The following is a 511,115-nucleotide window of genomic DNA, read 5'->3' on the forward strand; positions in this document are numbered from 1 at the left end:
AATCTTGCTGTTCTATTTCCAAAATACGTCTCCAGTGCCATGGCATCAGATCAAGCCACCGTCACCTCTCAGCTGGAAGACTGCAATCTGTAGTTCCTACTGGGTCTCCCTGCTTTCCACTGGCCCCTCTCCAATCTATGTTCCTCGTAGCAACTAGAGTAACCTTTTAAAACTATACAGGTCACATCAGTCCTCGCTTAACCCTTTTTCCTCCCCAACTTCCTCTCCACGACCAAAAAGCTGTGTATTATATCTCCTGCCTATCTCCCTGGTCTCCTTTCCCACCACTTTCTCATTTGCTGTGCTTCAGCCATGGTTCTTTTCCATTCCTGGAACACATTTTCTTTCCTACCTCAGGGCCTTAGCATTTGTTTATTTCTTGCTGCCTGTACATTTTGTCCCTCCACCATATCCTTCAGATCCCAGCTGAAAGGTTACTTCCTCAGAAAGCCTCCTCCCAACATCCTTTCTAAATAGCTGCCCCAATTTCTTGTTATTCTCTTTCACCGTCCCTTTTGTTTCCTATACAACATTTGACCAATTAACAGTTAATTATATGTTTACGTGTTTATCATCAATCTCCCCCACCCTTGGTCTGTCATCCTTACAAGAATGAGCCCAGGCCTATAGGTGGGCACATCAGTGACTCCAGCCAAGTGGTGCTGGGTGGGAAGACAGAGGCAGGGCACGGGCTCTCTGAGGGAAGAATCCATGTCTCACTTGTTTTCTCACGGTGTTCTCATTGCCTGGCACAGAACGTGGCAGAAGCATTTACTGACTGACTGGATGGATAGGTTGGGGGGTAGGTGGGTGGGTGGGTGGGAAGGTGGATGAGGAAATTTCAGCCTTGGAAAAAAGCTATAGAAACCATGTCCAAGGAAGGAGAGGTGATTAGATGGAACATACAATGTACCTACAGGAACATTATAGACTCAAGTTCAGATATATAAACAATGTCATTTCAGTATTGGGATTAAGAAAGATGACCTTTGAGTGTCCCAAGTGATACCTGCCGGCCTCATCGGAGGGAGAATTAAAATCAAAAGAATGAGGAACATAGTCTGCTTTTCTCCTCCTTCACCTGAGGCAGAGCCGCTTGGATTCAGGTTAACCCCGTTGTTTGATGAGCTAATATAGGATGATACCTGGTAATCTGGGACATGTTTACATGACAGCGTTGATTCTAAAATTCAGCATCCGGGGTCGGCCGGGTGGCTCAGTTGGTTAGAGCGCCGCTCTCAATAAGATTGCCTGTTCAATTTCCGCATGGGATGGTGGGCTGTGCCCCCTGCAAGTAAAGATTGAAGATGGCGACTGGACTTGGAGCTGATGGACCCTGGAAAAAAACACACTGTTACCCAATAAGAAAATTTAAAAATAAAACGTCCGCTTCCTTCATTGGTACAGTGGGAGAAGGGCTGCTGCCCATTGACTCACAGCAACACTTGCAACAAACAGAAGAAAGATGAATGGAAAGGAGAGAAGACTCCATTGCAGGGTCCACTGTGACAGGAAGTGCAGCCCGTGTCAGTGTCATTAGAAGAAATACGCAAGGTCAAGGGGAGGAACAAGCGAAAATGGAGAGAGCCTCCTCATGATCCATGAGCCAGGGGCCCCAACGTGGGCAAGCGGACTGTTCAGAGGGTGTTCTGGTCGGTATTAGTATTAAAGTCAGCCAGTCCAATAGGCAGAGATGACAGAGATGAGTGGTGACTAGAAAACCAGGCAACGCTGCATCATGGTGCCCAATGTTCCCTTCATCAGTGGCTGAAGGATGGACGGCAGGGGATATGGAGCCCCAGGCAGTGTGGGTTCAGAGAAGTATAACCAGGTGAAGTAAGTATGAGCCCAGTCTATACATATACCAACACAGCAAGGCCGGAAGAGGTCAACCAGAGGCCCAGCCTGGTGCTCTTCACGCCAGGACTTCCGGTAGGAAGACGAGAGCACACCCCATGGAATGGGGATGGAGCCTACTGTCAGGATCAGTTCAGGCCTAGAGATGGGAATAGTGACGACTGTAGTCATGAGGTGCTGAAAAGACAGAAGCGGAAGCAGCAGGGTTCCCACAAAGCCTCCTAGTGAACATTAGCTTACAAGTCCCACATCAAAGTGGTGGAATGAAAGAAAAATGTCATTACCGAGAGATTTGAAGTCTGACCAAGAGGTACCAGATTTCCTTCTCCTTGGGATCCTTCAGGAGCTAGCTCTCTGGCCTAGCTGGGGGACTCCCCTCTCTAGCCTTAGGGAAAAGCCTCCCCACCAAAAGCCATTTTATGACATTTTATGACTCTGATTGCCGAGTTGAACCAGGACTCAAGAGAAAGAGGCACATCCTCCCTGCCCTGCCCTGGCCTGGCCTTCTCTACATTCTATGTTAAATCAGCCTCCAGATAAAGAAGATAAGAGTAAGGGGCCATCTTTCCCCAGGATCCTCACACCCCTGTGAGAGGTCACCCTTGGGAGACCTATGACACACACCTTCGGAGAGCTTCCCCATGGCTTGTAACCAGCCATACCACTGGTGTTGGCTCCCAACTTGCTCCAAGGCCCGCCAACAAGTCTCTCTAATCAACACTGCTCATCGTGCAGCTGCTCCCAAAGGGGACCTGCATAGGCAGAGTCTATTTCACAACTGTTGGCGTCACATTGAGACCCAAAGGAACAGGGTGTATTGGAAAGAGCACTAGGCTGCGAGTTAGGACCTCTGGGTCCAGACCTGTTCTGGCACTAACAGGCCAGCCTTCATATCCCACCATGCCTCCCTCACAAAGGTAGAGTCGGGGTCAGAGGAGAAGTGTTTTACTATGAGCCCTTTACAGGAAGCAGAGCCCCCAGGCATAGGATCTCAGGCTGGGCTTCCCTTAGCCATCATTATACACGTGACTGATCCCCAGCCATAGCGAGTTTACCAAGAATGCGCCTGTCACCTTCCAAAACCAATTAACACCTTTTCCCAAGGAATTTGAAATTGGAGGAAGAAGAGAGAGAAAAGGAGGCCAATGTGAACTCAGGAGCCATGAGGCGATCGTGTTTTATTGCCATACAGTCTGGAAAGCAGAGAAACCCAGTCTGTAGCAAGAGTGGAAAATGAAACAAATGTACAAGACTGGCCGATGCGAGGGGCAAGGAGAGCCTGTGGACCTCTAGTTCTGGGCTCCAGGGCTCCCTGAAGCCCAGTGGTATCTTTCGTCAAGCTGGCTTTTGAAAATGGGTCCCTCTTTGATCTCAACTCTCCTGATAGCTTCAAAGTGGTGAGCGCTGACAGGGGCTGTCATGGGCCCTGCTCATCAGTCAGATTGTCCGGCTGGGCCTCTCCCCCACTGCTCTGTGCTCCGGCAGGCCAGGGGCAGGCACTGGGTCACATCTGCGTCTCACCCCCACTCATGACCCAGCCCAGGCCTTTGGCCACAGGAGGTGTTTGGTCAACTTTTGTCAGATTGAGACAGAATCCAAAGACATCCATTCCTCCATGAGGCGTGTTCCTAAGAGCCAGTTGGGGCAACTCTCCCTCCCTGTGCAAGGTTGTCTTTGGTGCTGGCCTCGTGGCCAGTCCACAATGAATACATGACCTGCCCAAGCCCTTCCGGCCCTGCTATCCATGACCCTACGTGCGCCCAGGACTCAACCCCTGATGCAGCCAGTCCACCACTTCCCAAGTTTTATTTTTATTAACCTAACTGGAAAATTGGATTTCATTCAGGATTATGCTGAAAACCAGATGCTGGAGCTGGGCTCTGGTTTCCTAGATAAACACATTGCAATAATCTGCATCTACCCATGAAATGCTCTCTCTGTGGCGGCACGTGGCAGCTCTCCAGAAGAAAGAAAAACAGCGTCAAAGCTACATTTGAAGCTTCTCACTCCCCCTCCTGGCCAGAGGGTGGTGAATATGTAGCCAAGTTTTTTGTTGGCCCCACTGCAGGCCAGCTCCCTCTCTGCTGGCTCCCTTTACCCTCTCTGCATCTCTGGCCAAAAAGTTAACAGCTTCTAGAAGGAACTCAGCCTCCCTCGATTCCCCTGTCTGAATGGAGTCCCTTCCGCTGAGCTCCCACCTGTGTTGACCCCAGTTCTAGTCGTGTTAAAACAGCACTGTCTGTGATTGTTTGGCTCGTCTGGTTCCTCTAGAGCAGCTTGGAAGCCCCTTGGTGAATGATGGAGCCTTGTTCTCTCTGGCCCAGAACCGGTGAAGATGGTTGTTCATGTTGCTGAATGAATGAACAAGGAATGGGTAGGGGAGCAAAGAGGGCTGCCTGAGGTCTGCTATTCTTTGTCCTGATGTTTTCCCTCACTGACTCGTCCAACGTTCATTGAGCTTTGACTTGGCAGCCCACCCTGTGCTTGGTGTGGGGATAGGAAGGATTAGAGCGCAACCCTGCCCTCGAGGAGCCCACTACCTGGAGGAGGAGACAGACCCAAGAGCAGTGTGAGGTTTTCTTTCCCCCTGGCCCACTTCTTTCCTACACATAACCCACCATCTCCCGTGGGGAAGGCTTGTCTCCAGATAGTGATAAAATTTATGACAGAGACCTTCACCTGGACAGGCATTGGGAGAGCCTGTGGGAGGAATCTATGTCATCGCGAGAACCCTATAGGAAGAACTCTATGTTCATAACTGAGCTCTATGGTTATAATAGCCCTTCCCCTTAACTTCCTCATTCCCTCTGTAAAGGGAGCTTCCTGCTTCTTTCTCTTTCTCTTTCTCCACGTGGCTCACCATGGCTACATGTACACTGGATTGCAATCCTTTCTTTTATAGGAATAAATCCTTTTTTGGTGACTAAATACCTGGTCCAACCATAGTCACACTGTAGAATGACAGAAACTCTGTTAGCATAAAAACCCCAGGCTATGAAAATGGGCAGAGGACTTGGGGAGACATTTCTCTAAGAAGGACATACAGAAGGCAAGAAGACATATGAAGAAATGCTCAACCTCACTAATCATCAGAGAAATGCAAATAAAAACCACAATGAGATACCACCTCACTCCAGTCAAAATGGCTATTATCAATAAATCAACAAACAACAAATGCTGGCGCGGATGTGGAGAAAAGGGAACGCTAGTGCACTGTTGGTGGGACTGCAGATTAGTGCAGCCACTATGGAAAACAGTATGGAGGTATCTCAGGAATCTGAAAATGGAACTACCCTATGATCCAGTAATTCCACTCCTAGGCATCTACCCGGAGAAATCCAAAACTCCAATTCAAAAATCTGTATGCACTCCTATGTTTATTGCAGCACTTTACACAATAGCCAAGATATGGAAACAACCAAAATGCCCATCGGTAGATGACTGGATTAAGAAGCTGTGGTACATTTATACAATGGAGTATTACGCAGCCATAAAGAAGAAAGAAATCTTATCATTTGCAGCAACATGGATGGATCTAGAGAACATTATGTTAAGTGAAATAAGTCAGAAAGAGAAAGACAAGTACCATATGATCTCACTTATATATGGAATCTAAAGAAAAGACTATGTGAATGAACTAATCAGAGTCAGTTTTGGGGACGCAGAGAAAAAACCGAGAGTGGTTAGATGGGTGTGTGGGAGGGGGTTGGGGATAAGGGGAAAGGTGAAGGGATTTGGAAGCAGCTGGTAACCACAAGATGGCCTCAGGGTTTTTCTTTTGAAAATTAATTTGGGGAAGGTATTCTATAATGTTGTAAAGATTTTGTTGGGTATCCGATGGACATGCGTCCTATTTGGGAGACCACCTCAGGGATACTGTGGATACCTGATCATGGCATTGTACATCAGAAGCTAAACATTAATGAATGCCAACTATAATTTTATATATATAATGTGATGGTTCAGTGTGAGGTCGGAGGGATAGTGGATGGGGGGAGGGGGGTTCACAGTATGAGGGATATAAATGATGAACGTCTAAGTATTACCTTGTTTTGTACACCTGAAACTAATAAATAAATTAATTAATAAAAAAAAAAAAAAAAAAAAGAATAAAACTCAAAAAAAAAAAAATAAAAAAAAATAAAATAAAATAAAATTACAAGATAAAAAAAAAAAAAAAAAAAAAAAAAAAAAAAAAAAAAAAAAAAAAAAACCCCAGGCTATGGAAGGCAATCAATATTAGGAGAATGACTTATTTTATGGGACGCTTTTCCCTGATGATTTTGAAAGACATTGAGACCGGAAGACCTCAGGATATGATGCCAGGACTTTCAAATGGAGTTGGGACTCTAGGGAAGGCCACAGAGTGGAAAAAAGAAGCAAAGGGTCATAAGAGAGGTAAGGAGAGCAAAGGGATCTTCCATTTGCCGATCTAAGGCTACTTCTCTATGGACCGATGAATAATTTGATGAGAAAATTAAATAAATGCTTTGCTGCTTCCTCTGGACTCCACAGGTATATATGAACCCCTGACAATAAGAGATGTTTCCAATGGTGAACTGTACCCACCACACACCCCACCCAGGTGTTACAAGAGTAGGCCAAGATTTACAGCGATACTTCCAATCTGGCATAACTGGGAATGTACCAGGGCCTGTGGGAGCATAGAGGAAGAGGGGGCATTTTAGGGGAGCCATGCCCTCAGTGAAGAATGTGCACAGTCTGGTATTTGGGTTCAAATCCTGCTGTGGTCCTCCTTGCTTATATCCTTGGCCTTTCCAGACCTCAACTGCTCCAAGTGGGCAGTAAACATCCTATGACATTGTGCATGGGGGAGGGTGAGCACATGGATTTGCAGAGCTGCCAGGGGGATCACAATTACAACCCCAGCTGTTGTTGTCAGCGACATTTCCCTTTGATCAAATCACATAACTTCAGGTCTGCTCCAGTCCAGGCTTTGTGTTCTGAGGACAGTCAAATCCTGGAGAAGCATTCAGCTGCTGCCCCCTCTCCTGGCCCTCGGGTGTTGAGCTGTGTGTCATTAGGGTTAGCTCGGACAGAGATCAGCTCTTCTTCCAGGAGCATACGGAGGGTGGAGCAGGTTTCTCAGTAACCTCAAAGATTGATGTAAATGTCAACAAATCCCAAAAAAGGCTTGATTTAGACAATAAAATGTAATCAATGTAACTGCAGATTAGGTCATTCATTTTTGTGTGTGGGAAGAGAATTAAATGTTTCAGTTAAAAAGACTGAAGTAACACTTAGGAAATCAACACAATTATTGTGGTGATAGCTATGAAGACCATTTTTATTTATAAATGATAGAAAACGACCATGTTTAGTGTATTTCAGATTTCTGTGTGACTGCCCTCCTAGGAATGGCAAAATTTCCTTTTGTTTTAAATGAATGACAATTCCTGGAGACTCAGTTGATAGCCTGGGAACAGGTGCCCTGATTTGAAGGAGGGAATCTAAGGGGTGCGCCAGAGCACCCACTAAATCACATTTCAACATCTTCAAATTGCCTGTGTATATTTTTAATCTAATTTTTGAATAGCACTTCTGCCTTTTTTATAGCTTCATGGTTGCTATATATATATATTTTATGACTCTTGATATTTAATTATATAAACGAGGTGTGACAATTAAGTTTGCAAACTTGTTGCAATGATGTTGCTAACTTTTTTGACATCAAAGGGATTATTCATTATGAATTTGTACCAACTGGACAAACAGTTAACCAAGTTTACTATTTGGAAGTCCTGAAAAGGCTGCGTGAAAAAGTTAGACGACCTGAACTTTTCACCAACAATTCATGGCTCTTGCATCACGACACTGCTCCAGCTCACAGGGCACTGTCTGTGAGGGAGTTTTTAGCCAGTAAACAAATAACCGTTTTGGAACGCCCTCCCTGCTCACCTGATCTGGCCCCCAATGACTTCTTTCTTTACCAGAAGATAAAGGAGATATTGAAAGGAAAACATTTTGATGACTTTCAGGACATCAGGGGTAACACAATGACAGCTGTAGTGGCCATTCCAGAAAAAGAATTCCAAAATTGCTTAGAAGCGTGGACTAGGAGCTGCCATCAGTGCATAGCTTCCCAAGGGGAGTACTTCCAAGGTGACCATAGTGATATTCAGCAATGAGGTAGGTAGCACTTTATCTACAGTGAGTTTGCAAACTTAATTGTCAGACCTCGTATACAAGTCTTTCCTCCCACTCTGCCATTTTTTTTCTTATAGCCTTTTCAATCTATGTGTGAGTTGTCTGTCTGGGACCCGTTGGCTTTTTTGAAGAAATAGACTGTTAGACAAACTCAGAGAGAACAGGACAAGATGGGGGGGGAAATGCAAAGAGGAAGGAGCAGAGTTCAGGGAGGTGGACAAGACTGGGAAGAGGACAGTCATATAAAGAAAGACAGGAGCTAGAGGGAGGGGGACAAAGATAGAGTTTCTTTTACGTTTGTAATTTGTATATGGCGTCTTAGCTTGCACAAAATTTCAATATTATGAGTCAAATCTGCCAGCCTCTTCCAGGCTTTTAAATTTTTGTGTCATGCTTAGAAGGCTTAGGCTTTCCCCAAGATTAAAAAAGTACTCTCATATATTTTGTTCTAAAATGTTTTAATTTTGTTCTTTAGTAATTACTTCCACGTTTGAATTTTATTTTTGTATATGTGTAGGATAGGAATCTAACTTAACTCTTTTCCAAATGGATATCTAATAACACCTCTTATTATATAACTAATCCCTATTCCTCTCCCTGTATCCTTTCATTTGAAATACCATGTCCATATGCTAAACTCACACATAGAGATGAGTTTCTGGACACACTATTCTGTTTCATTGGATTGTTTGTCTATTCCTATGCCAAAACCACAATGTTTTAATCACTGTAGCTTTATAGTATATTTTTATACTTGATAGGACAAGTTCTCCACCATTGTTCTTTTTCAAAATGTCCTTGGCTAGGTTTGTGTCTTTTCTCTACCAGATGAGCTCAAGAATGAGCAGTCGTTTCATAACATGTTCCTAAGAGCGCAAATATTCTGTTTCTGAATGTTCCTCCTTTTCTAATTGCTGATATGTTTTTCCTTCTCCCCACCCCCCACCTCCTGGAAGCAGTACATGTGGTCATCAGCCAGACACTCCCAAAATTCTAAGAATTAAACTATTAAAAGCTTCACATTCTAAATAAAACTAAAAACATGTAAAAAGCAATAACCCTAGACAGTCTCTGGGGTCAAGAGCAAAATCTAATTGATTAAATTTAACAAAATTATTTTTAAAATAGAAAGAATGGGCCAGTCATAAAGGGTATTGGTCACAAAGTGATACAAGTACAGTCCAAAAGTACCGTGTTTCCCAGAAAATAAGACCTAGCCGGACAATCAGCTTTTGGAGCAAAAATTAATATAAGATCCAGTCTTATAGTATCTTACACCTATAAGACCAGGTATAATATAATATGATATAACATAACATAATATAATACCAGCTCTTATATAATATAAGACCGGGTCTTACATTAAATTTTGCTCCAAAAGATGCATTAGAGCTGATTGTCTGGCTAGGTCTTATTTTCGGGGAAATACGGTATGAGTATGAAAGGAAGCAGAGACAGCACCCAATTCCCAACTGGCCACAAAACAAAGATGGGGGTAAGCTGTAACATATGCTACCTGTGCACTTCCATCCCCTCAGCACTATCCGTGTCAGTGCCCACCAGACCATCTTCTAACTGCCACACCTGTGTCTCTTGACTTGAGGACTTTGCCCTGGCTGCCAGAGCTCATTCTATCCACATACGCAAGTAGCCTACCTGGCAAGTGAATACCTGGCAAGTAGTTTGCACAATGAGCGCTTGTGATCTTGGACAGTGAACCCTTGTTCTAAGTGACATGGAGTCACTCTCAGTAATGACAAACTTGCAGTTTTCAGCCTGCCTGGCTGGGAACCAGACTCTGGGCCAGGTGACTTTCCAGGTAAAGGCTGCTTTATAAGGAGATCAATGGAAGTCAACCAGCCTCTCCTGCCAGGACCTGACCTGGCAACTCACCTTTTTACAGGCTTCAGTGGCAGTGTCCCACTTCTATTAAGAAATAGATGGAATCAGACTGTTTCAAAGCTTTCTTCATACTCTTCACAGAAAATCTTTGTGCACCCTCAATTATTTTGATTCCCAGGATGTTCATAATTCCAGAACCTCCCTTTCCAATTAGACATCTGTCTTCTACCTGAGTCGTTCTAGATCACTGGTTATGGACAAGATAATTATAATTCTGAATTTTTCCGAGACATCCCAGATTTCAAATTTTCTGAACTTTAACGATAAAACATGAAAATATCCTTGAAATTCTAAGATTTCAGTGTCCAACTAACCTCTCCCATATTGCATTAACACTGGGAAGCAGCCCAAAACAATTTTTGTAAGATGAGGTATCCTACATGTTGGTTTGGACCTGAAAACCCTGTTGTAGAAGATTCTTGAGCTATGACACAACCATCCCTGAGCTGTTTCTAACTAAGTCACTCAGGCTCTTATAGTTACCCAAAGGAATTCTTTATTCAGACCAATTTGGTGTTCCTTTTATACATTGTCTTATGTATCTTAAAGAATAAAACCTCTGCATTGAAGCTGCCTTACAACAAAGTGAATTTTTTAAGAAATAGAGAGAGAGAAGAGAAGAGAAGAGAAGAGAAGAGAAGAGAAGAGAAGAGAAGAGAAGAGAAGAGAAGAGAAGAGAAGAGAAAAGAAAGACAAGCCATTATTCATAAAACTCTAGTGGCCCAATGGCCTAGTGGCCCTGTTGAGATAGAAGATTCTGGTGGTTGTTGTGGAGCTGTCCACCAGAGAAGTGCTGACAATGTCCTGGAGTTGCACAGGGGCTGCCCTCCTCAAGAGTTGCGAACAGAGCCCCCTCCATACCTCTACCACCACCCCATTCCCAAAGAAATGTCAAATACTATGAAAATGTAGGGAAACGTAGGCAATGTCCCCCCAGCTGGAGTAGGGAAGACAATAATTGGTTGCAAAGGTTTCTGAATCTTCTCCACTTCACTCAAATCCAGACATGATATCTGCACAGGACTTGTTTTCTCTGATTCTAAACATTCAGTACAGTGGATGCTGTAGATGCCCCCAGAGGGTCTCATAGTCCCTACAGATGCTAATTTTGGCAGACCTAATAGGAAAACAGGGCTAGCTTCTGGAGGAGAGGTTGTGGCCCCAATTCCTTTCCCACATGCTGACATTCACCTTCCTTCTCCATTTTCCACACCTAGAATAAGGACCTGAGGCCCTACCATAATGCTTGGAGAAAACTATTGGTTGCCTTTGAAGGGGCAGTTGATTGCCTTGGATGCATGTAACAGGCTGGTGACTCTGAACAAGTCACTCTTCCCCTCAAGACTTGGTCTCCTCATATGTGAGACAAGGAAATGCCAGGGACTCAGAGGCCTTTTCCTTGATACTTGTCTTCTGGCCATCTTTCTTCATATATGTGCCACCCTGCCAGTGTAGTCGCAGCCTCTTTGCAAAGAATTTCTGCCACTCAAGTTCTCCAGCATTCAGGAACCCTGATGTGAGCTCTGGGAGCAGGAGCCTGGAGTGGAACCACGACGGTATTGGATGAGCTTGAAAGCCTTGCCTCTGGAGTACATGGGGTGAGGGAAGATGGCAAGAACAAGGAGACTTGAAATATTGGAGGAAATCTAGAAGCATTGTCTCCCTCTCTTTTTTAAGATAATACTTTATTTTTGTAAAACTGATACATACTTATAAAGAATTCAAACAATATAGAAAAGCACAAAGAATATCTTTTTAAATGTTTAAAATTCCACCACCTCAAAATAATCATGACTAAGACAAGTGAACATCATTGCAGACATTCCTCTCTTTATATGCGCAGAGAGGCACATAGGCAGGTAACTGAAAAAGGGAGTGGTTGGATGGGTGGGTGGATGGATGGATGAATATGAATAATTAGTTAATTAAAAGGGATTATACATTATATGTTATCTCATAAAAGGTATAAAATTTAATTTTCCTTGAATTTAACAAAAGACAAAGACAATAAAGTAAAGCTAATGGAATTGCTTAACTTTGTTTATTCTCTACAAGAGATATTATTTCTCAGAGATGCCTCAAAGGCAAAAAAAAATTATAAAAAATATTAAGAGATTGGAATCATTACTTTTTAAAGCATGCTTCAATTTTAGACAGTATCCATTGACTGGCTGCTATGAAAGATAAGGAAATTAACATTCTTACACTTCCTTTCATTTCCCCCCGCACTTCCCGAATATTATGAGTAATACTGTTTTTTTTTCTATTTTTGTCTCTTAATGTGAGTCATTGTCAGTGCAAATGATCAGGATTAAATGGAGCGTGTAATGAAATGTGATGACACGGATATCTATTATAGACACCAAAGAATAACAAAAAGGAGGAAATTTAAATTTTCACTTGGCTACATAAATGTAATAATAATTTCAACCATTTTTGTGAACCACTGACCTTGTGTGCTTAATTACCATGCATCACAGATTATCTTCAAATGTCATATTTTTAAATACTAATAAAATTAAATGAGTGAACAAACTGGAGTATCTGTCAGGCTTCTGCAGTGCTATGACTTTTACCTAGAGGGATCCCCATCTGAGCTTAAAGGAAACTTGTCCTGTTTGAGATCAGAACCAGATTTGATAATAATAACAACAATTTCTAACATTACTCAGCACTTAGTGACTGCCAGGCACATGGTTAAGTACTTTACATATTGGTTCATTTAATCTCCCGACATTCCAATGAGGGACATGCACTATTTGTATTTTTTAAGGTGAGGAAACTGAGCCAGAGTAGTTAAGTAATTCTCAAGATCTCACAACTAGTGAGTAAGAAACTCTAGGTTCAAGTGATCTTCACAGTAAATAGTGGAGCTGGAATTTGAATACTGTTTCCCTAATCTCAGTAAGTCACTCGCTGTGTGGCCTCGGGTTAATCACACATCCTCTCTGAGCCAGAGTGTCTTCCACAAACTAGGGATGAATAGGGACTTACCTACCTGTCTCCCAGGACTTCCCTGGGGATCATGCAGAGCCTGGACAGTGGTATGGAGCTTTGTAAAGCGGTATTACCACCTTCTTCCCCTCCAGAACTCAGCATGGCATGTAGCTGGTGGCCTTGGTCAGGACTCAAGCAGGAATCAGCCTCTGCTGATGAGAAAAACATTACCACAAGGCCACAAAAACAAAACAGTCCTTCTGCCAAAAGACAGATGGGGTAGGCGGGGAGTTCCAATGGCTGTGAATGCTTTACCAAGTTCATGTTCAGGGTGAATTCCAGCAAGACTCTATTTGTTTATCGGGTTCAAACTACTATTTGACAAGAGAAGTCACTGCATGGAGAGGATGTCGAGGGCCACTGGCTATTGTGTTCACTCCCAGCTCTGCTTTCTCAGGCCCTGAGCACTTGTCCTCCCCAAGAGCAGACATTCTTGGCCTGGCCGAGCTATCAACCTACCGCTCTGGGCATGATGCGTGAAAGGTGAGGGCCAGAGAAAGGCCCTTTCGAAAGTTCAGGCAACATAAAGAAGAGCGTTCTGAGCCCTGAAGGCCCTGGGAGGCCGGACAGCTGACTTTTGGCCCTGACTCAGAACCATGACCTTGGGCAATTCCCTTCTCCCCTCAGGGGTTTTGTTTTCCCATCTATAACACAAGGGCTTCCTGGATGCTCTCCCAGGGCCCTTCTAACTCTGCCCGCATACCGACTATTCTGTGGAAAGGTGTAGCACAGATGTGACTGCCTGTGATTTATCTGGGAGATTTCCAGAGATAGAGGAATGAAGCAAGAATCTAGAGACCACAGACTAAGGTAAACTGAAGTTTCAGAACTCTGGCTGACAGTGTACAGTTATAAAGCCACAGCAATTGGTTTGTAGGGCAAAGTAGAGAAGATAGTACAGCTGAGAGGAGCATTTGGGAATGGGATTCACTGGTATCCTCTATTATATGCAAGGCACATGGAAAGACAGAGGGAAAGAAGCTACAAAAGCTCCCAAGATGAATTATGTCCGATGTCTGCCTTCAGAGGGATTGTAATCTATAGTAAGAGACAGTTGTGTACTGAACCAAGCGAGGAATGAATGAGGTGTAGCGCTAGTCTTAAATCCTGTGCTAGGTATGGCCTGGTCAAAGACAGAGAGTCTAGGGGGAGGATAGCTGGCTAGGCAGGAGGGATGGTCTTAAATACCATGCCAGAGCCTTGCAAAAGAGTAGAGAGCTCAAAAGATCTGGGAATCAGATGTCACTCCGGTTTCACACCTCAGTCAAGCCCTGTTTCTCTAAAGGAGTTCTCTTTCTCAGTCAAACAACAACAACAACAACAACAACAAACAGGAGCCACAGCTCCCCTCCCAACTGCACCATCCCCAGCACACAAGGCTTCATCCATTTAGAAGTAGCCAAGATTTCAAACTTGTTCCCAGACTCAGCACTTCACTTTATCACTGACAGGGCTTCTCGCTGAGAGCCTGGTCAGGGTCCCGCCTCCCAGGGAGCCTGCAAGACCAGGAGAGAGTCTGGATTTTCCCACTAAATCATCAGGAATACAGGCTGTTTCTGCCTTGCTAGCTTTCTGTGCCCCTCTGCAGCCCAGACAGACAGGACCTGGCAGCTCATCTGGGCCTCCAGTCAGCCCTGGAATGATGGCTGCAGTGCTCTGGGTCCTCCCATGCAGGCCCCCCTCCTGCACAAACCTGAAAGGCCTCTATGACCCAGGGCTTTGTAAAGGGGGCAAAGGATCATTTGAAAGACCTGAGCCCATCCTATGTTATCAACCATAGGATGTTTCTTAAAAACTGTTTCTTAATTATATATGTGTACATATTATACATACGAATGTCTGACAATTAAGTTCGTGAACTTGTTGCAATGATGTTGCTAAACTTTTTTGATAGAGGGATTGTTCATTATGAATTTGTACCAACTGGACAAACAGTTAACCAAGTTTACTATTTGGAAGTGCTGAAAAGGCTGCGTGAAAATGTTAGACGACCTGAACTTTTCACCAACAATTCATGGCTCTTGCATCACGACAATGCACCAGCTCACAGGGCACTGTCTGTGAGGGAGTTTTCAGCCAGTAAACAAATAACTGTATTGGAACGCCCTCCCTACTCACCTGATCTAGCCCCAATGACTTCTTTCTTTACCCGAAGATAAAGGAAATATTGAAAGGAAGACATTTTGATGACATTCAGGACATCAGGGTAAGTAATACGAGAGCTCTGATGATCATTCCAGAAAAAGAGTTCCAAAATTGCTTTGAAGGGTGGGCTAGGCGCTGGCATCAGTGCCTAGCTTCCCAAGGGGAGTACTTCAAAGGTGACCATAGTGATATTCAGCAATGAGGTATGTAGTACTTTTTCTAGGATGAGTTCTCAAACTTAATTGTCAGAACTTCTTTTTTTTTTAATTTTAGTGTAGGTCTTCTTTTTTCTTTTTTTAAATTATTAGTTTCAGGTATATAAAACAATGTAATAGTTAGACATTTATCATTTATATCCCTCACACAGTGATAACCCCTCACCCCCCATCTACTACCCCTCCGACATTGCATACAGCCGTTACACTTCCGCTGTCTCTCCTCAGCTTCAGGTGTACAGTGCAGTGACCAGGCATCTACATCATCCCTGAGGTGGTCTCCCTGATGAGGCAAGTGTCCATTGGATGTCAGAAATTCTTATATATTACAGAACTTAAATTACATAGTATAATGTGTATTACGTTATTATACAATAATCATTACAATTGTACAATACAATAGTTATACAATAATTCCATTATTACATAATGTATATTCATTAGTACATTACATGTGTATAGTACATATTTTATATGTATATATATTTATATATGTATAATGTATATACAGTGACTGTGACAACAGCACAGTCATGGCCCCATTGGGAGCCTGAGCGTAACTGCCCGTCCCTCCCACCAGTGTCCTCACAGTACTGGCGACAGGAAGAGTTTCTGTGATGGTGTGATCTGGTCTTCCTTGCCATGAGCCGACAACCTAACACCCGCTCACTCACCTCACCAACTTGATCCACATCCCGCACAGATCCACAATTTTCCCCAATTTCCCCAAGCCCTGCAAGGCTATAAGCATGAGGGAAGATGCTGTAACAGCAATAGTTCTGATTTCACCAGTGGATTGCTCCCCCTGAGTAACTTCCACCCTCTCCCTTTGGAATGTGGCCCCCGGGACGGGGGTGTCTTTGCTCACTGCTCTACAGGTTCCAGGTCTGAAGCTGCTGCCCTTCCCACCCAGCGCCAGCACAGGTGTGCTGGGATTCTTACAGTGTCACCCCAACTCTCTCTCTCTTTCTCTCTCTGTGTCACACTGAGCAAAGACGTCCTAAAGGAATGTAGTCAGCATGTCACTATGTTACTTTCTTCATAAAATGGCTTCAGTGTTTACTTAGATCTCCCTGTTCATCACACGACAGGCTTGAGTGAGTCTGTTGGGACCAAATCAAGAGACATTTCTAAGGGATAGACTCCAAGCGGTGTTCGTATTTCCTGCCCCCTCCTTCCCTGGGTTGAGTGCTGTCCTGAGAGGTCCCTCAGCAACCATGCCCAAAAGCCAAATCTGTCCCAGAGCAAGGGACACAGCCTAGGCCACTTAGAGCTCTGTCATCATGAGCACACTGGGCTTGGACATCCCAAACCCAATCTCCCAGCACCTGCCCTCCATTCATTATTTATTGCTGCGTAATGTAGCTTAAAACAACTAACATTTGTTGTGGGGTCAAGAATTTGAGAGCAGCTTAGCAAGGTGGTTCTAGCTCAGGGTGTCTGGTGAGGATGCAGTCACCTGACGCTTGATTGAGTCTGGAGCGTTTCCTTCCACGCTCACTCACAGAGCAATGGCAAGAGGCTTTAGTCCCTTGTCACATGGACCTCTCCATAGCATCTCATGACAGGGCTTCCCCCAGAGTGAATGATCAAGAGAGAGAGTGAGTAGGCTGAAACTGTAATGTTTTATAACCTAATCTTAGAAATGACATACTACCACTTCTGCCACATTCTGTTGATCACACAGACCTACACTGGTACCAAGTGGGAGGGGATCACACAAGGGTGTGAATACCAAGAGTTGGGGGTCACCAGGGCCATCTTGGAAGCTGGCTACCACACATACTCTGTTCTCTCCTGCTTCGGCCTCTACAGTCTTACCTGAGAGGAGCCCACTTGTCTTCATGATCAAAGAGGGAACTTTGGGGACCCTGAGGATGGAGCTAAGCAGTGACAAGATAGCACTGGGACCCAGGGATATGTGTGTGAAAGAAAGAAACAAGGAAAAGAAAGAGCAGAACAGAGGAGGACAGAAGTAAATCAGAGGGTGCAGAGTTCTGAAAAATAAAAAGCAGGTCTTCCAATATCACGGGACAGTAAAACCTGGAAATAGGCAGGAGACCTGGATCTTCAGTGAGGTAGGATTGGTAGAAATAGGTGACTTATAACAGCAGAGATCTATTTTCCTCTTATGTCACCTCTCGGAGGCTGGAGGCTCTGCTCCACATCTCCTCACTTGGGAACCCAGGTTGATAGATCAGAGCTCATCTTGAACATCACCCAAACTGTTGGCAGAAAGAGCTCTGGAGGGTCTTGTATTGGCAATGAAGTGCTCTGGTCCAGAAATGATGCATGTCCTTTCCATTCACAGCTCACTGGCTACCAATAGTCACTTTGGCTCCAGCCAAACACGAGGGTGCCTGGAAGTGCAATCTTATGTGCCTGTTAGAGAGAACTGGAAATATTTGGCAAACAGCAGTAGTGATTTCACAAGGTCTAAGACAGCAACAAACTTATCCTAGAGAAAGGCAAGGAATGGGTTAGGGATGGTTGTTGAGGCCTAGGCTGGAGTAGGGCAAAAGGCTTTTCCAGGGCTGTGCTCTAAATGGCTCTCTGCAGGTTGCTCCCTCACCCCAGCGCTCAGTTCATCCTTTGCTGCCTCACATAGCAGACCAAAGGAACAAGCATCTCTTGAGTCCTATGCGTCAGACCGGTGGGAGGATGCCTAGAAACCAGCTCACATGCTCACCCAATTGCACGCTCCAAAGCATGACCAGACCCTTGGGATCCTTTCCACTCACTCCCCAGCTCACTTCACTTCTACCCCTAGCCTGACCTCCTGACCATGGTCCTTTGGAGATAGATCTGAGCCAATCTCCCTCAGACCTGAGAGGTCCCTGGAGAACCAAGGTCTTTTCCTACCTAGGCCCCAGTTCTCTCCCTTCTGAGTAGAAGCTCCAGTTCTAGGAATCTCAGGTTCTCACCCACACTAACCAGCCCCACCCACACTACCCAGGCAAAGGTCCCATCTCACAGAGAGACCTAGAGGTGACTGTAGGACCACACACTGTAACACCCAGGCTTGTCTCCCGGCAGATTCTATATGATGAACTCGTATTTTTTTTCACATTCTTGTTCCCAAGAACATCTTTGGTTAGAGCTGGTTTAGTCATTGGCCGTACCTAGGGACTCCATTTGCTCAGAGATTAGGAAAAAACTATGGCTTATCAGCAAGACCAATGCCATCTACCCCCATTATTAACCATCTCTAATAAACTATAATGCAAGTAAAAACAGTGTGTTTGCCATGCAAAACAAATGTCCAGCTTCCCTTTCCACCAGATGCCCCCTTTGCCCTTCCAAGGAGAATTCTGGAGCTAACAATGCCTCTGAGGCCTGAAGCATTCAAAGATTAGCTCTCTAGGAGGCGCATGCCCATTGAAACTCAGGACATTTGTCACATAACTTTGACATTCAATTTCCATTGTTGGGGGCCAATCTCATCTCCTGGTTCTTGACTGAAAATGGTTATAATGGTAATGCTTCAGGAGGAGGCAGAAGGAACCTCTGAATGGGGCAGCCAGGAACTTCCCAAGCATTAGGTGGTCGTTAACTTGGGCCTTGACAGTTGGGAAGATTCTCAGCAAATAATGAGAAAGGAGGAGGTTAGTCTAAGGCAACAGCATGAACAAAAGAAAGGAGGTAAAAATTTGGCTGATTAATACAATATGTACAAGGAAGCAGTGGAGAAAAGGCTGGAAAGAAAGCTTGAAAACTGATTGTAGAGAGCCTTGAGTGTCAGCTCAGGAGTTATCCTGTTTCTCAAGAAAGGTACAATAATTATCAGGATAAAGAAGAATCTTAACTAACATCTATAGAGCATTTACTAGGTCATTAGGCCAAATATTTTATATGCGTTATTATCTCACCACAACCTAACAAGTCTATCATTTTCCTATTTTAAAGATGAGGATCATTGGCTCAGAGAGGTCAAGTTACTTGCCCAAGGTCACACAGCTAGCAAGTGACATCCCCAGGATTCAAACCCAAATCTGCCTAAATCTAGATGTCATGCTGTTAACCATGAGGTGAGATTGAATAGTGATAAACAACATACTTACAAAACTGCCTCCCTATGGCCTTGGCCTTAAATGACAAATGGCAAGAAAATGTTTCAGCCTGAGCCAGACAATTCACTGCGTAGCTTAGGCCTCAACATCTGGTATCCTTCACAGCTGACAGCTGAACAGAAAGCCTGGACAGACAAATTGTCCAGAAAAGGTAGCAGAAAAGGACAGAGAAGCAGTATGAGGTACGGGTGGGGCGTAAATCATGGGCCACAACTGACTGTGGAGACACCATATTCATGTTGGACAAAATCACATCCAGACTGAATGTGACCTCTTCCCCACTCTAGGGCTCAGGGAACTGTCCTGACAGAACACACCAGGCCTTCTAAGAAGTGCCCTTCTGCAGAAATATGTGTTTCCCCTTAAGGGCAGAGCCCATGTTGGTCTATTCTGGCACTCTTTCTTCAGAGGCAGCTGGAACAACCCATTGCCTCACTGCAGCACCCCCAGTTGCTCTGGAGAATTCCCAGGGGCTTCAAGCCAGTTGCTCTGGAGAATTCCCAGGAGCTTCAAGACAGCTACAAACACAGAACCTATGGAAGTGAGTCCCATTTTTTATGCCTCTGGCTGCAGGAAGCCATGACAAGGACATACGTGTTGGCCAGAGGGCAGGCGAGGGCAGCAGAGAGCTGGACGAGAAGCCCAGGAGAGAGCTAGCGACTGCAGCTGGAAGAGCTGCTGGAGGAAGTGGGAGGGGCACAAGGAGAACCTCCATCTGCCAAGGAAATCCCCTCCTCTGGGTTCACACAAAGGCCAGGTTGAAGCACAGAAGCTAGGGGAGCACGTTGGGAAGTCGGTCCCAAAGAGAAGTAGAGAGAAGCCAGAGACAACACCACTAAGAGTCAAGAAGAGAACCAGAACATGCTGGAGGTCACCAGGGTCCTGGAGGAGCTCCGGACACGGGCCAGCCCTGTTCTCCCTGGGCCAGGAGAGCAGAGAGGAATTTAGGCAAAAAAGCAAAGAAGAAAAGCTGCCCGGTTCATTTTATGAGGTCATGGTAACCCTGATAACAAAACCTGTCAAGAACAGCACATACTCAAAAATACAAAATACAAAAATACTTTTAAAAAATACAACAGTTTACTTTTAAATGTGGACAGAAAATTTTTGAAAAAAATATTAACAAACTGGTTTAAAGAACATTTAAAAAAATCATCCATGATAGCCAAGCAGGGTTTATTCTAGCAATGTAAGAATGGTTTGACATTAGGAAATGTGTTAAATTACACAATTCATCAATAAGTAAAATAAAACACTCAAATCTAGATCCTGAAAAGCATTTGCTAAAATTCTATTCATTTTAATTTTTAGGAAGAGCAGGATAATCTTTTATTGGTGACGAATAGCAATATCTTACTTAAAATTGAAATACTAGAGACTACTCCATTAAAACCAGTAACCAAAAAAGCATGCTCGGTCTCACCATTAGTATTTAATATTGCTCTAGAAGTTAATTAAGGCAAATACAATAAAGAAAGGCATAAAAAAGAGATAAGAGGTACAAAATTATCATTATTTATCAATGCTGTACCTTACTTATTAATGCTATTAGGTTCGTGCAAAAGTAATTGTGGTTTTTACAATTACTATTACTTTTTTTAATTAAAGTTTATTGGGGTGACAATTGTTAGTAAAGTTACATAGATTTCAGGTGTACAATTCTGTAATACATCATCTATATATCACATTGTGTGTTCACCACTCAGAATCAGTTCTCTTTCCATCACCATATACTTAATCCCCTTTACCCTCATCGACTACGCCCCTACAATTGTTTTTAACCTTTTAAGCCATAATTACTTTTGCACCAACCTAATATATATTAAAATTCCAAGATAACTTCCAGAAATAAAGTAATAGTCAAGAAGTACTAAAAAAAAAGAAATCACTCATAGTTAAAGAAATGTCTATTAAAATAACAGGCAATGTAAGTTTTTTTGCCCCCTACAATGTTATCAAAAAATTTGAAAACATGTCATTAAGAAGAGTGTGGGTAAACAGGTACATTCATACATTGCTGATGGTATTGAGTATTAGTATAGCCTCTATGGAGAGCAATTTGGCAATGTCTAAAATTATAAGTGTACATGCCAGGAATTCCTCTTCTAGGAATTTATCCTACAGATATCTTTGTATCTATGTAAAAAAGTACATGTACAATGTTAGTCCTTTTTATTTACTGTTATTACATAAAAAAATAGAAACAAGTATGCATCGATAGGAACTTGTTCAATAAATTGTGGTATCCAATCCAATCTGCAGCTGTAAAAAAGAATGAGCAGGTGGCCGGGTGGCTCAGTTGGTTAGAGCACCAGCTCTCAACAACAGGTTGCTGGTTCAATTCCTACATAGGATGGTGGGCTGCGCCCCCTGCAACTAAAGATTGACAATGGCAACTGGACTGGGAGCTCAGCTGTGCCCTCCACAACTAGATTGAAGGACAAGACTTGGAGATGATGGGCCCTAGAGAAACACACTGTTCCCCAACAAAAAAATTTTTTTAAAAGGGTGATATCAAAAGCTTAAAAAAAAATGAGGAAGTTTTTTATGTACTGAAATGGAATGAACGCCAAGATATAATGTTAAGTGAAAAAGCAGAGTCCATAAGACTGCAGAGTTTGCTACCGTATGTATGATAGATAGGTAGATATTTAATTTTTTTAAACAAGAAAAACTATATTTGCTAGTTTATGCATAAAGTATCTATGGATTAATACACAAGAAACTAGTAATATTTATTACATCTGTATACCCTTTTCTATGATTTCAGTTTTAAGCCAAGTAAATATATTACCTGTTAGCTAATACATTTAAGAAAGAAGAGCTAGAAAAAAATGTTTACAAGTAGATTACTGGATATCCTTGGCTTTGCCAAATATAAAACATATTTTAAATTACTATTATTAAACATTATTAAACTATAATATTGGCAAAACTATAGACAAACATGCAAATTAACTTAAGACATGATAAAGGAAATGTCAGAAATTAATGGGGAAATGTCAATTAATCCAACAAATGATGTTGGGTAAAAGAACTCTTTGGCAAAAATGTCATATTCTCACCTAGTACCTTACACCCAAATAAATTCCAGATTGTTTAACATTTTAAATGTGCAAAATAAAACTATACACAAACTAGGTAAAATATGTGTAGTCAACTGATCTTCAGATATTGATGAATTATCTGTTTAAAATCTTTAGTCAACCGCCCATTCCTGGGATAAACTTCACTTGGTCATGTATACTATCTTTTTCACATACTTTAATTTACTGGAACATTAAGAATTTTTTGTTTCTGTGTGTGACAGATATTGGTCTTTAACTTTCTTGTAATGTCTTTGTCCGGTGTTGGTGTCAGGATAATGCTGACCTCCTAAAATGAGTTGGATGGTATTCCTCCTCTATTTTTTCATTGAGTGCCTATAGAACTGGTTTTATTTCATTCTATTAGATTGCTGCAAATGTAATTGCGGTTTTTGCAATTATTTTTAACCTTTTAAATCGCAATTACTTTTGCACCAACCTAATAGATATATGGTAGAATTCACTCTTTAAGCACAAAGTTGTTCATAATATATCCTTGTTATTTTTTAAATACCTATGGGATTTTATTCCTAATGCTGGCAATTCTCTCTCTCTCTCTCTCTCTCTCTCTCTCTCTCTCTCTCTCTCTCTCTCTCTCTCTCTCTCTCATTTGTCTGGTTAGAGGTTTATCAATTTTATTGATCTTTTCAGAGAATAAGTTTTCAGTTTTATTGACATTATATGTTCTGTTTTATTGGTTTTGTGTGTTCTGTTTCACTGATTTTCTCTGTTCTCTTAATCATTTCCTCCCATCTACTTATTTTGTGTTCAACTTACCTTTTTTTTCTAGTTTTTCTTTTTATAGTGGAAGCTTAGATCATTGATTTTTAGACCTTTATTTTCTCATATCGACATTTAAAGCTAAAATTTATTGGAAAGCACTGTTTTAGCTACATACCACCAATTTCAATTTATTGTATTTTAATTATTATTTAATTCAAAATATCTAATAATTTCACTTCTTTTACCTTTGGGTTTTTTAGAAGAATGTTGTTTAATTTCCAAATATTTGTGTACTTTCCAGTTATCTTTTTGTTATTGATTCCTAATTTAATTCATTTTTAGAGATCATACTCTATGTGATCACAGTTCTTTTAAATTTATTGACTTATTTTATGACCCATAATGTGTTCTATCTTGGTGAATGTTCCACATGCACTTGAAAAGTGTATTCTGTTGGTGTTGGGTATTAATGTTCTGTATATGTCAATTAGGTCAAGTCGGTAGATAGTGTTCAAGTCTTTATTCAAACTGATTATGTTTATTTTATCAATTAATGAGAATGGAATGTCGATATCTCCAACTGTAATTGTGGATTTGTCTATTTTCCCTTTCACTGTTGTCAGTTTTTGCTTCATATGGTTTGAAGCTCTGTTATTGGATGTAGATACATTTAGAATTGTATTTTCTTGATGAATTGACTCTTTTGTCATTAGGAAATGTCCATCATTATCCTTGGTAATATTTCTTGTCCTGAAGTCTACTTTGTTTGATATTAATATAGCCACTCCAGTTTTCTTATGTGTTTGCAATGTGTATCTTTTTCTATCCTTTTAATTTTAATCCATCTATGACTTTATATTTAAAATGGGTTTCTTGTAGGCAATGCAAACTTGGGTCTCTGTTCCTAACTGGAGTGTCTGGACAATTTATACTTAATATAACTGTCTATATAGATGGATTTAAATTTATCACTTGCTATTTGTATTCTATTTGCTGCATTTGTTCTTTGTTGCTCCTTTTTTCCTCTTTTCCTGACTTTTTTTGGATTACTTGATTACTTTTTCAGTATTCCATTTTATCTCCACTTATTTGGAGTATTATGGCTACACTGATTTGGAGGCACTTTCTTGCCTTTTTAAAAAGATTTTTATTAAAAATATAATTAGCATGCAATATTTTATTAGTTTCAGGTGTACACAATAGTTATTGAACATTTACCTATCTAAAGAAGTGATCACTATAAGTCCAGCAACCATCTGACACCACACCATGCTGTAACAATTATTATTGACTGTGCTGTACATTACATCCCCATGACTTATTTGGTTTATACCTGGAAATTTGGATCACTAATTGCCCTTCATCTTTTCCCCCTTTTTAAATTTTTCAGTTATAGTTAACATTCAGTATTTTATATTAATTTCAGGTGTACAGCATATGGTTAGGCATTTATGTAATTTAAGAAGTTATCCCCCTGACTAATCTAGTACCCACCTAGCACTATACAAGTACATGGTTATTATCATATTATTGACTACATTCCCTATGCTTTACTTTACATCCCTATGGCTATTTTGAACTACCAATTTGTACTTCTTAATCCCTTTACCTTTTTCGTCCTGTCCCCCAACCCCCTCCCATCTATCATCCCAAAAAAGTTAGTACCCATCTGACACCATACATAGTTATTACAAAATCATTGACTATATTCCTTATGCTATACCCTACACCCCCATAACTGCTTTGTAACAACTGATCTGTACTCCTTAATCCCTTCCTCTTTTTTCACTCACACCCCCTGACCCCGAATCTGGCAACCATCAAAATGTTTTCTGTATCTATGAGTTTTTTTCTGTTTTGTTTGTTTATTTTTTCTTTAGATTCCACATATAAGTGAAATCTCATTGCTTCTGTCTTTCTCTGTCTGACACTCCACTCAGCACAATACCCTCCAGGTCCATCCATGCTGCTGCAGATGGCAAGAACCCATTCCTTTCCATGGCAGAACAATATTTTATTGTATACATGACCACCTCCTCTGTCCATCAACAGACACCCAGGCTGCCTCCACATCTTGGCCATTGTAGATAATGCTGCAATGAACACATGTCCTCTCAAAATAACGTTTTGGGTTTCTTCAGATAAATACCCAGAAGTGGGATCACTGGGTCCTTCTTTGTCTCTTGCTATATCCTTTGCTTTAATGTCTATTTTGTCTGGTATAACTGTTGCTGCCCCAGTTTTGTTTGTTTGTTTGTTTGTTCATTTTCATGAAATATCTTTTTCCATCCCTTTACTTTCCATCTGTGTTTGTCTTTCAATCTGAAGTAATTCTTTTGTAGACAGCATATGTAAGGGTTTTGTTTATTATCCATTCAGCCCTCCTATGTCTTTTGAGTGGAGCACTTAATTCATTTACGTTGAAAGTAATTTTTGATAGATATGTAACCATTGCCATTTTATTATTCATAATTTTGATCTATTTTTTCCATCTTAAAGAAGTCCCTTTAATATTCCTTGCAATACTGGTTTGATGAACTAGGATGAACTCCTTTAGCTTTTTCTTGTCTGAGAAGCTCTTTATCTGTCCTTCAATTTTAAAAGATAGCCTTGCTGAGTGGAGGAGTTTTGGTTGTAAGTCACTGGTTTTCATCACATTGAATGTTTTGTACCAATACTTTCTGGCCTGTGAAGTTTCTCATGAGATATCAGCTGACAGTCTTATGGGAGCTCCCTTATAAGTTACTAGTTGCCTTTCTCTTGCTGCGTTTAGGATTCTCTCTTTGTCTTTGACCTTTGTCATTCTAATTATAATGTGTTTTGGTGTGGGCCTGTTTGGGTTCATCTTCTTTGGAACTCTCTGCACTTCCTGAACTTATATGTCTATTTCTTTCACCAGATTAGGAAAGTTTTCAGTCATTATTTTTTCAAATAGGTTCTCAATCTCTTGCCTTCTCTCTTCTCCTTCTGGTACCCCTATGATGTGAATGTTGTTATGCTTGATGTTGTCCCAGAGATCTCTTACACTATCCTCATTTTTAAAAATTTTTTTAAAATTTTTGCTGTTCTGATTGGGTGTTTTCTGCTACCTTGCCTTCCAAATTGCTGATTCAATCCTCTGATTCATCTAGTCTGCTGGTGATTCCTTCTAGTGCATTCTTCATTTCAGTTACTGTATTCTTCAATTATGACTTTTTTTTTCTTTTTATGGATTCTATGTCCTTTTTTATGCTTGCTATCCCTTTGTTGAATTTCTCACTAAGTTTCTTGAGCATCCTTATCACCATTTTTTTGAACTCTGTCTCTGGTAGGTTGCTTGCCTCTATTTTGCTTAGTTCTTTTTCTGGAGTTTTCTCCTCTTCTTTCATTTGGTATGTATTTCTTTGTTTCCTCATTTTTTCTGCCTCTCTGTGTTTGTTTCTATGTATTAGATAGGGCTGCTATGTCTCCCAGACTTGCCTGGTGGCCTTATGTAACAGGGATTCTGTAGAAGTCTTCCTGGTCACCTAAGCTGGGTGCTCCAGCAGTGTCCTTTGTGTGGGTTGTGTGTGCCCTCCTGTTACTGTTGAGCCTTGATTGTTATTGGCATGTCAGGGGATGTTATTGACCGGCATGTTGACTAGCTGTGGGGTTTGGCCATGTCCACAGCTTATGGGCTGCTGTGTAGTAGCAAGATTCCCCCCAGCAGACTCTGGAGGCTGTTGAGATCACCCTCTGTGTGTATTGCTTGTGGGGCTAATTGGGTGGTGTTCTGCTATGGTCTGAAGCCAACCTTCAAGTATGTTGGTTCTGGGGTCTCTTGGGAGGGGTTCTAGTGCAGGCTAATGTCAGCCACTGCCTATGACTGACCAGGGAGTAGCTGGTAGGAGCTACACAGTGATTCATGGTTGGATGCTGCCTGTGCTGTACCTGGAGGCATGTGGGAGAGGCCACACAGAGAACTGAGGACAGCTGCTACCACTTCCAGGTCTGGGGTAGCTGTACAAAAAGCCAGGACACCCTGAGGCCTGCTGCCACCTGTTGGCTCCTGTAAGGTTCAGCTGTTGATAAAGCCTCCTGCAGTACACAAGTTGAGTGAGGCTGAGTCTCAGTGAGTCAGCAGGGTGGAACAGCAAAGCTCACCGAGCCAATCAGATTCAGATTTGGCCTGTGGGGATGGGCTCAACACAGGAAAGATGGCACCTGCCTGATTGTTGCAGAGGAAAACGCCACACAGGGAAAATGGGGACTGTCCCTCCAGTCCTCGCCCCAAAGTTACACAACTCAGTCTCTCCCCATATATATCAAAGGCTGCCAGAGTCATCTCTCTGCTGGACCCCAAGGTGAGTGCCTGCGTGGACTTTTTAAGAGGATGTCTGGTTTTCCTTCAACCTTCCATCCCTACTGAATCAGAATCCCTACTGTTTTTCACAGCCAAAAGTTGTGGGGGCTTCTCTTCCCAGCAGCAGTACTCTGGACTGAGGAGCCTAATATGGGGGGCGGGGATCCCTGCCTCCTTCGTGGGGAACCTCTGTGGTCGAGATATCTCTCTCGATTTTCAACCACCACATGTCGGTATGGGACCAACCAGTTTCTCAATTCCCCCCATCCTACCATTCTCAACATGCCTTCTTCTTTATATCTTTAGTTATAAAGCTTCTGTTTAGCTAGACTTCAAGTTGTTCTCCAGGTTGATTGTTCTATCATTAGTTGTAAATTTGATGTGGTCATGGGATGAGGCAAGCACAGTGTTTATCTATTCAGCCATCTTGGATTGCCTTGCCTTTTATTTTGTTTTGTTTTTAGTGATTGCTTCATATTTTGTATCTACATGTTTATTCTACCACAGTCTACCTCAACATAATAACCATTTCTTATATAACATAGACTTTATAACAATATTCTTCTATTTCCCTATCTCATTTCTTATGCTATTGTGGTTATACATTTTACTTCTATGTATGTCATAAGCACCATGAAACATTATTATCTTTAAGCAATGAATTATCTTTTAATAAAATGTTAAACTGAGGAAAAATTCTTCTATAAATACTCATATGTTTACCATTTCCTCCACTATGCTTTCCTTTGTGTAGTTCCAAGTTTCCATGTGGTATCATATTTCTTTAGCCTTAAGAACTTCCTTCATCAACAAGACAAATAGTAACAAGTGTTGGAGAGGCTATGGAGAAAAAGGAACCCTCATACACTGTTGGTGGGAATGCAGACTGGTGCAGCCATTATGGAAGGCAGTGTGGAAGTTCCTCAAAAAATTACGAATAGAATTACCATATGACCCAGCAATCCCTCTACCCAAAAAATTTGAAAACATTTATACATAAAGACACGTGTGCTCCAATGTTCATTGCAGCTTTGTTTATGGTGGCCAAGACATGGAAACAACCAAAATGTCCCTCAATAGATGAATGGATAAAGAAGTTATGGTATATATACACAATGGAATACTATTCGGGGGTAAGAAAAGATGATATAGGAACATTTGTGACAACATGGATGGATCTTGAGAGTATGATGCTAAGCGAAATAAGTCAGACAGAAAAAGCAGAGAACCATATGATTAAACTGATATGAGGTATATAAACCAAAAACAACAAAAGAAAAGACAAACAAATGAGAAACATAAACTCATAGAGACAGACAATAGTTTAGTGGTTACCAGAGGGTAATCAGGGTGGGGAAGGGAGATGAGGATAAGGGGGATCAAATATATGGTGATGGAAGGAGAACTGGCTCTGGGTGGTGAACACACAATGGGATTTATAGATGATGTAATACAGAATTGTACACCTGAAATCTATGTAATTTTACTAACAATTGTCACCCCAATAAATTTAATTTTAAAAAAAGAACTTCCTTTAACATTTCTGTAGTGCAGGTGATAGCCACAAATTGTCTCAGCTTTTATTTGACTGAAAAAATCTTTTATTTTACTTTCATTTTTAAAGGCTGTTTTATTCCTGGATAGAGAATCCTGGGTTGACAGATTTTTCTTTCAGTACTTTAAACATATTGTTAGAAACAATGGCTGTTTTTGCAGTCATTCTTGTCTTTGACTCCCTGTATATTATGTATCTCTTTCTGAGTTTCTCTGCTGAATATAATTCTTTTTTCTTGTCATTGTCTTTCAACAATTTAATTATTTTGTGCCTTGTGTGGTTTACTTTATATTTTTCCTACCTGGGATTTGTTGCATTTCTTGGGTCTGTGGATTTTTAGTTTTAATTAAATGTAAAGTTTTTCTGCCATAATTTCTTTGCCCCCCTCATCTACACACACATATTATAGCACTTGTTACTGTCCCATATGTTATAGAGACTCTGATCATCTTTTTTAGTCTTTTTATTTTCTCCTCTATATTACAATTTGGGTAGTTTCTATTGTTCTGTCTACAAGTTTACTGATCTTTTCTGCAATGTCCAATCTGTTAAACCCATCTAGTAAATATTTCATTTTATGTATTATATTTTTCATCTCTGAAATTTCCAATTTATTCTTTTTTTTTTTTTTTCTTTAGGAGGTTGCAAATCACAGTGGCCCACACGGGGACCAAACCAGCAACCTTGATGTTATTATCACCACGCTCTAATCAACTGAGCTAACTGGCCACCCTCCATTTTATTCTTTTTTTATATCTATCACTTCCTTTCTCATTATGTTTATATTACTCTTTAAATACTTGAACATATTTATAATAATTTTTAAAGTTCTTTTCTACAAATTCCATTATTTAACATCTACAATTTGTTTCTATTGACTGATTCTTTTCCTATTTATATATCACACTTTCTTGCTTCTTCTCATAACTAGCAATTTTTTGGATGCTGGGCATTGCAAATATTATGTTGCTAAGTGTCTGTACATTGTCTTCAAAAGTAAGTAACTTTGGATCCTGAAACAGAAAAGAGGACAGTAGTGTGAAAAAACTGGTGAAATCGGAATAAAGTCTGTAGTTTTGTTCATAATATTGTATCAATGTTAGTTTCTTAGTTTTCACAAATGTGCTACAGTTATATTAACATTAGGGTAAGCTGGGTGAAGAGCATACAAGAATTCTCTGTTCTACCTTTATAACTTTTCTGTAAATCTAAAATTATTCCCAAATGAAAAGGCTATTTTTAACTCCCCTTTGCTCTTATTTATCTTAAGGCATTATTTTTTGTTTGTTTGTTTTCTACTTTCATTTTCTTTTAATTGAGTCTTCATTTCTAAAATAATTTTTTGTGTTATTCTAATTGTTTAGTTCTGTTGTCTCATTTCTAAGTTTTTCAACTTCTTATTTATGTCATTCTTTAATCTCTTGTTTTGAAATAGAATGTTATATTTTCATCTCCTTTTTGAGCATGACTCTCTGGCATGCTTTCATTGTCTTGAGGTATATTAGAATGCTGCTTATTCCTTTTCCTCATGGAAATTTTTACCTTGATTATGTTGATATGTGTTTAGTTTTCCTGAATTTTGTTCAAATAGCTTTTTTTACTTCACCAAGCTCCCCCTTCTGTTGTGTTCATCTAATGTCAAAAGGTGCCAGTCTGCATTCTAAAATTAAAAGTTTATTTTTTAAAAGCTTTTTAAATGAAATTTTCTATTTGTTTTCTCCTTCCCAACTTGTATCTGAACCTTCAGTTTGTTTTTTTTAAAGAATTCCATCTTGACCAGAATTCTTTTTTTAAATTTTATTGGGGAACAGTGTATACTTCTAGGACTTTTTTCCAAGTCAAATTGCTGTCCTTTCAGTCTTAGATGTGGAGGGTGCCGTTCAGCTTCAAGTTGTTGTCCTTTCAGTCTTAGTTGTGGAGGGCGCAGCTCAGCTCCAGGTCCAGTTGCCGTTGCTAGTTGCAGGGGGCGCAGCCCACCATCCCTTGCTGGATTCGAGGAATCGAACTGGCAACCTTGTGGTTAAAAGCCTGCGCTCCAACCAATTGAGCTCAAGGTGCCGTGTTCAATCTTAGTTGCAGGGGGCGAAGCCCACCATCCCTTGTGGGACCTGAGAAGTTGAAGCGGCAACCTTGTGGTTGAGAGCCCACTGGCCCATGTGGAAATCAAGCTAGCAGCCTTTGGAGTTAGGAGCACGGAGCTCCAACAGCCTGAGCCACCAGGATGGCCTCTTTTTTCAGTTTTTGTTGTTGTTTTGTTTTGTTTTGTCTCTATCTTATCAATTTTTATTCCTCTCCTAGAAGTTTCCCTTAGTGTGGGGCCCTCTCTTTAAATAATACTCAGTTTCAGGAGTTCATGTTCAAAGAGGCTAGAGTGCCCTAGTCCCTTTAGGCCGTACCACAAGCCCTTTGTTCTCATCCATTATTAGGGTGGGCAAACTCCTTCCAGTTTTAGCTGCTGCTCCCAAATTCCATTGTGTCTAATATCAGGTCCATCAGACTCCCTTCTGCTTCCCTTTGCTTCCTCCCACACAGATGCCCATAATATATCACGGTTGTTGGTGCTTGTATTTTGTCACCTAGCTTTAGTGTAAATGCTGTCTTTAGGTCTTTAATTTTATTAAATAGTTGCTTGGTCTATTTTTTCATATGGTGATTCAAGGAGATTCAAAAACATAATTACCCCACACCTGTCACCTTCCCAGAATTCCTATATGTATCGTTTTTTAAATCAGAGCAAGCGTAGGGAACATTAGATATTCTGAAGTAACATTTATATTCCTTTTGGAATTTATCCACAGCAATAGGAACTTGGACAAAATTAATTCACTGAGACAAAGAAGAGTACCCAACACATTTGCACTAATAATGTATGAGGAATTTTGTATACTTCTTTTTTATGAAATTATTTATGTTGTTTCATAGTTGGTACACAATCTTCATAGTGATCTTTTTAGTGGTTTCAGAATATTCCACTGAGTAGAGATACCAAAATTTACTCCGCCTGCCCCATCATTGGACACGTTGGCTGTTTCCATTTTTCTGCTGCCTCAGATGATGCTGTCATAAATACCTTTGTATATTTAGTTTTTTGTTTTTGTTGAATTATTTCCTTATGATAGAATCCCAAGAGTGGGATTATTAGGTCAAGGGTAGGAACATCTCCCTAGCTCTGGCAATTTATAATCTGAAAATGTTTTGAAAATTATTTTTCTTATTACAGGGGAAAGGTTATGGCTCAGTTGTTGATGGTAAGGATCACATGAGGGAAATAGGACTATTTCCCAGGATCATTGCTCTTCTATCCTTTCTCTCAGCCATCAGTCTTTCTTGTTTATTTTATTCAACTTTCATGTTTCATTTATTTAACCAAGACTTATAGAGGACCTGCTATGTGTCAGACACTGTGATTTCTCTCCCCACACTGGAGTGAACTCCACAAGTATGGGTGGTGAACTGCTCAAGGACTGACCCCACACACATGATATAAAAGGGCACAATTCAAGTGTGCACTGGCCTATACTCTCTACGAGCATGAAAGGTACTATGAGTTGTCCTCCACCGACTCCTGACATGTCTGAGACTACTCAAGGAATCCTAGCATCTTTTGCCTGGAGAGAGCTAGTATCAGCAATCCATCCTCCTCCATAGGCAGCTTTAGCCCCATTCTAGTGCAGCTTGAGTAGAAAGGGAGGACCTAAGCAATTTCAACTGCATTAGCAAATAACGTTGCCCGAAAGTAATCTTGTTATTTTAATCCAATAAAAACTGGTTAGCTAGAAATAACCACCATGGTCTCCTAGTCACAACCTGCTAGCTGTATGGATTCACTCCATATACCTAACTTTCAGCATTAATTTCCCCAGCTGTCTTTCCATTGCCCCCTGAAAACTGATTGTTGACCTGAACTCAAGTCTTCTTGGCTTGAGATCTGGTTGTGGTTCTGAGTCCCTGTCTACCTTGGCCTGTATCCTCCCACAGGGGCCAGACCTTGCTCCACAGCTCCCAGCTGCTGATTGAGTCTGCGTGTTTAATGGCCTGAGCATTGAAAACCAAGATTCTGTGCCTGTCTCTATGTTACTCTCCATGGCTTCACCCTAACACTTGACAGAGCCCTGAAATCACAAACCTAGCTAGAATTCACCACAACTTTATAGCCCTTTCCAGGATCAATTGAATCCCAGGACCCATTCCATCAGTCCATGTTGCTGAGGAACCTATACAATGCATGTCCAAACCTGTTTAGTTAATAATCACCTTCCCTACTACAATGTTTTACAGATGAGGAATCCAAGGGCCAGAGAATAAAAGTGATTTTGAAAAAGTCAAATAACAGTTTTGTATCAGACCTAGGCCCAGAACTCGAGGTTCCTCAGTCCTAAGAGGAAACAAGTAAGTGGAATACCAGAAAAGAAATTTAGGAATAGATTCCAAAGCAGAAATCCAATTACAGATCCCAAGGCCTCCCCTCCCCAAGGGCGGACAAAGCGAGAAAGCCCCAGAATTTGAGAACAAGATACAAGTAGATTCCAGTTTGTAGGACAGGTGTGTGAAGTCAGGAAAGTACAAGCAGCAAAGTTGACTTTATGTGGCCTGAGATCATCAGGTTGGATCTAGTTAAATGCCTGTTGCATCTCCAGAATGTCCCAGGGACCTGGAACAGGGCTGGGCCTGTAAGTGCAGCTCAGGGAGTCACATATATAGGCCCAGGGAAAAGATAACACAGAAAACTGAGGAAGGACCTGGGAGCAGGAACCGGACTGGAACAGACATATGTGGGCTCAGGTGGCCCAGATGTCATCTGGGACCTCCCTGCATCACAAGGGTTAGACAACATTTGCTCAAAATATACATCACCACGACCTGTGGAATTCCAAAGCTTTCTCTAGGATTTCTGTGAGTGCCCAGCACACGTGTATTCTCATGTCCTGCTCGCTAAGTGGTATTATGCTTTGAGTACAGTCTTTGTTCAGCACCATATCAATCTCAGCACAAAATCTAGCCCTTTCATGGAAAAAAAAACACACTAGATACACCATAGATGAGATTAGTAGACTTTGATAAAAATGTTGAGGGTCACAGGGCTGGTCACAGGAATCACTGTACAATAGACAACCTGGAAATCATTGTACATTCCTGCCCTCCTCAGCCCTTGTCAGCCACCCCTGTAGGATGGTTTCCTTTATTGGTCCCAACACTGCACCTTCCTTCACTGTAACCACCCTCACATATTCCTGGTTCTTGTGTCTTCCTTCTCCCTTCTCTGTCCTCAGTTCTTTCCTGTCCCTGCCATCTCTCCAAAGTCAGAAACAAAGTCCTTTCTTTATCTCATGCAGAAAGGCTGGGGGGGCATATTCATGCACCCCCTACTGCTTCTTCACCAAACTCTTTCTTCGAAAAAAGGTACTTCCTTCCCATAGAGGAATTCTAGTTCTAAATATTAAGGTAATTCAAAAATTTTCCACCTTAATACACATGTACAAAAAAAAAGTATGCAGAATTATTCTGATACGTAGCTCATACCAGACCAAGCACTATGATTGTTCTATTCAGTATGGATTGATAAGAAAGTTTAGAACATCCTGTCTGATTCGAAGTGTGCCCATGGCCATGAAAGCTCAGCTGAATCCAGAACTGAGCCTGAGAAAATTTGAGGGTTTTTTTGAGCATTTTGAGCATTTTACAATCTGCTGCGACAGGGAAGACACCCAAAATGGGGTGCTACTTTTTTCAGCTGAGCCAAAAGGTAAGTAGTGCCTATGGCCATCAGAAAGTTTCAAAGTTTCTTGAACCTGCATGGACTCTTAGAGTATTCTTAGGTTGCAAACTTTTGGCTGAAATGTGATATCAATCTAGCTACAAAAGAAAAAAAATGTGCAATGGGCCTTTTATATGGTCAAACCAGGTGAGCAATTAAGCTTTAAGATACGCGGCTTGTTCTAGTTACTCTCGAGTAGTGTAAAACAACAGCCAGTTCATTATTTTCAAGGTTTACATGGCTCAGGAATTTGGAAAGGTCATAGCAAGGACAGTTTGTATCTCCTTCACAATGTCTGGAGCCTCAGATTGGAAGTTTAAAAGGCTGGATGTTACTCAATGACTGGGTCCTGGAATTATCTATGGCTCTTTCTCTCATGTGTTTAATTAACATTGGAACGTCTACATGTGGCCTCCCCATCTGGGCTTTCTCATACCATGGTGGTTAGATTCTGTGGTAAGAGGCCTCTAAAATGGCCCCCAATATTCCCTAACTCCTGGTATTTGCAGCCTTGTGTAATCCCATCCCCTTGAGTAAGTTGCTTCTGACCAAGAAAATATGGTAACATTGAGGGAATATTTCTTTCAGGATGAAGTTACAAAAAATTGTGACTTAAGTTTTATTGCCAGACTCTCTCTCTCTTGCTGGCTATGATAAAGCAAGCTGCCAAGTTGGAGAGGCCCACATGGCAAAAAACTGAGGGTTACTCTGGCCAACAGCCAGTGAGGAACTGAGGACTTTAGTCCAGCAATCCTCGAAGAACTGGTTGTGGCCTTATGAGAGATCACGCAGCAGAGCAGCGAGCCAAGCTGTGGTCAAATTCTTCACTCAGAAAAACTGAAATAGATTTTTTAAAATGTATATTGTTTTAAACTGCTAAGTTTTGGGGCAATTTGTTACACAGCAATAGATAACTAATACATGTTCTATGAGTGAGCATCAAACAAGAACTAGGCAGAAATTATATCACTTTCTATGACTTAGGCTCATCATATAACTTCATTTCCCCCAAAGACACGGCCTGCCCAGATTCAATGAGATGGAACGTGGATCCCATTTCTCAAGAAGAAGAATGTCAGAGTGGCCGGTTTGCTCAGTGGTTAAAGCGTGGTGCTCATAACACCAAGGTTGCCGGTCCGATTCCCACATGGGCCAGTGAGCTGCATCCTCCACAACTAGATTGAAAACAACAACTTGACTTGGAGCTGATAGGTCCTGGAAAAACACACTGTTCCCTAATTTCCCCAATATTCCCCAATAAAAATTTTAAAAAAAGAGGAATTTCAAAGTATCATCATAATAACAGCATGTGGGAGGAGAGATAGTGTTGTGACCATCTTTGGAAAACACAATCTGCCACATGGCCTTTTGGCTTTGTCCCATAGCAGGCCCTGACATGCTCATGTGTAAATTTTAAGAAAGATTTATATTGTTTTGCTATTTTGAAATTGAGAGTTTGTTTGTGCTCCTTCTGTAATGTCTCATCTGCTTTTAAAAAATACTCAAGAAATACCTCAGCATGTCACAAGATAAATGAGAATTGGCCTCCTGCAACCAAGGAGACCTCAGGACCACAACTTCCAAGAATGTGACTATCTGAGTACAAGCTTCTCTCCACTTAAGAATGACTCCAAATGCATTACAACATTGCCCTGGCTCCACATTCGGAAACATTCCAGCATTGCCCCACACTCCATGCCAGCTGAGTGCAGGACAGTGAGTGAGGAGGACCGACGGACACTCGAGCCAGGATAACTCTAGTCGTGCTTCCAGAACTTCTGAGCAAGAAGGCATCCTGGAGATCGATCAATTCAACTTACACTAGTAATTATAGTAGCTTTACTTAATAAAACCCAACTGAAATAACAAGCCCTTGACAGCTGAATGAAATAGATACTAATATCCTCGTGTCACTCAAATATGTCGGACTTCACAAGTTTGTAAACTCATGCTTCCACTTAATGCCCCAATCACTGTAGCCTGAGCCCCATCTCACTTGTCTTCAAGAAATCCAGACTTTTACCAAATTTCCCTGAGGAGTGCCTATGTGCCCCACCCCCACTTCTACCATACTTTCCACCTCAGCCAGCTGCATGTTCCGCTGGGGGGGGGGCCTTCTGGGTCTGAACATCAGCTTCCCTTGGGCTAGACTTTTCTAAGCCCTCTGCTCCGGCCCACCATGAGCTGTACAGCCCCTTCCCCCATTTTCCCATTGTGTTAACACAGACTTTCAGAGAAGAGAGGAGGATTACAACAGAGAGAAACTTAAAACCCAATGCTTTTGCTCAAATCTTCTAGGCCCCTGGTGTAACTTGTATGCTCCTCTCTGCTGCTGTCCTGGGGCTCGGGCCAGCCTGCCTCCCACAGTGCAAATAGCGTCCTCAGAGCCTTGAGGTCCAGAGAGAGGAGGCAGGTCTCCAATCTAAGGCCTGTCTCTTTTGTCTTTACTTCTTGCGTTAGGATTGAACTTGTTTCAGGAGGCCAGAGAATTCAAAGTCCATTTCAGGGAAAACGCCAACTTCTAAATGATATTAGAGCAAGCGTTGTGACCATAGAACACCATGTGTGTGACACTAAGGGCCCAGCCTATGCTGAGCCCCATAAAGCCAGTTAGGTTCTTTTTCACATTCTCGCTCCGACATAAATTTATAACCAGGGTGTTGCCATCTTTAATGTCTCAGCTCCTGAACTTCTATGATTGACTAGTTAAAAAATGGTTCATCCGTTTTCTAAAATAAACAAACAGATGGCAATCTAAATGCATACTTAGGAAATAAACACTGTTCCAAAGGAAACCATTTGGAAAGATCAACTGTGCCTAGCATAATGACAATATTTTACACAGTTTTGCTAAGCATTTCAGTTTTTTGGAGCCACAGAATATCAGACCCTCTCCATTCCAGGATAAGATCTTTGCCCATAGAAGGCATTTCCCAGACATTTCCTCTTTGAGGAGGCATAAAACTGCTTGCAAATTTTAAATGACAGCTCTTTTTCAGTCTCTGCTTATCAAGAAATCCAAAAATGTGTGGGTCCAATCTCAGCCAGGTTCATCTTGTTGGACCCATTTTATGGACAGAGGAAACTGAAGTTCAGTTTCCTCTACCTTGCCTGAATTACATAATTAGAAAGTGGGGAAGCTGAAATTTAGAACCCTAGCAGCACTGGGCGCTCTGGTTCTTGCCACTATACCAGGCCACACTTGGGCTGAAAGGAAATGTTATGTATCACAAAAACATGCTCCGTGAAGACCAGCCAAGCATACAACAAATCAGTCCCGTTCAGCTTGGGATTACAAGCGAGATAAACAATAGAGCAGCCTTCAAAATGAACTTCCGTTTCCAGGATGAGAAGGAAACATAGGGACACAAGCTCTTAGGAGACACCTGCAGTGAGCAGGGACCCATGCCAAAGAAAGGACATAAAGAAGAGCTTGAAAATAGAGGACTCAAAGAAGGACATTACATTCATTCTTCCATCCCACTAACTTTCACCACATGTGTTCTTTGTGCTTGGCTCTGTGCTAAGCGGTAGGCATAGGACAAGGAACATGTCAGAGTTCCTGCCCTCAGAATTATTTTACCCTGGAATGTTTTGGGTTTTGAGGGACAATGTGTGACTATGACCATTGTCAACAGGCAATGACACAAAGCAACCGTCTTTGGCAAAGGCCAGCTGAGCAAATGCTTAACTCAGAAACCTGTGACAGTTTTTATGAAAACAAATTACATCAGTGCTTACCCAGGAGTCTCCCAACCAGGCTAAAGAGTGTTTTCTTTTGTGAGTCTGTGTGTATCAGCTGTGCTCCTAGCTCATGGGGCATGCAAGGAATTCTGCATAGAGTGAAGTGGCACAGAAGTCTCCATAGCTCAGTGCTTTGTCATACTATCAAGCAGAGCCCTTGGAAAACCCACTTGGCAGGGAGGCCGACATTCTCAGAAGTCTGCATGTTAAGCCCTGTGCTGTAGTTGGGGAGATGCAGGAGGTAAGCCAAGGTCATGGGCTCCTAGGGAAAGACAGTTACTGAGTGACTTCCACGGGCCAGGTGCTGGGCCAGAGCTTTCATTTACCTTGTCTCATTTAATTGTAACCGTGATGTTTGGCCCAGTGCCATTATCCTGGACCCACCTCAAGGCCAGCTCTTGACAAGTCTACCTCTTAAGCGATGTTGAGTAATGTCCTCACAGATTCCATGAGGACAGAGGGGGACATTTATGTTGCAGACTACTAGCAGATCTTAACCTAACACCTCCATTTGCCTTCTCCCTCTTTTCCTCCCCCAGTCTCTGCAACTTCCCTGTAGCAGAGTGCTTCCTTTCTCCTCTCTCCCTCTCTCTCCTTCCCCATATACACTGCTTCTTAAAAATCTCCTTCACTTCCTTTCCTCTCTCAGTAGCCGGATCAGAAGCAATGCTCCGTGAAATACCGTGTGAATTACACAGTCTGTAAATCTCTAGGGGGTGGTTTTGGTAGAAGCATTGTGACTAGGGAAGGCAAATCTATACCCAAAGTGTCTATTTCATTGAGAACAAAGTTCTGTCCCTTCCATGGTGGAAGTGATCTTTTGTAATCAACCTTCCACCAGGTAGCTGCCTGGTGCTCCAAATTGAATGCTTATTGTTGGTCTCTGCTGTTGGCAGGTGGGACACTCAGCAGTAGTGATTGGAGTCCATTTTGCTGAGCCCATGAATAACCTCCATGGACCACTTTGTTTGGTTTCCACTGGACTAAGACAGGAGTGGTTGAGGAAAGAGGCTAACAGATGCCCACAAAGAAGTCATCTCATCCATCTGCTTCTTAAGATCCTCTTCTGATGAGATTTCCGCTTGGTGAGCATTCAATGACATGCAATATCTTAACACTCTGTTCATATTCAGAGAGTTCTACCCACAAACCTCTTTCTCAGATCTTCTTGTCACTGATTTTCCAATCATGATCCTTCTAAGGTTTTGATCATCCAGTCAAACCATTAGCCACTATCCCTGAGTCAATATAAATCCATACTTCTGCCCACTGGGAGGATTTTCCTTCATTCTGACTTTTCAAAGCCACCCCCCATGGTGGGACTGCAATGCCACAACCATCTACTTCGGGCCAACATATTGTATAGACGCATATTTAAAACAGGCCTGGAATTTTTCCTCCCCAGCCAACTTGTCGTAAGGAACTCCCCAAGAGGCCACAGGTTCAAGCTGAGAGGGAAAAGGCAATGGGGGCATAGGCATCTGCGCGATTTGCTTATGCAACTATTCTGTGCCTTCAGGACTTGCTTGAGCCTGATCGTATATATACCACTTTCATTTAATTAGAGAATGCTGCTATGAAAGCCCAATATTATGGCGTGGAGGGTCAGACAACATCCAGTTCACCATGGGCAACTTAGGTTGCATGGTAACTTAGTAACTCATAGTCAAGCAGTCAGCCTCCAGTAAGGCTTGGTTACAACCTAGAAACTGTTTCTCCAGAGAATAGTTGTCTTCAGAGGATGGTGAAGCTTTGCTCTAAAATCCTGAGTCTGGGCTGTGACTCACCCATACAAGCCTGCTAAAGTCTTCTTATCTGCCACAAGTACTTCAAGCAGCATTGGATGTGTTACATATACAGCCGAAGAGGCACAGTGGTTTGCATGGCAGCCTGGAACTGATGCAGAGCCTTCTTTTATCTGGCTCTTATCAGGTGCCAAAACTGACAGCTTTTCAGGATTCTCAGTAAAAGAATGAGAGTTGCATGTACAAATGAGTTATATGTTGCCTCCAAAACCTGAAGAGGTCCAGTAGGTATTGGACCTTTTTCTTAACGGTGGGGGGGGCCAGATGCAGCAGCTTTTTCTTTGCTTTGGAAGACGTATCTCAATGTGCCCCAGATCACTGGACCTCTAGAACTTTTACCAAACTGACAAGCTCCTGAATTTCTGTGGAATTTATTTTACACCCTCTGCATGCATCTGTCTTTCCACTGTATCTGGAGTAGTTTCTACATCCTGCTTACCAGGAAGTATGATAGATAGCATCAGCATGATATTATCAGTCTAATGAACCAGAGTGATTCAGAATAGAAAGGCAATCAAGGTTCCTTGGAACAAGATTGTGACATAGCACTGGAGCGTTGCTACATTTCTGAGGTAGGATAGTGAAGCTATATTGTTGGCCTAACAATGTACACTAACGTGTACAGAGAAACAAGCATTCAGAGCAACAGCTACATAACACGTGTGTTGAATTGTTTCAACAATGAAATTTCCTCTGTAAACACCACCTGATTAGATTCACAATAATTCACTGCCATTCTTCAAGATGCATCTGTGATAAGGCAGGTATATTTATACACATTTACAGATGAAACGATAAAACGACTAAGATATTCATACACTATTAGAGGGAAGAGCTGGCATTTGAAACCAGCATCCATTATGCTTTATCATTAACCTACCACAGCCTTTATACCATGATTGCTCCCTTTTGGACCAGGCATTCACCTTTGATCTAAGTCATATAAAGACATACCAAACCCTCCGAGATCTACAAGAGAATTAGTTAGAAAATGTATGCTGTTCTCAGAAGATGTGGAGGAAATGCCAAATAGAGTAGGAAGTATTGATTGTTTTTCTGCATCTTTTCAAGCTTCATCTGCGTCTCCCTGCGGTAACTGATACAGATAATTACAATATGGAATGATTAAGTGCAATGAGAAGAAGAATCAGTCCTACAGAACACAAAGAAGCACCCTTAACCCGAGTGTGGGTGTCAAGCTGTTTTCTGAGAGGGTATGAGACTTCAGCTGAGATGTGAAGGATCAGAAGGAGTTAGGCAGAGAAAGTGGGGCAGGGCAAAGCATGGGGGCAAGAAGAAACTAGTAGAAGGAGAAGCACGTGCCAAGGCTCTGAGATGGCAGTCAGCACTCTGGATTCGTTCAGTAAGTCTGGACCTTAGCATCTGAAGAAGAGAAGGACACAGGGTAAGGCTGGAAGGATAAACATGGGCCAGGTCATGAAAGAACTTTATAAACTTTGTTCAGGAGTTTGTATTTTACCCTGAGGATAATAGGGAATCATTGAAGGTTTTTAAGACTGTTTTATATTTTACAAATATTACTAAAGCTACAGAGTGAAGACTGGAGAATGCGAAGCTACTGCAATAGTTGATAGAAATAACCGTGGCCTAAACTGGAATTGTAGCAATTCCAGGATGGAAAGAAGTGAATGAATTAGAGACACAATTGATAGACTGTTCAACAGATGTGAAAGGGAAAAGGCAAGGATTACATCCAGAAATTGGGCAACACACGTATTATGTAGCATGCGAATTATGGTGCCATTCTCTGCAATAGGGAATACCATTTAGGGAATAAAATGGTATAGAACATCCAAGTGGTAATGTCTGAAAGGACACTGGAGTCTGGAGAATATGTTAAAAAGATTTAGACTGAGCTTCAGATGTGGGAACTATTCAACATATGGTGATAAATAGAGCTTAGGAAGAATGTGCAGAGTGAGAAGAGAGAAATGAGATGTTAGTGGGGGAACTCCCAACAAGGAATTCAATAGAAAATGGGGGGAAAGGAAGAGGAAATCCATGTCACCTGAACGTCTGGGGAAAACAAATCCCACAAAATGGGATCTGAGCATATGTATTCAGGATAATGTGGCCAAGTCAATACAAATAATACAGATAATCATAAGAGCTAATATTTATTAGGTTACATACTCGAGGTGTGGAAATGAAGTTTGCCAACTTGTTGCAATGATGTTGCTAACCTTTTTTGATATCAGAGGGGTTATTCATTATGGATTTGTACCAACTGGACAAACAGTTAACCAAGTTTAATATTTGGAAGTGCCGAAAATGCTGCGTGAAAAAGTTAGATGACCTGAACTTTTCACCAGTAATTCGTGGTTCTTGCATCACGACAATGCACCAGCTCCCATAGCACTGTCTGCGAGGGAGTTTTTAGTCAGTAAACAACTGTATTGAAACATCCTTCCTACTCACCTGATCTGGCCCCCGATGACTTCCTTCTTTACCCGAAAATAAAGGAAACATTGAAAGGAAGACATTTTGATGACATTCAGGACATCAAGGATAATATGATGACAGCTCTGATGGCCATTCCAGAAAAAGAGTTCCAAAATTGCTTTGAAGGGTGGACTGGGTGCTGATGTTGGTGCATAGCTTCCCAAGGGGAGTACTTTGAAGTTAACCATAGTGATATTCAGCTATGAGGCATGTAGCACTTTTTCTAGTATGAGTTCACAAATTTAATTATCATACCTTCATATAGTAGACACATTTCTAACTGTTTTACATGTATTATCTCTTTCAATCTTCTTAATCTTCACAATAATATCTCTATTTTATAGATCAGGAAAGTGAAGCCTAGAGAGCTAATAATATGCCTCAAGTCACATAAGCCATTAGAGGCAGAGTTGGACTTTGAACCCATGCTTTCTCATTCCAGAAATTGTGCAATGCTGTTCCCATGAGAAAGAAATTAACATATATTTCACAAGTTACATGTAAATTGACTAAATTAATACTTTGTTACTACAGAAATCCTCACTCTGGAGCTAGGTCTTTTCAGATACAGAGATATTTTTATATACATTTTTAGATATCCTCTCAAACAGCAGAGCTGCTGAAAATGTTTACGTGTGCCAATTTCAACCTCTCCTGGATCTCAAAGTGATTTGCAACTTAAAACAAAAACATGAGCCCAAAAAGATGATGCTTCTTCAAGAACCGACCCTTAAACAATTGACACTTGAAGCAGGAACCCAAAAAAGGTTTGACTACACAAGAATTGAGGGTTACCTTACATTGAAGCCCAGCAACATAATGTTCAACATCTTCTGTGTCTCATAGTTAAATATTTAAGCATAGAGAGAAAGTTTTATGCCATTTTTAAAACTTCTGAACTAGAAGATTAGACTATCAATTAAGTATTATTTTCTATTATTTTAAAATTCTAAAGGCAGGTTGGCAGAGGTGGTTTGGATGCTAAAATATTGGCATTTCCAAGGTTCCGTAATGGTCTATGAATATAGAAAATTGAAGTCACCATTGTCCTAATTTTTCTGGGCTATCTAGCAGTGTCACTTCTCAGACTCCACTTGAACAGCCTTCTGGGAACAGAGCCAGGAGAGAAAGTTTCCAGGCTCTCGGCCTCACGTGGAAAGGTGCTGGCCCGGTTATTAGATGGCCATCCGCTGTGGCTGGGTGGCCATCAGCTGTCACCGGTTAGCCATTAGCCACTAATATAACTGCCATGGCTATACTAGCAAGAGCAGATTGCAGCTAATGAGTGGGGTTGGTTGTTTGGCAGAGAAGTTGATGGCAGATTGCGGCTCCTGCTTCCTGTGTCTCCACGCCAACCGCCAGCGAGAATATAGTGGTATGACTCCCCTATCTATGGCTCTGTGGGTCTTCCTTTTTGGCCTCACCATGTCCTGTGTTCTTATGTGGGGAGCGGGAACAGAGACCCTGCATTACAAGTCTCTAGAATGATTTTTGTAATGGAAAACTAATATATTAGTTTGATGCAAAAGTAATTGCAGTTTAAAAGGTTAAAAATAATTACAAAAGCCACAATTACTTTAGCACAAACCTAATACTTTTGTATATAGAGAGAGGAAAATTTGAAAGACAAGGCACAGCACTCTAAGATTGTGATTCAGCCAGAGCTGATTGGAGATAGGGAGATTTATATGTTTCTGTTGTTCAAATATACTTTCAACACATGTATTGTAACAATAGCATCCAGATAGGAGTAACAAAGACAAAACAAAAACAAAAGGCAGTGGTTTATTAACCACTGATTCTCAAACTTGGCTAAACATTGGAATCACCTGGAGAGGTTTAACAGTTACTGAGGCTTAGGTCCCAGCACCAGAAGTTCATATTCCATTGGTGGTATATAGAGCAAGTTAAGCACTGGGAACTTTAAGTCTCCACAGGTGATTCTTTTTTTTAATTTTTATCTTATTTCAGTTGTATAAAACAACATAATGATTAGACATTTATACCCCTCACAAAGTGATAACCCCACCAAGTCTACTACCCATCTGACACCGTAAATAGCTACTATAATACCATTCCCTATATTCCTGAGGCTGTACTTTATATCCACAGGTGGAAATATATATGTATTCCACAGGTGGAAAATATATATATATATATATATATATATATATATATATATATATATATTCCACAGGTGGTTCTAATGGGCAGCTAAAGTTGACAGCCAGTGTACTGCTGTGAAGAAGTTAAGGCTTTTCCCCCATATAACACAAAATCCAGAAGTGGATGGACCAGAACCAGCGTAGTTGCTAAAGGATGTCTTTAAGGAGTCAGGTTTCTTCTATCCTTCTGCTCCACTGTTCTTATCTTACAGCTTTCATTCTGTTGGTAATAAGATGGCCATTATATCCAAGCATTGTATCTGAGCTCCAAGCTGGAAGAAGGCAGAAGGCCAAAAAGGCGTCTATTCACAAATCTGTGCCTTTCTATTCAGAAATGGAAACCCTGGGGTGGCCAGTTAACTCAGCTGGTTAGAGCGCAGTGCTAATAACACCAAGGTTGCCGGTTCCATCCCCCATGGGCCACTGTGAGCAGCATCCTCCTTTAAAAAACAACACACACACACAAAAAGAGAGAGACTGAACTGGAAGACCACCTCGGGGACTTCTGGAAATTTCTCGTTAACCCAAACTATATTTTGTGGCCACTTCAGGTTGTAATGAGGTCTTGGAATTTGTGTATGTTGCTTTTCAGCCTCTAGAGTAGAAAAGGACAAAGGAGAAGCTGGTTAGAATGGTTACTGAGTGAGCCAACCTATAGTATCTGCAAAACATGAATGTACTACTTTTGTAATTTTCTTTTAATGTAAATACTATGGTATAAAAACTGTAAAGAAATAACATACCTGGGAGTGATTTCATCCTAATCTGGTCTGTCCACCACTCTATTTCCCACTCATATAACTCGGTCCGAACCCCAAACCTCTCTGCTACTTTTTCTGAGGCTATATTAATTAGTTAATACAGCAGCCTTTTCAAGTCCCAAAATTTCGTTCCAGTAGAAAAGAAACACTCATTAGCCTAAGCCTTGCTAGTGGAATGACCACAGAATCCTCCCCAAAGCCCTGGCCTCCTTCTGCCTGATAGTCTCCAAAATAAATTTAATTTCTCTGCTGACCTGAAGTTCACATTAAACTATTCTTGCCAAGGGCTTGAATTACAGCAAATGTGTCCCTTGGGTTTATCCCAGTTGAATTAATAATCAGAGTCCCCACCACAATCTCTCATTTGGCAGTGACTCTTATTCCAGCCTCCCTCCTAAATTTAAGACTCTTGATTTCCAACTGCCTGCTGGACAAGAATATCTCAGTGTCCCACAGGCAAATCACACTTGGTGTGTGTCATCACACTTTCATGACGTTCCCCCTCCAAACTCCTGAATCTTCCGTCTCAGTGAATGGTTAAGTTCAGTGATTCAGATGTTCAAACAAATCTCAGAACTGTGCTCAACTCCTCTCTTTTCTTTTTTTCACATATCCAATCAGTCAGCATCCTGTCAATTCTGCCACATATATGTTCTCTAATCTGCCCTTCGTTCTCTAATTCAGGCCCCCAACTCATCTTCTACCTACATTGTGTAGTAAACATCACTGAAATGTCCTGAGGGTAGCAAGCTTTGCATCTTCCAGAAATGGAAACAAAATCCAGTGGGATTGAAGCATAAACAGCAAGGAGAGGAGTGTAAGAAGATGAGGTCGGAAAGGCAGGCTGGGTCTAGATCCGGTCGGGCTGTGGCAGCCATATTAAAGAGTAAGATTTTATTTAAAAATAATAATAATTGTGATGTAAGCCATTACTGGGCTTCCTAATGAGAAGGTACCAAGTTAATATACTCCATCTCATTTACCCTTCACACTGGCTGCAACTCACCTTCGCAAAACATTGATCAAATTATACCGAAAAACCCATAGTACCTACAACCCCAGTCTAATCACAAGGAAAACATCAGAAAAATTCCAAGACAGGGCATGCTACAATATTTTTGACCAGTACTCCTCAGGACAGCCAAGGTTATCAAAAAGAGGAAAGTCTGAGAAACTGTAAGAGTCACAAGGAACCTAAAGAGACATGACAGTTAAATGTAATGTGGTATCCTACATGGGAACAGAAAAAGGGCATATGTAAAAACTGCGGGAATCTGGGAGGAACCAAGGTGGCGCAATAGGTAAACACTGTGTTTACCTTCTCTCACAACCACATCAAAATTACAACTAATCTACAGAACAACCATTATTGAGAATCACCTAAAATCAAGCTGAATTGAAGCTTTTCAAATAAGGACTTGTAGAAGAAACCACCTCCAGACTGGTAGGAAGGTCAGAGACGCGGAACAGGCTGGTCCCACACCCTTGTGTGACCATTAAAAATCTAGAGGGCTATTTCAGCTGTGGGGGTCCCCCCCATCTGCTAAAGGAACGAGAGATTCCCAGCTCCACCTCAGCTCAGGGTTTTATTGCTGGGGAGAGAAGTTCCTATAATTTCTGCCTGTGAAAACCAGTAGAGATAGTGACTAAGTGAGACTGAGTACAGCTACACTCACAGGTGCTCCTCTTAAAGGGACCTTGCGCACAGACTTCCCCACCAATGGAACTCTCTGAGTTCCAGTGCTGGGGTAGCAGCTGAAAAGGTGGCAGGGGAAAATGGTAGGGAATTAAGTTGTCTAGCTTGAAATAGGGGCTTTTGAGGCAGATTTCTCCTGGATGGGGGATCTGGTGGAGGCCATTGTTTCTATGTTGAGCCCTCCCCCTTTCCACTGTGTGAACACAGTGTGCCATATCTGAGTCCTTCCACCCTCATCCCTCCTCACACCCCCCGTTTGCTCTCTATGCCCTGGCGATTTGAGACCTGGCCCCACCCAACTTTTGGGCACACCCAGTCCTCTTCCAGTGGCTTTTTCATGCAGACTGCCCGCCTTGGCTCAAGCTGCAGACTCTCAAAGGTTCGTGAAACCTAGACAAGCAGCATCTGGCTTGAGCATGTCCTGTCCCTCTGGCTGAGCAGCCCTAAGCCGGCACAAGCGTCAGATGACCTAGGTTCGTGGCTTGGCCTCTCAAGGTGCTTCCAAGCATATCACGGGTGGCAGCCATCTGCAGATTTCTTTCTGGCTCCCACTGGGTGGCCCCAGGTGGGGCATGGGCTGTGGCTGAAGTAGACCTACAGCAGATCCCCTCCAAGGTGGTCCTGGGGCTAGTGCCCTCAATGGCCAGCTTCCAAATGAGCTAGAGCCATAGGATCAGTCCCTGCACAACAATTTTTCCACTGTAGTCAAGGCCAGTCCTCATAACCAGTGATCCCAAGAGTCAGTCCCTCACATTGATGTGCAGTTATCAACCAAGGCTCAACTACGACAGAAGAGCACACACAACCCACACAAGGGATACACTCGGAACGTGTGGCTCAGTTGACCAGAAAGATTCTGCTACTGAACCCCACAGCACACCTACTACATAAGGCCATTCTACTAAGACTGGAAGACATAGCAGCTCTACCAAACACGTAGGAAAAAAACAGGGAGGCAGCCAAAATGGGGAGACAAACAAACATGTCCCAAGTAAAAGAACAGAACAAAGCTCCAGAAAAAGAACTAAGCAAAAGGGAGATAAACAATCTATCAGATTCAGAGTTCCAAACACTAGTTATAAGAATGCTCAATAATCTCAGGGAGAACTTCAACAGGGAGATCAGAAGCATAAAAATGGAGATGAAAACCATAAAAAAGAACAAGTCAGAAATAAAGGATACAATAACAGAAATGAAGAATATATTACAGGGAATCAACAGTAGATTAGATGAAGCAGAGAATCCAACCAGCAGTGTAGAAGATAAGGTAGCAGAAAATGCCCAATCAGTACAGCAAAAAGAAAAAAGAATCCAAAAAATTGAGGAGAGTTTAAGGGGTCTCCAGGACAATATCAAGTGCACCAACATTCGCATTATAGGGGTACCAGGAGGAGAACAGAGAGAGCAAGGAATTGAAAACCTATTTGAAGAAATAGACAGAAAACTTTCCTAATCTGGTGAAGGAAATAGACATTCAAGCCCAGGAAGCACCAAGAGTCCCAAACAAGATGAACCAAAAGAGGCCAACACTGGGGCACATCGTAATTAAAATGCCAAAGGTCAAATACAAAGACAGAATCTTAAAAGCAGCAAGAGAAAAGGAGTTAGTCACCTACAAGGGAGCCGCCATATGACTGTCAGCTGATTTCTCAACAGAAACTTTGCAGGCCAGAAGGGAGTGGCAGGAAATATTCCAAGTGATGAAAATCAACGACATACAACCAAGATTGCTCTACCCAGCAAGTCTGTCATTTATAATTGAGGGACAGATAAGGAGCTTCCCAGACAAGAAAAAGCTCAAGGAGTTCATCACCACCAAACCAGTATTACAAGGAATCTTAGAGGGACTTCTTAAGATAGGAGGGGTGTTAAGGATGGGTGAAAGGGGAAGGGATAAAAAGTACAAATTAGGGGCGGCCGGATGGCTCAGTTGCTTAGAGTGTGAGCTCTCAACAACAAGGTTGCCGGTTCAATTCCCGCATGGGATGGTGGGCTGTGCCCCCTGCAACTAAGATTGAAAACGGCAACTGGACTTGGAGCTGAGCTGCCCCCTCCACAACTGGATTGAAGGACAATGACTTGGAGCTGATGGGCCCTGGAGAAACACACTGTTCCCCAATAAAAATTAAAAAAAAAAAAAAACTATGGAAATCTGAATAAATTATGAACTTTAGTTAATAATAAATTTTCAGTATAGATTAATTAATTGTAATAAATGAACCATGTTAATGTAAGAAAGATGTTAAAAATAAGGGAAACTATGTATGGCCATGTGGGAAGTTGCTGTACTATCTGCTCAGTTTTTCTGTGTATCTAAAATGTTCTGAAAAGTATATTAATTTAAAAGGGAAAACCTCTATAGTAATTCCCTAGTTCCTAAGGACAAAGGCTAAACTCAGAAACACAAAGTGTGCTTTTTCCAGCCAATTTCTTATACTCCCCACACCCCCAAATTACACCACAGCTGCACTGCCATTTAACTGTTTCTCAGACATTCTAGGCCCTTTCATGCCTCTGAGTCATCACAGGCTGTTCCCTCTCCCTGGAAGACCATACTTGGCCCTTCTCAGCTTAGTTAGCTCTTCAATGATTCAACTCAAGTGCGTCTCCCAATTCACCTCTCCTGTGACATTCCATAGCTCTCGAAACACTCACACATTTTCTGCCACAAGAAACTCTAGAGGAGAATGCTGCCTTCATCAGCCACCTCTCCTTCACTCCCAAGGTCAGAGCAATGCCGCAAACCATCTCCATCTTATACATTTTCCAAGATAGGAGTCAGGTAAAAGTCCCGGATGAACCCTCCCATGCCCACAGTTTCAGCAGAGTCTTATCAAGCTCTCAGAGTGGTCTATTGAATCCCTTTTCCTTCCCCCTGAGGTGAGCGGGAAAGCATTCAGTCCTATTACTTGAGATAGGTGGAGATAAAACTGTACAACTTTTCCAAAGAAATCTTCTTTTCTATGCCATTTTATACCTTTGATGTAGGTGAGCAGCTCAATGAATTCTGTTACCAGTTTCAGGCATCTAACTTTGAATGCCTACAGGTTGCTTTGTCTTGGCACTTGCTTTGCTCTGATGTCTAGTATAAGGTGCTGGATATGACTACAGGCTCCAGCATCCTTTCCCACACTCTCATTTGGGCCTTCCTGTGTTACACAAGCTGAAAAGTAAAAACTACAGCTCCCTTGCAGCCAGGATTCAATTCAGATCCTCATATGAGATTTAGAAGGTATAAATGAGATGAACAGCATCACCCTGCTGCCGTTTTCTTTTGATAATCAGGCCACGGGCACCTGAATATAGCAAACTAGGGGTAGCTGATCTGCGCTTTTCAGTGACTGCTCATCACTTTCCTGGTGTTAAGAGACAGCTGTGATGGCCATGGCAGAATAGACAGAAGAGTCATCAGCTTCATGATTCCCAGATCCTAGCCACAGCACTACATTCTCCAGCACATTAGTTCTGGTGGCAGCCCGCTACTCCAGTTCTTCCAATGACTTTGAAAGCACCTAACTCCCTATATTATATCCTTCTGTGCTTAAAATATCTAGAGTGATTTCTATAACAGTCTGCTTGGGCTGCCATAACAAAATACAACAAACTGGGTGGCTGAAACAATAGAAATTTCTTCACAGTTCTGGAGGCTAGAAGTCCAAGATCAAGATTTGGCACGGTTGGTTTCTCCTGAGGCCTTTCTCCTTGGCTTCCAGATAATTGTACCGTTGCTGCCTCTTCACATGGTCGCCATTCTGTGCATACACACCTCTAGTGTCTCTTTGCATGTCCTAAACTTCTCTTATAAGGACACCAATCCGAATTGTTTGGGTCCTACCATAATGGCCTCATAGTAAGTTAATTATCTCTTTAAAGGCCTTCTCTCCAAATACAGTCACATAATGAGGGCTAGAGCTTCAGTATTTGAATGGGGGTGAGGGGACACAATCCAGTCTATTACAATATCCTTCCCTGAAACCTGGCTGACACATCTATCTTTTTTTTTGTTTTTTAAAGATTTTATTGGGGAAGGGGGACAGGACTTTGTTGGGAAACAGTGTGTACTTCCAGGACTTTTTTCCAAGTGAAGTTGTTGTTCTTTCAATCATAGTTGTGGAGGGTGCTGTTCAGCTTTAAGTTGTCCTTTCAGTCTTAGTTGTGGAGGGCGCAGCTCAGCTCCAGGTCCATTTGCCATTTTCTAGTTGTAGGGGGCACAGCCCACCATCCCTTGAGGGACTCCAGGAATTGAACCGACAACCTTGTGATTGAGAGGACGCGCTCCAACCAACTGAGCCATCAGCTCAGCTCAAGGTGCTGGATTCAATCTTAGTTGCAGGGGGCGGAGCCTACCATCCGTTGTGGGACTCGAGGAGTTGAACCGGCAGCCTTGTGGTTGAGAGCCCACTGGCCCATGTGGGAATCGAACCAGCAGCCTTCGGAGTTAGGAGAATGGAGCTCCAACCACCTGAGCCACCGGGCCGGCCCTCTCTTTCTTTTTTAATTAAAGTTTATTAGGGTGACAATTGTTAGTAAAGGTTAGTAAATAGGTTTCAGGTATAAGTTCTGTATCACATCATCTATAAATCACATTGTGTGTTCACCACCCAGAGTCAGTTCTCCTTCCATCACCGTATATTTGGATCTATCTATCTTGATGTAGCTGTCCATACTTTCAACTTAACATCCTTTGATGAATGAATGAATGAATGAATGAATGAATGAATGAACGAACGAACAAACGAATGAACATGGCAGACGTTCACAGCAAAAGCATATTCTCTACTCACTTTGTTCTTTTCATAAAGGTTGCTGAGTTTCCCTTCCAGCCTCTCTTCCCTCTGGCTGTTTTTTTACCCTGCAGTTCTTATGGAAGGCAAAAGAGACCAAACACAAATGTATTAGTTACCTACTGATGCTTAGATAACAAATTTAACTGTTTAACACAACACATATTTATTCTCTCAGTTTCTGGGGTTCAGAAATCCAGCCATAACTGAACTGGACCCTCTGCTTAGGGTCTCAGAAGGCTGCAATCAAGTATCAGCCAGGGCTGTGTTCTTATCTGAGGCTAGCCTAGTGGAAAACCTGCTCCAAGCGCATTCAGAAGTCAGTTGGCAAAATTCAGTTCCTTGTAGTTGTAGGACTCAGGGCTTCAGTTTCATGGTGCCTGTCAACCAGTGGCCACCTGCAGCCTTTAGAGACTTCTCACAGGTCTTTGGTACTTAGGGTTCCCAACATGGCCATTGGCTTCCTCAAAAGCAAAAAAGAATCTCAGCAAGACAGCAATAAGACCATGTGCAGCATGACCAATAATCACATCCATTCTATCACCTTTACTGTATTCTGTTGGTTAGAAAGAAGTCACAGGCCACATCCACACTCCTGAAGAGGGGACTATACAAAGATGTGAATGCCAAAGGCAAAGTACATGGATGTCACCTTGAAAGTCTGCCTACCACAATTGGCTTTTGCTTTGTTGTCTTTTTATTCTTCTTCTGTCTGTTACGGTCTCTATGACCAGACCCTGTACTTATCTGATAACTACAGATACAGGGAAGAGCCATGGGACCCTCACCCAGAGCAAGTAATGCCTTTTGGACACGTTGCCTGTGCGGGAGCTGTCTGAAGGCAAACAGCCCATCATTTCAGCTGTCCTAGGTCTAAGAGTGGCAGAAGAATTCAGGCTGTGACGAGAGCCTCAGCTGCCTGAACATCTCTTGATTACTACTCCAAGATCCAAGAAACGCCTAGAAGAGAGAATTACCATCCTTTGCATTTAACCAAGGCCCCAGAGCACCTGGCACACTCCTCTCAGCAATCTGGGGCCTTGTTCCACCACTAGTACTATGCTTATTTCGTGACCCCCATCCAATTCCAAGCCTCTGAAGGATCGGGACCTTGAAGATTTTTCTTTATAATTCCTCACCGTTCTGACCCAATATCTGGCACAAATGTACTTTAGGATGAATGGATTAACTCCATAATTTAAAGACAAATAACGGTGATGCCAGAACCTTAAGAATTTAAACAGATAATTTGTTAAAACACTTAGAAAAGAATGAGATCCATACAACTGAATTCTACTCAGGTATAGAAAGACAGCCAAAATAAGTGAAAAATGAAGTTTCACATGATTATGTTTTTTTTTAAAGAAAAAAATTATAGTAATGGATATTGATAATGACAATAATTGACATAATGGTTATTGTCAATCATAGTCTACATTTTATTTTTCTATAATATGTAACCTTTTTTATATTTTGATTTAAAACAATGGAAAGGAATATAAAGAGCACTAGGAAACCAAGTGTCCCATCAATTAATCATGCCTCATTTCCCTTTTTAAAAATATGTGGTTACTAAGCTGATGATTCAGGGAATTCAATTTAATTCAACAAACATTTATGGAGAGCCTACCACGTGCAAGGTATTGAGTAAGTGCCAGACTGCTAGGGGTCAAAATGCCAAAGGCAATGTAACTTGATTTCAGTAAAGCATTAGACAAAGCATCTAACAATCCAGTGAAGGATAAGGTCAGGGGGGTGAATGATATAAAAGTATTACAGCTGACTGAATAGCCATGTACACTGAAGGTTCATAAATAACTGGGTGTTCATCAACAGGAAGTTTCCCATGCAGACTCACAAGCACCCTTCTTATATCCTGCCCCAGTCAACATTTTTACGTGACTTGAATAAAGAAGATAAGCACAAAGTTTAGAGTAATAGCTAATAGAAGAAAGAAGCAAGATGCAAAATAATCTGAACAGCATGAAATTCAACCAGGATCACTGTTAGGTTCTGTATTTATTTTCAAAAAAGTCAACAGTACAAATTCATGGGGATTCCTGGCTTGGCGGCAGTTCATGTAAAAACAACTGGTTTTTTTATTGACCACGGATTCATTATGAAGCATTAATGGAATGTGACTGATAAAAACAAAGGCCAGGGCAGTTGTTGACCACAATCATAAATCTAGTATCCAGATAAGAGGCTGGCAGCTCAATCCTGTTCTAGTTAGATCACACTGGAGTTCTATTTTCACTTCTCGGCATCCATTTTCCCATTGGAACATGGCACCCTTGACCCATTTTTGTGAAGAAATGTTTTCTTACACTCCGTCTCCATCCTGGTTCAGGCATACTTCAAAAGCGGTGAGCTAAACTGAGACAAATGAGCTTTGCCCTTTTTATGCAAAGCAGGAATGTCATGTGAACCAGGTTCCTTGCATAGATTTCTGTTGTGCCAGCTCTGTGTGAACTTACTCTTCTACTGCAGTTTCCTCTCCTTAGGGACTCAAGTCTAATCAGGAGGTGATGAAAGGACCAGAAATCTGACTTACAGCCACTACGCGTACTCCAAATGACTCCTCCCTCCTACCACGGTCACAACTCAACTCTTTGTCCTTGAACCACACTGCCCTGCCTAGATTCTTATACCTCATGCAAAGACTCCAGGAGACCAGCCTTGCCAACCTCCTATGAGTCTAAAGCCACCATGTAGGCTGGAAACTGAGGACCCCTGCTACTCTTCAATGCAAGGAAGTCATCAGAGTTAGAAGTCATCTCCTTTTCCCCTCCAGTAAATATCTTCCCTTCCTTTCTAGGGATCCATCTCAAATCTGACTTCTCTTCTTCCCCAGGCCTGGTGAGAATTGGAAGTGTGAAAAAGTGTGAGGAAGAGAGGAGCATAAGGAGGAAAGAAAGAAAAAGGGAAGAGATTAACCTTGATCTCAAAGATAGGTCCTTTGTTACTGCTCTAGCCAGTGATGATTCTCCCCTTTTGTTCCCTAGTCAACATTTTTACATGACTTGAAGGAAGAAGATAAGCACAAAGTTTAGAGTAACTCTTCTCAATGTATATACTTGCCCAGGATGTAGGGGAACGTTTCTTACAAGGCTCACTCCCTCCGAAGGGATTGATCTGAAAACTTAAACCAGTCCAGCAGGGCCACCTCCCAGTCCAGGCGAGATGCCCAAGTCCTAACACAGGCTAAGGTCTAGTCAGAATGTGCTGCTCCAGACCCTCTTCTTCCTTATCCCAACAAAGGCCTGAGAAACTGTGGTCTGTCCCACTAATGCCTTTGGGGTGAAGGGGTGGGGGTCATATCTATAAGTGAGGCTCAGTGCTGAATACTGCTAAATACTATGAATGCTTTATCTCATTTATTACCCATGGTAAATCCTGTGCTGTAGTATATCAATTAACATGTCTTCCATTGCAAGAACAGAAAGCTCAACTCAAAATGGCATGAAGTGAAGGGGATTATTAGTTCACACACTTAAAACACAGAAGAGAACAGACTTCAAGATGGGTCGGTTTAGGAGTGCAGCAACTTCATCAAGGAGTCCTCTGTTTTCTCTCCATTCAGTCACCCGCAGTGAGAGCTTCCATCTAGGTCTGGCCCCTCTTGCCATCTCAGAGTGGCTTTCCATTACTACTGGAACCACATAATTCCCCATTCTTATCTAGCAGGACAGAGGGAACTGTTTTCCCCCTGATAACCAGTAAAATTCTGCAAGCTCACTGGCCTGGATTAGGCCAGCACCCACCATCTGTAATAAGCATCTTGAAATGGAATCACACTAGATCTGAGCCTCGATCAAGAATGGAGTGGTCTGTTGCAGAGAGATGTGAATACCCTGACAAAAGTCATGGTGGTTACCAAGAGAAGGAGAACAGACGTTGGGGAGGCAACCCCAAGGCTCTCTTAGGTATATATTACTCCAATTTTGCTGAAGAGAAACTGAAGCTCAGCGATGCTATGCAACTGTGTAAGTAAGTGGTGGTGTCAGGATTCTCACCCAGGCCTGTCTGGCCCAACACCAGCGAGAGGAAAAGCAGGAATAGTCATCCCTTTGCCCTCAGCTTAGAGTGGGTAGGAAGGAAAAAGGGGAGCATGAGTTTTATAGGACTGGGAAGATCTCAGCCACTGTTGCCACCCAAAAACCACTGAATCAACCCATTCCACAAATCTGAGGAAGTTTTGAATCCCCACGTCAGCTGCTACCATGCCTAGCTCGGCAAATGTCTGAGGAGACTGTAAATCTATTACCCACAATGGTGATTCTAGAGCACTGATTTCCAAGCTCATTCTGGGTCAAATCAGTGCTGTGGGCTAGCCTGGGAACTTGACCACAATGCATACCATTGCTCTTCCTGGGGACAGATTTGTTCCAAAGGACAGATTTGCAAATAGACTTCTGGAGCACAGCCCCATCCATTGCTGGGAACTGCCTTTCGTTGACTTGTTTATTCAGGAGCGCTGTTCTGGACTTTCACCCAGCAACTGCCTGGCAGGAGGTGACCTGGCTTTGGCCAACAGGGGTGGGGTCAGCCGGTGGGTAGAGCTGATAGCGACTGCTCTGTGCTAACTGGGCAACAAGCTACACCACGGCAAGGGAGACGGGCGGAGCATTCAGAGGCCGTAGTACCGCTGGTCTCTGGCAAGGGACTTCATTTAAGGAGTATGAGTCTCCCCTTCTTACCCCACGTCCATTGGGTGGAAGAGGGAAAGACAATGTGTACTCATGTGGCTTGAAAGGCTTTTGCAAGTTTTGAGGGTCAGTGAGTATAAGTTTTCCTTTAAGCAGCTGCTGTTTCTCATTTCTGTCAAGGTCTCTCATGAGGCTTCATCAAGGTTTGAGCAGCATGGCCGGCCACGGTCACACTGGGCTTTGAAGATTTCTGAGGTCTATTGTGAGCGATCTCACCGTTCATGGTCCTGGCAAACTTAACCACTTTCTGACAATATTTATAGTCTGATGTAAGTGTGAACTAGATAATGGCCTTTAAAGTCGTGGCATAATGTTCTGTTTAAAGCTTTAGTTTTCTCTTCAGAGCATCTGCAAGGCCCTCTGACCCCTCTGCGTGGCCTCCTGGAGATGTCCCCACATTTCTGTCCACTTGTTGGGGTAGGGACTGGTGTATGATGACCTTCACATGTCTTGGGCCACGAGGAGTTCGAGCCTGCAGAAAGCACTCCTTAAAGCTTCTTGCAGCCTTAAAACTTGTGAAGTTCTTGTAGCATATTCTGAGATGCACAATGCTGACTGACTCGTCTGAGGCACATCCTTCTCTCTGGACATGTTAGGATCTTTCCCAAAACACATGTAAGAGCACATCACCCATCCTCCCAAAGAATAGTTCCTAAAGTTGGCTAACATTTCAAGCTTGACATGTCTAAAACAATACCATATCTGAAGCTTCACTTTAGGTGACTCACCAGAAGAGCTATTTTAAACAGAATTTGTAGCAAGTAAGATTACATTTGTTCTAGGAAAAACAGACTGAAAGGACAAAAGGCTAACGCAATATTTTGAGATGCTCTTTTTTAAGCTCATAGAAGCCCTGCTATATTTTCTTGACAGCACCCTGGTTACCAAGCACAAGAAGAGGGGTAAGCGCTGGTATCTAAAACATTCAAACAACCATGTCCTGACACCATCCGGGAGGAGTGTGTGTTCATCAGAGGACGGGTTTACAGATGTAGTGACGAGGGTCTTGCTCATCTAGTCACCAGGGAGCCTCATAAATATCCTTGCAAAATAACCTTCGTCAGCATCGAGCTCTGATAGCCTTGAGAGGGGAAGAATTGACCATCCACCTGTCCTATCTTACAGTAGGTCTTCAGTTCTCTTTGTAATTACTATATTCTCTTCCCCACCCCAGAGGGCAGAAAACAGAATGGGGCCTCCAGCTGTTACTTTTGCACAGGGATAGGGTTTCTAGGGGGAGAAAGGGATCAACAGATGCATGGGATGGTAGGGCTGCCATGCTACTCAGTCAAGCACACAGGTAGGCATCAACCTCAGTATTCTCCTGAGAAGGTGCCTCCCTTCCTGAAAAAATATCCAGAACCTTAGGAGTTGAGCACTGTCAAGAGAATCTCCAGAAGACAAATACTGTATGATCTCACTCATATGAGAACTCTAAAAAAAAAAAAAAATTGGACTCATAGAAACAGAAAGTAGAATGGTGGTGGCCAGGGAGTGGGGGAGGGGGAAATGGTAGATGCTGGCCAAAGGGTATGAACTTTCAGTTACAAGATGAATAAATTCTGGAAATGTAATGTACAGCATGATGACTATAGTTAATAATATTGTGTTATACACCCGAAATTTGTTAAGAGGGTAGATCTTAAGTATTCTCACCACATACACATAATAACTATGTAAGGTAGTGAATGTGTTAATTACCTTAATTGTGGTAATCATTTCACAATGTATACATACATCAAATCATCACATTGAACACTTGAAATATATATAATTTTATTTGTCAATTATACCTCAACAAAAAAACCTAAAAAAGTGAAGAGAGACTCTCCAGGAGAGGAGGGAAAGCTGAAACTACTATCCAACCCAGTCCTCTTGAATTGTCCTTCCTGCGAGGTTCTCCCACTTGATCTCCCATTGCCATTATCACATCAGCCCCCAAGGAAAATATTGATATTTCTTTAGTAGTATAAAAACCGCTTCCCTGAACTCTTTACACAGCTGAGACAGGCTGGAACTTTTCCAAAGCCTTTACAAAATCCTGAGCGAGAACAACGAGGACATAAACAAGAGAATACATGAAGCATAAACACAGTCAAGTTTGTGCAAGACATGACAATGTCATAGGGAATGAGACATGGAGGGAGGAATTTTGTACATGATAACCCTCTTGTTCTTTGATTTTCCCCCCAAGAATTATATTTAATTTGTAAGTAATACACATATATTTTGAAGCTTTTATGGTTTCAGTTTTGATCCTACCATAGCATTCTAGCTCCTATGATTCACTCTACCACAGATTTTGCACCTTATTAACTCTGAGACTCTTCCTTCTGCTCTGTTCTACCCGCACCCCTACCAACAGGTCTCACAGACCTCCTGGCAAGAACATTGGGACATAAGTTTGACCATTCATTCAATAAACAAGCTACCACATGTAAACTATCATGTCAGACACTGAGTAATAGGCCATCAGAGAACTTCAGTGTTTATCTATACCACTCAGATGTCTTCTCTTGGATAGCACAAAGATCAATGGTCATTTCTCTAAAACGTTATTCTGTATCCATCTACAAAGTCCCAGGTCTTACATTTTTTTAAAAAAAAGAGGAAGAATAAGCACTTAGAATTACACAAAAACATGCTTAATAGAGTCATTAATCTCTGTCAATAAAAAGATTTGGGTTGAAAAAATTCTCAAAAGACAAAGGAAAGGAACTCATTTACATACAAATGGATCTTCCCGGAGACTGCAAAGAGGAAAATTCCACTTTCTGATTTGGATTTGGAGCAGCAACAAGCTACAAATATAGTCAAGACTAGGAAGTCTCTGTCCTCTGGGTGCCTCCAGTAAGATGACTAAGGTCCTTTCAGGCCCAAATTAGCTTATAATTATCAACTATCCCATGCTCTTTACCTGTGCTTCGAGGATAGGCTATTTCCCTCCCCCACTCATTATCTAACTTAAGCTTAAAAATTCTCACCTGGGAATGATTCAAATTGGGCTAGCCTTCATTTTCCTCAAAACCCCTCCTCCTTATTCTGCCTCAGTTTCCTCAGAGAAGATAAAAATAAAACATTTGGAGACATCACAAAATGAAACTCATACAAAGGTTTACAGCCATCTCTGATGAGAAAGAGTGCTTCCGAGAGGTACTTTCAAGAAACACTACCCACTGACATACCCTTGTGAGAACTGGGGAATTTGCCTTCCATTATGGCTACCATGACATCATTGCCCAATGAGGAAAGGGCTTCCAAACTTAAATCTCATTGGCCAGAGCTCTGCATGAGCTCCCTTGGAAGGTTGTCTAGGTTCAGGGAGTTGGTCTTTCCCTCCTGCCCCCCTTGCCCCTAACAAGCTTACACCAAAGGATGGGGAAGACAGGATTTAATGGCCTGAAAAAAAGAAGCCACCCGTGTGGCCAACAACACATCCTAGGAATTGACAGGCCAGCTGGTACCCAACTATACAAACATATATTCTGAAATCCCCCAAATTCTTCAAGACACTGCTAAAATAAACCAACACATAACATCCTAGAATCATTTCAAGAATTTATTCCTAAAAAACAGCAGGTGGCAGCAAAGTTTTACATTTTTTACCTTTAGGTTTGGAATGAAAACAAAGTGTCACGGAATAATCTCATCTCTGAGTCAGCCAGCTGGCTGAGAAACTGGCACCCTGCCATCCTGTAATGTAGAGAATATACTAGTGACTTCTCAAGTGGGCTCTGTGCATTTTGACAAGAGAACCCAAAGAAAGTCTCCCTGTGACCCCAAGCCAGAGGCCTGCGTGTTTCTACAAGCCAAGCCTGAAAGTGGCTGCCACAAAGGGGCCTGATCACAAAGGCAGAGGCTGTGGCCCTGCAGCTCAGGTTCTCTTGCCCAAGGTCAAGGAGTTGCTCGTTCACAACAGGGAAGTCCTCAAAGACACCCGAGTGTGATTGAGAGGATGCATGCCTAAGAATTGTGTATACGCCTCACAGCATTTTCACCATCGATTATGATGTAACCATGGGGGGAAATGTGTAGGCAGAGACAGATGGGAGAAAGAAAAGGGATTTTAAAACCTGGACTCTGGTGCACCTAGAGATTTCGAGACCTTTGAAGGGTACATCACCACTGGACGGCTGCAGCTCTGGGCTCAGGAACAGGCAGTACCAAGTTTACTGTGTGGTTTGGCCTCACATGTCTTCCTTGCCTTCACAGTGTGCTTGGCTCCCAGTTTCGAGTTGTGGCTGGAAAGTTTCCATTGCCACAACACAGCACTGGAGTTTGGAACCCAAGTTTCTGCTGAATTGTTTTGCAGAGTAAATCCAGTTTTACCTTTAAGAAGTGATTAGCCAATTTGTTTCATCCCAAAATAGTGCTTCGGGATTTTCACAGACCCTCTTTAAATTGAATTGCTTAATTTTTTTTTGTGCCCCCACCCACCACACATACAGAGTTGCTTAATTTCCATCTAGGAAAAAACTGTTATTATTTAAAGTAGGGATGGGTGGGGGGGAACTGGAGGATTTTGCATAGCTATTATTTTTAAAGATACAAAACTTGTACAGGAATAAAAAACAAAGATAAAATTGAAGACCTTGTTTCCAAGATCCTACACAGATTTTACAAACAGATGTATTTGTGGGTCTTCTTTTTGGAAGTGGAGTTGAGAGAAAAATATGTAGTGTTGGCCTTTCGAAAGTTATATACTTATATCTGCAGTATTAACAGCTCCTGGTGATCAAAGAGAACATTCCAGAAAGATGCAGTGGAGGTAGGAGAAATTCATTTATTTACATAACACAAGACTTCAGTCCCAAACTCAATTTTTTTTTCTTTCCTGCAGAAAATATGATCTGGTTCTGAGGACTTAAGGACACACTTTACAGTTCATTTCATGGAAAGGATCTTATAAAATTATCTACTAAAGAAAACATTCTACGATTCCTTTGAATGTAATAAACAATATCTTTGGGGGCAACTTGCAGCAAATGTTCCAAAATTCATAACATTTAATTCCCTCTCTGCATTTATGTTCCGCACTCCCGAAATATGATGTTAAATCATTTAATGCAGAGAATTGACAGCACCAGGAAAATATTTGAATAACTGTCTGGAGTTGCCATTATTGGCTTTAATTATGACCTACTGGCTCTTGGATTCCTGAAGCAGCCAGAAAATGAAATATGCGTGCCAAAATATTCATTAGAATTCCCTTCTCAGTCATTGTTCAGAAAGAAAAAGTTTCCTTCTGGCTCCCATCTTCAGTGCTTTTAAGTGGAGTCATTAATATGCCAGATTATTTTTTTTTTTAAGGATCGTCAGAAAATAAGATTATGTGCATACCTTGTACTTTGCATTAAAAAACATCTTGAAAAGGTCAAATGTCCCTTTGCTTTCATTCTATTACCATGAAGAAAGAATTGTTTTTGCAGCCATGAAATTAAGTGGTATTCTCCACCCAGGCCTCCTCCTCCAAACTGCTTTCTTGAAAAGACATAATCCGATAAATTTTGGAACTGGAAGTACTAGTGAAGCATGGCTTGAGCCTCCAGAGGAACTAGTCAGAAAAGATGGTTTAATTTCTTTGGTTCTTCAATGTTCATTTCGTGAATACAAGATCTTAGAATGTTGGAGCTACAGGAAAGGAAAGAGATCATTGATTCCATCTCATGTTAAAGAGGATTAATCCAACATGAAATGGTCACCTGCTGTTTCAGCTTTGGGTTCTGGCATGGGGAAAGAGTAGGTACTTTTCTTTCTTTCTTTTCTCTTTTATTATTGCTTTTTTTAATCAGGGCATCCTTAGTTGTTGCTATTAAAAAGAGTTACCATTTAATGAGCATTTACTACACTGCCAGGCACAGGGCGCTGATGCTTCCATACTCGTATCATTAATCTTCACAACAAGCCTATAAGGTAAATATTATCCTCATCTTATAGCTAATGAAACTGAGACTTTGGTTAAGTGACTTGCCCACAATTACAGGGCTAGGAGGCTGAAGAATCCCTCTGCAAACTCAAGGGTGCCTGACTTCAAAGCTTCTGTTCCTTACCATTACCCCATGCTACCAGCCAATGAAAGAAGAGCAGAGTGTAAATCATTTCGGCTCTCACATCACTTTAATTTTTCAAATAATGGGGTGAGGAAAGAGTCCTCCACAGAGCGTGCCTGAATCCAAGCAGTCCCCAGTTACCAGAATTTGCAGTGATCAACAGGGATTGCATAGGTGCAACTATTTCTCATTTTGATGTGTCATGTTTAACAGGACAGTTTAGTCTGAAAGCTTTCTAAAGACTTCCCGGCTTTTCATAAAAATTGGCTTATTTGGTGCTGACAATTTGTCTTTCATTTAATAGAAAACTGGGGCGGTGGGGCGGAGATTTGGGATGGATGCTTAATTTGGAGAATTTTTTTTTATGCTCATGGTCACACAGGGCTGGAAGAGCAGATGTGTTATGAATTAGGGAAGTTTATCTGATGGTTGTCTGCAGTGACAGATGATGGAGTTATTGCCTGGAAATGCTTGAGTTTTCCACTGAAACATGGTTTGGGAAAGAAATTTTGACATTTTAGAAAAACGAATGAAGTCAAGATAAAGTTGGAGTGTTATGTGTTAAATTCAAAAACATGAGATTCAGGGAAAACATCCAAGTTTGTTAACCTAGATGCCAGTGAAAACTTTGTATAAACTGAAACTTTAGTTTCTCCCAAAGAGAAAAATCATATAGCTGGATTAGTTATAAATAACCTGCCTGGTCCCAGCTCCACAGTTCCTTCTCTCCAAAAAATCGGTGACTCAAACCCCTCTGCAGGTAGATACGTGCCTGGTCAGGGAAACTAAAGGAGCATTATCTCCTTGCACAGAAGTTTCATTGTCAATTCACCTGCTACCCTCCTCATCCACGCCAACATCACCTCTCATCTGGACCACTGCAATAACAGTATATCCGGTGCCTAGAATGAGCACCAGCACAGAGTGGCAGCTTAATAAAATATTGTTGAATGAATGAATGAGTAAGATCCTGCTTCCCCTGAATCAGTGATCCAACCCTGGTTCCTTGACCCTAGTTGTGTGCCTGGCACTGAGACCCAGACATGATATCCTACCTCCAGAACCACAGCCCTGCCCTGCTCTCGCCAATCCCATTGACAGCAGTGTATTTGTCTTCTAGGGCTGCCACAATGAAATACCATAGATTGAGTGATTTAAACAACAGAAAATCTTTTTCTCACAATTCTGGAGGCTAGAAGTTTTAGATCAAGGTGCCAGCAGGTTTGGTTTCTTCTGAGGCCTTGTTTTTGACTTGCAAATGGCCGCCTTCTCTTTGTGTCCCCACACGGTTGTCCCTCAATCTGTGTCATAATCTCTTCTTACAAGTATACTAGTCATATTGGATTAGGCCCATACACAAGACCTCATTTTACCTTAATTACTTTTTTAAAGGCCTTATTTCCTAATACAGTCACATTCTGAGGTTCTGAAGGTTAGGAAATCAACATATGAATTTGGGGAAGGGAAGCAATTCAGCTCATAGCAAGCTGTCAGGAGCAGAACGCTCTCTCTGTCTCCTACAGCTGCACTTCCCTGGGTCATGCCTAAAATTTGCTCCTAGAATGTCCACTGCTGTTCTCTTTGCCACTCTTGATGCCCTGTGGCTTCCTGCAATTTCTCCTTGATGCCAGCTCCTTACAGCACAACCAACTGTAGTCTGTTGCCTCACCCTGAGCTGACATTCTTTCCATCACCTATAGCTGGTCTTCTCTCCAAACACTTGCCCCTGCTAGCTGCACTCAACCCTTCTACATCTGTCTGTGTTACTGGATACAACCCTAAATCTAAAACTTACTACACACACACACACACACACACACACACACACACACACACACACACATATACAAACACACTAACTCTTGGTTTCAGTCTATTATGATCACGGGGGTACATTTTTTGGGGGGGGAAGGGGAACAGGACTTTACTGGGGAACAGTGTGTACTTCCAGGATTTTTTTCCAAGTCAAGTTGTTGTCCTTTCAGTCTTAGTTGTGGAGGGCGCAGCTCAGCTCCAGGTCCAGTTGCTGTTGCTAGTTGCAGGGGGCCGCAGCCCACCATCCCTTGCGGGAGTTGAACTGGCAACCTTGTGGTTGAGAGGACGCGGCTCCACCCAACTGAGCCATCCAGGAGCTCAGCGGCAGCTCAGCTCAAGGTGCCGTGTTCAATTTTAGTTGCAGGGGACGCTGCCTACCATCCCTTGGGGGAGTCGAGGAATTGAACTGGCAACCTTGTGGTTGAGAGCCCACTGGCCCATGTGGGAATCGAACCGGCAGCCTTCGGAGTTAGGCATGGAGCTCCAACCGCCTGAGCCACTGGGCCAGCCCCCTAGGGTACATTTTTTAAATAGCTGAAGAATGATACTGTCTGGGCTGAACAAATTTAAGTGGTCTCACAAAGATGTAATCTACTCTCAATCACTCAGTGACATTCTGACCCACTCATAGAAAATCTAGTTCAATTGGTTTGGAATGGGCCTGGTGTCAGTAGTTTTTAAAGCTCCCTCAAGTAATTTTTAACAGGCATATGAGGTTAAGGATCACTGCTGTAACTGGCAGAACAAACCCATCAAACTGAGACAAAACCAGGCTAGAACATAAGCAAAACCAGGCTGGGATCTAGGCTGTCCCATATGTGACTCGTGAATGTAATGCAGCAGGTGTCCCCAGTGTCCAGTCCCACCCAATACAGAGGAGGATGGCTCTGCCTTCCGCTCCATCACTCCTTGGATGTAAAATGCCCCTGCCCTTTGATCTAAGAAATTGCAGGTGGTTTATTAGTGTTTTCTGCGCCACCAAGCAATCTGGATAGGGCTCAACAATCATACTGGGCCCAGGCAAGTGTCACTTCTGCTGGGTCATCTGAACGTGACCTGCAGGCTGTTGATGATGAAAGCCCCCCGCAGTGGTACAAAGAACAGCTAATCTAGCTCTTTGAGTGGAATCTCTCAAATGGCAGATGAGCTGTAAGCATTGATCTTTCTCCACGGGCTTCCTGGGGGCTGATCTGCAGTCTCAAGCTGCTGTCCTCCCCTTGGTGTGACTCCCCACCCAGGCCTCCCTCCAACCTCCTAGGTCCTCCCTCCCCTCCCCCCCTACCCCAGGACTCTGGGGTGTACTACACTCTGGGGAGTACTACACCCCAGGACTGGGGTGTAGGGGAGGCTTAGTCAGGCTTTCTTCCCAATGTGTTCTTAGGGCAAAGCCCAATCTCTCCTGCTTCCGGGCCTTCCCCTTGGATTCTCAAGGGCCTTTTCTTCTCTCAACAAAACCTGGTTCTCTGCAAATAAAAGGCTTTGGCTTTCAAAACTATTGTTTTTGATGTGGGCTTCAAGAGGCTATTTTAAAAGTCAGAAAACTGAACATTGACTGTTTCTTTCTCTTTGCATTCCAGTTGTACCAATCCTAATTCCCCTCAAAGCAATGCCTCTGATTTACTAGGGGAAAGGTCAAGTGGAAAAAGTGTAGCAAAGAAAAGCACAAAGATTAACATTTCAAGATTCTCTCTCTCTCTCTGTCTCCCCCTCCCTTTTTCTCTCTCTCTCTTTCCGTAAAAGCCGCAGCAATGATCAACCACTCCAGTTCCCCCACCCCACCCCACCCTCACAAGTGAGCCAGCCAGTGTGTTCCAGCGGAGTTTACAAGGCCAAACTGAAGTAGAGAATCAGGATTTATCTTGATAATAAAAGTTATAAATGACAATTATTAAAAATTATTTTCTTCAACGTGACAATGGCATAAAAACAAAAAGGGAGGCAGGTGGCTTTAGATTAAAAGAAATGTTAGAGATATAACAACCTTGTCTATAGTGTTTTGAACAAACAACGGTCAAATGACATTTTTAAGGCAATAGGCAAATTTGATTTTGGACTGGGTATGAGATGATACCACAAAATTATTGTTAAATGTGACAATAGCATTTGGTTGTGTAAGGAAACGTGTTTTCTTTTTTAACAGTTGCATACTGAAGTGTGGGTAAAATGATATGCTATCTGGGGAAAAGAAAAGAGAATAAGACAGGAAAAAAGAAGAAAGCAAGGGAGCAGGGAGGAAGGAGGGAGTGCGAGAGGGAGGGAAGAAAAGAGAAAACCAGGTGTTTTGGCAAGAAACAAAACAAACAAAAAAGAAAAAGGAATAGATAAATTAAGTGTGGCAAAATCTTGACAATTGTTGGATTTTTTTTTTTAATTAATTTTATTGGGGTGACAATTGTTAGTAAATTTACATAGATTTCAGGTGTACAATTCTGTATTACATCGTCTATAAATCCCATTGTGTGTTCACCACCCAGAGTCAGTTCTCCTTCCATCACCATATATTTGATCCCCTTTACCCTCATCACCCACCCCCCACCCCCTTACCCTCTGGTAACCACTAAATTATTGTCTGTGTCTATGAGTTTTTGTTTCTCATTTGTTTGTCTTGTTCTTTTTGGTTTATATACCACATATCAGTGAAATCATAGGGTTCTCTGCTTTTTCTGTCTGACTTGTTTCACTTAGCATTATTCTCTCGAGATCCATCCATGTTGTCACAAATGCTCCTATATCATCTTTCCTTAACGCCGAATAGTATTCCATTGTGTATATGTACCACAACTTCTTTATCCATTCATCTATCGAAGGACATTTTGGTTGTTTCCATGTCTTGGCCACCGTAAACAAAGCTGCAATGAACATTGGCGTACACGTGTCTCTATAGAGAAATGCTTTTATATTTTTGGGGTAGATACCCAGGAGAGCGATTGCTGGGTCATATGGTAATTCTATTCGTAATTTCTTGAGGAACCTCCACACTGCCTTCCATAGCGGCTGCACCAGTCTGCATTGTTGGATTTTAATGATAGGTACATGGGGAAGTTCATTATGTTAGTATCTCTATTTTTTGTGTAAGTTTGAAAAGTTTCGTAATAATGTTTTAAATTGTTAAACTGGTGCAGGAAAAGACAGACTGAGCAATGGAGAGAATAAAAAGACCAGAAACAGTTTCAAATATTTACTGTTTAAGAATTTATTATATTATTGATTTGCAGGCAGATGAACTCATTCATCAGATAAAATCTGACATGGAGCCCCAACGTATAAAACAAAAAAAGAGTATAACTGCTCTACCAGAAGCTGGAAAAAAGTCTAGCTCATTTGCTTCCTCTTTTTTCCTCCAGTTTCCCCCAGGAAATTGCAGAAGTAACCTGTGGCCCTGTAGAACACAGCTTGAAAGCCTCTGCAGTATATGACGAAGGAAGCCTCTGGAATCCTACAGAAAATATGTACTACTTAGTTCATGTGTTAGACAACTGGCTAACAATAGGGGAGAAAAAAATAAAGGTAAATCCCTACCTCACATCATTTATCAAAATAAAGTCCAGTTGCTTTAAAATGTTTAAAGCACAAAATAGTCATAAAAGTGTTAGGAAAAAATAGGTAAATATTCTAAAATAGGGAGACAGAGAAGAGCTTCCTAAGCAAGCCAACAGAGGCCGAAATTATAAAGGGAAAAATTGATAAATATCAATGTTTTATATGGCAAAAAATAAACTCACTAAAAGGAAAAAAGGAATGTGTGTATGTGGCAAAACTCATATTCTTAATCATTAAGTAGTATTTCAAATCAACAGGAAAAAACAAACACTCCAACAGAATACAAGGATCAAGAACTAAATAGATATGAGGAAATATAAATTATCACAAAGATATGAAAAATGTTTAATCTCACTATTGACCAAAGAAATACTGTAAGTTAAAGTAATAATGAGGATAGTTAATGCTAACTCCTATTTCTGGTTGTGGGGACAGAGTCCCGGAGAGCAGTTTCCAGGCTCTCGGCCTCACATGGAAAGGTGCTGGCTCGGGTAGTAGATGGCCATCAGCTGTGACTAGTTTGCCGTCAGCTGTTACCAGTTAGCCATTAGCCACTGATATTACTGCCGTGGCTAAGCTAGTAAGCGCAGATTGCAGTTAGCAAGGGTGGGTTTGTTGGCAGAGAAGCCTACGGCAGACTTCGGCTAGTAAGTGGGGTTACCAAGCCCGGATGGCAGATTGCCAACCATGTTGATTCTACTTCCTGTATCTTGGCCGGCCGCCAGCGAGACTGGGATGCAGGAAGACCCCTTGTTGGGGTACTGGCGGATGTTTCCTTTTGTGCCTCGACCAGCCGCCAGCAAGAATATAGTGGTATGACTCCCCTATCCACGGCTCCATTGGTGTTCCTTTTAGGGCTCACCATATCCTGCGGTCTGGTGTGGGGAGCGGGACCAGAAACCCCTCATGGCACCCTGCATGACACTGGTGATATGGCAGACTAGCTAAGCTGAAAATTCTGCTATTAAACATCTAGAAATGCTAAAATATACTTAACATCCTTTTCAATGCTTAACTGAACTCCCATGAAAATACAGATCACTAAAACCAGATCACTAAAACCAAGATCACTAAAACCAAGATCACTAAAAACCAGAATGGATTTCTTGAGCTGAAAAGTAGTCACCTGGACTTTGGGGAGGGGTTTCTTCTCCTTGGTAACAAAGAGACTTGTTTAGGGACAGAAGAAAAGGAACTGAGACATTAAAATAAATCCATTCAAGTAAAACCTCAAAAGGCTACACCCCACATCTCCAACACAAATGTACATATGCATAGTTTAGGAACACCAAATCACAAAATTCGTATTAAAAATAGTCCCAGGCTCGTAATAACTTTGGGGCAATAAGAAGAGACAGACATAAACCTCTCTGGAGGAATTCACTCAGCCTAGGCCATACAGAATAACCATAGATTACGCTTTATTAAGATGAGCTCAGAATCCAAAACAGGAGGAAACAAATCACAATGAACAAGAGTCAGCTGCAAAAGATAATAGAGTTACTAGAATGAAACTATAAGCTAAATATATTTAGAAATATTAAGATATAAAATGCAGTCTCAAAAACAGGAAAAGAATAAAACTTTCTAAAAAGTATTTAAGAGGGGCGGCCGGTTAGCTCAGTTGGTTAGAGCACGGTGCTCTTAACACCAAGGTTGCCAGTTCGATCCCCACATGGGCCACTGTGAGCTGCGTCCTCCACAACTAGATTGAAACAACTATTTAACTTGGAGCTGATGGGTCCTGGAAAACCACACTTAAAATAAACAAAAGTTATAAAAAAAAAAAGGTAGTAAGAAATACCATTTTTATCTGTCGAGTAACACAGTATTAGAAAAGAAGGATAATGGTCAGTTTCGCTAAGAATATAGAAAATTGACATTTATATACTTTAGTAGTAGTAAAAACTGGTCATTCCAGAGGGCAATTTGGCAGCATGTATCAAATTTAACAACAATGAAACAATGCCCATTGACCCAATAATTTTTCTTTTAAGAATTTATGCTTAAAACAGTTCATTAACCTTAAGTTGAATGCACAAAGATGTTTATTGGGGCATTTTTCATGGTAAAATGTAGGAGGGAAATCCTTAATGCCCAATAGCAAAGGAGTAGTTAAACAAATTATGACATTTTCATATGATTGAAATACTATGCAGGCAATAAAAATGATGTTGTATAGATATATTTATTGACATGGAAAGATGCCCAAAATATATTGGAGAGTGAGAAAACACAAGTTACAGAACAATATGATCACACATTTAAAAAATTGTATGGCCTGCCTTTTCCGCCATCTTCGTGCCTGTGGAGCTGAGTGGAGCTCTTGCTGCTGAAATTTGGGGGCCTGCTGGGAACAGGACTTCTAAAATGACAAATAAGTCTGGAAGGCTGTAGTCCAAAGCCATTTTTGCTGGTTATAAGCGGGGTCTCCAGAACCAGAGAGAGCACACATCTCTTCTTAAAATTGAAGGTGTTTATGCTTGAGATGAAACTGATTTCTACCTAGGCAAGAGATGTGCATATGTGTAAAACGCAAAGAATAACACAGTGACTCCTGGTGGCAAACTGAACAAAACTAGAGTAATCTTGGTAAAGGTAACTCGTGCTGATGGAAACAGGGGTATCGTTCGTGCCAAATTCTGAAGCAACCTTCCTGATAAAGCCATAGGACACAGAATCTGTATAATCCTATACCCCTCAAGGATTTAAACTTACTGAAAAGTATATAAAGTGGATTTGTTGTAAAAAAAAAAAAATTGTATGGCCTGTAAGGGACAATTCAAATGACCAATATGTGAAGATATGCTGAAATTCACTTACAATCAGTAATGGAAATGAAAATCGTAATGCCATATTACTTTATACAATGGCAAACATCAGAAAAGTGGATCCATGTGGAGGTTGGCAAGGACATGGAGAGGTGAGAACTCTCAGGTACTGCTGGTGGGAATGCAAACTAGTACCGGCATTCTGGGAAGCAATCTCACAGAATTTAGCATAATTGGTATGTAGAAGCTTTTTGACCAATGGACGCCATTTCTGGATATATAACCTCAAGAAATTCTCATTCCAATCCATAAGAGGACACTAAACAGTATGTTTATCTTATTTGTGGCAGAGGGGTGCTGGAGGCAACCCAAGTATCCTCCCTCTTTAAGAGATACGAAAAGCAAAATGTGGAAGATGCATACATATTATGGAGTAATATGCAGCAATAAGAAAAAACAACCCACTTAGATAATTAAAGTAGGAAACATTTTAACTCAATACATTTGTATGTTAAAAAGACATAGTCACAAAACACCACAACAGATTTTACAAGATTATATACATATAATAAGTACAGATATCACACATGTTAAAGAGGGTTCCTATAAAGGAGATGGAAAGGGGTATGTGAATTAAGGGAGAAAAAATAAAATAATTAAAAGAAGAGAGAAGCCTGAGACTAGTGATGACAATTCGCCTTAAATTGAGGAGTGTGTAATTTGGCTCTCTGCATTTAAGTTCAATTTTTAAAAGTATGTATTATATATAAACGTCTCAAAGTGTATATGCTAAAATATTAATAGTGGTTATCTCTGAAAGTGGTATGAAAAGTGAATCCTTTCTTTTTTTCTGCACTGAATAAATATTGTGTAATAAGTAAAATACATTTTTCGTGTTTCAAAAATTCACCTTAATACTCAGCATTACTTTCTTGCTGTTAGATAAATGTACAATAGCCTACTAAATTCGGCTGCCTGTGTGATCAGTCATTTTATTGTTTTTTCCAGAATGTTCCAAAATAGCTCTGGAACAAGACCAGTGGGACCACCAGATAGCTGTCAAGCCTCACCCTTCTCCCCATGCAAACGAAGACCAAACCTCCAATCCAGCTTTGGCAGGAACCTCTGTGGGACCCAGGATAAGAAGGCCCTGTCCTTGGCTGAAGGAATGGTAGCACTCATAACTCTCTCCACAGTCAGCTCTCAACAGCCTCTGAAAAGCTGCATTGGGCAGCAGTTGCCAAAGACAAAAGGTCCCACCTCAAGGGTAGAAACTCTATTTGCAGCTTTGTAGACACAGGTGTTCTTCCAGGCGACTGAACACCTACAGTGTGGGACTGTTTGGCCAGGAATAGCTCAGAAGGCCTTCCCCTCAGAAGCCCGCTCTTGAGGCCTTCAGTGTATGTTCTAACTATATTTGGCAATAAAAACCAAAGAGGTCAGTGGCTTAGCTCAGGGGGAAAGGAAAAAAAAAAAAAGACTATTCCTGATTTATAGTCCCTGCTTCACACCAGGACCAAGAATTTTAAAACTCACTTCATTTATTTATTTTGCCCTCACTGAGGATACCGCTAAAGCAGTTCTTTCCAGTCCTATGAGCTTCATGTAAATCTTTCAGAACCACAGGTGTAAATCACCTACCCACGCCATCCCCATATTAAAGGACATTTGGGGACATCTGGTTTGAGAATTCGAATGTTAAAATTATCCCACTTTACTCTCAATGTCTTCATAGCATCAAAAGAGCCTGTAGCACTTAGGTGCAAATCCAGACTCCAGCACTTATTACTGACTGTGTGACCTTGGCTAAGTTACTCTATGTCTCTGAGTTCAGTTTCCTTATCTATAACCAGAGATTAAAAATACCTACTTCACAAGGCTGCTGTAAGAATTAAATGAGATAAAGTGTATAAAGTGGCTAGGAGAATGTCTGATACAAAGCAGATGCTGAAAAAACAATCTGTTTCCATTGCTCCCCATCACTCCCTTCCACTTTAGCTGTTCGCCAAGGTGTTGGCTTTTCAAGAAATTTCCTGGTACCCTGTGTTTGATCACATATGGATGGTACCATTCCCACAGCCAGCAACAGTAGCTAAAGATAAAAGCTGTGACTACTCCTTAGCTGAGGACAGGTCGAATCAGCTCACAAATGACTCATCACTGTTGATAAATGATGTGTTCTTGGCATCAGGAGGCCTTATCCTGACAGGCTTCAACACCTTATGAAAAAAAAACAGAAGGTAGGTTGAATGGCTCACAGAATAGGTCCCCAGGGTTGATGGTGACCTTCAGTCAATCCTGAACTTGTACCAGACTGGTTTTAGGAGAGTCTCTTGTCTCTTCAGACATGTTTCCAATCACAGGATTTTCAATTGGAAAGGACTCCAGCTAAGCAGCTGCCTCTTTCAACCATCTCCTTCACTTGCCTTGGATTCCCTGAAGGGAGTCATAAGACTCCTTGGGCAGAAGGCTAGATGCCTGTTCCCTGCTCAGAACAGCCCTAAGCTAGTACCCAACCTGCCTTTGGCAGCTTTGTTGGCTGGCTGAAGCTCTGCCAGAGTGAGGTTTGGCTGGAGGGCTCTGTGGCTATGGGACAAACCTTGGCTCAAGGAAAAGGGTGAATATTTAATCCCGAGCCACTAACTGCGAGGCTGAAGTGTCTGCTGCTCTTTGCAGTTTCTGTAGCCCCTTCAGACCACCCAGAACCACTCACTGGCACAGAAATTCCATGAATGTAATTTTTAGTCACTCTGTCATTCATGTATTCCCTATGCCTTTTGCAGTGCTTAGCACAGACTTCTAAGTCAATATTTATTAAAAGGCCCTTGAGGACAAAGGTGGTATGCTGCTGCATTTGTAATCCCCTCAATTCTGATGAACCTCACAAAATTGATAAGATCAAATAGGACAATGAACCATATGGAGATTGACACTATCAACACGTAGATGCCAAAAATTGAGGCCTTGTCTGGTCTTAAGGAAATTCCGTGTGCTGGGGTGTATTTTCTTCTGAATTGAAGCTGCTTCAGAAGCAGGTTGTCTCTGGACCCCAGATTTAGGACGTATCTCTTTCAGTGTATGTGCAGGCTTTTTCTGAAAGGAAGTTTCCTAGACCCTCAGAAGGGACCCTGTGATATGCAATTAATTAATGAAAAAGGCCCAGGAGAAGGCAGTCTGCCCTGGGAACGTTTCCATTCTCCAAACTCACCCTCAGATTTTCTTCATCAGGAAGGTTTCTCTGATTACCTGTAAGCACCAACATTTCAGCCACGCCTTGAAGTGAAAAGGCCAGGGAAAATTTCTGGAAAGGACAAGCAGTTGGTCTCCACCCTGGGTCTTCAGGATATTGGATGAGACAAATGGGGCAGGGAAATCAAAATCAGGGGTGTCTCCCCTTATCATCCTATTCTGTCCTGTTCCCATGTCCCCTGTTCTTTTAGTCACTCAGTGGGACTTAGCCTCCACCTTCTATCACCGGAACTGAAGTCAACCTTCTAAGATGATAAGGCATAAAGAAAGCAAGGAAGAGGAAGGAAGAAGGGAGAGAAAGGAAAGCTGGAGAGAAGTGGAGAAAAAATGAAAAAGGCTCGGGAAGGAGGAAGGAAGAGGAAAGCAGCAAGGGGAGGGGGAACAATGAAGGTCTCAGACCGTCGGAGGCGCACGGTTCCGGCGGCACGTCCGTCCCGCCGGTCTCTGGCCAGCAGCTGCAAACTGCGCAGCATGTGGGCGCTGAGTCACGGTCCCAGAACAGGGAGCCGCCGTGCAGGTCTGGAGGGCCGGACCTGGTTGGCATCTGCAAGATGTTTTTTTCTGTCCTCTTTCATTAAGGCTGTGTGCTGACTCCCACGTAGGAGAACTACATATTAAACCGCACGTACTGACTAACGCGCTGCGGCCGGTCCAAAGCGGCCAGCTGGGGGCGCTGCAGCCTCGCTTATGAGCCCGCCGGCTCGCTGGGGCACCGGCCGGTAGAGGACTGGGGCTTCTCGTCCCGCAGCGGGTTTCCCCAAGGAGTCCAAACATTTTGCTGGAGTCGGTTCAAACATTTAACACCGCAGCAGCCTGGGGTGGGCGGAACTCCTCACTTAGAAGGCCGGGGAGACCACCCCATCTCTGCGAGGCGCGCTTTCGCGCAGGGTTCCGTAAGCAACTCCATGGAATCTGCGACTCCGTTGCGTAACCCGGAGAGTCCAAGCTCGCCTCCCCACCAGGGATCACCCTACCCCACCCGGCTCGGCCGCCACCTGAGGCTGTGACCTCTGGCGTCTCTGCCAATCTCCGCGCGCCACAAAGGGAGAGCGGAGGTCGGGACAGCACAGTGGGCGCAGAGGAACCAGCAGCGGTCCCACCGTCCCACGCCAGGTGGCGCGACCCAAGGCTCCCCGGCACCAGGGATACCCTTCCTCCCAAGACGCGTGACCCGAGAATGAATCAGCATCGAGACAGTTTATTGGTTTGCTACTTCGCATATCACCCATTTTATGGAAATAGATTATACAGTGACACGGCGTTTCCTTCTTCCACCAGAGGTAATCAGTCTCTTTCACGCACACGCTCACACATTCCACGCAGCAAACAATGTTACCTCGCTGAGACATTCACGTATTAAAATACTGAGGAGGGGGACAATATAATTGCTTTAAAATGCCCTTAATACAATATATAACGTACAAAAATATCTCTATGTTTGAAGTTACAAAAAAAATCTTGACAGGAACAAACTTAAATATTGATAGTTACCTCTGTATATACAATACACATTGCACTTTTCCTCTCTAGGTTTTGGAAAGTTCAAGTAATCGTGGGGCTTGCGCCCCGGTGGGGTGACCCCCCATGAGAAATTAGTTTGAGGGCGGACTCGGCCGTGGCTCAGAACCTTGCTCCGGGGGTCTCAGCATTTGATTCTGTTTCTCCTCTCCGTGAGCCTAGCAGACAACTCCCTCGGATTCCTCTGCTCCCCCTGGGACAGCCGGGCCCGGTTAGGGCGAAAGGAACGCTGCCTGCGGAGAAAGGACGCCCCCTGCAAAGCCAGTGCTGGTCGCCGGACGGTGCCTCCCGCACTCCCAGTCTCTGCAGGGCGGACTCAGCCCGGTCCCCACCTGCTGAGAGGCTCAGCTCAGGAAAGTCCTCCACCCGGGAGGCGCCATCGGGAGGTATGCGCGACTGATGGCCGACGCCACAAGGGCCTAAATCCTACGGAGGGTGGCGAGCACTTGATGCGCGCGTGAAGCAGGAGCCCTGCGTGCCTGCGGCTCCGAGGACAACAGAGTCCGGCTCTGGCCGGCCTCGAGCAGAGAGCGCCGGCGCCGACGGCCATAGCCCTGGGGGCTTATCTTGCTTCTGGGGGCGACACCGTCCTTGTCCTTGTCTGTGAACTGGTATATCTGGTGGGCCAACTTCTGCACGGTGCATGTCCCGAAGCGGCAGCCAAAGCTCCGCATGCCCTGGAATTTGTTCATACTCTGGCGGTAGCGCTTGACTCGGATGCGGGCAGCGTCCGGACTGCTGGAGGGGGAAAGGAAGGCAAGATGAGACTCCCATCAAGCAGGGCTTGGGCCCCTGCCACTGGGACCGGAGGCATTCTAGGACCCGAGGGCGCTGGAACTTGGTACCGCCTCCTGAGCCAGGGTAGTGGAGGAGAGCTACCGTTGCCCAGCCCGCGACGGCGCCGGGCATAGTTACCTGGCCTGGGTGCTGCGAGAGGCGCTCTTCACGTCCTGGGGCTGAACCAGAGTCTGGGCAGGCCCGGCCATCACGTCTGCGAGCCCGGTGGGGTAGCTGCTGGACACCCGAAGTTCCCTCTTCCCACGACTTAGCGCCCATTTATTCCATCTAGAAAACACAAATAGACTCGATTCGCACGCGTCCGTGCGATGCCCCGGGTCGCCCCTACTAGCTTTAACTTTTAACTCCTCCGGACCAACGGCCAGTTTCCCTGTCCTCCAGGTACAAGGACTGCGGAAGGCGCTGCTTGAGACTCACTTCTTTCGGAACTCTGACGCCACGTCGAGCCGTGCGGTGTCCGCGCCTAGGAAGGCGAGCGAGCCCAAGCACAGGAGAGCGACCGGGATCAGCTTCATCCCTTCGGTGATGCGCAGACCCTGGGGAGCGAGAGAGGAGCGAACGTGAGCACCTCGGCGTGCCGCACTGCCCGGGCGGGGCGCGGGGGCCGGCGGGGGCCCCGGCGCGGACTGGCGTAGCCCGAGCTCTGGCTGGCTCAGACGCTCATCTACCCCGGGCGCAGTAAGGCGCCAGCGGCATTTGCACCCTCGGGGAGAGCGACAGGCTCCGCATGGGAGGCCGCTGCCCAGTGCCAGGCTCCCAAAGGCTCCCTGCTTAACTTCTCGGAATTTGGCTGATGGAGCAGAGGGGACTGGGTGTCTGGAGTTTCAGTTGTGTGTACGAACTGGGCCCTGGATGTGGGACGCACCCCGCAAAGGACCCTTCACCCAGCGCTCCCAGTCTCTCGCCTGGGCAAGCTTAAACCCCCCTCCCCCCAGTTTACCCGCCCCGTCTGCCGCACCTACCAGCTGCGGGGGTGATCTGCCAAGATTTGGGGGGGTGAAAGTTCGAGACGTCGCTCGGGCACTGGCAAAACCCCAACGTCCAAGATGCGGTGAGAAACCAGAGATGGCAAGGATCGAGCTGTTCCGCGTAGTGTCACCAAGAAACCACTGAGTGGCTGGCCCTGGTTCTTCGGTTTTATAGGAGTACGGGGGGCGGAGCCTTCACTGCCCTCACGCCCTCCCTTTCTTCCCTGCAGCGCGCGCGCGCCCCTGCACTCGGGCGCGCGCATTGCTTGCCTGTGGGTGTGGAGGGTGGGATTTGGGGGATAGGGAGTCCCTTATGCTCAGAGGGCTTGAAGATGAGCTTCAGGAGATCAGTGCAGGAACTGCTACAGCCCTGACTCTGGGCACAGGGTTCAGACCGTAAGCCCGGGCGAAGTAGGGCCGATACAACCCCCTGGGGTTCTTACTCAGGATCTATGCAGCCCAGAGTGCGAGGCCTCTTGGTATGGAACTGCAAGATCCAGTGAGGGTACCACGCGAGTGGCCCAAGCCCCTGGCCCTCGGGAGCCGTGGCCTCGAATATACCGCGCCCCCTGCCGGCTCTGCGCCTGACCTGGCCGCGACCCCAGACTCTCGGAGCCTCAGGGACGAGGCACAGAGCACTTGCTTAGAGGAGTGGGGTTCGCCAGCACCCACCCCACCCTTTACCCCATCCCCCCCCAAAGCGGCGGACACTCCGAGGTTCTGGAATGGGCTAGTCAGATTTCGCAATAGGGGCAAGGCTCGGAAAGGCTAATTTGAGAATTGGGATTTGGAGGGGGGATTTATCTAATGTTTCAGAATATGTGTCTATTTGGAAATACAGGAATAGCCAAAATCAGGAAGAAAGATACCGTTTCGTTAATCGCCCCCCTCCCCCCCCCCGCAATCCAATTATGCCTTATAAGGTCACAACCTGAGAGTTTGCTTGACTGCCCTCCTAGCCTTCATCCACTGTAAACGTGAGAATTTACTGACAGGGAGCACACTAATGCTTCACGTATGCTAATAGCTTTACAGTTTACAAAGCATAGTCACATCCTGATCTCCTTTGATCCTCATACCTACCCTTGAGTTAGGCAAGGAAGGTAACATTACTTTTCTCATTTCACTAAGTGGAAAATTGGACTTCGGAGAATATTTGCCCAAAGTCACACCAGAGGTATTAGTAAGCAGTAGAGTCCTAACTCGGTCCCCGCAAGCAAGCATGGCAGACTGGGGCGCGGCGTGGATTTTTGTAAACTGGGGTCATCATCCCGTCAAGGGGGAGAGGAGTCCTAGCCCCCGCCCAAGGATTTATGCCTCTTCTTGATGAATCACCCCCAAGCACGTTTGTCACCCTTTTGTGCTCTTCAGTCACTGCTTCTTGACTCCACTTTCTTACTTGTCTTCTATGAGGCCAAACTGGGGAGAGAACTCAGCCCGAGGGGCTCCCTACTTCTTGCATACGGGCCTCTAGTGTCCTGTCAACCACGACTCCAGTCGCAGGTCCTGAAGCCAGGTAGGGAGGTCGAGGACGCTAAACCACTGGGACTCACCCTATAGCAATTCGCTGTGTGAACGTGGGCAAGTCACCTCCTTCCAATAGTTTCCCCATCTATAACGTGCCCCCAGCAGATCTCTAAACTTCCTACCTGCTCTGTCATACTGGTTCTGCCATACAGTGCAAAGGCGTCTGGACGTTGGGTCGCGCGGACCTTGCCTGGTCTGGGCCGCGCACTGCTGGCTCAGCCGCCTTTTCACTCTCAGGACTGAGCCGTGGACATTGCACCTGGCAAAGGGAAGAATTTATTTATTCTGAGGACTCTTCCCGCAGGAAGTCACCTGAGAGGACCTGCGTTCCAGCCGAGGGCAAGGAACAGATTCCTGGCTCTCGCTCTGGTAAGGGCTCGGGACACCGATGGTCAGAGGGGTGCAGCGCAGCGTACTGGCTGGGTTCGGGCCGCCTGGCTGGCCGCAGGGCAGTCACCGCAGTAGACAGGGTAGGCGGCTAGTATGTCCACACCGCAGACAGCAGGTATTAACTGCGCGTCTGCTCTGTTTCCAGGATCCTTCCCATCCTAACTTATTTTTATCGCTTGTTTCCCATTTCCCATCTCTTCCTTTTATTTCGTCCCCTGCAAGTCAGGCTCTTTGCACCGATCCTGTCCAGGACTGGCAATCTGTCTTGTCTAAGGATGCGACCTACTTGTCCCCAGCTTCCAGCTGGGGCCGCGCCAAGACAGGTTTTACTTTCATTTCTCCAGCGCTCGCCTCGAACTGCTGGGGAGGTCAAGGACAGCTGGGCGCCCGCCCACAGCCAGGGAAGGTCCCGTGGTCTGGACTCGTTCCTTCCAATTCCCACCAGCCCTGGAGTGTTCGGTCTGCAGAGAACTCTGCGGCTGTGTCTCGTTGTCGCCTTTCTGTGTCCATTAGGAAAGCACCCTGACCCCCTAGAGGGGAAACAGCTCTCGCTGAGGCTGCAGGATCGCGAAGCGAGCTCTTGGTGCAGACTTTGCTCTGGGGTTCGGGAGGCTTCAACAGCAAAGCAAACCCAGGAGTGGAGATTCAGCTGTGCTCCGCCCGGATGCAGGGCCCATGCCAGCAGCCTAGACGCGGTGCCAGGAATTCCCACCTGAGAGCCTTGGCACGCGCCTTATCAGCCCAGGTGAGCCTTGTAGCTCTGGTTCACCTTGTAGATCTGACGCTTTGAGAACCCCGCCACTTCTTTCTTTCAAGATCTGTATTGGCAGCTAGGGATTTTGCCAGCACATTCCTTTCTTCCAAGGTTGTGTGTGTGTGTGTGTGTGTGTGTGTGTGTGTGTGTGTTTGCGTGGGTGGGCGACAGGGGCCAGTATGTTCTCCCAAAGCATCGTGGGGTAAGCCGAAAAAAGATAAAATTTGCCAAATGTTGGCATCTGCTTTTTTTTTTCCTCGTGGAACAGCGTGTTCACTTACTTAATCATCAGTTTAAAAAAAAATCACTAGAAATGCCTTTTCGGTTAAATGGTCAGATCTAGAAGGAAACACCACAGTGGGAGTTTTGCTCCTGGTGATTTGTTAATGTGGAGTTTCATCCATCCAAGTCGCAGTGATTGTAGATTCACATTGAGTACAAGGAAAGAAGGAAGTGAAGGAAGAAACATCTTTAAAATCTCACAGGCAAGAAAAGAGAAGGAAAAAAAAAAGAAATTCTGATTAATGCGGATCCACTTTTTTTTGTGCCGAAGAATTTTTAAAAGGTCAGATTGTAAATAAATTCCAAAGCACTGTAATATATATGTGTATGCTGACATCACATATACAGACATACAAATATGCTAAAAGCTTGTTGTGTAAAAAAGTCTTAATTTTTTCTACACATTCAAACTAAATTATTTTTAGGCCCTAAATCCAAGCCTTACTCTTAGGAATGTTTGGAGTTTTAAAAAAATCGTGGTGGTGGTTTCTCAGCTAACATTGTGGACACAGTCTCTAAAGCCAGTCTGACCACACTGAGGTCATGCAGAAAAGTAGTAAGAAACAATAAATAATATTAATAATATTAATAAGAATAACGAAAAGTGAGTAGCTAAGTACACTGCATAATTATTTCAGATTTTTTTTTCAAACAGGAAATTTTATAATGCATTTATTATTCATATGGTTCAAAATACCTTTGCTAAGCCTAGAGCTTGTTTATAAAGTTCTTTTGAAAAAAAGGTTCAGGAAGCATCCTGGGTCAAATATATGGTGATGGGAGGAGAACTGACTCTGGGTGGTGAACACACAATGGGATTTATAGATGATATAATACAGAATTGTACACCTGAAATCTATGTAATTTTACTAACAATTGTCACCCCGATAAATTAAAAAAAAGAAGCATCCTGAAGTCATAACACAAAGTGATTTTAGAGAAAGAACACAATTAGCTTTGCAGATTTGGTCATTTACAGCAAGAAGTAAAGCAGGATAATAAAATTCAGGGCACTGTATCACATACAAGGAGTGATTGTCAGTCCATCTGTTTTGTGCAGGAGCACAAAATGAGGCACAAAAGCATTACTTTTCTTTATGCTGATGTCTTGGAAAATATTATGCCCTAAAGAGAGATGTTAACTGCTCTTTCTGCCTCCATCACTCCAAGACTTCTCCAGGAAGCTAACAAAATATAGGTTCTTTCCAGAAAAATGCACATGCACATAAACCAATTTAAGTATAAAATAGACATACAATTTCAGTAGGTTAACCAAGTTAATGCTGACACAGAATAAAAAAGTACTGTTTCTATAGCATTAATTTCTGTCTTGGAGTGGTGGAGGCAGAAAGGGCAGTTAACATCTCTCTTTAGGGCATAATATTTTCCAGAACATCAGCATAAAGAAAAGTAATGCTTTTGCTGCCTCATTTTGTGCTCCTGCACAAAACAGATGGACTGATACAATCAGTCCTTTTATGTGATAAAGTCAGAAGACAAACCTCCCTGACGGTTAAAGAATGTAAGTTGCCATAGGACAAATGAAGAACACAGAGAAAGTGTTAACATATAGAAGCTTGTTGTTATACTAACAGCTACAACAGAACAAGATGAAATGACTTCAGGACAAATCTACTATTGATGGCACAATGAATGGCATTAATAAATAGATTATAGAAGAGATGATTAGACCATTTGCAGTCATCCCTAGGCTTTGAAAATGGCCACTTAAGTCCAGGTGGGGATCCTGTGCTATCAGATTAGAATCATTGGAATGAGGCGATTCTTATGTATGGGCCTGCATGATTTGAAAGTTCATTCATTCTTTCCACAAATATTTACTGAGCATATATTACATGCCTAGCTCTGTGCTAAGTACTGGGCATATACTAATCATCAATGCAAACATCATTGTTGCCCTTAGTGAGCTTATAGCATGGTAGGGTAGCCAGACATAAATTTTCATAGGAACATATACATCACTATAAAGTGTGGTAAGTGTTCTAAAAGAAAAGCAAGACTAGGGGGACCTAGTCTTGGAGGAACTGGCATGTGCAAAGGCTTAGAGATGAGAAAGAACTTGGTCCATTAGAAAAAATGAAAGGAGGCCAGTGTGGTTGAAATACATCAAGTGAAGGAGAAGTGTGACATGAAACGAGATTAAAGAGGTCATCAGGATTAGAGTAAATAGGACCCTTTGGGACATGATGAAGATATCATTTTGACTATTCAATGTGGTGGATGGATTAGGAATGAGCAAGAAAGGAAGCAGTAGGGTGGTGGCTCCCTGGAGAGATTGGAGTGGGCCTAGTCCCCCCATAATCTCTATTAATCCCCGCTCCCCCCACACTCCACCCTAAGCTTCATCAACCCAGCCAGCTTCATGGACATGCTCCTTGTTCAGTTGCACAGGGCCTCACACTTGATTTAATGTTCTGCTTGTCACTGTTTTGAAGTTCTTAATAATTTTTGAACAGTGTGTCATTTTTGTTTTGCATTGGACTCCACAAATTGTGTAGCCAGTCCTGCTCACCAAATGAACATGCAATCTAAGTCAAAGCAGCCTATAATCTCTCACGAGACCTATTCAACTATAGCTACTAATATCAGGGGTACTTCATCAAGTGTCAAGATTCAACTATTCATATAATCACACATGTGAAAGAAACTGCAGGACAATTTCTAGTAGCCATCTCTGAAGCCTCCTTCCCACACCCTGAAATACACCTGAGGTAGAAACAGTGTGTTTGCTATACACATTTAATTTGAAGAAAGTGTTCACTACTCACTTACTGTCTTTAACTTTTACCTGTATGGAAAGTCTGGAACCACCAATGAAGAGGGGAAACCAGTTAGGAAGCTATTACAATAGTCAAGGTGGGAGGTGATAGTGGCTCAGACTAAAGAGGTGGCAATGAGGGTGAAGAGAAGTGTACATATTTGGGAACTAGGATCAATAGGACTGACTAATGAATTGGGGCTGAGAGAGGCAGGTGTCAAGGGTAACAATCATTTAGTTTCTCCCTTAGGCAACTGAGTGGATGGAGATGTGGCAATGGATCAGGGAATTTTCTGTCACAGCTGCGTAGTCTCCTCTCCTCTGTCACTGTTTGGTAGAAACCATTTGAAGAGGCCCCAGCCCTGCCTGTGGACATTTGGTCAAGTCACACTCTCATACTGCCTCTCTGAAGTGTAGTGGCAAACCACAGGAAGCACTTGAAATGACTGTACAGATCAACCACTCACTCCGTGACAACCAACTGTAGGAGCAGCGGGCTGATAATTCGGTCTTACTATAGTAATCATCTCCTTTTTGTCTTCTAAAGAGTAAAAGAAAGGCTTCTGCTCAGACACATCATCACTGTGTTGCATAGTCTTCCTTCCTGCTCCTGCCAGGTTTCTGTAAAACAAATCTGGGCTTGCTTTACTGTCTCACTCTTTGGTGAAAGGTGATGGTGGTTATCTCCGTCTGGCTTTCAGCCAATCTCAGCAATCAGGCTGCCTTGTCCGGGCTTATCAGTTTCAGCAGACTGGTAGCTGTTGGCTGAAAAGCAAAGCACAACTCCAGTGTATGCTAAATATGTTCATGTGTGTATACAAACACATGGTGCCTTTATACATATACCTGGGATATATCAAAATCCCTATACTTCAAAACACCCATGGATAAATGGTGTGGCAACTTACATGACCTAACAGATGGAATAGGTCTAAAAGCACAAGGCATTTGATTCTAAGCGTGAAAAACAACTCAGTTTTGATATAAAAAATAATTCAAACAAACACTTGTGAATGAAATAAAAGACAACATATTTAAAAAGTAAAATGGGACCCCCTCTACCTCATGTCATGTATAAAATTAACTCAAAATGAATCAATGACCTAAATACAAGAGCTAAACTATGAAACTCTTAAAACATAGGAATCAATCTTCATGACCTTGGATTTGGAAATGGATTCTGAGATATGACACTAAAAGCACAGGAAACAAAAATAGGTAAGTTGGATGTTACATGTTATATACATGCAATGGAATATTATTCAGCCACGAAAAGAATGAAGCAAAGATACATGCTACAATGTGAATGAACCTGGAAAATATTATATTAAATGAAAAAACCCAGACATAAAAGGTCACATATTGTATAATTGCGTTTATATCAAATATTTATAATAGGTTTTGAAAAACAAGATTCAACCAAAGATCTAATTGTCTTTAAGTGATTCCTGAATTGGGCAGCATCCTGTCTAACAACTAGGTCATTCTGAGGGGTTGTACAAAATGGAAGGTTTTTATAGAAAGAAGGGTGGGGCAAGGGAGCTATTAACAAAAGAAAAAAATTATTCTTAGACCCTGACATATTTTCTTTGGGAAGAGAATGGGAAGCATTTTTTATGCAGATCGCCTCCTCTTCTTTCTATGGGCAATGGAGAGGGCCCATGTGATGCAATGGAGAGGGCCCATGTGACGGAATACTTGTGCTTGTCCAGAAAATTCCTATTAGTTGATTAAGATTATGTTTCTGGGAGAAGTTGAAGCTGCAGTTGGGTCAGATATTAAATCTAGGTTTGGTATCATGGGCTTTTTAGCACCAGTGATGCCATTTTGAGCCTGTGTTTTTTTCTTTAACATAGGTTAAATCCATAGAAACAGAATACAAATTGGTGGTTACCAGGGTCTGGGGGAGGGGGAAATGGGAGTGACTGCTTAATGGGTTTGGGGTTTACTTTTGGGTGATGAAAATGTTTTGGAACTAGATGGAGGTGATATTTTTCACAACACTGAATGCATTAAATACCACTGAATTGTACACTTTAAAATGGTTAATTTTATATGTGAATCTCACATATTAATTAAAAAAAAAGTAAAATGGGTAAGGAACATGATGGCTGTCTTAAAAAATCTGAAAGGGTATCATACAAAGATAGATTTTTAATTTTTTCTGAGTAGTTCCAGTGAGCAAAATCAGGAAAGCTACAGGACAACTCTGACGTAACAAGGAAGAATTTACCATGGAAGAACTAACAAAGGGGCTGTTAAACTGGAATGGGCTGCCTCCCAAGGAAGTAAGATTACTAGTTACTGAACGTGATAAAGTTGGATGATGCGCTCTCTGGGAAGTCGTAGAGAGGATTCTTACATGAGGCATGATTGAAGCTTTTTTGTTTTAATCATTTTCAAGCTCAATCTGTTATCTTCCCTCCACCCCTGCAGTTAGGCTGATTCAGTTTGACAACAAGCAATTTGCAAATGCACTAGAAAGTATTTCACCCTGGAGTTTCAGTTTTTATTGGGCAGTCACCCTCTCAATCTACAGATGTGGCACAGAAAGAGGAAATGGTCAATTACAGTAAACTGTCAGGAGCTCTCTGGACGCTCAGTTCTGAGTTCCAGCCATTGCACTTCCTGTTGATAGTTGAGGAAAACCACACTCATTAAAATGCCGGGCGTGCGAAAAAAATGTGTACAAGTGGACACTTGGGTCAACGTTGCTCAAATAGTTCGCCCTCATTAAAATGCCGGGGGTGCCAAAAAATGTGTACAAGTGGACACTTAGGTCAACGTTGTTCAAATAGTTTGCTGTAATCAGAAGTGTCTGAATGCTGATGGTAACCACTTTGTGCACCACTTGTAATTGCAGAAGTCAAACGTGACTCGTATTCATCTTTTGTTATTGGTATACATTATTACCATTTTAATAGTTTTTTCGTTTCTTAAAATGTATATACATGTGTTTGGCACCCTCTGTATTTAAGCACTTATCAGACTCTTATGTGTAAATGGTTAAGAGTTAAACCCTCAATTAATAACGAGTAGTGATAAGCAACCACGAAGAGGATCACATTAGCAAAACATGGAGATTCTCAAAACTTCAGTCTACAACTTGTAACATATCCTGCTACCAAAACTTAACGACAAAACTAACAGATAACAAAGAAAGCTCATCTGGGTGACTCACCAGCCAAATTCCAAACGATCAATAAGGGGCGCAGTAAAAGAAAAACCGACATAGATAATTCTTAGGTTAGTTGATGAGACTAATTCATTTTATTGCGTGTTTGAGCAGGGAAGTTGGGAGTCACCACCTGATCCCACTACCACAGCCCTGGGACTGCCTAACCCCTCGCCGCCCCTTCCCTCCAGGGAGAGAAGAGCCTCCTCCTTCGGACTCGGTGGGACCCAGTCAGTTGAGCACGATCCCGGGGATGCCGCATTCTTCGGTGGAACCCAGCCCCGCCCCGGGGCGCTCCGGGGGAAGCCCAGGCCAACCGCCCCACAGCCCACCCAGCACCGAAGCACGAGGCGCCTCTGAAGATTGCGCAAAAGCCTCTCCCTCCCCCGCATGCTGGGTGGTATGTTCCTAAAATTCCCTTTTACAAAACATAAACAGGAAACGTGCAGCAAAAGCCCTGGCGGTGCAAATTCCATGCTTCCAGTCGAGGGCGGGAGAATCTTATCTTTGGGGGGGGGAAGGGAAGCAGCAAACTTTCCAGGGAACCCTTCAACCATCCTAGTCTCCCAGATGCAGAAAGAAAAGAGTCAAGAAGGCGGAAGGAAGGACACCCTGCTTTCAGAAAAATAGGGGAGGGGGAGGTGGAGGTGGAAGTGGGCCACGAAGGGGCAGCCAGATCTCACAGTGAAACCCCTCGAGGGGCTGCCGTGGCGGCCTGTGGCGGTAATACGCCCAGCTGCCCACTCCCCAAACTCAGTGGTGCAAACGGCGGGCAGAGGGTGGGGGTGGGCTCGCCGCCGGAGCTCCGGCCACCGAACCAGTGGGGGGGGGGGGGGGAGGAGCGGGCGCTGGGCGCGGCGCAGGCGCAGAGCGCGCCTCGGTTGTCAAACATGGCTGAACGGCCGCCGCTGCCGCGACTGCTGCTGCAGGGAAAATGCTGAGCCCTCCCGGGCCCGGCGGGCGGCGGCGGCGAGGGCGGCGACGGGCACCCGCTTCCCGGGCGCGGCGGCGGCGGCCATGGCCCGGCTGGCCGACTACTTCATCGTAGTAGGCTACGATCACGAGAAGCCAGGTAAGGGTGTGGGGCGGGCACCGCCCCCGGGCCTCCCCGCCCCCGCCCCCCGGCTGCTGTCCAGTGGGCTCTGTGGGGCTGGGCGTCGCTGCTGGGAGGCGTGGAGGACCGCGCGGGCTGCGGCGGAGATGGTGGGGGGCGTCTGGCCTTCTCCGCCGGGCCGAGCCTGGCGGTGGGCGTGAGGGACCGGCCCGAGGGGCGGGGGAGGGGAGGGAGCCGCGTCCGTCCGGGCCGGGCGGCGCAGCTGAGCCCGCCGGGGGCGAGTAAGGCTGCCGCGACGCTTGCTCCGGAGGGGCCCTGGTGCCGGGGGCCGGGCCCTGGTGCCGGGGGCCGGGCCCTGGTGCGGGCAGGGTTGGACCAGGACTGCAGGGCTGGGAGGGCGGGAGTCAGCTGTGCTAGTTCCTCGGGGATACACTTATGCCCTGCGTCCTGAGTGAGTAACGCGTGACGCGGGGGGCTGTCCTCGCCCAAAGGAAGTCCGGTGCCGAGAGTCCAGTGCTATCTCACCCCTGTGCGGTTGGGGGCAGGTGTAGTCAGTGCCCCAGGGAAGGCGTGGTACCGGGGAAGAGGGAAGGATCCATGCCCCTTTCAGCATTTCTAGGAAATGCGCCCTGGTATTTCAGGACACACGTGGCGATCATTTCAGAATGAGTCTGAACACTTATCTTTGAAGTAAAGATAGCAGGCCGCTGAAGAGGCTCTTGTTGCACTTTAATACGTGGTTTAATCGTCCTTTTCATTTCAAAATTTTCACAAGGAACAATTTGGCAAATGCATTTTAATTTAGTTGATGGACTTCGGCACCTTGAGAGAATTCAGAGTACATGCACGTTTCTTTCATATCTGTCTTCCTTTGTACTACTGTATAACTAAGCATAATGTAATAAGTTGAGCTGGGGAGGCACATCTATTTCTGGGTACTTCTGGTCTCACACTTGGCCAGGAATTTTAGATTTCAGCTAGACAGTTCCTTCATTTTTCAGAGGAAGTGCTGAGATTGTGTTTTGCTGATGGTCACAGCCATTTGTATCCTCAGAATACCATTGTTCTACCCACTCTTGGTTCACTGGTCCTTTCACTGTTCCTCTCGGAATAACTTCCTTTAGTGGGAACTTTTGATGTTTAATTTTTCACCATTAATGACCTAATTGAGATTTAAAGTATCTTCTCGCTCCAAAATTTTATTTATTATTTCCTAGTAATTTTGCATAGCCTGGTGTCTCTTCCTTACAAAGATTAACAATGTGGAGACTCACCGTTTGTTTTTAACATAATTTCATTTTTAGCGACATTACTTTTTCTCACTTTTAAAAAAACTTGAAACAGTCACAGACTTGCAGAAAACTTGCAAGTACAGAACAGAGGATTTTTTTCCCCTGAACCAGTGAGAGGAAGCTGCTGACCTGATGCCCTGTCATCCCAGAATACTTGAGTGTGCATTTTCTACAAATAAGGAATTCTCCTACATAATCAAAATACAATCATCAAAATCAGGAAATTAACACTGATACAGTACTCCATTTAGTTCTCAGACTGGCTTAAGTTTTGTTTGTTGATTGTGCCATTAATCTCTTTATTGGCAAAAGGATCCTGTTCGAATTATGTGTTGTATTTATTTGTTATGTCTCTTTAGTTTTCTCTAATCTGAAACAATTCCTTCCTCTTTTCTTGACTCTCATAACCTTGACACTTACGAAGATTACAGGGCAGTTATTTTATAGACTACCCCTCAATATGGGATAATCTGTTCCGTTATGGTTAGATACATACAGGTTATGTACTTGGGCACGAATATCGTAGAAGGGATGCTCCTTGCATCCAAGTAGGTGGTGCAAAGTTTCAATTTGTTCCATTGATGATTTTCACTTTGATTACTTAATATAAGCAATGTCTGCCAGTCTTCTTCATTATAAAGTTAATATGTATTTGTTAATTAATAAATGGTTTTTGTCAGGAGTACTTTGCAACTATGTAAATAATCGTGTTCCTCATAAAACTTGTAATGTGTTTCTTTATTCCTATCTGTTGGGGTTCATGATTTTCTGTGTTTTTAGTGGATTATATTCTGTTACTATTCATTTTAATGTTCAAATTGTTCTTCATTTGGCTAATGAGAGCTCATTCATACTGGCTGCTGTGTCCCTATTCCCATCATTCTTTGAGTATGTCTTTACTTTTTGTCACAGGAATATGTTCTGGGCTTATATTGTATTGTTCCTGCCTAATCCTGGAATCAGCCATTTCTCTAGGGAACCTTGGATCCTTTTACTGGAGAATGACATTTAGAAGCTAAGATCTCAGTGCCTGTATGTTTATTGGTATTGGGTTGTCACTGCTTCCAGGCCTTCGTAATGGATGGAGCTGACACACACCTATGTTTATTTGTTTGTCTGTATCTATTGAAAATGATGAATTGACACCAGTACCTTCAATTTCAGTCCAACACTCAAGAGTTCATTCTTGTTTTTTTCCTGTTTTATATTTGTAACATTCTTCTGTCAGTGAGAATCTAGCTTCTTTTATTCTTAATGTATATACTTATTTGTTCAGTCTTCTTGTATATTTAACTTGTTTCCTGTTTTGTGCTCTTAAAATACTGTCACGCTGAGGAGACTATAGCTTGAAAATCACTGATTTTTATGACAGTTTGATTTTGATAATTTGGAATGAAGACTTCATTTATCTGACTTTGCATATGTACTGTGGCATAATAATTAGGAAACATCATTTGTTTCTAATAGGTGAAGCTTTTCAGCGAACTATCTTTGTTTTTACTTGTACTTTTACTGAGATTCGTCCAAGAAAACTTGATAATGACTGTGTGGTTTAGTTCCCTTATATGCCTTTATTATTTTCTTTTTGCTTACTTTTGCTGTCCATTTAATACATTTAGAATTTAATCTGTTTATCTAGATGGTATTTAACCTGGAGTCAAGTATCACAATCATTTGAGGTTCTTATATTTTTTCATATCAACTTGCTTAAGTATATTAGAGAAAATGTTTGAAATATTTCCTAGATATTTCATTCATTTTATTTAAGCAGTATAAGTGAGATAAGCTAAAAGGTAAATTTATACGTAATACGTGAAATATAGTTTGAGACATTTTAAAAATTGATAATTGGTGATCATTGAACCACTGCAATTCATAGTCAGCTGGGTGTCTTACCCCTTCAAAATTCTGTATTGAACTAGTTGGGATTTCTTGGTTGCTATTTCTTGCCAACTGCCAAGAACCATTTGGGATTCATTGATTTGTAATTATTTATTGGTTTTCAGGCACAGTGCTAGAACAAAAATAAATGAATAAAGAGTATACCCTATTTCTAAATTAGTCATTAATGGAGACAGTCTTACAATAAGTAATGATAAATGAAAAGGCACCCACTTCACTGAGAGAAAGAGAAGACTTCTTATGAGAGGTGATGTTTATACGAAGTTGTGTAGCATGAATAAGAATTTGCCATGTGGGGGCGGCTGGATGGCTCAGTTGGTTAGAGCGCCAGCTCTTCACAACAAGGTTGCCAGTTCAATTCCCTCATGGGATGGTGGGCTGTGCCCCCTGCAACTAAGATTGAAAACGGCGACTGGACTTGGAGCTGAGCTGCGCCCTCCACAACTAGACTGAAGGACAACGACTTGACTTGGAGCTGATGGTCCTGGAAAAACACACTGTTCCCCAATATTCGAACTAATGTGTGCTAGAAAAACACACTGTTCCCCAATATTCGAGCTGATGGGTCCTGGAAAAATACACTGTTCCCAAGATTCCCCAATTAAAAAAGAAAAAAGCTACATTGTTTAAAAAAAGAATTGCCATGTGGAAAGGAGAGTACAGGCAGAGAGAAAAACATGTAAGTATGTGAACGGTGCTGTTCCAGGAATGGAGAGAAGAGTAGTGTAGATGGGAATGGTGCTGTTCCAGGAATGGAGAGAAGAGTAGTGTAGATGGGAATGGAGGTAAGCATTGATGCTTTAGTGGGTTGGTGGTAGGTTGGGGTAAGATTGTGAGAAGCTCTGTGTATCAGGCTATCAAATTTAGCCTTGACTTGGTAGATAGTATGGTCTGTTGAAACGTGGGGGTTCTTTAAAAACAAGAAATAACATAGAAATGTGACTCGAAATGGCAGTGGACTGGAGGGAGAAAGACCAGTGTGAGAAAACTCAGGAGCTTGTACAGTGGGAATAGAATGGAAGATATGGATCCTAGAGAAATTTGAAAGCTCAAATTATTAAAACTAGTAATGAATAGATGTGAGTGGTAAAGGAGAAAGTAATGGAGGGTAACAGTTTCTAGCCTGGGTAATTGGATGGCTGATGATGCTCTGAATGTAAATAGGGAATTCAAGAAAAGAAATGAGTTCGGATAAGGGAAAGACGCAGAGCTTGCTTTTGGATATGTTGAATTAAACGTGCTTGCCTATAATCAAGGTAGAGATGTCATTTAGGTGTTTAGATATATGGGTCAGGAGGTAAGGAGAGAAGTGAAGATTAGAGATTTAATTTGATGATAACTGATAGTCACCTGATTGTCAGATATAAAGAAAAACATAAGATTGTTTAGGAAAGGTGTATAGAATGGAAAGAAAAGCGGCCTAAGAATTAAACCCAGAGGGGCCGGCCCGGTGGCTCACAGTTAGAGCTCCATGCTCCTAACTCCGAAGTCTGCCGGTTCGATTCTTACATGGGCCAGTGGGCTCTTAACCACAAGGTTGCCAGTTCAACTCCTCCAGTGCCGCAAGGGATGGTGGGCTCTGCCCCCTGCAACTAAGACTGAACACAGCACCTTGAGCTGCCGCCCGGATGGCTCAGTTGGTTGGAACACAGGCTCTCAACCACACAGGGTTGCCTGTTCAATTCCTCGAGTCCCTCAAGGGATGGTGGGCAGGACCCCCTGCAGCTAAGATTGAACATGGCACCTTGAGCTGAGCTGCCGCTGAGCTCCTGGATGGCTCAGTTGGTTGGAGTGCATCTTCTCAACCACAAGGTTGCCGGTTTGACTCCCCCAAGGGATGGTGGGCTGCGCCCCCTGCAGCTAGCAATGGCAACTGGACCTGGAACTGAGCTGCGCCCTCCACAACTAAGACTGAAAGGACAACAACATGAAGCTGAATGGCACCCTCCACAACTAAGATTGAAGGGACAACGACTTGACTTGGAAAAAAGTCCTGGAAGTACACACTGTTCCCCAGTAAAGTCCTGTTTCCCTTCCCCAATAAAATCTTAAAAAAAAACAAAACAGAGAAAATTCAATATTTAAGCGGTATTATAGGTAAATAACAGCTAGGATAATGAATGGGAGTGGTTAGTGCAAGAGAACCAAGATAATGTGGTATTATGGAAACCCTGAGCGTAGAAAATTTTGAAGAGGGGAAAATGATGAATAAATGTGAAAAACTCTGAAGATGTCATGTCCATTTGGACTGCTGTAACCAATTACCATAGAGTGAGTGACTCAAACATTTATTTCTCATAGTTCTGGAGGCTGGGAAGTTTCAGATCAAGACACAGGCAGATTCAGTCTTGTGAGGACTCACTTCCTGACTCAGATGGCTGTGGTGGAAGGGGCAAGGGAGCTCTCTAGGGTCCCTTTTATAAGGGCACTGATCCTATTCATGAGGGCTTTGCCCTCAGGACCTAGTCACTTCCTAATACCATCACTTTGGCCCCACCTCTGGATGCCATCACGTTGGGGGTTAGGTTCCAACATGAATTTTGGGAGGACACAAACATTTAGTCTGTAACAAATAGGCTCATGGATTTGATAATTTTAGGATAGTGAGTTTAGAACATTACAGTGGTGTTGGGGGGGTGCAAAACCAGTTTGATAAATGCACATCCCAAGTCACGCTGTATAAACCTCATGTAGTCCAATTTATTTCATTTCTTTTTAGAAGCTCACTATGACCTGCAACTCATGGCTTGTGAAAAATAGAAAGGGGAGTCAGAGGTGACTTCAAAATTTCAAACCTGAAGGTCTGGGGTATTTGTGATACCATGACTTAAATAAGAAGATTAAATATGTTTTTCTTTTAAAATTGCTGTTTATCTTTGTTGGTTTGGGAGATAATGGGTTTTATTTTATAGCCATCCCAGTGGAGACTTCAAAAGATAGGACAGAAAGCCTTGAGAGTCGTCAGAGTAGATAGAGCTTTTACACTGTGAGTAACCTCAGAAAGTAGGTGTAGAGACAGAGGAATAGAGGACCAAGGACTGCGCTTTGGGGAACACTATTGGTAAGAGGATGGAAGATAAAAGAACCATGGAAGAAAGGCTTGGAGAGTTTGGGAGAGACATTTAGCTTCCCCAATGGCCATTCTTTTTCTCAGTGGTGATAGAACCCCTGATTTTTGGCTACCGATGCCACCTTTGCAGAAGAGAGACTGTTTTCAAGTTTCTAACAGATACTAAACGTGAATAAGTTCTGGCCAGTTGGATGAAAGTGGAAATGATCAGGACAGTATCCCAAAAGTATTCTTAAAGGATGGAGGTACTCCTTCCTAGCTGTTCTCTGTCCTGAGACTGGCGTGCTGATACAAAGACTAGAGCTCCAGCGCTAGCTGTTTTGGACCATGTAGATAAGGGACCACACCCTTGACTTACAGTGGCATTTTCATAGCTGCCTTGTTTTTAATACGTGAAACACTAACCTTGCATGATTACATGAAAGACATAACCTTACATGTTTAAACCACCATAAATTAGAGTTTTCTGTTTCAGAAATCCAGAGTCATAAAAAGTGAGGGAATATTTCTCAGTGTCAGATGTGGCAGATAGAGATCAGTGAGATGTGGAGTTAATAAAGATCTTTGTGTTCCATTAAATTTTAGAGTTGAAAGTTAACTATAGATCATTTAATTCAGTCCAATTTATGGGTAAGGAACCAAGGCACCTCTCCACTACCCCATATCCCATTGTTACTTGTGAATGGTTACACAGCTGTTGAGGGACAAATCCTGGATTTGAAGTTTCCTGATGTCTGTACTCCAGTACAGCATGCTGTCTTTAGAGAATTTATATTGAGGATAGTCTTACCCCAGAAGTCTTACAGCTGGAGTGTTGTGTTGTAAACCAAGTTGCAAAATTTTAAGCAGGAGAAAGGATAGGAGGTGGAGGCAGCAGATTAGATTAAGACCAGTTGATTGAGTCATCTGGTTTTGAGAAGCAGGAATATCTAGTTGGAAAACTTTGAATGCTTTCTCTTCAGGACAAAAAGACTTTTTTTAAATAGATATATTCCAGAGTTATCTGGTTAATTAATTAGTGCTCAATAAGACATGTTTGAATGGAATTATAGAAATAGTGAGGTCCAGTGAGAGTTTTAAAAAATGTGTAGGGCAGGATTTGAGCATGCATCAAAGCAGAAAGAAGAGTGGAAATCCATGGAAGGAAAGCAGTTGATGCTGGAGAGGGTGGGGATAGGTATGGGAGGAAAGTTCCTTAGGACTTGGGGTCTCAAGCATATGTATACAGGATACAAATACATCAGTGAGCTCTGACTCCTTCCTTCTAGAGTATGTACTTTGGAAAATAAAATTGCCATTTCATTAGTCTGGAGATATTCTGTAATGGGGTATGTCAAAACATGTGGGGACTTTGTGGGAGGTGATAAGTCACTTAGACATATTACAGAACCAGAAATCTACAAATAAACTTAACATTAATGGGCAGGGAAGTACTGCAGAAAGATAGTGGTCAAGTGTGCTAACAGAGATAATTTTATCTAAATAATGAATTAATTCCTAAGAAACCTACTAAAATAACTTTTTGAGCAGCAATTTTATTTCCCAGTTGTAGGTTCATTTACATATTATATAGATTGTTATGTCCAACATGATGATCATCTTCATTAAAAATTGTTATAGCGACATCAGAGGGGTAGTGGATGGGGGGTGGGGGGTTATCACTGTGTGAGGGATATAAGTGATAAATGTCTAACACATTGTTTTGTACACCTGAAACTAATGAAAAAAAATGTTAAAAAAGTTATTATATAAATGAAGCCACTGACTAAATCATTGTGTTGGTGGACTAGTATTTCTTAATTCTAAAACATTACTGTTGTGAAAACTGAGATCATTAAATATCACAAGATTTAATTCTTGTTATTTAATTATTGCTGAATTTGAGTCATTATTTGGGTTATGAAATTATTTATAAAGGCTATTCGTTTAAAATTATTTCTATAATTACACTGTGAAGGAAAAGATAAGTTTTATAATTTCTTAATTATTTTACTTTTTCTTACACTTATCAATGCCTTCATTGCAGAATTTTTCAGAAAGTGTTTTATTTTTCCCATTCTAGCTCTGAGTTTTCCATTGTTTGCTGAAAAAATGAATGAAAAAGTAATTTCGCCTATGGAAATATTTCATACAACTGCTGCTTAAGTTTAAATGAATTTCAACTACATTAGATTTAGGCTAGATTTTTAAAAATTGTATGTACAGTTCTATAGATGCTTATTATTTTGGAGTATAGGAACAAAAAGATTAAGAATATAAAAGAAAAAAGCTTGAGTTTTAAGGGAGCATTAACACTATTATAGCTAAGTACTAGAGAAATAACCCTCACTTTTTAAAATGTCTTAACAACAGTACAGTGTATTGTGTAATAGCTACAGTTTGGCTCTCCAACACTGTATTAGTTTCTTATGGCTGGTATAACAGATTATCACAAACGTGGTTGCTTTAAACAACAGACGTTTAATGTAATAGTTAGGTATTTACACCCCTCACAAAGTGATAATTACCCCCAATCTACTACCCCTCTGACATCATATATATGGTAGCTATTACAAATACCATTGACTATATTCCCTATGCTATACTCCACATCCTGTGAGCATATTAATATATATTTAATTATAGTTGACATTCAGTATTATTCAGCTTCAGCTTCAGTTATATAGTGCACTGGTCAGGCATCTACACAGTATGTGAGGTGGTCTCCTTCATAAGTCCAGTACCCATCTGACACCCTATGTAATCTTTACAACATTATTGATTATATTTCCCATACTGTATTTCATATCCCCATGACTGTATTATGACTACTAATTTGTACCTTCTAATCCCTGTACCTTCTCCCTCATTCCTACCCCCTCCCATCTAGCAACCGTCACTTTTTTCTTCCTATATCTCTGAGTCTTTTTGTTTTGTTTGCTCATTTATTCTGTTCTTTAGATTCCACATATAGGTGACATCATATGGTATATGTCTTTCTCAGACTGACTTATTTCACTTAGCATAATATTCTCTAGGTCCACCCATATTGTTGCAAATGGTAAAGATTTCATTCTGTTTTTATGGCCAAGTAATACTCCATTGTCTAATGTACCAGTTTCTTTATCCAGTCGTGTTATCAACGGGCATTTCGTTTGTTTCCATATCTTAGCTGTTGTGAACAGCGCTGCATTAAACATGGGGTGCATATATTGTTTTCAAATTAGTGTTTTGGATTTCTTTGGCTAGATACCTAGGAGTGGAACTGTTGGGTCATAAGGTAATTCCATTTTCAATTTTTTTGAGGAAACTCCATACTGTTTTCCATAGTGGTGTACCAGTCTGCAATCCCAACAGTGTACAAGCATTCCCTTTTCTCTATATTCTCGCTAACACTTTTTGTTTGTTATGATTTCCTAACTTTAAATCAAAACTTTTCTTTAAATACATTATAGGAACTGGGGGGTGAAGAAAAGGAGAGGAATAGGGAAGAGATTTCTAGGTGAGAGGACAGTAGTAGTGGCAAAAATCACTGAAGTGGTAAACAATGAGTAGATCCTCAATTTGGCTGAAATACTGGGACCAGAAGAGAACTGATAAGTAATAAATTAATATTATATTAGAGCAGTGTCATGCGGGGTGTCATGTGGGGTCTCTGGTCCTGCTCCCCACATGAGAATTCAGGATATGGTGAGGCCAAAAAGGAACACCCACAGAGCTATAGATAGGGGAGTCATATCACTATATTCTTGCTGGTGGCTGGGCGAGACACATGAAGTAGGATCCACACGATCCGCAATCCGCCGTCCACTTCTCTGCCTGCCAACCAACCAAGCAACCAATCAACCAACCATCCAACGCAGTCACGGCAGTTACATCAGTAGCCAATTGGCCAACCGGCTACAGCCAACAGCCAACCACCACCCGAGCCAGCACCCCCTCCCTTCCCCACGTGAGGCCGAGAGCCTGGAAACTGCTCTCTGGGACTCTGTCCCCACACTTCACGCCTACAGGGTCTCATTTCACAATCTATGCGACAAGCGTCTTCCATGAGGGGCCCTGTGTCAGGAACCCAGTTCACGAAAAAACAAAGGTCCCAGTGTAGTTCAAGTAATGTCCCAGCGGGTGTCCCTCGATGTCCACCTACTTTCTGGGCACAGCCAGAGCTCCCAGGGCACCGCCAGTCCTTCTGGGCACAGCCAGACTTCCTAGGCACGGCCAGGGTTTCTCATCAACAAGACTGCAGTCTGCGCCAGTGTCAACTAGGGCTAAACCCTCTGCATGTTAGAAGGTGACCAATGTATGGACAGTTCCCACTTGTCCACTCTGACCTGGTACCTTGGCCCACCCCTAATCAAGCTAAAAGGAGTCGGCCTCAAGTAGCCACATGAAAGTCTTGGAGGGACACGGGTCGCGCTTTCCCAAACTTCTAGTTTGGGATTTGCCAGAATTGCTGTTCCGGATGCAGCTGTTTCCAAAGTTCCAATAAGAGTGTATTGGGTCGTCAGTCTATTTTTTCCTGATCAACCTCTGCTGCCACGAGATCATGCCACATCTGCGTGCGTGCGTGTTACTTTCTGAGGCCCCTGACCTCACCCCGTACTTTTGGCTTGGGCTTCCAGGTCTTAACTTCTCAGACCTTCTGTCTTAACTTCCTTTGCTGCCGGCGACCACCTAGGGTGGCCATGGCGGTGGTAACTTCATGGATCCGCCCACCGACATAGGGCGTAAAAATAGCAACCAAGGATCCCAAAACACTCACAGGTGCAGTATCCAAAACCAGATCTCTCATGCTGGTTGTAAAACGCCCGTCATCCAGCCCCAGCGTGTTAGGCCATAACATTGCATGTCTCATACCCATTTCACAGATAATTTGCATGAGTTCTGTATATGAATGCCATTGACTCACAGTGTCTGGCAGCTCACCAGCCTGTCCCCATACTGTGCGTACAGCAGTGAGCCACTCCTTTAGAGTATGGTTGCCCTGGTCTTGGGCCAACCTATGGCAATTCTGTAAACTTTGTCGCAGGGACGGATGCCCCGTCACAGAGGCAAGCTTTTCCATTTTGCCTGGGGAGCAGAGAATGCTGTCTGCCCCCTCATCCCATAAATGTAGTAGCCAAGCCAAGATTGGCTCTCCAGGGTGCTGTCTGTACCGCCTCCCCAGCTCCTGCGACTCAGTGGGAGTGTAAGGGGTGAAGGTTGTGAACTCAGTCACAGCTGGGTTGCCTGCAGCAATGCCCCCAGGGCCCAAAGGTTGCTCACGATTTACCCTTTGCTTCAAGGTTGGCCAGGCTTGGGGGTTGGGAGCTACATTGTCTCCACTGGCATTGTCCACCTCTGCCTCCGAGTCTCCACTGTGGGGCCTCTCTTCAAACAGGCAGACTCGAGCTTCCAACGCCTCCCACAGGGATACCTGGTCCCGTACCTGGGCTATTCCAGCAAGCGTTTCCTCCGAGTTATGATGCACCACGGTGAGAACCTCCTCCAACCGTCGGTCCCGAGTTTCCAGTGCCTTCCCCCGGGGTTGCTGATCCGGCACCTGAGCTATTTCATTAAGCGCGTCTTCTGTGTTACAGTGCAATGCAGTGAGGAACATCCAGCCCACGCTACTGGCTGTCCCCTTCACCTTCCCCGGCAACTGCTCAGCTAGAACCTACAGGGCCCTCTCCACGCTGGCCGGAGAGCCATCCATGTCCTCCCACCCCTCCTCGGGGGTCCAACTCCCGAGAACAGTGGCTACCGGGTACCACATACTGTGTGGGGGCCACACGTCCTCCAGAGTCTGACGTCATTCCTACCTAGCCGGAATCCTGCTCGCCGCGCCAGGCATCCGATTGGGTGGAGGCCTCGGTGTAAGATGTCCGCAACCCTCGGCGCCTACGGCAGCAGCAGATTACCAAAAGGAAGGCAACGCCTTCTATGGCCAAGAGCGTGGTGTGCCATCTGAGGCTTGAGTCTCCTAGGCAGTAGGAGACTCCCATTCCTGGAGCAGCTCCTCACGGGCCTTCTGAAACTGAGCTTTCATTCGTATAAACTACCCCATTACCTTACGGAGAGTTTTGGCCGACACCATACTCTGCTCGCTGCGCCATTTGTCATGCAGGTTGTTATGCGGGGTCTCTGGTCCCGCTTCCCACATAAGAACACAGGATATGGTGAGGCCAAAAAGTAACACCCACGGAGCCATAGGTAGGGGAGTCATACCACTATATTCTCGCTGGTGGCTGGGCGAGACACACGAAGTAGGATCCACACGATCCGCAATCCGCCATCCACTTCTCTGCCTGCCAACCAACCAACCAACCCACCCACCCACCCACCCAATCACGGCAGTAACATCAGCTGCCAATTGGCCAACCGGCTACAGCCAGTGGCCAACCACCACCTGAGCTAGCACCCCCCGACTTGAGGCTGAGAGCCAGGAAACTGCTCTCTGGTACTCTGTCCCCACAAACAGCTTAGACAGTCTCTCCTGTCCCCGCAACTATTTCTATAGGCCAGTTTCCATTTCATTTTTTTCTTGTCTTTCTGCACTTCAACTTTGGAGTTGAAATTCTTTTTTTTCTTTTTTTAAATTAGTTTCAGGTGTACAAAGCAACGTAATAGTTAGACATTTGCACTCCACACAAAGTGATAACCCAGCCCCCCCAAGCTACTATCCCTTTGATATCTAACACAGCTGTTATAATACCATTGACTATCTTCCTTATGCTATATTTCCCATCCTGTGACCATATATATATATTTATATTTGACATTCAATATTATTCTACTTCAGCTTTAGGTGTACAATGCATTGGTCCTGCATCTACACAATCTATGAAGCGATCCCCCTGATAAGTTCAGTGCCCATCGGGCACCCTACATAATTTTTACAACATTGTTGACTATATTCCCTATACTGTATTTCATATCCCTGTGACTATATTGTGTCTACTAATTTGCACTTTCTAATCTCTTCACCTCCCCCCCCTTCCATCTAGCAACCAACAGTTTTATTTTTTTCTATATCTCTGAGTCTGTTTCTGTTTTGAAGGAGTTGAAATTCTTGATACTATGGAAAACAAAATTAAAAAACCTCTTATGTAGGGTCTTTACATAGGAGAGGGTCTTTACGTAGGAGAACATTGGCAATAAGGAAGATGAACTTGCTTTTGAAAATATTTTTCTGTTGCATAGTATGGTTGTTATTTTTTGGTATAATAGGTGAGTCTGGATTCCTAATTATGGTCAGAAACATTTTCCCCCCTTAACTTATCAGTAAGGCCTTGTAGAAAATAAGTTTTAAACTGTGCAAAGTGATCACTGTTAAAAGATCATTAACTATGTAATCTCAGAAAAATTGCTTCTTTTCAAGCTTCTTAAATTTAATGCTTTATTTAATTATAACTATGACCAAAACATGAAGAGAATTTTCAAGTTTTGAAACGTAAAGAATGTTGTAACCTATAGTATTATGAATACCACATAAATTCATAGAGAGGAATGAAACATCACATTGGTTTCTGTTTTCTACTTTCTCTTAATAGTTGCTTTAAGAAGCCGCTTAGTGGACCTTCACAGGTACACATAATTTCATTTTATGTTAAAATATTATTTTGGAGCACTGAATTGTTAAAGTATTCCTCAAACAATTTTTGTTTTACCTCTTCTAGGATATGTTTTAAGATTGTATTGCAGTCTTGGAACTGAAGAGGATTGGCAAACCTGTTTTTTTATGCAAGACTGTTAAGCCATAGAATAAAGGTTAATGAAAAGTCACATAAGTAAAAGTAATTCTAGTTTTGTAAGGTATATATTTTGTTTAGAAGCTAAAAACATGAAATTAAAACAATATTTAATACAGTCTACATATAACTGAAAATAATTTAGTTTTACATCACGCAAGAAGGATATCATAGGGAGATGGGTGTGTCATACCCACCAAGTTGTCCCAACAGAAAATTAGGCTCCTAAGGAGTAAAAGCTCTTTTTGGTCTTGGGATCTAGGGTATTGCCACTGAATTCTTTTAAAGTGATGTGCTTTCACAACTCCAAGCACAAATGGGTAGCACCTTGGGAAAGTACTTGCTTTTGTAGGAAGCAGGTTAACCGCCGTTGATTTCAGAACAGTGGTCTGGTCTCCTTTCACTACAATCTGTACATCCTGTTTTACTCCCATCTTGAGTGTACTTATTTGTAGACCTACTTTTTGACTGATCTTCTTGAATCTTGAATTCTTCTGTCCAGGTGATTAGAAACTTTGCTTATCTATGTTTCTACCTCATATTTGACTCATACTCATGGTTCTGGTGCATCAGTGCATTCCTGCTTTGACTGACCTGCCTGTTGCTAAATTGTTTCATATTTTACTTATTGTAGTAATGCATACTTGTTATAAAATTTCAAACACTACAGAAAGTTGCTGTCTCTTAACTGTGGTACCTATCTCTTCAGACCTTGTCACAGTTAGTTTGGTTGTAGGTACTTGTACAGAAACTTTTTAGGTGTCTTAATAAAATGAAACCCCAGTCTTCCAAGGTTGGCAATGGAAGGAAAGCTATCACTTCGGAAGGGTAAACTTGACCACAGAGCTCCAATTCTGTTTCTCTAGTGTTGTCATGGAATGTCACTTTTTTCTGAACAATCTGACCCAAATAACTCCCTTCCCACCCAGTCATTTCTCCTTTATTTGCTGAGACACAGCTGAAATAAGGAGGGCACATAGAAATGACTTTTCTAAAGGCTAAAATACAAGACAAAAGAATAATGAGGCCAAAGAGTACCTTTTAAGTCAGTTATCTGGTTTGCAAGGTACAGTTTAAACCTTTTCTGTCTGTGGTCTCACAAAGGGGGTACCGTGCTACCTGGTTTCTGGCCTGCCGTTATATGATGGAGGTCATCTTTCCTTTCAACGTGTCTCCTTCAGTCTAGGCCTTAGATGGGGGCCACACAGTCACTCCATTCCTATCAGATCCACTTTCCGGATTCTGGTTTCCTGCCAAGGATCTATCTTTTCTGAATGATTGATTATCCCAGGATTGTGCTGCAGGAGATATTCCATTCCTTACCCACATGCCTTAAACTACAGTACCAACTGGTCTGCTATATTAGAATTCAACACAAGAAAAGGAGATACACATACAGAATTATGGGAAGAGGACATCTTTGTATTTGTACCTGTTTTCCATCCAAAGTTCCAGCCTTGAAAAAACTTTGATGTTACCTAGAAACATGATCATAATATTCATGTACAAATCAAAGCACAGCTAAACAAGCATCATATTTTCTGTAACTTTTAAAAGAAAAATAAGTTTTGTAGAACTATGTGTTCATATTTATATTTAATTGATGCTTTGTAATCTTTCCTGTTTGATTTTAATCTGAACAAATAATGATACCATTTTTATTAGTCAGTAGGCATGACTGTTAGTTGAGGCAGTTTTACAAAAAACAATAGTTTAAGTCTCAGTCTCAAAACATCTAAATCCTGGACTGATTTAATTTGTACAGTTAAATTGAAGTAATGATTTCTGAAAGCTGTCCTATTGCTGTCTTTTTACTCTTTTGTATAATGGGTCTGTTTCTTTCTTGTTAATGATTAAACAATAATTAGTTACCAAAGTATCTAATTAAAAAAACAAAACAAAACAGCATACCTGGTCTTTTTTCCCATGAACATACCTTGTTTCCCCGAAAATAAGACCTAGCCGGACAATCAGCTCTAATGCGTCTTTTAAAAAATTAATGTAAGACCCGCTCTTATGTAACATAAGTAAAATAAGACGAGGTCTTATATTAATTTTTGCTCCAAAGGATGCATTAGAGCTGATTGTCCTGCTAGATCTTATTTTTGGGGAAACATGGTATTACATACAGGCTTGCTAGGGATTGTTTATTTCTAACGGGTAATTTTAAAGAAATGGTATAGTGAAGTCACCCTGTTGCTAAGAGTTATTTGTATTTCCCAGTCATGAGGTTTGAGGCTATTGGAGAAATTGTTGAAAGACTTAAGGAAATTTTGTGAGTAGCTGATAATTGGCAATAAGTAACCCTCAAGTACAGTGAACTACTTGGCAGTCTCCTGAGGAATCTCCTTGACTTTGCAGTTGCTACTCCTTTGTTATCTGTCTTTTTGATTATAGCCATCCTAGTGGGTGTGAAGTGGTTGGTATACTGCTGAACTGTTAACATATAACTTTTCAGAGATTTTTGTGTGCATCTATATATCCATCTATATGTGTCATCGTTTTTATTTTTCTTCTTACAAAACAAGTTCACAGCATCTGTTCCTTTATGCAGTCTATGTTTTTAAAACTTTATTATTGTCAGCTTTCCGTATTCTGAATATAATACCATTGAATTTTATTAGTTAAAAATGTATTATTTTAACATGTAATTTAATGTACATAGAATTTACCAATTAATCTCTTATGATTAGACATTTTGGTTATTTCTAAATTTTTGCTGTTACAAATAGTGCTCTGATGAATCCTTCTAGCTAATTCATCTTTAATTTCTTGGGATAAGTAGATAAAAAGAGAGGCAGTAAAGTTTAGTAGATAAAAGCATGGGATGGAGCCAGATAGATGATCGGGGTTTGATTCCTGGTTTTTGTCTTTTAGTAGTTCTGGCCTTAGACAAGTTGCTTAATTTTTCTGTGTCTGAGTTTCTGTATCTTTAAAATGGGATAATAATAAATAGTATTACCTCATAGAGCTGTTGTGAAGATTAAATGAGTTTATTCTTATAAATTATTTAAATAGTGTGTGGTACACTATAATAGTATAAGTTTTAATTCCCAGAAGTGGAATTGCTGGGTCAAAGAATATGTACATTTATATGAACATGTTAGTTTTCTGCCCAGCACCCCTTCCTTTGGGAAGCATGTTTTGTATTTGCTGTAGTCCCGGGAAATTGTCAGTCCTAGTTACCCCCACCCCTTACCTTAAGCTGGGCCAATTAGAGCCATCCTGAGTCTTTTCTTTTGGAAGGAACAAGGAAAGTCTCTCTTTTTCTACAGGAATAACTGTGGTAGGACACCATGACTAAGTTGGGACTGCCCGTTTGTTTTTCCTTACCATGTTTTGAGAGTTTATTGAATAGAGAGTAAGAAAGCCAAAAAAAAAACCAGCTTTGGAAACATCATTTAACTTCTGATTCCAGCTCTTCCTGAAAGCCAAAAGAACATTTTTGAAAATAGTTTTGAGGTGTATTGCTCAATTGTCTTCCAGAAAGATTGTGTCCATTTATAGTCCCATTTCCTTTAGGGGGATTTTAATTAGAAAAAAAAATCACTTAACAGAAGTTATTAAGTAAAAACAGAGAAAACTGCATAGTTTCATGAAGATGAGGAAGATGAGAATACCAAGGGACTGGATCAGGGAGATCAGACCATATACTTAATTCCAATTATGTCTCTGAAACATTACAAATTGCTTCTTATCATAGGCCTTTATTAATGTCCTAAGAATACTTAATACCAGGAATCTGAATTCTGAAAATTCCAAAGATCTTTCTTTTTGTATTTGTCTGTTTTATCCATACTGAAAGAGTTCTTTGAGGACATGGTCTACATAAATCCCAGTATTCTTTTAGTGGAGAAATCTTTGAAACTGGAAAAAAAGTCCTTCAGCAGAGATATTTCTATTATATTAGCAGACTACCTTACCTGATGTGAGGTGAATAATTATTTCTGAGTATCAAATGGATCAGAGCTTTCTTTTCAGTGATTTCCCTAATAGACTAAGGAGAAATAATTTGTGTCTTCCTTTGAAAGGTTCATTTCCCACCAATGAGAACATTCGATTGATGACTTCTTTTCCCTTGATCCATTATAACCCTTTGTGTACTTTATTAATCTACATGGTCAATTAGTATCATGATTTGAAGAAAACAATTCACTTGTTTGAGAACTGGACATCTTAAGTTATTTTCTCCTTCAAGCAAATATTCTATTGTTGTAGTTTATTTAAAACATAAGATTTAAAATTTGAAATTGGAGATTCCTGTTTAAAGAAAATAACTAGTTTTTGGTCAAGTTTTTAAGTAAAAAAAAAAATCTGGGCCAGCCTGCTGGCTCAGGTGGTTGGAGCACTGTGCTCCTAACACCAAGGTGGTGGGTTGGATTCCCACATGGGCCAGTGAGCTGTGCCTTCTACAGCTAAGATTGTGAACAACAGCTCTCCCTGGTGCTGGGCTGCTGTGAGCAGCCAGAGGTCAGCGTGAGCTGCTGTGGGCTGCTGTGAGCAGCCGACCTTGGCGACCACCTACCTTGGGGGAGGGAAGGGAGAGTGCAAGACTCATAATACCAGCATAGGCCAGGGAGCTGTGCCCTACACAACTAGACTGAGAAACAACAGCTTGAACTGGAGTGTGGGAGGAGGCGGGAAAAGGGAGGGAAAATCTTTTTACGAGTATAGTTAATGACATCTGCTTGTAGGTAAAAATGTCCTTTGTTTTTTCCAGCTTAAGCTATGTCTAGTTACATTTAGACAGAGAAATCAAGTGTCAGAACAAACTTGGAAAATAATAGTATGAAAATTAATTTGCAATGGAAAGTAGCAGTCGGGACTGGAGTGAATTTTACAAATGCTTTATATAACTGTCCCACGCGGTTGTATGGAATTTGAAAAGAATGTTACTTGTTTTTCTTTTGAGGCAGATGTTTTACCAGATAATTTTAGGCTGAGTAAATGAAAATTCACACAGGATTAGATTAATAAAGTTCATTTTTTTTTTTTTAGTGGAAAGAAATGAGAGGGAAAAAATTCATTTTAGGATAGTGAAAAACTGAAAGTTTTGGAAAATACAACTTAACTATATTACCAAAAAACTTTATTATCCTCCACTTACCCCTCCCCTTCCCTTTCATTGCTATTGTTCAGATTGTGTGTTTGAGTAATGTGGTTGTAGAAGAATGAAGGACACTTGAAAACATTATATAGCATTTGATAAAGTTGTAATATGTATCAGGAAATTATATGATAATAGTATCTGGCCTTTTTAATTGTGTGAAAGGTGGGACACTTAATTTCTATTAATGACTGCCATTTGTCAAGTACTATGTGCCAGACTTTATTAATTTTATCAATTTTTCACAACAAATATATGAGATAGGTTGAAGTTACTGAGACTTGGAAACATTAAGTAATTTGCTCAAGGTTATACAGCTAGAACTGGTGGTAACAGTATCTGAATCCTCTGTTGAAATTGGGGGATCTCCAGAAAAGTATATTATTTAGTTGTTTATTTGAGATATGTTTATTGACTGTTATGTGCCAGGCATGATGCTACAACTGGAAACAAGCCTGATACGAATGTGCCCTTTTTACAGGTTAGACCACTAGGAGTAGAGCTTCAGGAAAAAGCTGGACTCTTCTCCTTTAAAGAAAGGTTAGCAGCCCTTCTTAAGTGGAGTGCCAAATGGCTTCCTTTTAGCCATTCAGTCAAGTGTCTATTGAGTGATTGGGGAGGGGAGGGAGGGCACTGGATTTATTCTTCTGGAAAATTGTCTAATTTTGCTAGGCTTGATCAATCTCACTAGCAGAGAAAGAGTTTTTCTCCTAAAGGGCTCACATCCAATAATCCCTTTACAATTGCCCTTTTGTTAGTTTTTAGGAAGGACTGTCTTCTGGGAGTGTCTTTGTTAATCCACCTCTTGGAGCTACTAGATGTAGGCCTGTGCTTAGTCATTGAAGTGGTGGACGAGGGAGAAGAGGAACGGTGAAGGGAAGGGCTCTTGGCTAGTATCCCCACATGTAGAAGACAGTTTTAGGTTAGAATCATAAGTCTATGTGTGTATTTTTGTAAAGTACTTGTCTTTGTTGTGCACAAGGTTCATTCTTTATTTTGCAACATCTGAGCTTTTTAGATGTCCCGACTATGATAAAAAGTAGAGCTAGTGAATTAAACAATTTTGTAAATATCTTTTTGTTATAATTGATAGAAAAGTTGCAGCTTTGACATGGATTTGTTAAACCTTCTTTGAGAAATGGACTTCCAGACTTGTTCATGAGGTTGGCAGCAGAGGGACAGAAGGAAGGATAGAGAGGGAGGGCTGTATGCAGATATGTTCGTATTGTGTTGTAACCATTGATGTGCGAGCATCTGTTGGCTTTACTATAGGAATACATTGTTAAGTATTTCCGTGGAAATTTGCCTCATTAATATTTTAAAAGTATGGACCATAATGAATTCTCTTAGAATACTTTGTGTACTCTGTTGTTCTCCATCTCTCTTTTTTTTTAAATTTTTTATTAGGGAATGTTGGGAAACCCTGTGTTTCTCCAGGGCCCATCAGCTCCAAGTCGTTGTCCTTCAAGCCATTTGTGGAGGGCGCAGCTCAGCTCCAAGTCCAGTTGCTAGTTTCAGTCTTTAGTTGCAGGAGGCACAGCCCACCAACCCATGCGGGAATTGAACCAGCAACCTTGTTGAGAGCTCGCGCTCTAACCAACTGAGCCGTCCGACCTCCCCCTTTATGTCTCATTTTTTAATTGAATATTAAAGGAATGCAGTATTTTAATTGTTAACTCTGCCAATATCTTTATCATAGAGGCTTGTTGCCATTTTTGTCCTTTATGAAATTTTTGTTGCCAAGAAAGGCAGGATTATATTTTTTTTCTTCCAGATTGAGTTGGTATAGCGTGTTGTTGGTTATCAAAATATTCATGTAGCTTTGGGATTTTGAAATGGTAAATATTCATGATGTGTGAAAAAGCTTGATACATAACTGTACAATCTTAATTACATAAAAATGGAAGTTTAGTTGTATAGATACACACGGAGGACCTAGAAGGACATATTAAACTAAATTGCTTGTGATGATGATGACTTTGTTCTTGTGTTTTTCAGTTTCCTATTATGTGCACGTGTTAACTTTTTAAAAATAAATGTTATTTTAGTATATGTGCTGCCAAAGCAAGCACAGAAATAAGTGTTATTTTAAAAACCTAATAAAGGGGCTCACATCCATATCAGTATGAAACCTACTAAATTTGTAATGGTCAGGTGGTATGTAGGTAGGGACTAGAAGGTACAATTGCCTACAGAGAAAGAAAAAAACCCACCTAAATGTTTCATAGGAATTGGAAATTAAACATATTTAAGTAAATGTACCTGGCTCTTCCAAACCTTTTTCTCTTGGTCATTCACCCAAGTCAGAAATTTGCCACACTTTTTCCCTTCTCCCTCACTTTCACTTCAAAATATTTTATTTTTCTTCTAAAATTTTTCTAACATTCCTCTTTGTCTGTCTGTTCCCACAGTCAGTGCCATACATTTCAGGTGCTTTTCAGTCCTTGCTTCGATTACCATGAAGAGCACTCTGTTTGGCTGCCTGTTGTAGAGACCTAACATAAATGTCTTAAACAATATAGAAATTTATTTCTCTTTCGCAAAAAGGTTTCCTTGTAGACAGCTTTGAGTTTGTAGCTGTCCTTGTAGACAGCTCTGGACCCAAGCTGCTTCCAGCTTTATACTTAACATCTTAGCTCTATCACGTCTGTATTTCAAGCAGGAGGATGGAGGAAGTAGGGAAGAAGGTATAGCTCTTTTCCTTTAAAGGCCCACATCATTTCCTTTGGCTGAAAGTTAGCTAAAGGGGGTATTGGGAAATGTGGTCCATATCCATAGTTAAAATAGAAGTTAAAATACCTGGCACATAAAAGACCTTTAATAAATATGTGTGGAATGAATATTGAATGAATAATTTACTTAGGTTGATGGCAGCCTAGATGCCATTCTCCTTCTGCCATTCTTTTTTTAAACAGGCACCTTTCTATATCATCTTCCTTAAAAAGAGAATTTTTAGTATAAATAGATACAGTCTTTATTATAACCACTAAATCATTTATTTTAAGCATTTTTTTTATGAGAACCTAAGTTTAATTTCTCTGATGTATTTTAATTTTTAGGGTTAGAGATGAGGGAGACACTGTTACAACTTACTGATGGGAGTAAGAGGGAAGATTATGGTTGCTGGCTGTTCCTTCCCCATAATAAGGAATACTCTGGAGCCATGAAGAGAGGAGTATGCAGGAGGACCATCTTGGAATTTGACTATGTTAAGCTTTCAGATCTCCAAGCTGCCTGCCGTTTCCAAATGTCTCAAATGTCTCTCGGTAGACTTTACCTAAGATGGAAGGGCATTCATATAAACACCTTGGATTATCTTGTAGTTCTTACTTTTTTTATATTAACTTCATAAATCATGGATATTTTTTGTAGTTATCAGATCATTGTTATTTTAAGACCTGTTTGGATAACTTTTCCCAAGTAGTGCTAGTTATAGAGTTATATTATTTCTGAGTATTAAATACTTTTTTTGCTTTTTAGATGGGTAACTTAGACTGTTCAAGTATTCCCTCACTTTTCCCGTAAGAACTTTTGAATATGTTTCAGAGATTTTAATTTCAGCCTGGATAAAATTTCCATTCGATATGGCATATTGTTGTTGAATATTCTTTAACATAGTCGCGGGTTTATATTTTTAAGCACAACATAGAGGTTTTGTACAGACTGTTCACTTTGTAAATGAGGAATCTAAAGCCTGTATAATTAGGTACTTATCCTAGTTTACATTACAGATTAGTAGTAAAGGTCTCCTGCTTATTTAAAGTTCATAGTTTAGTCCAATAAAATCATTGCATTTTTCTTGATATTAGTAATTAAAATTTCTGTAGTTTGAATTAACCATAGTTGTCGTTAAGAATACAATAATCATTCTCTTGGTCATTCATACATGGCACTCAGGGCATCCCCTCTAAACAGAAAGTAAATCGTAGTTTCTTCCAGAGTTATGTCATAACAATCAGATAAATATTAAAAAAACCAAAACACAGCTTGTTTGAGTATTTGCTGTATCTGATACTTCTAGCTTCATGTTTTTTCTTTTCGGGATAAAAATGTAGAATCATTAAAATTACTATAAAATATGAATGATATATGTGTTTAATTTCCTTTTGTTAATGCATAAATATTGATTTCTTACGCCGATATTTTTTATTTAAAGTAGGATAACAGGATTCTTAAATGTTTTATTATTTGCCTTTAACAGATGTAGAAAGAAGCTATCTATAAAGTGACGGGAGATTTTACTGTCCAAAATATATATGGTGTATAAGTTTTGAAACAGGAAAGTAGTAAAACTCTTAGGATTAATGAAATGTATTGAACAATAGAAGTCTTAAGGAATGTCATCATTTTTTACATAAGTGTTTCCATCTTATGTGGTTGTGAAATAATAGGTTCTACGTAACTCCTTGAGGCTTTATTTTCAGATAAAGATCTGAAACCTCTGTTGCCATAGCTCTTCGTGGAATAGTTTGAGAAAGCATCAACCAATTCTGTTTGCACAGAGAATTTATTAGTTGGATTCAGTAAGCATAAGATATTTTGTTAATAATCAAGGACTAAAAAAGCCAAGGGTATTTGGTTAAAAGTTATCATGGTTTTTACTTTAGTTTTCAGTATGTATGTGTGTTTGTGTATGTGTTGTGTATGTATATAAACATATACATCTATATGTTTATGTTTAAGTTGACTAACAGGTTAGTTGTCTTTTGGAAATTATGGCTCATAAAAGAATTTATACTTATACAGAAAGCATAATCAACAGATCGCTGCAGTCTTTTCTATTCCCACTATCAAGAAGCAGCCCCCAAGAGGCTTCCATTCTGATTTATAACTGTAAGACAGTATGCGAAAATTGTCAGATGAGTGCTGTAGGCAGTAAGACTAGTGTTCAGAAGGCTGAACATTATAGGGAAGGGCTCATGGACATAATTGATTTTGAGTTGAATCTTGGAGGATTGGGTAAGTTTTTTTTTCTACATTTGATTATGAAAATTTTCAAAGCTACAGCAAAGGTGAAAAGTTTACAGTGAACACTGCATGCCTACTAACCTATGTTGTACAGTTAATATTTTACTGTACCTATTTTATCACCTGTTAATCCATGTGGTCCTCTATCATCCATTTAGCCCTCTTTTTTTGGATGCATTTCAAAGTAAATTGTTGACGTCAGTATACCCCCCCATAATGAGTTTGGCATGCATATCATGAACCAGAATGCAATATTTTTTGACCATCTTTTAATGTAAAATTTACGTATCATAAGATACACAAATCTTAAGTTTACATTCCTGGAAATTTTACATACCTGTCTAGACTAACCCCCTATCAAGATATAGTACAGTACCATTACCCCCAGATGTGCCCTTATATCTGTTCACAGTCAATTCTTGCCCCTACCCTCCCAGAGGCAATCACTGTCACTGTTCGGATATTTTTTCACCATAGATTAATTTTGCCCCTCTAGAGTTTCATATAAATGGAATCATCAGTATGTACTCTTTTATGTAACGCTTCTTTTCACTCAGCATGTTTTTGAGATGCATCTACATTGTTATGTCTGTCAGAAGTTTGCTCCTTTTTTTTGCTACATAATACTCCATTGTGTAAATAATACAACAGTTTATCCATTCTATTGTTGGATACCTGGATTGTTTCTAGCTTTTGGCTATAATGAATAAAACTGCTATGAATAGTCTTATGAGTCTTTTTGTGAAAATACTGTTTCATTTCTCTTGGGTAAATTCTTAGCAATTGAATTTCTGGGTCATAGGTTTGTTTATACATAATTTTATAAGAAACTGCCACATCTTTTCCCAAAGAGGTTGTACCATTTTATACCTGTACCAAAAATGTATGACAGTTGTAGTTACTCTATAATCTCATTAATATTTGGTGTCAATCTTTTTTATTTTAACTGTTTTCCGGTATGTGTAGTAGTATCTCATTATGGTTTTAATTTCTAGATTTCTCTGATGGTTAATTATGTTGATAGTTTTTTCTTTGCTTATTGGTGAAGTGTCTGTTTACATATTTGTCCATGTCAAAATTGGATTGTCATTATTGTGTTGTTACTTTATGTGTAGTAGCACTTAAATGTTAGCTCTTTTTTGCCTATACCAAATTGTGCCTTTTTAGTGAACACAGATTCAATTACTTGTGAAAAGTAGTAAATCCTATTGAATAAAAAATAACATAGATTTTTAATTAATACCTTGTGGGTGTGGGGGGACAAATTAATAAAATAAATTGTGGGCTTTAAAAATTTTGGTTGATCTAATTTTTAAAGTTGATCTAATTCTTTGCTATCAAACAGGAGAACCCAGACTATCTGAATCAGAGGAGAATGATATAGACAAATGTATATACATATATATACATATATGTGTATATATATGTATATATATGTACGTGTGTGTGTGTGTGTGTATATATATATATATATATATATATATATATATATATATATATTTAAGATTTTATTGGGGAAGGGGAACAGGACTTTATTGGGGAACAGTGTGTTCTTCTGGGACTTTTCCAAGTCAAGTTGTTGTCCTTTCAATCTTAGTTGTGGAGTGGAGGGCGCAGCTCAGCTCCAGGTCCAGTTGCCGTTGTTAGTTGCAGCGGGCACAGCCCACCATCCCTTGCGGGAGTCCGTCCAGCAACCTTGTGGTTGAGAGGATGCGCTCCAACCAGCTGAGCCATCTGACCGCCTGGGAGCTGAGCTTCTGGGCAGCTCACTGACTTCATTCTAGTTGCGGAGGGCGCAGCTTACTGGCCCATGTGGGAATTGAACTAGCGACCTTGGCATTAGGAGCACGATGCACCAACCACCTGAGCCATCGGGTGAGCCCATAGATAAATAATTATTGAAATAACTATGAATTATTCCTAGGAAGTAAATAACCATTTGAATGCATGAAGTGCATCTAATATGATCCAGGCATTAGTAGGGTTAAAAACTCAGTAAATGGTAATGAGATCACTTGTCTTTGGATTTCAAATTGTTTGTTATTAAAAGGCCTCACTAGAAGCTACTATGTATTTGTTCCCCTTGTATTTCTTGTTATTATAATAGGTCTGCATATTGATTCCAGATATAATAATCTTTGAGTAAAAGAAATTATTATTTTATAAAATAGATTCATTTTGTTATCCTTTAAAAGTTATGTTTTGGAATCTTTAAAACTGTTGATGCTTGAGATAAGGTGTATCTGGTACTGATGTAACATTTTTATCCTGTTGTGGAAAAATGATTTCATTAAGATCAAAAATATTTTCAGAGTGTTTGATATTAGTTCTGTAAAATGTACAAAGTATGAGAGATTCCCTAGAGTTAAGACATTGTGATTACATTGTATTAGTAAATTGAAATATATATGTATATTTATCAGATTTTTACATCCAGAAACAAGATTTTGTTTTCTTTCTTAGTCATGATCTAAGGACAAGATTTTTATGTTGAATGAGAGAAAAGAAGTACATACATGCAAATTAATAGTAATAATAGCTAACATTTATTCATTACTTTCGATATGTACAAAGCACTTTATGAACATCTCATTTAATCTTTACAGTTTTACTGAGGTGGGGATACTCTTGCATTTGTAAATTCTGTAAGGTGGGAATGGAGGCTTTAGATAACTCATTCAAAGTTTTGCATCTTACAGTAAAGGACCTGAGATTTGACCCCAAGCATTTTAATTTTATAATCTATACTCTTTCAACACCTGAGCTGTACTGCTTCCTTTTGGTGAAATGAATTAAACTTTTCTTCAATAAGATTGGTTGCGAGGAAAAGAGAGCAGCTTAAGCTATTCCAATCAAAAGGGAGGTTATTGTAAGGGTATAATGAAGATCACATAGAAATCCAAGAGCTCAGATCCAGGAGCTAGACCTAGCTCCCCAAGGCAAACACGTTGTCTGTTGCTTATCTCTGCGTGCCTTCTGTGTTCCCCTCCCCCCTTTTTTCTTTTGGCCAGTTCCTTTGCTCCCTGGTAGTTTCCTATTCCTTTGTGATTTCTATAGCTGTACTGCTTCCACTGTGTGGCTCTTCTAAGCCCTTCTGCTTTATTGTTTTCCATTTCTTGGGAGAAATTGTGTTGGCCCATCTAACCTTTTTGAAGCAAACTACAGGAAGTGAATGGGTTGTTCTTTGGGTACCTATCCTGTCCAGTCATCATTTCTGAGCAGAGGTAAAGTCATATCCAAAACTTGGCCACTGGCCCTCAGCGTGGCTATGACATTTTCTCTTAGAAGTGGGTCAGCAGGTATAAGATTTACTGATAACTAACTGACCTAGTTTAGGTGAAATTATCAAAGAAAAAGATGATCATGTGAAATTTTTTACTAGATAAATATTTTCTGAGGTGCATCACACACAATATTAGTTGCAGGCAGCAGCCTGTGAAGAGCGGTAACTTCAGCTAAATATATATGGGAAACTGCTTAATGCATTTACTTGTTGGAGATTCACAGTGTGATTGACATGTTAATTCTGAGAATCCCTGCAATATGGAATTTTGATGAACTCTTTTTAATAGAGCCTTGTCCCATACTTATTTTGTCACAGAAATCTTACTGTATGATAGGTACCTCACTGAGCACTATTTTGGGAAGCATTGCATGAGAGTACAGTAGTGGTTTTCTTTTTTTTTTGGGGGGGGTGTGATAAGATTAGTGTTACAAAATACTGTTGGTAATTCTATTAGGCAGTCGTTGACAGTTGTTAAAAATCTGGGTTTTGGTGTTACACAGGTAGGATTTTAATTTCAGCTCTGCTGTTAGATGTAATTTTGGATAAGAATTTAGTCTTTCTGGGCCTTAATTTGCTAATCTGTGATGTTTCCTGTTAGGTGCTTAGCCCACTACCTGACATGGTAAATAATAAGTGGTGGTCTGTAAAATTAATGGTGTTTCTGCTAGAAAATGTTTGGGTGCACCAGTTAGGGTAATCATTCTTCTGTAATAAGAAATTATATCTGAATAGTTTTATCTAGCATAATTCATGTGTAAGACTTCATTTTAGGATAAATATGGAATAAATATAGGTTCAAAGGATACTCTCAATTCAGAGAAAAGATATTAATGGGAGAGAAGCTATTAAATTTTCTAGACCTAGGGCGGCCGGTTGTCTCAGTGGTTAGAGTGCAGTGCTCATAATTCCAAGGTCGCTGGTTCGATTCCCACGTGGGCCAGGGGGCTGTGCCCTCCACAACCAGATTGAAAACAACGACTTGGCATAGAGCTGATGGGTCCTGAAAAACACACTGTTCCTCAATATTCCCCAATAAAAATTTAAAAGAAAGATTTTTTTCTAGACTTAGGAGTAGAAATTGTGGGGAGTGGTGTGAGGTGAGGTTACTGTTTGAGATCTGTGTAGGAGAGTGTGTGTAGGAAGTACAAGATGCCGACAGATTATGCTCTGGAAAAGGTTTGCCAGATTTTAAAGTCTGTGTTTTCCTAATGTTTTGATTTATAAAACAAATATATGTGGACAAACATGATGTTCTGAGTGTGGGCGACAGCCACAGCCCCTTTCTGAAAAAAGCAGCTGTAAGGGCCTGCATCAGTTGTTACCCTTTGTTTTGTATCATGAATCCCCTCCACTCTGTAATAGTCGTTGGACCAGGGATTGGCGGAGTGATGTATATGTAGGCCAGTGGCTCCTAAAGCAGCCTGATCCAGGAACTGTTCAGTAGCTCTGTCTTACAAATGATGAGTTCGCTCAGTGCGATCTTCCTTCTTAGGGAATTTGAATAGGAGATAGCAAAGAAAGCAGTAAGCAGAAGCTGCAGGACAGTAGAGACCTTAAGTAGAGAGAGCAGCAGTCTTAGTGGAGAGTGAAATGTAAACACAGTCACAGTGGAGGCAGAGTCAAGAAACTGAATGATTGCAAGGACCAATCAGAGTTCCTGTTGGGTTACCAATTTTATTTTATTCTGACGAGTGAAATCAGTGAGGCCTGATTGTGGAGACTTTTCTTGAACTTCCACACTACCCACATATTCTTGCACTAAACTCTCCTTATGAAGTAACTTAAATGAATCTGCGCATAGTTCTGGTAATTGGAAACAGCCCATCTTGCTTAAAACTACCACACACATTCTTCAAGGAAAGCTCAGTAATTCCCTTAGTTAGTGTAAATGGGACTAACTGATTAGCTGGGTGGGAGGAACAGGCGGAACTTTGCTTGTGGCATTACTGACCAGGGAATATAATGGAAGTTGTGTCTCTTTCCTTTTTTGACATAGTTGACTCAGTATTCGGGTGGAGAGACCTGGTTGTATGGCTCTGCCACCTGTTAGCTATGTATGATCTTAGATAACTCTCTTAATTTAGTGGGCCAGAGCTTTCCTTCTATAATTTGAAACTTTTTTTTTTGGCTCAGAAAAGAGCTTGTAGCAAAATTGGTCATTGTTCACAACAATTAGAACTGGTTAGAGATGGCAATAAATATGAAAAATGAGAGGAAATCATATGGTCAATCTAAGTAAACATTAAAATATTGATGCAGCTTAACTAGGAAAGTAATGGTCTTCAGCGGTATTCCACTCCTTTGTTTATGAGAAAGGACTGTCTGGGGGATAATATATCTTCACAGATGTGACATTAACTTATCTACTTTTGCTACCATGTGTTTGTTTTTTTCCTCCTTTATTTTTAGTTTAAATATTTATAACCATTTCCTCTAAAGAATTTTGTCAAACAGGTAGATTTGTTTTTCAGTCATTGCTTTCCTAGGCTTTTCATCCAGAATCAACCTGATCGGGGCAAAAGACCAAATGCTTTTGTTTTGTTGGAAAATCTTTATTTTTTGTCATTCTTTCTTTTTATATATTTATGTATTTATTTTTATTAGTTCCAGATGTACAAAACAACATAATGATTAGACATTTACACCCTTCACAAAGTGATAACCCCAAGAAGTCTACTACCTATCTGACACTGTATATACCACTGACTATATATATATTCCCTATGGTGTACTTGACATCCCATGACTTTCTCTTTCTCTCTCTCTCTCTCTCTCTCTCTTAATACTACCATATACGTGTGTGTATGTATTTTTTTAAATTATGGTTGACATTCAGTATTATTTTAATTAGTTTCAGGTGTACAGCGCAGTGGTTAGGCACTTATATAATCTGTGAAAAGTGTTGGAGAATCTTAATATATGAATTATCTTACACTATTGACAAACTAAGTTATACTATGATTTACTATAGTAGTATCTTAGGTCAATAGTAATTCTTAACCTTTGCTCTCTTCTTTCTGAGTTTTTTTTTTACTTTTCAGCGTCTGTGGTCTCCCTGAACTCTGCCCTCAGGTTCTTCAACATAGTACTATTGTGAGATTGATTAGAGTTTTAGGTACTCCCTGTGGTGCTGACTGGATCTGCCATCAGGCAATAGTTGTACATGAGAAATTCTCCTCATCCTGCTGCTTTCTAAGTATTGACTCCTCTCTAATATTTGCCTTCTTTTGGTCACTACTTAGTGCCTTTTAAGTGGTTGATTTTTGTTTTTTTTTCTCACAATTTCTGGTTATCTGTGGGAGTCTTGATTTGGTAGGTGCTTACTCAGTCATACCAGAAGCAGAAGTCTCCCTTTTTCCTTTTTGTGTAGGGAAATTCCCTTCATGATTCAGTTCTCTGCTGTAGATACCAGCTTTTTATATCATGTGCTAATTAGTTAAGAAATTGTCATTTTGAAAATTGCCTTTGTAAAATTGCCTGACTCAAAGAGAAAAGTCACAATTTCTGATCTTAAGAGATAACGTTCTAGTGGGGAAGACAATCAGGTGGACAGAAAATGATGATATAAGTGAAAGAAGACATGATAGAGTGATAAGCAGGAAACTTTGAAGAGCATAGTGGAAGGGAACCTTAACCCTGGTAGGGCAGAGATAGACAAGAATACTCTTGGGAGGATGTCAGTGCTGTGTTCTGTCTATGAGCAGTAGGGTGTGCCAGCTGAAGAACAGAATAAGGGGCTTTCTAGGAAGAAGACAGAAGACTAAATAAATATGTGGGGGCTAAGGATGAATAACTCTTTCAAAGAATTGCAGAGTTTTGGTGTGGCCAGAGTTGTAGGGTACATGTGGGAATGTGTGAAAATATGAAGCCAGAGAGATTGGGCTGGAGCCAGATCATTAAGGGCCTTGAGCCTCAGGCCAGGACTTTGTACTTTAAATTTTAGATAATGGGAAGCCATTGACATGTTTTAAATATGGGTGTGACATCAAATTTGCATGTTAGAATGATTATTTTGGTATCAGTGTACAGAAAGGGGAGAAATGAGAAGTAGAGATACCAAATAAGGGAAGAAATTATGAAGGCCTAAGGAAGTGGTAATAGGAGGTAGAATTCAACTGAGAATTTAGGAATAGGAGCAGTGGGGCTTGGTAAGATTTGTGGTTTGTGTTGTGTTAATGAACAACGAGAAGTCCAGAATGATTGGAAGTTATCATTCCTCCCTCTCAGAGATTATTATAAAATACAGTAACATTTTTCTAGGGCTCAGAGTTTTTTCCCCTCATAAATGTTATCAGGAAGCAGCAGTGCATTTTGGTCCCTGATAGAGGCATCACTGTCTCTGACTTGTAGCACTAAGCATTTTGTGATTTTATAGCAATGATACTTTCTAAGTAATAAATATTAGAAACTAAAGTTGTCAGTGGTCAGTCATTTCATTTCTTTTTTATTTTCTTGAGTATGTAATCAGATTTTATTACTTATTTTCCCCCCACATAATATGCAGTAGTAACTTTTATTTTTAGTTGATTGTTTTTGTTAACAAAACATTTAGTGAATAAGAAGAATATAAAGTAAAAAGTCTCCCTTACCTTGGTCACCCTTACTCCTGCTTCCGTAAAGTAAGACCTCTTTTCAGTTTCTTTCTTTTTGTCTTGTTGGTGGACACGTTATAGAGGAATGAATATATTGAACAACTTTAGACAACATCTGTTTCATCTCCAATATGAAAGATGGGGAATTTAGTAAACCTCATAACTAACTTCTCCCTTTACCTCCTGATATTTGTTTGCTATGTTAATATTAGTATAGAGAATACTTTATTACTTTAAATGTTATTGAACTTCTGTTTCTTGAATTATCAAATGTAGAGTGTCTGCTGATTACATGCTATGAAAGAAAAATAAATTAGTTATACGTTCTACCTATCTTTAGCTTTTGTATTATTTGTTGTAACTTTCTAGAATACTCATTTAGACATTAATTTATTTACATATTTAAATATTTGTTTGTTCCAAAGATGAATTTTCAAAGATAAATTTATTTCTTTTTACTTTTTAATCCTTTTAGAAGTTATTATTCTGAGCTAATTATTCTTCCACATTCCTTAAGTTGCTTAACTTTAATTGGACTTACTGTAATAAGGATTAGAGAGCAACACATAATGGGAAAATTAACTCAGTTCCAGTAGAGGAAATAGGAGAATAGGGAAATCATGATTTTGGCCTTCAAACAGCTGAAAAGCAACCATGTTAAAGAAGGAAGACATACTTGTAATTCCCGGTGACATCAATTGATGAAAATACTTGGAGAAGATTTTGACTCAGTGTAAAGAAAAACAAAGTTTTAAAATTTCGATTTTTACAACGATACAGTGAAATAATATCTCAGCCCCATTTTAGCATCATTTTTTCCCCTGTTCCAGTTAGAATTCCATAACTGTTCACTTCAACTTTGGTCTACTCTACCCTCAGCTTTCTTGTTTTCCTGATTGTTTCATCTAGTAATCCCAGCATTGAATGAGCCTAACAATTGATTTTTTTCCTCTTATGTTTTAGAGCTGCTAAGTCCTGCTGGAGATTACATAACTGTTTGTCTTTTTCCCCTTAAAATTTGGAATAAGGTATTATGGAAGAACAGAAAAGGAACACTTAGACTTGGGACACATGGTGTCAGGAAACACTTCTAAAAGGAGATCATGCTTGAATTTAATCTTATAAAATGTATAAGAGTTAACCTGGCGATCAGAGAAAAGGAGATTGGTTGAAGAGGAGAGCATCTGGCAAAAGGGGCAAGATCCTCAAAAGCAGATACGTAGAAGAATTTGAATGGACCTGACTTGTTTGGGGTGCTACAAATAGGTTGTTGAAACTAGAGTGCTCATAAGGATATGAATGAAAGTTAGGTAAGGCTCAGGTTAATAGGAATTTGACCATTATCCTGAATGTGGTAAGAAGTCAGTTAACTTGAGTAACATGCTATACAAATTCTGGCAGAATTGAAGAAAATGGTTTGGAGAGGGCAGCACTGAAGTCAGGGAGAACGGTTAGGAAATTGTTGCCGTAGTCCATGCAGGAAAGGATGAGCACCTGTCGTGCGGGAGACCCTGCTCGCTGCGCCATTTGTCGTGCAGGGTTTCCTGCGGGGTTTCCTGCAGGGTCTCTGCTCCCGCTCCCCACATAAGAGTGCAGGACATGGTTAGGCCAAAAAAGGAACACCCACGGAGCCATAAGTAGGGGAGTCATATCTCTATATTCTCACCGGCGGCATCTGCCTCTCTGCAATCCACTCTTGCTAGCCCCCAATCCTCCTGCTAGCGTAGCCACAGCAGTTATATTAGTGGCCAATGGCTTACGGGTTACAGCTGATGGCCAACTAGCCACAGCTGCTGGCCATCTGATCACAGTTGATGGCCATTTACTACCCGAGCCAGCACCTTTCTATGTGAGGCCAAGAGCCTGGAAACTGCTTTTTGGGGCTTTGTCCCCACAGGAACCAAAACAAAACCATTGTAGTGGGTGTGGGAGAATGTTGCAGATCAAGACACAAGAGGTACATGGTTGTTATCCATGCAGGGACTCTTCTTTATGGAAGGCCAGATGATCAGAGGTTCTTCCTACAAGATGGCATTTACTTTATTCTGGAACTTGGTTTTCAGGCTCAGGAAACTGCATTATAGATAGATTAAAACTCAATATGTCTCTTGGAGAATACCACTTTTTAAAATGATAGTGAGAAATGTAACGTTCAGAATGAGAGTACTTAATATATTGTCTTCCAACAAGTACCTTCTTTCCCTATGGGCTACATTGTTTCTGGATGTGATTTAGGTTCCATCCTTCAGGTACACTTTGATTTGGAACTGAACCACATAGGTATAGAGGTAGGGGACATGGATTTTGCTGGCATGGATTGTGAGATAGAGTGGTTCTGAGCTAGCATTTTATGGGTCGCTTCCTCATTTAGTGCTTGGCTTTCTATTTCTGCAGCTGCTGCAGCTGTATCCTTATTTGCCAGCTTCCTGCAGTGATAGTGACAACTTTCCTGATTGTGGCTGAGGCAGAGTGGCTCTGTGGGCTAGGAGTTGTTTCTGGGAGCTCAGTCACTCAAGAGCATGCCTTTCCAATTTTCCAGTGATTTTGTGAGCATCTGATTCTTATATTAAATCCCTTTGTGCTTCAACTACCTGGAGTGGATTGTGGTTCTGGACCAATACGGTAATTGGTACCAAAAGAGTTGCAGGTAACAGTTCCCCAAGGAATATGAAGGGTCATTGGTAATCAGTTCATAGCATCTAGTGGTGAAAGTTACTTGTTTTCACCTGGAATGAAATAATCTGTTGAAAGCAAAGCTTTGGTAGACTGAGTAATGTATTGGAGACAAAGTAATATTAAGATTATAGGAAGATTGGCTGATTTTAACCCTCCTGCAGCATTTAAAGGAGTGGGTCTCAACCTGGGGTGAATTTTGGCAATGTGTTGAAACACTTTTGGTTGTCATAACTGGGGGAGGGGGCTGCTACTGGTATGTAGTGGGTAAGAGACAGGGGATGCTGCCGTACAGGACCGCCTCCTCCCTGTCGTAATGGCAGAGTTATCTGGCCCAAAACTCAGTAGTGCTGAGTTTGAGAAACTCACATTTAAAGAAAATGGCAGGATTAGAGGTTTGAAATCTTGTTTCATTTTAAAAATCTGAAGTCATAGTTAGAGAACTAAAGAGTTTTGTGATTGGCTTAATAGAATCCTTTACACCTTTTAATTGCAGGATTGTCAAAGCCAAAATAAGATGCAGACTCTGATCCCACAAGTTGTTGAACTACAATGTAGGTCAAATCCACAGCTTAGTCAGGTCTGTTAAGTATTAGTTGGGGCATTGATTGGGAACGAGTGAGATTCCAAAAATTGGAATGGTCATACTGGTAGTATTTGGATTACTTCATGTATCCTTAACCGATAATTTTTTTTGAGCCTTTCTAGTGAACAGAAGCAACCGCTCTTTCCTTGACCGGTGAGTGTGGACCCGCCTTGCGTAAAGGTGCTGTCATGACCTCATCTTGTAGAGCCATGACTCTTCTCATTCCCACCCCTACCACCTTATAACCTCTAGACCTGTAGCTGGAGTCAGATCCCAACAAGTCGAAAGGGGACAATTTCAAAACCAAAGGCAAATTTTACGTATTAAAAGAATTGCAAGAAGTTTACTAATTTATATTAGCAAAAAGTCTAGGAAAATAGATACAAAATTGGATTTTGAGGGTGCTAGATCAGGAAAAGAGGAACTAATTTTAGTTTGGGCTGAATTTATTAATGTGGGTTCATTTATGAGAAATTTTAGATTTGGTGATTGCTCAAGCCCCAAGAACTGGTTCTAATTGTTCGCTTATTTGGTTGACTGAAACTTCGATTCATTAGTGACCTACATTGAATAAAGTGGAGATGCCAGAGTTGGAGAGTTAGGAATGTGGGGCTGAATGTATTATGTGCAGCTGACTTTCTTAATCTCTAATGATGTCCCGCAAGATTCCATGTTCTCTGCTGCCTTTGAGAACACGGTGAAGGGAATCCCCGAAGTCTTCAAAAGTGCTGTTGGTGACTGTCTTCTCTGGCCCTGGTATGACTATGAGAGAAATAGGCCCCCTAAATTCAGTGGGATCCTGGAAGTCAGAGGCAAGTCAAGTAACAAGTTAACCATCAGAGGCAAGGTAATAGCCACGGTTATCATAGGAGGCAAATTGCTCAAGGACTGATACAGAGGGTAGATCTAAGGCTCAGTGCGGCGCCTTCCTCTGAGGCAGGACTTGAGATAATACCACAAGTGGGTGCAGTTCATTTTCTTCATAATGTTCTCTAAAGAAAGGAACTATTGGCCATTTTATGAGTATAACTGTGCATCAGGGAAGGGAAGATACTGAAACCTTTTAGGGATTGGAACCCGAGCTAATGCTAATTCCTAGTGACTTCGGATACCACTGTGTCCCACTAGGCAGAATGGGAGCTTATGGAAATCAGGTATGGAATGGAGCTTCGGCTTGAAACTATTTCACAGTGGATCTGGTGGCTCTATGATTTCATCCTGTGGTTGTATCTTGTTTCTTAGTGCATATTTGAAATAAATGTGTTTGACAGCTGGGAGAATTCCCAAATTGGCTTCCATATCCATGGATTAAGAGTAATTATGGTAGGAAGAGCCAAGTGTAACCCCCTGGAGCTCTGTCTCTCTACCAAGATAGTAAACCAAAAGCAGTCTCATAACCTGAATTAAAGACTTGAAAGGTTCAGGGTTGGAAAGTTGCAGGCTGCATTTAACTCTTACTTGCCTGTGTTCAAGGTCGATCTTAGAGAATGATGGTGTACTATCATCAGCTTCTTCCTCCACTCTAGTTGTAGTTGGTGGTCCGCACGTGGTCTCTTCACTAGAAACAGACCCCAACACCTGGTGATTAACTGTTGATTTATCAGATGCCGCCCACCCACCCAGAAAACCTCAGAAATAGCCAGCAATGTAGTACATTGGCACCATATTGCCTCCATGGTTAGCTCTGTGCCATAATTTAGTCTATAGGGATTTTGTTCATTTCACCATCTCAAGTTATATTCCATTGGCCCCCTCCAGTGTTGACGTTGTGCTGATTGACAGCACTTAGAGAGAGAGAGAGCTAAAAGGCACCCTAGATCCTTTGTAAAGACCCAGATGGTGGTAGAACATGCAGCCTATAAAAATTTTAAGTATCTGACAACTTCGGTGACGTTTTTGAGGTTACTGTGTTTTGGGGTATGCTGATAAATCCCCTCTGAAGTAGAAGACAAGCTACTGCATCTGCCACCAAAAGGAAGTACAATAACTGGTGGGTCTCTTTGGGTTTGGGGTCAGGATATACTACATTTAAGTGTATAGTTACAACCCCTTTACAGAGTAATTCATAAAGCTGCCCTTAGGTTGCTATATGGAGGTTGTTGTAGGTCCTGACAGGAGAATCACAGTGAGGGCCCCTTGCTTTTGGAGCTAAGTTACTAGTATATCCTCTTTGGCAAGCAAATACTCTACTTAAAAAAGGCTACAGGCCTGCTGTTATAGCTGATAGAAAACAAATGCTCAAATACTGAATAACATGGCATGAACTAACTAGGCTGCAAGCCTAGCAAGCAGCAATTCATCATCAAATAGAAGTAGTATGTCTTAGATAGGGCAAGATGCAGGTACTGAAGGCAAATGTATGTCGCACAAGCAAAAGGTTCTTTCTGTACAGCTCGCTCTCACAACCCCATACCCAGGGCTTTATTCCTGGGGAGTCCCCTATGTTCCTGGTTAATGCACATTAACCTGGTTCTGCACATTGTGCTGGCACTTGTCAGACTAATGGGTAGACTCTGGTAGAAACTGCCAGTTGCTTCCTAATACCTATTTTTCTCTCCCTCTTTAGAAACAGTTTTTTTGTTTTGTTTTGTTTTGTGTGTGTGTGTGTGTGTGTGTGTGTGTGTTTAGCAGTGCAATTGTCACTTTGTTAAGACTCCCTTTCGGTTGGGCGTGGCCATGTGACTAGGTTTTGGTCAATGATATATAAATGAAATTGTTGTTCTAGGAATTCTCCTTAAATAATCTGTGCCCTTTTTCTCAGTTTCTGCTTGAAACGTGGCCGTGTTGTTTGGAGCTCTAACAGACATATTAAACTGAGAATGCGAGCTAAACCCTGTAGATCGCAGAGTGGTGAACTGGAAGAACTTGACTCCCTGAGCCCAGAGCTCTGTCATTAGTTCTGGACGCCTACTTCTAGACTTCTTTTACATGAAATGAAATAAACTTCTACCTTGTTTAAACCGCTATTGTTTTACATTGTTCTGTCAAGCTGCTGCACCTAATCCTGAGGCACTGAATGCCTGGATGAATAAGGTGCCATTCTCTGAGATAGGGAATGGAGAAGCAGCACATACAGCTTTTGTAGAAATGATAGAAAATCCCATTTTGGTCATGATTAATTTGCTGTCTGGAGAAAGGCTTAAACAGGGGTATAGATCGCTTTGGGAGCTTGACAACGATTCTGTTTTATCTGGTAGGAGAAGGCAATGTTTGTTTTCAGGAGAGTGAAACCTGGGGAAAACAACCTGTAGTAGAGTATATTATAACCAGCCTTATAACTTGTTTAATTCTTTTTGAGAATAGGAAGTTTTTTAAAAACATTTTTTATTGGGGAAGGGAAACAGGACTTTATTGGGGAACAGTGTGTACTTCCGGGACTTTTTCCAAGTCAAGTTGTTGTCCTTTCAATCTTAGTTGTGGAGGGTGCCGTTCAGTTTCAAGTGGTTGTTTTTTCAGTCTTAGTTGTGGAGGGTGCAGCTCAGCTCCAGGTCCAGTTGCCGTTGTTAGTTGCAGGGGGTGCAGCCAACCATCCCTTGCAGGACTCGAATGGAAACCTTGTGGTTGAGAGGACGGGCTCCAACCAACTACGCCATCCGGGAGGCAGCTCAGCTCAAGGTGCTGTGCTCAATTTTAGTTGCAGGGGGCAGAGCCCACCATCCCTTGCAGGAGTCGAGGAGTTGAACCGGCAACCTTGTGGTTAAAAGCCCGGGCTCCAACCAACTGAACCATCTGACTACCTGGGAGCTGAGCTGCTGGGCAGCTCATTGACTTCATTGTAGTTGCAGATGGCACAGGTCACTGGCCCATGTGGGAATCGAACCAGCAGCTGTGTTGCCCAGAACTCGCTCTCTAACCAACTGAGCCACCCGTCTGCCACGGAAGTTTGATTTTTGAAAAGAGTTGAGCAGAAAACATAAGGCTTGGATTATTCGTGTTCTTGTTCTGCTTACAGGTGAATTTTGAGTTGGAGATAGGAAGTTAGAGATACAAAAACATACGTATTTGTGAAGGGTAGAAGACATGTTTAAACTCATTTGGGAAGAAATTTGGCATCTGTACGAGGTGTGATCAAACAATATGGTGATTAAATAAAAAAGTTTATTACAATAAAAGACACATTGCCATGAATCCCCCTCAAAATACACCCCCTTATTTCAAACACACTTATCTCATCGTTCTTGCCACTTTCTGAAGCAGTTCTGGAAGTCTTCTTCCATTAGTGTCTTCAGTTGCACTGTCGTGGCTGCCTTGATGTCATGAATCCATTCAAAACAGTTACCTTTCATGGTCATTTTGACTTTGAGGAAGAGCCAGAAGTTGCACGGTGCCAGATCTAGTGAATAACGTGGATGAGGAAACACCATAATGTTTTTATTTGACAGAAATTGCTGTACCAGAAGTGATTTGTGACATGAAGCATTGTCATGATGGAGGATGAAACTGTTTCCCCATTCCATGTTAATTCGTTGTTCATGATCCATGATTTATGGCAACTTTAAAACACACCTTATCTCACCTGTAGCTCACACCTGACTGACTGCACTAAACAAGTTGAAACTTATCACACACTGTTAACTGAAGTTTGGCCACTTCCCATATTGAAGGTCCCTGCCTTTCCGTTGGATGGCTCTCGGCAGCAGCATTCATGTGTATTTTGTGATCACAATGGAAAGGCTTCATGTCACATACGACTCCTAGTACAGCAATTTCTGTCAAATAAAAACATTACAGTGTGTCCTCATCCACCTTATTCACTAGATCTGACACCGTGCGACCCCTGTCTCTTCCCCAAAGTCAAAATGACCATGAAAGGTAAATGTTTTGAATTGATTCAGGGCATTGAGGCAGCCACGACAGTGCAACTAAAGATAATCATAAAAGAGAACTTCCAGAACAGGAGCGTGGCAAGAACAATGGGATAAGTGTTTGAACCGAGAGAGAGCATTTTGAGGGGGATTAATGGTCACGTATCTTTTACTGCAATAATTTTTTTTTTATTTAAACTTTCACTATATTGTTTGATCATACCGTATAGTTCTCGCAAGGCACAGTGCAGGTTGCTAGAGATTCTTTAAAAACTTAGAGATTTTCCTGCCTTCTTTGATTTAGGGCTAGAGAATCTATTAATAGGGACACGTTAGATGAGTTTTAATGAGAAATTTGTGTGTATCATGCCTGATTGCATTGTGCAACAGATAGCAATCTCTTATTTAAGGAAGGTGAACATGATGACCTTTGCTGTTGTTCAATCAGTAACTATTATCCCCAGTTTAAAAATGTTGTATTTAAACATTCTTAATGCTAAAACTAAGTACGTATCTTTAATATTCTTATCTTCAATTGGAGGATATTTTAAAACCATATTGAAAATGATAGAGCAGGTCACAGTAGAGAAGATTTGTGTTATAAATTTGCAGTTCTCTTTTTACTCTAAAAGGATTGATGTATTATATTATACATACTACCAACATGTTAATGTTTTTAAGCTGTTTCTAAGAAATTTTCATGTTGGAATACTATTTCCTGCTGTATCATCAACAGGGGCTAAATATTGTGTGGTATAAATATACTGCAGAAATTTAACAACAACAAAAAACACACCAAAAAACAAACAAAAAAAATCCCACCTGCTTTTTTTCCCCTCCTTCCTTCTACTTTTCCTCCACCTATGTTCTTACTGCCCTACTTCTACTTCTCTTTTGTTTGTTAGGTTGCTGGTTTCTCAGTATTACACAATAAGCATGTCTTTGTGATACTCAGTTTGGTTGAAGATAACTTGAACCAGGCCTGAAAGAGGTCTGTCATTCTACATCATACAAAATAACAGTGTTTAGGCAGTAGCCTGGGGTTTTCTGCCAGCCGGCATGTTATTGAAACTTTGTTTAAATTCATATACTTTAATGAGTATAGTTTTTCTAGCAAGGTAATGTAGAGATTTTTGTCTACTTTTTAGGTTGCCAACCAAGATTTTATGCCCTCTAGTGGTAAGATGTACGTATTCCACATTTTTAGGTGCTTATTTATGATGCATATCATTTTAGAGCTAGAGGGGACCTAAGATCACTTTATAGGTGAAAGACTGAGGCTCAGAGAAGTTTTGCTTAGGTTGCCAGTGAGAGATGGAGCTAAGACAGCCTGAGATCTCTTGATTACCAACGTAGCGTTCTTTCTAAAACGAGACTCAGTGGTGTATATGTGTATCTGTAAGGGCTTTCTTGGATTAATTTGAAGATATTTACTGTGGGAAGGAGATATTTGTATTTTTGTCTTATTTCTGTTTATTAATAATTACCATTGATGTCTTTAATGTAGAGATGTTTTGAGAAATAGAAAGACCCTTAGCCTTAGCAGAGTGACTGAGATGGGAAGGGAAATGGAAATCATATTTACCTTTGAGAAGACACAGCAGTTGTCTTTAAGCAGTTGAAGCATTACTTCTGGGAGTGGGTTGAGAGCTTATTTTTAGCTTGTTACAGTGAGTACAGAAAATATTAATTATTATGTCTCTGTATTTGCCCTAGAATATAGTCTAGTTTCTTTCAGTAGAATAGGAGGAATAGGAGAGAGTCAAAGCCCCAGAACTAGACATATTTATTAGGGTCATATCCAGATTAAATTCTGTGTTGAAAGAAGAGTTAATTCTGGCAGTTCCACCCATCCACCCTGCCACAGTACAGAAACTAAAGATTGTGAGATGTTCCAACATCTGATTCATGTCTTTGTTAGTATCAGTTGATTGTCTTCTCATTTAGGTTTAGATTTTTCTGGTTCCTGGTAGATGGGTAACATTTTTTGTTATGACATCCTGGACATTTGGCCATTAAGTTAGTCATTCTGTTTAGATTTAGCACATGGACCATGGCCTTTTTTTTTTTTTTTTTTTAAGATTTTATTGGGGAAGGGGAACAGGACTTTATTGCGGAACAGTGTGTACTTCCAGGACTTTTTTCCAAGTCAGATTGTTGTACTTTCAATCTTAGTTGTGGAGGGTGCCATTCAGCTCTAGGTCCAGCTGAGGTTGCTAGTTGCAGGGGGCGCAGCCCACCATCCCCTGCAGGAACCGGCAACCTTGTGGTTGAGAGCCCACTGGCCCATGTGGGAATTGAACCGGCAGCCCTCGGAGTTAGGAGCATGGAGCTCCAACCTCCTGGGCCACCGGGCCGGCCCCAACCATGGCCTAGTTTTGTGAGCTGTTGTTTAGTGGCAGTTTAACTTTCAGAGCTTTTATGGTGTTATTTTGCTTTTGGTTTATCTGGTTACCCCACTGGTCCATGCTGGTGAGGCCTGAGGTGGCAGAAAATGTTCCCCAGTCTGGGATGGCTGATATCTCTTGGTGGGGAAAAGGAATCTCAGGCCCACAAGACCTGAAATGTTGAGGTAACATTTTTTTCTTTCAATATTTTATTTATTTATTTATTTTTTAAGGAGGGCACAGCTCACAGTGGCCCATGCGGGGATTGAACCGGCAACCTTGGTGTCATCAGCACCATGCTCAAACCAACTGAGCTAACCGGCCAGCCCTCTTTCAATATTTTAAATACGTTGCTCCACTGTCTTCTGTCTTGCATAGTTTATGATGAGAATTCTGCTGTCATTCTCATCTTTGTTACTCTGTATACAGTGTCTTTTTTCTGCAGTTGTTTTTAAGATTTTCTCTTTATATATTTTTAAAGTATATTGACTGTGATGTATGTTGGTGTAGTTTTCTCCATGTTTTTTTGCGTTTGAGGTTGGTTGAGCTTTTTGATCATTTGAGACATATATATATATATATATACACACACACACATGTATTTACTTTTTTTTCTTCTTCAGTCTTTTTGTGTTTCTTTCATTTTGGAGAATTTCTATTGGTATAACTTCAAATTCATTGATCTTTTTTTCTCTAGTGTCTAATTCATTAGTTTTACCCAGCATATTTTTCATGTCTCTATTCCTGAAAATATGCAACATAGTTATAATAACTTTGAGTATCCTTATCTATTAATTTTATCATCTGTGTCTATTTGCAGTCTGTTTAAATTTTTTCATTATGGCTCACACTTTTCAGCTTCTTTTCATGCCTGGTGTTTTTTGGCCAGATGTAATATTTTTGTGTTCCTGTAAATAATTTTGAACTTTGTTCTGGGATGTAATTAAATCATTTAATTTTTTTTTTTGAGGCTTTTTATTTTTTTTGTTAGGTGGGCCCATAGCAGCATTTAGTTTAGGGCTGATTTTTCCACATTACTGAGGCAATATCCTTCTTAATTCTCTGCCTGAATCTCAGGGAATTAAGGCAGTTTTATTTACTCTTAGCTATTGGAAACACAAATTACTTCCGGTTTTGTGTGAGCTCTGGGGATCGTTCTCTGTGTTCTGTCATGTAGTTTATTCCCTGGCCTCAGGTGGTTTTCTTGCACTCAAGTCCTATTGGGTACTCAGCTGAAGACTCAAGCAGACCCTCTGTAGATCTCTGGACTTTTCTTTTCCTGTGAATCGGTCTTCTCTTTGGTACTCCGCCCTCTAACCTTCTTGGCTTTCCAGGACTCCCAACTTTATTGCTTCAGCTCAGGGATCCCGCTGGGACTCTGTGTGGATTCACCCATTCCTGTCCTGCAGTCTGGAAACTCACCAGGGAGTAAGCTGCGGCAGTGGTAGGGCTCACTTAATTTTACTTTTAGTATTTACTGTCTTTTACTGCCTGATGTCAGTGTCTGAGAAACCATTGTTTCATATAATTTCATCTGTTTTTTAAGTTGTTGCTGGTTGGAGGGTAGACCCAGTTCTTGCTACTCTCATCTTGGGTGATGTGGAAGTCCCTAAAGTAATGATTTGGGCTATTTTATTATGTAGCCATTGGGAGAATTGAATGATTTTGATCACGAGAGTTAGCATGATGAACTTTGACTTTACAGAGGCTATTTCCATACTGCCAGAAGCCTGAACATGTTAGAGTGAAGAGAAACAGAAAGCAGGGAGGTGAGGAGGCTACTGCCATCACCCAGGTGAAAGATGATGAGAATTGGAACTGTTAGAGTGATTGTGAATAGTGCTGGGTGGCGGCATATGTGGTAGGTATTTGGGGGTATAGACTTTATAAGGCTTTGTTTTTAAAAAATATTGATATACAACTATGGCGTTTTTACAGCATTTCAGATGCCAGTAGTTTTTCCTTCGTTGCTGCTAAAGAAGTCATTTTTCTTCAGTCAGAAGATGCAATTTGAAGAACTTTATCAAAACATTAAATCATATATTTAGTTTTAATTTCAATTAGCGTTCTTTTCTATTTTTCTTAATCTTGACATTCTCTAACTCACTGGATTTATACATTATCAATGAAGTATGAGTTTAATGGAGACTTAACTTGTATGACTGCTGTTGACTTATTTTTAATGGTACACCTTGTTTTCTATGTATTCTGTTCAATTTTTAAATGTATTCTTTTTCATTCCTGTGAAAGCCCATGAGTTCTTTGCGAAGTTTAACTCTGGAAAAAAAATAGTTTGTGTGTTCTTCATAAATCTTTTGAATAATAGGAGATTATACTGGATAATCGGAAAATCACATTACATTCCTACCTAAATTTTTGAATAACCACAAAAAAGGCTTGTTTCAGTTGAAATAAACAGATTTCTTTGATTAAATACTGAATGGATCAAATATGAAAGCCTTTTGTGGAATGATTTCCTGCATGCTTTCTTTTCAGTGAATGAACAGTTTTTATTTTCTTTATCCTTTGAAAGTTGGTCTGTACTGGCACAATTAGACCTACTTATTTTGGTGAGCTTTGATTTTTTTCCTGGTTGATTATTTTGGCATTATAACACAAATCTTCTGGTGAACAAGAAAACAATATTTTAAAAACATTATCATTTGCTAAAAAGCATATGTTATAAATCAAGGATGGGAAGCCTGGGACCTGCAAGTTGCATATGACCCTCATCGTTATTTTACCTGTGAACAGGTAAATTACATTTCTGTTGATCAGCTTCTACTCTATTAAGATGAGTAAATAAGTTATATGTACTGGAAAGGTCAGAAGTCCTGCTTTCGTAGCACTGTGCTTTTGCTTCAATCATTTCCTTTAAGGTGATATTCCCAGTGAAGGTGAGAACAGGTGCTAGGCTCAGTGCTGAAGTTCCAAGCAGATTGTTGTGGGATAGAATGGGACAGCGGGACTAGTGCCAGTGCCAGTCGTGTGTGTATATAGCATATTTTGACCAAGGCTTTTTCCCTGTGGAAATTTTGTCTCTAGTTGGGAAAATGAAAAAAATTAATCAGACTTATGCCAATATTGGTGAAGTTATTTTTGAAAATATATTTTGGAGGAACTCCTTGAGCAACTTTTTAGTATAATACAAATAAATAATTTCTATTTTTGTTTTTATTTTACTGAAATTGTTTTTACTGAGTTTGTCAACACTCATCAAACTGTTAACTTAAAATGATCACATTTTATGGTATGTATGCCCTAACACAAAAACTCCCAGAATTGAGTAATATAAATACAGTGGGTGACAGACATAGGATCTTAAAAGTAAGTGTGCTATGCTGACTAAAGAAATTTAACAGAGATAACTTGAGTCTGAAACACCTTTTGTACAGGCATAGGAGTACATCAAAACATGTTTAAAAAAAGTTTTATATGTTCCATTCAAAAATCTTGAGTCGTGTGGTCACCAAAAGACCTAATACAGTAATACCACGCTTCGTTGTCAGTAGTGGCACGGTTATCTAGAGCAACAGTTCTGTCTGTATCACTTAGACCAGTTTAGAAATCTCAGGTATTGTTTTCAGCTCTGAGTACTGCTCAGACAACTGTCACACACTCATTTTATCATCATCATCATCGTAAATATTGATATCATGTTTATTATGTGCCAAGTACTTGATGAAACACCTTACATGTATATTCACTGATATTTTTCCTCACAAAAACTTTAAGAGGCAGGTAACAGTATCCTTGTTTTACATACAGGAAAACATGAAGCAAGAAGAGGTAATGCAATTTTCCCAGGCTCATGTAGCAAGTAAATGGTGGAACTGGATTAGAATAAAAGTAATCTAGATCCAGAGTCCATGTTCTTAACCATGTGAAAAAATATATTGAGATCCGCAGGACAAGTTGAAAATATTTAAAGTTGAAAAAAGGAAGATCAGGGCATGGGGGAAAGGTATGCGGGAGGTGGCTGGGGACAAGATTTTTGTTAGTTGCATTCAAATATTTGAACGATTATCATATAGAAATGGGACTAAATTTATCCTAAGAACGGGGACTGTGACCAACAGGTAGATATTACAACAAAATAGATTTTTTTTCTGAAAGTTTTTCTTTCATGTCAACAAACTCAAATACCTACGTATTAAGGTAATGAAATGTTTATTAGCAAATATTTTAGTTCTAGGGTTGCTGTAACAAAGTATTACAAATTGGGTGGTTCAAAACAATAGGAATTAATTCTCTCACAGTTCTAGAGATTAGAACACCAAATCAAACCTTGGCAAGGTTAGTTCGTTCTGGAAGATTCTGAGGGAGAGTCTGTATTATGCGTCTCTCCTGGCTTTTGGTGGTTTTCCGCAATCCTTGGCATTCTTTGACTTGCAGCTGCAACACTCCAGTCTGCTTTTGTCTTCACGTGGCGTTTTCCCTGTGTATCTTTGTCTCTGTTTTTTCTTACCAGGGCACTAGCGACTGGATTAGGGCCACCCTAATCCAGTATGACCTCATCTTAACTAATTGCATCTTGAAGAGCATATTTCTAAATAAGATTTCATTCTGAAGTTCCAGGTAGACGTGACTCTTTGGCGTACACTATTTAATGTAGTACACCTGATAACTAAATACATTTCCTATCTTCTGAGGCTTAGAAAGAGTTTAAAATTATTCAAATTCATCTAAAGATGCCTAACTATTTCATGACTAAAACCCAAAAGGAATATATAAAGAGAGCTAGAGAAGAGAGAGAAATAATTATGCTCCTTAATTTTTTTAACAGATACAGTTATCTTCTGAGTTTTCATTGCACATATTTAATGCCATTTTTTGAAATAAAAGAATTTGATAGATTGATTATGATAATATGCATGGTATAATTAAGTTTCCTATATCAGTTTCTCAGAAAGATCTATGATAATCATCCAAAGATAGAATAGGTTGCCCTGAGATATTGGACATTTGTGTCACGATACCTATCCAAACACAGACTAGAAGAGCATGTTCAAATACAGAGTAAACTATTACAGAGAAAATAGTTTACAGTGGATGAATTATACCAGGTGTCTTTCATCCTTCCGTATATTATGATAGATTCCATTCTGACTATAGGCAAAATCTAAACAAAGAAGTATTTCACCCAGATTGTCTTTTCTGGTACTGCAAGTATTTATTCATATAAGTACCACTGCAATAAAAAATTTCCCATCACTCTAAAAAGGTTCCTTGTGTCCCTTTTATTCATATTAATCCCTAATACGCTTTCCTTGCCCTGAGCAACTACTGATCTGCTTTCTAGCACTATAGATTAGATTTGTCTTTTCTGCAATTTTATGTGAATGGAACCCTGTGGTATGTACTTATTTGCATTTGGCTTCTTTTACTCAGCATAAGTCTTTTGAGATTTACCCATGTTGTTGCACGTATCAGCAGTTTTTTCTTTTTAGTGCTGAATAATATTCCATTATATGGATACACAACAATTTATTTATCTGTTCACCTGTGAATAGCCCTAAATATTTCATGGTTTTTGATGCTATAGCATATAGTATTTAAAAATTTTTATTGCTAGTATGTAGAAATACAATCTTTTTTTATATTGACCCTTTCAGATTTTGTAAACTTATTAGTTCTAGCCCTTTTTTTCAGTTTTTGTAGGACATTTTACAGGTTGTCTGCAAATAAAGACAACATTACTTCTGCTTTTCCCATCTGTATAGCTTTTATGTCTTTTTCTTGCTTTATTGCAGCAGTTAGGGCTTCTAGTATAATGTTGAACAGAAATCTGAATCTTAGGGGGAAGCATTCAGTTTTTTTAACCATTAAGTCTGATGTTAGCCATAGGCTTTTTATACTTGTTCTTTACCATATTGAGGAAGTTTTCTTTTATTTATGTTTTGCCGAGTTTTTTTAATTGAATTTTGTCAAATTCTTTTTCTGCATTTATTGAGATAGTCATGGTTTTTCTTTTATTGTTTGTTATGATTTATTTTTTGATTCTAATGGCAATACCACATTGTCATAAGTTCTGTAGCTTTATTATAAGTCTTTACGTCAGGTAGCCTGAGTCCTTTCCTGCTCAGTTTTGATTCTACTCCTTGCAGTTTCTCCAGTTTGGGGTCTAGACTGCAGTTTTAGTCTTTGTTGCAAAAGTGTTGTCCTTGTTCTTCCATTTTCAGCTGCTATTCTGAAATTGGCCATTTGGCTTCTCAGTGAACACTTATTGGCTATTTTAGGGTTCCCCTCTTCTCATGTCTCCTCTTCTCAAGCCATTATTGTTGCTTCCTTCTTACACTTGTATAGATGCTGATACTTCCCAGGTTTTGTGAATGTTAGTATTTGCCTCTAATTGCTATATTTGGGGGATACTTTTTCACCTAGTTTTGTTGTAAATGTTGCCCATGAGTATTTGGTTGTGCTGTCTTTTATTCAAAAAAATGTGGTTAAAAATGCATAACAAAATTTACCATCTTAAACAATTTTAAGTATATAGTACAGTAAATAGTGTTTTATACACACACACACACACACACACACACATTGTTTTGCTGCAGATCCCCAGAACTTTCTCATCTTGCAAAACTGAATCTCTGTACTTATTGAACAACTCCCTTCCCTCTCCCCTTCTTCCTGTTCCTGGCAACCGTTATTCTACTTTCTATTTCTAAGAGTTTGACTACTCTACATATCTCATATGAGTGGAGTCATGCAGTATTTGTCTTTTTGTGACTGGCTTATTTTACTTAGCCTAATATCCTCAGAGTTCATCATTTTGGAGTATATGACAGGGTTTCCTTTTTTTTTAATGATCGAATCACATTCTGTTTTATATATATACCACAGTTTCGTTATCTGTTCATCTATTAATGGATGTTTCAGTTGCTTCCACCTCTTGGCTATTATGAATAATGCTGCAGTGGACATAAGTGTGCAAATATCACTTTGAAATCCTGTTTTGAGTTCTTTTGAATGTATACCCAGAAGTGAAAATGCCTGATCATATGGTATTCTTTTTTTTTTTTTTTTTTTTGAGGAACCTCCATACTGTTTTCCATAATAGCTGTACCATTCATTTTACATTCCAACGGTGCTCAGGGATTCCGATTTCTCTGCATCCTAACACTTGTTATTTTCTGGATTTTTGATAATGGCCATCCTAACCTGTGTCAGGTGATACGTCATTATGGTTTTGATATTTGCATTTCCCCAGTGATTAGTGATGTTGAGCATGTTTCATATGCTTATTGGCCATTTGTATGTCTTTGCAGAAATGTCTATTTAAGCCCTTGCCTATTTTTTAATTGGATTATTTGGGGTTTTTGTTTTAGTTTTTAAGTTGTAGGAATTCTTTATATATTTTGGATACTAACCCCTTATCAGATGTATGGTTTGCGAATATTTTCCCCATTCCGCAGGTTGCCTTTCACTGTGTTGATTGTTTCCTTTGCCCTGCAGAAGTTTCTAGGTTTGATGTAGTCCTGTTGTCTATTTTTGCTTTTGTTGCATTTTCTTTGGTGTCATATTTGAGACATCATCTCCAAGACCGATACCAAGGAGCTTACCACCTATGTTTTCTTCTAGGAGTTTTATAGTTTCAGGTCTTATGTTCAAGTCTTTAATTCATTTTGAGTTGCTTTTGTAAGATAATGGTCCGATTTCATTTTTTCACATGTGGCTGTCCAGTTTTCCCAGCACCATTTATTGAAGAGCTCTCCTTTCTTCATTGTATATTCTTCGCTCCTTTGTCATTAATTAATTGACCATCTGTGCTTAGGTTTATTTCTGGGATCTCTAGTCTGTCCCATTTCTGTGCTTAGGTTTATTTCTGGGATCTCTAGTCTGTCCCATTGATCTATGTATCTGTTTTTATGTTTACCATACTATTTTGATTATTCTAGCTTTGCAGTATAGTTTAAAATCAGGGAGTGTGATGCCTCCAGCTTTGTTCTTTTTTCTCAGGATTGCTTGGACTACTCAAGGTCTTTGGTGGTTTCATTAAAATGTTAGGATTATTTTTTCTATTTCTGTGAAAAGTGCCATTGGAATTTTGATAGGGATTGCACTGAATCTGTAGATTGCTTTGGGTAGTATGAACATTTTAACAGTATTAGTTCTTCTAATCCATGTGCACAGAATATCTTTCCATTTATTTGTCTTTTTAAATTTCTTTCATCAATGTCTTAGAGTTTTCAGTATGTGGGTCTTTGACCATCTTGGTTAAATTTATTCCTAGGTATTTTATTCTTTTTGATGTAATTGTAAATGGGATTGTTTTCTTAATTTCTCTTTTGGATAGTTTGTTATTAGTGTATAGAAACACAACAGATTTTTGTATATATTGATTTGCATCCTTCGACTTTACTGAATTTGTTGATTAGTTCTAACAGCTTTTTGCTGGAGTGCTCAGGAGTTTTCTGTATATAATACCATGTCATCTGCAGCACGTTTGGATTCTCAGAAGCTTACATTTCTCATCATTGGACTTAAATGATGCTGCGCTATTTTAAAATAAAAAGTAAGAAATATCTCTGTTCCAAAATGTGGAATTTCTTAGTTTTTCTGTCTCTGATTCCATTAGACTCCTGACCTGATTTCTAAACAACATTGTTTTCTTTCCTAATCTTTACTCTGTCATTATACTGTGTCTGCATCTGCCCTTCTATTTGCATTTCAGAAACCTCAGTTCAAGTCCCAAATATTCTCACAGCAAGTTTTATCCTTCTCTCCTTAGCACCTAACACAAGGCTTGGCATAATGTTATTGTTGAATGAATGAATTACTGTAATAGTCAGACTTTCTGGATTCATCCTCATACTATTTAGCCTAGATTTCCAGACCACAGAAACTTGTGTCTTGTACTAAAACTCCAATTCTGGTCGTTGCTTTCTGTGGCAGTTCATTCTGTTTTTTGATAGTGCTCGTTCTTGGAAGGTTCTTCCTTTATATTGACTCACAAATATCTCCTCTGATACATATTTGGCTCTAGTCTGCTCCACTGTATCTTCTTCTATATAATAGCTCTTTAAAGATTTGTAGAAAGTTCTCATATGTGCTTCTCACTTTTTAAGTTTTCAGACTAAACCTTTCAATGTATTGTTTCCAGATCCTTTACCAGTTTCAAAGTGTTTGAACTCTTTAGGGACCAGGAATACAGACCCATTCTAGCTTAAGAGGGAGGAATATTGTAAGGATACTGTAAGTATAACAATAGGCAGTACAGTGCTGCTGGAGTTTACAGGATGCAGAGCTTACTTGCACAGCTCCTTGCTTGTGGTTGCTCTCCTTTCCGCATGTGTGGACTGTTAACCTGTTTCTGCTGGTATGTCTCTGCCTACAGTTCTGCTGTGCTATAACTTTGGTTTTACACATGACCTTCTCTGGTTGCCTGACTTTTCTCTACATCATAGCAAGTCTTTATACATCTGTTTGGCTGCTTTAGTCTCTCCTTTTTTAAAATTTAAAATTCCCTCGCAGAGCAATTTGATTCATCTAGGATAACTTTTACAGCCAGGTCATTCTGGTCATAAGTTGCTTGCCAGTTTGTAGATGCCCTTATCCACCTAGTAGTCCCATTCTTTTACTCAATAAGTATTTTATTAAGTATCTAATATATGAGTACACTGGGAATGATTCCAAGTGCCTGGGATACATCAGTAAACAAAGCAGGCCCAAAAGTGAAGTGAGACAGACAGGTAACAGTAAAAGTAATAACCAAATAAGTGATTTAGTAATTTCTGTCTGGCTGGTGAGAGAATGGTAGGATCATATGCTCCTGAATATAACTGCTGCCCTTCCTTGAACTGTGGGTGCTATTTTTTTTAAAGATCTTTTATTGGGGAAGGGGTACAGGACTTTATTGGGGAACAGTGTGTACTTCCATGATTTTTTTCCAAGTCAAGTTGTTGTCCCTTCAATCTTAGTTGTGGAGGGTGCCGTTCAGCTTCAAGTTGTTGTCCTTTCAGTCTTAGTTGTGGAGGGCGCAACTCAGCTCCAGGTCCAGTTGCCGTTGTTAGTTGCAGGGGGCGCAGCCCACCATCCCTTCTGGGAGTCGAACCGGCAACCTTGTGGTTGAGAGCCCTGCGCTCCAACCAACTGAGCCATCCAGGAGCTCAGCGGCAGCTCAGCTCACTGTGCCGTGTTCAATCTTAGTTGCAGGGGGCGCTGCCCACCATCCCTTGCAAGACTCAAGGAATTGAACTGGCAGCGCCCACTGGCCCATGTGGGAATCGAACCGGCAGCCTTCGGAGTTAGGCATGGAGCTCTAACCGCCTGAGCCACTGGGCCAGCCTGTGGGTGCTATTTTTGATAGAAGGGGCTGTGGGCAGCTGGACATCATAAAACAAGTCTGCTGTAGATAATCTCTCCTCTAGTTGTTTAGATAAACATAGCATAGAAAAAGATCTGGTGAATTATGTATTAGAGTGGTATTTCTCAAAATTCCGAGCCTATATTAAATCAAGCAGTATATACTTGGTACATCTACACTGTAACCACGCACAGAAAGCACTCAATTAATGTTTGTCTATTTGGTGCAATCAACAAATACCGAGCATCCTATTTTGTGTAGAACAGAGTACTGTATTACATTTCTCCACCCAATTAACCCCTACTCATTCTTCAGTTCTTCTGCAGATACTTCTTTCTCATAGCTACTGGCAACTCCACACTTACAGCGTCCGTAGGCAAACCCGGAGAATACTGTCTAACTTTTCTAAAGTCATTGCCCAAGGCTAGATCACTCACTTTGCCTGGGGGTAATGGATGGCTGGATCATCCTAGGTCACTTGCTAATACTTGTGAGGGCCTGGGTAGCCTGATAGCCCTACCAGGACCCAAGGGAAAGTGAGTTACCAAATGTAAAGGAGGGGAAAGTGTGCCTGACCACGCCAACATTTCCTCACCCTTTCTAAATTTGCTGTGGGCCGTTTGCCTAGCATATATGCTTTTTTCAAAGTAAGCCATTTCCACATGTGCTGGTATCCTGCTGAGGATCCCCTCTTTTTATACATTTACTCCTTTAGTCATCATATTTCTTGATTTTATGATGGGATAGAGCGTATGGGCTGGGAAGGAAACCATGAAGGCACTACTAACTGCTCCCTCTTCCTTCCAAGTTAGCTGCGTACAGTGCAGTGGACAATCTATTTTGTCTGCCTAGCACCTCTCCTTTCTAGGAAGTGGTCCCCTTTCTTTTGAGGAACTTCTCCCTCCCTCTACCCACTTACCCAGCCCCGTTTAATATGTGGGAGCTGCTTTCACAGCCACTCTGATTGACATGGCCTGTTTCACCTCTGAACGTAAGGATCAGTCCACAGGTGGACGGACATCTGACTCTAGAACAGTCTTCCCTCACTGTTCCGTGCTCAGTATAAAATGTCATCCTCTCAGCATTCTTAAATAAAACCAATACTGCCTATAAGAATAGTTATCAGATAAAATTCGTAAACTTGGGAAATGTGTAAACATTCAGACTAAATGCTTAAAATTCAAAAAACATGATTCAGAAAATGTTTGTTTACTTTTTGTAGGGCCCTTTCATAGGTTCCTCAAAAGTTGTTAGCTGCAACACTTTACATATTTGGAAACTAAGCTATTGTAGTTTTTTCCATATTTTATTTGTAGTTAAAGATCATTTTGCTCTTTTTATTTTTGTCTTTTTCTAACCTAATTTCCATTTTCAAGTAACATTATTATATAACTGAAAGTCTTATCACTCATGAAGCATTTATAAATTTTATATCAGCATTTCAAACTAAGCTTTCATTTTGAAAATTTTTTTATTAGTTTCAGGTGTACAAAGCAACGTAATAGACATTTACACCCTTCACAAAGTGATAACCCCCCCAAGTCTACTACTCCTCTGACATCGTGCATATGGTAGCTATTACAATACATTGATTATCTTCACTATGCCGAGTTCCACATCCCGAGGCTACACACACACACACACACACACACACACAACACACACACACACACACACACACACACACGGTGCCAAAAAATGTGCACACATTTTAAGAAAGGAGAAAACTATTAAAATTGTAATAACATATACCAATAACAAAAGATGAATACAAGTCACGTTTGACTTCTGCAACTGTGTTTCCCCAAAAATAAGACCGGGTCTTACACCATTTCCCCGAAAATAAGACCAGGTCTTATATTAATTTTTGCTCCAAAAGATGCACTAGGGCGTATTTTCAGGGGTTGTCTTATTTTTTCATCTACAACAATCTACATTTATTCAAACACAGTCATGTCATCTTCTTCTGGACCATTGTCATAACATACTAAATGCGTCCGTCTTGTTGACGATCTTAACTGGGGCTTATTTTCAGAGTAGGTTTTATTTTCGGGGAAGCACGGAATTACAAGAGGTGCTCAAAGTGGTTCCCATCAGTGTCCAGACACTTCTGATTACAGCGAACTGCTGCTTGATCAATGCTGACCAAAGTGTCCACTTGTATAAGTTTTTTTGGCACCCCTGGTGTGTGTGTGTGTATTTAATTATAGTTGACATTCAGTATTATTCTACTTCAGTATTATTATTCTACTTCAGCTTCGGGTGTATGTGCAATGGTCCTGCATCTACACAGTCTGTGAAGTGGTCTGCCTAATAAGTCCAGTGCCCATCAGGCACCCTACATAATCTTTACAACATTGTTGATTGTACTCCCTATCCTGTATTTCCTAGTCCCAGGACTATACTATGACTACTAATTTGTACTTTCTAATCCCTTCACCTCTCCCCCATCCTCACCCCCTCCTATCTAGCAACCATCAGTTTTTTCTCTGTATCTCTGAGTCTATTTCTGTTTATAGTTTGCTCTCTTATTCTGTTCTTCAGACTCCACATATACGTGAGATCACATGGTATTTGTCTTTCTCAATCTCACTTATTTCACTTAGTATAATATTCTAAAAATATGGACTGCTTCATGAATTTGCGTGTCATCTTTGTGCAGGGGCCATGCTAACCTTCTCTGTATTGTTCCACTTTTAGTGTATGAACTGCTGAAGTGAACACTAAGCTTTCATGTTTTTGAAACACTGCATATTATTATGAAATTGGTAAATAACATGTTGCTTCTGGAGAACTTTTGAAAGTTATGCTCCTGCCAAAGAGGAATTTTTCATCTGTCAAATTCACAATAATTAAAACAAACACAATTTTAAAATAATAGTTGGTGAGAATGTAGTGAAAATGCCAGGGTCATTCTTATACACAGAATGTAAAAAAATTGTTATATGTCTTTCTAGTGGGCTCTTTGGCTTTTTGTGAGTCTTTAAAATTTTCATACTCTTTGACTTAGTAGCTGTATATCTAAGAATTTTTTCTGGGGAAAAGTGAGGTGAGGATAAAGATTTATATAGGAAGATGCTTTTTGTAGTATTATTTATAATAGTGAGATACTAGAAAATGTATGTACATCATCAAAGGCCCATTGTAAAATATTAAGTAATAAACCAATTTCTAAAGCTAGGTTTAGTATGATCTCAATTGCATAGAAAAAATACATATGTCCCCCCCCCCAAAAAAAAAAAAACTTCCACAAACAAAACAAACAAACAACCCTAGGATAAACTAAGTGCAAAATGTTAACAGTAATTGTCTTCGGGTGTAGGATTATGGGTGATTTCTTTATATTTTTATGTATTTGAAAATGTTTCTGCAGTTAACATTTTCATAATTAATAGAAATTAATATGGTAGAATGTTTCTTGAGCCTAAAATACATTAGGTATGATTTTCAGAACTTAATAATAATAAATTATTATTATAATTATGTCCCTAATAAACAGTATAGGGACACCTAATTAAATATGATGAGATAAATAACATGCATTTATTTCTGTTTAAAAAAAACAGGGAGACATAAGCTTAAAACAATTTCTGTCAATATTAATGAGTTTATTAAAATAAACATTTAACTCAATATGAACTAAGTGCCAGGCATTCAGTATGCTAGGGGATACAGGGATGGTACTGAAAGAAAGAAAATGCTTGCTGTCATTTCTTCTAGAAAGTTTTCCATGGTCTTCTCTGCTAAGCTACTTAAGTTCCCTTCTATCATTGTGCTTACCATGATATACTGAAATTATCAGTTCATTTGTCTATTTCTCCTAATAGATTATGAGTTCCTTGAAGTTAGGGACCATGTCTTTTTCATTTGTGTATCTTCAGTACCTAGCAATATGTTGAATTAGCTCTGCTTGGGGTGTCAGAAGTGGTGATGCTCGAGGTGGATTATGAAAAATGAATGCCTATGATAAACCACTTTTAGTTTAGTTTACTGTTAATGAAATCCTTCATTTCTCTATAATGATGGATATATGAGGAGTTCCTGTGCTGCAACAATTGTTAATTCAGGATGTTTTTATTTTGCCTCTTTCAGATGTGACCTCAGTCTTAGAATATAGTACTGAGTTGGTCAGTAAAATGAATTTAACTTTCCATTTATCTTTTAAAGATAAAAATTTGGCCATAAGATGATTGGACACTAGGTAAGGGCCAAGGGGAAAGTTGAATTTACAGGGTGAGGGTGAAGGATGATAGTGAATGATTATTTAAAAAGTATATTAACACGTTGAATCAGGTGTTACAGGCTTCCTTAAGTTAGATATACATGTAATTAAATCAGAATGTTGTTGCTTTCACTTCAGAACAAGCTAAAACAAAATTTAGAATATGCAAGCACATGAAGGTCTTTAAAAAGTATAGCAAAGGGGTGGCCGGATGGCTCAGTTGGTTAGAGCTGGAGCTTTCAACAACAAGATTGCCGGTTCAATTCCCGCATGGTATGGTGGGCTGTGTCTCCTGCAATTGAAATTGAAAGCAACTGAATTTGGAGCTGAGCTGCGCCCTCCACAACTAGATTGAAGGACAAGACTTGGAGCTGATGGGTCCTGGAGAAACACACTGTTCCCAATATTCTCCAATAACATTTATGAAAAAAAAAGTATAGCAAAAAGCAGTTTAGGTCAAACATATACTTTGCATCCTCACATTACTCACAGATTATATCCGTAATGTTCAAGCAAAAGTTGATCCATTCTTTTAGTGTCACAGGATAATTTTAATGCTTAATGATATTCTATTCAGAGAAATCTAAAACACTAATTCGAAAAAATTTATTCACCCCTATTGTAACGATATTGACCAGCGGTTTTCAACCAGGGGCAGTTTTGCCCATACCAGAGGACATTTGGCAATGTCTGGATGCAATTTTGATTGTAAGAACTTGGTGGTAAGGTGCTACTAGCATCTGGTGGGTGGAGGCTGCAATGCACATCCTGCAACGCACAGGGCAGGGGCTCCCTCCCCCCTCCCTCCAAACATACAACAAAGAATTACATCTGGCCCCAAATGTCAATAGTGCTGATGTTGAGAAACCTTGCCTAGACAATGGTCGAGTTCCCAGGACACTTTAAAAATCTTTATTTTACTCAAAACAGTCTTTATAACTGAAGCTTAGTGCTAACAGTACCATTTCATTTGTCACTGAAAATTGCATTGTTCTTTTAAAATGTCAACGTGAGATACTTGAGAAGGTTGTTTTCCTTATTGGAAATAAAGGTAGTTACTTTCATGGTATGATGGAGACTCTAGATTTCAATGCCTTGGTCTATTTTTCTTAGCTTTTCACATATGTCACTCTTGAGAATCTGTAGGATAGGGATTGCCTGTCATTTCAGTATTGTGTTTAGAAGGTAGATATTTTTATGCCTTTTAAAACTTGAAAGTGTTTAATCAGTATATCAATTTATTCAACAAATATTCATTTAGAAATAAGTATTACTATAATGAGTATTCAGATTTTTTAAATACCCTAGAACTTAAATTTATTTTGGTTTTGTTACTAGGGTCAGGAGCAGGTCTGGGGAAAATAATCCAGAGATTTCCACAGAAGGACTGGGATGATACACCTTTTCCACAGGGAATTGAATTGGTAAGTTGTTGCATTATTGTACTTTTATAATGGTACTTTTCTTTGCATGTACATTTATGGTTATGTTTATATTATAGTTACTGTTAAATAATTTGGTAGTTTAACTAACATGTTAGTAGAAACAATCCTTCCCTCCCAAGTACAGTAACCTTTGAAGACATTGATTCTGGAATACCTGTTTTGCTGTTCTTTCTTCCATTTAAACTTCTCTCTAACATTAAAGATGAAATTGATGATCTTTATGTGCTTGGGAAGCTGAAAAATTCCTGTCTCTTTAGCCCAGTAGTTTTAGTGATAGTATGTCATAACATTTATTACATTCTTTTAAAAATTAGTTTCACCTATTTTTTTTTTAAATAAATTTTATTGGGGAATATTGGGCAACAGTGTGTTTCTCCAGGGCCCATCAGCTCCAAGTCGTTGTCCTTCAATCTAGTTGTGGAGGGCTCAGCTCAGCTTCAAGTCCAGTCGCCGTTTCCTATCTTTAGTTGCAGGGGGCGCAGCCCACCATCCCATGCGGGAATTGAACCGGCAACCTTGTTGCTGAGAGCTGGGGCTGTAACCAACTGAGCCATCGGGCCGCCCCATTTGTTAACATTTTTTTTCTGAAAATTTCCGGATTATTGTTTTGGTGAAAACCAAACAAAAACAGACGAAAAAAATCAAAAGGTTTGTTTAATGGTAACCAGTCATGTTGAGTTGGTCTTGAAATCAGAAATCAAGTTCTTTCTTTTTAGCTACAGGATCTTTAGGTTGCTTTATAATAGTGCAATTCAACTGCTTTATTTTTGTCAGAGGTTGACATAGTCCTAAAAAATATTTTTATTTTATAGGAATTCAATGGTTGAGTATAATTTATGATGGCTCAGACATTCTATCTGGTGGTGGTGATCCATGGTGGTAAAATGAGGGCCTGGAAAAATGATCACTAACACATTTTGCAATATGACTCTAAAGTTTGGTTCTTGAACATACTGCAGTCTGTGTGTGTGTGTGTGTGTGTGTGTGTGTGTGTGTTGTGTGTGTACATACACAGACATATGAGAAGTATTCTTCAAAGCAATTCTTGTTGAGAGAACATTTGTGTAATACAATAGTGAAGAGTGCAGGCTCTGGAGAAGACTGCTTACGTTAAAATCCTAGTTGTATGATACGACTTTTGACAAGTTCCTTAACTTCTTTGAGCAGCAGAATCCTCATCTATAAAATGAGGATAATGACAATACTGATCTCATAGGGTTTTTTAAAGATAAAATGGGTTAAAAATACACATGGTTAGAACAAGGTCTTCCATAAAGTAACTGCTTGTTAAATGAGGTAGCTGGTTGATTATTATTATTATTACTGTTGTCAGTGTTTCTGTTTTTTTGACATCTTGCAGCACCTGCCCAAGAGGAAGGATTGTTCATTCTCTTGTTAGCTTGAATCAGAAATACCCATTAAGAGTAAAACTGATGCTGAAAATTGTGAATTTTCTCGTTCTAGCTAATGACTGTCCATTTCTGCTTCACTGAGGATAAAAGATACATCACTGAATTCCTAATTTTGATTGTTTTAACCTAACTGTGTAAAAAAGGCTGTGCATTCTTTAGACCCCACAGAAAGGGTAAATCTTGAATTTTGGTATTAAACAAAAATGGGGAAAGAATGAAGATCCAAGGAAAAATAACTTTTTGCAGAGCCCTTTAAATTCTTTATTTCTCCCCCACATGCCTACAAATACTAGTAATTGGTCTTACGATGTGAATAACTAGGTATTTATTTGAACTATTAAAACTTTTAAACTCTAAGCATCTTTTTAGTGATGACTGAAAGGGGAAATTTCCATTGCTAGGGACGTTTTAGATCTTTCTGTTAGTTCTTACTTCCCTCACATCAAAGTATGGAGGGATGTGAACTCCATCACTTTGACAAGATGAACAGTGAACCACCATATGAATTTCAAGAACAGTTATTGGGGCAGAGAGAGATCATGATTTGGTATTAGCTATTTAGCTGTGAGGATAATTTTTGTGTTTTGAAAGCCAAGGGAACAGATACTGTGTTGCGTTAGGTGTTTCTCCAGTATTGAAGGAGAGACACTTATTAATTATACTATTTAGAAATTTTTTTTCTTGGTATGACAGACACTCCTGGGTTCAAGTGCTATCAGTATCTCTCTAATAACAAGTAGAGTCATATGTTGCTGATTGGTGAATCGGAGATGCAAGGAGGTAGACAGAATTTGTCCTCACCTGGTATTTTTCTAGATGACTTCTTGGCTGATTCTTAGCAAAGGATTTGAAGGTTTTTTTAGCTAGATTACAATTTAAAGAATATTTGATCTGCTGGATTACGTTGGAAATTTGTTTTTCCTTTTTCTATAGTTAGTAGCAGTTCTGATCCTCTAATGTTTATTGCGCTGTGTGTCAAGTACAAAATACAAAATTTGTTTATCTAATATCTATCAAAGTCCATTTGAAAACAATAGAATCATTAATTGTTAAAATTTCATTGTCTTCTCAATTATTTATTGCTTTGTGCTATACTTCATGTATTAGGGACACGCAACACACTGCATATGAACAGCAGTAAATTGAGTAACTGTGAAATACTATGTAACCTAGAGTACTCCTGTAGCGTCAAGACCAGAGGTAGGACTAATAAAATCTTAGACTGATTGAAGGTGATCTGGCTCTGTCCCTAAGTGGTTTGTTGATCCCAGGGTGGTATTGACCCTTTTCTGATGATTTACAGGAAAAAATGTTAATCCCTTTTAATGTAGTGAAACAACTTTCAGCATATAACATTAATGTTAGTATCTAACAGTTGTATAGGATTGATAGACTATCATGAATTCACATAAATTAGATGACTTATGGTACTGTATCTAATGTACAGATAAGGAAACTGAGGACTAGGAAGTTTAAAAAATTTCTCTAAGATCTAACAGCTAAGTTGCAGCAGAGCTAGGTTTCAAACTCAGGTCTTTTGACTCTTAGTCTCAACCAAGATCTAAGAATATTCTCAGAGTAACAGTTTAAGTTATGGATAGCATTTGTATTTTAGTGTAAATGCAGGATCTGAAAACAGGGTTCTATAATTTCGAAGAAGTGAGGGTTAGAAATGTTAAAAGAATGCTGTGTTATTGGCTAGAAACCAGCTTCACTTATTTATTTTATCTGAGGATAAATCTGAATTCAGACCATAATATTATATTGAAATTATTTTCTATTCCCACTTCTCCTTCCCAGACTGCATATATTTGATGTATTTAAATTCTAAATGAAAGATAATTGTGTTCAATATAAAGACTGAACTTTTTGACTTTATGGGAAGATTACAGGCATTCATTCACTAATAAGTGAAATCCCAAATTTAATTTAGAGGATACTGAATTTATTCTTTCCATTTTTATGTAAAGAAATTGCCTTGCTTTTCTTTTCTTTTCTTCTATTGAGAAATGCTGAACTTTAATTTGGATGGAATTTAAAAATAAAAATATGAAAATAAGCTAAACCAAACATAATGACTACTTTTCCAATTCTGAGATATTTTTATCTTTTTCTTGTGTTTTTTAGGCATACAAGGAAACCACAGACAGTCATATAAATAAAGTTTCAGTTAATTTTAGTGACAATATTTCAAAGAAAATTTAAGAATTGTTTTGCAGAGGCATTCTATGGCTAACAGTCTATTTTGGATTATGGGCACACATGTTTTCATTGGCTAGGTTTTGGACATCAACAAAATAGTATTGTTTTGGCACTGCCTCTTTTTAAAGATGCCCTGTCTCAGAAGTGAATTTTTTTATATTGTAATTCAGAAAAATGTGCCATATCTTTACTTAAGAATGTCTGTACTGGGACGTTTGTAGATCTGTCTAATATTTTTTAGAAGACTAAAGTACTGTGTTAAAAAGATGTTGTGGCTTGAGTAAAAGAGGAATAAGCTTTTAATTAGAATTTCTAAATTTGAGGTTCTTAAGAAATTCGTTCAGTTATTTACATTATAGACTAATGATTTAACTCCCTTCAGTATGACTCCAGTTTTCTGTAATTTTAAGTGTAGATTGGGAAGAAGAGTGAAGAACATCTTTTATTGAATATTCTGCAGTTGTAACATAGGAGAAATAGCCTTAGTGTAGGATGGTGTTTGTGGGCAGAGAAGTAAGTATAAGTACCATGGGATGCTTTAATTTAAGTTGCTTAGAATGCATTGACTACAACAAATGAGAAAGCAGTCATCCTTCTGACCTAGACATAAATACTATTGGGTCAGGGAACTGAGTGCAGAAAGGATGAAAGAGACTTTTCTCCCTTCTTTGTAGAGGGATATGCATGAAAGGAGTATGAGAAAGGTAATGAACATATTGGATGACAGAATCAGGGTTCACAAAGATTTTAAAAGGCTGGAGTTCTAGGCCCTTTATCTAAGAAGACGAAATATAATAGGTAAAAATGTTGGTTCTTGCATGTAATTAGCCAGCTGTGTAATTATTTAGAATAAAGATAGGCAGGATAATTTGCCAGCCAGAGAGATTTGAGAAATATAAGAAGTCAGCTAAAAATAAAAAATGTAATTATAGAAGATACTTAGGTAGTATCTAAACGCTCTGTGCCGCGCGCAGTAGGTGGGGGGCTTGGTGATGAAGTTGTTGTGAAGGACGTAGGAAAGGACTTGATTATGCGTAGAGTTGAGGCTGAAAACAACACTGCTATGAAGTATATAGACGTGGCTTTAGGTCACCCTAAGGACTACCAAAAGACCTTTTAAGTTATGTTCACAACAAAGCAAGTGGATATAAATGGATTTTAACCTGGAAAGTGGTGTTTTGAGCTTACATTTTTGTTTCCTTCTCCCAGACAGTTGTCTCCTTGAAGTAATAAAACCACCTGGCAGGTTGGAACCTGAGAGAGTCTAGAGGACGCATCTAAAATAGTAGATTCTCTTAACATCTCTGAGACGGAGTGTAGTCAGTCTTGTTATTCTTCTCACATTCCTCCAAGATCACTAAAATGGTTTGTTATCATGTACTGGACTTAAGTTACTTAAAATTCTGCTTATTTTACTAATGTATCAGTAGTCTCAGTTATGCTAGAGAATCTTTCACTTACCCAGTCTTCATGGTCTGCTGCTTTAGTACTGTTCTCAGAACCACCTTCGACAAGATTTTCGTGCCATCCTGCGGTTCTGCTACACCTGGTGCTTTGAGGCCATAGACAATTGTTACAAAGTTATGTTTGCATATAGCCTGGCCCTCCTTACCACATGGAATATTGCTACTTATCTCGCATGGCTTATCACCACTTTGGTTATTCTATCCTTCTTAATTTCCAGTTCCTCCCCCGCCCACTCTTCTGCTTCCATAGATCCCGAGTATCTTTAGTATTAGCTAAAAAAACTTTCCTTGGCTTTATCTCTGTTAGCTATTATCCTATTTCTTCTATACTATAAAATGTTTCAAGTGATCCATCTTCATTTGCTGTCTCCATTTTTCTAGGAGACTAGTATGGTACAGTGGAAAGAATATGGGATCTGGATTTTTAAAACCTTGAGCAAAGTTAATTTACCTTTTTTGATAACATTACTTTTCCTGCTGGGCTTTTATCAAGCACTTGATTGTCTGTTAACATTTTAATAAACTGTAATATTATGATTTCTTGCCGTCCACTCTCATGTCGTACACCCATCTCACCCACATCTCGGGTTTATTCTGAAGTATAGTTTATGTCCTCTCCATTCTGAAAATGCAGAGTTGAAGTTTATTACTTTTTTTCTGAATTCATTAAGGTCACACTGTGAAGGAGCAAGGCCTGACTTGCATGGATGTCAATACTATGACATCAGCTTTTGAGAAAAGAAGAGGCTTTACTGTGAAATTGAATGGCCAGGAGACAGGAGGCCAGCCTCAAATCCGTCTCTTCGATCTCGAGTTTGCAGCAAGTTTTAGGGCTTCAGGGGAACAGGCTGATAATGTGGAAGTGCTGCCAGGGCAGATTTTGATTGGAGAGCTTTGGAACTTGGGCATTTATGGTAAGGTGGTCAAGAGCTTCAGAATCGGATCTTCCTGGACAGCGGACCCTTCGCTTCTGAAAGGGTTCTGGTGTTCAAGTTCTGGTCATGTCCATCCAGGTCCTTGGGTTCTGTGGTGGCAGGTGCATGAGACTTTGGTTCCAGGGGTAACAGGAGGTCAAATTTCTTTCCTCTGTGCATGCTTTGGCTGCATGACCTGCGGTTTTGGCCTGTTGTCTCTGAAAAGCAATTCATCTTGTTAGAAACAGAATAAGACCAGTTTGAGCTGGTTTTGCTATTATACTCCTAATTATTATGATAGATAGACCTTGAAATCTTAGGGGCTAGCATGATAGAAATGTTTTCCTTTTGATTTGCATCAAGTCTAACTAGGGAGTGGGTTTTGTCATCTTTACAGTGTGGTCTTCAGGGTCACGATGGGCATCAACATCCAGTTGACAGAGTAGTAAGAGAAAGCATGGAGGATAGTACAGTAAAGATGGGTTTTGTGGGATAGGCCTGGGAGGCTGAATACATCACTTCTGTTCTGTTCCATTAATCACAAGTCAATCGCACAGCACAGTTAACTGTAATGGGAGTTGGGCAAATAAAGCCTTAGAAGTGTGCCTAAGAGAAAATTGAAAGCGATTTAGTGCCCGACTAGCTTTACTCTGCCACAGTGTTTTTGCTGAATTCAAAGATCTTGTCCCTTGTCTTCATTTTCTTTGACCACTTTATTTTTTTGACATCACAAATTCAGGCTTTGTGGTATACTAAAAAAATAAATATTTAGTCAATATCTTATTTAGTTCCTGGCAAAAAGCTCCTGAAACCTTTGGAATTTACTATCTCTGTATGCTAATGATATGACTTATGGATTAGTCTAGGTAGTTTCAAGAAGGGGGCTGATATGGCAGAGAAACAAACCACTGATTAGATGGTTAGAAATTTCAGTCCCACTGTGGCTTGTGCAAAGGGGCAGGAGATTGAGTTCGGTCACTAATGGCCAATAATTTACTCAATCATGCCTACCTATGAAACGTTACTAAAAACACCTACATGAAGGAATTTGGAGATCTTCCAAGTTGGTGAACACTGGCATGCTGAGAAGGTAGTGTGCTTGGTGAAGTCATGGCGGCTTTGCACTGCCTCCTCCCTCCACATCCTGCCTTAAACATCTCTTCAATTTGGCTGTTCCCGAGTTGTATCCTTCATAAGAAACTGTTAAATGTAACTAAAGTGTTTTCCTGAGTTCTGTGAGTTATTCTAACAAATTAAACCCAAGCGGGGCACTTGTGTGCACTCTTGAATTTGTAGTGTCCACGGAAGTGTGGGTATCCTGGATGTACCCTATTTGCAGCTGGCATCTGAAGTGAAGGTAGTCTTGTGGGGCCGACTCCTGAGCCCTTGACCTGTGGGGTTTATGCTAATTCTGGGTAGTTAGTGGCAGAATTGAATTAAATTGTTGGGTACCTACCGTGTTTCCCCAAAAATAAGACCTAGCCAGACAATCAGCTCTAGTGCGTCTTTTGGAGTAAAAATTAATATAAGACCAGATCTTACATTAATTTTTGCTCCAAAAGACGCATTAGAGCTGATTGCCCGGTTAGGTCTTATTTTTGGGGAAACATGGTAGTTGGTGTTGGAAAAAACTCACACATTTGGTGTCAGAGAAAAATCAACACAGTCATCATCATCCAAATTTTTTCTTTCAGGTTTAGTTAGTTCTTTTTCCATTTTTTATTGTTTTTGTGGTCTCCTTACTACAGACTTTCTATAGGATTCAGTTGTTTTGGTGTTTTGTTTTCTCTGGAAAGTGGTGATATCACTATTCTGTCAGTGTTTTGTACTTGAATCTTAATCATGCCTTCGATTATCATTTCCTGCAATTCCTGTGCTCTAATTATATTGCCTACATGTCTCAGGCAGAGCTAGTCCATAGTTTGGAATCTTTTCCATTACCATTTTCAAGTGTACTTTTCGGTAATGTTAAGTACATTCACACTGTTCTGTAACCAGCCTCCAGAACTTTTTCATTTTGCAAAAGCGAAACTCTATACCTAGTAAACAGCTCTGGTCAAACACTAGGGGCCTATAAATTTGATTACTATCTGTATCTTTGAATTGGAATATTCTAGGTACTTCATGGAAATGGAATCCTGCAGTATTTGTCTTTTAGTGATGGCTTATTTCACTTGGCCTAAGGTCCTCAAGGTTCATCCATGTTGCAGCATACTCTCATATCAGAATTTTCTTCCCTTTTACGGCTGAATAATATTGTGTGTATATACCACATTTTGTTTATCCAGTCATATAAGTGGATAGTTGGGTTGCTTCCACCTTTTGGCTATTGTGATGAATGCCACTATAGATGTGTGTACAAATATCAAGCTCCTGCTTTCATTTCTTTGGGGTATATATCCAGAAGTGAAATTGCTGATCATACAGTAATTATATTTTCAATTTCTTAAGGAACTATCATGCAGTTTTGCATAGCAGCTGTACAAGTTTACATTTCTACCAACAGTGCACAATTGTAATTTTTCCACATCTTACCAACATCTTACCATCTTATTATTATTATTATTTTAACCAGTAGCCACCATAACAGGTGTGAAGTGCTATCTCACTATGGTTTTGATTTGCATTTCCCTACTGATTAGCGATATTAGCATCTTTTCATGTGCTTGTCAGCCATTTGTACATCTTCTATCTGATACTTTTTAACAGTTTTTTTTTTTTAGAAAAGTATGAGATAGAGCTTTATGCAGTGACATGAATGAATGAATAAAAGACCTATTGTATAGCAAATAGCCAAAACAATTTGGAGACGAAAGAACAAAGTTGGAAGACTTGCACTACCGGGTTTCAAGACATACTGTACAGCTCAGTATATTGCGGTGTTGGTTTAAGGATAGACATGTAGATCCATGCAGCAGTCTGGAAGCAAACCTACACATGTATGGTAAATTATTTTCAGTTGAGTTGCCACGGTAATTCACTTGTGGAAAAGATAGGGTTTTCAACAAATGGTGCCGGAACAACTGAGTATCCTTTGGAAAGAAATTAGCCTTGGCCTCGCCTCACACCATCCAGAAAAATTGATCTGAAATGGATCATAGACTAAATATAAAAGCTAAAACTATAAAGGTTTTAAAAAAAACTTACAAGAACATCTTTGCGACCTTTCTTTAAGCAAAGACTTTAGGTAGAATGCCAAAGGCATGACGAATAAAGGTTCCCTGGAGTACTTGAAAACCCTTGAAAAAATAGTGTATCATCATGCAAAAAAGATGGATAGTCAGATAGCAAAACGTCCCATTTTGTTTTGTAGATTTCACTTGACTCTACAGAATCTCTGGATGCTACTTGAGCTCTTTGCTTTTTGCTATTTACCTTTAATGAGGAGGAGACACTGGAAGAAATGAAGGGACATGGGAGACTAGTTGCAGTTCCCCTAGGAACTCAGACAAAGTTTCCTCAGGTGTTACCTCTTCTGTTGAGCCAGGTTTTCCTCTTCAAACCAGAATTTTGGGTATATTAAAATCTGTGGGATGACTGACAATAGAATTTCTTTATCAAGGTTTTAATTGCTATAGATGGTAGCCAACTTTAAATATAAAAACATTATTATATGTGAAAGACTGTGATATGGAGGAAAGAATACTGAAGTCTGGTAAACAGACTTCTGTATCTGTCTGTATCAGTATATAGACCTATATGTAGGTATATAATTTGATTATAAATGGCAACAGCTATTTAGATAAAACCTAGGTTATATAATCTATTTTCAAAGGTATATAAGGAATGATGTTTTGATAGTATCCATCCCCTCCCCCCCAGTTCTTGGTCTAATTAAGGTAATATGTCTTTGGTAATCCAGACATCCTATTTACTGCATGAAATATGTTCACATCTTTTTGCTTGAGATTTTATTGTGCCTTGAGTATTCATGTAGGACTTTCACAGTGACGGATATTACTGTGCATAGTCATCCCCTTATAACTTATACATGTGTCAATTTTAAAAAGTGAAGTATTTGGTGGCCTCTAGTGGTACTTCTGTGTCTATTAAAAAGTCACTAATAGCACCAATATACAAAACTTTAGGGAGAGAGTGTTGCTAACGTGACAAAACACAAATATGTATAGTTGTTGAAGAAAAGTTTTTTAATGTTTGAGAATTAAAAATTTACTAATCAGCTATAAAATTTCCAGTGATGTGGCTTTGTCACTATTATGACAAATTTTATCATCACTAGATTTTCCTTATTTTTAAGAAGTGCCTTGAAGTTATATACATACGTATTAATTGGAAGTATTTCTATGTAGCTTGTACTTATGTCAGCAGTAGTTTACCATTGTGGTACACTGAAATGTGTCCATGAAGGGGGATGGTAGGAACAATTCTGAAATTGTGTTAAGTATAATGAAGGATAAAAATAGGGTCAATATTTCTTAAGTTAATCTTAAAGATAATACATCTTTAGTGAACTTTATTTCGTTAAACAGCTAATTCTAGCTAACTTAAAAGATACTTGAATTTAGCCTAAGAATTATCCAGAATCTGAAATGTATGTGAAATTTAGACATATCATTTCAAAAGTTGGGAATACTCGTGTAAATCGAAGATTTGGAAAGCTAAAAAGAAAACAGAGTTTTAGGTAAGTTAAATTTATTTTAAGTCATAAAATGCATCTCCATTTATGCTAAAAATTGAATATTGAAATCAAGAGATTCAATAATTTGCCAACGTCATAAAACAACAATTGGCAAAGATGATAATAAAACCCAGAGGACATCATCAAAGTGGTGGCATGAGGGGAGCCTCTGTAAAGCTTCCCTGGAATTTACAACTAATCGAACAACAATAACTCCACAAAGGACTCCCTGCACAGCAGACAGGCAAGATGAAGAGGCCCACTACTGAATTCAACTAAAGGTGGGCGAATCGCGTGAGCAGGGGAGGAGGGAAGGGAGAAGTGCGGAGATGGAGCCACGCGGGCACAGGCCGCATACCTAGCTCAGTGCTCCGAGCTCTCTGCATCCCAGAACTGCTGCAGCTGCGGGAGAGGGAAGAACTTGGACTGCTAGGGCTCCACTTCTGGCCCACAGGGCTGAGGGGGCAGCATATAACACGGCTGAACCCAACGGTCACTGCAGAGACCTCAGAGCAAAGACTGAGGGAAGAAGGCTGAAAACGGTGGTTTAAGCCCTCACTGCCGCAGAGAAAGGAAGCCTAAGGCACTGAGACTAGCCGCCCCTCCCTGCTCTCCCAGATCTCACCCCACCCCTACACCCGGGTGCTAGAAGCAGAATGGTAGCAGTGTCAGATCAAAAGAACAGAATATTTGCTGTTCTGAGAACCGTAGACCGCAGACACAGATTCGCAGCCCAACTAGTTCCGGCAAAGTGGAGGGAGTTGTGGAAGCAGGACCAGCTGTGATCGTGGTTGCCGCCATTGCTCTGGGCCACCTCTCACAACTCACTCCGCTCCTGACCCCACCTATCTGGGCGGCTCCCTGAAGGAGTAAACATAACTGCTGAAACATACGGGCTCTGAATCTGGTTCAGGAAGAGATTTGGAACTTCAAAAGCTCTCCGCTTTTGAAATGGACACTGCGCCCTGTGACCCAGGCGAACTGTTAACAGAGGAGAAGCACGTCTCCCAGGGAATCCCCCCATTGTGTGAGAAGCTGGAATAGTGCACAGGAAACATAGCACTACCGTGCGAGAGAGAAAGAAAAGGCTGCAGTCGGAGAGAAAATAAAACATTCTACCAACAAGTACTAGAAAACAAAAGAAACACTTCTTCCTATCAACCTGTTGCAGAAGCCACTCCTGTAGATGTCTAGGAAGAGAAATAAAAATCAGTAATTGCCATGAATAACCAACGCAACAAGACAGCTCAGAAAGAAAGTGAAAAGTCTCCAGAAAAGGAACTTAAAGATAGAGAAATATGTGACTTAAATGACAGAGAATTCAAGATTGCAGTTCTGAAAAAACTCAACGAGATGCAAGAAAACACAGAAAGGCAGTTTAATGAACTCTGAAACACAATTAAAGAACAACATGAGCATTTTACTCAGAGAAAAAGATTGAAATTTTTAAAAAGAACCAAATAGAATTTCTGGAGATTAAGAACTCAATAGAAGAAATTAAGAATGAAATAACCAGCTTAGGTAGTAGACTTGACCAGATGGAGGAAAGAATCAGTGACATCAAAGATAGAAACATGGAAATTACACAGATGGAAGAAGAAAGAGACTTGAGACTTAAAAGAAATGAAAGAACTCTACAAGAACTTTCTGACTCCATCAGAAAGAGCAATATAAGAATAATGGGCATACCAGAAGGAGATGAAAGAGAGAAGGGAACAGAGAATATATTCAAACAAATCGTTGATGAGAACTTCCCAAACTGTGGACAGAACTGGATCCTCGAATCCAAGAAGCAAATAGAACATGTAATTACCTCAATCCCAACAGGCCTTCTCCAAGGCACATTGTATTAAAGCTGTCTAAAATCAACGACAAAGAAAGAATCCTCAAGGCAGACAGGGAGAAGAAGATGGTAACCTACAAAGGAAAGCCCATTAGATTATCATCAGATTTTTCAGCAGAAACTCTACAAGCCAGGAGGGAGTGGAACCAAATATTCAAACTATTCAAAGAGAGAAATTATGTGCCAAGAATAATATATCCAGCAAAGATATCCTTTAGATATGAAGGAGGAATAAAGACCTTTGCAGACACACAGAAGCTGAGGGAATTTTCTAATACACGACCTGCACTACAAGAAATACTAAAGGAGGCTATTCAACCACCATCAACAGGGACAATTTGTAGCAACATAAAAACGGGGAGAGTAAAGGCCTGAACTGGAATATGGGAATGGAGAAAGTAAGTGTGATGAAGAAAACGGAATACTCTAAATATCAAACTTTCTTTTACATAAACTTAAGGGCAACCACTGAAAAAAATCCAGAACTGAAATATATACTGTAATAAAAGAAGAAACAGAGGGAAACATCATAGAATACCACCACACAGAAATAATAGACAACAACAAAAAGGCAAAGAAACAATGGAGACACAGCATTACCAGAAAACGAAAGACAGAATGACAGAAAATCCTCATGTATCAATAATCACCCTAAATGTAACTGGACTGAACTCACCAATAAAAAGGCACAGAGTAGCAGATTGGATCAAAAAACTAAACCCAACCATATGCTGTCTCCAAGAGACACATCTCAGCTACAAGGACAAGCATAGACTCAAAGTGAAAGGGTGGAAATTGACACTCCAAGCAAATGGTACCCAGAGAAAATCAGGTGCAGCCATAATGATATCAGATGAAACAGACTTCAGGGAGAAAAAGATAATAAGCGAAAAAGATGGACATTTCATAATGGCAAAGGGGACTATACAACAAGAAGACATAACAGTCATCAATATTTATGCCCCCAATCAGGGAGCACCAAAATATACCAAGCAACTGCTAACAGAACTAAAGGGAGAAATTGACCAAAACACAATTATACTAGGGGACTTAAATACATCATTGACAGCTATGGATAGATCATCCAAACAGAAAATAAATAACGAAATAGCAGCCCTAAATGACACATTAGATGAAATGGACATAATTGACATATGTAGAGCACTTCATCCTAAAATATCAGACTGTACATTCTTTTCGAGTGTACATGGAATATTCTCAAGGATGGATCATATATTGGGACATAAAATCAGCCTCAGCAAATTTAAGAAGATTGAAATCATACCTAGCATATAGTCTGATCACAAGGCTTTGAAATTGGATATGAACTTCAAAAAGAAAACAGGAAGAAACACAAATACATGGAGATTAAACAACATACTTTTAAAGAACGACTGGGTCAAATATGAAATTAGAGGAGAAATCAAAAGATGCATAGAAACAAATGACAATGAAAATACATCCTACCAAAATTTTTGGGATGCAGTGAAAGCAGTTTTAAGAGGGAAATTTATATCATTACAGGCCTATCTCAAGAAACAAGAAAAATCCCAAATAAATAACCTCATGTTGCACCTTAAAGAACTAGAAAAAGAAGAACAAGTGAAACCCAAGGTCAGCAGAAGAAAGGAAATAACAAAAATCAGAGCAGAACTAAATGAAATAGAGAACAAAAAGACAATAGAAAAAATTAGTGTGACAAAGAGCTGGTTCTTTGAAAAGATTAACAAAATTGACAAACCCTTGGCTAGACTAAGATAAGAAGAGAGAAGACACTAACAAAATCAATAATTAAAAAGCAGAAGTTATCACGGACACCACAGAAATAAAAAAGATCATCCAAGAATACTATGAAGGACTATATGCCACCAAATTCAATAACCTAGAAGAAATAGACAAGTTCTTAGAAACATAGAGCCTTCTAAGGCTGAACCATGAAGAACTGGATAATCTAAAGAGACCGATCACCAGTAACAAAATTGAATCAGTCATCCAAAACCTTCCCAAAAGCAAAAGTCCTGGACCACATGGCTTCACTAGTGAATTCTACAAAACCTTCAAAGAGGATCTAATACCAATCCTGCTCAAACTCTTCCAAAAAATTGAAGAAGAGTCAGTACTCCATAACTCATTTTATGAGGCCAACATTACCCTGATACCAAAACCTGGTAAGGACAACACATAAAAGAAAACTACAGACCAGTATCTCTGATGAATACAGATGCAAAAATCCTAAACAAAATTCTAGCAAATCAAATACAACAATGCGTTAAAAAGATTATTCACCACCACCAAGTGGGGTTCATCCCCAGGGCACAAGGATGGTTCAACATCCGCAAATCCATCTATGTGATACATCACATAAACAAAATAAAGGACAAAAATCATATGATTATATCAATTGATGCAGAAAAAGCATTTGACAAGATACAACATCATTTATGATTAAAACACTTAATAAAATAGATATAGAAGGAAAATACCTTAACATAATAAAGGCCATATATGACAAGCCCCAGCTAATCTCATAATTAATGGTGAAAAACTGAAGCTCTTTGCTCTCCGTTCAGGAACACGACAGGGCTGTTCCCTATCACCTCTGCTTTTCAACATAGTGTTGGAAGTCCTTGCCAGAGCAATCAGGCAAGAGAAAGAAATAAAAGGCATCCAAATTGGGAATGAAGAAGTTAAATTATCACTCTTTGCAGATGACATGATGCTATGTCGCGTCCCGCGCAACAAGGGCAGTGAGGAGGCGACAAGGGGCGGTTTGGGTTAAGTTTTTAAGAAAGAAACAAACAGAGACTTAATGCTGTTAAATCTCTCAGAAGGCCAGGGGTCTCTCAGTCTCAGAGGACTGGAGCCCTGAATAAAGCCGACTGGAGGCTTTTATTGATAAGTATACAAGGGAGTAGCAGTGTTTTTGGCACGGTTTGTGAGACTCACTTATCACATTATAGAAACATCCCAAGCCAATTATTTTAACCTTCAAACAGCTGACGCACAAGTTCCCATGATGTCTTACCTAAGGTCTCAGGGTCAAGTCTCTCATATTGTAACAGCTCCATAGAGATAAGTGGAGAGAACTGATTTTTATTGTTCTCCTGACTTCTCTCACAAACAGCTGCAAGGGAAAAGCCAGGGCGCGCAACAGACTTTCCCAGGTAGGGGGAAGGGGAGGCAAAGCCCCTTCCCTTATTTTTCTAAGGTAGCTCATTAGGGGTCCCCACTCGGTTCCGCCTGGCTTAGGTTGTATCTCCTGTGAGATATCTTACCCGTCTTTGGCTGCAAACCATCTTTTGGGGATCAGACAGAGAGACATAAGGTGTAAACACAAGGATGGAACAGAGTCCCAGAAAGGCACAATCTCACAAACTCTTCTTTCCTTAAGGAAAGACATGGAGGGACAGTTGGCTAGGCTGTTGTGCGACTACAATGCTCTATATAGAAAACCTTAAAGACTCCACCAAAAACTATTAGAAACAATCAACGAATACAGTAAAGTTGCTCGCTACAAAATCAACGTACAAATGTCCATTGCATTCCTATATGCTAACAATGAAATCTCAGAAAAAGAAATACGAAAAACAATTCCTTTTGCAATTGGAGCAAAAAGAATAAAATACCTAGGAATAAACTTAACCAAGGATGTGAAGGACCTATATGCTGAAAACTATGAGACATTTTTGAAAGAAATTGAAGAAGACACAAAGAAATGGAAAGACATTTTGTGCTCATGGAATGGAAGAATCAACATAGTTAAAATGGCCATATTACCCAAAGCAATACACAGATTTAATGGAATCCCCATCAAAATCTCAATGGCATTTTTTAAAGAAATAGAACAAAAAATCATCAGATTTGTTTGGAACCACAAAAGACCCTGAATAGCCAAAGCAGTCTTAAGAAAAAAGAACAATACTGGAGGTATCACATTCCCTGACTTTAGCTTGTACTATAGGGCTACAATATTCAAAACAGCATGGTATTGGCAGAAAAACAGACACATAGACCAATGGAATAGAATTGAGAACCCAGAAATAAAACCACATAAATATGGACAGATAATTTTTTGACAAAGAAGCTAAAAACATGCAATGGAGGAAAGACAGCCTCTTCAATAAATGGTGCTGGGAGAATTGGATAGCCACGTGCAAAAGAATGAAACTGGACTGTTATCTGTCACCATGTACCAAAATTAATTCAAAATGGATCAAAGACTTAAGCATAAGACCTGACACAATAAACTGCATGGAAGAAAACATAGGTACTAAACTTATGTACCTTGGGTTCAAAGAGCATTTTATGAATTTGACTCCAAAGGCAATGGAAGTAAAAGCTAAAATAAACAAATGGAACTATATGAAACTTAAAAGCTTCTGCACAGCAAAAGAAACCATCGACAAAATAAAGAGGCAACCAACTGAATGGGAGAAGATTTTTGCAAACTGCCTCCGATAAGGGGCTAATATCCAAGGAACTTATAATATCCAAAGAATATAAGGAACTTATAATATCCAAAATATATAAGGAACCCAGGAAACTCAACAACAAAAAAACATACAACCCAATTGAAAAATGGGCAGAGGACCTGAAGAGACATTTCTTCAAAGAGGACATACAAATGGCAAATAAACATGAAAAAATGCTCAATATCACTAATCATCAGAGAAATGCAAATAAAAACTACAATGAGATATCACCTCAACCCAGTCAGAATGGCTATCATCAACAAGACAAATAGTAACAAGTGTTGGAGAGGCTGTGGAGAAAAAGAAACCCTCATACACTGTTGGTGGGCATGCAGACTGATGGAGCCGTTATGGAAGGCAGTGTGGAGGTTCCTCAAAAAATTACGAATAGAATTACCATATGACCCGGCAATCCCTCTCTTGGGTATCTACCCAAAAAATCTGAAAACATTTATCCATGAAGTCACATGTGCTCCAATGTTCATTGCAGGTTTGTTTATGGGGCCAAGACATGGAAACAACCAAAATGTCCTTCGATAGATGAATGGATAAAGAAGCTGTGGTATATATACACAGTAGAATACTATTCGGCGTTAAGAAAAGATGACATAGGAACACTTGTGACAACATGGATGGATCCTGAGAGTATAATGCTAAGTGAAATAAGTCAGACAGAAAAAGCAGAGAACCATATGATTTCACTGATATGTGGTATATAAACCAAAAACAACAAAAGAACAAAAGAACAAGACAAACAAGTGAGAAACAAAACTCATAGACACAGACAATAGATTAGTGGTTATCAGAGGGTAAGGGGGGTGGGGGTGGGGGGTGGGAGATGAGGGTAAGGGGGATCAAATATACAGTGATGGAAGGAGAACTGACTCTGGGTGGTGAACACACAATGGGATTTATAGATGATGTAATATAGAATTGTGCACCTGAAATCTATGTAATTTCACTAACAATTGTCACCCCAATAAATTTTTTAAAAATTAAATTTCTCTGCTCTTTGAAAGATACTTATAAGGGAATGAAAAGACAAGAAACAGACAGAGAAAAAAAATATTTACAAATCATATACTGGTGAACTAGTGGTATCCAGATTCTTTTAAAATCTCTAAACTTTGTAAGAAAACAAAAAAACCCAATTTTAAAAATGGGCTGAAGATCTGAATACAGACTTCATCAAATAACATACACAGATGGAAAATAATCACATGAAAAATTGCTCAATGCTCTAAGTCACTAGGGAAATGAAAATTAAAACCACAATGAGATGCCACTACCCACCAGTCCAATGGCTAAAATTAAAAAGGCTGATCCTACTAAGAGTTGGCCAGGGTGTGGCGGCACTAGGACTCTGATACACTACTTGAAGGAATGTGAAATGGTACAATGTTTTCAAAAAACATTTTGTCAGTTTCTTTAAAAAATTAATTAAATACAAATAGGTAGTTAAATATACGCAATCATTCAACTTCTACGAATGAATACAAGAGAAATGAAATCATATGTCCACGTACAGACTTAGCACAAATTCCTTAGCAACTTTATTTATAATAGCCAAAAACTGGAAATAACCAAATGGTCATCAACAAGTGAATGGATAAACAAATTATGGTATGTACATACAATAGAATGCTAATGAAAAGTAAATTATTAATACATACAACAACAAAGATGGATCTCAAAATAAATATGCTGAGTGAAAGAATCCATATTAAAAAAAGAATACATACTGTATGACTCCATTTATATAAAATTCAAGAAAAGGAAAACTAATCTTGTATCCATTTCATTGTACTTCTGTGACAAATTACCACAAATTCAGTGGCTTAAAACAACAGAAATTTATTCTGTCACAATTCTGAAGGCCAGAAGTCCAAAAATCAATGTGCCAGGAGAATTGGATCCTTCTGCAGGCTCTGAGGAAATATCTACTCTATGCATGTGTCTTGCCTAGCTTCTGGTGACTGCCTGCAATACTTGGCAATCTTTGGCTTGTTGATGCATCACTACAATTTCTACCATGCTTACATCACCAACTCTGTGTCTTCTCTTTCTTTCATAAGGACATTCATCAATGGATTGAGGGCCCACCCCAATCCAGCATGAGCTCATCTCTAGATGCTTAATTACATCTCCCAAATAAGGTCATATTCAAAGGTTCTTTCTCAAACAATGTTTGAGAAGGTTCCAAATGGACGTATCTTTTGAGAGGCCACCATTTGACCCACTACAAATGTATAGTGAAATAAAGTAAATCAGTGGTTGTATGGGGATGGGGAGAGATGAAGAGAAAGGATTAACAAAGGGATATGAAAAACTTTTGAGGTGATGGATATGTCCATTAACTTGATTGTGGTAGTGGCTTCATGGAAGTATGTTAAAAGTTATTAAAGTATACCCTTTGCAATAAGAACACCACCATTTCACGTCTTAGTCTCAAACTACAATCATCAAATGGTATCTACCAAGGTACATGACCACAAATTCAAATTAAGATAAAGGAAAAGGGGTTAGAAAAGGATATGGTATTGAGAAAGGAAAGAATAAACTGAGCTGTAAATTTAATGAATGACAGAGTCTAATGAGGGAGGTTCCACTACCAGAAATGAAAAAAGGTAAAAATTTGGAAGCTTAAAATTACCCTGAAACAGGGCGTGCTACAAAGACCCTCAAGAAATACTTCTAAAAGTTAAACATATACATATGTATAGAAAAAGTCAGTATATCAGTGAATTATATACTTAAAAAGATCAGTGTATCAATCAATGAAGCAGTCATTCAGAGTTCCCTGTGGTAAAAATAAAGCGGTATTTTTCATAGGCCCTTGGACAAAAATTAGGGAACAGAGAACATCAAAGTAGGTTGCCAAAGCAAATTGGTAATAGGTAACTTATTAAGGTGGCTGTATATATCAGTACACTGCAAATAAGTATACTGCAAATAATAGTAACACTAATATAAATACGATTAAGAATTTAATGTTTCCATCTTAATTCTCATTTTCCAAGAACAAAATTCTGTATGCCAATGTCTAAAGTGGAATGAAAGGTTAAAAATGAGGAATACAAGAAGAAGTAGAAACCCTTAAGGACTGGTCCCTTCCAAGACTCATAATATAATACCTACAATTTGGTGATGCACTGGAAAATCTGCTAAAACACAAAAATTCTTGCCATATTGTTTAGAAACCAGTAAATCAGACACATATGCAAAATGTATTTTTCTATTCCACAGAAAGTTCAAAGTTAAAAAACAAAGAAAAGCAAATAGCTGTAAATTTATCTACAAATAACCTTTATTATGTTATATATGGGAAATATATGACATGTTAAAGGGCCAAAAAATAATCCTTGAAAACAAGCATCCCCTTTAATGAGCAACACCCATTTGTTCTGATGTACCAAGTTTAATTCACATGACTAGCAGCTTGGTTTGGCAGTCTCAATGCATAAGACAAATAATTCATAAAAGTTTGACAATATTATTTTTAGTTCACATGCTTCTTGGAGTGAGCCCATAAATGCTTCTACTTTATGCTACTCTAGGGACTCCATTTAGACACAAATACATTTGTTAGAGAGACTGTGGGAGGAACTCAGTACATACACCATTATATTCTGAGAATCCAAACTTATACATCCTATTTGGGCAGACATTTAGAATACAATTTAAAAAATGATTGCTGTTACTTCTAAATGGAGTCAATGAAGTATGACAGTAAAATTGAGAGTACACAATACTATGTACGAGAAGTACATTTTTACTAATAGGATTGAAATGATCATGACCGGATTAGTTTAACAATTTAATTGATCTTTCATAAAACAATGTTTGAGAATGGTTACAGAAAACATGTTAAATATAAGTAGTGTTTACAAGTAACTTGATTATATTATGAAGCACAAAACATTTTTATTTTCAGTGAGGGAGAAATATAGCTAAAATTAGAACTTAACACAAATATCTGATTCAATTGTTTCTCCAACTACTTGCAAACAAAATATTTCAAATTCCGTACAAGATTCTGCAAACCCATGAGTACAAACTCTAATCTTGACACTGAATTTGGATCATCTCCATAGAGGAAATCCATGAACCAGATGTGAATTTATTCTTCCAGATGTATATGTTTGAGGAAAAATAAAACATTTTTTCACTGTCTTTATTTGAGGCCACTTAATACTAAGATAGCAAAAAGGAAAACCTACAAATGAGTCTTTTACTATTCTAAAGCAGTCATTTACTGAATTATTCCTAGTCAAACTACACACACACAGCTGCTACATTATGGACGAACATTAAAGTAACTGGTAATTCAGAATCAATTTAATATTGATAATCCACCAATTTTCTCAGTGTTTATTAGCCACGCTAATTATACCAAATTGTTTTAAACAACTTTTGTTTTGCCATTATATAGAAATTAAAGAAGAGAAAATATACCTATAATTTTAACTAAAATGTCATGACCTCAACACCTGAGATTAATTTCTACACAGAAATAAATGAATCACAGCAAAATTTAATAAAATTAGTAATGTACATAAATCTAACTATGTAGTCCCAAAGTTTGAAATCTTTATAATATCAATGACACAAGTTGAATAATTAAGAGCTTGAATATCACAAAAACCAACCTGCATCATACTAAGATCAAAACTAACTAGAAACAAACAAAAATAGCTTCTCTGGCACATACATTTCCTTTGCGTTCCACCGGAGATCGTTTAAATATTTAACAGCTCCTATTTAACTTTTTAAAAATCTAACCAGGAAAATGAGTGATCTTGATGAAATGTTTACTTTTATTCAGGAACACGATATACACACATACTAATTAGTTATGATAGTTGTAAGTGGGTGTAACTTTAATAAATATTTATATGAAATTTGCTTAATACACCAAGAAATAGCAGCTAATGATACATCAATTCAAATTACAGAAATATAAATATATACACACAAGCACATTATAATGACAACTTTTATACACCTTATGTTTTTAATGACTTAATCAGATTATTAAAATTATGATATCCTGGCATAAAATAATTTAAATATATTAACTTATTTTAATTTTAATAAAAATATAATTTCATATTTCACAGAAACACTTTATGGTTATTCCAAGAATTTAAATTCTAAACTAAAAGAACAAACTTGCATGGTAGGAAATATAATATAAATAATTAGTACTCAACCTAAGGGATGGGGATGATTTCCTATATGCATCAAAAATAAGTATGAAGTAGTAAACAAGAATATATGCTATGGCTGCAGTAAAACTGTGCAATAACTCAAATCAGAGAAAGCAGTGTTTTTGTTTCCAATACTATAAAGTACCAGAAATGCATCACTTTACACCCACACATACTTGTTTAATGCACAAGTTTGGTGTTGTGCTAATAACTCGGCTTCACGTAGCATTCGTATCTGAAAGTAAGTAATTGTGGTTGGATTTTAAATACAAATAAATTCAGAACAAAAATTTAACTTAAGTGCTCTATTACAGATGTTTCCTTTTCACTATTTAAAAAATGTATCAAGTGCAAAACCTAATTCGATTAAGAAGAAACAGTTATAAATTTTTTAACTTCACATTTGAATTTGAACATAAAAGTTACTCTGAATTGCAGAAAAGTGAAAATTCTCTGATTTCAAGGAACAAAAAAAATATGAATGACACTATGCCATGAAATTAAAATGTCACCTTCTATATATAATAGGATTGAACCCTTCATTTATAAAACATTTCTGGAATTAGTGGGAATGACATCATAGAAATGGTGGCGTGATGTGGGCCTCTTAAAATCTCCCCTAGAATTTACAACAAATTGAACAACTGTAATTCCACAAAGGACTCCCTGTGCAGCAGACAGGCAAGACTAAGAGACTCGCAACTTGGGTGAGCAGGGGAGGAAGGAAGCAGGAAGTACGGTGACAAGGGCTATGTGGGCTGCACAGGACGTAGACCTAGCTCGGAGCTCTGAGCTTCCTGGATTCCGGAGCTACCGCAGTTGAGGGAAAGGAAAGCAGTCCCGGGAGAGGGAAGAATTTGGACAGCTAGAGCTCCCCTTATGGCCCACAGTCCTTCCTGAGGGACCAGCCTGTAATACTGGTCTGAACCCAACACACAAGACAGAGACCTTGGAGCAAAGACTGTGATGGAAAAAGGGTGAAAACTGAGGTTTAAGCTCTCTCTGCCAAGCAGATTACTGAAAACTTAGGCACAAAGCCTACCCGCCCCTTCCTACCCTCCCAGAGCTTCCCACACCCCCACCTCCCAGTGCTAGAAGCTGAAAGGTACCAGTGTCGGATCAAAAGAACAGAATGTTTGCAGTTTTGAGAACTGCGGCCCCGCAGCCACAGACTCACAGCCCAACAAGTTCTGGCGAAGGGGAGTGACCTTAGGTACAGGATGGGATGTGCTGGTGGTCACTGCCATTGCTCACAGCCACCTCTCACAACCCGCCCCAATCCGCACCCACATATGTGGGGAGATCCCTGCAGGGGTAAACAGAGCCGCTGAAACACACAGGCCCTGAATCTGGTGCAGGAAGAGCTTCGGAACTTCAGAAGCTCTCCACATTTCTCATAAGAGCGATATGCTGAGACCCAGGCAACATGCTCAAAGAGGAGAAGCCCAAATTCCAGGCAACCCCCCCCCACCCCTTTGTGTGAGAAGCCAGAACAGTGCAGAGCAAAAATAACACTACAGCATGAGAGAGAATTAAAGGCTGCTGGAGAGCAAAGAAAAGACTTTGTCCTACCAACCTGCTGCAGAAACCAGTCCTGTAGATTCCTAGGAAGAGAAATAATAATTCACTAATTCCTATGAATAACCAAAGTAACAAGGCAGCTCAGAAAGAAAATGAAAAGTCTCAAGAAAATGAACTTAAATACATGGAAATATATGACTTAAATGACAGAGAAGTCAAGACTGCAGCACTGAAAAAGCTCAATAAGATGCAAGAAAACACAGGCAGTTTAATGAACTCAGAAACACAATCAAAGAACAAAATGCACATTTTACCAAAGAGATTGAAATTTTTAAAAAGAACCAAATAGAATTCCTGGAGATTAAGAATGCAATAAAAGAAATGAAGAATGAAATAGGCAGCTTAGGTAATAGAGCTGACCAGATGAAGGAAAGAATCAGTGACATCGAAGATAGAAACCTGGAAATGACACGGATGGAAGAAGAAAGAGACTTGAGAGTTACATAAAATGAAAGAACTCTACAAGAACTTGCTGACACCCCCAAAAAGAGCAATATAAGAATAATGGGCATACCAGACAGAGAACTAAGGGAGAAGGGAACAGAGAGTATATTGAGTATATTCAAACAAATAGTTGACGAGAACTGCCCGAACTTGTGGAAAGAACTGGATTCTCAAATCCAAGAAGCAAATAGAACACCTAATTACCTCAACCCCAACAGACCTTCTCCAAGGCACACTGTACTGAAGTTGTCAAAAATTAACGACAAAGAAAGAATCCTCAAGGCAGCCAGGGAAAAGAAGACAGTAACCTACAAAGGAAAGCCCATTAGGTTATCATCAGGTTTTTCAGCAGAAATTCTACAAGCCAGGAGGGAGTGGATTCAAATATTCCAGCTATTGAAAGAAATTATGGGCCAAGAATAATGTATCCAGCAAAGATATCCTTTAGATATGAAGAAGAAAAAAAGACCTTTCCAGACATAAAGAAATTGAGGGAATTTTCTAACACGAGACCTGCACTATAAGAAACACTGAAGGAGTCTATTCGACTTGAAACATAAAAGCAAAAGAATGCAAAACCATGAGTAGTATTACCAACAGACAGACAGAAGCAGGAAATGGCAACCCCTACACCAAAGAAGATGCTATACACTTAAACATAACATACAGGGTAAAGAAGGAAAAAAAACACTTATAGAAAAAGAGGGAAAAGACAACTTGCTATTGCACGCAGGAGTCAACACACAGCATATTAGGGATAATTTGTGACAACCAAAACATAAAATGGTGGAGAATAAAGGTCTGAACTGGCATAAGGGAATGGAGAAAGTAAGCATGCTGAAGAAAATGGAATGAATATTCTAAATATGAAACTTTCTTTTACAGAAACTTAATGGTAACCAGTAAAAAAAAAAAAAATCCAGAACTGAAAAATATGTAACATAATAAAAGAAGAAACAGAGGGAACATCATAGAATACCACCACACTGAAATAACGTAATAACAAAAAGGCAAAGAAAAAATGGACACACACTCCTACCAGAAAACCAAACGTAGAATGATAGGAAATCCTCACATATCAATAATCACTCTAATGGACTGAGCTCACTAATAAAAAGGCACAGAGTAGCAGATTGGATCAAAAAACTAAACCAAACCATATGCTGACTCCAAGTGACACATCTCAGCTATAAGGACAAATATAGACTCAAAGTGAAAGGGTGGAAACTGACACTCCAAGCAAATGTTATCCAGAGAAAATCAGGTGTATTCATACTGATATGAGATGAAATAGACTTCAGGATAAAGTAACAAGAGACAAAGATGGACATTTCATAATGGTAAAGGGGACTATACAACAAGAAGACATAGTCATCAATATTTATGCCCCCAATCAGGGAGCACCGAAATATACCAAGCAACTAATAACAGAATTAAAGGGAGAAATTGACCAAAACACAACTATAGTGGGGACCTAAATACATCATTGACAGCTATGGATGGATCATCCAAATAGAAAATAGAGAAATATCACCCCTAAATGACACATTAGATGAAATGGACATAATTGACATTTACAAAGCACTTCATACTAGAACATCAGACTATACATTCTTTTCTATTACACATGGAATATTCTCAAGGATAGACCGTATATTGAGACATAAAACTACCCTCAGCAAATTTAAGAAGACTGAAATCAAACCAAGCATATTCTCTGATCACAAGGCTTTGAAATTGGATATCAACTGCAAAAAGAAAGCAGAAAAAAACCACAAATACGTGGAGATTAAATAACATACTTTTTTTTTTTTTAAATAACATACTTTTAAAGAACGACTGGGACAAAGAAGAAATAAGAGGAGAGATCAAAAGATACATAGAAACAAATAACAATGAAAATACATCCTACCAAAATTTTGGGGATGCAGCAAAAGCAGTTTTAAGAGGGAAATTTATATCATTACAGGCCTATCTCAAGAAACAAGAAAAATCCTAGATAAATAACCTCATGTTGCACCTTAAAGAACTAGAAAAAGAAGAAGAAATGAAACCCGAAGTCAAAATAATGAAGGAAATAATAAAAGTCAGAGCAGAGCTAAAGGAAATAGAGAACAAAAAGACAACAGAAAAAAAATTAATGTGATAAAGAGCTGGTTCTTTGAAAATGTTAATAAAATTGACAAACCCTTGGCTAAATTAAGATAAAAAAAGAAACAAATAAACAAAACCAGAAATGAAAGCGGGTAAGTTATCACGGATGCCACAGGAAAAAAGGATCATCCAAAAATACTATGAAGGACTATATGCCACCAAATTCAATAACCTAGAAGAAATGTACTAGTTCTTAGAAATATGTAGCCTTCTTAGACTGAATCACGAAGAACTGGAAAGTCTAAATAGACGAATCACCAGTAAGGAAACTGAATCAATCCCAAAAGCAAACCTTCCCAAAAGCAAGTCTGGAACCAGATGGCTTCACTAGTGAATTCTACTGTACATTCAAAGAGGACCTAAAACCTGTCATACTCAAACTCTTCGAAAAAACTGAAGAGAATGCAATACTCCCTAACTCATTTTATAAGGCCAACATTACCCTGATACCAAAACTTGGTAAGGATAACATAAAAAAAAGAAAATTACAGACCAATATCTCTGATGAACATAGATGCAAAAATCTTAAGAAAATTCTAGCAAATCAAGTGCAACAATGCATTAAAAAGATTATACATTGCAACCAAGAAGGGTTCATCCTAGGGGCACGAGGATGGTTTAACATACATAAATTCATCAACGTGATACCCCACATAAACAAAACAGAGGACAAAAATCATATGATTATATCAATAGATGCAGGAAAAGCATTTCACAAGATATCACATCCATTGTGATACCCCACATAAACAAAACAGAGGACAAAAATCATATGATTATATCAATAGATGCAGAAAAAGCATTTCACAAGATATCACATCCATTTATGATTAAAACATTTAATAAAATAGGTATAGATGGAAAACACCTTAAAATAATAAAGGCCATTATATGACAAGCCCTCAGCTAATATAATTAACAGTGAAAAACCGAAGCTCTTTGTTATACATTCAAGAATACGACAGGGCTGTCCCTATCACCTATGCTTTTCAACATAATATTGAAAGTCCTCCCCAGAGCAATCAGGCAAGAGAAAGAAATAAAAGGCATCCAAATTGGGAATGAAGAAGTTAAATTGTCAATTTTTGCAGATGACATGATGCTATATATAGAAAACCCTAAAGGCTCCACCAAAAAGTTATTAGAAACAATAAATGAATACAGTAAAGTTGCCGGCTACATAGTCAATGTATAAAAGTCCATTGCGTTCCTATATATTAAAAATGAAATCTCAGAAAAAGAAATACGAAAAACAATTCCTTTTGTAATTGCAGCAAAAAGAATAAAATACCTAAGAATAAACTTAACCAAGGATGTGAAAGACCTATATGCTGAAAACTATAAGACATTTTTGAAAGAAATTGAAGAAGACACAAAGAAATGGAAAGACATTCCATGCTCATGGATTGGAATAATCAACATAGTTAAAATGGCCATATTATTCAAAGCAATATACAGATTTAATGCAATCCCCATCAAAATCCCAATGGCATTTTTAAAAGAAATAGAACAAAAATTCATAGGATTTGTATGGAACCACAAAGACCCAGAATAGCCAAAGCAATCCTAAGAAAAAAGAACAATACTGGAGGTATCACACACTCTGACTTCAGCTTGTACTACAGGGCAACAATAATCAAAACAATTTGGTATTGGCAGAAAAACAGACATACAAACCAATGGAATAGAATTGAGAACCCAGAAATAAAACCACATAAATATGGACAGATAATTTTTTTCACAGAGGCCAAAAACAGTCAATGGAGAAAAGACAGCCTCTTCAATAAATGGTGCTGGGAGAATTGGAAAGCTGCGTGCAAAAGAATGAAACTAGACTTCTATCTGTCACCATGTACCAAAATTAACTCAAAATGGATCAAAGACCAAAACATAAAACCTGATACAATAAACTGCATAGAAGAAAACATAGGTACTAAACTTATGGACCTTGGATTCAAAGAGAATTTTATAAATTTGTTCCAAAGGCAAGAGAAGTAAAAGCTAAAATAAATGAATGGGACTATATCAAATTAAAAGGCTTCTACACAGCAAAAGACACAAGTTTCTACACAGCAAAAGACAAAATAAAAGGCAACCAAACAGATGGGAGAAGATTTTTGAAAACAATGGCTCCAATAGCTGGCTAATATCCAAAATATGTAAGGAACTCATGAAACTCATAAAACAACAAAAACAAACAATTCAATTAAAAAATGGGCAGAGGAACTGAATAGACATTTCTCCAGGGAGGACATACAAATGGCCAACAGACATATGAAAAAATGCTCAACATCACTAATAATCAGAGAAATGCAAATAAAAACCATAATGAGATATCACCTCAACCAGTCAGAATGGCTATCATCAACAAGACAAATAGTAACAAGTGTTGGAGAGGCTGTGGAGAAAAAGAAACCCTCATACACTGTTGGTGGGAATGCAGACTGGTGGAACCGTTATGTTAGGCAGTGTGGAGGTTCCTCAAAAAATTACGAATAGAATTACCATATGACCCAGCAATCCCTCTCCTGGGTATTTACCCAAAAAATCTGAAAACATTTATCCATAAAGACACGTGTACTCCAATGTTCATTGCAGCTTTATTTACAGTGGCCAAGACATGGAAACAACCAAAATGTCCTTCTATAGATGAATGTATAAAGAAGTTGTGGTATATATACCCAATGGAATACTACTCTGCCATAAGAAAAGATGTAATAGTACCATTTGCAACAACATGGATAGATCTTCAGAATACAATGCCAAGCGAAATAAGTCAGACAGAAATAGTAGAGAACCATATGATTTCACTGATGCATGGTATATAAAACTGAAAACAACAAAAGAACAAGACAAACAAATGAAGAAACAAAAACTCATAGACACAGACAATAGTTTAGTGGTTACCAGAGGGTACGAGGATCAAAGGCGATCAAATATATGGTGATGGAAAGAGAACTGACTAGGTGGTGAACACACAATATGATATATAGATGATGTATTACAGAATTGTACACCTGAAATCTATGTAACTTTACTAACAATTGTCACCTCAATAAACTTGAATTAAAAAAAACAACAGCCGGCCCGGTGGCTCAGGTGGTTAGAGCTCCATGCTTCTAACTCCGAAGGCTGCCGGTTCGATTCCCACATGGGCCAGTGGGCTCTCAAGCACAAGGTTGCCAGTTCAATTCCTCAACTCCCGCAGGGATGGTGGGCAGTGCCCCCTGCAACTAAGATTGAACACGGCACCTTGAACTGAGCTGCCACTGAGCTACCAAATGGCTCAGTTGGTTGGAGCACGTCCTCTCAAGCACGGGGTTGCCAGTTCGACTTCCGCAGGGGATAGTGGGTTGCGCCCCCTGCCACTAGCAATGGCAAATGGACCTGGAGCTGAGCTGCGCCCTCAACAACTAAGACTGAACGGACAACAACTTGACTTGGAAAAAAGTTCTGGAAGTACACACTGTTCCCCAATAAAGTCCTGTTCCCCTTCCCCAATAAAAAAAAAAATCTTAAAAAAAACCCCAAACAATAACAACAAGAAAACCTTAAGAATTACTGCTAAGAAAAACACCGAAAAAACATGAAATGGACAAATGGTTTTATGTTCCATCATGACTACACTCCGTGTCACATATCGTTTCTGGTATAGCAATTCTGTCGAATAAAAACATTATGGTATGTCTTCATCCACCTTATTCAGCAGATCTGACACTCTGCAACTTCTGGCTCTTCCCCAAAGTCAAAATGATTCACGACATAGAGGCAGCCATGACAGCGCAACTAAAGACACTCATGAAAGAGGACTTCCAGATCTGCTTCAGAAAGTGGCAAGAATGGTGGGATAAGTGTGTTCAAAGTGAGAGGGAGTATATTGAGGGGGATTAATGGCAATGTGTCTTTTACTTTAATAAATTTTTTTAATTTAAACATTCACTGTACTTTTTCATCACACCTGTACTCTCATCATTCATCAGTAGTACATATATCTCATTTTCTATTTATAACTATTCTGTTTCCTGCTAACTCTGGATATTAAATCCTATAGTTCTCCTCACCTATTTTATTACTTCAATTATTAGTATGTAATACTAATTGAGACTCCAATTAGTATTGGAGTCCAAATTCAACTAGACACATAAAACTGCTGTAGGCATTATGAAAATATAATCTTAATTCTAAGATACGTCTTTCACACTTCAAAATTTCTATAGTCAGGATGGATCTTCCAATTAATGTCACAAAAAACCTACCGGTAATTATACAGAAAAGTAAATTATGACACCACTTCAAACACAATTTTGTACATAAAATATCTGTTCATCTGAATATCATTTTGTATTTGTAGCAGCAAATGTGATTGAATTTTAAGTCAAACTTAAATCCCTAGTTGTCCGTTAAATTTTTTACAAGATTATACTGTTGTGATGCTCTGAAACAGAAAGTAAGAATATAAATACAAAGTTGATTGTCACACACCAGATAAGATAAATACAATGGAAAATGTGAAATCTTTAAGAACTGATTGCTAAATTCTAATGCCATTACAGAATTTACGCGTCAGGAAAAAGCCAGATATTCTCTTTCAAACATTTCAATGAAGCACTGATAGAGTAATTATCTAAAACACTGCTTTTATCATATAACTCTCTTGTTCATGAATCTATAATAGCTTCTTTTTACCTCCTTCAAATATGCACTTCATCACAACTTTCAAGGCCGTTCATTTTCCAGCTTCATAAATTTGTGCAATTTTAATAAACATTTTTCTCATCTACCTCCCTGAGTCTCTGCTTTAGTCAGTCATTCTCTTAAAGAAAGTCCTTAACTTTCTTACAACCCTGGCTTCATCTTCTTCACTTCCTCCCGTCCTCTTCTTCCTAGAGAATAAAACCCTATCATCTTTCATCACAATTCAAGTTTATATCTACTTAATTTTGAATTCCTGTTGTAGCTAGCAACAATACTATATAAATTACCAAGGGCACTTATCTATTAATTTGTGTCTTAACTATTCCTTTTTCCTAACTTAGGGCTTAAGAATCTTGGAAATATGGAAAACATCATCCATCCTTTCTCTTCTCTAAAGAAAAGGAGGACTTGAAAGATAGGAAACTAAATCTCAGAGAAATTAAATTAAGTGCCAGATCAAGAGCTAAGTAATTCAACCTAGTCAAAAACCCAGTTTAGTGATGTTTCCCTTCAACACAGTATTGACATTTGAGACAAGTAGCTAAACAAAGGCTATGTATCAAACCCAGGTCCTATTTTGCTTTTTTAGTTTTATATAAAAAATAAAATCACAAACAGGTCCAATTATATGTTGACCTACTGAAATTCCTCTTTCCCAGTTAGACTAAAAGTTTATGAATTCTGAATTAAAGTTCCAATACAAATTAGGTGTGATTACTGGGAGGGGAGCAGAGAGAGAGAGGATTAGTTATGGACTTGCTTAGATACACCAAGTTGTATTTAAACTTGGTAAAGCAGCCTCCGGAGTCTCTCTTGGGTGCTATTTACACTTTTTTTTTTCTGATTACATTCATGCAATATGATTCCATTTGGGATTTCGAGTAAAGTTGGAATGCTGTATTCCCTAAAGAGCGAATAGTGTTTAGTTTAACAAGGAAAAAAAAGAAATGTGATACTTCTGGTCAAAAGTTCTCTTTCTGGAATTCATGATAAATGAAAAGAATTTTGGCAGTTCCTATGTCATTCTGCATCTCACAGGCAACGTGCAATTCCTCATGTCACTACCACTGGGTTATTCATTGAAACAACTGATCTTATTACAAAACAAGTTAAAGAAACAAACAAAGCCTCCTTCAGTTCCTGCCTTGATTCATTATTAGAATTCACCTTTCCTTTCACCTCACCCAGTCTCAGATATTGAATGCCAAATGTAGGTCTCACTGAAGGACAGGACATTAGACAATTTAAACATCAGCGAAATTGAATTCAGCTATCCTTAGTCACTGACTAATGATTCTATTCCTATTTGTACATTTTTAAAGTAATACTATGTCCTTCCCGGAAGTTCTTTTTGCATTCCGGATTACGACAGGGACTGAAGTACAACAAAGGAAAAATGCAAAATGTCAAGTGTCAAGACAAGTTAGAAGCATACACATTATGTAGGTAAGTTTGGTCAAAGTCCTGTTCAGTAAAACATTAATCTTTATGAAAATTTTAAAGAAATATTATTTAGTCTAAAGAAACTTAATTCTGCCTTAGTATCAAATTTAAAATGTGATCAGAAAGAGTACATTCTAACATATGTAAGGGGAAAGTATTTACAAAACATTTCACAATTCAAATAATATTTGATTGTACCAAACATCCTGTTTTCTAATGTCGTGTGATATTCGGATATAAGAAATATTACCATCAATTTTTCATTGCCCGCCCCCGCACCGTCCCAAATCAGAAATACGATTGAAGTAGTTAAAATTTATCTCTAAAATTTACCTAGAGGAGCTCCAAAATACAATTTTCTAAGAACACTAGAAATCACAAACATTTTAACAGTTGTGTATACTCTTTATCTAAATTGACCAGAGTTCATTTAACAAATGATTACTATCTTCACTTCTGCTGATTATCTGTTGGAGCACCATATATATGTATGCTCTATATTTATATATAGATATCTTCCTCTGTTAGAGTCACATCTGCAGGAAAAAGGCTACTAAAAAAAGAAACAATTTGCTGTTCCAAGTTAATATCCTGCCAGTGGTTATTTTGTAATGCTCAGGGTTGAAAAATGTTCTTAAAGAAAACATTTTATATTCTCATATATTTACAGCAGAAATTGCAGACCCAGAGAATTAAAATGATAGTTATATTTAATTAATATACTTTACTGAGTAAGTCTGACAACTTTGTCTGGGTCTCTGATTTATACCATATTTTGTAAAACCCAGTAATAACAAAAATTGTCTCAATACTCCGTTTCCCTTGCCTTTCACATCAAATATATTTACCATTTATGATTCTCATGTGCAAATACTAGCATCGACAACAAACTAGAGACAAATTTCATTTTGAAAAATCCAGAAAGCGAGAATTTGAATATATGTACAGATTAAAATACTGGAGGTATACAACAACAAACACAATTCTAGTTTAACTGTGCTCAATCTTCCAAATAAAGCAAGTTTAAGTTAAATGTTATTTAACTGTATGTATGCCACTGCAAAGTTAAAGGTAGATTTAAAAATTCTTAACCAAGTGATATGCTATTTATTATCTTGTAGACAGTGGTGAAAACCAATCATAAGAGAACTTGATATGTTTGTTTTCACAAATTTCTTCAATTTACTATTAAGAGGGTTCTCTGATTTCAATTCTGATGGCTGAATTAATAAATTATTGCTTAGTAAATTAGAATTTAACAGTATACAAATCAAAGAATATTTAATTTCCTGGAATGAAATTATTTACAAGATCACATGATATCATCTACCTAGTGGCTTATCTTACAATTCTTATGTTTTTATGTTTATTTCAGTGGTTCTCAAAGTTAACTATGCTATGGAATCATGTGGGAGTCTGTTAAATTTTTTCAGCACCATGACCCCATCTCACACCATATAAATCAGAATATCTTGGCAATTAGGCCTCAGTATCAATTTTTTTATTTTTAACTGTGGTAAAAACATAACAAAAATTCACCATCTTGGGCGGCCGATGGCTCAGTTGGTTAGAGCGTGAGCTGTGAACAACAAGGTTGTTGCTTCGATTCCCACTTGGGCCAGTGAGCTGCGCCCTCCACAACTAGATTGAAGGACAACAGCCTGGAGCTGATGGGCCCTGGAAAAACATACTGTTCCCCAATATAAATAAATAAATAAATAAATAAATAAATAAATAAACACACACACACACACACACACACACACACCTTTTGAGACTCTGCTTTCAATTATTTTGGGTATTTAATCAGAAGTAGAATTGATGAATCATATGGTAATTCTATTTTTTAATTTTTTGTGGAATCCCCATACTGCTTTCCACAGTAGCTGCACCATTTTACATTCCCACCAATGGTGCAAAAGGGTTCCAAAATTCTCCACATTCTTGCTAACAGTTATTTTCTCGTTTTTTGAGTAGTCATCCTTAGGGGTGTGTGGTGGTCTCTCATTATGGTTTTGACTTGCATTTTTCTATTAGTGATGGTGGCAATATTCAAGGAATGAATAACCTTTAGAGTCAGAGATATGGCATTGACATTCAAAAAGAAAATAACGCACAGGCTGGTAATGGTTGAAATATACTTAGATAATAGTCAAAATTTTCAGGTAAGACTTGTTTGTTTCTTGCATCCCATTCAAACTGCGTCCTTCCTTGAACTTCCTTAGTCTCTCTTTTTTGCCACAGAGGATTCTCTCTTTCAATACATTCTGTTAAGAAATAATTTAATATGAATTTGGGAATGTTTCTGATTTCTCACTGGGATATTTATATATAAAGTCTTAACACTGTTTAAATAAGGAAAGATCTCCTTTTTTTCACATGGTAGGAAGGAGAAGCTTTAAGCCACAACTACAAGACAGAGGTAGTCACAGTTGGTACTGTCTCTCATAAGCCAATTTTGAAAATGTTTAACTATTACTGGCCACCATATTTCATCTAAGGCTGACGATTTATAGAAAAAAACAACAACAAACCAACATTAACTTAAAAATATAGAATAAACTGTAGAATAAACTATGTATTTCTTAGTTATTTTACTGTGAAGCTAAACCTCAGAGTAGGTCCTGAAAATCTAGTGTTTGAGTCAAAAGAATTTTCCAACTTTTCATTTGTTCGACACCCTCAATTATGCCGAATACAGCCAAGACCTTAAAAGCAAATAATCCAAGCAAATAGTTAACTAGAAAAATTAGATATCAATTTTTGTTAAAAGGAACTTGATTTTCCTCATAGGAGTATCCTTGGACTCTCACTGAGTTATTGGATACTATCAGTTTACACACAATTTTAGCAAATTTAATTATATGATTTTTCCATCTAGAATAAGTGCATTTACACTGGGCGGGGGGGGGGAGACAAAAACATGGAAGTCTGAACAAGCATAATCTAAACATGGAAGTCTGAACAAGCATAAGTCCTTCCACTTACGCACTGCATATTACTTGCAAGCATCACTTATTACAGCATATTATGAGAAGTGATATTCATATTGAGTAGCCTTACTCATCAAACAAAGGTTAAATTACATTGGTATGCAATCTTGAAAAGGTACATAGCTTGTTGTAGCGTGCAGGCATGCGCGCACGTGCACACATACACACACACACACACAGTTTGTCCACACCTTTCTAAGGCTTTCAAACCTTGACTCTCATGAGTCACTACATAAGCAGCTGGTTAGTTGGCTGTTCCCTTCCTCCCTGCCTTGTCTTACCATTCCAACCACCTGACTCACTAGAGGAAACCCTCTCCCTGTTTTCTCTACTGAAAGTAAAGAATACGTCAGGATTAGAGTGTCAAAAAATACCACAAAATCGAATCCAAGACTGTTCACCTTTGAAAGAGAAAAGCAGGGAGGAAGAGTATTAAGAAAAAGAAATGGAAGTAAGAAGTAAGACATGAGGCCCAGCTTACAAATACTTGTAATTTATTTTAGTAAAAATATTGACTCCACTTCTCTTAATAGTTTATTTATAACAAACACTTTGGGGAATTACATGATATTAATATTTGTTCTGCTTTCTTCCTCTTTAATATCAGTAGGAAAAACTGAAGTGCTTCCGTATTATCTGGGTAGTTTTATAAAACCCCACAACAGGAAATCTCCCAAAGGATGTCATATTTAAATTTTTGTATTTATATCAAAAAAATTCTTTAAAATACACAAGAATTAAAATCGTCTATCCCTACTTGAAAAAAAAGTAAAACTTTTCCTTATGCCACTAAATAAATTTTCCTGTATTTCTTCAGACCTACCTGTAAGTATACATATGTAACAGTTTAATAAAAATTTATATCTGTCCACATCTTCTTTTTCTCATGTAACAGTATCATGGAGAGCTTCCAGATAAATCTACCAGTTCTTTTCCATAAATCTGAAACTTGGTATATTTACCTAACCATAAAACTACTGAGAAGGTTTTCAGTATTTTGCCATTATAAGAAAGACCAATTTAACATGTTTGTTGTAACAAATTTGAATCTTATCATTAATGCATGAATATGCCTACAGTTACCAACATTTGCTTATAGACCTTTCAGAGTTTGGCCAATCTCATAGCCAAACTCTTCATTCACTGTTATTTTAATATGCCTTTAAAAATTATGACTGCAATTGGAGGCAGCTTCTCATGGTTACTGGCAATGTAAATGCCTTTTTCAGTGAACGGACAGTTTGTATTTTTCTATTTTTTTCTCTTGGTTTTTATTATCCAGCTCTAGTGCTCATTGATTAAGGATATCAACCATTTATTTTCACTTGTTTGACAATGTCTACCACACTATCCAGTGTTAAAAAATTTTTATCCAAAACTCGGAAATGAAGAGAATAACATATCTTTTCAATGTCATACTGGGGTTTTGTTTTAACAAGCCCACCAAAGGATTATTTAATTTTTGAGCAAAATAAACCTATGATGGACTTTCTAACTTTCTATTTAAAGATTAGAGTACAAACACTGAGAAGTTCCATGTAACTTATACTTTTCTATCCTAGAGAAAATATAAACCTAAAGGGTGTGGTTTTATAGTTTGCAGGATATTAGCTAGTTTTGTATCTTATTGACCTTTTTCTTATGGCATCTTTTTGAAAAACGAAAACCTTTCCAGATAGATTATACAAGTCTCTTCTCTAACTGTTCTGGAATCTAGCTTTATTGCTAGTTCCTGCATTAATTAAAAAGTTGAATGAGTTTTTGACGTGTTCTTTCTATATTTTTATGACAGATGCATTTCTAATATTTGAAATTATACTTTGACAGAAGCATTTAATTTACTTATGGATAGATTTCATTTTATTCTTTACGGCTTCTGGGCTTTCTCTTTAACTGAGGAAGGCCACCTCCATCTCTGCATTATAAAAACAAATAAAAATGTACATTCTTTTATATTTACCACAGATTTTTAAAACTGTTTTATTAAGAATTTTATTATAAATACTATAATCATGTAGTTTTACTCTTTACTTTTCAATATGTGATGAATTATATCGATATAATTCATTATAATAAAACATGCTGTATTTCCAGAATACAAACTACATAGCATATTACTCTCAAAACACACTAATAGACTCAATTATCTAATACTTTCTTTAGGATTTTTGCATTTATATATTCTTTGCTTTCTTCATTAGATTTTCTGTATTAAAGTAATGCTGTCTTCGTATAATTAACTGAGATGCTTTCTGTATTTTCAATGTTTTGAAATTGTTTTAATAGGTGAAGAATTATCAGTTGCTTGCTAATGAGCTATACTAGAGAGGGCAGTAGGCCAATAAAACCACGTAGGTCTGCTGCCCTTTTTTATGACAGATCTTTAACAATTCTTTTCATTATTTTAATTAACTTTTTAATCTTAAAATAAGTTTAGATTTATAAAAAGTTTTAAATGTAATACAGAGTTCCTGTATATTCTTCACCAGCTTCCTCTAATGTTAACCTCTTACATAGCTATGTCCAAGCTAAGAAAACATTAGTATAATACTATTAACTAAGGTACAGACTTTATCCAGATTTGTATTTTTCCACTAATGTCCTTTTTCTGTTTCAGGATACTGGATTGTATATATTCAGTATCTTGACTCTTTGGTCTCCTCTGACCCATGACAGTTTCTTTATCATTTCCTTTTCACAAACTTGACCGTCTTTAAAAGTACTGGTCAGAAATAGCGCAGAATGTCCTGCACTATCTAGTGGGTCTAATGGGTCTGTCTAATGCATCCTCATGCCTCGACTGCCATTACAGGTTCTGGGCAAGAATGCCACAGAAGTGAAAAGCTCTTCTCATTGCATGGAATCAAGCAGTACACTCTATCAACATGACTTATTCCTAGTAATTTTAACATTGATCACTTGTTTATTAACTGTGCTTTTCACTTCATCCATTGTTTATCAATCTGTTCAAATTTTCTACATCTCCTTGAGTTTCACATTTTTAACAAAATTTGTATTTTGTTAAAATATAATTTGTCTCACCTAGAACTTAACAACTGTATATGTTAAAATTTCACAAAATCTTTTATTCTTTATTGTTAATGTCCTCTACAACTGTGGTTATATTGCCTTTCTCAGTCCCAATGCTGTATATCATTGCTTTTGTTCTGTTTTTTTCTTAGATTTCTTTGGGATTTGTCTATTTTGAGTTTTGTTATTATATTTTTAGTTTTCTAATTTACTGTCACCTTTTAACTCTATTATTTATCAAACAGGCAGTATTTAGATCTTGACAGATGGCCAGGGCATTGACACATCAAAAGAGAAGGTAAACAGAACAAAGCAGATGACTAAAGCAACAGAGGACTGGAAAATACGGGACATGCAGTCTGACCTAGTTACAATATATAATACATGCAGGAATGGCAAAGCAAGAAAAGATGTAAGCAGTATTGAATAGGTTGGAATAAAATGTTACACTCAATAAATAGATTTCAAAAAACTACATATAAAATTTCCATATAATCATCCAGCAATCCCACTTCTGGGTATATTTTCAAAAAAATTCAAAATAAGATCTTGAAGAGATATGCACACGTATATTCACTGCAGCATTATTCACAATAGCTAAAAAGTATAAACAATCCAAATGTCCACTGATGGGTGAATATATAAACAAAATGTGGTATATACATAAAAGAGGTATTATTCAGACTTCAAAAGAAATTAAATTCTGATACTACACCATGGATAAAGCTTGAAGTTATTATGCTAAATAAAATAAACAAGAAATAAAATGACAAATATTGTATGATCCTACTTATACAAGGTACCTAAAACAGGCAAATTCCTAGAGAGAAAGGAGAACACAGGTTACCAGAGACTGAAGGGAAAGGGTAATGGGAAGTTATTACTTACTGAGTACAGAGGTTCAGTTTGGGATGATAAAGTAAGTTTGGGAGATGGATGGTGGTGATCGTTTCACCACAATGTGAATGTGCTTAATGCCACTGAACAGCACCTCAAAAATGGTTAAGATGGTAAAATTTATGTTATGCCTTTTTCCCTAATTTTTTATAGTGGTAAAATACACACAAAATTTACCATCTTAATACTTTTAAATGTATCTTTCATTGGTATTAAATGCATTCATAATATTATGTAACCATCACCACCATCTATCTATCTCCATAATTCCTTTCATTTTGTAAAACTGCAACTCTATACCCGTTAAACAAAACAGTAGTAGTCCCTGCTTATCCTTGGAGGGATATGTTCCAGGAGCCCCAGTGGATGCCTGAAACTGTGGACAGTACTGAAAGGTATTCAACTTCTTCAATGCTGCCAGAAACGTGGTAGCACCTGTCTTCATTGGCAGACACAGCCTCTCCTGTAATTTTTATATTTTTCAGTCCAAACCTATTTCTGAATCTGTGTAACCATCCTTTACTTGCAGAAAAAGGCTTGGTGCCACTCATTTTAGGGGATCCCTTGCTGAAGTATTCATATAGGTTCAGTGCTTTCTGGAGCAACAAGCACACTGCCATCATTTGGAACACGTTTTCTGTTCCTGTCTTCCACCCACAAATTTAATGCCATTTAAGCTTAACTAAGTACTTATCATGCTCTGTGGCCATCATTTTTGCAGTTTTGTGTGTGACAGCAAAACTAGCATTAATTACTTTTTCCTTCTTCATAATTTCACGGATAGATTATTCTTAGCACAGATTTTAGCAACCTCAGCATGTGATCTTTTTGCTTTCCTCATTTGAGAACTTTTACCTTTTGACTTAAAGGAAGCATTTCATGGCTTTTATTTGGCATATCCAAATTGCCAGCACCAGTACTCTTGCACTTCGGAGCCATTAATTATTAATTAAAATAAGGGTTATCTGAACACAAGCACTGCAATATCGCTACAGTCGATATGATAACAGAGATGGCTACTAAGTGACTATTAGGCAGGCAGCGTCTACAATGTGGATGCAGTGGACAAAGGGATGATTCATGTTCCAGACAGGATGGAGTGGAACAGCACAAAATTTCATACACCACTCAGACTGGTGCACAATTTAAAACTCAGGAACTATTTATTTCTGGACCTTTTCATTGAGTGTTGACAGACCAGAGTTGACCACAGTAACTAAAACTATGGAAAGCAAAAGCTTGGACAAGGGGGGACTACTGTAACTCTCATTCTCCTTTCCCTGCATCCCCTGGGAACCACCAATCTACTTTATGTCTCTGTGATTTTGACTACACTAAATACCTCATATAAGTAGAATCATACAGTATTTGTCTTTTTGTCTTTTAGTGACTGGTTTATCTCGCGAAGCATAATGTACTCAAGGTTCCTTTATGTTGTAGCATGTGTCAAAATTTCCTTCCTTTTTAAAGCTGAATAAAACTCTATTATATGTATGTGCCACATTTTGCTTATCCATTCATCCATCAATAGATACTTGGGCTGCTTGCACATTTTAGCACAATTTAGCTATTGCTGCTATCAATTTGTATGTGCAAATATCTCTCCAAGACCCTCCTTTCAATTCTTTTGGATATACCCAGAGTGCAATTGCTGGCTCCTATGGTAATTCTATTTTTAAATTTTTTGAGGCATCTCCATACTGTTTTCCATAGTGTTCCAATCAACAGTGCATGAGAGTTCCAATTTCTTCACATCCTTGCCAACATTTATTTTCTGTGTTTTTTTATTAGCAGCCATTCTAATGGATGTGAGATGGTATCTCATTTGCATTTCCCTAATGATTAGTGATGTTGAGCATATTTTCATGGGCTTATTGATTATTTGTATATCTTCTTTGGAGAAATGTCCAGTCAAGTCTTCTGTTCATTTTTGAATCAGGTTGTTTCTGTTGGTTGTTTCTTCTGTTTCTGGTGGTGAGTTTCCAGAGTTTTTATTCATTCTGGATATTAATCCCTAATATATATGATTTGCAAATATATTCTCTCATCCTGTGGTTGCTTTTTTACTCTGTTGACACTGTATTTTAATATACAAATTTTTAAAATTTTCATGAAGTGAAATGTGTCTATTCCTTTGGTTACCTGTGCCTTTCATGTCATATGCAAGAAATGACTGCTAAACACGATGTTTTTAAGCTTTTCCTCTATGTTTTCTTCTAAGAATTTTACAGTTTTAGGTCTTACATTTTGATCTTTGAGCCATTTAGAGCTAACTTTTACATACAATGTTAGGAAAGGATCCAACTTGATGTTTTTGCATGTGGAGATCCAGTTTTCCTCACACCATTTGTTGAAAAACTATCCTTTACTTGTTGAATGGTCTTGGCGCCCTTGTCAAAAATCATTCGATTATATATGCAAGGGCTTATTTCTGGGCTGTCTATGTTATTCCATTGGTCTATATGTTTGTCTTTATGCCAATACCACACTGTTTTGGTTGCTACAGCTCTGTAGTAAGTTTTGAAATCAGGAAATGTTAAGTCCACCACTTTTGTTCTTCTCTTTCAAGATTGTTTTGGCTATTTGGGCTTCCTTGAGATTCCAAGTGAATATCAGGATGAAATTTTCTATTTATGCAAATAACACCATTAAAATTTTGATAAGGATTGTTTTCAGTCTGTAAATTGCTTTAGGTAGTACTGACATCTAAAAACATTAAGAATTCTAATCCATGAACATGGAGTGTGTTCTCATTTATTTATGTCTTCTTTAATTTCCTTCGGCAATGCTTTGCAGTTTTCATTGCACAAGTGTTTCACCAATTTGATTAAATTAATTCCTAAATATTTTATACTTTTGATGCTACTGTTAATGGAATTAGTTTTCATAATTTCCTTCTCAGATAGTTCACTGTTAATTATACAAATACAACTGGTTTTTGTGTGTTGACTTTGTATCCCTGCTACTTGGCTGAATTCCTTTATTAGTCCTAATAGCTTTTGGCGGGGGTTGGGGGAACCTTTCGTGTCTTAGGCAAAGAAGATCATACTATCTGTAAACAGATAATTTTACTTCTTCCTTTCCAATGTGGATGCTCTTGTTTCATTTTTAATTACTCTGAGTAGAACTTCCAAGTATTAACAAAAGTGACAGAAGTGAGCATCTTTGCCTTCTTTGTGATCTTAGAAGTAAAGCTTTCAGTTTTTCTCTTGATGTTTGCCATGGGGTTTTCGGCTATGGCTTTTATTATGTTAATGTAGTTTCCTTCTATTCCAGAGTGTTATTTTTATCATAAAAGGGTGTTAAAACTTTGTCAAAGGCTTTTTCTTTTTTTTTTTTTTTTTTTTTTTTTTTTTTCATAATGACATACTTTATTTCCAATCTACAACCATTAAAAACCCTTTGTAAGTTTACACTGTACAGTTATTCTCATGTCAAAATAAGACATGGGGTGGGTGGTAGGGAGAGTTGATGGATAGGACCACAGTTGTCCTAGCACCCAATCCGTCCTGGGAAGGAGCCTTTTGAAGACAAGAGCAGGGGGGAGATGACAGTGAACAGGAGAGGTGGACAATTTGGCCCAAGGATGCCCTTGGTCCCTTCCCTCCTCAAGGCCTATCCCTGGGGGTCCCCTAGGGCCCACGACTGCAGGACCCTCACCAGGAAACCAGGCTGAGCAGGAAGCGGGCTTCACAGTATTGGTGGGTATTGGGGGGGAAGGCAGGATGGGAAAGAAGGACAGCTTCTGGCTCTCTTCCTCAGTCGCTGGGGGTTAGAGCTGTTTTTTGGCACAATCTACAAGGTCTCTCCGGAGGTGGGAGGAGGAAAAGGAGGAACTGGGGATTTAGGATTCTTTGCGTGAGGAGTTAGGTTTCTTTCCATTTGAAGAGAGGCTATGAGCCTATGGTGAGGTTTCCAAAGGATAAATAAATGGTCAGGGTCTTTTGTCTCCTGCCCCACAGGGCTCCCACCCCATGCCTGGTTGACACAATCCTACAGAACTTTTTGTAAAACCCAGATAAGTGGGAAAGATGAGCAGAGCTGGAACCAAGCCAGGGGCAGGGAAAGGAAGAATGTATGCCGTCAAAGGCTTTTTCTGCATCAACGAGATGATCATGTGTTTTTCCCCCCTTCATCCTGTTAATGTGGTAGGTATATTGATTTATTTTCATATGTTGGAACATCCTTGCATTCCAGGAATAAATCCCAGTTGGTCATTGTGTATAATCCTTTTAATATGTCATGAATTCAATTTGCTAGTATTTTGTTGAGGGTTTTTGCATCAGTATTCACAAAGGATATTAGTCTGTGGTATTCTTGTATCTTGTCTGGCTTTGGTTGTCGAGGTAGTGCTGGACTCAGAATGAGTTACGAAGTGCTCCCTCCTCTGCATTTTTTGGATTGGTTTGAGAACGACTGGTTTTAGTTCTTCTTTAAATATCTGGTGGACTTCATCAGGAAAGCCATGAGGTCCAGGGATTTTCTTTTTAAGAAGAGTTTTGATTACTGACTCAATCTGTTTACTAGTTATGTACCAGTTACAGATCTACTCAAATTTTCTGTTTCTTAGAAAATTGACTTAGTGATTTAGTCTTAATAAGTTTTTAAGTTTTAAATAAGTAGATAATAAGTAGAAATTTGTCCATCTCATCTAGGTTACCCAATTTTTTAGTATACAATTGTTCATAATACTCTCTTATAATCATTTTCATATTTGTATAAGTCTGTAGTAATAACCCCACTTTCATTTCTGACTAGTAATTTGAGTCTTCTCTCTTTTTAACTGAGTTCATTTAGTTAAAAGTTTGTTAATTTTGTTTATCTTTTTAAAGAAACACTTCTGGTCTTATTGATTTTCTCTGTTGTTTTTCTATTCTCTATTTTGTTTATCGCTACTCTAATCTTTATTATTTCCTTCGTCCTGCTATGTTTAGGTTTAGTTTGTTCTTTTTTCTAGTTCCTTAAATTGTAAAGTTTGTTATGTATATTTTACCACAATAAAAAAAACACTTTTCACTTATTATCTCCCCAAACTCTCTGACAACATGTCTGGCTCTCAAAATTATTTTTAAAGAATAAATTAACAAGAGAATTAGAAGACAAGCTGAACTGGGAGGAAAAATCTGTAAAAGACACGTCTGATAAAAAGAATTGTTATCCAAAGTATACAAAAAAAAAAACCACAAAAACCTTAAAATTTAACAATAAGAAAACAGGGCAGGCCTGGTGGCTCAGGCAGTTAGAACTCCATGCTCCTAACTCCAAAGCTGCTGTTTCGATTCCCACATGGGCCAGTGGGCTCTCAACCACAAGGTTGCCAGTTCAATTCCTCGGAGTCCCGCAAGGGATGGTGGGCTGCGCCCCCTTCAACTAGCAAAGGCAACCGGACCTGGAGCTGAGCTGCACCCTCCACAACTAAGACTGAAAGGACAACAACTTGAAGCTGAACGGCACCCTCCACAACTAAGATTAAAAGGACAACTTGACTTGGGAAAAAATCCTGGAAGTATACACTGTTTCCCAATAAAGTCCTGTTCCCCTTCCCCAATAAAATCTTAAAGAAAAGAAAACACAATAAGAAAACAAACAACTCACTTAAAAAATGGGCCAAAGACCTTAACAGATACCTCACCAAAGAAGATATACAGTTGGCAAATAAGCATATAAAAAGATGCTCTACTTCATATGTTATCAGGGAAATGCAAATTAAAACAACAATGTGATACCTCTACGCACCCGTTAGAATAGCCAGAATCCAGAACGTGGACAAAATCAAATGCTGGTGAACATGTACCCTCAGGCCCTGCCAGTAGGAATGCAACATGGCAAAATGGTACAGCTACGATGAAAGACAGTTTGGCAGTTTCTTACAAAACAAGACATAACCTTACCATACAACCCAGCAGTCACCTCCCTTGCTATTTACTCACAAGTTTGAAAATTGTATGCCCACATAAAATCCTGCACACAAGATGTTTATAGCAACTTTATTCATAATTGCCAAAACTTAGACGCAACCAACATGTCCTTTAGTAGGTGAATGGGTAAATAAACTGTGGTACATCCAAACAATAAAATATTATTCAGCACTAAAAAGAATTGAGCTATTAAGCCATGAAAAGACATGGAGGAACCTTAAATGCACAGTACTAAGTGAAAGAAGCCAATGTGAAAAGGCTACATACTATATGATACCAACTATATGGTGTTCTGGAAAAGGCAAAACTACGGAGGCAATAAAAAGATCAGTGATTGCCATGGGGTGTCTGGGGCAGGGGGATAATAGACAGGGCACAGATATTTAGGCAGTGAAGATACTGTGTATGATATTATAGTGATAGACATATGTCATTGTACATTTGTTCAAATCCATAGAATATACAACAGCAAGAGTGAACCCTAAGGTAAACAACGGACTTTCGGTGATTATGATGTGTCAATGTAGGTTGTTCCTTGGTAAAAAGTATACCACTGGGGAGTGATGCTGATAATAGGTGAGGCAATGAATATGTGGGACGGGGGATACATGGGAAATCTTAGCACCTCCCTCTCAATCTTCCTGTAAATCTAATGTTTTTTTGTAAAAAAAATTAATGAACTGGCAAACAGTTTCCCCTGTCAGGTTAGTTTCATCCTCACAATCTTCTGAAGAGGCCATACTATTCCTCCAATGCTTGCCATCTTTTCTCGTGCTCTTTTCTCCCTGAACTTCCACTTCCTCTTCATCCCATCTTCCCAACTAAATTTTACCCATCTTCCAAGGATTAACTCTCTTCCATGAAGTCTTTCCCAGGAAGTCCAGTTTTACTTCTACTTCGTGTCCAAACATTCTTTTGTGCCAAAGTTTGTCGGTTAACTATAATCAATTTAAGCATTTTGTTTATTATCATCATATACAGTATCTACTGGAACAAGATTGAACACACCCTAAGAGATAGGGATTATATCATGATTCTTTTATATCCCTACATTGCTTATCACAATGCTACACAATAGGGAATAGAATACAAAAGTAGTTAAGAGCTCAAGCTCTAATGTCACTAAGTCAATGCAAAATCCAGTTGTACCACTTAGTAGCTCGTATGATGCTAAGCAAGTTAGTTAATCTCTCTGAGCCTCACTTTTTTCATTTGTAAATGGTAAGAAATTTGTAAATGGGAAGAATAAAAGTATCTACACTTTATAATGTGAGGATTAAATTAATAAGAATATAAGCAATCAATAAAGATTAGCTTTTAGTATCACTATTAGAAAGTACCTTATAGTATTTAGTATAATTTCTAAGAAGTTTAATTATAAACGAAACTTTCAAACTATGGTAAATCTATAACACATTGATACCAAACTTTAGAAAATAACATGATAAACACATACTTGTTTGTTTGCCAGTTCATTATCTATTTTCCTAACTAGACTAGCTTCATGCAGCCAAGGATTAATTGTACTTTACATACTACCACAGAGAAAGCACCTGTTAAACTCTCAGAGAAACATAGTTATGCACAAACTGGCATTCAAATAACTATTGAATAAATTAATGTAATGGCTAATATTTTATAAAGTCCCGAGTTTAAACGGATGCTTACATCACTGACAACAACAACCCCTTTTCCCTTAAAAAATTGATTCTGCCTTCCTCAAAACTAAGAGTAAAGGTTATATTTTTGTAAGGGTCACCACAGAGTATCAATCTATTTTGGCCCCCACCTGTCTTACAATATGTTCTAATACCACACCATGTAAAGAATCTAGTGGTACATCACACACTGATTAAAGGCACTGATGGCTGTGGAATTAAAGTGTAATACTGAACTTCAAAGTCCTAAACAAACTATTGTTGTTTAGACTGAAAGAAAGAAATAATATATTTTGTCAGTTTTATTAATTTATAAACTTAATTATAGGAAAAATGCTCAACAAAAGGTAGTGAATTTATAGTTGTAAACCTTTCATCAGTTTAAAACAAGTAGGGGAAATAGCTGTGTTTTCTTTCAAACTATATTTCCTAATAATTTTATATGAATAAATGTTTACTTTTTTCTGCTTGTTTTCTTATCTAGTTTAATTCAGTTATCAAAACAGGAATTCCTCTCCATCTGAACCAACAGACAGTAACCAAACAAGTTGGCCACAGGTGCAGAGTCATGTCTCCCATAGAATACGACTATCTTGCTCCTTTGCTATTACCCTGTTTCCCTGAAAATAAGACCTAGCTGGACTATCAGCTCTAAAGCATCTTTTGGAGCAAAAATTAATATAAGATCTGATATTATATTATATTATATTATATTATATTATATTATATTATATTATACTGGGTCTTATAGTAAAATAAGGCCAGGTATACATTATATTATATTATATTATATTATACTATTACTATACTATACTGTACTGTACTGTACTACACTACACTACGCTACACTACACTACATTACATTACGTTATATTATATTATACTGGGTCTTATAGTAAAATAAGACCAGGTCTTATATTTATTTTTGCTCCACAAGACGCATTAGAGCTGAAGGTCCAGCTAGGTCTTTTTTTCAGGGAAACACGGTATCTCCTTGGTGGTAAGAAGCCTTGAGAAAAGTGGTTTGGTTGTTACCTGCGTGCAACTGCTCTCCTCTCCTCAAAGTAATCAAAAAAAGCTATTAAATAAACACATTACCACACACTCTGCTTTAAGCCTTGAGGAAACTATGAAATTAAACAGTAAATAAAGCAGGTGTTCTCATATGATCTTACAACCTTATTAGATCCTCCTGTAATTTTTTAAAATTTATCTATTTTTATTACCTTTGATTCTCACTTTACCCTCACCTACCTAAAAACCTTTAGCAATCATAGGTTGAACCTATAAAATATGTTGCAAATCCATCTATTTCTCTCCGTATCAAATGCCATCACCCTGGTTCAAACCACTTTTTAAAACAGCTATTGCAATAACTAACTTACTAGCTAACTAACTAACAAACTAACTCACTGATCTCTTGCTTCCACTCTTTAGTTTATAGGCTACTGTGTGAGCTTTCTAAACCCTAGATACATTTCAATATTTTTTTATTAAGTTTAAAAAATTTATGAAAACTTACAAATATTAAAGAAGAGAAGAATCTAATGAACATGCTATATATCTGCCATCCAGACTTAACAATTACTAAGATTTTGTCACAAATACATTTTTTAAAATTGGGGTATAATTGACATGTAACATTATGTCAGTTTCAGATGTACAACATAGTGATTCAGTCTATGTACACACTGTGAAATGATCAGGTTCTCCTCTAATTTTGTTGAAATCAATTAATTGTAAATCATCTAACTTTCAAAAGGATTTGTACCCAGACATAAGAATGATTATTTTCTCATTTTCTGGGAAGTCTACAAAATGAATTTTCAAAAAATTCTTGTGAATATTAATTATACATGTAACTCACCTAGAGACAGCTTCATTATAAATAATAAAAAGGCATTGTAAAAACTACTCTTAAATTTCAATGTACCTTTGGCAAAATAATATTTTTTAAACTTTTTATTTTGAAATAACTGTATAATCTATGCAAATTGCAAAGATTACAAGTAGAGACAGGCTTCTTGTACTCTACCCAGTTTCCCCCAATGGTTACTTCTTATACAACTACAGTACAATACCAAAACCAGAAAACTAACATTGGTACAAATTAGGGTTTCTGGGCAGTAATTCCCACCCGTTCTCGAGAATTTTTTTCACTTTCCCATTCCTGAATCCTGAGAAAAGTTGGTTGGGAAATCGGGAAAATCGGCTCCTTGAACGCAGGTGGTTGGTAGTATCGGCCGTCACTTTGTGGAAACGATCTTGTGGAAACGATTCTTCGGGATAACAGAAAACAGTTTATATCTCAGGATTTGGGAACGGGAAAGCGAAAAAAATTCCTGAGAAAGGGTGGGAATTCCCTCCCAGAAACCCTAGTACAAATGTATATATACAGTTCTGTGTCATTTTATCACTTGTATATATTTATGTAATCACCATCACAAGCAAGAAACAAAACAATTCCATTACCACAAAGATCTCCCTCATGCTATACCTTTATAGTTCTACGCAGCTCCCTCAACCTACCTAAATCCCCTGGCAACCACTAATTTCTTCAAGACCTCTATAATTTTGTTATGTTGAGAATGTTATATAAATGGAATCACATTCTGTGATTCCATGTGAGCCTTTCTGAGACTGGCTTTTTTCACTCAACATCATGCCCTTTAGACCCATTCAAGTCATTGAGTATATCAATAGTTTATTACTTTTTATTGCTGCGTAGTATACCATGGTGTGTGTGTGTGTGTGTGTGTGTGTGTGTGTGTGTGTGTGTGTGTCACAGTTTGTTTAACCAGTAACTTACTGTAAGACATTTCTGTTGTTCCCAATTTTTGAAAATTGAAAATAAAATCACATATAGGTTTCTGTGTGGAAATAAATTTTCACTTTTCTGAGAGAAATGCCCAAGAGTAAAATTACTGAATCACATGTTTATGTGTATATTTAGTATTTTAAGAAATTGTCAAAATTTTTCCAGAGTGATGGTACCATTTTAGATTTCTACCAGCACATATAAGAGATCCAGTACTTCCACATCCTTGCCAGCATTTGGTATTGTCACTGTTTTTAACTGCAGTTGTTATAAGTACATAATAATATCTCATTGGAGTCTTACTCTGCATTTCACTAATGGCTAGTGATGCTGAACATTCTTTCATGTGTCCACTTGCCATCTCTATGTTCTTTTCAGTGATCTTTTCATGTCTTTTAGCCATTTTCTAAATGGGTTGTTGTTGTTAAGATTGAGATTTGAGAGTTCTTTATATATTCTACATATAAGTCCATGCCAGATGTGGTTTGCCAATATTTCATATCAGTCATCATTCTCATCACAGAGTATATTTAGCAAAGCAAATGTTCTTAATTTTAGTGCATTCCAATTTACAAATTTTTCTCTTATAGATCATGCCTTTTGCATCAGGTCTAAGAAATCTTCATCAAGCTTTTAGTTCCAAAAGATGTTCTATTTTTCCTTCTAAAAGCTTTATAGTTTTACATTTTAAACTTCAATCTATGATCCATTTTGAAATATTTTTATATAAATTGTGAACTCTGGGTCAAGATTAATTTCTTTTGTCTATGAAGGTGTCTTTGCACCTTTGTCAAAGGGTCAGGTAGCTGTAACCACAATGGGCTATTTCTGGGTTTGCTATTCTGTGCCATTGATCTACGTATGTATACTTCTACCAATACCACACAGTCTTAATTACTGTAGCTATATAATAAGTCTTTAAATCAAGGAGAGTGATTACTCCCACTGTATTCCTCTTTTTTTCCAAAAGTGTTTAGCTATACTGGTTGCTTCACCTTTTCATATAAATTATAGAATAATCTTGTCCATACATAGAAAAAATCTTTGGGGATTTTGATGGAAATTGTGCTAAATCTATATATCAATTTGGACAAAAATCAGCATCATCGCTATATTGAGTCTTCTAATCCATGAACATGGTATGTCTCTCCATTTATTTAGATCTTCTTTGATTTTTATTCATCAGCATTTCATAGTTTTAGCATACAAGTCCTGTGCATGTTTTGCTGGATTCATTCCTAACTATATCCTTTTTTAGTGATTATATATGGTATTGCATCTTTATTTCAGTTTCCACGTGTTCACTGCTAGTACACAGAAATGCATTTTTGTATACTGGTCTTATATTCGTATGATATGAATATATGAACTCACTTATTAGTTCTAGAAGTATTTTTGTGGGGCTGGCCCGGTGGCTCAGGCAGTTAGAGCTCCATGCTCCTAACTCTGAAGTCTCCCGTTTGGATTCCCACATGGGCCAGTGGGCTCACCACAAGGTTGCCGGTTCAACTCCTCGAGTCCCGCAAGTGATGGTGGGCTCTGCCCCCTGCAACTAAGATTGAACACGGCACCTTGAGCTGAGCTGCCTCCCAGATGGCTCAGTTGGTTGGAGCACGGGCTCTCAACCACAAGGTTGCCAGTTCAATTCCCCGAGTCCCACAAGGGATGGTGGGCAGCGCCCCCTGCAACTAAGACTGAACACGGCACCTTGAGCTGAGCTGCCACTGAGCTCCCGGATGACTAAGTTGTTTGGAGTGCGTCCTCTCAACCACAAGGTTGCCAGTTGGACTCCCACAAGAGATGGTGGGCTGTGCCCCCTGCAACTAGAAATGGCAACTGGACCTGGAGCTGAGCTACGCCCTCCACAACTAAGACTGAAAGGACAACAACTTGAAGCTGAACAGCACCCTACACAACTAAGATTGAAAGGACAACAACTTGATTTGGGAAAAAAGGCCTGGAAGTACACACTGTTCCACAATAAAGTCCTGTTCCCCTTCCCCAATAAAAAAAAAAGAAGTATTTTTGTGAAATCCTTGGGATTTTTTACATTGATCATCATGTCGCCTGCAAATAGGGACAGCTTTATTTCTTCCTTTCCTATCTATACATCTTTTATTGCCTTGTTTTGCTGACTAGAATTCTAGTACTGTATGCAATAGCAGTAGAGCAAGGAGGCAATCTTTCGGGGAAAGCATTCAGTCTTTCACTATTAAGGATGATGTTACCTATAGGCTTTTTGTAGATGTTGTTTATCAAGTTGAGGTAGTTTCTCTCTAATCCTAGCTTTCTGAGTTTTTGTTCTTTTTTAAATCGTGAATGAGTGCTGAATTATGTCAAATGCTTTTTCTACTTGATTGATATGGTCTTGTGTTCTTTATTCTTTACAGGTTAATATTTATTACATTGATTTGATTTTTAAATACTAAAACAGTCTTGCATCTCAATAAACCCATTTAATTATGGTATATAATTATTTTTGTATATTGCTGAGTTCAATTTGATAATATTTTGTTAAGTTTTGCATCTATAGTCAGGAAAATATCGGTCTGTGGTTTTCTTTTTTGTATTGTCTTGTCTGGTTTTGATATCAGGGTAACACTAGCTTCATAAAATAAATTGCAAAGTGTTTCTTCTTTATTTGTTGGAAAGGATTATGTAAATTGGTGATAATTCTTTTTTAAACATTTTAAAATTTTTTACTAAATTTATTGGGGTGACATTGGTTAGTACAATTATATAGGTTTCAAGTGTACAATTCTATAATACATCATCTATAGATTGCATTGAGTGTTCACCATCCACAGTCAGTTTTCCTTCCATCACCATATATTTGACCCCCTTTACCCTCGTCTACTGACACCCTCCTTCCTTCTTTTTTAAACATTTGATAGAATTCTCCAGTGAAATCATCTAGACATAGAAATTTCTATCTTGAAAAACTTTTGACAAACTTAATAGTTATACTGTTATTCAAATTATATATTTCATATTATATGAGTTGAGTAGATGAGTAGTTTTTACTTTTCAAGGTTTTGGTCCATTTCATTTAACTTGTTAAATTTATGTGTATAGTTGTTCGTAATATTCATTAACTCTGATTACTGCAGGGTCTGTAGAGAAGTACCCAGTTTCATTCATGTTATTAATAATTTGTATTTTCTCTCTTATTTTCTTGGTCAGTCTTACTAGGGGTTTATCAATTCAAAGAGCCAGCTCTTTGTTTCATTGATTTTTCTCTATTGTTCTCCTATTTTCAACCTCATTTGTTTCTACTCTTATGTTTATTATTTCCTTCCTTTTCCTTCTGTTGAGTTTATTTTGCTCCTCTTTTTCTAGTTTGTTTGTTTGTTTTTTGAAGTAGGAGCTTAGATTATTTGTTCCAAACCTTTTTCTCTTTTTCAATGCTGTTTTACCTGCATCTCAAATATTTGGTATGTGGCATTTCACTTAATATATTTGTAGTATTTCTTTTTTATTTCTTTTTTCATTTCTTTGACCCAAGGATTACTTAAAAACATATTGCTTTGTTTTCAAGTGTTTAAAGATTTTTTTGTTATTGATTTCTAGCTTGATTCCATTGTAGTCAGAAAATTCATTCTGTATGATTTCAATTGTTTTAAATTTTTCCAGGATACAAAATTTTTAACCTGAAAAATTATAGATTTATGGAATCTATAAATATTTATAGAACAATTCTATAAATGTTCACTAGATTCTATTGATTGATAGTACATACTTGCTGATTTTTCTGTCTAGTTGTTCTATCAATTGTTGAGAAAAGGATGTTGCAGTCTTTTAATTATAGTTGTAGATTTGTCCGTTTCTCGTTTCACGTCTATCAGTTTTGCTTCACATTTTTGGAACTCTGTTGTTTGGTGCATACACATTTAAAATTGCTGACTTCTTAATGGATCAATACTTTCACCTTTATATAATGTACCTCTCTGTCCTGGTCACCTTTTTTTTCCCTGAAGTCTGTTTAACCTGGTAATAATATAGCTACTCCTACTTTCTTTTGAATAACGTTTGCAGGGCATATTTTCCCATTATTTTTCTTTCAAATTACTTACTGGTATATTTGAAGTGAATTCACATAAACAGCATAAAATGGATCATGATTTTTTTTATCCACTCTGCCAGCATTAGCCCTTTAACTGGTATACCATTTACATTTAGTGTAATTGTTTATATAATAGGACTTAAGTCAGCCATTTTATTTTTTGGTTTTTGTTTGTTCTGTTTCACATTTCTTTATTTTCTTTTTCCTCCTTTCTGTAGGTTACTTGAACACTTTCTTAGAAATACATTTTGATTTATTTATAGTTCTTTTGAGTATATTTTTATATAGATTTTTGTAGTAGTTGCTCTAAGTATTACATCATATGTACCTAACATCAGAGTCAACTAATGTTGATACTTATCCAATTTGAGTGAAGTGTAGAAACTTTATCTCCTTTTATGTCCCTTTAGCAGCCTCCATTTATAAATACATCCTCTACATACACTGAGAACCATATCAGACCGTGTTATAGATTTTGCTTCAACTGTAAAGCATAATTAAAAAATCTCAAATGTTCTTAGTTTCCTTCTTTTAACAGGTACCTTCTGTTTTAGAGAAATTCCTTTAGTCATTCATGTGGGGTAGGTCTTCTGGTGAGAAATTCTGATGTGTTTTCTAACATCAACAACTAGTTCTCTGAAACCAAAACCAAGTGTTCAACAATTCAATTCAATTCTGACTCTAACTACCTGATGTTAATGGGGGACAGGGTGATAAGAGTTCCCATGCCCTCTCCAGGCAGGCCACCCTCCCAGCAAGTTGATGTGTTCACCAGCCTGGAAACTCTGAATCTCATTATTCAAGAGTTCCTATAAGCTCAATTTCTAGGCCCCCTCCCCTTTCTTGGAGGTTGGTAAGTGAGGCTGTGAGTTCCAACCTTCTAATCACTTGGTTTTTCTGGCGAACAGCCCCAACCTGAGATTATCTGGAGTCCCCACCCTGAGTCACCTCAGTAGCATAAATTAAGGTGTGTTTCTTTATTCTCTCAGCCTCTAAATATATTTTAATCAAACCTTCGAGGTACAAATTTAGCTCAATTTGTGAAAAATGGTTACCATACAATTCATTTGACAAAATTAGTATTTGTCAAATGAGTTAAATTGGATTCACTTTCTACCAGAAAAGGTCTGAATTTATTTTTTAATTTAAATAATGTGTTAATATTTATCTCTGTGACAATCAACTGTTTTAACAAATTCTGAGATAAGGCTGGGAAAAGAAGGGTGGGGAAGGGCAGGAGGCATAGAGATGACAGGACACTGAGGAAGTTTGCTGTGCGGCTAAACATAGGTACCCTCATATTCAATATTTCTTAACTAAATCTTTTATTTGCTTTGTTTTTAAAGAAGTCTTCTGGGAAGGATGCATTTTTCTGACATCAGTCAGGAGATAGAAGAGATGAAAATCTTAAAGAATCTCTGTTTGGGACTCTGGGACAACACATCTTATTATGTATCTGGATACACACAAAATACTTTTGTCTTTTGTGAAGGAACAAAGGGGGCTACTGTTAAAGGGAAGGTGGGAAAGGGAACTACCCTAATATCAATATATATATTCTTAGAAGGATGAATTTGGGGAAAAAACAGAAGTTGAGAATCTGAAAATGGATTCCTTTAAAACTATTCATGTATGAGTTACTCTTTGGAAAATCTTCATGTACTCCAGTATAAGATTGGTAATTTGTCCATCAATTAGACTCTAGAAATGAGTCTGGAAAACCATGTGAGAAACTAATTAACTCATATAATAAACAGTGTTAATGCAGAGGGAGATTATATTATAAGCTATTACTAATCAAGAAATTATGTGTTTACATTTGGTTTGGAAAAAGATGGAAACTATTGTTTTGGCTACATCTGAGTACTAAAAAACTACTTATTTTAGGGAAAATGTTAAAATATTCATTTATTCAGTCTGTTAACTATTATTTACTAAGCACCTTATCATATACAAAGCACTGTGATAGGCCCAGGCCCTCTGGGGGATCTAAAACTAAATCAGACATATTGCAGACTCTCCTGCAGCTTTTCTCTTGTGTTAGAACACTGCCATCTGGTAGCACTTTCTGTGATTATGGAACTGTTTTATATCTCTACTGTTAAAGATGGTAGCCACTAGATACACCAGGCTACCAAACACTTGAAATGTGGCTAATGCAACAGAGGAACTGAGTTTTTTATTTTATTTATTTTTAATAATTTTAATTTATATACTCATATGTAGCTAGTGCTAGAGGCTACCACATTAGAGTGTAGCATCACATCGTAATAAAGGTCCCTTGCACTTAGTACTACATGTTCCCAGTTTAAAGCTGTCCATGATTTGTCTGAATTTAAAACAGATAACATAGGTGTAACTGGGATAGTTCCACCCTCACTACTGAGTGCCTACTGGATAATCATTTGGCTCCTATCCCGCAGGCCCATGTTAGCAGAAATACAAGTCAACTAAAACAGATGCTACCCAACAGATTCAGAAGGGGAAAAAAATTCTTAGGTGTGATTTTTTGAGTAAGGGGCCTTTGAACATGTGAGTACAGGAGGCTAAACTTACATTTCACATAACTTTATTTAAAGATGAGTAAAAAGTCTGGGCTGTGTATATTTTTATTGTGTGACAAATATAAAAATGCTTTTTTCCTTTTAACAAATACGAACTTAACTCTGTACCTATGAGTAAAAGCAGAGAGTTCATGTAAGGGCTGCAGTATCATGTTCTGTATACAGAAGAGGTTTATTATAGTGTTTCCTGGTACTCAGGAAAGAACAGAATGCTGGGTTATTATAAATCATAAAGAACACTATAGCCTCTAAATGGAGACTGTGCTCTAAATGGAAATATTTACAGGAACAAAAACTTAAAGAAAGTGGCAGTACACCAACTGTTTCCATTGCAAACAATGCTTTTCGTGCTTGCTGGTTTTGTCCTCCTCTCCACCACCATCCCGTCCACTCTGGAGAAATGCAAATATCTAATGATTTTAGAACAAAAAAGAGATTTGGGTCCCTTAGCTAATGTAACAAGTATACTAATCTGGAAGGACTCTAGAAATCACCTTTTTCAAAACACATTAAAATTTTATTATTATCCGTCAAACCAAGTCATCAAAATTGTAGCTAGCTTACTTCCAGCTTCTAATGAGATGTGCTGCTTACTAAAATAGTAGACATCTTTTTGTCCTCAGATGAGTATCACAGTTTCAGAGCTCTCCTCACAAATACAAATAAGTGAAGGACTAGAAATCCCATCAGGAGGCAAATAAGGAAGAAACATGTATCCAGTTCACCACTAAGACTGCTGACTGATATGTTCTCTCAAAAATAACCTTAAGCCAATCACTAACAACCTTATACAAAACTCGTATTCATCAAGAAACAATGCCATAAAGTTCTGACTTCTTGTAGCATTTGATGTAACTTCAGGTTAGTGACAACAGAAGTAAAAGTTATTCATCCTCTTGAAGCTCTAAAACCTTGAAACTCTGCACCTTTCGTTAAGAAACATCATCCCTTAAGATTTCAGCCTAGATTTCTCTCATTGCTGAACTGAAATTCTGAGAAGGAAGCACATACTGAAGTCATCATCGTTGGCAAAGGCAGAAACTGCACCATTTCTGAACACTTTAAACGTTCCTCTTAGCAAAAAGCTTGGATAAGGATATTGTGACCTGAAATATTGTACAAGAGCTTCTAATTTCTGTGGGCAAAAAAGGGGCCACGCACTAAACCTGACAAGCTCAGGAGAGGCCTGCGTGGTGGGCCTTACTCAGAGACAAAAATAACCAACCGGATAGGACAGTCTGAACATAAAAATTCCTCACTAATATCCGGTCATGCCAGGTAATCACAACCTAGGCCTGTAGCTTCCTTGACAAAGGTCAGTCTTTACATTAAGTGAACCTGTCTTTTTGCATCTGTGTTTTCCAAGATAACATACCCTTGGAAAGTCAAAGCAATCCTTTTTTCCAGACCCCTCAGGGCACACCCACATGACACCACAGAATCCCTCACTGTTATCATGTCCCCTGAATACCATCTCTATATGCTGTAAATGTCAATTATTAACTATCCTGTACACACCAGTACAAAAGAAGTATGTGTTTCTCTGTTTTACTTTTTATCCAATCTCAGAGATTTCCCGGCTTTACTTTCTTTCGCCCTCTTCATCTGCCACCAATGATTTCTTGTAACCCTCCTTAGGTTTCCTCCTTTTAGTTTAATATATAAAATGAGTTGCAAAACTACCATTCTCCGGAGCATTTTCTCAATCCCTTGAAATTTTGCTTCCGAGCAATTGCTCTCAGTGTGGCTTAGATAAACTCATTAAAATTCTCTAGAGATGTGGACATTTCTTACATGACATTTCTTATCATGCATCTATTCTTTACATGTAAATTAATTTCTGTATCTGCTAGAGATTTGGGAATGCGATTTGGCTTTGTATTTTGCACTATTTAAGGGAACTATGTTGTCAGGTCCTTCTGTAACATGAAAGTAGTATCAGGCATGTCACTCACACCTATTTTAAAAATTAAGATTATTGTAGAAAGCCTCTTACATCAAACAAAGCCACAATTTCTAAGAATAACAACCTTGCTTTCCAAAACTAGTTGTACTGGATCAAAACATTTTTCCTTCTACCTACTCAAATTCTAAAGGTCGTATTATGCTACTTCAAAAAGAAAAAAAAAAGAGCTTCTGGTATAACTGGCATGCAGTCATTATTCACTACAAAAATTACTTTTTCTGCTGTGTGAATACCATAAATAACAGACTATAATGCTATAAAGCCATTGATTACTTAGCACTTCCACTACCAACCACACTAAACTTGTAGACTGATTTTAATTAACCAGTACAACTATTTCACTAGCCAGAGGTTTCAGGAAGTATTTGTATTCAGAATTTATTTTGACTATGTTAAGACTGTTTACAAATTGAGATATCTCCAAAGAGAATAATGGTCTCAAAAACGGCACCACTTGGCAATGCAATGATAGGATGTATAATTGATACAAACACCCGTAGGGAATCATTCTGTAAAATTCAGATTGAACTCATAGGGGTAGGTACTATTAAGAAGACATCAAATATGTATACAGACATGAAATATTCTGTCTGCTACAAGCCAGTAGTTTCATGAGAGCAGTCCCCGTCTTAAATTATTACTAATTCCACCCACTCCTTGGTTACTCTATAAAACATTGATGGGCCCCCATCTTTACCCCTTCCAATTAATTAGGCACTACAGTCTTTAGTCAATTTAATAAATTTTTGCCTGTAAACGGAGATTAAAGAAAGGCATAGCAGGAATAAATCTGCTAGCCCCCTGTGACAGAATCCCATATGAAACAATATGCAATGAATGAAAATAACACCAGTTATTACTCCTGTTCTGAAATAACCCATAAAAGCACTAAAACAATAAAGTCAGATGTTATTTTTCAAATTACAAAATTTACAAGAACTATGTATGCTCCTGGCAGAAAGTGTGTCACAAATGTTTGCTCAGTAAACACGTATAAGCATAAATGAACTTAAGACACATTCCAGTAAGTTGGATGACGTAAGAGAAAAAGTTCCACAGTCATTTTGTATGTAATCTTCTATACTCAAAAAATCTTTATGGTCCCATTGCACACAGAAAAACATTTACACTTTTATGTTTGAATTTTAAACATAATGAAGTATTAAGAGCCATACAATTGGGCCCTACTACCTTTGCAACCTTCTCTTCTGTTAGGATTTAACATTAATCTAAATCCAAAATAAAAAAGTTCAGCAAATAAAAAAAAATAAAAAAGCTTCAGGCAACTTAACATCCTATCTCAGGACTTTTGTTAAAGCAATACAAATTCCTTTTCTCTTTAGCATGTTCAAGTTCCTCTGTGTTCCAATTACTCTTGCTTCATAATCAACTATCCCAAAATGTAGTAGCTTAAATTAAGCACGATTTTATTACACTCACTGAGTCTGTGGATCAGAAATTCGGATTGTGCAAGGGCAGAACACTATTCTCGTTCTTTGACCAAATATCAACATAGAAGATTAAGATCAACAGATTAAGATTAGGATTACTGATGGAAGAGGGAGTGTTTAAATGGAAATTTAATAATTTAACATTGAAATTTATTTTAAGTTAACTGAACAATGCTTTAAAATTTGTTTCAAAAAATAAATTTAAGTTAAAAAAAATAAATTTAAGTTTTAACTACATTGATCTGTTTTGTTTAAATAATGAAATATATTTTATTGAATAAAACTATCCAGACTACAAAAGCTATTTTTTAAGCAATTCAGCAGGAAATATTTCCCCTTGGAAATAATTGATCATCTGTTTTAATTCTACTTTAAAACAAATGTCCCACATTTCCACCTGGATAAAACACTTCAGACTTAAAAAATACTTAAAGGAAAAACATTTATAAACATGGCAGGTATAAGATGGAAGCATTTAGTTTTTGGTGTTTCCCCGCTCCAAGTCTGTATTAAAAGGTCAAGTGCTAAGTAAAAACAAGAACAGGCATGAAATGGGAGGGTAAATAACCAAATAAGGATAAAGGTAGAACTGGAGCAATTACCTAATGTATTAAATTCACAATCACACATGACTTAAACCTTCTGGAATTGGGGTGTAATCATTATAGAAACATCAGTCAGCATTTCTTGTAAGACTCCTAGATAACTCAAGGGTTCCTCCCAACTTTCTATGCTAAAGGTTGATATGCGTCTCTCTTGGATGAGAACATTTATATTTTATCATCAAATCTTACATTCTGATACACATCATCTCATCTCTAACCTTCAAGGACCCAATGACATTTGAAAATATCTGTATTCAATTAGGCATACACACACCATACTTAACATCTCCAAACATGTCCATAATATAGTCCAAGCAATCCAGTTCTAAAGAGGTTCTGGAATGCTGACCAAAAAAATCCATTGGCATTTCTTTGCTCACCTAGTCCTGTTTCCTCTGCATCCTTCTTCTTCCATTGATTGGGTAAAAAGACCATAAGTTTCCATATCCCATTGATATTTTTCACTAAAATTTCTTTCCTCTAAGAAACAGCACACCTAAAAGGGCTTTGAAATAATAGTAAAGTGCTATTCAAATGTTATTACTAAACAGAGCTTATCTTCTTGACTATAAGAACAAATCACATTAATACAATTCAAAGTTTAAAGTTATGATAAAACAGTAGATAGAATGTCCTGAAAATAATCACATTTTTTTCTAAACAATCTGAAAATTTCAACTGCATCTTATCCTGTAATAGAATAACTTTTCTACTGCCCTCATAATTTTATTCTTCCCTGTCTACTGGTGTTTCCTCATTACAGGAACAGTTACAAATGAGGAAAACTGCCAAGCACTTTAAACTGTTTATATCTTTTAAAAGATCCAACTTGTCAAGCCACCAGATCATTTGCTTTACTAAAAGTAGCTGAGTATCACAGTTGGCCAGATAAAACCCTTTTTTGTATAGAGTTCACTCTTCCAATTGCCAAAGCTTTAAAAAAAAAATCTAAACTGAAATGATTGTAAAGTAGGCTTTTCCAATGTTAAAATATTCTTTGCCACAAAAAAAATTCATCTAAATATTTTTAGATATAGCATGTCTAAATTTTACCACAAATAAATGCCGGTTCTTGAGGCGTAACTGCAAACTACTAATCATTCACAACCACATCCCTAGACTCCTTTCCTAAAGATAAACAACAATTTTTCAAAGGTAAAAAATGCAAATTCTTTTATCTCATCTGATCAGCTGCTACTACTCATAAGCAAAACTGATTTAAATAACCTTCTCATGTCTTCTGTTTTGATTTTCCTTTTTTCACACAAGGTACTCTTGGAGGTGTATATGTCAATTCTGTGATACACATCCAATGTCAAAGAGCATTCAAAAGCAGGAACACTGGGAAACCAATGAAACGAAAAGACAACCTACAGAATGGGAGCAGATATTCTTCAGTTATACATCTGATAAGAGGTTAATATTCAAATATATAAGGAACTCATACAACTTAATACCCCCCTCCCCCCAAAAAACACACACAATCCAATTGAAAAATGGGCAGAGGATCGGAATAGATGTTTCTCCAAACAGGACATACAACTGGCCAATAGATATAGCAAAAGATGCTTAACATCACTAATCATCAAGAAAATGCAAATTAAAACCACAGTGAGATATCACCTCACATCTGTCAGAATGGCTATCATCAATAAATCAACCAACAAGTGTTAGCAAGAATATGGAGACCATGGAATCCTTGTGTACTGCTGGTGGGATTATATTGGTACAGCTACTATGAAAAACAGTATGGAGATTCCTGGAAAAAATTAAAAATAGAACTACGGGACAGCTGGATGGCTCAGTTGGTTAGAGAGCAAGCTCTTAACAAGGTTGCCGGTTTGTTTCTCACATGGGCCAGTTAGCTGCACCTTCCACAACTAGATTGAGAACAACTGCTTGAGCTTTGAGCTGAGCCACTGGTGGGCATCCGGTTGGTTCAGTGGTTAGAGCACGGTGCTCATACTATCAAGGTCACCTGTTCGAGTCCCACATGGGTCAGTGAGCTGCGCCCTCCACAACTAACTAGACTGAAAACAATAATTTGACTTGGAGCTGAGCTGAGCCCCCCAAAAAGACTTGACATCCTGGAAAAATATACTGTTCTCCATTATTCAATAATAATAATAATAATAATAATAATAATAATAAAAGAAGAACTACCATACAACGCAGGAATTCCATTTTGTGTATATAGCCTAAGAAATCCGGAACACTAATTTGAAAAGATATATGCATCCCTATGTTCACTGCAGCATTATTTATAACAGCCAAGATATGGAAGCAAACTAAGTGTCCATTGATAAATGAATGGATAAAGAAGATGTGGAACTTATGTATTATGTACTATTACTCAGCGGTTAAAAAAAAAAAGAAATCTTGCCATTTGTGACAACATGGACGGACCTAGTGGATACTAAGTTAAGTGAAATAAGTCAGACAGAGAAAGACAAATACCATAGGAATTCATTTATATGTAGAATCTAAAAACAAAATAAATGAACAAACAAAACAGAAACAAACTCATAGAGAGAAAAAATTGATGGTCACCAGATGAGAGGAGGGTTGAGAGGATGGGTAAAGAAGGTGAAAAGGACTAAGAAGTATAAATTGTCACTTACAAAAATAGAGGGATGTAAAGTACAGCATAGGAAACATAGTCAATAATATTGTAATGACTATGTATGGTGTAAGCTTATTGGGGTGATCACTTCATCAGGTATAAAATGTCTAATAAGGGCTGGCCCAGTGGCTCAGGTGGTTGGAGCTCCATGCTCCTAATGCCAAAGGCTGCCAGTTCGATTCCCACATGGGCCAGTGGGCTTTCAACCACAGGTTGCCGGTTCAACTCCTAGAGTCCCACCAACGGATGGTGGGCTGCGCCCCCTGCAACTAACAACGGCAACTGGACCTGGAGTTGAGCTGTGCCCTCCACAACTACAATTGAAAGGACAACAACTTGACTTGGAAAAAAATCCTAGAAGTACACACTGTTCCCCAATAAAGTCCTGTTCCCCCTTCCCCAATAAAAGTCTTTAAAAAAAGTCTAATAATTATATCATACACCTAAAACTGTACATCAACCGTAATTGGAAAATTAATTAATTAAAAATAAATGTTATTAAAAATAAAATATTTTTAAAGAATCAAAAAGATCTATAATTACAGTAATAAAACATTTTCAAAGACCTTTTCCATCTCCCATTTCTCTAAAATAAACAAAAAGACTAACATGATTTAATAATTAAAACTACATAACTAATTTTCCATACCTTGGTTCTACAAATTTGAGAGGGTATAGAGGACAGGAATGGAAAGAGAAGGAGGTCTCCTGTGGTTGCTTCAAATGGAGGAAATCACTAAGTTTTATACCAAAATCACAGTGTTATTTTGGAAAACATACCCTAATAATGTCAACAATAGTAACAGCTAACACATAAAAATTACTATGTAGTAGGCACTGTTCTGAGCACTTTATATGTATTAATTCATTGATTCTCACAATATTTTTATTCCTATTAGACTGATGACAAGAGGCAGAGAGTCTTTGTATAATTTGCCCAAGGTCACAAGGTTCCTGAATGGAGGAGCCAGAATGAAAACTCAAACAGTCTGGTCCTGGAGTCCATGCTCTTCTTAATCACTTTACCAAATTACTTTCTAGGTGTTAAAGTCATTTGGAGAGTCAAACTGGACAGAGCTGAAATTATTTCTACTTTCCCATTGTCCTGTCAAGGTACTGCTACTTTCCCAGTCACCCAAATTTAAATCTATGAAATAATTTTCAGCCCCTCAGTGCATTCCATATTCAATTTGTCATCCAATCAAACCCTGTTAATTAAATACTCCATCTCCACTCCATTGTCATCATCCTGGCGATTCTACAGCCAAAAACTGCATCAGCTTTTCAAGAAGCCAATAACTCATGCCAACCTTGTTAATAAAAGATCTTCTTCTCATGAACTCTAGGTCTCTTATACCAGTTTTATGGGACAAAATTATAAAAAAATTTTTACATTTCCCCAAACAAGTTCTCCTTATTAATTTTAGTCCATCATTCCAGCCTATATATTAACTTTCCCTTGCAGATACATACCAAACACAAACTGGAAAAGCAAAACTTTAAAATAATTTAAAAATGTATCAATCACATTCCCTATTCTAATGACACACAACAGCTTTAAAGTTTTAGTCCTGAAAATAAGATCTACAGGAAAGAAGGATAGCTGAATCAAATTGAGTTTATAACCTTTAATTACACTTGGGAGTAGGGTGCTCTCACTTCAATTACCAGAATCATAACTTATGTTACCCTCAAGGGATCACAGTGCTACGTTTAATCCATTTTAGTTCCAACAGGTATCAATGAGACCGTTTGGAGACTTTAAAAGGACTTTACCAACAAGGGAGAACCAAACAGAAATAGAGGCCAAGAAGTACAAATTGGCAGTTACAAAAAGGTCACAGGGATGTAAAGGACAGCATAGGGAATATAGTCAATACTATTGTAATAACTATGTATGGTGTCAAGGGGATACTAGATTTACCTGGGGATCACTTAATAAGTTAGTTATACAAATGTCTAACCACTATGCTGTACACCTGAAACTAATACAATATTGAATATCAACTGCAATTGAAATTTTTTAATTAAAAAATTGATAATTAGTAAAAAGAAGCTCTATAACAGTCCTTGCGGCACACGGTAAATCACAGTGCTCTCTAATCGTGTTCCCTTCTAACACACAGAAGTGGTTGCTTACACAGCACACCACGGTGAATCACAAGACTGCTCCCAGTGTGTCTCAGTATCTCCACACACCAGTGGTACAGCCGGGTGGCACAGGGCATCACTTGGCAAGTCCCACACTCAGCAACCACAGCTCATTTATTCTCAGCATTCATCAGTTCTAATCTTTTCCAAACCAGAGAGTCGCCCAAAGCCCTAGAACTACTCTGAAGGTCCCTCATATAGATTCCTTGCTTCTCAGCTCCCTTTGTGCCAGGATGTGGGAAGAGAACTTCCTCTTGAGAGGCAGAAAGAAAGAATAGCTAATTCTGACCTATACCTTGATCCTCCTATTTTATTTGTTTTAAATCTGGAAGACTCTTCTAGCTGTTCGGTAACTGACAATATGAATGACTTTAGATAATTAGTGTACTTTTACCTCCACATATAAGGAGGTATCAAAAGGCTAAGGTGATCTGGTATTATAAACTACATCCCTGTTAGTATTTGAAACTTGCCACAGGTATTAATCCATTGTGATGTGGATGAGATTAACTTCACATTATCCAATGCCTTGTAATGTTTTCATATCCTTGTGGTACGTACTTCAGCCTACACCTTTAAAAATGACTGCCAGAGTTCATGGCTCCACTAGCAATAGCTGGCACCAGTCTCCAGTCTCCACTACAGTCTGTTGCAAAGCTCACCAAAAATAATGTCCAAAGAGCTGCCAGTTAGAATTTCCTTTTGAAAAGCAGAAGGCAACTTAATTGCGATCCTAAACATACACTGGTATAACATCAAGTGTTACATGGAACCAGATCCCCATCTTATTTAGTTTATTCATTTCAACTAAATTATGCATCTGAAATCTCATTCTTAGTAGTATAATGTATTTAAATAGGGTGGTAAGACTCCATATTCTGCCCTGCATGTTCTAGAAAATCTAATTTTATTAGGTTGAGCCCTATATTTGTAATTGAATGACACATAAACATTATAGAACCTCCAACTTTTGAAAAGAGAATTTGAATATGTATGTATTTTAATACAAATTTAGTGAGCAAGTTTTTGAGGGGAAAAAAGCATAGCATTTTCAAGTACAGTAACAACTGGAATATTAACCTGAATATTTCCAGTTACTACTCTTATAAACTTGTGGAAAGGAACAAGACCATTGAATGTGATGTGTATAAGATTATGATGGTGAATATATAATATATACAAGAGGAAGTCCATCATCACTATACAAATACTACACTGACCATGAGGACACGAGCTACATCTGTCTTATTTACCACTATATTCCCAGCACCCAACACATTGTCCATAACCTACCAGGCACTAAGAAAATACTTAAGGAAATCATATTTAACATAAGCTAAAGCTACATGGGCACTTGGCAAAGGTATGTATACAAACTGATTTAATCATCAAAACTTGACCAGAAAACCTTTCTAGCCCCTTCCAAAATCTAAGATTCCGTAACATTTTCATCATTCTCCAGTGAAGATTTTAAATGAGCATCACATTCTGTTACTGGAAAGATCTTTAGAAAATTGTCTACAATAACTAGAGGCTGCCTTATAACCTACCAGTCTTTTTATATAAATCTTTGTCAAGGACGGGGAAAAGAAAAAAAAACAGAGTGAAAGAGAATCACTAAATATTATTGATCTTAAAGGACAAATTAAGTTTATATATTTCTATATTTAGAAACTAGGCAATGATATTAATCTTAAAATAATGACCACGTCTATGAGTTGTATTAAAACAATAAACCATTAAATGCTGTATTATAAATGCTAACAAATAATTAGGGAAAAAAAGTCCCTAATATCAAAAGTACAGAAAATCTTTCGTTTTTACAAACCCTAAATTGAAAAGTCCTGTATCAGTTAAGCAATTTCTCAGTTATAGGACTAATTTAAAAATAAATAGAATTTTTTATATTTGCATTTAACTTGCTTTAATGATAAACTGCAAATATGTGACTATATCTCTCTACCCTGTTCTTTGTACTTGTATGGAATACAAATATTTTTTGAAAATCTTGTATCATATACAAATAGGTTGTACATTAAATGTGTAACCTATGTGATTACAGAAAATTATAATCACAGTCATACACAACTCACATATCTGAATAATTCTTGGCTACTTTAAGCCAAGAAAGTAACATCCACCACTTTTCGTATTAAAGATTATGTTCTTTAATAGGTTGGTAAGGTTAAAAGTATATAGTTACAATTTGTTTAATAATATCAAAAATAAGCTTTTAGAGCGAGCCCATTTGCTGTCTTTAGATTATCTGGCAAGCAGCAACAGATAACTGGTTGCCTTGATTGTTTACAAACTAATCGGCCACCACTGTTCTGATCACTGCTCTATTATTTTTTAACAGTATTTACCACTGCTCATGTACTACATATTTACTTACTCGTTACAGTTAGTGCCAGTCTCTCTCCACTAGAAATTTAAGTTCTAAGACACAGATTTTTTAAAAAATTTATTGGGGTGACAATTGTTAATGAAATTACATAATTTCAGGTGTACAATTCTGTATTACGTCATCTATAAATCCCATTGTGTGTTCACCACCCAGAGTCAGTTTTCCTTCTATCGCCATATATTTGATCCCCCTTACCCTCATCTTTCAGCCCCCACCCCCCTTACCCTCTGGTAACCACTAAACTATTGCCTGTGTCTATGAGTTTTTGTTTCTCATTTGTTTGTCTTGTTTTTGGTTTATATACCACATATCAGTGAAATCATAGGGTTCTCTGCTTTTTCTGTCTGACTTATTTCGCTTAGCATTATACTCTCAAGATCCATCCATGTTGTCACAAATGTTCCTATATCATCTTTTCTTAACGCCGAATAGTATTCCATTGTGTATATATACCACAACTTCTTTATCCATTTGTCTATCGAAGGACATTTTGGTTGTTTCCATGTCTTGGCCACCGTAAACAAAGCTGCAATGAACATTGGAGCACACGTGTCTTTATGTATAAATGATTTCAAATTCTTTGGGTAGATACCCAGGAGAGGGATTGCTGGGTCATATGGTAATTCTATTTGTAATTTTTTGAGGAACCTCCACACTGCCTTCCATAGCGGCTGCACCAGTCTGCATTCCCACCAACAGTGTATCAGGGTTCCTTTTTCTCCACAGCCTCTCCAACGCTTGTTGCTATTTGTCTTGTTGATGATAGCCATTCTGACTGGGGTGAGGTGAAATCTCATTGTGGTTTTTATTTGCATTACTCTGATGATTAGTGATGTTGAGCGTTTTTTCATATGTCTATTTGCCATTTTTAAGTCCTCTTTGGAGAAATGTCTCTTCAGGTCCTCTGCCCATTTTTCAATTGGGTTGTTTGTTTTTTTGTTGTTAAGTTTCATGAGTTCCTTGTATATTTTGGATATTAGACCCTTATCGGAGGAACTGTTTACAAAACTCTTCTCCCATTCAGTTGGTTGCCTCTTTATTTTGTCGATGGTTTCTTTTGCGGTGCAGAAACTTTTAAGTTTCATATAGTCCCATTTGTTTATTTTAGCTTTTATTTCCATTGCCTTTGGAGTCAAATTCATAAAATGCTCTTTGAACCCAAGGTCCTTTGAACCCAAGGACCATAAGTTTAGTACCTATGTTTTCTTCTATGCAGTTTATTGTGTCAGGTCTTATGCTTAAGCCTTTGATCCATTTTGAATTAATTTTGGTACATGGTGACAGATAACAGTCTAGTTTCATTCTTTTTCACGTGGCTATCCAATTCTCCCCAACCATTTATTGAAGAGGCTGTCTTTCCTCCATTGTATGTTTTTAGCTTTGTCAAAAATTATCTGTCCATATTTATGTGGTTTTATTTCTGGGTTCTCAATTCTATTCCATTGGTCTATGTGTCTGTTTTTCTGCCAATACCATGCTGTTTTTATTATTGTAGCCCTGTAGTACAAGCTAAAGTCAGGGAGTGTAAGACACAGATTTTATCTGGTTCACTGTCATATCTTCAACACCCATCCCACTGCTTGACACATAGTAAACACTCAAATATCTGTTAAATGACATTAAATCACTGCTAAATTTTCAAAATGGTTATAAATTTTAAAGCGCAAGTCTGGAAAAATGAGCAACCTACAAAAAAAAATGTGTTTTTCCTAATGTACAAGCCAACTCTTTAATGATCTTTTTTTAAAAAAATCAGCAGTGATCTATACATAAAGGGTGCCCAAAAAATGTAGACACATCTTAAGAAAGAAAAAAACTGTATTAAAATTGTAATATTCAATATATACTGATAACAAAACATGAATACACGCCATGTGTATACATTCTTTTTGGCAACCCCAGTTCTTAGTTTTTGGACTCCACCTCTGTCCCTTTTTCATGTTTAGGAAATAAATCTTCACTTTTAATAACAACATCACATCATTCTGCTTAACGTTGTCACTGTTCTGTGAGACAAAATTACAGCTATTATGTAGGTAGAACAATAGTAATATAAGTAAATATTTATGTAAAATTTAAAAGCATCTTTCAGAATTTTTAAAGAGGCCACATTCAGTTTAAAAGTGGGTGGAATGAGTAGAAAATATTGCTTATGAACAGAGAGCTTTCCTGTGCCTCATTTCAACTCAGAACATGTCTCTTCTTCCGTTTACCTGGTCAGGAAGTAAAGCATTTAAAACCACAATCCCGGGTTCTACCTCATCTTCTTTATCAGTACAGTCGCTGCCTGGGGAAAGAGCCCAGTGGACCTTAAACAGTGAAAACCACAATTAATTCACAAATTGATAGCACTTCTCATGTAAGTTTTATTGCTGTTTATTCCTCTTTCCAAAGTACATAGTACTGAATACTACCCTTAATAAAATCTTTTAGTCAGTTATGAACCCAAGAGTAGAATCCAAGTTTTTCATTAAAACACTATGGCTGTCATAATCAAAGTTGTTCCTGAATTCACACATACCATATGTGATATGGAGCTTCTTATAATTACAAATACAGTCTTCCCTCAGTATCCTCATGGGATTGGTTCCAGGACCCCCAAGGATACCAAAATCCTCAGATGCTCAAGTCCCTTATATAAAATGGAGTATTGTTTGCATTTAACCTCCACATATTCTCTTCTATACTTTAAATCATCTCTGGATTACTTGTATTATAATACCTAATGCAACGAAAATCCTATCTACATGTTCAGTACAGACACTACTATTGTAGGCCTAACTACGTAGTACACGTCAGCAACAATGTAACACTTTTATTGACTATTTTCCATCCATGGTTGGTTGAATACGTGGATGTAGAATCTATGGATGCAGCGCCCATGGATATGGAACCCGTGGATACGGAGCGCTAACTGTATGGTCTAACATTGGAAGAAATAAAAGCTACGAACTCCGTAATTACCACAGATTTGCATCCTTAGACACTTCTGATTTTACTGTTAAAACACTTTTCTAATGCTTTCTAATACTAGTTAAACCTTCCTTAGTAGAATAAGACTTACCCTGTTAATTTTTGTAAAAGTAGTAGGAAAAAAATCCATCTAACACAAAGAATAGAACATTTTATTTTAGTTTTAGAAAAGCTTTAGCAGAGAGCCAAATACCAGGGTTGTTTTTTTTTTTAATTTATTTTGGTGACAATTGTTAGTGAAATTACATAGATTTCAGGTGTACAATTCTGTATTACATCATCTATAAATCCCATTGTGTGTTCAACACCCAGAGTCAGTTCTCCTTCCATCACCATATATTTGATCCCCCTTACCCTCATCTCCCAGCCCCTACCCACCTTACCCTCTGGTAACCTCTAAACTATTGTCTGTGTCTATATGAGTTTTTGTTTCTCATTTGTTTGTCTTGTTCTTTTGTTGTTTTTGGTTTATATACCATGTTGAGTAGCTGTGATAGAAACTAAAGGGCCCACAAGCCTAAAATATTTACCATCTTTGACTTTAAAGGAAAAGTGTGCTGACTTGTGACCTAGATAATATAGTCCACTAATAAATATCATTTTCTTTCTAACGTAGGCATATTTTGTTTTCTTTTTCTTGCTTTATTGCACTGGCTAGATCTTCCTGTACTGTAGTGTACTGAATATAAGTGGTGACTACAGGCATCCTGTCTGGTTACCAATTTGAAAGGGAAAACATTTGATCTTTCATCATTATGTGTAATATTAATTACAGAGTCTGCCACACCCTGAAAACTGGATGTAACTGCTACTTCTCATCACCCATTCTTGCTTTGCTGTATAACTGGTAATTGCAGATTGGCAGTGGTGTGTTCATGTGCCTTACCCTGGCTGCAACTAAGACTGAGAGCAAGTATTTGGTGTTTTTAGCCTATGTTAGTGGTATGACCTCATAAATTAGATATATCATAAACATAAGAAGTGAGTGCAGGAACGGGGTTCAAGATGGCAGTGTACTGAGATCCTAAACTCACCTCCTTGCAGGGACACACAAAACCTACAACTAAATATGGATCAATTCCCTCTGAAATAAGACCTGAAAACTAGTTGAAAAACTCCTCCACAACAAAAGCTAAAAGAACCACATCGATATATGTGGGAGAGGCAGATACGCAGTCTCACCAAAAACCCCACCCCCAGTGCAGTGACCTGCAATCAGGAGGGATCTTAGATATACGGGGCTTCTCCCTAAGGAATGAGGGGTACCTCACAGAAGGGAGTTTATACATTCGTCTGGAACCCCTGTTTTTGTAACTGTCACCAAAGAGAAACCTCAAAATTGCCTTGTCTGGTTGCCAGTGTGGGTTACGATTGCAGTCCCACAGGAATGTACCTATTTGCATACTTTAAAAGTTGCTACCTAAGGGTCTAGCTTCCAGTCAGCCTGAAACTAGGTATTGCCTGAGATCTCTCTCTTTGGAACAGTGACAGGGCTTGGCACAACTTTAACAACTGGGACTTACCAAGAATAAATGAGACTGCTTAGACAATCACAAAGGTTCCAAGGACCATCAAGAGCTTGGGCAAGGTTGAATGATAAGCTCTTACACAAGGTTACTCCCTCAAGACTAGGAGTGGTGGCCGTTAGAGAGAGAGAGAGAGAGAGAGAGAGAGAGAGAGAGAGAGAGAGAGAGAGAAGTAAAACAAGGAAATAGAGGAAAACATTGCAAAAGAAAGAATAAGGTAAAACCCCAGAAGAAATACCAGCATGAAATCTAGATGAGTAATTTACCTGATAAAGAATTCAATGTAATCATAAAGATGTTCACAGTGAGAACTTCAAAAAAGAGATAGGAAATGTAAGACAGTACCAAACAGAAGTCACAGAGCTGAAGAATACAGTAACTGAACTGAAAAATATACTAGAGGTGCTCAACAGCAGACTAGATGAAACAGAAGAATGGGTCAGAGACCTGGAAGACAGGGCAGTGGAACTCACCCAAACAGCAGCAAAAAGAAAAAAAAATGTTGTAAAATGTGAAGATAGCTTTGAGACAACATCAAGCAGAATAACATTCACCTTATAGGGGTCCCAGAAGGAGAAGAGAGAGAGAGAACAAGGCAAAAATGTATTTGAAGAAATAATGGCTTAAGACTTCCCTACTCTGGTAAGCAAACAGACATCCAAGTCAAGAATCCCAGAGAGCTTAAAATAAGATGAACCCAAAAGATTCACACCAAGACACATTGCAATAAAAATGTCAAAAGTTAGAGAGACACTTAAAAACAGCAAGAGAAAAAACAACTTGTTACTTATAAGGAAACCCCCATAAGACCTCCAGCTGACCTTTCAGTAGAAATTTTGCAGGCCAGAAAGGAGTGACTTGATTATTTATTCAAAGTGATGAAAGGAAAAAACTTCCAACCAAGAATACTCTACTCAGCAGGGTTATGATTCAGAATTAAAGGAGCATTTTCCAGAGAAGCAAAAGCTAATGGAGTTCATCATCACTAGAAAAGCCTTACAAGAAATGTTAAAGGGGCTTCTTTAACCCAAAAAGGAAAGGCACTAAGAACAAGAAAATACATGAAAGTAAAAATCTCACTGGTAAATGCAAATATAAGTGTACTGAATATAATGCAAATATATAGTAAAAGTAGTGGATTAACCAAGTATAAAGCTAGTATGAAGGTTAAAAGGTTAAAAGATAAAAATAGTAAAATTAACTGTAACAACAATAATTAAGAAATGCATAAAACAAAAAGTTGTAAAATATAACATCAAAAAACAAAACATGGGGTTGAAGGGGGAAAATGTAGAATTTTTATAACACGTTCATATTAAAGTTGCTATCAATTAAAATAGACTGCTATATATATAGGCTGTTACATGTGACACTCATGGTAATCACAAACCAAAAACTTATTGTTTACACAATAAAGTAATGAGAAAGGAATCTAAACGTAACACTAAAGAAAGTCATGAAATCACAATGGAAGGGAGCAAGAGAAGAAAAAAGGAACACAGAGGAACTACAAAACAGCCAGAAAACAAGGAACAAGGAACAAAATGGCAATAGGTACGTACCTGTCAATAATTAATATAAATAGACTGAATTCTCCAGTCAAAAGACAGAGTGGCTGAACAGGTAGGAAAACAAGGTTAACCTACATTTGCCCATACTGTGTTTCCCTGAAAATAAGACCTAGCCGGACAGTCCGCTCTAATGCATCTTTTGGAGCAAAAAACTCATTAGAACTGATTGTCCGGCTAAGTCTTATTTTCAGGGAAACACGGTAAGAGACTTACTTCAGATTTAAGGATACATACAGACTGAAATTTAGGGATGTAAAAAGATTTTCCATGCAAATGGAAATGAAAAAAAGGTGGTATACCTATACTTATATCAGACAATATAGATTTTAACACAAAGACAAATAATAAAAGACAAGGGCATTACGTGATGATAAAGGAGTCAATCTAACAAGAGGATACAATATTTGTAAATATATATGCACCGAACATGGATGCACCTAAATATATAAAGCAAATATTAGCAGACTTAAAGGAAGAAATTGACAGCAATGCAACAATAGTAAGGGACTTTAATACCCCAGTTATATCAATGAAAAGATCATCCAGATAGAAAATCAATAAAGAAACATCGGCCTTAATTGACACATTAGACTATATGGAGAACATTCCATCCAAAAGCAGCATATACACATTCTTCTCAAGTGCCCATGGAATAGTCTCATGTTAGGCCACGAAACAAGTCTCGGTAATATTAAGAAGATTGAAATCATATCAAGCATATTTTCTGACCACAATGTAATGAAACTAAAAGTCAATTACAAGAAGAAAACTGGAAAATTGATGATTGAACAGCATGATACTGAACAACCAGTGGGTCAAGGAGGAAATCAATAAAGACCTTGAGACAAATGAAAATGGAAATATTAATACAACATTCCAATTAATATACAAAATTAGTATATAGAAATCTGTTGCGTTTCTTGTGCTAATAGTGAACTATCAGAAAGGGAAATTAAAACAGTCCCATTTACAGTTGCATCAAAAAGAATAAAAAACCTAGGAATATATTTAACCACAAGGTGAAAGACCTGTGTACTGAAAATCAGAAGACGAAGATGGAAAACATTGAAGACACAAATAAATGGAAAGATATTCCATACTCATGGATAGGAAAAATTGGCATTGACTTGGGTAGTATGAACATTTTAACAATCTACAGATTCATTTCAATCCCTATCAGAATTTTCATGGTGTATTTTTACAGAAATAGAAAAAATAATTATAAAATTTATGTGGAACCACAAAAGACCCCAGATAGCCAAATAAATTTGATATAGAAGAAAAAAAATTTGGAGATATCGTGCTACCTGATTTCAAAGTATTCTAGAAAGCCATAGTATTCAAAACAATATGATATTGGCTTAAAAATAGACATATAGATCTATAGAACATAATAACTCAGAAATAAACCAATGCATATAAGGTTAATTAATTTACAACAAAGGAGCCAATAATATACAATAAGGAAAGGACAATTTTGTCTTCAACAAATGGTGCTGGGAGATCTGGAGAGCCAAATGCCAAAGAATGAAACTAGGCCACTATCTTACACCATACACAAAAATTACTTCAAAATGGATTAAGACTTGAATATAAGACCCAAAGTCAGAAAACTCCTAATAGAAAGCTTAAGCAGTAAGCTCTGATATCAAGCTTAGTGGTGACTTTTTGGATTTGGCAACAAAAGCAAAAACAAGCAAGTGGAACTACATCAAACTAAAAGGCTTCTGCACAGCAAAGGAAACCATTAATAAAATGAAAAGGCAACCTACCAAATGGGAGAAAATATTTGCAAATCATATATTCAATAAGGGGTTAATATCCAAAGTAAATTAAGAACTTATACAACTCAGTAGCAGAAAAACAAACAATCTGAGTTAAAAATGGGCACAGGATCTGAATAGACATTTTTTCCACAGGAAGACATACAGATGGCCAACAGGTACATGAGATGATGCTCAACATCACTAATCATCAAGGCAATGTAATCAAAACCACAGTGAGATTATCACCTCACACCTCTTAGAATGGCTGTCATCAAGCAAACAAGAAATAACAAATGTTGGCAAGGATATGGAGAAAAGGGAACCCTTGTGCACTATTGGTGGGAATGTAAATTGGTGCAACAACCATGGAAAACAGTATGGAGGTTACTCAAAAAATTAAATGTAGAAGTCCCCTATTTTCCAGCTATTCCACTTCTGGGTATTTATATGAAGAGATGAAAACACTAATTGGAAAAGATAGGTGCACCCTTATGTTAATTACAGCATTATTTACAGTAGCCAAGATATGGTCACTACCTAAGTGTCCATTGATGGATGAATGGATAAATTGTGGTACCTATTATATAATGGAATACTACTTAGCCATAACAAAGTAGGAAATCTTGCCATTTGTAACAACATGGATGGACCTTGAGGGTATTTTGCTAAATTTAAGTCAGAGAGAGAAAGATAAATACTGTGTGAATTTACTTATTTGTGGAATTTAGCAAAAGAAACAAATGAACAAATAAAACAAATCAAAACAAAACGCATATATATGGAGAAAAGATTGGTGGCTATCAGAAGGTAAGGGAATTGGGGAGTTAGTCAAAATGGTTGAAGGGGGTCAATTGTATTGTGATGGATAGTAATTAGATTTATTGTGGTGATTACTTTGTAGTGTATACAGTTATCAAATATTATGTTGTACACCTGAAACTAATATGATAATATGATGTTATATACCAGTTACCTTAATTAAATAAAAAATTGAGTTGAAATCTTTCACAGACTAAAATAATATGAATTACCCCCCACTTCTATCATTCTATAGGTATTTACGAGTATATTGTAGTGATACCATGTTTGTATTGTATAAAGATTAGCACAGTTCATTTACTTTAATAAGATTACAGTGTTGTGATATTTCATCATGAAGGAACTGAAAATTAGAGATATAAACTCCATTTATAAAATGTTTTAGTGGCTCATTGCCAAGTTTCCAAAAGCAGAGTAAGCCAGTCGTTTCCTAAGGTTGTTTTCAAGTTTTCTATATTTGTACCTTTAGTTATGCCATTTCTTTACCCCTCTATCCAAGGACTATCTTTCCTAGGACATCTTAGATTGTACCACCTATATCATTCCCGGGACACCGTGTTTTTCTTTTTCTTTTGAATATCTATAGCATTTACTTATTTCCAATCATTCAGAGAGTTTTTCAGTAAATAGAGGGAGAGGAAATACTTAACGAACTTATTATGAGGCCTGCATTATCCTAATCTTAAGACCAGAATAAGACTTCACTGGAAAAGAAACAACAGGCCAATATCCCTAGTGAAGATACATGAAAGATATACTTAACAAAATATTAGCAATTTGAATCTGGCAATGTATAAAATAGGTAATGTACTATGACCAAGTGGGCTTTATCCCAGAAATACAAGGATTGTTGAACACTCAATAAAAGACAAAAAAATATACAGTCAGAGATTACTTCTAAAATGGTGACACGAGAGGCGGCTGGTTATCTCAGTTGGTTAGAGCGCGGTGCTCTTAACAACAAAGTTGCCGATTTGATCCCCACATGGGCCACTGTGAGCTGCGCCCTCCACAACTAGATTGAAACAACTACTTGACTTGGAGCTGAGGGGTCCTGGAAAATTACACTTAAAATAAATAAGTTAGAAAAATAAAATGGTGACACGAAATGCTCTGCAGATCCCCTTCCCAGTAAAGCCAGTTTGACTACTAAAAGTTAAATACTCAAACAAATCTCAACCAACTATTTAAAGTCTCTGGAAATGGTTCTAAGGTCGTATTCCAAATGAAGAAACATTTATTCAAGAAAATCTGTGTTTCATTAAGAATAGTGAGAGTCTATGGCATCTGAGCCATGGCCTGCTCCCTCTTTCAATGGAAGCAATGGAAGCCTTACCCCAAGTATGTTCAGACAAGTACGCAGGGTTTATTGCACTTCCCATTCCCTCAGCTCCCAGTCTAAGACTGTGGTTTTCTCCAGAAGGGGCAGGATGCTAGCATATTTTATTTTTTCCCCAGCTCCATGCTACTGAAGCTGTACCCCATGTAAGTACAGGTAAAAGGTCTGGGACTGTGTAATCCTCCAGCCAGTCTCCCTCCTAGGGAGAAGGAAGCACTACCCCCGGGGCATCAGGCTGAGACTGGTAGGGCCTTAGTAGCCTTCAGCGCAGCTGGCTAGTCGGGTGGAAGTTTCACACTGGGAGAGGAAGATGAGATGACTAGAAATGACTGTACCCAGCCAGTACCCTACTCATAAATAGGGGTGTCACTCTGAGATAAGCTGGCCACTCTACTGCCAGCTCCAAAGAAGTGGTACAAAAATTTTGCGCAGTGGGCGAGACAGGTCGTAAGAGCAGAGAACTCCGCAAGGGAACTGACTTTATTTGGAACGGAGGTGGGAAAGTTCAGGCCTAAGTGTGTGCTCAAAAACATCGGTGATTTTGATGGGAGGCAATTAGAGAAGACTCAGCTCCCTGAGTCCAACAAGACAAATTGTAGACTAGCTAGACAAGATTTAATTGGTAAGACTAGAGCAATTTATGCCCAGTTCACTGTTGAAAACAACAGAGCAGTGAGCTAACAGTTAGGGGAGGCTAACAGCAGGGGTGATACCAGCAGAGGCAGACAACAGAGAAATCAGGTAAAGAGACAAGGAGGGCCCTGCCCAAACTCCTGTCATCCCAGAGGATCTGTGTGCGCGCCCTAGGCTGTGTCCTTTGATGAGTAACGTCGGAAGCTATGAGGGCGGTAGACATCACTAAAATAGTCCAGCCAAGACATTAAAGAAATAAACAAGCAAACCAGAGCAACAATCCTTGGATGAGTAGGAGAGCGGTATGCAGATTTAATAAATACGTTATCTAAAATGTACAATTATAAACCAAAAATCATGAGACATGCAAAGAAATAAGAATGTATGCTCCATACTTAGGAAAAAAAGCAGGTAATAAAAACTGTCTTTGAAGGTGTTCAGATTGTAGACCTACTTGTACCAATTAAAAGACACATTGTCAGATTGGATCAAAAAGCAATACCAAGCAATATGTTTACAAGAAACCCACTTTAAGTATAAGGATATACATAGATTAAAAGTAAATTGAAGGGGCCGGCCCGGTGCCTCAGGCGGTTAGAGCTCCATGCTCCTAACTCCAAAGGCTGCCGGTTCGATTCCCACATGGGCCAGTGGGCTCTTAACCACAGGTTGCCAGTTCGATTCCTCAAGTCCCGCAAGGGATGGTGGGCAGCACCCCCTGCAACTAAGATTGAACACAGCACCTTGAGCTGAGCTGCCGCTGAGCTCCCGGATGGCTCAGTTGGTTGGAGCGCGTCCTCTCAACCACAAGGTTGCCGGTTCGACTCCCCCAAGGGATGATGGGCTGCGCCCCCTGCAACTAGCAATGGCAACTGGACCTGGAGCGAGCTGCACCCTCCACAACTAAGACTGAAAGGACAACAACTTGAAGCTGAACGGCACCCTTCACAACTAAGATTAAAAGGACAACAACTTGACTTGGAAGAAAGTCCAGGAAGTACACACTGTTCCCCAATAAAGTCCTGTTCCTCTTCCCCCAATAAAACATTTTTTAAAAATGCGTAATGGATCTTATAAAAAAATAGCAAATTGATGGAGAAAGATATGCCATGCTAGCTCTAATCAAGAGAATGCAGGAGTAGCTGCATTTCAGACAGATGTGAGTTCAGAGGAAGGAAAGTTACCAGGGATAAAGAAAGGCATTGCGTAATGATAAAGGAGTCAATTCTCCAAGAACACATAATGATCTTAAACCTGTATATACCTAAAGAGTGTCAAAATATGTGAGGCAAAAACTGATAGAACTACAAGGAGAAATAGATGAATCCACTATTACCGTGTTGCCCTGAAAATAAGACCAGGTCTTATATTAAGTTGTGCTCCAAAAGACGCATTAGGGCTTATGTTCAGGGGATGTCATCCTGAAAACTCTGCTAGGGCTTATTTTCTGGTTAGGTCTTATTTTCGGGCAAACACGGTAGCGTAGTTGGAGACTGCAGCACCCCTCGTTTGGAAATCTTCAGTAGGCAGAAAATCAGCAAGGACATAGCTGAGCTCATTGCCATCAAATAGCTATGGACGTATGTAGACTGCTTCATCCAGCAACAGAATACACATGCTTCTCAAGCTCATGCGGAACATTCACCAAGATAAACCACATTCTGGGCCTCAAAACACACCTTAGCAAATTTAAAAGAATGGAAATCATACAATGTCTGTTCTCAGACCACAATGGAATTAAACTAGCAATCAGTAATAGGAAGATAGTTGGAAAAGCCCAATATGCTTTGAAATTAAACAACATATTTCTAAATAACACATGGGACAAAGAAGAAATCTCAAGAGAAATTCAAAAACATTTTGAACTATTAAGAGGCTTAAGGAATGACAGGTTGAAATAAGGATAGCATTTATTTGTTAAGATATGTGTTTCTCATCCTACCATGTACTTCTATTTTTTTTCCTCTCTCAGACTCTACAGTACATGGCTCTATTACAAAAAGCACATTTACTGAGTACTCAGAAGTATTTGGGGAATTTTTTCATGTTTAGAAAAAAAAGAACATACTCAAAAATTAATTATTTTTTGAACAGTTATAATTTAATATGAGAACAGATATTATATATCCATTATTTTAAAAATAACACTGGAAAATGCTTAGCTTGTGGTAACTTCTGTGCAGTAACTGCTACATCTGTGAGAACCATGTGATAATTAGGTTCTAAAGTTAGCACATAAGGCAAAAGTCTTAAATGGCTGAGGTTATCTTATAAAATGTGATAAATCTGTATAGTACAGAGATAATATAAAACTAAATCTTGCATCTAAAGCAGCGTGTTCTTTCATTGTTGGTAGAAATGGATTATTATTTTTTTCCCACCTGAGCTCTAGACAATGTTGTTAGTTTTATTTCTGGTTTATGTTAATTGAAAATTATAAATTGTGGCTTAAATACTTGAATCACACACAGTACAAATAATTTTTTTTCCCTTCTTGAATTGAGTCAGTTATATGGAAAACAGATTTTCATTTCTCATATTATGCTCATTCTAGGGTATAATTTCACTGAGTGGAATATCAGGTAAAATTGCCTATAATGCATTCATGGTTCTTCATTCTCTCTCTCTCTCTCTCTCTCTCTTTCACACACACACACACACACACACACACACACTTTGGTGTTGACCACGTTCATTTAGTCTACTGAATTTAAATGCATATACAAGGTGTGATTAAAAAATATGGTGAATGTTTAAATAAAATACATTTATTATAGTAAAAGACACATTGTCATTAATCCCCCTCAAATTACTCCCCTTGGCTTCGAACACACTTATCCCACTGTTCTTGCCACTTTCTGAAGCAGTCTGGAAGTCCTCTTTCGTGAGTGTCTCTTCCTCAAAGTCAAAATGACCATGAAAGGTAAACATTTTGAATCAATTGAGGACATTGAGGCAGCCACGACAGTGCAACTAAAGACGCTCTCGAAAGAGGACTTCCGGAACTGCTTCAGAAAGTGGCAAGAATGATGGGGTAAGTGTGTTCGAAAAGAGGGGGAGTATTTTGAGGGGGATTAATGGCAATGTGTCTTCTATAATAATTTTTAAAAATTTAAACATTCACCGTATTGTTTGATCACACCTTGTATATGAGCCATCCTCTTATTCTAATCTTTAATAGTTGTTCTTTGCTTGTAATTCATACCCTGTTTCATTCCTATCACAGAAATTGTAACTTTGGTACAGATAACAATTTGACTTAAATTGCCACATTGATTTTCTAGTTGTAAACATCAGAGAAAACAGATATGTGATAAATACTATGAGTTATATGATTACATGGGAGCACTGAAAAATGACTTATGATTTACCTTTCTCATATTTGTATGAGAAAATTAGATTCTATTTTAGGGTAGATCAAATTTTTTTCATTTAAAACTTTATGCTTCAGCTAATTACAACTATACATAGGTTGCAAAAATGGCAATTTACACCCTGTGCTCACTGATCTCTACTTTTTAGAGTAGATGTTTTAAAACTAAATATAGTGATAAAATTATTTTCTAGGAAATAAAAGCACTTGGTATACATTATCACTAAGGAAAAAAGTAGGATATTAGTTATAATTCTGGTTGTCAAATTATGAATCTTTCTAGGGCCTTAGACCCTTACAGTTTCTTGAAAGTTCTTATTTTAATTTGTTTCTTAAAATTAACAATTTTGCTTTTGTTCTGCTTTTGTATATAATTTAGAAAGTTATTTTGTAAAAAAATATTTAAAACTTCAGATTATGTTTGATATTTTTCCTCTGTAGTTGAGTTTAATTATATTTGGTAGTCTTGAAATTTTTAAGTTTTAATTTCTTATAAATTAGTTTAGGATGATTAAATTTAAACTACAAATAAATTGAATGAAACTTTTACTTGAGTATTCCAAATTGGGTTAATAGCCACTGGACCTCTTCCAAGTAAGAGAAACATGGAAGCAAAACCCAGAAACTCCCTAGAAATCTACTGGGAACTGAAACTTTATCATAACTGACAATTTTCTTGGTGTTAGATCATCTCATGCTTCATTAAATATATCTCCTTCTGCAGCAAACCACAAAAATATGCACTGGGTCACCTATAAAGTATAGAATTATGCTGAAATAAAGGCAATTGTTAAATGTCTTCCATGTCCATAGTGCTAATACTTTTTGAAGGGAGAAAAATGATGAAATATTGGTCCTTCTTTTTCCCCTGCCCCTCCCCCAAAGTTATCTGTATTAGAAACATTACATAGTAATTAATTATTTGCATTTATTGTATACATGGGGCATTATTCCTGAGTTCTTAACTTACTTGGAAACATTCAGTTCATTGTGTCTTTATGAGACACTTTCTGTATGTACAGAATTATACTAAGCAATATGGATACCTTTTGTTAATGCACAATCATTGGGGTGACAAGCCTACTTACAGTAACTAAATACAGAATATGGCATATGGTATGGTAAATGATATATAAAGGCTAGGATAATTAGGGAAGACTTCAAATGGAGGAGAGTAGTAACCAAGTAGATTGCTGACACTTCTTGAAAACCTATGGACAAGTTCATAGGAAAGTTTATGTTGCGTTTGATCTGGAGATTTCTTCTTTTAGCTCCTTTAGGATCTATTGTTTGTTCCACTCATTTGGCACAAAGTGTATGTTATTTTATATTGTGTTTTGCTTTTTAACATTTACCTATCTAGTCCCAAACTGGATTGTATTCCCCCCAAGTGACGTTAGTATACTTCATTGTACTTAATTTGTAGCATATCTTGCATATAGTATGTACACAGTGATATTTCAGTTATATCATCTCTACAAGTTGATGTTTCCAATAATTATTCCTCAAATACTATTTTCTTGTATTTTCCTGCGTGAAAACTGTAGTACCATAAAAGTTAGGTTTTTTTAGTAGAAGCTCCTTTTTCATAGCTTCCAGAGCTGGAAATTCAAGAAGGATGTGTATTTGCTTTAGCATACTTGCCTAATGCTTAGGACTTAGAAAGTAGGAAATTGTTTTTGGATTATTTAATTATGCCAGGTTCTGATAACTTTGCATGTTCATTTATCATAGTAAATTTGTATCTGTTAGGTGGACATGGTCCTTGTACCTGGGCAGTATTTGAGTGAGTCCAGTCAATTCTTCTCTCACTAAGTTTATATATCTAATTGTGGTAAGATATACATACAATTTACCATTTTAAGTTCATCGGAATTAAATATGGTTACATTATATAACCATCATCACTACTGTCCATCTATAGAACCTTTTCATCATTCCTTACAAAAACTCTGTATTTGTTAAACAGTAACTCCTCATATTAGTGGAATCATACAATATTTGTCCTTTTTAATGGTTTTTTTTTTTTTTTAAGATTTTTATTGGGTAAGGGGAACAGGACTTTATTGGAGAACAGTGTGTCCTTCCAGGATTTTTTCCAGTCAAGTTGTTGTCCTTTCAATCTTAGTTGTGGAGGGCGCAGCTCAGCTACAGGTCCAGTTGCCGTTGTTTGTTGCAGGGGGCGTAGCCCACCATCCCTTGAATCCAGCCAGCCACCTTGTAGCTGAGATCCTGCCCTTCAACCAACTGAGCCATCCATCCGGGAGCTCAGCAGCAGTTCAGCTCAAGGTGCTGTGTTCAGTCTTAGTTGCAGGGGGCACAGCCCACCATCCCTTGCGGGAGTTGAGGAATCGAACTGGCAACCTTGTGGTTGAGAGCCCACTGGCCCATGTGGGAATCGAACCGGTAGCCTTCGGCGTTAGGAGCACGGAACTCCAACTGCCTGAGCCACGGGGCCCGCCCAATATTTGTCCTTTTGTGTCTGTCACATTTCACTTAGCATAATGTCTTCAAGATTCATCATGTAGCATGTATCAGATTTTAATTCCTTTTTGAGGCTGGACAATACTTTGTTTTGTGTATATACTGCATTTTGTTTATCTGTTCATCTGTTTATAGATATTTGGGTTGTTTCTACCTTTTGGCTATTGTGAATAATAATGCTATGAACATTGGTGTACTTGCTGAGTTTTTATTAGTGTTTATGTATTTCCCATTTCTCCCCATCCTTTCTAGTTAATACAATTCTTTTGGAAATATGTTTTTAAATATTAGGTTGGTGCAAAAATAATTATGGTTTTTGCAATCTAACCTTTTAAACCACAATTATTTTTGTGTTCTAGTCTATAGGCCATACCAAGACACAAGCTAGTAACACAAAATGTCGTTAGTTGTGTCTTGGTCTAGCCTATAGACCAGAATCTCTTTAAAAGGTGATTTTATTATATTAAAATGTATTGATTCTTTAAAACTTAACAATCTTATTTCTTTCATTTCCATATATTTTTGGGTCCTAGACTGCCCTCTGTATAGATAATATTTGCTTACGAGAAGTATTAAATAAAGTACTCTGGGTATCCGAGGAAATAGTTATTTTAATTAAAGTAAATCAAAGACATGTTTGCAGAGAAAGTGAGCTTGAGTTAAGGCTTGAAAAATTATGTAGTATGTTGATGAACAATTGGGAGACGAAGCAGACATTCAAAAAAGGAACACTTTGAAAGATACAGGATCAAGGAAGTCCCAGGTATGTGTGAAAACAGTGAAAGCTTTATTAGCACATAGTTGTTTAGACTGAAGAAGTACAATAAGAGAAAAATATGGAAAATATTTTGGGGCTAGAATTTCTGTAAGAAAGTCTTTGAGTGTTGGGCAATGGAATTTGGTTTATTTTATTTAATGACCTTGTTACTTTGGGAGCTAGGATGACTAGTAAGGTCTGTGAGGCAGAGTAGCTGAGAACTAGCAGACAGCATGAAAGAAGTGGATTTATACTTTAATGGAAAAGTAATAGATTGTGAGAAGGTGAGAAAGTGGAGGCTAGGAAGAGGGAAAGGTCAGAGTTTGATGTTTTAGAAGTGGAATAATTCCATATTATAATGAGTCTTAACATTAGACCTTGCTAGTGAGTAATTGAAAAGGAGCAGGAGTAGAAAGCGATTTGAGCATATTAACTTATTAATTGAGCAAACATTTAATTTACTCTGTTCCAGGCAGTGCCCTAGGCTGTGATGATTAATGAATGAGTAAAACACAGTTTTGCTTTTAAGGGCCTTACTCTTATAAGTAGCCTTATTTTTCTTTTCTGTAAATTTTTTGTAGATTTATGAGTAAAATTTTCATATGAGCAGAAAACAAATTAGCTAGGTCATTATTTTTAAAAATTTACATTATAATGATTTTGGTATACAAAATTCTGGAGCTATATAATTTCACTGTTTAAGACGATCAAGTATTCTAAGTCCTCAAAGTTCTGGAAATATTTATTTTCATGTGTTTTTTAAATTGAGGTATAATAAATTGTACATATTTAAAGTGTACAATTTGAGTTTTGATGTGTACACCTATAAAAATTTTGGAAAAAAAAATAATGAATGTATGTGTGTCATCTCCTGAAAGTTTCTCTTTCTCTGCCTGACAGTCTCAGGTTTTCTGTCGCTATAGATTAGTTTGCATCTTCTAGAACATTTAATATAAATAGAATCATGCAGTATGTATCTTTTTTGGTCTAGCTTCTTCCACTCAACATTATTATTTTGAGATTCATATTTGTTATTGAATGTATCAATAAATTATATCTATCTATTGCTAAGTAATATCTCATTTTATATATATACCACGATTTTATCCATTCACCTGTTGATGGACATTTGGTTGTTTCCACTTTTCGGCTATTATCAATAAAGCTGCTAAGAACATTTGTGTAAAGTCTTTATGTTTACAATGATTTCATTTCTCTTGGGTAAATTCCTGAAATTTGACTTACTGGATCATATGCTAGGTGTATATTTAACTTCTTGAGAAAACTGCTAAACTTTTCCAAACACAGTTTACCAATTCACATTCTTACAAGCACTGTATAAGACTTCTAGTTCTCTTACATCCTGGCCAACATTTGGTAGATTCAATCTTTTTAATTTTAGCCATTTTAACAAATATGTATTGGTATCTTGTTGTGGTTATTTGCCAACTGAAATATGTTCTTTGGTGAAGTGTCTGTTCTAATATTTGCCCATGTAAAAAATTTAGTTCTTTCCTTATTGACTTAACAAGAAAAGTTCTTTATGTAGTCTCTACGGATTTATGGGTTTTTTTTGTAAATGTTTCTCCTAATATGTGGCTATGTTTCCATTTTCATAACATTGTCTTTTGAAGTACAGTGTTTTTTGTTTGTTTTTTTGTGTGTGTGTGTGTGAAGTCCACTTTATGAAATTTTTTCTTTTGTGCTTTTTGGCATCATATCTAAGCTTTGCCTAATCTAAGGTCATCAAGATTTTCTTTTATGTTTTCTTCTAGCAGTTTTATAATTGTAACCTTTCCATTTAGGTCTATGATCCATTTTAGGTTAATTTTTGTATCTTGTGAAAATTATGGTTCAGGGGTTATTTTTGTGGACATGGGCATCCAATTAATTGTTCCAGTGCCAGTATTTGAGAAAATATACTTTTTCTATTGAATTGCCTTTATGAAAATCAAGTGTTCATATATGTATGTTCCTGTGTCTGGACTCTGTTTGTTTTGTTCCATTGATACTTGTTTCTGTCTTTAAAGTCATGAAATCTGGTATTATGAGTTTTCTATTTTTTTCTTCTTTTTCAAAATTATTTTGGTTGTTCTAATTCCTTTGCATTTCCGTATAAACTTCAGAATCAGCTTGCAGATTTTTAAAGAAACAATCCTACTGTGATATTGATTGGGATTGTGTTCAATCTCTTAATCATTTTGGAGAGAATTGACATATTAATGAAATTAAATCTTCCAATCCAGTAACATGATGTATCTATTTATTGAGAGCTTTTTTATTTCTTCCATTTTTTTGTTATATTTATTCCTGCACATATTTTGTTAGATTTATTCCTAAATAATTCATATTTTCTGATGCACTCGTAAGTGGTACTTAAAAATATTATCTTTGTGTTTTGTACCCTTGCTTAACTGATTAGTTCTAGTAGCTTTTTGTAGATTTTGGGGGATTCTTTTTTTTATGTAGACAGTTATGTGGCTTATAGAGGAGACAGTTTGTTTTTTTCCTTCCAATTTGTATGCCTCCTTTCCTTGTTTTGTTGCACTTATTGTACATCCACTACAATGTTAAGTAGTAGTAATGAAAACATATATCCTTGCCTGTTTCATATTTGAGGCCAAAAACATTCAATGTTTCACCATTACATATAATGTTAGGTTTAAGTTTTGTGTTGATAACCTTTTTTTAGCTCAGAAAGTATCGTTCTATTTCATTCTATTTTCATTCCATTGTTAAATCACAAATGGATGTAATATTTTTTAGTGCTTTTTCTCTATCAAACAAGCTGATCATATGATATTTTTCTTCAGTCTCTTGATATGGTGAATTACACTAAATCCATGTTCAAATATTGAATTAGCCTTGAATTGCCAGGATAAACTCCACTTAGTAGGATGTATTATTCTTTTACATATTGCTGCTTACAATTTTTTAATATTATGTTGGGAAATTTTCATCTATATTTATGAGGGATATTGGTCTCTAGTTTTCTTGTTATGTCTGTTTGGTTTTTGTCTCAAGGTAATGCTTACCTCAAAAAAATGTTTTGATACATTTTTTCCTTTCCTATTGCAGGAAATCATTATGTAGAATTAATATTTAATCTTCCTGAAATGTTTATTTGAATTTATTCATGAAGCTATAAGGCCTAAGACTTTTTTTTATTGTAAGGTTTTAAATCAGAAATTCAAAGATATGGGACTATTCAGGATATCTATTTCTTTTTCAGTGTCTTTGAAATGTTGTGTCTTTTAAAAAAATATCCTTTTCATCTGAGTTATTGAGTTTATGGACATGAAGTTATTTGAATTACTCCCTTATTATGGTATTTTGTTGGATCTGTAGTAATTTTTTTTATTCCTGGTATAGATAATTTGTGTCTTCTCTTTGATCAGTCTGGCTAAAAGTTTATAAATTTTATTGAACTTTTCAGAGAACCAACTTTTGGTTTCATTGACTTTTCTCTATTGTTTTCTGTTTGTTTGTTTTTAACCCCCTCTGATCTTTATTATTTATCTTACTCTGTTTCTGATTCATTCTCTTGAATACTTGAGGGGAACCCTCTGCAGAAACCCTCTGGATTTTTCTCTCTGAGCATTTCTCTCTGCTGTAGTACTCTGCTCTGCAAACTCTAGCTCCCTTGGTCTTTCTGGGTATCTGCTCTGTCTTCTCAACTCCGGGAGTCTGTGGGACTTTATTCCTCTCTGTGCTGCAATCTGGAAACTCTGTGGGAAGCTGCGGCAATCAGAGGGGTCACCTCATCTCTCATGATCACTGCCCTTTATTACCTGATGTCCAGTTTCTTGAAAACTATTTAAAATATTTTTCCTAGTTTTATTCGTTTTTAAACAATCTGTTTCTGGCAGGAGATTAGATCTAGTCCCCTATTACTTCATCTTGGCCTATCCTTTACTTCTCAGTTTTTTAAATCTTGTTTTATCTAAATTGTAAACTCTTAAAGGTAAGATAGCTTTTGTAACCTTTCTAGTATGTAGTACAGGATCTTGTATTCAGTGCTTATTGTGAATTTGACTTATTATTTGAGTTTACTTGAATTGCATAGAAGAGAGAGATAAAGCAAAAGAGTAAAGCCACCATCTGACTGCACTTCCCCTGCCTGTCAAATGAACTCTGTCCGGAGCCCTGGTAATAGAATGTCTATATTCCACTCCCATCAGACAACTCTAGCCCTTACAGCTGGATCACTGAAACTATCCCCCTACTCCCACCAGACACCATCTGACCCAACCGGTCCATTTATCCTTAGTTTCATGAGAATGTGTAATTTGATAGATTGGTAGGATACTGAGAAAGGGGAGAAATCTGTGATTTCTCAGAAAATCACAGATTAAGAAACAGTCTCAAAAAATTTTCTCTTGATGCTGACTCCAAATGTCTAGTTTCATTATTAATATGAAGATTGATTTTTCTTTTGTTCTCAAATTTTCAGCAATTATTGTTTCTTCACCATTTCATTCTGTCCCTTTTTTCTAAATTCGTATTACATGAATATTAGAGCCTCTCCGTCTATCTTATATGTGTTTTATGTGTGGTTTTAGTTAAGTTGTTTTTTCTGACTCTGCTGAGTTTTTGGTGAATGTATTAGGACTGTCTTCTAATTCAAGAATTCTCTCTTTATCTAGAGAAGCGTTTATTTCACCTATTGAGTTTTTTGTTTGTTTCAATTAGTATTTTTATTTTTAAATTTTCTAATTGAGTTCTCTTCATACCTATTTTTCTTCCCCTGCTTTTGCTTTCATTATTTCTTACTCATTTTCAATTGAAGTTTTGCTCTCCTTTATCTCTTTGAACATTGTATGATTTCCATTCTATATGAACTTATTTTAAACATTTTTGTTATTTATTTCTGTAAAATTAATTTCATACAGGGTAAATTCACATTCTGATTATCCTTTTTGATGGCTATAATTTTTACCATTAAATTTCCCCATACGATCTTGAATATTGTTTGCAGGCTCATTTTGAGTGGGAGTTATTTTTCTGCTGTTGTTTTTCTCTTCCCTTCCCCTCTCTCTTATACCTGTCTGTCGCTAGGTGTTCAGTTAACATTCACTTTACCCCTCCGTCTCCAATTCAGAAGTTTTATTCCAGAATTTCAGTGATTCTATCACAAGTTATATTGGAGAGATGACAAACATTTGGTACTTCGGTTCAGTTTCTGGTAATAGGTTCTCTTTATACGAGGTCAATTAAATTTGCGAACTTGTTGCAACGATATTGCTAAGATTTTTTTGGTATCAGAGGGATTATTCATTATGAATTTGTACCAACTGGACAAACAGTTAACCAAGTTTACTATTTGGAAGTGCTGAAAAGGCTGCGTGAAAAAGTTAGACGACCTGAACTTTTCACCAACAATTCATGGCTCTTGCATCACGACAATGCACCAGCTCACACAGCATTGTCTGTGAGGGAGTTTTTATCCAGTAAACAAATAACCGTATTGGAACACCCTCCCTACTCACCTGATCTGGCCCCCAATGACTTCTTTCTTTACCCAAAGATAAAGGAAGTATTGAACGGAAGACATTTTGATGACATTCAGGACATAAAGGTAATACGACGACAGCTCTGATGGCCGTTCCAGATAAAGAGTTCCAATATTGCTCTGAAGGGTAGACTAACTAGGTGCTGGCATTGGTGCATAGCTTTCCAAGGGGAGTACTTCAAAGGTGACTGTAGTGATATACAGTAATGAGATATGTAGCACTTTTTCTAGGATAAGTTTGCCAACTTAATTGTCCAACCTCGTATGTTTTGTTTTTTAATAATGTAATTATTGAAAAGAAGATTTCCCCCCCTCCAGCCTGCTTTTCAAAGATTGTTACCTCTAATTTCCATGGAAACACCCATTTTGTTATTATCCAGATACTTTTAGACAGCGCTTTTGCAGTAGAACATTTTGTTCTGTTAGCTGTAATTTTTTTTCAAGGGACAAAGATAAACAGCTTAAACAGATAACCATCTCTGGTTGCTGCTTCTAACAATAATATTTAGCAGCCAGTGAATATTCTGCAAGTGCCTTTCTCAGAAAGGCTGCATTAAGTAAATAAGCAATAAATATTCTGGGTGACTGATAAATGATAGAATTTAAAGCTGGTCAACTGCCCATATCAGGCTAAAACATTGTTTTTCTGTTTTGGTAAATAATGCTCATCTTGTTTAGACAGGTCTTATCAAAAACAGTGTTAGCATTTCATACCAAACATATTTTTATAAAGCTTATGAAACTAAAACTAACAAATTTTGAACTGCTTGAATCATATTTCATTATTTTCCTTAGATGAATATTTTGATTTATTTCCAAATCACAAGTTACACTGTATCTTGTGTTTTGAAGAATGATAGCTTGTGTGTAGTGTTGCAAACAGTCACCATTTACAGTAAGACTTGGGTTATTTTTGCCATTGAAATCTCAGCCATGAATTGAATTGATACTTGGAAACATACTTTTATTTGATCCGTGGCTGCTAACCGATTTTTATTACAGGTGTTTTGTGTGGTTTATCTACCTTATATTTGATGGTTTTATATCAGGTACCACTGTAACTTGAAGTGTTATTCCTTTGCAAACTTTATAGTACAAGCCACTTAAGGGGATGCAGCCATTCCCTGCACCCTTGTCTGGGTTCATAAAAGAGACAGCTATTATACACACATTTCAGGTTCAGGAGTTTTCTTGAATTACTTTAAGTAACAGCAGTGCATTATTGGAATCACCAGGAACACTGCAAAGGAAACTCCCACAAGGTGGGGATTTTATCTTTGATACACTATTTTCCGTGCTTGACACATACTAGTTGTTCAGTAAACTAATTGAATTAATTACCATCTGCCTCAGGGTCACCATCACTGCACCTATTGTTTCTAGAAATACTGACACACAGGACCTGGATCCTATCCTCCAGCAATGGCCTTCTGTTCCTTTTACTGTCCCACCCTTAATGTCTCAGGTGAGGAGGTTTCCTCTGTTTCATTCATCAACCACTTACTATTCCCTCCCGTAATAATAGCAATAGCAGTAGCAGTGAAGGTGACTTTGATTGCTAGTGTATCTGAGTATCAGCTGTGTGACAGTCTAAAGTTTCCATAATAGTGTTTATTAAGCATTTATTGTGCCCCAGGTACTATGCTAAATAATTTACCTGCATTATAAATTTTAATCTTATCAGCAAAATAAGATGTATTTTATGTTCAAGAAAAACTGAGGTTCAGAGAAATTAGGTAATTTCACCAAAATCATAACCTAAGTTAAGGCTAGAATCAGGAATCTGTTCTTTTCTGTTTGGTCTCAGAGACCATTAGATTATTAAGTCAGCTTTCTTTATTAATCTATTTTTTTAGTATATCTGATAAGCTGCCATCTAGCTTTTGGTTTAATATGTCCAGTAAGGGTACTTTCTTATTCTCTAGGAGATAGTTAATTCCATTGTTTGACAGCTATCATTATTAAAAGGTTCTTTGTAATATTCAGAAATATTTTTTCTATAACTTTTGAACTATTATGTCTTAATAAAATCTTCCAGAGAGATCCAAGAATAGAATGAGTCTATCCTTATTAACATTGACTATATTTGCAAATTGTATGTAATATATATTACATGTATAGACAACATTTGACTGCCTATAAGGAAGAAATGTCTTTTTTAAGAAATCTTTTATATAGGTTTAAAATTGTGATGTAATAAAAAATGACTCTAGAGAGCTTAATGGACATAATTTAGAATTTTCTATATCCTCTACCTAATCTGTGCCTACATCTGCATCTAGTAAACAGAGATAGGTAATAGAATTTGGAACAAATGTTTTTAATCAGCCTAAATGAAATCATTGAAAATACTGACTAAAAGCAGGTGAAAAGATTGTGTGAAGAACATATAGCTTTCCTAAACCTTCAGATGGTGAAATCTGCAGAATGAAGATTCAGTCATAGTAAGTCACACGTGAGAGTTTTATTTGAAGAACATTTTGTTTCTAATTTTTGTTTTTTTATTTGTCTTCCTTTGCTGGTCTAATTTGTTACTTTTATTTTTAGTCTTCCTCTAGGTTGTCGATTACAGATTATCCCGTTAGCTGTGTTTTTGTTAGCCCATCATTTCTTATAGATGGGCCTTTCTAAGAATATTGGTTTAGACATCATTTCAACATCTATATTTTTGATATTTACTGTATGTCATATAGAGTGCCAATGAGCATTGGACAAGGTATCGTTATATATGATGGGGGTTCTCTCTTTTCATTAAAAACATAGAAAAATTAAAACATCAAAATAATGAAATACCATGTACTTGTCATCTAACTGTAACAGTCATTAACTCTGGCTCATTCTTTTTTCATTGATAAGCTCTATCTACTCATCAGTGTCATACCCTTCCAGTTAGATTATTTTGAAACAAACCACAGATATTATACCAATTGGATCATATGAACTTGTTTATATCCATCCACTTTTTACCTACAAAGTGATAATTTCATGTGGTTCAACTTATCATTTCATTAATAAGTATTTCAGTACTCTGTATTCTAAAAGTTAAGACCTTTTTAGTTTTTTAATACAGCCACAATGTCATTTTCATACCTAAAAAAATTAACAATAACTTCTGAATGTCACCAGATATCCAACAGTCTTCATATTTCCCCCTTTATGCGTGTATGTGTGTGTATTGTGCTTCCACTATCTTTCACAGTTGGTTTGCTTGAAGCAAAATCCAAACAAATTCCATATGTTGCTTTCAGTTGATAGATCTCTTAAATCTTTCTTAGTAGATAATTTTCTTCTTTGCCTGATTTTCCTAGCAAGTCATTTGTTAAAGAAATTGCTGTTGCTTAAGTTCAATTTAATAAGCAATTTAATAATTTGAACATTAAAATAATTGCATTTCAATTTCATGAGGAATATATGAAACACATAAATATAGCTAAGTGTATGTACAAGCCTACTTTATTTTCCTTAATGTATCCTTTATTGAGTACATATTTACATGGTTAGAACGGTGCTTAGGCACCGTTCTAAGCATGTCCATTTTCACAAAAACCCTACGTAAAAGGTACTATTATTGACCCCATTTAACAATATAGTTGCTTAGACCCCAGAAACCTAAATCTCATTTAGGGTTCTTCTCTTTCCCTCACATGCTCCATTCATCACATTAACTGCACTTTCAAAATAACCTATTTATTCTTCCCCATCTCTCAACACTATTAGCACAATCCCAGCTGCCATCATCTCTCTCAGATAATTGTGGTTAGGCTTCAAAAGATAGTATTTATATTTATGGTGAAAAATTCAAAAAGAATTGAAAGTAAAGTGACCTCTCTCTTTTAACCCTCAACAGACAGTTTCTTGTTTTGTTTTTTTTTTTTTCCAGAGATAATTCTGTTCATATCCAACCACACGTGTTTATCCGTCTGGAGCAAACGCTGTTAGTGCACTGTCCATTTTCCTCAGTACCCTAGCCATTTTCCATTAGTACCTTCCATTTCTATGCCCATTGTCCTGACATCTGACTGGCAGAAGCTGTGATTTTTAGCTCAAGGGACTTCTTTGTCCTGCAGTGTCTGCTCTGCCCCTGGAGATTGGCACGCCACAAGTCCTGGGCAATTCATGCTTCTCAGGAGCTGCCTTCAATTGATGACTTACAGAAACTGAGGGCAAAACCTCTAGCTCCTTTCCCCTTTGAGTGGCACAACTCGAATGCATGTTCTGTACTGTGTCTCAGAATTCCTCAGCATGGGTAAGCTCCAGTTGCTGCAACTGTAGCCTGTTCATTTAAACATAGAGCGTAGCTGCCTTTGTTTTCCTACTCCCCTATCACAGTTTCCTGGGATTATCTCCCAAATAAACTACATGCACTGAAATCCTTACTTCCCGGTCTCCTAGGGAAACCATAATATAAATTGTGGCACACTCAACACCTCCTTTTTTTTTTTCTAAGTAATCAGAAACCCCCCGGAAAAATATCCTATTCGGCTGTAAACACTCCAATTTAGCCATGTTTATTTTTTTACTTTATTTTTAAATTTTATTTTAATAGGAAGCTACTGGGTCTGATTAATAGAATATTTTGTTATTGTTTGAAAAAGTTTTATTGTTTAAATTATTATACAGTAAAATTGACCTTTTTGTTTATTTAGTGTGCAGCTCTGTGAATTTTAACATACGATTAGATCCCTGTAGCCACCACTACATTCAGGATTCAGAACAGTTCCATCTGTCCAACAAACTTCCTCGTGCTGTCCCTTTATTATCACACCTCCTGCCACTCAAAACCCCTGGCAACCACTGATACCTTCTCCATTACTGTAGTTTTATCCTTTTGAGAATGCCGTGTAAATGGAGTCATACAGTGTATATAACATTTAGGTCCGAGTTTCTTTCAATTAGCATAAGATATTTGAGATTCATCTAAGTTGTTGCATGTATCAGTAGTTTGTTCCTTTTTATTACTTACTATTCCATTATTTGAATATACCACAGTTTGTTTATCCATTTATCTGTTAAAGGGCATTTGGATTGTTTCCAGTTTTTGGCTGTTGTGAACAATGTGCTGTGAATTGTCATGCACAAGTTTTTGTGTGGACACATCTCCATTTCTCTTGGGTATATACCTACATAAGAATGGGGGTTGTCGGGTCATATGGTAGCTCTGTGTTTACCTTGTGCTGAAGTGCCAGATTGTTTTTGAAGAGGGGTGGCACCATTTTATATTTCCACCAGTAGTATTTGAGGATTCCAAGTTTCTCCATATCCTTGCCAACACTTTTATCACTTGATTATACCCATTCTAATGTGTGTGAAGTGCTGGCTCACTGTGTATTTTATGTGCATTTCTCTAATGACTAATGATGTTGAACGTCTTTTCATGTGTTTTTTGTCATATGTATTTTTTCTTTGGAGAAATGTCTATTCAAATCCTTGCTTCTTTTCTTTCTTTATTTCTTTTTTTTTTTAAAGATTTCATTGGGGAAGGGGAACAGGACTTTATTGGGAAACATTGTGTACTTCCTGGACTTTCTTCCAAGTCAAGTTGTTGTCCTTTCAATCTTAGTTGTGGAGGGTGCCGTTCAGCTTCAAGTTGTTGTCCTTTCAGTCTTAGTTGTGGAGGGTGCAGCTCAGCTCCAGGTCCAGTTGCTGTTGCTAGTTGCAGGGGGCATAGCCCACCATCCCTTGCGGGAGTCAAAACGGCAACCTTCTGGTTGAGAGGATGCACTCCAACTAACTGAGCCATCCTGGAGCTCAGTGGCAGCTCAGCTCGCAGTGCCGTGTTCAATCTTAGTTGCAGGGGGTGCTGCCCACCATCCCTTGCGGGACTCGAGGAATTGAACTGGCAACCCTGTGGTTGAGAGGACGCACTCCAACCAACAGCCATCCAGGAGCTCAGTGGCAGCTCAACTCACAGTGCCATGTTCAATCTTAGTTGCAGGAGGCGGAGCCCACCATCCCTTGTGGGACTCGAGGAATTGAACTGGCAACCTTGTGGTTGAGAGCCCACTGGCCCATGTGGGAATCGAACTGGCAGCCTTCAGAGTTAGGAGCATGGAGCGCTAACCGCCTGAGCCACCAGGCCGGCCCTGACTTAGACATTCTTATTACCTGTAAATTGGGACATTTCTTTTTTTCTATTCTATATTTCTTTTCTTTCTTTTTCTTGACAGAATGGTGAATGTATATATCCTTGCATTGTTCCGGTTCTTAAGGAAAGTGTTACATCTTTCTCCATTAATGAGGATGTTAGCTATAGGTTTATTGCGTGTACCATTTATCAGATTGAGGAAGATCCCTTGTATTCCCAGGTTGCTGAGAATTTTATCCTGATGGGTGTTATTTATAAAAGTGGAAATTTTGTTAACTGCTTTTTCTGATTTACTGATATAAAAAACTACTGATGTAGTTTTTTCTCTTTCCAGGGGTGTCCAAACTTTTTTCAACATTTTTTACCAAGGGCCATATGCGGTAAAATACACAAACATCCAGGCCACTCACTCGAGGTGAAGTACTATTGCCTCACCTGGTTTATTTAAGTAAACTAAATATATTTTTGGAATTTGCTGCGGGCCAATTAACAATGGATTGCGGACCACAGTTGGCCCACGGGCCACAGTTTTGACACCCCTGCTTTAGTCTGTTAATATGATGAATTATGTTGATTTGTTTTTGAATATTGAACCAGTGTTAAGCTGCCTGAAAAAACCCCACTTATTTAAGTTTAGTATTCTTTTTATATACTATAGAATTCAATTTGTTGACATTTTGTTGAGACTTTTGCATGTACTTTGTTTTGAAGCCAATTTTCTGACCTTAATATATAGTATGTAATTTTATGTTATTGACCTTAATATATAGTATGTAATTTTATGTCATAAAAGATTTCATCTTGTGTGGTTTTTCCCTGTTCAGACCTTCTAATAAGTTATTTTTCCTCGGGTAGGTAGCATCTACTTTTCCCCTTTGTTTTATAAACTTTTCCCTTAAAAATAATAATACCTCTTGCATTCCTTTTGCCCTTTAGATGAGGCTGTGTGTTAGGTTCTAGCAGGCCGTTGAATTCTATTTTCTTTAAGTAGAAAACCAGTAATTCTCGTTAACTTCTCCTTTGGGCAATTTTGAAGTACTTTAAAAGACAAGAATGCAAATTAATGTTTCACACATTATGTAATTTCTCAAGTTTAAATTTCATGTAATATTAGCCACATTGTATAGTCTTTTGAAGGAGTCAGTTAAAATCAAGATTCCATGGGTTCTTTGTTTTTTGAGATTATGGTAATGCAACTATTAAGTGGAAAAGCCCCAAATGATAGTATCACTTCCATTTGTTATCCAGAAAATTAGTAAAATTCCAGTGTTTATAAACCAGAAAGGAAGAGGAATCGCAACTCACCTGTTTCCTTTATTTAAGCACTAACTTTTGAATTTTAATCCTTAAAAAAAAAAATCAAGGAATTCTTATGAGTATTTTTTAATTTCCATTTATCAATTAAGTGTATATCTATAACTAATAAGCTATTTCCTGACTCTTTAAAGGGCGATAAGCTTCAGGAAGTGAGCAAATGTATTGGGTCTGTAAGATTTTTGAAATCTTAATTCTCTGTATTGACTAGAATCTTAACGTTCTCATAAAATATACAAAGTCTTGATAATATGATTTATCTTAGAAGCTATTTATAAAATTTCAACTTTAGTAACTACAAACTTAATAAATTCTACCTTAAAGGCTAAATAAGACACATGAAGGAAAACTAAATATTTGTATGTGGTGAAATGTTGGCAGTGAATCTAGATAAGGGTAGATGGGTTTTATTGTACTATTCAAATTAAACCTGAATATTTATACACATGCATAGATTCCTCCCTTCCATTCTCCTTCCCTCCCCCGCTTCCACCCTTCACCTGATTGCTTGGGGTAGAACCTGCAACACAAAGTAGAATAGAAGTGGTGACAGCAGACATGCCTATCTTGTTCCTGATCTTAGCAGAAAAGCATTCAGTTTTTCAACATTAAGTATAGTGTTAGCTTTTGCATGAATGCTTTTGTCAGGTTAAGGACATTCACTTTTATTACTAGCATGCTCAGAGTTTTTAACAGAAAGGATGCTGAACTTTGTCAAATGCTTTTTCTCCTTCAATTAAAATGATCATATCATTTTTCTTTTTTAGTTTGTTTTAATTTCTGATGCAAACATGTTTAAATGATGAATTACATTGATTGCTTTCAAATATAAAGCAACCCTGTATTGCTGGGGTAGATCCCACTTGGTCATGGTGTATGAGGTCTGACAATTAGTTCGCGAACTCATCCTAAAAAAAGTGCTACATACCTCAGTGCTGAATATCACTACGGTCACCTTCGACGTACTCCCCTTGGGAAGCTATGCACTAACGCCAGTGCCTAGTCCACCTTTCAAAGCAATTTTGGAACTCTTTTTCTGAAATGGCCATCAGACATGCTGTCGTATTACCTTGGTGCCCTAATGTCAAAATGTCTTCCTTTCAATATTTTTTTTTATCTTCGGGTAAAGAAAGAAGTCATTGGGGGCCAGATCAGATGAGTATGGAGGGAGTTCCAATATGGTTATTTGTTTACTGGCTAAAAACTCCCTCACAGACAGTGCCGTGTGAGCTGGTGCATTGTCGTGATGCAAGAACCATGAATTAATTATTGGCGAAAAGTTCATGTCGTCTAATTTTTTCATGCAGCCTTTTCAGCACTTCCAAATAGTAAACTTGTTTAACTGTCCAGTTGGTACAAATTCATAATAAGTAATCCCCCTGATACAAAAAAAGGTTAGCAATATCGTTTTGACTCTTAATTTGGACTGACAGAACTTTTTTGGTCGTGGAGAATTGGCTGACTTCCATTGTGCGCTTTGACGCTTTGTTTCAGGGTCGTATTGGTACACCCATGTTTCATCACCAGTGATAATATGGCCCAAAACATCGTCTTGCCTCTCCAAAAGGTCTTGGCAAACTTCGACTCTCCTTTGCTTTTGTTCATCGGTGAGCTCCTTTGGGACTATTTTTGTACACACCTTTCTCATGCCAAGATTTTCAGTCAAGATTTTCCTGTTTCTCTATCAATGTTTACTTGGTCTGCTATGCTTCTCACAGTCAGCCAACGATTTTGATGCACAGTTCAACAAATTTTTGCAATGTTTTCGTCAGTTCTGCTCATTACTGGCTGCCCTGACCTCTCTTCATTAGTGATGTGTTCTCTCCCCTCAGAAAAATATTTAATCTATTTGTACACTGCCATTTTCTTCATGGCATTATCCCCATAAAATTGAACTAACATGTCCCAGATTTCGCTTCCACTCTTGCCTAGTTTAACAAGAAATTTAATGTTTGTTCGTTGCTCCAATTCAAGTTCAGACATTCTCACAATGGCACACAACAACACGTAACAAGAATAATGAACACCACTCAGCAAGCCACTGCCACACGTTGACACAAACACAGCTGTGAGATGCTGATATACCAAGGTTATGAAACTTTGCCAAGGTGTTTGTATGTTGATGCCAATATAAGCACATGGTGGCAAATTTGCTAACTTAATTGTCAGACCTCATATTAGCCTTTTTCTATATTGTTAGATTCAAAAAAACATTAATTGTTAGATAAACATTAACTAACAACATTATTGTTAGATAAAAAACATTTTTTAAAGAATTTTTGCAACTATGTTCATGAGGCATAATGGACTATAGTTTTCTTTTTTTATAATGTCTTTGTCAGATTTTGGTGTCAGGATAATACTGGCCTTATAGAATGAGTTGGAATGTATTCCATCCATTTCAATCTTTTGAAAGAGTTTGTGTAGAATTGCTATTATTATTGAGTCCTTAAATATTTAGTAGAATTCATTAATGAAGCCATCTAGGACTGTAGTTTTCATGGGAAGGTTTTTAACCATAATTTCAATTTCTTTGATAAATATAGGCTTGTTCAGGCTATTCATGAGTGAGCTTGGATAGTTCGTGTCTTTCAGGTAATTTGTCTGTTTTATCTAATTCTCAAGTTTATTTGCAAAGTATATTCATACGATTCCATATAGTCCTTTTAATAGCTGTGGAATCTCTAGTGATGTCATCTTTCTCATTCCTGATATAGGCAATTTGTGTTTAAAATTTTTTTCAGTTGTCTTGCTAGAAGATTGTCATATTTTTTGTCTTCTCAGAGAACTAACTTTTACTTTCTTTTATCAATATTCAATTGTTTTGTTTTGATCCCTATTATTTCCTTTTTTTCTGTTTCCTTTGAATTCAATTTTCTCTTTATCGAGTTTCTTAAGGTAAACGATGAGTTCATTGACTGAGACCTTTGTTCTTTTCTATTTTAAGTGTTTAGTGCCCTAAATTCCCTTTATGTCCTGGTTTAGTAGCATCCCCCAACATCTGATATTCTTTCCATTTTCATTTAGTTAAAAATACTTTATAATTTCCCTTTTGACTTCTTCAACCCATGAATTATTTACAAATGTGTTATTTAGTTTCTAGATACTGTACATTTTCCAGAGATCTTTCTGTTTTTGATTTTTAAATTTAATTCCTTTGTGGTATGAGAACAGTTTTCATGACTTGAATCTTTTAAAATTTATTACAACTTATTTTATGGCCCAGAATATGTTCTTATCTTGGTAAATGTTCCAACTGTGCTTGAAAAGAATGTGTATTTTGCTGATGTTGTGTGAAGTGTTCTATAAACATCAATTAGGTTAAGTTGGATGATATTATTGTTCAAATCTTCTATATCCTTACTCTTTTTTTTTGTGGTTCTACTTGTTCTATCATTTATTGAGGGAAGGATTTTGAAATCTTTGACTAAATAGAGGAAATTTGTATCTTTTTTCCTTTCATTTCTATCAGATATGTTTTGTGTATTTTGCAGGTCTTCATTAAGGGCATAAATATTTAGGATTTTATATCCCCTTAATGAATTGGCCCATATTGTCAATGGGCCTGCTATAATTCTTTGTTCTCTAATCTACATTAATACTGTATTAACATAGCTACTCAGCTTTCTTTTGGTTAATGTAAGCATAGGATATCTGTTTTGCATCCTTTTTCTTTTAACTTCTTTGGGTCTTTGTTTTTAAAGTGTTTCTTATAGTTAGCATAGAGTTGGGTCTTGCTTTTTAATCAAATCTTAGTATCTTTGCCATTTAATGTGAGTATTAGTATGTTTAGGCTTAAGTCTATTATTTTGCTATTTGCTTTCTGTTCATCTCATTGACCTTTCCTTCCCCATTATTTTCTGCTTTCTTTTAGATTTACCAAGCATTTTTCTTGATTATTCCATTTTATTTCCTCTGTTTGCTTACTAGTTTTAGCTCTGTTTTGTCATCTCTTGGGCTTATACATCTTTAACCTATGGTGTATTTAACTTACCACACTCTACCTTAAAGTGATACTATACCACCTTTCCTATAGGATATGAAACATCCGTGACTACTGTTCTCTTTTATTATTTTCCTCTCCCAACTTTTGAACTATTGTTGACATAAATTTCACATTTATACATACTGTAAACCCCATGCTGCAATGTTATTTTGTTCATATAGCCAGTCATCTTTAAAACAGAGTAAAATAATAATATTAAATTATATGTATTTGCCCAGGTAGTTACCACTTTTTGTGCTCTTTATTGTTTTTGTAGAGATCCATATTTTTCATCTGATATCATTCTTGGCCATTATTTCTTCAAATGTTTTTTTTTCTGTTTTTCCTCTTCACTTCATCAATCCTTATTACTCATATATTAGTTTGCTTGAAGTTGTCCCAGCGCTCACTGATGCTAATTTCATTTTGGAGGGTTCTTTTTTCTGTCTGTATTTCATTTTAGATAATTTTTATTGGTGTGAATTCAAGTTTACTAATCTTTTCTTCTGTAACATTTAGTCTGTTCATCCTATCAGATATTTTTTTAATCCTTATACACTGTAGTTTTCATCTTTAGAGGTTTAAGTTGAGTCTTTTTGTGTGTGTTCCATGTCTCTATTTAACTTTTTCAACATATGGGAATCAGTGACAGTAACATTTTCCACTACTTTTTCTGTTCATTCTATCATCTGTCATTCTAGATCAGTTTTGATTGCTTGTTCTCCTCATTATGTGTTATCATTCCCTATCTCTTTGCATGTCTGTTAATCTTTAATAGAATGCCTGACATCATGTATTTTATCTTGATGAGTGGTGGATAGTTTGTATTTCTATAAATCTTGAGCTTCTGAAATGCAGTTGTTTGTAAGCAATTTGATCTCTTTGGATCTTGCTGTTATGATTTGTTATGTGAGTTCAGAGAAAATCTAGTCTAGGACTAATTATTCCCACTACTGATGCAAGACTTTTCTGTGTACTTTCTTCAGTGTCCCATGAATTATGAATTTTTCTAGTTTCGATGGTGGGAATAAGCACTTTTCTCAGTCATGCTTAAATGATGGGAACTGTTTTCTGTAATCTTTTCAGGTGGCTCTTTGGGCAGCCTCAGTTGTTTCCTCACACACATACACTGCTGAATTCCTGAGAGGAACCCTCTGAAGATCTCCCACGTTCTTTCTCTGTGCAGATCCCTCCTATCCGGTGTCCTGTCCTAACAACTTTAGGTTCCATGGTCTCCAAAGCGCCTTTGCTATGTCTTGTTATCTAGGGAGTCCCATAAGCTTTGACTCTGTTTCTCCTCTCTCCACTTGGCCTCTACTCTCTCTCAAGGCAGGAATCGGGGCCAGTAGTAGAGCACACATTGTCTCCTGCCTTTCAAGGATCTTTGTCCTTCATTGTGTGATATCTAGGGTCTTGCAAACCATTATTTCATACATTTTGTCCAGATTTTTAAGGTGTCAGTGTACAGAGTAAAGGTGAGAGTCTAAAGTGAGAGTCATCTATATATATTAATTTTGTATTTTATTATCTTGTATTCTCCTGTTGTTTATAGCAGTTTTTCAGTTGATCCACTTCAGTTTTCTAGGTTATATAATCATATCATTGGCAAATAATAATTTTGCCTTCTAATTTTTGTGTCTTTAATTTCTTTCTCTAGTGTAATTCCTTCAGCTATGTCCAGTAAATAATATCAGTTTTAGTGGGACTCATTATATTATTTAAGAATGGGAGTGATGAATTATGTACTATTTTTTAAATTTTGGAGTTGATTTTATTTTTCTGATTGTATCTATTAATGTGATTAATTATATTAAGAGGTTTCTATTGCTATTTTGATTTTTGATCCATTGTAAAATACTGATTTTTTTCTTTCTGGAAACTTTTAAGATATTCTCTTTATCTTTCATTTTCTGAAATATTATGATGATATGTTAAAATTAATGGGTCTTAAAAAACATTAATTGATTATGCTATACATGTGGAAATTTAGTCCTGTCCTAAGATTCTTGGCTTATTTGGGCAGGATAGGGCTGTGTTGTTGTTTCTTTTATAAATTTTTTATATGTACTCTTTCTGAATTTCCTGTTCTAAGAATTAGAACTCCTGCAGTGATCCAATTTTTTTTACTTATTTCTCTACCATTTTCCATTTATCCATTTTGGGCATCAACTGGGACAGTGTTCTAGTTCCTTTATTATTACTTAATTTTTTTTTTTATTTCATCTCTCGTTCTGTAAATGGTCTTTGATATACAAACTCTTCTTAATGATTTTGAAGCCTTCATTCTCCTGTGTTAGAAGCTTTCTGTTTCTCCTTGCATTGTCTTTATGGCCACAGAGTTCCTTTTTTGTTTGTTCGATCTTTCTTCCATGTTTGATACATACATACATTCATACATACATGGTGTCTCCTATTCCTTATATTTTCCCAGAATTTGTAGTGTAGACCGATTCTCTGCTTCCAAAATCTTAACATTTTAAACCTGTTGTTACTTCTTTTTACATTGCTTTGCTGTTTGTACTTTTTTACTTGTAATTTTGGAGGGTTTTCAGGAGGTCTTAGAGGTAAACACATTTGTTTCATCTGCCATGCTTAACTGGAAATTATTAATAACTTATTTTGTGCTCTTCCTCTTGGAATTGTTCTAAATTTGTAAATCATGTGCAGGTGTATTTTTTCAAAACTTGAATATTAGAATCTGTTCCAAATGTTCGTTTTTCTCTTTGGAGTCTGCTTCTTGAACTTTTACATTTAAAGCCTTATATGTAGGGCTCTTTATGAGACTGATACGCCAAAATATTAAAAACTTGAGACATTAAGTTACCTCATTCTCTTGCTTTGAGAATGTGTTAATATTATGAATAGCATTTTTTTCCCTAGTTACTTATTGCTGGTATCAAAGAAAACTATTGACTTTGACATGTTCTTATATCCACAAACAAAACTAACCTCTTACTAATGCAAACAGTATGTAGACAATTTGCTTGGATTCTCTAGGCACACAATCATTTTACACATAATAAACGTTTTATATTGATAAGGACAATGTAAAGTGTAGTAGTAATACAATAACTGAATATAAATTTCTACTAAAAGTAGTATAGATGAGCCATTTAAATTAATGTTAGTTAAAGCAAATTGTTTTGAGTATAGTCTTTTTTTAAGTATACTTCATCAAAAAGTGTCCACTAAAATTAGACACATATATGTAATACCCATTATTTTATGGTAAAAAAACATTGAAGAGTTTCCCAAATCTCAAATTGGCTTCTCTTATAACCACAGAGTTTTTTTTCTCTGGACTTTTAAAAAATGTATATGTATGGTAATGTCAGCAAACACCTGACATTACCCTCGCCTGGATTGGCAACAGATTTCAGTCTCCCAAAGTTTCTGTTACTTTATTTCACAAATCAGTTCTTTGTTGGTCAGAATATTGTTCTTTGTTTTCTTTTTTTTTTTTTTTGGCCTCTTTAGAAATCTATCAGCAAAACAAAATAATTTTGAGGTTGCCTAACCTTTAAAAGGAATTCAAGGGTAATTAAACATTTTTGTGCTCATTTTGGTTGTGCTCTACAAAACCAGTCCTTCCCTAAGAAAATAATGAGACATGCCTGGAAAGATTTATAAAATACCATGCTTATCCCAATAGTTGTTATTAAAAAAACTGTAAACACCTTAAATGAGCAACAATAGGGGATTGGTTAAGTTATGATCCTTATGTATACTTACATCATGGTGTAATATTTGGTCATTAGAAATAATTTTCTGATATATAGGTGAGTACATGGGAAAACGTACGTTACAGAAGGTGGAGAAAAACAGGATTCAACTATATATATAATATATTCCCTTTTATCTAAGTATTACACACATCCAGAGATAAATATTGCAAGGTTGCCGGTCAAAGAATTTAGCATGTCAAAGACCTTAGTTTTTTTTTTTTCATTTCTAATTTTTCTACCATGAATTTATATTAACATAAAGTAATACCCATAGGGTGATTTATAAAGATATTTTTCAGCAGTGAAAAGACAGTTCCTAGAGATAGAGAGACTTGAATTCTAGCCCAGCCTTTCTTACATGCTAGATGTATGACCTAAACCTCTCATAGCATTGGGTTAGTCATTTGTAAAATGAGTCTTGTAGGATACAATTTTATGTAGTGTTTCACAAACAGGAATTATTAGCACTCTTGTTTGCAGATAGGTGGACTATTTGCAAATGATCTACTTCATACATTTATGCAAAAGAAATAAGCAAGTAAACAAAGTTGGTATCTGTAATTCATTAATGTATGGAGTCTAGTAATGGCTGTCAGTTCTAACGTTGCAAACTTGAAGTATCATTTGTTTCCAGGTTATGCCAAGGTCTTAAAGAAAACTGGAGCTGAAGAAAGAGATAAAATCCTGAAAAGGAATCCCTGTATTGACTGTCCCCAGATATGTTGTAAAAAAATTTTTAGCATGTTTTGTGTGAAATGATGAGGGTCAAGGTAGAAGGGAGTAGTCAGAAACATAAACTGTTGCACATACACTCATCATGTATATTTGAAAACAATATTATTTGTTAGTTTATATGGTATGTCCATTGATAATATCACTCTAAAGATATGTGTTTTCTCAGTGACTTGAGAAAGGAGGGCAAATGTAGGCCAGTCAGTTATGACAGTCAATTCTAAACACTTTTGCACCTGTGATAGCATTTTTGTTTTCTGTTTGCCAATAAAGGCGTTGAGGAGAGCAAAATCCTGATTTTATCCTGTTTGTTCAATGCTTATCATTCTGCTTACTATCTCTTAGTGACTACCCTGTTTCCAGCTGTCTAAATAGTCTCTCACATTCCTGTCAGAAATGTGACTTGAGTTCGGGTTCAGGAATTGTAGTATCTACTCCCTCATAGTTTATTACTTCCTCAGCACACTTTCGGTTAAGATTTGAAATGGTTGAACCAGCTAGCATTTTTATATTTCAGATCCAAACCTGAGGAGTACTTCTTATTAAATAGTGGGCTATCTCCTGATACCTCATATTCTGTTATTACTTAATCTTATAATACAGTGAATTTGAAAAGTGGGCATTTAACTGAAGGTTAAATTTTATTCTTTTTTTTTTTTTTCATAAATTTATTTATTTATTAGTTTCAGGTGTACAAAACAAGGTAATACTTAGACGTTCATCATCCATATCCCTCACACTGTGAACCCCCCTCCCCCCATCCACCATCCCTCCGACCCCACACCGAACCATCACATTATATATATAAAATTATAGTTGGCATTCATTAATGTCCAGCCTCTGGTGTCCAATGCCATGATCAGGTATCCACAGCATCCCTGAGGTGGTCTCCCAAACAGGACGCATGCCCATCGGATACCCAACAAAATCTCCACAACTAAATTTTATTCTTTTAAAAAACATTTGTGTAAACTCAGTTGTGAGAGCTATTTTTTATTTTCTGAATGTGTATTAATATTTTTCATTTGAGAATGCAGTGTCAAATTTCCTATGGAGTATATCCTGATATTTTTAAGTGCATAGTATAAAAGAATTTCTTTATGTAGCTGTAATTTAAATGTCAAATAAGAGATCTCATGTGTGACCAGTGTCTAGTTGACTGTCTTGACAGCCTGTTTGAAAAATTTAGTAAAAAATACCTGACCAGGCTGACCATGAATTATCATTACTATCTTAGTTGTGGTCACAGTCAGCTTAGTTTTGAAGAAGTACTTATTAAATCTGAAAAACGATCCTTGGAATTTCCCAAAAGTTTTACTGTTAATACTTTTTTTTTTTAAATCAGAATTTAACAGAATTCAGGGAAATGAGGCCATTTAAGTAACTAAGAAGGTCTTACTACCTAAGCTCTCATATTCTCCTTCTGGATGTTATGTGTTTATTATTTTCTATTAGAAGAGATAATTTTTTACAGGCGTTTTAAAAAAGGGATACTTTAATTTTTTTTATATAAAACTTGGACAATAAAATGTGTCTCAGTGAGCTGTAAATTTATAGATGTGGATGAAGGTCTTGGAAAACACTAAGGGAGAATGTTATCCATAGAACCTTCTACACAATATTTCACTTTTGAGAGCTCATTCAAATTCAAATATAGTCACAATAATGCTATAGACATTTTTTGGTTATTCTGTAATTTTTTATTATGTTTTATGTATGTGTAAAGCATTTGAGAAACATGAGCACATTAAGAGTTTTTTTTTCTAGTTTTCAGTAGCAAAATATCTGCTTATTTAAGTACTAGATCTATTTGTTTATAAAAGTTATTTTGTTATTTGTGAACTATCTTCAATGATGGGTACTTTGGTTTGAGAAGTTAGTATGTTTTATAGAATTGTTTCTAACAAAATAATTTAGTTTGATCCTTATTGAAAACGTATAATTTCATTTAAACTTTGTGAAAATAATGTCATTCTGTAGTGTATAGCTTTTTGTACCCTTGAACAAGCTCTATGAGCAGCGAATGGTAATGAATGACAGACCTCTAAGAGAATAAGATTATTTGCTATTAATTTACAGAATGGATTCACTTTGTATCAGAAGAATTGTTTCTTGACAAGTGGAACTGATGATGTAGGCTCTGTAAATCATTATATCATTTTATTACCAAGCTCAGACACCTCTTTCCTGATTTTGAAACTGATTGAAACTCATTTTAGAAAAAGGTACTTAATCTGAGAAAGAAGTTTGTTGAGAAAGAGTTAGAAGATTTTGAAACAAACTTCTGGGTTTTGTTGTAATCTGATAAAATTCCCAAATTCTATCAAGGATTATACTTTCCTGCTACCCAAGTAGCTTAAACCAAGGCTGGTTACAATGTTAACACCCAGTTCACTAGAATAGTAGGCTTCATGCTTTTGTGGGCTTCAAGTCCACAAAAGGCTTCACAAATTATTGAGGATCCTCAAGGAGTTTTGTTCATGTAGCTTTATCTATTCATTTATGTATTAGAAATTACAATTAGAAATTTTAAAGCTATTCATTTAAAAATAACAACAAACAATTGCATAGTAAATAGCATATTTTTATGAAAAAGAACTGTTTCCCCAAACAAAAAAAATTGGGAAAAGAGTAGTATTATTTTATATTTTTGTAAATATCATTGATATTGGATTAATAAAGACAGCTGGATTCTCATACCTACTTCGACTTTCAAGCTCTTGGAATATTTTGTTTTGGTTAAAATATATGAAGAAAATCAGGCCTCACAAATATGTAGTTGGAAAAAGGAGGAGTATTTTAATAACCTTTTCAGATAATTGTGGAAACTCTTATTTGAATACCACACCAAAATTTAACAAACAGTCATTTCTTAAAGGTTAGTTACAGTGTGGAATCTGTAAACACATCAGTGAACTTTTCATACTCTGTTACATTAAAATCTATTGGTCTGGTAGAATTTTTCATTCTGTAGAGAAGTTGCAAACGTGATTAAGTTCTCTCCAAACAGAAAATAACCCAGATTTTGCTTTTTTCCTCTTTTTATGCTGAGTCAATGCAGCAATTAAGGAGGGACAGGTTTTGGAAAAATTGATAAAGAAGGGGAAAGAAAGTGTTACAGATATGATGATAGGAACTGTGGCTGGAACCAAAGGGGTAATAATCGTAATTACTAACATTTACTTCACTGAATTATATGCCAGAGGCTATTCTGAGAGGCACTTTTGCACGTGTTAATTTATGTAAGCTTTCTAAGATTAGTAGCAGGTAAGTCTACCTTTTATAGATGAGGAAACTGAGGCAATGAGAGATTAAATAAATTGCTCAAAATTGCACAGTTATTAAGCACAGTAACAGAGTCATCTGGCACAGAGAGCTGCTGTGTTGGTGCACTCATTTCTATTTGTTTTATCTCTTGAACAATATTGCTAATCAAGATACTTCTTTTTCTTCAGATTTGTAAAAAATATTTTACTTTTTAGAATAGTTTTAAGAGTCGCAGCAAAATTGAGCAGAAAATACAAAGTGTTCCCATGTACTTCCTACTTCCAAAACACAGACTTTCCCATAGTACTAATATTCCCCACCACAAAGGTATATTTATTACAATCAATGGATAAACCTACATTGATTAACACATCATTATGACCTCTAAGTCTATAATTTACATTAAAATTCACTCTTGGTGTTTTACATTCTATAGGTTTTGACAAATGAATGATACTTTGTATCCAGTTATAGTAGCATATAGGATAGCTTCACTGCCCTAAAAATCCTGTGTTCTGTCTATTCACGCCTCTATCACACCCTCAACTGCAGGCAATCACTATTCTCTTTACTGTCTTCATAGTTTTGCATTTTCCAAATTGTCATATAGTTGGAATCATACCATATGTAATCCTTTTGGATTGGTGTATTTCACTTAGTAATATACATTTAAGATTTCTCCATGCCTTTTCATTGCTTGATAGCTCATTTCTTTCAAATGCCAGATAATATTCCATTGTGTGGATGTGCCAGATTATTTGTCCATTCACCTACTGAAAGACATTTTGGTTGCTTCCAAATATTTGGCAATTATAAATAAAGCCGCTATAAATATTTATGTGCAGGTTTTTGTGTGAATGTGTGTTTTCAGCTCCCTTGGGTAAATTCTAAGAAGCACTATTGCTGGATCATGTGCTAAGAGTATGTTTAGTTTTTAAAGAAACTGCCTCACTCTTCCATAGTGTCTGTATCCTTTTGCATTTCCACCAACAATGATTGAAAGTTCCTGTTATTTCACATTCTTGCCAGCATTTTAGAATTGTCAGCATTTGGATTTTGGCCATTCTAATAGGTGTGTAGTGGTATCTTGTTTTTATTTGCAATTCCCCAGTGACATATGATGTTGAAGATCTTTTCATGGGCTTATTTGCCTTCTGTGTATCTTCTTTGGTGGGGTGTCAGTTCAGGTCCTTTACTCTTTTTTAAATTGGGTTGTTCATTTTCTTATTGAGATTTAAGAATTCTTTGTATATTTTGGATGACAGTACATTATCAGATTTGTCTTTTGCAAATACTTTCTCCTAGTCTTTGGCTCGTGTTCTCATTTTATTGACAGTGTTTTTCACAGAGCAGAAGTTTGTAATTTTAACGAAGTCTGGCTTATCAATTATTTATTTCATGGTTCATACTTTTGGTGTCATATCTAAAAACGTCATTCAAACCCAGGGTCATCTAGATTTCCTCCTATGTTATCTTCTAGGAGTTTTATAGTTTTGTGTTTTATGTTTTGGTGTATGATCCACTTTGAATTAATTTTTGTGAAGGGTGTAAGGTCTGCATCTAGATTTATTTTCTTGTATGTAAATATCTAGTTGGTCTAACACCACTGGTTGAAAAGACTACCTTTTCTCCACTGTGTTGTCTTTGTTCCTTCGTCAAAGTTTGGTTAACTATATTTGTCTGGTCTATTTTGGGGCTCTATTCTGTGTGATTAATTTGTCTCCTCTTTCACCAATACCACACAGTTTTAATTACTGTAGCTTTATGTGTTAGCTGTGCTGGTTCTTTTGCCTCTCTATATAAGCTTTAAAATCAATTTGTCAATATCCACAAAATAATTTCCTGGGATTTTGATTTCAGATTGCACTGAATCTATAGATCAAGGTGGGACATTGAAACTTGACAATATTGAGTCCTCCTATCCATGAACATGGAATCTATCTCTTTAGTTATTCTTTTCTTTCTTTCACCAGTTATATAGTTTCCCTCATATAGAACTTTTATATTTATTTATTTTGTTAGACTTGTATTTCATTTTTGGGGGGTGCTAATGTATTTCATTTTGTGTGAGGGATACTAATGTAAATGTTATTATATTTGTAATTCCAGATAATACTTGTTCATTATTGGTGTATAGGAAAGCAATTGACTTTTATTATCTTGTGTTCTGGAACCTTGCCATGATTGCTTATTATTTCTAAGTCTATTACTTTTTGTTGATCCTTTCAGATGTTCTACACAATCACGTTATTTGGGAACAAAGATAGTTACATTTCTTTCTTCCCAATATGTACATTTAAAATTTTTTTCCTCCCCCCTCCCTCTTTTTGGTCTAATTGTATGTGCTAGGACTTCCAGTACAATTTTGAAAAGATGTGAGAGAGGACATCCTTGCCTTGTTCCTAATCTTAGCAAGAAAGCTTCCAGTTTGTTGCTGTTAAGTATGATGTTAACTACATTTTTTTTTTTTTTGTAAATGTTTTCTATCGGGTTAAGGAACTTGCCCTCTATTCTTAGTGTGCTGAGAGTTTTTGTCATGAATAGTGTTTTTTGTCATGAATAGAATTTTTTTAAATGCTTTTTTTGCATCTATTGATATGATCATGTGATATTTTGGTTTAGCTTCTTGATGTGATTGGTTGATTTTCAAATGTTGAACCAACCTTGCATACCTAGAATAAATCCTACTTGGTTGTAGTGTATAATTTTTTTCACATATTGTTGGATTTGATTTGCAAATATTTTGTTGAGGATTTTTGCATCTGTGTTCATGAGAGCTATTGGCTTGTAGTTTTCTTGTAATTATTTTTCTGGTTATGGCATTTAGGGTAATGCTGGTTTCATAGAATGAGTCAGAACATATTTCCTTTGCTTCTATCTTCTGGAAAAGATTGTAGAGAATAATTTAACTTCGTCCTTAAATATTTGGTAGAATTCACTAGTGAACCTGTTTTGCCAGATACTTTCTATTTTGGAAGGTTATTAATTATTGATTCGATTTCTTTAATAGATACAGATTTATTCAGATTGTCTATTTCTTGTGAGTTTTATCAGATTGTGTCTTTCAAGGAGTTTGTCCATTTCACCGAGGTTATCAAATTTGTGGGCATGGAATTTTGCATAATATTCCTTTATTATTTTTTTTAACATCCATGGGATCATTTCTGATAGTAGTAATTAGTAGCTACTCTCTTTTTTTCTTATTTAGCCTGGCTAGAGGCTGGTTGATTTTAATGATCTTTTCAAAGAACCAGATATAGGTTTTGTTGATTTTTCTCTATTGCATTTCTCTTGCCAATTTTATTCATTTCTGCTCTAATTAAAAAAATTTTTTTTCTGCTTAATTTGGATTTAATTTGCTCGTTTTTATAGTTTCCTAAGGTATAGTTTCCTAGAATGTTAGATTATTGATTTTAGATCATTCTTCTTTTCTAATATATGCATTCAATGCTATAAATTTCCTTCTAAGTACTGCTTTTGCTGAAGTCCACACATGTTGATAAGTTGTATTTATTTTCATTTCAAAATATTTTTAAATTTCTTTTGAGATTTTGCCTCTACCCACATTTTATTTAGAAATGTGTTATTTAATCTCCAAGTATTTTGGGATTTTCTAGCTGTCTTTTTGTTACTGATTTCTTATTTAATTCTGTGTTCTGAGAGCACACATTATATGATTTCTATTCTGTTAAATATTGTAAAGTGTATTTTATAGCCTAGAATGTGATCTGTCTTGAACAAGATATCTTTTTCATTGTACTGAATTGAAGACTCATAGATTAATGGAGAAATTTTTAAAATAATTCTGTTTTCCATCAGTGGTAGAGACTTACCACTTTATCTTCAATTTACTTTATGATTTGTCCTAATGGGGGAAGTCTCTCATTTTGGTGCTGTGTTCCTATGTGTACCAACCTGTCTCAGAATGAGTTGTTATCTATGGAAAATCTAGGCTATTCTTATAAAATGTATATGCACATTAGTGAAGGTGTTCTACATTGTGAATCTGTACATGATTCATTTTTTATATTGGCTGAAGTAACATGTTACATTAGCTGGAAATTTTTTAAATAGCAGGACATTTACCATTTCTCAGATTTGTAAAAATAAATTTTCATTATGCTTTTAAAATGTGACAATTGTTTTCCCTATCCCATTTAGTTTTGTCAGCCCAGCGGATGGCAGCTTTCCAGAGAGAGGAAGCAGCCGACGTTTTTTGTGGTGGTCCTAACAGATATTGACTCAGATCGACATTACTGCTCATGCCTAACCTTCTATGAGGCCGAGATCAATCTTCAGGTACAACTTTTCTAGCCAAAGTATAGCTAAAGAGACAACATTTAGGAATCTTTTTATGCCATATTTGTTTTTGATAGAACTGCCAACTTGAGTTCTATGGGTTACTTTAAAAATACTGAGTTACTATATTGTTGACGAGAGCAAAAACAAAAAGTTGCTTCCAAGTTTAATTGTTCTCTTTTAAAATATTGATTATAATCTGAATTCTTCTAAGGATAGCATATCTGTGAATTGGTGTGTTAAGAAGATTTGTATCTTTTTATGATGAACCTGTAATTTTCCGTCAGTATTTTCCTGAGGGGATCTTTCAGAGAACATAGAGTATTTAATCAAAATGTTTATAGATCACTTATCACAACTCAAGTAAATGCTAACACATTACTGTTAGTAATGATAGTATCAAGATGATGGAACTGAAATTCATAGGCTATAACTATAGATGTTAAAAATACTGAGTCTTTTAGAGTATTAGTTGGGGTTCCTAGTTTCAGACAACTGGATCTACTTTCTCTAATTTATGCAAAAAATTTTATGACAACGTATTGGGTAGTTTATATAATTTCATGGATGGTGGGTAAGTACTATGTAATTTCTGGGCATTACTAGGAACTGCCTAGTTTGGAGCTGCTGTAGTAGAAACCATACTTTCCCCACCTTTACCATTTGGCACTTATGATGTTGAATACCAGACAATATAATCTTCAAAATAGGTGCCTTAAAAAATCTAGTCTCTCAGATAATTTTTGACAACGAAGCTAAAAACATACAATGGAGGAAAGACAGCCTCTTCAATAAATGGTGCTGGCAGAATTGGATAGCTACGTGCAAAAGAATGAAACTGGACTGCTATCTGTCACCATGTACCAAAATTAATTCAAAATGGATCAAAGACTTAAGCATAAGACCTGACACAATAAACTGCATTGAAGAAAACATAGGTACTAAACTTATGGACCTTGGGTTCAAAGAGCATTTTATGAATTTGACTCCAAAGGCAATGGAAGTAAAAAGTAAAATAAACAAATGGGATTATATGAAACTGAAAAGCTTCTGCACAGCAAAAGAAACTATTGACAAAATAATGAGGCAACCAACTGAATGGGAGAAGATTTTCGCAAACAGTTCCTCTGATAAGGGGCTAATATCCAAAATATACAAGGAACTCATGAAACTCAACAACAAAAAAACAAACAACCCAATTGAAAAATGGACAGAGGACCTGAAGAGACATTTCTCCAAAGAAGATATACAAATGGCAAATAGACATATGAAAAAATGCTCAACATCACTAATCATCAGAGAAATGCAAATGAAAACCACAATGAGATATCACCTCACCCCAGTCAGAATGGCTTTCATCAACAAAACAAATAGTAACAAGTGTTGGAGAGGCTGTGGAGAAAAAGGAACCCTCATACACTGTTGGTGGGAATGCAGACTGGTGCAGCCGCTATGGAAGGCAGTGTGGAAGTTCCTCAAAAAATTACGAATAGAATTACCATATGACCCAGCAATCGCTCTCCTGGGTATCTACCCCAAAAATATAAAAGCATTTCTCTATAGAGACACGTGTACGCCAATGTTCATTGCAGCTTTGTTTACGGTGGCCAAGACATGGAAACAACCAAAATGTCCTTCGATAGATGAATGGATAAAGAAGTTGTGGTACATATACACAATGGAATACTATTCGGCGTTAAGGAAAGATGATATAGGAGCATTTGTGACAACATGGATGGATCTCGAAAGAATAATGCTAAGTGAAATAAGTCAGACAGAAAAAGCAGAGAACCCTATGATTTCACTGATATGTGGTATATAAACCAAAAAGAACAAGACAAACAAATGAGAAACAAAAACTCATAGACACAGACAATAATTTAGTGGTTACCAGAGGGTAAGGGGGTGGGGGGTGGGTGATGAGGGTAAAGGGGATCATATATATGGTGATGGAAGGAGAACTGACTCTGGGTGGTGAACACACAATGGGATTTATAGACGATGTAATACAGAATTGTACACCTGAAATCTATGTAAATTCACTAACAATTGTCACCCCAATAAAATTAATTAAAAAAAAAAATCTAGTCTCTCATGTGGAGCCACATTCTCAAATTGATGATTTCTGCTTTAGGTCTCATATGGCTTGTTTCCTTAAGAAAGTCAGATTACATTGCAAATTCCACTCCCCTGTAAGGAAATAAGAAAAAGCTTTTTCGTTGTTGTTATTTGTTTGTTTCACTTTCAAAGCTCTGTCATCCAAGAAAGAAACTATAAAAGAGTTTGGAGGATATTGAGTGAGCCAATTTGCATTATTTGCTGTACTTTCTGCTACATACAGATTAATGAGTATCACCACTAGGGAAAGGGATTGGCTTGCTTTCTGGAACAGCGTCACAAAGAGCATTTGTTTGGTTACTTTAATTAAATTCCAAGATCTGAATTTTCTAGATGCAGAAATCTGATTTTCAGGATACAGGAGACAAATCACCTTTCATGATGCAGACTCACATTATCTAAGTTCATTAGACTGCTGTATTAAAACCAGCATGCTAGTTTATTAATTTACAGTGATAAGTGAAAGGTTAAGTAAAATAAAATATGCATTATCTAGATTATCAGTACATTCTCTTCTTCTTGTCAGATATTTATGAGAAGCCATATCAAAATCAGAAGCATTTTGATTATGGAATCAAACTAAGGAATGTCTAATGTCAAATATTTAACACTGTCAGACTAACATAGCCCATTTTTTATATTTGAAATTAGGGATTATTTTGTCAGTGAATAGAAAAGTCTATGTCTGTAGTCATCTCCATTTTAAACAGTGTTTTGGTGAATGTTGCCAACAAATAGCTGATCAAATTCCTATTATGATCAATTCAGTCAGAGAAGATCAAGAGTCTTCTCTGGTCAAAAGCTTCTCTGTCTCTTTCAGGTGACCTTTCATTTCTATCTATGTGGATCTTTAGAATTTAAGTCAGTGCTGAGAATGCAGCATTTTCCTTTATTTCCATATTCTTGAGAGTACCTCTTCACAACTCCCTAGAATTGTCTAGTGAAATTAACTGTGATTATTTAGGTTCTCCCTACTCTCTCCTTCACTACCAACTCCTTTCCCCCCAAGTAAACTGGCAGAAAAGTAATACAGGAGCCGTGTGTGTGTGTGTGTGTGTGTGTGGGGGGGGGGTTCCAGTCAATATGGTGACACAAGAAGATCCTGAAACACTTCTTTTCATGGACACACTGAATCTAAAGCTACACATGGAGCAATTTCCATTTTTCAGTAATTTTATTTCTGAAAAAAATCCAGAAATACTTGAGCAACTCTTATATATCAGGCAAATGAGAAAATAACCACACTGAAATGTATAGGAAAGGCTGAGACAAACTCTCACCATAAACCCCACCCCTGGCACAGTGACAGACATTCAGAAAGGAACTTAGACAATTTCCAGCTTTTCCCTGAGGCATGAAGAGTTCAGACCCAATAATCTACCCCCAACTGTTAAGACTTCCACCTGAGGAATGTCTCCCCTAAACACCTACCTCTCAAAGCCGATGAGAATTGTGTTTATGAGACCTACCAGACTGTAGCAAACAAAGGATTTGTAACAGTTTTGCAAAGATTTGCTGTGGCTGTCCCCCCAGAGCTCAGCATGGTGGGAACAGAGAGAAATGCCCATCTCCCAGTCATTTTCTGAAAGAGTCCTGTTTGCGTATTTTAAAACCTGCCTAACGTTCAAGTTTCTAAATTAGCTCATATCTAGGGGTTGATTCTGATTCTGCTTGGAGACGAAAGAGGCTGGCAGGTGCTGTCTTCTTGTTCACTGGTTTCTCTTTGGATAAAGCTTGTGCACACGTCTGGTTACCTAGATTTTCCACTGCCATCCAAGGGACACACCCTTTAAATATCCTGGTTCTTGAGGCCAGTGGGCCTGGAGCTCCCTGGTCCCACAGGACGGTAGCAAATAAAGTTCTTAACTGGGTATATCTATTGGCCCCCACCCCACCCTCCCCAAGTGTTCAGTGCAGAAGGAGCAGACAGAACAGAAACACCCATTTCCAGGTATTTTACTGAAAGAGGCATATTTGCATACATTAAAAGCTGCTGCCTGAGGGTCTGACTTCCAGTCATCCTCAGTCTAGGTGCTGACTGAAATCCTTCCCTTTACTACACTGACAAGTCTTGGAACACCCTCAACTACAGGGAGCACTAAGGATAAAGCAGGATGCTTGGACAATCACAGAGTTTTGAGAGCCAACCATGAGCTAGGAGAAGGTTGAGTGATACAGTTTATCTCCTATAAGAGGCCACTCCTTGATGACTAGGAGAGGTGGTTGTTTTACATAATGGATAGGAACCAACATAGAGAGTCCAAGTAAAGGAAGAAACAAAGGAATATTTCCTCAATGAAAGAATAAGATAAAACCTCAGAAAAAGACCTTAATGAAATAGAAATAAATTATTTACCTGATTAAAAATACAAAATAATAATCGTAAAGATGCTCACTGAGCTCAGAAGAGGAATGGATGAACAAATTGAGAATTTCAGCAAAGAAATAGAAAATACAAGAAAGTACCAAATAGAAGTCACAGAGCTGAAGTATAAAAAATTAAACTGAAAAATACAATAGAGGGTAGAGCAGACTCAATGAAGTAGAAGAAAGGATCAGTTAACTCAAGGACAGGGCAGGGGAAATCACCTAATCAAAATAGCAAAAAGAAAAAAGATATGAAAAAGAGTGAAGATAGCTTAAAGGTCTTATGGGACAACATCAAACAGACCAACATTTGCATTATAGGGCTTCCAGGAGGAAGTGAGGGAGGGAGAGGAGGAGGGGAGGGGGGCGAAATTTTAGTTGCAGAAATAATAGCTGAAGACTTCCCTAAACTGGTGAAGAAAACAGACATTCAGATCCAGGAAACCCAGTGAATTCCAAACAAGATGAACCTAAAGAGACCAACACTAAGATATATTATAATTTTTAAAAGTTTATAAAAGGGAGAGAATTTAAAAGCAGTGAGAGACAAACACTTGTTTGTAAAAGGGAACTCCCATTAGACAATGAGCAGATTTTTCAGGAGAAATTTTGCTGACCAGAAAGGAGTGGGAAGATATAATCAAAGTGCTGAAAGACAAAAAACTGACAACCAAGAATACTCCATCCAGAAAGTTTTCCTTCAGAATGAGAGATAGTTTTCCAGATGAGCAGAAGCTAAAGGAATTCATCACCAGTATACTTGCCTTACAAGAAACTTGCCTTAAAGGGACTTCTTTAAAGTGAAAAAAAAAAAAAATGGTGCTAATTAATAACAGGAAAACATATGAAAGTATAAATCTTAGTTGTAAAGGTAAATATATGTAAAATTCAGAAAAATCTAATGTTGTAATGGGGGTTAGTCACTTATAAAGCTAGTATGAAGATTTAAAAACAAAAATAGTAATAGAAGTATAATTATAATATGTTAATGGGTACACAAGATAAAAAGATATGAGCTGTGACATCAAAACAAAATGGGGGATGTAGAACTTTAGAATATGTTCAAAGTTAAGTTGTAATCAATTAAAATAGGCTGTTAAAATATGAGTTGTTTTATGCCAACCTCATGATAACCACAAAGCAACAGATAATGAAAAAGAAATTTAAGCATACCACTCCATAAAATCATCAAATCACAAAGGCAAGAAAGGAACAAAGGAACAAAAGAATTTAAAAAAGCCAGGAAACAATGAACAAAATGACAGTAGTAAATACATACCCATCAATAATTATTTTAAATGTAAGTGGAATAAATTCTCCAATCCAAACACATAGAATGGCTGAATGGATAAAAAAACAGGATCCAACTATATGCTACCTACCAGAGACTCATTTCAGCTTTGAAGACACACATACAAGGTCTGACAAGTAAGTTCACGAACTTTTTGCAACAATGTTGCTAACCTTTTTTGATATCAGAGGGATTATTCATTATGAATTTGTACCAACTGGACAGTTAACCAAGTTTACTATTTGGAAGTGCTGAAAAGGCTGAGTGAAAATATTAGACAACCTGAACTTTTCGCCAACAATTCATGGCTCTTGCATCACGACAATTCACCAGCTTACATGACACTATCTGTGAGGAAGTTTTTAGCCAGTAAACAAATAACTGTATTGGAATATCCTCCCTACTCACCTGATCTGGACCCCAATTACTTCTTTCTTTACCCAAAGATAAAGGAAATATTGAGAGGAAGACATTTTGATGACATTCAAGACATCAAGAGTAATACGATGACAGCTCTGATTGCCATTCCAGAAAAAGAGTTCCAAAATTACTCTGAAAGGTGGACTAGGCACTAGCATTGGTGCACAGTTTTCCAAGGAGAGTACTTCGAAGGTGACCATAGTGATTTTCAGCAATGAGGTATGTAGCAGTTTGTCTAGGGTGAGTTCACAAACTTAATTGTCTGACCTCATAAACTGAAAGTGAAGGGATACAAAAAGATATCCTATCTCTTTGGAAATCAGAAGAAAGCTGTGGTAGCTATACTAACGTCAGACAAAATAGACTTTAAGCCAAGAACCATTATGAAAGACAAAGAAAGTCATTATTTAATGACAAAGTAGTCAATTCATCAAGAGGATATAACAATTGTAAATATTTATTCATCAATCATTGGAGCACCTAAATATATAAATCAAATATTAACAGATGTGAAGGGAAAAATTGACAGAAAATCGACAGCCGAGGACTTCAGTACCCCACATTCAACAATGGCTAGGTCATAGAGATGGAAATTCAATAAGGAAAATGGTTCTTGAACAGCACTTTATATCGGATGGATCTAACAGACATATATAGAGTCTTCCATCTAACATTAGTAGAATACACAGTCTCCTCAAGCACATTTGGAACATTCTCCAGGATAGATCATATTTTAGGCCACAAAACAAGCTTTATAAATTTAAGAAGATTGAAATAATAACAAGCATATTTTCCCATCACAAAAGTATGAAATTAGAAGTGAATTACAAGAAAAAAACTGGAAAATTCATAAGCATTTGGAGGTTAAACAGCGTGCTCCTGAATAATCAGTGGGTCAAAAAAAATAAAAATAGGAATAAAAAAATATCTTGCAACAAATGAGAATGAGAATACATCTGCCAAAATTTATGTGATGAAGCAAAAGCAGATAAAGGAAAAGTTATAGTGATAAAATACGTATGAACACCTGGTGATAATAAAAAAGAAAGATTTTAGATAAGCAGTTTAAGTTTACACCTTAAAGAACTAGTAAAAGTAGAACAAAGCCTAAAGTAGGTAGAAGGAAGGAAATAACACAGATCAGCAAAAATTAATGAAGTGGAGAGTAAAACGCCCATAGAAAAGATCAATGAAACTATCAGCTGTTTTTTGAAGACGTAAACAAAATGACAAACCTTTAGCTATGCTTACCAAGAAAAAAGAGCAAGCACTCAAATCAAATTGGAAATGAAAGAGAAGACATTAGAACTGATACCACACAAACACAGAGGATCGTAAGAGACTATTATGAATAATTGCATGCCAACAAATTGGACGACCTAGAAGAAATGAATAAATTCCTAGAAACATATAGCCTAACAAGCCTGAATCATGAGAAAATACAAAATATGAACAGATCTATTTATAGTAAAAATATTGAATCAGTAATCAGAATCCACCAAAGAAAACTTCAGGACCATATGATTTTACCAGTTAGTTCTACCATACATTTAAAGAAGAACTAATACCAATCCTTTTCAACTCTTCCATAAAATAGAAGAAGAGAGAGCACTTCCCAACTCATTTTATAAGGCCTGATATCGAAACTAGGCAACGATGCCACAAGAAAAGAAAATACAGACCAATATCTCTGATGAACATTAATAAATGAAAAGCTATTCCATGCTAATAGATGAGAATTAATACTGTTAAAATGTTCATACTACCCAAAGCAATGTACAGATTCAGTGCAATCCCTATCAAAATTCCAATGGCATAGAAATAGAACAAAGAATCACAAAGTTCATATGGAACCACAAAAGACCTCAAATAGACAAAGAAATCTTGAGAAAGAACAATAAGTTGCAGTCTTCACACTTCCTGATTTTAATGTATGATATAAAACTATAGTAATCAAAACAATATGATATTGGCATAAAAATGACACAAATCAGTGGAACAGAATATAGAGCCCTAAAATAAACCCATGCTTAGTCAATTAATTTGTAACAAAGGTACCAAGAATATAGAAGGATGAAAAGATAATCTGTTCAATAAGTAGTGTTAGGAAACCTGGACAGCCACTTGCAAAATAATTAAATTGGGGATCTCCATTCTAAGCCATACACAACAATAAATCAAAGTGAATTAGAAACTTGAATATAAGACATGAAACCAAATAACTCCTAAAAGAAAATTTAGGGGGTAAGCTTCTTGATGAAGGTCTTAGTGTTGATTTTTTACATTTGACACCAAAAGCAATGGCAATAAAATAAAAACTAAGTGGGATTAAATGAGTCATAAAAGCTTTTGAACAGCAAAGGAAACTATCAACAAAATCAAAAGGCAAACTATAGAATGGGAGAAAATATTTGCAAGTCATATATCTGATAAGGTGCTGATATCTAAAATATATAAAGAACTCATATAATTTAATAGCAAAAAAAAACAATCCAAGTGAAAAATGGGGCTTGAATAGACATTTTTACAAAGAAAACATACAAATTGCAAACAGGTATGTGAAAAGATGCTCAACATCATTCATCATTAGGGAAATGCAAATCAAAACCACAATGAGATATCACCTAATATCTGATAGAATTGCTATCATCAAAAGACAAGAGGTAGGTATTGGCAAGGCTGTGGAGAAAAGTGAGCCCTTGTATACTCTTGGTGAAAACTGTAAATTGGTGCAACCACTATGGAAGACAGTATGGAGGTTCCTCACTAGATTTTCAAATAGACTGCTGTAAGATTCAGCAATCTCACTTCTGAGTATATAACCAAAGGAAATGAGAACAGGATATCAAAGAGATACCTGTACTCCCATGTTCATTCCAGTATTATTCACAATAGCCAAGAGGTGAAAACAATGTGTCATCAGCAGTTAAATGGATAACGATGTGAGACAGACTGAGGGACACAGACACACACACTCAGCTATGAGAAAGAAGGAAATCCTACTGTTATGACAACATGGATGAACCTTAAGGGCATTATGTTAATGAAATAAGCCAGACAGAGAAAGACAAATAGTGTATGGCATCATTTATATGTAGAATCTTAAGGGGAAAAAAATGTCAAACTCTTAGAAATAGAGAATAGAATGGCGGTCATAAGGGTGTGTGGGGTTGGGGAAATAGGGAGAGATTGGTAAAGGGTACAAAGTTTCAGCTATAAGATGAATAAGGTCTGAGGATCTATTGTAAAACATGGTGACTATAGTTGGTAATACTATACTGTATAATTGAAATTTACTAAGAGAATATATCATGAATGTTCTCATTAAAAAAGATAAAAATGTGAAGTGATGGATGTGTTAATTAACTAGATGAGGGGAGAATCCTTTTACAATGTATCTGTATATCAAATCACCATTTTAACTATCTTACAATTTTGTCAATTATACTTTAATAAAGAAAAAAGAATATAGCAGGTGTAAAGAGGTTCTAGGAGTTCTTGGATATTTTTCAAACTTTTTATTTGGAAATAATTTTAAACTTACAGAAAAATTGCAAGAATATTACAGATGTCTATATATCCTTAACCCATATTCACCTATTTTTAATAGTTTGCTCCATTTCTTTATTATAAATAATACTCTTTATTATTTTTAATAGATCTCTTCCCCCATCCTTCACTACCTCTTTCTCTTTACACATAAATATAAACTTTTTCTGAACCATTTGAGATAAATTTGCTTGTGTCATCTCTCTTTGCTGAGAAGTCTTCAGTACGTTTCATAGGAATAAGTATGATCTTTTACATAAACATACTATGGCTATCAATCTTAGGAAATTTAACATCAATATTATACTTTAGTCTACCACCTGGATTTCAGTTTTGTCATTTGACTTAATCACGAACTTTATAGCCCTTTTTTGGTCCCCCCAGTCACCATGCAGTTTAAAAGCACATATTGCATTTTGTATCATTTCTCTTTTCTCTCTTTTCACCTGAATAGCTGCTCAGCCTTCCTTTTGTCTTATGACATTGATATTTTTGAATAAGGCAACTCTTCATGCCCTTTTTTAGTAGAATGCTTATTATTTTGTGTTTTTCCGATGTCACTCATCTTTACATTCAAGTTATTTATCAACAGTTGGAGTTCTACCAACATTTGGGATACTAAGTGTGTTTCTTCTAAGGTTGCTCTTCTAAGGATCACATCTGGAAGTACACAATATTTACCTGCCTTCCATTGATGATGTTAATTTTGTGTAACTGATCAAGTGATTGTCACATACCTCCATTGTATAGTTGCTAATTTTTTGCTTGCAACTAATAAGCAAGACACTTTAAGAAAACACTCTTAGACTATGCAAATATTCTATACTCATTGATCATACCCCTTCTTAGGTATATCATTTAGTGATGATTCTTTCTTGTGCCAAATTTTCTTTTGATGGTTGCAAAATGATGATTTTCCAACTCCATATGCCCTTTACCACTACCAGTGAGCAGTTGACACTTCATTACAAGCAAAGAGCATTCCCATCTTGTCTATCTGAGATAAGACTCATGTGTTCCAGTTCCTTTTTTCTTTAGTAGTATATATTTAATGGTTTTCCTCGTTTTAATGCCCAAATTATCCTAGATTTGACCAGTGGGCACCCCTTCAGATTTGTTCCTATATTTTTTTGACATGGCCCCATAATTTTTTTAAAACCTTTTTTTTACTTTCTTTCATAACAACTGATCCAGGCTCATCTTATTCTTTCCCTTCCTCAGCCTTGAAATCAGTCATTTTTCCAAGGAACCCTGGCACATTTGAGTACAGAATAATATTAGAAACCAAGATCTGGGTTCTTGTGTATTTGGAATCATGTATAAAAAAATTACTGTTTTTAGCTCAGATATTTTCCCATTTGCCATTTTAAGTTGACCAAAAAATATAATTTATTTAGTTTTTACAATCAATTTGTAGAAGGTTAGAGTTTACTTCTTACGAGTGTTGCTCAAATTCTGAAAATATAAAAGAGTTATAAAACTTTGGGATCCTACATATTTGTACTTAGGTAGTAGGTACTAACCAGAATTGTATGGTGGCTGTTCTGTGCTCAGAACAGAGAGTTAACGATTTTTGAAATTGGTCCAAAAAATGGTACTAACAATGACAGAGAATTTGAAAACAAAAAGAAACACAAAAAACGCCGATGATATTCCTTTTTAGGTTATCACTAATGTTGTTCCCTTTTTCAGTGTGAACAGTTAATATGTTGTTTTTAAAGAATGTGTTTTTCTTTTATTTTTGGATCACATCATCAATTCAAAGATAGGTCTTGTAATTGTTTAAATAGTTGAGCTTTGTAATAAAATAAATAGATTTAAATGCTCATAATTAATTCCAAGTGATCGAGTAATTTGACACGAAAATGAAGTAATGAAAATAGATTTCTAAACTGATGGGAAAACTTCCAGCAGTGGGGTAAATCACATACAAAATATTTGATAGATTTTTCTGAAGAACAACCCAGTCATTTTTTCTTTGTTTCCTTTTACCCCCTACTCACCACCCTTTCCCCCTGGTTATCAAACTACACTGTGGTCACTGTAGAAAATTTTGCATGTATTGGGAGAAAAGTAAGAGAACAGAAAAAAAGTAATGGTTTGACCTATTTTCTTTGAATAATAAAGGTTTGGTTTTTCCTTTTTATTAAAACTTCTTGTAGAAGATAATGTCTACATACAAATCTATCACATGGATGTAATACACTTAATTTCCTGATGGGCATTTATTTCCCCTTTTGTCAATATTATAAATAATCCTATGATGAATGTCTTTTTGGAAAAATATTGATTCCCTGATGGCGGGTTTTGTTAATGATAATCTACCTAACTGAGTTAGAAAACATGAACAGAGAAGTGTGGAAATAAGCTTGCTTCTAATATAATCAACATTATTTTTGATAATATTCTAGAGACTAATCCACATACCTTATTCAACAAAGAGAATCTAGTGAAAACTAGCATAAGTAACATAATTCAAACAGGAAAAACTGGGGGATTTATATATTCTGAGTTTATTCTGTAGTTTGATAATTTGCAACATATGCAATTATCCACATGATTCTTCATATAGTAAGGATGATGAAAATTATGTTTTTCACAAAGGATTTTGTATCTGTCCTCTCCCCCTTTTTCAAATGAAAATTGGCTATTGGACAGAATGCTGAATCTTAACACGCCTCTTGACATCCTCACAGAAGCATCTTGTAGGGAAAAACTTTCACTGAATTAGCTATAATTAGTTATATGTTTAAAATTATATGAGACATTAAAACAACAGGAGAAAGTTTTGGGAACAATTCCCAAAGTCCTTCAACATTAAATGCCTTTTTAAAAATTTTGACAACAATTTTACACCAGGAAGGGCTGTAGTTAGGATTGTGTATGGTTATTATTATTTCAGTTAAACACAAGAAGGATTATTACATCGAAATATGCTTCAAGGAAAAGTCTGAATATCTTTCTAGAGTTATAATTTGACTTCTCATATGTCATCTCTTCTAAACAGTTTCTTTGAACTAATACCTATTTCTTATAAAGGTTATATATAAGAATACAAGAGAAAGAGAAATAGTCCAAGAATTAGAAAACTTGACTTGTTAATCCCCATTCTGCCTTTAATAAGCTTTATGATTTTGGCAAGTCATTTGGTATGAGAGTGTTAATAAAATGAAGTAGATACCTTCTAGTATTATATTATTTTTATTATTCTATCATGATAACTGTGTGATTTTAAAGATATACTTTAATTATGTTCACTGTAGATATACTTTAAAATTTCCACCCAAATTATGATCACAGAACATTAGTTCTAGTCATCTGAACAAGGCATACTTTTTAGATGAATATGCATTGCTAGAATGTATCGCTTGATAGTTGCTTACAACCAAATGTTTTCTTTCTTTATGGAATGTTTCAGTATGCCATGTTACACGATCATTAAACAAGGTTTCCACATGTATTCTTTAAGAAAATGAAGCTGAAATCTTGATCTTTGTGCCTACCATATAAACTCTATCAGGGATTCCAGGGAAGGTATTTTATTTAACCTAAGAATTGGTAAACTTAAGTTCTATGGCTTTCTAACTTATCAAATAATATTGATGTAATTGTTTCAGCTAAAAAGTGATTTAGTGTTTTATCATTTCTAATTTTTCTGTCATTTTTTTCACCAATTTCAGCAAACAGTGGAAAAGGACTTTCAAAAGAGTCCATTGATTATGGTGGTTCACAATATATTCACAATATGTTCTTGAATTTATGAGAACCTAATTTTGAAATGGTTAAACTTGTTAGAAAGAAAACACACATGAAGTTTATCTGCTGTTTCTTTACCTCACACAAAAGTTTGACTCATTACCTCTTTTCCTCCAGAAAGATTGGCTTAATACTATTTCTCATAATTTTGACGTGTTAAGTCAGTCCTAGGTATTCTTAATAATTTTATAAGATACACCAAAGAATTCTTGAGTACTTTCTAACAATTGAAACTTGAATCAATTCTGTCTCAGAGATACTGTATTTTGCCATGTATAATGCACACTTTTTGGCCCCAATTTGTGAGGGAAAAATAAGTATGCGTGTCATACATGGTTAGTACTAATTGTGTATCTATATAAATGTTTTTAGTACCTAAATGTAAACAAATAAAAATTTGAATTAAAAAATTAAAATGAAAGATTTTTTCCCCCTGAAAGTTTGGGCCAAAAACATGGATGTGCATTATACACAGGGAGCGCATTATACACGGCAAAATATGGTAAATGACGAGCAGAAACATACCTCAGTGCCAGTGACCATATTCCTCAGTTTATAGTGATTAATTCATTAATTCAGATTTATTCACATGATATTAATTGGAGGGTAAAGATGTTTTAAAGAAGGTATGCAGTAAGAATTATTGAAATAAAATATGCCAAAAATTAAAGTTTCAACAAATTTACCATTATGTTTCTTATATCAAAATGCATTGCAAATTAATCAAGTTTATCAACTAATAATGTCAATATAGGCAGAGAATTGTAGATAAACATGCCTAGCATAAAAATTTAGTGTTTTTAGCTCATATTTTTAAAAGATACATTTTTAAAAGGACTAAAATTAGGAGAGTGAAATGGCAGGGTAGGTGTATATTACAGTTCAAGCTGATTAGAGTACACAGCATGCTGCTTTTTTCTAACTTTGCAGCATTGTTGGATTTCTCTTTTTCTCTTTCCTTTTATCTCTGACTGTTCTATTTATCCTTTAAGTGTTAGCTCACTGCTGTGGGCCTCAACCCTCCTCAGAGTTTTTCAAGCACTTTAAATATGAACTTCAAAATGTTACACTTATTTTGTACTGGTTGCTGTTATTTCATCTGTGTTGGTTTTAGCACTTAAACTAGATTATAAATTTCCTGATGCAAGGGACTGTAGCTATCCTGTGATACCCACTATGTGGCCAACTATGTAGTAAGTGTTTAATAAATAAACACATACTGATACATTACTATTTACTTTTTATAACTTTAAACCTTTTGTTATAAAGATAGTACAAATGTAAACATTTTAGAAAATTATTTTTCTCTGCTTGTGTGTATAGTATTTTTATGTGGTCTATGTCAGCTGTAATCCCATCACCCAAAGACACTGCTAATGTTTTGGGGTGCAACCTTCCAGGCCTTTACTTCTTCATTTTAAAAATGTAAACATATTTAATAAAAAATGTACATACATAGAAACACACATACACATATATAGTATTTTTTTAAATTGTGTTGTTTATATTGATACAATCCCTTGTCAATATATTTTTGATGACCTTTAAATTGTTTTTATAGCCATTCTTTCTTTTTTATAAATTGAGATATAATTGACTTTATTTCTAGAAAGAATTTCACGTTCTTGCTGTCCTGTTTTTTTTTATAATGGATAAAACACTGGATGGAAGAGGAACAGAACTCACATTTATTGAGCCTTTTATAAGCAAGGCGTATTGTCTCCTGATTCGCTCCATTCCTTTCTGCCATCCCTAACCCCAATCTGTTTCTTCTTAGTTTTCCTAATCTCAATAAATGGCATTATTATCCATCTAGGTATTCAAACAAAAAACTTAGAGTTATCCCGTATCCTCCATTTTTTTCATCTTTCACATTAAGTATAGCCATCAGCAATTCTACTTCCAAAATAAATCCTCAGTCATCTACTTTTCTTTGTCTCCCCTCTTACCACTTCACCATAGATCTTGTCTGAACTATCAGACTTCTAACCATACTTTCTGTTTCTCCTTTTGACTCTTTACAAGCTAGGTATTCTCCATTCAGCATCATTGTGATCTTTTCAAAACAGAGTTGAGATCACTCTCATTACTTCAAGCCCTTCAACAGATTCCGATGGCATTTAGTATAAAAATCCGAAATCCTTGCCTTGGCCTCAAGGCCCTTCATAATTTAGCCGCTGCTTACCTCTCCGATTTCATCTGTGATTTTTCCCTCTAGCTACTTAGGTTTCATATTTTCTGGCTGCTTTTTTGTTTCTTAAAATATATTAAACTCCTTCCTATCTCAGGCCCTTTGCATTTGCCTGTCCCTCCATCTAGAATGTTCTGCCCTTAGACTTTTCAAGAGACTAGTTGCTTATTGTCTTGTAGACGTCCTTTCCAGCATCACCTTCACAGAGAGGTCTTCTCCGACCTCTTTGGCTCGATGTATTAGTCCACTCCCCAGTCACTGTCTCTTCATCTTCTTTTTTATCTTCACAGGACTTACCACAAACAAATTATTTTGCTCATTTGTTTATTTATCTTTTCATTTGGTCTCCCCTACCAGAATGTATGCTTCCTAAGAGCAGCAGCTCTGTAACCACTGCAGCCTTAGTGTTTGGCACCTAGTACATAATATGTTAAGTGCATAAAAAAGGTTATATATCATTATCTTTTATAGTTTATATGCCAACCATGTAACCTCTCTGAATCTCTGTTTGCTTGTCCATAAAATGAGAGAGTTGAATTACATGCTTTTCTAAGATTCCTGTTAGCTTTTAACAGAGCGGTGTCTCGACTTAGTCCTTAGTTCTGTAATTTACTACAAGTGTGACATTGGGCAAATGATTTACTCTCTTGCTATGTGATTTTCTCTATAGATAGGGCATGATAATAGTACCTACTTCAGAGGGTTTTGGAAATGTTTAATGAGATAATGCACTTATATCTACAAGAATGTAGATCTATAGGAAGAATACAGATATTCTCTTTGGCTTGTGCTAAAATCCTCATTACATAGAACAATGCCGACACAGTGTAGGTGCTCAATAAAGGTTTTGTTTGCTTTAATTCTATTATGGAAATTCTCAAACATACAGAAAATTAAAGTAAGTAATATAATGAGCTCCCTTGTATTTTACCCACTTTAAAAATTATCAGCATTTTGTCAATCTTTTAAAATTTAAGGCCCTGATTTTTTTTTTTTTTTTTTTAGGGGAAGGCCTTTTTTTAAGTATAGTTGGTTTACAATCTTACATTCGTTATAATAGTTTCAGGTGTACAATATAGTGATTTGACATTTTTATATCTCACAATGTGATCACCCCACTACGTCTAGTAATCATCTGTCCCTGTGCAAACTTATCACAATATTATTGACTATATTCCCTTTCCCTTTTTTACCCATCCCCCCACTCCCTCCTGTCTGGTCACCATCCGTTTGGTCTCTTTTTCTGAGTCTGTTTTTGTTTTGTTTGTGTTTAGATTCCACATATAAGTGAAACCGTACAGTATTTTCTTTCTCTACCTGACTTATTTCACCCTCTAGAGCCATCCATGTTGTCACAAATGGCAAGATTTCATTTTTTTTTTATTGCTGCGTAATATTCCATTGCACGTAGAGTATATACCACATCTTCTTTATGCACTCATATAGCAGTGGGCACCTAGGTTGCTTCCACATCTTGGTTATTGTAAATAATGCTGTAATGAACATAGAGGTGCATATATCTTTTCGAATTAATGTTTTTTGTTTTGTTTTGTTTTGTTTCATAAATACCCCCAGAAGTAGAATTGCTGGATTATAAGGTATTTCTATTTTTAGTTTTTTGAGGAATTTCCATACTGTTTTCCATTTAGGCCACACCAGTTTGCAGTGTAGGGGAAGGCATTTTAAAGCAAACCCCAAACATATTTCACCTGTAAATATTTTTGTGTACATCTCTAACTGATAAGGACTTTTTTGTTTTTTACATTACCAATTGCCATTATAATACTTAGCAAATTAATTATAATTTTGAATAATTCCTTAATATCATTTAGTAAGCAACTTACATGTTTTCAAATTTTAAAGAATTGTCTCAGAAATGTCTTGAGACATTTCTATTCAAATCAGAGTTTAAACACCATCTACACATTTTATTTGGTTGCTATTTCTTAAATTTCTTCTGTAACAGCCCCTTTTTTGGGGGTGGTGGGAAAACTGGGTCAATTGTCCAATGGAATGCCCTACATTCTGGATTTGACTGGTTATTTCCCCATATTATTATTTAACTTGTACCTCTATTCCCCATAGTTTCCATAAAGTGATAATTAGATATAGAGGCTTGATTAGATTTACATTTAACTTTTTAAAGCAAGATTCCTTCAAAGATTGTACTGTATTTCCTGTGGTATCACATCAAGAGGAACTTAATATCTGGTTGTTTTACTTTCGGTAATGTTAAAATTGATTTGTGGGCTTGGGGTATGTTAGCCTTTTACTTAATGGTTTCAGCATCTATTGGTGATCGTTGCCTAAATACATTATTTCAATAGAAATTGAAAAAAATATAATTTCCTAGTTCTGTTGTTCCTTTTGCATTTATTAATTAAAATTTATAAAATGGAACTTTCATCAATTACAATTTGATAGAAAAGATAGTAAATTTATTTCCCCTTTCTAAAATTTTTCAGAATAGTTGGTACCCTCGCAATCTTCAGTAGTGACCAATTAAAAAATTATCATTATGCAGAGGGTAAGGGGGGTGGGGGGAGGGAGATGAGGGTAAGGGGGATCAAATATATGGTGATGGAAGGAGAACTGACTCTGGGTGGTGAACACACAATGGGATTTATAGTTGATGTAATACAGAATTGTACACCTGAAATTATGTAATTTCATTAACAATTGTCACCCCAATAAATAAATTTAAATTAAAAAAAATTATCATTATGAACGTATGGATTTTTGTGTATTTGATGAATTTCAATCCACTACAATTTTTATTCATTTTGATTCTTTACTTTTTGATACAATAAGATGAACAGGCTCATTTTGTATATTTTTCTGAGCCAGATAAAAAAAGAAAGTCATTTCTCCAAGGAGTCCTGGTTTCCTTTACTGGTAAATAGTATTTAATACTTTAATTGAATAAATGAATTATTAACACTGATATGATGCCTAGTACAGTGTCTGGCATATAGAATATAATATTTGTTAGCTGTTATTATTTTGTTTTATATTGTCATATTAGTCCAGAGCAGTGATTCTCTTTTTTAATTTTTATTTTTTATTAGTTTCAGGTATACAAAACAATGTAATAGACATTTATCAATTATATCCCTCACACAGTGATAACCACCCTCCCCCCATCTACTACCCCTCTGACATCGCACACAGCCGTTACATTTCCACTTTAGAGCCGTGATTATTAAAGTGTGGTCCTTGGACCAACTGTATCAGTATCACCAGGGAACTTGTCAGAAATGTAAATTCTCAGACCCCACCTCAGACCTACTAAATCAGATACTGTATGGGTGAGACCCAGAACTTTATTTTAACAAGCCCTGCATCACGATTTTGATGCACATGAAAGTTTCAGAACCACTGGTCAAGAGTAGAAGTTTCTAACTCGTCTGCTGAGAAGGGACCACAGGCATACTGAATATTTTCTTATGGCAGCCGTGTAGCACCATAGGTCCCAGCAGCCTTATTCATTTTCTAATCTTTTCAAATCTTACGTTATTTTATGAAATATGAGAATTAATGAAACTGAGATTAACTAGAACAATCTATTTTTGTGATAAGCATTATACTTACCCACCATTCTAAAGATATAGAACATATGAACCTATACATACTTGTTTCACACATTTTATATCCTAAAATAGCTTATGACAACATTTCCCCACATGTGTTCCAGAGACCATTAAATGGTCCTCTAGATGTTCTGTAATAAAGATAGTTCATTGGTCCAATGAGTTTGAGGAATATTTTCATATTTTATCTCCTTTGCTTGGCATTGTACAAATAAAATCTGCATATCAAAGTCTGAGAAATTCTGCAGTAATGAAACCTTTTCAACTTGGCTTAACTTACTGTTTTCGAAATTTTTGATTAGTAGACCCTTTGGCTAAGTAATATCTTTTTGCTTCCAGTAAAAAATACTTCGGAAAATGCTGCCTTATGAGTATGTTTTAAAAAAAATTATGGACTTTGTGCCACTTAAAAATAGGAAGATTTCTGGGTGAATATATATTATAGTAGCCCTACAAATGATTTTGTCTTACCTTCGAAATACTGTAGAGCCCAGGAGATATTGAAAGGGAGAATATCAAGGTTTTTGTTATGTTTGTTAGAGGAAAATTCGATTCTGAACTGAAGACCAGTGGCCTGATTTGTCTGAAAGCTTGTTATCCTAAAATGTGTATTTCTCGTAAAATTATTTTCCAGACCAATGCAAGGATAAACTAGGTTTTATCATGTGGACATGTCAACATGATTACCAGATTTTTTGGCAAGAAATGAAGACACTTTTCAGAGGGAACTTTACAGAATTTTGTAACTACTTAGATTTCTTTATTTTCAATTTTGGAAAGTTTTAAAGTCCTTAAATAGCTGAGACAATTCTATGTAATGGTACACTGTAATAAATAACTTACATTTCAAAAAGGAAATGTAAAACTAAAAGTGTTATATTTGCATAATTCCTTTTATCCTTCTTTATAAACTGAGTATAAAGAAATTTTGTAGTAAGAGTTTTAGTGTGAAACATTATTGTTGAAAACGAACTTAACATAGAGACGATTCTGAATACAACAGGTCTTTTCAGGGTAGAAGGGACAGGAATTAAGTATCAGCAGTTCAACAGAGATGAGATTGAAGTTTCAACGTGAGTGATGGGATAAACTTCCTGAAGATTGTGCCTATCTACTGTGCGATGTTACCCATAAAATCAATAATCTAGTAATTATTAGCATTGTTGTCGCAGGACGTGTTTAAAGGACAATAGCATTTTTAGGGCAGATTGTTATTATGGTGAGGATGAATTTATTATTAAAGGTAGAGACTGTGAGCTACATAGAATGTAAACTACACAGAAGTTGGGAATCCCACTAGCAGATGTAATTCATAGTAATAATAGGTAGGGGGAAAGATCTATAAATGGGCAAGCTGTGGCGTGTGCTTATGATATGTGTAAGAGACAAGGGACCTTGCAAGTCACTGTGAGACAATTCAGTAGACAGTATTAAAGGTAAATTTGTATCTTTAAGCAGACCTACTAAAATGAAGGAATAATTTTAGGTTAGAAGAATGCTTGCAAGTATTGTCCAGTGAGATAAAGGATGTGTCAGTGTTTTATACTATGAAAAATTAAATTTCAAAGCATTATTATAATATCTATTAGAGTCGTAGTTTATATTTTAGTTTCTTGCTTATTTTTAAGTTTCTCACGTATTTTCAATATGTGACTGTCATTGTAAAACACAAACCAAGTAAAGGTGGTATAATTACATAATTATTACATAAAAGATATTCGAGCAGCTGTAGAGAAGAGGCAGTATTCCCTAACATGATAAATTATTTATAGAAAAATTTGATCACAATACTACGTTACTGTCTCCTAGAACAAACCTTTATTTTAACCAACATTTTTTGAGTTAAAAAAATTTTTTTTTCATAGTAGTACATTTTGCGCTGCAAAAAGGAATAGGAATTTTCTCTTAAGACATTGTATTTTTGTAGGAGGGCTGTTGGAATTAAAAATAAAAACACCTTGTGATTTATAGCACATTTACAAAGTAAAAGTCAACGTCTATAATAAAAAGTGATGTAAATAAAAGTGGAATTGTTTTTACTTAATACTGATTTACATTATATTGGACCTTTTTTCTTTCCTGTTAATAACTATTCCATTTGGTGAAAGTTTAATTAAAGAATAGCTTTAAGAAATGACCAGTGCATTCTATTTTGTGTTTTGGTTAAAGTAGGTTACTCCTCATTTTTTTGAAATGGTTATCTACTACTCAAGCTGACTTCTAATGGCACTCTAGGGCATTTATCACAATCTCATAAAAATGTGGATAGCTTTATCTCTTTCAGGAATTTCAGTCATTCTTTTGTCGTTTCAAATTTATTAGTAATCCATGAAGAATATGATTCATTAAGTGTGGAAATCTTTGGTAAATTTATCTTCATCACATTTTTATTATTTCTAAGGATTCCAAAAACAAAGCAATCTAATTTTAGCTTTGGTTTGTAACAAATGAAAATCTTTCAAGAGTATATGGACCTTACCACACATATAAAAAGAAAATGGATAGTTCCCTTTGGATATGTGCATTTCATAGACATCTAATAACTTGGTTACATTTCACTGTACTAGAAACTATACGGCCTCCAAAGGAGATAGAAAATACAGTTCTTGGTTTCCTTGAGTAGGGGGAAAGAGACTTCCCTTGGTAAAATACCCAGAAAACTATTTCAAGAAAATTCATTCCTACTTGTATTGAGTAAATAAATACTAAATATCAACTCTGTGCCCAGCTCTTGTTTTAGGAAGTGGGAAATTACTAGGGAAGAAATCAGATAGAAATCAGATAGAAATAATGGCGCCAAAGACAAGATAAGTGAAGTGGATAATATGTTGGATGGTAAGAAGTGCCATGGAGAAAAATAATATAAGGAAAAGGGATAGGAAGTGTTAGGGCCATGCAATTCCTAGTAAGATGTCAGCAAAGGCTTTCTTCTTCCTTCCTTCCTTCCTTCCTTCCTTCCTTCCTTCCTTCCTTCCTTCCTTCCTTCCTTCCTTCCTTCCTTCATTTCTTGTTTCGGGTGTACAAAGCAACGTAATAGTTAGACATTTGAACCCCTCATAAAGTGATAACCCACCCCCAAGCTACTACCCCTCTGACATCTTATACAGCTTTTACAATACCATCAACTTTCTTCCCTATGCTGTACTCCACATCCCGTGACTATATACACCTACATATTTAGTTATAGTTGACATTCAATATTATTCTACTTCAGCTTCAGGTGTATAGTGCTTTGGACAGTCTATGAAGTGATCCCCCTGATAAGTCCAGTGCCCATCTGGCCCCCTACATGATCTCTACAACATTGTTGATTATATTCCCCACACTGTATTAACTAATCAATTTGTATTTCTTAATACCTTCACCCTTTTCACCCTGCCCCCATTCCCTTCCCATCTATCACCCTGAAAAGCAATGACATACAACCAAGATTGCTCTACCCAACAAGGCTGTCATTTAGAATTGGAGGACAGATAAGGAGCTTCCCAGACAAGAAAAAGCTGAAGGAGTTCATTACCACCAAACCAGTATTACAAGGAATCTTAGAGGGACTTCTTTAAGATGGGAAAGGATGGGTGAAAAGAGAAGGGATTGAGAAGTACAAATTGGTGTTACATAGTAGTCATGGGGATGTAAGGTATAGCATAAGGAATATACTCAATAATATTGTAATAACTAGGTATAGTGCCAGATAGGTACTAGATCCTATCAGCAAAGGCTTTTAACAGAGCAGAAGTCTCTTGAATGAAGACCTAATGGAGATGAGGGAATTAGTAATTGTGATATCTGTGGAAAGAGTATTCCAGGTAAAGGAATAACAAGTGCTTAAGACCCTTAGTTGGGAACATGCCCAGTATGTTTAAAGAGCAGCAAGGAAGCATAGTGGGGCTGAAGAAAAATAGAGGAGGCCGAGGGGGTCTGTTCAAACAATCCAGACAACGATGATGGTGGCTCACAGTATTATGGTAGAAGTGGAGATGGTAAGAAATCAGGATTTACTGACGGTTTGTATATGGGATTTGAAAGAAAGGAGAATCAGGATTTTTGATTTGCCAAATGGGAGAATAGGATTTCCACTGAGATAAGGAATACTGCAGGAGGAATGGAATTTTGGGAGAAAGATTGGAGCTATGTTGTGGACATGTTTGAGATACCTGCTAGTCATCCAAGTGGAGATGTCAAGCAGGCAGTTGGATATGGCATTTTGTGGCATTTTGGGGAGAGGTTTGGCAGGAGAAATAACTATGAGCAAGCATGATAGATATGTTGGTAAACTGTGCTAAGAATTAAGAGTAAGAGAAAAATAGGTAAAGAACAGTCTTCAGGAAGGAAGATAAATTTTAAGCCAGATCCTTGATTAATGGAAAGGAAAGAAAAGGACATTATAGTTAGGGAAAATGTCCTAGCATCTTAGAATATCACCTAGAGATAAATCAATGCTTTACTACCTTGTCCTTTTTTTTGGCTTAAAACTTTCATAATGCATCATATAGTATCATGATGGGAACAGTAGGTGCACAGGAAATGTTTAACTCATAAACGAGAGTAATATTTTTCAAAGTTTATTTCATTGACCAGTATTTAATAATTGAAACTTAGATTTTTTTTTGTTCTAGATGTTTTTATTGTGCTAAAATATATATGACATAAGACTTAGCATTTTAACCATTTTTAAGTATACAGTTCAGTGATATGATGCATATTCTGAAACTTTGTTTTGTGTGTAAAAATGTTCCCTCTTCAAAAAATCAACATTGTTGTTTACAGGCATAAGGAATTTGGAGCTGATTAGGCTTTGCTTCTAAGAGCATTGAGCATTATGCAAGCCTTAGAATTCTAAATGATTATCACTTTTGTTTGAAAGATTGGGACAAACAGGAAAACAAACATGAAAAATGAGTGTCATTTTTAGTTTTTGGGTTGCCTATTAAAATAACTTGCATGTGTCTTCTTTACTTTTGATTACTGGTACCTAACACAGAAACCAAATACTCAAAGTTGTGGTGTATATCTAGAGCTGAAGGAACTTTTCAAAAATGTAATAAGTATGCCCTGCTTCATAATTTCTTTGCCTGAGTTTTAGATTCCTTTCAAAGTATGCTCTTTTAGTTTATTTTGTAAATTACATTATAAATTATATTTTGTAATTTTGGAGTTTGTAAATTATATGAAATTGATACGTCTATCTTTTGTGAGTTATAAACCAAGGAAAATCTATTGATCACAGTGCCTCTATTTCTAGGGAACAAAGAAGGAAGAGATTGAAGGTGAAGTGGAAGTGTCTGGTTTAATTCAGCCTGCAGAAGTGTTTGCTCCCAAAAGCCTGGTGTTGGTATCCAGATTAGATTATCCAGAAATTTTTAGGGTAAAGAACTCTTAGTTGTCATTATTGATTTGTATTATTGTGTAAATCTATTTTGAGTGAACCGTGGTAACAACTTTGTATTTAAAATATCTTTAAATTGATTTAGGAATTTACCAATAAAATAAAATTTGTGTGAACAGAAGAAATGTATTTGTGTTGGATGAAGTTAATACCTGAGTAAGTTCGTGTGACTATTTAAATTTCTAAGGATGTAGTATTTGTTTTAAAAAGGTCCTATGTTTACTGACTCAAATCAGGTATCTTAAAGAAATTATTTGATTACCTGTAGCAAATTTAAAATGCATAGTAATATAACTACTTGGTGTATTTTTACTCACCTTCTTTTGAGGAGTCCAGATTGAAGTAAATAGGGTGGATATTTGTGATTTCAAATAGTTCTGATTGTACCACTGCCAACATAGCTTTAAAATAGTTTACTTCCAGATATTATGTTTTTTAGACACTCAGCATTTTCACATGTAAGAAAAACTTTGAATTTAGTTGTAAATAAATACATTTAAGCTTTGAAAGAAGAGGGCTTATTTTTTTATTATTTCAGTTACTACTTTCAATAGTAATGTTGACCGTGGTCCCAAATCACATATGTTCTTTGGAAAGTATAAACTATACCTTAAAATTTCCCAAGGATTTGGGAAATTAATACATAATTTCTGGCAAATGTTTCCATATTGTTGAGATTACATGTATTCTAGAAAAATTAACTTGGTGTCAGGATATCAATCACAATGGGGTGACTCCTAACAAATACTAAGTTTTCAGTTACAACATTTTATAACAGACTGAGATTCAGAAAGATTACATTTTGTCTCCTTTTCACCACCTACTTTCTTCTAAGGTGTTAATTATATCCTCCATCTATTTTGTCATCTTTATTTAGAAGAATCACAAAACAAGGTAAAATTACTAAATGTTTATCTTAAAAATTGGTGTTTTGCAAAGTAAGTTGAAACAAAAACAGTTTAAAGTCCTACAAATTTGCTAGAGTGGTTATCTCAGCCCAAACACCTGTTTTTACAAATTATAGATTTCTGTTTTTAATAAGCTCATCTCAAAAGTTCATTTAGAGCTTCTGGTCTGGAGGAAAATTTAATAAACTTAATAACATTTGCTGCTTAAAATGTATTCCATGGACACTGTAGAATATACTTTACTAGGTTCAAAGAGAAATTTTCTTAGGGGCAGATGTCACAACAATTTATTTTAGTGCTTACTTTTTCCATGAAATGACTACATGCATCTTTCCTTTGCAGGCTTGCCTGGGTTTGATCTACACTGTATATGTGGACAGTCTGAATGTCTCTTTGGAAAGCCTCATTGCAAATCTGTGTGCGTGCCTTGTCCCAGCGGCTGGAGGGTCTCAGGTAAATAGAATAAAAAGGGAGATGAAGAGGGCCTGTTCCTCATCTCCTCTCCTCCAGTTAATTTAATTTGTGAAGAAAAGGGGGGGAAAAAGAATTCTTTAAATATTTTCGTTTTAAAGAGGATCTTAGTTTAGTTAAGCATTGTCCCTATGGTCTGCCTCCCAGAGACCCAAGATTCCATTCTTTTCTTAGGTCATGAGGTTAATTTTAACACAGGGTCACCTTTCACATAGCATAATTACAAGTCATATTTTGTGTAACTTGAACTGTAGTTTACATTTTCTTAGAAATCCACTTTTTTAAGTTGAACTTTTAAAATGTGTTATTTCTACCCCTCTTGCGCTATATAATTATGCCTCATTTTATTAACTTAAACTAAAATTGTTTTGAGTGAAAAAAATTAGGAGATAACATTAAGAAAACTCTCAAAACTTTTTTTTTGTAACCTTGTAACTATTTCTGAGTAGATTTATTTATTCATTCATTTCCCTGGATAACAGTAATTATATGTGGTCCTAAAACCATTTTATGTGTTGTGTGTACTCTTTAATAGAATGGCTTACATTTAAATTTTGAAAGAAGAGGGCTTATTTTTCTTATCTCAGTTTGCTGCCTTTAGTATTAGGTTGGTGCAAAAGTAATTGCGGATTATGCAATTTAAAAAAAAAAATCTTTTAAACCGCAATTACTTTTGCACCAACTTAATAATAATAATGTTGACGATGGTCCAGAATCACAGATCTTTGGAAAGTGTAAACAATGCCTTAAAATTTCCCAAGGGTTTTGTCATAAATTGAGCCTCAAATGAGGACATTACGCTCTTTTACTGAAGTAAAACTTTCTCAAAGAGATCCTTTGTTTTTCATCTTTTGTATGTCTTGAGATTTTCATATTTGTCTCTGAAGTAGGAAAATAAGAACCTCAACTCTATGACAATGTTTCTTAGGCACCATACTTAAAAAAAAAAAAAAGACTCTTCCTTAAGCCCTAAAATTGATTAGTTGATCATTTATTTTGCTTATTCCTATGTAATACTGCGGAAGAGGATAGTCCCTAAAAATTACATCATTTATCCTCAGTCTGACAAAGAAGTTATTTACAATTTAATTGGCATCCTTTGTCCTCAGCTTTGCCTTTTTAATTGTCTTCTGTCTATGCAGGTGTCTTTTGTTACTCTTACGTTTTTATTTCTTTTTTTCCTTTCTGCTCTCTCCTCCCTCATTCTTCTACTTCTGCTCCAAGGGCAGAATTTGAAATGTGAGTGGTCACAATTGAACCTTAACTTTAAAACAGTGAACTTGTTTATGGGCCTTTATTATGATGGTGTTTTTGTTAACTTGATTTTGTTTTACTTATTTTTAATTTTTAAAAACTTTTATTGTGGCAGCTAGAAATTTTTTAATTATTTATGTGGTTCATATTACATTCATTTTTCCCAGTTTTATTGATATAATTAGCATATAAATGTTGACTTTAATATTTTATTATTTTTTAGCTATGTGTGATTGTCAGTGATTTTTGTATTTCATCGTTACTAAAATTTCAACTTTCAACTACTGAATTTTCTTTTACTATATTTAGTTGGGCGGAAATTAACTTGTATGTTTCGGGCTACATTAGTATCTGCAGATACATTAGTATCTGCCCTTTGCATCTGTTAATTTGATCTTAATATGATCCTAATATCATCACCTGCTCTAAATCTGAACTTTCAAAGGGATTTTTTTTTATTAAGAAAATGTCTGAAAAGAAATCATTAATGTGTTTATGTGTGTTTCTCCATTCTGCAGAAGCTGTTTTCCTTGGGTGCGGGAGATAGACAGCTGATTCAGACTCCCTTGCATGACAGTCTTCCTGTTACAGGCACTAGTGTGGCTCTCCTGTTCCAGCAGCTCGGTACGTCTGTTCTCCCATTTTCAATGTCCTCTTATGGAAGCATACCAAAAAAAAAGATTTATTTTTGATATGAATGAAGAAAATAAAAAGTGAACCATTAAATACCTGATATATAAAATATATAATCACATAGGTCCTAATCTTAACTAGTACTCATTTTTTTGTTTTTTTAAATCTTTAACCCAGGCCCCTTTTGCTCCGGAGTTAGATATTTCCAAAGTAGACGTATTTTCTTTATGCTTTAAAATATAAATAGATAGTATATTTTGCTTTTCTATAGATGAATTACTTTTGTAGAAACTTTGTTAGATGGAACTAAAAATCCCGTTCATCTCATCCCACCATCTGTATCAGGACTTTATCTCCAATCTTCTAGTAATGGCTAGGATGAAAAAATGGGGGAAGGACACTAGAAAGTGCCCTCTATACATTTGACAGCTGGTACTTCATTTAAGGAATGATACAACTTAAAAGTGAGGGTACCAGGGATTCCTGTTTATTTTTGACTGAGTGCTGGGGATATGTATATAAATGTATAGATATTTTGGAGGCCTAGAATGCAGTTATCTTGTTCCAGAGGGGATTTACTTTTATTTCTTTTATATGGCTAGAGATAGTAGCATCAAGAATAACCTTAATCCATTTCAAGGAACTGAAATGATTTTAAGCTGTACTTCAGTTTTTCAGGGGGCCTGTCAACTCATGATTTACCTACTCCTAGGTTTGGTCCTTTATGGCTCCAATTCAAAGCATGAGAGCTTTATAAAGGAATCTTCCTTGGTAAAACCTGAACACATAGTTTGGATGCCTAAGGACCACTAAGAACAAAGGGGATAGAAAGGTGGTTTGTTCTAACCATCACCACTTTGAATAATTGGGAGAAGGTGCACAGCTTGAAGCTTATCCCTCAGGAAGGAGAATGAGGAGCTTTTAGCCTTCCAGATTTCCAGAGTGCTGCCTGAATATTGCAAAAATGTGGAGGAATTGAGACTTTTCATTCACTGCCACGGAGAATGGGAATGGGACAGCCATCTTGGAACACAGTTCGACTTTTTCAAAAAAATTAAGTAAACTAAATAATCCAGCTATTTCACTCCTAGGCAAAATCCTAAGGAAAATGATAGCACTGTCTATAGAAATATTTGTACATAAATATTCATATCCTTATCTTTATCATAGTAAAAAACTGGGAACAAATTCATTGCCCATTAGTGGTAATGAATAATAGTGATAGTAAGGGATAAATAATCTGATATATTCATACAATAGAATACTACAAAGCAATATAAAGTAATAAATTATTGATATGCTATAGCATGTATTAATCTGGAAATAATTATGCTGAATGAAAAAACCTGATGAACCTCCCCTCGCCTGTATGATTTGGCTTCTAGAAAGTTCTAGAAAATATACTCTATAATCTATGGCGACAGAAACAGAGCAATGGTTGCCTTGGGGGTGGGAAGAGAGAGATTACAAAGGAACACGAGGAAACTTTGGGATGTTTGTGTTCATTATCTTAATTGTGATGGTTTTACAGGTATATATGTGTGTCAAAATATATCAAATTTTAAAAGTGAATTGAAAACATGTTCACATAAAAACTTGTACATAAATGTTCATAACATTATTATTCATAATAGCCAAAAAATAGAAACAACCCAAATGTCCGTCAACTTATAACTAGATAAACAAATAGTGGCATATCCACACAATGGAGTATTACTCAGCTATAAAAAGGAATGAAGTGTTGACACATGCTACAACATGGATCAATCTTGAAAACAAATGCTAAGTGAAAGAAGCCAGACACAAAAGGACACATATTGTATGATTCTACTTATCTGAAATGTCTGGAGTAGGCAAATCCATAAAAACAGAAAGTAGATTAGTGCTTGCCATGAGCTAGGGGGGATGAGGCAATGGAAATTGACTGCTAATGAGTATGGGATTTCTCTTCAGGTCATGAAATTGTTTTGGAGTTAAACACTGGTGATGGTTTTACAATCTGTGACTATGTAAAACCACTGAATTGTACACTTTTAAAGGGTGAATGTTACGGTATGTGAATTTTATCTCAATAATGAAAAAACCACTAGGGCCTTGTGAGAAGAACTCAGAAGCCATCTTGAAGAGGCTTGCAACTGATTTAAGATGGTACAGTTTGAGTTTCAAAAATGATAATTGCAGTTGTTTGAAACTCAGCAAATATTTTTAAACCCAGGAATTCATAATAATATTAAAATATGATTACCTCATAATACGACAGGGAACCAATTTTTTACCTTGAAAAATTTACCAATAAAGGAAATGAATCCAGCGTTTATTCTGCATTGTTTATATGAACTACAGTACTGGGTAACCCAATAGTAGGTGAAGGGAATTGTCTCTTTTTAAAAGCATTTTATCAATAAATGAAAAAGAAGTTATAGAAATAGAACATAATTTTACAAAATTCAGTGAATCAAGATCGAAGCATCAATAACTGTTTCCATAAGAAGAAAAACAAGAAGATATTATGTGCTAAGCCTTGCCAAACATTACCTATAGTTTTGCCAGAGGGATTAAATCTGAGTCTGATCACAAGAAATACAGAAGATAGGGGAACATATTGAACTGCAGTGAGAGACTACACTTGTCAAAATCCGCGCTCTCAAAAACTGTTGGTAACATGTCCCAGGTTCTTGAACAAATAAATTATAAGGAAAGGAAATGAATGGAGGAGAAACCTTTAGATTAAAAGAGATTCAAAACACATCCCATTTTTAATAGAGTGAGTTTGGACTATTGTGTCCAGGGATGCACTTTTGGGTGATGAAACTATCTATAGAAAAAATCAGAGGAACAGTTAATAGAATAAAGTCTGGATATTGTTTACGTATGGCAGAAAGGTGATTGTGATTGGGGCTCTTAGGGTTGCCAACAAACCTCTCCTTCTTGACCTAGGTAGTGTTTATAATTTACTAAACCTTATATTTGATTTGTATAGTTTTCTGTATGTGTTTATCTTGCAATAAAAATATTTTTTCAAAACTTGTCAAACTATCTGTCCCCTCTGTCTGTCTGTCTCTCTGTCTCTCTGTCTCTCTCTCTCTCTCTCTCTCTCTCTCTCTCACACACACACACACACACATATACGTCTTTTTTTTTAAAGTACAATGTTTGAACAAATTAGAGATTTTATCCATTTCAGATAACAAAACGTGTAGAGTTAAGTATCACAGGGCTGATATATTGATTGTCAGATCTCTCCAGGGATCATATGGAAATTATGAGCTATGCTTTTTCCCTATTCGTAATATGGAATTTTCCCTTAGTAGACTGTGAATTTCAAGAACTGCCATTATAATAAGAGAATAAAAGAATAGTTAGAACTTATTGTTCTTTTTGTCCTGTATATCTGTCTTTGTGCTTTGAGCACAGAAGTCATTGGTGTTTGTTAAATAAATGAATGAATGCACTAGTCATGAAGTGAATGGCAGTTATATGTCATTAGGAGATACTTTGTGAATGGATGAAGTATGCTAAAACACATGATGATTAGTCACTTGAAGATCAGATTTCATTATTTCACTCTCTAGTATTTTGAGCTGAATTATCTTTTGCTTACATATTCAAAATTTACTTTTTCAGGGACAGAATAAAGAAAAGATAAGAAAGAAGAAAGAAAGATGCCTCTAAAACAGCACTGTATGCAGAGTTGTAGTTTCTAGAGCATGTGGTACTGATAATTCTGTCTAAAGGCGTGCTGTTATCACCAGTCATTTTGGTTGCAGTGTTGTGGAAAGCCAACATTAGACTATTATCGGAGTTCACTACCTGGGTTGGGGGTCGGGTGGTAGTGGTGGATTTTACACAGCACAGACAGGAAGCAGATAAGAGTATAAGATTCTTTTGTAGCCTTGACTACTCTTCCTGTGAAAGGTCTAAATGTAATGATAAAATTTTCTTGGTTCTTCTCTGCAAGGATTAAGATAATAAATTTGTTTTCCGTAGTTTGAGAGTTCTCTGTGTTTGCCTGAAATAATTATGTGTGCTTCTGCCATTACCTCCCTCATTCCTCATACTTTCCTGTTAATTACCCTAATTTCTTACTTCCCATCTATTTTGTTTGTTCCTTGTTGCAGCTTATGTGATTTATGTTTTAAGTGTGGAAAACTGGAGGGCTTTTTTTAAATGTTAATAAGATTGTATTCACAGGAACTGGTTTTTATAGCCTCTCTGATTTTCAAATCTAATCCATAGCTTTTTTTTTTTTAATTTGTTTTTTGAAAGATTTTATTGGGGAAGGGGAACGGGACTTTATTGGGGAACAGTGTGTATTTCCAGGACTTTTTTTCCCAAGTCAAGTTGTTGTCCTTTCAATCTTAGTTCTGGAGGGTGCTGTTCAGCTTCAAGTTGTTGTCCTTTCGGTTTTTTAGTTGTGGAGGGCGCAGCTCAGCTCCAGGTCCAGTCGCCATTGTTAGTTGCAGGGGACACAGCCCACCATCCCTTGTGGGAGTCGAACCTGCAACCTTTGTGGTTGAGAGGACGCACTTCAACTTACAAAGCCATCCGGGAGCTCAGTGGCAGTTCAGCTCAAGGTGCTGTGTTCAATCTTAGTTATTGAGAGCCCACTGGCCCATGTGGGAATCGAACCGGCAGCCTTTGGAGTTAGGAGCATGGAGCTCTAACCACCTGAGCCACCAGGCCGGTCCTAACCCATAACTTTTTAATTCAGGTGTTCCTGAGGTGTTGACCCAAATAATTTTGTGAAATTCTCATGACATGTTTGTCATACCCACTCACCTATAATTTGGATTTTAACTACAGACTCACTAGTTTTAGAATACTTAGTCTCCAGTTTTTACGGTGTACTATTTATTAGACATTTTTAAAGTCACAGACTAAAATGATCTTGGATCTTCAGCTATCATCGCTCAGTTTTCATAGTTAATTAGTCTTGTGTCATCTGTGTTTATATTTTGTCCAGCTTTATTGATAAACAATATTATTGACGTAAACATATGTAAGTTTAAAGTTCACCATGTGATGACTTGATGCACTTATATATTGTGAAATGATTACCACAGTAAGGTTAGTTAAACCTCCATCCCCTGACATAATTATTATTTGTGTATGTGTGCTAATAGCATTTTATATCTACTCTCTCAACGCTTTCAAGTGTATATGTAATACAGTATTATTACAGTCACCATGCTGTACCTTAGATCCCCAGAATTTATTCATCTTATACCTGGAATTTATTCCGTTTGACCAACATCTCCCCATTTCCCCTACCCTTTGGCACCTGGCAACAACCATTCTACTCTCTTATTTCTATGAATTCACCTCTTTTAGATTCCACATATAAATGAGAGCATAAGATATTTGTGTTAGTCCGACTTGTTTTACTTAGCATAATGCCTTCAAGTTTTCTCCATGTTGTCACAAAAGGCAAGATTCCCTCTTATGTTTGAGTAATATTTCATTGAATTATGTACACCATATTTTCTTTATGCATTCATCCACTGCTAGACACTTCGGTTATTTCCATGTCTTGGCTGTTGTGCATAATGATGTAATGAACACAGGAGTGTAGATGCCTTTTTGAGTTAGTGATTCCGTTTCCTTTTAAATGTATACCCAGACATGAGATTGATGGATTATATGGTAGTTCTGTTTTTAAATTTTTGAGGAATGACCTACTGTTTTTCATAATGGCTTCACCAATTTACATTTCTACCAAATGTGAGCACGGTTCCCTTTTTTCCACTGCCTTGCCAACACTTGTTATCTCTTGTCTTTTTGATAATATTCTAACAGGTGTAAGATGATATCTCACTGTGGTTTTGATTTGCATTTCCTTGATACTTAGTGATGTTGAGCATCTTTTCGTGTACCTGTTGGCATTTGTATGTCTTCTTTCTAAAAATGTCTGTTCAAATCCTTTTCCCAATTTTTAATGATTGTTTGGTTTTTTGCTATTAAGTTGTATGAGTTCCTTACATATTTTGGATATTAATGCCTTATCAGATAAATAGTTTACATATATTTTCTTTTATAGGTTGTCTTTTTATTTTACTAATTGTTTCTTTTGTTGTACAGAAACTTTTTAATTTGATGTAGTCCCATTTATTTATTTTTGCTTTTGCTGCTTGCACTTTTGATGTCACATCTAAAAAAATCATTGTGAAGACCAATGTCAAGGAGTTTTTTCTCTGTTTTCTTCTAATACTCTGTTTCCCCGAAAATAAGACCTAGCCAGACAATCAGCTCTAATGCGTCTTTTGGAGCAAAAATTAATATGAGACCCGGTATTGTTTTACTATAAGACCGGGTATAATATAACATAACATAACATAACATAATATAACTATACTATATTATAATACTGGGTATAACATAATATAATACCGGGTCTCATATTAATTTTTGCTCCAAAAGACACTTTAGAGCGGATTGTCCGGCTAGGTCTTATTTTCGGGGAAATGTGGTAAGTTTATAGTTTGAGTTCTTACATTTACGTATCTGATTCATTTCAAGTTATTTTTCTGACTGATGTGAGATGTTGTCCAATTTCATTCTTTTGCATGTGAATATTCAATTTTCCCAACACCATGTAGTGAAGAGACTCTCCTTTCCCCATTGAGTAGTCTTGGTTCCTTTGTCAAGTGTTTGTTGACCATATATGTGTGAGTTTATTTCTACATTCTTAATTCTCTTCCATTGTTCTATGTGTATGTTCTTATGCCAGTACTATACTTTTGATTACTATAGCTTGGAAATGTAGTTTGAAATCAGGAATTGTAATGCCTCCAGCTTTGCTCTTCTTTTTTCAGGATTGCTTTGGCTATTGGGGTCTTTTACGGTTCCATATGAATTTCAGGATTTTTTTTTTCTATTTCTGTGAAAAATATCATTATAATTTTGAAAGAGAGTGCATTGAATCCGTAGATGCTTTTGAGTAATATGGACATTTTAACAATATTAGTTCTTCTGACCCATGAACACAGGATACCTTTCATTTATTTGTTTCCTCAAAATCTTGTAGTTTTCAACAAAATTCGAAGTACAATTTCTACTGAATGTATATTGCTTTCCCACCATTGTAAAGTCCAAAACTTGTAAGTCGAACACCAATGTACGAGTAAGTTGGGGACTGTCTGTACTGTCCTTATCTGGCTTTGTTTTTAGGATAATGTGGGCCTTGAAAATTTGGGAGTGTTCCTTCCTCTTTAGTTTTTTTAGACGGATTCGAGAAGAATTGGTATTCTTTATACGTGTATGCTTAGTAGAATTCATCAGTGAATCCATCTGGTCCTGGACTTTTCTTTGTTGCAAGGGTTTGATGACTGTTTTAATTTCCTTACTCATTATTGGTCTGTTCGAAATTTTGTTTCCTCACAATTCCTTCTTGGTATATACTTTTTTATATGCATACTGTCTTTTTACTTACCCATATTTGACTTTAGCCAGTTTTTCATTAACTATTATTACGTCAATAATAATAATTATTATCTATTATTTATCTATTATTTGTATTGATTATCCCTAATACTAAATATAGATTTTAAAAAAATTATTAAATGTTTTCTCGAGTATATCTTCAGTTTATCTTACAAACATTACTTTGTACATAAACACTCTCTATTGATTGTAACTGTAACTTGCTATTCAGAAAGTTATTTCTGTTTTTAAATATTTTAATGGAAAATTTTTGGTATTTTGTCTTTTGTCTTTCCTTGGAAAATCTCTGTCTATAATGCTATGTAATTATTTTTGAAGTGATAGTAAGTTTTATAAGAATTTCAAAAATAATTTATGTTCCTGAAATAGAAAGATGAAATGATGCCAGAGGAAAGAATGAAGGGTTAGGTTGTGCAAAATTGTTCTCTTTAAAAAAAACACCTTTAAGAAGAATATGTTGATTGGTAAATTTATGAACCATACGAATAATGCATCAATCATAGAATGATTTTTCTTTAGTGATCAAAATCTAGTACCTTGGATCACGTTTCTACTTTCACTCAGTTTTTCTAGCTTATTTATATAGCATTATTACTTGTTTTAGTCTTATTCTCCATTATAATGGGGAAAAATGAAGTGGACATTTTCTTTTTCAATATATGTAGTAAAAAAGATTGTTGGAGAAACTGAATGCACAAGAGATTAGACCATTACTATGAATGGCATATTGTCCTCTAGGTGAAGAAGGAATAGTGTTTTGATATAACTATATATCTATGATTAAGTATTTTTTGACAGTTTGAATATTAGCAGTTTTCCTTGGGGATTTGAAACGAATGAAATCTTCTCCCTAGCCTGTTCTAGAGCACTTTTCTGGAGAAATTGCTTACCATGTGTACTCACCTCCAAAGGCATAAGGATCTCTAGGGAAGACTGTTCTAATTTAATTTTTTTGTAATAAATATCACAAAGAATATTGTTCCTGTAATTCCTACCTGCAGGAATATATTTTTTTCATCAAATGTTTTCAAAGCAGTTACCATATGTCAGGTTCTGTGGTAGTCATAGGCATATAAAAATTAAAAAAAATCATAGCCCTTATACCAGATATATTTTTAGCTTAGTGGAAAAACATGTTTTAGAAATGATAGTAAAGTATAATTAGTGCAATAATAGAGATAACAAGAGCTAACTTTTAACTAGCTAGAAAAGAAGAAGATGGACATACCAAGCAGAAAGAAGAATGTAAGCAGTGTTCTAGAGCCATGGGAGGCCTTCATGAAATAGTTGTTTGATGTTTGATGATGCTTGAGCATAGGATTGTAGGAAATAATAGTCACAATGTTATCAGGAAGTTAATTGCTTTTCCTTTCAAAATTAAAAATTAAATATTTACGCTGGTTTTGTAAAAGAAACTTTTTTAAAAATACCAAAGACTGACAGTCATTTATCATTTAAGGATTTGTTGACTAGTGTGCTACGTTTGTTAGAATTACACATAAATAAAGTATGTGGTTGCTGTATGGTATAATTTGAGGATAGTTCTGAAGAATCCTGGTTCAAAACTGTCTTCTTTCTTTACCTTTTATGGTGCTGACATGCTGCTATTAAATAGCTGTCTCCATCTTTGTACTGACTCTTTGTACTGTATCTTTAATGAATGCAAATGCTCTGAGTTAAGTAATTATCCTTCGTTGTCATTAAGTATTATCCTTCATTGTCACAAAGTTCTCTTGTCTAAAATTTTGTTTTGCTCTTTTAGCACTTTAGAGATTTTTCTTCTTTTAAAATATGGCTACTCCAATATTGAAGTATATGCAATTTATAAATTGTGGTAGGACAAATTGTCCTCTTTTTCTGTGCTCTGTAACACTTTGTCTGTATCTCTATTCTTTGTGTTTTAACTATTTATTTACTAATCTGCCATCTTCACTGAATTGTGAGCTTATACGAGCCTACCTCAAGTTTCATTAATCTGGTGAACACATAATGTGAGATATAGATGATGTGCTACAGAATTGTACACCTGAAATGTATGTTACTTTACTAACAATTGTATTAGTAATAAACTAATTTAAAAAAGAGGCAACAACAGCAAAAACGTGTCTTTCTATCCATCCCTAGAGTTTAGCAGTTTCTTATATATCTCAGCAGTTCAGTAAAGGTTTAATAGTGGAGGACAGGAGGAAAAGGGAGAAAAAAAGGAAGAAGTTTTACAAGCGTTATTTCTTTTGTTTTTCTCTAAACATTTTCTACAATTTTGGAAATTTTTAATAATAGAATTTAAACATTATTTCTTTTCTTCCTGAATCTCTCTGCCTTGGCAGCTATAGTTAGATTTTTAAAAATTGATTATCATTAAATCAAGAAGTTGTTTGTCTTGGTTAATTTTTAAGCATTTGGATGCCCAAATTATGTAAAAATCCCCTTAAATCTCATTTAAATGACAACTCATGGACTGTGTCTTACTTTTGGCTGTGGATTAGTGCTTTCTGAGACTTTTAGTTGAATTATATAAGTAGAGTTGCCATATAAAATATAGACATCCAGTGAAATTGGAATTTAAAAAAAAAACAAAAACAAGTGTTACTTCTTCTCCTTGCTTTAATTCTCCAGTTATTTTATTATCTTTCCCCTTATTTGCTGTTGTACTCCTAAATCCCTTCACTCTTCCTGCTTCTTAAATTTAGATGTTAAAGTAGATTTTAAAGCCTGGTCAATCAGAATAGGCACAGAGACTAGGAATCTGGGCCGTTTGGTGTTGAAGTGATTATCCTAGACTCAGAAAACCAATTATAGTGTTAAACAAGGAAGGAAATGTGCTGTACCTTTTTACACTGTTTTGGTTAAGTAGGTCTTTTATGGATTACTTAGGATATATACAGATTTAGATTTGAATTCTTTGTGGTCATATGTATTTGTTAATTGACTTCTCATATTTAAAGTTTACCATATTGCTAAACTCTACTTATAAGCACAGAGAGTGTATTTTAATTCATGTCACCCTCAAGGTGATAAATGTGTGTTCGTAACCACTAAAATATACCCACTTATGGGTTGCCCAATTCAGTTACATTTCTTAACTTTTTTTTTTTTTTTTTTTTTAACTTAGAAGATTTCTATTTCTAACATTTGGAAATAATATTCTGGATTGTAACAAATTTTAAACATTGCCTCAATTATAAAACTGAACTATATAAAATACATCAAGCTTTACTTAATCTGTGAAGGTAGGGATCTTGTTTTTCTTTACTACAGTATTCCCAGTGCCTGAAGCATAGTAGATACTCAACAGATCAAATGAATGAGAAATATCCCTTTTCATTACCATTATTATATTGTTTTCTTCATTGTGGATTGACCAGAAAGAAGTGTAATAAATTGTAAGTTTTCTAAAATATATCCTGTCTTGAAACCATGGCCTTCAATTCTTCATTTGAAAGCTAAGATATAGTGTTCTATTTGTGCAGCATATCATATTATTTAGAGAACGAGAAGATTCTGGAGAAAAGTTTTTGGTGTTGTTTTTTCAAAATGGGAAACAAATACATTTGTTAATATTTGATGTTATGAATTTTAGAACTTTAACCCTAAAGAAAAGTTAAGCTCAGGAAGTAATTTTTCAGGATGTTTTACTATTTGAGTAATCAACAGGATGTGTATGTACCATTGTACTGAAATCAGTAGTAATTATCACTAGACTGTTTGTTTTTCATATTGTCTTCTCTGCTGTTATTGTGCAACTTTGGCTAGACATTGGCTACTGAAGACTAGGACAATTCAAGGTTATGTAGAAAACTTATTATGACTTGTAGTTCAAAGAAATTGGATTTTAAATAACTGTATTATGAACATAGCAACAAGTATTGTTAGTTAGAAATAAAAATATTAATGAAATTTCTTAAAATATTTGAGGTATGGGTTATGGTATGGATAAATTAGGTGTGGATAAATTATTCTGTATTACACTGTATAATTTTTTGGATAATGAAAAACTTATCCTTTGAGCACTAGAATATTGTCCCTAACTCATTTCTACTACCTGACACATAAATCCTGTCTTGGTAAGTATAGTGTAATAATATTTCACCCTTGATATCATCAACTGGTTGTTTTAATTGATACTAAGTAGGGTAGAATCCCTTACAACTGCATGCCTTCCTTCTTCACGATTTTCTGTTACTAAATGATGCTGACTATGAGTTTTATTTTCTAATAGATTATCAGAACAGATTATCTTTTTTTGTGGGGGAATGCAGAGGGTTCAGATAAGAGTGGAGAGGAAAAGTTCTTCCCTAGAGTCTTCAGGAAAAAAGCCTGGACTCCTTCTCATGAACCTTTCCTTGACACAATTACTTGTAGGTCTCTTAGTGCCTTTTCTTCCATAAGTCCTCTATTTCTTTGCACGTGGTCTGTTAGCTTTGAAAGCCTTGCTGCTCTTGTCTCCCTAACTAACGTCAGCTTATCCTTCAAAATCCAACTTGAGGGTCAGTTCCTTTATATGGGCCCAGTGTAGTCACAAGGGTTCTTAAGGAAGGAAGGAAGGAGGCAGAAGAGTCAGGGTCAGAGTAATGCACTCTGACAAGACATAAGGAAGAAAGACTCAACTGGCCTTTGCCAGCTTTGAAGATGGAAGAGGGGCATGAGCAGAGGAATGTGGGCAGTTGGTAAAAGCTTAAAAACCCAAGCGTATGACTTCTGACCCCCAGATCTTTAAGATAATATATTTGTATTGTTTTAAGGCATCAAGTTTATGTGAATTTGTTATAGCAGTTATTGGAAACTAATACAACCACAGACTTTTAAAAATATAAACATTTAAATACTTTGACTCAGAAGAACTTGCTAAATTGGTGCAGAGAATCCTCAAGTATACATCACCCACCTTCCCCCAACAATAATATATAATCATAGTACATTATAATAACTAGGAAGGTGATATTAGCATAATACTATTAGTTCAGGGAAGGAATGACACTTCTCTGAGTAGATCTTGTTATATCATTTTGACTTCAGGAAGTGTGTTGAGGTTTTATATCTTCAGAAAATAATATTAGCTCAGTCATGACGGGAAAAAATGAAAACGCAAATCTTAAAACTGAAAATATACAGAAGCAAACTTCACTATCTTTCAAGTGAATAACATAAGCACACTGAAGAATAAAAACTAAGTAAAGTAACTTAAGAGCACAATATATGACTATATATAACCTCATTCCTAGACTGGTTTGAGGAGAGAATCGCAAACAAATTGTTAATTCCTTTTTAGCTGGTGTGGTTTTTAGAATTAGAATGGCTAAAAAATTCCGCAACTATTTAATATGTAATACAAGATTCAGCAAATGAGTAAATGTGTTTATGTTATTAAGATCCACGTTTCTTACTAGAAGAAGGGAAGTACAAATATGTATTGGAGTCAGTGGGGTGACCCGGTGGAAATGGATTAGAATTGAAAGTAATGGTGTGAGCTCAGGATTTGTCAGGTGTGTGTGTGTATGAGTGTGTGTGTGTGTGTGTGTGTGTGTGTGTGTGTGTACACATATATAACGTGAAGATGCAAAAATCCTCAGCAAAATATTAGCAAACCAAATCCAACAATACAGTGAAATGATCATACACCATGATCAAATGGGATTTATTTATTCCTGGGATGCAGGGATGATTCAACATAAGCAAATCAATAAACTGTTCTCTATAAAATGGTTAATTTTATGGTATATAAATTTCACCTGAGTAAAAAAGTAATTAAGGTTGTGGAAATGCTCCATATTGAATGAGATGAAAAACACCTATCTAAATGGAATATCTGATCTTAGAATGAATCCTGACTGTGGGGGAAAATCTCTAAAGGATTATTACTGAGTCAGTGGACAATACTGGAATACAATCATGTGCCATTTGACAATGGGGGATATGTCTAGGAAATGTGGTGTTAGGCAATTTCGTTGTCTTTCGAACATCATAGGTTGTACTCACACAAATCTATTGCATAGCCTACTATATGCCTAAGTTGTATGGTATAGCCTACTGCACCTGGGTTACAATCCTGTACAGCATGTTGCTGTGCAAAGCAACGTGAGATTAAGTCAAACATAAGAGGAAATGATATAATCAAGACACGCTGCTGCCAGTGTAACATGGCATACTGTTTTACATCAAACTTTATGAGTAGAATAATGATAAACATATATGGTATAGTAAATGTATTAATAAAATATAGTTGTTATCATTATCAAGTATTACTTACTGTACATAATTGTATGTACTATACTTTTATATAACTGGCAGCTCAGTAGGTTTGTTCACACCAGCATCACCACAAACACACGAGTAATGTATTACCCTGGAAGTTACAGTGGCTTCGATGTTACTACGCAATAAGAATGTTTCAGTTCCATTATAATCTTATGGGACCACAATCTTATGTGCATTACATCATTGACTGAAATGTCATTATACGGCACATGACTATACAAATGTGAGATTAGACTTAAAATATTGCAACAATGTTAAATTTGCTGAAGATGATAACTATACTGTGGCTTTGAAAGATATTATCTTTATCCTTAAGAAAAACACTGAAGTATTTAGGGGTAAATATTATGATGTATACACTTAAATGACTCAGAAAAATATGTGTGTGGGTGTGTGTAGGAAGAGTGCGCACTAGCACATAAGTACAAATGTTAAAACAAATGGAACAATCATGGTAAATGCTAGATGGGTGCTCTGTGTACTGTTCTTATTCTTGCAACTTTTATGTAAGTTTTAAATTATTTCCTAGGAAATGTTAAAAATCCATGTATCCATAATCCAGTTTAATAAATATAGTTGAAACTTTCTGCATATGCCTGCTCTTCCCAAACAAACGCTATCCTGAATTTGGTGTTTATTTGTCCCAGACATTTCCTTATATGACTGTATGTTTATATATACCTAAATAATACACAGTAGTATTTTGTATGTTTTTAAACAAAACATAAATGCTATAATTCTACATAATTATTTTACACCTCTTCTCATTCAATTTTGTATTTAGGAGATTTATTCATGTTTTAAAATTTTTGATTAAAATGAAGCTAACATACAATATTATATTAGTTTCAGGTGTACACTGTAGTTATCCAACACTTATATACCTAAAGAAGTGATCACCGTGATAAATGTCCAGCAGCCGTCTGACACTGTACCACGCTATCGCAATATTATTGACTGTATTCCCTATGCTGTACATTACATCCCAATGACTTACTTGTTTTATACCTGGAGATTTGAACCTCTTATTCCCTTCACATTTCCTACCCCTTTTACATTTTTAATTAAAGTTGACATTCAATATTATTTTATATTAATTTCAGGTGTACAGCATAGTGGTTAGACACTTAGGCAATTTAAGAACTGATCCCCCTGACTAGTCTAGTACCCACCTGTCGCTTTACATAGTTAGTACCATATTAATGACTATATTCTCTATGCTTTCCTTTACATCCCCATGACTATTTTGTACCTACCAATTTGTTCTTCTTAATTCCTTCCCCTTCTTCAACCATCCCCAACCCCCTCCCATCTGGCAACCATCAAAATGTTCTCTGTATCTGTGAGTTTGTTTCTGTTTTCTTTGTTTATTTTGTTCTTTAGATTCCACATATAAGTGAAATCACATTGCATCTGTCTTTTCTTGTCTGTCATACTTCACTCAGCACAATATCCACTAGGTCCATCCATGCCACTGTAGATGGCAAGAAACCAATTCCCTTCCATGACCAAGCAATATTCCATTTTTACATGTACCATATCCACTTTATCCATTCATCCACCGACAGAAACCCAGGCTTCCTCCAGTCTTGGCCATTGTAAACAGTGGTGCAATGAACATATGGATGCACACATCCCCTTAGTAGCATTTTGGGTTTTTTCATATAAACACTCAGGAGTGGGATTACTGGGTCCTTATTTGTCTTTTGTGATAGCCTTTGTTTTAAAATCTATTTTGTCTGTTATATGTATTGTTCCCCCTGCATTTTTTGTTATTTGTTTCCATTTATGAAATACCCTTTTCCCATCCCTTTACTTTCAGTCTGTGTGTGTCTTTCAATCTGAAATGAGTCACTTGTAGGCAGCATATGTAAGGGTCATGTTTTCTTATCCATTTAGCTACCCTATCATTTGATTGGATCATTTAATCCATTTATATTTAAAGTAATTGTTCATAGATAAGTAGTTATTGCCATTTTATTATTATTCATATTTTTTATCATTTTTTTAATCTTAAAGAAGTCCCTATAAGATTCCTTGCAATACTGATTTGCTGTTGATGAACTCCTTTAGCTTTTTCTTGTCTAGGAAGCTCTTCATCTGTCCTTCAATTCTAAATGATAGCTTTGCTGGGTAGAGTAATCTTGGTTGTAGGTCCTTGCTTTTCATTACTTTGAATATTTCCTGCCAATCCCTTCTGGCCTGTGAAGTTTCTGTTGAGAAATCAGCTGAGAGTCTTACGGGAGCTCCTTTGTAGGTAACTAACTGCTTTTCTCTTGCTGCTTTTAAGATTCTCTCTTTGTCTTTAACCTTTGCCATTCTAATTATGATATGAGTCTCTTTGGGTTCATCTTGTTTGGGACTCTCTCACTTTCTGGGATTGTATATTTATTTCCTTCGCCAGGTTAGGGACACTTTTCATCTTTATTTCTTCAACTAGGTATTTAATTCCTTACTCTTTCTCTTTTCTCCTTCTGGAACCCCTGTGATGTGATGAATGTTGGCATGCTTCATTTTGTCCCAGAGGCCCCTTAAACTCTCCTCATTTTTTTTGGATTCTTTCTTTTTGCTGTCCTGATTGGGTATTTTCTACTCCCTTACTTTTTAAATTGCTGATTCGTTACTCTGCTTCATCTAATATTGTTGATTCCCTGTAATGTGTTCTTCATTTAGTTAATGTATTCTTCATTTCTGACTGGCTCTTTTTCATATTTCCAATCTCCATTTTTATGTTTCCTATCTTTTTGTTGAAGTTCTCCTTGAGATCATTGATCATCTCATAACCAGCGTTTTGAACTCTGCATCTGGTAGATTGCTTGTTTCCATTTTGTTTAGCTTTTTGTTCAGAGTTTTGTTCTGTTCTTTTATTTGGGACATGTTTCTTTGTTTCCCATTATGGCTGCCTCTCTGTGTTTGTTTCTATGTATTAGATAGGGCTGTTATGCCTCCCAGTCTCAGTAGAATGGCCTTATGTAGTAGGTGTCCTATGTGGCCCCCTGAAGCAGTCTCCCTGGTCACCAGAGCCAAGTGCTCCAGGTGTGTCTCTTATGTGGGTTGTGTGTGCCCTCCTTTTGTAGTTGAGACTTGTTTGCTGTTTGCACATTAATGGGAGGTATTGACCCGTGGACTAATTGGTTGTGAGGACTGGCCGTGACTACAGTGAAGGAATTGTTGTGCAGGAGCTGACTCTACAGAACAGGATTTGCTTTAGCTGGGCTCTGGTGCCTGCTCAGTCTTCCCTTTGGGTGTGTCATCCTTGGAGGTGGCCAGGTGATGCTCTGGCTAAGTCCAAAGCTGGCCACCAGGTGTGCCATTTTCATGAACTCTTGGGAGGGAACCTGCTTCAGGCCAAGTTCACCCATAGCCTGTGCCCGGCCACGGGCCAACTGGCATGAGCCACAAAGCAATCCACAGATGGCTACTGCCTGCACTGGGCTTGGAGGTATCTTGAGAGGCCAGCAGTGACTAGTGTCAGGCTTAGGGCTGCTCAGCTAGAGCTACAGGACATGCTGAAGCCAGATGCTGGGTTTTTTGGGTTTTATGATCCTTTGAGAGATTTTAGAAAAGTGAACTGCCTGAGCCAAGACAGGCTGTTTATACAGAAAAGCCACTGGAAGCAACTTGGTTGGATTTTCAAATTGGGTGAGGCAGGTTCTCAGGAAATCACCAGGAGAGGTGAAAGAACAGTGTTAACCAGGTTGATGGAGACTCAGATATGGCAGCTACTTGAGTCTGTGCACCAGGAGGAAGGAGGGCTCATCAAAGAAGCAATGGCTTTCTCAAGTTCCTCCTTCCGGGAGAAAGCTGCCCCTACAGACCTCACCCTGAAGCCAGAAATTTTAGTTCCTCCCCATATGTCCTTAGTGCCTTTTGAGCCTTCGCCTAAGAGCTGGAGCTCAGAGGAAGTGAGTCTGTCAGAGAGTGAGTCGGTTAGTGAGTAAGTCTGTGTGCAGGCCCTTTAAAAGGAGTATTTGGAACTGCAGTCACGCTCATCTCAGTCTGCCGCAATCTCTGCTGGTTTTCACAGCCAGAATTTATGGAGTCTTCTCTCCCTGGCAATGGAACCCTGGGCTGGCAAGCCTGGTGTGGGGCTGGGACCCCTCATTCCTCCAATGAGGACCTCTGTAGCCAAGATATTCATCTGGATTTTTAATGGTCACACATAGGTGTGAGAACAGCCCTTTCCACTGCCCCTCCTACCAGTCTTGAGGTGTCTTCTTCTGGATGTCCTTAGTTGTAATGCTTCAGTTCAGCTAAACTTCAAGCAGTTCTCAATGATGGTTATTCTGTAGTTTAGTTGTAACTTTGATGTCGTTGTGAAAGGAAGCAAGCACCACGTTTACTCTGCCATCTTGACCAGAAATCCTGGAGCCTCTTTTCATGTTTATCAGCTATTTTGATTTCCTCTTCTGTAGATTGTAAGTTCATATTACAGTTGACCCTCAGTCAAAATTAGAGTTAGGGGTACCAACTTCTCACTCAGTTGAAAAGCCACATAATTTTTGACTCCCCAAAAACTTAACTAATAATCTATTGTTGACCAGAAGCCTTACCAATAACAGTCAATTAACACATACTTTGTATGTTTTATGTATTAAACACTGATGCTGTATTTTTACAATAAAGTAAGCTAGAGAAAAGAAAATGTTATTAAAATCATAAGGAAGAGAAAATACATTTACAGTATTTATTGAAAATAGTCCACATATAAGTGGACCCGAGCAGTTGTACAAGGCTCAACTGTATTCCTTTTTTGTTTTTTCTTTTCCTATTGATTTTAGTGGGGATTTTTAAAATCGTATTTTAGATACTTATCTTTTTACATTTATATACTTTCTAGATAATTTCTGTTTGAAACCTGTCTTCATTTTTAAATTTATTTTTGGATGGAGAAATTTTTTATTTAAATAACATAGTTTGTCAATCTTTTTATTTATGATTTGTGTATTTTACACTCCCTATCTAATTTTATAAAGATATTCTCTGACATCTTTTAATGAAAGTTTTAACATCTTTTTACTAAATCACTATTAATTTTTAAATTAAATTTATTGGGGTGACAGTGGTTAGTAAAATTACATTGGTTTCAAGTGTACAATTCTATAATACATCAAGTTTTAACATCTTTTTTTTTAAAGATTTTATTGGGGAAGAGGAACAGGACTTTATTGGGGAATAGTGTGTACTTCCAGGCCTTTTTTCCAAGTCAAGTTGTTGTCCTTTCAATCTTAGTTGTGGAGGGTGCCATTCAGCTTCAAGTTGTCCTTTCAGTCTTAGTTGTGGAGGGCGCAGCTCAGCTCCAGGTCCAGTTGGCGTTTTCTAGTTGCAGGGGGCGCTGCCCACCATCCCTTGCAGGAGTCAAGGAATTGAACTGGCAACCTTGTGGTTGAGAGGATGCGCTCCAACCAACTGAGCCATCTGGGAGCTCAGCGGCAGCTCAGCTCAAGGTGCTGTGTTTAATCTTAGTTGCAGGGGGCACTGCCCACCATCCCTTGTGGGACTCAAGGAATTGAACTGGCAACCTTGTGATTGAGAGCCCATGCTTCAACCAACTGAGCCATCCGGGAGGCAGCTCAGCTCAAGGTGCCATGTTCAATCTTAGTTGCAGGGAGCGGAACCCACCATCCCTTGCGGGACTCGAGTAGTTGAACCAGCAACCTTGTGGTTGAGAGCCCACTGGCCCATGTGGGAATTGAACTAGCAGCCTTCGAAGTTAGGAGCATGGAGCTCTAACCGCCTGAGCCACTGGTCCGGCCCTTAACATCTTTTAATAGTGAGGTTCACGTTGCCATTCAGAGAGTTTGTCCATTCAGTGAAACACTTTTGAGTGCCTACTATATACCATGTTTCCCCAAAAGTAAGACCTGCCTGGACAATCAGCTCTAATGCATCTAATGCATCTTTTGGAGAAAAAATTAATATAAGACCCAGTCTTATAGTAAAATATGATTGGGTATTATATTATATTTCATTATTATATTATACCTGGTCTTATAGTATAGTAAAGTAAGACCAGGTCTTATTTTAATATTTGCTCCAAAAGCTGCATTAGAGCTGATTGTCCGGCTAGGTCTTATTTTTGGGGAAACACGGTAGTAGGTGCTGTGTTTGGTAAGAGGGATATAGAAGTGTACAAGGTCCCATGTTACCTTTGAGGAACTCAATTTTAAGGAAGGAGACATAGGCAGAAAGAACATGAGCAAAAGTAGAAGAGATATCAAACTGAAAGAAGTGTTCTGAGAGCTAGGTTAGTTCAATATTGATCACACAAGTGTGGGATGTGACAACGAGGTTGGAAAGATGGAAGTAGGACCATGAAGGCATGTTAGCATGGAGCTCAGACTTAATCTTGTAGGTTAGGTGTTTTCAAACATTTTTAGCATCAGCACTCTAACTTCAAAGGAAGTTAATGATAACAACTAGAATAATCCTCATTCTACCAACTGAATCTCAGAGAGATTAATACATTAAACACATTGAAGCAAAATTTCTCTTACTAAATTGCTTCTGCAGAACAGAATGCATTTGAAAATCACAAATCCAAAGGATTGGAAGATATTGAAGGGCTTGAGGCATGAAAATGACATAATCAGATTTATATTTTATGTCTATGATGCTAGAAACTGTCTGGAGGTTAGATTTGAAGTGAATAAGGACTGGATAAAGGAAATCAGCTATGAAACTCTTACGTTAGTCCAAATGAGAGACTAAGAACTTGAACTGTAACTTCAGATGTATCATGTGGAATAAGTTGGAAATGATAAAAGACTACAGCAATTTATAATGGACCAAGAAGAAATTTACATGTGTCACATGAAGGGACATGCTATGGTAAAGGGAAATATAGCAAGTATTTTACCTTTAGAAAACTAATGGAAACTCTTGATTTAGTGGGTTCATGTAATTAAGGTTGAACTGGTATGTTAAAAAAAAGGATGCTTCAGTAGTAAAAGAGAAAATAAAAAATGATGTACTTATTTGACTTCAATTTGATAAGTATCCATGCTGTATTTTCTAGAGTTGCCACTAAAAAAAAAAAAAAAAAAAAAAAGGGAACAGAGCTTATAAATTCCACACAGCCAGAGGGGATTAAAGAGCCAGGATAATAGAAATCATAAAGAAAGGAAAAAAAGAGGTAGAACAAATAAAAGTATAAAATAAGGTCCTATATATATTTATGTACATATAGAAATAATTACAATAAATATAAGTTGATTAAATGGTCTAGTTAAAAGACAAAAGTTGTCAGATTGGATTTTTTAAAATGTCAACTATATACTATTTACAAGAAGTGGAAAAAAACTGAAGTAAAGATAGGGAAAAAGTTATACCAGGAAAATGTCAACAGCAAAGCTGGTGTGGTTATATTAACATTAGACAAATGGATTTTAAAGGGGAAAAAAAGTTATTAGAACAATGCCAGCATCTAAAATAGGAATTTAAGTACAGACCTTGGAGATGAAGTGAAAAGAAGTTAATAGTGTATTTCCAAACAACCAGTATGTTTAATGAGTTATACTGATTTGAAGAATAAAGAAAAACAAACTAAAAGTTTGGGAAACAAATATCTATAGCTTATATGAAGTTTATAGTTAACCAAATATTTTTCTTCAGAGATTTCAAAAATACTGGCTTTTTCATTCCATGTCATTCTAAGTCTGTGTTTGTGGGCAACACATATAAAATTAAATGCATTTGGTAAGTATTAACTCTTGTGTTTTTCAGGAATTCAAAATGTCCTCAGCCTCTTTTGTGCAGTCCTCACAGAAAATAAGGTTCTCTTCCATTCCGCAAGTTTCCAGAGACTTAGTGATGCTTGCAGAGCTCTGGAATCTTTAATGTTTCCTCTTAAATATAGGTGAGATTTTTTCATTTGGTACTTTTATTTATTTCCAAATTATGCATTAATTATTAATGATTAGTCAAAATGTCATAGCAAAATAGATTTGAACCACAGGACATATTTTACAAAGTCATGATTCTGATCGAAATCTAACCTAGAATTTGGAAATTTTCCAAGCTGTCTGTTACTGAGTGTTGATTAATTTAGTAAAAAAATAATTTCAATAGTATAATAAGTATTTAATTCTCTTTGAATACAGTTGGTGATAAATGTTTTAAGTTAGTGCTATATGATTATTTGATATTAAAGAATTATTAATTTGGGGATTATAATGGTATTACGGTTTTGTTTAAAAAATTGCCCTTATCTTTTTTAGATATCTACTAAAGTATTTGTATATAAATAATATGATGTCTGGAATTTGCCTCAAACAGTACAGTAGGGAAGAGAATAGAAGTGCATAGAAAAATATATGTGATTATACATTATGTCAAATCTGTATTGGATACATAGGGCTTCATTTTCCTTTTTTTCTCTGTTATTTGAGGGTATGTTAAAATTTTTCTATGATAAAAAGTGAAAAAACCAAACAATCTAAACAGTGATGCCTGATAGTGCTGTAAATAGAATATTTTATTCAATATACTTTTTTGTCAATTTGATAATTATAACATGTAGGACACTTAGGTTCATATAAACTAGAAAATAAATTTAGACTGTCTCTAGATCTTATTATTTTTATTTTGACCTACCTGATTTTCTTAATCCATAGATAAAAAGAGTTTCTAGGCCTTAATTTTACTTTGCCATTCTTATTGAATGCAAAAATTGAGTACTGAAAAATGGAATTTGAAATATTGTTTTATGTAGACAAATCATCACCAGTATTGAGGGAAGAACCGAGCTCATCAGGGAGTCAGTTATTAGATGTTACCATCTGATATTAGATTTCTATATAAGGAAAAATGCTTTCAAGCAAGATTTTAAAAAAACCAAGAATATGTTTGCCTAGCAGGAGAAGGGATAAGGAAGCTGCCCTGTGTTCCATTTACTTTATATCTTGTTATCCTTGATATCTTTCACATGAAGATTTTTTTAATCTGTTCTTTCAAAAATTAAATATTAACAACTGTAAGAATATTATTGATAATTTCTAGACATAAGTAATCTAAAATTCATACAGCATAAAAATGAAAGAAAAATATGTTTATATTATGGAAAAATACACATATCTCACATATATTTTTATTATTTCCAGTTACCCTTATATTCCTATTCTCCCAGCTCAGCTATTGGAAGTTCTAAGTTCTCCAACACCTTTCATTATTGGAGTACATTCTGTCTTTAAAACTGATATCCATGAACTTGTAAGTATTCATCTTTAAATTGCCAATTATTTAGGCTAGAGCTTTATCATATTTCCATATTTCTGAGTTTTATAACATTTCAACTAATTACTGTTTTCAGATCTGTTGCATTCCTTATAGGAAAGATTGGCTGGAGATAAAAGCATCACTAAAAAACCTAAAAATATTAATTTTTCCTACAGGAAATATGATTTACAAAATGAATTCATTAATATTTTAAAATGCTCCTCTTTTGGAGCAAAATGCAAATTAAGTTTGTCTTTCTGTATTCTTCATCCTATCTATGGGAAAGGAAAATAAAATAATATATTAATTAGTATTGTATATACACCTTTGTTATGAGTACTTTATTCATATTTTGAAATGAGGCCTGTGTTAATGCTGAATGGTATAACTAAAAAGCAAAAGTCATTTGCAAAAGAGTGAAAGGTTTTAGTGGAATACTACTTCAGTGAGTACCCCACCAAATTATCTATTCTTCATGCCATATGAATAGAAATATCAAAGAAACAAAGTAATACTCAACATTCAAGCCAATTCTGGAATAATGTATTTAGTTCCCTGTACTGCACGTTAAGAGGGATTGTAATAAAATAATACACTTCAGAGAAGGACATCCAGGATTGTCAAGAGTTTAGAAAATATATACTGTGAGGCCCTAAGGAAATTTTCTCAGGTGATAACCTGATACTATTTGATAACTAAATATAAATATTTAAGTGGCTGTTATGGGAAAGAAGGGTAAGATTTATTTTTTGTAGCTCTAAAAGGCTGAAATAGAATAAGTGGTTATAGTGGATGTAGAAAGAAATTTAGGTCCAATATGAGAGTTTTCAACCATTGGAGCTGCCCAATGATGATGAATGGATTTCCTTATGTGAGGAAGTATACTCTCAAGCACTGTAAGTAGAGTGCAAAGAAATAGATTGCATGACACTTTCCAGGGCGTTTAAGAACACTTCTTTTCTAAAAAAGTTGGGCTATATGACATCCATGATCCACATATCTTTAAAATTTTGTAATTCAAAATTTTGTTTTAGTTTTAAATGCCAGCAAAGGGGTAAGCTCTGTTGGTACTTAATACATAAATCAAATCATAGGTGTTATTTAAACTGATTCAACGTGGTAATTGTAAACAGGACCCTCATTCATATATTAATCATTCTCCCTAACCTTATATGTTGACATCTAGTTCCTGTGTAACTTTGATATCACCATATAAAAATATGTGTAAATTAATAAACATATTCAGTAAAACCTAGTTAGTATTAATTGGAAGCATATCCATCTGGTTTATAGGTAGTTTTTTCCCAGTAATTTTTTTTCTCCGGAGGTGGGACGAACCAAGTGTTGCCAAAAGTAAATTTCTTAAATTTTTGATGAATAAATTAGAGTGAATTTTAATCCTGTTATCAATGTAATAACTTCAGCAACCTTGGCTAGTTTCTCTATTACATTTTTATGCTAGTTATTTTTAAATAAATTTTTGTAAAATGCTAAAAGTAGTTTACTTTCTTGAGTACCTAAACAGTACCATTTTGATGTGTACTGATTGCTTTGCTTATTAATTCTTGTAATGATTACTATGCTATTTAGGTTATGGGTAAACTACTATAATAAAGTATCCAAGATGCAATGGCCCAAACAAAATGGAGTTTTATTTAACACTCACATGGCAGTCTGTAGCGGTGTTCCATTATGCCAGATCAGTTTGCTCCATGAACTCATCGAAGGTCCAAGCTTCTTTCCTTCTTGTTTCTCTACCGGAATCCCCTCAGGCGTTGTCATCATCTGAGGGTTCAAGGTTGGGTTGCTGCCAGTCCGTAGTTTCAGCCACAGAAAGGGTAGTGCCTTAACATCCCCTCTATTTTGAGTGCTCAGAGGTGTACATATCGCTTTTCATGTTCCATTGGCAGAAACAATCACATGTCACACCTAATTTCAAAGGAAGCTAGGAAATGTGGTAATTTCCCCTTGTCCACAGGTGATACAGTAAAAGGCCCACAGTGGATGCCTGAAACCACAGATAGTACTGAACTCTATATATATTATTTTTTTTCCTATACACATACACCACTTCACTTAAGAAAGCATCTTCCAGCTTCTCTTTGGCATATCCGAATTGCCAGTATCACTACTCTTGCACTTTGGCACCATGATTAAGTAAAACAAAGGTTATGTGAAAACAAGCATTGCAATCATGCAACAGTCAAGATGACTACTAAGTGACTAATGTGTGGGTATCATATAAAGTATGGATACGCTACACAAAGGGATGATTCACGTTCCGGCCAGGAAGGAGTGGGGCAGCCTGCGCAAGATTGCATCACACAACTCAAAATGGCATGCAATTTAAAACTTATGAATTGTTTATTTCTAGAATTTTCCATTTAATAGTTTTGGACTAGTTGACTGATGGTAACTAAAACCTCAGAAAGCAAAACAGCAGACAAGGGGGGACTACTGTATACAGTAGCTGGGAAGCCATCAACCCAGCATTCTATTGCTGTGGACAGCCAAGAGGTTCTTCCACACTGGTGCTTCTCATTTTGAATTAGTGAAGGCCAAATTAGTTTAACAACAAATACATTTCAGTAATTATATATTTTTTTATCTCCTTTAGTTAGATGTAATCATAGCAGATTTGGATGGAGGCACTATTAAAATTCCTGAATGTATTCACCTCTCTTCCCTCCCGGAACCACTTCTGCATCAGACTCAAGCAGCTCTTTCTTTGGTATGGCATTTTTTTAAATAGTAATTTTCTTTAATCTAAATCTAAAATAAGATAATTCGAATTAAACATCATTGGCAATGTAATTACTTTAAAAAGAAAGTTCTTAAAAGCATGAATATAGTCCCATGTCGTATTTAGAATAGGAGTCTATATCAGAAGATATTATTTAAAGAATATTCTTTGAATCTTAATTGAGAGTATTTGTTCTATTTCCATTCTTTCACTCAGCCTATTTATTTAGTATATATACTCAATACTGTCCTACGTATTGGAAACACACCTGTGAAAACAAGACTAGACTCTGCCCCAAAATCACTGCTCGCTCTAAAATCTCCCATTAAAAGCCAGCACTCGTTCCTTTTCCTTCAACCTCCTTGTTGACATCTCATTCCTCTTTGGTAGATGTGCTACTTGCAAAATAGTGTGATACTGTTTTGCCAACGTTTTCAGTTTACTATGGGAAGATGTAACTTATAGATTAAATGTCCAACATTCTATGTAGTGAAGTTTTAAGAAATTTCGTGGCCTGGGAGTTTCCCCCTGAAACAAATTTATTTTTTTTGGTAGCTATTTTATCTTAGTTGATTTTTAAAAGCACAGTATTTTATTTTACTGACAACATTTTAGGTGTCCAGTTAACCGTCATCAAAAAATTGAAATTTAGAAATTCTGCATTCCTTTTCAAGCCATTATATTCCTTTTCAAGGCCTTCATGTTCTTTTCTTTTTTGTAGTTTCAGGTGCACAAAACAATGTAATAGTTAGACATTTATCATTTATATCCCTTACATATTGTCAACCCCCCTTCCCCCCATCCACTACCCCTCTGACATCGTACACAGCCATTACATTTCCACTGTCTCTCTTCCTAATGCTGTACTCCACTTCTTGTAACTATATGTATATGTATAAAATTGTAGTTGACATTCATTATTGTTCAGCTTCAGCTTCAGGTGTACAGTGCAGTGATCAGGCATCTACATCTTCCCTGAGGCGGTCTCCCTAAGTGCCCATCAGATACCCTACAGAATTTTTACAACGTTACTGATTACATTCCCCAAATTGACTTATATAACCCAATGACAATCTTGTGGTTACTGACTGTGCTTTCTAATCCTCTCACCTTCCCCTTTATCCTCCCCCCCCCACATCTAGAAACCCTCAGTTTTTCCTCTATGTCTCTGAGACTGTTTCTGATTAGTTCATTCATTTATTCTTTTCTTTAGATTCCACATATAAGTGAGATCATATGGTATTTGTCTTTCTCTGTCTCACTTATTTCACTTAACATAATGTTCTCTAGGTCCATCCATGTTGTTGCAAATGGTAAGATTTATTTCTTATTTACTGCTGCATAATACTCCATTGTGTAAATGTACCACAGTTTCTTAATCCAGTCGTCTACCGATGGACATTTTGGTTGTTTCCATGTCTTGGTAAGGCCTTCATATTCTTCTCGAATAATATTCCAGGCTGAACTGCTTAAAATCTTCTTTTTCACTCTTAAATAGGAACGTAAGTAGGAACTCAGAAGTCTAGAATTACCAGGAGGGATTTTATTCTCAGAAAATTTCAAATTTATGTTAGTCTCTATTGTTGTAGAGGTAGCTATAGGATAGGGACATTTAGAGAAGATTGATTTTTTTTTTCTTAATGTAATTTGTAATCTGGAATACAAGGTGTGATAGAGTGGAAAAAATATTAGTGTAGGACTCAGAAGACCTAAATTCAGTCTGTATCCTGCCACTGAATATTACTGAGAAAAATCACATTCCATCTCTAGATCTCTGTTTCCTGGTCTTTATCTGTAGGATGACTGTTTTATACATAGGATGACAAAATGACTGTTTCTCAAAGTGAAGTATGGAGATGATTTTGGGTCGTACATGGCAACCATTTTTATTTTAATACGTATTATAGTGTTTATTAAAAATTGCATATAAAACCTGTAATTTTGCAGACGATACCATCTAAGAAAACACTAGATTCAAAGAGGTAAATTGATTTAAAGACAATTTAAAGAAAAATACTAACTAAATAATTATATCGGTGGTATGTGGAAATATTAAAAGCTGAGAAGGTAGTATTTGAGTGATTTTTAAAAAGTTTAATGTTTCTAGAAGTCTTTAAGTTTTTAAATCTTATGTGTGATTACTTAATTTGTAATTATTCAGGGATTAAGTACTAAAACTAACACAGATTAAGATTTTAGTTTTTAAATCACTGGCTTTTGGTAGAGGTTTTGCTGCATAATGTTATGTATATCTTGACCTGTAATACCTGTACCACCAAATTTAATCAATGAGTAAAATACATTTTTGGCAAAACTGAGCATGCCTATTTTTGTAGTTATCAAGCACAATGGTGGATTATGTGCTACAGTGTGGTACTATAAATAAGACATAAGAGTATAGTATATTGTCAGACTAGGACCAAAATGAAATCATGTTTGGTCCGTGTCGGAGCTTTGATACACAAGTATATGAGCTTCATTTGGTTAGTAGATAATTGTAATCAAATGGCAACACAGTACTTGAACTGTGTAATAACCATTGGATGATTTTATAAACATGAAGATACTGTAATATAGTAATGTTTGGGTGATTAGGCTATAAATATTTTCAATATTTTAGTGTCATTTTAAAGTATTGTTTTGAATCCTTCAGTCTATTTTAAGTCTACTACCAAAACCTGAGTATTTGAAAATGATTCTGCAAATAGAAACACAAAAATTTGCTACATACTGATGCAGTTTTGTCTTTTTCTCTGCATGAGTTCTGCATGGATCTTTTTTTCTCACCTGCTCCCCAACCTGCTTTCCTTCAAAGCGTAGCTCAAATGTTATCTTTGTTTATTAGGTTTGCATAGGTTGAATTAATTATACTTGATATTTCATGTTATTCTTTATATATTTATAGTACTTGCCTCATTGTATTGTACTTTTACCTGTCTGGACTGTAAGGATCATAAGCTTATTTTCTTTCTCCTCACATTTCAGTTAATTAATTAACTAAATAATTTTTAGTTATATTAAGAAACATAAAAACAAATGCTTGTTTAAAATTTTCAACTGTATAGACAAATAGCTCTGCCCTAGGCCATTCCCTTCTCAGTACACTTACATATATAAATTTAAGGTTTATTTTGTTTTATTTTCAAATAAATGAGACTATATTATGTGTTTTTCTAGAACATTTTTTTTCATTAAATATTTTATTTATTAGCATAGACTTAACCCCTGGTTGTTTGCAGAACATGAAAGCATTCACAAGACTGTACAAAGTTGGAGAGCAGAAAGATTCATTGAAAGTCAGGCAGACAGAGAGTTCTGTTTGGAACTGGCAAAAGGAATTTTGTCAAGGCAGTCTGATAGAGATTGCTGCCGAGACAGAGGGGTAAGAGAAATACTGGCAGAAGAAGCTTGCCAGGACAGAGTCTGATGGAGACAGCTGTGCCGATGAGAAGGCATGCTAGTGTTTTATATTTTCCATGCAGGATGTAGGGTGCTTGTCAGCTTGCAGAGGAGTTGTCGTTGCAGTTGTCTTCTCCTGGGAACTGTCCTGTTCCCATCTATGATGGGTGTTTGTAAGTGTGCAGGGATTTGCTGTTGCAATTGGGCACTGTTCTGTTCCTACCTGTGATGGGTGTAAGGTGCTTGTCAGCTTGCAGGTGCAGTGCTAAACCAGGGGAATTGGAGCCAAACGGTTAATATTTAAGCTCACCCGTTAGCCCAAAAGCTCGCTCCTTCTTGTTAACTCTTTACTTGTCTCATCATTTTGTCTTTGAGATCTTTCCACAATAGTACATACCTAGGTTGCCTCAGCTAATTGTGTTGTATTTCCTAGAAAACAATACTGTGATTCATGTACTGGCACTTTTTCTTCATAATGTTCCAAGTAGATTAAATAATAGGTTTTATTGATATTAAGGTCTTCTTCATAACAGAACTTCTTTGCTTTAGGTTCTACACCCAGATTTGGAAGTAGCAGATCATGCTTTTCCCCCTCCACGAACAGCTTTATCTCACTCAAAAATGCTGGTAAGAAGTTTAAGAGTTAAATTTGATGCTTTTTAAAGAGAGCTGTACTTTTATTTATATGGTTGTTAAAGAAGCTGAATTAGATGGATAGACTTGTAAAAATAATAAGAGTGAGATGGACAGCATAGTTTAAAATAAAAACAAACAAACAAAAAAGGTGGGGATTAGATGGACAGCCTAGTAAAAAGTGCACCAAATTAGAAATTAAGAGAATTGCCATTGACTGACCTTGTCAACTGCTCAAGGAAGAGACACAGGGCAGCTCATTAACCAGGTAGGGAGAAGGGAGGGCTACAGCTATTGCCATGAGGTGGCAAGAGTAAGTATGGGACCAAAAAAATCAGAACCTGGGTTATAGCCTGGAAAACCATGCCAAGCAGCAAATCAGAAGGGTCGATCAAGGGTAAAAAAGGGAAGCTTACAAAAAATGGAAGCAGAGGTTGTTGACAACCGGAGACAATTAAGTTTGAGAAAGGAATAGATGAAAATAGTCCTAATTAGAAGCCATAAATGGGTGAGTATATAAGAGAGGTCCCTTTTTTATTTTGCTGAGCGCATTTCTTAAGAGGTGAGCTTTGTGGCCAGTAAGGAGCCTCATAGATGGACACCTTTGACAAGTTCCTTAAGCTTTCTTGACTATTTCCTCATCAATTAAATAAAGGGTTGACTAAATAAGTCTGTAAGTTTCCTTACAGTTCTAAAACTATGATTTTATTAAAACCTGAATTATCAAAATAGATTTTAAGTCATACCTTATTAATATAGGGATAGATTTTTATAATTTGGATGAACTTTGGAAAAATTTTATAAGCTTTTAAAATACAGAGAGTTTTTTTTTTTCCTTTTATATCTGTGACAAATTCTTTTGATGGCTATCAAAATCAAATGACTTGGGAAATATGCCCTTCTTTAGCATGGTAAAAGGGGAGACTCTGTGACTTATGTTTTTTTCTGATAGGAACATTGGTTCCTAGTTTTGTTTGGTTCAATTTTAAAAAGAACTATTTAATAGCCTACACGGTCCAACAGTGGGACAGACTGGATGCCCATCATTCAAGGCTGCCACAAATGAGACGTATGTGTAGGAAGCACAGACAGACAGACAGACTAAATAATCCCTCAGGTTCTTTACAATTTTTTGATTTTGTGATATTTCATTTGTTTTTTAAGAAATTCCATTACCTAACATGTTTCTTCTTATATTTTCAGGACAAAGAAGTACGTGCAGTTTTTCTTAGATTATTTGCACAACTTTTCCAAGGATATAGATCGTGCCTACAACTTATAAGAATTCATGCAGAACCAGTAATACATTTTCACAAGGTAAGGTACAATACCGTGTTGTATCTGTCCAAAATGTAGACTCTCATTGAATGAAACAACTTGGTTGTCTTTTTCTAGCCCTGTATTTCTACCTTAATTTATCTAATGAGGTTATTTTAAAATCTCGGCTTTGTGTGGTTACATGATAATATTGAATAATACTATACTATGGAACTGGCGTGTTTACCTTCTAAGTATGTTATTCTTTAAATAGTTGTTCTTTTAAAATTGAGTGTTAATTTCTGATTTCTCCCCTCCTGCTTTATAGACAGATTCATTTTTGTTCTTTCTAGTAAATGTAGTGTTTCAGGTATCAAAAACCCTTTTTGAGAGAAACGTATTTCATAATAACACATCTATGCATAAAGACATTTATATATTCAGGTTTTTATCTTTCTATTATATTTTGTTTTGCTCATGCTTTCATTACTAAGTGATAAATTATTCATTTCACATTTTCTTTTTTTACAGACAGCTTTCTTGGGGCAGCGTGGTTTGGTTGAGAATGATTTCCTCACTAAAGTGCTCAATGGAATGGCATTTGCAGGTTTTGTTTCAGAAAGAGGACCTCCCTATAGATCCTGTGATCTCTTTGATGAGGTATAGTTCTTATCAAATTTACAGACAAAATTAGTGGTTAAAAGTAGACAAGTAGTATTTTAAACTTTTAATTGAAATCATAAGTATAAATTAAATATCAAATAATCCAAACATTATTTGGATCTTGGTATTTATAATGTGGATTAGAAAAATTAGAAAAAACATAATTATAGGATGTCTTAGAAGTACATAAAAAAACTTGAACAACTGAATTTTAAATAGTTGATGAAAATTTTTTTGAAAAATTGACTGTGATTGTATAAATGGAGCTCTTATTTTTGAGGCAATAACACTATTTCTTTATCAGTTTCATAGAGAGAAAGGTCTAAGTTTAAGGTATAGCTATGTGGTTTCAAACAGTTAATGTAGTCTATCAGTGTCCTAGAGCCATAGTTTAGCTTAGCATTCTTACTAATCAATAATCAACATTTGTCTAGCTCCATTGAGAGATACTAAATATATGGAAGGCAGATTTAAGTCTTTATCGTCAAGGAATTGGCTATATAAAGAGAAAATTAGGACAAATGTGACTCATAATAAGGATGCTGTTTTGTGTTAGTTGATATTTCTCTTCTTTTAATTCATTTTTCCATTTATCATTGAACTATTTTTCACAGCAACCCATTCAGGTGGATAGAACAACGAATATTACTCCCATTTCAGTTTCCAAAAGAGTACTGTATTGGAACCAATAAATCTAAAAGTTACCTGAAGTCTATAAAAGAAAAACACTCTTAGCACCCAAGAAAGTAGAGAATAATAATGGTGATCTTATTTTGCTGCTGGTGGTTTCATTTTATATAGAGAAGATAGGAATTAAAGTTTTAAAGATCCTTGATTCAGAAAAGGATCTTCTATTCTTTGTAAAGATGGTTAAGTATTCACAGGTAAGAATGAAAGAAGAGACACATGTTTTAGTTCTGAGTATGGAGACCTGCACCAGATGCTTTTGTTTATAATTAACACAAAGCATATGAAGATTTAGGAGCGATTGCCCTGAGGTAGACAATTCTTTCTGATCAATTATTAATCACTGATTTTCTAATACCACTATTAAATAAATATGACATAGTCATTGATTATCTAACACTAACATATATCAGCCTTTACATCCTGAACTAAGTAATTGATACATAATGTTTTATGGGGTTAAATTAATGCTCTTCAGAATCTTACATCTCCTATATTTTATTAGTGTCTGAAGCATTCTTAATTGTAACATTGGTTTATGTATCCCCTTTCTTTTCCATCCAAATTCCCTTCATAGCTCCCTCTGGCAATATCATCTCAACTAATAAATCAGATTTAATTGCAGAAAACTTGCTTGCTGCAGTCTCTGACTATTTTTGTAAGTCCTTCCCTTGCCTGGAGTGCCCTCTTCTATCAGTCTGACCATGACTTTCCATTCTTCATACTCTGCTCTTATCTCACCACCTCCTCCAGTCTTTCCTAGAGTAGATGACTCTGAGAGCCACTAGTCTGCATTAAGCTTTATTTTGTGTCTGTAACTTTATATGGCAACCTATCTTTTATTATGTACATTTATATACGTAAGATACATATTTCCTCTAGATAGAAACCATGATAAGGCAAGGATTCTGTCCAGGATTCCTATTTGGGTCTCGCCTCAGTGTTCATCCAGTTCTGCGTTCTGCTTATAGTGATGATTTTTGGTGACTTGTTGATGTTCTTACTTGAAAGCCAGTTGTTCATATGTATACCTTAGTCAAGGACCTAAAAGGAATGAGACATTAGACCTAAGTAATTTCTTCTTCTACCGTCTTTGGTCATTTAATTGGTTTGCATGTGAATGTATTTTTGTAGGAAAGTAGTGTTTGCCCCTGGGAAAGGGATCCTTGTTTTTTCATTCAGCCTAGGGCAGCCTGCCACATGACAGGTTTATGGAGCTTTGAGAAGCAACTTGTATTGTGTGTTGTCTTATTCCCATACACCCATCAAATAGACTTGTTAGAATTAAAGAGACGTTTGCCTTTGTTTGACAATCTTTCTGAATCCTGGCTTAGAATAGGTGAAGCCATAGTATGTATGTCTGTCTGCTTCAGTGCATCTATTAGTTCCTAAAAGAAAAAAATCTTATACCCTTAAAAAAAAATCAGCCATCCTCCTCACACACAGCTTCTTTCCTGTGAGTACTTTTTTCTCCACTCCAAGTATACACACTCACACAGTTCTCCCTTCAAATTAGTTAGTAGGGAAATGGATTAAAGTTTATACAATTTGAGACTAGGAGCCTAAAAGTCATCTTGTTCTTATTAAAATAAGATTACTATCTTATTTTAGAGATGAAGAAACTGAAGCTCAGGAATTTAGTGACTTGCAGAGCTAGGGCTAGCATCTGAGTGACTGACTTGAATATTTGATTCATGTTTTGTGAGTGAGGGAAATGTTTGAAGACTTTCTGACCATCTGAAATTCTCTGAGTGAGAGAATTCTTTCAGTGAGGCCTGGAAAATGAGAGGTTCTCTCTGAGTTCCAGAAATGACTACCGTGTTTCCCCGAAAATAAGACCTAGCCAGACAATCAGCCCTAATGTGTCTTTTGGAGCAAAAATTAATATAAGACCCAGTATTATATTATATCATATCATGCCATGCCATGCCATGCCATACCATATTATATTATAAGACCCAGTCTTACTTTACTATATTTTACTATAAGACTGGGTCTTATATTAATTTTTGCTCCAAAAGACACATTAGAGCTGATTGTCGGGCTAGGTCTTATTTTCGGGGAAACACGGTGTTCCTAAGAAAAAATAGGGCCCTAAGTCATTAGAGAGAGACCAGCAGACTAAGGACTCAATTGACTCTGTAACTCTAGAATAGAGGTGAAGCCCGGTGAAAACCTAAAATATTTTGTTTTAATAATAGTATATATTTTGGATCCTGGTTGGTTTGCAAATGTATGAAATAAACACACAGTTTTCTAGCATAATTTGAAGTTGATGTTTTGCTATTTGATTCTTTTTTCCAGTTAGTAGCTTTTGAAGTAGAGCGAATTAGAGTTGAAGAAAATAACCCATTGAAGGTGATAAAGCATGTCAGAGAACTTGCTGAGCAACTATTCAAAAATGTAAGTAAGTATATTTATTTAGACAGTCATTAATTTTAAAAGTACTAATAAAGTATTTTGTTTGAAAAACTAACAAGTTTCATCTCTCTAGTGATAATCTTTTTACTATGAGTTCAGACGTTTGGGACTATACGTTATAAGATATTACAATTGGTGCTCTACATCAAAATAGACCTTATTTTGTAAAGTGCTTTTCCTGTCATTCACGCAATTTTCCAGTTTGTCTTTTGCCCTCATTGTGATTTTCATTTATGTCTCTGTCTTCTTAGGAGACATTTTAAGACATAAAGATAATGTCATTTTAAGATTATAAGATATTAAGACATACAGAGTATACTTATTGGGGACCAGAACTATCTCAGATAGAACTGACCAATGCATTCTGCTTTAGCTTGGTACAGTGATTGTCCACTGGATCAGAAAAATCATTTGAGTTGGCTTGTTTTGAATAGATAGGGAGTGAAAAGCTAAAGGAAAGACAGCAAGATGTCAAGTGACCAGCCACAGAAACTCAAGGGTGAAAATATTCCCCATATAAAAGAAATGCAGTAAGTTAAAAAGATTGATATTTCACACTGGTAAGGTGTGAAATAATAATTTGGATACCAGGAAGATAGAGAACCTAAGATGACAGGGAGATTGTGTGCATGCAGAAAAATGCATCTGGGCTAATGATTACAAGTCATTCCTCCTGCTTGTAAAGCTTTTCAGAGTTGAATCCTTTTACTAAGAAAAGGGAGGTAAGTGAAAAATATGGTCTTCCAAGGTAAAGTTGAGGGAAAATGTATTTTTCAGGAGATATAGTTAAGAAGGGTTTGGGATCGGTATCCTGGTATTGTTTAACTTAATTACTTGCATAGATGCACCGTTTGGGATGTTGGGTCATCAGTCACATCCATTCCAAATCTGAGAACCAGTTGGGTAAAAGCAAGAATACTAAATTGTGTTTCTTTATTCAATTACTTATGAATTTTATTTCTGAAGCTATTTTAAAATTTATCCCTTGGATTGATACCCTAAACTCCACATATAACTGTTCAATATTGTACTGTCTATTTCTTAATTAGTATGCTGCGAATTTAAGAAAAGTTTTATCAGAAGGAAAACTTGTGACGTATCAATACTTTACATACATCATCCCTAATCCTCATAATGATAATGTACGATATATTTCATTATCCTCATTTTAATGGGGATAATTGGCTCAGGATCATATGGCTATAAATAATTGAATTCAGATTTTAGATTCAGGAATTGTCATCTGTCCAGTTACTAAGCCTGTGTTCTTTCACTTTATTAGGCTGGCTCATCTCCAGTTGGAAAAATAGTGATATTTCCAATGACTGACTTTATACTTAGTCCTTTATAAAGCACTTTAACATGCTTTCTCATATGATCTTGAAAATTACTCTGTGAAATAGATAGGACAGGTGTTGATATGTGAGGAAACTGAAGTTTAGAAAGTTTTCTTCCTTTGCCCACTAAGAGTCAACTTTCGAAGAATAGCAAAACATTAAATGGAAGTCAGCGTTTGATACTCTGGGACTGATTCCTTTAATGTTGAATGTTTATTTCTTGGATCTTTACAAGCCTATTCCAGAACTTCAAAATTTTATAACCAGTAAGTGACCAGAGTTGGGGTTCTGTTACATGACTAAATATACAATGTATGTAAGGGGGGGGGGGTGTCGAGCCACTTTGATGCAAAAATGAAGTAAATCCTTTTTTTGTCATCCTGGAACTTAAATTTTATGATACATAGCTAACACTAAGCAACACAAAACTGAAAACTGTAGTAAAACAAATATCTAATAATTATATATTCTTAAAGGTGAATGTAAAACACAAACAACCTCGGCCTCTAACACTTTTAAAGTGATCATCGTAAGGGATTTCACTACTAGGTAAGAGTCAGAAATTGCCCTTCAAATGAACTCTACATTTCCTGAGCCATTATTGGACTTTTTCCCCCACCACCATCTAATTCTATTCCATTTAATATAATCAACTCCATTCATTCAGTATGCATTTATTAGGCACCTACTATTGCCAGCCATTTTCTAGGTACATGATTCTTCTAATATCCTTGAGAAGAGGACATATGTACATGATGAGTGAGAATTTGAGAATATCCCAATGCATTGTCCCAGACTTTCTGGGAATCCTTCTAGTTTTAAGATTCTAAAGTCTTTCGTGCTCCCAACATTCTTGAAGTAAATATTTTTTTACTTGTAAAAATAATACTTAGAATGTGAAGCTTCCATCTAGAATCATGAATTAGAGAAGTTCTCAACAGGAGCAACCTCTCCCCCACCCTGCCCCAACCGCCCTCCAAAATTTGACAATATCTGGAGACATTTTTGGTTATCACACTGGAGAAGGTATGCTAACTGGCACCTGATAGGTAGGTAGAGGTCAAGGATGTTTCTAAACATCTTACAAAATATAGGACACCCTCCTCTCCCAAAAACAAAGAATTATGTAGCCTAACATGTCAGTAATACCAAGGTTGAGAAACCCTGGATTAGGGCAACCAGCGCATTAAATATTAAAGTCATATACCAAATTTATTTCTGTTAATGATGAGACATTAATTCAGTTGGGTGGTCATTGACAGGCCCAGAAGGATGGAAAATTGAGAATATTTCATTTCATCAATATTGACTTCACAACCAGGCAAATCTAAAAAGTCCAGTTACGTTTTCTCAATGTTTAACAACTTAGTCCAGTAATAGTATTGGTTTCAGCTATATTTGAAAGGATTTGTATAACTTGCTGTCCTACACAGCTCTTGGTGTAATTGGTGCATATTAAATAATTATTAAATACCTAAATTAATATGGAAAACTTGGTAACCTTTAACAAGGTCACTTTGATTCATCATTCACTGCTGAAACCAATGTGTAGGAAGAAACTTTTTCCCAATGTGGTGTTGCCTACTTTGAATTTCCAGTAGGGGGTTGGGTTTTTGTTTTGTTTTGCTTTGCTGTGCTTTTATTTGAAGTGCATTTTCAGCCTCTTTTTCAGTAAGCCCAAGACATAGTCTCGTTTAGCTTGCCAAGAATAGAGAAAAATCCATGTTTCCAGACCAGATGGTATGTGTGTCATTTTTTCAAGTGTGAGAAAATCATTGTACCTCTCATTACTATAATAAATCCTTATAGCAGGGTTACAGAGACCTTTTTTTCCCTTTTTTTCTGATTGATTGATTTATTAAATTTATTGGGGTGACAATGGTTAGTGAAATTACATAGGTTTCAAGTGTACATTTCTATAATATATCTTCTATATATCACATTGTGTGCTTACCACCCAGAGTCAGTTCTTCCATCACCATATACCCTCTCCTACCATCCCCATCTCCCCTAACCCACTGGTTAACCACTAAACTGTCTTCTGTGTCTGTGAGTTTTTATTTGTTTGTTTGTCTTGTTCCTTTGTTGCTTTCAGTTTTATATCCCACATACGAGTGAAGTCATGTGGTTCTCAACTTTTTCTGCAGAGACCATTTCTTAAAAATCATTATCCAACTTCAAAATTCCCTCTGAGCAGAAGTGCATTTTGCCAGCTTTTTGGGCAGTTCATCTTGGTTGCTTTGGACAAAATTGTTACCATGTTCACCATAAGCACCATAAGTGTTTAGATGTGTAACTCCTTGGTTATTATTTTATGTTTGCATTTCTCTGCAATTAAAGATGAAAATTTGGCTGCTTCTTTGTTCTACTGGCAAATAATGAATTCCCTTATTTCAACAAGGAGATTCAACAACAAAATTGGGTTGCAGTTTTTAATGAGTTCAGTAATCTTCAAGGGACTGGTCCAAATTCATTTGGAATTACAAGTAAGAGCAGATGTTTCTAAGAATATGTAGAGTTCAGTGAGCCTTAAACTTCCTCTCTTTCTACTGTCTTCTCAAAAGTCATTATGTGATCAAGCTGGGTGTATTGTAGGTGGTGAATGTGATCCTTTATATTTACCACACTCCCCGTTAGAGGGCAGCAGTGTACAAACACAGCAGTCAGAAAACCAAATATACTAGATTTGGGGGAATGAGCCTGTTTTGAATCTTCTAAACATAATTGAATTATAATCTAGTAACTTTTACCCATAATCTGAATTTTTATGTAGACTATCTATATAGCTCTAGGATAGCTTCATCTTTGAACTTTGCTTTAAAAATGATTTTAAAAATGCTTATTATTCTGAATTGTGTATGGATTTGGTTTACAATATTTCAAACTGCTTATGAGAAGAAAAACACTGTTAATGACTAATAGCAATATCTTTTTTAGTTAGAGTTTTTATTTAAGCTATTTATTATTATTATTATTAAAATATAAGTAGCTGGTGATATGGGAATCTTGGGAGAAAGAGATTGTTTTGGTTTTAGAGGCCTGCTGTCATGAAATAGAATATGAAGTGAATAAATATTTTTCAAATGAATGTACCCTAGACTTTTGGAAAACAGCTTTCAGATTTATTCTGGGGAAGTGTGTGTGTGTGTGTGTGTGTGTGTGTGTGTGTGTGTGCGTGTGTGTGTTCTAAAAGCTTTCCCATAACAACTCATTCTATCCTCACAAGAACCTTATGAAGTAGGTACTATATTATTATCTTCGTTACAAATGAGGTAACTAAATACAAGTGGTGAGTGAATGGACACTACGCCAGGTCACACTACTAGTAAGTGGCTAAACTGGGATTTGACTCAGGTGATCTGACATCAGAGACCATGAGTTAAAAATACTCTCTCTCTCATTGAATTGTCCATCCTTTATTTACCTCTGACCTGTAGTGCCACCTGTCTCTCACATTTTCACACATAGTCCTATTGCTAGGCTCTCTATTCCATTAGCTGTTTTAACCCTTCACTAATACCAATTCCTATATTGTATTGGTTATTAAAGGTTTATATAAGTTCTGATATCTGAAAAGTTTGACTTCCCCACTTACTCTTCTTCAGAATAGCCTTAACTATTTTTGGATCTTTGTTCTTCCTTACAAAGTTTAGGATGAACTTGTCACATTATAGGATTTGGACTAGAAACAATATTTACATCTTTATTTTTCTAAACCACCTTAAATCATTTTTGGAACAATATAGAAGAATATATAGGAAGAAAGATAGATAAAATAGAGCTAGAAAGATACTGGCATCGCTACTTTTACTTTTCTATGTTTTAAAAATTTGTTATAATGAGTATTAAATAAATAGATCGTGGAAAATATAAAGTTTTTATTTTTAATAAAGAAAGTAAGTATAAATAGAAATAGTGAAGAATGTATTTTACATTATTCTGATTTAGAGCTCAAAATCCATATGAATTACATCCCCAGCCTGAAAAAAATATAATATGCCCAATGGCTTTTAGAAAATTGATATTTATTAACATAACTTATGAAAAGATATCTTAGACTTGTGCCTAAAAAACAGAGAAGAACATACTATTAGGTCGGTGCAAAAGTAATTGCAGTCTTTGCAATTATTTTTAACCTGTTAAACCGCAATTACTTTTGTACCAACCTAATACTTTTTTTTAAAGCTTTTATTGGGGAAGGGGAACAGGACTTTATTGGGGAACAGTGTGTACTTCCAGGACTTTTTTCCAAGTCAAGTTGTTGTCCTTTCAATCTTAGTTGTGGGGGACGCAGCTCAGCTCCAGGTCCAGTTGCCGTTGCTAGTTGCAGGGGCCACAGCCCACCATCCCTTGCAGGACTCGAGGAGGTGAACTGGCAACCTTGTGGTTGAGAGCCCACTGGCCCATGTGGGAATTGAACTGGCAGCCTTCGGAGTTACGAGCATGGAGCTCTAACCCCCTGAGCCACCCTCATACTGGGCTGGCCCCAACCTAATACTTTTTGAAAAGGGCAAGTTCAGAAACTACAGACCCGTGATGTTGGTGTTAATCCAGGTATAATTTTAGAACAGGTTTTTCAACATAGAGTTTAGAAAGTGGTTATCATGAAGAATTGGCATAGGAATTTACTTATTTATTCTTCCCTGCCTTTGCTAATAATGTAAGGGGTAAATGCAAAGTGTGTATGAAGGCTGCTTTAGCAATAACAAGTTTTATATCTGATTTCACCTCAGGAACCTTGTGAGAGAAGCATTAAGTGTATGTCTTGAGAAAAGTTATTTATCCAGAATTACATAAGTAGAGCCAAAATTAGAACCCAGGCTTTCTGACACTCTAAAGGTGTATTATTTCCATTATACTGCTGAGATATGCTACGTATATCATTGGCCATGGTCCAACCTTTCTTCTATCTGGATCTGAGCCAAATAACCAAAAAAAAAATTGTGGGGAGCAGCTCTAATAGATGATGGTGTTTGGCCATTTTAACTGTCCAGAGAATGTATAGGGTAGTGTAGAACTTAATCTACAGCATGAATAACATAGGTTCAGGGGGGGAAAGGAATTTTCTGGTCACAAAGGATAATAAATGCTAGAATTGGTCAACGAATGAGTGTAAAGCAGCTTTCCCTAGATAACTTTATGAAGAGGATGGATTCCATTCGTTCTGTAGAATTTGAAATATAATCCCACTTAACTAGGTAACTAGAAAAAGTCTATGCCAGTCCAGAGGGTCTATGAAAATATTAGCTGATACATTTAATTCAGTTATTGCAATCCTAGTGTGTGTTCAACGTTGTGCCCCACTCAGTAGGATATAGTAGCAAGTAGTTTAGGGTGCCTGCTATGTGCCAGGCAGTTTCTAGATGCAGAGATCAAAAAATATTTTTTGAATTGACTAAAATGTCTGCCCTCATGGAGCTTCATTTTATTGAGAGGAGGATAGACAATAAACAAGTTAAATAAAATTTATAATATGTGAGAAGGTGATAAGTGCGAAGGAGGAAAATATAAGGGGATAGGGAGTGTGTTGGGGAGTATAATTTTCGATAGGGTGGCCAAGAAAGGTGGCATTTGAGCAAAGAAATGCAGGAAGGGAGAGAGAATGCTGTAAATCGGGAGTAGGGGGAAAGGGAAGGGGGAGGGTGCGGGGAGGAGGACAAGCATCCCAGGCTGAGGGAACAGTAAATGCAAGGCCCTGAGTCAGGAAGAGGAAGGCCTGTGTGTGTGGAGCAGATGAATGAAGAAAACAGTAGTAGGACTCAGTCATATAGAAAGGCCAGGTCTTGTGGGGGCCTTGTCAATTACATAAAAAATGTTGGATTTTACTCTGAGTGAGATAAAGAGCTATTTGAATGAAAAGAGTAGTCAGGTGATGATTTAACATACTTTTAACTAGTAGTAGTTCACTCTATCTGCAGTATTATGAATAGAGGAGGGAGGGAACAAGGGTGGCATCAGGGAGACCAGTTAGGAGACAGGTGTTCTGTAGTAAATGAGAGATGTTGGCTTCACCCAAGGTGTTGAAAAGTGGTCAGGTTATAAACATATTTTGAAGGCAAAGTCCGGAAGGTTTGCAGAGGGATGGATAATTGGGTGTTAGAGAAAGGCATTAAAGATGGCTCTAAGCTTTTTACATGAGTGACTGGAAAAATAAATATGTCATTTACTGAAGTGGGGAAGACTGTAGGAAGCAGATTTGGAGGAGGTGAAAATTAAGTGCTCCATTTTGGACATTTATTTAAGAGATTATTTTAAATCCAAATGAAAATACTTAAATTGAATAGTGGATATGGGGTTCAGGAGAAAGCTCAGTTGGAGGTAAAATTTTGTGAATTATTCTGTTCCTATTGTTTAAAGATATGAGACTGAAAGTTACCACCAAGGGAGTAAAGATAAATAGAAAAAAAGCCCAAAGTCTGAGCCCAGGGGTATTCACATAGTTAAGAGATTAGGGAGATGAAACATAAGTAAAGGTGTAGCAAGAAGACTTAGAAATCAAGTGAAGAAAGTGTTCGTGGAAGAGGAAGAAGTGTGATCAGCTGTTTCAGATGCTGCTGGTAGATCGTGTAAGAAGTAAGATTCTGGTACTCTAGATTTTATGGCATATATCTGAATGTATGTACAGTCACTCATCCATCTGATTTTAGTTTGTCTTTCTCTGAGCTCCCACTCCCTTCCTGGCAATCTGCCACTGTTATTTTAACTTTTGAATTAACTTTACCTATGTTTGATGTTGCAGGAGAATCCAAATCCTCATATGGCATTTCTGAAAGTTCCACGCCCAACAGAAGGATCCCACTTGCGAGTTCATATTCTGCCTTTCCCAAAGATTAATGAAACCCGGGTGCAGGAATTAATAGAGGAACATTTTGCTAAGAACCAGAATGCACCTCCTGCTTCACGAGTGGAAAAGAAATGTGTTGTGCCAGCAGGTCCACCTGTTGGTATGTATCTGTCTGTTTATATATAAAATTCACCCATTTAAAGTCCAATTCAGTGGTTTTTAGTATATTTACAGGATTGTACAGCCATTTCCACTATCTAATTTCAGAACATTTTCATTACCCCCAAATAGAAATATGCATGCCCATCAGCATTTGCCCCCCAAACACTCCTTCCCCAGCTTTAGGCAGTAATCTACTTTCTGTTTTTACAAATTTGCCTATTCTGGATATTTATAAATGGACATGCATGTGCTCTTTTGTGACTGGCTTCTTTCATTTAGCATATTTTCAGAGTTCATCCATGTTGCATATATCCGTATTTCATTGCTTTTTGTGGCTTAATAATACTCCATTGTATGGATATACAGATGCTCTTCGACTTATGAAAGGGTTACATTCCGATAAATCCATCCTCCATTGAAAATATCCTAAGTTGAAAATGCATTTAATACACCAAACCTACCCAACATCATAGCTCAGCCTAGCCTACCTTAAGTGTGCTCAAACACAATATCAAAACCGCTGGCACATAGTATACTACACTGTAGAACACCAGTTGTTCGCCCTCGCCATCGCCTGCCTGACTGGGAGCTGTGGTCACTGCCAATGCCCAGCATCATAAGAGTGTCGCATCACATATCGCTGTCCCGGGAAACAATACAAATTCAAAATTTGAAGTACAGTTTGTATTGAATGCATGCTGCTTTTGCAGCATCATAAAGTTCAAAAATCGTAAGGCGAAACACCATAAGTTGGGACCATCTATATATCACATTTTGTTATTGATTCATCAGTTGATGGATATTTGGTTCGTTTCTACTTTTTGGCTACTATTAATAATGCTGCTGTGAGCATTCATATGTAAGTTTTTGTGTAGATGTGTATTTTCAGTTCTCTCAGGTATATACTTAGGTGAGGGATTGCTGGGACATATGATAAGTCTATATTAAGTGTTTTGAGGAACTGCCAGACTATTTTCCAAAGCAGCTGCACCATTTGACATTCCCACATGTGATGTATGGACGTCCTGATTTCACCACATGCACTAATGATGCAGAGCATCTTTTCATACGCTTATTGGCCATTTTTATATCTTATAGGAGAAATGTCTATTCAGATCCTTTGCCCATTTTTAAATTGGGCTATTTGTTTATTATTGAGTTGTTAGGAGTTCTCTATATATTTTTTATACAAGTCCTTTATCAGATACATGATTTGCAAATCTATTTTCCCATTCTGTGAGTTGTCTTCCTTTGCTGATATTTAGCTCTTCTTTTTCTTCGGCTATTGAGAGAGATGTGTTAAACCTTCCATTGTAGTAGAATTGCCTATTTTTCATTGTAGTTCTATTTTTTCTTTTTACATTTTGAAGTTGACTTATTAGATGCATATATATTAACAAGTGTTAGAGCATCTTGGTGATTATCCCTTTATCATTATGAAATGTCCCTCTTTGTCTCTAGTAAAGCTTTTGTCTTAAAGTATACTTTGATGTTTATAAAGCTGCACCAGCTTTCCTTTGGTTAGTGTTCGTATTGCTTATCTATTTTTATCCTTTCATTTTCAAACTTTTTGGGTCCCCGTATTTTAAGATATGCCTCTTGTACGCAACAGGTGATGGGATTCTTTAGCCAGTCTGACTGTCTTAGTGTATTACTTGTATTTAGCTCATTTATATAAATATAATTACTAATATAGTGGCTTTCATGTAATTTACTGGGTTATTTGTTTTTGTATTTGATCCCGTTTTACATTTTCTCCGATTTCTTGCCTTTCAGATTAATAAACTTTTTCTTATTCCATAATTTATCTCTGTTGTTATTTATACATTTGTTTACTGTTCTTTTAGAGATTTACCTAGAAACTAACACACATCCATTTTTGTCAGTTCAGCTTTCACTAGGAACTTTGCTGGTCAACCTAGCCATATGCCAGAATCAAGCCTAGATTCTCAGCCTCTCGTCTGTACCGAATATTGGCAAATCTCATAGGGAAAAAGTAGATGGCTGTGTATCTCCAGTCCTTTCCCTTCTCTGGAATTTTAGGTCCTCTAATCCTGTGCTTCTGTAGTGCAATGATATATTAAAATAGTTTTTGCATTTTATCTGACTTTTATAATTGTTCCTGGTAGGAGTTTTAGTTTGCTACAAACAGTTCCATCATACCCAGAAGTGAATGTAATTTTATTATTAATAGATAACAATTTATAATTATATTATTTATGTAATAATGCTAATGATTTATATATTAATGTTTATGTAGTAATGTTAATGTTACTTATTATTTATTTAGTAATGTTAATTTGCCATTATTTTCTTAAGAATTAACAGCCTTTACTTAAATGTCGATTGTAGCTTCATGTAGACAAGAGGACGGAGAAGGTAGACATGTTAGGTTAAATAGTTATTTTTTGAAGGATTTTGGTCACGTAATTTTAATATTTATAATTTGATTGAATACTTTATTTAAATACCCACATGAACAGATTAGAAGTTTGTTTAAAATTTAATTTGCGTGAATAATAGCCCCAATTGTTTCAATATTATCTTTGTATACTCTTCTTTACTTCGTTTTCAGTTCACATCAAATTCTCTTTTTAGATGCATTTGGAGGTACACATGACTCTGTACTTGGCCCTGCATGCACTTCCTGTAAACCAAAATGCATGAATGAACAAATGAATGAATGAATGAATGCAGGAGCCTGTATCCAACTTTCTGGTTCATTTGGGTCAATCAGAATCAGGATTTCCCTTGTACTAAAATTAAAAGCTATGAATATTTCATTTTACATGATATTTAATGAATGTAGAATTACTCTGTCATCTTAAGAGATATTTGCATTTTGAGAAGTTAATTAGTTTACACATGTTCCTCAGAGGGGCCAGAGAAATGATGATTGCCTGGCACTAGCATTTGCTAGCCAAACCTGACATCCTCGGACGTTAGGTACCCATAAACCAGAGCTGTTATCAAAATGTTAGAAAGCTAGTATTGGAATGCCACAACTGGGGATTTGGCCAATCCCCAAAGTATCAGTAACTCCAAGTGAAGAACTTTCTTCTGGGAGTGAACTAAGTCTTAGTCCCCAAAGGAAAATAATAATTCACAGATGGTAAACAGATTCATTATGAGAAAATGTGTGTGTGTGTGTGTGTGTGTGTGTGTGTGTGCATGCGCGTGCGCATGTGTTTTAACGGCTTGTCCTAAAAAAAATTTAAAATACTGCTGAAGATATTTTAGAATTAAAAGTTTATAAACATAGCTTAAAAGATGTTACTCTCTCAATAAAGTTATATGGTATTATTTGGAGACTCTTAAGAAGTTTTCTACTAAATATAGATTGATTTCTGTTTGAGTCTATGCCACTAACCAACATGTGTGGGAAGCACCAGAGCTCGCAATTAAGAAGGAGCATTTCAGAAGAAAAGTCATGTGAAATTATCTATTTAACCATCATGATCATGCAGAAAATTAATGTTACATTAAATTATGTAACAATTAAATAATGTTACATTAAAAATGATTTGAAGAAAACTAGTGCTTTCCAAGTAAGATCTGTTGTCTCATTAATTATATTACACCAATTGATTTCCTGATTTTGATACAGCACTATAGTTATGTAAGATGTCACCGTTGGGGGAAGCTGAGTAATGAGTGCATGGATCTTCTCTGCACTATTTTGCAACTTTTTGTGAGCTTATAATTATTTCCACACAAAAAATGTTAAATGATTTGAAGGATATGAGGTTTCATATTGATGAAATTGAAGAGATGCTAGTGGGTAAGGTATGATAGTCTTTCCTGTTAGGTCTGGCGGGGAGCCGAAGGGATTACGCAATTACATAGATTCATTCTAAGAACAGCCATGAAATATAAGGGATCTTTCTTTTTGGCTTAAGAATTATTGATGCTACCTCATTTGTACAAATGATATAGTATAGTTCTTGAGAAATTATACTGTTTAACAAATGCTACCTTCATTTATGTCCTTCTGGCATTCTTTTAATAAATTAAATTTATTTTTAATAATTTTAGCCTATGTAATAGACTAGAATTATCCAACATTATGGTAGTGGTTACAGGTATTAAGTTCACAGGACTGAAAAGTGACTATCCCAAATTTGTATAACAATTATTTGGCTATGATCATTCCTCTTTTTGTACAGTGCTTCTTCAAGTTCCCTCTACTCTAATTTGTATTAATAGATTCTAATTTTTTGTGGTGTGTGGTTTTTCTTTGGTAATGTCTTAGACATATCAACTTCTTTTTCCATTAGTAGCCCTCTTACATATAAATATTAGCTACTTTGCATGATCTTGTACTCCAAACATTTCTTATCAGTTTGTTTATAATTAAGTTAAAGTAAATGTTTAGCTTTTCTTAATATAATTTTACTGTGTAATATGAATTACTTTGCATAAGATTTAAGTGTTATCATTGGAATCTATCCTGTGAAATTATCCTCAATAAACCATTGACTAGCGGACACTTCAAAACCTAAAAATATAATGAAAGTAATGAAGTGGAATACCTTCAATGCCATATAACAAGGGGAAAAAAACAATTCTAAGTGTCGGTCGTAGAAACTGTAAACAGTAATATTTCTTTCGCTTTTATAATTGCCTAAGGAGTTTTTAATTTATTTGTGTTTTCTTTATATTCCTTTACTAGTTTCGATAATGGATAAGGTGACAACAGTTTTCAACAGTGCACAGAGATTGGAAGTTGTTAGAAACTGCATCTCATTTATATTTGAAAATAAAACATTGGAGACTGAAAAGGTAATAAAATGCCATCTTTTCCAAGTAAGAATTCATCATTTTCCTTTCAGTTTTACATGCTTGGGTTGCTAACTGGCCTCTCCCCTAATTTCATCCTTTTTTTCTTGTCAAGTGTTTTGATCATTTTAAATAAATAGTGTCTAAAATTTATAATCTTAGCCAAACCCAATTATATGGCTTCCAGAGAAATATTGGTAGTCATTTTTTTCCCTCAAACTTTACACGTTGTTCATTAAATCCTCTTTTGGCATATTGTTTAGAAACTTAACATTTTAAATATAATTTTATTTATTACAAAGAATCTAATAAGTAATGAATCATAGAAACTGTAGTATTCAACTTAAATGTACTTCAATAAAGCACATTTCTAGCCTTTAATAAAACATGCTAAACATAATGTAACTTTTCCTTAGTGACTTGTCATAGTTCTGAACATCTATTACAAGGGGATAGTAAAGCATGTCAAGTAAAGAGTAAAGTTTTTACCCTCACACTAAATGACCCCAAGCCTCTTTATGTTTTGAGGTTGTTTGGTTTCCATTTTTTCTTACATTTGAAGTGTTACAGACTATTGTTTTGCTTCTCTTCTTTCAGCTTTCACATCCTGTTTCTTGTACCTGCCTATAATACTACTATGCCCTCCTACTCCCAGAGTTCTTCACTTCCTTTTTTGGGGGGCTGATTTGTCCATTTATTTTTCAGGTTTTCAAAGTTAAATAAACTTTTTATTATTTCATATAAAGTATATTAGCTAGGCTTTACATGGTGAACTGGATGAGGCATTCTTGTGAGTGATGAAATGAAAGAATTTTAATGAATAAACCTAAAGATTTCTATTTGTTGCTCTGAGTCCTTTTTCTTTCTTTATTGTGATATTGAAATGAGGAGAAGATACTGTAGAATTTTCCAGTCATAAAATTAAAACTGAGTAGTGATTACATAGCTGATCAGTTTAAGTAGAAAGCCACCTGTGTTTCTTGTCATTTTAATTTTTCTTTATTCTTGTCATGGAGATGTGGCCAGTTATTGAAAGAAGGTATCTGAGTGTCTGTGGCTTTGACTTGTGATCTGAAGCAGCAGTCATTTTGGTGACCAAAGTTTTGATGAGTTTTTTTTTTTTTTAAAGCATAGTTAATGTTTTTTAAATTTATCACATAAACTAATTCTACTTATTTTTCATACTATTTTACAAATAAAAATAACTATAAATCCTCTTATTTACAATTGTTCTTAATTTCAAAGCAACTCTTTTCTGGTTTAATTTTACTAATAACTGTTAAACGGTTTACAAGATGCACTTAAATTTTCAGTGAGATTAAAAGTTAATTTTTTTTTCCAGTGCCTTTTGTTCACTTCTGCCTCTTTTATCCTTAGACCCTTCCTGCTGCCCTGAGAGCCCTTAAAGGAAAGGCAGCAAGACAGTGTCTCACTGATGAACTGGGTTTGCATGTCCAGCAAAACCGAGCAATATTAGACCATCAACAGTTTGACTACATAATAAGGATGATGAACTGTACGCTACAGGTAATTTTTAGTTCTTTCAGTTGATTCTTTTTAATTGAGAATACTTTTTATTTTTCCAGGAGATTCAGTAATTACTGATATATCAACTTCTTGATCCTTCCACAGCTTATAGGATAAAGAGCCAATATCCATACCATTTCTGTCAGAAACAGTAATTTATTACTCTGTAAAATAGTAAAAGTTTTTCATTCTTTCTTTGTTTTCTCTTGAAAAGTACTAAGTTATTTTACTAGTTCTGTAAGCAAGCTTTCTGAAAATGAAGTCATCTTTAAAATATTTTGTTATATGTTACTTAATTCCTGTATTCATGTCAGCCCTTTCTAGTCAGTTTTCAGTTGTATTTTTAAGGTAGAGTTTACTGAATGGTGGATAATCCAAATGATTAATGAATTACTCAGCTAAGTATTTACTAGCACTTTGTATGTGTGAAGCACAAAAATACATTTATAGACAGCTTCAAAATATGTGTATGATCTTACAGATACGAACTTCCACAAAATCATGAAGACATAATTTAGAAGAAGCAAATAATTTGGTTTCCCCATCCTGTCTCCCTTTTCAGATATTCTGTGACATTAGCATCATATTCTTTACAAGTGATGTAAAAATCCTCTCTCAAACTTTTTGCACAAGGAGAAAAATGTAATTAAACATTAATTTAATTACATTTTAAGACTTCAAAGACAATCTGTGGGACTCCAGAGAACCTGAACAAAATGCATGTTAAATTCTGGTAAATTGGAGAATTACAGGGTATAATTGATAATAAAATTCTATGTGGATGAAAGAAAGTCTAAATAAGTGGAAAGATATGCCATGTTCATAGATTGGAAGACTCAGTATTATAAAATTATATAAATCAGTTTTCCCCAAAATAAGAGGCAATGCAGTTCCCATCAGAATCCCAACTGGAAGAGCAAAACCATAAAAATTACTAATATATACACTCCTTAAAAAGAAAAGAAAAATGTGGAAATTGGCCTTTCAGATATCAAAAATTAATTTAAAAGAAGACATACAAGTGGCCAATAGATACATGGAAATGTGTTCAACGTCATTAATCATCAGGGACATGCAAATCAAAACCACAAATCAAAACCACCTCAGATCTGTTAGAATGGCTATTGTCAAAAAGACTAGATAATAAGTATTGGCAAGGATGTAGAAAAAAAGGAATCCTTGTGCCCTGTTGGTGGGAATGTATGAAAAACAGTATGGAGATTCCTCAAAAAATTAAAAAGAGAATTGCCATGTGATCCAACAATTCCAGTTCTGGGTATATCCAAAGGAAATGAAAACAATATTAAAGAAGTATTTATACTCCCGTGTTCACTGCAGCATTATTCACAATAGCCAAGCTTCAGAAATAAAACCTAAGTGTCCATCAGTAGAAGAATGGATAAGGATGATATGTGTGACACACACACACACACACACACACACAGAGGAATATTATTTAGCCATGAGAAAGAAGGAAATCGTACTATTTGTGACAAAATGGATGGTCCTTGAAGACATTATGCTAAATGAAAATAAGCCAGAGACTACTGCATGGTGTTACTTACATGTGGAATCTGGGACGGGGGCGGGGAGGGGAATAGTCAAACTCTTAGAAACGGATGCAAATTTTTAGCTATAAGATGAATAAGGCCTGAGGATATGATATAAAACATGCTGACTATAGTTGAAAGCACTGTATTATGTAATTGAAATTTGCTTACAGAGTAGAACTTAAATGTTTGCATCAAAAAAATGGTAAGTATGTAAGGTGATGGATATGTTAATTAACTCAATTTGGGAATCCTTTTACGATGTATACATATATCAAATCATTACAATCAACACTTAAATATCTTATCGTTTTATTTGTCAGTTGTACCTCTATAAAACTTAAAATTTTTTTAAATTAGTTTAAGATTTTAGTAATTAAGACAGTGCGATATTGGACAATCAAACAAAGTGACCAATGGAATAGAATATAGAGTTCATAAACAGATGTACACATACATTGAAACACAATTTATGACAAAGTTAACACTTCAACTAAGTGTCAAAAAGATGAAAAATTTAATAAATAATGCCAGAACAATTAGGTGACCATGTATACATAATGTCTCATGCATACAAAAAATCTAGATACCTCCCACCATACACTACAATCAGTTTCATGTGGATTAAAGACTTAAATATGAAAAGACAACCTATACAATTTTTCAAACAGAATAAAGGAGATATCTTTATGACTTTGGGGTGGGGAAAATATTTGTTAAGTAACAAATAGTGTCAACCTTAAAAGAAAAGATTAATTTGACTACATTAAAATTAAGAATTTCTGTTCATCAAAAATACCACAAAGAGAGTGAAAATGCAAACCTCAGAGGGAAAGTTATTTGCAAAGCATATGCCTATCAACGGATTAGTATTCAGATTATAAAAACTCTTATAAATCAATAAGAAAAAGACAACCCAAATTCTAAATGGGCAAAGAGAACTAAAAAAGTATCTAAAAGTAAAGGAAACCCATTTGGATAATAAGTGTATAAAAAGATGATCCAGGTCAATAATTGGAGAAATCTATATTAAAACCACAATGAGATAGCCTTTTATATTCACTATTTTATAGTAATTAAAAAATCTAATATTAAGTATTGGTGAAGTTATGGAACATGTAAACTCTGCTGGTTAGAATATAAAATGGTATAGTCACTTTAAAAAATATAATAAGATATAAGATAACACGAAATAAGATAATTTGTCATTTTCCTATAAAGCTGAATATGAATATATTCCGTAATCCAGTGATTCTATTCTTGGAGGAGCTCTTGCCCTCATACACCAAGAGACATGTACAAAAATGTTCACTGTCTGAAATAGCAGAAAACTTGATACAATTCATATGCCAGCCAGCAGAATAGATATGTAAATTATGGTATCCTGTTATATTGGAATATTATTTAACTGAGAAAATGAATGAATTACAGCTATAATGAACAATGTGGATGAATATTAAGATAATTTTGTACAAAAATACAAAGGCAATTCAATTACAATACGGTTCCATTCAGATAAAATTCAAAACATGTAACATTATTTAGGGATATTTAATTTATGGATACAATATACTGTATGTGGTAAAATTAAAGAAAAGCAAGGCAATGTATATGTATATTAAATCATCACATTGTACACCATAGTTTTATTTGCCAATTATACCTCAATCAAGGTAGGAAAAAAGAAAGTCAAGGAAATAATTAACAGAATATTGAAGAAAATTACCTCTGGGGGACAGAGGAAGGGCAGTGAACATAGAGATCTTCAGAGGTAATGTTAATACTCTAGTTCTTAAACTAGGTATATGGGTGTTCATTATATCATTATTCTTTATATAACCTTATAACTTACACACATTTATGTCTTAAAGCACTGCTATTAGATTTTTTTGCAGGATATGTTTATCTTTACAAAACTATTTCAAAGGGTGTCTTTCTCAGAAATTCTAACTTAAAATCAAGCATCGTAATCTTACAACAAGCTCTTTGTATCTTCTTTAATCAAATTGACAAGATAAATGATGATTCATTTTTACGGGAAATATAATCTAACTTTAGAGTATAAGAGACTCACTATAAAAGTTTATAATAGCAAAAATTGAAAGCAACCAAATGTTACCATTTGGATATTAATTTAATTATGGTACAGCTTTTCTTTGGAATATTCTTCAGCTATTAAGTACAAAGAGGTGCATCTATAATATGTACCCATATTGTACTTATGTATTGCTAAGTGAGCAAAGAGGAAGTTACATAAAGTAGATATGATTTTATTTTTGACCTAAATCACATGTGTGTATGTATGTATGTATGTATATCATTCTCAAAATCTGGAAGTATATTTACACTAAATTCTTAATAGTGATTATGTCTGGCATATGGATTGAAAGAGTTTTGACCTTCAATACAAACCTTTCTCAGCTACACACACACACACACACACACACACACACACACACACACACACACACACGGTAAATTATATAAAATATAACAAGCATCTATTTTATAATATTTTTAAAAGAAGATTCTCATTTTTGTAGAAAGGTAATTATCACAACTTTATGAGAAGAATACAACATAATAAATTTGCCCTAAAAAAAGCCACATGTCTTTTGTTACTTTGTTAATGTTACTTTGGTATTCTCATTATACAGATCAAGGTTTCTAGAAGCCCTAAAGTTAGGTAATTTCCTGATTCCCTAAACTAATTGGTGATAAAACTACAAAAACTATTTTAGGATGCTTTTTACCATTAGTTCTGTCTGTGCTGTTTATTAACTGAAGAACTAAATTATAAGACTTTCTCTAAACTTAATTTTATCATATACTACTTAGTAAGTCACTTACTGACTTGTCAGATACCCTTGGACTACAAATATTTTTTTTTGCCTTTGAATAATTATATTTCTGAAAAAAGAAGGCATGGATTTTTTTTCTGCTTTCAAGTATACCTGGACTGAAGGGCATGTAATATTTTATAATTCAATATTTCATAAATCCATAAAACTGGATCCTATCTTCATCCCAGCGCATGCTGTTGTTTAACATTATAGAGAGGCTCTTCTGAGTTATAAATGGACTCACATGTGATATTCTTATTTTAATGGGTTATTTATTACCAACTTGGGATTTATTAGTATTTATATTCTTGTTGTAACAACCTTACTTGAGGGAATTTAACATGACATTCTGAACATTTTTTACGAAAGCGTAGAGTCAAGGCAAAGAGGCCAAACATCTGTGCTGGTGTTTTAAAAAGAAACACCAACTAAATAAACTATTTTTTAGGTAAGGATTCAAAAACTTTGGTAATTTTTGCTTTTCGTGATCTTGAAGTTATTCTGTTTTTCCTATCCTCAAGGGAAAATGAAATGGAACATGAGTACTGCCAAGGGCTTACTCTATTTATCAGGTTATTTCAATGCCAGGATAATTTTTTAAAGAACTGGTTTATAGAGGTTTTAGATTATTCCTACATATCATCTTATTTCAAATACCTCATCATATTTTAGTATTTTTTATAACTGAAGCTACTATAAATCTCTAAAAATATCATGGCCTTAGCAATTTCCATTTTAGCAGATAGATGATGAAAACTTTACATGTCAAGATCTTAGCTATGCTCTTTTAACAAATTATAATTTGAAAATACAGTGAAATCCTCCATTTCCAGAATCGTAACAAACTGCACGCTATGATGGACCCTCTCACTAAAATAACAATAGATCTTAGAAAATTACCCCCGCAAAATTATTTTGATACATTGCTTTTCCCAAGTGGAAAAGGAAGCCTTTACTCTCAAGAAATGGACAAACAGGGAAAACCAAATTCTGAGCAATTAGCAGTTGGGAAAACCAGATTTGTAAGCACAATTAAGCTTTGGCCTCTATAAAGAGAGCTGGTTGAACTTGAGAGTTTTGCATCAGGCTAGGTCATGGAAGAAGAATAAGATAGATAATCCCTATTCAGTGGCATGCCCCTCGCTTCTGCTTCCAGAAGAAGCAATTGTAAATCCGTTCTAGAATAATGCCACCCTAGTTTAGGCAATCAGGATCCCCATAGATTAAATTCAGTAAGATACGAACTCACAATTTAAAAATGACCAAATACCAAGGAAATGAGCCAGTATGAATTAGTGTCAACAGAACCAACAACAGATCTAGAGCCACCAAAGACTTTATGTATTGGAATTATCCAATTTGAATATATAATAATTAAAATATTTAAATAAATAAAAGATGGAATACAAAATAAGCAAATAACGAGACTAATAAAATTGACCAGGTAAGTTTAAATTATATAATAATTAAAAGTAAAAACTCAGAGGATGTCAGTTCTCTGCAGATGGGTCTATGGGTTGAATGCAATCTCAAGCAAAATTGTAACAGACTTTTTTCTGGAAATTGTCAGGCTGAGTCTAAAATTCATACGGAAACGCGGAGGACTTAGAATGGCAAAAGCAGTCTTGAGAAAGAACAAAATTGGAGGACTTAAACTACTTGATTTCAAGACTTACTATCAGCCTGTGATAGATAATCAAGACAGTGTAGTACTGACAAGCATCAACAGATAGATCGGTGGAAAAGAGCACCCAGAAACAGACCCACATTTATGGTTTGTTTGTTTTTTGACAAAGACACCAAAGTAATCCAATAGGGAGAGAAGTTTTTTCCACAGATAGTGCTAGAGTAAGTGAATATCCCTATGTTAAAATGGATATTCTACCTCTATCTCACATCAAACACAAGAATTAATTTGAGGTAGAGCATAGACCTAAACAAAAAATATAAAGCCACAGATCTTTTAGGGGAAAACATGGAGTAGTTTCATGATTTGGGAATGGACAATGGTTTCTTAGGTCACAGAAAGTGATAACCAAAAAAGAAAAAAATGATTATTGTACTTCATCAGAATTAAAATTTATGCTCATCAAAAGATACCATTAAGAAAATGAATAGGTAAGACTGGGACAAAAATATTCCCAAAATACATATGTGGCAAAAAACTGGTGTGTCATGTTTATAGAAAGAACTTCTACAACTTAAGAAGCCGCCAAATTAATTTTTAAAACTGGACAATTTGAACAGACACTTTACAAAATAAGGTATGTGAATGATCAGTAAACACGTGAAGAAGTGTTAATACCATTAGTCTCCAGGGAAATGCAAATTAAAACCATTATGAGATAATACAGTTGACCCTTCAACAACGCAGGGGTTGGGGAACTGACCTCCCCCTGTAAAAAATCCGAGTATAACTTGATTCTCCCCAAAACTTAATTACACCCAATTGTTCCTTGGTGTCCAAGGGGAATTGCTTTCAGGACAGCCCCCCCCCCCGCCCCCGCCCCTGCTACGGATACCAAAATCCATGAATGCTCAAGTCTATATAAAATGGCATAGGTCAATATATGGTCATAGGTCATATACAGTCAGCCTTCTGCATGTTTGTACCTCCAACCTTATACTGAAAAAAGTACAGGTATTTATTTATTTTAAAAAATCAGCGTGTAAATGGACCCATGCAGTTCAAACCTGTGTTGTTCATGCATCAAATGTACTGTATAACCACCAGAAGTCTGACAACACCAAATATTGGCAGGATTGTAAAGTAACTGCTTTTTGTGATCTTGAAGTTGTTCTGTGAGAAGGAATTTTCACACTTTATTGTTATGAGTGTAAACTGGTACACTCAGCGAAAAGTCGAGAGATTCTTATAAATCTAAGCAAGTTTATCCTATCATCCAGTAATTTCACCACTGGGTCTTATCAAAAAAAAAAAAAGAAAAGAAAAGGGAAACATCTACAAAAAAGACTTACGTAAAAGTATTCATAGGAGTTTCCTTCATAAGAGCCTAAAACTTGAAACAGCCCAGGAGTCCATCAGTCAGAGAATAGATTTTTTTTAATTATCATATATTCATATAATGTACTCTTATTAGGCAATAAAAATGAACAAGTTAACAATACATGCAACCATTTAGATAAATCTTAAAAACATTATGACTTATTTGTCAAAACTAAGTGAATGTACACTTAATATTTATATTTTTATTTTATGTAAATTGTGCAGCAAAAGAAAAGCGTAACCAAATATGGAACTCTAATTAATGATATGCATGCTAAATCACTTAGGGGGAGGTATAATTGATGTCTGTGATTTACTTTGAAAAGCACCAAAAATAAGACGGATTAATGGATAGGTAGATGGATAGATAAATGATAAAGCAAGCATAGTGAACATTTAATGATACATTCTAGATTGTAAGTATACAGGTGTTCATTGTAAAATTCAACTTTGATATACATTTGAAATTTGGAGGATAAAATAAGTAAACAAAGAAATAAATCCATAATTACAGAAAAGGGATAAGTTAAACATCAGACTAGATACAGTGAAAGAATTATAGTGAACCAGAATACACGTCTGAAGCAATTAGGTATAATGGAGCAGAGAGAGACAAGAAAATGGAAAATATGGAAGAGCGGTTAAGATACATGGAGGATATAATGAGATGATCGAATACAGTACTATTCAAAGTAATAGTCTGTGACAAAATCAGGAACTTGTACCAGAATGTAAATCGGTGAATTTCAATTCATTGAAAAAGCCTTACTGTGAAGCAAAAAAAAGTGATTTACTAAACTGTGGGCTCAGTGTGACTTCAGCTGGATGTGGTCAGTATCTCTAAAGTAATCAAGGGTGCTGCCTTATTAAAGAGGAGAGGCTTCAAAGTCAAACCTCAGATTTTGTCACAGATGAAAATTCCAGTCACCAACAAAATGTCTTTATAAAATTTCATTGGTTGTTGGATAAATTCTTATATTGGGCTTCTTGGGCTAAGGGCTCTGAGTAATGTAAGAAACCATATAGGAGTTTAAAAGTATGGGAAAAAAGACTTCTCTTCTGGAACCCCAAACTTTCCACATCAGATTGATTTAATCTAGAAGTTTTTAGACACTCAAGCACTGATGACCAGTTTGTACGTATATGGTAGCAAATTTTGGGGATGTTGTTAAATGCTGTGATCTGAATGTGCCCTTCTAGTTTCATACATTAGGAAACTTACCCCCAATGTGATGGTATTAGGAGGTGGGGCTTTTGGGAGGTGATTAGGTCATGATGGCAGAGCCCTTACAACTGAGGTTAATGTCCTTTTAAAAGAGAGTCAACTATCTCCCTAACCCCTTCTAAGGATACAGTGAAAAGTCTGCAGCCCTGAAGAGAGCCTTTATCTGACCACGCTGGCACCCTGATTCTGGACTTCCAACCTCCAGAATTGTGAGAAATAAAGTTCTGTTGTTTATAAACCACATATCATTCTGGAATAGACTAACACATTAAGATTATATTAATTGGTAAAATACATCTTGTTTAATGAGGATTTGTATTTTACTCCTTTTCTTTCTATTCACACATTTACTGATTTCTACTGCGAACCAGTCTGTAGTAGGTACTAAGTACTGGACATACTGAGATGATTAAGATATTATCCTGGTTCTTCAGGAGTTCAGTCTAAAAGAAAAACTTCACAGGTAAACCAATATTTTTAATGTAGTGGTGTGTGCACTCATAGAGATGTGTGAAAAAGTAATATAGTTCCTGTTATGGGGTTACTAGATTTAGAATGGAAGGGAGATGGTCACAGAAGGCATTTGTCAGACAAGGATTAGGAAGGAGAGTATTCCAGACAGAGGATTTGCCAATAGAAAAAAGTATATAGAGGGCCTGTGTGTTTTCAAATTGAAAAATCTCTCCATGTTGTTGAATGTAGTATAGAAAGGTAGTGGGAGATGAGATGAGAGAAGTAAATGGAGTAACTTCTGGTTAAAGTGAAAAGATTGAATGTACATTTAATCTCAGCTACTATCCCAAGTACCACTAAAACAAAAGTAAAGAATTTTTAAAAATACATAGACACATGCAAAACAAGAGACAACAACAACATTTTGGAAACTAGAATATAGAATACTGATAGATAAGTGACCTTGCTTAGCAGACCCAAGAAAGCCTTTTCCTAACTGACAATTGTTAAAAGCCTTGAAGCAGCCCAATTTGCAGGACAGCAAAAGGCTCAGTAATTAGACACATCAAGTTATCTCTGAAAGCAGGAGGTTATGATAGGGCTAAAACGTTAAAAAGAGGATTGGTTGAAAGTCTCCTTAAGATGCAGTTGGATTCTCCTCCCAGATCCGTTTCCAGTTCTATGTAAACAGCCAGCTGCCTCTCCATTACCCACCCTGACAGAAGATTAGAGGTTTGTTTGTGTATTTATTTTTAAGAGAGAGGACATCACTAGCCTGGGAGACACTAGGTCTGGCTGAAAGAAATTCTGTTTTGTTGTAAGCAAGGAGGTTAAGTGAATGCCAAATATTGAGAATACCAATCAACTTTCCCTTCAGCTCTCAGAACTCTGGCAGCCTGCCAACAAGGCAGGACATTGGAAGACAGTTCTCTGAGAAATGTGACCAGCTAAAAAGAAAGATTTTACTAAAGATCCTGAGATATAAGAGTGTCTGAACAGAACAGCTCAACGAGGTCATGCTATAATGAAGCTCGCAGTCTACAAGCTTCACCATGTACACATTCTTTTCATGTTGTCGTCATCCTTCAGTTTACTTCTTATGGAGGGTGACCTAAGGAGAAGGGGCCATTGAACAAAGTCAGTTACTACTTCTCATCACTGTTCCCCAACTCTGCTTTGATTTCCCTCTCCCCCTCATAAAAGAACCACCTAGTCAGCATCTATAATTGCCCTGTTCTTTTCCTTCTTGGGTACCCCTGTCACTCTGACTGCGTCACACAACCAGCTTTTTTTGGCTCTGAAGCTGAGTCAGATACAATCACTACTACCCCTGAAAGCAGGCTCAAAGAAATTAAGTAATTTTCCCAAATTACACAGCTTGTAAATTGAAGAGGTGAGTTCTAAATCTAGTTTGTGTTTTGTTTTGTTTATGACTTTAACTCACTGGTACTGTTTCTTCAAAAATTGTGGCAATAGATGTTCTATAATTAAATTTAAGTTTAGATCAGGAACCTGTATTCTGGAAACTTGTAGATCTTTATTTTCATTTTTTAAAATATAATAACAATTGCTACTGAAAAGCCCCCACTTTCACTGAATGAAAACAGACCTTGTTTGTATTCATCGTTGTATATCCAATATCCAGTACAGCAACTGGCATATAGAAAGTATTCAGATATTGTTTGAATACATGAATGATTATATAATTCCATGGAAGCAGTAATTATTGAAATAAAAGTCTACTTTTCTAAGTTACTTATCAAGGAACTAACTTGGTTGTCAACAGCTTTGAGTTTTAGATTTAGGAGAAAATTCATTAAAAGGAAGCTATTCTAACAGCTGTAAGATTAAGGCCAAATCTTTGGCTACCATCACTCAACCAAGATCATTGATCAAAACTCATTGATAAATCTAGTGGTAGCATTTGGTGATGGCCACTGCCACCTCTTTGCAAAACCCACTTCCCTTACCTGTGATGATACCATTTCTCCTGGTTTTCTACTTCTGTTGAATCTCTTCTTCAGTCTCTTTGGTAGGGCTTCTCCTCCCCGATCCTGCAAAAGGTGATGTTCACTTGCATCTGTAGATTAATATTTAGATCCCCCAACCTAAGTTCCCCTAGGCAATCTTACTCATTCCCTTTACCATCTTTACTTATGCCTTCCAAATCTGTACCTCAAGTCCAAATCTACCTCCTCTGTTCTAGAACTGAGTATTCTGTGGTTATCATCCGTCTTTACTTGAATGTCACAAAGCTATTTAGATGTTATGTTCTAAATTGAAATAATCATCTTTTAGACTCATTTCTAGCCATCACCCACAAACTCTTACTCCTGAGTTTTCTAGTTCAACAAATGGCACCAGTAAGCCGAAAACATGGAATTAGTCTCTTTTCTCTTAGTCTTATCCTCATGTCTGATCAGACACTGAGACCTATAGATTCTGCTTCCCAGTGTCTCTCAACTCCATCTACTTTTCTCGATCCATAAATTCCACTCTCCTGATTTAAGTCACCAACATTTCTTAACACTGCTACTGCACCAACTTCTTACCTGATCTCCCTACATTCATCCTGACCCATCACTCTACTATGTCTATTTCCTTGCTTTACCAAAATGATATTTGTACAATTCACGTTGGATCTTGTCACTTCCTAACTTAATATCCTTTCCCTTTGCCCTCAGAGTAAATTCTAATCATATCTTGGGCCCTTCCTACCTCTACAGCTTCGTCTTTCATTGCTGTCAATCCTCTAGCCTTTGCACATTTTACTGCCTTAGTTTGGACACTATTTCTTTCTACTCCACTCCCTTAATTGTCCCTTTCACCTAGCTAACTCCTACTTATCCCTTAATCTCAGTTTATATGTCACTTTTTCCTGGAAGCCTTCCTCAGCCCATCAATTATGGATTGGTAGCCACTTCTATGTGCTTCCACTGTGTCTTGTATTGCCCCACCCTATCCACCGTGACCCTGCAATAGCGCATATCACATGTAATGAAATTGCCTGTTGACTTAACTATATTACCCATTATGCATGGCACATGGTCCGCAGATAGAAAATTTGATGAATGAGTAAACAAATAAATGAATGTAATATAAGTAACTGCTTGCCTCAGCAGTTTCCGTCCCTATACAGGCCAGGAGCTTTTACCCTTTCTTGGCTATAATCCAATCCTCAACTAGAACCAGCCTCTGTTCACTTTTGCATCTGTGTGCACAGGAATATCTAAGATAATATGATGGATAGTTTGATAGTTCATGACCCTTGCTTGAAAGTAAAACTTAAAGTTCACATACAGCTGATCTATACTGTTCTAATAGACAGTGCTCTCACGGATATGAGCCAGTGTTCATACTTACTGCGTTAGAATCACCAGGGATGAAGCTTAAGAATTTGTAGTTTTTTAAAGTTCCACAGGTAAATTTGATATGTAGCTAGATTTGAAAAATCAGTGCCCTGTTATTTGGTATAGTCATTTTCAGAACTTTTCTTAAATTTTTTAAAATGTGCATTTCTGGGTCCTATCATCAGAATCTCCGATTTGGTAAGTCTGGAAAGGGGAAGATTGGAGTTAATACTTAAAACTTTCAGCAACGAAATGGACAGCTTTACAGATATGCAATCCCCTTTGCATAGAGTATTCCGTCAAATACTCCTTAGTCATTTTCAGGAAAGCTGAAAAAAGGATTCCTACATTGTTGGGGAGGTGGACTAGATGCCCCCAAGGTCCATGATCTCAGGATTCTTTTTTTCATCCTTGCTCAGCAGGAGCAATCTCGGTCCTCCTCAGTTTATAACACACGATCATCTCTGGTCCATGCAAGGCCCCTTTCTTGTTTATTTTTATCACCATTATGCTCTTAATCTCTCCCAATAATTTTACTGTGTTTAATATATTATTTTTATGCAGATGTTCTTGAAACATGCATATTATTTAGTGCACATGTATTTTTAATTTAGGTAAATAGTATGTTATATATTTCATTCTGTTTCTTTTGTCATTCAGCATTATGTTTTTGACATCCTTTTATAAGGCTAGTGTAAATCTGATTGCAAACCAAACAGATACATTGGAAGGAAAGAAAAAAAAGCGTCCCATTTTTCAAATCAATGTAAATGAAGAACTCCTAAATAAAATATTGGCTAATTGATTCCAGGAGTGCATTAAAAAAATAAAATGTCATGATATAGTGGAATTGATCCCAGGATTCTTTTAAGTTTAAGTCACCACATTAATAGATTAAATGAGAATGATGTATGATCATCTTAATCAGTACAGAGAAGGCATTTAATAAAGTTCAGTGTGTATTTGTGACAATTCTTAGCAAACTGTTTTCAGAGAAAAGCTTCCATTAAGATTACAGCAAGATAAAGATATTGTTAACACTACTCTTAACAGTGTTGTTAAATCATTATGTTTGACACCTAAAACTAATACAATGTTGTATGTCAATTATATCTCAATTGAAAAAATAATAAGGGGGAAAAAGAAATGAGATCTAAGCTTTAGAAGAGAAAGACAAAGCTGTCGTTTTCAGATGATATGATCCTCTGCCCAGGAAAAATACCACATTAAACAAATTACTTTAACTATTAAGATGTTTCAATTAGGTTGCTGAATATAAGATCAATCTACAAAAATCAATAGCTTTTTTTTTTTTTACCGGCAAGAACCAACTAAAAAGTAAAATCCTCCTTCTGCTTCCCTCCCCGCCCTCCCTCACTCCTTTCCTTCCTTCCCCCAGTGTTTAAGCATCATTAGGCAGGCTCAGGCAGGGCAGTAATGGCAGCCAGGCATAGTCCAGGCCCCATTGCATACAAACACGAAGTCTAGATGAGGTGGTATTGGTGGCCCAGTAGAATCACAATATATTTAGAACACTGAGTAAATAAGTAAATATATTGAGGATAATGGTGGCCAGGTTTTTCACTGATAGAGAATAAGGTACAAATCCGGAAGAGGAGAACGCTGGAATAAATCCTATGATTTTAAATAATTTAGAGCTAATGATATGAATTCATAGTTTTCAACATATATATAGGTACTGAAATAAATATAAGGGGAAATGTGTATATATGTGTGGGAGTGGTGTATATGTGTGGGTGTATACAGGTATGCCAAAAATATATATCCACATTTTAAGAAAGGAAAACTGTATTAAAATTGTAATACTCAATATACACCAATAACAAAAGATGGATACAAGTATGTTTGACTTCTGCAATTACAAGAGGTGCTCAAAGTGGTTACTACCAGCATCCAGACACTTCTGATTACAGCAAACTACTGCTTGAGCAACGTTGATCAAAGTGTCCACTTGTATACATTTTGTTGGAGATATATATCCTAGTTCTATTCATTGAGAGAGCCTGGCAACAGAGACACCCCAGTAATAATGAACACCTCTAGTATACAGATATTGGTTACTAAATACTTGTACCCACTAAAAGGAAGAAATGACTCTTCGAATAAATAGCTAGGGCGAGTACTAGGTTAAGGAAAAATATAAGGAAGGCTTGGAGTATCTTTATATTCCAAAAAGTATAGAAGTGCTTAAAGAATGAATGAACTTTAGTTGGATTGTTTTTATTGTGCTAAAATATACATAACAAAATTTACCACTGTAACCATTTTCAAGTGTACAGGTCAGTGGCATTAAGTATATACACATTGTTATGCAACTGTCACCACCATCCATCTCCAAAACTTGTTCCATCTTCTCAAACTGAAACCCTGTACCAGTTAAACAATAACTCCCATTTCTCCCCTTTCCACCAGCCCCTCACAACCACCATTACACTTTCTGTCTCTTTGAATTTGACTACTCTGAGTACCTCATATAAATGGAATCATACAGTATTTGTCTTTTCTGTGACTGGCTTATTTTACTTAGCATAATGTCTTCAAGGTTCATCCATGTTGTAGCATGTGTCAGAATTTTCTTCCCTTTTAAAGCTAAATAACATTCCATTGTCAGTATATACCACATTTTGTTTATCTATTCATCTGTCGATGGACACTTCAGGCTGCTTCTACCTTTTGTCTATTGTAAATAGTACTGCAGTGAACATGAGTGTACAAGTATCCACTCAAGTCCCTGCTTTCAATTCTTTTGAGTATCTACTCAGAAGTGGAATTACTGGGTCATATGGTAATTCTCTTATAATTTTTTGAGGAACTGCCATACTGTTTTCCACAATGGCTGTACCATTTTACATTTCCACTAGCAGTGCGCAAGAGTTCCCGTTTCTCTCCATCTTTGCCAGTACTTGCTTTCTGTTCTTTTGATAACAGCCATCCTAAGGGTGTGAGGTGGTATCTCATTGTGAATTTGATTTGCATTTTCCTATTGATGGTCATGGTGTTGAGCATCTTTTCATGTGCTTTTTGGCCATTCATATATCTTCCTTGGAGAAATGTCTATTTAAGTCCTTTGCCCGTTTTTAAATCAGTCTAGTTGGAATTTTTGAGGAACTTGATAATCTTCTTCTAAAATTTATATGAAAGAACATGAAGAACACAGAAGAGGGGTCTTTCCCTTATCGGATTTCAGGAAATACTTTGAAATCATAATAATAAACCAGTATTGTATTAGAACACAAACAAATTGATAAACCAATGAAATAGAATAGAGTGCACAGAAACCGACTCTTGTTTATTGCAACTTAATAGGTGTCACAAATGAGTGGGGAAAGGAGAATTTGTTTGGTAAATGGTATTGGGAAAATCAGATCATATATTAAGAGAGAAAGAAAGCATTTCTAGATAGCAGCAAGTATAAAGATGTTCTTCAGAGAAATAAAACATCTCACTGTAAAGATAAAACTGCAAATTTAATAGAAGAAATGAAGCTCATATTGTTGTGACCTAACAGCAGGGAAGAAATTTTTTAAATTCAAAACTTAAATGTAACAATACGAAGAAAAAAACCTGGTGGATTTCTTAAGTTACAAAGACTTTTTAATCAATGAAGGATGACATGGATAAAGTTAATATACAGATATTAGTAGACCAAATGTCTTGCTGTTTTACTGTCTAAAATCAACAAAAAAATAATATCTAGAATATACAAAGAATTTCTGTAAATCACAGAGAATAAAACAGCAACCCCAATGGAAAAAATGAAAAAAAAAAAGATGTAAATAGGCTCTTTATAAAAGACAGAACTCAAAAGCTATAAGGATATGCAAATTAAAACAATCACTCTTGATATTCAGACTAGCAAAAACTAGAATGTTGAATAGTGCAAAGTATTGGTAGGGATATGACAATATAAGGATCCTCATTCACTGCTAGTCAGAGCAGAGATGGGTACAGTCATTTTGAAGAGCAATCAGATCAGACATTACCTAGTTAGAAGAATATCCTATGACCAGCAGTAGTCCTGGATAAATGAGAGAGATCTTACACAAAACCATAAAGGGCTTATACCTGCTTATTCTCTTATTTCTGAAGGCAGGAAGGAGATTGGGGCAATCTCCGTGTTTGTCACTGGATTAAACTTGGCGGATGTACACCATAGAGTACTATGCAGCAGTTTTTTGGTGTTTTTTTTAATGTGCTAAATGTATACATAGCAACATGTATGTATATTAAAGGAATTATTTGTAATCCTATGTAATAAAGTACAATGTTCAAATTTACCCTTGCCTCATACATTAATTAAAATATAGGATTTATCTGCACACCTGTAATTAGTTGATATTTGTAGATTATGTAGAACATATATTTTCCTGTTTTGAAGAGGGGAAAGCAAGGACAAATTGGAACCCCTGTGTATCTATATCTCACCACCTTTAAGCCTTCAACTTTAATGATATAGTTGACTTGCAAAAAAAGTTAATTCCCTTCACTATAGAGCTGCACATAGACTAGCTCAGGATTCAAAGAAGCTGAAAGAGAAAATTCAGGAGCTGGAGGAGCTGCCGACCTGACTAACAGGAGGAGCCAGCACATAGTGACAGTATGCAGCACCTAACCCTACACTGACCTCTGAGCATAAGCATGAGAACTGCTTCCACCTTCCAGATCTCTGGCGACTGTAACTCAGAGCCATGCAGAAGGAAATTCTGGGGAATGTAGTTCTAGCTTAGCACAAAGTCACCACCCTCTTTCCAGTCAATACCCTAAACATATGACCCTGTGAGGTTGTGAACTCAGTTTGTCTTATAATTTAGTCACCTACAGAATTAGAATTTGTTATGATGTTTAAACATCTCAACCCTGTAGCTACAGAATCTTACTTGATTTCTTTTAGAGCAGTCATAGAAACTTCTCGTCCCTTAGTTGAACCTTGTGATAGATATTTGACACCCAGAGCTTATTCTGATTTTTCTCCAAATTCTCTACTACACTCTGAAACAGTGGACTAGCCTCACTGTTCTCCTTATTTGAACTAAAATGTTTATGGCAACAATTACTTGATTATCTATAGATATTTTACTATGGTTGTCCATAGGTGATAATTTAGGGAATTGTTTTGCCATTGAGTGCCATGAACTACCAGTTTCTCATTAACCACTGGCAAAAGGTTTATTAAAGCTTTTTGTTTTTAATAATCATTACATTTTTTAAAAAATTTATTAGGGTGACATTTGTTAGTAAAATTACATAGATTTCAGGTGTACAATTCTGTATTACATCATCTATAAATCCCATTCTATGTTCACCACCCAGAATCAGTTCTTCCATCACCATATATTTGATCCTACTTACCCTCATCTTCCACCCCCCACCATCCCTTACCCTCTGGTAACCACTAAAACTATTGTCTGTGTCTATGAGTTTTTGTTTCTCATTTGTTTGTCTTTCGTTGGTTTTGGTTTATGTACCACCTATCAGTGAAATCATATGGTTCTCTGCTTTTTCTGTCTGAATTATTTCACATAGCATTATACTCTCATTATCGATCCATGTTGTCACAAATGTTCCTATATCATCTTTTCTTACCGCTGAATAGTATTCCATTGTGTATATATACCACAACTACTTTATCCATTCATCTATCAAAGGACATTTTGGTTGTTTCCATGTCTAGGCCACCGTAAACAAAACTGCAATGAACATTGGAGCACAAGTGTCTCTATGGATAAATGTTTTCAGATTTTTGGGGTAGATACCCAGGAGAGGGATTGCTGGGTCATATGGTAATTCTATTCGTAATTTTTTGAGGAACCTCCACACTGCCTTCCATAATGGCTGCACCAGTCTGCATTCCCACTAATAGTGAATGAGGGTTCCTTTTCCTCCACAGCCTCTCCAACACTTGTTACTATTTGTCTTGTTGATGATAGCCATGCTGACTGGGATGAGGTGATATCTCATTGTGGTTTTTATTTGCATTTCTCTGATAATTAGTGATGTTGAGCATTTTTTTCATATGTCTATTTGCCATTTGTATGTCTTCTTTGGAGACATGTCTCTTCAGGTCCTCTGCCCATTTTTCAATTGGGTTGTTTGTTTTTTTGTTGTTGAGTTTCATGAGTTCCTTGCATATTTTGGATATTAGCCCCTTACTGGAGGCACTGTTTGCAAAAATCTTCTCCCATTCACTCAGTTGCCTCTTTATTTTGTCGATGGTTTCTTTTGCTGTGCAGAAGCTTTTAAGTTTCATATAGTCCCATTTGTTTATTTTAGCTTTTACTTCCATTGCCTTTGGAGTCAAATTCATAAAATGCTCTTTGAACCCAAGGTCTATAAGTTTAGTCTATGTTTTCTTCTATGCAGTTTATTGTTTCAGGTCTTATGCTTAAGTCTTTGATCCATTTTGAATTAATTTTGGTATATGGTGACAAATAACAGTCCAGTTTCATTCTTTTGCACGTGGCTATCCAGTTCTCCCAGCACCACTTATTGAAGAGGCTGTCTTTCCTCCATTGTATGTTTTTAGCTTCTTGGTAAAAAATTATCTGTCCATATTTATGTGCTTTTATTTCTGGGTTCTCAATTCTATTCCATTGGTCTATGTGTCTGTTTTTCTGCCAATACCATGCTGTTTTGATTATTGTAGCCCTGTAGTACAAGCTAAAGTCAGGCAGTGTGATACCTTCAGCATTGTTCTTTTTTCTTAAGATTGCTCTGGCTATTCGGGGTCTTTTGTGGTTCCAAACAAATCTGATGATTTTTTGTTCTATTTCTTTAAAAAATGCCATTGGGATTTTGATGGGGATTGCATTAAATCTGTATATTGCTTTGGGTAATATGGCCATTTTAACTATGTTGATTTTTCCATTCCATGAGCACGGAATGTCTTTCCATTTCTTTGTGTCTTCTTCAATTTCTTTCAAAAATGTCTTATAATTTTCAGCATATAGGTCCTTCACATCCTTGGTTAAGTTTATTCCTAGGTATTTTATTCTTTTTGCTGCAATTGCAAAAGGAATTGTTTTTTGTATTTCTTTTTCTGAGATTTCATTGTTAGTATATAGGAATGCAATGGACTTTTGTACGTTGATTTTGTAGCCAGCAGCTTTACTGTATTCGTTGATTGTTTCTAATATCTTTTTGGTGCAGTCTTTAGGGTTTTCTATATATAGCATCATGTCATCTGCAAAGAGTGATAATTTAACTTCTTCATTCCCAATTTAGATGCCTTTTATTTCTTTCTCTTGCCTGATTGCTCTGGCAAGGACTTCCAACACTATGTTGAAAAGCAGAGGTGATAGGGGACAGCCCTGTCATGTTCCTGAACGTAGAGCAAAGGGCTTCACTTTTTCACCATTAATTATGAGGTTACTTGAGGGCTTGCCATATACGGCCTTTATTATGTTAAGGTATTTTCCTTCTATACCTATTTTATTAAGTGTTTTAATCATAAATGGATGTTGTATCTTGTAAAATGCTTTTTCTGCATCAGTTAATATAAGCATATGATTTTTGTCCTTTATTTTGTTTATGTGATGTATCACATTGATGGATTTGCGGATGTTGAACCATCCTTGTGCCCCGGGGATGAACCCCACTTCGTCATGGTGAATAATCTTTTTAATGCATTGTTGTATTCGATTTGCTAGAATTTTGTTTAGGATTTTTGTATCTGTATTCATCAGAGATATTTGTCTGTGGATTTCTTTTTTTGTGTTGTCATTACCAGGTTTTGGTATCAGGGTAATGTTGGCCTCATAAAATGAGTTAGGGAGTACTGTCTCTTCTTCAATTTTTTGGAAGAGTTTGAGCAGATTGATATTAGATCCTCTTTGAAGGTTTGGTAGAATTCACTAGTGAAGCCATCTGGTCCAGGACTTTTGCTTTTGGGAAGGTTTTGGATGACTGATTCAATTTCGTTACTGATGATCGGTCTGTTTAGATTTTCCAGTTCTTCATGGTTCAGCCTTGGAAGGCTATATGTTTCTAAGAACTTGTCCATTTCTTCTCGGTTATTGAATTTGGTGGCATATAGTCCTTCATAGTATTCTTGGATGATCCTTTGTATTTCTAAGGTGTCCGTGATAACTTCCCCTTTTCATTTCTGATTTTGTTAATTAGTGTCTTCTCTCTTCTTATCTTAGTGAGTCTAGCCAAGGGTTTGTCGATTTTGTTAATCTTTTCAAAGAACCAGCTCTTTGTCACATTAATTTTTTCTATTGTCTTTTTGTTCTCTATTTCATTTAGTTCTGCTCTGATTTTTGTTATTTCCTTTCTGCTGCTGACCTTGGGTTTCACTTGTTCTTCTTTTTCTAGTTCTTTAAGGTGTAACATGAGGTTATTTATTTGGGATTTTTCTTGTTTCTTGAGATAGGCCTGTAATGATATAAATTTCCCTCTTAAAACTGCTTTCGCTGCATCCCAAAAATTTTGGTAGGATGTATATTCATTGTCATTTGTTTCTATGTATATTTTGATCTCTCCTCTAATTTCTTCTTTGACCCAATCGTTCTTTAAAAGTATGTTGTTTAATCTCCATGTATTTGTGTTTCTTCCTGCTTTCTTTTCGCAGTTGACATCCAATTTCAAAGCCTTGTGATCAGAGAATATGCTTGGTATGATTTCAATCTTCTTAAATTTGCTGAGGCTGATTTTATGTCCCAATATATGGTCTATCCTTGAGAATGTTTCATGTACACTCGAAAGAATGTATAGTCTGATGTTTTAGGATGAAGTGCTCTATATATGTCAATGATGTCCATTTCATCTAATGTGTCATTTAGGGCTGCTATTTCGTTATTTATTTTCTGTTTGGATGATCTATCCATAGCTATCAATGATGTATTTAAGTCCCCTAGTATAATTGTGTTTTGGTCAATTTCTCCCTTTAGTTCTGTTATTAGTTGCTTGGTATGGCTTCTCCTCTGTTAATAGTTCGCCTGGGTCACAGGGTGCAGTGTCCGTGTGGGTATGCGGGGAGCTTTTGAAGTTCCAAAGCTCTTCCTGAACCAGATTCAGATGTTTCAGCAGTTCTGTTTACTTCTGCAGGGATCCGCCCAGATAGGTGGGCCAGGGGCGGGGTGAGTTGTGAGAGGTGGCTCAGAGCAATGGCGGCAAGCACAACCACACCCAGTCCGTTTCCACAGCTCTCTCCCCTTTGCCGGAACTAGTTGGGCTGCGGATGTGTCTGCGGGCCACAGTTCTCAGAAGAGCAAATATTCTGTTCTTTTGATCTGACACTGCTACTTTATCGCTTCTAGCACCGGGCAGGTGGGGGTGGGGCGAGCTCTGGGAGGGTAGGGACCGGGCAGCTAGGCTCAGTGCTTAAGGCTTCCGTTCTCTGCTCGGCAGTGAGGGCTTAAACCACCGTTTTCAGCCTTCTTCCCTCAGTCTTTTCTCCAAGGTCTCTGCCGGGAGCTTTGGGTTCAGCCGTGTTATATGCTGCCCCCTCAGCCCTGTGGGCCGTAAGCGGAGCCCTAGCAGTCCGAGTCCTTCCCTCTCCTGCAGCTGCTGTAGTTCAGAGATGCAGCGAGCTTGGAGTCCGTCTCCGCATTTCTCCCTTCCTTCCTCCCCCGCTCGTGCGATTCTCCCACCTTTAGGTGAATTCAGTAGTGGGCCTCTTCGTCTTGCCTATCTGCTGTGCAGGGAGTCCTTTGTGGAGTTACTGTTTTCCGATTAGTTGTAAATTCCAGGGGAGCTTTACAGAGGCTCACCTCGCGGCGCCATTTTGATGACGTCTTTCAATCATTAACATTTTTTAGAACAGTTTTTGGTTAACAGAAAAATTGAGGGCAAGTTATAGAGATTTCCCATGTACCTTCTGCCCCCACACATGCATAACCTCCCTCACTATCAGCATTCCCCATCAGAGTGGTCTATCTGTTACAATTAATGAACCTACATTGACACATCATAATCACCTAAAGTCCATAGTTTTTGTTTCATTCTTGGTGTTGTATATTCATTGGATTTAGACAAATGTGTGATGAGATGTATCCATCACTATGGTATTTTACAGATTTTCACTACCCTAAAAATCCTCTTTGCTTTGCCTGTTCACACCCCTCCCCAATTATTAATGCTTTTGAATCTAATCAAGTAAAAAAGCCAATTCCACATTTCCATCCTTAAGTTGCTTTTCTCCTGAAACAACTTCAGGTACAGGTCGGAAAAATCATTAAGTAGCACTCTTACTGTCTGCAAGTTTGTTGTATTATACTTATCTCAGTTACATCTGACTAAATGTGTTAAAAAAAAAAAAAGACCAACAATAATTCCCAAATATTCTGGGCAATAAAATAATTGCTTTTGCGAGTGGAATTTAAAATATTATCCCACCTAGTTATACCAGATTTCATTGAGTGTTTACAATATATATCTAAGGAACATTTAATGGAAATTTAACAGACTGCTGACAATAACAGATTTGACATTCTGTGTGTTGACTATTTGAAAACAATCCATGATACGTACATAGTAATTTGTATTTTTGATGAGGCAAGAAGTTGAGTGTGCCCATAATGCAAATATATGCTAGTAAAACTCTTACCTAGTGTGTAACCCTTGCTTTACCCATTCTGCATCCCAACTTGACCTTTTTTTCTAGTAGTCATTGTGTGACTCTGACATTCTATTTGTGAGGTATATAGTATTTATGACATGTATTTAAAGAATAATAAAACAATAAACACATGTGACCAACACCCAGTTTAAGAACTGGAACATTAGCATTGAATTCACCTCAACTGCTCCCACTCTTCCTCTCCCTTAGAGCCACTCTCCTGAACTGAGTTTATTTATTCCTTCGCTTTTCCTCATGGTTTTACCCCTATGTGTACTCTTTTTTTTTTAATTAAATTTATTGGGGTGACAATTGTTAGTAAATTTACATAGATTTCAGGTGTACAATTCTGTCTTACATCATCTATAAATCCCATTGTGTGTTCACCACCCAGAGTCAGTTCTCCTTCCATCACCATATATTTGATCCCCCTTACCCTCATCTCCCACCCCCACCCCCTTACCCTCTGGTAACCACTAAATTACTGTCTGTGTCTATGAGTTTTTGTTTCTCATTTGTTTGTCTTGTTCTTTTGTTGTTTTTGGTTTATATACCACATATCAGTGAAATCATAGGATTCTCTGCTTTTTCTGTCTGACTTATTTCACTTAGCATTATACTCTCAAGATCCATCCATGTTGTCACAAATGCTCCTATATCATCTTTCCTTAACGCCAAATAGTATTCCATTGTGTATATATACCACAACTTCTTTATCCATTCATCTATCGAAGGACATTTTGGTTGTTTCCATGTCTTGGCCACCGTAAACAAAGCTGCAATGAACATTGGAGTACAGTTATGTGTACTCTTAAATTGTAATTCAGTTTAGTTTTGCCTGTTTTTACCTTAATATAATTGGGATCATGCTGGGTTTTTTTCATTAATACAGTACGTATTTATTGATCAACTGCTCATAATGGTCATCCATGTTGATACGTGTGGTTATGGTTTATTCATACTCGCTGCTGTGTGAGTCTGTTGTGCTGCTGAAAGATACTTGGACTGTTTTCACTGTGGTCGATGCAAACAGTATTGTAACTGAAAATAATGTCGTAATGACCGTTCTTACACATTGATGCGCTTGTGCAAGAAGTTCTCTTGTATAAACACATAGGAATGGAATTGCTGAGTCAGGGATTTGTGCAACTTCAACTTTACTAAATTATAACAAATTATTTTCTATAGACTTACAAATTAAGTCTTACAACAGTGTATGAGAGTTCCTGTTACTTCACATCCTTGCCAACTTTTTCTATTAAAAAATTCATAATTTTAAATTCTACTAATCTGGTGATTGTAAAAGGGTATATCATAGTTATAATTTGCATTTCCCTGATAACTAATAAAATGCAACCCTTTTTCATGTCTATTGGCTTTGCGTGTTTCTATATAAGGAAATACCTATTTGCTTTTGCCCTTTTCTCTTTAATGCTTTTTTTCACCCACTGATTTGTAAAAGTTCTTAATTTATTCTGAGCAACAATCCTTTCATGCTGCAGGTATCTCTTCCTAGTTTGTGGTTGTCTTTTCCTTGTCTTTGATATCTTTTGATGAATATAAGTGTGTAATTTTAATGTAGTTAACTTCATTAATCATTTCCTTTATGGTTTGTACTTTTTCGTGTCTTGTGTAAGAAATCCTTCCCTACCATGAGGGCAAAAGAGGATAACATATCCTCTTATGTTATTAAAAAGTTTAATAATTTTGTTATTAAAAAGTTTAATAATTTTGCCTTTCATATTTAAGTCCTTAATCTATCTGAAATTGATTTTTTTGTGGATTGTATGAGTTAGAGATCCAGTTTACTTTTTTCTAAATTTGTAACCATTGCCCGCAGAATGATTTATTTAATAATGTATCCTTTCTCCAATGATTTGCTATGGCTGCCTTTTCATATATCACATTTCTATAAATATATAGGTTTGTCAGGATTAGTTCTCTGTTGATCTATTTGCCTAGTTTCACAAAAGCATTACATAGTCTTAAAGTTTTATAATAAATAATACCTGAGGGACAAGTCTCCATGCTACATCTTCCTAGGAAATATCTTGTCTGTTCTTTGCCGTTTGCTTTTCTATATAATTTTAAAATCACATTGAATTCTATGATAAACTCTATTGGGACTTTGATTAAAATTATATTGAACCGATAGACTACTTTAGGGAAGAAGTGACATTTTTACAAGTCTTTCTACCCATAAACTTGGTATATTTCTTAATGTATATAGGCCTTTAATGTCTTTTATGACATTTTATGATTTTCTCCATGAAGGTCTTATACATCTTTTGTTAGATCTCTTCCCGGTAACCCTATTTTGTTGCTGTTGTTGTTAATGTTATTATTGTAAATGATATCTTTTAAAATTATATATTCTAATTGCTTTTTCTGACATGTAGAATTATAGTAAATTTATTTATTAGTACTGCAAGCTTCCTTAATTCTAGTAATTTGTCTACATATTCTTTTCAGTTCCTTATGTTGGCAATAATATCATCCAGTGATAGTAATGTTTTTTATCATATTTTCCAGACTTTATACATTTTTTCCTTATTGTCTGTCAAGGATTTGTAGTGTAACATTAAATAGAAGTGATAGCACCCTTCTTGTAAAGTTTAATCATTGAGCTTTATATTTGCTAAAAATATTTTGTCCTATATTAGGTTAAAAAGTCCTCTTCCATTCCTAGTTTTTAAAGAGTTTTTATCATATTATTAAAAGATGTTGAATTTCATGAAATACTTTTTCTGCAACTATCAGTTGTTTTCATGGGTTTTTAAATTTGATGTTAGGATTTTTTCTCATGATTGAGATTAGCCTATAGTTTCTCATAATGTTCTTCACTGATATTGGAGCAAGGTGATACTTAGTGTCAGAAAATGAAGTAGGAAGTTCTCCGAAAGAGTGTGCATTAGATGAAAAAGGGTGTGCCTCGAAAAAACTCACTAGTAAAGCTATCCTGAACCTAGTTTTTCTTGCAGGTATATTTTAAATTTCTAATTATAGACTAACCAGGTTTTTTATTTTTCATGAATTTGGTAATTTTTTCCCTAGGCATTTGTCTATTGTTGATTTCTTCTTTTTTAAGAAGAAATTTTCTTTTTTAAAATTGGTTTTGCCAGTTTTATTCTGTTATTTTTAACTTCTTAAGCTACAGATTTGAGAAGTTCCTAAACTTTCTGAATTCACAGAGCCCTTAGTTGTTTCTTGGTGCCCCCTCGGCCAAAAGAAATACCTAACAGCTTTACTAATTAAGTAGGTAGCACCAACTTAATGTGTGTTTATGTCCTTACTACTAAATAACCACTTGAAAAAATAATACACATAAATTGAAAAAAATTAATATTTGTATTTTATTTTGAAGTAACTACAATTGCTTTCTAATGGGTTGTATGCTCCTGTTAAGTACTGCACAGACGCTCAAACCACCTACATTTTCTCTTTCACTTTGCTTTAAGCATAATACTTGCTTTTAAATCACAACAACTGCTGAGCATCACATGATGTAGGTGATATTAATGTAGCACAATCTAATGTTGAAACTGAATTACCTCAAGCTAAGTTCATTAGCTTTTAAAATGTTCTTCTTTTAAGTTTTTTGCTTTGTTAAATGTATTTCCTAGTACGTATTTTGTAGTGTGCATTTCTGTTGTGAAGAGATCAGTTTCCCCATTTCCATTTTTAGTTACTTTTTGCCAAAATAATTCAAAGCTATTGATTTTGTATATTTTATCACTATCCATTTTACCAAATTCTCTTATTAATTTTAGTTTTCTATTAGAGTGTCTGTGGTTTCTAGGCATACAATAATGTCAGCGCCCCAAATGATAGTTTTATCTCTTCTTTGCCAATGTTTACAACATTTACATATTTGCCAGAACCTAGGTGTTTCATAGATACTGTCTGTCCGTTTGAGGTGGTGTCCTTTGATTTCTAGGGTGCTGAGAGTTTTTATCAAGGATGCTTATTGAAAGACATAAAACAAAAATAGAAAATTGGACCAGTTATTGGACAGGAAGACTTAATATAATAAAATATTAATTCTCCCCAAATTAACACAATGCAAGAATGGATATTGGATTGTGTCAAATGCTTTTTTTTCTGTATCTATTAAGGTGCTCATATGTGTTTTTCTCTTTATTTTTTTAACAGGATGAGTTACGTTGGTTTTCTAATGTAAAAACTATTCTGCATTCTACTTGATCATGATGTATTAGCTTTTTAAATATATTACTGAATTTGATTTGCAAAATTGTGTTTAAAATTTTTTCATGTTTATAAAGATATTAATCCATAGGGTTTTTTTTGTTTTCTTTTTTAATGTCTTTGTCTGGTTTTGGAAGCAGGATATTGCTAACCTAATAAAATGAGTTAGCAAGTGTATCCTCCTATTCAATTTTCTGGTAGAGTTTGTCTAGAATTGGTATTATTTCTTCCTTAAGTATTTGGTAGAACTCACCAGTTAAGCTATCCAGCCCTGGATTTTTCTTCGTGGGAAGCTTTGTAACTGTAAGTTCAGTTATTTCATAGATGTAGTATCAAGTTACCTATTTTTTTAAAATAAAAGCTTTGGCAGCTGTATCTTACAAGAATTTGTTTCATCTAAGTTGTTCAATTTATGAGCAATTTATGAAATTTTATAATATTTCCGTATTATCCTTTTAATAGTTGTAGAATCTAGTGATATCATTTCTCATAACAATAATATGTTGTCTTTTTCCTTTCTTAGTCTGGCTAGAGATTTATCTATTTTATTGAATTTCTCAACAAACCAGTTTTGGGTTTCATAGATTTCTCTATTGCTTTTATTCTCTATTATTGAATTTTGATCCAATATTTGTGTAATATTTCCTTCCTGTTATTTCATGTATAATTGACTCTTTTCCCATTTTTCTTTAAGGTAGAGGCTGAGGTAATTGATTTGACACTCTTCTTTCTAATACAATCATTTAGTGCTATATTTTCCACTAAGTATTACCTTAGCAATAACCAACAAATTTTGATATGATATATCTTAATTTTCATTCATTTCAAAATACTTTCTCATTTCCCATTAATTTCTTCTTGAACCTTTCGATTATTTGTAAGTTATGTACTTACCACGTTCTTGTGGATCTTTCAGAGATTTTTCTGTTAATACTTTCTAATTTAATTCCATTGTACTCAGAGAACACACTTCTTATGATTTGAATCCTTTTAAGTTTATTTAGATGTATTTTATGGTCTAGTGTATGGTTTATATTAGTAAGTACTCCTGTATTCCTTGTACACTGGAAAAGAATGTGTATTCTATACGAATCTTGATGTGTGTAGCATTGTGAAATTTTAAGTTGGGATATGTTGTTGTTGTTTTCCTACATAAGAACTTTGCTGTGGTAGTTTGTTTTGAAAAACGAAAAAGGTAAAACTTTCCTGATTCTCAAGTCCATTACAGTTTTGAAAGTTCACCAATGTCAAAAGAAGTTTACAAGTTTCTAATAACTACAGGATAATTAGTATTTATTACCCCCAATATTTTTCTACTTATTCAGCACAGAAATGAACAAGCCTCACAGTGAAAAGAGAAAAAAACAAGGAGGATGAGAAACACTTTTTTAATAAGTACGACTTAAGCCAGATTATAGAGAATTTGCAACAGAGACAACTCAATTTAATAACAAGGTCAGAGAGAAAAGATCCATATCACAGTCTTTGAATCTGCCTGGCTTTGATACCCTTTGAAGTTCAGACTGATCTCTTCTCTCTTTTATTTATGATTAAATTCATTAAACAAGCTTTATTACATGTATCCAAACCTTGTTCTTGAGCCTGAAGCGATTGACATTTTTTAGTTGCCCTATAAGAAGTTTAGTGCCCTGGCTTGATATCCCCTATCATAAAGTTTCTAAATGATATTCCAAAAATAGCAATTAAGCCAAGGAAAGAGCAGTTGTGGGAATAAAATGCGGGGAAAATCATAGTTTCCATAACTTCAGGGCAACAAGACCCAGATATTAAGGGTATGAGCGGTATAATGCAGCGTTATTCAGATATGGTACATATGGTACATTTCATGTACCAAGTACGTGAGATGTAGCTAGTCCAAATTGAGATGGGCTGTAGTGTGTAACACACTGGATTTTGAAGACTGAGAAAAATGAATGCAAAATATCTCATTAATTATTTTTATATTGATTACAAGTTGAAATTATTATATTTTAGATGTATTGGGTTAGATAAAATTTATTATTGTGTTTAATTTTACCTGTTTGGTTTTTTTTTTACTTTTTTAAATCATGCTACTGGAAAATTTTTAATTACACATTATAATTTCTGTCAGATATAATTGCTCTAGAATCGCACTCAAACGTGAGCCCAAGACACTGGTCCTCCTTCACTTTACCTACATTCATTTTCCTTTGACCTTGGTAATAGAAGACTGGTTAAAAAAAAAAAAAGAACAACAAAGGCCTACCAGAGATTTAGCAAAGATTCCTTTTTAATAATGGAACTAGCATGAAACTCAACCCAAGCTACAAATCCTTCTGTTCTATAACTCCATGTCTGCCTCACACTTGACACTTCAGTGAAATCCACTTAGCTTGGATCTTGCTATGATATTTGACTGAACTTTAGGCAGGTACATGGGGCAAGGAATTAGAGGTATTCTTTTAAAAGGGTGAGGAAAATCAATTAGGTACAGACACTTGGCCAGTAAGTAGGTACATTCCAAAAGGAATCCCTCTTCCTGAAGTTCACAGCGTGATCTCCATGTGCCAGGAGGAGACAGGCTAGAGACAATGGTGAAGATCTAGAACCTGTTTTAGAGTCAGAGATGTGTACCTTTTTCTGTAATTTGTCATTCTTTAAGATTACTCAACATTTTTTTTATTAGTTTCAGGTGTACAAGACAAGGTAATACTTAGACGTTCATCATTTATATCTCTCACACTGTGAATCCCCCCCTCCATCCCCCCATCCACTATCCCTCCGACATCGCACCGAGCCATCACATTATATATATAAAATTATAGTTGGCATTCACCATTGTTCAGTTTCAGGTGTACAGTACATTGAAGCATCTACATCTTCCCTGAGGTGGTCTCCCAAATGGTACACGTGTCCATCGGATACACTACAAAATCTTTACAACATTATTGATTACGTTCCCCAAATTGTTTTTCAAAAACCCTGAGGCCATTTTGTGGTTACCGACTGTTTTCTAATCCCCTCACCTTTCCCTTTATCCCCACCCCCCGCCCATCTAATAACCCTCAGTTTTTCCTCTTTGTCCCCAAAACTGTTTCTGATTAGTTCATTCACTTATTCTTTTCTTTAGACAGGTTCAAAAATTCACATACTGAACAATTTCCATGAAGTTCCTGTACACTAAGAATTATGTTTGGTCTGAAATACTTCAGCCATGTTTTCAGAGTCTCATCACCCCCTAAAGTCTGTGTCACTGGAGCAAAAATTTTTCCACTTGATTTAAATCTCTTAGGCTCTCCAGAATTGTGGAATGCTGTTCTGGCCCTATGTGTTTTGTTGTCGTTGTTTTAATTAGGGTATGTTTCAGAGCAGGTTTTGCAGTTTGAGAAATGACTTTTCTATCAATAACACATCAAAATGTTGTTCAGCCAACGTTTTGACCACTGCTGTGACCTCTTGAGACACTTCTCTTTAGAGATGAAGTAATGTAGTGTTAAGGACACTCTTTCCTAATGTGGTCTGTCATGAGCACGTTTCGAGACTAACATTGTGTTCTGTCAGCTTCATACAACTAGTTTCTGGAATCTACTCTGTAGCCAAAGTATTTGCAGAGGATGTTTGTCAAGATAGCCACAAAAAGAGCCATTTCATTTCGATGAATATTTGAATAATTGAACCAGTTGAAATCATAAATGGAATTCAAAAGGGTTTAGCTAATAAGAAATAAAAATAAAGTTCCTTTGAAATCATTGAGTCCAAATTTTTTTCTAGATGAAGAAACTTAAGGTCCAGGGAGTTGAAGTGATTTGCTCAAGATCAAAGTACTAGATAATGACATACTGTGCATAACAGTATGGCCTTGGTGAGGTTCAGTCCTGTGCTTTTTCCAATACACACACATGGTCCTTAAACAATAAAATAGTGTTCAGGCTGTAATAACTTTTCTTCAAGTTTATGTAAAGGAAATTTTAAAATTCACTTAAATAAATATAAATTAGCTCAATATTGGTAACTTCTCTTGAGACAAAACGTAATGCTTTTCTTAAAATCAGTGGATCTCTTTTTTTTTAAAGATTTTATTGAGGAAGGGGAGCAGGACGTTATTGGGGAACAGTGTGTATTTCCAGGACTTTTTTCCAATCAAGTTGTTGTCCTTTCAGTCTTAGTTATGGAGGGTGCAGCTCAGCTCCAGGTCTAGTTGCCATTGCTATTTGCAGGGGGCGCAGCGCACCGTCCCTTGCGGGAGTCAAACCGGCAACCTTGTGGTTGAGAGGATGTACTCCAACCGCACCGTCCCTTGCGGGAGTCAAACCGGCAACCTTGTGGTTGAGAGGATGTACTCCAACCAACTGAGCCATCTGGGAGGCAGCTCAGCTCAAGGTGCCGTGTTCAATTTTAGTTTCAGGGGGTGGAGCCCACCATCCCTTGCCGGGACTTGAGGAATTGAACTGGCAACTTTGTGGCTGAGAGCCCACTTGTGGGAATTGAACCAGCAGCCTTCGGAGTTCGGAGCCTCCAGCAGCATGGAGCTCTAACCGCCTGAGCCACCGGGCCGGCCCAGTGGACCTCATTTTAATGCAGAATATATATTGGGTGTCATGTTTAAGCTTTATATATTGTTAAAACACTGCAAGTAAAACCATATGCAAAATATCAGCGGTTAACTAAGGTCATATAAAAGCAAAAAATTAGAGAAAAATGTGAAAAAAGATGAATGAATCCAAATAATCTCTTTATCTTCCAGTCCAGTTCAGATGCCCCTCAATAAAGATTTTTCTGATTGCTATGGTGAATCACTCCCTCCTCTATGTTCCATTAACACCTCTTTCTGCTTGTATGGCACAATAGACATACTGATTTGCATTAGCTCTTGCGAGGCCTGCCTGTCTGTTAGTTCCACTAAATCCTTTGTAAATCCTTTGACTTATAATGGTAGGGACCATGTACAAATTTTTATTTTGTAGGCCCATATGTATTGGTTGAAAAAAATTATGACCTATAAATATAAACTAAGTAAGATAAACTTACTTTTTGGAAACACTTAAGATTTTGTTTAAAAAAATGTGGTGCTAGTTACTTTAAGCAAATGTACAGTAATTAGAATAACAAAATATTTCACATATTCACCTGAATCTAGAAATCAAGTCAGATACATAGCCCTATTTTTCCAGAATGGTTCAAGGTCATATGAGAAAGAACAATAGTGATACAATATATAGACCAGTGATTCTCAAAATTTAAAATGCATTAGAATAACTGTAGAGCTAGTTAAAACACAGATTGTTGGTCCCCACACTCAGATTTCTGATTCACTAGGGTGGAGTAGAACCTGAGAATGTCCATATTTGACAATTTCTCAGGTCATATTCATGCTGCTGGTCCAGGGACCACATCCTGTGAACTACTATGTAGACTACGAAGACAAGAGAGGCAAACATGACAAGAAAAAGAAGGAAGTGGGGCATTGGGAACAATGAGTGGGAAGCTCAAGGGTAGACGCAGATGCGGAGCCCTGACAGAACACCCCAAAGCATTAGAAAGACGAGGCCTCTCTCTTCATACTTTCCTGACTAGGGTACCACTATCCTGACACCTGGACATTCAGAAATAAAGTGCTGGGCACCACAACCAAACTCACTGTTTACCAGCCAATCACTATTGTTTCAGAAAATTGGCCTCCTTCTGCAGCTTGTCTTTTAAAACTAGTACTTTGAGGTGCTACTTTTCTACACAGCACTAAAATCTTAGAGAGAAAAGATAAAATCACAAAGAACTCTTAGATAATGTCTTCTTTCACATATGAAAGAAATATAAACCTTATCACTTGAGTAGAGGAGAGTCTAATCATCTGCAGCCTAATTATAAACGTCCTTCAGGTGTATACTCTGAAATACAGACTAGGGTTTTTTGGTTTGTTATTTTTATTATTGAGATGTAATTGACATATATTAGTTTCACCTGTACACCATAATGATTTGATGTTTGTGTCTACTGCAAAATGATCATAATAACTAACATTCATCACCACACAATTACAAGTTTTTTTCTTGTGATAAGTTTTAAGACCTATTCTCTTAGCTACTTTCATGTATACAATACCGTATTATTAACTATAATCACCATGCTATACTTTATATCCCATGGCTTATTTATTTTATAATTGCAAGTTTGTACCTTTTGACCCCCCTTTACCCATTTCGCCCACTACTCCATCCTCCGACGCCCACCTCTGGCAACCACCAGTCTGTTCTCTGTATCTATGAGTTCAACTTTTGGATTTCTTTTTTTACATTCCAAGTATAAGTGAAACCATACAGTAACTTTTTTCTCTGTCTGACTTACTTCACTTAGCATAATACTTTCCAGGTCCATCCATGTTACAAATGGCAAGATTTCTTGTTTATGGCTAAATAATATTCTTGTGTGTGTGTGTGTGTGTGTGTGTGTGTGTGTGTGTGTGTGTGTGTATACCATATTTTCTTTATCCATTCATCCACTGATGGGCATTTAGGTTGCTCCCATGTCCTGGCTATTGTAAATAATACTGCGAATGTTGGGGGTGCAGATATCTTTTCTGGTTAGTGTTTTCATTTCCTTTGGAGGAATATCCAGAAGTGGAATTGCTGGATCATAAGATAATTCTATGTTTAATTTCTTGAAGATCCTCCATACTGTTTTCCATAGTAGCTGCACCAATTTACATTCTCACCAACAGTAGGATTCCCTATTCTCCACACCCTCACCAACATTTGTTATTTCTTGTTTTCTTGATGATAGCCATTCTAACAAGTGTGAGGTGATATGTCATTGTGGTTTTGATTTGCATTTCCCTGATGATTAGTGATGTTGAGTATCATTTCATGTACCTGTTTGTCATCTGTGTGTTTTCTTTGGATAAAGGTCTATTTGGAACCTCTGCATATTTTTTAATCAGATTGTTTGGATTTTTGCTATTGATTTTGTAAGTTCTTTATATACTTTGGATATTAACTCCTTATTAAATATTTGATTTGCAAATATTTTCTCCCATTTGGTAGGTTGTCTTTTCATCTGATGGATGGTTTCCTTTGCTGTACTGAAGCCTTTTAGTTTGATGTCGTCCCACTTGTTTGCTTTTACTTTTGTTGCCTTTGCTTTCGGTGTCAAATCCGAAAAGACATCACCAAGACTGATATCAAAGAACTTACAGCCTATGTTTTCTTCTAGGAGTTTAATGGTTTCAGGTCTCATAATCAAGTCCCTGATCCATTTTGAATTAATTTTTGTGTATGGTGTAAGATAGTGGCCTAGTTTCATTCTTCTGTGTGTGGCTTTCCAATTTTCCCAGCACCACTTATTGAAGAGATTGTCTTTTCCCCGTTGTACACATATATTCTTGGCTCCTTTGCTGTACATTAATTGACCATATATGTGTTGCTTTATTTCTGGACTCTCTATTCTGTTCTGTTGATCTATGTGTCTGTTGTTTACCTGATACCATACTGTTTTGATTACTATGGCTTTGTAATATAGTTTTAAATCAGGAAACATGATACTTCCACCTTTGTTCTTCTTTCTCAAGATTGCTTTGGCTATTTGGTGTCTTTTGTGGTTCCATACAAATTTTAAGATTGTTCTGTTTCTGTGAAAAATACCAATGAAATTTTGATAGAGATTGCATTGAATTTGTAGATGGTTTAGGATGATTGGACATTTTCCTTCCAGTCTGTGAGCATGGAATATCATTCCATTTATTTTCTTCTTTTTCAATTTCTTTCATCACTATGTTACAGTTTTCAGTGTACAGGTCTTTCACCTCCTTGGTTGTATTTACTCCTAGGTATTTTATTCTTTTTTTATGTAAATGGGGTTGTTTTCTTAGTTTCTCTCTAATAGTTTGTCAATAGTGTATAAGAATGAAACAGATTTTTTATATTAATTTTGTATCCTGCAACTTTACTGAATTTGTTGATTAGTTCTAACAGTTTTTGGTGGAGTATTTAGGGTTTTCTACATGTAAGATCATATCATCTGCAAATAATGACAGTTTTACCTCTTTCTCTCTAAATTGGGGGACTTTTATATCTTTTGTCCTTTTCTTTTTTTCCTTAATTGCCTTGGCTAGGACTTCCAATACTAAAAGTAGCAAGAGTAGCATACTTGTCTTTTTCCTAATTTTAGAGGAAAACCTTTTAGATTTTCACCATTGATAAATTTTAGCTGTGGACTTCTCATATATGGCTTATTCTATATTGAGGTACATTCCCTTTATACCCACTTTGTTGAGAGTTTTTTTATCATGAATGTAGGTTGAATTTTGTCAAATGCTTTTTCTGCATCTATTGAAGTGATCATATGATTTTTTCTTTATTTTTTGTTTTTTAAATTGTATTTATTATATGATTTTTATCTCATTGTTAATGTGATGTATCACATTGATTGATTTGTGGGTGTTGAACCATCCTTGCATGCCTGGAATAAGTCCCACTTGATCTTGGTATATAGTCCTCTTAATGTTTTGTTGAATTTGGTTTGCTAGTATTTTGTTGAGGATTTTTGCATTCATGTTCATCAGGGATATTGGCCTGTAATTTTCTTGTGGTGTTCTTGTCCAGTTTTGATATCAGGGTAATGTTGGCTTCATAAAATGTGTTTGGAAGTCTTCTTTTCTATTTTTGAAGAGTTTGAGATTGATTAGTATTTACTCTTCTTTAAATGTTTGGTAGAATTCACCAGTGAAGCTATCTGGTCCTGGACTTTTATTTGTTGGGAGATTTTTGATTACTGATTCAATTTCCTTACTAGTAATAGGCCTCTTCACATATTCTACTTCCTGACTCAGTCTTGGTAGCTTGTATGTTTCTAGGAATTTTTTCATTTCTTCTAGGTTTTGAAAGATAGATTAGGTCTTATACAGATATATACTAAGGTATATGTGTGCTAATTAATGGTATGTTTTGCTCTTATTGGTTCCTAGACTGTCCATAACGGGTCTTATAAATTACACTCAAAATAGCTTCTCTCTATATGATAAGTTTGCTTTAGCTCTTGCTTTTCCCTCCTGTACCCTCTGCCCCCAATTGTCCAAAGCTGAATCACCCAACTTAGAATAAATTTTTCCTCTTCCCAATTCTGCCCATCTTTTCATGAAAACAAACAAAAAACCCCTGATTCCTCTTCTACTATAAGAATTCCTCTCTTTTTTCCAATAACCTTGCCATTTTTTTCTCATGTCCAGTACCTTTGCAGTCCCTACAGCCTTTGTTGCCTTTTCTGCAGCAGTCCTACCTAGATAAATTTTATTTTGTATATTTTTGTGTTATTTAAGAAAGTTACACCCAGAAAACAAATGGACAAAGGGTGACCGACTTAACAGAAAATACTTTCCTGTATTTTATCCATTGTATCTTGACTTTCAAAAGGATTTTCATAAATAATGCTGCTGAGCAATTATAGTCTTACAATTAAATTTTTTTTCTGCCAATGCCTATTTTTAACTATTTACAATGACATTCCAGAATGTGGAATTAGGAGGATGGGAGGAAAGCAGAGAAGCATTCTGATTTAGACTGCAGAATTGCGCCCAAAGGCTCAGTAATTGGTAGGAGTAACGAAGTTATAGCCATAGTGAAAGTCCAAACAAAGGTAGTAAGTATGAAGAAAAGGGAACAAATGACAAAGTGATGAAGACAGAATTAACAGTATTTGATTAAGATTCAAGAGGGAAGTAATTATATAACTGTTTAATTTACAGCCTCCAGCACAGTGCACCTAGTTTAACTAAAGATATTTGTTGGATGGATACATGGAAGGAAGGTCACATTGGAAGTATCAACTTGATATTTGATTGAATGTAACGGTGTATAATGTGATACAAAGGTTTCTGGCTATGTGACTAAATCAAGTCTGTTTTTTTTTTTTTTTTTTTTACCAAGGTGGTATGAAAGAATATTGGGCTTGAAGGCGGGGAAAGGGAGTGGAGATAATTCAGTTTAAGATATATTGACTTTGAGATCTTTGCAAAACATTGGATTGCAGGTGTCTAGTCAGCTGGAGCTGCGGAAGGTGGTCTAGGCTGGAAATAAGATTTCAGTGCCACATTATACCATAGAAATGGTTGAGCCAGTCTGAGGAAAGTAAGTAATATAAAAGAAGAGTTCTGAGGATGAAAAAAAATTGAGAAATACTGATATTTAAGGGGTAGGCAGAATAATAAGAACCTATAAAGATATTAAAACAAAAGGGTCATTAGATGTAAGAGATCTAATAGAAAGTGGGGTTATGGAGGCCAAAGAAGAAAATTAGTTTAAGAATGAAGTGCCTATATAAAAAATAAAGTTAAATTATATGAATAAATATGTAATTTGTGATTAGGAAAAATACAAAGTAGAGATACCAAAATGTTACATTGGTTGCTTAAAGATTGTGGGATTTATCTCAAGATGTTTTTCTTTTCACTTATCTGTGTTTCCTACATCTTTATGAGATGGAAGTTTGTGAGTTTTTTAAGGGGAAGTAGTGTTAAAAAAAAAAAAAAAGGAGGATGGGGAGGAGGATCTTAACAAATGGTGTGGAGGTTAAATTACATATTTAAACATTATCCATTTGGTTGGCAAGTAAGAGGTTATTGGTAATGACCTTTGCCAGTGAAAATGGGGTTGGGGGTTTCAGAAGGCCAAAATCAATCTAGAGGGGGTTTATCTTCTGCCTAGTATCTAGTTTTATGTTGTTATTAAGAAATAAGTTCAGAACTGTACATTGTTTTCTTAGGATTCCCAGGACTACTTTCATGTTACTGCCCTGACCTTATGTAACACTTCACATTTTACTGAGTGTCTTTCTTATCAGTGCTTCAGAAAAAATACATATTTTTAACCACAGAGTTGATAATTCTTTGCCTAGTTAACTTTAATGATGGCTATATATAGTTGAATCTCATTTTCATATCTTTCCTTCATTGTATTTTGACTTTCAAAAAGATTTGAACTTGATTTTTACTTTCAAAACGGTTTTCATAAATAATGCTACTGGGCAATTATAGTCTTAGAATATGAATTCTTTCTGCCAATGTACATTTTTAACTACCCTGTTTCCCCCAAAATAAGACCTAGCTGAACCATTAGCTCTAATGCGTCTTTTGGAGCAAAAATTAATATAAGACCCAGTCTTAGTTTTATATAAGACTGGGTCTTATATAGCTTAACATAACATAACAACAACATAACACTGGGTCTTATATAAGACCAGGTCTTACATTAATTTTTGCTCCTAACAATGCATTACAGTCTTTAGGACTCTAATAGTCCAGCTAGGTATTATTTTGGGGGAAACACAGTATTTACAATGACATTGCAGAATAGTCTTCTTGAAACTAAGAGTGAGTTAAGTTTTTCTGTGCTGTTATGTTATCGTTATTTTTACAGTATAAATCATGAAGAAAATTGTCTCTAGTTATTGTGATAATTGGTTATATAAAGATTTGATTGTTTTATCTTTTAATATTATAAAGGAAGCATAATAATAACTTATGGACTTAAAATGTTTTTTAAAAGAACTATTTTTCTATATAACTTGACTTATATACATGAAGGTTTTCTAATGCAAAAGGTTATTCTATAGGTTTTATTTATTTGTTAGCTCTTCTAAATGTGATTAGCCCTTGTAAATGTGGCAGATTTATAATTCACTCTTTTTTTCCTCACAGGAACTTAAGATACAGTCTTTTGGGGGAGGGGCAGCAAAAGAAAGCAAACAAAATATACAGTGTAGGAGCTACTTTGAAACTATGTAAACTATATAAATTATTAATGTTATGTCTTCATGGTTAAGTCCACCAGCTTTTCCTTGCTTTGAAGATGGAGGAAGCAGTTTATCAATTAGAGTTTCTTTTTGAAGCACTCTCTTTCCTTGCCTTCTATGATGAAGCATTTCCTACGTATCCTCCTACCTCTCTGGCCATTCCTTCTCCATCTTTGAAGCTCATACTTCTTCACTTGGCCTTTAATTTTTCAAGACTTATATTCTTTTTTTTTCCTTCTCATTCTATACCCTCTTCAAGGATGATCTCATCTACACCCACAACTTAAATTACCACCTATACATCGATAACTCAAAGTTTATTTCTCTACCCCCAGACCTTTTCTCTGAGCTCTATACCCATATATCCTATTGGCTACCTGGTATTTTGTTTTCATGTCTCAAATACACTTCACCTTTAATAGTTACAAACTGAACTCATGATATCCATCTCTTCTACTCCTCAGGCCTCGAACCTGATCCCCTTACATCGTTCCCAATCTCAGCAAATGGCATCATCGATCCAGTTATACAAACAAAAATCTAAGAGATTCCTGACAGCTTCTTCTGCCTCAACTAAGTTGTACTGATTTTTACCTCAGACAAATCTTTTAACTCAGCCTACTTCTCTCTACCTGCATATCTAATACCCTACTCAAAGCTATCATTATTCCATTTAGACTGCTACAGTACCCTTTTAAGCATTCATCCCACATCTATACTTGTTCTAAACCCATTCATCATCCTGTAGTCATAGCGATCTTTTCAAACTCTAGATCTGTCCTAGCCTGGGCTCCCCAGAAAACAGAATCCAAAGCAAAGATATGTGTACTACTATGTTATTGGGAAGTTGTTTCAGGTTGGAAACAGATTCAGAGGCAGAGTTTAGTGCAAAAGATATTTGTTAGTATTGCTGGGGTGAACACCTGTGGAAGGGAGGAAGAAGTAGAACTGGCCAGAAGGAGAAGTCAAGCAATATTGTTGGCCCAAAGATAGCCTCAGCGAAACCCACACAGTTCCGGAGCTGGAATTGTCCCACATTAAGCCAAAATGATTGGGTCTTTATACCCCCACCTTGATTGAATATTCAGTATTCAATGAATATTGAATATTGGCTGCCTCGAGAAGGGCTGTTGACAGCACTCCTAGTCATGGGGGCAACAAGTCCTTCCTTGAAGGGGTATCTGGATAGGGCATTGTCATGTTCACCCCTTGTGCTACTTGGCTCCACCTCTTAATACTCGTATGTATTCAGGAAAAGTTCCTCCAGAATTCGTGTTCCTTTGTTGCTGGGAGAAGCTTTGAAAAGGGTAACTGGGAAAATCTTTAGCCCCTGCTACTATAGCTGATCGTAGGTTGCAAATGATACTTACCTCCCTTCTCTACTATCCATTCCTGATTCCGTTATCCCTAGCTAGCATCTCTGTTGTTTTTAGTGGCTTCCTGGCAACATGACCCAGGCCCTCATCCTGGAGGGATCTTAGTCCCTGGTCACCATGTCTTTCTCAGCTCAGGGCTTCTGCACTTGTTCATTTTCCATCAGAATTTGGCAAGGAAGTACCAAGAGATACCCAGGGACTTACCCAAGTGCCAAACATATTCCTCCTTACTCCCACTTGTAGCATTAGCCCTACCTCCACCTGGCATTCAAGTTTGGTTATCTTTGTCAGGACAATAACTCTTTTGTTGTCTTCTGATCCCTGGGCATTCGTTGCCTAAAGTGTCTTAGTAATAACTGTAGTTTATAGATTGATGAGATTCTTGTTTTGTCCTCTGGTAGAAATATTTTTCCTTTGTGGTCCAGAATCTCTAACCTTGCAGAGCTCAGAGTTACAGCAATGGAAGGTACAAATTATCCAAGTGGGTCACTGGGTATGCTGGTAAGCAGGGCTTATTGATTCCTGTATCCGCTAAAGAGCCCTTCCCTGCCCGAGGTCCCACTCAAAGCCAGGAGGTTTTTGTGTCACTTGGTATGAACCAGAGCAGTAGTCCTGGATGTGGAATATTCTACCTCTATAACTCTGAGAGGCCTACAGAAGTAGTGCTTCTTTCCTCGCGGTAGGAGATATAAGGTGCAATAAATTGTCCTTTATTTTGAATGAGATGTCCTAGAATGCTAGAACTTCCATAAGCTTTTTCTCCCATCCTCTGTAGTCCATACGTTTTACCAAGGTTTGGAACACAGTAGCCACTTCTTGCTTGTCCAGACTGATGAGTATGATATCATCAATGTAGTAAATCAGTATAATGTTCTATATGATGTTCAGATGGTCCAAATTTCTTCAGACTGAATTTGGATGGGAGGGGGTTTGGTTAACATATTTTTAAGCAAAATTGTAAATGTTTGCCATTGTCCATTTCATAGGAATGCAGACTGTTTCAGACCATCCTCTCTGATAGGAATAGAAAAGAACATAGTCAACAAATCAGCAGTTGCATATAATACACTAAGAGCCATGATAGTCTGCTTTAGCAAAGACAACACAACTTTGTTATATAATTGCAGTTGGAGCTACTGCTTGTTTGAATTTGCTGTAGAATACTTTCATGCTCCAGAATCTGTCTGCTTTCTGCAGACACCAGACTGGAGAATTAAATATAGAGATATGACAGAGGCCATCACTCCTGCACCCTTTAGATCTTTAAGAGTGGAACTAATTTTCACTATCACCACCAGTAAATCCATTTAAAATAGGGGCTGAAATTTCATACCAAATGGTGGGGAAAGTGTTTGTTTGGTACGTTACATTTAAAAGAAGAAATTATAAAATTTTATTTTAACAAATACTTAGGTTGCAGTATTTACCATGTGTTCATATTTTTTAGAACCCAAGCATGAATCTGACTTTTTGTTTTGGGGAGAGAAGAGTATTTAAAATAATTTTTCTAACAAAATTGCATGATAGCTTACTTTTTGTTTGGCTTTTATAGCACTATCCTAAAGATGATCATTTTTGCAAAAATATTTAAAGCCTTCATTATTTTTCCCTAGAGACTCACTCTTTTGACATCAAATCATTTTCTTTTGAAGCACGTATCATGAAAGCATCCAAACTGATTATCTTTTTACTTGATCTAACTTTGTTGGATTATCCTTTGTATCCTATGATTTGATTTAAACAATTCTTTCACACCACTATGGTAGGTTTTATGAAATCCTACATTGTATTGGCACATGTTTACCTGTATGTATTTGATGGGATAAATAGAGATAGAGGCCAAGGTTAACCAAGAAGGTATGTTTCAGTGCTGACTAATTTGATGATGATAGTGGTAGTGATGTATTCTTTTTGTCTTAATTCTTTGGTTCAAAATTGTGTTTGGGAGATTCATCCATGATATTGGATATAGCTATAATTCATATTTTTACTTTCATGTAGTATTCCTTTATATCATTATACCACATATTATTCATTCTACCAAATATCTTTTCTCATTTATCGTATTTGATACCCTTTGCAAATGAGGCCTAAATTCTTTTCCCACACTCCTGGTAGGCATATTTTAGAAGCATTGACTTGATCCTCTATATTTCTTAATTTTTAAAAAATTCCTGAAGATAGAGATGACATAAAAGAATACATGACAAAAAAGTTTTTCTTCTAGCCCTTCCTTTGCATTTAAATTTTAGCAATCACATTTAAATTTTTCAATTGCTTTTTCATAGATGTAATATAGTTTCACACTATCTTGAGGATATTATTTATAATTACTGGAAGACTTCTTCTTTTGCCTAATTTATGTGTTTCCACAGATGCCATTTTTAGATTTTGTTCCACGCCTGATTGCATTTAAGAGTCAAAGAGAACACAGAGGTTTGAAGCACAGATATTGTAGTGAGAGTACCTAGTTTTGAATTCTGCATCTGCCATTTGTGGGCATGTAATCCCAGGCAAATATTTAAACTGTGAAAAGCTCAGTTACTTCATCAACAAAGTGGGCATAATTATATAATATCTATTTCCTAGAGATGTTGTAAAAATTAAATGAAATAATTTGTATAAATTCATACTTAAAACCTGTCTGATACTTAGTAAGCACTCAATAAATGTTAGCTATTATTACTATATGCCAGGTGCAGTGTTCTAGTTTCCAGGCATATAAAATTGAAGCAGACTTGGCCCATTTTCTCAAAAACTTCAAACAAATCTAGATATTATTTGTCATGCCTAGCATTCACCTTCTATCCCATTGGGAATCATGGTACATAGTAAATAACCATAGTATTTAAAATTGTGATACATTCTCTACGGTTGTGTAAGTTCATTTAGCATTAAAATATAACCTGAGGCTGAAACTACAGTAAGAGTTTGTGTGTACATGTGCACATGTGCTTGCTTAGCACTGCACTTGGAAAGGGTAGGGAAATATAGGGCTGTGCCTATGGAGGTGCCAAGAGGGAACGATGTAAATAACAAAGCAAGGCATAGATGGTATTCCTAGGAGTATTAGATATGGTAGGAATAACTATGATGTGGAAAGAAGATGATAAGTAAAGCTTGCGGCAGGAGGGTCATATGGTCAGTTGGGTGTGGAAATGGGTCCACACCATGGAAGCCTAGAAGAAGAGTTTGATCTTTATCCTGTAATGGTCAGAACATAGCTGACATTTTTGAGCAGGAGAGTAATATGATATAAAGAGATATTTTTGGCTTTGGTCGTTTTATAATTTTTGCCCCTGTGTAGAAGGTACAAATGTTCTGTGTTTGGACAACTCAACAAAAATTTTTTTTCCAAACTATGTCTAATTTAAACTCTAAAGAAAAGTCAGTTGTATAAGACATTTGTGCAAAAGACAGTTGTGCCTTTCAATCGTTTTTTTTTTTTAATGTTTAAATATATCATTTTTGAGAGATTCCAAAGTTTTATGAAATAAGAATGCTGGTCATGACAGTTCAAAGGTATGCAGATTGAAAGTACGAAGTAATTGAGGGTAATGGGAAATTAAGATTGCAGGGCTCACTCTTCAGTTGTAGGAGGAAAATTAAAGGAAAACTACATAGCAAATTTCAGAATAAAACATGTATAAGTATTCAAGTCCTTGCAAGTTTATAAATTGCCTGGTATGCCTGTAACTACATTGCCATTATGTGGCCAAAGCACGGGGACTCCAGGATGTGTATTTATGGACTGATTCCCCAATAGATAACTGCACTATTCCGGAATGCTGTTGCTATGTCAATAGTTGTAGAATTATTGTTCTAAAATTTCCCCATTTTTCAACCTAATTAACTTAGAATGTCTCTAACGTGATTTGCAAAGAATTTTATATTTATATTTTGCAATCAGCATTTGACTGGCGCTCAGGTTTGAGACATGCACTACAATGTGTAAACATTTTGTAAGATAATAAATAGCTCCTAAATGTTTTATGATTGCCTGTTCCCTGCTAATTGGTCATGGATTGAAATTCCCCATTGTTTAATTTTTTTTAATTTGTGGGAAATTTTTATAAATGAGTGTGTTGGACTTCATATCACAGCTGTTGTCATTTAAAGTTTGGACAGAATTGTTACAAATGAAGCCCTGCTGTGAAATCAAAGTCCAAAGGCATCTTGGCATCCCAACCATTTCCTTAGGAGAAGATTACAGCTCAAGTCTGTTGAACTTTATTGCCTTGGGCCTCATGACAGTCTTCAAAAACATGCAAAGCATTTCTGTTAAAGAAACTCAGATGTGCTAGGACACAGGGGATGACATTCTTGTGCATAACAGTGTCCTGAGCAAGGGGGTGAGGACTAAGTCAGGCAGAAAAAGATGATTCACACTTTCGCCATGTTCCGGGATTATTTTATAAAATCCATGGAGATGGTAGAGAACAGGAGCCAAATAGGAAAAAGGTGTGGTGTTTTCCTGCATGGCCTAACTGTACACTTTTTTCCAGCTTTATTGAGGGAAGTATAATTAACAAATAAAATTGTAATATATTTAAAGTGTACAACGTGATGATTTGCTATATATATACATTGTGAAAGGATTCTGAAAACCGTTAATTAACGTATCCATCACCTCACATATTCACTTATTTACCTTTTTTTGGTGAGAATACTTAAGTTTTATTCTCTTAACAAATTTCAGTTATTCAGTACAGTTTTATCAACTATAGTCACAATATTATATATTAGATACTCAGACCCTATTCATCTTATAATTGAATCTCTCCCTATTTCCCCAAGTCCCAGCCCCTGCAACCACCGTTCTACTCTGTGTTTCTGAGTTTGACTTTATTTTTAATTCCACTTATAGATGATACCATGAAGTATATGCCTTTTTCTATCTGGCTTATTTCACTTACCATAATGCCCTCCAGAATCATTCATGTTGTTGCAAATAGCAGGATTTCCTTCCTTTTTAAGGCTGAATAATATTCCAGTGTATATATATAAACCACATTTTCTTTACCATTCATTCATTGGTGGCTCTTTAGGTTGTTTCCATACCTTGGCATTGTAATAATGCTGCAATGAACATGTGAGTGCAGATAATCACTTCAAGATAATGATTTCATTTCCTTTGGATATATCCCCAGAAATGGGATCACTGGTTTATATTATAGTTCTGTTTTTAATCTCACGAGGAACCTCATGCTGTTTTCCATAGTGGCTGCACCAGTTGACATTCCCACCAGGGTAATATACACACATTTCCTTTTCCCTGCATCCTCACCAGCACTTGTAATTTTTTGTGTTTTTGATAATAGCCATTCTGACAGGTATGAGGTGTATCATTGTGGTTTTGATTTGCATTTCGCTGATGATTAATGATGTTGAGCACTTTTTCGTGTACCTGTTGGCCATTTGTATGTCTTCTTTGGAAACATGTCTGTTTAGTTCTTTTGCCCAGTTTTTAATTGGGTTATTTGGTTTTTTCCTATTGAGTGTATGAGTTCCTTGAAAATTTTGGATATTAATTCCTTCCTGGATAAGTAGTTTACAAATATTTTCTCCCATTCAGTGGGCTGCCTTTTTATTTAATTGATGGTTTCCTTTGCAGTGCAAGAGCTTTTTAGCTTGGATCATACAGTATTTGCTGGCTTATTTCACTTAGCATATGTCCTCAAGGTTCATCCATATTGTAGCATGTGTTAGAATTTTAAGGCTGAATAATATTCCATTTTGTGTGCACATGCATGTGTGTGGGGGGGGTGTGGGTGCACACGCACACACACATTTTGTTTATTCATTCATCAAGGTTTTGGGTTGCTTTCACTTTTTGGCATTCTGAATAATGCCAATATGAATGTGAATGTACAAATATCTGTTCAAGTCACTGTTACTTTGGGTACATACCCAGAAGTAGAATTGCTGGATCTTATGGTACTTCTATTTTTCAGTTTTGAGAAACTGCCATACTGTTTTTTACTAGCAGCTGAACCATTTTACATTCCCACTGAGATTTTCTGATTATCCCACCCAATAGGTTTTAGCATCAGTGATATTTCTTGCCTGATCAATAGCAAAATACCCTTTGTATATAACACTTAAGAAAGAACAAATATTTCTAATCAATTATAAAATGTCTCAAAGAAGTTAAAATGTGAAAAAATGTGTATCTTAGACTCAATGAAATACTATAGTTAAATATACTAAAAGCCCCTCCAAATTTTTTTTGTATAAATTACACACTTTGTCACAATCTTTATAAAGCAGGTAAGTAAAGGTAGCTGCTCACCACTTGTGTATGAAAATATCTTTCTCAAATGTATTTTTATCTCATTTCTAAAGGAATGTGCTTCAGGGACAGGATTTCTTTTTTCAAACTTACCTCAGTGTTAAGCCTTAGTGACAATTTGGAATAAGTAAGAATCCCATAGGACAGGAAACAATGTATTTCAGATTTTCATTTCCATTTATTTGTGATTTCTGATAAATGTCCTAATACTAATTTGTTTCATTTAAGGATTGTTCAAGTTTAGAAGAATATAACATTGCTGCAGCATTACTCCCTTTGACCAGTGCTTTCTATAGGGTAAGTTGCATTGATCTATATGTAAGCTCATTATAATTTGTATAAATGTATTCAGTACAAGAATCCTGTCCCCTTAGGATATCTAAGACATATCTATAGTTATACTTATTATAACATTTATTGCATTCTATATATAGAAAATTTAATCTACAATCATCTCTTAAGATAGAATCATCTCTTAAGATAGAATCACACCCATTTCATTCCTGCTTTATTTTTCTTTATAGCGCTTTATAACAACTGAAATTATGTTATATATTGATGTGTTTACATTTGACTATTTTCCCTCACTACGGAAAGTAAGTTCCATGAGGTTGAGATATTGCCTGTCTTATTCGATGCTGTATCCTAATGTCAACCAGTAAATATTTGTTGAATGAATGAGTGAGCAAATGAACAAACTAAATAACTAAATGGAGGCAGAAATTAGAGTTTAACTTCAATGGCAATTTCTTTGAACCTTCTGAGAATTTTCTGGAATGTTTAGTGACTCTCTTAGTTCTGTCATATATTACATTTTTCTATCCATGCCTTTTCATAAGATTAGTTTTATGGCAAACAAATTCAGCAAATTCGTCTTATTCTGTCTTTTCCTATGAAGGATTTGTAAGAAGTTAAATAGCCACACTCTGAGCAGCGCATTTAACACATCCTTATGAGATGTGCAGTAGGAAATAATAAACCTGTGGCAGCCAGCTGACTCACTGTTCAGCCATACACAGGTAGCTTCAGGAGGGCTGGGACTTCAAGAAGGTAGTGTGGAAAGACTTTCTGACTTAAGCTGCTCCCTGTTTTCGTGGGCTCTAAGTCAGGAGAGCTTATTCAACATTCCCAGATCTGTTTTAGTAGAGAACTAGGCACCAGATACAATGCCTCATGTAGAGTCCTAGCCATGAAATGATCATGCCCTCAGATGCTAGCCGTCAGATGTCTTATTCTTTCTGTTCTGCCTATCTTTTTTGTGTGTTATCCACCATTTCTAACTGGTGTAGCCTAGCTACTTTTTTAGTAGCTAGTAGGCACTCAATAAATGTTTATTGATAAGGCCAGTTTTTAAAAAACTTTATTCAAATAGTCTGTCCACAGTCTCAAAGTTAAAGGTCTTAATCCAAAGTTCTCCCTAATCAAGAGCGTTTTCTCTGCTGTGAAGTCACTGCATATCCTTTTTTCCTACTTGCCTTCCCATCCTCTTCTAAAACAGATATGGAATTTATGAGGTTCACACTTCTGAGAACTGGGAAGTCATACTGAGCATGCTCAGGAAACAAGTATAAGTCTCAATAATGTCAAACAAATGAGTTTTGGGTTTAGCACTAATGACATTGTCGAAGTTTGCACATTGTCTTTTGGTCTTCCTTCTCAGCTTACACTCAGCTCCAGGCACCCCAGTTTTCCTTTAATGCATACATACTAGCCTTCTCTGAACTTAGTTCTTTATCTCATTCCCCTGCTAGCATGGAGAACACTGTTACAAAAATAGGCTAGGTTCTCCTGGGTCCTAAGCCACCTAGGAAATTTGTCTCCATATCTCAGAGCAGCCAGAAAACTCCCTCCTATATCTAACTAGCTTCATAACATCTAAGAGCACTCACAGGGCATTTGTTTAAAAAAAATAAATAAATAAAGCATTTAAAAATTTTCCCACTTTCAACATCTAAGATATTTTTTAACTTAGATATTATTATGTATAAGTAAAAATAAGAAAAAAATAGGTAAAATAAGAATTGACAGTAGAAACTGAATTGTGCAAGTGACCCGTTGCATAATGGTTGGTTTTTTCTTAAGCTGAATCGTTTAACCATTTTACAGTATGTGCTAGTGAGTGTTTTATCATGATAGCAGAAGTACCATGAATGATACGAAGTAAGGAATTTATAGGGACCAGCCCTTACACTGTTACGGAAGCTGGGAAAGAAGTTTATTGAAGGCTCTGAATTAGAGTCTACCTGTGGGCCTAAACTCGCTGCAGGTAATCAGGGCAGCAGATAGTCCTCCAACCTCGACAATGCAGATGTCCTGCAAGAGAAGCAGCATTGTTGGCCATGGAGCTACACACGTTTCTGGCTCTGCACTAGGAGAAGCTAAAGGAAGAGATCCGGCAGGAATTGGAGGATGTGTGGGCTCAGTTCCTTTTCCACATCAACAAGATGAACCAGCAGACCAATGACAGAGTACGAGTATATGACCTACAGCAGCAGCTGGGATCTTGTACTTCAGAGTATAAGGGCTACTGTTTCATTTTTCCCTTCCAAATCTTAGACAAATTTCTCTTGTGGCCAACTCTAACCCAGAACCATGCAGGGAAGAGAATTCTGGGAAATATGCATGGTCTGACAATTAGGTTCGCAAACTCATCCTAGGAAAAGTGCTGCATACCTCATTGCTGAATATCATTACGGTCACCTTCGAAGTACTGCCCTTGGGAAGCTACCTAGTCCACCCTTCAAATCAATTTTGGAAACTTTTCTGGAATGGCCATCAGAGCTGTCGTTGTATTACCCTTGATGTCCTGAATGTCATCAAAAGGTCTTTGTTTCAATAGTTCCTTTATCTTCAGGTAAAGAAAGAAGTCATTATTGGGGGCCAGATCAGGGGAGTAGGGAGGGCGTTCCAATACAGTTATATGTTTACTGGCTAAAAACTCCCTCACAGACAGTGTCGTGTAAACTGGTGCATTATTGTGATGCAAGAGCCATGAATTGTTGGCAAAAAGTTCAGGTCGTTTTTGTCTTTAACTTTTTCATGCAGCCTTTTCAGCACTTCCAAATAGTAAACGTGGTTAACTATTCGTCCAATTGGTACAAATTCATAATGAATAATTCCTCTGATACCAAAAAAGGTTAGCTACATCGTTTTGACTCTTTATTTGGATTGACGGACATTTTTGGTCACGGAGAATTGGCTGACTTCCATTGTGCACTTTGATGCTTTGTTTCAGGGTCGTATTGGTACACCCATGTTTCATCACCAGTGATAACACGGCCCAAAACATCATCTTTCCTCTCCAAAAGGTCTTGGCAAACTTCGACTCTCCTTTGCGTTTGTTCATTAGTGAGCTCCTTTGGGACCATTTTTGCACACATCTTTCTCATGCCAAGATTTTCAGTTAAGATTTTCCTAACTGTTTCTCTATCAATGTTTACTTGGTCTGCTGTGCTTCTCACAGTCAGCTGATGATTTTGACGCACAATGTGATGAATTTTTGCAATATATTCGTCAGTTCTGCCTGTTACTGGCCACCCTGACCTCTCTTCATCAGTGACATGTTCTCTCCCCTCGGAAAAACGTTTAATCCATTTGTGCACTGCCGTTTTCTTCATGGCATTCTCCCATAAACTTGGACTAAGATGCCCTAATTTCACTTCCACTCTTGCCAAGTTAAACAAGAAATTTAATGTTTGTTCGTTGCTCTAATTCAAGCTCAGACACTCTTGTGATGGCACACAAAAACACGCAACAACAGTAATGAACGCCACGCAGCAAGACATCGCCACACGTCGACACGAACACAGCTATGAGACACTGATATGCCAAGGTTATGAAACCTTACCGAGCTGTTTGTACAGTGCTGCCAATGTATGCGCACAGTAGCAAGTTTGTGCACTTAATTGTCAGACCTCGTAGTTCCAGCTCAGCTCAGTTTACACAGTACAAAACCATTACACTGTGTTTTTTTAGTTCTATAGGACGTTTTATACAATTAGTTAACAAGTTAGACTAAATGCCTATGCTGTTTCTCTGTATTATCAAATTTAATACAAAGTTATGTTTTAATGGTCAGTTTATGGATTTAGTTCTTTGTTGTTGGCTTGGTTTGACTTGTTTTGGTTTGAGTGTGAATTGGTTAAGGTCCATTGAAGAGCCAGAAACCACAGCAGTAACCTGAGCAGGGAAAATTTAATATAATTTAACATTCAGTAGTAGCAGAGGTTAACTACTAAGAAGTGAAGAGAATTCCAAAGAACACAGGAATAGCAGATAAAGGGAGCAGCTACTATTTCTAGGACTCAGGCAGAGTACCCAAGAAAGGAACAGACTTGGAAGAGGGCTCATCCCCAACATGACTGAGCTTCAGACCTTGCTGGAAAGATATTGCTCTGGCCACTGGATGACAAAGAAATTCACTGAGGTGCCACAGACCAGGACTGGCCAGCAGGAAACTGCCTACTGGAGTTCTGGCAAGACTTGCTAAGAATCCAGTCACTAGGGTGCCAGGGAAATTTGACAGGAAGCCACCATCTGGGGTACCGCTGAGACTTACTAAATGGTGAGCATCCCCCTGGCAGGTGCATAACACAGGAACCAGAAGGAAAAGGCACACCAGAACCAGGAAAACAGACCACTCATACTGCAGTGTTCTTTCAGTACTCTTTAATGACAAAGCTTAATAGTGTGCCAGCTGGCAAATGAGAAGTGTTTACAGGTCCAGCTCCTGTCACCTTAAACAAGCAGAGCAAAGAAAGGTAAAATTGGAGGAAAGAAGCACCACATTGATAACTGACTCTGAAGGGTTTAGGAGGAAAAGGGTGGATCATACTGATTCTTAAACATTTTCTAAATTTCTGTCTTATGGCAGATTATTTCTGGTGCATAGACTGTTTCTTCATTCAGGAAAATCTGTAGATGTAAATTGTATTCTCCTGGCCATAGGTTGCAAACGAGCCATTCTCATCTGTTCAGCCAGTATATACTCCTGGGCCATGCTCGCATTGCTTCAGAGAATGGACTCAGCTCCATGTCTTTTTTAAATTTACTTTAAAAATATTTTTAATGACATTTATTCATCCTTTTTTTTCAATGGAACAAGTTTATTGAGCATCTTAATATACTGTTACTATGTCTAGCAATATGATGGGCAGCAATATGAATAAAACACCGACATGGCCACCAGGAGCTTATATTAGTCTAATACAATAAATAATTCTATCAATCAGATAGATATTTTCTAAAATAAAAGTAATACTTATACATGGTTAGAAAATTGAGATAGCACAGATACAAAATGCAAAAGAAAAGCTCCCATTCCCACCTCTGATAGTTTCCCATTTCCTCTGATAGTGGATTTCTTCCTGAGGGGGGGAGGGTGTAAAGTCATGCATCAGTGCCAGAATATACAGATAAAATTGTCTTTTTTAAAAAACCTAAAGTAATCAAACCATTCACACTGTTTCCTTACATTGCTTTTTTCACTAAGTAGTGCATCTTGGAGATCCTTCCATATACCTTAGGTAGATATACCTAATTGTGTTTGATGACTGCGTATACATTCTTTTTAATGAAAAGATAGTATGTATATATATTTAGCATTCTCATAAGAGCAGAATATTTTATTGGCCCAGATGAGATGTAATACTTGTCTTTTAGAGCTTTACTTAATATAGAAGATGTTCCACTTATAACATTATCTATCTTAGATCCTTGGGAATTTGTTATGACATCTGTTTAGGGGTTTTTTTCCCCTACAGTTTCTTCTCACTTTTCTCTCCTTTTAATAAGTTGTATGTAATTCATGCTTCTTTAACTTATGAAGCCTTTCTTGAAGGTCGTGCCTTAACAGTCAGATTTAAATTGTTAGGATTACTCCCCATTCTCAGGCAACCACTAATTTACTTTCTGTCTCTATAAATTTGCCTTTTCTGTACATTTCATATAAATGAAATCATACAATATATATTTCTTTATGTCTGGCTTCCTTTACTGAACATAATATATTTGACATTCACACATGCTGGTAAAAGATTTCTTTAGGACTGTTAATTATTAATTAAGAATTTTCCATATCCAGAGTTCATCGATCACCTTCTGTATTATTTCAAATTGTATCTAATTCAAAATGTAATGTATAATTAGACAAATTATATTCTAATATATACATTAGGAAAAATTAGAAATGTAAAGCATGATTTTTCAGTTAGAAAAAATATATTTTACATTACTGTCTACATGATCTTATAGTTCTTTGATTTTTCTATTGCTAAATTTTAACTTCTGTGTATACATTCTAAGTGAACATCCACTGGTTTATCTGAATGTAAATAAAATTTTAGACCTGGGTAGTATTTCCATTTCAAAATATAAAAGCCCAAGGCAAATATATTCAGGGTAGTGTGATAGGAAATATCTTGATCACTCCCTGAAAAAAGTCATTTGTGTAAACCTTGCTTTCCTAATCAGAGAAGCAGAAAGTATACATGAAAGCATGTAGAACCACAGAATTTCCTGAGCATCTCCAGAATAATAACCTTCCTGCCACCAGACTAGCAGTAATTCTGCCTCAACCCCTGCCCTCCAAAATGAGTAACTGAAAATCTGTTACTTGCATCTTTCATGTCAAAGCTTGATATTTCTTGTGTGAGCCCATGTATCCTGTAGAACATGGTAAAGAACAGAAGTCCCAAGGAAGGTGATGAGAATAATAGCTAATATTTATTGAAGTCTTACTATGTGTACAAGATGCTATATTTGACTTACAGTACCTAGTCCAACTCAATGAATATTATTCCCATCTTAAGGTGGAGGAAATATGGCTTAGAGAGAATCTGTACCACTTAACTAGTTAGTGGCAGAGCCACGGATCAGACTCAGTTCTGTCTGATTCCAAAGCTTGCATTCTTTAGCTATAACAGATTCTCCATGTGAGTCCAATTTTTGCAGCATACTTCTGGGAGCTTTTTCTGTCTTTTTGCTTAGAGGTATTGACTTGGCGTCATTCCTACACCCTCATTTCTCCAACCCTTTTCACCCATATATCCAGCCGGGTGGGGACAAAGTCAGGAGATGCTGATTAATTGTATGTTATAGTTAATAAATAATTGTCACATATCATTACTTATAAATTTATAATTTCCATATCTTTCTAATAAAAAACATACCAAGTGCTCAAAAATCACACCATGTGCACTTTTGTATTTCTTTGATGATTTAGAAGTTACAAATAATTAACTGGGTTTGCCTCTTAATCATTAATGTGGATCTGACTTGTCCTACTATAGATATGATAACTTATAGATAATTCTAACTGATAGATCCAAATGAATACACGTTCATGATATTATGATTGCTACTAGAAGAAAAAATCTTATAGTAATACAAAAAATAGACATTTCACCAGTTCTTAATTTTTTATTTCCATTGGTAAATGACAAGAGAGTTTCTATAAAATCTATAAAATAGGGAAAGAATTCTGTTTTTCTTAAGACTTCATGATCTGGATACATTGTATTCCCTACAAAAGGTCTCAAAGGATTACATTTTTGGCAAAAAAAAAAAAAAAAAGGGAGGGGAGAATGATGAAGCCCTTTTTTCTTCATCTTTTTTTCTGCTGTAAAATCAAATACTAATTTTAAAAATAAGTCAGCAGAAAAAGGTTTGAGAGTGAAGACAGGCTAAATCCAAATTTGGCCTGTAAAAGAGATGAATGTGTTTATTATTGCAGATGCCTCCAGCACAGCAGAATTTCAGAATGGCCAAAAATAGTGTCTTGCTTTTATTTCCTCCCTTCATTTTCTTCTTGTTCTTTAGTACAACTTAGCATTCCTTTCTCCTCCTCCCTCTCATCACAACCTCTTCTTGCTCCTCGCACTTTTTCTTTTCAGTTTTCGATGGCTGCTCCTTTCTTCTAGTTCCTAGAAAACCTCTGCAGAAAAACCATGTATGATAATTAGTTTCGAATTGCTGTTCTTCATTAATATTAGTTTATATTCACTGTTTAAACTAGTGATAAAAAGGCATCTATGGAGTAATTTACTCAGAAGCTCCAGAACGGATATTAATTATTGTGTTTTTTCAGTGAAGAATTAATAAGTGTTTGTGGAGTATTTTTCTAGACTTTTCAACTCCTTTCATATTATGATCCAAGGTTTGGGCCCCTTTTGTTCCTTCTGCAGAAAATAAGGCAGCCGACTCTGGTGCTTTCTCTATTCCAAAAGAAATGTAATCCAATTCAGTTCAGTAGACATTGAGCTACTACAACATCCCAAGTGTTAGGAATACAAGGTGAACAAGTCAAGGGCTCTGCCCTTGAGGAGTGCACACACTTACAGAAAAGATAGTTTAGTAAAATAAATTATGAGTGTTCAAAAATAGATATAACATAAGTACTGTAAGTACCTTAATTCCTGGTGCAGCAAGGGACACTACAAATAAATTGTCACATTCGTACCTTGAAAGATAAATAGGCATTTGTATTACAGGTGGAGATGAGGTGAGGAGTGGGTGGGCAGGGAAGACATAAACATTACAGGCAGAGAAAACACTATGAATCACTAACTGGGACTTGTGACTGGAGATTGGCGGCAGAAAGAAAAAAAACGTAGTCTGTGGAACAGGGAAGGGCTTTGTGTGCCATGTTAAGGGATTTTAATAATATGTAAATAACAAGGATTTTTTACTTCTGCACTCATACTTTTTAAAAAAGATTTAAATACACTAATAGCAAAAACAAATTTAAGGTAACTTGGTTACTTATAAATAACCCTCAGGCTATTCAATAATACTTAATATTTAAACCCTTCCCCGTCAGGCTTTCTAATCAGCTTTCCATGCTTTCCTGGCCTCATTCTTCATTGCCTCCTCTTTTCTTTTTTTTCAAAACGCTCCTGTTATTTCTTTTACTTCAGCTAGTCTTAGAGCATCCTTCAACATTAATATACATGAAAGCTACACAAGTCAAGACACTTTTATTAATGTTATAGAGAAAGTTGTTATTCACAAAAGATAATTTGTTATCAACAGTTAACCTTCAACCTCGAGATTTATTATCAATTTCCAATCAAAAAGGTTAACTCCAATCAATCTCTGAGAAATACACACCTTAGAGGAGGAGCCTGACATTTCTTCTAGATTACTGCATAACAGAGCAGAGTTTGAAGTACAAATTACCATTCAACGTGGGGGTCAAACCAGATGCTTAGAAACAGGAAGATGGTCTGATTTAACTCTTTTCTTAGTTTTATAGTATTTGTTTTTCTGCTCTGGAATTTGGTGTCTTAAGGGGGAATAATGTCTCCTATACTAAGAGATTGGGAGAATATAGTGTGAGTCCAATTATTGTAAAGGGTGTTTTATAGACTAAGAAAAGATCAGACTCTTGGTTACATAAAATCCTCAGCTAAGTTCCAGAAACTTTTCATAAGTGCTTTGGGGAAACCGTCTAATTTTAAAAGGATATTTAATATATGTATATGTAATAGATTGGGTACCATTTATAAAAATATTCTTGCAAAAAAGTACACCATAGGGAATATAGCCAATAACACTGTAATAACTTTGTATGGTGCCAGGTGTGTATTCTACTTATCATGGGCATCGCTTTGTAAATTATGTAAATATCTAACCACTATGCTATATACTTGAAACTACTATAATATTAAATGTCAAATGTAATTGAAAAATAAAAAAGAAATAATCACAAAGTAACTGATAGTAAGTATATATACACATACATGTATAATCTTGAAAAGATTCTACATAGTGATGGTATGTAATTACTTTCTTTTACTTAACGTAGTTTCTTCACTATTACTGGTTGATTTATGTGTTTAATTTGGTTCACAACAAACCGAAGTTTACATATAACTTCTTATGTTGCACGTGATCTAGACCCAAGTACGTAGGGAATTGTCTGTGTACCTTTACAGTGTCACTAGAGCCCAATTAAACTGAATGACGTGATAGGAATAATGACACTCATAAGACCCTATCTATAAACTGTCATGTGAATATGATCATTAATATATTAATGTTAATTTTAATATAACATTATAGCTATTAGGCACAGAAAATAAATGGAAGAATAATAATCATCATAATTACTTTGATTGAATACTTCTGACATACCAGGAACTATGTGAAATGCTTTATATGCATGATTTAATAACTATTTTTATTCTCATTTTTTTATATATAATCATGTTATTTTTTTAATTCTTCCTTAAAACATGGTCTGAAATTCTTGTGATCTAAAATTGGAGCTTATCTGAACTCAGATATCTAGGTTTTAGTAAACAAGGTGCAAGCTCATGAAATAATTTTTCCCTCATGGATTTTCTAATACTTGATAGTTTTGATTTGTATACAGAATTCACTATGCAAGTAAAATAAAATTACCAAAAAGATATTATTACAGTCAAAAAAGTAAACCGTATTCAAAGCCATTTTAACTTGTTAAACCTCTGAAAAGATTTTTTTGTTTTGATGATATCTTAACATTATATAACATGTAATATATATGATGTAATATATAATAATATGTTATATTATTAACATGTGCTGGTGTGATGGGCTGTCCTTTGTAGAGAATAATGCAATAAAGATGGATGATGATGCCCAATCACCACAAATACCGCAAAGACTGTGAGCTGATTTCAGAAGAGGAATTGAGTTAGTTCTGAGGCATCCTTTGTTTTATGCCAGATTCCCCTCATGATTAGTTCAGGTTATAAAATAAAATTTTCCTGTGGAGAGCTAACTGATCTTAGATCAAATCTTTACCCCCTTCTCCAGAACTACTTGTACTGACCTTCAGACTCTTATGTGATTTACGATTCAAATAACATTATATTTGAGCTACATTTTGGGGGAAATTTTTAATTATATTCACTTTAAAATAGAGATCAATTAAACTTCTGTCTGATATCATCTTCTTTAAATAGCTAGTGAGTGTAATAGTCCCATAGAAAGACGGGGCCCTGTGCCGCCTCCCGGGAACTTAGTGAATAGCTTACCCACGGCTGCCATATCAGCTGCACACCTCCTGACAAAACACTGCCTGGAAGAAAAAAAGAACTAGCATTTCAGTGGGACCCACAAGTTACAGAGAAGAGATCTACTTTCTTTCCCTCTGTTTACATGGACTATTCTTGGAGGAATGAGATTATTGGGTCTGACGTTTGGCTGTTTACCTCCCCTTCACTTTTGGTCCTAGAGTAATGGGAGGTGGCAGTAGATACAGGATGGGTATTTAACTGAAGATATTTAATGAATCACAGCTCTATGAGTGCAGCCCCTATTTATTTATTTTTTAAGGGAGTGGGTGGCAAGAGTTCTCCTTGTACATTTTTATACAGTTGGGTCTGGTCATGATATATATACACTTAGAGACAAACCTGCTGCACATCTTTCCCACTGAGCACACTTGTAATTCATTTTCAACAGATGTAAATTTGTAATTCATTTTCAGTAGACTGCCTCAGCAATCACTTATGGAGTACCTACTATGTATAAGATGCTGTAAGGATGATGATGATGATGATGATGATGATGATGAAAGTTAAAGTATATTAAGCATTTACTGTGTGCCAAGCATTGTGGCTAAGTACCTTATGTGCATTAGATCATAATTTTCATAACTTCGTGATCTAGGTATTATTGTCTCCATTTTAAATTTGAGACTGAGTCAAGATAAATTTAAATAACTTGCCGAGATCATACAACTAGTAAACAGAAAAAGGTGGAATTCAAACCTTTTTTCAAATTCAGATTCAAGTGGATTTCTGTTCTGGCAATATAGCATGCTAGATATTCTGAAACACCCCTCCGCACCCAAACACCACCAGCAGCAGTAATAAAACACTAAAAATGTGGGATAAAATATAAATATCTCATTAAATGCTTAACTAAGCACAAGAAAGTGAGGGAAATCTTCGAGGGTGAAAAATGAAAAGGAAGCAGGTGGTATGCTGCTGCTAGCTAAGGTTGCAGCTAACCTGAAAACATCTAGCAATACTGGAACCTAAAGCCTTCAGTATTGAGTGGGGAGACTGAAATCTGTAAACATGTTTATACTCATAATCTAACGGAACAGTTTCTAAGCCACAGGAATCTCTTGCCTGGATTATTACCCTCTTACTGTTTTCCCTGCTTACACTTTTGCCCCTTACGTTCTATTGTCAACACGGCTGCCGGAGTTGCCCTTTCAAAAACTTAGGTCAAATCGTGTCATTCCTCTGCTCAGAACCCTCCAGTTGCTTCTCATCCTACTCAGAGGCACTTTCCTAAATTAAGTCCATGATTCTGCCCCTCGGTTCCCTTATCTTTGCTTACATGTCACTTTCACAGGGAGGCCTGTCCTAAGAGCCCTGTTTAAAAATGTCCCGTTCCTCTCCTGCATGCTTACTCCCCGTCCCTTTTGTGTGTGCGTGTACATCACATATATTTACTGTATTTCTTTTCTGTGTCTTGCCACTATTAGTTAAGCTCCGGGAAAGCAGGAAGTTGCATTTGTTCACTGGTATATCCCGAGACTGTGTTGTGTACATACATCATCAGTCCTTAATAATGCATGAAGAAAATGAATGAAATGAGAAAACAAAAATACAGTACAGAGGATCAGCAAAGCCCAAAGCTGTTTTTTGAAAAGAGTAATAACTAGACTTCATACTCCAGTTTTGTCTAACTCCAGAATCCATCCCTTTAACCACTGCACACACAGTACATAGCTTCCAACATTCAGCTTCTTTCCCCTTTCACAAAGCTTAACCATCTAGTGAAAATGGACACTGGAATCAGACTAAGACTTCATAGCCTGTGACCTCAGGCATATAGTTTTACGCCTCTGTGCCCGAGTGTCATTAGCTATAAATAAGGATTGTAATAGTCTATTCCCTATCGCTTTAAATGCTATAGCACATTTGAAGTACTTACTGCCCAGCACATAAGCCTTCAGTAAATTCTAATGACTGCTGCTGATTTTTTGGTTGTTGTTATTACACCTTTTTCACCTCCTCCTCCGCCTGTTCCTCTTGGGAAGTTTAGCTCAGTTTTCTCAGAAAATGTTATGCATGTGGTAAAAGCCAATCAGAGGTCCTTTAGGTACACACACTAGTCTAACACAAGAATCGGCACTCAAACCAACAGCCCATTTAGTTCTTATTGTCTGTATGCTGAGTTTTGATGGCACTAACAGATCAATAATGTGGGGAATGAGGGAGTTGTAGAAGAATGGAGGACATGGTTTGTCTGTTGCCCTGGAGTTAAGAGAACTTTGGGATAAACCTCCAAGGCTCCATAAAAACCACCCTCCCCTAGTACATACACACTCACACACACCACTCTACTTATCAGGCTCTCCACTCCCTACTGAAAGGTCATATACTGATTACTTGAACTGAAAACAAACAAAATATCTGACTAACTCCCCAATGGTATCAATGCAAACATATGTGTTTAGAAGTAAACAGTCGCTGTAAACATTTGATACTTTGGGTAGCAGGAGTCTAAAAGTTCTAGTCAGGCTTTCAATCTATTCTTCCTATCTTCTGTAACAAGACTGCAAACTCAAATGCTTAAAGAAGCCAGACAAGTAATGTAAATGATTGAGATAGAAATTGTATAGAACTGGAGAATGCTTGTTCCATGTGAAAAGAACATCTTGTACTTAGTTCCAGTCGTTTGTTGCCAAGCAAAAATGTGGGTATGGCGTTGTCAGTTATTCCACTTTTCAAAAGAAAACAGCAACCTGCTTTTTAAAAATTTTCCTAATGAATAGTAAAATTCAAAACAAAACAAAAGAGCTGCAAGCTGCCAGCTTGTTGCCTCTGTTACAGAACTTCTGTGTGGAACTGTGTAGAAATTAATAAGAATTGCAGAATTGTAACTTGAAAGATAGGTCTGGCTAAAAATATAAATTTGAGAGCCTTCTAAAGACAGATGATAACTAAGTCTGTTGGGAGAAGAGAGAAGAGAAAATAATAGAGGTCAGAAACTTGGAAAAAAAATGTATGGAATCAGAAAAGGAAGAAAAGCCAAAGAATGAGACAGCACAAGAGAATCACACATAGATGAGGAGAAGTGGCAAAATTCCCATTTTAGAATAGAAGCTAAAAAGAAAGTTGCTAATTTGAGCAGTCTTTTAGTAGGTTATGTAGTGACATTAAATATTAACAAATCATTTATTTTGCAAGAAAACAATGAGAAAGGAAATATAATTATGAGCTGAATCTAGGGTCTAACTTATTCTACAGTACAATGGAATTTGATATATTCTATTGGCCTCTCCAAGTACATTTTCTTTTTTAGAAAAAAATGTACTGAAAATACACTGAAGGGAGAAGGCATCTCATCTGCTGAAACGTCATGCAGGAAGGTGGGGCCAGGGCTGCAGAGGTGGTCCTCTGAGTCTGATTCTGCCCCAGCCATAGTATACCTGGCATCCTGGATCCTGGGTCCTGTTGCAGGAACCCAGGGCAGTCACGTAATCCCTGACAAACAGGTTTAAAAATAAAAAATTTACAACAGAATAACTTCATCAAAACATGGAAATTTGGTTGAAAGTTTTCATCTTCTGGAGAAAATAAAGTTCTCCCAAAAGTATATCTCTCTTCTTACTTTGCTATCACCATGTATACATAGAACACATGGTGATAGCGTATAAACTGTTTTTGCCCCCTAAGTTGGGAAAAGAACTAGCCAGCCTTAATGTCCACTGATTTTGCTTAGAACCGATGAGATCTCTGCTATTTCCACCCACTGTCCCACCTATTATAAAACTTGGTGGTTGGCGGTATGGCTGTGAGTTATACAGGCCTAGTAGACAGGGTTTTATTAACAAGCAACATAAGGTTTGGACTATAGATTTTAAATTATTTAAAGACTATTTCAAGAATTTTAAGTAGTACAATTAAAAGTACATGCTCCAGTGTTCACATCATGTGTAGTAATGGAAATTACACTATTTGAATATCTAGATCCCAAAAAGCTTTGGTTTATATTTTTACCACCTTAGGGTGTCTCGATGAAATGTTTGGAATGTGTTTACATAATTGAATCCATAATTTATTTTGTTAGGTTTTCTTTTACTATCACCAAGAATAGTTGGGGGAAAAGTGGCTAATTCTTGATTTAGCTCAGAAGACACATGAAAGAGTCTGAGAAGTCAGAAACTGGGCACAGGCTACAGTGCCTCCCTCAGGGGCTGAACCAATAGGGACCCTTCTGGGCTAGGGTTCTCGTGAGCACAAGTAGGTACTTTGTGCACCCACAGCTCTGCGACAAATTCTTGGCCTCATTTCAGTTGTGCTCCAGAAAAAAGTGAAATCTGCAACCTTGCGATTTGGAGCAAGTGTGCCACCAAAACTATAGGAGAAAAACGCAGAGTCAGTTTTCTACTGAAAAGAGCAATGGGAAAGCTAATGCACTGTAGCAGAAATTCCTAACCCCCAACCCACTTCCATTTTGTGTGTTTTACACACGTTGAACTTACAGATAAGATTTCATTTTAAAAAAGGTTTGAAACCCACTCCCATCTTTAAATGGTCCAGAGCATGTCACCAAAAAGCTTGTTGAATTGATTATCCAATGTTCAATACAAGAGCCCAAGTATCCTGCCTCCATATCATTGCTCTCTCTCTCTGAGTTCTAATCCTTTCACCAGGAGCCATGACTATCCACTCTGATGTGCACTAGAATCACCTGGCGTGCTTTTAAAGACCACAGATGCAAAGCTCCCGTTGAAAGCCAGCTGAAAACAAAATGTCTAGGGCTGAGGCTGGATATCAGTGTCTAAAGTTCCTTCCATTGGACTCAGAAATCTTTAAGGGTCCCAAAACCCTGAGAATCTGTCATTAACTTTGTGAAAATGCTAATGATGTCTAATCCATTTAATCCTCACAATCATCACCTTGAGAAGTTACGAGATTTTAAACCCTTTTATCTTTATTTAACAGATAAGGAAAAATTAAATAACTTACCCAGAGTTATTTAAACTCAGGTAGAACCCATTCCCCTCACTATGAGTCAACCTCCAGAGTAGTGGAAGATAATGAAATGGTTGTTTTAAACCACTGACTTTAGGGTTGTTATTTTTATGTAGCAATAGGTGAAAAAAAATACTGGTACATAGTAAGTGCTATGTAAGTGTTAGCTAATACGGTTATTATCAGTATGTAGATCTTTGATGCCAGTTCTGACACCCAAATCTGATCAGTGAGGAGCTGTTGTAGGTGCTTGGGTTTGGGGACCCACATAAATTAAACAATGTTTTATTAACTTTATTAACTTTATTAACTGGGTTTAAAAGAAATCCCAATTAGTGCAAGAGAAGATATTTTCAAGAACTGTTTTAGAAGTTTCACAAAAATAAAATGCCTTATATGGAAGTGCTAATCAACGGTCTTGTGCCAAATTACTTCACATATTACAATATCTGCTGAAATTAGGCAATTTTATAACTTTCGTGATTCAGGATATTGTGTCACCATTAATAATTCTTGTTCTTCCTCATGGTTACAATCAAAATTTTACCGGCTTCATCCTGATACCTGTGAATTTGGTAAGAAATTTTCTATAAAATAACAAAGTACTAATTCAAAATTCTCAGAAGTTAACAAATAATAGAGGTTTGTTTTTGCTCAAGTAAGTCCTAGAATGTTTTTTCTGATAGGTTCTCTGGCTGCCGTTTGCCTTTTTGGTGTCTCTCAAGTTAAGGAGACATTTGTATTGGATGAGAATTTTTGTCTATTTACTAAGTAATTGATTTCCCAATTGCATGTTTGATAACTTGGCTCATTATTTTATAAAGATTTGTGGTATAACAAGGAAAGCTGTGGGAAAGCAACACATTTTGCTTTGTTGTTTTTCGTCAAAACAAATTTATTTGTTTAATTGATATGGTAGGGGGAGTTACAGAGACTATACTTGGCCAAAACTAAAATCTGTTATCTTTTCCATCCAAGAAAGTTAAGTGAAGCTGACATGACTTCTGGGAAGTGCGTTTCAGCTGACATCTGGGTGTGGCCATGTTAGAGTGTTATCATGAGATATTGGTCTACCAGGAGTGGAATTTGAATCCTCTAGGATTGAGTAAAAAAAAAAATTTTTGGACTAGATCACCTTTTTCGGAATTAATAAGTTTTGCATTTTTACAGCATAACTCTCTGTAACAGGATGCTGTGTCACAATTGGCAGTTACTTGTTCTTCTTAACACAACTATATGCCATTTCAGTGGCTCCATCCCAATGTTTTCAGACCTTGTACGTGATAGTACATTTGAGAATTACCACCCCAGCCCCAAGCAGAGTGCTAAACACATCTTTGGTCCTCTGAAAAATGTTTGTGGTTGTAGTCTAATTTATCCTTAGTTGCCAGTACTGTGCAGAGAGCCTTCTGTCCAAATGTGGGTCTTATTTAATCATTGCCTCAATTTATTTAGACCTTTTATCTGTCATCCTGTTTTTCTTCTTGGTCTTAACAGAAATGCGATTCTATATCTAGAAATGCTTTAGGAATGCTTACTATGCTGTGAAAGACAAAGGAACATTAGTATCTTTATGTTTATGATTGACATTTGGATAATCTTAAAACACCATTGACCTGAGATTTTGTTTTAGATGGTGAGCACTTGCCAAAGATAGTAAAAGGATTAAGGCACGCATCACATAGGATGGGTATGAACAAATTATAAATAGTCCCTATTCCTTCTCCTCCTTAAATATGAAAATCATACTTCTTGTTATCTAAATCATTGATTAAAATGTTGAAAAGGGCAGAACTTCATAGCAGTCCACTTGATACGTCCATTTAGGGTAGTGTCAATCTACTCAGTCATTAGATTTGGAAACTATGACAAGAAAGGTCATTAGAATAAAATTACAGAATGCCTAGAATGTCATGTTAAAGAATTCAGACTAATGTTATTCCCTGGCCACTAAGAAGCGTGCAATAGCATGTTCTTGAACAGGGCAGTGACTTGTGTTTCTGAAACTTACAGCGGTGTAGAAAATGTTCACGACTGAGAGGTGGAGGAGCAGAAGCCCCTGAGTAGACTAGTGTAGCAGACAAGTTACACTAGTCTGATGAGAGTACTTAGGTAGAGATCCACACGGAAAGTTTCCTATGCGTGGTTGGCTTTCAGCAAGACTTAAAAACCAGAGGCCCACAGAGGCCAAACAAATCATGTAAATGGGTTAAGCAGGCCAAAGGAAAAGCATGTCACGGAAGGCAGCCACTACTCATCTCCAGCAGTTGTCACCAGGCAGGAATGCAGGAACTGTTAGCACATCTTTCAATTGCTCAGGAGAAGCTGGAAATTTAGCTTTTATGTAGAATCTCTTCATTTTTAAATGTTGCCTTAATTTTTTAAAAAAAAAACCTTAGAGAGCCAAAATAAAACATCTGCAGCCAGATGGAGCTAAGAGGGTGCCAGCTTTACAACACGTAGCTTTTAGCTTCTTCTGGTTGTGAATTCTTGTTGTGAGGTATCGTAGAGAAAGGGACTAAGGATAGGAATTAGAAAACCTTTAGTGAGGTACAGCTTGATAACGTAATTGAGAAAAGAATGGAAAACGCGAAACTCATGACTCTTGAGTAGCCAAAGCAAAGATTTTATTAACAACTTGTCCCTACAGAGAACTATAAATAGATTACTCTTCTAATTTAATTTTGCTTGGGTAGCACTGTTTCCTACTTATTAGTCAGCATTGTTAGCATTTTTGAGAAATCATAGTTTTGATAGAGACTTGTGGAGGAGCTGTTGAATTACAGAAGAAGTTATTACGGCAGAAAATAAATTATGTTGTGCTATAAATACTTGACTCAGTGACTCAGCAAATTACCTTTACTTCCAGAGGAAAACATTTTGTACCAAACTTATGAGATCTGTTTTTAATTTCTGCATCTTTACAGTTGTCCCTGTCTGTCACTGATAGATTTTTACATGATGTGGGAGACATAAAGATAAAGAGAAACCGCTTTCAGAGGGAGATTTCAGTATTGGGGAAATGAAAGCAGGGGGAAGAAACCCTCAGTCATAGGAATGCTTCAGTATTGATGGCAGGGAGATTACCAGAAGTCAGAGAACCATCTGGAATGACCATGAGAAATTAGATCATTTTAGTATACCCTTGGGTGACATTTCCAGCTAATTAAATTAGAATAAAAATTGTAATGTTAGAATCAAACCCTTGGAAATATGTAATTAACCTTTTCAGAATTCAGCAAGCATTCTGTGTGTCTCCAATACCCACGTTTAAGATTCTTTAACCAGACATTTGAGTTGGTGCCAAATTAAGCTATTGGAAGAAATAGCTTAACCAGTGTCATGGCAGTGAGAAAGCAAAGAGTATGTTCAGCACACAGAGCATTCAGCTCTTTTCCCCTTAGGGATGGCATCAACACCTAGAAGTCAAGAAAGAGAGGATGTGGCCAAATTATTTAGTGCCTTATAAAATGTCATTTTCTGGTTTCAGTACTTCTCATACTAGTTGTGTGACCTTGGTTATATCCCTTTAGTTCTGTGTATCTTAGTATCCCCATATGTCAATGAAAACATTAAAGTATCTCTGGGGTTTCTTTTAGATTCATAAGTCTGTACTTCAAACAAGTGATAAGTTTAACGAGTGTTATATGTTTGTGTGCACCTGTGTACTTTCACATTTTTGCTCTCGCACTAGAGGTGCTCACTTTCACAAGTATTTGATAATAGGCAGAAAAATCTACTGCCACTTCGGGACTTTGAGTTTGAGCTCCTCCCATCTCTCCACAAATTGGGAACCTTTCTCTGCATATTCTAAGGACTCAAAATGGACCTCCTTCCAAGGGAGAGTTGACCAGGCAAATTGGGGGAATATATAGTTTCCCCAGCCTTGTTTCATTCCCTTTTCCAGCTTCATTGGCCGCCTTATTTTTTCTGCTTCAGACTTCCAATTTCCTCTTTTCTACCCTTTTAAGGAAACTTAATCTCAGAGCCTTCTTTCATATTAGGTTGTGGGCAAATGAGTAAAAGTATCACCAGACCTGCAAGGCTATTTGCTTTTTAGCAGGAACTAAGCCTTAAACTACACAAATAAAATAGGAGTAGTAAAATTCTAGACATTAATAAATGGATGTAGAGTCTGGGGGTTGGGGGTGGCGAGGTGGACTTTCTGCTGCTCCTAAAAGACTTAGAAATGGGAAATGACCCCCTGGAGCTTGAAAGCCATGTCTAGTACTAGAACCGTTTAATATAGCTTTACAGCTATTTATTCTTAGCCCTGGACCTGTCTTGGTTAATTTTAGTCAGATAATTGCTATTTACTTATTTTCTAGAATTCTAGGTATAGTTCTGAGCTTACCCACAACTATATGCAAACACTTGAATAATTTTGACCCACTGTATATGATTCGATAGATAATTCTCCCTGGGAAATGACTAGTAGGTCAACAGTTTCTTCCTCTTTCTAGAGGCTCAGTTTTAATGACTCTTTCCAAAATAAATAAGAAGCAGTAGAACTAAAGTTGAAGAAGAGCTGTTTTTCTTAAAAGCAGAAGCATATTTCTTTTTCAAGAAATTCATTTTCTTCTCCCATTGTATATAGTCAGATTATAATACTAAGTTTTTCTTCTCAAAAATAGGTTGTTCTACCTTTATCAGGTACACATCCAAGTCAAGAAGGTGTTATCTTCATAATGAACTTAAGCTAGGAGCTTAGGTGACTCATCTAAAAAGATTCTATCCGTCAGAAACTTTTCAAGGTCTAACCCCATTGTTTACTGCTCTGTGGCTTCCACTTTACGTAGGTACCACCTTAGTGAATCACACTGGCTGGCTGTCACTCATTTTTTGAAGACCACAGTTTCAAAATAAAACCCTTAGAAAATGTAGGCACTGAAGTAACAATTGCAGTTACTTCATCCAGAGTTGACTGCCATGGATATAACCTACAATTTAAGTCTTTATTTGGTCATTGAGGAGAGTCTTTAGTTTTTGAGTCAAAACTTCAGTGAAGTTCAGAAATTTAGGTCCCAAGATGTTGATTTTGTTGTTTATAGGAAATGCTTTCAAGATTTACTTTGCTATTCATAATTCTAACAAAATAATTTAATTTTTTTTTTTTGTTTCTGGAGAAGTGGAGTAGGTGGAAACCAAGGAAGGAAAAGATGTACTACAAAATTGTAATTCAATAGTACTGTGGTTTTGCTTTCAGTAAGAAGTAGTAAGAAGTAGAAAATAGTATAAGGAAAAAGTTCGTTTTTCTTGGATTATTTACTTGGTAATAAAATTCAAGTTAATATCAATTAAAATCAGAGCTTGCTGATTGTATTACAAAAAATTGTATTTTTCCTCTAGATTCTTTTTGTCATTAGAACTGTCTCTAAGATAGTGATAACATTATCCAAATCAGAGGATTGAAACTCTAAAGTTTAATCACAAAAGGAAAGAAATGTGCTCTTCCAGGGGACATACCCTTGTCTTTTTATTCTAATGTGGTATTGACTTAGATGTCCATGCAGGATACCTGGAGCTAGATGGCCATAGCCAGCTTTTTCCAGGTGCTCGGCCCATCTCACTGCCTCTGCAGATCCTTAAACCACTTACTGATCCTTTACCCAGGCAGTGCTCACATTTCCCAGAGATGTCCATGACTTCCCATATGGGCTTTTGGCTGGTGTACAATGAGCTTGTACAACTGTGCCACAGCCCCAACTATCTCCTTGAGCCCCTGGTTTGCTAAACACGTATTAAGTGCCAGTGAGGTTCGGTGGTTTGTATCTTTCAAGGAATTTGCCTGTTTCATCTAAGTTGTCATTGTTGATGTTCATGCTATTCCTTTCTGATTCTTTTAATATCTGTGGAATCTTGAGTAATGTTACCTCTTATTTCTGATGTTGGTAATTTTGTCTTTATTTTTAATCAGTCTGGCTAGAGATTTGTCAACTTTATCTTCTCAAAGAACCAGCTTTTGGTTTCATTGATTTGTTTGTTTGTTTTCTATTTCATTAGTGAGTGCTTTAATCTTTATCAATTCCTTTCTTCTGCTTGCTTTGACTTTTAATTTGCTTTTCTTTTTCTAATTTCTGTAAGTATAAGCTGAGATCATTGATTTGAGACCATACTTCTGTTCTAATACAGGCATTTAGTGCTATGCTGTAAGTCTCCCCAAAGTATTGCTTTAGTGGTATCTCACAAGTTCTGATATGTTGTATTTTCATTCTAATTTAATACAAAGTACTTTCTAATTTCCCCTTTTATTTCTTCTTTGATCCATGAGTTATTTAATTTTCAAGTATTTGGAGATTTTCCAGATACCTTTCTGTTATTGATTTCTAAGTTAATTCCATTTTGATCAGAGAATATATATAATTTGAACCCCTTTAAATATATTAAGACTTATTTTATCATCCAGAATGCATTTTATCTTGGTAAATATTTTGTATGCATGTGGAAAGCATGGGTATTTTCTGTTGTGCTATCAATGCCAATCAGCTTAAGTTAGTTGACAGTGTTATTCAAGTCTATTATATATTTGCTTATTTTCTGCTTACATTTCTAATAATTATTTAGAGAGAGACAGATTCAAATTTCCAATTATATATTTCTCCTTGCATTGCTGTCAGATTTTGTACATGTATTTTGAAGATCTTATATTTGGTACATAAACACTGGGTTTTTGTGTCTTCTTGATTAATTGACCCTATACTGTTATGAAATGACCGTCTTTATCTGTAGTAATATTCTTTGCTTTGAAATTTAAGTCATCTTAGCCACACCAGCTTTCCATCCTTCTCTTACAGTAAACTTTTAGAGTATTTTGACATTTACCAAAAGTTGCAAACATAATACAGATAGTTTCCACCCAGTTTTTCTCTTGTCGGCAACCTTTTTTAAATATTTTATTGAGATACAATTCACAAACCATACAATTCACTCATTTAAAGTACACAATTCAATGGTTTTTAGTTTATTCCCTTCCACTACAATCAATTTTAAGACATTTTCATTACCACAAAATGAAGCACCATACCCATTATCTGTCACTACCCGTTACCCTCATCCCCCGAGCCCTAGGCCACCACTAATCTACTTTCTGTCTCTATGGATTTGCCTATTTTGGACATTTTATCTGAATGAAATCATAGGATACATGATCTTTTATGACTGGCTTCTTTCACTTTGCATAATGTTTTCAAGATTCACCCATGATGTAGCATGTATTAGTACCTCGTGTCTTTTTATTGCTACATAGTACGAGTATTACACCGCATTGCACATATATACCACATTGTATTCACCAGTTGGTGAACATTTAGGTCGTTTTGATGATTTTATTGAAATATAATTCATATACCATAAAATTCACTTTTTTAAAGTGTGAAAAGGGCTTTTGCTTCTCTAAGTAGTATGTAGTTACAGAGTGTCAGCTTTATCTGATCTTCAAAATGTTTATTGGTTTTTAAATTCATTTATGACTTCTAAACTTTTATTAACATTGCTGATCTGGTGTTCTTTCCTTTCTCATTCTCTTTGTTCTTGCATATTGTTGCCTTCTTTATTTTTTTTTCCTGCCATTTTAGTAGGATTTGGAGACCAAAGAATACTGAACTGCCACATTTAATAAAAAGAGCTCTTAAAATTATTTTTGAAGAAGGAAAATAAATTATTCCAAATTCCATTACCTTTACTTCATTTTCATTTTACCTTTTTCCTCCCAGTCTTTGTGTACTTGCAGACATAATCATACCGTATTTCACTTCTTTTCTGAAATGTAGCATGAGCACTTCATTCATAAGCACATCATCAAATTAACCACTATAATAGCAGTGTGGTATCCTTTTGTGTTAACAGTGTACCTAACCTTTCTTCTCTATAGTTAGACATTAAAATTTCTAACTTTGGAGGGGGGTATAGCTATGAAAGATAATGCCGTGATAAACATTTTTGTTGAGCTTTGGGGCCATTTGCAAGTACACATAATGAGAACTATGACTCATCAAATTCCGTCATTTCCTGTGCCAGAACCCGCTGATGCCTTTCTTCTATTGCTCCTTTTCCTCTTAGACCTCAGAGAAAACACCTTGTTATGTATCTACTAGTCTTTTTGCTGGTTATGTGCTCCCAGTTTACAGTACTGTTATAAACAACATTATTAGATTCATTGGCCATCGCATGTGGAGTTCCTGTCTCTTCACAGGCACTTTGTAGACAGGGGTCCCATAGTGCGTGGCACTGAGTTAATTAAAAACACAAGTTTGCAGTAAACACTTATGATAGATTTCTTTTTGGGGGTGGGGAGAGTTGTTTCTAAACAGCTTTAAGAATAATTAAATCCAATATGTTTAAAAATCCATGTGTTCATAAAAATATGAATAAAAATAACTAATTGGTAATCTATAATGGATGCTATAAAAAAACACCCTTTTTAAGAAAAAGACTGATAAATGAAGGGATAAAATCATGTATTTATCCTGCTTTCTAATGCAGACTGTATGTCTGGGTCACCAAACAGTTGACAAGGGGAAGTTTCTCTTTATAGGAATATTAAGGAGGAAGTAGTGCTAGAATAAGAATAGCACTATTTTATTACACCTAATGATTAATGAATCTAGGCATTGACCATCAACGACCTTTAACATTACAAAAGGAGACAACCAGATGTGCCTCTTACATTAGTACCATCTATGGAGTATTCTTGCCAAACAATCAAACTGATTCTGATCAAGCCTCTAGATCCAACTACCAACTTAGAAATAAAAAGGACAAAATAATATGTCACATCACTGCGATACAGTCAGAAACCACCAGACTGGAAACTGTTGGACAAATAACCCAGTTTTTTCAACAAATAGATAGCAAATTGGGAAAAAAAGAGACAGACAGACAGACAGGCAGATGAGAGAGGAACCCATAGATTAAAACGGACCTTAGAGACATATAAACTAATGGTAATATATGAACCTTATTTGGGGCCTTCCTGAGTCAAACATTTTTTTAAAAAGGGAACAAAAACTTTTTTAATATAAGATAATTAAAAATTGAAACACTGACTAGATATTTTATGTTAAAGAATTGTTAATTTTTTAATAGTAGATTTGCAAAAAATCTGCATTAAATAATTTCTCATTGGAAAAATAACCAATGTACAATAACCCAAAAATGTTTATTGGTACAGATAACAGGAATTATCATATTTCTTACCCCTCTCAAGTACTTCCAGGCACTGTGAAATGGTACTGAGACCCGTTATCAAAGTTCACTGTTGACATGTTCACACACCACTGTTTATAATAGCATAAAGCTAGAAACAATGCAAATGTCCTTTGATAGGGACAAGAAGACGCTACATAGTCATACAGTGGAATTCTGTACAGTAGTTAAATTATGCAGTGATTAAGAAGCTAGATTCTGTAGCTAAACCTTATGGGTTCAAATTCCAGCTCTGGTTCCATCACTTCTTGGCACTATTTTTATGGACAAGTTGCTTAACTTCTCTGTGTCTCAGTTTCTTCACTTCTAAAACAGGGTTAATAATAGTACTTATCCCAATGGATTATAAGGCTGTTGTAAGGACTAAGTAAGTTAATAAATATACATATTGAGAGCTCAATACAGGTTAGTTATAATAATAATTATTACCTAAATAAGTTTTGCAGCATAATGTGTGAAAAACCAAGTTGCAGATTAAAACACAATATGGTACCATTTATATATAAGTTTTAAAACCTGCAAAAAGGGAGTGGGGGGAGCAGATTGGATCCTGTCTTACATTTTTAAGAATACCAAATCCAATCAAAGGACTTGACAATGAGCTTGTATTTGATTTCTACTAATTTCTGGACCACAAAGGAAATACATTGATTCATGCTCTGATCTCTCAATATTTGCTAAGCAACTTAATACAGAGAATCATTAGAAAGATAAGTGATTTAAGAACTTCAATCCTGTCGTTCCACCTACTGACACTGGCACATCAAATGGCCAATGCTGATGAATGAATGAATTTCTTCTACAGAAATTGTGTGCCTGGATCATCTAAGCAACCTAGGAGAGGGGTAGATCTTTCTGAATTTGAGGTTACTTGCACTGTTTAATCTGAGAGTATCAGGTAGTAGAAAGGAAAAGCTGTAGTAGCTACTCACAATCACCCCCCCCTTTAATTAATCCGATTACTCACCATTCTTTAAATCCCACTAACAAACACAGTATCCTTAATACTTACTGCTTGGAGGCCACTCTTCTGTCCCTTCTGAGTTGTATGTTTACAAAAGTCACTGTGTTTTGTCTCAAATAATTACATAGTTCAGTTCAATATTACATAAATCAATGAAATATAAGTTGTATACTTGGAAAAACATCAACAAATAAAACCTGCAATATAATCCTGTATATTCTTTATGGTTATATACAGGTATAAAAGATAAATAGAAATGAAAACTACCTAGTGTAGCATCATTGTTACCTCTGGGATAGGTGAAAAATTAGACCAAGAGAGGTACACAGTAGGCTGCAACCAAATCCATAATGTTGTATGTCCTTTGGTTAAAAACAAATATTCACAAAATAAATATGTTTTAAGATTTGGTTAAGAATTGATAAATACAGATTTTGATTATACATTTTTTTCTATTCTTAGCTTTCTTTTGTTTGTCTTTTTGTCTCTCAAGATTAAGCACTTCCAAAGTTCATCAGAAAATACTCAAATTAATTCTTAAAGTGACTTAAATCTGGACTTGGTCAGGCCAGTGTAGAATTGTAAAAGGACTGGCTGGCACCATCCCCGTACTGTACAATGAAGTACACTTGTATTTCAGTGTCCAGAACTGTATAGGAAATACCCGGCATTTTAAACAATGAATCTTTGTATTCTGCATTATTCTTTTAGACCATTACATATTTATGGAATCAGTCCTGCTAGCTAGCTTTTTCTCCCCTGAAATCTGGTTTCCCTCTGAGTTCCCTAATTGGAGCCTTGGTCCTAGAGAGCAAACATGTCTAGCCTCAGACAGGCCCCTGATACTGATATCTTAACCTTTCCCTTGACCAACTTGTCTCTGAGATGATTTGTGTCCATTTATTTGGATTTGAATCTGGCCTGCTGGTTGGTGAGCCCCCTGAGTTTATTCTCTATATCCTGTCGCCTACTGGGTTTCCTTTGAATGCTTTGTGGAAAACGAATGGCATTGCTTAATCTAGTACCTTCAGGGCTATTTTTTCTAGATAAGGAAGGAAGTCAACACATTCTTAAATATCTCGTAAAATTGCATGGCAAAATATCACTTGTTTCTTTAGGACAGAATCATAAGAATTATTATGAAATATAAAGTAAATATTGCTGCCAAAATTGAAGGGAAAGAAAGATGTCATCTGTCAGCAACATTCCCTATCCACTGCTCTCACAATCTCAGAGTGGATTGAGTCTCATCTTTGTACAAAATAAAGGCCACGAAACTGGCCTATTTGGCCATTTTGAGAGACCATCTTGGGAAAGTTTTGTCTTCAAAGCAAAGAAGTGATTAGAATCAGAAGATAGTTTTATCCACAGGTGCTTATTTTCTTTGTTTACTAAAACTGCTGTACTGTCACACCTAGGATATAGTGAATCTGAAACACTAAGCTGCCACTGCATCTTTCTTAAGTACTTATACTATAGTTTTGTTTTATGGAATATCTCAATTTTTGTGTCTTACAGAAATGATGTAGAATAAAGGAAAACCTTATTTCTGTTCCCCTTCTACCAATCTTGCTGTATGACTTTGGTCAAATTCATTTTCTTTTAGAGTCTCTCAAATGTACGGTGAGGACAGGCCGTATTCACCTTACCACCCACCCATTTTTTAGCCCAGCCAGACTGCAGAGCTCCATTTTTTGCAGTTCCTCTCTCAAGCCCTGATGGAACCTAAGCAGAATAAGGTGCTACTGCCCTCTGCTGGTCCTGAGAGCACACCTGCCCATCCTACAGCTACCCACACAGTGCTTGTGCTTGCAATTGAAACCACAAAGAAAGGAGGCAAATTTCATGTTTGGACAAATAATAATATTTGAAGTATTTATGAATTAATGATTTTTATGCATGTATAAGATGACAGTCATTTGTGACTGTTGCCACCTGATTATCCTATAATCATCACTTCACTCCTCTATAATTCTTACCTAGTAAACGAGCTGTGGGTTCTGGCCCTTTGGGCTACTGTCCTCTCTTTTACACTATTCTTCTGCCTTGGAACACATACAGGTAGTTCACTTTTTGTTCAAAAGATTTAGGGACGTATTCACTTTTAGTTTGTGAATAAACAGGAAGATGGTAACTGATGCATGCCAAGGAAAGTGAATATGCAGCATCAGTAAGAAAAACTCTAAAAGAGAAAGGCAGGGCTTTTCTCTCCGATTCTCTATAAATACTCTATAAACTCTCTCTCTCTACACACACAAGCACACACACACAGACACACAAACACAACCGAGGGTACCAAAGATATATATTCAAGTGGACACTTTGGCCAGCGTTGCTCAAGTAGTAGTTTGCCATAATCAGAAGTGTCTGGACGCTGATGGTAGTAACCACTTTGAGCATTTCTTGTAATTGCAAAAGTCAAACGTGACTTGTATTCATCTTTTGTTATCAGTATATATTGAGTATTACAATTTTAATACAGTTTTCCTTTCTTAAAATGTGTGTACTTTTTGTATATATATATGTATCTATATGTATACATACACATATATGTGTATGTATACATATAGATACATATATATATGCGTACATTCTCTAAATATTCTCAGATTCCAGTAGAGCTGTCAAGGCGTAATAAGAAATTTATAATTAATAATGTTTTGTGTGCTGATGATTCTAAAGGCACTCTGTGAGAAACTGTTAAGAGCTGTTTTTTTCTGAGCTCATCTATGTTAATATAATTTTAGAACTACAAAATTTTAAGAGCTGCTATTCATTACATTGCATTTATAAGAAGTGGTGCTGCCTCTGTATTCATGGGGAAGACAGTGGGAATTATCCTTTATCTTGTTTGAATTTCACGCCTGTGATATCTCTTTCAGAATAGGCCTTTGCACTGCCAAGAGGTCATTGTTAGTCCTTAGGGTACTTAGGGGCAAAAGAAAAAATTGTGCAACGTGCATCCCAAGTATCTTCCAGCAGAGTATAGGAGCATGTGATTCATAGTGTCGGTGGCTTTTGCTTACATATGCACAGCCCCACACACGTTTTGTCCATGATTTCTCCATAGGTATATAGTAGCTATGTCTTAAATGGGCAGACAGCATTATGAAAACCAGCAATAATCCTTGTGTAACTTCCACTTGGGGAACTCTGGTTATTGCTTCATGGTCAGCCCCAGTTTATAGCCATCTAATAGACGTGTAGCCCATCTCCTCAGCAGCAATACACAGACCTATCTTGAAAGGGGCTTATGACACGGATGCAGAAGTACAGACTCTCACAGGCAAAATCACAGCCACACGACTTCCAACTACACAGGTGCTACATTCCATGGTCTGCCTGGTGCCTATTCCAATTCCAGGTTCAGGCTGCCCAAGAGTAAGGAGAAAATCAGCATGTACTGAGCATATAATTTTCACAAGATATCTTACACATCTGTTATGCATCCCTAAGAAATGAACCAACTGTTGCTACATAATTGTTTTGTATATAACCTTAAAAGTGTTATTCAGTGTCCAGCATTTCAGGAGAAGATAAGTCAGCTCATTAAATTGCTTCAAAAGAAAACTTACATTATCAGAAACTTTAGTTCTACTCACAGAAAACAGATGAGCTCAGTTCCACAGAATAAAATGGACAAAAAATTGTCTATCTATTGAGAATGTTACCTGCTGTGTACTGAGAAATAATGGATTTTAAATTTTCGGAACATCTTTAACTTTTAGAAGTGAAAGCAATGGCTGTGGAAAGATGACTTAAGTCATTAACTGAAATTTGGCAATGCAAATTATCTGTAAAATTTAAAATTCAGGGAACATTTGAAATCGTGCTCCCTAGCATATGTCAGTTTGGCTCAAATAAACTCTTATAAAAATTCCAAAAATTAAAATAAAATGTTTTGTTAATTGAAATCATGTCAGACGTTTCAAGGCAGAATATAACTTTGGGAAACAAAATTCGAAAGTGCAGGAAAAAACAGACAGCAGTGCTAATTGGTGTTTATGATTCGCTTGCAGTTCCTTTGCAAGACATTTTGGTGTATTAAAAACAGGGGCTTTGGAACCCAGCTCTGGGCTTGAGACCTAGTTCTACCACTTATGTAATTGCTATATGGCCTTGGACAATCACTTAAACCTTTATGAACTTCTGCTTTTTCTTCATTAAATTGGCAATAATAATGCTCATCTTACAGGATTGTTAGTATTAAATGAGATACATAAATATTTATGAAGTGCCTCAAGTGGCTGCAGAGTTAGTTTTCCTTCCTTCTGTAGTTAATCATAGAGGAAGTTTTCCTCTTACTCCAAATCCCAGCAGGAAGTCCTGGAAAAGAAGTTTGGTTTGGGATTACCTTCCCAGTCTCAGACTTGGGTACCAGAAAGTGCTCTTGAAGCACAGGACCCTCTGCTAGAGCGTATGTATGTGAGCCAGGCAACAACCTCTCTGGGGAAGTAAAGGGCTAGAGTGAGAAGTAGGGACGGTGCAATTCCTCTTCAGTCCCAAACGCATGATACGCCCCCATTTTGTGTGTAAGGCGAGGCTGTTGTTGGCTCACTCACATTCAATTAATGCCCCCCAAAAAATATACTCTAAAACCAAGTAGAAGAAATTTTAAATTACCTGGAGTTTTATGTTTAGGTCGTGATAGATTGTATTATGTATTCCAATTGTAATAAAGCTACCAACTCCCATTGCCTACTGTGGGTATGGTGCAGTGTAAGTACTTTCTATATATTCTCTAATTCATATAATAACTTAGATTTTTAGCTGTTGCTAAAATGTTCGTTTTAATAAAGTGATCGAGACCCTAAAGTGTTTGCTAGCAAGCCCAAAACTGCCGGTTAACAAATGAGCAAGCTGCTGTTTGCTAAACTTATACTGCCGTAAGGTATTGTTTAGATAAACCCTTTGAGCACATCTATGGTTAACTGTACCCCTTGTAACCTTCTGAACTGTCATCACCCTGCAAGCCTCATGGTGATGTGTACTGTGTGTTCTCACAGAAACTGGCGCCTGGAGTCAGCCAATTTGCTTACACCTGTGTGCAGGACCACCCCATCTGGGCGAACCAGCAGTTTTGGGAGACAACCTTTTACAATGCAGTGCAGGAGCAAGTTCGCTCACTGTATCTCTCAGCCAAGGAAGACAGTCATGCCCCATATCTGAAGCAAAAGGTAAGATGAGAGAAGAAAGGTACCTGTACGGGTCCGGGATCCTGGCGTCAAGGAAAGCTTATTCAGATATCCCCAGGGCAAAGGAAATCTAGCTACTTCCTGCCAGTGTATTTGGAATTTACGTTAGGGAGCTCTGTGGCGAGATCTTTCTTCTGTGGATTTCTGTTGATACAAAGTCTTCTGTTGATGTTATATTTTTTCCATAACTTCTTTTTTTTTTTTTTTATTAATTAATTTATTTATTAGTTTCAGGTGTACAAAACAAGGTAATACTTAGACGTTCATCATTTATATCCCTCATACTGTGAACCCCCCTCCCCCCATCCACTATCCCTCCGACCTCACACTGAACCATCACATTATATATATAAAATTATAGTTGGCATTCATTAATGTTTAGCTTCTGATGTACAATGCCATGATCAGGTATCCACAGTATCCCTGAGGTGGTCTCCCAAATAGGACGCATGTCCATCGGATACCCAACAAAATCTTTACAACATTATAGAATACCTTCCCCAAATTAATTTTCAAAAGAAAAACCCTGAGGCCATCTTGTGGTTACCAGCTGCTTCCAAATCCCTTCACCTTTCCCCTTATCCCCAACCCCCTCCCACACACCCATCTAACCACTCTCGGTATTTTTTCCATAACTTCTTGAACAGTGCTTTAGCACTAGAATTGTTTTATTATATTTTAATAATTAGGAATTCCCTAGAAACAATTCTAGGAAGTTGAACAGAAAGAACAATCCTAAAATACCGAGGCAGATGCAATTAACTTCTTGAAGAAATGTCAAAGTTAATTGACTCTAAAGTAAATGTAAAATTCAGTAGCTCTCAGAAGTGTGCCCGCTCAAAAGTATGCCAGCGATAAATCTAGGTTCTCTTTTAGGAATATTCTACATGTTTCTGTATATTTTATTAGCATCAACTATTTTAAAGAAAATATTTTAAAATAGAGAAAAAATTGTTTTTAATTTGAAAAAGGAGTTTAAATTTTTCTGAAATTTTAAATTGTCATTCACTAGCTGTCTAGTCTTGGACAATTTATGTTACCTCCATGCCTTATTTCCTTGTTGATAAAATGAATAGATACAATTATTGTAAGATTTTAATACCAAATACAAGTAAAATCTATTGAAGAGTGCCTGACACATAGTAAATAATAAATGTTAGAAATTATTATTCTCATTAATTGAACATAAAGCAGCATTAAAGGCAAAGGCTGACTGTCAATGTTGATTCACTTCAGAGTAATTTTTCATTCTACCTGCTGGGTTAATACATTGATGCTGGTCCTTTCCATTATCCTCCATTTAAATTGGCCTTATGTTATGTGAGATAAATAAACCTAACTATCTACAGAAACTACACAGTAGTATTCAATATTTCCATGCCTTGTGTAATTTTAAACATATTATTGGTCTGCTATTGAGTATGATAAGAATAGAAACTTTAATAACAAATAACACTACCTGACATCTGATATTCTAAATTATTATTGTGATAGCATAAATTTAAAACTCAGGTGTTTCTTTCAAAACACCAGATGCCCTTGGGTAGGTAACTTGTAGCAGATGCAGACACTATTAGTGTGAGGTCATGTTCCAAAATAATTGGGCTGGTGCGGTGCTTTTGATAATATTTTAAGCAGCTGTAATGATAACATTGATATATCTAAAAAGCCTTCGTAGAGCAAACACGTGTCACTGCTTCTGTGTCCTGTATTCTAAAGAAGCCTGTCTCCAAGCCCCGGATTAGATACAAGTGAGACTATAGATGTCCAGCTCTTCACAAGCTGTATAGTGCTATGCAGATGTAGATTACTCTTATTGTTTAACTCTTCACCCTGCTAGAAAACCACTCTTACAAATCCCATGGTCACCCATATACCCATGTGGGCAATAATATTTGACTCCCACATTTACAAGGAAATCTAGCTCTGTACTTCATGACTTTGGTTCTCCATCTCCTTCTTCCAAAGAGCAGAAGAAAAGAAACATATCAGAGTATTAGTAAATGCTATTGGAACATTCATACTTGGGTCAATAATTTGTTACAACTGGCAACCAAAAAGGGATGGAACCATGGAGATAAATAAATGCAGTGAAATGTCAGCTGCTTCCATCTGTGCTTTGCTACTTCTTTCTTGGGTTTCACTCAAGGCCTACTGGATATGGGTAAAAAAAGTCTAGGTTTTTGTTTTGTTGTTATGTTTTTGTGTATGTTTTCATGTTTGTCGTTATAGGTCTTCAACAGATGAATTAGTAAAACATCTCCTTGTTTTCTGAAGCTCCTATGAGGTGATGGATTTTGATTGTGTTGCTTTGTGTTTTTGTAGGATAAGTTTTCTGATGACCAATATCAGGAGAAGACAGCAATGGACCTGGCAGCTGAGCAGCTCCGTCTGTGGCCTACTCTGAGCAAATCAACTCAGCAAGAGTTGGTGCAACGTGAGGAAAGCACTGTCTTCAGTCAGGCCATTCACTTTGCAAACCTCATGGTCAACCTTCTAGTTCCACTGGATACAAGTAAAAACAAGCTTCTGAGAACATCGGCACCAGGCGACTGGGAGAGTGGGAGCAACAGCATTGTCACAAACAGGTACTGGAATGTGGACACGCAGAGTATAAAGTATTTGGGGCAGATATTACTGTGTATATTTCAAAAATTAACCATGTTTTCCAACTTCAGACCTGCTCAGCTCTTCTCTATTAAAAAAACCTTCATCTCATTTGATGGTGCTTAACCACCTCCGATACTCTCTTCTCTTTCGTGACCTGATTTTTCAAATGTCTCACCCACTAGTGATCCAGCCCTTCAGAAAGCACTTTGGAAAATTACTAACGAACTCCTTCTTGCCAAAGTGATTATTTGTTTCTTGGCCCTCCTTTTCCTCAGTTTATACAGTGCATTTGCCTGTAATCATGACCTCAGCCATGCCTTGCTCTCAACCCTACAACAACTTCCCCTACCGCTGAGAATGAAACCAGTAGATTACAAGGCCTGACAAGGCTGACCTCTGGCTACTGCTCTGACCTTATTTCCAATCGCTTTTCTGTTAGCCACTCTGGTCTCCCTGCTGATGCTAATCTTCAAACACCCTAAACATCATACTGCCTCAGGGCCTTTGTACTTGTCCCCACAATCTGGAATACTTTCACTGAAATAGTCCTAAGAATCACTCCTTTACGTCCTTTAGTTCTCTGCTCAAATGTCACCTACCCAGATAGGCCCTCCTGACTTCCCTATCTTAAGTATCACGTCCATCACTCTTTCTCCTACCCTGCTTTTTTTTTCCTTCATGACATTTTCTACAACCTGATTTACGTGGTGAGGGGCTGAGGCACCTAAGTTCTTTAATGCTTTGGGACGGTGTGATAGCCATATTCACTGCTTAGCTTTACTTTAACACTGATTCCGTTAACGTGGTTGGATTAAGAGGAAGGAGAATTGAATAGGTTAGAACATTCACATGAGTCTTTTCCATGATTAGCAGTCTAAAAGAAGACATAGGAGGCAGGAGTATTTGTTGAATAGTGGGAACTGAATGAGCAACAAGGGCAAGGATTGAGCTTTCACATCTGCTCCATTTCAAATTAATTCCCCTCTCTTGCATGATTTTATCATGTGCAGAAGACCGACGGCTTCAAAGGGTTGTGTTCCACTCAGAGAGAGATAAATATTGACAAGAGAAGGGTTCATAGGACAATTTGGTTCTTCCATTTGGAAGAATGTGCTATTTGCTGAAAAAAGTTCTTTTGCTTTACCTACCAAGGAACATGTCCCACGATTGCCAAAGGCCAAAGACAGCCATATGACTTTGTCTGGTTCTATGTGGTATTTCACTTGGGGGGACAGGTTTGTGTTTTTTTTCGAAGGTTCAAGTATCAGATAATAAATGAAAGCTTCGCTTTTTGCTTTATTTTCTATGGTTCCTGAATTCCTTTAGGAAAATGACAAGAAGGTATTCCTTACAAAAATAAATCTGGGTCCCAAGGACAATGCCTGACAGTTGCTTCCAAATGTAGGCAAGTAGAGTATCATGTTTCACCATGGTCACTTATAAAGGAGCCATGGAGTTAAGTGAGCTTCTACTTGAGTATACATCTCTTTGAGCAAGTTTAAATTGCTGTGGAAATTGATGGTGATATAGTCGTAATTTGTCATATTTATGTACTGACTGAGATTTCTTTCCTTAACTTTCTTAGTATTGCAGGAAGTGTAGCTGAGAGCTATGATACAGAAAGTGGATTTGAAGATTCAGAGAATAATGACATTGCCAATTCTGTTGTGCGTTTCATAACCCGATTTATTGACAAGGTTTGTACAGAGAGTGGAGTTACTCAGGATCACATCAAGAGTCTTCATTGCATGATCCCAGGTAATCACTTTGCAGATGTTAGATAACCAGAATATTGGAGATAATTGGGTAAGAATAGTTCTTATGGGTCTACGTTTTCCAGCATAACACCTGTAATACTTGTTTTTCATGTAGTTTGGCCATGTTATTTACAGCCCTCCCTCGGTATCTGCAGGGGATTGGTTCCAGGAACCCCCCACAGATACCAAAATCTGTGGATGCCCAAGTCACTTATATAAAATGGCATAGTATTTGTGCATAGTGCATAGTATTCTACGCACATCCTTCTGTATACTTTAAATCATCTCTGGATTACTTATAATACTGAATGCAATGTAAATGCTATGTAAATAGTTGTTTATACTGCGTATTGTTTAGGGAATAATGACAAAGAAAGGCTGTAAATATTCAGTACAGACACATCATAGGCCTAACTAATTACATAGTACATGTCAACAACAACGTAAGTTTTTTTCCAAATAGTTTTGATCCACAGTTAGTTGAGTCTGATGTGGAACCCACAGATACGGAAGGCCAACTGTATTTATGTTCTGATTAGTTTTTTCAAATATTTTTAAATTGTGGTAAAATATATATAACATAAAATTTATAAACCATGTTGAAGTGTAAAATTCAGTGGTATTAATTACATCCACAATGTTATACAACCGTTACCACTATACACATATATTAGCAAAATTTTATTGTCACTCCAAACAGACGCTCTGTACCCATTATGCAATAACTCCCCATTCTCTACCCGGTTACCTCTGATCTTTCTGTCTCTATGAATTTGCCTATTTTAGATATTGCATGTAAGTGAAATCGTATGATATCTGTCCTTTTGTGTCTGGCTTATTTCACTTAGCATAATGTCTTCAAGGTTCATCCATGTTGTAGCATGTGTCAGAACTCCATTCCTTTTTAAGGCTGAACAATATTCCATGGTATAGATATGCCACATTTTGTTTATCCGTTCGTCTGTTGATGGACACGTGGATTGTTTCCACCTTCTGGCTATTGGGAACACTGCTACTAAGAATATTCACATAGAAGTCTCTGTGTGAACCTTGTTTTCATTTCTTTTGGATATATACCTAGGTGTCAAATTACCTAGGCGTCATATGTTATTTCTATGTTTAACTCTTTGAGGAACCACCAAAATGTGATTAGTTTTTAATTCTAAAATATTCAGAATTTGTTTTAATTCTGCTTGTTTTATGTTCTTTCATTTTGAGTACTCTGATTCATCCTAGGAATTGTAGCTATGCACATTGAGACCCTAGAAGCAGTGCATCGAGAGAGTAGAAGACTTCCACCTATACAGAAGGTAAATGTTGCAGACCACATACTTTCAGAGTATAACATCGCTTCTTAAAAAAGCAGCACTACACTGTTGTACCCCAGAAAGTACCTTCTCCTAACATTTTACAGAGACCAGCTCCACTTTTAATGATACATTAAACTTTCAAAGGAGTTTGTCATATAGATCCTCATAAAAAGGATACTGAATAGTGGATTCAACAGGAACAATAATAATCTCTTGTTGAGTCTACTGTTATAGACAGGACATAAATTATGAACATTCTACCTTTAAGCCAAGATTTTATGCTCTGCCTACTTCCAAAAAAAGTATTTAAGGCAGTTACCATGAAACACCAGGTTCTTGAATCTGTACACCTTCCAAGCACACTTCACAAGTACCTGGGAAGTCTGTTAACAACAGAGTCCTCACTGAACGCCACCCCAGCCTCCTGAGGTGGAGCACGCTGGGACTTGGCCTGGGACTCTGTGCAGTAACAAGCCACCCAGACAATTACTTTGCAGCAAATCTGGCACCAGACTGTGGACTGGGCTTCAGGACCCTCTTACCTATACAACACAACTATTAAAAATAAATTCAAAGGAAATCAGAAGCCAGATGGATAGGAAAGATAATTCTATCAGAAATCTGAGATACAGTGATCGTTGTACTTTGACTTTACATTTAGCTCTGAGCATCGTAGAGCCAAGGAAAACAATAGGGCTGATTTATATAGTTTTTATTGTTTACCAAAAAATAAACAACTTCAGAAGAGATGGATTTTTCTTTTTTTAGAACTAAACTCTTCAGAAGAGTGTATCATGTGGTTCCTTATTTCACAGTGTAAATGTTCATTACTTGGTTGTTTATTGTGTTAATTCTCAATAAGAGCCAAGAAAGGTAGGTCCTTAAAGATGCATCTATTTTTTCAAGTATGTGTTTTTCCAGCTTACAAAAGTAATAGTGCTCTTTATATAAAATTGAAACATTAAAGAGATACTCATTGTATAAGTGAAAGTTCCCGATGGTCCTACCCACCCAATCCCACCTCTATCCTTAACCATGATAGCACCACCTTTAATAGTTTGGTTCAGATTCTTTCTTTTTTTTTTAATTTTTAAAAATTTATTTTTCAGTTACCATTGATATACAATATTATATTGGTTTCAGGTGTACAAAACAACATAATGTTTAGACATTTATATACTCGCAAAGTGATAACCCCAATAAGTCTATTACCCATCTGACACTGTACATAATTATTACAATACTATTGGCTGTATTCCCTATGCTGTACTTTACATCTCCGTGACTATATATTTTTTTCAATTATAATTGACATTCAGTTTTATTTTATATCAGTTTCTGGTGAACAGCATAGTGGTTAGACATTTATATAGTTTATGAAGTGATCCGCCTGATAGTCTAGTACCCCCCTGGCACTATACATAGTTTTTACAATATTATTGACTATATTCCCCATGCTGTACTTTACATCCCTGCGACTATTTTATAACTACCAACTTGTATTTATTAATCCCTTTACCTTTCTTACCCAGCCCAATGGTTCATAGTCTTACAATTTTCTTTTCTTTCCTAAAAAGGGGATCATAATATACATACTGGTTTGCAACTTGTTTTTTTTACTTAACAATGTGTTCTGGATAACCTTCTATGTTAATACATATAGATTCATGTCATTTTTTAAAATGATTACGGAAAATTGCATTGACTAGATATTTCAAATATTTTAGTAATTTCCAATGATTTTACTTTTAATAAGCAATGCTACAAAGAATCTTTTTATATTTGGATGCAGATCTGTCATTTCTGCCTCTTCCCAAATCTGTCTTCTCATTTTGGCTACCTGGGAAGTCTGGCTCAAGTTTTTTAGGTCTGTAACTGAAAAAATAACCTTGTCTAAGTGTTGGAGACCCCACAAGAGTTGTGTTCAAAACACTTTTTCTGTTGTTAGCCCAAGATTCTTAGACCTGCTCTACTGCCAGGAGAAGAAATTGTTTGTGAAGGTCTTCGTGTCCTACTGGATCCTGATGGAAGAGAAGAAGCTACAGGGGGCCTTCTTGGAGGCCCCCAGCTGCTGCCAGCAGAAGGAGCCTTGTTCCTTACCACATACAGAATTCTGTTCCGAGGGACTCCCCATGATCAGCTAGGTATGGCTCACATATGCCAGCCGAACATGGCTATCTGTGTGCTACGTGAGGTTTGGATTCCATCTATGTACAATGATTTGCAGATTTTTCAGATTCAGAGTAAGCCTTTTACCACACAGGTATTTTTTAGAAGACTTCTGTATACCACAGCTAATGATAATTTGGATCATAGATTCTTATTTGAAGAACCCGTAAGTTCACTAAAATGATTATAATTTCATGAGGCAGCATATTGTGACCTTAGAATATTCACAGTACCTGGCTGCTAACAGTGTCCCTTGCTGATTTGCCCCACCTTTCTGAGTCCTACAGTTAACTGTAAGGCTACAATTTCCCCTTGTATAAAATTAGGGAATTGAGCTTGATTGGTGATAATGCAATGGTTCTCGACTTTGATTGTGATGAATTTGAATTATCTAGAAAGTGTTTTAAAGATACCCAGTTCTGGACCCAACCCTCAAACAATTGAATTCAAATCTGAATTAGGATTCTAGGAATGGAGAGACCGAGGCATCTGTATTTTTAAGCCCCAGAGATGACTGTGATGCATACTGAGGATCAGGAACCATTGGGATAAATGGTCACTAAAGTTCCTTCCTCATCTGAAATTACTCATTCAGTAGCTTTTGATGAGTATGTACTGTGTGCTATGCATTTTGTTAGACAGTAGAATTCAGATGTGTAAAATATAGTATCTTTAAAATCTCACAATTGTATAATTCCTTATGTGGATAGAATCAGATGATTTATTATCTTGGACATAAAAGATTGCTTACCATATAATAAGCAAAAAACGCATAAATTTCAATAAACAAAATGTATCTATAGGAATAGTTGTGCTCATTTTGAAAAAATGAGAATAGAGCAAAATTTCTCAGCTCTCTTCTGATATTACTGTATATAAATTATATTTGTATTTGAAAGCTTATGTATTCATAAAGAAACTAAACATCTAGTACTTAGTAACTTCTTTGTTCTATGACTTTTATGAGTTCAATGGGCATAAACATACATTTTGGGCATATATACATATATACCTATATATGTATATACACACACACACACACATACGTGAGACACTTGGTCATTTAAATTGCTCTAATTTATTTATTTATATATATATTTTTTTAAATCAATGCCATACTTCGTTTGAAAGCTTGTATTGTTCTCTTGTTTTTTCCTGTCAATTTGTGGGTTAATTTCACATTTTAGGAAAATTATTTTATCAGAAGAAAAGTCTTAATTTGCCTCTTTTAGTTCTCTTTTTAAATTTCTAATTTAAAAGTTCTCCTTTAATGACACAGAAACCTGATCATTTTACATGTGTTGTATAAGCGTAGGTCGTGACCTTAAATCCTGTGTACATCCTGATTTTGTGTAGCCTCTGAGTGTGACCTTAACATAGAGGATAATCAGAATTTTGCAGGCTGGGAATTTATAGGTCCAGGGCATGAGCATTTCTGATGATAAGTGGATAAGGGTGTGGGCACATGAGTCAGATAAAGCTGGTTCACTTCTCACCCCCTGGCTTCCTTGCCTGTTGCTGCTCCTATGCTGTTACTGGTACCACTGCCTGAAATGCCCTCCCTCTTCCCTTCTGCAGATCCAAACCTATGCTCTCTTCAAAGCTCACGTTTCTCGCACTTCCTCCAAGAATCATTCTCTAGCCATCTAGCAAGCAGAAATCTTTGTCCTTTCTGAAATATTTAAAGCCTTGTTCCCTCAAACCTAAGAGCTAATTACATGTTGTTATATTCTATGTATGACTCTCCTGTCCCTTGGGGAGCTGTAAGCTCTCCAAGGGAGGCTTCACGTGTGCCGCTTCTTTTCGAGACTCTCATCTCCTTAACCTCAGGCAGTTGATAATTAATTATATTTTCCATTTTTTGCTTTAATATTTAAACTCCTAAAAATCTTGGGCCTAAGCCCAGTCCTATATCTTCCAAAGGCACATACACATAGTACAGCACCTTTACCACATATGGAAACAAACTTTTAAAACTTTCTCTTTTGCTTTATTTTTACATTAGAGATTGTGGTTTCTTTTCAATATCTGAAGATACTTCGTTTATTCGGTATGAAACCTGCGCTTCCTGTAAGATTGCCTTAAACCAGGTGATCTTACGTTGGCAGACAGAGGTTGGGAGAATAAAGCGAAGGCAGGCAGGCTGTGACGGTTCCTCCACTGTGGAAAGGGTTGTGTTTCAGGAGTGAATTGCCACGCAGTAAAATTAGTAAATGTGATTCTAGATTCACAGCATTTTCTCTCACTGCATTTCTGGGCATTATCCTCTCCAAAGGGCATTTCTCTGGGCGTTTCTCCAACAGAGGCTGATGAAATGAGCAGCAGAGACTCTAGAAATGAGCTGTAAAGTATTGTTGCTGAGTCTGTGTCCTGTCTTCCTATAGTTGGCGAGCAGACAGTTGTGCGAAGTTTTCCCATTGCCTCCATCACCAAGGAAAAGAAGATCACAATGCAGAACCAGCTACAGCAGAACATGCAAGATGGACTGCAGATCACGTCAGCATCTTTTCAGGTATTAAGAAAGGGAGCCATTCTATTGTTTAAAAGTTTTTTACAAATGATGTCATGGCCACTCTCTGTGGAGAAGAATCAGAGGATCTGAGAGGGTAATCTTCAACTGAGTAAACACATGAATAGTCTTGGATTTAATTCCTCATTTTGTGAACCCTGTGGCCAACTCAGAGTACCAACAAATTATCTGTCCATATTTAGTGATCTTAGAAATTGAGATATACACAATTGACTCCTGTTCTCAGACAAGTCATACCTCAATTTGTGTTTGATATAGCCTTCAGATAGAAAGCAATTCTCTTGGCAGCTGTTTCAGAGGGAAATGCTTTATGGCTCTTCTGTGGAAGAGGTGAAACTCTGAGAATTGTAACTAGGGCTATGGTATTATTGGTACTAACAACATAACGCCTAATAAAGCAAAGGTTTTTCCAGGGCACTCTGAACATATTAGAACTGTGGAATTACTGATGCAACAGTGGTCTTTTCTTAGTCTTTTTAACAATTCTCAGTCTGTGATATTTTGCTCTTGCTATTCTACATGCCTTGTCTCTGACTTCTCAGATTTCCTAGGACTTCAATTCTTGCCTCATTCTTTCTAGTCAAGAAGCCCTCCCTAGTACTTCCCTATGCAAATTGTGTGAAATGTGAGGTTGCAGATCTCTAGGCTCCAGACCTGCTCCCATCACCTGAGAGCAGTGACTTCCTAGGGATTTAGTCACTGTTCCAACTGCCCAAGGACTCTAAATTAGAATATGGCCTGGCTACACCGGTAGGATTCTAGTCGCACCGAATTTTTTCTTCCTAGATTTATAGTATTTCTGACTGGGAAGAGATCTGATTAGGCCAATTCCCTTCTAGAACCAACAGCTGGAAAATGAGGACATGTTTCCTACTTTAGCTACTATAAGTTAACTTCCCTATCTCATCTCATCATAGAAAAGATAGTCTTAATGCAACCCAACTTCAAGATACATGATTTTTCTTGCCAACTAACTATATGTGGCAATTAAACCTCTCTGCACCTTAATTTTTATTTTTAAAATTAAAAACTATATTACATAATATTCAAAGTCTCTTCAGCCTCCAAACTCTTCCATTTAGTATTGTTATTTTCTGTTATTTCAGTCGTTTGGGGTGGAAGTTATCTGGAAATCCTTAATGCTTCTGATATGTTTAATCTCTTTTGTCTCTAGTTGATTAAAGTAGCATTTGATGAAGAAGTGAGTCCAGAAGTAGTAGAGATTTTTAAGAAGCAGTTGATGAAGTTCCGCTATCCTCAGTCCATTTTCACCACCTTTGCTTTTGCTACTGGACAAACTACCCCACAGATAATTTTACCCAAACAAAAGGAAAAGAACACTTCCTTTCGGTAAGAATACAGTCTGGTTTCTTCATTTCAGCCCTCCCATAGTTGGCTGTCAGGAGAAGTGACCTATTTTTGGGATCAAGGTGTAAGGACTGCTCTTTCTGTTTGTTATTCTGTCAAGCCCATTGAGCCAAACTCAGAAAGTTATGGAACAGCAGCACTGATATATGTAACAAGTTTCAAAAATTAAAAGCTACACGAGGCTTGACGATCATGTTCATTGCTCATGATGCATTTTTAGAATGTGAAATTCTATTTTCCATTTTTCCCATAAGTGTCCCAAAGACACTTTCTGTCATTGAGCAATTTCTTTAGTTTTTGTTAATATCCACATGGGGCAGACAGTTTTGCTGTGTTGTAAATATAGGAGCCCTTATCTTTTCTTTTTATTTTATTGTAACTTTTTGTTTTGATACAATTTCTTATTTACAGAAAAGTTACAACCTTGTACAAAGAATTCCTCTCTGCCTTTTATACAGATTGACAGTTGTTTATGTTTTGCTCCATTTTCTTTATCATTCTCTTTCATATATATTTTTTCTAAAGCATTTGAGTTACATACGTTAACACCCCTTTCTCCTTAAATACATCACTCTATGTTTCCTAAGAACAAAGACATTATCTTACATAATGACAGTACAGTAATCACAATTAGGAAATTTAATTGGTATAAAACTTTTATTTAACTCAGAGTCCACATTCAAATTTTGCTGATGATTTGTTATAGCTACTTATTTTTCCTTCCTGGTACACACTACAATCCAAGATCAGGCATTGTATTTAGTTGTCATCTTTCTTAGTAGGAACCCTTATTTTCTGATGAAAATTTTTAGGAACTTATGTCGAAACTTTTAAATTTTAGTTATTACAAAATAACAATTGGTTTAAAATTCTTATCAATTAGTGACAAAATATAGGGCTAAAATTTCAGTTATTCATCATTAATCACCCGATATTTGGGCATATGCCAATGCAAATTACATATTAGGGCATTCTCTGCAGACTTGGGAGAAACAGCTTTTCCTTCACCTGAAATTGAGGTAGCCTCTGCATGAGAGAAGATTTAAGGTTCCAGTTGCATCTCTCAGTTGCATAGCTAGCCACTTGTACCACAGTTACCCAGTTAGCAAAGGAGACTCTACATATCCAGGTATGATATGCTGAAGCATGACCAGCTTCCTAGGTATTTAAACAGTGAACCAAGAATCTTGCCTTAGCACTGTGGAGCCACAGAGGAGCCATGATATTCATCATCCCCTTCCTCTGTGGAGAAAACAAGGCTTTGCATGGTGTTTTATGTTTAGAAACTATCAGGGGGGACATTTATATATTATATATAAATAAATTTAAATATATATATATGTATAAAATAAAGCTTATTGTATCAAGCTTATACTATCCAGCTGCAAAAGAGATACAGCAAGTTTAAAACTTAAAACATCTTAGAATTTTCTTGAGTGTATAAAACAAAGGATATAGCTCTAGTTGGAAAAATTTTTCAAAAGTCTTGTTGAGTTTAAGTTACACCTGAAGTGATTCACAATAGGCTTTAATTTAGGAAATACCAGTATTTTGTGATTTCTAACAATTATCTAAAACATGTTTCATAACCCTCAGATTTACATTACAAATGACTAAAGACTGGGTCTGGCAAAACCATTTGACAATAAAACAATCCTTTTCACCAAATGGCAAGAAAACACAGAAAGAGTTCTGTTCTTTGTAACAGAGAAAAACATAATCAAAAACAATTTTAATTGAAAGCTTCATCTCAATATGATTATTTAGGAAGCAGGTTCTTTGTTCAATTCTCTGTGATTGTAAAAACTCTGTACCCAGATTTTCTATCAGCAAGAGAAGGTAAACTATTTAAATAAATAAAGTACTATTAGGTCTGTGTTATTTACATCCTAGTTTCCCTTTAATTAAAGCTGATTCTCCAAAGGGTGCTCAGATTTCTGATTTCTGATTTTTCTCCTCTCAAAAAGGGGAATTATACTATTCTTTTACATATCTCAGAAGGTTTACAGTGTGAGAAGGCAGGACACCACACATACACACTTAGAACATTTAAGAAATAAGGTGTTACCAACTATAATTGTCATATGATCTCAAAGAAAAACCTATGAGTTGATAGAAAGAGTTTGAATCAGTTGAGAAGGGGGCAGGCTGGCTTTCCTTGCAGGACTTCCATAAGCATAGTTTGTGGGCACTGGTGGAGGCAGTGGTGTGGATAACCAGATTGGGTTAGGGACATGCTTGACCAAAAAGCCAAGCTGAGTTTAGATTTGGGATGATAAGTAGTTTGTGTCCCCACTCTAGCTTCTTGTACTTTTTACCTAAAACAGTATCCTGATCACAGCTTTGTTTTATTAGAAATTAGTTTGCTGCCATATAAAAAGTGGTCTAAAGGAGAGGTTTAATGAGGATCTGAACAATACTAGTGGCTGTGGAAAGAGAGAAGAAACAAGTTGAGCTATGGCAGTATCTTAAAATTAAATTGACATTCTCTTTTGGTTTTATGACTTGTAGCACTTTCTCAAAAACGATTGTGAAAGGTGCCAAAAGGGCAGGGAAAATGACAATTGGGCGTCAGTATTTATTGAAGAAGCGGACAGGGACAATTGTGGAAGAGAGAGTGAATCGTCCTGGATGGAATGAAGAAGATGACATATCTGGTATGTGAGAACTTGTTTTTCCTCCTTGAGTCAATTTTATTCTTTCTTCTTATGTGAGTAAGAATAAGAAACTAATATGTACTTGCACTTAAACCTGACTCACTAAAACCTAGATCTCATAAGAAGATTGGAGGCATTTACAAGCTTCTCAGTCAGAACTTCTGAGAACTGGAAAAAAAAATTTTATTTTCCCAACATCCCATTGTTCAGATAAGATTTTATTAAATTATACTAAATGTAGTAAAGGATATACTATCCTTTACTAAATCCATAGAAGCATTGTTATGTGGGTCTCTTTAAAGGGAGAAAGAAAGAAACCCCACTGCATAGGAAATTTAGTTATAAAGTAGTCCCTATATCTTATTGTTAAGGAGTAAGAATAAGGATATAAGGACATTGAATATTCGAAGTTGAAGATTTGGGTTTTTGGTAAGAATATTGTGGGTGCTCTTAATAAACATGGAAGACCTAAGATGAAGGGATTCTTACATGATTTAAGAAAAAAAGAAAGCCTGATAAATATTTAAAAGAACAGAATCTGGGAATCTGAGATACCTCTCAGTCAGGAAAACAGAGGCAAAAAACCAGTGGCAAAACATCTTATTGACTGTTCCCTATTCCTTAACACAGTATCAAGTATGCTCACGAAATTAATGCGAGAGAGAATTTGATCTAATAGACAAGATGCCATTGCACCCTTTTCCTTCTCAGGATCTTAGAATCAATCACCAGGGCTGATATAACTACTACTTCTGATAATTATCATCATCATCAACAACATTTTAAAGAAAGAATCTCATCTTTAGATAGAGCACAGGCCAAAGGTCTCCATTTCAGTATATGTACCTACAAGCTTGCCTCTGGGGCAATGGAAAGACTCACCATAGCATTACTGAAATGACCATTTGTTAGAACCCTGGCCTCCTCGTAGTGATCTGGAAAATTAGTGCTACCCATCACTATTGACTCTTCTAACTCAAAGTTTTTATGATTTCATGGAACAAAAACTATTATTCCACCAAAAGACCTAATTATGTAATGCTTTTTGCACCTTTGAAAATAAAAGCACAACACAAAACTGATGCTTGATAATAATGCATTGTGAAATTCATAAGCTAACACACAATCGTATATTTACAAGGATAAGCTGTTAGGTTGTTTGTCTTTTCTTTTAATGAAAGAGAGGCATATTGTTCTCTTTGACATTAAAACTTTGAGTATATTTCCAAAAACTTTGAAAGCTTAATTTAACTTCCCTTACTTTAAAAATAAATAGGAAAGTAAATTCAAACAGTTTTTAACAATGGAATTTTTTTTAGTTAGAACATGCAGTACCAATTAGGAATGTTGTGTGTTTTTTTTAAGTCCTCCTTAAAATACTTGATTATTGGGTAAATTCTTCCACATCTAAAATTCTAAAGGATTCTGTAACCTGTGATTGCAAAATTGTGAGGGAATTTCCCATGTATACCACATCCTCTGACAAAAATATTTCTACAAAAAAGCGATAACTATTTCATACCTCCCTAAAAAAGGTCTTTTCCAACACTAGTGAACTTCTACATAGTTGAGAGATTTTTAATAAAAGTTTATGCTCTGAAAAGTTAACTGAAACCTGGATGATGAGTTTATATAATGATCATATTGAAGATCAATTTTACTGACAGGTTTAGCCTCTGACAAAGTTCGAGTGTTTATTCTATGAAGTCCTAAATAGAGATCACTGCACTTTGGCATTAATAAACAGGCCTGACTGAAGCAGAAAAATGAGAGATAAATTCAAAATTATATTGTTTCTAGAAATTTTTAGTTAATGTCCCTGACATTTTAGTTATTTGAGCTTCTGATACTTTTCTTTTCTGACTATCCATTACCGTTCTAATTTATGTTTGAACACAGTGATTCCCCATAGATGTTACATGATTTAATTTGTGATATATATACCTGTAGCGCTAATATAAACCTCTCTTGGTTTAAGGATCCTCTTCAAAAGGAAGTTTTTAATCTACTTTGAGCTATATCATTTCTTCAAAACCTGTTTCTGCCATCACAGTTTCAGATGAGAGTGAACTCCCCACAAGCACCACTCTGAAGGCCTCAGAGAAGTCTACGATGGAACAGTTGGTAGAAAAAGCTTGCTTCCGAGACTATCAGCGTTTAGGTTTGGGAACCATAAGTGGCAGTTCTTCTCGCTCAAAACCAGAGTATTTTCGAATCACTGCCTCCAACAGGATGTATTCACTCTGCCGGAGGTAAGTGTGTGGGGGCTCTAAAAAGAGACCTTCTTTCCTTTCTTCCATTTGAGTCTTGAATGGGCTATTTGCCTCCATAGCCCAGAGAGAGAGAGAAATGTCAGAAAATAGGAGCAAGGTCTCCAGGGATGTGGGTGATTAAGGGACCTTTATGAAGCATGAATAGGCATCTCATTGACATTCCCAGAAGTGCAATTACATCAAGGAACAGTGCCTACATTAGACCAGAAGGTCAAACAAAGGTAACACAGTTTTTGTCCCCTTTATGAAATTCCCTTATTTGCCTTTCTCTTTCTGTTTGCCTCTTTTCTAGCATGCCTGAAGGTAACTTGAAGTAAGAATAGAATATGCCCAGGCAGAGAGGAGAGATGAAAGTCTGCTGTTGACCAGGGGTCCGCAAACTTTTTCTTTAAAGAACCAGTTAGTACATATTTTCAGTTTTGCAGGCCATATGGTCTCTTATTGCAGCTACTCAACACTACCACAAAAGCAGCCATAGACAGTAAATGAATGAACGGGCGGGGCCAATTTGGCCTACAGGCTGTAAATTGTTGACCCAAGTGTAGACAGGGTTTTCTTATGCCATCTAATTAGAACATTTTCAAGGGATATTACTTAAAGAATGTAAATGAACGCATTTTCTTTTTTTTATTCTTACTTCTTGCTTTCTATAGAAAACCTCTTGTTTTCTATATCTATTAAGCCCTATGCCGTGCTTTATATTTTTTAAAACTACATTTCCACCATCCACAAGTTAAATTATTTTCATCTCCAGGTTAGTTCTTTTTTTTTGAATTTATAAATTCTTGATTTAATGTTACTATTAGTTTCAACTCTACTATTGTCGAGGAACTATAAATATTTCATTTTAAATGGCAGTTTAAGTTTACAAATACTACCAGTGTGAAACTTAAAAAAACAAGCTGAGAATATAGTTTGAGATTTGGGCCAAATAAAAAAATTGCATTAAGTACTGAAACGTTGTGATTCTGTCAGGTATATAGTAATTTTCCTGGATGCTCTGTCCTTCTAACTAAATTCTCTTTGTAGATAAATATAAGTGGTAGTGTCAGGGTGTGATGTCCTGCTATTTGAGAAGCTTGCTATCAAAATGATGCCTGCCAGTGAGAAAATAGACCTCATTTATCATTTCAGTCTTCAGAAACAAAATAAAATTTTAATAGACCACTTATTAGAACATTTGTGATAAAGCATTTATGGTGATAATAAAATAATATATATCCCTCAAGCTGTTAGAATGAAGGAAATGGAATAATAAAAAATAATCCAAAAGAAGGCCAGAAAGGAGATAAAGGGGAACATAGAACAGATGAAACAAATAGAAAACACATAGTAAGATGGTAAATTTAAATTCAAATATATCAGTAATTACATTGCATTACTTATAAATTGACTAAATGTTCCAATTAAAAGAAAAAGATTATCAGACTTTTCTAAAGCTTTATGCTACTTTTAAGGGATATATCTAATATACAAGAATATGAAAAGATTGAGAGTAAAAGGAAAGAACAAACACCCATGCAAAGCTATTTCAACAAAGCTGTCGTGATGGGCACAGCACAGGGCAACAAAGTCTAAGACCCCATAAATGTGCTCTGGTCTGAAAGTAGGTAGGGACACTGCATAAATCCCCACATCACTAATACAAACTCAGGAGAAAAAGAGGAGGATGGCAGCAGCTCTGCGCACCCGAATGCCTACCCCAGGCCAGGCTGTGAGTCAGGCTCGTCGCCCTGGTAGGTTTGACCACTGCCCTCCTCACGCCCTTTTCTGTGGCAACCCTAGGCGGGAGGCTTGGGTTTCAAATGTGAAACATTTAACTTTCCATGCTTAACCCAGAAATACCTTGGAAGCATTCTGAAAACCTAGCCCTTTAGTGCCGTAAGAAGTTATAGGCTCTATTCTCTAATGCCGCCTACTGATGAAGAGACCCAGCTATAGACTTAATCATTCATGAAGACTGGAAAAGAAGTTCCATTATTAGGGCCCTCTACTTCAAATTCCACTTTAATATCTGTGCGCCCCAACCCACCCCCCACAAGTAATTTGTTTATATTCAAAGTAATAAAGAGCAAGGACCTACAACCAAGATTACCCAACAAAGCTATCATTTAGAATTGAAGGACAGATAAAGAGCTTCCTAGACAAGAAAATGCTAAAGGGTTCACCAACACCAAACCAATATTACAAGAAATGTTAAAGGGACTTATTTAAGGAAAATAAAAGATAAAAAATATGAAAAATAAAATGTCAATAACTACATATCTAACAACAATTACTTTACTTTCAACGTAACTGGATTAAATGCTCCAATCAAAAGACATTGGATGGCTGAATGGATAAGAAAACAAGACCCTTACATATACTGCCTAAAAGAGACTCATTTCAGATCGAAAGACATACACAGACTGAAAGTAAAGGGATAGAAAAAGATATTTCATGGAAATGGAAACAAACAGCTGGGTACCAATACTTATGCCAGTTAATCTGGCATTCACTAAAGTCATCGAGGGCTATGATTTACATGACCATGAACCGGATTTCCTCTCACTCCTCTCAGCCCTGGCTTATATCAAGATTAGGGATTAGAAATTCTAGAAATAGTTGTGATGGTTATGAATGTACTTAATGTCGCTGATTTGTACACTTAAAATGGTTAACAGGTTAAATATTATATTTATTAGGTATATTTTACTGCAATAAAAAAATAATATGAGATTAGAAGTTGGAAATTTATTAATATGAAATCTCTTTAGTGTAACATTTCTAAATAGACTAAAGGAAAGAAATGACTCTGAAACCTGCCTGTCTACTTATGCTTGCCAATCCATAAAAACAAGGTACTCTTGTCTGTTTTTTATTTTCCCAACATCATATCCTATAACTTTATGAGCTAATATTTTTTTAATTATCTACATGTGGTGTTAATAAAATATTTAAACTCGTTTTGACATTTGAACATATTGTTCTCATACCAGAAATCATTTGATTTTAATCCTTTCTCTATATCAGGCAGTCTAATATTAGTGTACTCTGTTCACTCTTGTCTTTTCAGCAATCTAATGAGTTGACAGTTTGACTTGTCATTCTCATGAAGTTGACATTAATATGAGCACATTAATCTTACAATTAATCTTATTTCAAGTTGACGATAAGTAACATGTAAGGCAAGGGAGACCATCAGTTTAACAGGGGCCTTTTTAATAATTCTACATAACCTTTTTATTTTCTAAGCTCAGGTTATTCAGCAAAATTCTGCAATATCACTGAAAGGGGCTTATTTCCCAGAAGACTGCAGATTAGTGGATGAATTAGCTGTTTTCAGCATCTAGTCCTTTTCTTCTCTACCTTTGAAGAACTTAGCTGAGACTGTGTTCCGTGTTTGAAATGTGTGTCTTACGCCTCAGTGTTTCTGAGTCTTAACCATTACTGTGGTATTATGATATTCATATTCTCATCTTCTCTCTCTCCCACTCTCTACATTCCTTTCCCTTTTCCACCACCCCATACCCACGCAAATCATTCTGTTTCTCCCTTTCATGTCCCTGAAGCTATCCTGGCCTTTTGGTTGTACCTCACACTGTACAGGACAGTAGTTTACCAAGAGTAGCCCGCTGCTATCGTCACAATCGCCTGCCTGTTGTATGCTGGAAGAACTCAAGAAGCAGTACCCTTCTCCTCCGATCTGGAGGGTTCCATGGCAAGGGAGTAGTTGGGCTTTTCAAATCTCAGAACTCTCCTCAGTCAGGTAAGTATCTTCTACAACACAATTATGATCCTCTCACTTCAGAGCATTCTTAAAATTAAAGGTGTAAAAGCTGGTCATGCCACTTGTTCCATGTCATCAAGCCTCTCACATGTAAACTTTCTCACTGTGCCCCATACAGCAGGCACAGCTTAAACAAGAACTGTACTTGATAGTGTGGGGCTCCATTTTGAATTTGACATATTACTTAATATGTCTGTCTATATTTGGATCGTAATAGAAATTAACATAATAAAGTCTTTGCTTCTAAGCTCCTATCCTTTCTGTATTCACTGATGGAAACTAGATTATACTAATCTTTTTTTTCTCTTCTGGGAAGCATTCATATATATTTAACAGCTTTAGAGGCAAGTAGGGATTCTGTCCCATGTGATATGAGATATCCTGTCTCATTCCTACAAGTCGCACACACATGTACACCAACAAGTCAGCAAGCCAATGACCAAAATGCTGCTTTTGGGGCTCTGAAGCAAAGACATTTTTAGGAAGCTAGAGGGTGGCCAATTTAAGAAAACAGAAATAGTAAGTGCTGCTATCTCTTTTTCTGAGGATGTTTATGAGCACCATATCTGAGGTCTTAAAGTCAGTCAGGAGCTATATTTTGCTGACCTTTCTCATAACTTCCAGTTTATAGTAGATGCTCAATAAAATTAAACACTGGGCCAGATCCAGTTTAAGAGTGGCTTCATTCTTTCCCCTTTCGAAATGAGGTAAGTTAGGTTCTGTGGTTCAGCAGGTAAAACCATGTGCTTTTTGATATCTCTTCTTTATTCCCTTCCATTTGCCTCCTGAAAGTTAAAAGTTAGCCAATGTGTCTTTGATCATTCGGTTGACAGAGGAAGGACATACAACACATATATTTTTTACTGTTATCCTACCTGGCTTGGAGTCTCAACATTGGTGTAAGTGAAGTCAGTTGGCTTTTAACTATTTCTGCCCTGAGGAATCCTCCCAGTCTATATAGTGGGCATAATAGAACACAGTATGTAGGTTACATAAAGTGAGCAAATCATTTCAGGAGCATCGATGAGCATATTGCCGAGCTGTTAGTTGGAAAATATTGAGCTATTTTTTTCCACTGGTTTCTGATGTTTAATATAATATAAATTTACTATAGTTCATATTTTTGAGCTTATACATTTGCTTACATTTTAATGCCTTTGAAATTGGGATGCATTTTACAATTGAAGTGATCAGGAAGAGTTTTGTCGTAGTTTAAATGGCAGAGTTCTTTATTCTTAGTACATAAAATGGTACATTTTATAATAGATGACATAGTTCATAAAATATAATAATGACATCTTAAAGTTGATGAAATTTAATATAATAATGCTAATTTTAATATAATAATGCTATTTCCTATTGAGGTTGTAAGAAAATTTGTTAATATTTATTGTCCTTCTAGTGAGTCCTTCCTGCTGCCTGTTTAAAATTCTGGGCCAGTTTCATTTGTTTCTGTTTTACTCCACACAAACCAGGCTCAGACACCCTCCAACCCAGAATTGCTCTCACAATTGTTTCCATCTGTGCAAACTTTTTGCCCCTCTTTTACAAGGACCAGGGAATCTAGCAATAGCTGCTCCTATCATCTCTCCATCTTCCTCCAGTCTTCCTACAAATAACCCCTACCAAGGACACGTCCCCTGGTATTGGGAAGTTCTAACTTCTGCCCATTCTGGGATGCAAGGGAACCTGCTCCATCCTCTGCTCCCAAACAGTAGCATGGACAGGCTGGTGGGGAGAGATCATCAAAGAGATGTTGTCCTTTGTGAATCTTCCTTTTGAGTCGCTTAGATAATGAGAAACTACATTTTCGCTTGGAAGGACAGCCCCCAGCTGGTTTTCCAGACCTAGGCTCTCTCTGGGAGGAGAATGAGGCAATCAAGAAGTAGGTGTGGTGAAACCAATATCATAAGAGGATTAGCCATTTAATAGTTTGGAGCTTTAAGTGGGGCTGGTTTCTATATTTGGGTGTGGTTACTCAAAGACTATATATAAAAAGAATAAGCAAAATAATGTGTATACATAAATGCATATATGCCTCTTTTATTAACAGTTTGTTTTATTCATTATCTTTTTCATTTATAGCTCCTACCTCCTCTTTAGAATCTTCCAGCAGCATAGAACAAGAAAAGTACTTGCAAGCCTTACTGAGTGCAGTTTCTGTCTATCAGAAACTCAGTGGTAATAACACCCTTACTGTCAGGCCAGCACTTGCTCTGTCTCCAGGTAAGATTTGGTAGTACTTTCCTTCCTGACAGCTGTGAAAAGGGAGATTCATTGCTGGGGTTAGTCTCCTCAGTTATTTGCTCTGTTCATTCAACATGACCCCCTAAAGTTTTACCTTGTGGAGCGTAACGTTAGCTCCTTTTACTTAGAAATCAGGGTGCCACTGTTAATTTCTATTAAATAGTAACCAAATTTAGAGATTCAATTATTTCCTTTTTAAAAGAGTAATAGGACAAGAGGTAGGGAACATAAATAAAGTCATCTGGGCTTTTTTTCCTCCTAGAATCTGTTTTACATAGACTTAAAAAATATTATTACAAAGTTGAATGTATAAGTTGAATATCTATTTATTAAATGTATGTTTATTAAAATCATCATGTATAAGTTTAAAATTCCTGAAATTTCTGCAGCCTTTTATGATTTGCAGTACAGTTTGTTTTCACTAGATTTGGATGAAGCCATTAAGACTTGTACTAATATTTTGTTTCAGTTATCATGTGATGGAACCCCAAAGGGTTCATGTAGAGGTAACCCTAATGTGTTAGACACAGGAGCATGTGACTTGAAAAGTTGGTCTCCTTGGCTTAATCAGCTATTTGAATTAGCTCAACATAAGCAGAAAGTGGCTTTTCTTGTAAAGTAACACCATGCATGCCTTGCTTCATTTATCATTAAATTCTCTGATTGCACTTGCCAAACCTAACTCGCTATAATCTTGCAAATGTGTGTATCTCTGAGAAAATAGTAACAGTGACTTGTTATCTCCATTAAAGCTTTAGAAACTTAAAAAGTACAATGTTTGGCAGCAATTAGACATGCTACACATGAAGATAACGTTTTGTCATTTGAGTAATGTTAACCCGAACGACATGGTTTTTGTTCTTCTTTTTGGCTGACTTTAGGGCCTGAAAGGAGGACTTCAAGAATGTCCACTGTGCTTAAGCAGGTAGTGCCAGGACATTTGGATGTAAACCCATCCAATAGCTTTGCTCGAGGAGGTTAGTAAGATTGATTTTATAACCGAGCACTGACACAACCTTAAAAGCAGAAAACTTTTTTCTAGATAGTGATACTTTAAATCAACTAATTATGGTTCAAATGGTTTTTAATTACCCGTTTCTAAATGAATGATCAAATTTATTCCTAGCATGGTGACAAATGAGGTTAGACAAGAGGTATAATAATTGCTGAAATCTTACATATTGATGAGTTTGGAAGCATTGGGAGTTGAGAGGATCCTGTCTAAATGGTGAGTCAGCCCTGAGAGTTCTCCATGGGGCTTCAGGTGTGCAGGGTAGAAAACCCAATCACAGAAGCATAAACTTCTAGGGAGAAGTGATCCCAGACCCCAGGGCGGTACCTCCAATGCCTGTTATTTTTACTCCTGTTGTCTGAAATGTTAGTTTGGAGAATAAGAGAGAATCATACTCAGGTTACCTTTTTTTCCTCTGGGCTATAGCTGCTGCATGAGGAAATAGATAAAAGCTGATTATTGGCTCTTTTAGCCCCAACAATTGGTCTAGTTTGGTCTCTGGAGGTTTATGTTGGATTCTTTTACTTTTTGGAGGAAATTCCAGACTAGGTGTCCCGCTTATAAAGTCTTGCTGTTTCACAATGGAGTCACAGGATCTCCTCTCTCTCCTCCTCTCACTCCTGTGCAATGCTGAATACCCTTGAAAACGCACCAAGTGTGTGATGCTGATTCTGTGTCAACATCAGAAATAGGAAACTCATTTCGTTGCATTTGTAAACAACTCTATTTGTTAGAAATTCTTTCTCATATTGATCTAAAAATCTACCACCATGAACTTTTACATATTGACCCAAGCTCTGGCCTCTAAAGTTAGAAAATTCTAAATCTTATCTCTTCCAGTATAGTCCTTCAGACTTAAAAACTGTTCTCATCTTTTGTCTCTGGGAACTTTAGTTAACTCTAAATATCCCCAATTCAGATGGTTGTAGTCCACTCGCCATCCTTTTTATTCTGTGGCTACTCCACAGAATTGAACTCCTGTAGCTTAAGATTACGTTGGGTGTGGGGACAGCCCCGTCCATCATTAGGCTGACCCATATTCAGATTAACATCATTTGAAATCTTTGTCTGCTTCACATGTGCTGTTCTTAATATATTAGTCTTGAGGGTTAGTTTTTGGACCTAAATATACTATATAATGTACCTATGAAATTTCGTCGTTTTAGACTTTTGGATCTTGATTCTCTCCACTGCTTTATTTGCTGTTTTTCCAAACCTCTTGTCTTCCATAGATTTGATCACTGTTCTCGTGTGATTTGTTGTTTTAAAAATATTGACCAAACCAGAGCTAAGGACAAAAGCCTTTAGCAAAATAGCACAGAGGCTTCTCTGAAGAAAGAGATTCATCTGCTCATCTATACTAGTTACAAGTCCTTCTACTAAAACTCACCTGGCCCATATTTCTAAACCTCTGCCAGTCTTTTTAATCCAATATTTTCCAATCTTTCAAACTGTTAATTGTATCACAAAAGATTTTATGGTTAGTTTAGCATGACTCATTATAGGAATTAGTGCTTTTTCCTAAATAATCATAAATAGTCCATTGATAATCCATTCTAGAATTTGATTCAAAATCAGCCTAAAGTCTCTATTTTACAAAAAAATTTCCCCCTTTTGAAAGCCAAGATTACTGTGCACATCTCCTGGCAATCACATTGGTTCTTTGGATACTTGTTGTTATACTTCATTAGAACTTTCTGCTGTTACAGGATTCCTAAGAGCTTTCAACTTTCTCAGCCATCTTCCTAATGAGGCCTTAAGGTCATTGTATTAGTTTGCTAGGGTTACTGTAATGAAGTACCACAAATTGTGTGGCTTAAACAACTGTTGTCTATAGTTCTGGAAGCTCTAAGTCTGAAATCAAGATGTTGTTAGGGTTGGTGTCTTCTGAGGGCTGTGAGGAATAATCTGTCCCATGCCTCTTCCCTAGCTTCTGGTGGTTTGCTGGCAATCTCTGGCTTTCCTCACCTTACAGAAGCATCACCCAGATCTCGGCCTTCATCGTCACACAACATTCTCCTTGTGTGTCTATCTCCAAATGTCCCCTTTTTATAAGGACATCAATCATATTAAATTAGGGTCCCATCCCACTCCAATATGATCTCATCTTAACTAATTACATCTGCAACAACCCTATTTCCAAATGAGGTCACATTCTGAGGTACTAGGTGTTATGACTACAACATATAAATTGGGGAGTGGTGGGACATAGCAGTTCAACCCATGACAGTCATATATAAGTTTTTTTCTGAATTTTTAAAATACCATTGTTTTAAAGTTTAAGATACAGACTTCATTCTTCTCATCATTTCTTTCTTGGTGAATCTGACCTGTAAACAGTAAAGTGACTTTCTCCTGAGTTTCCTAGTATTTCTGTCACCAAGCCCTCTTGTCAAATTTGGTTCAAGGTTGCTGTTCTCCTTATTCCTTTATTAACCATCTCCAAGTTTGTACTTGGAGTTTGTACAAGTTTATGTCAGCGAGGCACGTCAGCAATTTTTCCTTTCAACTTTTAGTAGAATGCAATTTCCAGCGTTTGTCTGGTTAGTTGAAGCCCTCTCACCCACAGCTAGTTCTTGTATTTTACCTTTGCAGACTTCATCAAGAACACATTATCTATTCCTCCATTTGGCCATGTGACCTGTAATATAAATTTTAGCTACAAAATTGTCTCTCCTATGTTGGTACCTAAGGCTCATTCATCAATCTATTTCAACTGCATAATTTTTTTCATATATATTGGCCTCAGACTCATGGCTTTTTTATATAAGGGGATCCCCACTAGTGGTTACATTCTGAGTCCCTTCTATGTCTTCTCAAAGGTACCTGGAAGGCTATATTTACCTTTTGGGTTAAATCTCCTATTTAATTTGTTTCTGATCCATTCTATGCATAATCAGGTAATAATTATTATTTCTGACACCCTTCCCAAATACTTTCTTCTGAAAATTACTATGAACTTGGTGTGTTTTCTTTTCTTTTCTTTTTTTTTTTATAAATTTTATTGGGGAATATTGGGGAACAGTGTATTTCTCCAGGGCCCATCAGCTCCAAATAGTTGTCCTTCAGTCTAGTAGTGGAGGGCGCAGCTCAGCTCCTAGTCCAGTCGCCGCTTTCAATCTTTAGTTGCAGGCGGCATAGCCCACCATCCCATGCAGGAACTGAACCAGCAACCTTGTTGTTAAGAGCTCGCACTCTAACCAACTGAGCCATCCGGCCGCCCCTTGGTGTGTTTCTTATGATACTGTTTTTGCTCCTAACCGGGTGCCCATCATTCTGGAATCTTAAGCCTGGATCCAGAAGCATAAGTCTTATTCTTTTATTCCATCTCTTAATTCTGCACTCCCAAAACCTCCCAAATTTTCCAGTGTCCCACTGATTAACTGGTTGATGAGATCCTCCTGTTTCCGGACACTTTGAACTTCTGTGATCCCTAGATCTGCTTCCTTTGTCTCTTTTGATATTGTCGTCCCTCCTCACATAGAATAGCAAGAATGGACTGGGACAAGCAAATTTGGGAAGTTTCAGAAGATTCCTTATTAACCTGAACAAGCAGACACACACTTGGGCAGGAGTAGGTGTAGACACTTGAATGCCCTGCACGTAGTTCATTTCCCGATACCTACCCTCAAGTACAGAGAGCTAAGCACCACTTCTCCAGAAGTTCCTTATTTACTCAGTGTGGGAAGAGCCTCCTATCTCTAAGTTTTGCTCTTAACCTCCTCCTTTATTCTCTTCTGTGTATTTTCACTGTGTTTTTCATTCCTTTCATTGTTGTAGAATCTTAGTTCCTGGTTTCCTGCTTTTGTTATTTCCACTGTGTACCTTTCTCACTCTGATGAGCCAGAGTTGAGATTAACCTCCACCTTCTCCTTCACCCTTTTTTCAGTCAAGGTGATCACTTTGCATTCAGTATGCATGCTGATGAGTTCCTAAGGCAGGGGAAGCAACCTTCTTTACACAAGAACCAGGTTAGAAAAAATGAGGATGTGAAAAGATCGCATTGCTTTTTATTTAAAATTAAACTAGCTTTTGAGCACCATGGGAAGAAAACACATTTACTTACAACTTGAATAAATTATTTTGTTGAGTAGAAAAATACCATGAGAAAATTGTTACTGTCTCTTAAATAAAAAAATACAATAGCTAGGTATATTTGAGAAGTAGCCGCATGGAGGCAGCTTTTTAATTTTTCATCCTTCGCATTTTCATGGCCCTCTAGTTAACTTAATATGTGTTATTTTATCCTTGAAGTAACCTCCAGAATAGGTGTTTTAAGAGGCTCTGAGATATGACAAGGTCACTTAGCATATAGCAGCATAACTGGGACTAGGATTAGTTCAGTCCATGCAGTGACTGTAGCTTGAATCTCATGCACTGTACTAGGTATAAGATCACATTGACAAATACAGCACCCCACTCCCATATCCAACCCAAGCATTCCTTTTCCTTCTCTTCTTTGTTTGGTTTTAACAAAGTGGAGGGAACAACACCAGTGGTTAGGAAACACTCGTGCTCTGAAAAACAATGCATTCCCATGGGTGGGATGAATTGCATCACTTTTTCCCTGAAGCAATCCTCTTAGCCAGACCCAGCTGGACAGATCCAGGATCACGTGGTTGCTTAGGTGACATGACACTAAGATTTTGGTTCAGTTACATTCAAATTCAAACCACAGCCCTGCCACTTAGTGTATGATAGTGAGCAGTTTAGGAAACCTCTTAATTCTCAGTGTCTTCATCTGTAAAATGGAGATAATAAATAGTATCTAGCTCTAGAGTATTTACAAGGAATAAAAGAAATAATATATGTAAAGCACTTAACTTAGTAACTGGCTTATAATAATAGTTCAATAAATGTTAGTTCTATTATTACTGTTATCTATTATCTATTATTACTGTTATTATTACTGTGGCTATCATCATTATTGTTGCCTAATACTCCACTGAAATGGGAAGAAAGTCTACATTTGCATTTAAATTGCTTTAAGCCAGGTTGGAAGATTAAGCGCATATCCAAGTCTACACCAGTAGCTTTCAAACTTTTTTGATCTTGACTCACAGTAAGAAATACATTTTATGTCTATATGTATACATACGTATTCATTTTATATCACAATTCAGATAGGATTAAGTCACAATGCACAATGTATATGAGTATATACTAAAACGAAAGTTTCACAAAACAATATTCATTTAAACCACATGCAGTGTACATAGTATTTTCGATTTTAATCTGTTTCACTTTTTTAAAAATACTGATTAGACCTACTAACATGATTTCACAAACCACTAAGGCGATGCTGCAGTTTTGAAAAACACAACTCCAGGCCTGTATTACAGGCTTACAATAAATGCACCTAGGAATCACTCAGGAAGCTCAGTAGACCTCACCACCACTGAATAGTGTAATTCCTTTGGTTAATGCAACTGCCAGATGGGATTACAGTTCTCAAAGCCCTCTGCTGGCCCCATATAGTACAGGCCATTTTCTCATGGCTGATTTTCTGCTACATGGTAAACTTGGCAATTTATCACAAGCTTATTAATGAGCTTAAATTTGGAGGAAGTGTTTAATTTTTTTTAATTTAATACCCCTCTTTTCAGTTTTTTAGGTGAAATAATTGAGTTGAAGATATAGTAGAAGACCATAACAGCTCATAGTGTATCAATTTTTAAAAAAGAAAATAGTCAAATGTTTTTAGTACCCTAGCAGCCTTTCAGTATGGATACAAGAATAAATATGATAAGGTCCCTGCTCTTTGGAGCACACAATCTAGTAGAATAAAATGGGCAAATAATCACAATGCAATGTGATTAGAGTTCAAAGAGAGCCCTCCACAACTCTGAGGACAGTCAGGAATGGTTTTCAAAGGAGTTCACTTTGTTTCTGGGTCTTAAGGGACAAAGAGTTTGTCAGGTAAAGAACTAGGAGAAATCATTCCAGGCAGAGGGACGAGCATAAAAAAATGTGATGTGTTTAGAGAACAGTATTTCAGAATCAGGAACCAGCCATTCACTTTCATCTTAAGCATTTAATGTCCCATTCTCCAATAGGAAAGCTCAAAACCTTGGCAGAAAGGAGCACATTCGTCAGCACACAGGTGTGCCTTTGCCATGCCATCCCAGGTTTTTGCCGTCTTGCAGCAGCATTCTCTGTGCAACCAGCCGGCCTCTGCAAAGCTTAGCTTCCAGATTCACTTTGGAGACTAAAGTCATCAATGCCCTTCACTTCCTGCTTCCAAAGGAGTGAGGCAGAAATGAAAAATCATTTCTAATGATTTTTCTTTCATTAAATTATTTTGTATTTTATGCAGTGTTGCATTGTAAAGCTTAATAATACTGCTGCTCAACTTTTCAATCCTGAATAAATAACAGAATCATTTTCCTTGATAGACGTGAGCGTTTCCTTTGCTCAGGACGTAGTGTAACTGTTACTTACTGCTCACCATTTTTGTTATTGCCAGGTAAAATTTGCCATAGTCATGAAGTGCTTTCTTTCTGTTGGAAAAAAAAAAAAAAAACACAGCAATATTACTCAAATTACAAAAGTATTATCTCTAATACTGCCTATCATTTTGATGCAAGTAGGGATTTTAGGAGAAGTCATAACTTCAATCATCACAAGCTGTATTTTTAGTGGCATTGGGGATTGTCACGGGATCATGAATTTTGCTGCGCCTGTTTGTTTATGGAAAATAAATGTAATTTCCATATGAAGAAAAAAAAGAAGATAGTGTGGCAATTCTTAATGCTCTATTGCAAAAACATGCTCTTAGTTATTCCAAATGGTTGCTAGAGCTTCATTCCTGACGTGATGACCTTGCTCAAAGAGCAAACGTGTTGTGTGACAGACACGTGACATTTGCCAATCAATCAGCCTCCTTCAATATTAGGGCCAATGTATTCCTAATATTTACCCCCTCCCTAAATTCCTTAATTTATTATTGTCACCAAATGACAATCTTCAAAAGCTTATTCCATTTGGTATAATTTTGTAGTGGCACTCTCTGCTGTGCTGTTCATTTCATTGCGCTTATATTTATAAACAGGTGCTGAAATTTCATTTAACAAGCGCTCAGTTCATCTTTTTTGTGTGACTGTGGAACTTTTTATTTGTTAATCAAATCTTCTACTTTTATTTACATTTCTTTGCTATGTTAACTTAATTTAAAAAATTAAATAACCTGTTCTTCTCTCACTCAATTTGTTCTGATGTTTGCTGCTATATACATTTCATTCCTCCTTCTGTCTTTAATCTTACCTACCAGTGCATGGGTACAGAGATAAATGTTTTACTCAGTCAAATCCCAAATCTTCAACTAAGGGAAGAGTCCATAATCAAGGTACTGTATTATATGTCATGATATGTCGCTCTTTTTAACCATCTTCATACGAAAGCATATGTTACAAGCGATTTTTTTTAACATTTGTTTGTCAAATTATCTTTCATTCTCACCCACATTCTGAATTTCCTCTGTGGTTTCATTTACAAAAACTTACCATAATATCTAAGACAAGCTCATAGTAGGTTATATAGAAAGATTCATCCATGTTAAGCAGAAATCACCTATAAAACCTTTTCTTAGAAATTGGTCTCCTGCCCCTATAAATACTTATAAAGAGAGAAGCAGATGTGACATTATCATGATGACTTGTAGTCACTAGAAAGATGGCTTGATTTAACATTTGGCAAAGATTAAAACTTCTCAAAGAGCCTTTCCAAATCTAGAGAAGAAAACCCACTTTAGGGAAGCAGTGGCGGCATCTGACACCCCTGTGATCACATCACTAAGAGAACACCACCGACTATGGGCATTTACAGGGGCTCCATTGTTTGGAAGGTGCTACAGTGCTAGTCATATTTAAAACTTAGTATATGCCTTTGTGTTTGGATATTTAATATTTAATAGTCTCACTTACATATTGATTTTCTAATTAATATAATTAGGGTCAACTTATAACATGAGATTCTTCTAACAGTTTAGCTTGGCCTTTCCCTTAGAAGACATATGCTTCTGACTATAAATTTTAAATAAAACCTCCTAAGATTTAGTGAAATGTATGTCACTAAACTTATATCTTCTCATTATTTTTCATGGATACTGGGGAAAATGAGTATAATACAATTTTTATTAATTTAAAATTTCATCATTTTGGCATGATATACAAATATTAATTCTAAATCCAGCCTGAGATTTTAGTAGCTTTAATAAAGTTCTAATTTACTTCTTAATCTAGATTTCTTGTTGAATTGACTGACTAAAGCAGAAGAAAGTTCCTTACTTCTTTCATGAAGCCCTGAGAAATGGAGTCACTCCACATTCCTTGCCCAAGGCTTCATTATCCCCCGCCAACATTTTTTTCCCAGTGTCAGTGCACTCTTTCTATTCAGTATTTACTTATAAACACGGAGTTTACATCAAAATACAACAAGATTGACTTTGATTTCTTAGGTCCTTCCATGCCTAATATTGTATAATTTTGCAGTGCTGTATTGAATAATGCTTATATGTTGCAAAAGTAAATGGCAGATGACCAATATGATCCATGATTACCTGGATTAATTGACTTGATAGTACCTCTAAAACTATACCTACAGAGCATGCATCGTTTTCCCTATTCGGTGGCTTTCCCACATCAGATTATCTCACTCAATTATTTTGGCTTCTGTGAAGGTGTATGGGCAAGTCTGCGCTCTAGCACTCGCCTGATCAGTTCTCCAACGTCCTTCGTTGATGTTGGTGCCCGGCTGGCCGGCAAGGATCACTCGGCCTCCTTTAACAACAGCACCTACCTGCAAAACCAGCTCTTGAAACGCCAAGCAGCCCTTTATATATTTGGTGAAAAGTCACAACTAAGGGTAAGATTTCTTCTTGTCACTGAAAAACTTTACGAATGCACGAAGGCAGTTTATAAAACTTAATTAACCAGTTTTCCTAGAAAAAAATTTTTTGCAGTGTTGATTCTTAACCTGGAGTTAATAATCAATCTCAAAAAAATGTTAGCTCATTTTATATGTGTGTATGTATGTATGTCTACTTAGATATACGTAGGTAGGTAGGTATTCATACACACATGCATATTTATTAGCCATGAAAATAAGTCCTTTTTCATAATCATAAAAAGATCAGCATACACATCAGGAATATACACAAAAAAAGAAATAATAAGGCTTATTCAGGCTCTTTTTCCACTGCCTTAGTTCAGCTTCCTTAGGAATCTGTGCCTCTGGCGAAACAGAAGTTTTTGTTGTAAACCTATTGACAAAGCTACAGGAAGGTAGAAGAGTGGAAAGAAGACTGGCAGTGCATATGGAGCAAGGGAAGGCCAAGGCTATGTTTTCTGAGTTTTTTTTAAAACATTTTTTTAAAACTTTGCAAGGCTATATATACAAAGACACATGTCTTAAGACGTGTCAGACAATTCAAAATATTAGATGCTGATCAACTTTATTCTTTCTTTTAAATTATTATGCTAAGGTGTTTCACTATGCTCAGATCCCATAAATGATAGTCTCTGTCTCCAAAAGCACCCATAATTCCTTAGGTTTAATGTTTTTGCAATTCACACATTACAAAGTAAATGTTATTACTACTGATAGTTGTGTGGGAAATAAAAGTATTTGTTAATTCAGAAATCCCCTCAAAGTGGAGTCCCGTGCTCCAGTCAGCATTGGGCCAGCTAGACAGACCTCCAGCTGAACTGTGGCGCGGAGGCTGTGAACAGGATCCCACATGCTTGGTCGTCTAGATGCCAGCAGCTGAGTCATCTCTTCTGTGGCGAGCTGGCTTTGCTAGCTCTTTTCCCACTGCCGAGACTGCTGCAATCACTGAGTCACCAACCTTTAGGATAGAGGGCATGAAACTGCTGGGTAATGCTCAGTGTTTAAATATGCACACGTGTCTTCTGATACAGCAGATAATTTCATATCCAGAGAAACAGAACACCTTTCAGGGTTTGTTCCAGGGCTGCCAGCACAGCCTCCTTGGCTCCAGTGTCTTTCCCAGAGTACAGACTTTCCACATTTCAGCGCACCATTTACCTGTGATCCAAGGTTGGTCTCTTGAATGGTCACCTCTGCCATTGCCTTTACACATCAGTCCTCAGGTTAGCTGTGTGATCATGCATATATGAGTAAGAAAGACTGACCTCCTGGGACCCTTCCTCCGTTTCTCTCTCCCTCCCTCCTTCCTTCCTTTTATCAATAAATAATTATATTTAAAGAACACAGTTTCACCGTCCTGGCACAGTAATTATTAGGATTTTTGTATATCCCGTTCAAGTTTTGCTTTTTATTAAATCAGCTGTGTCTGTAGAGTATGGGTCCATATCTGTGATGTGTGCCACATTCCAGCTCGCACAGTGCAGTCTAGTTGCAGCTCCACACCTTTTTCTCCCAACAAAGGAAACATAGGAAAGCAAGTAAGTGAGAGTGATTTACTCTAAATAATCTTGAATTGATCCTATTTACCTTTTTAAATCCACATACTTTAATACCATATATATATTGTATACTATATATATGGTATATACTATATATATACATATTGTGTATATACATATTGTATATACCATATATATACCATATATATATGGTATACAATATATATATAGTAACAAATTCCTATGGCCTAACAGTGTGTCTCAACACTATGGTTGATATCTCCTGGTTTATAAAATAGGCATACTAAGCTCATTTATAGTTGGTAATGGAAAAAAACATAGTTTTCCTGAAAAGCAAACTATCGTTTATCTATTACGAGTTTTTTAAAGAATTAATATGAGTATATACTGCTAAGTTCTTTATCTCAAGCCACAACGTTTTCATGTTGTATAATGGTTTTCATAATTATGTTAATACTACGTAACATTCCATATTGTTGGATGTTTTGGTTTCTTTATCTTCTATATGTAAAATTGCAATCACATTTTCAAGCATATAGTTTATAATTTTTTTATTGAGGTACAGTTCAGTAGGAGTTTTTTTCCCTACATTTTAAATTATTCCTAATAGTGGAATTACTAAGACAAAGTAACATTTCTTCTCGATACATATTAGTAATGATATTAAAAAAAAAACAAAACGGGAGTTTTTGCTTTTTATTTCATAACTTTAATAGACCTTTTTAAAAGTACTCTAAAATAAGTAATAAAAAACAATAAATATACCTTATATATAAGTCCTTGGCAGCAGTTATTTTTAATTGTAGTAAAATGAAAACATAAAATTTACCATGTTAACTTGTACAGGTAATGATATTAAATACATTCACATTGTTATACAACCAACATTTAAAAAACAGTTTTACTCTTAGAAAAGCAGATTGATCCTAGAGAGTAATCTGGGCAGAAGGTGAGGAAAATGGAAAGAATATGAGAAAATTAATTCATTCTTTAGCAAGAGAAGTTAGAGAATTTTTAAATCTTCAGAATTAGGTAACTAGATTATCAAAATACAATATACAATGGGACCATCAGTTTAGCATTCTTTAATTACAAATGCAACCTCCCATAGAATAAATTCCATATGGATTAAAGATATAAATGATAATAAAAGTATTAAAATAAAGATGGATTGACATGTGTCATATTGAGTGAAAAACTATTGTCCTAAAGCTAGAAACCAACAAAACCTTTCATGTTTTACTGTATATAATTTTTTATTATTGACTTTAAAAGAGTAAGTACAGTGTTAGTCTTAGGCCGGTGAGATAGTGATTTTATTTTCTTCTCAATTTTTATCTTTTCTTTTCATTTTACAATAACTGTTTTGCATGTTTAATAAGAAACAAATATGTGTATGTGTTTAATTTTCAGAGTTCTAGAATCTCAACAGTATGTTATCTTTTAATTACAGTGTACATCTTGGGGAGACTTAGTTTACGGTTTTATATTAATCATACTGTCCATGTGTCACTGGTTCCTCTTTAGACTTCCAGGTTCATGACTTTATAATTGGCTTATATTTGGTGTTATAAACTCCATCAGGTTCTCAGAATGACAGGAAGCCAAGTCACACCACTAGGCCTTACTGATGGCTCTTTCCCGCAGTACAGACACATTAGCCATACGATATTGACTTTTCTGACCCATTGCAGCCTCTGCAGCTACTTGGCCTCAACTAACAGTATATCATTAAGCACTGCCCTGTTGAAAACATTGCTCTTTTACCTATAGAGCTTCATCTGCCTAATTCTTTGTTTCTTTATCCACAGAACTTTAAGTTAGAATTTGCTTTAAATTGTGAGTTTGTTCCTGTTGAATTTCATGATATCCGACAAGTGAAAGCCAGTTTTAAAAAGCTGATGAGGGCTTGTGTCCCAAGCACCATTCCTACTGACTCAGAAGTGACCTTCCTGAAAGCCCTGGAAGACTCTGAATGGTTTCCACAGGTAATGTCTGGAGCAACTAACTTGTCTTTGAACTCAAGGATATGATAGTTGACCAAAAAAAATAAAAAATTCTATGTTCCCCCACTACCTGACATTCACCCCTTTACTGCTCTTTCCATTCCTGGAAACCATATGATATAGGGGAGGAGGGGGTAGAATTCTTCATCCCTGGGTTTTTATTACCTAATATCTAAGTGAAAATGTGGTCCCCATAGGATGCTAAGGAAGAAATCATTATTTTTAGATGGTAACTTTTTGATGCACAATAAATTTAACAGATATTTATAGGGCTCCTGCTCTGTTGTCAACAGAGTGAAGATCCTGCACAGAATGTGATTTCTAGACGACTCCAAAAGCCTCTCTCTCTTACTTTCCCACTTTGGATTTGTCTCTGCCTGTTCCATATCTCTAGGTTATAGATTAACCCCCCAAACAGCCAACAAAAATGCATTGGATTCCCTGAAGCCTACCTAAGATTTAGGAGAAACCTCATATTCTTCCTTTAGCTAAGTCAAGCTTGGAATGTCTTTACTTGAACTCTTCTTGAGAAATTAAAAAGAAATAGGTATGCAAGCACACATAACCCACATGTTTTCCACACCACAAAAAGAGAGGTGTTTGTGACGTGCTGCATATTTTAGACACTGATACAGACATTTGGCCAGGAGCATCTCGGCAGTATAGCCTTCAGCCTTGTCTTTAGGCCCCTGGTGCTGTGTCCGTATTCTTTCTCCCCTGCACGAGTTCCCAGCTCCTCTGTCTCCTGCCCCCATACACCTCCAATTCTCCTGCCTCCCTTGAGGAGGAAAAAGGGTTGTTTCACACAGCATATTGGACTAAAAGGCAAACAAAACAAAAAAATGATGTCGAGTACTCAGGGCAGTGACTCTTCTTAAGGTACTTAACACTAGAAAAATAACCCACCTATTTTAATACCCCAGTCTATATCAGGGTATATTAATGACTATTAAGCCTATTCAGGATTCTTCGAGTACCATGAAAAGAGCAGATCAATACTCCCTCTGTCCCTGAGCTATGAGCCCCGCCCCAAACTGTCCCCACTACCCAACCTATGTGAGTTTTTGGTACATTCTCTATTCTGCTCCTTCCTCCAAAGTAGAGCCAGACCAGAAGTTAGTGACTGAAAACAGTAGAAAACATTGCCCTGCTTGAGATATTGGCATTTTAAAAGTTAACTCAGAACAAATGCCAAGCCCTAGAGAATTCAGGCCTTGTACTAGTGCCTTATAGGCGCCGTGAGCGAGGAGCTGCCCGTTGCTGGAAAGGACGGGTGTCCTGTCCCTGTGTTTCAATAGCCTGGCTCTGTGTCAGATAGGACCTCGTTTTGTTTTGCTTCCTTTTGTTTTCTTTTGTTTTAGTTCAGGATTGGAGTTATTCTACAAATTATGTCAAGTGATGCTTAAAATATTTTTTTAAACTAGAATGTTGCGCATTTGGTTTCATAATCTATATGCCCTGCTCATTCCCTCCTTGTTCACTAAGGATTGTGAGTAAATTGGCGTGGCTTTTAAAGGTAGGCACAAACACAAGATTTCTTCCCATTTAACATATAGCACAATTAAGAGTGTCTTTTTTAAAAGATATAATTCATTTACAATAAAATTTACCCTTTTAAAGTGTACAATTCAGTGATTTTTAGTATAATCACTAAGTTGTTGCAACCATCCCCACTACCTAATTCCAGAAAAAGTAAGAGTATCCAAAGTAGAATTTACTGCATCATCATAGAAAAACAAATTTTAAGTCCAATAACTGTGTTGGGACAGATACTTAGACTCTGTCTTTTCTACTCTATGGAATTATAGCTCTTATGCTTTGGGAAATCATTTAAAATCAATTTATTTCATTATGTATCCCTTGAACACACTGTTTTAAATTGTGCCTACCGTATTTACCGGCATATAAGACGATTTTTTGGCCCCGAAAAATATGCCTCCAAGTGGGGGGGTCGTCTTATACGCCAGGTACACTTCAGATAGACTGCCCATAGTGCTTGCCCCGTGCCATAGTGGCCTCCCGATGCTCGCCCACTTCATTCCACATACCGTTCAGGCATCAGCAGCGCTGCTGGGTGTATGCTCGGCTGTTATGCGATTTTGCTGTTATGCGATTTTACCACACTCGCAAAATCGCACACAGCCGAGCATACACCCAGTATGATAGCGCAAAATCGCGAATCGCGATACCATACTGGGTGTATGGTCGGCTGTGTGCAGTTTTGCGAGTGTGGTAAATTCGGGTTACCGTATATTTCTTTACATATGCATTGAAGATTCGCGATTTTGCGCTATCATGGTGCCTGTTAGAATGTTGAAGAGCTCGCACTTGCGCACTAGTGAGGTCCCAGGGAGATGCTGATGCAAGGGTGGACCAGACTGCTATAGTGACAGGGCGGGCAAACAGGGAGCAGGGACCAATCAAATCAGGCTTTGTATACAGCCAACAGCCAACCACAATACTGCACCATTGTACAGTACAGCATAGAAAATGTCGACCAGTCAAACCCCTATCATCCCTATCATGGCACCAGCCAAAAGAAAGAAGTATGATGCAAATTTTAAACTGAAAGTTATTTGGTGTGTGGAAGGTGTGCGGAAGAGGGGGTAGTCTTATACGGCGAGTATATAACAAACTCTGTATTTTGAGTGGAAATGTTAGGGGGTCGTCTTATACGCCCAGTCGTCTTATACGCCGGCAAATACTGTACTTTTAACGTGTCATTGTTTAATCTTGATTTTGACAAAGAACTTTAACTTTTTAAAACTAACGTGGTTCTTTTGTCCAAATACTTTATCCCTAACTTGTCTGGTTATCTAAGTTTGATAGCAAATCTGTTCTTGGTGCTCAGAAAGCACCTGGTCTAACTGTGGCCTCTTCTCTCTAATAGCTTCACAGGATAATGCAGCTAGCTGTGGTTGTATCGGAAGTGCTTGAGAATGGTTCCTCGGCTTTGGTCTGTTTGGAAGAAGGCTGGGACATCACCGCACAAGTAAACTATTACACGTATTTTCACATATTTAGTTGTATATTTGTATAAATTTGTATTTCAATTCATTTGTTTTGTTTTGTTTTTATTAGTTTCAGGTGTACAAAACAATGTAATAGTTAGACATTTACACCCCTCACACAGTGATAACCCCCCTCCCCCAATCTACTACCCGTCTGACATCGTATATAGCTGTTACAGTTCAATTGACTCTATTCCCTATGTTGTACTCCATATCCTGCCATTATATATATATAACATATATATACATATATATTAAATTATAGTTGACATTCAATATTATTCAGCTTCAGCTTCAGATGTACAGCGCAGTGGTCAGGCATCTATTTAAATGCTGCAGATGAATCTTTTGTATAGTGAATCTTTTGTATAACTAATGTGTATGGACAGAAAAAGTCCTGTGTTGACCACCAGCTGGTATCCATCAGAAAGCTCTGTACCATGAACCTCCTGGCCCTACAGAGTCTGAGCGCTGGCTCAAAGCATCAGGTTCCCACACCACAGATGCACCGTGCAAGCACGTGAGTGGAGCTCTTGACTAGCAGTGTAGGGAATGGACCATCCTTCCCAGGTTTTGTCAGTCCTTTCCCTGGTTCTCTATAAGCCCCTCTTTACTCCAGAGAGAAAAGGAAAAGTGAACATAAACTACAGTAAGATGTTAATCTACACCTGCCAAAAAAGTAGCTATAGATTTGAACTGATTCTCTGGCCTTATTAATTAACCTAGAAGAAAGCCACAGTCAACAGACTGGCCAGGTAAGGATTAAAATCTTAATTCCCTGAAAGAAAACATGCAGCCAGAATGAATTTGACTTTTAGTTTTTACTGGAAAGTTTACAGAATTAGTTTGACCGCTGTCCTGAAGCAGACAGTGAACAAATTTGCTGTCCAGGTATCTTTGCTTTTGAATTAGCCATCATCAAAAGGAAGTGTTTTGTCTTAGTAACAGGATTTTGTCAGGACTGAAAGTAATGAAGTATCCATCCTGCTTGTGCCCTAGGTGACATCCCTGGTTCAGTTACTCAGTGATCCCTTTTATAGGACACTTGAAGGCTTCCGGATGTTGGTCGAAAAAGAGTGGCTCTCTTTTGGCCATAAATTCAGTCAACGGAGCAGCTTGACCCTCAACTGTCAGGGTAGTGGTTTTACTCCAGTCTTCCTCCAATTCTTAGACTGCGTACACCAGGTGAGTAGAGCATGCTTAACTTGACTTGATACGAAGGAAAGAAAAGAGCTAGCATTCATGGAGCACTGCAGTGCTGTGCCAGGTACCTTCACATCATAGTGCTGATGGACTCAGCCTTAAGACTTGCCGAAATCTCAGCAGCAGACTCCTGAGAACAGAGAAGAGAAAGAACTACCATGTTTTCCCTAAAATAATACGGGGTCTTATATTAATTTTTGCTCCAGAAGACGCACTCAGGCTTATTGTCAGGAGATGTCATCCTGAAAAATCATGCTAGGGCTTATTTTCTGGTTATGTCTTATTTAGGGGGAAACATGGCAGTTGGTTTCTGAAACTAGGACAGCTGAGCTGGCCACCAAGTGAATGGCCAGCATTCTAAATTATCATCTCCAAAGAAGGGGAGCAAACTTGGGCTTGTTCTCCAAGAAGGTTTGACCTAGAGTAGAACAGCAAAAATCTCTAGGTAATGGCAGGGCCTGAAATCCCAGTTTGAGAGTACCTAGCTTGTGCCTGGGAATATACCATGTTTCCCCGAAAATAAGACCTAGCTAGATCATCAGCTCTAATGCGTCTTTTGGAGCAAAAATTAATATAAGACCCAGTTTTATATTATACTATGTTAGATAAGACCCATCTTATATTATAGTAAAATAAGACCGGGTCTTAAATTAATTTTTGTTCCAAAAGATGCATTAGAGCTGATAGTCCGGCTAGGTCTTACTTTCAGGAAAACAGGGTAGGAAGTAGAGACTAACCCCTAGAGAAAGAACCAGGACCTAACCAGGCAAGCCTATGAGGTTGAGAACACTGGCTCAGTTCTACCAGGTAACCTAAGCAGAGCTAATCAGGAGACCAAACAGAAACCCAAGGATATAATCCAGCCAAATCCAGTGGGAGCCAGAGTAGGGGAGATATGAATTCTCTAAGTTCCCTCCTACCTTCGTCTCAGGCACATCAGGTAAAACTTCCTAATGGGGCTTTAGTCAGGACTGGGCTGGAGAATTAGGTGGCCCTGAATTTGCAAGTTGAAGGCATTGGTACCAGTGGCTAAATTGGCCTAGAAAAAACAGGGTTTCATCTGCACCACAATGAATGAGTTCTAGCATGTCAAACATATTTTTCAGAAAAGTGAGCCTCTTTGAAATACATTGGCCTCAACTATGTATTAGAAGGAAAGGGGGGAATGTTTTCGGGAACGACAATTGGAACAACGTCTTCTGAAGAGGCCAAGTTGGTGTATGGTTATGTTTTATTTTGTTTTTTACTCTATTAGTTACTTGATCGGCTTTTTAATTTACTACGTAATTTTTAAAAATTATTTAAAGTATATAATTCAGTAGTTCTTCGTATATTCAGAGTTGTGCAATTACCACAATTTTATAACAGTTTATTACCCCAGAAAGAAACTCTGTGCCCATTAGCAGTGACTTTCCATCTCCACTCCCCACCCTCCATACACACACATAGGCAGTTATGGTTTTGCTCCAATCAGCTTCTTAAAGAAAAGACCTATTGACTCTGTCTGAGCAGCATCTGGAGAGGCTGGTCACAAAGTTGAGTTTATACTTTTAAAACCTGCAGCAAGTGGTACACAGCAGGTCCTCAAACCACGTCATTTCATTCAACATCGTTTTTCAACGTCGTTTCCTTATAATGTTGACGAGAAAAAAATAAGCAATTGCCAGCCGGATCCACTGTCTATGTGGAGTTTTCACATTTTCCCACGTCTGCATGGGTTTTCTCTGGGTCCTCCAGTTTCTCCCCACATCCCAAAGATGTGCACGTCAGGTGAAGTGGCTTGTCTACATTGTCCCAGTCTGAGTAAGTGTGGGTTTGGGGGTGAGTTCGTCCTGAGATGGAAGGGCACCCGTCCAGGGTGGGTTATTGCCTTATGCCCTGAGCTGCTGGGATGGGTTTCAGCTACCCACAACCCTGAACTGGAAGAAGCGGGTAGGAAAAGAATCTCTTGTTTTTATTACTCTTTCTTAAATGTGTGTGTACAGCTCATATTTACTTCAGTGTTTAATATTAAAAGAGTTTTGGAGATTTATTTGGAAGTTTGGTGATGTTTTTGTGACCAGAACTATGCCATAGAAACTTAACTCCTGTGTTTATATTAATTAGCCTGTGGTAAAATTGGTTTCGTTGTACATCATTTTGCTTAAAGTTGCAATTTCCAAGAACCCTATCGACAATGTTAAGTAAGGACTTACTGTATTTTTTTTCCTATTTGAGTATGAGCCTTCTTATTCATACTTCTTTTGGTAAATAGATGACAGAGAAGTTTGGAGACCATTGTCTATGAAACAGAAAGCTTAACTGAGACCAAAGGAAAAGAGCAGTTATCTTTTCTTTTTCTAAATAGGTGAAAGTATATGAGTTCTTCATGAAAGCACTTCTTATTATCTTTCTTACTGTCTTATTATGCTTACCGAATGTACTAAGCTGTTTCTGCCTCTGTACTTATATACTACTACTATTAAAAACATTACTAATAGTATTCACTGTTTACTATGAGCCAGGCACTGTTCTCAGCACTACATTTTATTTCATGATTCTTTCTAAGTAATCTTTGAACCTTTTCCTGACCCCTTTATTTGTATTCCTAATGAACCATGTACAGACTTCTTGGTAGCATCTATAAAGCTAGAATGTATTTATTTGTATATGTCTATTGCCTTCAACTTACACTGAGAATTCTAGGGAACAGGGACTATATCATATTAGTCTTTATATCCCTAGTATCTAACACAATTATAATTTCAGTATCTAGAATGGAGTAGACACTCAATAAATATGTATAATGAATGAATAAATGAACATTTTAATGACCACCTTGTTCAGGCTCTCACACCCTTCATCAAGATCATCTAGAATCTCCTAAGTAGAATTGCTAGCATATAATCTTTTCAGATATGATGCTGTTATTCTCTTTCACAAAAATCTTTAGAGGAAACAAGCAAAAACTTGCAGTGGCTCCACATTTCTTAAAGAATTATTCTTTCTCATATTCAATTTGAATATATTGTCAAATTTTCTCTTGAAAAGTTCTTAAGGCTGCTCACTGGAGGCCTACGTTCTGTTTCAGTAAGTACACACGACCTATTTTTACCCCTACAATGAGATCATACCACTGTTATTCAGTTGAACACTAAATGAAGCAGTTGGCTTTCTTTTAGTATCTGTGATATATAAAAATGCATATCTTTAAATATTAAAATCACAATCCTCATAATGTGACATTTAAAGGACACGTAGGAACAGAGACTAAATGATGGAACCTTAGAGTCACATCTCTCACCTAAATCTGACTCAAGCATAAATGTATTGAGAAGAATGGCAGGTGGAATCACCCATGGAGACTTTTTTGAATAAGAATTACACTGAACCCATGTCAACATTTTTTTAAAGTAAGAATTAAACTGAGGATAGGCTGTTCGTGTAACAAACTTCTTTACTCAGCCTTTTAAGATAGCCTCCATGGGCATATAGAAAATGTCCATATTTCAGTTTTATATATTTTTATCCTAAAATAAACTTAATAATTTTTACAATTCCTCCTGAAATAAAAGTTTGTGACTGTTCCTTTTTTATATATCATGTTGAAGTAACATCTCAGATTTCACAAGGTAAAATAGAGTTTAAGATAAATACGTTTGCTGCAAATAAGGGATTAAGACTCTAAAGACAACATCCCCCACAGAAAACAATTACAACACCTGGACATGGAGAAAGGATACCTTTTTTTCCTTTTTTTTTTTTTTTTTTAATTGTGGAAGGGGAACAGGACTTTATTGGGGAACAGTGTGTACTTCCAGGCCTTTTATCCAAGTCAAGTTGTTGTCCTTTCAGTCTTAGTTGCAGGGGGCGCAGCCCACCATTCCTTGCGGGAGTCGAACCGGCAACCTTTTGGTGAGAAAGGATACTTTTTAACAAATGATATTGGAATAACTCGGTATCTGTATGAAAACTATGAACCTTGACCCTTACATCATTCACGAAAATTTATTTGAAATGGATCATAGACCTAAATGGCCAAAGAAAGTTTGTAAAATAGAAAATAAATGATAAAAGAAGGAATCTTGGAATGTCAGAAAGGAGAAAAGGACAATAGAAAGTAAAATATGGCTAAATACAATAGACTTTTCTTCTTGAGTTTCCTCAACTGTTTGATAGTTGAAGCAAAAATTTTCACCGTTTGATGTAGTTCTCAATATGTATACAGGAAATAGTTATGATAGTCATATTATAAATAGAGGGATGTAAATGGAAGTAAGGTTTCTGCACTTCATTGAAACTAGTAAAATGTCAACACCTGTAAACTGATAAGATAGAGAATGTAATACTGGGAACAACCACTGAAAGAGCTATGTAGAGATACACTCAAAAACACTATAGATAAATCAAAATGGAATTCTAAAGTGTTCAAGTAATCCACAGAAGGCAGGAAAAAGAAAACAAAGGAAAACAAACTGAAGACAAAAAGTAAAATGACAGACTTAAACCATAGCATAGCAAATTTTACATAGAGAAAATTTTGTTCTTCTGCTGCCCAGAGAATACCTAAGCCTGGCTGCCTACTATCTGGAAGCAAAGCAGAAATCCCATTGAAGTGTGCAGACTTTTACTTTTTCCATGCTTTTTTAGTCTCAAGCCTAATCATTAACCCAGTGTGCCTAGTGTCCCCAAAGTCCAGAGCTTATCAAGTTTGGTTTTTCCAGAGAACCAGCCTTTAATCTCTTGCTTGCAAGAAGGTAATCACATGACGACATAGGGTAGGAAAGCACTTTGAGGTCTCCCCACTGCCTCTATAGACTTACAGCTAGTCCTCATTTTTAGCTCTCATTTTACCCCTATTGATATTACTCAGCACTTGGGCCTCCAGTTTAGAGCCTTTCTGGGTTTATGGGGCAAACTGTTACCTGCTCAAATAATTTTCATCCTCCAGGCATCTCATTGTCACTTACCATCACTTAACTGTCATTCTTTCTCCTATTTTCCATCTTTCAAACGTTTACTGAATTTTCTTGACCTGCTACTGTCTCACCTCCCGTTCTCCCAACCTCTTTTTGGGTTTTTTATCTTTTAAATTTTCTTTTCCTTTAATTGAAGAGGACTGAGTTTGTATGGCTGGATTTAGCTTCAGTTAAATGCACTATTAAATGTGTTAAACGTCCATGCTCAACTTGCAGAATTCTGCATACCTAAACATTAGAGTCAGCAAAAGAATCCACTCACAATCAGTAAGAGATGGGAGGTTCTCATATAAGACATACTGTCCTCCCAGATGGGAACATCACTGTGCCCCACATATAATAATAATTACTTGGAATGTAATGCTTATATTTTATTGTTGGGGTGGGGTGCAGTGGGTGAAAATGGAAACAGTCTAGAATGTTGGCATGTCACCTGTTGTATTCTGTGAGCACCTCTTAAAGGTGTGAACAAAGCATTTTAACATAAACTAAACTGAAGCACTAAATTACATTTCTGTTATCTTTAGAACACATTACAATAGATGCTAAAAGTACCTCATGTTAAGTAATATAAAGCAAATGGGGTATAGGTTTAATTTCTGATAACTTTTTATTTTAAATAAGGACTTAAAATTTTAGTGTTCTGTATAATCCAGTTCTGAAATTGAAAACAAGTTGACTTTTAATTAAAGCTCAATTGCTCAATTATTTATAGGTGAATGCTTCACAAACTGTAGAAAATACTAGTGTTCAGAGTCTCAAGACCTCTTTAGTATGATTTCAAATCTGGTTGTAGCACATTAAAAATTTTTAATTAAAATATAAATTTTTGCAAATTTGTCTGAACCCTCCGTTGACTTAGCACCTCATATATATTACCTGAGTGCAGACAAGTCATGGCAAAGCAAGTATGCGACCTTAATTGCAGTATGTCAAGGAGGCTTGGTTATAATAGGCATCAGCTTTGGTGAAACAAATTATTTTCTGCTGAAAGGGGATTGTTTATTCATTTAAAAACAGGAGACTATAGAAGACTATATAGTTAACAAATAGTGCTTCTGACTCTTGCTGACTTAATTATAAGGTAGTGTTTCATCATCTCCTACATACTGGTTTTAGGCATTAGAAAATGCCTTCTTTAAATACTTTTCAAGTGAACACTCGTGCTTTACATGACTCTGTCTTTTGCCAGACAATTCGAATTATTGCTGTCTCTCAGGGGCACAAAACAGAGCCAGGCCCAACAACATTTTAAAAATAAGTGCAAAATTACACAGCAGCAAGCAAAACTTTCCTGGGTAAAATGTGTTCGCTGCTTATTAACCATTTCTAACATGCTGAATGCCAAAAGGCAGTCCATGGAAATATGCCTAGACCTGTCCATTAGTACTAATAAGATTTACAAAGAAAACAGATGAAGCACTGTTCTTAAATTGGAACTGCCTCATCATATAAAAAGCCATTGTTTACGCCAGTATATCCAGGTGTCAGATGAATTATAAATGCTAGATCACTGTTTCATAATAGCAACATCTGGCAGATTTTTTTGTTGCTTCTAAAAGAAATTGGCTTAGCTCAAATGATATCATTACAGGCTACTTCCTTTTCTTAAAATAGTTGAACCAAATTCAAAAGGAAAATACATCCAAAATACAAAAATGAAATTTTTACCTAAAATTTCTTTTTTAAAATGTACCAAGGAGAAAAATGTGTATAATATGAATGAAAACATGAAGTATAAGAAAGTAACTCCTTTATTTCAGCATTAGAGTAAATCTTTGAGGATATCTTAGAACTGTTTCATTATTTCCTACTTTGAGAAAAACAAATAACAGTTATAACTTTGCCTTTGAAGTTGGTTCAAATTATAAATCGACTCACTCTGCTCTGGCTTTGCGATATGATTCCCCTCACAGTTACTGTATGCCAGCTCTATGCTAGGTCCCATTCCAAAGAGAAAAGCTATTTTATCTTTTGAAGATAGGAGATTTCCTTGTGAGCAGGTATGTGAGGAGCTAAACTGCCCTCATTTTGGTTACTCTAAAATGTATCCATTAATATTGGCAAAATAGCTGCAATTAACAGGATTCATGGTATACTCAAGAGTTTCTGATATCTACCTGCTTCCTAGTCAACTGAAAACTGGCACAAAAAAAAAATGACATAATCCAAGCTGTTTTATAACAAAGTGATTTTGCATTACAGCTTTTAATATTTGAGCCATCAAGTGTCTGAGTTTGTGTATCAGTCTCACTAATTTTTGACCTTTAACAAATTATTTAACTTCTCTGTGCTTCAGTTTATAGATATTACATATAATATATATCTATGTACATAGATATATATATATATATACATATATATGTGAAACATTCAAAATCTTACATAAAATGATCGGCACAGTAAAGGTACACAATTAATGTTTGTTAAAACTCAATCTGTGAAACAGCAAAAACTGGTATTAGCCACTTATTTTTCTAGGGTGTGACTAACCATACAGTTTCTCAAATATTGATACCATTCTATATAGGGTCTCTTGTAGCTTAATATTTGTAATTCCTGAAAGCAAATCAAATTTTAACTTATATTTTATTCCCAAAATGTTGGCCTTTCCTGGGATTTGAATCATAACTTATTTTTATGAGCCTTTAAGTTTCACAAAGTACTTAATGGCACATGGGCAAAAAATAAGTCTCTAAATTCATGTTTCTCCAAATTCCATTTCAGATTTCTTATAAATAAGTGAAATTGGCAGGTTTCACCCCATAATGGAAACCAAACTGAAATGCCTCACACAGCTTAGTCTTTTAAATCTGTATATTTTTATCTTCATGAAGATAAATGTAAAATTATTTGAACAACAGAATCCAGATGATGCCTAAGAGAGGCCTAAAACTCTATTTATTGGCATATTTTGGGACATGCTCACGTAGAATTAATTTATTTGTTGAGATGCCTGTCAGACACAATTCTACATAATATAATAAGGCTAAATTTATTTGAGGCAGACTTGCCTTTAGACCCACAAAATCTTGTGGCCAACCATAAAGAAAACTAATGAAACCAAAAGCTCTTCCTTGAAAAGAGCAATAAAATTGATAAACCTCTAGTCAGACTCATCAAAGAAGGACACAAATTATCAATATTAGAAATGAAAAAGATGACATCACTACAGGTTCTACAGGTATTAAAAGGATCGTGAGGAAATATTATAAATGGTTTTGTGCCCCCAAAAATCAACAATTTAAGTGAAATGGACAAATTCCTTGAAAGACATAAGCTACTACACTCACTCAAGAAGAAATAGAGGGTGCCAAAAAAATGTATACACATTTTAAGAAAGGAAAACTGTATTAAAATTGTAATACTCAATATATACCGATAACAGAAGATGAAAACAGTCACGTTTGACTTCTGCAATTACAAGAGGTGCTCAAAGTGGTTACCATCAGCGTCCGGACACTTCTGATTACGGCTTGAACAACATTGACCAAAGTGTTCACTTGTATACATTTTTTTGGCACCCCCGGTACATAACTTGAATAGGCCTATGTGTATTGAGGAAATTGAAATTGTACTTAAAACCTTTCCATGCTGAAAACTTCAGACCCAGGTGGCTTCACTGGTAAATTCTCCCAAGTATTTAAGGAAGAAATAATAGTAATTCTACAAAAATTCTTCCATAAAATTAAAGCAAAGGCAATACTTCCTAACTCATACTGTGAAACCACCATTACCCTGGCCTGATAAAGACAGTAAAAGAAAACTGTAGACCAGTATCCCTGATCATCATAGATTCATGTTTTCTAAACAAAATTTTAACAAATCAAATCCATATAAATCAATATGTTTAAAAGATAATGTACCATGGTCAAGTGAGATTTATTCCAGGAATGCACTGTTGGTTTCACATTTGAAATCAGTCTGTCATTCACCATATTAAGAAACTGAAAAAGAAAAACCATATCGTCATCTCAATAGACTCAGAAAAAACATTTGACAAAATATTACATCTATTTCCTGCAAAAATTCTAAGGATACCTGGACTAGAAAGGAACTTCCTTAAGTTATAAATAGTATCTATTTTAAAAACCTATAGCTAGCATCATATTTAATAGTGAGAGACTGAATGCTCTACCTCTAAGATCAGGAGCAAGACACTGATGTCTGCTTCCCTCCTTCTGCTCTATATTGTACTAAAGGTCCTAACCATGCAGCAAGGCAAGAAAATAATAATCAAGACATCCACATTAGAAAAGAACAAGAAAAATTATCTTATCTGCAATCAACATGATTATCTTTGGAATCTACAAAAAAATTAACCATTGGAATATTAAAATTTAAAAATTATTGCCATCTAATAGAGGATTAAAAAAATATGAAAGAGATCTAACAAAACATATTAAAGACCTGAACAATGAAAACTACAGAACATTACAGAGAGAAATTAAACACTTAAATAAATCAAAAGATAACTCTTGTTCATGAGTTAGAAGACTTAATATTATTGAAATGTCACTCTCCCCAAATTGACCCAAAGATTCAGTGTCACAATGAAAAATGACAAATTCACAATGATTTTGCCACAAAAATCACAAAGAAACTCCTAGGGGGCTATTTTGTAGAAACTGGTAAATAAATTCTGAAATCCATATGGAAATGCAAAGGATCTAGAATATCCAAAACAACTCTGAAAAAGAATAAAATTGGAGAACTAGTACTACCTGATTTCAAGACTTACTATAAATCTATAGCAGTCAAGACAGTGTGATAACTGGTGTAAAGACAGGCAAACAGATCCATGGAACAGAATAGAGTCCAAAAATAGTCCCACATGTATGATATATGGAAAATTTATTTTTGTTGAAGATGCAAAAGCAATCAGTAGAGAAAGGAGTCTTTTCAACAAATGGTGCCAGACAATTGGATTTCCAGATACCGAAAAAAAAAAAAATTATTCCTAGCACCAATGTAATAATTAGTTCAAAAGGGATCATAAACCTAAATATAAGACCTAGTACTATAAAACTTTTAGAAGAAAACAGGAAGAAATCTTTGTGACCTTGGGTTAGGCAAGGATATCTTAGATTCAACACTAAAAGCATGATCCATGAAAGAACAAATTGATAAATTAGACTTTTTCAAAATTGAAAACTATTCTTCAAAAACCACTGTTCAGGGGCCGGCCCGGTGGCTCAGGCAGTTGGAAGGCTGCCGGTTCGATTCCTATATGGGCCAATGGGCTCTCAACCACAAGGTTGCCGATTCGATTCCTCAAGTCCTGCAAGGGATGGTGGGCTATGCCCCCTGCAACTCGTAATGGCAACTGGACCTGGAGCTGAGCTGCGCCCTCCACAACTAAGACTAAAAGGACAACAACTTGAAGCTGAACGGCACCCTCCACAACTAAGACTGAAAGGACAACAACTTGACTTGAAAAAAAAAAAAAAAGTCCTGGAAGCCTGGAAGTGCAGTATTGTCCCCCCAATAAAATCTTTAAGAAAAACAAACAAACAAACAAAACATAAGGACTCAAGGTCAGTCTCTTAAAAAAAACCACTGTTAAGAAAATGAAAAGAAAAATCACCAAGTGGAAGAAAATATTTGCAAATCGTATATCTGCTAAAGGACTTGTATCCAGAATGTATAAAGAATTCTCAAAAGTTAACAATAAGAAAACAACTAACCTGTTTTTTTACAGGCAAAACATTTGTACTGATTTCACCACAGATATACAGATGGCAAATAAGTACATGAAAAGGTACTTGACATCATTCATCATTATGAGATGCAAATTAAAATCACAATGAGATACCACTACATACATATTTTAATGGCTAAAATTTTTTAAACTGACTGCCTCAAGTGTTGAAGGATGTGGAAGAACTGGAACTCTAATACTGCTGGTGGGAATATAAAATTGAACAAACATTTGGGAAAACAGTTTGACCGTTTCTTAAAAAGTTAAATACACCTACCTACCATATGATTCAGCGTTCCATTTCTAAGCAGCGACACAAGAGAAATGAAAGCATATGCTCTATGAAGACTTGTACATAACTGTTCATAACAGCTTTATATGTAATAACCAAAAATCTAGAAGCAACCCAATGTCCATCCACAGGTGAATGAATTAACAAATTGTGCTATGTCCATAAAGTGGAATACTACTTAGCTATAAAAAAGAATTACAACTGATAACTCAACAACATGAACGCATCTCAAATAATTATGCTTAGTGAAAGAAGACAGACAAAGAGTACATATGTACTTATTCCATTTATATAAAGTTTTAGTAAATGCAAATTAATCTGTAGTGACAAAAAGCAAACCAGTGGTTACTTAGGAGGGTGCAGGAGGCAAAAGGGCACAAGGAAACTTTTGGGAGTTATGATTGATATCTTCATTATCTTGATTGTGGTGACGGTTTCATAGGTGTATAGATATGGCAAAACTTACCAAACTGTACACTTTAAATACGTGCAGTTTATTGTATGTCAATTATACCTCATCAGAAGGAGAAGAAAGCATGTGGATTGTGCCTTTTGGAGACCTCTGTGGTGTAGTACTGCAGAAGAGTCTAGGTCTCCTACTTACAAGGAGGAAAAGAAGCCAATGAACAGGACAAACTGAGTCCTTGGGATATATGACTAAATGAAGACAGCGTAATTTTTCTTTCTTACTGGAAATATAAATACCATATTTTGTCTTGTGAATGCAGTCAGGTCTTCATTTCTCGTTATAGTGGGAAGACATTGCAGAGAATTCCTTGTGTTTCCTACTGTCAGATTCCAAGTGGTATCTAGGCATTTATCAACTCAGCATTCAGACCAATCTGATTTTTTTTTTTTTTTTGCTTGTTGCTTAAACTGTTGCCAAAGAGTAAAAAAAAAAAAAAATGTTCAGTATCTTTTCTTCCACTTCCGGTAGACCTAATAATTAACCCCAGTTTGGAGGCAGATTGCATTTCAGCCCCAAGCAGTTAACAAATGTTGGTCCCATTGTCATACACAGATTCATTCTCTCTCTCTCTCTCTCTCTCTCTCTCTCTCTCTCTCTCTCTCTCTCTCTCTCTCTCCTCCCTCTCTCCCCCCCACCCCCACCCCCAAGCACTAACACCTTGATGACCTTGATGCGCTCTATGCACTAATTCCAATTCAAGCCGGGTGAATGCCAGAGGCCATGGAGAATGTCTAACCTTTCTAACGTAATTGTAGAGTTCAGGGTTTTGGTGAGGCCAGTTGCTCAGTACAGTGGGCTATGAAAGCATTTTTCTACTTGTAGAGCTTTGCTTTTAGTTCTAGCATATGATCTCCCTGAAAGGCCTGTAAGTTCAGCTTAAGGTCATATTCATTATTTCCATCCTTCTTAACCTCAGAAGTGGGTCTTCAAAATTATATTCCTAAACATATTAAATATCAGAATAATTAAGGAAGGATAGAGATAATATATGAGGCCAGTGGTTCCTGTGGAGAACAGTCATTGAGAGAAATGTTTTGTTATTCTAGGGCTTTGTTTAATAAAAGTTCTTAAAAGAGTTTTTAGAAACTATTGTGGGCTGGGTCAGTGGAAATAGCCCTGAACCCTTCTTCTGAAAACAGTGAGGCAGGCGACTGGCCAGTGACTACCAGGGTTTATTGCAGGGGCTGTTGGGGCCCAGCTGTTCTTGGAGCTCACTCTGCCTGAGCACACTGCACATTTCTCCTCCCTGAGACTCTCAGATGGTAGGGAATCAAGTTCCATCCTCCTGGGCCTGCCTCCTGTGTCCTGCCACCCACAGGCTGAGTCACCCCATCTCATTGTGTGCGCTGGCCCCTGGGGCGGTACTACTGATTCCAAACCAGGAGCTTGGACTAGAAAGCTTACTTGGCATTAAAGGGTGGGTCATGAGGGGAAGCGCAGGAAACTTTAGTTCTGAACCATGTTTAGAACGGAGCCAGGAATACCTGAGAACCAGGCCCAGTGGAGAGGCAAACCCAAGGCCTGGTCTTCTGGTGTGCATCTGTAGCAATAAGGACAAGGTGTTCAGAAGAGGACTGTTGTGCTATGGGACATGGTTGACAGTTGAGCCAAAGACATAGAGGGCTAACAAAACAAGGAAATCAAAGCTATTTTTAAAAATTGTAGTTTCCATTATAGAAATGGAAGAAAGTATTGCTAAATAAAATAACCACTCTTAACTTATTTTATGCCCAGTTATAATGCTGCAAAATAATAACTGTTGAACATTAAATATGTGTCAGATTGACTTACGTTTTATTTTATTATAACTAAACTCTTCAAGTATGTTCAGCCTTTATAATTAGTTGCTCATCTAGCATAATTACAGGAAACCCATATTGTCTAATCCTTTCATTTTCACTGATGAGAAAATTCATACTTAATACGTATGTTTACAGTTCTAATAACCTGAAATAATGCACTCTACCTAGCTATTCAGAGCCATGTCACAACTTCCCATGGAAAACTCTCCTGTCCTGTGGAGACCTGATGTAACACAAAGGGCAGTGGCTCAGGTCAGGAAAGCAGCTCCATTGCATAAGAGTCAAACTCTCTTTTTAATAAGTCTTCCTAAAATCAGTTTTATTTTGTTTCACTCATAAGCGAAAGTTTTAGTTCAATTAAAAAGCCAGTAAGAAAATGTTGTAGGTTTATAACCAGATGATAAACTTTGACAAAGTGATATCCAGATTATGACTTTAAATCCCAATTGATCTATTGGGCAAACAACATATTATACACATGCCTGCTCAGCTCACTTTGGCTGATGAAGTGTGGGTCCACATTGCCAAATTAAACATGGGAAGGAAAGCTGGCATTTAGATAGCCTGCCTGCAGTGTTCATTTGAAACAGCTTTTAAGCAAGTGCAATTATGATTGGAACTTATCTCAAGCAAACAGAATTCTCTAACTAGTCATGAGACACTGTTTGAACAATATAGAAGTGAGATTGCTAGGTGGATTGGAGAATGTCACAGGGTCATCAACCTACCTTCTGCCAACGTAAATACGATGGCTCCTCAGAGTCTGCATACAGTTTGCGTAAAGTATGCTATAGCTCAGTGACCTGTCCAAGCTCTGCCTTGTTCCCTCACTCCCATATCATTCCCTTATCCTATGGCCAGTGACCTTACTGCCTAATTTACGGATGAAGAATTAAGGTTAAAAGGCATGAGTTCCTCTCCCTCCCCTTTGCACTGGGACATATCTTTCTTTTTATCTTCTCTTCTATCCCTTCTCAGTTCCAAGACTGTTCCTTGTCTCTGGGTCCTCAGCTTCATTCATTCTTGTTTGCCCAGGGCCTTATCCGCTTAGTGATCAGCTCTTTCTCTACATTTTATTCTCTCTCTGTTGGCTTTTCTGCATTGCCTTCAGAAAGGCACACATTTCTTTTGTCCAGAAAACATCTCTTGCTGTCTCCCTAAAGGGCCTTCTCATTCCTTTCATTGACAAACGCATGTAAGTACCATTTTTCTTGTTGTATGATACACTATTACACAAGTGCCTGCAAAGTGAGAACCGTAACTTATGTTAATTTATATCTGTCAAGTGTCTAACACAGTATAAGGCAGTGAATGAGCCACAGACCTTGGAGCCTAACCAGCCAGGGTTTGAATCAGGCTCACTAGTTACTGCCAAGTGACGTTGGGTAAACTGCTTAATCTTGCTCATCCTCATTAGTAGCTTCCTCATTTGTAAAGTGAGGATAATAATATCTATCTTCAGAGGATCTGAATAGACATTTTTCCAAAGACATACAAATGGCCACAGGTACATGAAAAGGTGCTCAACATCACTATTGATCAGGGAAATGCAAATCAAAACCACGATGAGTTGTCACCCCACACCTGTTAGGGGGGCTATCACATAATGATAAGAGGTAACAAGTGTTGGTGAGGGCATGGAGAAAAGGGAACCTTTGTGTCCTGTTAGTGGGAATGTAAATTGGTGCAGCCACTATGGAAAACAGTATGGAAGTTGCCCCAAAAATTAAAAACAGAACTACCATCTGATTCAGCAGTACGACTTCTGGGTATATATTTAAGGGAATGAAATCACTATCTCAAAGACATATCTGTACTCCCATGTTCACTGCAGCACTAGTCCCAATAGACAAGATATGGAAACAACCTAAGTGTCCATCTGTGGGATGAATGGATAAAGAAAATGTTATATATGTAAAGAATGGAATATTATTTAGCTGTGAGGAAAAAAATTAAATTCTTGCATGTGTGATAACTTGAGGTCATAATGCTAAGTGAAATAAGTCATAGGAAGATGAATACTATATGATTTCACTTGTATGTGGAATCTAAAAAAAACCAAAGTCATAGAAACAGGGTAGAATGGCAGTTTCCAGGATCTAAGGGGTGAGGGGAATGAGGAGATGTTGGTCAAGGGGTAAAAACTTACAGTTATAAGAGGAATAAATTCTAGTAGTCCAAAGTACGGCATGGTGACTATAGTTAACCATACTGTATTATATATACTTGAAAGTTGCTAAGAGGATATTAAATGTTCTCACCCTCCTCCCAAAAAGTAATTATATGAGGTGATGGAGGTGCTAACTAACCCTGTTGTGGTAATCATTTCACATTAGGTATATGTATCAAATCATCACATTGTACACCTTAAACTTACACAATGTTATATGTCATTTATATCAATAAAGTCAGAAAAAAAATAATGCCTATCTTGCAATGTTGTTACGGAGATTAAATGAGATTATGTTTATAACAGCCCATAGTATGGCATCTGGCACATACTAGGTGCTCACAAAGGCTGGTTCCCTTCCTATCTCCACTCATGGTAGAGATTCGATTGATTGCGTGACCAAATAGTCTCCAGCATTCAGTGGCATAGCATCCACTTTTTATTTTGTTTGATTCTTACTCTTCTTTGCCTTGTGTGTTTCAGGTTCACAACCAGTATCCAACTGAATTTGAATTCAATCTCTATTACTTAAAGTTCTTGGCTTTCCACTATGTATCTAATCGCTTTAAAACATTTCTCCTGGATTCAGACTATGAAAGATTAGAGCACGGTACGTGTTTGTTTGCTCTTGTTCCATCTTTTTTGTTAGTTTTGTGTGTTTTTAATTAAAAACTCTAATAATATAACAACCCTTAAGTGTTTTACCCTGAACTACGAAAGTAGAATGGGTATGAATGTGGTCCCCAAGTCGAAAATTATGTGCTGTGATAACTCTTAGGCACTCCAAGAGGTCATCCCTGTAGCACCTTTGAAAATTAAATCTGCTTACTATTTTAATATCTCAAAGTGGTGTCACTGTTTGAGGAGAAATGTTTGGCTCAGTTTTTGTACCCCAGGTACCCCAGGTAGGAATAGGTGCCTGCCCTTAGAGGCAGTTTGAATAGCATTTAAGGCCATGGGCTCAGAGCAAACAGACCGGGGTTAAATGCCAGCACTCCTAGTTACCAGCTGAGTACTTTGGACAAGTTAGTTACCTCAGTTTCCTCATGTTTAAAATGGGGACAATAAAGCACCCACCCCTATGAGCCATGATGATCACATTAGGAAATATTTGTAAATTTCTTAGCACAATTGCTAGCACGTAGTAAGCACTCAATAAATTTTAGATATCATTATTATAACGTTTAAAAGCAGAAATAGTTGTAGAGACTAGATACTGAAAGTCAGCCCCTGTGAAAACATTCCCCAAGGGGATTTTACATTCTTCCTTCTGTTGTTATAGGGAGAGGAGAAGGGTGAATACACATGACTATTTTTGTTAAGAAGACAAGCAAATTTTTTTAAATCATCTCTTTTCAGAATACTATTTGTACCTGAATATTCATAACGAGGACTCTTCTAGTAGCTGATATATTTCCTGATGTTCTCAGTTTAAAATATGAAATCAGGATGCATGCATTTTAATAAAAAATCAAATGCATGCATTTTAATAAAAATTGTCCAGTATGGTATTTCATGCTTTTGGTAAGGGAGCCAGCACTTTGAGACTGTTTCTCATCCTGTTATACTTCCAGACCTTTGCTGACTCGGAATTGTCTTTCCACACATCATAATCAGAAACCTTCATTTCTTAAGCACCCTTGTGTTGGAAAGGCATTAAATAGAGCTGGTTATATGTTGGACATTGAAGTCACTTGGAGAACTTTTAAAATAACTAATATCTGGGGCCCATTCTCTGAGATTCTGACTTATTTGGTCTGAGATGGGACCTCGGCATTGAGATTTTTTTAAAGCTCTTGGTTTTCCTAATGTGTGGCCAAGGTTGAGAACTGCTGCACTGGACTCTGCAGTTAAAAGGTGGAGAAGAAAACATTAGTCTTGTACAGGACTTTGTGCAGCCTTGGGCTTAAGACATTCTTTTCTGATAAACTGGTCAAATGCTTATTGATTTTTGACTTGAGTCCTTTCATTCAAAGCAAGACAGCACTGCTGAGAGAGGCACCCTGTCTGGCCTTTTAAAGAAATACCTCCTGCCTCACCCTAACACATCTTCCTCTCTATTAAAAACAAGGTGGGCTTATATAAGTAACAGATTGACTGTTTGTAAGGTACAAAAATAGTGTCAGAAAATCCCTGAAGGGCCCCCTTCGCCCCCCAAATTCGGCTTTTGTTTTTAAGTCAGGCAAGGGTACAGACCACACCCTTCTGTCATCCAATTCTCCATGACCATGATTTGCGGTATATATAAACTACTAAACAGGAAAACACTTTAAATGGCTTTATAATAAACAGACAACAACTTTAAAAAGAAACATAAAATTATGTTTTTAACTGAGTTTCATGAAATCAACTCTAAGTCCTCCCATCTTCTCTTGAAAAATGTGTAGAATGTCTCCTGGTATGGACCTCTGGCAATCTCAATATAGATGTAAAATGTAGATTGGAAGAAAGTCACGATGTACTACTTAATGCTTGCAGAAACCTTATCAGATGTTTTCCTTCCATTTGGATTTGTTTCCATATAACTGGGATATTCATTCCTATCTTTAGCTTTGCAGTTATTTTCTAAGGTTTCTGCACATACGTTATTGTTTCTAGAACTATGAGAAATATTCCACTTTTCATCAGCTACATTGATCATACTTTTAGGCAAACTGTTGATTTATTTGACTTCTGTTAAATTTTTTTGGATTTACAGGAACTTTATTTGATGATAGAGGAGATAAACATGCCAAAAAAGGAATTTGTATCTGGGAGTGTATTGACAGAATGCACAAGAGGAGTCCCATTTTCTTTAATTATTTATATTCACCAGTGGAAATAGAGGTACAGTAAGAAAGCATTTGTTTCGTTTTCTGAATATTTTGTGTTAAAGTTTTCCTTACTTTTAGGGTATATAATAGGCTTTTTATAAACATTTGACTAGGTTTAATACCAGAAGCTATTCAAAAGTTTGGTACACTATTTGGTTTGGACTGTGATGGAATGGAGGCTGTTCACCAAATTCTTGACCACAAAATTAGTATCTGGCCCCAAAACCTAGAAGGGATAACTACAAGACAGTCAAAGCAAGGCAACTTTCCCTAGGAAGAGAGAACACATAAAGCTTAAAACCTCAACAGGCTGTCTAAGCTGACAAATCTGAAATCCTTTAGAAAAGATTTCTCTAAGTCCATTGGTACCAAAGCCACGAAGAACCTTGGTGAGAAACAGGGATGCTTGGAACCCCACCCAAGAAGGATGACTTCTCAGGGGCAATCCCGCTCTACCATACACATCTATATGAAAATAGGCTCTGAGGTGGAACAGACTGGCTCGATAAGCAGGAGCACGATACTCAGGGCAAGACGGCCCCTGCCCTGTGTCCCAAGCATTCAGGCCCCACGCGTTAGCACCCCACTCTGGCCTTTTTCCGGCTGCTCCTTCCTCATGAGCTGAGGGGTGCGAGAAACCAAGGGTACGTGCTTAGGTGCCCCTCCTTCATCTAAACCATGCTGTGGTACCTCAAGACTCCTTACCCAAATTCAGTTACTCACCAGCCCACTTCTCCAAGTCTATCTCCCAAGCCAGTGCTCAAAGGGCCGCTAAGAAGTAGCTATTGGCAGAGTTGAGCTGCGTGGGCTGGGGTATACACACACATTCCTGAAAGACCCTCAGAATATAGGACAGAGCTGAGGTGGGAGGAGCAGGGGCTTAGACCAACGACTGGGAGCTGGGGCCAGCTTCCTTAGTTCCACACACTTCGTGGTAAGAATTCCAAGGAATCCAAGAAATCTCAATTTGAGCTTGGCCTTCCAGGTCATTAAGAAGTTATATTTGTTGAGGTAGAAGGATAGAACATATTTTATTTAATCATTTATTTTTATACATTTAAATATTTAGACATGTAATACTTGAACCTCCATTCATACTCTTGCCCCAGGCCCTGCAAATGTTAGGGACCAACCTGCAAGTCAATTTGGGGTCAGGATGAAACTATATTTCAGAATTTTCTTTAAACAGGCCCTGAAGCCCAATGTAAATGTCTCCAGCCTCAAGAAGTGGGATTACTATGTAGAGGAGACCCTTTCCACAGGGCCTTCGTATGACTGGATGATGCTGACCCCCAAGCAGCTCCCCTCTGAGGACTCTGAACTGGCCGGAGATACTGGGCCCCAGAGCCAGAGGAGAACAGTGTGGCCGTGCTATGACGATGTCAGCTGTTGTCAGCCCGACGCGCTCACCAGCCTCTTCAGTGTAAGTGAACAGTGTGCAGACACGCGCCCAGGGCAGCGTGGGCCCTGGAGGTGCGTGAGGGCTCAGGAACCAGGCTCATTTAAGATGGGTTCTCAGGCTTCGAGACGTGACTCTCCTCATTCGGGTCTAGTTTTATAGGTGGCATCTCAGGAGTAGGAGGAAACCAGATTGGGTCCCCAACTTCAACGGAGAACCAGGCTCAGCTACTGGAAAAGGGTTTCAATAAAAAATGAGTTTTCCAGCATTGTGAGGAAGCAGTCAAATAATGGAGCAATTTGTAGCCTCTCAGCTGTGTGAGCTACCCAAGCAGCCTGTGTCAGGTCTGGGTTATGGCTTTTGTGGGTGCTTTACTTCCTCTGGTCAGAAGTGTGAGTTGCTGATGGCCTGATAGGAGTGCTGCCAGCCATCTTCTACAAGGAATATTCTGGAGTGAAACCATCCTGGGAGTAGCCACCCTGATGAGAGCAGCAGCCCTGAGGAAAGAGTTGGAGCCTGACAGGGGTCACAGTTCCTGAAGAGTCTCCGTCTGGTTTCCTGACCAGGAGGAGTGCGCCACAGTAAAAACACTCACCAGCTTCCCTGCCTGAAGGAAACTCCGTTCCTTGGGCATTTCTGGATTCATTCTTTCCACATCTGGTTTGAATCATCACAGTTGAAGGGTTCCTCTGTGAAGGACAGATTTCTCTTCTACCTCAGCTGTTAGGGTTTGGACACTGGCCGAATGCTTGACGTTTTGCTGTGGCCATCAGATTTCCTATGGGCTGGCCAGGGGTGAAGGTGTTGGGGTTACATATTTCTTCTCTCTATTTAAGCCATTCTGTACAAAAAGTCCTGGTTACAGATCCTAATAAATCGTCTTTGCCACAGTGCATCACACCAGCCGGAGCTCCCACCACTCTTCCTGGCTTAGGAAACCTCTGCGGCTGGCCCTGTGTTTACCAATGTCTAGCTGCCCTCTGGCCATACTGTTCGTCTGGGCCCAGTACAGAGGAGATGTGGTTTTGGGACACATCCTGGTTTCTATGAATTACTTAACTGTCAGAAAACCCCTATTAATTACTTTGCAGGAAATTGAAAGATTGGAGCATAAACTGAACCAAACCCCTGAGAAGTGGCAACAGCTGTGGGAAAGGGTAACCGTGGACCTTAAAGAAGAGCCCAGAGCAGACCGTGTGAGTTGGCAAAGCCCTTTGAGGAACTACTTCTGAGCTTTTTGAGGGCGCTAGATCAGGTGGGGTCCACTGCCACAGGTCAGCCAGGTGGGTTTATAGCCAAAGGGAAGAGTAAAGAGGAGGGTCGTGCCCCAGGCTCCCAGGGCAGAAAGTTCCAAATGACTGAATGCTTCCTGAGTGGCTCACTTTCCCACAGTGACATAATACTTAGGTTTCAGGGTCCTGTGTCCAGGGGAAATTACTGGGTTCTTTTCTATCTCGGGGCCTCGTGGTTTCAGCTGATCTTCTACCGCATGAGGGAGGAGGGGAACGCCAAGACCATGTTTGCTCCAGAGAAATAATAAGAGAAAATAGTCTTTTAAAATGACAAAATATGCTATTGTCTAGTGTTCATACCCCCTTTTCTCTTTCTGAATTAAGAAACATATAAAACTATTTTAAAACTAAATACTGTTTTTTGCTTCTCACACCCTGTTTTCAATGTTTGACTTGAGAAGCTTTTCTCAGCCATGTCACATGAGCACCATATACACGTTAGCCTCCTGTGTAACCCCCGGTGAGGGAGTCGTGTCCCATCTCGTACCAGAGGGGACAGGCACAGAGATCACACAGCTGGTACTTGGTACAGCCACAAGTCAAACCCATGTCAGACTGGCTCCAAGTGCAACAGGAGGGAAGTTAGGGCAGCGTTCTAAAGAGCACTTCGGGGAGAAAGGAGAGGTCAGTAGGATCAGATGTCACGAGAGAATGGACTGCAGAAGAGAGCCTCAGAGTGGCCAGGAGGGGTCCCCTGGGCTATGTCTCCTGCCTTCAAATGGCACTTCAGGAGCTGTCATCAGACAGGCCACAGGTGGGTGATGTCTTACTGCTTTTTCCTCAGAAAAATAAAATCGTTTCTTGGGTTTGTTTCTGATTATGAAAGTGAGACATATGTATTATTTTAAGTAACACAGAAGGTTATGAAATAGAAGATAAAAATCACCCACAATTTATAACCTGGAAATAAACCACTATGCTTTCAAACTTGCTTTATCATTCGAAACACACGTATAAAAGGAATTTACGTACTATTTTAAAACCTGCTTTCTTTTTTACTTAATATGTGGCGTACATGTCCTTCCATTTGTCACTGTATGTAAATCAGCATCATTTTTAATGGCTGTCTAGAATTCCATTGTATAAAAATGCTGGGGGGAGTTTTTGTTTTTTAACCAATCCCCTAATGATAGACATTTAGGCACTTTCCAATGTTTTGCTATTACACACAACTCCAGGATAAACAGCTTTATACATATAGTTTGCTTATTGGTCCAGGTTTTGCTTGAGGTAAGTTTTTAGGAAGAAAATTACCAGATGAGTTGCTTAGTCTTTGAAAACTCTTTCCTAGCTCCTCTTCTGTCTTTTCCAGCCCCAGAGACACCCTTCAGGCTCCCCAGGAATTGTGTCCACCAACCTACCTTCCTATCAGAAGAGGTCTCTGCTGCACCTCCCAGACAGCAGCACGGGGCAGGAGCAGGGTGCCAGCCCCGCCCCATCCAATGGAGTGGACCGGAGAGCAGCCACACTGTACAGCCAGTACACATCCAAGAATGATGAAAACAGGTTGATGTGCTGAGCCCTGCTGGGTGGGCTGCAAAGACTCTACCCACCCACCCCCCTAGGCTGCACCACAGGCCCTGTAATGAGCCCAGCCTGTGCAGTGCAGTCTTCTATAGACTTAAAATGGATTTGCTTTATTTCTTTCTTTGTTTCTATTTTAAATGTGTCAGAGGGTTCTTTGAAGAGGAAAAATCAAAATTACAACTAGAATAATGCCAAGAGGTTGTAGCTATTTATGGTTGAGTCCTGATTGCTTTTATCTCACATCTGCCAGATCTTTTGAGGGAATGTGTGTCAGCCAGCACTTTCTCAGTTGCAGGCATCAGAAATCTAGCTCATGCTAGCTCAGGCAAAAAGCAATTTATTCACATAAACTGGGAGGCCAGGTCTGTGCCAGTTGCTCACACAGGCTTCAGCCTTCTGTCCGTTTGCCAGCTCTGCTTTCCCGCTGGATTGCCAAGGCCCAGCATGGCACAAAAGATGGCTACTCAGAGCACCAGGCCTAGCAATTTGGTCATTCCAGCAGAACGAAGCAGTCTTTCTCCAAAGGTCTAGTAGAAATATTCTAGAGAGAACTCTGATTGGCCTTGTTTTGGAACATTTGAGGGAAATAGAGATTTGACAAACAAAAACAACAGACATCGCTTTACAAAAATTTTTAAGTGAAAAATCAGAATTAACTGCCCTGTTGTCATTTCTTCTAGGTCCTTTGAAGGAACACTTTACAAAAGAGGAGCTCTGCTGAAAGGTTGGAAGCCCCGTTGGTTCGTTTTGGATATAACCAAACATCAGGTAGTTCTGTGAAAGCCTACAGAAATCACTTCTGTCTCGGCGAGGCTCAGGGCCCAGCTGCTGTGTGACTCAGCAGATAGATCCCATACATACTGCTTTCCAGAGGCCTCTCATATGCTGCGTGGAGGCTCCTCCCAGGACCCAGCATGTCCCTGAGCAAGAGCAGTAGCCTTCTGAGGGAAGTTCCAACCCAGGAGAGGACCTGAGGTTTGCAGCGCATGGTATACTACATGCACATAGAGCCTGCACCTGTGAACACGGCCCACAGTACAAATTACCTTTGGCCTTGCAACGTAGCGCATCCATTCAGAACCGAGGGCACTAATTTATTTGACGTGATTGAACACCATCCCTGTGCCCATCACTGTACCGTGTACTGAAGAAGGCATCATTATCCCTCAAAGATGGCAGCCACAGAGGCTCCCAAAGCAGGCAGAAGGGGATGTACCCACCCAAACCTGGAATTCCCAGTGTCGGGAAGTCTTTTGCCTATTGTTGGGTTCTTAGCCATTGCTGCAGTGGCCCTCCCATCCTCAGTGTCATAATCTTTGCTCCAGTGATCTCAGGGAAGAGGGGCCCCTACCAAAACTTCCAGCCCCTCTGTACCCTTCACTAGTGAGAGTCGCATAGCCTCCCGTGTTCTGACTGCCGGCCTCACTCTACCTTGGAACTGCCAAGTCATCCTTAAGGCAGAGGGGTACACATTTTGGTTCTCAATGTATTCATCTCCCAAATGGAGTCTGTTGAGAAAGATATGAACTGTTAGCCCTCTATAATGCTCTGGTTGGACATGCATCTAGAATACTCATTCCAGGTGAAGACTTTATATGGGGATCACCACTCCTCTTATCAAAGGGTTTCATAACAGTTACGCAGAGTCTTTTTGGAAAAATGTAGGGAATTTATTTTCAAATATGCAGTGGAAGCACTGTGTAGGGGACTGTACCTTAAAATAACAATGTCTTTGAAATCAGTCTACACTGTAAAAAGTTCCATTAAACCACTAAATATAACATAGGACAATGTCGTAATTTTTCTGTAATTTACAATTACATCAAATGATATTTGCATTCTTACCAACCTTTTGGATTTCTTTAGCACGAAAGATATACAGTTTTTCCATTTAGCCCTACTTATACCATCCCTGAAGGGAGCAAAAAATAAAAGTCTGAGGCCAGAACCACAGTGAGGAAGGCACCAGACACATTTCTACTATGTAAGTTAGAGAGTGAAATCAGACTGGAAACCAATAAGGTTTGGAAACCAGACTGGAAACCAGCAATCTCTTTCATTTTTAAAAATATTTTTCTCATTTTTTTCTTATTCCAAAAGTAATACATGTTTGTTATATCAAATTCAAACATCTCATAAAGATGGAAAAGTCCCCTGTGCCCCCAACTCCCAGAGATAACTACTGTTAACAATTTGGTATATATTTCTCTAAACAATTTTTATACATATATATATAAACATGTATGTATAGTTTGAGTTGCTGGGAAGGTTAAAATGAGTTATATACAAAATAATCAGAACAGTCCTGGTATGTAGTAACCACTCAATCAAATATTACGCTATTTATTCTGTTTTTTCAAAAATCATTTTATCTACATGTTATTTGGCAACTTACTTTTTTATGTATCTTGAATATATTTTCCTACAAGTTTATATAGGTCTTTATCATTTTTGAAAAGCTGTATAGTGTTCCATATTATTGATGCACTACCATGTAATTAACCAACACCCCATTGAAAGGCAGATACATCTTTTCAATTTTTAACTAAAAAAAAGCAGTGCTGAGGAAATCTCTTTATACATATACATTTTTTTTTGGCATGCATGTGCAAGTGTTTCCATAGGAGACATTTCTAAAATGGGAAGGATGTATCAATAGACATAAATATTTTAAATTTTAGTTGATATTGCCAAATTGTTCTCCAAAAATTTCTAACAAATTATATTCCTACTCACATTAGTGTTTGAGAGCACCTAGGGCTTTGCATTCAACCTGGGTATTATCAGCCATTTTTAATATTTCTTAATCTAAATAAAAATTGAAATGTCATTGATTTCATTTACTGTTCTTTGAACAGCGAGTTTGCCCATCTTTTTAGATGCTTACAGGTCATTTGTGTTTCTTCTGTGACTTACCTATTGAGATCCTTTGACCATTTTTTTTAACTAGTTTATCTTTTTCTTATCAATTTCTAAAAAAATCTATATATAGTCTAAACATTAACCCCTTTTTTATGTTACATATATTTTATAGTTGTTAGTTGACATTTAATTTTATTATTTAATATTTGTTCAAATTTCACAAAATGTCTTTTTTCCTTTTTTCACCTAGTATTTTTTTTCCCAGAGACAACCAGTGTTTTTAATTTCTTGTCTATTCTTCCAGGCATAGTTTATAGCAAGATACAGAGGAAAGTGTTCAGACACAGTTTGCAAAGCTGTGTGGGTTTCCCTTTGTGTGTCTCTTACATCCAATCTGTATCCTTTTGGTTCCAGCTGCGATACTATGACTCGGGCGAGGACACAAGCTGTAAAGGCCACATTGACCTGGCAGAAGTAGAGATGGTTGTCCCTGCTGGCCCCAGCATGGGGGCCCCAAAGCACACAAGTGACAAGGCCTTCTTTGATGTAAGTCATCTTTTCCTGGCTCCCTCTACACATGGGCCTGTCATCCATCTACCTCTGAGAATTATGGAGCAATCGGTGGTGATTGTAGATGGGTCACAGACCCTTGGCTTTGGGAATTGCTACAGAACTTGAACTCGGCACTCTGATTTCCAACCTGACCTGTCCCAGCTATCCATATGTCTCAGAAGGCTGCATGTTGCTTTACACAAAGGAGTCCTGCAAAAAGTATCCAAACACATATAAAAACAAATGAACTCCTTGTTTAATATTATTAGTTATTCCTCTCACCACCAACTGTCAAAAACAGATGCTACTTCCTTCGTTTCAGTGGTCTGTGTGCTTGACCACCCACAAAAAAGCTGTCCTTAATCACACAGGATGACTCTAACATCTGCAGCAGCCCTTAGGTGGGCCTTGGAACCTGTCCTGGGTGATGTGATAAGGGACTTATCCAATCCCCAGAGCCAAGCCGGGCTTCATAAGGGGGCGAGGTCATACTCCAGGGCCCTGCTCAGGCCAGGAGGCTGCTTCCCTGACTCTGGCTGTCCAGCGTGGCCCCAAGTGAAAACTGGAGAAGGGGATGCGAAGGGGACACAAAAGCCAACTTCACCGTGGTGTGGATGCATCTAAGGCTTCCCCAAGGAGCACAGGGAATTTGTTTGGTGCCTTTGCTGCGTTGGTCCAGTGCGTGGCAAAGGCCAGAGGTCCCGCCATTCCTGAGCCTCCTCCTTAGTAGGAAGGCCCCAGGGAGATGTAGAGTAAGATTCCCCTGGTGTGTCTCCTTGTTCTGCCAGAACCCTTTGGCAGTTTTAATCTGCCATGGGGATGGTAATCGTCCCCTATCACTTTGGGGACTGGAAACACAACGCGACTAGGACGGCAATGACAGTATGGTAGTGGAGGAGAGAGGGAATTCAGATGTCCTGGGGTAGTACAGAAAGAGAAGATGGCAGGGATTGACTCACACACTTGCCCAAAGCCATAGATCAGCCCTGCCTTTCATCTCTGCTTCTCTTCATTTGGATTTGCAGCTCAAGACCAGCAAACGTGTGTATAACTTCTGTGCCCAGGACGGACAGAGTGCTCAGCAGTGGATGGATAGAATCCAGAGCTGTATCTCTGATGCCTGATGCCCATGATCCACCCAAACAGAAGAGGGAGGAAAGACTCATGCCGCCAAATAGGAAAAAAGCGCATGAGCCATTGAGGAGCTGACAGCTTCCTGTTGGGTTCTGCTGAAGCAACCCAAGGTCTGAGCTTCTCCTGCCCAGTCTTACCCAGTTCCCTCTCAGCAGTTGCTGTGTTTACTTAGCCTGAGTGGATGTGCCATACAGGTCTGATCAAGAGCCCCAGGCACTCCTGAGTCTTGCACTAGTTGTTCTAACAGGGTCTTAGTGGTTAGGGATCAGAGGAATGCTTCCTGAGCCAACTGTCATCCATCCCGTAGGCAAAATGGCTACCGCCCACTTGGGTCCTTCTTCACGAAAGTTGGATGCTTTCTGCTCTCCAAGGTCATAGTTTCCTTGGAGTGCTTTCTAACAAGCAAAACTCAAACCCTCCAAGATTGTTACATTCTGCATAGAGGAGGTTTCCCATCAGACGCTCCTGCTCTAGGGCCCGACCTTCGAGATGCTCAGTTCTCTGGTGCTGCCAGAAGGTTCTTCTTGCCGGGCCATTGGGGTTCACATTGGTGGTCAGTGGCAGGAAAGAGGGGCACACAGGATTATCCTGACGGGAAGATTATCCAGGGAATGATGCAAAACTGACCAGGCCAACGCAGGGAAGTAGTGCTTCCAAAACCCTGGCTTCTCTGAGGGTCCAGGGCCCTGTGTTCCTGTGTATTCTTCTGCTCCCTGCCAGCTTCTCACGCGGAATAACATGCAGAACGCTGAATGCACTAACCCACAGAACAAACCCATGCACTGACCTCCTGACAAGGACATTGGAAAGACAGAGCCAGCTGTTCATGACCACACGCCTGTGACGAGGGCTGGTGTGGACCGCAGCACACTGCGGCTTGATCAGAAACCCAAACAACACTTCTGCACGTGAACAGTAAGAACTGGTTTTAGATTTTATTTACTTTTGGTAACCATGTGTTTGATCAGCTTCAGATCTGCGGAATGCTGTTTGTTCATGAGGAACAGAAGCAGCATCTCTGATCCAGGCACTGCGGCCAACTGGAGTCAGAGGTAGCTAGGTCATTGCATTTGTTTTGGAATGTTAATATGTTAAATACCAAACTAATATTTCAAAAATGTGTATATATGATTTCTGTATCCTTGTTTTTCAGATAGTCTGCTTATAATTTAATATAAAATTAACTAAACTGATTCAGTCATAAGATTTCAGTAGCGAAATGGGTCCCTTTCTAAAAACATAACCACTTTGACTTTGTAGGTTAAAAATAAATCAGATATTCAAGTTTAAAATTGTCTACACACTAGGAAATAGAACTGTTAATATATAAGAAATTGGGAGAATAATAAGAATGAAGGATTTTTTATCATTTTCATTTTATAAATTGCCACCTGTGAAAATGGTTTTTGCACATTATTTGTATTTTTTCTTTGTATATGAAATTTTTTGTACTATGTAAAATATGGAGCCCATTGTACCTTCAGCTATTTGAAACTACACAGTGCTTCTTTTGTAACTGGATTCTTTTAACTTTCATGAAGGCATTACATGCCTTGCATTCACTAACCACCTCAAATTAAATTTATTTCTTAAGAAAAAGCTTCCTTCATTTGCTGTGAATTACAGTTCATTCTGCAGTGCACAGCCCTCAGGTGGCAACACTGAGATTCATACATGGGACTGAAGGTTCCGGGGTAAAACACAGCACAACCCATTCCATGCCCTGGATCTATGAGTGTCACACTGCCCTTTGCTCAGGACATAACCAGACATTGGACATGCTGGCGTGAGCATGCAGGGTCTGGACACACTGCTGCAGTTTAGGTGACAGACCTGAGGCCACCGCTCCACCCTGTGCCCCTCACGAGCTGTGGAAAATTAAGTCCGTTGCCGTTTCTGGGTCACAGTGTCAACTCCCATGGCATGTGGCAATTTGTGAAAACTTTAGGCAGGAGAAACTGAACTCTAGTCTCGTAGCAGATTTTTCTGCTTCTAGAACTTACTAAACAGCACAAATGAAGGAATAGTGATTTCGTCTCTGAACAACACTTCTTCTAGTTAAGCCCTTACAGTTTACCTTGGAGACCTTGGCCAAACCTTAACGTGTAGACAACGGAATGCATGTTCCCTTCTCAGGGCTGACCATCTAAGTCTTTTGCTATCCTGGAGCCCTCTCTGAGCCAGGTACAGGGGTTCACAAGAGCCACAGAGACTCAAGGTGAGGTCGTGACATCCCCCTCCTTGAGCCTTCCGATTTCCTCAGTCTGAGGCTTCCTGTGATCCAGGTAAAGGCCCTTGGGCCCCTCTTCTTCGTGGCGGGCCCTGCGACCTGAACTTCTCCCCATGCTGTACCCCTGACCTTCAGTCAGGAGAGAAACAACTGGGACACAGAGCTGAGCACAAGCTGTGTTCGGTGTCATTGTCTACATGCCCTTCCTTCCCCAGGTCTGGGCTGTGACAGCGAGAGGGCCACCGAGTTCCCAGGGAGAAGGACGAGGGCCTGGCACGCCGCAAGGGCCTTCCAGGGGGCCCTCCTCACCTGTGGCTCCTGTGACAAAGCCTTTCTGTGTCTGGGCTCTGGAAAGGTGCAGACCCAGGGTAGCACATTACTGCCAGTTCCATCCCCCAGCCCCTTTTCCTCCCTTCCCAAACCTCCCCACCTCTCAGTCTCCACTCCAGAACTAGAGTTTCTAACTGTTAATGACATGGTGGGTTTGCTTCTCAATGGAAATTGTCATTTCTAGATATTTCATCAGTTCTTTTACCAATTGTTAAGTAACCCCATTATCCCATAAAGAATTTCTGAAACAAGCTGATAACCAGGAAACGCCCTCGGCATTGGCGACTGGAACTAGGAATAAAACAAAGAATAGAGCAGTATTGATGAAAAGATGATATAGAGTAGCACTCGTATAGTCCTAAACACTCATGTGCCTTTTTTAAAAAGAAAAAACAACGTTGGGCGGCTGGTTAGCTCAGTTGGTTAGAGTGTGGTGCTCTTAACAAAAAGGTTGCCCGTTCGATCCCCACATGGGCCACTGTGAGCTGCGGACTCACAGTGTGGGTGGGGGTGGGGAGGCACTGGGCTTCCAGGCCCTCCGACATGCCACACCCCCACCCGACCCCCCAGCACCTCTATATGGTCACCTACAGGGAAGCTCTGTGAATTTTATTCAAGACTTCTTATGACTCATTTTCCAGCTTCCCTCCCCTGCCCAGAAGCTGAAAGTTGCCACCCTCTATTAAAGGTTGGTCTTTCTGTTGACCAGCCCCCATCCTGAAGCCTCATCACTCTATTTGCATAAACACAGGTGAATAACAGACACTCCTGGCACTCAAGACATTCTAAGAGTTTTACCGGTAGGAACTCCTTGCCAGGAACCCAGGACAAAGACCAGTTTATTAGTAGTAATAGTATTATTATACCACATTTCCAGTGCTACCAGATGCAGGGTGACAGGCGGGGTCTCTTCTGGGGTCTCTAGTCACTCTCCCCACATAAGAACACAGGACATGATGAGGCCAAAAAGGAACACCCACGGAGCCATAGGTAGGGGAGTCACACCACTATAGTCTCACTGGCGGCTGGGTTGGAGACACAGGAGGCAGGAGCCACACGATCTGCAACCCACCATCCACTTGTCTCTGCCAACCAACCTCACTTGCTAGCTGCAATCCGCCTCTCTGCAATCTGCAATCCACACTCCGCCATGCCACGCCACGCCAGGACGCCACACCACCACGCCACACTTTGCTAGCTTAGCCACAGCAGGTATATCAGTGGCTAATGGCTACCCGGTAACAGCCGATGGCCAACCAGTCACAGCTGATGACTACGTGAGCCAGCACCTTTCCACATGAGGCCGAGAGCCTGGAAACTGCTCTCTGGGGCTCTGTCCCCACACTACCAAACTAGACAATGCAGATTTAGAGCAAGTATCCTGCTCACAGTAGAATCTGCAGTGGCAGGAAGAGACCTGCAGGCTTCATTCTAATTCACTGTTATGACCTTGAAGTCAAATTCCTTAACTTCGCTGAGCTTTGACCTATAAAATGAAGGACACAGGTGATCTGTGATTTTGTGGTTTCAACCGTTTACCTTTGCAAAGACTCAGGTTCCAAACTGAGATTTAAAGGATTTGCTGGAAAAGCCCAAATCATCGAAATCAGTGCTTCTCAAACTGTGAAGCTCATATGAATCATCTTGTTAAAATGAAGATTCTGACTTGGTAGGTCTGGGGTGGGGTCGACATGCCGTGTTTCTAACGAGCTTCCAGGTCATGCCGAGGCTGCTAGCACAAGGACCACAGCTGGAGGGTGTTAGTCCTCTTGAAATGCAGACACCAAACGGGGAGGAAAGCAGGGGAGGCTGGAAGAGCCGGAGGCCGTGAAGCACGTGTGACTCTTGTGAAAGAGAGAGGGAAGGAAGGAAGTTGGGCAGAGGAGACAGACTGCAGTGCAGTTCTGAGGAAGTTCAGCGAGGTGGGTGAGAAGTCCTCAAGCCATCAGAAATCGTCAGAGGAATCCCACGTCTCCCAAGAAGGGGCCTGCCTGGGATCCCCACCACGCTGTCCTCAGTAGGCAGCCCACGGGAAACGTGGTCCTGGCGCAGCAGAGTGACAGATTTCAGATCATGGCAGCTGGGCCCGACAGTCACTTACGATCCCTACAGTCGGAGACCTGAGAGAAGTCTTTTCATGGCTGTCACTGTCCACCCCGTGGGCCACCCAGATCTGCTTCCTCCCCAGGTTCAGAGAGCAGCTCCTCCCTGTTTTCCTGGGTCCTCTATTCCTAAGGGAAACTCAGAGAGAGAAAGAGGGAGGTCAGGGGCCTAACTACAGCCCCTGTCAACGCAGTTAATCTCATCCTCTCCCTCTTCACCTTCCATTCGGAGTTCCCTCACCCTCAACAGCCTCAGCAGATGTTGATGGCTTTACCCGGTGGTGTGCCCCCACCTCCATTCCAGGGGGTAAAGAGGGACGTACATCAAACCCTTCTCAGGTCAGAGTTGCTGTACATGTCCTGTGACGATTACAGGGATGATTACTGGAGGTGCCCAGTGGATCACCTGGGCTCCACACACATTCGTTCCCCATTATGTAGAAGCAGCCTTGCCTTCTCCTGCTGATCCTCCTGGTCTCCGGACACAGGCCTTCCAAGTGCCCTGCTGGCACCATAAATGTTCAACAGGACCCTGGCTGTGCCCTAGTCAAGTGCTGTGCTGTGTGAAATTCTTTGCCCCCACAGCAGGTGAAGTCCCAGAATGCTGTGCTGCCTGAGGTGTGTGCTCAACAAAGGCAGAGCCATCCCCGGAATGTGTATGTTCCTGTGAGGACCCGCTGCTGGCCCTTCCAGGGTGGAGGGTCTCATGTGGGTGACTTGCCTGCAGGTGGTGAGTGCATTGCCTCGAGGAATAGTCCCCGATCGGGGGCTCAGCACTGGTCTTTGACGCTGACAAGTTGGACATTCAGAGGCAGCAGGACCTAGAGTCACCTTGGTATGTGGGAGTCTGTGCTGTTGGGCCCACGTTAGCCCTTGTTTGGCTTCTGCCTCTGCCACTGACCACTCATATGCCCAGTGGCTGGTTCCAGTGCAGCCAAAGACAAGGACTGCCAATATAACTGTCCAGGTCATTTGTTTACTTGCACGTTCACTGCCTCTTCTGTGTTGGGTGCTTCCTAATGGGCATTGGCATGTGGTACTAAATCTTCACACTTCACGCTTTCTCCCAGGTATCCATCTGCATGCCGACCCCACACCGCCTCACTTTGTCTTCCAGTCCTTCTCCTTCCAGGCCCCTGGGCAAATGGCCAGGCCATTGGCTATTACCCAAGAGTGTGTATATATTCTCTGCCCCTTGGGCCACTTTCCTTGTGCACAAAGTGCATAACCAAGTACCCTGCTCACAGCTCTACCCTGTGGGAGTATGTCCCCTCCCTTACACCTCTGTCATGCTGCCACTGTCCATCCTCAGCTTGTACCCATGTGCCATGTCAACCACCCATAAACCAAGCTCCAGATTTTTCCTCTGCTTTCAGCTGGTTGTACAGGACCCTCCATGTGGCCAAAGGTACAGGCCAGGGGACAGGTTCTAGCTACATCCTCAAGCAGTTTACTTGCGCCCCACTCCCCACCCCCACAGCCCTGCTCAGACTCAATTCCAGAGGTAGCATTTGCATCTTATGGACAGCAGCCAGGCCCATTGGACGATGGTTTCATGCATCCAACAGCATCCAGCTCACAGAGCAGTTGGCGGTGTCCCACCTGGTGTGCCATGATCGAATGTTCTGTTTCTACCAGAGCTTCATCATGTGGCAGGAATTGTTTCTCCGTAGTTGTGTAATTCTCTGTTGCCGATGGCGTGGACTTGCCGTAGAATCCCAGGAGCCTGCTTTGCAGTTCTCCCACTGGGACTGACTTGCCATAAGCTCCATACTATATCTTTTCCCTTTCCCACTGATGTGGGCAGTGCAAATCTTCTGGAGGGGGGACGCAAGCCCTGGGCCAAGAAGGTTCTTGGCTTCACGTAGGAAAGAATTCAAACATGAGCTGATACAGTAAAATAAGTTTACTTAACAGACAGTAAGTAAGGAAAAGGCCACCCGACAGATGGAGTGGTGGTCTCTAAATCACTAATGGAAGAGAGACCCTCTCCACCTGTCCGGGTAGGGTTTAATATGTGTTTGTTGTTTCCATGGAAAACTTCTTGGTATGGGGAAGCTTGCAAGGTACAAGAAGAATAGGGGCAGGTTTATCTTTAACTTTTGTAAAGGATAGCCTGTGGCTAGTTGGTAACAGGTTTAATTACAGGAAGGCCATTACGATGGAATCTCTGCTCGCTAGACTTCCCTCAGTCAGTTCTGTGGAACTGATTAACATCTGCCTGAGTTCTGTGTCTGGTGACATGGACCTGGCTTGGAATCCAGCCTTCTAGTTCCTTCTTCTGTAAAAGTAGTCCTCATGCCCCTTCCATATATTACCACTACTGACTCTTCCAACCTGAAAGTGCCAAATTGTGTGACCCAAATGGCAGGACTGCTTACACTGCAGCCTGGACCTTCTGCAGAACTTCTTCCTGTTAGGGGAGCCACCTACAGCTGGCAGTCTTTCATGTCACCCAGAATAATATGTTGTCTCTACCCCAAAGATGGTTATCAGGCAGGCACTGTGCTTTCTTCACTGTAGTAAGAGATAGAAGATGCAGTAATTTCTCTTACTCAGGAGGGGATATCCCAGCATACCCCTACACTGAACCCCTGAAAACTTGGCTGAAGTGGTAGGTCCTTGTATCTTCATAAGTTTCACATGCCACGCTCTGGAGTGTGTGTGACTTAGCTCTAGCCGCCCGCATAGAGGCACCTCATGCTCATCCCGTGTGACGAGCACAGTGTCATTGATGTAATGGATCGGTGTGATGCTCTGTGGGATATCCAGATGGTCCTGAGCTCTTGGGATTATATTATGACAGGGAGCCCGGTTAACATAGCCCTGAGGCAAAACTGTAAATGTGCATTGTTGTCTCTCCCATGTGAATGTGAACTGTTTCTGACTCTCTTTTCTAATTGGAATGGAAAAGAACACATTCACCCAATGACTGCAAACCACATACCAGAGGCCTTATTAGCCTGCATGCGCGGTGACTCCAAGTCTGGCACAGCAGCTGCAGGCAGGGCTACTACTTGGTTAAGCCTGGGGCCAGTCACAGTCTCCCCTCAGACTCTGTCCGCTTTCTGCAGGGATCAGACTGGTGAATTACAATGGAGCAATGGTGGGGACCACCACCCCTTCATCCTTTAAGGTATTAATGATGGCATTAATTTCTGCCACATCTCCCGGAATGAGATGTTATTTATTTACCATCTTGGGCAGGGATGGGAGTAGGGAGAAGGCAGTTTCGGGAATTTCCACTTGGCATTCTCTGCTGTGATACCTTGTTTCCCCGAAAATAAGATCTAGCCGGACAATCAACTCTAGTGCATCTTTTAGAGCAGAAATTAATATAAGACCCACTCTTATATAAGATACAGTATATTATATATGATATGATACAATACGGTATGATATGATATGATATTTTATTATATTATTATTATAAGACCCAGTCTTATAGTAAAATAAGATTGGGTCTTATGTTCATTTTTGCTCCAAAAGACGCATTAGAGCCAATTGTGCTGTTAGGTCTTATTTTTGGGGAAACATGGTAGCTCCTGCCCAGTAGGCCAGGGACCCAATGTGGGGTTACTCCAGCTGTTACTGCATGTGAATTCTAATTAAACACTAGGGTACAAGGGACGACTGAGTGGGTTCGTGGACCTATGGAGCCCACTTCTAACCTGACTTTAGCCAGGACTCCACTTACCACCTGGCCTCCATAGGCCCCACTCTGTAAAAGGGTCCATCTTGATGCTTTGAGTCTTCAGATGTTAATGTTAATTCAACCTCTGTGTCTACTATTGCCCTTTCTCTAGGGAACAATCACCTAAATAAATGGCTATAGGCCCTTAGGGGAAAAAAAAAACAAACTGAAGGAATCATCATGATGCTACTTGCTGCAATTTTTCAGGGTCCTTCTTCCTAGAGACCTGCCCCCGTCCCTTCTGCCCCCCAGTGGGTTCCATATCTGAAAATTGGCTGAGGTCAGGGAAGTGAGCAAGGGACCATGACTTTCTATTGCCCCTGGCTTCTGCTTCTTCATTTCCGGCTGCTCTTTCGGTTGTAGATATTGAGCAGGGCCTTATTGGCTGCCCATCTGTTTTGTCCCGAGGGACACCATGCTCTATTCACCATCTTCACAATTTTCTGTGGATCAAACCCCTTTGCCTGCCCCTTTGACCTACCAATCATACTTATATAATGCATCCATTCCAGCATGCCAACTTTCTTCATTTTTTTTTTTTTATTTCTTCTCTACCATCTGCCAGGAGAACTCTGGTATTAACACTTTGCTAAAGATTGGCCACGACTTTTTCCAGATTCCGAAGAGCCACTGCAGCCCCTGGTGTCCTATCTAGGGTATTAAATCTTGTGTCTCAAGAAAGTGCCCTCAAGTCAATGGATTCTTGCTTATCCAATCTTACATGCCAGCTCCTTAACCAAGCAATGTCAAAATCCAGTCGCAGGTACCCCCTGGCTCCTGCCAGCATCTACGATAGTTACCATTCTTTCATGGTAAAGTCTCTCTCCTTTATCAGGCCCAGCATGTCTCCAGCCAGATTATTCTGGAATTGAACCCTGATTATTGTCCTTGGCAGCCAGGAGAGGAAGTGGGGGCAACTCCTGAGGGGGCACCTGTAGCCCTGCGGGGAGGAGGGCTCTGTGGCATCTTGCAGCACAGCAGAGGTGGTAGACCTTACGAGGAAGGGTGGGCCACCTCTGCAAGCTGAGAGGGGCAGGGAGGCTGCAGTGCCCAGATCCTTTGGGGCATCCATCCAGATGTCTTTATCTCAAGTTTCAGGTTTCCAGATTTTCCCCACCAGGGCCTGACCTGCACATAATGACCTTGGCTGAGCATTCAGACTTATCGGGAATTCTGCAACTGGAACAATTTGTCTTCAGCGTGCCTCTCAGCTATACCTGTTCTCCACTGCAAGAGATAAGGGCCTCTGTGAAAGCTACCATGGAGGCTTCACACTTACCCTTAACTGCTTGTTAGTTGTCCCTCTCCATCTCTCTGCAGGGCACCCACACGAGTTAGCAGTAACCACAGGCAATTTTTTGAAGGCATTTTTCCGCATATTTTTCAAATGCCTAAGTGATCACACCTGCCACAGCACTCCGTTCCTCTAGAGTTTTCCCAGGCCTCCTCAGTGAGACATTTAGCATTTGAGCTTACTCCAGGGACTGAGGCCCTATCACCCAGGATGGCGTCCTCCTGAGAGCCCAAAATCCCCACTGTACCACTGGTTCCTCATGCCACTCATATCAGCGTTGGTCCTCGAAGAAGTACACACGAGGACAGAATTTGATGTGCAAGAGATTTCTAGGGAAATACCTGTGAGGGAAGATGGGTAGGGAGCAGGGGAGCAGCTGGGAGGGCTATCAGACTGTAATGTAGGTTTGACTCCCGTGGTGGAGAGACAGAGGACAGAGGGTGGGGTGAAATAGTCTTAGGCTGTGGTCTTAGTGGCCAGGCCAAAGGGGGTCCTTGTGCCAACACTGAATTCACTACAAGCAGTGACGGGACATAGCACAGCAGCAGCGGCCGGTCTGCAATCTAAGAGGTATATTTTCGGGGCCAGCACAAAATGCCTGGCTTTTATCTCTTTGGGAACTGTAGACCCAAAGAAACAAAGGCATCAGCATTTTTGACCTGAGGTCAGTGTACACAGAAGCTTCTGGTTTTGTCACTCACTAGCTTTGTGGCCTAGGGTGGTCTCTAACTTCTTGAGTTTCATTTTCTTCAACCGTAAAATGGAATAAAAACTGTGATGTTATGTGTGAAATTGCCCTGCACAAAATAGACTCTCAGTAAACTGTTGCTTAAATTAGCTTTATTCAACAAATACGTAATAATGGACTGGCCCAGTGGCTCAGGCTATTGGAGCTCCATGCTCCTAACTCCAAAGGCTGCCGGTTCAATTCCCACATGGGCCAATGGGCTCTCAACCACAAGGTTGCCGGTTCAACTCCTCGAGTCCCGCAACAGATGGTGGGCTCTGTCCCCTGCAACTAAGATTGAACACGGCACCTTGAGCTGAGCTGCCGCTGAGCTCCCGGATGGCTCAGTTGGTTGGAGCGCGTCCTCTCAACCACAGGTTGCCAGTTCGACTCCCGCAAGGGATGGTGGGTTGCGCCCCCTGCAACTAGCAACAGCAACTGGACCTGGAGCTGAGCTGTGCCCTCTCAACTGTGATTGGAAGGACAACACTTGACTTGGAAAAAATCCTGGAAGTACACACTGTTCCTCAATAAAGTCCTGTTCTCCTTCCCCAATAAAATCTTATTTAAAAAAATACGTAATAAACACCAAGTGCGGGCGGGCACTGAGGACTAGCGATGAGTGAGATACAGCACAGGCCCAGAGATCTCACAACTGAAAGAAGGAACAGACCGTCTGTGGTGGGCAAAACAGCAGTCCCCCCAAAGATGTTCACATCCTAATCCCCAGAACGTGTGCGCGTGCCACCTGATGTGGCAAAGGAGAATTAGATTGCAAGCGGAATTAAGGCTGCCTATCAGCTAATCTTGAGAGGTTATCCTGGATGGACCCAGTGTCGTCACAAGTGGGAGAGGGAGGCAGAAGCAAGGGTCACAGCGATGTGATAGGAGATAGACTCGCCCAGCCATTGCCGACTTTGAAGACAGAGACCACGTGCCAAGGAACGTGGGCAGCCGGAAAGGCCAGCAAACAGGTCCTCTTCTAGAGCCTCCAGGAGGAATGCAGCCCTGTCGACACCTTGATTTGAGCCCAGTGAGACCCATGGTGGACCTCCAACCTCCAGAACCGCAAGGTCATAAATCTGTGTTTTAAGCCACTAAGTTTGTAGAAATCTGTTACAACAGCAACAGGAAACTGTTTCTCCTCATACAGATGAACTACAGTGCTATATGCAGTGACAGAGGTGTGTGTGGGCACAGGAGCCCAGGACAGGGACCTGGCCGGGAGAGGGGCCTGGGGGAAATGGGGGAAGGCAGGAGCGAGGTGCTGTGGAAGGTGTAGGCTCAGGGGGCTGAGCTGGGCGGGGAGCTGCTGCTGGGCCCTGATGGGGGCACTCACAGACATGCCAACACACAGTCCTGACACACGGACAACACACAGGGGCATGCCTGTTCACACAGGCACACTTGTACACACCTTAGTGACACGGACACTCATACATGGGACCCTGCCAGACACAGCCCACCATTGTCTGGATTCCACCTGTCTTTGGAGACCTCTCTCAACATCCACATTTCCCGGGGACCGCTGAGTTCAGCATGTGGGTCTGGGTGTCCCTGCCATCGCCCTATCTCTTGAGCCTCACCAGTAGGAGGTGGCTGGAAGTCATTTCTCTGCCCGGGCCCCAGTATGTGAGGTGCCAGGGTTAGTCCTGCCCATGCACAGGTCCCCCCAAACCTCCAACTGTAGGATGGAACCTACTGTGAATGGCTGGTCACCCCAAACCACAGTGTGTCCACATGTCTATGCATTTGTCTGTTCATTCTTCACTTGTTCAACATATATTTATTGATGCTTACTGCATGCTGATGCCTGTTCTGGCTACTTTGGACCCCAAGTAAAATAAACCACTACCCATATCTGCAAGGTACAAAATGTAATGTAATCAGAGCTGTGAGAGGGTGGGGACAGTTCGGGGCCGGTAGAAAGAGGGGAGAAGGTCCTAGTCCAGCCTGGGGATGAGAGAAGGCGTCCCTGAGTAAACGACATCCATGCTGAGTCTTACGACAAGAAGGAGCTGGCTGGGCAAAAGTGAGGCGGAGGAGGGCAAGAAGGGAAGCTTAGGCAGTTGTGATGCATGTTTAGAAAGATTTCCCTGGTGAAAAATGCACAGAGGACTGGGAAGGAAGGAAGGCGGTAGTTGTAGCTGTTCAGAAGGCAGTGGGCAGGATAGACGTGGAAGCTTCAGAGACAAGCGGAGACGGACTGGGGCCTAACAACGGGGGCAAAGGGTGGGGAAGGCAGTCAGGCTGATGCCTGGGACCCCAGAAAATAGCCCCACCCTCACAGTCAAATGCCCGGAGTGGGGGAAGGATAGACAGGCTGAGAGCAGAGCCCTAGCCCAGACTCCGCAAGCAAGCCGCGTGCTTCCTTGGGGTGCAGGTGTGGGTTGGCAGAAGGTATAGGCAGCACCTTCCGGCTCTGGGAGGGGGGTCCAAGGGGGTCCCACAGCATCACCAGGAGACCCCCTGCCCAAGTCACAGACCCACGGTACAACTTGATGGAAAAAGAAATTGAGTAGCCCCTCCCTGCTTTGCAGCCGAGGAGTCCATGGTTTAGAGAGGTGAAATGACCAATTCAGGTGACACGGTGGCATCTGATGGAGCCAGGTTTGAACACAGGCTTGTGTGACTGCATCCTGGGCTCGCCCTCTCCAGCCGTCGTATTTCAACCAGGATGGTCTTGGTGCCAGACAATTGAGATGCAAGAGACCCATCTCCCACCCAGCCTGGCCCGGCCACTTAGAGCACCATTTAAGACCAGGAGCCTAGCTCCATGGCCTCCCCCTGGACCAGCCCAGGACATAGAGTTTCCTCTGTGGATGTAATGAGCGGAGGTCCTCCAGGGAGAGCACAGAGTGGCCCACAGCCACTCAGCACCTCACGCCCTCTGCACACAGGCTGCCCACCACCACTAGGCCCCTGAGAGCATATATCCTGATCTGGAAGTGAGGGGTCCTGCTTCTCTTCCTAGCCCAGATTGTGCCCCACCGTCATACAGCTCAACCTTCTAGGAAATGCACGACTGGCCAGAAGAAGTAGAGAGTTCGGGGCTTGGAACTGGGACGTTTGCGTGATCCTGGTGAGATCTGGTCCTGTCTCCTCATCTGAAACACAAGGTCAGGCATTTATCCGAAAGCTTCAGCAGCTGTGACGGCCTTTGCATCTGCTCTCCAGCCCCTGGCCTCACTCCAGCCTGAGGGTTGGACAACAGATGCCTGGTCCCTGCAGAGAGCCCCCAGCTCTGGCCTCAGCAGATCCACCTCCTCACTCCCTCAGGTCCCCCGAGGAGGTTCGGTGGAGCCTCAGCCAGAGGAATGTGAGCCATTCCCGGCATCTCCTCCCCTGTGGCCAGCCAGAGAGGGGCTGGGGCCTTTCTGACAGGAAATTAGCTAGGCCTGGCCCTCCCCACTACCAGCTGCTCTGCTGACCCTGACCCTGTGTTTTCCGAAACCTGATACTGCAAATTTCAGAGCCTCTTCTCCATTCCAAAGGCCTGGCTGAGCTCTGTGTCTAATGGGCCTCCAGCCTACATGTGGGTCAGCCTTCCTGTCCTGGAAACAGGGCGCCTGGACTTCAGGCCCTGCTGTGACCCTAAGCAGGCTCTACCCTCTCCAGGCGAGTGTTCTCTCCATCTCTGAACCGAGAGGCAGAACCCAGGGGCAGAGTAGCTGCAACATGAAGAGTGTTGGAGGCATGCCAGGGGGATGTGGGGAGACCACTTAAGAGGTTGTTGTGGTCCTGGGAAGGATGATGGTGGTTTGGACTAGGAGGGGACAGTGAAGATGTGAAAAACTGCAGAGTCCAAAGCTACTGAAGAAATAAGATGGAGAAGAGAAACTGGTGGTAGTCTTGCCATGGAGGCTGAGGGGGAGAGGTGTCCAAGGCCCCCTGGGTTTCTGAGTTGCACAGTTGGACCGCTGGCGGTGCCTCTCACTGAGATGTGGGCACCAAGGGCTGACCAGGACTGCAGTGGAGGGCGGAGAGGAGGAAGGATTGTAAATTCAGCCTTGGACACATAAAGACCAAGGTGCCTTTCAGATGTCCTAGTGAACAGCGGGAGGTACAGAAAGAAATGAGCTGGAGATGCACATTTGGGGGCAGAAAAGTAGAGACGGCCATCCAAGCTGAGACATGATAAAGTTGCCAAGGGTGAGAGTAGGGAGTAAGAAGAAGAAAAGAGAGGCAGCCCGAGCCTGGAGGACACTACTGCTGATTGGCCAACAGAGGGTGGGCCTGGTGGGAGAAACTGGAGGAGCAGCCAGAGCTGTAGAAAGAACCAGAAGAATGGCGTGCCCATGTAAGACGTGGAGAAGAGCTTTTCAAGAAGCTGGGAGTGTTCAGGAGTGCTGGGAGCTGCCCACAAACTTGGAAGAGGCCAACTGAAAAGTTACTTAGGATTTGGGGTCCTGGAGGTCAACGGTGACTTTAGGGAGCATGTTTTAGGGGAGCGAGGGGCATAGAAGCCTGTGTGGACAGAGCCCCAGAGAACAGTTTCCAGGCTCTTGGCCTCACATGGAGGGGTTCGGGCTCGGGTAGATGGCCATCAGCTGTGACTAGTTGGCCATCAGATGTAACCAGTGAGCCATTGGCCACCGATATAACTGCCGTGGCTGAGCTAGCAAGCGGGGATTGCAGCTAGCAAGGGGTTGGCAGGCAGGCAGGCAGAGAAGCGGGCGGCAGATTGCGGCTCCTGCTTCCTATGTCTCCAACCCAGCAACTAGCGAGAATATAGTGATATGACTCCCCTATTTATGGCTCCATTGGTGTTCCTTTTTGGCCTCTCCATGTCCTGCGTTCTTACTTGAGGAGCGGACCAAAGTCCCTGCATTACAAATCCAGACTGTAGTAGATTGGGAGGTACTGAGAGGTGAGGAAACAGAGGTGGTGTGAATAAGCCACTCACAGGAGGAATTTTACTGTGAATGGGAGGGAGCTGGGGCAGCAGGTGGAGGGGCATAGAGTCAAAGAGGGGGTTTTTGTTGATTCATTTTTAAGGCAAGTGAGACGTGAGCATGTTTCTGTATTGCTGAGGAGGATCCTGTCGGTAAGACCTGAGAAAGCAGATATGACACACAGAAAAATAGGTCTGCGCCTGCAGCAGGGTTTGCCAGGGCCACTGCACAGGCAGGAGCTGAGCTGCAGGGAACGTGCGACCAATGGCCTCCTTCCAATGGTGTCTTCACGGCCCACTCTTATCACACTGTTCCCCAAAGGCACAGGGAGCAGCTCAAGAGTCGCCCCATCGGGACGGCTAGATGGCTCAGTTGGTTAGAGCAAGAGCTCTGAACAACAGGATTGCCGGTTTGATTCCCACATGGGCCAGTGAGCTGCACCCTTCACAACTAGATTGAAGACAACGAGCTGCCTCTGTGCTGCCGGTGGGGCAGCTGAATGGCTCAGTTGGTTAGAGCCCGAGCTCTTAACAACAAGGCTGCGGGTTCAATTCCCACATGGGATGGTGGGCTGCGCCCCCTGCAACTAAAGATTGAAAACGGCAACTGGACTTGGAGCTGAGCTGCGCCCTCCATAACTAGACTGAAGAACAACGACTTGGAGCTGATGGGCCCTTGAGAAACACACTGTTCCCCGGTATTCCCCAATAAAATTTTAAATAAATAAATAAATGCAAAAACCATTCTTAGGTTAAAAAAATAAAACAAAGAGTCACCCCATCCTGTTCTGTCCTGAGAGGGAAATTTCTGTAGGGTTCTAAGGTTAAGGAAGGTGAGAGCAGCTTCTAGCAGGTCCAAGGGCAGCTTCTGAGGTGCAGCGGACACCAGAGGCCTCAGAGGGAACCCCTCTGACCCTGCGCACTGGGCTGGCTGGGCACTGTCCGGGATTGCTCTATGTGCCCCACAGCCAAGGTCTAGCACCTTCAATGGCCAAGTGCATGCACCTCATGGACCCCACTTAACCCTCGTTGTGGAAAGCAGGGATTGGAGCTAGCTGGGCAGACAGAGGTGGGCCATGCTGATGGTGCTACAACTCCTGGAGAAGAATCACGGGCCCCGAGGCCTATCGTGGGTATAAAGCCCATTGCCAGTGACGAGAAGCCTGGAGACCTGCTGGATGACCTCCCTGATCCCTCCATTGCACTCTGGCAATAGCACCTGGCTCTGCCAATGCAGACAGTCCCAGGCGTACCACAGGGCAGTGGTGCTCAGAGGGTGGTCCCTGGACCAGAGCGTCACCTAGAAACTTGTTAGAAATGCAAATCCTCAGGCCCCACCCCACATCTATTGAGTCAGAAACTCTGGGGGCCGGAGCAGTCTGTGTTTCACCTTCGAGTGATTCTGAGACACCACTGCCATTGGTATACAAGGTCTGACAATTAAGTTCGTGAACTTGCCACCACGCGTTTACATTGGCAGCGCTGTACAAACAGCTCGGTAAGGTTTCATAACTTTCGTATATCAGCGTCTCACAGCTGTGTTCGTGTCAACGTGTGGTGGTGTTTTGCTGAGTGGTGTTCATTATTGTGGGGTTTTTTAAATTAAAGTTTATTGGGGTGACAATTGTTAGTAAGGTTACACAGGTTTCAGGTGTACAATTCTGTAATACATCATCTATATATCACATTGTGGGCTCACCACCAGAGTCAGTTCTCTTTCCATCACCATACATTACATCTCTTTTACCCTCATCTGCCATCCCCCTCCCCATATGATTTCACTGATATGTGGTATATAAAACTGAAAACAACAAAAGAACAAGACAAACAAATGAAACAAAACTCATAGATACAAACAATAGTTTAGTGGTTACCAGAGGGTAAGGGGCATTCATTACTGTTGTTGCGTGTTTTTGTGTGCCATCACGAGAATGCCTGAGCGTGAATTAGAGCAACAAACAAATATTACATTTCTTTTTTTTTAACATTTAATTTCTTGTTAAACTTGGCAAGAGTGGAAGTGAAATTAGGGACATGTTAGTCCAAGTATATGGGGACAATGCCATGAAAAAAACAGCAGTGTAGAAATGGATTAAACGTTTTTCTGAGGGGAGAGAATGTATCACTGATGAAGAGAGGTCAGGGTGGCCAGTAACAAGCAGAACTGATGAAAACATTGCAAAAATTTGTTGCGTCAAATTTTTGACGATTTTGTGCGTCAAAATTGTTGGCTGACTGTGAAAAGCATAGCAGACCAAGTAAACATCGATAGAGAAACAGGAAAAATCTTAACTGAAAATCTTGGTATGAGAAAGGTGTGTGCAAAAATGGTCTGGAAGGAACTCTTCCATCACGACTGTGTACCAGCTCACACAGCACTGTCTGTGAAGGAGTTTTTAGCCAGTAAACAAATAACTGTATTGGAACACCCTCCCTACTCACCTGATCTGGCCCCCAATAATGACTTCTTTCTTTACCTGAAGATAAAGGAAATATTGAAAGGAAGACATTTGGATGACATTCAAGACATCAGGGTAATACGATGACAGCTCTGATGGCCATTCCAGAAAAAGAGTTCCAAAATTGCGTTGAAGGGTGGACTAGGTGCTGACATCGGTGCATAGCTTCCCAAGGGGAGTACTTCAAAGGTGACCGTAGTGATATTCAGCAATGAGGTATGCAGCACTTTATCTAGGGTGAGTTCACGAACTTAGTTGTCAGATCTCATATGTGCTTTGTGTGATATATATGTGTATGTATATACACGCACACATATACAACTTATAACTTGAGTGGCTTGGCATCAAACTCTGCCCAAAAGAGGTTGTCTGTACTAGAGGTGGCAGACGTAGACAATCACACACATTCTCTTCCTTGGAGAGTACAGATGTTAGGTTATTATGAGAAGTCAGTTCACTTCAAGCTCCAGATTCCATCCTGAATGATGGTAAGCTGTTGTTCCACAGAGTTTTCCATAAAGCTTGCTGTTCGCCTCTGCATTGATAGAGTTGGGATCCACAGTGATCATGCAGCCCAGGCAATGTAGGTACTGCTGGGCACCCCAGGTACTGCTGGGCACCCCAAGTACTGCTGGGCACCCCAGGTACTGCTGGGCACCCCGGGTACTGTGGGGCACCCAGGGTACTGCTGGGCAACCACCGCATCTGTGCATTAAACCCTTGTTATCCAGGATGAATGCAAAACTGCCTGTGCTGAAAGGTGGGGTTGGGTGGCCACATTGTATCACATGTCCTCCTTGCCCACAGTTGATCTGAGTGGGGCCACCTCACCTACGGGAGAGCCATGCAAACGCCGGTCTTAAGTGAGAACGAAGAAACTGCTGTCTCCCGTCAAACGTTCACTTGGGCCTCAGCCACCTGGAACCGTCAGCAGCTTTCACAGCACTCATTCCCTGTGGCTTCAAACATTTCTTCACTCTGTCGTCTCTTGGTTTTCCTCCAACCTCACTGGCCACTCCATCTAGGTCCCTTCTGGTGGCTATTCTCCTTCCAAACCTCTAACAGGGGACTGGGCCCAGGTGTCACTCCTCAAACCAATCATCTCTATTTTTGTTCTCCTTAGATGATCTCATCTGTCTCACGGCTTTAAATGCCATCGAGCTAGCTAGAAGTTCCACAGCGGAATCCAGCCTAAACCTCATTCCTGAACCTCAGACTCATCTATCCAGCTGCCTCTTAATATCCCCATTTGAGTATCAGTAGGAATCGCAATCAGAACATGAACTGAAATGAAATTCCTCGCCCTGCATGCCCTCCCCACCAAAAAGTAAAACTTAATTCTCTTCTTCAGAAACAGGAACTCCATCATTACAGTTGCCCTAGACAAAAGTCTTAGAGTCGTCCTTAGAATGTTCCTTTCTCTCACACCCACAGCCCATCCATCAGCAAATGCTGATAACTCCACCCTTCAAAATACATCCGAAACTTGACCGCTGATCACCACCTTCGCCACTGCCACCCTGGTCCAAACTACCCCGGTGCGTCTCCCACCTCCTAACTTGTGTCCCTGCTCCCACCCCGGCCCTCCCGTCAGTTCTCAACACCGCAGCCAGAGGGGCCTGTGTAAGAGCATGTCTCTAGTCTGTGCGGCATCCTCCAATGCCTTCCTCTCTTTCTGGGAGTAGAGGTTAAGTCCTTACAGTGGCAAAACCCTTTGTGGTCTGTCCTCCGCGTCCTTCTGACTTCATCTCCTATCGCTGTCCCCTTGTTCACTCGGCAGCAGCCATACCACCGCACTTGCCATGCCTTCTTCTTAGAACACAATTCCCCCAGATACCTTCAGGGCTCACCCCTCACTTTCTTCAGCTCTCCACTCAAATATTAGCTGATCAGAGACACTCTCCCCGAGCACCCTGTATGTAACAGCACTTGCCCTCTCCACGCGCCTCCCACAGTCCCGGCCCTGCTCTGTCGTTTCCGCAGCATGGAGCACCACCTCGCATACAACTGCTTTTATGTGACATGTATGTATATGTGTGTCTCATCCCATTAGAAAGTATGCTTCCTGGAGGCAGCATCTTTGTTTTGTTCACAGCCTATTTTCCAGCACATAGAAGCATCATCTAAGTCTAAACAGACACACAAACCAGCCCCTCATAAAAACCTATGGAAGGAAGGAGCCAGGGTGACTGAGAGGATGGCTGCTGGCCTGGGAGGAGGAAAACCAAGCCAGGCAAGAGAGGAAAGAGAACACACCGAAAAGCAGGGGTGACAGAGACCGAGCTCCTCAAGAGATGGGAGAAGAGCCGCCATTCCGATCTTCATGAGGCCTGAACGTCAGTGAGGTCTGCGAGGTTGCCCATTGTATCCCCACAATCATCCCCTGCCCCTTTCCTGATGACATTCGGGTTTTTGTTCCTTGCCACCAAAATAGCCTTGACTTCCAACCAGCCACCAATCCATGTCACCATCCTACACCCAGCCTCCCAATCACCTAGACATCTAATTATCTGTCTACAGTCCACGGGTCCTTTCTTCCCTGTAAGCATCCATCAGCCGAGAGCCCACCCATGCACCCCTCAGTACATAACCAAACAGCTCTTCCTCTGTACAGCAGCCTTAGAAAACATACATGGTGGAGTGGGGGCCAGATTATGAAGGGTCTTGAGCACCAGACTAAGGCAATCAAATTTATTGCTAAACAGTGGGAAGCTATGGAAGGATTTTTTTTTAATTAAAGTTTATTGGGGTGACAATTGTTAGTAAAGTTACATAGATTTCAGGTGTACAATTCTGTATTACATCACCTATAAATCCCATTGTGTGTTCATCATATGGAAGGATTTTGAGCAGAAAAGTTGCATAATCATACCTGTATTTTAAAGAACAACACAAGCAGCTATGTATGAGATGGATTAGAGGAGAGAATCTAAAGGCGAGACCAGTTGGGATAATATTGCAATAGTCCAGCTAGAGAAAGAAGCTTCTAGAAGCACACAGGGGAGCAGCCCTGGGAGCAGGCCCACCCAGCTGGGGGACCGTCTAATGGGGCCTTGGTCTGGCCACCACCAGGTGTGGGCACAGACACTGCTTGCCCCAGCTCACAATGGGGCTGCCCCTCCTGCACATTCGGCCCAAGAGGTCCAGCACAAGGAGTTCCCGGGAAGCCCAACCCAGAACCCGTTCTTTCGGGCCCCATCTGCAGAGCCCTCTGTCCTACAGCTCAAGCAAGTGCCATTTCCAGAGTACCCAGTCACCCACCAACTCCAATGTCACAGCTCAGCCCTGGCTATGGAAAGCTGGGGCCTCTTCTCTGTTCATTTTCTCCAACTCCTCAGAGGCTGGGCCTCAGGCCCAGTGAAGTCACAGTCTGGGCAGCAGCCCTGGCTCCCTGCCCGCCCACGGAGGCTATATTTGGAGTGACAACTCCCTACAGACACAGACTCAGGACCCACCCTGCAGCATTGCCCCAACCAATTTTACCAACTATCCAAGCAGTGGATAGTTCACTTGTTTATTCATGCACTCATTTCTTCACTCATTTATTCATTCCACAAATATTTATCGACCCCCTAGTATGACATAGCAGGCACAACAGGATGTATGTTGGTCCCGTGTATGTACGTGTATAGATGGGTATCTGTCTAAATAAGGATGGCAGAACATGCTCTCGGTGCCCTCCCTCAGGGTTCATCGGTGCTGGTGACTCAGAATCAGGTGGATATGGCGTCTGTGGGTACCGGTGTGCATGTGTGTGCAGGCACGTGCTCCCTGGGGAGGCAGCTATGACTCAGCTGCACATGGCATCTGTACGTACCTGTGCAGATGTGTCTGTGTGTGCGGGCACGAGCACGGGCTCTTGCCCCCCAGGGGGTGGGGGGAGTGGTTGTGACTGATTCAGCTGCACACAGTGACTGGGCACCCCCAGGCCAGCTCTGACTTTACGGCCTTGCTCACTTGCCAAGCCAAACAGCCAGTGTTGGGTGCAAACATTGTATCACAGTGTGCAGGAAAATGTCCCTGCCAGGAGCCTCCAGTAAGCAGGAGAGACTTAGCAGGCTGGGCCCAGTTGCATTTGCCTCCAGCTTCCCCACACACCCCCCCACCCCTCCACCACAGATGCAGGGCCTCCCCTCTCAATCTCCCTCACCCGGCCTCCTGGAGGCTCGGAGGCCACACCCCACATTCACTCCTCCATCACCCGGATCCACCCAGGTTGGCACAAATCAGGAACCAGGCCCAGAGGTACAGAGCTGCCAGCCCAATCCTTTTCTCCACCACACTCCAAAAAACCCTTGTTTCAGCCGTGGGTGCATCTTTCTCCACCATCTGTGCTCAGGCGGTAGCCTGAGCAAGCACGGTCCAGGGACCATTTCTGATCGCCGGGCTCCAGGCCCACTCTGGGGCTTTGGGCTGCCCTGTCCCTTCCCCCACCGGCTCTCTCTGCGTTCCTTGCCCTATCTCTCCCTGGCTGTCTCTCTCCTTATCTGTCGGGGTCTATCTTTGTCTCCTCCAGGCAGGCTGTCTGCAGCAGAGGCTTCACAAGAATGGAGGTGCTGACAGGGTGTGGGTGTGGGGAGGACACTCTGTGTCCCTTCTTGAGCCTTATCAGGAAAACTGAAGTAACTGCTGGGGCTCAGGCTGGAATTTCGCCCTGGATGACCTTGCTCTGTTTGCTGAGGCCTCCACAGGGACACCCGGGGTCAAACCAGTCAGGAAACAGGCTCCTGCTTGTTGGCTGCTTCTCCGCACCCACTCTGGTTCCCGCCTCCACAGAGCAGGTCCACAGAAGACGCAGAGGAGGGGAGAGGGCTGTCCCTTTCCTAGACACTCACAGAAACAGGGCCCAGGCTGGGGACAGGGCGGTGGGGGGATGGTGTGAATCATGAGCAACATGCCTCAAGGTGCCAGCAGGCCCTCCAAGAGCACGTCATGGGCCGAGGAGGAACAAGGGGTCTGCCCCCATCTTCTCTCCTCGGGTGCTCCCAGGCAGGCCTGCACTTGCGGGCCCCTGGTACATGCCAGGCGTGGCTGGCTGGGCGAGTCCCTGGAGTCAGGGCATATGGATGGGTTTTATCCCAGATCCATCCTTGTCTGTGTCCCCTTGGGCAACTGCCTCACTCTCTCAACCTCACTTTCTTCATCTGTAAAACAGCGCCAACTTTCTGGGTTGTTGAAAATAAAACGAGAGGGGGCAGGGCTGGCTCCCGGTGGGCTCAGCGCCTGTGGGTCTCCTCCGCTCTTGGCAGGTCAGCGCCGTGACCCGCTGCCCCTCCCGGGCCGCTCCGGGGCTGCCCCCTTGCTGAGCAGAGAGGGAGACGAGGCTACAGCGCACCCCACCCCGCCGGTCACATCCCTCGGCGCGGAGCGGGGCACGACTGCGCGAGGCCGCCAGCCTGGCCGGCGGGGGAGCCGTGGCGCACGCCTGCCACCTGGCGGCCCCCGCCGGCCTCGCTCACCGCCTGCGCGTGGCTGCGCGTGCCTAGGCTCAAGGTCATGTGCCCTCTAGGGCGTGACCATTCCACTGCCCTGGTCTGGGCGGATTGACGACCTGCCACGGACACGCTGGATGCTGGGATTGTCCTTCATGCGGGCGGGGGGTGTGTGTTCCTCTTTCAAAGGCGCCTAAGTGAGGGCCTGGGGGCTGCCCGTGCAATCCTGGTAGGTTGTCTGTACACTGTGCGGTTAGTTAGGTGTCTTATTCTCTGTGCATACCTGCTTTTTCTCCGTTTTCCACATTGGGTATGTATTTGTGATTTTAAAAATGTAGTAAAACTACGAACTATGTTTTTCATCACTTCGTAAATTATATAAATGTGTAACCACTGTGCTATACACCTGAAACTGAAACTAATGTAAAATGATATTGAATGTCAACTGTAATTGAAAAATAAAATTTAAAAAAAAGGGAAAAAATCACATGGTGGCCTAATTGACCTGTTCCTCAAGGGAATTCTGTAAGTTTTAGTGTATCTATTTGGGTGAAGTCTCTGGGGAGAATGGGTAGTTGGACTTAAGGGTTTGGGGTTGATGCTTCACATATGCTGGGACTAACTTTAATTTATTTAAGAAATAAAGGGAAAATGTCCCCAACTTTAGAATAGAGTGAGGTAAATATTCCAAACGGACCAGAAACTCTTGAGAGTTTCCGGGTTCTCTGTGGAGCTCTGATGGGGGAATGGGGGAGCGGCAGGACTGTATCCGGGATTATTCTGAGGACAGGGATTTGTTTCAGAAAAGGTGCCATGGCTGGCAATACGACCATGAGGCTGCCATCGTGTCCTTAAAGAGCTCTGATGGGGGGAAGAAAGAGGAGGGTTCTAGAAGAGGGTAAACGGGGTCTAATATATGGTGATGGAAAGAGAACTGACTCTGGGTGGTGAACACACAATGGGATTTATAGATGATGTCATACAGAATTGTACACCTGAGATCTATGTAACTTTACTAACAACTGTCACCCTAATAAACTAATTTTAAAACAACAACAACAAAAAGAGCTCTGGGCCTGCTTTTGGAAAAGTTCAGAGTGGAAGTGCCAGCCAGGACCCTTGATGCAGAATCAGTAAGAACATCAGAAGTGGTAGTGGGAGCCACAGCTGCCAACTGAGGCCCTGGGAGGTAGAGTGAACAGCTCTGCCTCCGCCCCCCCCCCCAGTAGAAAAGCTGTCCTCCGCCCCCCCCCCCCAGTAGAAAAGCTGTAATGGCCACCAAGGAAGCCACAGGATCCCTGAGGGAAAAGCAGAGGCTGAGGGTCCCTAGGACTCTACTGGGAGGCCGCAGTCACAGGCCCTTGAGATCCACTCCATGGCCCGGCAGGGCCTCCAAAGGGCTGGTGTGACTAGGGAAGTGGGAGACTTGCTGGGCAGAAACCCCCACCCTAGGAACTCATTTGTTCACTAATCCATTCAAACATGTGTCAAACACCTACCTGCCTTCACAGGACACCTCTGAAGTGATACCCGCCTGTAGAAGTGTAAAAAGAGCACTCTGGGTATTTCCCAAACTCTCCAGTCACCTTGCATGACTGACCTATCTCAATCACCTGTGGGAATTTCTCAGAACTTGCCAGCACCCCTGCAAAATCCCCATTTCGTAGCCTGGCCCAGCCAAGATGGAAAGCCCCTTGCCACATGACTTTCTAAAGAAAATGCCCTGTGATGAAACATCCCGGGTAGTGTGTCGCTGCGATGTGGAGAAACCTGAGCAGGTTATCCAACCCCTCACCAGGGATGGGACAGACAGGCATCACGTGCCTCCAGATGTGACACTCTGCGAGGACACATCACCTATGCAGTATTCCCTTAGAGAATGCAGACCCTGAATCTAACACACTCAAAGTGACACAGTAAGGTAGAACCATGAATAGAATCCAGGTCTGTGTCACTCTGAAATCAGCCTCCTTTCCATCTCAGTACTTTTGAAGACCACGCACTGCCCACTTATAATCTCAGGCTGTGAGGGCAGCCACTCTAAAAAAAAAAAAAAAAAAAGACATTCACTCTGTCCCTTTAGCCATCTTCAAGCTAACTGTGCCGTGAGGAGTATGGGGCCTTGGGACTCAGGGTTGAAATCTTCCACCTGTACACCTTTCTCAAATAGCTGCGTGTTCCTTGTAAACAAATATTTCAGACACAAATGCCCTCAACTGTAAACAGAGAGCCCAGTTTGGCAGAGTTGGACAGTGATGCTGTTTACTTTTCTCACATGAGAGGAGGGGGCTGGGCCTGAGCTTCTGAGGGGAGCGGAGAGACAGATGACTGTGCAGGTGGCAGTAGTCCTGACAGCCCAAAACCAGAAGGGTATCTTTCCAGGGAAGCTGGCTTAGGACAGTCCTGAGTGACCCATCAGGAGGGGCAGAGACCCTGAGAACAGCAGAGGGAAAATGTAGAAAATGGGGCACAGGGAGGCCTGCTCTCAGAGAGCCAGCATGGGCTGCCAGTTAAAGCAAAGAGTGTTGGCTGACGGGAAGAGGCAGGGTGCCATGGGACAGGAAACAATGGATTCGGGTGGGGAGGAGTGGGAAGGCTTCTGGGCTGGGGCTGAACGATAGGGGGTTTGCTAAACAAAGCTTCCCTCCCTCATCCCACTCTTCACGTCCCGCTGGCCTCAGCAGCACCCCATGGACTGCTGTTGAGGAGGTGGACATAATCAGGAAGGCCTGCATTCCTGTGGGCGCACAACCCTAAGAAGCAGTGTGCTGCATCTATGTGGTGGGGACAGGAAAGGAATTTGAGGCTAACCCTGGTTGGAACTTAGTGTCCACCACAATTTACCCATGACCCAGGGCCACAGACTCAGCAGCCTCACAACAATCAGTGGAAGCTGAGCATAGGACTAAAGCATGGACCCGCAACTAGCTGGGTCATGGGAGACAGAAACACCAAGATAAAAATGTTAGACATCCAAATGTATTTCAAGGACCCGAGAGGAGGCAGGTGGAGTGATGAACCACATCCCAGAAGAGGGTCAGGAGTTCCATTGTGGACCTGTATCATCCGCTGCCGGGTCCTTCTCTGCAAAGTGAGGGGCTTGGACTGGCTGACCTCTAGGGACTACCCACTTCTAGTGTTCTAGAGGCACTATGGTTACGAAGAGTAAACTGCACCAATCTTGGGTGTAAGGTCCATACATGTCACTTGTGTAACCCCTACCCATTTTCAGCACCTCACAGTGTTCACTGGTGCCCTTTTCCAGACAACATCCCCCCATGCACACACCCGGTAACTACAATTTCTGACCTCAAAATCCACAAATTAGCTTTGCTGGTTCTGGAAATTAATACAGATGGTATCATTGTTCTCTGTGTTTGGCTTCTTGCTCAATATAATATCTGAGATTCATCAACATTGTTGCATCTCTCAGTGATATCTTAGTGCAGCAGCCTTATCTGACTATAGCACAATTCATCGATCTAGTCTCTACTGATGGGCATTTGGATTGCGTCTGATTTGGGGCCATTCTAAACGAAGCTTGTAGGGACGGAGTCCCAGAGAGCAGTTTCCAGGCTCTTGGCCTCACTCGGAAGGGTGGTGGCTCAGGTAGTAGAGGGCCATCAGCTGTAACCAGTTAGCCAATACAACTGCCGTGGCTATGTTGGTTGGTTGATTGGTTGGTTGGCAGGCAGAGAATCGGACGGCAGATTGCAGATCATGTAGATCCTACTTCGAGTGTCTTGCCTGGCCGCCAGTGAGATGGGGGTGCAGGAAGACCCCTTGTTGGGGTACTGGCAGATGTGTGCTTCCTGTGTCTCCAACCCAGCCACCAGCAAGACCATAGTGGTATGACTCCCCTATCTATGGCTCCGTGGGTGTTCCTTTTGGCCTCACCATATCCTGCGTTCTTATGCAGGGAGAGGGACCAGGGACCCCGCATGACAAAACTACTGTGAACATCCTTCTAGGGTCTTTGGTGGACATGTGCCTCATTTCCGGGGAGGGGAACCGCTGGCCCAGAGGGTAGGTGTCTTTAGCTTTAGTAGCTTCCCGGAGTTGAGGGGTGACTTTCACAGGTCTCAAGATGAATATATAAAGAAGGGAATAGAGAGGAAGAGAGGGGAAAGAAACAGATATTCCTCAAACTATTCCCAAAACTGATCCTTTCAATAAAATTTAGGAACTGCTGAAAGCCCAGCGCCTCTTCCCCACTTCCACGTGGCCTGACCTTAACTTACCCTCGCTCCACTAGGGCAGCTGTGCCCTGCTGGCACTACCCTGAAAGTACAAGGGAGGTTCAGCCAAGTGGAACAGGCACTAGTGTTCAACGAGGTACGTCACCGTCTGGGTGGTAAATCTGAGCACTCGTCCCTCACCAGCTGCTAAATGGTTCTGACAGACGCTGCCTGTGTTTAGCCACTCAAGGAAAGAAATCAAGGTCTCTCCCAGCACCCCTTACACTTCATGCCTCAGCAACCTGCCTCACAGAAAAACTTTCAAACATATCCAAACCAATTCCCTTCAGGTCTATGTTGAAAAAGCATTTACAGTTTCCGAAGCACAACGCCCCACACGGGGTGCCAAAGCTGCCTGCCAGCTCACAAAGCAAACAGCCCCTCCCTTCCAGGTGCACCCCATTTACACCAAAGAGGTCAACTCCTGGGACTCCTTACAGGGAAACCCTGCCTTCAAAAGCCTGCTGTGTTCTGGAGAATGGAACCTGCCTTTCTGCAGAGCAGGTTTTTGCAAACTTGGCACTATTCACCCTCTAGTCCGGATGAGTCTTTGTAACCACGGGCTGTCTTGTGAACAGTAGGCTGGTTTAGCAGCCTCCCTGGCCTCCCAGGAACACTCCCAGTTGTGACAACCAAAAATGTCTCCAGACATTGCCAAATGTTCCCTGAAGAGCAGAATCGTCCCTGGTTGAGAAGCACTGTGGTGAAGAAAGAACAGTATTAAAAAGCACCACCAGGGTGCCTTCCCCTCTAGAAGGGGACACAAGTGTTCCAGGGCACAAGCTGGACTGAGCAGCCTTCTTTGGCCACAATAGGTGTTTCAATCTTGGTAACCATGTAAAACCAAAACACAAAACCGCACAGTTTACTCTGGGAAAACTGAAAGAAAAATTGAGAGGCATAAAATGAATTTGGGAAAGCAGAGTTAAGAGGATTTGGAGGTCACAGCAACAATGAGGGAGAAAATCATCTCTGCAAGTTCCCGTTTGTGAGCTGACACGTCAGCCATGGTTTCCCACACCAGTGACTCAAACACCAAACACGAGGCTATAGCTAACTTCATGATGGCATTGGTTTGGGGGTTTGTGGGGAAAGAGTCCCAGAGAGCAGTTGCCAAGCTCTCGGGCTCACGTGGAAAGGTGCTGGCTCGGGTAGTAGATGGCCATCAGCTGTGACTAGTTGGCCACCAGCTGTTACCGGTGAGCCGTTAGCCCCTCATACAACTGCCGTGGCTACGCTAAGGGGTGGGTGGGTTGATTGGCAGAGAAGCAGACGGCGGGTTGCTGATCGTGTGGCTCCTGCTTTCTGTGTCTCCAACCCAGCCGCCAGCGACAATATAATGGTATGACTCCCCTATCCATGGCTCCTTGGGTGTTCCTTTTTGGCTTCACCATATCTTGCGTTCTTATGCGGGGAGTGGGACCAGAGACCCCGCATGACACCCTGCATGACAAATGGTGCAG

The 511,115-nt window shown here is 37.9% G+C and overlaps 2 protein-coding genes across 10 annotated transcripts; one reads left to right on the top strand and one right to left on the bottom strand.

Annotated features, from left to right (window-relative positions):
- Positions 1 to 75,525: 75,525 nt before the first annotated feature.
- Positions 75,526 to 79,359, bottom strand: ADM (adrenomedullin). 2 transcript variants are annotated; one of them, XM_081064182.1, is made up of 4 exons: positions 77,625 to 79,359; positions 77,080 to 77,198; positions 76,780 to 76,929; positions 75,526 to 76,602 (listed from the first exon to the last, which is right to left on the bottom strand). In XM_081064182.1, exons 2-4 carry the CDS (start codon positions 77,175 to 77,177, stop codon positions 76,284 to 76,286), a joined length of 567 nt encoding a protein of 188 aa, XP_080920308.1. In that variant the 5' UTR covers positions 77,178 to 77,198; positions 77,625 to 79,359; the 3' UTR covers positions 75,526 to 76,283. The 2 variants fall into 2 exon arrangements, with proteins under 2 accessions (XP_080920308.1, XP_080920309.1); XM_081064183.1 differs by having other exon boundaries at positions 75,526 to 76,599; positions 77,625 to 77,771.
- Positions 79,360 to 87,410: 8,051 nt separating this feature from the next.
- On the top strand, positions 87,411 to 483,860 carry SBF2 (SET binding factor 2). 8 transcript variants are annotated; one of them, XM_081063396.1, is made up of 42 exons: positions 87,411 to 87,609; positions 145,838 to 145,923; positions 259,586 to 259,723; positions 284,248 to 284,370; positions 285,642 to 285,752; positions 287,543 to 287,648; positions 309,078 to 309,210; positions 310,454 to 310,562; positions 313,186 to 313,299; positions 317,260 to 317,337; positions 318,547 to 318,660; positions 319,132 to 319,260; positions 322,255 to 322,353; positions 330,448 to 330,652; positions 335,327 to 335,436; positions 336,811 to 336,960; positions 383,830 to 383,898; positions 414,765 to 414,935; positions 417,279 to 417,541; positions 419,149 to 419,321; positions 420,557 to 420,630; positions 422,579 to 422,774; positions 425,184 to 425,311; positions 426,504 to 426,679; positions 429,209 to 429,354; positions 431,408 to 431,606; positions 435,179 to 435,375; positions 437,482 to 437,622; positions 438,525 to 438,620; positions 445,926 to 446,000; positions 447,333 to 447,517; positions 450,873 to 451,049; positions 453,958 to 454,059; positions 455,078 to 455,263; positions 471,157 to 471,283; positions 473,372 to 473,499; positions 474,676 to 474,909; positions 475,977 to 476,081; positions 477,490 to 477,683; positions 478,385 to 478,472; positions 480,981 to 481,112; positions 482,144 to 483,860. In XM_081063396.1, exons 1-42 carry the CDS (start codon positions 87,555 to 87,557, stop codon positions 482,240 to 482,242), a joined length of 5,721 nt encoding a protein of 1,906 aa, XP_080919522.1. In that variant the 5' UTR covers positions 87,411 to 87,554; the 3' UTR covers positions 482,243 to 483,860. The 8 variants fall into 8 exon arrangements, with proteins under 8 accessions (XP_080919522.1, XP_080919515.1, XP_080919516.1 ...); XM_081063389.1 differs by lacking the exon at positions 445,926 to 446,000; XM_081063390.1 differs by lacking the exons at positions 438,525 to 438,620; positions 445,926 to 446,000.
- The last annotated feature ends 27,255 nt before the right edge of the window (positions 483,861 to 511,115 follow it).

Source organism: Rhinolophus hipposideros, assembly GCF_964194185.1.
Source record: "Rhinolophus hipposideros genome assembly, chromosome: 10".
Lineage (NCBI taxonomy): Eukaryota > Metazoa > Chordata > Mammalia > Chiroptera > Rhinolophidae > Rhinolophus > Rhinolophus hipposideros.

Coding starts and splice junctions, on each gene's coding strand:
- ADM (XM_081064182.1), bottom strand. CDS start 77,177: ATGAAGCTGATCCCGGTCGCTCTCCTGTGCTTGGGCTCGCTCGCCTTC. Junction 76,930..77,079: donor GCGTCAGAGTTCCGAAAGAA/GTGAGTCTCAAG, acceptor TGTGTTTTCTAG/ATGGAATAAATGGGCGCTAA. Junction 76,603..76,779: donor TCTCGCAGCACCCAGGCCAG/GTAACTATGCCC, acceptor TTCCCCCTCCAG/CAGTCCGGACGCTGCCCGCA.
- SBF2 (XM_081063396.1), top strand. CDS start 87,555: ATGGCCCGGCTGGCCGACTACTTCATCGTAGTAGGCTACGATCACGAG. Junction 438,621..445,925: donor CAATAGCTTTGCTCGAGGAG/GTTAGTAAGATT, acceptor CTTACCTACCAG/TGCATGGGTACAGAGATAAA. Junction 478,473..480,980: donor TGGATATAACCAAACATCAG/GTAGTTCTGTGA, acceptor TTTTGGTTCCAG/CTGCGATACTATGACTCGGG.